Here is a 576,716-nt window from a genome sequence, read left to right on the forward strand (position 1 = left end):
CAGACAGACAGACATGACGAATCCATAAGGGTTCCGTTTTTTTGCCATTTGGCTACGGAACCCTAAAAACATTTCTCGAAAGAAGATATTTAATATTTATAATATTTACACATGGCCGGGATATCCCTATTATATGCCTGCCGAGTATGATATTAAACACACAGCAAAGAAATTATATTTTATGAACGTAAGGCCGGTAAATGTTATCGCGATTGAAATAATAATATGTATCTATACTTACTTTTCTCAAAAAATGGGTGGGGGGGAATACTTAAAAGTTCAAAAAGGACGGGACGTAATGACAATATTTCCACGCATGTTTGAGAAAACTTAATTTACTTAATAAACTAACATCATTTTAATAGGTAACAATCCGTCCAATGTATATAATGGTTTCTGAATCAAACTATACTCGTATAGTTTATACCTATTTACAACATAAGTTGCCAATTTTGATCAATTACATAATTATAATTTTTTAGGAATCGAACTTTATTAAAATCGTTAAATTTTAATGGCAATATGTCGGCGCATGTTCGAAAACATTTTTTATAAATTTCAAATGAAGCTTTCTGAAACATAAGTGGAAATATTGTCATTAGGTTTGTAATAATAGGCTGCGAAACACCGTGTTGCGCGCGCTAAAGCGTGTCATAACTCAACGTCACTCAAAGTCAACTTTCTGCAGTTGTTTATCTTTGGCCACAATAACTCCAATTTTATTGCACTTGGGCTCAGCACAAGCATGCAGAATACAAGGAAGGCACGGAGCGACGAGCGACACAGCCTCTTCGTCTCAAAGCTAGCACACGACTGCCGGCCACGCCTTTTTCGAGCTACATACGCACGAAATGTTGAAAAATGTTCGATTTCTTTAAAAAAATGATTAATTAACATTATTCTACGTTGCATTTGTAGTGTCGGTTAAAACATTTATTTGCTTTAATCGAATAAACCGTTTAGTAGATATAGGCTAAGTTAGTCGCGAAACGGCCTCTCGTAATGTTTTTTTTTTAGGAAAAATATAAGTCACAGGAAAAAAGTCAAACGTTACAAATGTTGTACATAAAACGTAGATTCATATATATTTTTCTCATAAATTTTTGTTGAACCGTTTTGAAGATATATACTCTAGAAAGTAAGAGTTTATGGCCAAAAACGGCGCGTAGCGCAATATAATCGCAAGGTAGCATGGGTTTTTAAGGTTCTCGCGTGAAATCCTGCGCTGCGAATGCCGCTTGTGTGTACTTTTTGGCGTCGTTGGCAGATTTGCTGTTTTACGCGCAGCAGTAAATTGATAAAAATAACAAATAACCACAAAGTAATTCATAATTATTTTCTAACTGTTATTTTTAACTAATACTACCTATGTAGTATTTGTCTGCACATCTATTCTTCACGAAACTATATTAATATTACTTTAACCATTATATATAAAAAGTGTTTCTTTGATTGAAATATAATTACTTATGTAATTAATTTAGCTTGCTAGCAATCATGGTAAAAAAAATGAAGGTTTTAAACTAGGGACGAGTAGGTTTAAAATTAAAAATAGTAGACAATAATATAGAATAGGGACACCTACTTTGATTCATATATTGTATACTTGTATAGTTGGCTAAATATGTTATATCAACACAGTTATAAATAATTAAAAAAAAATTCGTACGTCAAACGGGTTCATCTGAAGTCAACATTCAATATTAGACCTTGCATACCCAGACCTAGAGCATTGATTGGGTCAAACTGTTTCGGATCCGTTCGGGCCGGTTTTAAGTACCCGTGTAAACGGAGATACTAAACGGAGATACGTATCTGAGAAACGTTTCTTGGATACGTATCCGGATCCCGTCGGTTCCGTGTAAACCGTGTTCTTAGCACCGCCGGTCTTAAGAACACGGGTATTCGTTTCGGCGTGTAACACGGATACCGGGAGCCCTATTTTTGAGCCACATTTATGTCAGGCTCATGTTCTGAACATGGGATCCATGAGGAATCGTATTTTCATCAGAAAATCAAGCATTTACATTAAAACCTGTCGCATTTGATGAAGTGGAACTGCTGATGATGGTCAGCTCAGAACTCTTCAACAACGCATAGTACATGTTTGGCGATTTCGATTTTGACTTGGACTGGGACCCGGACTCGGACCCGGACCCGGACTCGGACCCGCACCCGGTTCGGACCCGGACCGGGCGGACTTGGACTCGGACCCGGAGTTGGCTCTGAACCCAGACCTGGACCTGGATCCGGGCTCTTATCTGGACCTTAACTTGGACCTGGACCTGAACTTGGACCTGGACCCGGATCTTGTTTCGGAAAACCCCACTATGTTACCTAAACTAAATAAACCACTATGATTACCTGCTACAAAATGTACTGTATATAGTATAGGTAATGATGCCAAACTTAATAGCCCCTCCCGCTCAAATCCCCGTAAATAAATAAATAATAATAAATAAATATTATTAATAGGACATTTTTACACAAATTGACTAAGCCCCACGGTAAGCTCAAGAAGGCTTGTGTTGTGGGTACTCAGACAACGATATTGAAGTCTGTCAGTGTATGCATCACTTAATCTTATCTTGCCTTATGGTATGACAACACTGAAGTGTCTATTTTATCTATGCATGTCTGGGCGCCATGTCCTTCCTCTTTTCTCGAAACCTCCGTCATGATAGCATCGTCGCCGCTCCGCTCCCTAGAGTTCTAATGTTACAAGTCTTTTGCTGTATGTTAATTCACAATATAAGTTTATTAACCAGACTGAGTTTGCTTCGTGTACTTCAAGTAAGTCATCCCCTAGTCTGCGGGGTCCACGCGCACTCTGCGCACACCCCACGATATACTCAACAGGTTACGGGGCCCAGACCACGCTACGAAGAGAAGCAAGTAAGAAAGCACATTCATTAAATCGAATTACCTACTCAAGGAGGGAGCATGGTCGACCAACCCGTCGCGCCTGTTGGAGCCATATCGGCCGGTTCGGGCCACGCGGTCATAGAAAAATTGAACGGTGCCAAATACTTCTACTCGTGGAAACTCGCCATGAAGATGTCGTTAATGCATGATGGCCTGTGAGAGACAATTAATAACGGTGCAGGAGAGGGCGATCGACGTGGACAGCGCGCTCTCGCCAGAATATGTTTGTCAGTGCAAAGTAACCTTTACCAATTAGGGTTTGCTCCCGGGAAATACCGGAACCGAAAATACCGGGAATTCCCGGGATTTAGAGCCAAGCAAAGAACCGGGATTTCAAAATTAAATTCCCGATACTTTCGGGATTTTCGGGACTAATATTTCCGGTACAATATTTCACTGTCTTCTGTTACTTAGCATGAAATATCATGTTTTTTAAAGAAATATATGATATCAATCAAACAGGCTGACGCTAAAGCTTTTACGACAGACCACATATTAAAGCAAAACAAAAATAGTCGACGGGTTTGACAATGCCAACAATACAATATACAATTGCGTATTTTGAAACTATGTATACGACTGTTTCTACGATAAATCATTTTATATGAATAATTAGTTATTTGTATACTAAATAGGAGCAAAAACTAGAGAGAATTGTGTAATTAATAAAATATTCCTTTTAATTCGAATACGGTATAAGAAACTCTCATTGATAATCAGAATGACATTTTAAAATGAATTAAAATATTATAGTGACATGCCATCTCCTTGGTAAATTCTTAATTCTGGCTGCAACAACTTCTTGATCCTTCGTATTGATAGTTTTATTATTAAATGAATGTAGGTAATATATCCCTGCCACAGCCCATTTAGAACGCATGCGAAAATTATTAATTATTTTTATTCACGAAACGGCACGAAAAAATAAATGATGATATTACCAGAGCCACAATTCAGTTTTTGCCGATGTTTTTCAACAAAGATAGTAAAAATATCAAATGTAATTTAGGATTAAACCAAATTATATTTATTTAGTAGTTATAGTAAGCAGAGGCATTCCATATCACAGTTAATGTAGGCAATGATTGTGTGGCTTGAAGACACATATTATCATAAAAAAGAAGTGTGTGTACCTTCCTTATGGGACTTTTTATACTGTATAATGTTTAGAGAAAGATTCATGATCGTTTTAGGATTATTTTACCGAAAATTGTGGTAAAAACTGATTTTTGACGGCAGTCCCGAAAGTACCGAAAATACCGGGAAATCCCGGTTCCATTTTTGCCTGGTACCGAAAATCTCGGTTCTTTTAAACAGTACCGGTTCTGCAATCCCTATTACCAATATATACGGTCTGCAAAAACTGCTCAGGAAGCGTGGAAGAGTTTAGCAGACGTCTTCGAGGATGCTGGCCTTGTGAGAAGAGTATTACTACTGCGGCAGCTGCACAGGATAGAATTTAGTCAATTTAGCTCCATGTCAGAGTACATAAAAAATGTAATGACAATAGTGCAGCAGCTAGCAGATATTGGAAAAGTAATAGAAGACACTGAGGTTGCAGAGATGCTTCTCAGCGGCATGCCAGCGGAATATGACTCACTTGTGTCCAACTTAGAAATGGTAGGCATGACCGAGGAACTCTCAAGCGAAATCGTCAGGGCTCGCCTATTGCAAGAAGAGTCGAGGAAATCCGACGTGGAGAACAACACCGCATTGTTATCGAAGAATAGGCCCTTTAAAGGGAAATGTCATTTCTGCAAGCGGCCAGGTCACACAAAAGCACAATGCTTCAAGCTGAAGAAGAACCGACCACGTAGGGAGGAACAAGCCATGGTGGCTTCCTTGATGGTGCAGCAGCAGTCGAAGAAGGAGTGGTTCATTGATAGTGGGTTTACTAGTCACATGTGTAATAATAGGGACTACTTCATAAATTTTAAGAATCATAGTACAAAAGTGACTGTTGCAAGCAATGGTGTTCTTCAATGCATTGGTATTGGTGATGTAGAGTTAACTTTAAATGGTGTAATTAGAAGGCTGACAAATGATCTGTATGTACCTGATTTAATTTCTAATTTAATGTCTGTTAGTAAGTTGGCCAAAAGCGGTTTCAAAGTAGAATTTAACAATGATGGAAGTGTAGTGGTTGACAGATTAAAAAATGTAGGGGGGGGGGGGGCTTGCATTCCCTCGCTAGGGCGAGAGATGTCAAGCTCCGCAGTTGCTGCTCCTGTGGTGACAACAGATATAAGTACTTCACCAGAGGCTGGGGCACATAAATCATAGGGACCTTATGGCTTTAGGAACAGGTTTAATATTATGTTGCAGAATGGAGACCTGGAGGTGGAAAGGACCTGTGTTACCTGCCTGCAGGGAAAACAAGCAGCAAAACCATTTCCTAAAGCGAGTACAACGGCGCCTAGAGACAAGCTGGCGCTGGTTCATACGGATGTATGTGGTCCTCTGCCGAGCAGCTTGAGTGGTGCAAAATACATTCTCAATTTTACCGACAATGCTACAAGAAAGTCATTTGTTTATCTATTAAGAAGAAAATCAGAGGTATGTAATAAATGTATAGAATTCATTAATATGGTCGAAAAGCAGTCTGGTTCTTCTGTCAAGTGCATAAGAAGTGACGGAGGTGGTGAATACTCCAGCAAACAACTTTCTAATTTTTTCAAGGGTAAGGGCATCTTGCATCAAGTTACAGTTCCATATTGTCCACAGCAGAACTCGGTAGCCGAACGCCTGAATTTGACTCTTATGAGTAAAGTTAGGTGTATGCTGCAGCAGTCCGGTCTTGACCGAAGGTTCTGGGCGGAGGCAGTCATGACCGCTGTTTACCTTAAAAACAGATCTCCAACAGCCGCTTTAGGTGGCCAAATTCCAGAGAAATTGTGGACAGGGTCAAAGGTTAACCTCAGCCATCTTCGAGTCTTCGGCTGTGTAGCATATGTAAAGGTACCTGATGTTAAACGGACAAAATTAGATGCAAAATGCAAACCATATATTTTTGTGGGTTATTCCGAGACAACCAAGGGTTATAGGTTGGCTAATTGTGCAGACCCAAGGAAAGTTGTGTTGTCTAGAGATGTGAGGTTTATAGAGAAAGAATTTTATAATTTTGGACATGTTAATAATAATGATAATCAGTTAGTCGGATAGTCCGCCGGTTCCTCTCTCTGCAGCCCTGACCACCGGTAGCTTGGGCCTTGCCCCGCTGCTGGCGGTACCCTAGGTTAGGTTTTTTATAATGTGTTTATATGTTTTTTTTTTATCGTTTTGTAAGTGTTTTTATATTTTACTTTTATATGCATATTATAAAAACCCTAACTTAAGACGAAAAATAAATAAAGAGAATGATAATCATTTTAATTATGAATTTTTAAATAATTCATTCAGGATTCAATGTACTTACGCCCTTGACGGAAATATATCATTTTGATCCCTTGTAACACTATTGTTCATGGTTGCAATGTGTTTAAGACGTTGTTAATAAAATGTATGTTAATGTTGAGCATAATGAGTTTGCATGTAGAGCCCACATGTATTGAATGTAAATGTTTATGTTACTAAGTGTCAAGTTTTTTAGTAATAGAGTCACATTTGTTCGAAATGTAGAGTCACATTTAAGCGAAATGTAGAGTCACATTTGTATGAAATGTAGAGTCACATTTATGCGAAATGTACAGCAACATTTATATGAAATGTAGAGTCACATTTATATGAAATGTAGAGCCATTTGCATGATTTGTAGAGTCAAATTTATATGGCATGTAGAGTCATTTTGCATATGTTAGCATGGTTTTTGTATAAGATTGTAATGCCTAAGGGGAAAGTATTGAAGTCTGTCAGTGTATGCATCACTTAATCTTATCTTGCTCTATGGTATGACAACACTGAAGTGTCTATTTTATGCGCCATGTCCTTCCTCTTTTCTCGAAACCTCCGTCATGATAGCATCGTCGCCGCTCCGCTCCCTAGAGTTCTAATGTTACAAGTCTTTTGCTGTATGTTAATTCATAATATAAGTTTATTAACCAGCCAGACTGAGTTTCCTTCGTGTACTTCAAGTAAGTCATCCCCTAGTCTGCGGGGTCCACGCGCACTCTGCGCACACCCCACGATATAATCAACAAACGATATAATATAATATATAAATACTTAAATACATAGAAAACAACCATGACTCAGGTTCAAATATCTGTATCACACCGCACCGCAGGACGTGCGCGCCGGTCGAAAAAAATCGGGCGGCGGCGCGCCACAAAAAAATCCACGGCGGTGGCGTGGGATTTTTCAACTTTTCAATATTAAAACGTATATAATGAAAAGCCACGCTTAACCCTTAAATCGACAAGGGAAAAAAATCTCAAAAAACTGTGTTAGTATAATTTTTTTGGTGTTATTATCTTATTATGTGGTTGTATTATTGTAGAAAAATCATCTATTTATAATAGTTTCGAAAAAAACATAGGTAAGTCAAATATGTTGGATGTTGCCAGGTTCGGTGTAAATAAAAAGATACGCCACATAATGCAAGACGTCCAGTATTTTGGACGTTGCCGAGTATACATACCGTAGGTACTTTATGTGCATAAGGTTTTTTTTTGTCAAATTCATGTCTTTTTTAATAAATATAGAATAATTGCATTTTTTTAATTACAAATACACTGATCATGTCAAGTCAACTTATGTTTAAGTATATGAGTTTAAGTAAAACCCATTTTTTTTAATATTTTACCAAAAACTATATAGCTCGTAGGTGGTAAAATTTTACCAGTCATTGACGTCATTTATTAAACTTAGCGGGGTATCGTAGGTTGCAGCAACATCTGAGCAATGGTTTTTACAATAATGCATGCAATTTTATAAATATTTTCGTAAGAAAATTCTCAAATGAAATCGGGTCTGTCTCTTGATTAGAGATGCCACGAATATTCGGCAACTATTCGGTTTCGACCTATTCGGCCACTTTGCCGAATATTCGGTATTTGGCCGAATGTTGTCTACTATTCGGCCGAATACCGAACATCTGTTGCACCTACCTAAAAAGAAAAATTACATAAATAAATACCCCAAAATTAGGTATATTCGATATTTAAAATGTATTCTTGGAAAGTAGTTAAATACGTAGGTACGTTTTTGAGCATTTGTTGATTTCAAAATATTTTGTTTTTATCATGGGTCTGATTTCATTGACTCTTACTACATTCATTAATTCTGTTCAACATAAAAATAGACCTTAGCAAACGATGCGATGTGCTTTATTGGCGAACAGTTATCATAATAATTGTGACTCAAAATGTTCGTATGCCATGCCGAATATTCGGTATTCGGCCGAGAGAGGGGCCTAATATTCGGTTTTCGGTATTCGGCCAAATTCACTATTCGGGGCATCTCTACTCTTGATGTTTGATAAACGCACAGGAAAAAAAATCCTTAAAATTATTTTTATCTATTTGGTTCATTACGTTGTAATACGACAAGTAATGACTTTTTAAAACGTTTTGTAACACCTAACGTCCCTCTGTTTAATTTATTTACCATAAAAATTACCAGAATATTTGATAATTTTACTCTTCGCATACTTGGCAATGTCCAACATACTGGACTTAGCAAAAGTGCCGTGTAATCGACAACGGTTAAAACACTGGTCATTAGTCATTAGACTTTCTAAATGTGTTTTACCCATACATACAACACATTTTTATGTAAATCATACTGCCACATAAGAAATAGTAAGTATGGTGTTGGTGTGACATAAAATAGTAGAAATTAAATTATATAACCAAAAATTTCCATACTAAATTATTGCCATGTTTAAGTAAGTAAGTATTTTACGTCAAAAATGTGCGAGTTACGTAGGAAGTGGCGCTCGCTATAATTTTGAACTATTTCTTATCGGACTATTTATACCCGTACTTTTATTTGTCATTTAAAGGGTCGTCCACACACCTTTAAAACCCTACCTTATAGTTGTCAAGACATGTCTTTAGTCTATTCCCCAAAAAAGAATTTGCGTATACACGCAGTATCTTTTTGGCCATTTTACGATACTTCGTGTAATTACCACTTAAAAAATATTGAATGAAATACAGTGTTGCCAACCTGATTTTAAATGTCATCTCTGACAAATAAGTGAACCGTTTTTTTTAAATTTCATTTATTCATTCATTCTTTTCCCGCCCGTACCCTCCATTTTTGCTACTTCTTGAATTAAAAATATTTGTTAAATTTACAATTTTATTTCAAAGTAAGTGCTTGGTCGTAGAAAAAGTATTGTATGCAACGTTGTTTAACTGAGTCAAACAAATACTCGTGGCGTCTTTATTAACAATTTTCGGCTTCGCCTCAAATTGTTACTCACGCCACTCGCCTGTTTTGACCTCTCTTAAACAACGGTTGCATAAAATACTATTAACGCTGCATAATACTGTCTTATAAAAAAATATTCGGCGCGAATTTTAAACTACCGGCGGCGGCGGCGGCGCGCTGACTCCTTATGGCGGCGGCGCGCCGCGGCGAAGCGCACGTCTACACCGCACGCGCCGTTAAGTGGGTTAGGTTTTTTAACAGCGATCCTCACAGAACCGAACAAAAATGGGTTAGGTTAGGTTAGAACAGCGAGCCTTACAGAAACGAAATTATACTAGAAAAGTGGGTGGTTTTACCTCCTTTTTTACATAGTGCACCAACTACAATAATCTTTCATCGGCCCCCATAGAAGTCGGGTTTTTGTCTTAAAAATTATATATTATTTTACACATAACTTAGGTACGGTGACATCTGTCATCTCCATAATAACTTAAAACCTTCGAGCAACACGGAAGGGAGGCGGCATTCGCACTATTTCCCCTCTGCCGAGGTACAAGATTAGCGCGTCAATCTAATCTAGCGCGGGTAATAAAACTAGTTGCACTTGGATTTTTCACTAGACCGAGTCCAGACGCGCGCGTGAACACTGCTGCACAAAAATGCCTGTTTGCTCGGTTTTTTGTTATAAAAAGAGGTCGGGGACATCAAATTTACAAAAAGAAAGTGTTACATTTCACATGTAATATTTTTTTTTACATATCATACGTTTAATTATATTCAAACACAATTATTATATTTTAGTCTCATGTAATTGTTGGATTTATCGATTTTGCTCGCTCAGTACAAATTTCGGATCGGTCGAGCGACAAATCCGACTTCTCATCTCTCAGAATACAATAACATACTTCAACGAAAATGTGTTAGTGTGCGTGTTATGACACTTTTCACTCGTCCGTACACAAAAAGAGATCGAGGTTTGCAAGATTTGTCTTTGACGTGTGTCATTTTCTATGTATTTGTGTCGTCATTACAGATTGGATTTTGTATGTAAGTGTGTGAGAAGTGCGACTGTGTGCACCTTTCCCCCCGCGAAAAATGGCAGAAAGATTTGTACGGTGAGATATCGCTTGGGCCCCTCCCTTCCGATGTGTCGGAAGCCGGTGTTGCTCGAAGCTTAAAACTTTAAAACCAATGACCTTTTTATTTATGTAGACGTGTGACGTTCATAGTTGACAAAACTAAAATTTGATCCAACGATTTTGACAACTTGACAGGTTGGCGCAAAGAATATAATACTCACTAGGAGAAGAACGATAACTCCATACAAAAAAATGTCCCTTTCAAAAGTTCGTTTATACTACTAGCGCTCTGGTAGGATACCATTGTAATTAGAATTGACAACCCGTTTAGCCTAGCGGGTATTGGCAGTAATCCAGTTCAGGAAGCTAATGGTCCTGGGTTCGAATCCCAGAGAGGGAACTTCTTTTTGTATTTTTTTCTTTTTTGTTGGGGTCAGGTTTTTAAGAGCCCATCAACGTGCACACTAGCGCCACTGCTGAATACATTAAACTAGTTTTTATGTTATTGGATTCGTCAATCTACCCGTCCAAAGTTAAAACGGCCGTTTTTGTTTTGAGCTCATAGATCGACGAATCCAGCAACATAAAATCTAGTTTGATGTATTCAAAAGGTACCTAAATACACAATACAGTCCGTAGCGGCCCCTTTTTTAAATACATGTCGTTAAATTTAAATAATCACGATTATTTAGCAGTGGCGCTAGTGTGCACGTTGTTGGGCTCTTAAATTAGCATTTCACAAATAAGTAAAAAAATACGTTAAAAGATAATGATTAGGTACTATATTCAGAAATTCGTGAAATATAAAAGGTAACAAAAAGTTACGTATTATTAAGATATAAATATTTTCATAATACATATGAATACATACACTGATATGGCAAATGGTTACAAGTTGTTATTACATCTATCCGGTTATCGGACATTTTCTGCTTCACAGCTCCGCGCAGCGTTCTTGGTCACCGGGAAACTAGTTTGGATATGCGGCAGATACGTGCCCTTCTGAGCTTTTTCCAAGAAATCATATGACGGCCCAGGATTATATTATTATCTCACGCTCAAGCCATCTGCTGATTCACTTTCTAAAACAAAATAGTCAAAAAATTAAACAATATAATCTATCTTCCTAATTACTAACGTCGCTAATTCCTAGGGTTACCAGCTTAAACAATGTGGGGTTTTACATCTATGTTGAATTTTGATTATAATTTCGGACGCGATATAGCGTCCGCGGGACTTACGGGGATAGTAAGATTAAATTATTATATTTGAATTTGGTAATTAGCACGCTCATTTTTATTTAAAGATTAATATATATCTTACCTTGAAATTATCGCTGTTTCTGATTTACTACAACGGTTTCCACACACACATTAGGGCTTTCCATAATCCGGATAAGAATTGTTGATAAAGTCGCCATTGCCGGATACATACAGCAAGGAAGGAAGAGAGACAACGGTTTAAATTTAACTAAGTCTGTGCGAAGACGCATTTAGATATGTTGCTCGTACATATGAATAGTTTTTATTTTTAAAATTAATAGGTAAATAAATATATTTCAAGTGAATAAATCGTTTTATATCAAAATTGATATTTTTGCATTAAATGACTTAAATGACAGCATTGACATTACAGACTTTTATCTTGTCTATGTTCTTACCGGCCAGACCCAAATCAAGGCCTATCAAAGAGGCCAATTGACAAAGATTTTTTTTTATTTTATCAAGGAGGGTAGAGGCACGTCTACCCATCGTAGATTTTATGAACATAGACAAAGACAAACTGAAATATAATAGATAATAATATACATATATCAAAAAATAAATAATAATTTACATATGACTACTTCATAAAATACAAATCAAAATATATTTGATAAAATAATTTGATTTGTTCCTAGAAATCGTATAGACAAAGCCAGTTCTAGCAATGTTGCTGTAGTAAAATATTTTGATGTTAATTACTGGCAATCTCGTCTGGGAACGGACAACACATATACAATTTTGAAGGGTCACATCGTTTCAAGGAAGTCAATAGGCCTTGGGTTGGCGTCACCCATACTCGGAGTAATTAACAATGGAGCCGCCATTAACAGGCGTTCCCCTCTGTCGAAAATAGGCGGCCAATGGTCAACAACTTGTCAACCATATGTATGGACTGACGTTTATCTGACATGACGTACCTATACATTTGATGTGCCCCTCCCCCGCAAAAAACGGCAGACTATTTTGTACCGACGATTTTAGACATGGCGTCTCCGTTGGTTATATCCTCTAAGCACCCATACGACTAACTAAATATAGGTTCCGGAACCTATATTTAATGGCTCACGATCGTGCGCCTGGTACCATATCTACCTCAATTTACTTACATCTATGTTTAAAACACAAAATCTCGCAAAATTGTATTGACTGTATAGCATTTACCTACTTATAGCTTTTGATATAATATCTTGTATTACTTACCCCTTTTAACCCTTTTTCAGGCCGCACTAATCTACAAGGTTTTCGCGAAACATCCAAATATATTCCAATTAATCCACCTTTGATGATTCATTTGAAGACAACTCAAATTTCCCGAAAATGCAATCTAATTTGAATCTTAAATCGGAATGCTAAAGTTGAAATACTTAGTGGCGCGTGTGTGGTCGATAAATCGTACCATGTCTGGAAAAGAGTTAAATATAGCCTCGGCTTCCCTTCCATCTTACCTATTAGCGAAATAAACACCAAAAAAATAAATTACCTAGATATATCTAGGCTTCATGGATTATATCGATTATGTAGTTCGTAGAACTAGGTACATAGTTATTATTTCGACGTTGCTAAACTAATATATACTTACCTACATACCTATAGAATGTCCAATACCTACAATTATCTATTAATACATATCTAAGCTTTGTTAATTAAGAGTACTTCATTCCTATTTTACCTAAGTTAGGCTCTAGTAAATAATACATGTATTTAAGAATGTATGTAATATGTACTAAATATACATAAGTATGTACGTATGATATCATTGATCCACTACTGAAAAATTCACAATGCCGAGAAAATGTACACAACACGTTTATTTATTTGGGAAGCATATTGCTTAGGTTCTTTCATACTCGTATTACACGATCTTTAGCCTTTTATGATTCGAGATACAGATTTAATTACGTTATTTTTTAATTAATTTACTCGTATTTTATTAAAAAAGTCATTGTACCTACTATTTACAACTTTATTTAAAATGCTAAGCTAAATAAATACAAAATGCTCATTTATTTCAGGTACGAGTACTTAAATTATACTGGTAAGCTTTTCAGAGTTCCGTCGTTGACTTTAAAAGGAACCCTTATAGTTTCGCCATGTCCGTCTGTCCGACTTAGCTCAGCTTAGCTCAGAGATCGTTAGTTTGGCATGGGCCGTCTAAGCTAACTTAGCACCGAGTTGAACAGAACCAAGTGAGGGAGTGTCATGTGTCAATCATATTTTTATAGAAATTGAACATTTATGTATGAATCATATTTTCATAGAAATTTGACATTGTCACACTTTGTCATTGTCATTGCAAATACCATGGCGCGTTAGCCTGGCCCAACTGTGTCATCAGTTACAATGCTTAGAAATAAATTAATCAATATATTAATTACGCCGTCATAGTGATGACATAAGAAAAACGTTATAAAAAAAGAAAACTGCTTTCATGTGGGTATGATAAAATAAAACGTGATTTTTTGAAGTGAAAACTTCTTTAGCGGCGCTGTGCACTTTTTGTGATGGGTAAAAATGTTAAACTCGCGACAGCGTAAGACGTAAGACGCTTCGTAAGACGGACACGTCACCTGAGGGCCGATTTTTGAATTTCAATCGCTCGATTTCGTCACTCGCAAATTGGTGGAAAACGGCGAAATGCTAATTTTTGAAATACGAGTTATCGAAATTTGGAATCTATTAGTATTGACCACTCGATTTCAATTCTATTAGTAGAATTTAAATGCCTAGTAGTGGAGATATTATTTAACAAAATACAAAAAATCGGCCCGCAGATCGAAAAACTATTACAATGTCATTGAGTTTTCACTTCTGCCGGCACTCCCAGAGTGCAACCCGTTGTTTTGTTATATTTGTTTCCGACACAGATTTGAGATTACCTATTATGTATGTTTGAATCACGTCCACGTAAAGTAAGGATGAGTTTTTTTTTTGCTTTATCTCTATGGTCCTTACCTACTACGGTGGGGTATCTTCAACAACATATAAACATACATAGTTAGGTAAAGTAAAGTAAAGTAAAAAGTATTTATTTTCAAGAATATAGGTTACAGTTACAGATTATGTCAGGGGTCTCCGCACTAGGCTTTGCCTGTACCGCGGGGAACCAGGAACAATTTTTAACAGAACTAGGTTACTTAATAGCTAATACAAAAAACTTACTGGTGCCTTGATAAAAAGAAAATTAAAATTTGGTGACAAAATATAGCTGCCAATTTGTACCTATACGATTCATTAATACAACTTAAATCGGAACGGAACAACAGAAAATTATACAACTTAAATCTAGAAATAAAACTAACGAAATCCATAATAAAACTACATTAAAATTATATTTGCTATATTGGGAAAAAATAACTTTGAATCCCATAAACTTATTTAGCACTTGTCTTTAAAGTTATAAAGTTAGTCCCAAAGTAATCAATGAAATAGGACCGAACTACGAAATGTCCGTGCCGGAATGTCTATACAATCAATTTCCAAACACTGTTTACCTATATATAAATTGGAATGTTATAGGTACGTACTCGTATTACTCAATTATTCGTTTCTATTGTAACTATTTAATCGTATTGAAAATAACTTGTCTTGCGTAATCTGTTCTCATATTAAAGATAAAATGGTTTAAAATAGCGAAATATTTAAAGTGCTTTCACAAGGGTGCTAATTTTGGCGTAACGCACAACAGAAGTGTTAGGTACCGGAAGAGGGACGGATGCTACGCTGGTGTTGAGTCCAACTAAATCCGGCAACCCTATTGACGTCAAGCCGACTTCTGGCGGGATCAGGGATGTCTCTTTCACGACTTTAATAGCCGGGCCTCTGATGCTGGAGTTATCCACCGATCTTCTGAAGAGGTTTAAGTAAATACTACGTTTCTTATCTCCATGTTCGTCAGCCTCGATTATTTCCTGATCAAGAGGTTGGAGAGAGTATTCTGAAATCATGAAGCATATTATTTTGTTTTAATATCACGTTCCAAATCCCAAAGTTTTTGGTGGCGATCCACTGCCCAAAGGTTATCTGGAAGAGATCGCTCTTTAGCGATAAGCCCGCCTATTGACTTACCTCTACTACTACGTGCAATATTGTTTCTATACCGACATAATATTGTCCGTATTTAATTTATTGTTGTTTGAGGTACTTATCCAATAAAAACCAACCCAATTAAAGCAATCAAATAAAACAGCAGCTTATCCTAATTATAAGTGATTTTGTTTGCCTACAGGTCAGGTACTTGGTTGACACGAAAGTACCTATGTAGTATTTTTTCCCTATCTTTGCAAGCGAGGCCAAAAGCCAAACTGCAGGATGACCGCAAACTTTAAAACATTATAAGGTCAGAAGGCTTAAGTCAAACACTGGGGCCAAAGTAACACTTGTGGAGAATCCACATACTGTTACTCTGGCCCCAAGTAAAATAAACTATGTCCACCTGACCTTACATATAAACTTTTTTAAGTTAAATGCCAAAATGCGAAGGCCGAGCTTACTGTTTTACGTTTTCCCTCACAGCTCACAGTGGACGATTTCACTATCTCTTACTACGCGTAAGGTCTGCAACTTATCTTCAATTTTCATTTAAAAACATTCTGCCGGCGCTTCTTGAACATGAGAGGCCATATGACGGGCCAACTGGTCCACATCGTTGCCGCAGACGCACGTATGAGGAACACATATTCTGGACTTGGGTCCAATTAAGCCTCAAGCATATTGCTATCCTTAAACTAATTACTAATGCCAGGATCGCACGTACCGAGTAGAGTGGCGAGACAGTAAAACGAAGTACGAAATTGTTACTCGGCCGAGTAAAAATTCCATACTTCGTTTTACCGTCTCGCCACTCTACTCGGTACGTGTAACCGAGCCCTTAGATCCAGAACAGTGCCGATTTGTCTAGTGCGATTTGTGTAGTCTAGATGGGAGAGCTTTTAACCAGTGGCCTAATGCAGAATGCGCGCACGTTCAGAATACATTACCTGATCTTTTAACTAGTGGGATCTTTTTCCCTTTTGTGATCTGATCGAGAACAGTCAAGGAAGGGCTAGTGTCTGAGGATGCAATAGGTTGCACGGGCGCCACGGCCACAGCGCTCTGAGCTGTCACATTAGTCAACAGAGGAGCTGGAATGCCGCTCAAGTCTACAGCAGTGCCGTTGCTATGGTAAAATGACAAAGCTTCTTGATTGCCTCTGAAACAAGCATGTAGGTGTTAGATGAGTTAAAATTATGTTTGTTTGACTTTCGTCTGTCCCAAATTATGTTAATAATGAACGGGCAGTCCGGGAGACTTGCCCAGGTGACCAGTACGTCTACCATCAGTTTTGACATTGACATATACTTTCACGTCTACGTAACTTACTTTCTATGCATCTCGCTCGTACTCGCATATGCGAGCAATAGTGCAAGCGAGATGTACAGAAAGTAAATTACGTAGACGTGAGCGTTATGTCAATGTTAAAACTGATGGTAGAGGCTCTGAAACATTATTATTAAAAATGTGCCAGTATTAAAATATGTAATTATTGGTTAAGTTTTATGTTTTACACCAAATAAAGTATTTCTATTTTATACCTAACGATACCACAAAAAAAATTGATTTTGGCACATTTCACACATGATATTTTTAACGGGATTGAAAACATGCACTAGGTATTCATTTCAAAAGACTGAACATAGGTATGTCAAATCGAAAAAAATCCCTATGTGTACCTACTAAGTTTAACGCTAATTAGTATCTCAAAGGCTTACGTCATGTTAGCAATTTCGTCCTCCGATTTATTTGTTATAATTCCAACTTGGTATACCGTAGCATGAATTACATACCTGAAAAATACCAGAAAGCTGTGATACCTATTAGATATCAATTTTGCGCTCAAATATTTCGATAAATATTTCTATAAATTAATATGTATCATAGAGTAATATAAGTAAAGAAAGAGTGGTAACTCCGTACATCAGTTTTCTTACCAAAACGCGCGTTATTTCGTAGTCGACATCTAACGTCAAGTAGTAGAACTATCAGTACCCCTACTTGACACCAGATGTCACAAGTGTCGCTACTGACGAAAAATGTACTAACTACTAAGAAAACTGATGTACCTACGAAGTTACCACTCTTTCTTTACTTATATTACCTACTTTATGATATGTATTTATTTAAATGTAGGTAAGTATGTATAGTAGTATACCCTATAATGGACACGGAACCAGTAATGGGACAAAAAAACACAATTCCTCTAAAATAAGTATATAAAAGTAGTTTATAAACACTGGATATATTTGTATCATAAATAAGAGTCCTAGAGCTGATTATGTTTGAATTTTTATTAAATTCGGTTATTTTTTAAGAAATGTGCGTAAACCCAAAAGTTGTCGTGCCACTGAAAAAAAATATCACTAAAAATTCTTAACAACTTCGCTAAGAGAGGTGAGTTAATTTATTAAATTTTAATTAATTAATACTTGATGAAAACTAGAATGTGTTTTGTTAATTGCATTTACCATGAGATAAGGTATACAACACACTATCTTGTGACTCCACAGATGTAAAAAAATAGTGGTATTTGGCCCAATCCCATTATAGGAGCTGTAAAACTGCATACCTCCTATGATGGGACAATTGACATAATGATGCTTGCCATGCCATAATTTCATGTTTTAAACAATACAGAAGTAAAATGTAGTTACGAAATATGTCAACCAGGAGGTATTCTCGGACTTAGGATAAATTAATATCGTTTTTCCAAACTTTTATTTAACTTGCCCTGTTAGTTAGTGTGGGTCAAATCTTGGTAGCTGAATTTGACCCACTTTTCGATTTCCGATTCAGTTGAAATTTTGTGTAAGTACGTAATTAAGTATGCAAATCGGATGATAATGCAATATTATGATAACATGGACTTGATCTGATGATGGAGACAGGAGGTGGCCATGGGAACTTTATCGCAATAAACCCTAACTAATTGTGTTTGGGTATATTAGAATTGTCTCGATGAATCTAATACAATAATAATTGGCTGTGGAAAGAAAAATACATTCAGCGATAAAAGCTTATACCAAAAATTTATTTTTTTGCCATAACTTATTCCCCATTTCAATATTTTATACTGATAGAGCAATGTCCATTATAGGGGGCCCATTACTGGATCCACGTCCATTACCGGGGGCCCATTACTGGAGCTTTGGTGTCCATGACTGGAGAAAAAAAGCATAGTTTTAATTTGTTAATTATGTGGAAACTCATTGCAGTATCTTTAATACAACACGCCTAAAACATGAAAGGCGGATAGGACTTTCATCTTTTAACACGCTAAGCGGAAGACCATTTACATGTACAAGGGAAATAGCATAAATACTCCAAATTTCCTCTTAAATGTCCCATGACTGGTGCTGTTACTATAACCTCTTTTAACACATTCACAGCCAAGATCATAGTTCATACTTCATTTTTATATCTGAAACTATTTGTACCTATATGTAGGTAGGTATTAATATGAAAAAAAAAAACAGAGTCTGTACCTAATGCTTTTCGTCATAAAAAAGTACCTATAGCTAATAATTTCCTGTTACTTATATAAACATTTTTATAACATTAGGGGTTCACTTTAATATAGGAATGACAAAACACTTACATATCATTAGTCGAATTAGTAAGATTTGACAATGGGTCTACCGCTAAACCCAGTATCCCAGGAAAACAGAAGACGCTAAGTAGTACCTTAGAAAGAAACAGATTACTATCAACGAATATTTTTAAGCACGCTTTTATTGCTGACTTTACTTCTTCTCCTTTGTATGTCTATTCAAGTACATGTTAAGACTTTTGTAATGAGCCTAAAGTCTACATGTCTGGGTCTGTCCATCGAGTCAGATGTAGTGCATAATTATTTTCCATCGTATTTTCACGGAAACGTACGAACGAGTCTTGCTATTTCAGTCAGTCGGTAAAAAAGTACTGAGGTTAGCTGAAGTAGCATGACAAATACGAACGTTTCCGAGAAAATACGATGGAAAACAATCATTCACATCTGTAGTTCCTTTGACTGCCTTCCGACTACATCATCAGATCAACTTCGTTGATAGCATACTTAGTACAATGTCAACGGAATAAAACCGCCGAATTTAAGTACGCGTAATTTCAGCTCAATCAAAATCAAATTTCAGTTCAGTCAGAGATAACAATTTCACACTGTATAACAATACAATATATATACTTACCAGGAAGACGTCCATGTCGCTGGTGTACTTAATTAACATTGAGATAAAATCCGCGTATCGTTTTATATATATGTACGCGATTCAGTGTTACTGTTGTCATTAGTATCTTGGCGTTAGTACAAAGCGTAAATCATAATTATCACCTGCCCCTTGTTCTGTAGGTACTTGTTTATTCGCTTTTCACATGTGCGCTTATTTTCGGCACCGTACTAACCCTTAAGTACTAGGAGGAGTATATTATTATACCATGGATTACCCGTATCTAGGGTTGCCAGATCGAAAGGCGCTAATATCGGGAAAATATATCAATTTTTCGGGATTTTGGGACTACAGTCGGGAAAAAAAAACATTCAAATTAAAGTAATTGCATTAAAAACAACGATATTTTACATTATTGGCACTACGTCTGCTGCTCTGCCCATAGACGTATTTTTATATAAAAAATTGTATGTATAAATTCTTTGAGATCTTGAACAAACAAAAAAACCTAATTATCAACGCGGGTCGCTCGTTCGGACGACGACAGTTCGGAACATGAAATTATTGTTTTATTACGTGAAGCTGTTTTTCGGGACAGTTTTCACTTCGTCGGGAATCGGGAACACATGCAAAAATCGGGAAAATCCCGCCAAATCCCGACCATCTGGCAACCCTACCCGTATCACCAGCGGGAATCTTCCATAGCTTTATGTCCAACGGTCGCCCGTATCCCTCGCGAGGGCCGTTGGTACTAGGTACTTGTAGTCTTACATTAAAAAAAAACCCTTAAGTACTTAGGGTGATGTAGTAAGACTAAGGAGGTAGTAAGGGAGAGACAGGTTCCTGATAAAACGCGTTCGAGATGGCTTTGCATACTTATAGCTTTAGGTATTCTGTGCTGTAGGCATTAATCCGCGAAAGCTATAGTTGATAATTTTTTCCATACAAACGTGATGCCCTGTTTCCTGTCTGTTTACTATTTACCTTATCAACTGATTCAAGCTGAAATATGAACCCGCCTACTGAAAACGTTGTATTCTGACTCTCAGCAAATTTATTTAACGAAATCTAATAACTTTAAACGAGCAATTATTGTTTATTTATTTATATGTATTTATTTATATATATTTTTCGGGGATCTCGGAAACGGCTCTAACGATTTCAATGAAATTTGCTATACGGGGGTTTTCGGTTGCGATAAATCGATCTAGCTAGGTCTTATCTCTAAGAAAACGCGCAGTTTTGAGTTTTTATATGCTTTCCGAGCAAAGGTCGGTCTCCCGGATATTATTTAATTAAAGGAGTTATTTAATTTAATTAATTAGAGAGGCATAGCCTAAGTCCTTTTTTAAGAAATATTAAAATGTTGGTGGATTATTTATTGCCTAGTAGCCCACGTAGGTACCTACATGCAGAAAACTACAGATTCGTCGGCATATTGTCGCCGTAAATAAAAGTTCCTGTTAACGAATACAATTATGCGTTTGTATTCGTTAATCACACAGTCTTTTTTTCGATTCATGTACCTACCTAAGTAAAAAATGCACCGGATAACCGTGATGGGAGTCGTTGGCTGAAGTAGCCAACGACTCTTAGTGCCAGTGCACCATCTGCACTTGACAGACTGATCAACGCCTGGCGCGCTGCGGCGATTTACTATGAAACTTTCCATACAATCAAATATAGCGAACTCTTTCGATAACAAATAGTTTGGTGCAACCGACCCTTAATGCGGTAAAATATTTTGAGGTTATTATTGGAGGTTTTAGGCTTCCAAGGAAAGTTAGCCTTTTATTTCGTGTTAACGAGGACTTATTCGTTAAAAAATACGTGTTAATTGTATAGTTGAATTTTTTTTCGTCGGGAATTGTAATAAAGTAAAATAAATAGTATAAAAAATGCTTTCTGTGACGCGTAACTCGCGAAAGTTTTCCGTTTCGTAAGTATTGCGATGCCTACCTACAGATGCGACTAAAAATTAAAACAAATGGCAATATGACATATTGTTAGCATAAGTACTTAAGGCGACGGTAGCGGTGGGTAAAATTTCAGATTCTGTCAATTTACCCCATTTCACACACAAGCTCACTTCACGCACACTACCTCACTTTACTGGGACAGGTCAGTGACCCATCATGTTTTTTTAAGATTGGACTTTTAGTTTAGTATTGACCACTAGCCTCCTTTGAGGGTAAAAGCGTTCCATTGAAAGATGAAAGAGAAACAATGCATTTAATCTTGCTTCCCTTGTCTGTTCATGTCACACGTGACGTACCTATTTAATTCATTTGATTGTTGACTGTTTTACTACCTAATATTGCTTTGTCGAGATACGCGTTTTGTACAATTAAAGCGAATAAAACAAGATGTCATTAAGTCAGATGTAAAATGTTATTTACTACTCTATACGGTTTTTCATAAGGTGCAAAATCCATTCAATAGGAATTTAAATAAATAAAGTTTCAGCAGGGTGGCAATTCCATTTTGGCGGATAAAGCGAAACAGAATAGTTCTATCGAACCTGCTTACAAATTTTCACGAGAATCAGTTGAGAAATGTGATCTGCAAAGGAGAACATACAAAAGCATTTTTGCCCAAGCTGAAACGGAGACCTTTGCTAACGCTCGGCCAATGATGGTTTAGGTACACCTATAAAAAATGGTTGTCCCTGCTGTAATTTTAATATCTTTATATTTCAACCGGTATAGTTTTACCTTCAAAAATAATCGGTATCGCTAAACAATAGCGGTACCTTTTACTACTTATACGTTCACGAAATCGGTATCTGCATAACTTGATTGTTAGTAAACTAACCTGAAAAATAATCTCAAAATCACCGAAACATTTATGTACAGTCACCTGCAATAATATGTTACGTCATTAGCGCCAACTTTGCCTCCAGGGAAACTTTGCCCAAAACGACAATTTTAAACAAATTCGTTAATGTAGAAAAAATACAATAGTTATGGCCACCCTGCTATTTTTAGTAGAATATAGGTTATATTTCTGACAAAACTATATACCAAACTTGTGCATAACTTGACTTGGGAATTTTGATTTGAGCGAGTTGTCTAATATAGGGTATATTTCGGCGGGCAAAAAATTTATAAATAATAAATGCAAGTAGAAAAAATTGAGAACCCTTTGACAAATATTTCCGGGTTTGAGTTATAACACATGAAGCATAGATTATGTCTATTGAGATTTAAACTAAAAAGGCCTAAGTACACAAAAGTTTTAGCGGTGGGCAAAATAATCCGGTAATTTGGCATCCATACCAACATTGCCCACCACCAAAAACGGATTAGGGTTGTCACTTTCATCTAATTTACCCAACTTCGCAAGTAAAAGAAGGTTATGTTTGTACACTAAAATAAGTTTATAAATATATACTGTATTTAATTTGTCTTATTATCCTTTATTTAGATGTTTTATCCCGTTAACGAATGAAAAACACAACAAAAATCATATTTTTGGCCATTAAACTATTGTAACAGATTTTCTCAAAAGTGACAACCCTAGCCTTTGTAAAATGCTTAGGCGAGCCTTATTTGGAAATGGGCAAAAACGGGTAGGCAACATTGCCCAGCAAATTTATTTTAAAGTTTTTACACTTATCGCTATTTAAGTCATTAACAGGGAATGGTAGGATTGCCCAAAACCTTTAAGTGATCCTTAGACATCATCATCATACGAGCTGTATTTGAATACCAAATTGACGTGGGCAATGTTGGCGAAAACCCCGGATATCTTTGCCCGCCCTCTAAAACGCAAAAAAATGGGTAAAAAATATATTTTTTTCAAATAAACTGATGCGTTTGATCACAATGGACGTGCTTAGCAAAAAAAGTCATATGTGATGTTTTTTGAGAAATTCGTTTTAAAAAAAAAGCGGGCAAAGTTGGTGATAATGACGGTACCTACTCTTCGAACGCCGCAAAAATATGTGACATGTTCTTATGGTTCTACAAATAAGATCGTGTCAGATATTTTTGCGGCCTTCGTTGTGTAACATAAATTGCAGGCGACTGTACATTTGGAATAATTATTTTATTTAGTTTCAACGAAAGTTTCAAGTTTAGTACGAAAATACTTCAGATATGCAATATGCACAAAATGTAGACCTAATCGAAATAAAACATTGCTTTTTATAGGTAATTTATAAAACATTCGATACATAGGTATACATAACAATAACTAGAGCGCCATTGGCCTGTAAGCTTCATCTCGGTCTCCAAAGCCGCAAAAACTCGCTAGTACTTTCAGAGAACAGCACGTACACGCATTATACATATAGACGGAACGAACGGCATAATCATTATCATTTATTCGTCGCAATCCATGGTATTACAGATCTAGGTACAAGACTTTCAGGTATTACTTATACGAATTACATAACTCTTCCTGTTAATAGGCAATATTTTAAGATAAAACTTGTATAATATAATACAAGATTACAATTGTCATCAAAATTCATTGACGTACAGAAGTCAAATACGTTTTTAAACTGACGCAAAATGATACCAGCATAATAAAAATTTATCCCAATCAGTAAAGATGAGTCTTTAAACTTTTTTCATTTTAAGCGAGTTTTGAAGGAACATAATACTTAAATTCGACTGTAATCGTATTGTTTTAAGATAGTTTACTTAGGTTTTCAACCATTATAACAGCAAATCAAATTTAAATGAGACGAAGGCAGATATTTATGTACCCTATTTTTTGAAATACAATTTATCTACTGGTATACTTTCTCGTGTGCGTATATGATTTAATGTCAATATAATTGTCAAAAGCAAGAAAATCAAGCTGTCATTTTCATTTGAAGAAGTACACGTGTGCTCCGGTGTAGCCCCAACGGGCATCTGACTTGAAGAAGAATTTTGAGTGATGTCGTCAATGTATGGAAATTGTTCCAAAGTTTACATTTGAGATTGAATTTCTGTGTTGTCTTTGTGAGTAAAAATATAAATCGATAATAAATTGGTAGCTGAATTATCTAGCTTTCATAATCATACAATAATTCAATTACTGTCAAAGACAAAATTGTTTTGCTTCTGTCTCAAACGGAACTCCATATTTTGATTTTTTGATACTTTTAGTGTCGATTTGTAGAGAATAACAGCAAATTAAAAATATAATGGCACAAAGAGTCGGTACACGGTTTCTTCGTGAACAAATTTACGTGTAATTTAATGCAATTATTAAACACTTATTGAACAAATTATGGTTACAAAGTGAGGTCTAAATCGAAAACGTCATATACCGGCCCCTTAATAGTAAAAATACGAAAAAATGCAAGGTAAAACAAGGTAGGCAATATGATACCAATTTGATTTTAATATCACCCCCGTACCTATACAACTGTGAGCGCGATGCTTTCTCATTGATATCATATAGGTCTTACGTCCTACGTCCACGCCCACAGTGAAGTTATTAAGTGATCGTAATGAGCAGGGCATAATATACATATAATAATATGTTTGAAATACCGACCGAGTTTCGGGTCTGCTTGATTTTTGTTTATCTATTGCAGATTACCGCTGGTAGAGAGGAGCTACGACGGCTGCAGGTGGGTTGCAGCAGCCAGAGCGCGCGGAGCCGTCGCCGCGGACGCATCTAACCAGTTGATCACGCGTATGCCGCCCCGCCGTCGCCGTTAACGCGTCGACTTGCACAGCAGGCGTGTGCCCGCACCGCCTCCGTTGTTCTGTTGTTGACGACGACGCCGAGCCATGCCTACCTACTACTTCTTGGTGTTTACCGGCACTTATACACTGGTATGTGACTCTAACTATTTAATATTCAAAACTGCTACGCGAATAATTAAGAGTAAGAAAATTATTATTACGCAGTAAGCTGGGAAAACATTGAAATCTTAAATTACATTCGTTCAAAAGTATGTAAGTACCTAAAGGAAAAGAAAAAAAATATTATCTAAACAAAATTAAGTTGTCAAATTTATTAAGTATTTGATATTTTTTCTATACTTAAACTTAATTATTTACCTAGTTTTTTTTTGTATAAATAATTACAATGAAGTGATTTAAGGAAAACCTTTTGTATTGTATTGAAAAGGAGCAGTTCATCACAACACAATCAACACATTATATTATTGAATCTTATAAATTAAAACATATTCAGTTAGCAATGAAAAAATAAAACGGACATTATATGCCAACATAATTAATTTGTAGTCAAATCTTCAATTTTCGGGCTGTGAACCGTCTGCTAGAAGCTTCCAGCCAGGCAACTGTTTAATACGGTTAGATGTTTGATAGCTATTAAATTTGCAATAAGTACCAAAACTACTAGTTTACTAGGATTAGGGTAGGGTTTACTAGGATTTGTATAATTTTAAAATGCTTTTTCAAAGAATAACTAATCGGCAAGTATGCTTATAAATCTAAGCAAATTGCCAGAATCTGTCTTCCCTTCAGTCTTTAACGATTTAGTCTTTAATTTTGGACTCTATAATAGTACCTAAGGTGCATTTTATGCGTACACTCTAGCAACGCGAAAAATATTAATTTATTTTCTTCTATATTTTATTTTTATTGTTTAACAAGAGTTGCAAGTAGATATACTTATTTGAATTTTTTTAAGCTGACCGTTTAGGACTATGAGCTCTCACTACACTACTCACTTAAGTATAAGGATTATTTTCTACCGTTTCTAATTTGCATTTCGCTTACTAAAGAATATACATATTTCAGAAAGTCGGTACCCCGCTATCTATATTATAAATGAAATACTATTTAAGTTTTTATTTAGTTAAATATTTAATCATGTTGAGATACGACTCGTGAATTATGTCATATTTAATATTTCACGTGTAAATTGACATGTTAATAGATCTCATGGGAATTTTTAGTAAGATATTTGACGCGTATAGATTATATTTTTTATCGGTTTGAAGAGTTTCTTGTCATAGATAACGTACTCTGCCGAATACCACGCTAATGATATGGCGGCAGATGTGGGATCGAGCCGTTATCACTCTGTGCTACATCCACCGATTAGGTAGTGAAAATGGCAAGACTCTATGAGTACCTACCTAGTATTAGAGAAAAACATGTTAGGAAAAATGGCCATCTCTTGGTTGTACCATCCACATCAGGGGCTCATTAACGAAAACAAAAAGCAGGGAATAACAAGATACGTGAACTTTTTAATATGGCAATCGAAAGTGACGCAAACGCATTGCCTATGCAAACTTGTAGGTACCTAACCCCAAACTTTGAAATGAATCGTCCACTTTACAACATTTCTTGAAGCGCCCCGGGTCTAACAATTACATATTTCCATCGCACACAAACCTTAACTTAGAGGGACTAGGAATAATAAGTTTTTCATAGAAGTTCATCTTATCTATTTGTGTTCTCTGCAATGCATTGTGTACTATCCTTGAGGAAATGCAACGCATTGAGCAAGTATCTGAAGAAGAGAAACGGGTCCAATTACGTATTGAAACCCCAGAAATTCATAGATCATAGATAAATTTGCATTACATACTCAGAAAGGTGGTTCCTTAAGGACCTGGAACGCTAAATGGTCTATACATATATTATATATAATGATGACACAAAATGAGCTTTCATACTAAACGTAAATTACCTGCCTTAATATTTTGACCCTGAGTCTATATTATTGTACTAAAAGGCTTCGCACGGGTTACACAAAACCTTAACAAATTATGCACTTAAACCTTCCACAAGTATCACTCTATTGATAGGTGAAAACCGCATGAAAATCCGTTCAGTAGTTTTCGAGTTTATCGCGAACATACATACACAGAAACAGACAGACGCAGCAAGGGACTTTGTTTTATCAGATGTAGTTATATTAAAAGACAAAATTTGTACTTCACTACACTTTATAAAACAAAGTTCCCCGCCGCGTCCGTCTGTTTGTATGTTCGCGATAAACTCAAAAACGACTGAACGGATTTTCATGCGGTTTTCACCTATCGATAGAGTGATTCTTGAGGAAGGTTTAGGTGTATAATTTGTTAACCCGTGTGAAACCGGGGCGGGTCGCTAGATACTTATAAAGGATTATGCGATGTTTATGCCATTATTGTTTCCACCTAGTCGCGATTCTACACAATATGAATTCCACGCAGCTGAAGTTTATCACGAGCGTTATTCTTCACAGTCATTATTTCAGCACAATCTTGACTCTACCTAGTAGCGATTCTACACAATATTTATTCCACACATCTGCAGTTTATCACATGCGTTATTCTTCACAGTCATTATTTCAACACAATCTTGACTCTACCTAGTAGCGATTCTACACAATATTTATTCCACACATCTGAAGTTTATCACATGCGTTATTCTTCACACAAATATATTACTATACAATCGTCGCAACTCTTATTAATGTTCGACATCGGTCACATTTCTGGTAGAAAGGCACCTTATATGAGTATTTTTTTTTTAATAATAAGGTATTAATACTAACTACTAAGAAACAGTTTTCATATCAGAAATAAACTTCACTGGCCGCAGTGGCCTCTTGTCAAAGCCATTGTCTTGTTTGACGTTATCGCAATTGTTCACGGATCAAAATAAATTAATTTCTACTGCTTAAAGTTACTAAAACCGGAAAAATGGAGGAAAATGAATGGAGGAAAAGACAATGGCTTTGACAAGAGGCCACTGCGGCCAGTGAAGTTTATTTCTGATATGAAAACTGTTTCTTAGTAGTTAGTATTAATACCTTATTGTTAAAATAAAATACTCATATAAGGTGCCTTTTTAACAGAAATGTGACCGATGTCGAACATTAATAAGAGTTGCGACGATTGTATAGTAATATATTTGTGTGAAGAATAACGCATGTGATAAACTTCAGATGTGTGGAATAAATATTGTGTAGAATCGCTACTAGGTAGAGTCAAGATTGTGTTGAAATAATGACTGTGAAGAATAACGCATGTGATAAACTGCAGATGTGTGGAATAAATATTGTGTAGAATCGCTACTAGGTAGAGTCAAGATTGTGCTTAAATAATGACTGTGAAGAATAACGCTCGTGATAAACTTCAGCTGCGTGGAATTCATATTGTGTAGAATCGCGACTAGGTGGAAACAATAATGGCATAAACATCGCATAATCCCTTATAAAATATAAGTAAATGAGCGACTATTTTAGCATGACGGGCAGCGAACATATTGTTAATAATTGACGTAAGACAAAATTAAGTACTATTTCAATGGATGGAGTAAATGAAAACTGAAAATAAAGCATACATTTAGGAAGTTACATTTTCGATATAACGTTTTATTTATAAGCTTTCGTTTTAAGCTCTCCACAAAACGAGTCTTCGCAGCAATGTGCTCGCGATATAATATCAACGTTTAGTGTTCCATGAAATAAATTTCCATTTATTTTTCACATCACCATTTCGGAAAAGGGCTTTTTCTTCCCTGCTAGGAGGGATCAAAGTGGCACTTTTCTTCCCTGCTATGAGGGATCAAAGTGACCCTTTTCTATTCTAAAACTTTTAAAAGTAACTCATAGGTTTCTTATTATTTATACGTTATATATTTTTGGCAATGTTAACCCCAAAATTTGCAGAAAATTCATTGACAGTGATTCTTTCTAATTGGTGTTCGGGTTCACCGACATCTGGATCTCGAGTTACTATGGATCACTACCGAACCTGCCAAATTCAGATGTACCTCCGTAAGATAAAGATAAGTGCCGATACTCGGGTATATCTATATCTCTTATCGAGTTTCTCGTCACAGTTTGTCGGGCAATTTCATGTACTTACGAGTACCTTCTATATGTGGTGCATGCCGCTCATGACATACGCCATTATTTATTGAATGATAATAATTGTTGTTCAATGGAATCGTTACAACAGCTTGATGGGGATTTAGCCCGAATAATATAACAATAATCTCCCAAAGAAGCTGGAGGGCCTGGCAGTACGTGCTGGGTCGAATTCCGGTAAGCGCATTAGATAATGCGCAGGAACTCGCGCTCACCACACGAATAAATTCCCCTTACCGGATTATGGATATTTTCTGGTATTTTAGTATTTATCAATTTATAATATATGTATGCAACACAAGTCTTGTTAAGTTGTCTTAAATAATATGTTACTTCATTTCGGAAGACTAGCACTCAGAATAAATACATACATACCTATAGGTACCTATTAATGGCAATGGCACTGCCGCGCTGATGGACCGCACTTGTCAAACGCACACTAATTGACGAATTGCATTTTCTGTTTACCTACTATTTTAGTTACAAAATGTCTATTCGGTACAGGACTTATAACATTTTGTTAATATTTAGGTATGTGTATTTGTTTCGTGTTTTTAACATTTAGTCGGTTACTTGTTTCAGGTGCAGGCGCTGATTCAATTCATTTTTTCACTTATAGCAATCGCACAACATTACTGTGTAATAAACTTTCTTAGAGGGTATCCGCTCTTAATTTATATCCGGTTGTTATATTTTCATAGTAAGTTATTTTCAATGTCCAAAGATTTACTCTTGTTAAACTTATAGTACCTAAGCCAGCTTAGCTGATACAGTTTTGTACAAATGATTACGGCGTGGTCAAAGGTTTGTTGTGTGCAACTGATTAGCATTATCATGAATAACTAAATTCAATATTTAAAATAGACTGTCATAAACTAATTTAATGTACTAAAAGACCCACGTGCATTCACCAACGTATTTGATATTAACAACTACCCGAACACTTCGCTAAGACTACCTACATACAAGAGGGGCTTTGGCTTTACTAAGGTTTTCAATCTTCAATACTTTGCTCTTTTAATAACTTGAAATTAAATTATAAGACTATTGATATATATTACTACTATTAATAAATACATCGTCTTTCAGACCCAAGTAGTTGTGGGACCGATATTAACATCGGGGAAAGCCTGGAGGGCGTAGCCAACGAAGCCTACGTCTACATAGCCTCCATGTCTTTCGTCACTACCAGAGCATTTATATTCAGCTGCGTTAGCATCGGATTAAGCGTGCTTTGGGCAGCTGGAAGCATTGTACTAATCAGTATGTAATCAAATGCATATTTATCCAAATAATAATTTTATATCTATTTACCCATGTGCAGTAAGTACTTAAAGTTACAACTCATTTAACACTGATTTAAGCTTTCACGATTATTAAACATTATCAAACTACACAACGGGACTTAATCGCGTATTTAAGTTTTAAGATTTACCTCCGACGTTTCGAGGACGGCGTTGTCCCCGTGGTCTCGGAGAAGACTGGCTCAAGTTGACATCAACATCTTCTAGCCGCGCGAGTTTTTCGAACTACCCGCACTTGGTCTTGTTTATCAGTTTGAACGTTTTGCGCACTAGGGATGTTACTCTGTCGACACACAACACTAACGATATTCGATTTATCGACTGTCGATATTCGTTTCCGCTTACATTTACTAATGACTGGATTCCATGTGGATGAGATCTTAAAACCCTCGTCCCGATTGAAATTGCAATGTTTTTTGATTTCAATGGCTTCCCGCACTTTTCTACTGTAGAAATGGCGATCCGTGGAAAAGATTTTAGGGTTATGCAGCTCAATCAAGTGGTTTGGTCCTGACTCCAGCAAATGCTCAGCCACGGCAGACTTGTTCACCTGACGATTTTTGACAGCTGCGATATGTTCCTTAACTCTTTCTGCTATGGTGCGCTTAGTTCCTCCGATGTAGGAACTACCACAACTGCAATCTATTTTATAAACGCCAGGTGACTGGAACGGAATAACGTCCTTCGGTGACCTTCGACCAGGGAGCCCCCTGCAACCTTGGATAAAGGAGTGTACACCGTCTTTATAGAGTACTTTCCAAGTACTGTGCCAACTTTATCCGTTACCCCTTTTACATACGGCAAAAGTGCCGGCTGTCTAGAGACATCAGGACGTTTCCTCTTGCCTTTCGTCTGGGTTGCCACTTTTTTACCTTGTACCCGTTTCTCCTTAGTACCTCCTGAATATGCGACATCTCACTCTTTAAATATTCAAGGTCACACAAATAATGTGCTCTGTTTACTAGCGAGGTAACCACCGATTGTAAGTGACGGGAATGGTGGTGAGAAAGGGCGTTCAAATACCTGTCAGTGTGTGTAGGTTTCCTATAAACAGTATGAGTTAGGGTTCCGTCTACTTGACCAATCACTTTCACGTCCAAAAACGGCAAACTGCGCTGTGATTTTAATTCATACGTAAACTTCGTCTTCGGATGAATTGAATTTAGATATCGGAGTAGTTGCTCCACCTCCTGCTTCCCACCCTTCATAATACAGAAAACATCATCCACATATCGCTTCCACAACTTCACTGCCCAAGGCTGCAGGTTTATACTGGCTTCGATATGCTCCATCCAGATATTTGCCAAAACCGGTGCTACAGGGCTACTCATGGCTACCCCATCAATCTGGAGGTAATGCTTTCCACAATATAAAAAGTAGCTTCCTTCCAAGCAGTTCCTCAGCAACACCATTACTGATTCCGATATACCCCCATCGCTCAGTTTCCTTCTGACTACTTCTAGACATTCTTTAACGGGAACATTGGTGCAGAGCGACTCAACGTCAAAGCTCACCATTGCCTCATCTGGTTCCAGCGTTATTTCCTTGAGAATATATATAAAGTGACGAGAGTCCTTCACAATAGACGACGTACCACCGACCGACCACGGCCACGATACTGAGGGAAGTAGTGTCACCCAATGTATGGGACGTGCAAGTTTTGGTATCGGATGAATTCACTTGGCACAGATGTAGTATACGTAAAACTAAACCAATCCAGCCCGGTAGCCATCCGCCACCCCCTGGCGGGTAGGCAGGGGGGCATCCAAAGTTACACGCCGCATATCGGCTTCTATTTACCTACCACCTCGAGTTTGGTATCATTTCCAGATAAATCGGGCATGAGGAATTCATTCTTGAGACCTTTGATGTACAGTCTAATAGAAAAAAATAAAAATATTGACGAATAAATCAAAATCGGTGTGCTATTTTTTTATTCAACTATTACTATTATCAGCCGAAACTAGAAATGCTAGAAAGTTGGAATTTGCACACCATGTTACATTTATAATGTGTACAAGAGATAAGAAGAGATATTGAAAAATTCAACTCCTAAGGGGGTTAAAAAGGGGATGAAAGTTTGTAAGGGGTTCATGTTTTATTTTAAGCTAGGAATTTCAAACTTCGTTAAAAGATATACTATTAAAATACAAGAAAACTAATTTCAGCGTTTTTAAAATTCATCCCCTAAGGTGGCGAAATAGGGCTTGAAAATTTGTATGGAGATCAAAACATTTTTCGAGTGTGGGGCTTGAAACTTTTTATATGTGCATATTATTAGAATATAAGAAAAGTAATTTCAGCGTTTTTAAAAATTCATCCTCTAACGTGGTTAAAAAGGAGTTGAAAGCTTGAATCCATTACAAATTACTTTGACTGCCCCCCCCCCTGCCTACCTGCCAGGGGGTGGCGGATGTCTACCGGGCTCAAATAGCTTCGCTTTACGTATATTACATCTGTGCTAAGTGAATTCATCCGATACCAAAATTTGCACCTTATGACACTACTTCCCTCAGTACGACCACGTACAGACGTTTAAAACTTAAATACGCGATTAAGTCCCGTTGTGTAGTTTGATAATGTACAACTCATTTAATTTGTAATATTTTTAAAATCTTTGAATATGTTGAGAAGCCTATTTTACCCTATACAATTAAATAGTAAGCTAAGCTAGCACTTTCCCTAGCATTAAAGTAAACCTAGCTAGAGTCAAGTTAATCACATTCAGGGAATACTTTTACTGTAAAATTCTGTAAAACTATATATAAATAGATATAGATATATAGTACCGTAATTTTTCAGAAGGAGGATGGAGAAAGCACCATTCGAACCACGTACACTGGCCTTGGGTTGCAGTTTCTTTTCTTGTTGGCCTAGAGGACATAGTCGGCATATTATGCTACATCAATGATTCTTTTCATACAGAAGTAAGTAAATGCATCAAATAAAAAGTTTTCAATATAAATATATACACAAGTATTTTATCTTGAACATGCTCGGATATGCATGCACAGATTGTTCGTAAATCGAAGACGCAAAGTGCCCAATTTTTATCCCAGCGTCGACAACGCGCCCCGCGCCCCTTGTGCCGACGCAGCGGACCAAACTGAAATGTATATGATTAATTTTACTCTTAGAAGTAAAATAACCGATAAGAATATGTCCCCCTATTAAAATAATATTCTTTGTTGTAACAGACGTTGAGGGATTCATTAGAATTCATAAATGGAGTAGGCAGCGGTTTCGGCAACAATAACCCCAGCACGAAATGGGCATCGAGGACCATGGCTCTCCTTCATGGACGATTCGGCATCTGCTTAGTGATCAATCTAGGGCTCATTATTTTTACAATACTGGATTGCTCCCGGTACCGGACTTCAGTCACGTCTTCAGTAAGTTAGAAGGGATAGTCTCGTTACTGGTCTGTGTCGTCAATTCGTTAAAAATCTTTCTTCTGTCTCGATCTCTGGCAGGGTAATGGCAGTGAGTGTACAGGTAGGTACATATATTCACCGAAGCCGAATTTGTCATAATCTCATAATGCTCGTACGAGTTTATACCTATGTCAGCTGGTTTCGTCGTTCGACATCGTTAGCTCCCTCTCAGACGAACGACGAACGAACTGTGTACCAAAAACGCAACCGATGTCCTTGTTATTTAGCACTTACCCTGCTAACAACTGCACTGTTTTAAATGTTGTACTTGTGATTCATTGTTTCCGCTAATATGCTATAAAAAAAAAAGACAAAAGCATTAGAATATTTCGTCGGGTGACAAGCAAAAGTCACTAAGTAGGTACTATCAAAAAATTAAAGTAACAATGCACTTTATTACACTTGTAACACGGTTTATTGTCCAATAATTTCAATGGTGTTAGTTAGTGACTTTTGCTTGTCACCCGACGATTTGACCTATGTATTAATCCTTATTTATGTACACTCCTATGAAGCCAAGGCTGTCAGTTAACAATGATCTTTTATACAAGATACGTCATACAGTAACATATCAAGCGAAAAAAATGATGCCAACCAATGCTGCCAACGTTACGGCAGCATCAGTTACAATTTGTTTACAACTTCATACGCAAATGCGTAAAAGAGACGGCACAATTAAAAGAATACCTAAGTAAAAAAGATACGGCTAGTGTTTGTCACTTGCGCGTGAATTTGGTAAATCAGTGATACCACCATAACACGACGGCAAACAGTGAAGATGGCGCGAAACGTAAAACTTATTAAGAATAAAAATCAAAGAATAAGATGTTTGACAGAAGGTGCAAATCATTTTAGTGCAGTGCATTAAAGTTTACTACTAGTCAAATCAGTTACTTTTTTAGAACTGTCAAAACGATTTGTTCATATGGAATACCCTATTTAATTACTAGTTATAGTTCTTTCAATTACATATTATTTTTGATTGATCTCATGTTATTGCAATTTAATTAAAGTAAAAAATCTTTGTATAAACAGCAAAACAGCAATATACCTATTTACTTAATTGACGCGACTCGGACAATAATATGGCCAATAATAATCTTTAATTTGCCAATTGTTGTACTTAATTACAAGAAAAAATGCGTTCAAGTAAAAAACTTTAATATTAAAGTTGAAATTTATTTCTCTTATTTGTACGACACGCACCAAACAATGAATGCAACTACAACAACAGACCATGACGCGTCTGCTATGATAATCTATGTTACGCAGTCGGTGCGTCCTTGTCATTCTCGCTGATAAGAACATAAACTTAGCTCTTTCTGTCAGCCGGCGAAAATGGCGGCAGGCTTTATTTGATTCAAGATTAAACCGAAGAAAAACGGATTATTTCAGCTTTTACTTACGAATGATATGTGACGTCGTCATTTTTTTTGCGCTTCCGCGGATAATTTGAGCATTTGAACATAACGCAGGTCGGCATTTTGTTGCTTAATACCACTGAAATATGAAACCTATGGAAGTGAAACGTCAACGAATAATGCGTGCCACTGTGACGTCATCTTGGAACTAAACATGGCGGTTTTAGTGCTGCCCAGAAGATTTTTACTGTTACTAGGTTTTATCGATACATCGATAACTTTTTAACGTTCTCGGCTCATTTTATTTAAAATACTAAGTATGTATTATTTGTGGAGTTTATGTTTTAATAGGAAGTAAGTAAATAAATAAAAATTCTTTATTAGTACATTGTTATGTGAAAAGATACTTTGATTGAGTAAGATGTGTGGAGTCTAGCACAATTTCGTGCTTCAAATTTGACAGGTAAACGAGATGACGCTGTACTACTCAATACATATTGCGATTTTTGCGGTAACTCTGATTTTCAAAAGTTGACGTTTGACAACTTAGTGACCGCAAAATACATGGCGCAGTACAGCGGATGTCAGAATAAGTGTACGTGTTTTTCTTGGACTTTACCTCTCTATTACAATCAATTTTGTTGTGTTGCTAACCCTAAAGTCTGTAACACACTACCGCACTGCACCTCGACCTTGGTGCGCCGTATCTATAAGTGAGAGCGATACAAAATTCAAGCTTATTAAGCGACGGGTGAAAAAAAACAAAACACCTTCAGAACATTTTTTTTATTACAAAAATAAGGAATGACTTCCGCTGTTCAACTTCTTCAACATTTATTCAGCAAATAGGCAACAAGGGCATTTTTATACGTCAACATTGAATTTACATACAAGCAAAAATAATAACAATACATTAACCATTTTATAAATTACAACTATATGTAAGTATATGGTCTCTTAATGTCGAATTATATAAAAAATATAATAATGATATAAAAAAGCCCGCAGGGCAGCTTGTGGAGTAACGACCCCACGGCCCCGAGTTACCCTAGTGCTCCCGAGAGTCGGTCAGGATCTCCATCTCCAGGCACTCTTTCTTTTTTGTTCATTTCTTGGTAACCTATAAAAAATGATTTAATTATTAAATTAAGATAATTTAGTTGGTTTGAAGCGGGGTAGCATGATAAAATAAGAAAATATAAATAGGCAATCATAATATATCGATATCAAAGTCGATAAATAAAGTACAACCCTAGCTGAAATGTTTACATTATTTAAACGTAAAAATATAGTTAAATAAGTCAAATCACTTCATGATCTATAACTGCACAGAAGAACCTTACTATTTATAATGTGAAACATCCTTACATTTCCCAGGAACATTAACAATAACCAATATTTTTCATGTAAATGATAGCGTACCTGTGTAAGGTTAAAGATGGCTGATTTGGTGGTTTTCTTATGCCGCACCCTAATACACTACACACTGGCATATTCGCGACGTAATTATTCACATTTGGCTTCAATTATTTTCATTCACAAGCAAAATATTGAAAGATAATTAATAATTTTAATTTTCACCACGACTTTTTGACAGGACAAGTACCGGCTGAACTGACAGACAATGACATTTGGGGAACTAAACATGGCGGATTTTCGGCCGCATTAGGTATTTACGTATTTTCATGGAACACTTTATGTACGTACTGAAATACTGTCATCTTTTTTTGCTATGGGTTACAGTGCTGAGTAAAAACGAGACAGATATATATTTATATGTGTGCCGTCAAAATGGGTGCTATTTCTATAAGCAATTGTACGTATAGAACAATATGTCTTGTCCCTATTATATAGGTCCATGCTTAATACACGTTATTTGTGGAAAAGTATTAACCGGTGTACACCTTCGCGCTTGCGTCAGGTAGACTGAGACAAACTTATCCACATGACACAAGGTGAGTGCTTCAATTTTGGAACGTGTATGACACATCTTGTATAAAAGATCATTGTCAGTTAAACGATAGGTCAGTTTTAAGGTATTTTTCAAACTGGAAGGGTGCGGTGATAGATGTCATCTCTATACAATTTATAACCTAAAAATGCCCAATGTCGCAAAATGGTATGGAATTGACATATATATCATCGTACCCTTCCAGTTTGAAAAATACATTGTTGTGTGTGTGTGTGTGTTTGTGTACGTGTGTGTTGTGTTGTCAAAGATTACTTTGAATTTTTAGGGTTGTGTGTGAGTTTGTTTACACTAAATTATTCTGTTTAAATTAAGGAAACAAATAGTTTATTGCAAAACATCGGAATTACCTAAAGTAACTACTTAAAAAAATACCTACTTATGTTGGGTAAAGTAGGTACAGACGTAGGTAGTGCATAATTGTTTTACTTCGTATTTTCTCTGAAACGTTGATATTTGTCATGCTACTTCAGTCAACGTCAGCACTTTTTGTACCGAGACTGACTGAAATAGCAAGACACGTACGTAGATTTCCGTGAAAATACGAGTGAAAACAATTATGCACTACATCTGTACTGAATTATTAGTCCTTATTTTTGTAGGAAAGTCACCACCGACGCCTTAAAAAAGAATGAATTGGCGAATCATAGGGGGAGCTAACAATACTATATTATTTAACGTTAACTTTATTGTATGTAGGTTTTTCTTGCTTTGTATCACCTATTTTTAGGAGATAGAGCGAACTGGTAAATTGGACACGAGCCCGGACGCGAGCAGCAAGGCGGAGGAGGGCAGCGAGGAGCCCGCGTCGAGCGAGCCGAGCGAACCTGTGCCGGTGCCAACAATACCGCGCCCTGGCCTCAGTCAGTCTTTCCGCTCTATGAAAGACATGCTATTCCGTAGATCGGCTTCTATGAACTCGTTAGACAACAGGTAACATTTATTGATATTATAATACAACTAGAGACCCGTTGCGGCGTCGAAACGCCGCTAGAATACAGGAATTCCAATAGTGAAATAAGTACTTAGAAAACTTTTGAAACCTTTTGACTTTTGAAATAAAAATCGACTTCAATACAGATTAAAACGCAAGCCTCGGTAAAAACGGGTGCGTATCATAATGAATACGAACTTTTGGTATAATTTCAGTTTACAAACGTTCAAAACGTATACTAATCTTATGTATCATGCACTAAATCTATATTTTCAATAAGTATAACATAAAAATAATATAACATACAATATACATACCGCTGTTTGGTATAACATACAAATAAACTAATTACATTTAATATAACATTCATTATGCATATAAATTAAAATAATGAATAACATCTCATATAAGTATCTGAAGTAACCAAACACCAGTAACATTATTTGGATAGCTCAGTATTTCATAGGCCATCGAAACTAATTACTGTCAGAAAAGTAGGTTAGGTTAGAACTGTGACTCCCCAGAAAAAAAAACTGCTACCAGAAAAGTAGGTTAGGTTAGGTTAGAACTGTGACCTTTCAGAGAAAGAAACTGCTACCAGAAAAGTAGGGTTCGTTAGGTTAGGACTGTGACTCCCCAGAAAAAGAAACTGCTACCAGAAAAGTAGGTTAGGTTAGGTTAGGAATTGTGACTCCCCAGAAAAAGAAACTACTGCCAGAAAAGTAGGTTAGGTTAGGTTAGAACTGTGACCCATCAGAAAAAGAAACTGCTACCAGAAAAGTAGGTTAGGTTAGGTTAGAACTGTGACCCCTCAGAAACGGGTGCGTATCATAATGAATACGAACTTTTGGTATAATTTCAGTTTACAAACGTTCAAAACGTATACTAATCTTATGTATCATGCACTAAATCTATATTTTCAATAAGTATAACATAAAAATAATATAACATACAATATACATACCGCTGTTTGGTATAACATACAAATAAACTAATTACATTTAATATAACATTCATTATGCATATAAATTAAAATAATGAATAACATCTGATATAAGTATCTGAAGTAACCAAACACCAGTAACATTATTTGGATAGCTCAGTATTTCATAGGCCATCGAAACTAATTACTGTCAGAAAAGTAGGTTAGGTTAGAACTGTGACTCCCCAGAAAAAAAAACTGCTACCAGAAAAGTAGGTTAGGTTAGGTTAGAACTGTGACCTTTCAGAGAAAGAAACTGCTACCAGAAAAGTAGGTTTCGTTAGGTTAGGACTGTGACTCCCCAGAAAAAGAAACTGCTACCAGAAAAGTAGGTTAGGTTAGGTTAGGAATTGTGACTCCCCAGAAAAAGAAACTACTGCCAGAAAAGTAGGTTAGGTTAGGTTAGAACTGTGACCCATCAGAAAAAGAAACTGCTACCAGAAAAGTAGGTTAGGTTAGGTTAGAACTGTGACCCCTCAGAAACGGGTGCGTATCATAATGAATACGAACTCTTGGTATAATTTCAGTTTACAAACGTTCAAAACGTATACTAATCTTATGTATCATGCACTAAATCTATATTTTCAATAAGTATAACATAAAAATAATATAACATACAATATACATACCGCTGTTTGGTATAACATACAAATAAACTAATTACATTTAATATAACATTAATTATGCATATAAATTAAAATAATGAATAACATCTCATATAAGTATCTGAAGTAACCAAACACCAGTAACATTATTTGGATAGCTCAGTATTTCATAGGCCATCGAAACTAATTACTGTCAGAAAAGTAGGTTAGGTTAGAACTGTGACTCCCCAGAAAAAAAAACTGCTACCAGAAAAGTAGGTTAGGTTAGGTTAGAACTGTGACCTTTCAGAGAAAGAAACTGCTACCAGAAAAGTAGGTTAGGTTAGATTAGAACTGTTACCCCACAGAAAAAGAAACTACTACCATAAAAATAGGTTAGGTTAGGTTAGAACTGTTACCCCACAGAAAAAGAAACTACTACCATAAAAATAGGTTAGGTTAGGTTAGAACTGTGACCCCCCACAGAAAAAACTGCTACCAGAAAAGTATTAGGTTAGGTTAGAACTGTTACCCCCCAGAAAAATAAAAGGTTATGTTTATTGCGTGGTATTTATTTTGTATATTATATTATTTCAACGTTATACCTTTTTATACTTATCATAAACGATATTATATACAGGGTGATTCAGGAGACGTGAGCAGGACTTACACTGCGCATATCGTTAATTATAAGCAACTGTTTCGTATCAGTATTAGTGAGGTTAACGTTAATTTTCTAGTCGTGTTGAAAAAAAAAGTTATTAATTTTTTTACGACATGCATGTCACCCTGGTCATGATCATGGTCACCCTAAAATTAGAATACTAAACTACCGATATTCTGTGTCAAATTGAATGTCATTACTGTCATCACGGTCTGGTTACTTTTGAAAACTCGTATCTCACTCAAGTTTGACAGTTTATTTTCTTCGTAATCAAAATGCCATTACGGTTAAAGAGGTTTTATGTTTATTAATTAGGTCCTGTAGGGTGACCATGATTATTGAGAATTAAATTTGCCCTCACCAAAAAGTTAAAAAATAGGAAAAAGTGTGGTTGTTTCACCTAAATACGACGGTGATCGATCAATTATCAGTTACTGAGTGTGCAGGATTAGTCCTGCGGGCTCAGCACGGTTCCATTTTTATCGACTATCACTATGCGCGTCCCTTTCGCACTTACATACTTGTTAGAACGTGACAGGCATGGTGACAAGGGATAAAAACGCGACCGTGCTAAGCCGCCTGCTCATGGGCGTATTTTGAAATTTCGCGCCCCGGGCCAATACGTTTCGCCGCCCCAGAAGTCAAGGAAGAAAAACAAAATGCAATTCGCCAGGGGCGCCATACGGCCGATATACCGCCCCTGGCGGATTGGCGCCCCGGGCCATGGCCCGGATGGCCCTAGGGTAAATACGCCCCTGCGCCTGCTCACGTCTCATGAATCATCTTGTATAAAGTTCATTATACATTATAAAATTATAGAATTCATTGTTATACGTATCGCACGTTATACTTATTGCACGGTATGCCATTCAAAATTATACTAATAGAATTTATATATTCTGAGCAATATATTATAGGTTTGTATACGTTTTATTACTTATCCGGTAAAAACCACTTGATTGTTAATTTTCTTAAAAATTACTGAATTGATTTGGAATTTTTGAGTTCGATTCATAAACAACGGGGTTCTGCGCGACCAAACATTTAAAAAAAGACAGCCGAATTAAGAACCTCCTCCTTTTTGAAGACGGTTGAAAAAGAAGCCACTTTATCGATAAGAAGTCATTGTCAATAGATAGGTAGGTATTCGAGAACACACTCGTTAACCTTTTCGACGCAGTGTCAAACACAAAAGCTGTCACGCTGACGCTACGTCACCGAAGTGTCAAAACTAAAATAGAACTTTACGGCACTTAGGTCTTTGGCGTTGAACCTACGGTACGCATATACAGGGTGATTCATGAGACGTCAGGACTAATCCTGCACACTCAGTAACTGATAATTGATCGATCACCGTCGTATTTAGGTGAAACAACCACACTTTTTCCTATTTTTTAACTTTTTGGTGAGGGCAAATTTATTTCTTTACAATCATGGTCACTACAAGACCTAATTAATAAACATAAAACCTCTTTAACCGTAATGAGAGCATTTTGATTACGAAGAAAATAAACTGTCAAACTTGAGTGACATACGAGTTTTCAAAAGTAACCAGACCGTGATGACAGTGATGACATTCAATTTGACACAGAATATCGGTAGTTTAGTATTCTAATTGTAGGGCGACTAGAAAATTAACGTTAACCTCACTAATACTGATACGAAACAGTTGCTTATATTATAATTTACGAAATGCGCAGTGTAAGTCCTGCTCACGTCTCCTGAATCATCCTGTATATCGGTCATTGGCGTCCAAAAGGTTAAAAAGATATTTTAGAAATTGACGATTGAATTGAATATGAATTTGTTTTTTCAAACCTAATGTAAAAGAGGTCTTTTTATAATCTCTGGAATTTTTTTGCACGACCGGTACTTTTTTTTTGCACATAAATTTGGTACGCGACCACAAACTCAAGAATGACGACACACTCGTGTAAGTAGCTATTAGTTATGGAGCGTATTCAGCGGTCAGTAAGAATTCTATGTATTACCTAATGAGAATTTTCATGAATTTTTGCGTTGATTGATTAGGTCGCAGTGGCTATATAAGGGTCAAATTTAATTTTCACTCGTCAAATAAATATAGCCTAAGCAAATTAGAAAAATCTGCGGAAATAATTCGTGTAGTTTTGAAAATTGGTACAGGGATACCTTGTGGTGTCCAGATAAACATACTAAAAGTCCTCGAGGGTAGGGGGTGTGCTGGGGGTGTAGAGGGGGATTGAAGGTACTTTTTTTCATATTTTTGCGCATATCTCGAATTACTGTACAAATAGCATTATAATTACTTCGGGCAAAAGTTTTAACATAAAATTTACTACAAATTTGGTTATATTTATTTTTACTCTGCGATCAATAGTTTAGGAGCTACAGGCTGTTAAAGTTAAATAAGAGATAAAAAATAGACGGTTTAAGAAAACGTCGTATTTTCATAATTGTTCATCATAAATAAACATTTTAGTTTAGAATAAGCAAGCTAAGCAACCTGCTGATAAAATATAAAAAAAAACCGGCCAAGAGCATGTCGGGCCATGCTCAGTGTAGGGTTCCGTAGTTACCCGTCCGTCAAAATAGACTATTTGCAAGAAGTCAAAAACTGCTGGACCGACTAAGTTCGCTATATTTTGCCCTAAAAGTCTTTACTAAGCTTTACTTTCACGATTTTTTTTCATATTTTTTGGACCCATGGTTCAAACGTTAGGGGAACTAAAGTGGAAAACACAACTTTTTTTCTTTCAGATCGATTAATTCCGAAAATATTAAGTTGATCAAAAAATGGTTCTCGAAGACCCCTATTCGTTTTAAAAGACCTATCCAACGACATTCCCACACTATAGGGTGGAAGCAAAAAAAAAATCATTTTTTTTATATTTTATCAGCAGGTCGCTTAGCTTGCTTATTCTAAACTAAAATGTTTATTTATGATGAACAATTATGAAAATACGACGTTTTTTAAACCGTCTATTTTTTATCTGTTATTTAACTTTAACAGCCTGTAGCTCCTAAACTATTGATCGCAGAGTAAAAATAAATATAACCAAATTTGTAGTAAATTTTATGTTAAAACATTTGTCCGAAGTATTTATAATGCTATTCGTACAGATATTCGAGATATGAGCAAAAATATGAAAAAAAGTACCTTCAATCCCCCTCTACACCCCCAGCACACCCCCTACCCTCGAGGACTTTTAGTATGTTTATCTGGACACCACAAGGTATGCCTGTACCAATTTTCAAAACTACACGAATTATTTCCACAGATTTTTCTAATTTGCTTAGGCTATATTTATTTGACGAGTGAAAATTCAATTTGACCCTTATATAGCCACTGCGACCTAATCAATCAACGCAAAAATTCATGAAAATTCTCATTAGGTAATACATAGAATTCTTACTGACCGCTGAATACGCATTAGAAAATCAAATGTTGCGGATTTTCTTTTCAATATGTCTTAGTGGTCAGTATCTCAGCGTGCTTACGCAATTGAAGCCTATTTTAATGCCAACGATTCGCTAGTTTTTGTACCGAAAATTTTGTTCACATGTCAATATTCGTCGTGTAAGTGATGGGCCGAGTGTTAATTTGATTCGGTCATGGGTGCAAAGTTTTCGCAAAACTTCTTCGGTCCAGAAAATCCCAAGACCAAGCCCCAGCCGGTACACTCGGACGCCGGAAAACATATTGAGTGTGCAGCGGAGTTTGGAAGAAAGTCCACGAATCCCATTTTTTTAGAATTCCAGATGCTAAGCATGTTACTGTCAATAGTAAAGACTCTAGACAAATGATAGTGGATTACTTTTTGCCAAATTTGCTAGCACATCCATCTTACTTGTCACACACCTGGTTTTAGCATGATGGTACTACGCCCCATACTGCCGGAGTGTCCATGAACGTGCTTCACCATAAATTCCTTAGAAAATTGATATGCCGTTTTGGTGATATCACGTGGCCACCACGATCGCCCGATTATGAGGGTACCTCGAATGCAGAGTTTATAATAACAACCCACGGTCTATAGCTGATTTAAAAGAAAATATCACCAATGAAATCCGCAATATTTCGCCGTAGTGATGGGTCAAATCGAAAAATTTTCAAACCGAATAAGTCGACTCCGATTTAAACCCAAATCGGTTTGCAAACCGATTTGGCCAAGTCGATTTAACTTCTATTTTTTAATTATCAGTAGTTCAAACCGCTCCGTAGTCGCTTGGTTTTGAGTTGAAGAAATCGAATTGTAAATTTTACGGTTTGTTCGACCCTAAGGGTCGAACAATCCTTACAATCCTTAGAATAACACGACAGCAAAAACTTTTGACTTCAAACATTTTGTAATATTTTTTTACTTTCCGTTGCGCGGTAAATCAAAATGTCATTAATTGCTAAAGATAAAAAGGGAAAGCACTATACGAGCAAGCTGGAAAGAGCGTGCAGTCTCGTGCGATTCCGTGAGTCATTGCCGCGAATTCGTTCAGTTAGCAAATCAACGCGGCGCAAAACTGGCAAACCGATCCAAGTAAACCGCCAAATCGATCTCTTTAAGCCTATGCGAAATTGAACCTTACTACTTGAACCATAAGTTTCATTTTACTTTACCTGTAGATACCAAGTTTCGACTTGACTCGACTCAATAATGACGGCAATGTGCATGGCAACATTTTTCTTCGTGGTTTGAAGTCGATTCGTGTACATTTTATTATGCCTCAATATGTCCAACGAAAGTGACGCAGCAACAAATCGGAAAGGGTGCGCTTAGAGCGGGTGAACGTATCTTAAGTCGATTTACGGAACACTCAAGTCGATTTAGTCGACTTCAGACCTAAATCGGTTTGAACCGATTTGTGAAGTCGAATCGTAACATCGCTATTTCGCCGGCTATGCTGCAGCGTGTAGTGCTAAACTCGAGGCTCCGCTTCGAAGAACGCGTACGTGTTCACGGAGCTCATTTAGAGGATATAATTTGTAAATAACTAAATCCGCATTTGTTCTCTGTTCTAATAGATGTAAATAAATTTTCTACCTTAAGCCGTTGTTTTTTTATTTTATAATATATAAATATAATATAATTTTTTATTTCATTCAACCTAAAGTAATACATAAAACAAGGGGTCGAGACCTTCTAGTAGGTATATTGTACCTGTATCAGAAAGCCTCGCTCTTCCATATTGTTAATTGGTAACTAATAGTGTCCGACCGAAGGTTCGGTTTCGGTTTCGGCCAGTTTCGGCCAAAATATCATGTTTCGGCTGTAGTTTCGGTTTCGGCCAAAAAACGGCCGAAATTTCGGCCGGGCCGAAACTTACGAAATGTTACGAAATTCAGTACAGGGAAATAAGTTTGCGTTTTTAATTTCAATCTTCAGGCGTTGGCCGAGTATCAGCTCGGCCCTCGGGCCTCGACTCGTCGAACGATGTCTTTTTCGCTCTTATTCACTCACATATTCAGTCATGTTCCTATCTACCTCTAATGGCAAATTTTAAGCGAGGCTAAAGGCTACGCTCAATAGTGTCGCAATGTTGATTTTCTCAATAGTTAATATTTTGCGAGGCTGAACAGCTAAATATTGATTAAAATGTAGAAAACACCCCAGTACAGTTTTTCATACGAATGCTCGACCTTAACCTCACTGTTTACCTCAATTTACCATTGGTTTGTGTTCCACATGTCCTTTACTTCAGCTTAGCCTTTGGCCTCGCTGCGCCATGCTCGGCCTGCGGTCTCGCTTTTTAATACAATGGACATTGGTTGGAGTCTGTGCTCAACTACTTATCCTGAAGCCTGAAGCACGGCTTTGACTTCGCATGAAAGTTCGCCTCACTGGGACACTTCGGACTTCGAAATTCAAAAATTCAGAAATCGGCCCCCAGGTGAAGATACCCGGCCTTGCGATATTGTCAACAAAAAATTTCGCGCTCGCTGCGCTCGCGTTTTTGGTTGGTTTTTTGGTTGACCCTGTATCTACACGTTAGCTTGACTGGTGAATGAATAGAGTTAGACTAAGAAAATTCTGCAATGATTTTGATAGCATATGCAGTGCAACTAGTGCAAATGTTATTTATACGTCATAATTTCATAGAAGTTTTGACGAATAATACTTGCACTGCGTGTGGTATCAAAATCGTAAAGAATTATCTTGGTCTAACTCTAATAATTTTCTTAAAAAACTACACTCGGGTGCAAAGAAATCGGACCACCCCAGCATTTTCAACATTTTTTCAATTTGTGTAAAAACTGTAACCTCGATCATGATAATTTAAATACCACGTGGTAGATAATTTTTTGCCCTATCAAATGACATCAATATTCAGGAGTGGGGATGGATATTGTGCAAAATATGGGCCTGGAAATCACCCCCCTCCAACTGCCTCATTAGCGCATGCACTAATTGACCACTTATCATTAGGTATAAAAACAGTCATTATCATTGTTTATGCATCATTCGTGATTGGTACGTCTTCCTGAACACTACTCTCATCGCCTGAACCTGGAAAAACTGGAGAAAAATGGATACTACCTCGACTGAAGCCGGCCAAGCAGTTGCCCTATTGCAGGGAGGGCTTAGTCAACGTGCAGTGGCTCGACAACTCAACCTATCGAAGTCATCGGTTCAACGTGTCTTCCAGAGATTCCGCGTAGATCAGACGTTATCCAGAAGACCCGGAACTGGCAGAACTCGCATCACTTCTGAGAGAGATGACCGTTTCATCGTTCTTACCTCGCTACGAAATCGTCGACTGAATGCCGTTCAGCTTCAGCAGAAGCTCCTAGAGACCAGGAATGTGTCTATCAGCCGATGGACAGTTAGAAGACGACTGAAGGAGAAGGAATTGACAGCTCACAGAGCTGCAAATGGCCCAAAACTCACCCCAATACATCGTGGACAACGACGCGTCTTCGCTCGCGAACATGAAGAATGGACCCTTCAGCAATGGAGTTCCGTACTTTTTTCCGACGAGTGCAGGATAACTTTGTCTGGCAATGACGGACGGGTACGAGTCTACCGAAGACCTGGGGAGCGGTTCTCTCAATGCTGCATCGAGGAACGTGTTGCTTATGGTGGGGGGTCAATCATGGTCTGGGCTGGTATTTCTTTGGAAGCGAAGACGGACATTGTGTTCATCACAGGGCCAGGTACCAGACCGAATTCAGGCGGTTTGACTGCACGTCGGTACGTGGAGGAAATCCTGGCTGATCATGTGGTCCCATTTGCGGGTTATATCGGCGATGAGTTCATCCTCATGCAAGATAACGCTCGGCCGCATACAGCCCGGATCACTAAGGAGTACTTGGAGGAGGTCGGCATCAGAGTCATGGAGTGGCCAGCCCGCAGTCCTGACCTAAACCCGATCGAGCACATTTGGGACGAGCTGAAAAGAAGAATCCGGGCCAGAAATCCCGCCCCTGAATCCTTACTGGAGCTAAAGACTGCGATCGAAGAAGAATGGGCGGGCATCCCTCAAGACACTGTAAAAAAATTCATAAGATCAATGAAAAACCGAATGACTGCATGTCGTAGGGCTAGAGGAGGCAATATACGGTATTAAAATGCTGAAAATTGTTTTAATTTTTACTTGATATCTTTAGAATCGCAGTTTTCCCATTATGCATAAGTTTCACTCCAGTATGCATTTTTAGGGTGACAAAGTTCTTAGCCCTGAAAGCCTGAAAATATTGGAAGTAAACCTGTGAAAAGCACATCAATTTATAGAGGAAAAGCCAACCTTTCATTAGGTATATAATATGTCACAGTAGCACATACAGTTTTTACAGAAATTGAAAAAATGATAAAAATGCTGGGGTGGTCCGATTTCTTTGCACCCGAGTGTACTTAAGTAACATCTATTTCCAGGACATTGGGTGTTGACAGCCCCATAATATGTGTGTAAAACCGGTATTATGAAATTTTTCAGCGATGTTAACAAGTCTACAAAAGTTTCGGTTTCGGTTTCGGTTTCGGCCGAAACTAGAGCCAAAGCCGAACATTCGGTTTCGGTTTCGGCAAAAAAACATGTTTCGGTCGGACACTAGTAACTAATTAGAATATTGTAATACATTGTAATATGAAAATTAGTATAACTATGTTACATTGAGTATCTTAAGAACTAAAACTATAGAACTAAGTTACAATCTATGTGTGTGTGTATGTGTGTGTGTGTGTGTGTGTGTGTATGTGTGTGTGTGTGTGTGTGTGTGTGTGTGTGTGTGTGTATGTGTGTGTGTGTGTGTGTGTGTGTGTGTGTGTGTGTGTGTGTGTGTGTGTGTGTGTGTGTGTGCGCGCGTGTTTGTGTGTGCTCACTTTAGTAGTTGGGGTATTATATATATATATATATATCAGTGCTAGTGTAAATTATTAGATGATAGAGGTTTTATCCTTAATTACATGAATTAAGATCCTCCTTTATAAATATTAGTTATTTATGAATCAAATTTTCAGTCTTACTGTAGTCTAGTTTGTGTAACCAGTTACAAACTATTTGTTTACATTCGTATAAATTTTTCGAGTAAATATTTAGTTCCCTATTTATTTTATTGTATAAGATCGCGGATTGTACCTCATACTGTCTCCTAGCATAAGCTGATTTATTACTGGGTACAGGGACAATTCTATATTTTCGTCTTCCAATTTCTGGCCGAGGGTCGAATTTTATTGTCCTGTGAAATCGTACGATTGCTGAGACGATGTAAAGTTTACGTATGCTGAGCAGTTTGCACTCCGCGTAAAGGTCTGAGGTTGGATACCTATACTGTTTAAAGAACATTGTTTTCAAGAGACACCTCTGCCCTCTCTCAAGTTCGAGAAACTTAGTCTTATTTGCACTCCCCCACACTGGTATACAGTATGTAATAATTGATTGCGCAAGAGCAATGTAGATTTGTTGTATAAGTGTTTTATTAGTTACATGACGGAGATTTTTGAAAATCCAGACTAGTTTACGAATTCTTCCGTTCAAATATTCTATATGTTGATGCCAAGAGAGCCGCTGATCAATTATGATGCCAAGATATTTTGTAGTTTCTACTTTATCTAGAGCTCTGCATTGACATGTCAGGGGAGATTGAAAGTTACAGACATGAATTTTTAGACTAAGATTTGGTTTCGGTTGGGCATTGTTAATTTTAGAGAAGCAAATGTAGTTTGTTTTAGCCGCGTTCAAGGTTAATAGATTTTTATTCAGCCATATATTAATCTTTTGCAGGCCCCTTTCCGCGGCTTCAAAAACTGACTCCCAGTTACTCCCTGTGAAAACCACGACAGTGTCATCGGCATATGAGATTATGTAACCCTTACGAATATTCATGTCAGTGAGATCATTTATATAAACGAGGAACAAAGTGGGTCCAAGTACACTGCCTTGCGGTACGCCGAAAGTCACATCTGCCTCATCACTGTATTGGCCTCCAATTTTAACCCTTTGCTTTCGACCTCGGAGATAGTCACTGAGATAGTCACTGAGATTTAATATTAAAAACATAAATCTGCCACCGGACACCCTGTATTAGTGAACGCTTTAACAGTAACAGGCGGTTTCGTGTACGGGATAACTTTACTTGCACAACATTTAAAGCAACCCAAACTGCATAAATAAATTGAATAGTAAGTAGTTAAAGAGTTATTGAAACACTTTTTACTTTCTAGGAACAAAAACCGTGTGAACTTCATAGGCGAGGAGTCTACCTCCGATCCCATCCAGCCCCCGCGCAGCTTCGAGAACCTGATCGCGGAGCAGCAGCGACGCCTGCGCGGGGCCACGGTCGACACCGCCGGCCGCCGTGGCTCTATGCAAGCCGCGCGCAGTCTCCCGCACCTGAGTACCACCAATGTGCAAGAAACGTCCCGCGGGTAAATTTCGCTTTTTAACCGTTATCACAAAAGGAGGTTATCAATTCGACAGTTTTATTTTTGTATATTTTATCATCTCAGAATTCCGACATTTGTGAACCATTTTAGAAAAATAAGTGTTAGGGCTCCATACAAAACTTTGCTCACGGAGCAATTATGAGATCACTTACCAACGGTGTTGCAAAACGGTTAGGTAAATGTGTTTTTTAGTTTGAAAGCATGTATGTTTGAGATATTTGGCTTGGCACCGACCGAACCGAATCATTTTTACTGGAAGGGATAACATTTTGTTTGCTCCTTTTTAGGGCTCATTTAGACGATGTGAGAACTCGCATACGAGTTTTATTACTTATATTGCGGTTTTTGATTGGTCGCTTGAATTGGACGTAACCAACAGTCCACAATGTAACTAAAATCGCATGCGAGTTAGCGCGCCGTCTAAATCAGCCCTTAAAGTCGCTTTATTCTGCTGTGGTATATTCGTGAAATGAATCATTTACCGTCCCGTCATACGCGATTGAAATCTCCTACAAAACTGATGGTGACCTGACGGTTGACGTATATAGCGTGCGCAGCACAGCCGGGCAACTGCCGGGCCAGATGCCGTGGGCGTACATCGCGGGAGCCCCGGCCAACCGCATGAGAGACCAGCTGCCTCCGGACGAGGACCTCCCCCCTGTCCCACTGCCAGACTACACTGCGTTGCAATCTCACAGGAAAGCATGTGAGTATCTAATCACAATGCATACGAGCCCCAATGCATATGTTTTCGTCTAGTCAGACCATTTTTTAAGGTTCTCGCGTTTGTAAAAAATAATGTTTTAGTTTAAAAATCACTAACATTTAATGTTCATACTAATGTAGTTTAATTTTATATGGTAATATTCTACAATAACTAAATCCAAATACGAGAAATAACCGTTTGTACTGAAGGAAAAATAATAACGATTTTTTATTTGACGGGTAGGAATATAACAGATGTGAAAAGGGCTATTACTAGGGAAAGCAACACGGCTCTGCCAATGTACTGACATTTTTGTTTCGAGCCCATGCATGCCGGAGTGCTGTAGCAGAGGACAATATGATTTGGACAACGTTTTTGAAAAGTACATAATTTCAATTTATCAGCAATAAAAGTTTCATGCAATTTTATTATACGATCAAAATAAACTAGACTAAAGATTACTATTATGGTTCCCATTACTGGGTAACTTTTTGTTCATGTGTAAAATTTATTAGAATAAACAAAATTGTTGTGCGGCACTAGACGAACTAATTTGCATCGGGGCTCGTAATACACGCGACGATGCTGCGAATAGTTCTGGCAAATATCTGTACTGTCATGCCAGCGTCATAGCTCTCATTGACAATAATATGACATTTCTACGATGACCGACCGGTACATTCTTACCTTACCACATATGATTACCTTAGTTCCCACTTCTATAAATTAACTTAGTAGGTGTGTAGCTTTCAATCGAAACGAAAGTTACCTACGTTTAGTTTTATAGATAACTGAATTAGGTATCTCCAAATATCCCAGATCCGCACGCATCCCAACATATCTTATTGTTTTTTTTTGCGAGGTCATAAGTAGGTAGTTCGTAGCGAACTAAGTTGCCTATATTTCCTGAAATCTGTATAGAGGAAATCCTTTCATGGAAAAAACGGGTGGTTTGTGTTATCGAACGAGCGAGCGAAGCGAAGCGAAGCGAAGTTCTTACATTGGACTTGGATCACGCGGCTGGCTAGCGGCACGTCCCGGCATTTCGATGTTTTTAAGCTGAACTGTCAGAAGATAGTTTGATACTCAAGAACTGATACTGACTGTTTTGATGATAGTAAATTTGTTCTAATTTAAATGAAATTAGGTAAACGTGTAGTTGAGGGCATTATATTTTAGTGATTAAATTATGAGCAGGCTCGATTAAGGGATTATTGAGGTAGAAGAGCTTAGAAGGCCAAAAAGCTGTTTGTGAAGGGTCTCTATTCTGGTCATTTTATGCAAAAAAACATGGTCGAATTTAGTATCAAATGAATGTGCTCGGTTTGCACTTTTATAATATCGTTTTTAAATTTACCTTTTTGAAATAATTAGCAAGATAAAAATAAAATAATATAAACATAATATAGGTATTTGACATTTGACAGGAAATATTTCGGCTTAGCACAGATACAGTTTATTTTGAATCTCTATGATTTCTATGATGACTTAAATCTAGGGGAGGGACAGTCGTATATAAAGCACTTTATTCGAAAAAATAGCGACATCTATATTACTTAACCCTAAACTTTTTTTTTATATGGCTTCTGTTTATTTCGTTAGAACGTCTTAAAAGTCGTGTATCTAAGGCATGGATCAAACGAAAAAACATCTGTTAAAACGGATTATTTTTGGCCATCGTTGCCATGGAGGCGATTGTCACAAAAAAACTACTTTGTCAAATAAAACTCAAAATATTATAGCACCCCATTTATTGTCTGTACTACGACATAATTCAGATAAATAAAAATACTTTAAGTTTTACAATGTTAAAAGAAACAAAGTTTTCATACGCCATCACAGTTGCTGAGAACTTTATTACCAAAAAATTAGAAAGATTATGGCGGGTAGATTCACAACCTGCTGCGTGTAATTGTGTTTCGTGGTCAATTGTGTGTTATTCCAGCCGTGTATGATAGGTAATTTATTTACATCAACAGTCAATTTAAAAGTATCTAAACTGTTTTCGTGTATTAATAAATATCCTGAAGCCTTTCTTCAAAGTTTTTTACGTCCGCAACATACTTAGACGCTATTTATGCCTCTCCCCCCCCGATATTGACGTTGATATTTCTGGTTAAGAATTACAGATGGCACTTCAAAATGGATGCAAAAAAGTTTCACGAGAGGGCTCTCTTTGTCCTATATATTATACATACTACTCTTTGCTTAAATCTATCAGTCAAGGGCTCCACAGACCTTGCAATAAATCCAGGCGATTTTTGATCCATTGCCGCCTTATTGCCGCCTATAGTGCGACATGAAATAGTAGAAATTGAATAAAATGGAACTCAAAAATGTCCATACTAAATTGTTGCCATGTGTAAGCATTTTACGTCAAAAATGTGACAGTTACGTAGAAAGTGGTGCTCTCATTTATTTTCTGCTATTTTATGTCGCACTATACGATACCTAAGTAGGTGCAACAAAGTCAATCGCTCTATAATAATTTTTGGTTATCTGCGAGTTCTCAGTTCGGGGCGAACTACTAGTTTAATGTACCTACAGACAGACAGACAGAGGGGGTCACTTTTCTCTGCAGCTGACCACACATGGGTGAATCAACTTTTAGTTACACCTTGAAAATCGTGCAAAGAACAGAATCCCTCCAATATGACAGCCAGCAATAAAAGCGCTTATTGAAAGACAAAAAATTACGATGGTATATACCTACTCGTTAAGTTAGATGTTTGTTACAGCCGTGCATCGGGCAGCATCGAGTCTAAGTTCATTGACACAAAAGAAGGACTACACTAACTCCAAATCCACATCCAAATCTCATCGTGAGTATAGTGTATATTAAATGACAGTACGTTAAAGTATGATGCACGTGACCAGCACTAAAATGCTTTGTTGTGCCAGCAGCGGGGTCAGCACAAGTTGATGTGTTGTACTAGAGAGGAAAGCAGCTACCCGAATCGAATATTGATGGAGAAGTAAATCAGGGTAGTCTTCAATCATCACCTGATTTCTCCACCGACGTCGATATTACGTGTGTGACATGGGCCTTATTTCTCAATTATTATTCATTTATTATTTTTAACAAGTCTGCGTTTCTCGAAGCTACACTTAAGCTAAGGTTTTGAATGTTTAGGAATAAGTGTATTTTAAACCGGTACCTATAAGTGTTTAGAACACCAGAACACGGAGTAAATAGAATGAACTATCGACTTTTTGAACGCTAATTTGCATTGAGGATTTAACCGCTTTAATATCCACTTACCTAACATTACCGATGAAGATATTTATAAATGCGACAGTGTAATATTTATAATTGCATAAAACTCGTGTGCTAAACAGTTTTGAATACAGTAAGCTGGGACTTTATTTTAAGATTTTGAATATTTATTTAGGATTTATAAACTTTTGAAGAGTGTATAGCCCCCTCCACACTCGTGCGCGAATCGCGGCGCGAAGCCGCGAACGCGAGTGTGGCGTCGATTTTCGCAGACAGCGAAATCGACTCCACATTCGCGTTCGCGGCTTCGCCCGCGATTCACGCGCATAGTCTGGAGGGGGCTTATGATCTACGATACGATGTATATGTATGCATGTTTACTTCCGTAACCTACAGGTACCTAGATAGAGACGAGTAATGACACTCATTTGTTTTGTGTGAATCCAGGAATCCTAAAATTGATGTACTTATGTATCAGTTTTAGGATTCCTTACTTAAGTACTCGTAGTTCGCAACCCGAAAGGATCGACCGCATTGTTCGCTACTGAAAAGACGTTGGCGCACAGCGCACAGTCCGAACAGCGAAATGTATCACAAAGCACAATTGCATACTCGTAATAGGTAGGTACCTAGACGCAACGCTGCGAAAAGATGAGGCAAAGCTGTCGATCCTTCAGTTTCAATCCTGTGCTGTCATGTCGGCGGCGTAGGGGCCTTTGATAATTCGATATTTATATGCTGACTGGGACATTTTTATAAAGGAGGTACTTATTTTAATATATGTGATTAGTATGATCAGGTATGATTTACCATACTTAGTCCCTACTTTTTTTAACAAGCCGATACACCTGCGAGCGATACTCCAAATTTTATATTAAAGGAAAAAATGGAAAATGTGACGCTTACGGCAGGACATCTATTTTCCATTTTTTTTAAATATTATATTAATATTAATATTATTTATAATTAGACTAGTCCCTACTTCTATAAATTAAGTGAGCCTTTTGCAACAGCGCTCGTCACGTACGAATTTATTAAATTCTATTAATTCCTTGGACTAATTTTGCTTATGAATAATAAGTGATATTTAGAAAAAGCAAGGAAATGTTAACTTAACATACTAATGCAAATTAATACGTTTCACAATTTCATTAAGTGTGAGATAGTTAAACGTTACTGCATGCAGTTCGGCAATGTACAGATTTACCTTCCAATTTGTTATTTCAGTTCCTTAGAGCACTTTTTTAAATAAATATACTCGTAGGTAGTAAAATGGGTACATGTTCTAAGGCGTTGAACGAGGAAGCCACTAATCTCTTAGCAACCCGTTTTCTGGAGCTTATGCCCACAATGTTGCTATTTGTTAGAGCCTGAAACTACTTCGGGATCGGTATTGGTTTTAATATTTTAAATTTTTATTTCATTAATAAGTCGATGATTTATAAGAAATCCTTTGCCGAAAACCGCAAATAATTCCGTTAACTTGTTTTATATATAATGTATTTATATATACCAAACTTACCTTACACCTGCTTTAGGCCTACATACATATAGTCTTCAAAAGATAGAATAGTACCTGGGTCATGCATACGCAGATAAACAATAAATGACCCTTCACTACCTGAAAGTTAAGGATAATAGAGCCTAATTTCTGGTAGGCAGTAACACATACAGGGTGATTGGAAATTCGCCGTATTCCTTCAAAGGGGTTATTCTATGGGTCATTTGCAATGATTTAAGTCCAGTCAACCAGGGGTCAAAACTCATTGGTTTTCAAGTTATTTCAGTTTTTAGTTTTTTGTTTAAAAAACCCGCCTTTCGACTAAAAAGTGAATTTGTGAAAAAACTACTCAAATTTGGAATTAAAAAAGCATTCATCTAATAGCCAATAAACTACTGATTACGTGAAATAAAAAAAAATACCAAAACTTTCCAAAATTTTCCAAAAAAAAGGATTTGAAGCATATTTTTTTGTAATTTTCCCAAGACTAGCGGCTCGATTCGGAAAATGAATTAGATTTCTACTAGACTTCAACAAGTTACGATATGGATAATTTAAAGATATTTGTAAGATAGATATGTCAAATTTGACGTTTCCGCGATTCTGGAGGTCCTCTTGAACGATTTCGACAAGTTATGACGTGAGATATCCAAGTCACATCTAGTCGATATCTAATGTAGATCTAGTTGATCTCTACATCGTCTCTAGATCTTGTGATTATCTCGAAATCCGAATAGGCCTGTTTGTAACATTTTAAGGCATTACTTAAAAAAAAAGTATGACACTTTGCGTACAAACTACAGAAATGAGTTAGTCAGTTCCTCAACTTTCCAAAAAATGCCATTTCCATGGAGTAGGGTTGGAACCAACCGAGCCTTATTTAATCTTCGTGCAGTAAGTAATCAATCACTTAGTTTCAACTTTCTTTCCATGGAAAGCACCCCCACCCCTTGAAAATAAAATAAGATAAGGTACCGAACACAAAAAATGCTTACGTAGAAACTAATTACCGTAATGACCCTTAATTAGTTAGTTTGTGTCACCGAAAGCAAGGATGTGACCCCCAAGAAAATAAGATAAGATAAGGTAACGAAGACAAATAAAGCCCAAGAAGATGATAAAATGACATAAACAAACCGATTAAGGGACAAATAAAGCCCATGGAGATAATAAAGTGACACAAACAAACCGATTAATAGTCACGTACGCTAGGTCAAGTCTTCCGCCTGCTCTGCTATTATTATTATTATTTCAAAAAGTGTAAGAGAAAATGCGACATTCGTACTTTTTTGGAAAGCTGAGGAACTGAGGAACTCATTTCTGTATTTTGTACGCTAAGTGTCATACTTTTTTTTAAAGTAATGCCTTAAAATGTTACAAGTCTTGGGAAAATTACAAAAAAATTGTGACTTCAAATCCTTTTTTGGAAAATTTTCGAAAGATTTGTTTTTTTTTTATTTCACGTAATCAGTAGTTTATTAGCTATTAGATGAATGCTTTTTTTAATTCCAAATTTGAGTAGTTTTTTCACAATTACCACTTTTTAGTCGAAAGGCGGGGATAAACAAAAAACTAAAAACTCAAATAACTTGAAAACCAATGAGTTTTGACCCCTGGTTGACTGGACTTAAATCATTGCAAATGACCCATAGAATAACCCCTTTCAAGGAATACGGCGAATATCCAATCACCCTGTATAGGTGCAGAGAAGAGTGACCTCCCTTGCATAGAAGTTTGTATGCAAACGTGCTAAGCGAATAGTATTGCTAACTGTACATTGCCCAAAACAAAACCCGTCTTGACGTAGTCTTCCGGGATATCAAAAGTAAGCATTCAATTTGTAGGTGGATAATGTTCCTTTCGAGAACAGAAAATATGTTCACACACTTAAATCTGTGTATAAACCTATACGCCAAATTTTTGTTAAGAATAAAATGTTCTCAGTGTCTTTATTGTCAATATTAAGTGTAGTGTTAAGTAGGTAGGTACCTACTTAAATAGGTACGATAACGTATTTTTTGATTATTTCCATAAGAGCTACATAGAAAGTAAAATAGATAATGCCCCTCCTGTACCCGAAAGCTGTTAACTTCAGCATGTTGTCATTTATAGGTAGTTTTTTATTGCAATTTTTTGTTTACGGAATTTAGACTTACTTATGCGTAACTATTGTGTCACCATCTAGATATAATTATATATCCCTTAGAGTGGGACACTAAACCAGGCTAACAAAAAAAAAATCCCTTAGGTCAGCTATTACTTAACACATTCGGTGTCACCTGACTGCAAGTTGGCAGGACAGGATAACATATTAAAACGCCAAAGATAATTGACAAATTTTAATGTTATATTTAGGAATCTAGTTTATTTAAAATATCGTGCTATAGTATGGCGTTATTAATGTGAAGTAGTGCCGTAGTTAGCTTAATTCAGATAAGTATATCGTCACTACTCTTTCTTTGAAAAGACCTCGTATGTCACACTGCTACTTAAAGTTGAAACGCAGTTATGTATGTATCCCATACATAGTTACCACATTTTTCTTTTGATTGACGGAATAAGATACGAGTTAATTTAATAAGTCACTATTATTGTTGATTTTATAGATATTGAATAACGAGACATTTCATTAATATGTGTTAATGCCGTGTCACGATGTTATGTTAAGTAGTGACGTAGTTAGTTTGATCCAGATCATTAATTTTATTATTAAAGGTATGGAAATCAATTAAGTTTAAATAGACGTTTAATGCACATGTGTTGTAATTTTAATAAATGTTATTGTTGTATATCTTTTAACAGTCTAGTCATAAAATTAAAAATATTAAGCATACAAAGTTGTTTTGTGTACTAACATTCTCCCATTTGCTTTTATTTCTGTGATGAAATTTAATTTGTGTGCGGTTCTTGTTTGAGTTAGAAGAAAATATCTAAAGGGTCTAGCAGGCTAAGGAAGGAGAAGTGGCCCCTGTGACGAATATCGGATTTTAATAATGTCATTTTTTGGCTATCTTATAATATAGAAACACCTTAACTTTCAGCCCCCTAACTCAGATTTTTTTTTATTTGATTCCCTGGAAAAATAATGATTAAAATGTCAGAGATTTTTTTGACAGCTCTTTTCAACAAGTATTTGTAAAGGTACACCTAAGGAAAAAATCACATAAACTGCAAATATTATTAGCTACTACCATGCGAAAAATCAATTGAATATAATTGGTGCAACCTTAGAGGATATAACCAACGGAGACGCCATGTCTAAAATTTTCGGTACAAAATAGTCTGCCGTTTTTTGCGGGGGAGGGGCACATCAAATGTATAGGTACGTCATGTCAGATAAACGTCAGTCCATACATATGGTTGACATGTGGTTGACCATTGGCCGCCTATTTTCGACAGAGGGGAACGCCTGTTAAATGCGGCTCCATTGTTAATTACTCCGAGGGTGCAACATACTTTAAAAAAAAAATGTTATCTTAGTTGCAGCAGTTGAGTAACCTTTTTAGACAGCCATGCGTCAAGTTCAAAATAAACACTCTCTGTTGCTAGGCAACGAAATTAAACCTAATTTAAACAGAAAATCTCCAGAATGAAAGACGCCTTTGATAGCTAAACGCTTTCGTTGGCATTACATTTTTTAAAGTATGTTGCACCACTTATATTGACTTAATTTTTCGCATGGTAGTAGCTAATACTTGCAGTTTATGTGATTTTTTCCATATGTGTACCTTTACAAAACTTGTTGAAAAGAGCTGTCAAAAAAATCTCTGACATTTTAATCATTATTTTTCCAGGGAATCAAGTAAAAAAAAAATCTGAGTTATACTCCTACTCATTCTTTGTAGCTATGATTTGGTTTGATTGCTCTACCTAATATAGTTCATTAGAAAAACGACTTTGAAAAATGTGTCCATAAAAATGACGCTTTTGACATTTTCTCGGTGACTGTTCAAGATAGGGGGCTGAAAGTTAAGGTGTTTCTATATTATAAGATAGCCAAAAAATGACATTATTAAAATCCGATATTCGTCACAGGGGCCACTGCTCCTTCCTTAGCCTGCTAGACCCTTTTCTATTAGACTATTAGTAATATTTGATTATTACTTATTTATCTAGGTACCTATGTATATGATTACTTATGGACATCTTCATCATATTCTCTCGCGATACCTAAAGTTCGGACCATAGGTATTGATAAAACTCACTAAGTCCACTTTTATGAAAACCGTTTTTTTGACAAATGTTTTGTTCTTTTACATTTTAGCTAGATACTGATAAACTCACTATACACACGAACAACTTAAAACAAACTTATATTTTATAAACAATCGTTAGCTACATAATATATGTATGTTGGCAATTGATGATGTTCAGATATTTAGTTTAAATATAGAGTAGCTGTGTAGTTTTGGATATTTATAATTTATTTTATCTTAATAGTTATGACCATTCCTCTTATAAACATATTTCACTATGCATTACCTGTTCTCCTCATTAACGTCAGCCAAAAGTCGCTAAGCATGATAGCTGTTTATACATCGACAAATAGGTACTGCAACAAATACGTTACACTTTTTAAATACAAAACAAAAAATATCAAAAATACGTTTATCACCCTGTAGCACGTAGAGTCTGTGCGGAAAGAGAAGAGTTGTGGAATGTATGGGGCCCAATACATTCAACTACTCTTCTCTTTCCGCACAGACTCTAGGTGGTAACAGTTTGAAGAACATTATTTATATACGTCATTCAGTTGCTATCGATAACGCGTGGTGGTCCTGGTAAAATGATGCTCATGTAAATCAACGACAAGGTAAGTACAATGGAAGGGAAACCTTGCTCTGACACGTCACACTCTCGGTCGTATCTCAGGAACTCGTCGCAGATAGCGGCCTGCGCATTATTAATATCGATAACAATTATCGCGATACGATTAATGCTCCTCCAGCGTGTTTAATCCCTTCGTGAAATAATACCCAACTTGGTACGACGTGTATTTTTGCAAGTGAATGTAATGTGACTGTTTCTTTCGCAAAATGAATATAAGGAGCGATAAACAGAAAATTCCTGCGGACCTCTCTCTGGCTGCGTTACTGTCGGCGGGATTAACTCTTGTAAGTATTTGCATCATCAGTAAAGTAACAACAGACAGTGAGTACAAACATTAGAAACTAACTGTACGGTTACCATCAGTTTTGTCACTGACATAAACGCCGTCGAGAACGTAATTTACTTTCTATACATCTCGCTCGCACTCGCATATTAGTGCAAACGGGACGTATAGAAAGTAAATTACGTTCTCGACGGCGTTTATCTCAGTGACAAACTGATGGTAACCGTACAGCACAGACTTTGCAACATATAACATTAAGTATTTGACAGTTTCCATACACGCAAATTTCTAAAAAATATATAATATATGTTTATTCAGGCACTTAGACGATTTACGGACGTTTAGAATCTGCAAACATTATTTTAATCAACCTAAAGTTACATTCCATTTTAATATTATTGTTAACAAAATAAGTGTGCGTCACGCAAAACTTAACCTACCTGCCTACCCACATACCTAGATATAAGTAATGCCTAAAACCCATGCAAGCATAGCGAATGTAATTTACAATGGGGAGATCTCGCAAGTTAATTAGACTTATCTACCTCTGAAAATTAATAATGATTTATTTTTGACGGACCGTAGGCACAGGTATCCACGAGAACATTAAATAGAATTTTGTTATCGTAAAAATACCTTTATCAATAAATACCTGTCTAGTTCCGCAATGTTTGCTTGTCAACCAGTGATTCAGATACATACTATGTACACATTAAGGATAATAAAAACCGGCCAAGAGCATGTCGGGCCATGCCCAGTGTAGGGTTCCGTAGTTGCCCTTCCTTCACAATAGGCTAAATTGGAGCTAGTAGTATATAGGAGATTATTAACAAAGGGATGAAATTATATACTTTTCATATAGAACACGAGGAAAATAAAAAGACAAGGCAAATTTGCATAATCAGTAGTTTAAATTAAAGTAATAGACGTACTTTGCATGTCTGGTCATAATAAGGTAATTGCGTCAGTTTACCGTCCGGTGTCAGTTTCCGTCTACTTGACGGATTAGCAAATAATACATTTCATTTATAATTGACTACTTGGGAAATATATTTTTTATGTAGATACATAGATAAATTGTTTAGATATTAAGGATTGCAATAAGTCCAAATTTGTGCAGCAACTATATAAGGTTTATATTCAAAGTTCGTCAAGTGGACATAAACTAGAGCCGGACTAAAACTAGCGCAATGACTTTAATCCTTAGCGAAAAACATTAAATTGCAATGTTTATGAAAAAACAAATATTTTAGGAAACTGCAGTAATTTTAAAATTATTTGTTAACACATTCATTGCCTCTAACTGCTACGGGTTACGCTCGTAGCGCGTAGCCTCGTATTTGCCGTATGTAGCGCGTAGTCGCTACGAACAGTGTACCCGACAGTCGGGTTCTTGGCCCTGAATGTGTTAATGTCATACTTTAAATTTAAAGTATGAAAATCAGCGGGATTGCCTCTTACTTCTTAATTTTTTACTTTTTCGTTCTAAAACTGCCAATGGCAGCGGCATTACTCATTTAGCCAATGAAACTGTTTTAGAGAAATTAAATATTAAATAAAAAAAAAAACTTACATTTTACTTTATTTACATGAATAATGCCATCATATTCGCTATAGATTTCATTTACCTAATGTCTTTCTTAAGCTCTACTATTTAACCAGATTGAACCAGATTTAATTTTACCAGATGTCTTTCTTAAGCTCTACGATTTTTAGGTATTTTTTAGACCCATGGTTCAAAAGTTAGACGGGGGGGACACATTTTTTTTTCTTTCGGAGCAATTATTTCCGAAAATATTTACTTTATCAAAAAATGTTTGTTGAAGACCCCTATTGGTATTGAAAGACTTATCCAAATATACCCCACACTCTGTAGGGCAGGCAAGTAACGTGTCATACGGCACCCTTCTTCTATTTGTTCCTATTGTTAAATATCGTCTTGCAGAATTTTATCATCCATGGCAGTATTTTATTTACTTTTTGTTGAACCCGTTATCTTTTGTATTTAATAAATTTAATTATAACAGAAACCAAACCTAACATTATATGTCATAATTACGAGTATATATATGATCTGAATGAAAATGTAGCGAAGTAATAAAAATTCTTCGGAGCAAATAATGATGAATTGGAAATTCATTTTAACTTTAACGCCAATACGTTCTCAGAAATATTCCTAAACATGTTTATTTTCAGGTAATATCACCAATATACATCGTGTTATGTATCCTCGCTTTAGTTTACCGCTACAGATGCGACTCAGGGATGGTGTCCGGGGCTACTGGAGACAGTTACTTCATCTACACACTCTATAGAATATACATACAAGGTACTTACAAAATATTTGTAACATAGCCATGTTACCTATCCATACTATCAATCGAATCCATGCTACCAGCGCAAATAATAGAACCGACGTTTACGGGTCGGTGCGTTGACTTGAATATTTCGAACAACACGAATAATATGTTTGCTCCTGACATAATGATGACTACTTCTTGGTATTATATTATGTCTGTGGTAAAGTCACGTGCAATGTTGTACCGTACCTAAGAGGCCCATTCGAACATACACTTGACATCAAAACGATATCTAAATGATGTCAGTTAGTCATCACTCGCTCGTGCATCTCACTCGCGCTAATACATGTACGGACCAGTCCGAACTAAATGAACGCGTGAATGATATCAAACTGACATCATTAAGATCTCGTTTTAATTTCAAGTGTACGTTCGAATTGGCCTCATAAGATGAACTTCTAGTTACCTGTTTCGATTCGCAGTCGTGCAACGAGTGCTACGCCATACCGTAACCACCGTAACATTGATTTCCTGCTATTTATAGTCGATCTTTAGGTATTTAAATAAAAGTAAACAAACAATTTGTACATTTTCGGGTAGTTACAACGTTTGTTGGCTAACCAACCAAATACAAAACCGCCTGAATCAGTCACTGAACGACCTGTCTTTAACTTATAATTTGATCATAGTCTAATAAAACATGGTCTTCCATTCCCAGAGTGACACGGGCCTACGTCACAACAACATGGCCGCTATATATAGCGCTATCGCATATTATCATATAGCGCTGTCGCATGATGACGTAGGCCCGTGTCAATTAGGTGACCTAGAAAAGACGGGAATGGAGTACCAGGCGGAGTATATTATTATACCATGTAATTTGGTCATGTAATGTTTTCATCTACCCTCAACTGGCTTAAGGAGCCGTTTGAGCGTTGATTTTGTTTACTTTTTTTTTAATAACAAAACATACAGAGTATAGTTACGGAACTTTGGCAGTGGGGTTTCGTACAAGCAAATTCGGTAAATTCAGGGTTATTCACGTGACTTATTCTAATTACGCCTCTACGAAGCATTTTCGCCAAAAACCGGAAAAAATTGTGTTATGTGCTACGACGTAGCTCATCAATCAAGCGTAGAAAACATATAAAAACTCAAAAATGCGAGTTTTCCCAGAGATAAGACCTCCGATCTTTCGCCCCCGAAAACCACCATATAGTAAATTTCATCGAATTCGTTCGAGCCGTTTCCGAGATCCCCGAAATATATATATATAAATATTCAAGAATTGCTCGTTTAAAGGTATAAGATAAGTTAAAGGGACACAATTTAGTTTGCTTTTATTTACCCTACCTGATATAAAGTCTGTATGGACAACTAATCTCGGTGCCGATATTTATTACCGTTGCTGATGTTTTTTAGCGGACACATGCGGAAACCCGGATTCGTCGCCACCAGCAGGTGTTATACTTACGACACCAGACGCAGTTTTTGTTTTCGTTATTGCTATTTTGACTGCCACCGTTTTAAGCTGTGCAGCTGCCATCACGCTTATTGGTAATTCTTCATTATCTAATTACATTAGTATTAGGATAATTAGAAAAAAAACTAGGTAGTTAAGGACCTGTTTAGTCTTAAGTTAATTGATCCCATTGTGTTAAGAAAATTTACCATAAAGATTGTATTGTTACCGCATATACGAAAAGGGGTGGCCTAATTTAGGTACCCCCTTGTGCACCCTGCACTATCACCGACACCAACACTCGGAAGGAGGAAGTTTACATGCGCCCCGTACCTAAACGGCCTGCGATGTGGTGCGCCCTTCATAAAGTGTTAGTATCCAAGCTCCTGAGTAAAAACACAAAATACGTATAAGATAAGACGGTCATATGGCCGATACTCATGTACTCATTTTTTCAAGTAACCGTTTAAAAAATATTTATTTATATGAATTCAATTTGGTCATACATCTATTATTTTAGTGACCAATCATATTTAATTAGGTCATAGAAATTACATTTGTTTGGTTATCGATTAAATCATACCCTATACCAATCCTATACTTAAATTGGGAAATAATTACAGGTAAATATATAAGACAGACCAGATTGGTTCACTTCTTAAAAAACCATATATATGTAGTAGGTGGGTGCACCTGAGGCAGATAGGTATTTCACCACACACCTCTGTGTATATTCACATACCTACCTAGTTCACTAGCAGTTAAACACTAGCACTTATAGGTATATCTCATGTTTCAGTGGTCACTGTTAATAACAAAAGTGGGCTCGTATTTGCCACCATATGGACATATATTTGTATATGTGTAGCGTCATTGGTGGTCGATGTAACATACGCTGTTTTCTTTGGAAAAGATTATGCGGAAATGAGTTATACAATGGTAAGTAGTGTGGAGTCTTAGAAAGAAGTATAAACGGTATAGTCACTAGATATAGTTTATTTAAGTTAAATTTTAAAGTTTTGAATTGATTTAGCAATTTATTTTTGCTGTCACCTTACATCTCATATTTTATAAATATATATATCAATCTAATATCTATCTATCAAAAATAATGAATTATCGAATTAATTTATTAATTATTCACGGGAGACGAGCCTTAATACATAAGCTCTTTCAAAATGTCGTTTAAATCGTAATACTTACATGTAAATTTTCCTAATACATAATATTATGAACATAATTAATCTCTGGGGTTCCTCGTGGGCACCTTGGCACAAAACATTTACACACATTCAGCTTGTGTTTTTTATTAAGGAACTGCTTATCTGTCCCATAAGCCCTTGACACAAGCGTAACAGCCATCGGAAAACCAGCACGAATTTACGATGCGAGAATACAGCCAACAGTGGAATGAGCTTGTGCTTACGGATGTTATGCGTGGTGGGCCAGTTGTCTGATTTTTCCGTAAATGTATTAACTTGTTTGTTTTAGGAAATCCATTTTCCTGGAATCGCAAGTAATTATTTGAATGATGTTCTCCGACTAGGGTCTTTTCTTTTCATGACAATTGCTCTGAAGGGATTCCTTGCTCCTGTAATAAATATTGTTCTACTTATATTGTTAGCGACATATGCTTCTAACTACAGGAATAAACTTCAAACCGAAGAGGTGAGTCCTTTTATAAAATCTCGTACCTATATCCTGTCTACTGCCTCGAAAATCAAACGCTAAATCATACATATTTTCCACCTTTTTCTTTTGGTTTACAATTACAATTACCTACACAAAGCGCCTCAGGGAGAAAGGGAATGGCCCCCGTTCTGAGTCATGGCTTGTCCAACAGTGGCCTATCCCACAAAACTTACAATTAGAATTTTACAAGTGACAAGTTACAAGTTTGTAATAATACAAATGTGCGTACCACAAAATATACAAGTAACAAATTTGTAGTGGAAAATTCTTACAAATATGTAAATTGTATCGAAAAGTCTACAATTTATTGTATCACAAAACTTTACATACGCTACATATATTTTCCGGAAAATGTACAAATTTGTAGCTGACAATTGTTTTGTGCTACATTAAATTGTAGTAATAATTATACATATATGTAGAATTGTACCTACAATTTAACAATTCTCTAAACGTGTGTCGCACCCTCATGCTACAGTTGCTACTGTACGAATACTAGTAATTGCAGTATATTTTATCATATTTAGCGATTCCAACCCTTTGTATATATGTATACCTACCACGAAATATTTAGTTCAAATAGCAGTAATAGTGATCCTAGGTGTCATGAATTTCATATATACATATATAACCCCAATTTTACTTAGCTTTAATTTAATTTATGAAATACTCATTATGAGGTACTTACTCGATAAAAAAATGCATATACTCAAATTGAGCATACCATCGTACGCCTTTTCCAATTTTGCCACATAGTGTCCCTTAAGTATTTCTCCATTATTCCTAAATCATTTAAATTTTGCGTTATCTCCTTCCATTTGTTTATTTACACAGTGTGCGTCAATTTATTACTAAATTTACCAAAGAGAATGTTTTTGTTTTCATTTATGAGGTTTATAATGGTCAGTTTAGCTTGCAAATCCATTGTAATGTCGGTTGGTACATTAAAGAAGCAAAATAAATTGTTACATATTTGTAGTTTTAACATTACAATTTTTCGCTTGTATATTTACAAATTAACAATTCTACAATTATGTAGCTGTCGTGACATACCTTTATTCTTTGTGATACGCTTTCACAAAAATGATATATTTGTATACCGCAGACTTGTAACGAATACATATTTGTAATTATTGTGGTACATTTTTTTGTTTACAATTTAACAATTTTGTTGAATTGTACACTTGTAAAGTTTTGTGGGATAGGGCACAGGTCTCCATCGCCATACAGCGGGGTAACGCTGCTAGTGTGATGGGGATCTTTGGACCCGGCATGGCTCAGAACGGGTTATGGTTTTTTAAGCTTTGTACATGTCGTAAATTTTTCTGAAATTCTATTAAATATAATGATTAATTAAAGGCATTATAGGTATAGGTACAGTTGACGTTAAAGACATGTTCATATTTTTCGCCTTATAACTAAGGCGTAACGTGCAAAAGTGTAAACACATCCTCTGACGTTGACTGTACAAGATATTATATATATGTCTGTACCATATTTTTTTAATAAAGTAAGATTCATAAGAGCTTGTTGTTAGGCCTACATGAATAAAGTATATTTTGAGTACCTACCTATTGGCTTAACTCATTCCAACTCTTTTCTGAAGCTCAGATTCAAATCACTCACGCACACAAAATTTCAATTAAACTCTAAATTATAATTAGATTCCAAAAAATGTTGCCACTGCAATAATTTGTTTGTAAAATAGTAAATTCCTTTTTATAAATAAATACGCTAAGATAATTTCTTTATTGGTAATTTTACGCCTACGATTTAAAAAAGTACTTTTATTTACTTATTTTTACATAAATACAAGACGCGCTAGTAAAAAGTGGCAACATTGTCTTACTTTTTTTGGAATCTAATTATGATTTAGAGTATAGTTAAGTTCATTTGTTAGCGATACAAATAAAGGTTTATTTGTGTCGATACAGATTTTAAATGACGATAATTAATTTTATTTATATTCACTGTTTTATTTTAATTGCAGCATTCCATACACAAAGTGGGAGCGATTCACGCATATGAGTAAGTAAATAGTACATTTTATTGCTAGTGTGCAAAGTATGGCATTATGTACGTGTACGAGTCCCGAGATATCTTTTATGAGCCGTAGGCGAAATATTAAAACGTGGTATTACGAATTAAGCTAAAAAAAATTGTTTTGAACACCTCGGCTACATCTCTACAGAAAACGCTACGGCGTAGCACTTGCATCGCAAATGAGCTATGTAGCATATATCAAAATATACTCGTACTGTCTCCAAAACATTAATAAATTCCGCATACTGTCATCAAATTCGAAACTGAATTGGACGAAATTGTCGTAATTAAATGTTACCTGGAATTCTGGCTGTACCTACCTACTTTCAATATGATGCTACGTTCTGTAAACATCAAATGCACATTAATATTATTCTCTTACCCCACATAGGCCACATATTAAAGAACCGCCTATAACGCGGCATAGTGAAGTTCCACTTTGAAATAGTTACTTACTTACTGAGTGTCATTTGTTTAGCCAACATGTGAACCGTGGTTTCGTGGAAGAGGAGCCGCGCAGCCACCCTCGCAGCCCGCTGCGGGCCGCACCGGCACAGGCTAACACTCTGCCATTGCCACCGCACACTCCGCTGTCGGACTATTCCAAGTAGGTGCATGACACACTCCAATATTATCGTTATGATCAAACCACATAGTACCTATAGTAATAAATTAATAATCAGCCAAGAGCATGTCGGGCCATGCTCAGTGTAGGGTTTCGTAGTTACCATTCTGTCAAAATAGGCCAAACGGGGGCTATTAAGTACTAAGTATCTTAAGGAAGTACCTTTGCAGCGCTTTGTACTTACGTCTTTTTACTAAGAAATAAGATTTTCTCAAACATGCAATGAAATATTGATGTTATGTTCCTTATAATAGGCTGCGAAGTATGACGTTTGGTATACACCCACTTGCCAGAATTTCATTTGCCATAATTTCATTTGCCATAATAGTCAACAGCCATTATATTGTTTCCCATAATTACATATGCAATACTTATTGTTTACTATATTAGTCAAGTGCCAGAAACTTTGTTTCCCATAAAATCAATTTCAATAATATCATTTGTCATCATCATTGTAAGCCATAATTATCACTAGCCATAATATATTTTTTTTACAGAAACCAAATGCTACTAGAAAAATGGGTTAGGTTAGGTTTAAACTGCGTCCCTTACAGAAAAGTAATGCTACTGGAAAAGTGGGTTAGGTTAGGTTTGAACTGCGACCCTTACAGAAAAGAAATGCTACTGGAAAAGTGGGTTAGGTTAGGTTTGAACTGCGACCCTTACAGAAAAGAAATGCTACTGGAAAAATGGGTTAGGTTAGGTTTGAACTGCGACCCTTACAGAAAAGTAATGCTACTGGAAAAGTGGGTTAGGTTAGGTTTGAACAGCGACCCTTACAGAAAAGAAATGCTACTGGAAAAGTGGGTTAGGTTAGGTTTGAACTGCGACCCATACAGAAAATAAATACTACTAGAAAAGTAGGTTAGGTTAGGTTTGAACTGCGACCCTTACAGAAAAGAAATGCTATCAGAAAATTGGGTTAGGTTAGGTTTGAATTGCGACCCGTACAGAAACCAAATGCTACTAGAAAAATGGGTTAGGTTAGGTTTGAACTGCGACCCTTACAGAAAAGAAATAGTACTGGAAAAGTGGGTTAGGTGAGGTTAAATATTCTATTAAATAGTATTATTACAATTAAAGATATGGACAACAACACGTATGGCACTCGTACGTTCTGGAATCTAATAATCGGGTAAACAAAGAGTATGTCACATCATTTTTATGGTAAACAAACAATTCGGGCAAATGAAATTCGGGCAAATAAAATTCGGGCATATGAGTATTATTTTATATAATTTTCGGACAAACAATAGACAACCATGACGTTTCAGGTGCGGCTAGGACAAAAGGTCGTTAATGGAATTTCATACACATATTGCAGGCCTAGGCCGGCAAAGTCCTCTTTTTTATTAATTTTCATTTCACAGATATTTGTGACACAGCATCGTGGCATTCATCCATTAAAAAAAACTAGAGGCAGTATTTGCTTTATGGTTCGTAATGACACTCTGCCACTACGCCTATAAAAAAAAACAAAAAACAATGTTTGCTATAATTTGCAGTTTTATTTGTATAAAATCAACATGAACTTATTAAATAATACATTCAATAATTTTATAATTTTAAATTATAAATTTAACTACACAAATAAAAACATTTAAAATATTTCATCTAAACGTTAGCGGTAAAAAGGTCTACTCAAACACGCGTAGTTATATTTTTTAAATTGTTATGGAGGTAAAGTTGAAAAATATTCATTCTGTTTTATTAGATTTATGGTGCGTTGTTGATTTTTTGACTTTAATATGAGTTCCGACGACATAATGAAATTAATATTAATTGTAATCGTAGGTGTTGGAATTGGCAGCGTAAGCAGAATTGATTTTAATAACTTGCTGCCTCTGCCGCCAAGTCAAAGACGAAGTATGTATATGGCAATTTTATTATTTGAGAAACTAAGAAAAATGGCTTACAGTTTATTAGAAACAGTTTTGTGGCATATTTTAAATGAATGTAACTACAAACTCGTCAACACTGTGGAAATTATACGTATTTACTCCATGCATAAAGCAACGATGTATGTGAAACATGATATCAACATGAAAGACTATGTAAACTTATGTGACGAAAACGACAGTCAGACGGATACAAGGCGAAAAAATCAAAGATACATGAAAATATACGGGTAGTAAAAATACACGACTCGTGTAAAACATACGCGTGATAATGATATAGGTACGTGTTGGTTATATTTTGGGTGTAAGGTGTATTCGGGTATTACCGAATGTCGGATAATTCCGAAATTCAGATGAAAATCACCCTTAATTCCATCATAATAAAAGTCTCTTTTCGGAATTATCCGACAGTTTTCGACATTCGGAATTACCCGAGTAAACCTTAGTTTACTTTTAGTTTTTTCTATAAATAAAACTTGGGTTTCGTAGATTTTTTATTTTATTTATTTCATTGCATGTTTGAGAAAAGCACTATACATACCTCGGCGGGAAATGGGGTTGCCCGCGCTCAGACCTATCGGCCTCGCTTCGCTCGGCCGGCAACCCCTTTCTTCCCGGCCTCTGTAGTAATGTACTATTATTGCAATAACTCAAAAATGACTAGACCGGGTCTTGTTTGCTGTAGTTTTCATTGAAAGTATTTATTAAGTTTTTGTTTCACATTTTTTTTCATTATTTTTGGACCCGTGGTTCAAAAGTTAGAGGGGGAGGGACACATATTTTTTATTCTTTCGTAGCGCATATTTCCGAAAATATTAACTATATCAAAAAAAGCTTTTAGGAGACCCTTATTCGTTTTAAAAGACCTATCCAACGATATCCTACACTATTGGGATAAAGGGGCTATTCATAAATTACGTCATTTCAAATTAGGGGGGGGGTCTGGACATAGGAGGAAACGGGGTCATTCAAAGCATGATTTTTGGATGATTTTAGGGGGGGGGGGGGGGTCAAAAATCGATGACGTAATTTATGGATAGTCCCAAAGCAAAAAAAAAAGAAACTTTTTGAATGGAGGTAGGTACCCTAAAAATTTTTGTTTTTATATTTTTATTTTACCGTTCTCTCGCAATGCATGATTTATGTATCCATGCCAAATTGCAGCTTTCTAACACCAACGATCTCGGAGCAAAGCGTCGGACAGACAGACAGACATGGCGAAACTATAAGGGTTTCTAGGTGACTACGAAACCCTAAAAACGGGGCAATCGTCAGTCACACTACTCACGCTTGTGAAACAGAATAGATAAGTACCTATTATAGCGACATAAACTTCACCAATTTCAATAGAATACGGATTGAGACAATACAGATTCGCCTGTGATTGCAGGATTAAGATCAGGTAACTAGTGTACGGTGCTTTTAGATTACACATAGCAGTTCCTTGCCTTAAAATATTGACTGACCTATACCTACAATCTAAAACCTTCCTCCTCCTCCTCCTCCTTCCTCCTTAGGTACCTTACCTTCCTTCCGTACCTTCATAGACAATTGAAACTTTGGGTAAATACCGGATAGATGCATGGATATTTATATATAGACCCCCCCCCCCCCTAGAGAATAAAATATCTAACTAAATATATACCCCTCCCCCTTGACAATATGAACTCCCTCCCCCCTAGCCCATCAGCTGGTGACGCCCTTGGTAAATACCTACCCGCGACCCATCTCTAATCATCATGATTCCACGCAGACGAAGTCGCGGGAAGAAGCTAGTAGAGGTACAATATATCAATACTTAAATAGGTCCTTATTAGGTACCTTCTACATATAAATCACCTAATATGACTCATTATCTACGCTCATCAGTCTGCACCTGTGCTGTGGCAGCTTGTATGGCAGATTTTGGACTTTATTGATAAGTCAATAAGGGTCGTAATACATAGTAAATAAATTCATGATTTTACTTTATGCTCTAGAGCAGCGGTCGGCAACCAGCGGCCCGCGAACCTCTCAATTGCGGCCCGCGAGCCTCCCTGGCTATTTTGTATGTAATATTGACAAATGACAATGTCTGATAAAGTCATAAATATTAACAAAGTGCGGCCCGCGTCCACTTCGTTAACTGCTATGTGGCCCTTGGCTGCTAAAAGGTTGCCGACCGCTGCTCTAGAGCATAAAAAGCAACGTTATGCCGATTACACGCGACTTAGATACCAACTTTACGAGATAAACTTTTTTTTGTTTAGCAACCGAGATTATGACCGCTCCAACTCTTGGCAACACACTCCAGCGCCGATGCCATTCTCGTACATGGAGGAGCCCCGGCGGATGCGGGCGAGCCCCGCCGCGGGCGAGCAGTGGCGGCACGACTCCTGGCCAGCCGCGCCGCCGGTCCCGGCGCCCGACTACAGCCCGCCAGCCCGTCGGCTCAAATCAGCCTTAAAACCGAACTATATGTAGATATTGCGTAGCAGTTGGACTTCTTGCAACTCTCATCCTTCATGTATTAGTACGAGTATGTTAAAATTAGCACAATGCCTACCTGTTTGTTGTTTCATTAGCCAATTAGGTACTAATTAACTAGCGTTAGTAGTACCTACAGATGACGTCTGTGTATATCTACATTTTTCGCCTCAGGGGCTGTCCATAAATTACGTCATCGATTTTTGTCGATAATACGAATTATTGTGACAAAGCTAAAGTATAGACAGCCTCCTTTTACCACGAGATACCTAGTACTTATACCTATATTCTATATTGCTTAAGTAATTAATAAATATCTTGGAGACTGAGCTTTGCTCGGAAAACATATAAAAACTCAAATGTGCGCATTTTCCCAGAGATAACACCTAGCTAGATCGATTTTTCGCCCCCGAAAACCCCCATATAGCAAATTTCATTGAAATCGATAGAGCATTTTCCAGGATCCCCGAAATATATAAATAAATAAATAAACAAGAATTGCTCGTTTAAAGGTATAAGATTAATTACTATCTTTAGCTTAAACAATTTGTATAAGTTTTAATAAATATTTCGTGTAGTTCTTACGCAAATAAAGTTGTTTTATTTTTAATAATAAGTAGTATATATGTACATAGGTATACTACTGGCAACCCCACTATGTCAGTAGAAAAAAGCGAAAATACAAATGTTCTATGTAAGGATTGTAAGGGGAACCCTTCGCGCCTTTATTTTTAAATGCCATCTTTTTCTACTGACGGACATGGCCAAACTATTCAGCGCTAATTACACGTTGCCGATTTGCCGGGAAACCCATATATGTAATCGGCTACAGAGAGGCTTTGCGAAAACTCATTCATTGACCGAGCGTTAGCGAAGGTCTCCGTTTCAGCTTGGGCAAAAATGCTTTCTCTGTAGGTCGTGATTCTCAACCGATTCCCGATTAACCGATAACCGGTTCTCGTGAAGTTTTGTGAGCAGGTTCAATAGTTAATAGTAGGGAATTAGGGATCCCCCCCTGCCACAAGATCATGAGATAATTATGATGCGGGCACCCTTAGACGCTAAGCAATCAAGGCTATGGCGCCGATGCGAGCTTTTATTATTAATGTTTTATAGTTGGTGCGTTAAATGTTTTTTATTGGGTACCTAATACGCATATAAAATAGAGCGGATTATTTGATCTGATTAAATTTTTGCGTAATATTGTTGTTTTTGGCTTTCCCGCTTTGAAAAAAAAGTACATGTGATATCTTCTCTGACCCCACCCCATCGTGATCATTCGTGATATTTTTCTTACGTGAAATTTTGCAAACGTGGATGGTAACTCATGATAGCCGCAGGCTGAAGTAAATTAAAGACTCTCAAAAGCTTTTCGCGGATTAGCAAAGTAATATTTTGGTTTTAATTGGAAGAATTTTATTTGGCAGAGTTATTATATTCGTTTAAGCAACCTTTTTTTACTCGAGTAACATTTTCGAAAACGAATAGGACATTCATTTTTAAACACGCAAAGTAGTAAAAATATTAAATATACTCCAAATGTTCTCTTGAATGTCTCGTGATTGGTGCCGTTACTGTAGTTTAGTACAGACTAGCGACCCGCCCGGCTTCGCAAGGGTTACACAAAACCTTAACAAATTATCTAAACACAAAACACCTAAATCTTCTTCAAGAATCACTCTATTGATAGATGAAAACCGCATGAAGATATGTTCAGTAGTTTTTGAGTTTATCGCGAACATACATACACACAAACAGACACAAACACCATCAATTACAATGTCACTACCAGCAAGGTTGTTGTGGATCAGACACTGAAAAATATTTCGGATTTTAACACGATTATACAAAAAAAAAATTCAAAGTGGCGGCTATTTTTTTTTAATCTTCTACTGCGAACTTATATTAAGGTATCTTTCGGATCCTCACATATCAATTTTTATCATGATTAGAGCAAATTTTCCGTCGGACGTACCGTTTTTGAACCAGAAGCAAATAACTGAAAAAGAGCAAATTTTTTTCCACAACTTCTGGAATGGAGCTAACTAGGATTACGCTAACTAATTTAGAACAAATGAACGTATTAAAATAATTTCCAGCTTGCTGGGAATTAATTCCTGGAAAAAATCTAATTTGATTGGCCTAATATATATGTAACTGTAAGTGTCACCATAAACGTAAAATTTCGATTATTGTTGCTTTATTGTTGCACTTCCATACTTTATCTCGTCAATGTCGGTGAAGCGTTAGCTTAGGCCGACTCATACTTTCGATCCATAATTAATTCATACTTTCGATCCATAATTAATTCACACTTAATATTATAAATGCGAAAGTGTGTCTGTTACCTCTTCACGTTTAAACCGCTGAACCGATTTAGTTGAAATTTGGCATAGAGATAGGTGTAGTCCCGGGGAAAGACCTAGGATAGTTATTATGTCGGAACTCATGCCTAAAGAGGGTGAAAAGGGGGATGGAAATGAGAAAATTAATGAATTGCCTGTTAATTGATGTAAGCAATTAAGCATAGTTATGCTCAAAATTAGTGCCATTAGATTTTATCCAGGCGCTATACCTACTTACTCAGGGAGAAAAATCTCCAGTACAGCCGGGCCGGCAGTATCCAATGAGGATTACATCCACCTCTGACAAAAAAAAACTACTGGAACGCAGACGAAGTGCCATTATATAGATAAATAAGTATACAGCATCCGGCTTGTATTTAGAAACAATAGCTTGGAAGATTTCTACGCATCTTTGAGAAAAGTGTTTTTTCATTACGCTCGGAAATAGCAGCCTATTAACGTGAACGGTATGGGTGGTTTTGCACCTGTCCAATGTCATTGCGTCTCATCGTCTCATTAAGCAAAATGTGAGATGAAATACACATTGGACCAATAGATTGCACAGATGGAATAGAGTATGTGCGGAAAGTGTCGTAGTGTGAAGAGTCGTGGAATGTATTGTATGGAATCAAATATATTTCACGACACTTCTCTTTCCGCACAGACTCTACCAACCTAACGCAAGGGACAAGTTTGTGCTCCCGTGGAGCAACTGCGCCTATTCGGCGATGACTAGAATAGCGCAAATAGCGCAATGATTAGCCAGTTAAGGGATATTAAAGTACCGGTTGAGACTGTTAAGGTGCTTGTTTCTTACGTTTTATGGCGCGAGGAACATTTTGAGGACAATTCAACGGTGTCACTGAGAAATTACTAGTTTTCGTTAATAAGTATTTTATTGTGCTTACATATTATTTCCACTGCGTCCATTGATTGATTGATAAATACGGAAAGGTAATTCCCAGCTCAGTCATCAATTTGGGACGCATGTTTCCCATTTGATTAAATACTATTGCATGTCCAATATATGCAAATGTTTTGGAAGCATTACAAGTAACATTCAGAGAATATACGATACACAAAGTCAATAAATTAAAAAGTCAAAAATATTGAAAGTAATTTAATCTTAAAATATATCTTTTGTAGCCTATTGTTAGTAAAAATCAAACTGTTTCGTTTTGTTGTATTAAAATTAAAAAAGACAGAAACTATAAGATCAGACGACAAGGGCATGGGGTTTTATTGCACAATTAAGAAAACTTTATTAAATATAACAAGTTCAGGAGAAACGTTTTACGATAATTTTAGACCGCTCAGGCTTAGTTAGCACGACCAATACCTTAAGCATGTCCTACAGTCAGCAGCAGAAGTTGCTAAGTGGGCGAAGTGTTCAAAATGATTTTGAAACGACTTTATTTTTAAGAGAATAGGAGCGTGTCAAGGTTATTTTGAACACCTCGCCCACTCAACTTCTGCTGCTGACTGTACGCGAAGCATTCGTCTTTCTGTAGCATAGCTTCTATTGTGTAGCATCCAGCAGGAAATACGTATTAAAACCATAGAGGAATAAGTACGCTTAGAGTGCTCACTCCATATATCAGCTTGCGTATTTAATAATAAAACAAGTTTTGGGAAGTAACGTACAACGTATTATTTTAATTCACTTAAAACTTAGCTACGTATGGAATCGGCATACTTACTTCTCTAAGGTTAAAACACAAAAAGAGATAACATCGTGCCAATAAAAATTAACAAATAAGACGCTGCATATGTCCCTTTATCCTGCGTCCTTTCATTGACAATTAAACAAGACTGTACGTCTACCATCAGTTTTGACATTGACATATACGCTCACGTGTACGTAATTTACTTTCTGTACATCTCGCTTGCACTAATATGCGAGTACGAGCGAGATGCATAGAAAGTAAGTTACGTAGACGTGAGCGTATATGTCAATGTCAAAACTGATGGTAGACGTACTGTTCAGGTATCCAGGAGGTTTTATAAGGAATGCCGATGCGGCCAAGCGACGGATTAGTCGAGCGGGATACGTTTGTATACAGCAACTGCCTCCCCATGTAACTTGAATCATATATAATATAATAAATGTCTATGTTTGGGCAACGGATCACTGTGTCGACCTTATGTTAAATCTTACAAATAGTATATACAATATTTTTACATCACTTTATACAAATTGCTATAATTATTGACTGCATCAAATATCGTCAGGTTTATTTACATCTGTCTTTAATAATAACGTTTCGTCGGAGGCGGCGTCCGGCGTGTCAGTTGTTCTTTCTCTCTCGACAGGAACGGCCGGAGGGTCATCTGTGTGGCCTTCGTTACATATAACTTTATCGTTTTGGAATGGCTGCTCCAACACCTCGTTGCCGCAGCGCTGCTCTTGTGTACCGCCGCTCTCATCGTGCGATAAAGACAATTCAAACTGCGCCACTAATTGGCTGAGTACTTTTTTGAGGTGATCAAACGATTCCGACTCTGCGGGCCCACTCGATGTTTCCAAAACGGCCTCGCAGTTGTCGTCCTCGCAGGTGTTCTCGTACTGTCTTTTGAGAGACTTGAGCTCGCCAACGGTAACGATCAATTCGGGGTCCAGATTCATGGCGTCCAACAAGTAGTCGCCCTCCCGAGTGAAGAGGAATACGGCCGGTATTTGGATGTCGTCCTTGCCGTCGCCGGACATCGCGAACATGGCGGTGACCGTGTGCGTGGAGTCCGGCACGTTGTCCACGACGATGGCGAGCTTGGCGCCGGCGTTTTGTATATTTCTGACTTTCTGAGCGAATGTGCAGTGCCCCCGTTGCGCGACGGCAAACTTGCCCTGGAGGTTGGCGGCGTTGTCGAGCGGCGTGCAGGCGTCGAGCGGGTAGGCGCGGGCGGGCGTGCCGGAGAGGCGCGCGTCGCGCACCTCGCGCCCGAAGTGACCCGGGCCCGCAGGAAACACGCGCCCGCGAACTTCCACACCCACTGGTGTCACACCATTCTCTACATCGCTCATCGAGTTCCACTTCGACATCTCGCGCATAAACGTCAGTCCTTCTGCTGCATCTTTTGATGACTTGGCCTATAAGAAATATTATTTAAATTAAATTAATAATTAATAAGGATAAGGTAACACAGATGAATGGCGCACACATTATATTGCTAGTGAGGTAAAATAACTACTACTTTGATAGCAATTGCTATCATACGAAAGATCGTCCGCCATCCGATCTTATCCGGGTATACCTTATATCTATCTATACAATAGTAGTTATTGTACTCAGGGAAAACTATACCGCGAACGACGAAAACGGAAATTTGTATTTTGTGTATAAGTAGTTACCGTATTGGTGGTGTAGAGCAGTTGCACCCTCCCGTCGGGCAGCGTGAGCACGGAGATGCCCATGTCGGCGAGCGCGTGGACCTGGCGCGGGTCGTTGAGCGGGCGCAGGCGCGCGGCCGGCCGCGCCGCCGCCGCGCCCAGCAGCTGCCGCATCGGCTGACGCACCTTCTCTGCCACCAGCGAAGCCGTGTTCGGACACGTCCTGAGTACAAAGTTATAGTAGGTACATTTCAATGCAAGTGTGTCAATATTTACGAGTCCCAAGATGTCTAAAAGACACGGGGCATGCACATTGAACGACGTTTTTTAATTGGAACATTTGCGAAATTGGATTTGATTTATTTAATTTGTTTTATTGTGATTTACAATAAAACAATTCAATATTGGTTACGTGAGTACAATTACAGACCTTACAGTTATGAATTTTCCCTTGTACTTGAATGATATTGTTAATTCAGCACTATACACTACGTTCAGCGATGATTTACATTGCAAAAATTAATCACAACAACTCATTTCATACAAAAAAAACTCTTACAGTTGGTGAATTTAATTAAGGTGAATTATTTTGATACAGATAAGTTTTAAGTGATAATATTGAAAAGAAAATAGCGTGCGCCGGTTTTACTTTAAAAAATTCATTTTTTTCTGTTGACGACAGCCACCGTGGCAATGATACTTTTATTCAGGCACAAATAAAAAAAATGTTTTAGTGAAATATCGTGTTATATGTATAACATTTTATTTATATAATAACAAATAAATATTAAACTCTTAGGAGCTTAGCAAACTGGATACGATTCGCACTTATTATAGCGGCATCCCGCTCCCACATCGGGACGACGTGAGAATCGTATCCAGTGTGCTAAGCGCATAATACGTTACAAACGATTATAGATGGTGACGCAGGTGCTGATGCAAAAGAAAATTAACTTAGCCTTGACTACATTAATGCTATTCCTTATTTATAAGAATTATAAGGTATTACGTGTCACGTATTTCCGCAGCTACTGTAAAAATTCTCAAAATAGTTCAGTTTCTTCAACAAGCAAACGAAAATATGTTGTCATTTGTATAATATTACATATATAGAGGAACTAGGTATTATAGTTGTAGGTCAATAGTCTAGGTATTGGTACATATGTTGTGTACCTTTAAAAAAATATATAATAGCTGTAAAATGATAGTAAGTAATACAGATAAGCGAGTTACTCAGCCTTGGATCACTACAACATTAAAAAATATGATTGACCGCAGGGACGAGATATTTAGAGTCTGGAGTGCCAACCCAAAAAATATGATATTAAGATTAAAGTACACCCGATTTAGAAATAGGACCAACAAACTTATTAATGCTGGTAGAAATAAATATCGAAAAAACGAAATATTAAGGTTTAAGGGGGATCAAAGAAAGATTTGGGCAATTATAAATAGTTGGTTGGGCAATAAAAAAGATGATTTGGATACTGTAATAATGAAGTACTTGGGTAAAACTGACACTGTGCCCAGCATATGCACAAACTTTGCCAAAATGTTTACGGAAGAAATAGATCGAGTCAAACACACTTGTAATGAAACGTTTTTGGACAGATCAATGTACGTAAACAACTGCAATGTCTCGTTTCATTATCGGAGTGTCTCGCCTCGAGAAATAGAAACAATAATAGACCAGTTAAAACCGAGAAAATTACCGGGCTACGATGATATTCGAGTGACGGATCTGCAATACGTGAAAAGTAAAATCAGCCCTGTTTTGGCTAAGTTTGTAAATATGTTTGCGAAGGGGGGTCTACCCTGATATTTTAAAGAAGGCCATTATTCGACCAATATTTAAACAAGGCAGCCACTTAGATAAGTCCAACCATAGACCAATTGCTGTACTATCTGTCATAAATAAAATAGTTGAAAAAGTGACTGTGAGTAAAATTAGTATGTTTTTAGAAAATAATAATATGTTATCCAACGTACAACACGGCTTTAGAAAAAGGCGAAGTACCGCAACCGCTTTGGCGCAATTTGCAGATGACATAAACGATAAATTAAATAAAAAAATGCTAGTAGGTATATTGGGTCCAACCAGTCAATGGTTCCGTAGTTATTTAACAAACCGAACACTACGTACAAAGGTCAACGGTTGTACTGGGGAGGAGGCACCCGTTAGGTACGGAGTGCCGACTGGGTCAGTGTACGGCCTGGTCGGGTACATCATGCACGTGAACAGCATCAGCAACGTCGTGGAGCACTGCTCCACCTACATGTACGCAGACGACACGTGCCTGGTGTACGCCGACCGGGACGTCGCGCGACTGCAATCCAGGATACAGTCAGACTATAATAACATATTAAAATGGTCCCACGACAACGGCATTCTGTTAAATTCATCCAAAACTAAGTGTATGTTGGTCAAGTCCCCTTATATGAAAACGCAAGTTGAATTTATGCATATTGTCGGTCACTCATACGACTGCCTACATAATGACATGGCCTTGTGTAATTGTAATAACCTTGAGTCTGTGAACACCTTTAAGTACCTTGGTCTTCATATAGATAGCCGATTTAACTGGCAACCTCATGTAGACGCAGTTTGTAATAAATTGAGGTCCATATTATGTAAGTTCAATAACATAAAACACTTCACTGATAAGAAGACCTTGTATACGTTGTATCATGCATTAGCCGATTCAGTTCTTAGCTATGGGCTCATGGTCTACGGTGGTACATTTAAAACACAGATAAGTAGAATACTCAATATCCAACTTAGAATAATTAAGACCTTAGTACATAACAAAATATGATACGCTTTTTAAAAAATGTAATATACTTCCGGTGCAGGAAAAGTTTAAATTTCTCCTAGCGGTCAACCAATACAACTGTTCAAAGTTCAAAACATCCAAAGTGTACCCTCGTTCTCTGAGAACCTTATCGCTAACACGAAAAAAATATGTTGAACCGCGGGCCAATAACTATTACGGTAAACGGACGAGGGAGTACCTAATACCGAGAATCTATAATGTAATCCCATCTGAAGACGACTGTAGTAGCATATTGTCCTTTAAAAATAAACTAAAAGTGTTTTTATTAGACAATTACACAAAAGATATTAACGTGGTGTTAACCTGTTTTTCGTTCTTAAGTTATTCCATTTAATTATCGACGTAATGTTCTTGGTAATAAGATTCGGATTAAATAAGTCTGTATGAACCTATAATGCTTACTTTACCTATAATGCTATAAAGTGCAACATATGTAGTACCTGATACTAGTTCCTAATGGTTAAATTTGTTTAGAATAAACATATTATTATATAATATAGCATAAAATCAAATTAAAATCAAAATCAATAGTACTAGATATAAGATTGTATTTAAGTATGTAACCTGTTAACAAATATTCCATCGGCGTCACAGTTCTCTGACCAGTTTTGAACCTTGTTGCAATGAGATAAAGCCTAACGACTGGTCAGGTAAGTGTATTGCCGATAGTACCTACTTATACCTTACACAGTAGATTAAGGAAGATTATTGAGTGATACCGTTCGCCAACAAACTGTCATGCAGTTTGGCGAAAAAATATGTGTAATGGATTACTGTGTATTTTTTATTGAGTAAATAAATAAAAATAAATAAAAGTGCATTGTAGGAGAGGACGGAAAACCGCTAAAAGATGGACGAGTGCGTTTGAGGGCCGACACGTTAGTGGAGGCCCTCAAATAATACGAGTCCATCTTTAGCGTTTCCGGCCGAGGCATTACATAGTGCTTTTCACGACTACTGCGAGGAAATTAGAAAACATTTGCATAAGCCCGCGATTTTTCTGGTAGCAAATTACTAGGCACTGCCTGTGCTGTCTCTTGAATTTCGGTAGGCGTCAGCGTAAGAATATCATTTTCTTCACTAGAAGAACTCATTTTTATAGCGAGCGTAGATACGTGGTTCTTGTATTTATTAGTCAAACACAATTTACACTATCCAATTCAGTAAGTATTTTCAGATCCCGCCTTTTTTACTTTTTTTATCACTTTTAAGAGGCGTTTTTCTGTTATTTGCTTCAAACCGAATCTAAACTTAGAAGCGTTTTTGCTAAAAAGAAACCACAAACAGCTACAAAAGAAAAAACGCCTTAAGCGTGAACTGAATGGATAATTGTTAAAAAAAATGAACTGAATGGTTTTGACATTTCTTTTTTTTTTAACAATAAATTGGTCCTATAAATAACCTAATTTTATTTTTGGAGGAAAAAGTTGCTACAAAAAAGACCTTTTTAATACAGTTGCTCAAAAAGTGCTACTTTACGTAGCTGTTTAGCGTTCGCAAAGTTGTTTTATATTTTTGTTTTGCCATTAGGCATTTATTACGTACAAAAAGTATTGTTACACGATATAAAGTAAATATTTATTTGTTATTATACCTATAAAACGTTATAAAAATACGATATATCACTAAAAAACTTTTTTTTTATTTGGCTGAATGAAACTATCATTGCCACGTTGGCTGTCGTTAACAGAAAAAATTAAAAAGTAAAGCGCCCGCCATTATCACTTGAAATTTAGTTGAATCAAAATAATTATCTTAAATTGCAACTGTAAGAGTGTTTTTGTATGAAATGAGTTAATGTGATTAATTTTGGCAATGTAAATCAACGCTGGGCGTAGTTTATAGCGCTGAATAATACATAAGTAATATACAATATCATTCAAGTTCAAGAGAGAATTCGTAACTATAAGTGTAATGCTCATGTTACCAATATTTGTTTTATTGTGATTTTGTCGCAAATGTATTAAAAAACGTCGTTCAATGTACGTGTGAAAGTGTTATTATTTACTTGTCCCGTGTCTTTTATTTTATTCGCCTACGGCTCATAAAAGACATCTCGGGACTCGTACATAATAACATACTTTACACACTTGCATTGAAATGTACTATTTATTGATTTTTATGTTTTAAATGATACTCATTGCTGTAGCGAACCGTCACCAATGACAGATGATGATAACAATGAAACATTGTAGTAGTGGTGGTTCAGGTGCTACAGCTATTGCCTACTTTCCAGCTTTGTTTTTAGACCATCTATTGCCACATTTCCGAACAGAACCGTGAAAAGTAAATAACAGTTATTGTAGTACAGGTAAAGTAGAATATTAGTAGATAAGAAAGTACATGATGTAAGAATGGTACCTAAAGATGTTGGAAGAGAAAAGTCTCTGAACTAACCCATGTCCGGGGATCATTAAAATCAAGCAAATGAAAATGAAAATAAAAGAAATAATTATCAGGGGAGGGAGGTTTTTAATACATTAAAAATAAAACAAGCAAACGAACTTGATCTAAAAGACTTACTTTCTGTACTTGTCCTCGTCTTCGTCATCGATTTTCAAGCTGAAGTAGGAAGTGTTTTTCCCCGCGTGGGCCAGGGAGAGCGGCAGGAAATGCGCTTCCGTCGTCAGCACATAGTCTTCCAACTTGACCGGCATGTGTTTATCATCACCGAACAGCATATATAGATACTTGAAGGTCTCCGCTAGGACGAACGAGTCCATTCTGTCCTCGTGGACTCGGGTCCTCACGTCGTTGACTGCGGCATAGCCACAAGGCACTTTGGTGTATTGCTGTAAGGCTTTGAGGGCCATCTTGCCCACGTGCAGGTAGTGGTCGTCCTCGGTGGCCCGGTGAAGGAAGTATGTGGACTCGAGGAACTCGGGCCGGAGGGGATGCTGACCCCAGTGTACCTGTTAAACATATAATGAGGTAAATATACGGCCTTCCATGAATACTACATTGGATTGGTTGCATAGTAGAAAATGCATTTCTTCTTGACATCACCTGCACAAGCAATACTTACTTGGTTGGCGCGGTGACCCAAAATAAGTCTTGGGCTACAACACAAGCAATGCTATTGGTTAATTCCCGATCGGCAGTTCCACTCATCTCCGCCTCAGTGGGAAGGCAGCCGTAAGCAGTGAAATGAAGGATCATTGGAATCGGGATACTTAGGGCCAGTTGCGCCAAACACAGTTAACAGACTGATCAACGTCTCGCAGCAACGATTTTTGAAACTTCGCATACAATAAAATTTACGAAAGCATTAACGGTGAACGGTTTGGTGAAACCGACCGTAGGATGATATTCCATCTGTCCATTTTCTTGGTCCAATGTGTATTTTGGTTAATGAGAGAGTGAGAGGCAATGCACATAAGACCAAGAAATTGGATAGGTGGGATACCATTCTTAGTGGCGTGTCATCTATACACGGTGTAACATGAGGAAACCGAATAATTATAACCACGCATTTCTGAGGGAAAAAATGTAATACGAGTTTAGGTCAATTTCGGCAAAAAAAAATATTTTTTTGTTTTGTTTTTTCAATTTTTTAAATGTATTTGTACTTAAAAAATAAATGTTATTGGTAAACTTGTCACTTAAAATTGATTTTTACATTTTTTTTTCGTAAAACCTACTTTTTGCAAAGTTATACTTGTCACTTTTTGACATCTATCAATAAGGATATTTAGACTACGTCCCATAGCAGCAACATCACCATCAAAAAGGCCTTTTACACTATGTAACAATAAAAACTTGTTTTTTTTTTTTAATTAATATTATCTCTGAAACTAGGCGAATTTCAAAAAAGTTTTTAGGACATTTTTGTCTCTAAATATGACCAGGAATACGCTGTTAAAATTATTCGGTTTCCTCATGTTACACCGTGTATAAACGCAATTACTTATGAGTGTACCTGGAAGTCGGTGGTGAAGGCTTCCGGTATGAATGTGTGGCGCTGCATGACCTGGTAGAGCATCTCGTGCGTCTCGACAGCGGGCCGCACGTCGCCCAGCAGCACCTGCAGCCCCGGCCAGAACGCCAGCAGCGCGTCCATGAAGTTGCGGGATTGGAGGTGCGGCCTGGGAATGTCAAGCCGAGCACAATACTCGTACAATTCAACCCTTAGATCTCCTTCCACAGACGACACATTATTAAGCGTTAACGGAGATGTACGATCATAGGCCGTCATACAAAGTTTTAGGTTCGCGTCTTAACCATACAGGAAAAAGTTAAGGACATTTGTAAAGCTATTTTTTGGTTTAAGCATGAAAGGTGTCTTCTCTTACATTTGATGCGATTATACACAAAAACATGCACATAAGCTATTAACTACAGACATATTTTATATTTGGTTTTATCTCATCTGTAACATGACCCTTTTTACTTGTAAAATACTATGCGGTGAGTATTCTACACCATGCAATACTACAACAACCTAAGTTCCATTATTACCCATAGAAAGGATATTTAAGTTTGTAATTTGCATGAAGTTATAGTAATCGTGGTCGCGACTGAAGTAAGCGATTTTGCTTTCGTACTATTTAGTATCTAATGTGTGGTAACCGTAAATCGTCTTAACTTAATGGTTAAGGGTGGTATTCCATTTGTCCAATATCTTTGTCCAATCTGTATTGCGTCTCACATTTTAATGAGAGTGAGATGCAATGACATTGGACAAAGAAATAGGACAGGTGTAATACCACCGTAAGTACGTACTGCTTACCTGTGCATATGGACGGCCAACATGACGGGCCCCCTGCTGATGTACTTCATGACGGCGTTGTAGTGCCGGTTGAACCTGGCCAGGTACTTCTCGTCGCCCAGCAGGATGTACGCCTTGAGGCAGTACTCGTAGTACGAGTCGATGCCGGCGCCCACTCCCGAGTCCTTGCGGACCCAGTCGCCGGAGTGGATGTTTATTACAGTGCCCATTAGGTCGGAGGTCCTGAAATATAACAGATGTTAGGTAAAATTGTAAAAACGGAAGGAAAGGGAGGTGATAATAATCTTTCGACGGTAAACTGATAAAATAGGTCTCACTTAATAATATAAATTATTATTTGAATAAATATAAAACACAAATATATGGAGTATAAAAATTAGTTTCGTGATTAGAGTCTCTTCGTTTGTAAGCGCTGGTGGCCTAGCGGTAAGAGCGTGCGACTTTCAATCCGGAGGTCGCGGGTTCAAACCCTGGCTCGTACCAATAAGTTTTTCGGAACTTATGTACGAAATATAATATTTGCCAGTCGCTTTTCGGTGAAGGAAAACATCATGAGGAAACCGGACTAATCCCAATAAGGCCTAGTTTCCCCTCTGGGTTGGAAGGTCAGATGGCAGTCGCTTTCGTAAAAACTAGTGCTTACGTCAAATCATGGGATTAGTTGTCAAGCGGACCCCAGGCTCCCATGAGCCGAGGCAAAATGCCGGGATAACGCAAGGAAGAAGAAGATTCTCTTCGTTTGTAGTGATCGCTTTACGCTAGGGGATAGGTCAAAGCGGGTTTTTGGAGTCTTTATTTTTTTTATTGAAGTTAAATAATTCCTCTGTCGAATGGACTTAAATCCGTTTGTGAAATCAAATAAAAACTAAAAGCTATCTCCGTTGGGTTAACCGTTTTAGACCTCCCTCTCATACTATATGCATAAAATAAATACATTGTATAGGTTGTCATCAAATTTTGCAAAACTATTAAAAAAATGTTTACGACAAAAACCTTATTTAAACATAAGACATTCGCTGCGAAGAAAACGCCAACGCTACCCGCTACACGCTGCTGGTCGGAGCACCTTAGTTGGATCAGCGGTTTATAAATACTATTGCATGGTCATAATTAGCGAATCTAGCAACGTTTTTTAAGTTAAGTCTAGTGGACTGAGACCAGAAGAATGACGGACGCTGAGGTTGGTGGTGGTGATGTGACGGAGTAATTCATTCTGAACGAGCATGACTTCTTAAACTATCTCTACACATTTGTAGAGCTCTCATGCCATAAAAAGTCCATTGCAAGATTTACAAGGAAGGGGCCACAATTCAATGAAACAATGAACGCATGGTTGCATTATTATCACTAAAGCGAAGCAAAAGGAAAACGTGGTCTATGTACTACAAGGAAACTCGTGTAGTTTATTCGTAGGTAATTTACCTCATTGTAAGTATTATGTGAATTCATATGGTATTTCAACGATAAGTGAATTTATTATTGTTGAACAATGCTTTTAAATGACTCATTTACGCCTACTAAGCTACTTAACTAACGGAGTTAAAAGACTACATAAATATGGTAGATCTTAGGGCTTAGTCATATTTTAGATTATATACCGTCGCCAATATAGTCATTAAACGTGATTAAATACAACACCTATCTGTAGATCCTAACTAAAGGCCTGTTTTCACATTGATTGGTGTTTAGTGCGAGTTAACACATTTGTTACTAAACGTATGATCTGATGATGAACTCGCACTACATATCAAGTTAATTTCTCTTACAGATGGAGCTCAAGTTGCCGCTTACGGCCTGGCTTTACGGGCACGAAAGGTCCGATCGCTGTGTCTCGCTCTAACCTATGGATGTCGCCTAAGCCGAAGTCAGTCGTGCAATGTCGTGGCCAGGCCGTTAGGGTGGCATTCCACCATTTCCACCTGTCCAATTTCGCTTAGTGAGAGAGTGAGACGCAATGCCCATTAGACCAAGAAATTGGTCAGGTGTCTCAGGTCAGTTTAACAAAGGATCACGAAATGGACCCAACTCTTCATAAAGCCAGCATAGCCGCCGCGCCGGAGCCCATTTGGTGATGCCACGACGGATAATAAAACGAGTTTTTATAATAAAGAGTTACAATATTAATTTAAAGAATAACTAATAATAATTAAATACAAAGGAAACTTGAGTTCCATATATGTAGTTATCAACTTCAAAACAGCTGGTGGCCCATGAAATAAATAATAATTGGTGTAGTGGGTTTGTCGGTGTTTTATTAACCTGTGCCTGATCTTCCACAGCCTGTCCATGGCCTTGTGGGCCTTCTGCTCGTAGACGGGGCGGCCGGTGAGCCGCGACAGCGCCGCCATCTCGAGGATCATGGTGCCCGCGCACGCCGTGCACGTCTCGCGCGACTCCTGCAGGTAGCGCACGCCGTGCCGCAGGTTCACCTGCAACCGATAATGCATTGAGAGGATTGCGATGCTTACGCATGTTGTAGTTGTTATGTTGAATAGGGATGATGACACGTATCGAATTTTAAAACAAAATCTAGTTAAATAGATATAAATTAGGTCATTTGTCACAATAAATTGGTCCATACGGGCTTAAATAGCTCCGTGGCTTTTATGGACGACCGCCACGAAATCGCCTTTCCATACAAAAGTAGTCCTAACTTTTATAATAGTCAAAAAATCAAATGAAGGGGCATATGCCTATGCATATGGCTATAGAGTATACAATACATGAAATTGCATTAAAATATTTTCTATAATGTTAATATCCAGAGAGGAAAAAAGGTACTAAATTTGTATGGAGAAGCGGTTATCTCCTTTCCTCTTAACAATCCAGTTGAAACGTAGCCGTGGTTTGGCTTTAAAAATGTACGCTTGTTTTAAAACACGAAGGTGGCATAATAGAGGCGATATCATTCGCGTACGTTCGTTGTAAGACTTCAGCGCCGCTGCCAGCATGGTACGTACCCTTCCATGCGGGATCCCCGTGGACGTGTTGAATGCGGGCAGTAAGCGGCGTCCGAGGTCTTCGGCTAGTGCCAGCAGCTCGCCGCCGTACCACTGCAACACGGGCACCTCAGGCTTCAGCGCCGTTGCCAGCACGTGCGCCGATAGGAGGCCCCTGCGATCATACGCAATTATATCACAACAGGCTATAGAGAGGGCATAAGGTCAGGTAACTAGTTCTTTTAATATAACCATGTTACATGGAATCGGAAAAGTGAACTCGCCTCGTCGCGAAGAGTGTAAAAAACTTTAAGACACTCACCCCAGCATTCTGATGTTAGTTTCGAACACGGAAACTACGATGTCGTGGTCGAACGAGACGTCTTTGATGACAAGTTTGATGGCTCTGCTGAACTCGGAGAAGTCTCCCATCACCACCAGCGTGTCCAAGCTGTCCACTAGCGTCAGAGAAAAGCTGGAAACATTCAATATAATATCATAACCATACTATCCGTGGCTTAATGACAATTTTTTATGAATAGTATCAGTCGATCAGGTTGTTTTTAGGATCAAATGGGACCCATTGCATTAAAGCAATACATAAGTCAGAACTGAAAGTCAAAGTCCGTCAGTCGTACTTTGACTACCCGTACGCGTACCCGTTTCTCAAAAGCTTGTAACCAGGGACCGTATAACCGGTTTTATTAAATACCTGTATAAAAACTGTCAAACGAATACCGGTTAAAATGTTATACCTATATTCGCATTAGAGGTATTGCTGTCATTCCGTTTTTGTCTTTATCGCTATTTGTACACTAATTGACATAATGAAATACCGGTATTCATTAATACCTCAATAATAACAGGTATTCAGTATACCGGTAATGGTTTTCGTATTTAATACCGGTATTCATTGCACTTGATCAAAGAGTAACCAAAAACTTTGCGACAAGAGGTTAAAGTTGTTGTTATAAGTCCTCATGCCAAAGACATATGTAACTTACTATCTATTCTTTTTGCTCATGCTTATATTGATCGCTGTACACGCGAAAGATTTCATGATTTAACCACGAGCGTAGCAAGTGGTTCGAAATCTGTAAAATTGAGCGTTGCGACCGTTTCAAGGCACGAGGTTAATGAATGAATTAATGAAAATAATTAATCCCAGAAAACATTTCCATATGAAATATGAGCGCCGCGCCGCCAAAATTTTCGCGCCGCCGCCGCCGCCAAAATTCTGCGCTATCGGTGTGGCATCGGCGTGACCTTGTTAGATACTAGAGTCTGTCTAAGCTAACTTTGCACCGATTTGAACAGAACAAAGTGAGGGAGTGTTATTATAATATAAACGTCATATTTTCATAGAATTTTGACATTAACGATGATATTTACACACGTTGTCGTTGCAAATGCTATGCAGATTAGTTTGATCGGGAATTTATTGCTTTTATATAACGTGCTAACAAATTAGGTACCGATATTTTAAGAGATGGTACCTACTTTATATAAAAACAATTAACTTTAAATAGAAATCAAGAAAACTTTTCATATCATATTTTTGTTTTATTTACCGAACAAAAATATAAATTAAAATTATATCTAAAAATAATCATTACGTGCATTTAACCACATAAAGAAAAAAATACATAGAGTGCTCACTCAGAAAAGTCTAATGCTCAACAACTTTCAGCGAATATTAAACAAGGATTAACTGGAACTTTATTTTCAACTCCTTCTGCTTTAATATAGTAGTAGTAGTAGTAAAACACTTTATTGTACAAAAATCAAAACAAAACAGGAAAAATAACATTCGTCATTAGTACAAAGGCGAACTTATGCCTTTAAGGGATCTCTTCCAGTTAACCTTTGAGCAATATTAGTTGTAAATAGTTGTTCAATACAATTTTTGAGACATTTTTGAAATTAATATTCTTTTTAGGGTTCCGTATTTCGTACCAATATCAAGTTGATATCAACTGCAAAAAAGTTTCTTGAAGGGGTTTTTATAGGCTTTTAATATCGTACATTTAAGTCACATTCACTCATTGATTCATTCATACTATTTTTGCGATTAGTAGGTGGTCTGTGCGAGCAGTGTGTGTAATCATTCACCTCTCCTGGCGATACGTACATATAATAACTATTATATTTGACTATAGCTACCCGCACTGACTTCGCACGGATTACACAAAACCTTAACAAATTGTACACCTAAACTAAAGCTTCCTCAAAAATCTTTCTATTGATAGCTGAAATCCGCATGAAAATCAGTTGAGTAGGTTTTGATTTGAGTTCATCGTGAACATACATTCATATAGTTACAGACAGACGCGGCGGGGGACTTTGTTTTATAAAGTGTAGTGAATTAGTGATAGATTCAATTAACAGTAACCTCACAATATAAAGAGATGTTCATTATGCTGCTTATCTACAGTTAATGCCATGAAAAACTTTTATCCTACCATAATTCAATAAATTAAATTAAATGAATTAAGGTTTGAATTCTCTTCGCATAAACCAAGTTTTCAAGGCTACGCCGCCGATTCGCCGCCACCGCCAACCAATTTTGACCGGCGAACCGCCGCCGGCTAAATGCCTATTGGGCGGCGCTAGACGTGCGCGCCGGTCGAAAAAAATTGGGTGGCGGCGCGCCAGAAAAAAATCCACGGCGGCGGCGTGGAATTTTTCAACTTTTCAATATTAAGACGTATAATGAAAAGCCATGCTTAACCCTTAAATCGACAAGGGAAAAAAATCTCAAAAAACTGTGTTAGTATCATTTTTTTGGTGTTATTATCTTATTATGTGGTTGTTTATTGTAGAAAAATCATGAAAAAAATCTATTTATAATAGTTTCGAAAAAAACATAGGTATGTCAAATATGTTGGATGTTGCCAGTCGGTGTAAATAAAAAGATACGCCGCATAATGAAAAGATGTCTAGTATTTTGGACGTTGCCTAGTTAGTATACAGTACTTTATATGCATAAGGTTTTTTTTGTCAAATTCATGTTTTTTTTTAATAAATATAGAATAATTGCATTTTTAATTACAAATACACTTACTGATAATGTCAACTTATGTTATGAACTAAAGTAAAACCTATTATTTTTATATTTTTCCAAAAGCTTTATAGCTCGTAGGTGGTAAAATTTTACCAGTCATTGGCGTCATTTTATTAACATTAAATCAAACTTAGCGGGGTATCGTAGGATGCAGCAACATCTGAGCAATGGTATACAACAATGCATGCAATTTTTTTTAATATTTTCGTAAGAAATTTCTCAAATGAAATCGGGTCTGTCTCTTGATGTCTTGATGAACGCACAGGAAAAAAAAACCGTAATAATATTTTTTTATCTATTTGGTTCATTACGTTGCAATACGACAAGTAATGACTTTTTAAAAGATTTTGAAACACCTAAAATCCCTCTGTTTAATTCATATTCATATTCATAAAAACTACCAGAAAACGTGATAATTTTACTCTTCGCATACTTGGCACTAGTGCCCTGTAATCGACAACGGTTAAAACACTGGACATTATACTTTGTAAATGTGTTTTACCCATAGGTACATGGTACATACAACACATTTTTATGTAAATCGTACTGCCACATAATAAATAGTTAGTATGGTGTTGGTGCGACATAAAATAGTAGAAATTAAATTATATGACCAAAAAATTTCCGTAAGTAGGTACGTAATTATTGCCATGTTTAAGTAAGTATTTTACGTCAAAAATGTGAGAGTTACGTAGGAAGTGGCGCCTATTTCAACTATTTCTTATCGGACTATAACCTATTACATATTTTAACGCTGCATAATACTGTCTTATAAAAAATATTCGGCGCGCATTTTAATCTACCGGCGGCGGCGGCGCGCGGACTCCTTATGGCGGCGGCGCGCACGTCTAATCGGCGCTCATATATTTGAGATTATAAACTACATACGTAATAAAATACAATTAAATCAACAAAAAAAAACAATTAAATGAATCAAATGAACGCTATTAAATATTTATCATTGAAAATCATCACCTAACAGCTAATTTTACCAGCCAACATGAAAACGGGCATTCTAAGATCCGGATCTTAAGTATTTACAACTTTACAAGCGGGCCGGACAACGTCCTTGACGAGTAGCGAAGGAACGAATCGTGGTACTACTACAACCGGTATTGGCACTTACTTATTACCGGTAATAGCTTTAGGAGTAAACTATCAAATAGTGGTATTTGTTGTCAATTGGCTAAACCGATAACACTATTGAATACCGGTATTCGAATACCTCTATTCGGAGCTTAAGTGATATAAATACCCAAATTCAAATTACACCGGTTATACCTCAATAATAACCTGTAGTCAGAATACCGGTAACGGTCCCTGCTTGTAACTTGTAATACAAGTGGAAGTCCCTTACACAAAAGCTGTCAAAAAGTAACACTTCATCATTATTATTGTTGTTTTATTTTCGGTTTACAGTAGAAAATACTTTACTTACAGTAAAGAATATAAATTAGTACCTACTCAGAACGTGTGTTTATCCAGAAACATATTAAGTACCTACCGGCTAAACCATTCAATAAATATTTAAGTAAGTATTTGGAGAATTTCTTTAACGCATTCACTGCCAGCGCGAGCTACACGCTACGAATGCTACAATAACACATTTTTTCCGCTTTGTAAAGAAAAGTGCCTACAAATAGAAATGTGAAATTAAAATGAACACGTAGGTACTGTAACTAGAAACACGCGATTGACCTTGAAAGCAATTATTGTTATCAGTATTGCAATACATATGATTGGTTTCTACATTGAAGCCAGATTTTTTTATATCTACAATTGCTTAAATTTCAGCGCGAGTCAAGCCGCGAACGGATTTTCATCAGCTTTCCTTTATTACGTTCCAGGTTATCTCGTTCGGTCCCCGTCAGTGCTACGAGTGCGACGCAAACAGAGCAAGAGGCGCCGCATGCGGACCCTTGACCTTGCAGACTCTTGAGATATTTGCAAAATATCTTAAGGGAAAATAAGAGCCCCTGCCCCCTATAGCGTCACTTAACTCACTTGCTTCATCTGCTAGGTATCTGTTAGGACCCTTTTGCTCAAGAACGCGCCTAATGAGGTGATTTTAACATGAACAGGCCTGTTGTTAAACAATTAAAAAATAATAACTTACTATTATCATACCTGCTGACTTTCAATTCAATAGTATCATTGAAATTTTATTATTTAACACACACACTGCACTTACAATACAAACCATGTAAATGTTTATAACAGTTAGCTATTATGTTTTATATACAACCTTTTTAAACTCGGACAGACAGATGGCATGCAGTATAAGCTTACTAATTTAGGCATTCTTTGGGGATGTAGTTCCTCTCCCACCTCTACAGTTCAGACTATGAGTTCAATATTTAAATCTGTGGCAGAAAGTCAATGTAATGAATTTATATTGCTGCAATCCTATAAATGAAAATGTATCCTCAAAGCTATTAAGCTATTCTGGTGTATATTAATCAGATGTCAAGTGTGTGGTTTCACATGGGAGAGTTTATAATAGGGTAGGAAAACCAGCATACAAACAAAGGAATGTATGTTCCCTATAGCTAAGAATTCATTACTATAATATATGGAAGTACATATGAGAATTCAAATGAATACAATGCTGTATAGGGGAGTCAGAAACAAATAAGTTTTCTTACTTTCCAAGAGCGTCATCCATGTCACCCCGACTTGGTGTGATGCCCTTCCATCTCCCTTTGCAGCTGAGAGGCATCAACTCATCCGCTGGATATGCATTGTCCATATATGCATTGTAAGCATGGTAAAACATTTTCCGGGCCTCCTCTCTGTACAAAATGTTGAAAGACATTTTAAAATGTACATATATGGTATAATGAAATAAATAAATATATATTGTACACAAATATACATAATCTTATAGTAAGCTAAATAATTCTATAAAATAAAGACAATCTAACACAGATGAGCAAAGGGATCATCCATTAATTACGTCACACGAATTCCTAGGTTTTTTGACCCCTCCCCCCCTCCTTGTCACACTTGGTCACATTTTGCAAATCCCTCCCCACCTGGTGTGACGTCACATTTTAGGCAATTTTGTTTTCAACGAAATCGGTAATAGTAACTCGGCATTTTTTTTTTTATGAAAAAATATTTTTGGTAAGAGAAATATTTTTTAGTTAAAGTGACGTCACAATTTTTGTGACTCCCCCCTCCCCCATGTCACAACATGTCACATTTTCTTGACCCCTCCCTCCCCCTAAACGTGTGACGTAATTAATGGATGACCCCAAAGTCCTCCATTAAATATGTACAACATAGGTTTGGTTAACACTTTTGGTGCCGGGCGCCCTGTAACCAGTACAAAATGAACACACATACATGTTCTTAGCAGTGAATGTGTTGAACCAAGCTATGTAAGATGTGTTTATTTTAAATAGTCACATTTGACAATAGGTACAAGAAATTAGATAAGCAAACTTCACCCCTATTTCCTACAAATGCAATATGAAGTCAGACAAGGGAATCAAAGCTAACTCCAATTCTAGGAGTGAAGTGTTAAACAAGAAGAAAAGTTAAATGAAATCTTTTAACCAAGTTGTAAAAGAGTTCTACTATCTGAAACACAACAAAATTGATTTCATATTAGTGAAGAATATGTATATAGTTTTACAAATTTCATTCTAATAATATTAGAAAGGATGGATGTAATTGGCATAATTTCTGAAGCTATAAGAAGTGGACTTGATGCCCGATATGTACAATTGTATAAGGGTCCTGTTAAATAATAAATTAAAAATATATATATATATATATTACAATGGGGATTTACCCAATTCTACCAATATTAACCACAATGTATGTAGACACAACAATAACATGAATTGCCTCTACCCACCAAACTTTTATCATATGTGCATACATTTGTTGAAAAGAAAGAATAGGACGGTAGGAAATCCTGAGTATTTAATAGCTTTAATCACATTTTATTCAACAACTCTTGGTTAACACAGTCTTAAAATGATAACCCAATTCAAGAGGTCACCGATGCCTATAAGTATCTGTAATTTACATTTCTATTGCTAACCATTTTTTTTTTTTTTTCACGTTTACCCTGACTATTTACTATGAGCATTCTTCAATATTATAAATTGTAATGTATTGATAAAAGGTAACATTCCATTAGACTTTCATTGGTTTTACCTTAAACTTATTCTTTCAGCTTTAGTCATCGGTGCAGAAGTTTCTTCTTCAGTACTCACACTGATTATTGCAAGAACAAGAACTAATAGAACTCGATAAGCCATTATTATGATCATAACACAATATTTTCAGTAACAATATGACTAATAATTACTTGTAAAGAAAACATGAAATAACGAATATGGAAACGAAGGAAATAAAACATAAAGGGCGCTACTGCTATAATTTAATCATTTTTAACACTTTCACATTGTTGTAGTGTATTTTATATATCTTTTACAGTCAAAGATTAAACGACTTCAAATATTACAGTGTCGCAAGTTGTGATGTGATTGTGATGTGTAGTACTGTACCAGCGATAATTAAATAATTGACGTGTATTTAGTCTATGGGTAAATGTCATGCCACAGACTATAACACAAAATGCAAAAATAATGCAAGGCGGCATCAAAGAGTATAGACCTTAAAGCCATAACAGACTACCGCACCGCACCGCGACCTTAGTGCGCCAAAGCGCCGCACCCACGAATTAATAAGGCCCCATAGGCACGGGAGCTTTTTCAACGAGCGTTAAAAAAGCGTTTGAATGACACAAATGGATAACTATGTATGTATTCATACGAAGGCGGTTTTTAAGCGCGGCGCTTTTCGATTTTCGGCGTTGAGCGTTAGCGTTAAATTGAATTGAGCATGCGGAACTCCGTGTATCTGTTTTCACAAGCGTTAAAAAAGCGTCGGCGCTGTTGTCAGTTGGCTGTCAAGTGTTCAATCTTTAGCCCCCTCCTCACTCGTGCGCGAATCGTGGCGCGAAGCCGCGATTCACGCGCATAGTCTGGAGGGGGCTTTTGATATCAATCGTCATGGCTATGCTGAGATGCGTGTAAATGCATAACGTATATCGTACTATTCGTAATAATTTATTACTAATAAATAACTATAGTTCGTTTTTTTTAGCATTAGAAAGAATTTTAATTGAAAAACGCTTTTCAAAAATCAGTAACTATTACTTATGAAAGCAGAAGAATACAAATGATCGTATTAGATTCATAATTGTTACATATTTGCCGTGACTTATGTTTAAAACGTGATTTTCGATAAAAAGACACATCAAGATTGTTTACCTTATTTGTAATGCTAAAAAAACGAACTATATGTAGAAGATCTATTCCGAATTGTTAATTCTAGAAGAAGCGTCTCGACCAAAGTCTCGACCATTACTCTATGGAGTATGGATGTATAAAATTCGTGAAAATTAAATCAGAGTTGGGAGCAATGTTGCTGTAGAAAAATGTTTTTATTTTTATTACTGGCAACTTTTTCTAGGTGGCCAAAGCAACACATAGAACTCGGAGTAATTAACAATGGAGCCGCCATTAACAGGCGTTCCCCTCTGTCGAAAATAGGCGGCCAGTGGTCAACCACATGTCAACCATATGTATGGACTGACGTTTATCTGACATGACGTACCTATACATTTGATGTGCCCCTCCCCCGCAAAAAACGGCAGACTATTTTGTACCGAAAATTTTAGACATGGCGTCTCCGTTGGTTATATCCTCTAAGACATAGAAGCTTCAGGCGCAAACATGCGCAATTATAAGGCCAAGCGCGCACCACGATTTTAATTTTTGCGACACGATTTTAGAATCGCGCTGTAATTTATCGCAGAAAATTCACTGCGCGCACTGCGATGAAAAGTCGACGATTTGTTCATCCACGACATGGATTTCGTACCAGTCGCTTGTCGTGAAACAATATGCAATCGCTGTATGACTTTGAGTATTTATACCACAAAGGTGATCTCCTTCTATTTCTATAATTAAACGGTCAACATCTAGCGTCTCATCTTGTGATTCCATTGGAGAAGCAGGTTCCGATATGTTGACGCTTGGAGAGCGAAATGCCGACTGAGGTCCGGGGTGCGATTTTATTATCGCAGTGCGCGCGGGGCCATACAACTCCGTATGCTGCAATTCACTTTGCGACAATCGCGTCGCGAGCAGTCGCGGAACAATGTGACAAATCCCAATTTTAAAATCGCTGCGATTTTTTTGTCGCATATGCGCGCACTGCCATATAAACACATACGTTACATTTCTGCGACTAAATTATCGCGCGATAAAAAGTCGTGGTGCGCGCTTGGCCTAAGAGGACATAACTTTCTTAGTAAAGCCCCCCATTCACACTCCTACCGTGTAGGCCGCCTCGTAGTCCGCCTCGTTGGGTAGGATTGTGTAAAACCGCAACCCCCGTTGCGGACTACGAGCCGTCCTACAAACGGCTAAACGGTAGTCCGCAACCCCCATACACAATCCTACCCAACGAGGCGGACTACAAGGCGACCTACACGGTAGGAGTGTGAATGGGGGGCTTAAGTGAACAGGCCTTGGTCTGGCTACTGAAATATTACACAAATTTTTGGCAGGAGATTCAAAAAATCTTGGGCTGGTCACACTTTGTGTAGTAAGAATTATAGTTTTGATACTAGAAAATATTTTAGATTTTCTGTGCACACGTAAGGTACCTAAGGAAATAAATTAAATATACGTTGACGTGCACTCAAAGTCAGCTCACATAATTTCTACCACTTTAATTTAAAGTACAGTCAACGACAAACACGTATGTTTATGTTCCAATGTTTTAATATGTTCTATGGGATGATATCCCTTCGCGCCTACATTTTTCAAATTTGCCGCCTTTTTCTACTGACAAGATCTGCTTGACCAGCTTATATCTGTCAACAAAATTTGGCTAGCCAGACTCTATCAACTGTATGTACAACTTTGTCAGTAGAAAAAGGCGCGAAATTCAAATTTTCTACGGGACGATAACCCTTGGCGCAGTCCTTCGCGCCTACATTTTATATATTGCCGCTTTTTGGTACTGACGGAAATGGCTTGACAGACTATATTAGCCACATTCGCATAGTACCTACATCACTTTGCCTCGGGTTGATTCCTCATTCCAGATGGTTGTCTTTGGTTCGGCCAACTCCCGATATTAATCTATTTAGACACTACTAGAGGCCGCTAGGTGGCGACAGCGCCACGCGCGGCTTATGGCTAGGCACCAAAATTAGTGTGGAACGGACTCGGAGTAATTAACAATGGAGCCGCCATTAACAGGCGTTCCCCTCTGTCGAAAATAGGCGGCCAATGGTCAACCACATGTCAACCATATGTATGGACTGACGTTTATCTGACATGACGTACCTATACATTTGATGTGCCCCTCCCCCGCAAAAAACGGCAGACTATTTTGTACCGAAAATTTTAGACATGGCGTCTCCGTTGGTTATATCCTCTAAGGGAACGGATGTACTTTTAGCTACCTGTAGCAAAGCGATCGTCAGCGACTCGGAGTAATTAACAATGGAGCCGCCATTAACAGGCGTTCCCCTCTGTCGAAAATAGGCGGCCAATGGTCAACCACATGTCAACCATATGTATGGACTGACGTTTATCTGACATGACGTACCTATACATTTGATGTGCCCCTCCCCCGCAAAAAACGGCAGACTATTTTGTACCGAAAATTTTAGACGTGGCGTCTCCGTTGTTAATTACTCCGAGGTCAGCGACAATGTTCCAAATCTACCCTGGAGACTTATAGCGAAAACCGAAATTAGCAAATTACGGGGATCTTTCTCTTTTACTCCAATGAAGGCGTAACTAGAGTGACCGAGAAAATGCGGCAATTTACGAACTTCGATTTTCGCGGTTATAGCCCAATTAGCCCAGTTCACTTTAAACTTTAAACGCAAGATATTAATAGCTTTAATCGCATACCGACGATTTAACCTATACACCGATCCAGGTACCGATGGAGATTATAGAGTTTTTGGAGACTCGTCCAGTTTTCATCATTGTAAAGCCCCCTCACGTCACGCGCATAGTCTGAAGGGGGCTTAAGACGAATGAAACATACAGAAATTCAAATACTGCGTTAAAAAATCGATAGATATAGATGGTCAAGCAAATCTTGTCAGTAGAAAAAGGCGCGAAATTCAAATTTTCTATGAGACGATATTCCGTCGCGCCTACATTTTTCAAATTTGCCGCCTTTTTCTATTGACAAGATCTGCTTGACCAACTATAAATAAAATATCAATATTTTTTATATAATGTATATTTGGAGGGAAGTCCCTTGCCCATTGGCTTATTTGTCCCTAAAACTATAGATGGTCAAGCAAATCTTGTCAGTAGAAAAAGGCGCGAAATTCAAATTTTCTATGAGACGCTATTCCTTCGCGCCTACATTTTTCAAATTTGCCGCCTTTTTCTACTGACAAGATCTGCTTGACCAAGTATATTTTTGGATGACTATAGCCGGTCAAACAACTTTGTCAATAGAAAAAGGCGCGAAATTAAAATTTTGTACGGGACAATAACCCCTCGCGCTTACATTTTTTTAAATTTGCAGCATTTTTTGCTGACGGAAGTGACTTTACAGACACAGACTATGATTTAATTATGGTTTTATTATGTTAGACTGGTTATGGTGCAAAAGATCAGAATATAGATTCATGGCTACTATTACGTTCAGCAACCATCAAGCATCCATCAAGTGCATGCGTTTATGATTATGATCGACTCATTATACTTTTGTATTGGGATTTAATTGTACTCCGAAATGATTCCGAACTAGCGACCCGCCCCGGCCTTCCTCAAGAATCACTAGGTGAAAACCGCATGAAAATCCGTTCAGTCGTTTTTGAGTTTATCGCGAACATACAAACACAAACAGACAGACGCGGCGGGGGACTTTGTTTTAGGTCTAGTGATAGTGATGATTAGTAAAATCAGAGTAAAATGGATTGTAATGTGCGGCTCTTGTTTTTGAAGTCGGGTCGGGAGAATGAAGCGGGACTTTTGAGTTAACAGTTATTCCCGCCCAGAGGGCGGCACTGGTGCTGTCACGTGACTCAACTCCCGCCGCCATATTGCGTTAGTGCGATGGTGAGAGCATTTTGCCGTCACTAATATTTAATTATTAAAAATTATCTTTTACAATTAAATAGTGGAGCGTACAAGTGAAATTTACCTCAAAACGTATTGAATTACATTTTAATTCATCTGGCTTCATTACATATTGTCTGTAAATGGTCAGTTCAAAGAAGAAAATTGCTCTGGGTTTCCACCATTGAAGTAACCAAGTGGTGAACGAGTCTGAGGAAAGGTTCGAAGAAGCGAACCGAAGGCTGTGCTAGGTAAAGTACCTAAAAATGCATAAATAAGTTAATGTTAGAGAAATACGTTTTTTTGTGTCATTAAAAGTTAATTATTTACCGGCATTGATTGTTTACTTTGGTTATCGTAAATAAATGTTTGTTCTTATTCGAATTGTTTAATTATTTTTTTTTAATTTAGATGATTTTTTAATAAGCGATTCTTATGGAATAGTGTTTAATTTTCTGTTTATGATTTGCTAACCGGAAAGCGTAAGTTATGTATGTATTCGATTTTGGAGCGAAATCCGCCGATCGCATTTGTAACTTTATTTTGATAATGCATCAACATGCTGAAGGTTAATTTTTTTTATTATATTTACGAATTAGTTTGAAATATGACCTTTGAAATCCTAGTACATTATGTACACGTAGCTAGCTGTACGGAGTTGTACCATGGAACCGCCATTTTGATTGCTAGCGCCTTGCCAGGGGGGGAGAGGGGCGCGGGAGGGGGCGGTGTACACTAAAAAAAATGTGACGCTCATTCATTTGGAATCAGTTCTGAACATCATGAGGATAATAAACCTAACCTTATACATTGTTTGTGTTTTGACAGGTACTGTCACATGGAATGTAGCTTTAGCTCAATATGAATGGAGAAGTGAATGGAACCATGGAAGAGCCTATGGAGATAGCTCCTGCTTCACCTGTCAACTCACTACACTGTAATAAAATTACCTCCCAAGACTGTCAATTTGAGAATAAATTGGAGGATAGTGAGAGTACAGAAATTAATAATCATTTAGAAAATAATGAGAAAGAACCTGAAGATAAGGAGGTGCCCAATGATGGAGACAACCATCATCAGGATGAAAGTATGGAACAATCTTCTGATTTAGCACCTACTAAGGAAACTAATAGTGTTATTGAAAATCCTTTGGAAAATAACTGTGGCAATAGTAATGAATCATATCCAGAGTCCTTAAATAGTAATCAGGATAAGACAATATTTGTAGAGCAGAAGATAATAAGTTGCGAAGATGAGAAGAGCAAAGACGACGAGGCTGAAAACAATTGTAGTGCAGCGGTGACCGTAAATGATGTGGTGAGTAGTATTTTTCATCTAGGTATTCCTTCCCAATAGAATGTTATTCATAATATTTCCAAAACTTAATTCTGATTGTGATGTGTTGAAGAACTATATTTAAAATCTATGAAAAGCATACTATATTAGTTATAGTATTCTCAAATATCATACTTGTTACAAATAAAAATACTTACTATTTACCTATTAACAAAACTGAATGCTAAAAAATACAGATAACATAATGAAATCAAAAAATAGCACTCAATACTTAATTGATTACATTTATATCTAAGTAGAACAGAATGAACAGAATAGATAATTTGTTCTCATAATAAATAAGTGAATCAACATGCACCTAATAAAAATAATAATTACATATTATGATCTTAATGATATACTTAATTTTAGATTTATAATAATAAAAAAAACAGGTGCGGTTTATTGTTGGTCATGCCAAGTGTGACAGTACTTAAAGACCTATCTCTTTTCTATGAGAAAGTGTGACAAGTCTAAAAAGTCGAAATTTTGTGTAATGTAGGGTAATTCGCCAGTAACTGGCCACCTGTTAGTCACTGGCCACCCTAAACTAAAAATAAATTCTATTCACATATAAACAGAATTCATATTAGTCATTCAGGCTAGTTATTGAAGGCTGGCCAGTTATTGAAACCTTATACTAAAATTATTCTGGTGACACACTTAACCATTGACATTACATTATAAGATTTTCTTGAGTAAATTTTAGCAGAGCAGACTGAAATGAGTCTGTCCAGCTAGTTACAACTAATTTTATATTCATTCAAAAAAGAAAATGAAACACTTAATACCTACATAGTAACTGCAGTGCTAGGTCAATAGAGCCTATGTTTAAAAATAGCTTAATTGAGATTTATTACTTTTTAGTGTCCCTGAAAAAACAAAAATTTGATGAAGGTTCTTTGACAGCAAATACCAAAATAGAACTATGGGCACGTCATGTAACGACGCCTATAAGATAAGGGGTCTTCGCTAATGCCTTTTAATGTAGAGTTATTAAACATTTCATATCTCCCATTTTATCAACATTTGCCCAATTTTTCTATTCTCAAAAACTTGACACAAAGCAAAGACATTATTCATTCAATTCCTTAAGTATCAAATTTCGCACTTGCATATTTAAACATAACTAGTAGGCTTAGCACAGGACCACCGCGACAGTTTCTCGCCAGCGAGATGGACTACTCGTCCTTTTCTAACTGTATTAATTAGTGAAGGATGGGTAGTCTTATCTCTCGCGCGAGATACTGTCGCGACGCTCCTGTGCTAAGGCAGGCGATAGGTACTTCACATATTGCTTTTAAATGTGTAATGTGATATTCAAGACAGATAGTAAGTTTTACTTAAAATCGCTAAAACAGACAAGTGGGTAGTTAAAGTATAATCGCGCTGGTGGCCTAGCAGTAAGAGCGTGCGACTTTCAATCCGGAGGTCGCGGGTTCAAACCTCGGCTCGTACTAATGAGTTTTCAGAACTTATGTACGAAATATCATTTGATATTTACCTCTTTACCTGAAGGAAAACATCGTGAGGAAAACGGACTAATCCTATTAAGGCCTAGTTTCCCCTCTGGGTTGAAAGGTCAGATGGCAGTCGCTTTCTTGGGATTAGTTGTTAAGCGGACCCCAGGCTCCCATAAGCTGTCGGAAAATGCCGGGATAACGCGAGGAAGATCATGGGTAGTTAAAGTATAAGAAGGAAGTTGTTAGGTTTTTAAAATATGTGGTATATTTGTAGTTAAGGCGCCATTCATTTATTACATAGACTCTATGTATGTTAGAAAAAATAAGATTAATAATATATGTTTTATTTTTATTACGTAAGAGTCTAAAGAAAAAAGGAAAACACGTTTGTCTTCATTTTTCCGACCGTTGCCATGCAAAACGTTTACCTATACCAGGGCTCTCAAACCCCGGCCCGCGGGTCAAATCCGGCCCGCCGACACCCAAACTGTCCGGCCCGCGGGAGCCAGGTTCCAGGGGTTCAGCCCTAACAGCAGCAACCAGACACGCACCCCCTGTGACGTTGGCCCGCGCGAAGTTTCTGAGGCGCAATATGGCCCTCAGGTAAAGATGTTTGGAGACCCCTGACCTATACGATACACGCTTAAGCTTACGCTTTTTCAGAGTGCCTAACCTTATATTTATTAGAGTATATAACCTTAACTTTTCCCTTTTTTGTGATCTTCCGTAAGAACTATCAAGACTCCCTCCCACCCCTTTGGAAAATAAAATAAGACGCGGTCGATCCCCCCCCCATATCGTATTACCAAATAAATGAATGGCGCCTAAATGTTATTTTATCCTTATTATGAAATGTACTATTAAGCCAATTACAAGTATAAAAAAGAATACTTAGTCATTATTAAGCCATACCAAAAGGTTATATTAATGTTGGCTTCCTTTCTCACCATACCTGAGGCCTATGCAGATACCTTTTCTGTAGGATGCTATTTATCTCTTTCACTCTTACACGACTTTAACAAGTGTGAAAGAGATAGCAAATTGTAACTTCGGACTTCTATTGATATTGATATCGCTACTTAGTGTACGAGTTTAGGGTGGTATTCCACCTGTCCAATTTCTCTGTCTAATGTGTATTTTGTCTCACATCTTGCTTAATGGGAGAGTGAGACGCAATGACATTGGACCAATATTTTGGACAGATGGAATACCACCCTAACGCAGTTTTATGACATCCCGCCATTTTACCGACATTCGATTTTAAAGGGGAGGACTTCTAAAGTCTACGTATATTATTGGGGTCTATATATAAGAATGTCATTCTGTCGAAGTATTCTTCGCTCGACTAGGTATCACTGGATCGAATATGCGCCGGATCGATATATGTAGTCGGGGTGAATATACGTACAATGGGCCACTTGCACAATGACTTACATTCGTAGGTTAATTTACTCTCCGTTCCATGGAACTTCAATAAAAGACAACTTTTACTTGAACAGGAAACGTGAGAGCTAATTTTCGAAAACACAATTTCTTACCTTATATTTACTTAATAGCAATGATATTTTCAAATAAAATGGTTTCACTACACCTGATAAAATAAAGTCCCCCGCCGCGTCTGTCTGTATGTATGTATGTATGTTCGCGACTCAAACACTACTGTACGGATTTTCATGCGATTTTCTCCTATCAATAAAGTGATTTTTAAGGAACGTTTAGTTGTGTAATTTGTTAAGGTTTTGTGTAACCCGTGCGAAGCCGGGGCGGGTCGGTAGTCCCATATAATACACGCTCGCAAACGTCAAATTAGGCTTTCTAACACTCGGAATATCAGTGTGCGCTTGTATAGTCTCCATCAGATATATCGGAGCGGCCAAGGTGTTCACAATATCTGAACACGCACTCGTTAGAGCCTTGATAATAGAGCCGTATTCAGATATTTGTGAGCGCCTTGACCGCTCCGATATATCTGATGGCGACTGTATAGATCAGTCAGTGTACAGCAGCGGTCGGCAACCTTTTAGCAGCCAAGGGCGACATAGTAGTTAACCTTTTGGACGCCAATGACCGATATATCCGCACCGCAGGTTCAACGCCAAAGACTGATTAATCGGTCACAGACCACATACAGAGCAATATAGACCTACGTACATATGCATAAAGTTCAATTTCAGTTTTGACACTTCGGTGACGTGGCGCCCGAGTGACAGCTTTTGTGTTTGACACGGCGTCGAAAAGGTTAAGGAAATTGACGCGGGCACACTTTTGTTAATATGTGTGACTTTAACAGACGTTGTTGTTTGACAATATTACATACAAAATCGCCAGGAGGGCTCGCGGGCCGCAAGTGAGAGGTTCTCGGGCCGCATGCGGCCCGCGGGCCGCTTGTTGCCGACCGCTGGTGTACAGTAACCTCCGAGTCCGTATCTAGCCAATGTCGAAAGTAGGTTGTGAGTTTTGAGGCTTAGGGTCTTTGACCAACGTCACGGTTGCGTTGCGCAACATCGGCTCGCGACGGATTTTCATATATTTTCGTAGTTGTGCTTTGCGCAATCGGTTTATAAAGATAAACGGAATAAATTATGGATATGAGCTTATGAAGAGCCTTACTTTAGTGTTAATTATTAAAAGTTATTTCGGCGACATAGAGAAGAAGAAATTTAATAAAAAATCCAACTGCGGACGAGGTTTTCCCGAGTGGCTACAGTATGAGGTTCTTCAAAAAAGAAGTGTACAGGTTTTTAAAGGGTCGGCAACGCGCATGTAACACTCCTGTAGTTGCAGGCGTCCATAGGCTACGGTGACTTCTTACCACCTGGCGGCCCGTAGTAAAAAAAAAGAACGTCACTAACGATGAATAAAAAGATGGATTCAAAACAAATAGCTACGGGGACGTCAAAGCCACAATCGCTACGTAAAATCCAATCTATGTGTCAATATTACTTCTTATGCATCGGCACGGCACGGTAAGACGGGTAAACCATACGCACGGTCCAAAGCCACCTACCTATTTAGTTGTGCGAGACAGCAATCGAGCTTGCGGTCTGAGGGCCTACCGCGGACCACGTTCGACGTGTTGCCTCCCTGTCACACTTGTAAATTCGTACGTAAGTGTGATATGGAGGCAACACGTCGAACGTTGTTTGCGGTAGGCCCTCTGTTTTCAAAGTATAATACCTTGCCTGTAAAGTCAGCGCCAATATAATATGATACCTAAGTACTTGACAGATATGCCCAATAGGGGTCACACTTACATTGGCCCTCCTATGGTGCAGAGATAGGTTAGCGTTGTGACTAACGGGCCTGTTCGGTTGCACTCCTCACTCTCGCACCGCCCTATTATAGTATGAAATTAAAAACCCGTAGACTCCGGGGACATATTCAGATTTTTTTTATATAATACAAACTTGATTTAAATTCCCGTAGGTTCCTCTCGCACCAGTTTATGTTGCGTGATGTATGAGCGGAACACACTGAATATCATAATTAAATTAGTGATTAATATTTTTTTATTTGAATATGCATTTTCATTATGTCTATGTTGATATTTACAATGAATTGCAAACTTGAAACATTGACGAAATATGAGATTGAATTAAAAATTACTGTTATTTTTTCGTGTAGAGGTGTTATTGAACTGAAGTGACCTTATTAATGTTTGAGATTGTATTTTTAATTCTTTTCATATATTACGACTGACACTTTAACAAACTTAAAATTTAGAAAGGCATACTTACAGACCGAAACATAGAGAATAAAGTAAGTTTAGAGAGCTTACTCCATTAATTTTTTATTTAAGTTTTACGCTTAGTTATATTAAGATTTAAGCGTTATAACTTATTAATAATAAGATTTTTGAGGTAAGGGTTTTTTGCATTGTGTGGGTTAACTCCTCGCGCCTCGATCGCTTCTCACTATAGTTCGTTTTTTTAGCATTAGAAAAAGACTACGCGATCTTGACGTGTCTTATAATTGAAAAAGCTTTTTAAAAATCAGTATTTATTCTATTACGTATGAAAACAAAAGAATGTAAATAATCGTATATGATTCATAATTTTTAGGGTTCCGTACCCAAAGGGTAAAACGGGACCCTATTACTAAGACTCCGCTATCCGTCCGTCCGTCCGTCCGTCCGTCTGTCACCAGGCTGTATCTCACGAACCGTGGTAGTATTTTCACAGATGACGTATTTCTGTTGCCGCTATAACAACAAATACTAAAAACAGAATAAAATAAAGATCGAAGTGGGGCTCCCATACAACAAACGTGATTTTTGACCGAAGTTAAACAACGTCGGGCGGGGTCAGTATTTGGATGGGTGACCGTTTTTATAAATAATGGTACGGAACCCTTCGTGTGCGAGTCCGATTCGCACTTGGCCGGTTTTTTACATACGTGCCGTTGCTTATTTTTCCAAAGTGTTTTTCAATAAAAAGACGTCAAGATTGTTTACCTTTTTTCTAATGCTAAAAAAAACGCCATGCACGAATGCGCTAAACGCGCAGCCGTCAGGGAGGAGTGGAGGCGAGCCGTCAAACGTGTCACAAAGGGAGACTTCCAATGATGACCACGACCGCTCTGTCAAGAGTGTCCCGATCAAGAAGAAGAAAAAAAACCGGGCAAGTGCGAGTCGGACTCGCACACGAAGGGTTCCGTACCATTATCTATAAAAACGGTCACCCATCCAAGTACTGACCCCGCCCGACGTTGCTTAACTTCGGTCAAAAATCACGTTTGTTGTATGGGAGCCGCACTTAAATCTTTATTTTATTCTGTTTTTAGTATTTGTTGTTATAGCGGCAACAGAAATACATCATCTGTGAAAATTACAGCTGTCTAGCTATCACAGATCACGAGATACAGCCTGGTGACGGACGGACGGACGGACGGACGGTCGAACGGACGGACGGCAGCGGAGTCTTAGTAATAGGGTCTCGTTTTACCCTTTGGGTACGGAACCCTAAAAAACGAACTTCTTCACACAGTTTCGGCAAACAATAAAATTCGTTTCTAAATTTAATTTGTTTAAGACTGGGTTTGGCTTGCCGACTCATGACAGTTTGAGGGGTTAACTTGAGATTTACTTAACATGAATTGATAGTTATGACCTTATTTATGACTTATGACAGTTATATTATTGGTTACAGTTACAGGGTAATAACATATTGAAAAATTTGATATTTGTTTTATTGACTATTTTTTTCATTAATTTACTGCCAGAGCTTGAGACAAGCAAGTGTTTGGAATTACGTCTTTGATGTCAAATTGCCGTTGTCAGGTTGAGTTGTTTAATTTTGAAATAAGTATTAACACTGTCTGTGCCCCGTATATGAGTCACGGTAAGCTTCTATTACAAAGCTGTAAGGGTAACAATAATAATTCAGATTGAAACGGTTAGTTAGTTAAAGAAATCATGGACAAACACTTTTAAAATATGATATGAACTATACCATACCAACTATCTCATACCGTGTGCTGATGCTGAACCTAATAAAAAGGACTGTAGTAGTAGTAGTAAACACTTTATTGCACAAAACAAGTACATAACACAGAGAGAATACAGTAAATGTGTACAAAGGCGAACTTATCCCGTTAAGGGATCTCTTCCAGCTAAGCTTTAAGTAACTGAGAGATAAATGTACATGACGGCGAGACTTAAAAGAAGTAGCTAACCCTAGAAACATAACTAAATACGATGCGATGCATTAGGTGCAAAGGCATATACATATATAGATATACGAAACAATTACATGTCCATAAAAATATTAATACATACTTATAAATAAATAAATAAATATATAAATACATACAAATATAACAATCCTACCTACGTGTCCTTCTATTGACTGTTTTTGGATATACGGCTTTCCATCAGAGTAGGGTAGTTTTGGTACCTTCATGTGCAATGAGGACCTTTCTATCATAATTTCTGTTGGAATTTTAGATGGATACAACCTTATTGCACTAAAAGCATAAGGACCTTCTGCGGTATAAATCCATGTATAATTTTAATTCATTGTTTTATTATTGCTACGCTTTGCAACAATTTATTAACGGCTTTCGAATTGTCGGCGCTCTTGATAGATCTTTGATGGCGATATCGACATCCAACTAATGACGAAATAAATATTACAAATTGCTGTGTTAAATGCACTAACATCAACTGTATGTTTTTATTTATTTCAAGGAATCTGAGGAGGAGATTGACTCTGAAGAAGATTCGTCTGAAGAAGGGTCAGAGGTGTCTGCCGTGCCAAGAGCCGAGGACACGGTCAGTATTAATTCAGACTCGGAGCCCGATCGCGGCGACGACACATCACAAGAGAGTCAAAGAAATAACAGCAGCGAAATAATCATCTTAGAAAACGACAATGGACCTGACAACCAGAATGGCAACTCCCGCGATTCCGCAGCCGCTGAGGTTCACGAGATTATGAGTGATAATGATAATGACGATTGTGTCATGACTAACGACGAAAAGTCCAGTTCAAGTGTTAGTGAGAATAGAGTACAGCTGCGGCGCAGCAATAGAGCGATTAAAAGGAAAATTTACATTGATGAGGAAATGGAAAACGGGGGTAACGGATCTGATATTGAAGAGGTAGAGTTGGAAGATCCTTTAACTCGTAAATCCAAGCCTATAGTCGTAAACGATACTAAGGCATTAGTTGCGATGGCAGCGAAGCAATCTAAGATGACCATTAATAATCAGAAAAAGGAACCCACAGTTGTTATTATAGACACAAATTCAATTATGTCTGGGAAGAGTACGACGCCAGCGCCCCCGAAGTCGTCCGTAACGTCTATGACGGCCGAGAACTTATATCAAAGTATTGTAGCCCGTGGCACGACCGTCACCCCAGTGAGTAGTAAAACGGCGATCAGCACTAACACTGCTACTTCCCAAAACACAACCCAGACGGCACAACCGAACATACTGCCTTCTTTGACTGACGACATGTTCGTCGTAGAAGCACCCTCGTTTATAGTACCTTACGTTTATGAAAAACCTTCCATAAAGCCATTTAGAGAATTTGTAGACATATTAGGTAAAGAATTAGAAGAACAAAGAGCCAAAGAAGAGCAAGAAAGATTAGAAAAAGAAAAACTGGAGAAAGAGAAACGAGAGCAAGAAAAGAAAGAAAAACGGGAGCGAGGCGAAGAAGTGGAAGACTCCGAGGACGAACAGCAGAAGGAAAAGGACGCTGCCAAGGATGACGACGAAGACGAGAAGAAAAAGAAAAAGGCCGAGAAAAAAGGTAGGACCATACTGTTGTTGACTTATGTATTTGTATAACTTGTTTATATTATGGAATTTGTTATACAACTTTAGAGCGCATAATTTTCCAGTTCATGTGATCACTTGGTATAGAAAAGAAAACCTCGAGTTCCATGAGTTTTAGTAAACTTTATTGTAAAATAGCTTGCAAATTATCTAATAAACAAGATCCATTAAATAATTATTCATTTACAAGGGAAACGTAAAAATCTAAAATAACGAACTTTGGCAAAAGTAACTTCGTCTTAACAAGAACAACACACTGAGGTACATTTTGCTGACTAAGAGAAAATGCATAGGCTCGTCATCTCTACTGATATAATAAATGCGAGTGTACCTGTGTCTGCCTGTCTTTTCCGTCTTCACGCTTAAACCGCTCAGTCGATTTAGATGACATTTGGTGTGTTGATAGTATGGCTCGCTAGGCTCATAGGACAAAGAGTAGTTAATATCAATCATCATTATCATTATTATTTCACGCAGACGTAGTCGTAGGCAGAAGCATGTAGTACAATAATTATTGGCACCCATCAGAAGTAGTGCGGTAATAGATTTAGGTATTACTTACTTTGGCATCTAGGAACTACAACACAAAAAAGTACTTTTACTTACTAGAGAAATAAAATATTGTCTAGGTAACTAATACTTATTAACTTTTTCAGAAAGGAGACGTCGTAAAAATGAAGAAGAAGATGATGTCTCATGGGATGGTGAAAGTTCCACAGACTCGGAGGATGATATTAATAGTGACGAGGAAGATAAAACCGTTGTCATCAAGGATAAAGCTGATTCTATAGAGGAAATTAAGGACGTAACAGAACTAATTGCAGATAAGGTTACCACTGGCAAATCGGACAATTATTTCGATTGCTCGCTCGGAAAGTTCTTTATAAACATTGGACTGAACTTTGTGCAGGAATATGTACAAAATGATTTATTGAAGCAGCAAAACCGGAAACTTTACAGGGAAAAGAAAGCCGGCCACAGCACGAAGGCGACCGAGTCTTCTATATCATCGCTCATGAAAAATCTTGAGTTTAGTAAAGAAAATAATGCACCTTACCGATATCCCCAAATTAAATGTGAATTTTGTAGTTTCAAAACCGAATCCATGTTAGTAATGTCTCATCACCTGGAAACGCCGCACATGAAAAATAACGTTTATAAATGTAATTTCTGTGCATTTGAAATTCGAAGTCCTCATGATATTCTTTACCACATGGAAGCGGAGCATAATACGCGGGGGAAGTTAGAGCGAGCGCCAGCTTACCACCAGTGCGCCAACTGTCCCTTCGAGGACAACGGGAAGGGCAAGCTCGCCCGCCATCTCATCCCGTGTGCTAAGAAATTTAAGCCGGAAATAAACCTGGCGCCTCCCGTCGAGTGGGAACCTCCAGCCAAAATACCAAAGGTACTTTCTATGATTTTACTACCTATTGTTCTTCTACGTATCATACTGGTCATACTTTATAATAATTATGTATCCTAAATGTGACCAAGACATTCATCATTTCATTTTATTTTTAATACATTTTTCATCATACCAGCTCGTAATCTCAATAACTATTCTTTTAATAATTTCATAAACTAATGAGAAAGTTGCAAAGCATGTAGATGCAAATTTTGGGTAGCTTTCTCATTTTGACTGGTGGAATTGACTTCTAAGTGATGATTTTGAATGATATTGAACAGCGTTTATTTGGTTTTGATTTGTAATGTTTTACAGTTAGTATTTCCCCGAGTTGGTATGGTGAAAATTTTTGTGTTTCACTCGGTGCAAAGCTTGGTTAACCCCCGCGCAAACCTCGCAAAAATCAATATTCTAACCACTCATTAAGTTTGTGGCTCAATTTTGGAATCTCTTGTTTGCTTGGGTATTAGCACGAGGGGTTAAATAACAACTTTGCTCCCTTGTAAAACAATCAACTATTTTATCCGATCCGTGCTTTGTGTAAATATTAAACTTGCACTTAACCGTCTTGTGTGCTACGTAATATGAAACAGATTGACGGAATCATGTTTTCATTTCGCGTTCAAAATGTTTTAGATAACGAGAGCGCGGAATAACATGTTGGGATCGTATCAAAGCGGATTCGGTCGTCCGCAGTTCGGCAACAACCTGGTCCGCGCGCCGAACGTGGGGAGCGTGATGGGCGCGGGCGCGGCGTTCCGGGCGCGGGGCCGCGCGCCGCTTGCCACGCCGCCACGCCCTACCATGCTCGGCTCCACCATGATTCGAGGCGTCATGGTGCGGCAACCTACGCCCGCTCTGGTACATTATCTTTTCCTTAGCTATATCTAACGAACTTTATTCACTTTAATTAATACCAGTGAGCGATTATACATCTTCATTAATTCTATAGACATGTACTCACTTTTATTAGAATATTATTAACAACATAATTATAGCGTCATACATTACGAGTGCGTAGGATAAGTGTCTTAACCATTTTACACGAGTTACAAAATTCATATATAACTAATTGAAAATTCTCATAACGATTATTATAGGTCAGCCAGAATTATTCACAACGAATCGCGCACAATGAAATGAAACTTGTCCTTTCAGAATAACAACAAGAACGCCTTGCTAGGCAAGTCGATGCACCAGCCATCGATCTCGATCACGCCGCTGCCGCGGCAGCCGCAGCCGGCGCCGGCGCCCGCGCACACCAAGAGCACGTTCGTCATCTGCGAGATATGCGACGGCTACATCAAGGATCTCGAGCAGCTCCGCAACCACATGCAGTGGATACACAAAGTCAAAATACACCCCAAAATGATATACAATAGGCCGCCGCTCAACTGCCAAAAGTGTCAATTCAGGTGATTACACAACTTAATTATACAACTTTAGACTAGGGTCAATAAACCTATTTTTGAAGTGCGTAGCATTGCCGGTTGGTTACTTTTCATGCAGATCATATGATGAAAACAGATTGTTTGTACTTTTATAAATCAAATAGTAGTATCAAAAAGAATAGATAGTATAGAGGGGTCCTGTCATTGTAAATTTTGTAGTCACTGTAAATTTACTGCCATCTATCGACACACGACTAAAACTCAATATGAAAACGTATAAAGTTATCAAAAAATGTATATATTTTATATTATTATTTTTATATCATTTTGATCCATGTTCATTCACTGATATCTATATGTTAAAATTGTTAAATATTTAACGGTGTCGTCACGCCATCTAGCCGAGGATAGGCTAAAGGTGTGTGCGGCATCTATTCGAGAATGACTTTTACTTGAATTCCGAGGCACGTTTTTTCCTTAGACTTTATTCGTCTTATACGAAGTTACATGTCTTTGGTAGTATGGAGTGTTAAGTTAATCAGAATGCACAACCAAGCTATAAAAATATCTTTTATAGAACGAGCCATGTGGTTATTTTCAGATTTTTCACTGATCAAGGGCTAGAACGGCATCTGCTGGGGTCGCACGGCCTCGTGACGAGCTCCATGCAGGAGGCGGCCAACAAAGGCAAGGACGCCGGCCGGTGTCCTGTCTGTGGCAGGGTGAGTTTACAGACATGGTCAAAACTTTTTCTATTGGGTTATTAAATTAGGACTATTGGGTTTGATTACTTTGATTAAAGTCAGCGAGTATAAAGATTTTTTGAATGAGGAAGCAGAAGAGTATGTACCTATACAATAGGCCTGTTGCAAGTAACAAAGAATCATGGAAATAATGGTTTCAACGAAACATATATGTTAATATGATTCTAAAAAATGGCCCAATCTCAGTATAAACTGAAGGATTATTAATATATTCAATAAAATAAAAGTGCAAAATTTTCCAATCGGCCATTTTTACTGAAACGCCAATCAGAAACGTTCCAAACAGTGACGTCATCAATCCATAACATATTTCTTAGAGCAACATAGACAACCTCATTGACCGAAATCTATACGTGGGCACCAAAGAGTTCGAAAGGTGCAAAAAAAATGTTATTTCGCCACAACATTTATTACGTCCAAAAAATATTATTACACGATATAAAGTAGATATCTATTTGTTATTATTTAAATAAAATGCTAAATAATACGATATTTCAACAACAAACTTTTTTAATTATTTGGCTGAATGGAACTATCATTGCCATGTTGGCTGTCGTAACTAGAAAAAATTAAAAATTAAAAAGTAAAAGCGGCGTTCGGTGATTTTCACTCAAAATTTACATGTATCTAAATAATTCATCTTAAACTGCAACCGTGTGAGAGTTTTTGTGTAAAATGAGTTATTGTGATAAATTTTTGTAATGTATTTATCATCCCTAATCGTAATATATGGTGCTGAATTAACAATATAATTCGGATTCAAGGGAAATTCGTAACTGTAAGTATGTAAACAATATCTACCACCCTACCACCAACTAAATAATGACGTCACAAATGGCATGCGAGGCGTTTTCGCGCGAAGTTTAAACTAGCTATAATAAAATGCAATTATCTATGTTAAATCTTATGAGTATAACTGAAATATAGTGTTTTTCGGAACTAATACAAGTGTACCGACGATATTAAAAGGGTTTTCAAAATTTGTCATCAGGCCTATTGCGCAGAGCCATGTTCGCCGAGTGTAGGGGCGTAGGGTTTGTATCGATTCCGAGGGTCGCGCGCGTTTACTTGAATAACTTTGTTAAATGCAACCTAATAAACAATTAACCATGTAATGAATTGACTCCACGACGAATGTCATACTAAACTAATACTCCGTTTTTATGCTTCTCGTTTCATATATCCTGGGACGTGCCAAATATGCTGCTGTTCTCTCCCTTGAATTTTGTCGTTATATTTGCAGGTATATCAGTGGAAGTTGCTCAACCATGTAGCTAGAGACCATAATCTGACGCTAAAGCCAGCGCACTTATCATACAAGTGCACAGTGTGCACAGCTACCTTTGGAATGTACAAACAGTTCGAGAACCACGTTTACTCGGCGCACAGCGTGGTGGCCAAGCGCGTGATGGACAAGAGCAAGTCGGCCGCCCCCGCCGCCAAGCCCAACGACTCGCTGCTCAAGCCGCTCAAGATCAACGACGAGATAACCATCATACCACAGCCGGTCAAGGCCTCCACCCCCACGCCCGCGAAGGATAAATAATAAGGTAACTTCACCACATATTTGGAATTTTTGTTTTATGATTGCTTTCATGTATAAAAAATCTAAAAGGCCTTTCGGAAAGGCGAGCTTCTTAGATTTGGTTTCCAATTACGATGACTTAGTTCTATGTCGTTTTCCGATTTCAATTTTACCTAGACATTTATTTACTGACACAAAAGGTTCTTCACAAAAGCTTTTTGATTGTTACTTTAAAAATTGACTAAAATGTTGAATCATGGATTAGATCAAGGATGAAGCTGTTTAGCGAAAGTATTGATTATGTTATTAACTAAGAAATTATTGATGGAACTATTGCAAGCAACTATTGTGTTGAGGAATTGCAAGATTTGAATCGATTATTATTACAAAGACAGTGACGGTTTTTGAAACATCTAAAACTTGGTATTTGGTTATACATATTGGCAATATTCCAACTGAAATATAATAGTTAATATGTTCCTTGTATGTGAACTGATAAAAGCATTTACAGTTTTGTGTGAGAAAGGCTTATTAATGTTGATTGCGAACATGATTGAACAGCTACGAGTATTACTTTGCTGTGGCAGCATATGCGAGAGTTGATTTTCATGAGTTGAGTTGTGATTAGTGGTTACCATTAACCTAGTACCTTTAATCTGACGGGTTTCCTTATCCATTAGCACTATGATTATAATGGTTGAATTGAACTCATCATCATCATCAGTGATCAAACGCTTTGTTAGCCCGTGGCCATAGCGTCAACTACTGTGGTATAGTGTACTGTATTCTATGAGTAAGCTTTCAAGTAAGGTTTATATTTGCTAGCTGTAGAATTGATGTATTTGCGTCTGTGAGCTATTTTTGATGCATTAAGAAATGGCTGAGCAAAGAATCAGTAAAACTGACAAATCCACGAGCGTGACCCGCTAATCAAAAACCAATATGTATATTTATGTCGTGACTTGTTAGCAAGTACGAAAGGGCTCTGTGATGATCCAACAATTTCTGACTAACCTGAAATTATCCCCACTGCACTGGCGATAACTGGTCATTTTCTTAGCCTAGTAAAAACCTACATTGTTATATATTAGCGAAACAACGATGGGAGATATTTCTAGGCACTTGCGTGTCGGTGAGTTCAGAAAGGAATCATGTTATTTGACTATTTGGTATGATTAATTACTAATGCACAGCGAATTTAAGTGAATATTTACTTCTGCTCTATTGAATGAAAGCTGGAGTCATCACAGAAATCCTTAGGATTGGATTTGTGAAAGTACACTATTAGTGCGAGTATTTTGATTGATAGGACTTCATCAATGCGTTGTAATCGGATATACAAATGCTTACTCATTTAATTGATACCAAACTGTAATGCTAAAAAGTAACCCTTACTAGATTTAGCGTTTGAGATAACATTGTAATCGCGGTATAGTCATAGGGTATATGTAGATAGGTTACTGTAGTAATCCATTAGCTTATTTGCCACCATTCCATATCTAAACAGACGACAAAAAGAATTACAAGAATTTAATAAATAACTTAAGTGTAACATGTTCTAATTTTAAGCTGTGTTTAAAGAAATGCAATGCTATGCAAATGCGAATCTTTTGTATAATTCATAGGTATAATTATGTCAGAATCCGAGAGCTACAGGAGTTATGAAACTAATTTATGCACAATTCATGTAGGAGTACTAAATTATATATAGAAAACCCCACGTCCCTATGGACACAATATCTGCCTCTGGTCCTTAGAGCATTTAGCCATGTCAGTCCATACAAAAGTTTGCACAATTGTGCAAGTATTCGGCAGAGGGGTAAGCTCTTAAAGGCCAGTTATTAAATGCTCTAAGCTCTGGTCAATTCATTTTGTTGTGTCGGTACTATGTGTGATTTGTACCATTAGCAATCTGGTGTTGAGTGAGAGCGCGCTTGTTGCAGGCTCGGCCGGGGACGCCGCCAGCTTGCCGTCGCCTCTCGCCACCGGGTAGCCACCTCCGCGTCGACTGCACTCGACGCCCAACAGTCAACCATTAGTATACATTCCAATCACAACCTACAAATAACTATCTAGATTTAAAGTCACTTAAAACAATAAGATCACTGATACATAAAAGCAATAAATTAAGAGCATATCTCGAGGTGTAATTTGACCATTTTGCTTTTTAGGAGTCGAAGATCCTTCGACTTGTAGGTAGCAATGTGTTTATTGTATGTATGTGTTACTGTACTTGGTACTGAGGAAATTTGCACTGCCTAGGCTAATGGAGCCAGTGATATGTTGAACGGCTGTTATACAATCCGTTTGACAGACTAAGATTTCTTGGCTTAATGTTAGTTGTGCTGTACTGCCGCAGGCAAGGCGCAGTTTTAGTGACTTAACTGCACGTTAGTAATTAAAGGATTTAACGTGGGATAAGTGAACCTTTGACAAATTGGAATGTATACTAAACGCTTAGAGCATTTTTCAATGTAGGCTCTAAATACCTCAGGATTTTTATCGTCGAAAATAATAGATTTGAAATATATCTTTTGTTACAACATCGTGTTCTATAGTTTCAAATGATGGTTCTTAACACTTGATTTATATATATGTATATATATATTTGTGAGAGGCTGTGTTATATGCCTCGTTTTTGTATAATTCATCTTTAAAGCTAGGTGAACGATTTATCTGATATTAGAATCTTAATGCACCGAAATTAACGAATTTACGGTTTTGTTGCCGCAGCTGTAAAGGGATCCATGCCAAGCAAGAATAGTTTAAAAATGAAAGTTGTCTTGCGGGTCAACAGCTTCGTATCGTGACATAGCTCACACTCTGCAGGCCACTTATCCTCGCAACATACAGAAACGTCCCCTGAAGGCTACGATAAGGCTGGTCTTATAAAGTCGATGTTAAAGATGCCGTTCCATCTGATCGTTAAACAACGAACTGCAACTTGTCGCTTTCAAATCAATAGAATATTGGATCCGTGCTTTGGTTTACACAAAACTGTCATCCTAAACGAAATAGCTCTATCTCAATAACAAATGATTTTGAAAATGGAATTATCAGTTATAGAAACTAAAGTATATGGAGCGTGCATGTAGGGGCCAATACAGAAGCCCCCTGTTTATATGCGCGAACTGTAAATGTCAAGTTTAAGCTTCCAATGGAGCCCACAAGATGGCATATATAACCTGTACACAAGAAATGTAGAGGGCAGTACTTGCGTGTAGTGTCAATGTACAGTTTGTTTCCGATTTAGGCCACAAGATGGCAGACCCTCCAACGCGTACGGCCCGGGTATAAGTTATCGACAAATTTTCTTTTAAGATAGCGCTATTTGGCTTAGTGGAGCAGAATAATTATTCCTTTTTTCTCATGTTAATAGAAGGAGCTTTATAAGATCAGTCCGCAGTTTGATTGTCGGTATCTATAGGTACAATGTATAAGTAAAAAAATACTATAAGTGTCTCGTTTTAATGAGATCTCTTTTGTCTAGTTTTATATGCAGTGTTACGGATTTATAACGATATTATAATTCAAGGATCTTTACGGGAGAAAATACAGGAAGACTTCATAGACGAAATAAAAAACACTTGATTCTGGCTCCACAAATACACCTTTATAAACAATGGATAATGGTAATTTTATCTAAAGACTAGAAAAACCCTATATTAGATTTACCGTGAAAATTATGACCTCGACCTTTAACTTTAACTATTTGTAATGTTAACGCCAACAAATTTACTACGTCCAAACCGTTTTCGTACATGAGTTCATATAATACATTGAGAGTATTGAGACCATGACATGAGTTCGACATATAGTCCAATAAACTTATTGACACTCATGTACGAAATGTCGTTTGTACGAAAACTGCACTAATCCCAATAAAGCCTATTATCTCCACAGGGACCCGAAAGGACCTGAGGCGACCGGGAAAGTGCTAAGATATGAAATATGTACTTCAGATTATTTTAATAAGATTAGTCGAAACAAGGTTCAATAAGTATGGTTTTGTATTACGTCCTGAAGTTACTGTATAAATCACAAATACAATTATAAGCATTGCGTACGCTAAACGATTAAGCTTGGCTGGGCTACAGGACCTCAATTTATATCTTTGGTAAAATGCCTTATGATATCATCTAGCTATTGAAACATTCATTGAGGTAAAACGAGCAAGATATTACGTCTCCGTTACTTTCCTTGCTTTGACTGGTCGCAACATGTCACGAGCAATTTTCACCACCCCTTCTTACGTAGTTACACGTTCCAAGTAAAGGACATGAACTTGAAGATTCGAATAAATTTAATACTAGTAAATGAACGCCTTGGGAGGAATTCCAATAACAGAAAATTCAACAACTTACGGTTTTTACTTAAATATTGAAAGGAGTTTTTCTTAGTGAAACAACATTTTGGTGGTGGTGGTCAAAAGTACTTTCGACTTCATACCATTCCTAAGTCCTGATTTTCAGTTTCATTGGAACGGCTTATACTGGTAGGGATATAGGATGTTACCTACTGTTTTAATTATGTTCAATATACACGTATGAAGATACTAATAATAGATCATATTGCCGAAACTGCGACTTGTAGTGGGCTTGAAAATGCGCATCGAAATGTTTTTAGCTGATTTGGGGTGATTAGCCAAGGTGACGTTCGTTTACCGACAAACGCCAATAGTATAGTAAAAATATATCACGATGACAGATGCGATGGAAACGAAGCAATTTCCATAAATTAATTAAATTTCGATTGGCGTTTTCTATAAGCGATGTCGTCTGGCTAGGCCCACCGAAATGTTAAAGATTGTAATAGTATTGCAAATAGTAAAAAGTAATGCAACTTCTCTGATAACAAACACTTCTTCAGCTTCTCGTGCGTGTTTGTATTTGTACAATTTGGGTTGAACGGAGAATCAATGGCCAAAATGAAACCCAGTGATCGAAATTGTATACTTATTCTAACTTGCGATTACAACTTACTAATAAAGGTGCACTTTTAGAAGATACGAACCAAATAACTGTTTCAAATATAAAATATTTACGTTAAATAAATGATTAAGTAGCATAATTAAACCATTTTCTTGATGAGGATGGTATTTAATACTTTGGCTATACCAGTATGGTCCGTCTGTTTTGCTTTCTACCCAAGTTCACACATTATTAACTAAAACGGGTTTAATCGCGTACTTACGCGAATAAGACAAGTACAGAATCACCCACGACGCACGTTTCACGAATGTAGAAATGGAAAATTTCTCTCCATCTCATTTCTATATCTGGTTATACCGAGACTCTCGATATAGCCAGATATAGAAATGATGATATTCATTTGACAATTTTCCCCGTAGCCCCCTTTCTAGTAGTTTTTTCGAGACCACGTACACAATATGGCAGAAAAGTGGGATGCAACTTGTACTTATTTACGCGAATAAATCCCGTTTTAGTTACTTCCTATATTTATGTTTACAGATCTGTAAAATGTATACGAACGACATACTTATAAGTTCATATTGTCTCTAGAATATGACAACAGACTCCCTTTAATGTGTCTACTTAACAAGACTGGACCCACGCTACGTTACCTACCCTACACACGACTACTTAAGTTTACGCGAAGTGCCTTCTATATCTTAAATCATTCTATTAAATAGCACCTTTGGAAGACAATCACATTTTGAGGAGGGGAGGAGGGAAAGTATTATATTATTGGTGCCCGTTCACTTCGCAGTTTTTTAACTGTTCTGCGTCGCTCATCTTAATTTATTAAGGGCAGAGATGTCACACGAGTATGCAGCTATATGCCGCAAAGTGAATATGCCCCAAGGTGGGATAGTATGTACATGAGGAAATCTGAATTCTGCTTGACGTATTTTAAGCTCTCATTTATACCAGTTTCCTAAGTTTGGGGCGCCGATTTCAAGGTAATCAAACAGTAATGCTATAACCAGTAAGTGGTAGGGATGTTTCTTGGTTGTAGGTACTATACAGATGTAGTGCATAATTGTTTTCCATCGAATTTTCTCGGAAACATTTGTCATGCTACTTCAGTCAACCTCAGTACTGTTTGTACTGAGGGTGTACGTTTCCGTAAAATTACGATGGAAAACAATTATGCACTACATCCGTAACAAATTGTCCAACAATATTTCAACATATAGTACCAGTCGATGATTTTTAATAATAATAATTATTATATTCTAGCTAGAGGGTAAAAATTAATCTTCTATTGTCACCGCTTGGTTATGGAGTTTTAGTGAATTTTGAATAAGATTTAACTCTTCACAAATGATTACTACAGGATTGTTATTATTGAAATTTGGTTGTCCGAATCAAAAACTTATTGATTTGTGTTTATGTAATGGCGACAAAAATACCTACTTTGTTGAAAACGAAGCCTGGTCCAGAAAAGCTTTAGGTAGTATATTAGTGTAGTAAATGAAGCAAGTTGTTGTATGGAGACCCATGCATTAATTTCTCAGTCGATGAAATTTAGCTTGGTTATTGTATAGTATGAGTCGAGACTAACATTATAAATATCCAAAAAAAAAACACTCCTAAGTTAGGTAAAAACACAAATCTGATTATATATTGAACCGAGTAATTCCTCAGTCCAAAATTATTTTACAAAATAAGTTATTTGTATCAGTATGTGATACTAGAAAAAAATCTAAAAGTTTTGTCAAACATCAGAATATTTTTTTATGATACTTCCTTTTTTTGACACTCATTTTCATCGGAAAATTGCTCTGTCATTTTTTTCTTCTTATATGATCTTAGAATATAATTTGGCGCAGTGGGTAAAAAAATCCAAAAAATATGCGTATCGAAATGTATGTATTATAGAACTATTAAAAACTGAGAGTGGAAATTTTTTAGATTTTCATTTTGTAGGTATAAAACGGCAATAAAATGGCATTCCAGTGAAAAAATTAGACTGAGCAATTTTCCGGTCCAAGACACGCCAAAAAATTTTATTTTATGAATACTGGTATTTCTGCTGGGATATTTTTTTGATATTTCATATATTGTTGCAATACGTTACATGAATATGTCTGGTGAAGAAAGTTTGAACGGAGCATTTTTCCGTAAAAAGATATTAACGATTTAAGACTTTAGGTATTTACTTTAATTCTATTATTATTATTCTTTGGAAATTTATACAATACTTTTTATTTATTGATACTTTATCATACTGTAAAGTTTTTTCTGGCTGAGGAAATACTGCGGGGTCCACTATCTTTATTTACTACACTATATACTTATGCACGATAAGCGCACTTTTTGACTTGACCCTAGCCTAATATCTTATCCAACTGCTGCAGGAATCTGAAATATTTATTTATTGACACTAACGCGGATACCGGGAATATTACGCAAAACTCTGTGTAGGGGACGCCACTAGCACAAACAGTTAACAAGCCTCCTTGTTGCTACAATGTCACATTTCGTAACAAATAATCTGTGAAAACTTGTCATAAATCTGTTTGCGGTATAGTATATACATACAATGTGCTATAGCATTATTCAAACTCGATGGGTAGGATGACAGGTGTCATCTCCATATAATTTATAACCTAAAAACGCCAATCTCGTAAAATTGTATTGAAATTCGTCGTAATATCCTACCCATCGAGTTAGAAAAATACTACAGTTCAGCAGTTTGGTGGCAGAGCATTGCAGTAATATTTCCTATTGACACACGAAAAAAATTGCAGAACGAAATTTAATAGGGAATGCAATGTTCTTCCGACAGAGTGCAGCATTAGCATAAACCGTAAACAGTATTTTGTCGTCAGTCGTTCACGTCATAAAATTAAATAATAAAAATTTACGGTGTACCCCTTACCTACATCTCTCTCTCTCTCTACATCGCATTCCGTGATGCGTAAAGACAAGACATACAAATATTCATAATTTAAGTAGAAAATAGACAAGAGTACATTTTAATACAATAAATTAATAAAACTATTGTAGTTTAATACGTTTTCACAGATTATTTGATACGAATAAAAATTACATGAACATGATGCATCATGGCGGTTTGTTTACTGTTTGTGCTAGTGGCGCAGAGTTTTTCGTAATATTCCTTATAAAACGTAATTACAGTATTGTCTCAAACTCCCATGCCTGCAGTTAATCTTGTATTTTAATCAATATTAATATTTTACCAAATTGTGTCCGAGTCTTTCACACAATAAGTATGAAAAAAAAATATTTGCTTCTTTTATAAAAACAATAGAATGAGAGTTTTTATCGCTGTTCGTAGATTATTTTACTCCGCATATTATGCATCAAAATTCTCTTAGGGCAAAATTAGGAGTACACTGGGAAAACATTTTTAAATTGGTCATCTCGATCAAACAACACGTAACGCGTTTTTATTTGCGTCATTGACGTATATCTCAGGACGGGCCTTACGGGAATTACGGGCACTAAAAATGTTACTAGTTCAGCGGTGTCACTCACGAATTCGAGCCAATCGTGCAGTCTAACGCAACTAGTTGCGACCAATCGCGCGCATGATGCGAACTCATCAACCAGTGCCAGTCCTGAGATATACGTCAATGATTTGCGTGCTTATACTATATTATATCACTAACCCTTAATAAGATAATAAGACAGACAGAAGTCAGAATATACTCAAAATTGAACTCCATCATTTTTAAATAAAGCCTAAATCATGATAGTAAATAAATGCCCTCTGCCTTATTAAGGGACTACATTGTAATTTATATACAAATTATACTTGAAGAGTAATAAACGTTTAAAGGGAAGGGAATCTTCCCATTTCGTTCCCATTACTTTTGTCATCCGTATATGAATACATAATTTAATTTTTGGCATTGCGGCTACCAGTCAGAAAGACCTTAAGTGATTCCTCAGTGGCTTGGTTCTGAAGGTTTTTGATTGTTGCAACACCCAACCATGTCTATTTAAATAAATATAATATAATTTATTGTCTTTAGATGTGTCTCGGAAAAGGTGAAGACCATTGATTGAGTGATTGTATTCATGATTACGCATTCCTAATTATTTAACATTACTCTGTGTAGTATCGGAGGTGCGTGGTAGAATATTTATTATTTATAATAAGATTTTTTTAAATTAATGACTAGTTTGAACGAAAGTTTAAAAATAATTTAATAATTAATGTCCTATTGTGTTTTTTAATTTTTATGTGCGTTGCATGTTTGATGATTGCGATTCGTAGAGACCCTAATTAATTTAGGCAAAAGTAATTATAGTAAACGGCAGGAAAGATTCAGATTTGTAACACTTTTGTTATCTGTAAATATTAGGTATCGTTTAAATATTTGTAATAAAGATACCTTACCATAATATTGATGTTTAATTTTTACTTTATTAATAATTTTTCACCCTCTCAGTTTCGTCATGCCCGTCTGTGCAGTTCCCCCCTTCAACCCTGCACCCACTTGGTGACGCCCTTTATTATAAAACAATCCTTTCCGCCTACTTCTAAAAAGTCCTAAGTGCCGTAGACGTTTTTTGTTGCCTACCTTTTTTATGGTGGGTAAAAATGAACCCGTCCAAATTACGTAGGTTGTAAGGAATGTAATAGTACATTATTGTCGAGGCTCGGAAGTAGCTACTTGCAGGCTGAGGATTCGTTTTAAACGGACGACCTTGGGAGTCCGTTTAATTGAATCCGAAGCCAGCAAGTAGCCTTCCAGCCGATTCATATATAGTGCTTTTCTCAAAAATGGTGCAAGAAATATAAATATCATAGAAATATTTTACAAAAGCAACGTTCTTACGTATATATTTTCACAGAAAAAAGTAGAAACAATTGAAAAAATTAGCTTTGCCACCTTTTTATTTTTTTAATAAAAAAATAGAAGTGTATTTTTCTGACGAAAATACGCCAACATATTTGAGACAGCTAAATAGTCGCGGTACTAATCATCTGTTTGGCTGTTTAATGGGCCTGTGCCTTCATTTGATATGGCCATTTCAACTTTTAAAAAGTTTGGAACTCGACAAATAATGGAATTTGTATGCAACATTGCAGTCCCAAAATCGAGACTGCAATGTTTTTAACTTTTTAATTTTTGACTGACCATAAACTACGTGCTTCGCGACCTATTTTTTAAACGGCAAAGTCGACTTTGCCGTCCATTTTTGAGAAATAGTAGATTGTACAACAAGGGCATAAAGTGACCCATTCTTACCCGAGGCAATTTTTTGGTCTGAGCGAAGCGAAGACCAAAATAGTAGACGAGGGTAAAAATGGACATTTATGCCCTTGTTGTACACTCTGCTTTTCACTTCGATTGCGAGGAAAATATACAAAAAATCAATTATTTTAGGTTATTTTAACGTATTTATTCAAGACTAAAGAAAATTGTTCTTGGGCCGGTCGGAGGCGCGGGGCACGCCGATCGGGAGAGCGCCGGTCGGGGGCGCGCCGGCAGGGCTGGCAGTTTGTATGGCAGAATTTGGACTTAATTGCTAAGTCAATAAGGGTCGTAATAGATGATTTTACTTTATGCTCTAGAGCATAAAATGCGATTTTATGTCGTCTACGCACGACATAAAGGTGCACTTTTTGAGCATGAGAAGTGAAAACACGTTTTTAATTTTGTCGCATTGCGTATGTTCTGTCTCTAACGGGCGCACACGCATGGCACGGGAACACTCAAATATTCCGAAATATGTTTTTCCGACTTTCATAACCTCGATTTTCATAATCCCGATTTTTTATATGTCCGAAATATTGAAATTACGACTTTGAAAACTACGAAAGAAGAAAATCACGACGGTGTTATTTCCGAATACTTAAAATCCGATTTTCATATGGACGAAAGCTTAAAGTTCCGATTTAGAAAAAATCCGAAAATATTTTTTCCGAATTTGTCTATTCCGAAAAATCATTGACCGATCGGAAATAAAATAATCCGGTATTCAGAAATTCGATATTTTGTAAACTCGGAATAATGAAATTCGTGATTTTCAAAATAAAGACTTAAACGCACTTTTTTAAGTCTAACTAACCAAAATCCGAGTCGGAGCACCCCACTATCCACGTGGTCTTGTCTGTCCTACCCCTAGAGTGTATGTAAATAGACGGAGGCGCGGAGGGGAAGCAGCCCTCGCCCGCCGTAGCAAAGCTCAGAGCATTAGTGCCTGCGCTTTGCTACGCAAGGGCGAAGAGGCTGCTATGCCCGTAGCGCCGGAGCAGATGCTCCGTAGATGCCCGTAGCGCCCAACAAAAAAACTGTTGCCAGAAAAGTGGCTTAGGTTAGGTTAGAACTGCAACCCCACGAAAACAAACTGTTGCTAGAAAAATGGGTTAGGTTAGGTTAGAACTGCGACCTTACGAAAACAAACTGTTGCCTGGAAAGTGGGTTAGGTTAGGTTAGAACTGCGACCCCACGAAAACAAACTGTTGCCTGAAAAGTGGGTTAGGTTAGGTTAGAACTGCGACCCCCAAGAAAACGAACTGTTGCCAGAAAAGTGGGTTAGGTTAGGTTAGAACTGCGTCCCCCAAGAACACGAACTGTTGTCTGAAAAGTGGGTTAGGTTAGGTTAGAACTGCAACCCCCAAGAAAACGAACTGTTGCCTGAAAAGTGGGTTAGGTTAGATTAGAACTGCGACCCCCAAGAAAACGAACTGTTGCCAGAAAAGTGGGTTAGGTTAGATTAGAACTGCGACCCCACGAAAACAAACTGTTGGTCGCCGAAGGCGACCAGCAAGCCAAAGCTGCGGAGGCGAGCATTTATTGTGCCTGCGCTTTGATACGCAAGGGCGAAGGGGCTGCTTTGCCCGTAGCGCCGGAGCAGATGCGGAGCACGAATCGATAAATTCGGAATTTAAAAAATGGGGATATTTAAAATAGGAGTCACGTGGAATCGGAATTCAAATTTTCGGAATAATGGCATTCCGGAATTCGTGATTTCAAAAATCGTAAATGTTAAATTCGGTGTTTATCACTATCGGAATTTTTATATTCGGAATTATGTGGTTCGCAATTAAAAAAAATCGTCTTTTTGCTATTCGAAAATATACACTTTCGTGATTTTCATCGTTCGTAATTACGACAGTCGGAATTTTGATGGGTCGAGCATTTAAAAAACGGAATAATAAAATTCGATATTCCAAAATTCGGCATAGAATATTTCGGAATTATGTAGTGTACCCGCATGGCACATCTAAATCCATACTAATCCATACTAATATTATAAATGCGAAAGTGTGTCTGTCTGTCTGTCTGTCTGTCTGTCTGTCTGTTACCTCTTCACGCTTAAACCGCTGAACCGATTTTGATGTAATTTGGTATAGAGATAGTTTGAGTCCCGGGAAAGGACATAGGGTAGTTTTTATCCCGGAAATCCCTCTTTAAGGGGGTGGAAGTTTGTATGGGGAATCAATAACCGCTGAACCGATTTGGTTGAAATTTGGTATACAGATAGTTTGAGTCCCCGTAAGAGAAGAGAAGACAAGAGAAGCTTCGTATGTTTCAGAATATTCCAGAACATTCGAAAGTGTTCTGGAATATTCCACAATGATCTAGAATGTTCTCGAATATTCGATAACATTCCAGTATGTTCAGAAATGGCGTGGAATGCTCTCGAATACTCTCGAATGGTCTAGACTTTTCTAGAAATATCTAGCCACCGAGACCCGAGACGGCTTCGAATGTTCCAGAATATTCCACAACATTCGAAAGTGTTCTGGAATATTCCACAATGATCTAGAATGTTCTCGAATATTCGACAACAGTCCAAATTGTTCTGAAATGCTCTCGAATTTTCTGGACTGTTCTAGAAATGTCTAGCCACCGAGACTCGACACCTCACCAGGTACAAATTTTTGTAGGTATATATTTATTTAAACATTATTGCACAAAATACAAATAAAATGTACAAATGGCGGACTTAATGCCTAAAGGCAGACTCTACCAGTCAACCATAGGGCTAAACAGAGATGTAATAAAAATGGTGCAAGAAGAAGAGTAAGTAATATGTTTCACGAACTATTCTGAACTTTCGTCTATTAAGTTAAGGTTCAACTTCTCCTACTTCTTCAACTTTAACTTCTCCTTCTTCTTCAACTTCATCTTCTCCAACTTTTTCAACTTCAACTTCTTCAACTTCTCCTTCTCTAACTTCAACTTCTCCTACTTCTTCAACTTTAACTTCTACTTCTTCAACTTCATCTTCTTCAACATTTTCAACTTCAACTTCTTCAACTTCTACTTCTCTAACTTCAACTTCTCCTACTTCTTCAACTTCAACTTCTCCAACCTTTTCAACTTCTTCAACTTCAACTTCCTCAACTTCAACTTCCTCAACTTCTCGAACTTTTTCAACTTCCCCAACTTCTTCAACTTCAACTACTCCAACTTCTTTATCTTCCTAAACTTCTTAAATTTATCCAACTTTTTCAAATTCTCCAACTATTTCAAGTTCGTCAACTTCGACTTTTCCAATTTCTTCGACTTCTCCAACTTCTTCAACTTCTCCTACTTCAAATGCAACTTCTCCAAACTTTTCAACTTCAACTTCTCCTACTTCTTCAACTTCAACTTCTCCAACCTTTTCAACTTCTCCAACCTTTTCAACTTCTTCAACTCCTAATTCTCTAACTTCAACTTCTCTAACCTTTTCAACTTCAACTTCTCCAACTTCTCTAACTTCAACTTCTCCTACTTCTTCAACTCCTACTTCTTTAACTTCAACTTCTCCTACTTCTTCAATTTCAACTCTGCAACCTTCTTCAAATTCTACTTCTCGAACCTCCAAGTTGGAGTGGAGGTGGAAGTGAAGTTAAGATAGAAAATTAATAAAAAAATAAAATATCTTAAATTAAAAAGGACTCAAAAGATTTTTCGTTACAAATAATGAATGTTCGCATTTTAGACTAATTAGTCACCCATTTTGAGGGTGAAAAGAAGGGTGTAATAAAAAGCAGATTTGTTAAAAATTATGGTACCCAAATTACTAACTCCACGCAGACGAAGTCGCGGGCAAAAGCTAGTACTATAATAAGTACTGTGCCGAAGTGTGCCTGTCTGTTACCTCTTCACGCTTAAACCTCTGAACCGATTTAGAATAGTTCGGAAATATTCGGAATTTATTAAATGTCCCACTGCTGCCGTCACATGGCCTGCGCCTAGATTTCTAATGCTTTTGATTTAGGCCAATTTCTGGCCAGTTGCTGAGAAATATGACCAGGTCGTCGGTTGGCTTTTATCTCTTTGGTAGATTACTCTGCCTTTGACGTTGTTTAAAATAATTAACTAGTAATAGTTATTTGTACAACAAGAGATCAAAGTTTGATATTTCTTCGAGTGCTTATTTTGAGTCCCGTGCAAGCGAAAGATTCTATAATAGATTCACGAGCGTAGCGAGTGAATCTAATTTAGAATCTTGAGCGTAGTAAGGGATTCAAAAGCGCACGAGATGTAAATAACTTTGATCTCGTGTAGTACACAAAATTTTTCACCCTAAGCAGTGAGAACATACCTAGAGGGACAGAGATAATAGAACCCAAGTATATCGAACTTGTATTAGACCCCGCATGTTGAAATGACATTTGACTATAAAGGTCACTTGAATGTCATTTTGTCTCACTCAGTGAGCAAAATCGCATTTTGCTCACTGAATGAGACACACTCAGTGAGCAAAATGCGATTTTGCTCACTGAGTGAGACAAAATGACTCAGTGAGCAAAATCGCATTTTGCTCACTGTTTTTAAGAAGCAAAGTACCCTTGTTCGAGCTGCTGAGGTGAAAAATAATATTTTGCTTATCCTTACGCAGAAGTACAAAACTTAAAAGATTCACACCGAAGTACTAAGGTAGCTTACTATACCTACGAGTCTATTTGCCATGAAGTTACAAAGGAAGTAAGCTAATATAAGCTAATGTTGAAGAAAAGGCACATCGTTTTTCCTACCAATGTACTGGAGAAGGGAGGTGTTAGCGGCGCCGGCGGCTCACTTTGTCGCCAGTAGGTACAGTGCGCTAACATGTGGCGGTGGGCGGCGCTGTGGCAGGCCTCCACGCTTCTGCTTGTGGGAGCCACGATCAATATTGGATTCTTCACACGTTCCAGACATTTTTTACCACCACCACAGGTAATAAACATTTCATATAAGGTGTCTGGTGGTAACTTCGAATGATGGATAGTCCCGAAAATAAAATAAAAAATTATACTTCTGTTCACTTTTTCAGTGGAAACTACGGAAATCCTTGTCACATATATTTATTTATAATCATTAAAATTACAGTCGTGAGGGGTTTCGTAAAACTGTCCACTTTCGGAATTGCTCCATAAGTTTACTAACACCTTTAGTTTATGAGTGCGCAATGCGATTATTTTCAGTTTTTTGTTTGCATGAAACATCGTTTTTCATTAAATAAGTAAAAAGAGAAGTTTCGATATTAATTCCACGCTAGTGCAAATGCAATTAAAACAGACAGAAGTAGTTACCTAGTGTAGCCATAAATTGTAATTCCGTTAATTCTACAGAACAACTATGAATTAGCAATTATTGAATTAATTTATACATATTAAATAGAGAAACTAATTATGAATAAGAAATGCGTACTTAATGATTATTCGATATTGTCAAACCTTGCGTTAATACACGCTTTTTAATGAACGTAGGGAATGTTGATCCTCTTTTAAAGGTTTCTGTAGCAAAGTACTTAATGTACCTAGGTATATGTGACGTGTAGAGCAGGCCTTGTTCTTTAAGATAATTACTACATGTATGTTTAACCAGAAAATCATACCAGTAAATGGGGTTGGCAACTGTCAAAGGTTTGCCTAGATGGCGCCATCATAACTTGCCCCTTTTTCTATGAGATTTGGCTTAAAGAGCTGGCATCCAGGGTATTAAAAAAACAAAAATTTGACACAATTCTAGGGATTGACGGGGCAAGCTATGATGGCGCCATCTGCTAAAAACTTCCACCGGCCAACCCCATTGAGAATTCTCGAGTTCTCGGTATATACCTATGAGCTTTATTGAGATGTCCAAGTTTTATCCTGGAATATGATGCTGCGAAAAGGTCTCATGCGTCATACGATATTTTATTGCACGGAACGATGTTTTCACTAAAATGGAACATTTTCAAATATGGGGTTCAGTGACCCTTTTACCTATTTTGGTCTTCTCACAAAACCTTTAAAAATAGACCAGGATGTTAGTCGTGCAGCACTTTGTTAACTATTTCTGTCAAACCATATACGTCAGTAGAAAAAAGCGGCAAATTTTAAAAATGTATGTGCGAAAGGTTTTCGTCCCAAGAAAATACGATGTTCGCGCCTTTTTCTACTGACAGTTGTTTTACAGACTATAATAACCGGTCCCTATAATAAACAAAAAATGCATTAACAAAATATCACACAATTCGTAACCTAAATAAAAATACTAGAACAAGAATGTCAAATATCCGCCAAAAATCGTGTTGCAACCAACTTTTTTTTGCAATATATATATATATATACATATATATTTACCTAATAATACCGCCATAAGTCATAATTAATAACTACCTACAACTCAGAACAATTTAGGTGTTATTCTTTTTAAAACGGCAGAAATGGATACGCAATTACGAAATATTCTACAGAAATTTCCAGAAATCGGCCCGGATAATCTCACCTTAAGTCTTCCGTATATGATCGACCAAAAGTAGGTAGTTAAAACAGTATAACTATAATACCAAAAGCATTTCGTCTTTAATACCTACTTTAATTGGATGGCTAAATATAAATTCATGTTGCTAAAACTGTAATTGATTTTAGTATCTATAATTTGTTACATTTACTTCAATTTGTTAGTAAATTTTTACCCAATTCATAAACAATGCAGTAGGTACAAATAAAACATTAAAGTTGTTTTAGTTCCTATAGGTAGGTACTATGTTAATAACCGACTAGTCATTTATAGCAGGAATTATATACCATATTATATTTCATCTTCGTGTTTTGAACATTTAATAGAAGTGAAATAAATGTGCATTACGAACGCGATATGCGAAATTGTTACTGTTGCGTTTTAGTGCCATATATATGTTATATTTATAATTTTTTTCACATATAATTATTCACCAATGGTGGACAATGTTCTAAGTGTTCTAACTATCATACTTAATGATTATCAACCAGAAATTGTACGCTTTACTCTACTGGTCAGAGACCAAGGTAAATTTGTCATTTTTTCTTCAACAATTACATTAATTACAAGAGCCTCTACCATCAGTTTTAACATTGACATAACGCTCACGTCTACGTAATTTACTTTCTGTACATCTCGCTTCCACTATTGCTCGCATATGCGAGTACGAGCGAGATGCATAGAAAGTAAGTTACGTAAACGTGAGCGTTATGTCAATGTCAAAACTGGTGGTAGCCGTAAAGATGTAATAGAAATAGTGGAGATCCGTTTAAGGGCATATTCGGTATCGTGTTTCTGATTACGAAAAAGTAGAAGAAAAATGGAAAAAGTATGTGGTCATTTTTTCTTCTACTCAATCAATTCAATTCAATCAGAACACGATATATGCCCTTAAACGGATCCCCACTATTAGGTATTGTTACATCCTGTATATGGCTACTACTATTATTAATAGAGTGTCGAACAGCCTTAAGGTAAAGCAAAATATCTTGAGAAAATTGGCCCAATTCCGACAAAATAGGGACTGTTTCCTCTCTAGGGTAAAAAGCTTGATGGTACTTTCACACAATCTTAGGAGCGGACTTCAACAATTGAAGTCTAACTAAAACTATTATAATTTTTATTTTCTCAAGGTGTATTAAACATTTTTATTAGACTCTTTATTTTATACCTAGGTATATACAGACACAAACAGACAGACGCGGCGGGGGACTTGCTTTTATAAGGTGTAGTGATTTGAATTTCATGGGAAGTAGAATTAATCGTCATCGTCCAAATTGAGAAGCAGCTCGGGGTCTTTCATTTACGATACTTGTTCGTTAATGAACAATAGGTAAGTAGGTACCTACAGTTTATTTACTGTAAAATATCGTGTTTACTACATGTTATAAATGTTATAATTTACCTACATGTACACTCGATACGGAAATCAGTATTGCGCTAAGTATCGCAAGTGAATGATAACATTGTGATCTATATGGATAATAGGCGGGGTAAAAAAATCGAGCATTCGTGCTTGCGAATAATTCTTGCGTCGTTAACAGCACGGTAATTGCCAATTTGCGAGTATTTCATGTTAATTGCTTCTGACGTGATTGAATTCGCGCGAGTAGTCGCATCATTCATCCCCACCGTGTGCTCTGAGATTTACCATTTGAATAATTATGTGAATTGGGGATAACTACTGGGATTTTCAATAATTATAAATACCTAAAAAGCCCTCTCGCGCATGAGAGGAGGCCTGTGCCCAGCAGTGGGACGTATATAGGCTGAAATGATGATGATGATGATAAATCCTTCCTTGTCCTTTGCTATAGATCTCAGCTTGGTCGCACATACAGATCGTATTCCAGTAGGCTTAAACATTTCAACTTGCCATATCTGTCGACGCGGAGACAATACAGCGAGTTATTGTTTCTATATAAAATCATTCACTCATACATTGACTGTCCTTCCCTCCTTTCACAACTTAACCTAATTACACGTATAAATACACGAAACCCCTCACACAGAATTTTCCAGCTACAAATTTTCAAAAACAACACATCTTATTATAATCCGGTTACCAGAATGTGTCGATTGTACAACGACACAGTTGCTGAACATCCTTCTCTCGACATCTTTAATAATAATCTACCTAAATTCAAAATTAGCATTAAAAAAGCACTTTGTTAGATATTGTAATTCTCTGTTATTCTATTGTAATTTTCATAATAATATTAATAATGTCTCTCCTCACTTGTACTAACACGATGTAATATTAACATGATTTATGCTTATAACTGTTTTTATTATATTATATCTGTTATAATTTTGATACCATAATTTTGACATATTTGATATTTAGACACAAATTTATCGCATGTAAATTTTGTTCTTAATGTGCACACATATTTAGGGTTAGAGTCCAGTTCAGAACGCTGTACGCCTCTAATATGCATGTATTAAACGCAATGACTGTAACCTGTTTTGTGAGCCTAAATAAATTAAAAATTAAAAAAAAAGAATACCTAGATCGATATAAAGTGGGTTAAATCTTTGTCTTAATACATTGACAGGTGATTCTGTAAGTAAACGATTCTAAAACTATAAAAATTTTTAAAGAAGTTTATGGTACAAGTTTGAAATTATAAAGGGGTTTGGAGAACTAAATGCGTCCGTCTAACATTTAAGTCTGCGCCGAAGTGGACCGCCTAAAGACACATTAATAGTAGATTGTTAACCAAGGGTTGAAAGGCATCCATTTCTGTCGAGGTAGTTTTTTTTTTCATCTTGTGTTTTCTCTCTATCATCTTGAATGTAAAGTTTATATGGTGGCGCTTTCACACTAATAGGTAGTTAGGTAACTGAACGGAACCCTAATATTTCTAAGCCTCAGTTGTCTATCCGTCAATCAGTCAACAGGCTTGTATTTAAAAATATGGTTGGCAGTTGAAATTATCACACAGTGTATTTTTCTATTGCAGGTATAATATATCTCTGACTCGATGCTAATGATACGCATTTTATTGTAATTATATTTGTTTGATTTTCCAAACTCGGTGTGATGATAAAATTGATAGAGTCTGGCTACTGAAATATTACACAAATGTTTGGCGGGAAATTCAAAAAATCTTGGGCTAATAATTATAGTTTTGATACTAGAAAATATTTTTGATTTTCTGTGCACACGTAAGGTACCTAAGGATATAAGTTAAATATACGTTGACGTGCACTCAAAGTCAGCTCATATAATTTCTACCACTATGTAAAGTACAGTCAACGATAAACACATATGTTAACACTTTCTCACCATATACCATTGTAACAAGGCGAAAAATGAAATGTAGTGTAAATAAGACCTAGCTCGATAATACCGTAATATTAATCCATCACCAAAAAAAATACATAAGTACTATGCCAAATATGCTAAATGCTAAGTATCAAAATATTTATAGAGCACCAACCTCCTAATTTGTTTACATTTGTTTAGGAGTTGTAAACATTGCAGTTTTTCGTTATACAACGCTACACGTCGACTTCGCACATTATCGTAATTATTTACGAGATTAAATAATACGAGTAGTTTGCGAACCTCACTCAGTATAGACATTATTATAAACCGCAAACAATTTGAATGAATGACATAAATTGTCAACTGACTTTTAGCTTTTTTTTTTAATCATAGACAATTGGTGATACAACAACGAAATATCTGTCAATAATTTTTGGCTAGCCAGACTCTAAAGAAGAATATACTGCATGCATAACAACAAATAATAAAAACAGCTCAAACGGACTTAAGGAAATAATAAAAAATACTGTAGTAAATAGAACCCCCGAAGAACCCTAGAAGGTATCAATTAAAGTTTATTCACATCCCACGACGATCAGAAATCCTCTTTACGATATTGGAATTCATAAAATAAATGACAGCAAAGTACACGAAATACCTATTTATAACACGTAGGTACTCTACAAATTAAGATTATCAGAAATATTACATCATAAGTATAATAACCTTACGGTAAATCATTCAGTACGAGTAAAGCCGCGTGCCAGGAAGCGAAATACACGCTTGACACGCCTATTCGTAGTTTCTAATAACTATGTTTCTTTTGTTTATTATAACTTATCTAAGCTTAGATTTCTATTGTTTTAGGTCAATTGCTTGGAATTACCAAATTATAGTGCCGACACTTTAGCCCGGACGTTTAATACAGGTAAATGTACTGTTTTTACTATTTCAATCCGTTTCAATATTTGTTGTAAACTAGTACATATATGTATATTTGTTATACTTAGGACGGCGTCTTCCGCGTGAGGTTGGCCCTATGTTTGTCCCGCCCACTACGGCTACATTTCTTAGCAGACCACTGATACATATCAACGAAATGTCGCCTAGGATCGATCAACTCCTGCCCGAAGCTGACGACATAGTGAAGGAGCACGCGAAACTCGTGCAAGATATAAACAGCTTGAAACAACTCGTGTTTGTGTCCCCTTTCGCGGACGAAAACCGAGACTACGAAGATTCAATTTTCCATGAAATTATAGAGACTACTACACTGTTGCCGAGGACGAAGGCGACTACTACAACAAAATCGCCCCCGAAGACGACAAAGGCGAGCTCAATCCCCATCGTTCTCCTCGGAGGCGCCAGCAATCAGCGGCAAGTGGTTAAAAGTCAACCGATCAAGTTTCCTAAGACATCTATAAATTTGGTTGGAACTTCCGTATCGCCATTATTGAAACATCCCTATCCTTTCGTGATGCAAGAGACATCACGGAGACCTCTAAAAGTGTGCATGTCCACCATGCCTACCATGTACGCCACCCCTCGACCACCCACTTTGTGGGAGCGGTTACTACGCTCCATCATCCCCAGATAGTTATTAAAAATTAATTTAAGATTAGGTACCGTAAGATAATATGCATGTAAAAATGTATTTTTGCCCGTAGCTAGACGCCGGTCATCGCTATTTGTTACCGTTTCATTACGATGACCGCAATAATTGTGATTCAGTAATTAATAAATGAACAGAACGGATCCCATCGTTGTTTTGTCGTGTTAGGATATAGGAAGTGCTGGTTTCCTCCGTTATTTAATCAGCACGGATCGACTGCACCGGCGGTTACCGCACCGCCACCGTGTGCGCCGCACATTGTTGTCGCCGATCGCGTGTGCCACTTCTAATTACAGATGCCGATTATGTATTGTCTATTTTTTACACTTTTACGCGTCGGAATGGAAAAGTTGAACGTCTTATATGTTGTGACGAAACTGACTTTTCAATGGTTGGTATCGATTTTCACAGCGGAGCCAATTTTCTGGAGCCAATTTTAACAACTATTGCGTTCTTTCACGATCACGATCAATGAAAGGAACGTACCGCTGAACAATTAAACTGACTCACGGTCTATTAACTTGTAGGTAAGTTTTATAATTAGTCATAATAATAAGGCGCGTGTTTCAGCGAAGTTACCTATTTTAACGTGGTAATGAAATCATTCACTGGGAATGAATTAATCTGATAAAGCAATAATAAACAAACGCGAAGCGTTAGTGACGCACTGCGCGGTAGTGAAAGTCATACTGTTGTTCCCGGCTGAGTTTTATACGTAGTTCGTCCGGGGCCTTGCATACCATCGCGGTTAATATGAGTATTACGAGTTAATAAGTAAGTAAGTAAGTAGCCAGAGTATATTGATCCCTTGGTGCGCTACATGTATCTTGTAAAGTCTTAGAAGTAGTGACCATTATGTAACTAAGATACATTTTGTGACTGCGATTTTATGCAGGACTTCAAATTCATAAAACTAGGTTAGGATGTGAATTAACACTGTTCTTTATATAACGTATTTGAAGTTATCCTGTTTACTTGCTTAGTTAATTTTCTGACAATAATGTCTGAAGTAGGTAGTGTGATTAATCAGAAAAAACAAATACAGTTTTAAGTGTTATTTTTATTGATTCTTTATCATTAAATAATATTCCTAATACTAAATAAGTAAGTAAACATTTTGCAATAACGGTATAGCCAATACTGTTAACGAAGGTCAAATGGAAAGGGTTTCAGGAATTTAGCAGTTTTCAACAACAATTTAAAAGTTTGCCGATATCCCATATATTGCACACAACATCTTTCAGTGTTGATTATAATAATATTAATAAAAAAACGTCCGCCATATATTGTTAGTAGGTATTATACATACATTCCAACTAGCTTAATTTATAATCAATATTCGACTTATTTAACCTCCTCAGACATCATGACTTAATGACAAAAAAAAACTGTGACTCCCTTGGAAGCCGATATTGCTCGTAAATGGTGTTTTCCCAGTAGGTAAATATTATGCTCAGCAAAACGCCATTTACGAACAAAAAACAAATTCAAAATATATTTATTTCAGAAATTAATATTATAGGAGAGGCAGTACAGTGATCCCCACACTAGGCAGCCTGTGACGTGGGGATCTTAGCGAAATACAGAGTACCGACATGTCGCGGCTATTATTTTACCAAAATATATTATAATAATTATTAAAGCTACTAGGTACGTTGAAACTAAGAAAATGTTAAAAATGTCTTAGTAAGTTATAAGTAAGTGAAACAAATTTTATGAAAAGTAATACCTACTAATAAGATAATAATGAAGTATATGTACCTATTTGTTCAGCTTATTGGATACTGCTTCCATATGATTTCCATTAATATTTTTAGGATTTATTTAGTTATTAATTGTAATTGGCCACTCCTAACAAATCAGAAAGAAACAAGGCAATTGAAGCCTTATTGTTAAGAGTGGCCAATTACTATGTAGTGGCCAATAACTATAGCAGTCACCCTATTCGCAATTTATTTGATTTCTAAAATTATATTTGTAAAATCTTATAATAAAATAAAAATAGGTACATACTTACCTATACTGGTATTCGGTCCATGCATGAAATGAAACAGATGAAGATAAGAGGGGGGAAATGATGACAGTAAATTTTGAATAATCGTTTAAATAAGTAGAAAATATTTCGAAAGCAGATCAATTTTGCCTAAGTATGTTTGGAAAAGTGCGTCGAGAACTACTATCTACCTTACGAGGAGTTTAAAGAATGGAGAAGACAGACTAATATTTGTCCCCAGAAGTTTTGTTCAATGCGGGCAGACGGGCAGGTTGACCGGGAAGAAGACGTTGAGCTCGATGAGCGCAGCGAGCGCCAGGTAGCCGAGGTAGAGCGCCGCGCAGGCCACGCCCACCCTGCAGTCCAGCCGGAACTTGTTCAGCGCCAGCGATCCGTACAGGGCGAACAGCGTAGACAGCAGCGAGATGGCGCTGTACGACAACCCGCTAGAGTTTATTGCCACCTGGAACAGATCGTCTATTTGCCTCTCTATCTCTCACGCTCGGTCATACAAAAGAACGGTAGAGAGGCATATTATAGCAAAATTTCGACATTCGATGTTCGCGGTAGGCCTTCCGGCTATTTTTCGAACAGTTGGTTATTTATATGGTTAACTATACAGGGTGATCAATCCAAATGGGTCAGTATGGAGAAGTCAGAAACTATGAGAGATAGCGAAATCTGTTCTTAGGAACCATGGCTTCGATTTTAGATTTAATAATAATGGCATTCAATTTTTTTTTAATCCATCATACATAACCGGGATTCGAACCTGGTCAATATTCTTGTTGTTTGTTTGTATGGCAACTTTTAAACGATGCGTGATAGGTGGGGGGTGCTCGACCAAATATCATAGAGGGCCCCGAGACAAAACAAACTACATTAAAAAAATTCAAAATGGCCGACTTTTTTTTTAATTTTTTCAAGTTGGTCCGAGTGCGCTGAGATTTGGCATGCGGTGAGCCTGAGGGCCCAAGATTACCAAGTCAAAAAAAATTTTTGGAAAAATCCAAAATGGCGGCGGACATGGGCAAAGTCAAATTCCCAAGTAGGTTAAGCGAGCCCGAAGGGCGAGCTTTAGGCCGGGAGGCCGAGGGCCTGGAGCCTCCACCCCGACTCCCAAAACGCGAGGCCGAAGGAAGAGCTGCGTGAATGCGGTGCTTCCAAGCGTTCTACCAAGTCAACTGTCTTGATGAGCGAAGCCGGCGGGCCGAATGCCCGACGGCGAAACTTCGAGGCTTGCGAAGGCCGAAGGCCGAGCTCCGCGTAGGGCCGAAGGCCCGAAGCGTCACACGAGAGGGGGAAGTTGGAGCTTAAACACGACCCAACACTTTTCCTATTGGGAGTCGCATTTTGGGAGTCGGAGTGGAGGCTCCGGGCCTTCGGCCCTCCGCCGGGGTCGGCCTTCGGCCTCCCGGCCTGAAGCTCGCCCTTCGGGCTCACTTAACCTACTTAGAAAATTGACTTTGCCCGTATTCGCCGCCATTTTGGATTTTTCCAAAATTTTTTTTTGACATGGTAATTTTGGGCTCCCAGGCTCACCGCATGCCAAATCTCAGCGCGCTCGGACCAACTTGAAATAATTAAAAAAAAAGTCGGCCATTTTGAATTTTTTTTAATGTAGTTTTTTTTGTCTCGGGGCCCTCTATGATATTTGGTCGAGCACCCCCACCTATCACGCATCGTTGCCATAGTAAAAGTTGCCATACAAACAAATACTACACGCGATTACATAAAGAATATTGACCAGTACGGTTACCATCAGTTTGTCACTGACATAAACGCCGTCGAGAACGTAATTTACTTTCTATACATCCCGTTTGCACTAATATACGAGTGCGAGCGAGATGTATAGAAAGTAAATTACGTTCTCGACGGCGTTTATGTTAGTGACAAACTGATGGTAACCGTACAGGCGGCTTAGCACGGTCGCGTTTTTATCCCTTGTCACCATGCCTGTCACGTTCTAACAAGTATGTAAGTGCAAAAGGGACGCGCATAGTGATAGTCGATAAAAATGGAACCGTGCTGAGCCCGCAGGTTCGAATCCCGGTTATGTATGATAGATAAAAAAAAAATTTGAATGCCATTATTATTAAATCTAAAATCGACGCCGTGGTTCCTAATAACAGATTTCGCTATCTCTTATAGTTTCTGACTTCTCCATACTGACCCATTTGGATTGATCACCCTGTATAGTGCCAGGAAGGGCTTTGAATCCTTAAGCTTTAATTAGCTGATACCGGCCGTTGAGTTATCATTATTAAAAATATATCATATACGTTGTCGTTTTGAAGAAGTATTGGAACAGAGTTAAGGGTAGGTTCCTACTTATATGTTGTACCTGCACATGGTAGAGTTCACATGAGACCGAACGCTAAGAAATTGTTGAATAAAACTAGTAAAAATCATGTTTGAATCGATCATGTTGATTTTTTTTAGTTCAACATTTCAACTATCCATAAATTGGTAAACTTATTTAACGGTAGTTGCACCCGTAGCGCTACGTCGTAGCCGATACTGTGTTTTTCCCGGTATGAACCAAAATGCTTCGTAGAGGCGTAACGTAATAATTATGTTGTAATTAGAGCTAATGGTGTGACCGTATTTATATCCTGGCCTGGCTTATCATCTCGTATTCGCGTAAGTACATAATTATAATTAGGTGTGTAATGGCTGATAGAGAGATGAACGAATTATTATGGTTAATAGGAATATCCTGACACTGTATCTATTATCTAATCTATAAATAATTCACCAAATATTTACCCAATGATTTTTTGGTGAAGCTGGGTAGAATAGCGACTTGACGAGCCACGGCAACCCCAAACACAGAAGAATGTCAAACGTGTTCGAGCCGATCGTGTTGCTGATACCCATGGTGCCGTGCCCTGAAAGTTATTTACAATTTTAACTATAAGTACTTACCTACCCAATAACAATACTATTAACCTTTTGAACGGCACAGACGGCAATTGACGTCAACGCAAAATCGTGACAACGACGCCAAAGACGGCACTTGACGTCGATCGTTTTTTGATGAAAATCTACTGAAAAACACCCCACTTTTAGGTTGGCATTATTTATTCACAAAACTAAATTTTACCCCCGTAGCGTCAGTGGCACGGCAACTGGATGCGCCGTTTGGCGTTCAAAAGGTTAAATGGTAAAATTAAAGGCTTAATCATTTTTCAAGGAATTTCCTACCAATCAATTCTAGGTGAAAGAAATACCTACTTTATATATAAAGCCCTTTATATATAAATTTTGCCGTGAGTTTAATGCAACCTAGGCGCTCAGATAATACAAATAATGCCAGCAATACGCACATCTAAATTGCGCTATAGGTACATGCGACCCATCACATCTTACATAATATTGTAAAGAAGATAAGTAGGAAATATACTTGCTTCATACAATGATATATTGAAATCAATTCAGTATAGAGCATGTTTGACGTGTACATTTTAGGTATATTGGAGGTTTGTACAAATTAAACTAATTATTTACTAAGCATCAACTAAAATAAGTACGAGGGTTTAATTTAAAATTATGCAAAATTCCGCTTCGGTTTTCTATCGTAAAACTTTATGTAATCGTGTAACTGTAGGTATATTTACTTATTTAGTTTTGAACTGAAAACGGCTTCAATATGACGATATCCGATGTATTTTCTTGATTGCACTTTGGTATTCCTAGCGCTAGGAAGTTAATTCATTTGTCTACCTTGCTTGGTTACGAGCACGCTGGACACGGCTTCGGGGAGGCTGGTGCCCGCCGCCAGGATCGTCAGCCCGGTGATGCTGTCGGGGACATCGAGAGTGTCACCTGACAATCACAGAATACATGACATATTTTTATTTTAATCAAAAATTAGACAAGCTATTAATCTACGTATATCAAATTTAATCTTATTTTAGCCTTAGTCAACCCTCTAATATTCCAGTTATTTAAAAATAATAATTAACGAACCAGAGGCCGAGATAGATTTAACACAAAGAAACCACTCAGAGAACTTTATCGCGTAGAGTTGCAATTTATTGCTCAATCTACTGCATCGTCGATTGTATAGTCTTTAGTTTTCAAGCTGAGCTAGTTGGAGATCCTATTGTGTACCTACTGTATCAGATACTGCAAACCGGAGGCGCCATAAAAAAGGTCAATCGGTATTAAATGTTTATCTATTATCATCTCTATGGCCCTAGGCAGTAGATACGTAAGGAACTAAAGAATAGGATTAGATTAGTCCCGCTACTGCTTTATTAGCTTGAAAACTAAAGACTTATACCTATACCTACCTATAATAGTGATGATCCAAGCTACTATATAAGAGACCCCGCCGATCCAAGCGATGCACATAAGGAAGGTGAGCGGATAGAGAGAGCGGCGGTGGCGGCAGTCGGGCACGCTCAGCCACAGCATCAGGCTGATGGGCCACGTCAGCACCCACAGCACCTTACGCCACTTCGATGACTTCTCTCCTGGCCACGGCCATATGGCACTGGAGTTCGACTCTGAATGCAATGCAGTATTATACTTGAAAAAATCAACACGAAGTCTTCAGTAATTTCATTAGTTATCGGTAGTGGAGAAAAGGTAGTTGAAAATATAGATGGTAACTATACTTTATACCTATATATTTAAAACGAAAATATTTAACGCCTTAAACAATTAGAATACATCCTGATAGTTTTAAGAGTTACCAATTCGTAAGTGAATGGGCCTGGGCATAAGTATCTTGCCTAAAGACTACAAGAACAATCAACAATATTTAAACATTTATCTTTTTGAGCCTTATTGTCATTGTTACAAGACACAAAAAGGTACGTGCTTCAATTACCTTGAGCATAGGTACGTATTGTAGGTGCAGGATTAGATACGGAAGAACGAGGGGGAATTAAGATCTTATAGCGACTTGACCGATCGAGACTATTCTGCCGCAGGAGCTATTTTGACTGTTTTTTTTTCTGGACCTGACTTGGGCTTTATGCATTTGAGGCGGTAATATAATCGTAATGCGCTAAATTTCCTACATTGTGGCATATTTTTGAATCGTCAAAATTTTATATTATATTACAACCTAAATTTTTGTATAAGTAGTAACGAAAGTACTCACCGGAGTCACTTGAATTGTGCCTTCTTGCCATTTCTATACCGTTTTCCAAGTCGAGACGATGATTTATTTTATTAAATGAGTTGTTGTTGTTATTGTTGTCTGTAACTACTGAATAGCTTTTCTCTGCACCTTAAACATTAAAAACAATAGTTATATAATACGAGAATATGTCACAAAATGAACAAAATGCTGACTATTTTGTCTCCATGTACTTATGGATATTTTTGAAACATACCTTTAGCAAGAAGAGGGGTTATTTCACTATACATTTTGGGCTTATTGAAATAACAACATCCACTTCTCACGAAGGATCCCAAACGCCCGTTGAATGCCATAGCTGTAAGCAAATATTGTCTCGTCTAGCGCCACTTGCACCATCCTACTAACCCGGAGTTAACCGTTTAAACTGTTAACCCAGTGTCAAATTGTACTGGTAACCATGGTAACTCCACGTTTAACCGGTTAACCCCGGGTTAGTGAATGGTGCAGGTGGCCTTTAATTGTATAATACTCCCATTTAAGTCGTAAAGGGTAATCTTGCATGTGTATATGTGAGGCTTCGACTTTAAACATAATATCAGTTGCTCGCGCACATAAAAGGTATAATGTTGTATGTTATTATTTTTGAAGGCAGTTTTCTTTTTTTAACTAGGTTTTATTTTCCATTTTAAGTTTTTGTTAAGTGTGTTTTGTGACGAAGCATTCTGCAGGACTCAGGCTTATTATATTCAATAAGCCGACATCGTGCTGATAGACCGATCACAGCGCCGGGCCGTGCTCGTCGATGTCACCATCTCACCATGATCAGAATCTCGTGAAAGCCGAGAAGCACCAGTCCAGCAAGTATCACGAGATGTCGGGTAGCCATTTGCGATTTGGATTCGACGACAGTTTATATTCCGATAACCGTGTCAGCGAACAATCTCATAGCAAAGAGTCTCGACCAACGCCTAGAGAGACTCGCTATGTGGCTGGATCTTAGGGTCAGATGCAGTAGGCGTTAATCTTGGACACGGCGTGCGTGTAGGTCCTCTCTTTGTGGCCGTGCCGGCGGCACCCTAGGTTAAGTGTTTTATAATGTGTATGTTTTTATATTTAGAATAACCTAGTCTAAGAAAGAAAATTAATAACGAGAATATTAATAAAAAAATACTCGTACAGCCATGCCAACCTTTTCTTTTTAAAATATTGAAATCGGTTAAAAAAGGCAATATATTATTTACCTAGTATGTAAAGAGTGTACATGAGCACTAGCATCAGCGCCTCGTACCAGAGCACCTTATTGTCGAGGAGTGTGAGGATGAGCGCCACCACAGCCACGGCGTACATGAGGCAGTCGCGGGACACGGACCACCAGTCCAGCTCGATAGCCTGAATGTAAAATTACTGTTAAATTATTCGTTCTGGCGGATTACTTTATGTTTTGATCCTTTTCGAGAATTGTAAGCACGTTTCATTATGACTTTGATGAGAAAGTTAACTTCTCATAAAAACAAATAATACTTGATGTTCATATTACGGGATGGACTGCTTGGTAGCAGTCCTTAGTTCCTGTCTCAATATTTACATTATTTTATTTTTTCTCAATCGACTGAAATAACCATATTTCAGTCAATTGAGAAAAATTGGTACGACTTTCAATATCGAATTAAGAACCTCAACGTCACAACCATTATAAAATGGTGTGATACCTTCCCGGCGATGAAGCCGCAACAAGCGGGCACCGCGAGCACGTTGAACACGGCGGAGCCGACCACGGCGCCCACGCCCAGGTCGCCTTCGGTGACGAACGTGCCCACGCAGTTGATGAACAGCTCGGGGCTGGAGCTGGCCGCCGCCATGAACGTGGCGCCGGCCACGTCTTCCTCCATCTCCAGTCCTGCCATACAAATGTTCCGTTAATTTAAGGCGACTTCATAATAACATCTTCCGATCGTCGCCGTCTAGTCAACTCTATGGCTGCTATGGCAGCGTTGGCGCAACTGCGCAGCGATGCCAATTTCCATATAGCTGACTAGACTAGTAAAGGATGACTCACGTTAGACCGGGACAGGTCCAGGCCGGTGCTTCCGGCGTTTCGTTTTCTATAGAAAGCACCACGTGAACACCGGTCTCGGCCCGGTCTAACGTGAGTCATCCGTTACTAGTACCAAAACCAGACGGGGTCTACTTTTAGATTTAATTTAGTTTGTTACAGCCATTTTATTTTAGTTCAATTCTTCAATTAAGAGTTTTTGAATTGTTATATTTATCTTGTTTTGCGTATGAATTAAATAAATCTAAGTAAGTATGACAGCCCCTTTGCACTTAGCGGCGTGCGTGTGACAATATACTCATTAGGTATCAGGTAAACAGAGGCACAGCTACTTATTGGTCAAATATTAACTTCCCTTCGATACCTATATTTGTGGACGTAATCAATTATAGCGTCGGGTGACAAGCAAAAGTCACTAACTAAGACCATTGAAATTATTGGACGACCGTGTTACAAGTGTAATAAAGTGCATTGTTACTTTAATTTTTTGATAGTACTTAGTGACTTTTGCTTGTGACCCGACGATTAGGTAGATAAATAAGCATTTATTTACTTATATGACGATGTTGTAACATTGTATGTACCTAATATTAGTAATAACAATTACCTACTGTAAAGGAGATAGCACGAAAGATAAGTGTGCGATTTTGACTCAGAATTTTCGGTTTCTTTATTCTGCTAAGAGCGCTTTACTTAGTGGCGTTATTAGGGGTTTTAAGTAGGTAATAGAGGATTTACCTAGTGGGTAGCCACCTACCGTAGGTACAGTCATAGATATAATTGAGGGCCCTTTATAAAATCTTGCAACTGTGCTGTGCACAAGTAAATTATATAAGCACCACGTAACAGCGAAGTCATTGTTCAACAGTTCAACGAGGTTTGTTAAACTGGCGTTTTTTGTGGACGATACTCACGTTCGCATATGATCTCGATCGCTGGCACGAAGTATTGTTCACACACCGCACCCAACAGGAGAAAGCAATAGATCGCCAGAACACAATGTATTGCTATAAAACCCTGTAACATAATTGTAATGATCTGCATCATGTAAGATACTTTATGATGAGTATGTCAATATTATTTTAATACGAGAAGGTATGGTATACTATGTATTAGGTAGGTAAAGTAGAAATACCTAAAACTAATCTACAACACATCATACGTAAACAACCGTCGAGCCGTTTTATTTATTCGGACTTAAACCGAGCCGTAATATATTATGTACAAATACACTAAAGTCTTGCAAGTAAAGATTACATTGATTTAATGGAAATTGTGTGTTATGCGTCAATAAACTTACTTTGTAGTAATGTTTATTAAATGCAAAATTAGAGGACAAAACATTGAATTCAAGGAAATACTAATACCATTAATAATTTAATGCATGTTGTGGAACACTATGTTTTGCCAGTAGGCGTACGATTATTTTATAATGTTTTATCATGCATAATTAAAGTATAATTCATGCATAAATTAAGTAACCAAAATTCAAGAATTTCATGCAAATACATAGAGATAAATACATGCAAATATATAGAGAAGAGAGAGCGCCAATAGTTCGAGGGTGAAACGTTTTGTACTTTTCATTTTGACTGTAAATAAAGTAGTAGAATAAAGTTACTTTGCATTACCTACATAAAGCATATGAAATTATATTAATGAAGTGATAAATTGCACTAACTTATACCTAGCTTATAAGTAATACCTGTTTTGTAGGTAGGGGGCTATTCATAAATTACGTCATTTCAAATTAGGGGGGGGGGCTGGACATCGGATGATGGTAGTATGACGTAGGAGGAAACGGGGTCATTCGAAGCATGATTACGTAATTTATGGACAGCCCCTCGGTATCATTGATTATCAATGAAGGTAAAATGATCTTCATTATTAAGGAACGATTGTCCTCTTGGCTACGGCTCCAGAAGTTATACGCTTATAAGAATCGAATACCTACGTAGGGTTTCTGTTCGAGAATTCTCGAGGCGAGAAATCTCGAGAAATTTGTCTTTCGGCGAGGCGGAAAAAAAAGACTCAATGCCTCAAGAACTCGAGAAATAAATCTCTAAAATAAAAGAAAACACGCGTATAACACTTGATTTGTCTATAGTTTATTTCTTTGGGTAGTTAAATAAATGTAAAAAATGTTTTTTTTTTACATTTTCTGGTACTTCAAACATTTATTAGTTAATCAACTAAATAATAAATTGTCTTGATCCGTCGCATATCGTTCTGGCTTCAACTGATTTTCATGTTTTGAAACTTTTGAACTACTATTATGTAACACTTTAAATTCTCGCGTTTTGTACACATCTTTAATTACACAAACGGGTCTACCGCGATATAATTTCATTGTTTTTACTTTTAATTCCGACGTTTCAGCTGAGTTGCATCAGCTCATGGTCTAATAAAACATGGTCTTCTATTCCCAGAGTGACACGGGCCTACGTCACAATAACATTGCCACTTTATTTCAACATAACATGTTACATGGGTACATTATACCTATGGTTAATAAGTTAAAATATTTCTTTATAATTTTATAATTTTCATTTATATGTATTTTATCTTAAATTTTACAATAACACGTCATTTTTAATTATTCGTTAGCAATATCTTCCGATTCACAAAAGAAATTTCAGACGTTCGGGTAATTCTGTTTACATTACTGGCAACACAGGATAGCGCTGTCACATTTGACAATTCGGATCTAGATAACTTCATGCCCTGACCGTCATCCTTGTCGAACGCGTGTTAATTGTTATTTCCTTCTCGCTCAGTGTCAGCAGTCGCAGTGTTTTCCAAACTTTTCACGTGAGCTTGGTAATTAATGTGTAACTGTGAATTAGTTTTTCAAACGTTTGTCTTGTATAGATAAATAAAGTTTAATTTAATACATTAGATTTGTTTTATTTTACTATGTTTCTACATGAATAACTTAAAATTAATGCCGTTAAAATAATTTTCACCGTTGGTTAAAATTCTCCCACATTTTAAAGTTTGAGAACCTGTAAACAGCATGATGACGTAGGCCCGTGTCAGTTAGGTCATACGCGAATCTCGGAATAGAGTACCAGGCGGAGTATATTATTATACCATGCATCAGCTGTGGTCACGGAAAGACTGACGTCCCAACAAATGTCAACGGAGATATTAATAAAACACCACTAAACTACCCGAAATTAGCTTATAAAAAGGTTCGGGGTAGACAAAGAAATTGCAGCTACCCGTTAAAGTTTAATGTTTATTGTCCACGGCACGACACACAACACTCACAGTATCCGTACACTGGTCCGAAGATATATCCGGTGGTTTTAACATCTGAATCACTGGTCCCCTCCCAAGTAGACGATAATTTGTACCCGTCCTCTCGATTTAAATTTTTAGGGTGATTTTTTAATTTCAATCGCCTCTCTCACGATCCGCGGATAATAGTGTCGCTCGTTGGAAAAATCGCCATGTAAACAAATCCGCAATAGCTGAGCACTTGGTGATAACAGGAACGAATCCCTGGATTGAGCTACATAAACCCAAAGTCAGAGGACTTTGGGTTTATGTAGCTCAATCCAGTGATTCGTTCCTGTTCCCAAAGTCCTCTGACTTTGGGTTTATATAGCTCAATCCAGTGATTCGTTCCTGTTGTCAGCAAGTGCTCAGCTATTGCGGATTTGTTTACATGGCGACTTTTAACAGCTGCTATGTGTTCCTTTACCCTCTCTTGAACGCTGCGCTTAGTTTGGCCAATGTACGCACTTCCACAACTGCATTCTATCTTGTAGACACCCGGATTCTGGTACGGAATTCTCCTTTGGGCTGCGTAAAAGACTTGCTACTTTAGATAACGGCGTGTATACATTTTTAATGCAGAATTTCTTCAGTACTGATCCAACTTTGTCCGTTATCCCTTTCACATACGGCAAAAAGGCTGGTTGCCTACTAACCTCCGGATGTCTTTCTTTTTTCCTAGTCGTGCGTGGGATTTTCTGCAAGTACCCATTTTTCTATAGCACTTCCTGAACATGGCCTAACTCATTATCTATGTGTTCCGCGTCACATAAGTCTCGTGCTCTGTTAACCAGAGATGTGACCAAGGATTGTAGATGCCTCGGATGATGGTGGGAAGATGCTTGTAAGTACCTGTCAGTATGTGTGGGCTTCCTGTACACGGAGTGTGCCAGGGTTCCATCTGGTTTCACTCTGAACTTCACATCCATAAAGGGTAAGGATCTATCGCACTCCATCTCAAATGTAAACTTTACCTTTGGGTGGATGGAGTTTAAATGGCCGACGAAATGCTCCACTGTGTCGGCGTTGCCCTTTAAAATGCAGAACACGTCATCTACATATCTCTTCCACATTGTAATTATAGACGGTCCGGAACGTAATGCCAACTCTTGAAAGTGTTCCATCCATATGTTGGCAATTACGGGGGAAACTGGACTGCCCATTGCTACTATTATATGTAAATAATTAGTCTCGTTTTAGGTTCATAACTATACTTCGTTTTTTTAACATTAGAAAAAAGGTAAACAATCTTAAAGTGTCTTTTTACTGAAAAACGCTATTAACGATATTAAAAAAAATCGTTAATGTAAATGATCGTATATGATTTATAATTGTTACATATTTGCCGTGACTTATTTTTCATAAGCATTTCAATAAAAAGAGACGTCAAGATCGCTTATCATCTTTATAATTCTAAAAAAAACGAATTATGGGACCATTTAATAACAAATATTACAATAGTATTTTATACAATCGTGATATAATGGAGAGCTTTTCAGTCGAGTGCCGTGTTTAGACAACGAAGCTTGCTGAGTTGTCTAAGTAAGGTACGAGATTGAAAAGCTTGATTATACCACTATTGTATACAATACTTTTTCTACGCGTCAACAAAAATAATACTTTAAACTAGTAGAATCATATACGTAAACAAACCAAAAGTACACAGCTAAGATACGCGAGCAGCCGCTATACCTTCATGTCCTTACTCGTACGCGACCCGGCCTCCGCGCCCCGCGCCCCACGGCGGGTTGGTCAACGACACCTTCTCGTAACTCATGAGGCCCTGGTACTTGCTCCGCGCTAAATTCAATTTTTTAGACAGTTTTTTCTCGATTTTGGCCACCGTAGCCTATGGAGACTAACAAGCAACGCTAAGTGGTTTTCGTAGTCTATGGATGTTGCTATATTAAGGGTGTCACATGCGCGTTTCTGACTTATGAAGCAATTGTTTCTACTATACAACCTAAAATAATTAATTGATTTGAGATTTATGGTTCTTATGGAGCTTTCGTCCTCTTGATCGCGGCGAGCTGTGATTGGTCAATTTAATTATAGTTGACTAAACCGTATCGAAATGAATATTATAGTTGAGTTGAGACCCATACATTAAAAATACCCAATTGCAGTTTGGTATACGAAATCTTAATTCAAGAATTACAGTCTACGAGTAGAAAAAACTAAATTTTAACATTGTTGACACTTCTCATTTATACAAGTTTTATTATATTTAATGGGTGTACCCTAATTTTACAAAAAAAAAACTAGATTACTTTTGATAAATCTAATCATCTCGATATAGGGTATTATCCTATTAGCAATATAGCACAATCTTGCCAGCTTCATTGTTACGTTGAGTAAGTATTAATATTACATAGTAAAACTTCTGTAAGTTTGTCACATCGAGTTAAATTAATTGCCTATATTGTGGTTTGTATACATTTTGTTAAATAAAAATAACTAATGAAATACACTATAGCATATCACATCGCCGCGCCGGCGCGCACGCCTGCACCTATAGTTTTTTTTTCGAGAAATCGTGGTCGAGAATTCCCGTGCCTCGAGAAATAAAAAAGGTCGAGAAATTAGAAACCCTATACCTACGTTAAACAAATCAATGGTTAAAGAAATACTATAGGTACGGAATACATCATAACTGGATTTCTTTGTTAATAGTAACAATTAAAAGAAAACATTTAGATAGCAAAACTCCCTAGATTGAGGAAAACACATATTGACACAATAATAATAATAATTCGGCCTATACATTTTTTTTCGTAGCAATTAATTTCCGAAAATATTAACTATCAAAAAATGTCAAAGTTGTCTAAGACCCGTATTCATTTTGAAAAATCTATCCAACGACACAGGCCAATCAAATTCGAAGTTTTCGAAGAATCAATTCTCATCAAGCTGTAAATCGTTTTAATACCTTCGTTTGGTCCTAAATGCATGTAAGTTTTTCTTTGTAGCTCGAAAACGGTACCTACGTCTGATAGAAAGTTTGCTCTAATCGTGATGAAAATTGATATCTAAGGATCCGAAAGGTTCCTTATATGAATTCGTAGTCAAAGTTTTAAAAAATGGCCGCCATATTGAATTTCTTTAGTTTTGGTATGACCATGTTAAAATTCTAAAACGCCTTTTCACCAGTGTCTGAGCCACCAAACTTTGCTGGTAGTGCCATTGTATATAGTTGATGGTGGGTTCTTCTACATCGATCGGTTTGGCAATCCAAGGAAAAATGTATCTCTCAAGGCTCCCAAAATGCATACCTCCTGGGATTGTGTTAACTTGTCCTAAATGGGATTAACTCATTTAGGACCAAATGAAGGTACTAAAACGATTTCCAGCTTGCTGGGAATTAATCTTCAAAACGCTTTTGTTTTATCTAATTATATTTGCCTAACACACCATAAGGGTTAAAGAGAAAAAAAAAACAACCCCATTTTACATGTCGTCGGCATGATTGATTTAATTATATATCCATGCCAAATTACAGCTTTCTAGCACTGACGATCACGGAGCAAAGCCTCGGACGGATAGACAGACAGATAGACGGACATGGCGAAACTATAAGTTTACTACGGAACCCTAAAAAGTGAATTTTGCGAACTGAATAAATGAAAAAGAATTTCCTTGGTCAATATTGTAGTCACAGATACTTATTATGTAACTTAATCGTGAACACACACATACATGTTGCCTTTGGGGTCGGGTGAACCCGTCTGGTGGGAACTCCAAAATGGCGGCAGGCGTGCAGTTCTTTTGTGGTTCGGCCACCGCCAGCAAGTGGCGGGACGAGTAGCTGCTGATGGACCCTGCAAATAACTTAACTAGTACATCGAGTCATATATGTACAACACAGTTAATTATTATTATATGTTTCGCAACCAACATATATGTATGTATATTAAGTATACAGAGGGAAAAACAACGTTAAAATAAAGATGTTGATCAACTTTTTTTACAAAATATTTATTTTCATTACCGTAAAATGGGGTGAGTACCTAGGGATTACGAGGGCAGTTCGGTTATGAATGGGGTGAGGAGGGATGGTAAGGGGGAGATATGGTATTTTTAGACTAGACTACATTGTTACGTAAATACTTTATTCTCATGAGAAGTCAAACTATTGTAATATTGTGTCAATTCTAGCAATTGTCACATCTCACTCAATTCCTATGCCCCCTAACCCCGACTACGGGGTGAGCTGGGATTTCCTACTATTTTGTGTTTATCGTTGAATCTATGAAATTCCTAATGGTACTGTAAAATGGGGTAAGTAGGCGCAAAACTGACATTCAAACCTCGATAACATTTTATTTTACATATGCAAACTGAATGGTGTATATAATAAGTGTTCCGGACGTTTGTTTTTTAGTTTTTATTTTATTTTGGGTAGTTCCATTTCATAACTTTGACGATAAACAGGAAATCCCACATCACCCGTAGTCCCTCGTAATTGGGGTGAGATGGGTTTTCATACAAAGGTGATTTTGGAAGATTGTTGGGTCGATTTTTTTTATTATGAGTATTACTATAGCTCCATTTTAAATTGGATTACATTATTTTTGTAGCAGTAGCCTTAAAATCCCATCTCACCCCCCTTTCATCCCTTCTCTCCCCATTCATAACATAACCCAACTCTCCCCGCGAACCCTACTCAGTACTCACCCCATTTTATGGTATTTCTATTCTGAACGTCTCTGCCAGTTGTTATGATCTATGAAATGAAACGATAGATTATCATTGAAAAACTAAAGTTCATACTACCGGAACATTTTAAAAGATATAAATAAATCAACGTGCCACATATAAAAATAAACTTTTATTGAGGTTTGAACTTCGGATTTGTCCGAACTCACCCCATTTTACGGTAATGATTTATGTCAAAACAGTGTCTGTTTAAGTAATGATTTCCATTTTTTATTAAATAGTTTTATTTAGCTTTCCTGCGTATTTCCATTTCGATGACAATACAATAATATGCTAACATCGAGCTGATGTGATGCATTCGAAAGATAGCCAACGGAACTATACTTGATAGAAACAACTAACACATCGAGTTTATGCTCATTACAAAGGTATCTAGATGTACTTGAAAGTACTTAATAAAAGTGTATGTCACCAAAACATTTTGACAGTATGAGCGTTGCGAGGGTTGAACAAGTTTTGCTACCGAGCGTAGCGCATTTTTTTTTCACCGGTCCAACGCAAGGTAACTACTAAGATTAAAATATTACCAACTAAATCCGATTGAAAACGCTTATTAAATATTTATCATACAAAATCATCATTGGAAAGTCAATTATACCAGCCAACATGAGAAAACAACTCCTCTTGTGGATCAAATGCAAATAACTCATCAGTTTTCCGAAGAAAGAGAGCCTTGACGAGCGGCGTAGTGGAAAAAATATTATAAGTGAATCGGAGTTACTGAAGACTTATTTGTCTTACCTACCCCTGTTTTAAACGTAGGTACTCCAACATTACATGAAATTAATTTACTTACCCAAAATTACGATTCAGATTCCTAACTATAGGTTATTAAGAAATAACGTAAGTATTGTGGTAAAATGAACGAATATTACCTGAAGTTACGCTGAATTGTTTAATGGAAAGTTCTGGTGACGTGCCCGTAACATTGCGAGCCAGGAAATAACAGGACGGCAAACCAAAGAACAGAACCACTCTTATAATTATTGCAACTCTAAATTTACGCACTTGTCTAGTCCTTATTAACATGTTGGCCATTTAATATTAATATAAAATTAGATCTTCGACTAGATAAAAATTTTGGTGATCACGTCACGGTCCAAAGATTTGTTTAGTTTGTAGCTTTTGTCAAATAAAGAATTCAAAGAGTTTGTTGCATTTACAGCGCAACTGCATTGGTAAGGAAAGGGTTAAAATGTATTTATCAATTTTGATGTGTGACTGTCACAGGAGCCGAAGTGTTACTGAGAACAATTTCTTCAAGCCACCGAACGAGTAAACAAGTGTTGATATCGATAACATCATTATTATTACAAGTTTGATTCACGTATCCCTATCGTCGTTATCGGTTCTAATGTCAATAGAACCGAGGATATTCTCGTACAGGTAAATAAGTAGGTACTTACTTAAATATAGTCGATTTAGGTAAGAGCAATGTTGTAGGTTAATACCTACCTGCTACGCTACATTGTTGCTCGTATCTAGAAGCGACATAAATACTTAGGTATATACCTAACAATAAATTTAAGCAATTTAAAGGCTGCTATTTAACTGATCACCAGGGGCCTATACCACAAAACTTACAATTACAATTTACAAGTGACAAGTTACAAATATGTATTTGAGTCATTATATTTGTAGCCCAATTTAAATAATAGGCAGTCTAAATACCTACTGATAAGGTATGTAAGTAAGAGTCTTCAACTTTCGAACCGTGGAAAATTTGAGTTAATTATTAAAAACCGGTGAAAATAAACTTAATAAAGTTAATTAAATGTGTTTAAAACCTAACTTAATGTGCTATCGGCAGCGCAGTGGGGCCCCGGCTGCCGTCGGTTAAGGTCGAAGGGAGAGGAACCGACGGGCTATATCTCTATTTTTTTTTTATATTTACTTTGATTTATTATACGCAATAGAAGAACACATGTATGACAGGTGTAAAAACAGGGGGTGTGTATACGATCCCATAAAAAGGCTTATCTTGTTTTGCTGACCATAATTTGATTACTTAAGTGTGTTTCACTCAATGCAGTTCATATATTTCATTGCTGCACAAAAATATCATGTAAACCAGTGTGTTATTTATTAATTGCATATTGATTGAGTCATGATTGATGCCCGTTTCATTGACCAAATACTAATATTGCGTTTGATTAAATGTTACCCATAAAATAATCTCATTAATCCAGTGCGATTGTCATTTTTAATTGATGGTGTCAAGGATGAACTTAAATCCTATTTAAAAGACACGCTGTAAGTGTAATTATCCATTACATGAAAAATTCCATTCAAAACATTGAAGCTTATCTGTAGATTAAACTCTTGAAGTGGGCAAGTAACTTTCCGCTGATTGAAAAGTTTACTCATATTAACTACATAGTTACTTATAGTTACACATTACACGATGCCCATTCAATGTTTATATTATAATTACAAAAAATAGCAGTCGCTTTATGGAAATACTGGTCAGAAGCCTTTTTATGTTCTTACTAATTTTGTATTTCTTAAACGATCTCATAGACATCGGAGTTTTCATCCCACGCTAAGATTATAGTGAGCTATGGAGTGGATATTGACATTAAAATTAAAGTCGTACTCATCCTCATACTCATTCTGTAATTTCACCCTAAAATGCCTTTATAAACATCCTAAGCATTCGCTCTTAAGCATTTAAATTATAAATAAAACGTAATTATTTTATTATACTCTTTGCTTTCATATTTCTTGTTGCATTGTAACTTAATCGCCTAGTTAAACATACTGTATTGATATTATATTGTTGCGATATATCTGATTGTGAGCTGCGTTTCATAGAGTTAGACCAAGAAAAGTCTGCAGCGAATTTGATAGCCCACGCAGTGCAAGTGTTATTTATACGTCATAATTTCATAGAAGTTTGACGTTTAAAATGACACTTGCACTACGTGGGCTATCAAAATCGCTGCAGACTTTTCTTGGTCTATTTCTAAGAGATAATTAAGGTAAACGTACTAGTGCTCGACATTCTAATGCCCATAGATGACACCTTGCTGTCACCTCTATTGACAATGACTTAAGTTTCAAGATGACATGTACTAGAACCGTGTCGAGCTCCAGTACGTTTAACTTATGGAGTTATTAAAATTACTATTTATATAAGACGAGCTTTTCAAATGACAGATCACATTACACAAAATCATTGCAGGGCAAAATATGTTAAAATTACTGAATGAGTATGACCTTAGTTTTAACGTTAACATCGACTCCATAGGTAACTAGCTCATTATAATCTTACCGTGCGATGAAAACTCCGATGCCTATGCCAAACGTATTTAATTTGTTAAATTAGTGGCCACTTGCACTATTCACTAACCCGGGGTTATCTGGTTAACCCTTTACCAGGCTAAGGGATATATATTTCCCACATAAGGCACTTCAAATATGTGTTCTATTTTCGATGAGTAAAGGTGGGATCCGACGGTTCATTTTCTAGTTTCATTATTCATCTTTCTCTCAAAGTGACACGTCTGAAGACAAAATGAACCAAAAATGAAAAATGAATTCATTAGTGAAAGAATCCAACAATGTTGGATATTTTCATTCGGCATCTTTCACTCGCACTCCGAATGAACAAAAAATGAACAGTGTGAACACAGAAATGAACGTTCATTCGGATTTTGCATATTTTTCTCGAATGCTGTGGGTATACTACCTACTGTCTAGCTAGACAAAGACAACGTAAAAGCAATAAATTGGTGTTCAAGTGGAACGAACAAAGTAGGATATGTAGTAAAAAAGGCACTACGAATTATTGTGGGATCTAAACACATACCAGTCACTCATCGCAATATGTTTATAGACCACAAAATATTTACAATTACGGCATTGTATTTATATCGAATATGCGTTTATATGTATGTCAATCAAAATAATTATAGAAAGGCTGAAGAAACCCATCATTTTAATCTCAGAAACAAATCAAAAATTGTTCAAATTAAATCTAACTTTATCCATTTTAATAACAGCCTTAACAATATCGGAATTAAAATTTTTAATAAATTAAGTACCGACATAAAACAATGTAGTGACCTAAGAACATTTGACATAAAGGTAAGAGATTATTTCATAAATAGACCATTCTACACAATTGACGAATATTTTGCCAACGCACTTGATTAAAATTATTTTAGGAACTGTATTTGTAACTTCGTAGACTTTTTTATTTATTTTTACATCATAACTTGACATTTATACAACATCCGACATTATTTTATACATTTATATTTTTAGCTAGATTTAAGATATTATGACTGTAATAGTTGTAATTATTATATAGTTTGGACTGTAATTTGTAAGTTTTATGTGTGTATGTGTAACTTTAAATTTATTTTATATCGATTTTAATTTTAATGTATTTTCAATGTTTTTCTAATTTTGTGCCAATTAAATTATAAACATAATTGAAATTGTAATGGATAATAATTAATGTAAATATTGTAAATAATTGTATATACCTACTTTGTACCTATAAAACTGTATTTGCATGTACATGTACTTAACGCAAATAAATAAAATACAAAATACAAATACAAATAGTATTTCTAGGTACTCTGTATAAATATCCCAGAGTTACAAAACAATCGCCAGTAGCAAGATATCGCAGTACAATTTGGAGTTTTATTCGGCTAGGTATACTGTCTCTCATTAAAGTGTTTTCTTTCGCTATTAACGGACCTATTACTAATAATAGAAGTTCTACAAAATTACTTTAAGTCATCCGCAAATGATTGCAATACGATTTCGGATCTTCATCGGCTAGTTCTCTCAGCAATGTATTCGAGGCTCCAAATAAATTTCTTCTTGCGATCCAAGGTCGCAGCCACTACTGACGACGCTTTCTTTGCATCTTGTTTGTTAAAATATTTATTAAATGATCACAAATTAAACTTATACCAAGACGCACAACTTCATTCGAAGCCATAGTGAAAGAAAAGAAAAAATTAATAATCTTTCCAGCAGCCGTGTGAACGTGAAATGAAAGGAAAATGATTTTTTTTTCTTTTATGTCCATCAGGACAGGCTAAAGCTCTAAGCCATACTGCCTAGTCATAAGTAGATTTTTTGTCTTTTCAGTAAGTTCAATCCGGTAAACGTCTTCAGTAAATACTATTCATATTAAGTCAATTCCGATATGAATGTCTTCAGTAGTCTTCATTTCGAAATACTTTAAGTAAAAGCGTCTCTTCCAGTTATTTGGTCATATGCATTAAACATCCATTCTCATTCTGTTTCATTAAAATCTTGTTCGATAGTTGAGTTTTGAGGATCTTGTAAGGCGATAGCTGGACGTTACAAGGGCCTGCGTGAGCTACCCAGCGTTGACGCCAGAATGGTGGTTAAACGCGTTTCATGATCAATTTTTCGTTATCTACACACTTCCACATTAATTTATTGCATAATACGCTATCAATATTACACTTTCAACAACAATAATGAGCAAAAACAAAGAAATGATTCACGAAGCGATACAACCGAATAACTCCCGAAAGGAAAATGAAACATTCATCCGAGTGAACCGTCTGATCCCACCTTTAGACTGACATTCGATTGTCATTTTTGTAATGTCAGCCTGGTAAAGGGTTAAACCTAGAGTAACCATGGTTACCAGTACAATTAGACACTGGGTTAACGGTTTAACCGGTTAACCCCGGGTTAGTGGTATGGTACCTATGGCACAAGTGGCGCTAAGTTAAAACGTCCAAAGGGTGGGCTGCATTTTTGTGATAGTTTGTATTTGTGCGGTTGCGGGCATTTCGCTATCTACTCGTAGCATACTACGTCATAGTAGGGGAGACCAAGGAGAGTGGACACAAATTATACTTTTTCGGTCATAACTCTGTTGTATATTTAGAAGCTACATAGATTTACGAAGTCTGTATCTGATAGCAAATTTCATAACCATTTACCACACAAAATAGAAACACCATATTGTACTTGGAACTATTTAAAAACATTTGTTTTCTGCATCAATTCTGATCTGTTTCAACTCTCCTAATACCAAGGTAACATGAAACAGGTACTGAGGTAAGTTGACACATATCTACCTAACAATAAATAGTAAACTAGTGTCAGTAAAACATTTTCACCGGTAACCGCCAGTTTTAAGTATATTACAATTTTATAACACTTTAAACTCTCGCGTTTTGTACACATATTTAATTACACAAACGGGTCTACCGCGATATAATTTCATTGTTTTTACCTTTAATTCCGACGTTTCAGCTGAGTTGCACCAGCTGTGGTCACGGAAAGACTGACGTCCCAACAAATGTCAACGGAGATATTAATAAAACACCACTAAACTACCCGAAATTAGTTTATAAAAATGTTCGGGGTAGACAAAGAAATTGCAGCTACCCGTTAAAGTTTAATGTTTATTGTCCACGGCACGACACGCAACACTCACAGTATCCGTACCAAAGAATATAATACTCACTAGGAGAAGAACGGTAACTCCATACAAAAAAATGTCCCCAACCGTTTATACGTTTATACTAGTGGCGCCGTCTTTGTGTACCAATGGAACTAAAGTTGACAACCGGTTTAGCCTGGCGGGTATTGGTAGGTAGTAATTCTGTTGATAAACATATTTGTTATCTTCATATCACGAAATATATGCAAGATGCAAATATTACCCCTTGTTTGTGGTATTATCAATTGATTTAAATAAAAGGCATGTTTATGTTTATAACATTATATATATTATTTATTAAAAAATATTTTACATATAAAAATATACACTGAAAACTGGCAACTGGCAACTTAATAAAAAAATAGACATTAATAAAGCGCATTCACAAAGTTTTCAGTACCTTTTATACAAATAACATTAGGCATGCCTACCTATTACACTTTACACACAGATACACTACACTTTACATACGGCATTTTACACAGATTTCCAACTTGTATTCATACATTTCTTCACGGTTAATTAATACGCTTTCCAGATGCGTTATGACTCGGTTCCTTCTGAACCCACTAAAGTTGTAAATTTCACTCTGGCTGCTTCAACAGCCGTTGCTCCGCATTTAGCACATTTTCTATGTGCATTGCTGTAATCCATGTAGGTACAGACTTACAGTCTTAAGTGGTACGTAGCGGTACACGTTGTATGTATTATTTAAAGAGTTAATAAATAAAATTTTCGTTATGAACTTTAACCACAGCAGTTGGACAGAGTCATTGACAAATATATTTTTTATTATGGTGGGTAGACGTACCTACCCTCCATATATTTTATGAACATTGATAAAGACAGTTGGAAGCAAATATTCATTATAAAACTTAATCGCATGTAATTAAGTTTTAAGCGTTTTAAGTCCCGTTTTATGATTAATATTGTATAAAATTCGTGATAATTTAAATCAGAGTTGGGAGCAATGTTGCTGTAGAAAAATGTTTTCATTTTTATTACTCGCAACTTTTTCCCGGAGGCCAACGCACACATAGAAGATTAAGGCGCACACATGCGCAATTATTTGGGGACATAACTTTCTTAGGAAGTGAACAGGCCTTGATCCGTACACTGGTCCGAAGATATATCCGCTGGTTTCAACATTTGAATCACTGGTCCCCAAGTAGACGATAATTTGTACCCGTCCTCACGATTGGAATTTTTAGGGTGTTTTTTAATTTCAATCGCCTCTCTCACGATCCGCGGATAATAGTGTCGCTCGTTGGAGAGGACTTTGGGTTTATGTAGCTCAATCCAGTGATTCGTTCCTGTTGTCAGCAAGTGCTCAGCTATTGCGGATTTGTTTACATGGCGATTTTTAACAGCTGCTATGTGTTCCTTCACCCTCTCTTGAACGCTGCGCTTAGTTTGGCCAATGTACGCACTTCCACAACGGGTAGCTTTAACGGGTAGCTGCAATTTCTTTGTCTACCCCGAACATTTTTATAAACTAATTTCGGGTAGTTTAGTGGTGTTTTATTAATATCTCCGTTGACATTTGTTGGGACGTCAGTCTTTCCGTGACCACAGCTGGTGCAACTCAGCTGAAACGTCGGAATTAAAGGTAAAAACAATGAAATTATATTACAATTTTAGTTTTCAATCTCGTATTTTAGTTACAGTTAGGCCTCATTACCACGGGCGCTTTTACAACGCGCGTTAAAAAAGCGCTCGTGTGAATGAGGGCTTATAATTTTAAAAAGAAAAATATGCTACATTAATCAATATTTTTGTTTAGTAAAGTGACTGAAGCATTATGAAATACACGTATAGCTTTCAATTGGTAACTAAAGCGCTAAAATAAAATTGAAAAATAGTTTTGTCTCTAATAATAAATAAGGCGCACCTTATTCATATCCACTCGGCGCTTACTCGGCGACCACCGCAGTGGCGGCCGAGTGGATATGACGTCCGACTTTCAATCCGGAGGTCGCGGGTTCAAATCCTGGCTCGTACCAATGAGTTTTTCGGAACTTATGTACGAAATATCATTTGATATTTACCACTTGCTTTTCGGTGAAGGAAAACATCGTGTGGAAACGTGCATACATCCGCGAAGAAATTCAAAGGTGTATGTGAAGTTCCCAATCCGCATTGGGCCAGCAAGCCCTCTTGCGAGTGAGAGGAGGCCTGTGCCCAGCAGTGGGACGTATATAGGCTGAATTATTATTTATTTATTATTATAACTAGTAGTTCGCCCCGAAAACTGATAACTCGCAGTTTGGCAAAAATTATATAGAGCGATTTTGTTGCACCTACTTACTCGTATAGTGACTAAGTAGGTGCAACAAAATACTCGACATAAAATAATAGAAAATAATTTTTAAGAAAAATAAACCGGCTTCTAAGGAGGTAAAACCACCCACTTTTCTAGTAGGTAGCATTTCGTTTCTGTAAGGGTCGCAGTTTTAGCCTAACGAACCTACTTCTGTGATAGCAGTCAGTTCTGTGAGGATTGCAGTTCGAACCTAACCAAACCCACTTTTCTAGTAGCATTTCGTTTCTGTAAGGCTCGCAGTTCTAACCTAACCTAACCCACTTTTGTTCGGTTTTGTGAGGTTCGCAGTTCAAACCTAACCTAACCTAACCTACTTAACGGCGCGTGCGGTTTCGTAAGATTCGTATTCGTATTCGTCTTTGGGTCACGAATTTACATATGTGTACCAAAATTAACTTAATTGGTTCAGTACTTTTGGAGAAAATGGGCTGTGACAGACGGACAGACAAACAAACGCACGAGTGATCCTATAAGGGTTCCGTTTTTCCTTTTGAGGTACGGAACCCTAAAATACACAATCGAATTGATAACCTCCTCCTTTTGAGATTTGGAAGTCGGTTAATAAATGAGCATAGCTGGGCATTAACTCGTTAATCCGTTAATAAACGAAGTTAAGTTTTCGAGTAACGGATTAACTTTTAAGTTAACTTTAAAAACCTGTAACGGACTTGTTAACTTCCGTTAACTTTTCTTGAGTCCGTTAATCGTTAATACCTAAGTACCTACTCACACCAAGGCCGCGCGCTGCCTCAAATATAACACTAGTATACCTTCGAGTGCTGCTGTGGAACGCCTGTTTTCGGTGGGAAAAGATATTTTATCTCCAATACGGGCGTCGCTATCAGACGACAATTTTAATATGTTCATGTTCATGAAGGGGAACATGCATTTATGGCAGATGCTAGCGAATGATATTTTTATTGGCTATGCTATTATTAATTAGTAATGATTACCACGTTAATTAGTAGATAAGTCTTTAATAAAAATCAAAATTTATGATTACTTCTCCTAGTTTTATTTCTTATTGTGTATATTTACGATTTCGAGTTAACGATTAACTTTAACTTCCGTTAAAACTTTTGAAAAGTAACGTTTTAACGTTTAACGAAGTTAACTTTTTATTTAACGGATTAACGATTAACGAAGTTAACTTTTTGATTAACGGTGCCCAGCTCTGTAAATGAGGGCGCCACTTTCTACGTAACTGTCACATTTTTGACGTAAAATGCTTACACATGGCAACAATTTTGTATGGACATTTTTGAATTCCGTTTTTATTTAATTTCTACTATTTTATGTCGCACTATAGGCGGCATTTTATCAAAAATCGCGTGGATTTATTGCAAGGTCTGTGGAGCCCTTAACTGTTAGATTTAAGTCACCATACAGATTAAAATAAACTGTATCTGTGGTAAGCCGAAATATTTCCTGTCAAATGTCAAATATAAGATGGTCAAGTAGATCTTGTCAGTAGAAAAAGGCGGCAAATTTGAAAAATGTAGGCGCGAAGGGATATCGTTTCATAGAAAATTTGAATTTCGCGCCTTTTTCTACTGACAAGATTTGATTGACCATCTTTTTATACCTACCTACCTACCTATTATGTTTATTTTTATCTTGCTAATTATTTTAAAATGATAAATTTAAATACGATATTATAAAAGTGTAAGCCGAGCACATTCATTTGATACCAAACTCGACCATACTTTCTTGCAAATAAAATGACCAGAATAGCAAGCCCCCTCACAAACAGCTTTTTGGCCTTCTAAGCTCTTCTAGCTCAATAACCTCTTGATCGAGCCTGCTCATAATTTAATGACTAAAATATAATGCCCTCGACTACATGTTTACCCAATTTCATTTAAATTAGAACAAATTTACTTTAGTTATTGAGTATCAAACTATCTTCTGACAGTTCAGCTTAAAAACATCGAAATGCCGGACGTGCCGCTAGCCAGCCGCGTGTTCAAAGTTGAATGTAAGAACTTCGTTTGCTTCGCTCGCTCGTTCGATTAATAAGGTACCTGCGCCGAAGAAGGCCTATAGTTTTTTTCTTATGTTTAATATGATTTTTTCGATTTTGTATATAGTACGAGTGGACGCAAGTAAAAAAAAAACCATTCTCACTTATAAAAGTATGAAATTTTGAAAGTAGGCAAACTTAAGAACCACTCCTTCTTAGGCACAGGTAGGCACCATATTGGCTGGTCACAAAACAGAGGGTATTAAAAAAACAGTTTTCGGTTTTTCTAGAACAGCAACCCGGAAAAATTTTCTTGATTTATTTATGGAACCGAGAGTTAAATACCAGATAGAAAATCATGTAAATCCATTTAAATCAGAATTTTCATTACTACTTGCAAAACTAAAAGAAAAAAAGTACTTGGAAACAGACAGTAGGTACTAGGTACATGCACCTACAGGATCAAATCCAAATGATTGATATTAAATATTTATCATTCAAAATCGTCACTTAAATGAAATAAAAGTCAATTCAACTAAGTATCCAATATGAGGAAACAACTCAAAATATGCAACAAATTACTTTGCTACTCTTGTAGATAAAATGCAACTTTCGGATCAGTTTTTGAAGAATAAAGGATGACTCACGCTAGACCGGGCTGTGTCCGGACCGGAGCTTCCGGCGCTTAATTTTCTATGACATGACAGGCGATCACGTGATGCTTTCCATAGAGAACGAAGCGCCGGAAGCTCCGGCTCGGACACGGTCCGGTCTAACGTGAGTCTTCCTTAAGAAGGGCGCTTTCGAGCTGGTGTCTAAAGTTATGTCAAGGGTTGTGTTATGTAAGTTTTGCATGGTAAGGTAAACGTACCTACTGCTGCTCGACGCGGTCCCAGTACATGTCATCTTGAAACTTTAGTCATTGTCAATAGAGGTGACAGCAAGGTGTCATCTATTGGGCATTAGCATGTCGAGCACTAACGTTTACCTTATCTTCTCAATGTCACTAACTCAGGTTGATAAGTATTTTTCACCACACCAGCTGGTAAAAGCTCTCTTGATACTTCAAAACCTGATGAGAAAGTTGCATTTTATCCACAAGAGTGCAAAGTAACTAGATGCAAATTTTGAGTTGCGTCCTCATTTTGGCTGGTGCAATTGACATTTAAGTGATGATTTTGGATGTTAAATATTTAACAGCGTTCATTTGCCTTGAATATGTAATGAATGTTTCACAGTTAGTATTTTCATCGCGTTGATGCGGTTAATAAATTTGTGTTTCACTCGATGGCAAAGTTTGTTTAACCCTCGTGCCTTGAAAACCTCGCAACGCTCAAGATTCCACTTTCGAATCTTTCAATTTTAGGATATTTTGCTTGCTCGGGTATTAATATTAGCACGAGAGGTTGAACAACAAATAACTATTCCTGCGTGCGAAATCGTACCTGTGCTCATATGTCTTAAGTGAGTTTAATCATTATACCTACTTAAAGGTGCGTGTCGGCATGGCACAAGACATGATCCGACAACAAAGAAAAAGGGCCGATCAAATTGACATTTGACCTACTGGATTATTGGTATCACTGCTCCGGCGGACTTAATTGTGTTAAATTAGCTCGAGTTTCCTGATTGGTTTAGATTTTATAATAAAGAGCACTGACATTTCTTGACGCGATATAAATATACAATAATTATAAATACATACGTGTTTCATTGACGATACTGTAATGTTAATGAGAGTAATGTAAATATGTAGTGTGAAGAGCGGATAGGAGCGTGGTGTAAGCGTGGCTGCGGACACAGCCGTGCGTCCAGCTCACGCTCGCGCAGGGAGTCACTCCCGGACTGCGCCCGAACGCCGGCCGACGTACGTGTATTGTATGGAAATAAATAATTGGCCCCCGTATTCTTCTTTTGACGAGCTCTCCGGCGGCGGGACCATTATGTCCGTTCGAACGTGAGCGCCGGCATTCGGACGCTAGTGGCGACGCCCTCGGTCGCCTGCGCCGCGCTCCACACCACGTCAACATGAATACCTCCGATCGAGGTACGACTCTTATCTTATCATCGAGGGGTGACTTCGACGGCGATGGCATCTTGTGTAGCTAGCACCGGCCGGTCATATGTTCTACTTCACATACAAGGTTATATATATGGAAGGAGGTCGGAAGTGCGTCCAATTCCTCGTGAATAGCTAGGGCACTTACTACAGAAGAGTGAATTACTTAAATGAAGCTGGAGAAGCATATATCACCTGCTGTCCGAGTGGCGGCTATTGAAAGTGTATATAGTGGTTCGTGCGTGACTCCTGCCGGCCCCTTTTGACGGCAATCGCCGTCGCCTTTTGCGGCTGGTATGTAGGGGATTCGAGGGTACTGCTACACTTTTGATGATCGTAAGTACAAAAGACTATAAGGCCACGCTATGTCGGACTAGGTTGAAGTTCCTTAAAAATATATGAAAACGCTGATCAACCTATCTCATGCGACCTATTTGTTTACATTTTCCAATACGAAGTTGATGAATTGAAGTAAACATTGTAATTACGAGAAGATAATTGATAATAACAGAGATGTGCAATAGACCTATTTGCAATTTGATCTGGTAGTATCTACCTAAGGGTGGGGCAACTACGATCGTATGCGGCCATGCGGGCTGGCCTTTTTGTAAACGAATTAGTGCTGACAATCGCGTGGCAGCCAAATCAACACATTACCGTAGATCTACCGGCGCACCTTTTTTTAACAGCGAACTTGCTTTATTTATTATTGTGATGACAAAGAGGAGCGCCCAAAAAATAAGCGTTAACATCGCAGCATTGGTAAACACTGAACAGAAGCATTGCTTGTATTGGGAGCATCCATCATCTTAACTGTATAAAGTTGATTATGATTAGATTACTTGTTTCCTACTTTGGAGCAATTCTTGTTTTTCCAATCTCTGACACGCGAGCAGACCGCAGCCTGGCGTCCTGCTCCAGCTCCTAATTGCCCAGCCGGGGACCGCCGCTATTTCTAGACCTGGTCCGCTTCGTCTTGTTATCGATGATAACTGACTTCTCCAATTATACCTCTGGCAGTCATTAATATCTACTTCCAATTGTGGCTCTTGGGCCCGACCGTGACCCAATTTGTACTTACTCAACTTTTTAAGATTTAGGTTTTAAAATCAAAATTTCTTATAGGCTATGTTAAATAGGTCGTATTCATTATTAATTACCTATATTATATGTTTTCAATAAAAAAATATACAGAAATCTTCACTGTTTGGATTGGAAATATGTAACGGGAGACAGTTTTTTTTCAAAGAAAACAATTAAGGATTTCGCGGCATGGGGAGCGAGATATATGTGTACGGACGACCGGTCTGGCCTAGTGGGTAGTGACCCTGCCTGTGAAGCCGATGGTCCTGGGTTCGAATCCCAGTAAGGGCATTTATTTGTATGATGATACAGATATTTGTTCCTGAGTCATGGTTGTTTTCTATGTATTTAAGTATTTATATATTATATATATCGTTGTTTGAGTACACACAACACAAGCTTTCTTGAGCTTACCGTGGGGCTTAGTCAATTTGTGTAAAAATGTCCTATAATATTTATTTATTTATTATTTATTTATTATATGTTTGTTAACTTTAACTCCGTCGTGTCTGAGGTGGCAAATGTCTCAGTAAGGTAAATGTATTTGGCGCGATTAGGCCGACGCTCCTAAAGTCAGAAGGGGAGCCTCATCCGGTCGGTACTCGCGCAAATTGTCAATTGGCCATCGTCGCCTCAGGGCTGTCAGCGCGCAAAGCTGAGCTCCGCTGTCCTCACGTGACCTGCTCAAGATTTAGAAAGATCAAACTTCAAAACCCAGAATATGCATGCCAGTAGCACCGTTAAAGACCACGGGGATCACGCACTAGTTGAATACAAAAACGATTTCACAAACTTACCCAGACCAAAATTGCACTGAAAATACCTACTAGTATACTTTAATGATCAGTCGTCCAGGGGGGCGATTTTTGAATTTCGAGCGCTCGATTTCGTGTACTTCGTTCAATAATATCTCCACTACTAGGCATTTAAATTCTACTAATAGAATTGATAACGAGTGGTCAATACCAATTGATTCCAAATTTCTATCGCTCGTATTTCAAAAATTAACATTTCACCGTTTTCCACCGATTTTCGAGTGACGAAATCGAGCAATCGAAATTCAAACATCGTCCCCCAGTTCTTATACACAACAGTATAGTTTGTTTTACAACTAGGTACTTTACAACAAATTAAGACAGTTCACTAGTCACGGTTTGGCACTAACGTCCGGCACATTAGTGTCTTCCAATGGCATTCACCGAGGTGAAGTTTCAATTTAAAATTACAAGGTTCTAAGGATGCTGACTCGATTGAGCGTTAGTTATTCACCGTAGAGTGTAAGCAATAGAAAGAGCATCCAATCGAATTATGCCTTACACGGTCTTAATGCCAACTTCCGCTAGTTTCTTGGGTCATCAATTTATTTTTGTTCTTGGTAGGAGCCTAGCCACCTTCTACAGTTGAACATGTAAGTACCGCACGGGACTATTTATTTTATGTTTGGTTCAAAAGTAATTACAGGAATAATACAAATATCATAACATGCTCCTAATTTGAATGCTTACGTGTAAATGGCACTCTAAGGCTCCGGACAGTCCGGACATTAATTCTGGTTGTCAAAAGTCAAAGTTTGACAATTCAGTTATAATAAGTATGCACCACAAAACATACACCGTGCTGTACAGCGCCATTTTCTTCAGCTGTCAAATTCGGGGGCACGTTTTTCCCTTATTCTTTACACATCTTATACAATCAAAGAATCTTTGTAAATACCTAAACAGAAGGAGAAACATTCGGTTTGAAAATATTTAATATCTTAATTTGACATTGACTTGATCTAGCTTGCCTGCGCTTGGAACAAAATGCATTGCGAGTATTTGATGTCAATTCAATATGTTATACAATATATCAACATTTTCCCTACATGATTTAGAACTTTATATCAAAGTGATAGTGTTCAATTTTGCATATACTCTTATGTCATACGAAGAGTTAAAGTTCGAATACAAAATTGGGTGCATTGTAGTAGGTGCCATATGTTGGCTCCGTATGGAATTTTCCTTACTAGGTAGTTTTGGTTTGAAGGGTTCCGTAGCCAAAAATTCGAAAAGGAAACCCTTAAATAGTTTCTTTATTCTACCATTTAGCTGTATATCTCAGCTCGAGCTTTATTCAAAATCATCATCATCATCATCATCATCATCATAACTTAAGAGCTTTGCTCTTGTCGGTGGAGTAATCGCCAATCATTTCTTTCTTGTGCCAGTCTTTTAATTTCCTCATACGACGCATTATTTTTTATTTGGCTGAGATAAGTAATTCTAGGTCTCCCTTCTTCTCTTGTCTTTTCAATCCTGCCTTCCAGGATGTTCAGGAAAAAGTGATCATGGCGTATAAGGTGTCCTAACATCATGCCTCTCCTATTTCTTATTGCATTTAACAAGCATCGCTTTTCTCCTATCATACTAAGGACCTCTTCATTTGTCTTCCTTTCAGTCCAACTAATCCTCTCCATCCTCCGCCAACACCACATTTCGAAAGCCTCCAACCTCTTCAAAATCATGTACAATGTAAATGTATGAATGAGAACCGATTTCTATGTCATAATGTCATGTATATTACCTACAGAATAACACACACATAAGAAGTAGGTAGCACTTCAATTCGGTAAAGTTGAAAACGAAAATAAATACATATAAAATATAATATAAGGGTGCCTTGCGCTTTCATCTTAAGACATGCCAATTGAAAAGATTATTCCTTCAGCCAAACCAAGCTCAATTCTCTGCATTACATTGATTAATGATCTTTGTGAACTTAAAACTTAAAAGTTACTTTTATTTTAAGGTGATTTGTTTCTAAAAGTGTTAATTGTAATAGTTATTTGTTTTACAAGGGGGCAAAGTTGTTGTTTAACCTCTCGTGTTAATATTGATAACCGAACAAGCGAAAGATTCCAAGAGAGTGGTTCGAAAAGTGCAATCTTGAGCGTTGCGAGGGTTTTCAAGGCACGAGGCTAAACAAATTTTACCCCCGAGAGGAACACAAAATTTTTCACCACACCAACGTAATGAAAATACTAACTGTAAAATATCAAACAAAATCAAACCAAATCCATTTGAAATGAATGTTAGTAAACATATTTATCATTCATAACCATCATTCGAAAGTCAACCATAATGAAACTATTCAACATTTGGATTTGATTATTTTGCCACACATGTGGATAAAATGCAACTTTCTCATCAGTTTTTGAATAAGCCTTTACCAGCTGGTGTGGTGAAAAATATTGTTCACAGTATTCCATTAAAATACCTAATTCTGAATAGGTAGGTACTACTTATTATAGACTTTGTTATTAGTTTCGTTGTAGATAAAGATGACAAATTATTTATTGCTAGAGATCGTAGCATAATACCAAGTCCTTATAAATACACATTATGTTGTTAATTACACAATTATACGATATAATGTCAAACACTACTCTTCTATTGCCAATTTGCCATAACTTGCACAATGCACATTATCAATAAATCCTCGATACGTTCTAAAGAGTCAACACGCTGTGGTTGCGTTTATCGTAGCTAGGTGTTAAAGTTCCTATGACTGCCTTCCGACTTTAACATTAAATCAGGTCCTTGTGTGAGTATATATATATATCTACTCGTATTATTCTTAAATTGTCACTAAAGTTAGGGAAGTATAACTTGATAGTCATTGAGATACACGGATTTTGAGGCTGACCGTACATACCTACCGCCAACTACAACCTACATTGACTGTGTTAAATGAGATAACAGGTATATCATCGTGGAAATAAGGACTCGCACGAAGACGTGCGCAAATACAAGCTAGAATCCTAAAATCAGTTAATTCAGTTAAGCAGGACAGTGCAGTGGTAATTTGAGACAATTTGTCCACGATTGGCTCGTTTGCTCTTCGCTGGAGTCGGTTCTTAACAGCAGGAAGTGTTATTGATGGTAAACTCTGCTATGAGCATGAGCAACATGAATTGGCTGTACACATGCTACTGTTCATTGTATCTTTAAGACTGTCAGTCTGTTAAAGAGCGTCTCCACAGCAGATCCCAATGTCAATCACATTACCTATAAGTATTTGCTGCCTAATTAATTAAACATCTATACACAAATTTACCACTGACATTTTATTTCCACAAGGTGTATGTCATGGAAGGTCATGTCGACGAGCGACCAAAAGATGGCGTGATTTCACCGTTTTTCGCAAAACCTAAACAATTCTATTAAGATGTGTTGAATTTGCGAAACACGTAACAAATATTATGACTAAATTACGATTTATTTCCACTGAAAATTGTTTCAATTAAACAAAATAATATAGTTAATATCAAATATGCTTAGTATTTATTAAAAAATGTTAGCAGATTTAGAATCCTAGACGGCGCAGAGCTCAGGACGGTCTTTGTAGAGGGGAAAAAATAAGAAATACATAAATTAAAACCATAATTTCGGACATTGATAGTTTACCTACTGAGAACCAACCAATATTTTCACCCACTTGTTGTTATGGGATTGTGGCATCCACAACATCTGTTTTGAATCGGGTCTAGCAGACTCTAGCAGGATACAGTAAGAAATGTGACCCCATGAGGCTTATTATTTGAAATAGTCTATGCGCCAATTGATACAAATACTAAGTGATTAATACTAAGTAAGTATTGGTTTCTGTATTTGAGAAAAATAATTTTCTTGGATCACGTACCCCGATATATACAGTATTTCGTCATAGTTTATAGATATATATGTCCGTAGGTCATTGAAATAAAAACACTAATTTCCGATGTGTACTTATGAAATAAAGTAATTTATGATTCTATTTGATAAAGTCAATCAGTTGACGATCTCGGGTCAAGTACCTCCATTCCAGTTATTAATAAGTGTGACGTTGCTTAGTCAAGAATAATACCTGCGAGTATATATAATATTTATGAAGATGTTAACTCACAGTACCTAAGTTATGTTAAATTACCGATTGGTTTATAGATGTAGTTACATTTAAGTATAGGTATATGAATCAAACGATACGGTTTTCTGATAAATACGGTAGTAACAACAATAGGTAATTAAAAAAAATATTTAAAATATAGACCGACGATATTTTATATCTGAGCATATTTTTTCCAAAAAAAATATGTTGAAAACCTGATTCTCACTAATCCTGATTTTTTTAGATAGGTATATATTCAATCATGGCGCTAAAAAATGTCCTAAAACTGAGTTATGTAAATTTTTGTTTCCAACTACGTCAAGCGCATATACCTACAAGTGAAAAAGTTTTTCACACTTTTTAACGTGACGTAATAGAACGGACATTTTGGGTAATTATTTTTTAATGGTCGGAACATTTTGGGTAATTATTCTCCAAATGCTGACGATTCTGAATAGAATGAGCTCAAGGAAGTCCAGACTTGTAAAGATTTCCATGCGATTGCCTAACTTTAAGGGGATAAAAGTACCAAGTAGAGGCACATGGCACATGGAGTTGTGGTGTGGACCTAGCCAATATTTCGTCACATGTCGTTCTATGTGTTAAGTTAGGTACCTACCTATCGCAGCTTCCCGCTTTCGATTGCTTAAGCTGAATATGCGTGAAGCTACACGCGCGGCAAAGGCTTCACACCTCTTTTGTCCTTTTATATTCGTAAAGATAAAGTTTTATGACCAATCGGTGCAAATTATATATCGTCAACTATACATACAGTAAGCTATTATTTGCACTGACTAATAACTGACCCCCCCGTATAGAAACTTGTTTGCACGAAGGGTCAGCTATCTCTGCAGCTTACTGTACATTTATGTCGTGCTGTGCAGAATTTTAAAAACAAGTATGCGTTTGACGATATGTGTAGGTACATTATGGTTTTGACGATATGTGTAGGTACATTATCTAAAGTCCATATGATGTATACCTCTAAAACCCCGATATTATCTACTCTACGTACTACTTAATGTTTTATAGACGGGTACCTCCGGGGGCGCAACTGCACGCCGCCGGCTATCGATGACTTCCCCGCCGAACTGTTCACGGAGTCGCAGCGGCAGCACGGCGCTGTCGTCATACACATCCTCATATCGCTGTACCTTTTCATCGCACTCGCGGTCGTTTGCGACAAGTTCTTCGTGCCTGCTGTCGACAGGATATGTCACGGTTAGTATCGTAGGTACCTATTATGGTTACGAGTATTCTCGTTGCAAATTTGGCTAAATTTATTCAGAATATATGAATCGAAGGGATTAAGATTGTCAATGTATGTAGCTATATTTTTTTCATTTTTTGTTTAATGTATACCTATATTAGTAGTTTTAATTTCTAAGCATGTCAAGCTTTCATCAAGAATCACTCTTTCCATTGCTAACCGACTTAAAAAAAGAAGGAGGTTATCAATTCAACCGTATTGTATTTTTATGTACAATGTAACCTCTAAACTCCGTCATTTGTGAACCGATTTTAATAATTATATTTTGTTATTCTCTTTATTCATTTCTCATCTTAAGTTAGGTTATTTATAATATGAATATAAAAGTAAAATATAAAAACACTTACAAAACAATAAAAATTAATATAAACACATTATAAAAAACCTAACCTAGGGTGCCGCCAGCAGCGGGGCAGGGCCCAAGCTACCGGTGGTCAGGGCCGCAGAGAGAGGAACCGGCGGACTATCCGCGCCGTGTCCAAGATCACCGCCTTCTGCATCTGACCCTTGATCCAACCACCTAGCGAGAGTCTCTCAAGATGTTGGTCGAGACTCTTCGCTATTAGACCGTTATTATTATACTCTACAAGTCCAGTTCTGATGTTTTCCGATCAAGACTTGAGATTGAAAGAAATCCGAGTTCAAAAAAATATAATATAATACCTATTGCCCTTTTTATATGCGCTAGCAATTGATATTTTTTAAGATACGGCTAATAATACCCTTAAAACGAACGAACCCTTAGATTTTTCGGACACATTATGAGATCACCAATGCATGATATGGAGAAGTGTTTCATCTTGGGGCGAATGAATGGTAAACGCGCTCAAGGTGGAGCTCGTAAGAGGTGGTCTGACGCCATGAAGAAGACGAGTGGCGGCAGCCTGCACCGTGCAGTCCACTTGGCTTATGACCGCAATCAATGGAGACATGTTGCATGTGGTCGCGATCCTCAGCATTGACGAAACGAGGAAGAAGAAGAAGAATAATAAATAACATATAACCCTTTTTATATTCGCCAGCTACTGATATTTTTGAAGTTGGTGTTAAGTCAAATATAGCCGGTCAAACAAGTTTGTCAGTAGAAAAAGTCGCGAAATTCAAATTTTCTATGGTACGGTAACCCTTCGCGCCTACATTTTTTAAATTGGCCGCTCTTTTCTACTGGCGGAATTGGCTTGACACTTGACAGACTATAGTTACAATACCAGTCAATAATATCAGCTTTCTTTCTTTCTTATTGAACCGCACTAGGGTCGGCGTTGGGTTGAACAGTAAGTTGATGCTTTTAAGACTTGGCTTGGCACAGACTTCAAACATTACTAATTGTTTATTCTTGATGAGGTCGGTTTTCTTTTTTCTCTCTCAAATACAACGGAGATGAAATAAAAATATTGTTACGAAATAATATTTTAACAATTGTCGTCCGCTTCGATTTTGTAATTAAGCCAAAATGGGTTATCTAACAATATATTTGTTACCTATTGAATACTGTTTTTATAATCGCGTATAAGCCTTTGCGTTGTTGTTTTTCAGCACTAAACATGAGCAACGACGTGGCGGGCGCCACGTTCATGGCGGCGGCGACGTCGGCCCCGGAGCTGTTCGTGAACGTGATCGGCACCTTCATCACGGAGGGCGACATCGGCGTCGGCACCATCGTCGGCTCCGCCGTCTTTAACATCCTCGCCGTCGCCGCTTGCTGTGGCATCGGAGCTGGAATGGTCTGATTATTCACAGCTTAACCTTTATGGTGACAGAGTCATCCGTAACTGCGCCTAAAGATGTATTCTTCGGCTAGCTTCAGTTATAAATTGCAATTTCCGTGTAAATCTGAACAGTAAAATTATACAGCACATCTAGCATAATTAATATAGTTATCTACTTATGTTGTCTCAAGTCGCATGACTCGTATTCATCGAGTAAGGAAGACTTGTTTGACATGCACGCGCTAAAGAAACCTCTCCTTCTTGACGCCGAAAGCAGAAAACTGATTTTTGCATTTATTTTAATGAACAATATTTATTATAATAGGTAGGTATATTGTTCACCACTGTAGCGAGAAATGTATCTCTCTTTAAAGTAATTTATCTAGTGCAATAAACAATACGTTTATTTACTGAGATTTCGCCCAAAAATAAAATGTTAATCATTTATTTTTATAGCCTATATTATAGTCACCTATACATATATTTTGTTTGTAAAAATGGGTAAAGCGAGAACACACTACACATATTTCGTACTTACAGAGAGTAAGGATAAATGACATAAATGGATATTTGTGTTATTTCCATAAAATATCATACGTAATTAAATGCCAAATAGTAAGAGGTAATTACAACTAATTTATATTTAACTACCTAGTTAGATTTTACTCAACGGGATCCCAGCTACTTGCTTTTTTTTCGATGTATGGAGTAACCGTATTTGAAAGGCTACATAATTGAATTGCAGGTTGTGCCTCTCGACTGGTGGCCACTGACGAGAGACTGCCTCGCGTACGGCATCACGGTCTCGATTCTCATCTGCATCATGCACGACGAATACGTTCTTTGGTACGAGGCCTTCCTCCTCGTCCTATTGTATGGAGTCTACATCTGTATTATGTATTACGACAAATCCATACAGAACTTTGCTAAAGGTGAGGCCAACAAAGTGTGAATCTGCCTTGTATTTATGATAAAGTGCTATTCAAAGTCAAGTGGGTTACATTACAAAGTTACCCTCTCGTCTACGATTAGACGATTACATTTGAAATATAAATATTGTGTTTACTAAATACATTCATCTATATTTATTTACATAGCGATAATGTTATGATTCCAGGTAGCTGGAAGTGCTTGAAGAATCTTATGAATAAAACTGACGAAAAGTCCGATAATATTATAGGTAAGGTAATTTAAAAACATTTTGTACTGTACTGTACTGTAAAGTAACATAGCCTGTAAGTCAATACCCGAGGTCAATACTTACAAAGTATATGGACTGTAATTTAATTGTCTGAAAAGAAATCATTTTGAATTTTTAAATTCTTTTTGCAACTATACTAATCTTTGAATTATTTATGGTCTTTATTTGGATGATGCAAGCTAGACGAAATATGTACTTATGTAGGTATTTCAATAATTATAATAATAAAATCAGACATCACCAATGACCATATCGGCTTTAGGTTTGCCGTAATATTATTGAAAATGTAACTATGTACATATTTGTAATTATTCTATTTAAGTGTGTTGGTGTAAGCTGTAAACTTATGTGTGTATAGGAAATAATGAAATGAAATGAAATTTTAATACCAATAGTAAGCGGATTATTTAACATACTTATTGTTTTTTAGAAATAAAAGATACCAAAACCCCAAGTTCGACCAAAATTGAATCACCGGAACACTGTCAGCACAATGGGAATGTCAAAACAATGATACCACTTTATAATAACGATAAAGAGTGTGGAAAACCACTAGAAGTTGATGAACAGAATAAAGTAATCAGCATAGAGGTTGAGAAAGCAAGTGATGATATTGCTTACGCGGATGATAGCCCGCACCATGTGCCCCCGGAGACCGCAAAATCCGTCTCTGATGAATATGAACACTCTTTATGGAAATTCCCATTTAAAAGGAGCTGGTTTACGCAGGTAATTACAAGTTAGAGTTCTGTTCAGTCAGTACTTGGAATACTTTTGTCCATAGCGCATTCGCTGCAATTATTCATAATAATTATAATGTTATTGATAAACACAGCCAAACTTAAAATACTGGCAACTTATTATTATATATTAGCATTGGCACAAAAGGCGTATGATGATTAGTTTTGTGTCGGGATGGTAAGATTAATTATTCTTTATCCTTTCAGACAACATGGTTCGTCACGTGGCCTATCCACTTGGTGTTTTTGTTCACAATTCCAGATTGTGAAAAGCCACGTTTCAAAAATTGGTTTCCTTTAACGTTCATTATGTGTATCGTTTGGATTGGATCACTGTCTTACGTAGTCGCCTGGATGATAACTATAATAGGTACGTATGTCAAACTTAATATGTGAGATAGTATAGTTCATCATCATGTATTTAGATATTTATTTACGAGCTGGGCTCTTGTCGCCGCCAGTTCGGAAAGCCTCTCTTTATTCTTTGGCAAATTAGCTTTTTACTCACAAGAGTGCAAGACTTAGCTGTTGGTGGAAATTTTGATTTGCTTCTTCATGTTTGCTGGACTTTTAACTAATGATTTTGAATTAATAAAGACCTCTTTTTATTAGCTTTAATTTGGATTCGATTTGTAAACACACAATTTGTGTTATACTCCGCAGCAATTTTTGTTTGCTTTTTCCACATACTTTGATACCTTTCAATTGCGACTTCACTTTTTATTCAATTTTGGAATATTTCGTTGTTCGCGTAAAAAAAATGCAATAAGTACCTAAACAACTTTTATCCGTTGTACCTAGAACAAAAATTGCGAAATAATATTACCATGAAAGTTCATATTCTCACCACGTCGTGAGTTGGCGTCGCTTGTATTTCTCCCACCACCAACTTTGCACGTAGCCATTATGCTAATTTAACGTAAATATGGACATAATTTAAATTAATTGACTTTTTTTATTATTATTTAGGGGATACATTAATGATACCTGATTCCGTGATGGGTATAACGTTCCTCGCTGCTGGGACCTCGGTGCCTGAGGCCGTATCGAGTGTTATTGTCGCTAAGCAAGGTAAATAATGATTTTCATTAATCAAACTTTGAAAGTTGCTCATTGTTTATCTATGTAGCGGGTAGAAAGTGATACGTTACAACCCTAGGAAGTTTTACTTTTGAAGTACGTTTTTTACTTATTTTTAATACGATAAGCATTACCTTTAAATAATTTTGGGACCGAAAGTAAAACTATATACAAACTATAAATATTTCGAATAAGTAACTCATACTTAAATCGTATACCAACGCTACCATTAATAATTAATTATACTAGTATACCTACTGTACCTATTGTAGGTAAACTATAATGATTATAGTATACCTACAATACAACTACGATTTAATTTCTGCAGGTCACGGTTCAATGGGAATCAGCAATTCGATTGGTTCTAACACCTTCGACATCCTGCTGTGCCTGGGGCTTCCGTGGCTCATCAAGGCGTCGCTCACACCTGCCGAACCTGGACTCTATCTGGTCAGAATTTAAAAATAGTTTTGCTAAGGCGAAAGTCAATTTAAAAGCGATTATTTGAATTTATTTAACTATTGTCTGTGCGAAAGTAACTATGCGTCAGCGTCAATGATAGTATTGCAAAGCGATTTCTGTGTTATTTCTTTGATTATCAGAAAATATGTATCTTAAAATTGGCTATTGTTACCAGGTGAAAATTAACTCAATGGGACTGGAGTACTCTGCCATATCATTGCTTTCAACGCTGCTGATGCTGTACTTGACGTTTTGGTTCAACAAGTTTAAGCTGGACGCGGCAGTGGGGCGCGCCTGTCTGGCCATGTACGCTATGTTTCTCGTGTTGGCCACTCTCATCGAGCTGAACGTCTTCTTCCCGGTGAACGTGCGGACCTGCAGGAGAGCGGAACTCAACTCCTAGACCAGTGTCGGCATCCGAACCGAACGATAAAGTAACAAGTGTGTTGTACTGTACTATTCTAAGTTACATATCATGCGTACCGACCGACGACGGGAGTTCTTTCGCTAAGCACTCGACAAGTCAAATCGCCGTGTGTCATCATTTTTATTGCTAAGTACCAATATTTTAATTGCCTAATAGATAGACTCATTCCATTTTTCTCCTTATGAATTGTGAATTAGGTACCTACGAATTAAAATATGCCCATGATGTATTATTATTGCTATCAGCAATTAGTATTAATTGTTGCAAGTTTCTGCATTATATTAACTAAGTAAAGAAATATCTTCAATCAGAATCTCAATCAATCGAAATAGTTCGACTAACACAACATTATCGAATCTCATAAACTTAATTCGTTCCTGATGGCGAATTAGTTTCGTGTTACTTATAATTCAGTAAGTTTAATATAATAATGCACTTTATTTAATAAACTTTGTGAAGCAAGATGTTGTAAATAATTATGCGACGTAATTATAACAGTTTTAGAGTAACTAAATATATAGTTTATCATTTTACAGCATCGTTTTATTGTCTTGTGTAACGAATACGTGGAAATTTTATTATTAACCTGGGCTGTAGTTTGGTATCGATTGAAGATTATTGAGCCATGTGACAGGTAGAGGAAGTACCTAAGTAAGTGCTACGACTAGTAGGTATTTAATGTAAGGTTCGCGTGGAAATAGCAGCGGCGCAGTTGCCTGCAGCGATACTCGTACATCGTGCCTCTTCAGTACCAGTTGCGACCCCGTCTAGTTAACTTACCCTTGTGCTAGGAGATAATTAGCTAGCATCATGGTTAGTTAACTAAATGCGGTGTTGCAATAGTCTTCAGATCTTCAGAAAGCAACTAACTTCATACTATTATTTATATTTGGGAAGCATGAAAAAAGGAGGTATAAGAAGACTCGTTTCTTGACTATTTCTTTTCCATAAATCATGGCAGAAGTCTGTTGAAAGTGTAAGTGCTGCATTTGACTATTTTTCGGAATTTCCGCTATGGTAGCTGTGGGTAACTAAGATGCAGACAATTACTTATAACATAACATAGATTGGGTAACACCTACCCGGCGTTCTATTTTTTCTTTTCTGTTAGTACTTTGGAAACAGCTTTAAAATTAGAATAACTAGGGTAAAAATAAAATTTAATTAATTGAACGTCTACTTAAGTTACGCAATTAAAAACTGTAATTTTGGCTCATACTTGAACTAAGCATCTGTGTGAGCTCATGCAATAGAACTACTATTGATATAATTAATTCTGCATGAAGGTATTTGCCGCATAACCTTTATGTAGCTTAATGAAGCATTTTATTGCGTTTGATGGTATTCTTATTTATTACGTACTTACTTCAAAAAATCCTAAATAGTTATCGTAAGAAACCGAAATCGCATTGATAGAATGATTTAAACTTTCACAATTTTTACACATTACACATTATTTATAAAATGGGACTTAATCGCGTATAATTAAAGTTTGAAATTACCTCCGTGGTCTCGAAGCAAGACTGGCTAAAGTTGACATCAACTATAGGGAACTCGGTCGACACACAACACGACGATATTAGATTTTTCAACTCTACTGACTGCAGTAAATGCTCAGCCACGGCAAACTTGACGATTTTTGACAGCTGCTACGATGTTGGAGGTCAGTTTAAAACATAATTATACGCGATTAAGCTCGGTTTTACAATTAATATGTAATTCTAAAATACTTGTATACAAGTATCAATTTTATATCAAGCAGAAACGTCTGCGAACGATGCTATTAAACTTAGAATAAAATTTAAATGGTCAAGAAATTAAACTCAGAAGATATACGTAAATAATAATCAACATGAATGTTAAATTTTACTTGGTACAATGAATCTTATTACTACATTATACATTATATACTAATATACTTAAATGAATCTAAGTAATTATGATTTAAGAAGGGCGTAACCTAGCTGGATCCGAGTTGTTGTTGGAGAAAAAACCCGGATCTCTAACATCAGTCGCCTTCTGTAACAAATACCTTCATTGAAATACAATAAATTATTTAACTTACTTTTAATTTGATGATGGTGATGACGATGATCAACTGCTCATCCAATATTACATTCAGAATAAAAGTACATATTTTTTTATAAAATAAGATGAGATCCATTAAATTTAGAATGTTAGGGTTAAATATTACCTATAAATAGCAATTAAGTATAAGAATTCTAGAAGAACTTACAGGAAAAGCGTGTGCACGCAGATGAGACATCTCTCGGGCGTTGAGTTCGATGTCGTGCTGCGTGAGCCGCGGACGCCGGCAGTACGGGTGCTGCGGCGGCAGCCAGCGGTGGATGATCGGCGTCAGGAGGTCCCGGTGAACCTACAACGGGGAAACAAACAATTCCCTAATGATAAGATATGAAATTATACATAACATCAAAATAACCTATTAATACTCGTAGAACAACTTATATTATAAGAGAAGGCTAACGCAAAATTATAGTTTTTATATTGAACTTTTACATATATTATTATAAAATAACTAGTGATTTAGCCGAGGGATCTGACGAGCAAAATTTTAAACACAAATATTTTTTCAAAGTAGTTGAGATAAAAGGTAAAAACCTTCTTTATAAAGCGGCTCAAAACATCCAAATCTAAACTGTTATTTCTGGATGCTACACTTGTATTAACTAAATAGGATAAACGTCTGAAGACACTTGCCATCGCCGGATCATTTGGCTGCGTGAAATATGATACCACGACGCCCACCATTACGCAGACAATCATCCCAACGAACGTGTAGTATAAATAACTCAATCTGTACAGGAAGAATGTCCCCGACCTGTTGGCAATAATAAGTTCAGTGACACACTAAGTTCATAAATTTGTTTATCGTATGTTTTGACCGTATTAACAACCGTGCATAAGCACATATAGAAAGGGACATGTTACGGGCAGAGACTAGTAAATATCCAAGACGGACAATCTCTATGCAACATTGCGTTCCTTGCGTGCATCTTTTTTTTATTTTTCCCATGGTATAATAATATACTCCGCCTGGTACTCTATTCCGAGATTCGCGTATGACCTAACTGACACGGGCCTACGTCATCATGCTGTTTACAGGTTCTCAAACTATAAAATGTGATAGAATTTTAACCAACGGTGAAAATTATTTTAACGGCATTCATTTTAAGTTATTCATGTAGAAACATAGTAAAATAAAACAAATCTAATGTATTAAATTAAACTTTATTTATCTATACAAGACAAACGTTTGAAAAACTAATTCACAGTTACACATTAATTACCAAGCTTACGACGTGAAAAGTTTGGAAAACACTGCGACTGCTGACACTGAGCGAGAAGGAAATAACAATTAACACGCGTTCGACACGGATGACGGTCAGAGCATGAAGTTATCTAGATCCGAATTGTCAAATGTGACAGCGCTATCCTGTGTTGCCAGTAATGTAAACAGAATTACCCGAACGTCTGAAATTTCTTTCGTGAATCGGAAGATATTGCTAACGAATAATTAAAAATGACGTGTTATTGTAAAATTTAAGATAAAATACATATAAATGAAAATTATAATATTATAAAGAAATATTTTAACTTATTAACCATAGGTATAATGTACCCATGTAACATGACAGCGTTTTACACAAAAATAAAACGCTAATTAAATAACTTACCATATTCGAAACCTAAGAATAATATTGAGAATGGCAACATTGTGTTGTCGGTCGTATTGTCCTTTTCTAGCATATACGTCCCTCTCTCTCTCTCACATTCCCACCACAGAGCAGTTGGTTTTGACAGGTGTTTGACAGTTACCGCCAAATCAAATTTCCAAGTCATTGTCTCAAAATTATACATATTTACACCAGGCAGGATTAAAAGTTTAGGTTTCGAATATGGTAAGTTATTTAATTAGCGTTTTATTTTTGTGTAAAACGCTGTCATTAAACAACTGTACCGATATTCGAAACCTAAGAATAATATTGAGACGTGTTTGTTATCGCCTGGTGGTGGGAAGACGCCAAGCCAATGTGATTATACATGTACTTATTATGTATATGTAATATTATTATATTACGTGTGTTTAATTAATTATGTAGTACACCCTTTATTTTAACACCTGTGAGGAGAGAGGTATTATGTAAAGCATACAATTTGATATACCATTATATTATGTTACTAACTTTACATTTCATATACGTACTTAATGTACTTATAAATGTTCAAAGAGAAAAAATGAGTCACCACAATGGTGCTATGCTTAATTAGTATGTGAAAACTAGGTAAAAGAAGATGAGATAAGTCAGTCTACTCTTCAAGGAGCATACAACATCTGTGGTAAGGAGTGATGTAATTCAAGTATGAAAAGAATAAAATCATAAAGTACTCGAGTAGTTTTTATTTATAACTCCCAATTATTAACAAATTTGATAATAATCATCTAGTAAAGTAAGCAGTTGCAGGAATATAACAAGGACAAGACCTTTCTTATTTCCAGAATCCCTCGGGATTAAGTAGACGAATATTTTAAATATTCGTTATAATTCACTATCACTACCCACAAAGTTAATATTGGGTACCTACTTACTAAAATGTCATAGGGAATTACTGAATTCCTTTAATGACTGTGAGTCAGTGTGAGCTATATACTTGGTTATAGCTATAAAATGCATTTAATCCTTTGTACGCTTTACTAACGCGAACGCGAGCTAATGTACCTAAACAAACCTTACTTAAAATTGTGAAGGTTACTTTGAGAGCTTAAGCCATAACATAACACTCATGTGGGCACGCCTAGTTATGACGCTTTTTGGTGCTCTTGGCGTTCAAATGGTTAATATAGAAATGCCACAGAACCTTATCAATTATATTTGTAAAGGTGCAGGCTCATTCTGCTTATATTCATGTTTAGCTATCATCAAGTGACCTTAATTGTACTCATTAATTTATATATATGCAGTAAGAGTAGTTTACCTTATCTGGTGCCTACTAGTAGGCATAAGCTTGATTGGTTCTGAACGCTAAAGTGGTTTAATTTATGTAAACCATTCATAGCATTGCTTAATTCTGAATATTCAGTTTCCTCTTTCCAGTGTGTAAATTATTAAGAATAAGGTACTTAATTCGAAACCTTAGCTCATCGCATATGTGTTTTTAACCAAAATGAAAGTTTGTGTGTTTATTTAGTGATCATACATTATTTGCAATAACTGTGCGGACCATGGGGTCCCCGACCTTTTGCCGGACACCCGTGGGCACAAAGCCAACAGCGCAGAGGCCCTTTAAGAGGGACCTATTTCATCCAATGCTAGAGTCAACACTTTGTCGAATCTATTTGATATTTATGTATACTTATCCTCCTTATGAACTAAGGATAATTGTAACTTTTTGATATCAAATATACGCCGAATTGTCAATTATTTTATATTTTGAAATACATATAATATTACTGGATTTGGAGCAGTGTGCTTTTGAATACTATATCTCTGGCCTACTATATAGGCTAGTCTATTAGCATCCCGCCTCCTGGAAGGCAGACTTTTTAGATATACAGTAGCGCTAAGTGTGGACCTAGTTTTCCGACACTTGACTGCATGAGATTATAGTGAACATTTTTTCAGGTCTCGGGCAAGAAGGGTACCTAGATAGGTTGAGGTCCTTAACTTGTGGATTTTGTAAGAGCAAGACACAGGCGGGGTGTAAATTAATTAATCCACCATGTTTCAAGAGATTCATGTGCAATTGTGCATTGATGCCTTCAGGTTACGCTGTACAGACAGACTAACACTTTGGCAGAGTTTTGCCAACATATAATAAATGACTGCATTTGTTTGGGTGTACATGTTCCACACCAAAGACATATTTACATATTTCAATCCATTTTTGAAAGTTTGGCGTTTCAAAATAGCTTCGCCTTTTCGCAAGGCGTGCTCCTGTTTCTCTATTTTATTGTGCAAGCGAACAGTATCACAATGCTATAATTTTGTATAAATTGAGAACTAGAGGGTCATGCCCTAGGCGTGACCGCCCAGAAGTTGTGCTAGAACCTTTCGTGCAAACCATTCAGTCACTGTTTTTAAAAACCTTTTGTAGTGGGTACATTCCACGTTCTTAAATTTGTTAAACGTGTAGTATCAAACTATGACAAGTCATGATAAGTGAATTAAGCGGTAACAGTATCTGGTCCGTGCATAGAAGCACTTGCCCTTGAGGTTAGGGCATGGGTAGTTTATAATAAACTTAATCCGTGCATGGGAGCACTTACGATACAGGTGGTTTAAAACTTCCAGGGTCACAATACAGACATAAGGGTGTAAAATACATAATTCATAAAGGCCCGTTAGGCCAGTTTTGTATATTTTATTTCAAACATGCTTGTGCAGCACCGCCAGCACATAATAATTTCCCATACCATGGCAGTCAGGGATATAATAATTAAATAGGTAGGTAACCTTGGTCATATCGTGTACATAGGTAGGTACTCGTAAACATATTAACTGAAAGACTAGTGCTCTCGAGGCAAATATAATTTATGCAACTGTGAGCTGCTTTTACATTGGGATCATATGTATTTATTTCTAGTCTGCCTTAGCAGGCCTAGACTTCAAAGATTTTTAGATATTCATAGGGCCGTTAAACGGACCTTTTGTACACCTTGAGCAGGCTGTTTGTTTCACACTATGAGTAATATATATTGTAAACATAGCTTATTTCAGAATGGAATCGTAAGCTCTGTCGTGTCGTGAGCTTACCGAGCCTGATTTAATTAGAGTCCACAGATTATCTGGACCTTGGAGGATTGACCACTCCTTATTCTAATTATCAATATTCTGCCTGGGCTTATAGTCGAAATTCAGCGACTAAATTTCTTAGTATTATCTATGCCGCCCAAGTTATGAGGCTTAGCGTCTCCAGACCACAATTTTATTTATATATTAGGTTGTAAAGATTTTATCATCTTTAAAATAAAAATGAGTCGAGATAGGCCTGGAATCTTAGGTTATTTTTTACCTTTTATGATTTTAGAAATGTTATTGTAAATAGTAAGTAGTTTTCACTTTTACCACAGTTAATTAACCCAATTTTGGGTTTAGCCAACAGGGTGTTCGGGACCCTTAGAATAGATTGGTAAACAGAAATGAAAACTCTAATAACGAAGCCTTGCCTATTTCGACTGATTTTTACTCAAAACATTATTTTAAACCCTTTTTACTTTCTCTAAGAGGAGATATTTACAAATTCATCTTTGTAATATTTTTCTGATTGTGGCCTACTCGCTCGCTTGTGTTATAACCATATCATTTATATTTCTGTGAATATGTCTGACATGCCTTGCGCAGGCTTACATAGGTTATAATATCATCATCAATAACTTGACGTCAGTTTGTGAACGAATCAAAGATTCTTTGGCACACCTTACGCAGGTGTAAACATGGCAGCCTTGCGCAGGCTTAGATAGGTACATAATATATTGGTTTTATCACAAATAACATGACGTTAGTTTGTGAACGAATAAAAGATTCTCTTAGGCACACCTCACGCAGGTGGAACCATAACAGACATAGGTTTAAGAATATCATTCAAATCAAATACCCTGTGGGTAATATTCCCTTAGTTGCGGGTTCCTTGCTCGACAAGGTGAAAGGCTTTAAGCAGGCTTTAACAGGCACTTTTAGACAGTGTCATTCACGGTGACGCGCAGATTTGCCAAAACTAAACTTTAACTCTACAGTTAACTAATATAATTTGACAATATGAACCAAACCATGCGTCTTCGTCAATGAATCAATCTAAAGATTCCCGTATCGTTAATGCCCTTCCAAATCACAGGCTTCCGATTTTATTTGAAACGTTTACAAGTGTACTATTTATGTAGGTAGGTAGGTAGGCTTAAGAATTGACCCTCTTGTATGTAGTTACGTATAGAATTAATAATCAAATTATTCAAATCCAAAATAGCACATATAGCAACTACATGCAAGAGTTCTTTCCTTAACCTTTTTAGGCTGTAAGTACCTGCTAAGTTATTTATTTAAGTAGGTACCTACCTACATTTTAACCAATTTTTTTTTTTTTTTTTTTTTTAAATCAATTATCTAGTTGGAGAGATATAAGTTGGTAGATAAAGAGTGAAATACTTCACGATTTCGCATGTCATTCTTGCGCAGAGCCATGCTAATCTCTCTCTATGTCTAGTCAGATTTAAGTTTATGTACTGCCGAAGTACTCACTTTCCACAAAAATAAATGCAATGTTTGCGATGTAGGTTTGTTCGTTACCTTGTGTCCCTCAGAGCGGAAATAGAAGCCCCGCGAAGCGGGGCTTCGTCGACTCCTAAGCGGATACACATTATTTATCAGCAAGTTTATTACCAAAAAATAAATTTTGCAATAAATATTATATTAACCCGGAACGGGATAAAAAGACAAATTGCTGATAGATACTTGGACAGATAAAACTTACACGTCTATGAGCTTCTACCTTCATACGTAGGTTCTACGTAACACGTATTAACTATCCGATCCTTTCGTATTGGAAAACACAAATCACTTGAAAACTGAAGGGTATGCCTCCACAGATCACCATTTAAGTATTAAAATTTCAACCGTTATTATACACACACACAAAGATTTAAACTAACAAGACTCTGAAGAGACTTAATGTAGGTATAAAATTAAATTATAATGGTGACACGTGCACGCTTTACCAGCTCGATGTGTTTTCTAACATGTGTTTTAGTATTTTCATTGGCATAGCCACGGTGCGCGCAGGCAGCCTTTGAAAACACTTGCACATCACTATTCCGGATCGTTTTTATTTGCTAGATTGTTTAACGGACAATTGAATTTAAATATTTATTTCGAACGGCAAAAGCCGTTAGAAACTGTTTTTCAATATAGTCAGCTAAACTGGGGTACAAATTCAAAAACTCACCAGCAGTTTAGCTTCACGACCTTCCAGATGGAAAAACAGCAAGCCAATGACTTGGAAATTTGTTTTGGCGGTAACTGTCAAACACCTGTCAAAACCAACTGCTCTGTGGTGGGAATGTGAGAGAGAGAGAGGGACGTATATGCTAGAAAAGGACAATACGACCGACAACACAATGTTGCCATTCTCAATATTATTCTTAGGTTTCGAATATCGGTACAGTTGTTTAATGTTATGTTGAAATAAAGTGGCAATGTTATTGTGACGTAGGCCCGTGTCACTCTGGGAATAGAAGACCATATTTTATTAGACCATGATTTTTCCTATAGCATAAAATAAAAAAATCTGCTAAGACATAAATACCTAACAGTTATGAATTTTAAACTTAACAGACAATCCTGGTCGCTGTGTTCTGCACTAGAACATACGTAAAGGATACACAAAAGCATTTTAGGCATATTCTTATTATAGGCGTATTCATAACCGGCGTTATCTAGTTTTATAAGTATAGCCTTTTTTTCTTAGGGCTCAAAATGATTTATTATAGGTACATACTTTAAATTTACTTTTGTGACTATATATAGGGTACATGCGGCCAGACAAGTCCAATTTTACGTTTTGAAACTAAGCAGTAGCAGTAATAGTAGTAAACTAAGATATAATATTTACACCACACTAGCTCGTAAAGGCTCTGTTGATTGTTCAAAAACTGATGAGAAAGTTGCATTTTATCCAAATGTGTGGCAAAGTAAATTGATGCAAATTTTGAGTTGTTCCCTTAATGTTGGCTGGTAGAATTGACTTTTAAATGATGCATTTGAATAATAAATTTTAATAAGTTTGAGGTTTCACAGTTAGTATTTTCCTCGCGTTGGTGTGGTGAAAATGTTGTGATTCACTCGGTGGCAAAATTTGTTTAACCCTTGTGCCTTGAATCCCTCGCAACTTTTGCGACTATTGTGATCTCGGCCTGATAGATAGATCACGGCACTTACATTTTACTTTGCGTCGGGGGCAGCTCGGGACGGGCACCAGTAGGCAATTTATTTTATACTTATTTAGTTTATATTTAAGTTTAGTTTTTAATTAGTAACTATATGTGTTATTTTAATTTTACCTTTGACATTTTGGGTACTTTGAAATTATGGTGACCATAAGAGTTTCGTATACTTATCGAAATAATTTTTGAAAGAAATAAAAATATTGGAAATTTTATTAAAATATTTATAAATCCGATATAAATACGTACTAATTAACAAGGTCCTCTCGAAATTTAAGCTAAGTTAAAGTGAATACCGGTCAAATTCCACGGTGTGAGCCATCGATACAGGTGATGTCGGCAGGGTGACGTTTGCCTCGCACCCAGCGACCGACACGGGCTTTGTTGGAAACACGATGTCCCCTCTCATCATCGCGGCTTGCGTGCCGATGGACATCCAGCCGACAAACATAGTGGAAACTAGACCACCTGCGAGGGCCCCCTGTAACGTTCAAATAATTGAGAAATGAGAGAATTCATTCCTGACTACTAACGATAATTCAACTTCTTCTTCTTCCTCACGTTATCCTGGCATTTTGCCACGGCTCATGGGAGTCTGGGGTCCGCTTGACAACTAATCCCGAAAATTGACGTAGGCACTAGTTTTTATGAAAGCGACTGCCATCTGTCCTTCCAACCCAGAGGGGAAACTAGGCATTATTGGGATTAGTCCGGTTTCCTTACGATGTTTTCCTTCACGGAAAAGCAACTGGTAAATATCAAATGATATTTCGTAAATTAGATCCGAAAAACTCATTGGTACGAGCCGGGGTTAGAACCCATGACCTTCGGATTGAAAGTCGCACGCTCTTACCGCTAGGCCACGTTACGGCTACGTTAACTATAATTCAACTTAAAAAAATATTTACCGTTGAGTTAGTCCAAGGTAAAAACAGACCCATAGAAAACAGTCCTAGTAGACTGCCTGCAGTGATTCCAGCCAAGCTCTTACCAGCCTGAATCAAAGCGCCCATGTGTTCTACCAAAAATACGAGCACGACACAAATGGCACCTGTCAAATAATTAAACACCGCTTATTCTGTTTCTTATAATTTTATTTTACAATTTATTTGTATTGTAATTTGCACTTATAGTGAAATATATTTTTTACCAATTACTACAACGATGATTTTCATGATGAAGCTTGCAGTTTTCTCTGATATTGGCTTGTTGTAGGCGGGTCTGATAAGATCCTCAAAAATTACACCGCAGAGTGAGTTTAATCCCGTTGACATTGAACTAAAATATAATTTCGTTTAGTAGTACCACTGTATATATATTGTATGTAAATAAACGATTAAAAAAAAATATATATATATAATTTCAATAATAACAAACACTTGCAAATGCTACACGGTTAAACTGAGAAGTAAGTTCGGAAATGTTTTTTCGTATTAAAAATGTTTTAGAATGTGCAACTCAAGCTCTTTCGTATGATATCCCACTTAGCAACTAGACTTTGAAATGTAGATTTAAAAATGAGGTCAAATATAATTCCTTTGTTTTTCATAAATTATATAATTTAATTCAATGTTATTTACACGCAATAATAAATACATTTCCACAGATAGGAAATTTGTTTTTACAAAACAATTGATTAATTCTGGCCGTAATTTGTGGTTTTTGAACGCATCATATGCGGTTTATGATGATAGTATAAACTACTTTACAGGGATAGCATTAAAATGAAAACTTAATTTAATAAGAATTTGAGCGTAGAGTGTAGTAGAAATCGCGCCCTTAGGGAGGCGCTCATAACTGATTAATTCTGGCCGTAATTTGTGGTTTTTGAACGCATCATATGCGGTTTATGATGATAGTATAAACTACTTTACAGGGATAGCATTAAAATGAAAACTTAATTTAATAAGAATTTGAGCGTAGAGTGTAGTAGAAATCGCGCCCTTAGGGAGGCGCTCATAACGTCGGCCAATCTAATGCCATACGACATCGGTGCCTTTATACACATCCTTAGCAACCCAATATCGGACACGGCACAAATGGCATATAGATTAGCCGAAGAAACAAATAGATTATAATTATTTTTATTTTAAATGACCACTTATATAGATGTAAATGGCATAATTTTTGGAGATATAAGAAACGGACATGATAGGGCCGATGTATACAAGGGTATAAAGGTCCTGCTAAATAATAAATTAAAAAAAAAAAAAAAAAAAAAAGAATTTGAGCGGTATTCTGCCTAACTACGTAGTCGTGTCAAGGTCAACAACATACATAACATATCGTTAGGGTAAGGTCGTAGTGCTATATATAGCATAAGTTTTCCGGTATGTAGTGAAAACAGTAAACAAAATACATACCTTAAGGCTGCGCTAAATACCCCACTCATAAAAATTCCTGGCAGCGCCGGTATTGTTCCAGTGAGCTGCATCACGAAGTATGGAAGCAGCTGATCACTCTTCCTGATCGCCCCGGTCTGAAGCGGGTCGCAGCTCGCAAATGTGGCGTAAATCACTAGGCCGGTGTAACAGCAGAGGCTCACTATCATGTAGATACCAGCGGCCATTATGAATATAGTTCTGCACGAAAATACGGATAGATTATATTTTCATCGGTTATTTATTCCAACTGATAGACTATTACTTACCTACAAATTCATTTGTCATTTTAGAATGGATTAAAATAATAAAGACTAGAGACTGAAGCTATTTAGTCTAACTCAGCGGTTCTCAATATATTTTTTTGACGGAACCCTTTTCGAAAGCGATATACTTGATGGAACCCTACATTGGACATAAAATTTAACCTAACCCTACATAAAATAATTCGAGGCGACTAAAGCATAGTGTTCTAAATTCTTGCGGAACCCCTGAAGGGGTGTCGCGGAACCCTAGGGTTCCGCGGAACACACTTAGAGAATGGCTGGTCTAACTTAATTCACATTACAGTTGAGAATTATTAGAACATTTTTGCAGGCAGGCATCCATACATTACCTAACTCCTTCTAACTAATTAAAAATGCATAAAGTTTGAGTACTGACACCGACATCGACATTTGTGTTGAATTTTTAAACGTAACTTACATACGCGCCCTTTTCAATGACGATAAAGCCAGACATCTCTGCATCATCGCCTGATTGACAGAACATGACGCGAGCCAACTGAAGAAATTGCCGAATACCGTTGTCCAGAATGTGTGCCTTATAGTTGGGTCGGGGTCCATACTAAAACAATTACACACGCAATCTGACTACATTTAGTTTTTGTTGCGTTTAAGGAAGGTAAAGTAACGATAGTTAGGTAATATTCAAGTTAAATTGATTGACAGAAAATTTAGGTACGTGATCGCTTTGTTTTCTGTGAATAATATAACTGTTACTAGTTCAAGTCCTTTACACAAACCGAATTAATCACATTGCTATATGGCAGCGGTTCTCAATCTTTTTTTTGACGGAACCCTTTTGGAAAACGAAATACTTGATGGAACCCTACAATAAAACAATAGTTTTTAGAAGTGTGTTTTTTGCATAGTAAAATTTTTCGAGGCGACTAAAGCATAGTGTTCTAAATTCTTGCGGAACCCCTGCAGGGGTGTCGCGGAACCCTAGGGTTCCGCGGAACACACTTAGAGAATGGCTGCTATATGGTAAGGATATACATATAGTTAGAGAACACTAATAGGAAACCGGCCTTTCCGGATTAGTGTTTTTCATCGAAAAGTTAGCAGCAAAATCAGATGCTTCAGGGTAGGCTTTTTATAATGCCGTTTACCTACTAATATGTTTAATATTAGTTACTTGAAAAACTCCAGTCGCTCCCCTTCCTCGTTTATAGCAATGACATTCTTCACCCCCCCGAGTCTCCATGTTCCATACATCAACACGAATATAACGCCAAAATACATGAGTACCGTTTGAAGGGTGTCCGTCCACACGACTGCTTTAAGTCCCCCCTGAAATCATCCAATAAATAACATTGAGATCCGTTACGTAGGACAATTCTATATGTATCAAAGGATTGTTTCATCCGCGTCGCACCGATTCGCTTCGCTTTCGCTGTTCGGTTACCTACGTAAGACGCTGCGTTAGAGGATGATTTCCATGATAAAAATCCATATATTAAATACCATAAATTCAGAAATTAATGCTTGTAATGAAATGTACCTGGATATATCTTCAAGATATGGTAAATTTTTTATCATATGTGGTTATTTTATTACAAGCAGGAAGATACCTACTGCGAGTACGATCCTATCGTGCATGACCTTAATCGTTTAAACTTCTAGTGCCCTTCTTTGTTACAGCGAGTCTTTTTCAGTGAAAACGTATTGATTGCATGCACTCGCACTGCGAAAACTGAACGATATGGACTAACATACCAGTAAATTTAAATTATATTCGCATTAAATTGTTACCGCTGAATAAAGGACCTGACAATCTAAGTTTCGTATATGGGATTGTGCGGTATATAATTCGGATTGTATATACTTACTACAGTGGTGTAAAATATGCAAACGATGCATACGATTGGTGTAATTAAGTGAAGATTGATTCCGGTAACTGAAAAAAAAACAATACTTACATAGGCACGTATAGCGAAATAAGCATTAATTAACAATGCTTTTACTTTCGTAGTGTATGTTGCTGGTCCCCAACTATTTTTTTTTACCATAAATAAAACAATTGATGGATACCTTGACTAAATGCCAAAGCCGGCACATATATTACTATTGGAATGTAGAGCATCATTTTCACAATGAAAATTATTGATCCCAGTAGCCTAACGTTGTGGCAAAATCGCAGACGTAAGTACTGAAAACAAAGGAGAATTGGAAACTGCAGTTAATATGTCTGTTTAAATGTAGTGTTGCGACTGAGCTATGCGTAAAATTATACGTGGTATTGACTAAAATACGCATAAATACATAACTCATAACAAAAATACTGTAGGTACTTATCGTGTTCAATATCTACATAAATTGTGTACTAATTAAAAACGCAATGTGTGCACGGTAAAATTGGTTCAAAATTTATATTGTCAAACTCGAGTTTCTCTCTTAGTAAATATTTAATTTAGTAATGTGTACGTTATACTAACCTCATATGTAGATGTTATTTGAAGATTGTAGAAAACAGGAAGATAAATGAAAGCAATGGCAACAGATACTGCCCATTCTGAAAATACTACAGCCCATAACTGTGTTCCGTATGTGTACATTTCTGCAGGCAGTCCCAGCAGGGAGATGCCGGATACATAACTGCAATAGTAAGGAATAATAAAACTTTCTATAAATCAGTATAATATAAAACTAGTGGACTTATTTAACACTATTTTACCTGGCTATCAGCGACATAGATATTGGGAACATGCCCATAGTTTTGCCTCCCATCAGGTACTCGGCCGTGGTATTTTGCTTCTTGCTTGCAAAGCAAGCAAAGTAAATGCCGATTAGTGCCGAAAGTACCAGCATGGCCCCGAACACCATATAGTCCAGCCAGTCGAAGTATACCATGGACGACATATTGCACAGGTCTCGTTACGGCAGTGGCACGTCTGATCAGCGGGGCACTTAAACTACATCTCAGAGTAGAATGGGCATTTACCGAGCGGATCTTGCAGCTTGGACGAGCTATATTTATACTTGGAAGGATCTCGGACAGGCACGGAGGGATGAGGATGTTAATTGGCTAGTTACCGGTGTCGCGGCGGTCGGCGGCCGCTACGCGGCTCGCGCGCACGTCTCTCTGATCGTGCGGTGAACGTTGCCTGGCACCTACCTGAGGTATCCCAGTCAAGTAAAATTTTAGGGATCGGTACCCAATGACTCCGCTGTCCGCGTGTCTGCCACCGGGTTGTATTTCAGGAACCGTATTAGCCGCTATGCTAAGGTGATTTTTATGCGTTTTCTGTTAGCGGATTATATGTAATAGTGAAACACAGATCTGATCAAGCGTATGTAATAAGTATGTTACGGAACCCTTAACACATTCGACACCGCGTACCCGACTCTCGGGCACTCGTAAAGTTTACTCAGATGCCGGCATACCCGCTAGTCGGGCAAGAGCTATAAACCTACACGCGACGCCGAAGTGCCCGACAGGCGGGCAAGCATTGCATCTTCACTACCTCAGGGCTGCCACTGCCACTAACAGAAAAAATTGTAAGTCTTCTGATTATTATGTGGTCGAAAAGTTGGTACTTACAGTTGATTATTATATTTTATTACTTCACTTTGTATTTTTATTTACTTTACCTAATGCGATTACAAAATAAAAATTCTTATTAGTTGGTTACGTGAAATTGCATACACGGGTATGTATCAATAGGAGTTAGAATTTTCGTAAATCGTACAACCTAATTTGTGTTTAAGAATATTTAGTAAGTATATGTATACATCTATTTCATGAGTACTCATAGGATGATTTTTGTGAAACAAAATTCGGAGAAAAATAAACCAAGAAATTTAACTAAGTACTTACCTAACAACATTCTAAATTCTAAGCGGCAGTTCTCAGAAAAAGACAATAGGTCAGTCATCATAAAACAGCACTGCACTGCATGGAAGCAAAACGTAACAAGTAGCTTTGAATAGTTACGATAATTAGTACGTTCGTACACATACAATAAAGTCGCAACTTCTTTGACAAAAGAATGTAGTTACTTACTGTGATCATACACTTAACCCTGGAGATGTTGTTTACCATCCCTTATCTATTTGAAGTTTGCGACCCGGGTTTTTTTTCAACCCGGTCTCGGTGTAAAATTGCAATCGGAGCCATTCCGTAATGGTTTGTGATGTGCTTCGGACGTTGTTGTGTTGTGTTCATTTTCATTTTGACGACTCGGCTTGTTTTTTGGACAACTGCGATTTCTGCTTTCTTACTGGACTTTGTGGTTTAGCCTGTTGATGATTTGGCTTTGTGTGATTTTATTCATTTCCTACTGCCCCACTGAATGCATTGTGATAATTGATAAAACGGGGAGCCTAAACAGATGAGACAGCAGATTTAATTTTATTCACGTACTTATACGAAAGTTACTTGGCACAGCCCTGAGCGTCCGCCGCTTGCCCGACTAGCGGGTTCGCGGCGTGCGGCATTGATTTGCACGTCGTTGCCCGACTAGCGAGTACTGTCGGTTTCTGGGGTATTGTTTGAAATTTTGCCTGGTTGCGAAAGTGTTAATTTTGAGGGGTCCTACGCGTATATAGACGTTCATTAAAGTCTGCCACGATGCTGGAGCCGTTACCGGTATAAATTGAAATCAGAATAGATAAATTTTTTTTATATAGCATATATATATAGCATATAGGTAAATAATATTTCCGTCTCAATAATAAATGATATAGTTTATAGCAGTTTTAATCATAAGGATGATTTAAGTATAATATTCTGGCTTAAACATTAATAACACATAAAATATAAATATGTATACTTATACAAAGCTGCGCTTGATGTATGCTCGTAATACATGGATAAACTTTCAATGACTAATAACAGTAGGTACGAAAATTGTGTGACCTTATGCCTAGTGATATGAAATTAAGGAATATGTGTACCATGCTACATTTCCACTTACTAAGGTACATTGTAAACGATCATAAGACCCAGTCGAGAACATACAGATGAATTCAGGAACCAACCCTTTTAGTTAAGTACAGATCTGTAAAAAATACTTTAATCACCAATCTAAACTTAAATATTACCAAGAAGTATTTGTAATTTACCCATTGCCTTCACTTCTCGATTAGTTATTGTAACAGGTACATGACTCTACAATTTTAATATTAATAAATAATTCTAGCAATAAATCTGAAAGTAATCCCCACTAACCTAAAACAGAGTATTCAAAACTCATATAATTTAATATACAATAAATAGAATTATTCCGGTTTTCGCCCCCTTTATATCTTTGAGCTATCTCTACACTTTACTTAATAATAACTAATTTATTTACTCGCTGATTGCATTTAACAATAATATTGTCTAAAAAGTTTAATTAGGTACTCAGACCCATCCAATACACACATGATGCGCCTACGGCTCGTCCAAATGGCGCGTCAGACGGGGAAGTACCTACTTATCTTAATATACTTGGGACCCATTTCAGAAACAGTACCTGCCAGTCTTGTATTTACGAGTGTGTTGCCATGGCAACCTTACAACACAACGATGAAAACATTGGTAATATTGTAATACATCATTTCGTACGGTTCCGGAAACGAGTCAAATGGAGCCCTACAACTTGTTTTTAAATTTACATTACAAAACAGTTTTTACAGTTGTTTCATGTACAATGTACGTGTTCTAATTAGCTAATTCTAAATTCAATCACCTATTAATATAGGAATTTACCAAATTTGTAGCTATACCGACAAAGAATGTACCTAGCTTTCTTAAGGACCGAGCACTAAATTCGGCAGTGATTTGCCGGATAGGAATATAATAGTAAACTACATATTATTTCTCTGTCGAAACCAGTACGGTTACCATCAGTTTGTCACTGACATAAACGCCGTCGAGAACGTAATTTACTTTCTATACGTCCCGTTTGCACTAATATGCGAGTGCGAGCGAGATGTATAGAAAGTAAATTACGTTCTCGACGGCGTTTATGTCAGTGACAAACTGATGGTAACCGTACTGGACACAGCTCTGGCCCTACTATCGTATCACGTTATAAGATGCCTGCTTATAAAGTGGACTCTATAGAACGGAGGTGCGAATTTAAATACTCGGCGGAAGCATGACAAATATTATGCTGGTATGCACACTAGAAGGCTTAACTTTCGAGCAGGTCGTGTGAATGGCTTGCATATATGACCAATTAAGTTCGCGATTTGTTTAAGCCAGACAGCCCAAGTTAATATGTGCGCATCAGAAAAAGCATTAATAAGTTATGGCATTTTTTAATCTTCGTAACCTAGTATTTTCAAAGGAATCATGTCTGCTGAATACGACGATCGTGTTGCTCTAGAGACACCTCGATCACAATATCTGTATACTAAAATAAATTTTACACACTTCTATTAGGACTTCGAATCATACCCACTACGAAAACAGTACGAAAAGTAAGTATTTATTTACCTTACTTCTCTATTTTGGCTGGTCATATATAAACAACTACACGTGCAAGAGTGACAATTCTTTTTTACAAATCTAGATGTTTACATCCTTATGGCTCCTCTACACGATGGGCCAGCGCCGGCCACTCCAAGGGACGCATTTATGCGTTAGAGGAAGCAAGTGATATTGCTATCTCATTCTACCGCATGGCTGCGTCCCTTGGAGTGGCCGGCGCTGGCCCATCGTGTAGAGGAGCCATTACCTATACTATCTAATTATCAAGTAGATTCGTTTCGAATCTGTCGATTCGAAACAAGGTAGGTTCTACAATAAAGATTTTTGTAACACTCACTTTACTAGATAATATATCCGATTGTTTATATCCCGTACAAGAATTGCATTGCTTAATAACTTCATCACAGATCTGTAAATCACTTCCAGTTTATATTTTCGTATATGTTTCTGAGGTCGATTCGCACTGGCCGCACGCACAACCCATCTGTTGGGAGGTCGCCGGGGCCTGTGTGTCGAACAAGCGATGCCGGCGGGGTGGTTTCGCAACAGTTTCTCTTTCATTTTCATAGAATAAGCCAGGCATGTCAGAGGTGATGCAGGCCATGTTCATCTCGTGTTATATGTCGGCCGGGGAGGATAGGTCTAGACGAGAGCGGCGACGGTCGCGTGTGCCCGCCAGCTGACCCGAGGAGGATCGCTGCAGAGAAGAGGATCGAGCACGCGCCGGCTCCGACTTTGACTTCTTCACCTTGCTGCCGCCGCTCGCTGGTTGCTTGCCTTTCAGCGATGACACCGACACAACCACGTCAGTTGATACACCGTCTTGTTCTAAAACACAAACACATTTGTTTTTCGATTTTACACGTGATACAGTTTTAGATATGTATACATATATGGTATGTAGAATGTAAGGTTGCTTCTAGGTACCGACCTGTTCGCTTGATGACTTCGCCCGCATTATTCAAAAAGAACTTTGGCTTCGATTCCTTAAGCGATTCCTGTGTAATGAGTAGAATAGTTTAGAACAAATAGAAGTAACAACATGTATGTGTAGATACGTAAAGAAATAAGTTTTCGACGTGTACCTTTGATTTACTAGATTTGGAAGCAGAGTCAGTGCTTCCGCGCCACCACGGTCACTGAATCTCACAAAAGCCCCTCCCGGGCTCCTTCCCGGGGGTGGAGGCTTCGCCCTCGATGGCCTCGCCCTCGGCCTTAGGCGAGCCCGTACCAGACGTTGCGCCGCTGATCAAAACCATTTTATATTTTTCATTAAAATGTATTAACAATATTATTTCGGTTAATTCGGATTCATCAAATGAATAGTAAATTATTATGAGAGTCTTTAGTACTTACGTCATATCTACTCGCACAGTGTTATTGTTCTGTTGGTTCCGCATGGCCAGCGTAGACACCATGGGTGGCCGTTGTGGCTTGTTCGCTAACAACCTTTCGATTTCAGCCATTACTAAGGGCGTTAATTGCGGGACAATCTGTACCAAAAGTGGAAACATTTAACATTAACTGACACTCTATACCTTTGGTGCCGAAGTCCCTAAGACAGTTCATTTTAATATGTGGGAGTAGCTGTCACAAAACACATTTGTGTTTGTTTACACATGTATTTAACATTTACATAAAGCCTGACAACAGTTTATTTGACCCTCGCCATTTTGCGGATTTTCAATGGTACTAATTTCTTTTACTGGCAACAAGTACTCTTTGACAACGAACGTTGGATGTCATCGAATGTCACCGATGTAAACAAACGGAAAATATCTACGAATATATTCAAATATAAACGGTTTTATTACAAAAAATCCAAAAAAAAATACCAAAGATACGAAAAAATTGTAGTGAATGCAATCAAATACTTACAGCTTAAAAAAGACGAAGGATTACATAGCATTCCAATAAACAATGTTTTGAAGTTGGTTGTTGACATGACCGGTATTGACATTTTATAGTGCGGTTTTATTGAACTGGTTAGTTGTTTGGTTTAAACTTTAATATTTCATTTAAGGTTTATGTAGATCGACGATAAAAATCCTATAATCGAATTGGAAACTGAACGTTTTATAATCGAGGTTGGTGGTTGAAAGCGACACAACATCTGATGAAAATCAGACTTCGTCAGAGTCAGAAAACGAAGAATATATTAATATTGAATATTTAGAATCAGATTTTGACGATTAGGTAAATTGAATGAACCGAATTTTCTGTAAGCAATGTTTCTGACATTATACGAGTATCAACATGAAGCCAATGCCCACTACCCCGACTATACATGACGTACGCACATTATTGCCATACGTAAGCTGTTTGCAGCGACACTATCTCAGGGTTAAATAAACTGTTGTCAGGCTTTAATAAAGATATATTATGATAAAAAAAATATCATTCAATTATTTTTTAAATTAAACCTAACCAAATAATTTTGAAGGAACTGTCACAGGGACCATCATTCGACGCGAGGGGTATACTCGTAGTCTTAGTAGGTATTGTTCTCACCTTTCGGCTCGACTCTAGTTAATAAGACGAAGCTATTAGATATATGTGTGTTATCTAGAAACACAAATCACCTGATATAGACATAACCTAAAATTATCAAAGACGCGTTAAAGTAAAGATACCTGCGCTAAATTCCTAAAATTTAATCAATAGTCTGTGTATAGTTGACCGAATTCTACAAAAAAAGTAGAGTCTAGTCATCATTACATTAAAACTATTAAAAGTTACTTATCAAGTCTCATAGTTATCATACCTGTAACGCGTGAATGTTTTCTTTAAATTGTTCAACGCTGGTGGCGCCTAAAAGCAGGCAATTGACTGATTCATTTTTCAAGCACCACGCCACAGCCAGTTGACTCATCGAGCAATCTAAAAGAATTTATGTTCATTTAAATGTATTTTAAGACACTTCCTTGACAGTCTGATACGAGATCAGACGGTCCATTTAGTACCAATTATTCGTTAACCAACAGTGTTACGTACTTAGTGAATTAGCGAGATTCGATAGGTCACGTAACTTGTCTCCATATGTCCGAGGTTCTTCACCTGTCACCTGCTCCTTACTACCGGAGCTTCTCATCTGGCAACAGTATTACAGCACTTTAAGAAATTGTTGTAAACACCACGTAGATACAGACAGACAATAAAGATTAAAGCTCTCCCAAATTGCGGAGTTTTTGTTAGGCAACGACGACACGAGGGGAATATTCATATCTCAAATGGGGTCTCCTCTCATTGCAGACCGCAAACAATATTTTTTGATAAAGTTAACCGTTTTGGAAATAATAATTTAGAAAGAACAAAATACGCGTATTCCTTCTAACTTTTAAACCATTGATCCAAAAAATATGAAAAAAATCATAAAAATAGTGCTCAAAAAACTCATTCAAACAAAATTAAAACAAACTTGATAGGTTAAGCCGTTTATGAGTTATCGTTAAAAGTCTTCCCTTCTTATTTTACTTAAAAGTCTGGCAACCCTATGCCACTGTATTCGCAATAAAATTACCAACATTTTGATGTATAATTCAAGCGTCAGACAGATGAGTGCAATTAAAACGCACCTGTTTAAACATGGCAACCACATAATAGTGACCGGAAAAAGATAGGCAACCTAGTTGATTTATGTTGTACAAGTTCTATACTTTCCATTGGAACTTATTTCGTTTGTCAGACAAACCGGTGAAATTTGAAGAAAACATTTTTTTTTAAATTTATTAAAAATAGCCTTGACCGGATTTCTTTAGGCAACCCTATTTTTTATGTTCAGGAACATATTTTCTTTCACATTTTCATAGTTTTATCCGTCAGACAGATTGGTGAAGGTCCGATGTATGGGGGATCTCCTACTATTATAGATGCGTCTGGTGACCAGAGGGCTGGCAGCTACTTCGGCCAGAGACTAAGTCTGGCCATCCAACGAGGTAACGCTGCCGGTCTTCTGGGCACCATAACACATGACAGCGACCTGGGGAGCATTTTTAGGGTTCCGTACCCAAAGGGTAAAACGGGACCCTATTACTAAGACTCCGCTGTCCGTCCGTCCATCCGTCTGTCCGTCCGTCCGTCCGTCTGTAACTAGGCTGTATCTCGTGATCTGTGATAGCTAGACAGCTGAAATTTTCACAGATGATGTATTTCTGTTGCCGCTATAACAACAAATACTAAAAACAGAATAAAATAAAGATGTAAGTGGGGCTCCCATACAACAAACGTGATTTTTGACCGAAGTTAAGCAACGTCGGGCGGGGTCAGTACTTGGATGGGTGACCGTTTTTATTGATAATGGTACGGAACCCTTCGTGTGTGTGCGAGTCCGACTCGCACTTGGCCGGTTTTTTATTGATAAGTTTATTTATAAGATTATTTTAAGTTTTATATTGCATGTTGTTCAGTTTGTATTTTTATGTCCCAATAAAGTCACCAGTGTACATTTATAAAATTAAATCCTTTTTTGAAGGTGGAATCCTTATTATTTTCAATAATTCATTAAAATTATAAATGTGTGTTTTTATTGCATAATGATCAACAAAATAATTATTAATTTTGACTGTTTCCACCAGGAGACAGGAACTTAATTTGCGATGTAGGTATAACTCAAAACCTAAACATTTAGGCCACAGGGGCACTTTTACATGTCCAATATTTACAAAAATTATATAATATATTAATCAATGAAATATTAGATAATTTATTAGAGATGTGTACCGAGGGGCCTCTCAACACGAACAAAATAATTCAAACATAGATTGTACCTACTCCTCAAACGATGAAACTTTCGTACAATAAGTTTTAAAATTTAGGAAGTCTTTTGACTTAGGTACCTCAAGAATGCTGCTGAAAAACGTAAAGAATGCTAATAATAGCAGGTAACTTACGTCTGGTACAGCCAGGTCCTCCTCGCACCAACTGAACGTGCTGTATTTCCTGTTGAACCGCGACTTGGCGAAGAGCCCCGTGATCTCCTCGCGGCCCAGGCCTTTGCCAGTCGTTATGGCCGACCACGCCATCATTCCTGAAATACGCATACGCCTTGATAAAATAAATCTAAATAATACATAACTATTAACATAATCAACGTACTGAGTAGGTATTTGTGTTAATTGTAGCTGTGATCATTAATATTGTGAGTATAATAATAATTAAGACAAATAGGCCGTGCAATAAAATAAAAACTTCATGAGATTTCATGGGCACAGTCTGTGTTAAGCATATGCGAGTTTTCTGTGAACATCATAATATAAACGGACTTTGAAGCCTTATTTTCGTACTTTATCCTTATCGGCATGTTAAAACCTCCTCATTTAGATATGTTGGATGAAAGTCTTTAGAAAAAACGTCCGTTTTCTCGAACGTTTTTCTATTTTTTTAATTATTATAATTTTAATTCATTTTATATTTCTATACTTACTATAAACTGAAATGTACAGCGTCGTCAAAGATTTATGTTCACACTTTTGCACCTTACTCATTTGTAATAAGGCGTAAAATATGCAAAGGTGCTAAGCTAATAGTAAGTATTGTAGACTGTAAATTATAGTAAGTAACATCTTCACAATAATGTCTACTCACCTACTCCTATTTTATGGTATAACTCAGGCATGTACAACTCTGGTTTCTCCCTGCAGAACATGTGATATTCTGTCTGTTCTACTATCGGAGTGATACAGTTAAACTGTCTGCAATTTGTGTAGGCGTCCATTATCTAAAAGTAACAAAAGTGGCAGAAATTAGTTCATCTTACGACCGTTTATGTTGAGGCTTTAACCAACTCCATATAAAGTTTGCTTTCATATTCATCTTGTCTTTAACTTTCTATTCTATGCTATTCTATTTAATAGAAATTGAACATATTGATTGTCATGATTGATATTATTTTATGAAACAGTTATATAACAAAGGTTCTTTAAATTCTAGGGTAGAAGTTAAGATAAGGGGCGCATTTTTAAGTAAAAATATTGGTGACATCGCTTTGCCATTGCCTTTGATTTACTAAAACGTATATTAGCCTAAGCAAATTAGAAAAATCTGCGGAAATAATTCGTGTAGTTTTGAAAATTGGTACAGGTATACCTTGTGGTGTCCAGATATACATACTAAAAGTCCTCGAGAGTAGGGGGTGTGCTGAGGGTATAGGGGGGGGAGGGTTGAAGGTACCTTTTTATACCTATAAACTATTTTTTTTATTTATGATGAACAATTACGAAAAAACGACGTTTTCTTAAACCGTCTATTTTTTATCTCTTTAACTTTCCTAACCCCCCCCCCCCTACACTCTCAGCACACCCCCTACCCTCGAGGACTTTTAGCATGTTTATCTGGACACCACAAAGTATATCTGTACCAATTTTCAAAACTACACGAATTATTTCCGCAGATTGCCCAAATTCGGCTTAATTTGACGTGGCTATATGTATTGTTTGAATACAGCTCGTCATTCAATTGATAGTTAGCAAAGATAAAATTACTTAGGTATAAGTAGACGATTTATCTCAGTAAATACTAGAAAAACCATTTTTATATACTGATAGGTCGATTATTTTATAATTTAAGGCCTATAAAAATCATGAAAAATAAAACTTGCATGTTGTTCGTCTAGTTTCTGTGCACGCTATAGGGATAATTAGCTTTTAAAGATAGGTAAGGGTTTTATGTACATGATAGCGAAAAGAGCACAAACGACCACGAAAGCGCATTGATGTGGACTTTACTATACGATAACTTTTCAATTAGTCGTACCTCAGCCGGTGACCAGCGAGCCGTCCCCCAATACATGACCCATCCTTGGTTTATAACAAAATTCATAGCACGTACCAATTCTGTAAAGAATAAACAGTCACTTCATGGATGTCCTCGTTATAAAAAATTAAATTAAATACATTTAATTAACTACTAACCTTCCATCGGGCAAACAGGGTCGACCTTATGCAAGAGTACCACGTCGATATATTCCACCTGTAGTCTAGCCAGCGACGCTTTGATGCTTTCGATTATATGCTTACGAGATAGACCTCTCTCATCCGACCTGTCATTACCAAACCTAATGAATAAACAGTTGGTAACACATCAACAATTAAGCAAAAAGCACATAAAAGCGAGTGTAATAAGTGATAGCAAGTCTGTTGAAGAGCTAGTTAAAGCGTTAATCACTCATCTGTACTTAAGAAATAATTCAAATCCGTGGAAGCTATTGAAACACATGACACTCGTTAGCATAGGTGACATGCAATTGAAATAAATGCAAACAGTTACATATACCGGTACATATATAATTTTGTTGTCAATATATACATATATCGATAAATTCGTATACACCGTGTTTTTTCACGATTTCAATATTATGTATAAAATAATTCAATCATTCTAAAAATCATCTCATTCCTCGGCTAATGAATAGAATTGCCATTCAGGGTGGAATATAGTCAGCCACATGGGCACCCTTCCGCAGAGGACAAGCCTTGGGGACTTATAACTTACAATAAGGTGATTAATTTTACTTTATACAAAATAAAGTTAGTTTTAATTTAGTTAGATTCTATTTAATTTTTAGGGTTCCGTACCTCAAAAGGAAAAAACGGAACCCTTATAGGATCACTCGTGAGTCTGTCTGTCTGTCCGTCTGTCACAGGCTATTTTCTCGGAAACTACTGGACCAATTAATTTGAAATTTGGTACAGATATGTAAATTAGTGACCCAAAGATGGACATATTTTTTTTATAATTTTAAAATACATAGTTTCGAAGTTATTTAAGAAAATACCCAAAAATGACCATTCCCCCCCCTTTATCTCAAAAACTACTGAGTCTAAAATTTTGAAAAAAATACACAAAATAGTTCTTTACCTATAGATGACAGGAAAACCTATTACAAATGTGCAGTCAAGCGTGAGTCGGACTTATGTACGGAACCCTAGAAACGCGAGTCCGACTCGCACTTGGCCGGTTTTATTGTATTTCGTGTACCTAATTGACTTATGTTTATTAAAACTTTTTAATCTATAAAGTTATAACAAAAATGTCTAGATGCCCGAAGTAGGTATATATACTTATACGAGTTATTCGTCATATACGAGGTAGGTGATTTGATATTCCGAGGTTGTAATTTTTAACAATGGTTTTATAGTAAAAAATGCTCCTACGAGACTATCATTGATTAATCTAGCTCTCTACATTTCTCTCGACATTTTGTGAATGTATGTAGTATACATTTTTATAAATAACTTGTCGAAATCATTAAGTGTCCGTAACTTATCGAGTAATAAATATATTAATTAAATACAAATCAAATGGAGATAATTCAAATTTATTCCTGACTGTTGTCAAAATCAAAAAAACACGATGTATACACATAACCACATTAAGGACTAAAATAACTACACACCCAAGCCTTCCCAACGAGTAAACGGGAAAAGAATAAATTTATACATAATTATTAATCCAGTTTCAAACTACAAATATTGTGATTTGCAGTTTGCAGTCCAGGTTTTGAACTGACTGTGGGTCTAAATGTGTACATAGGTATATTACAAACATACGAGTGCTAACTCGGGGCACGAGTACCTACTTGTGATGTAGCAAAATATTTTAGGCCTGAAAAATATTTTTATGGTAGGTAATAGGGGATTTTCAATGAGAACATGTATTATATGTACCTATATATCGACATCTTATTTGTCGTAATCCCTAGGACCTGCCCGGAGTTAGCACACGTATGACTATAAAGACCTAAGTCGTGGTTTTTTCTTTCTATTATATTTAATATATAGAAAAATAGAATATATTGCAGTTTTATAATTATAAATATAAATAAGTTTATAGGAATACTGGACGAGTGCAGGGTGGATGCATTCCTTGGGTAGATGTTTGCCAGAAGATCAACGCAGGGACTTAATATCGGTAATACTATCAATTGTCTTAATTCAATGACTAATATTAATGAACTGGTAAGTTTGATATCCTACAGGAAGTTATTTCAAGTACCCATACTTTAAATTTTAGATTATATGCCTTGTCAATAGATACGGCCAAGGAATTTAATTTCAGTAGGTACCATTTTACACCTTGTCACACACACAGTAACAACAGTAGGTATGACGTCCCTAGTAAAAGGTACGGATATTAAATTATTTGACTGTACCTACTTTAAGTAATAAATTGAAACAGGCAGTGTTTGTACGTGATTTTACGTAGTTATTACACTGATGTAAAACGGCACGCCGCTCATGTATGTGAGGGAGCCCGAGACAACGCTGTGCAATTAAATAGCGGTGTCCCGCTAGCACACCGGAACGGTGTGCGGGTACGCATCCAATGTGAAGACCACCTTAGGGCTTTCATTGCTTTTGGGTGATAAATAAAATGTGCTTATCAAGGAATCTGAAAGAGTGAATAATCCTCTTTAAATTACAGTTACCGATAGTGGTCCCTAGGTCGGTTGTGTCGTTATTGATAAACCAGTGGTGAATATCAACCAAATTTAAGCAAAGACCAATGAAAACAGAACACGTTATAAGTATGAAAATTACGGTACCAATCGACCCATTTTCATTGTTCTCAAGTGTAGTTAGTGTAGTGTGATTGAACACTTAGTTTTAAGTACTACTATAGCCTATAGGGGGCAAGATCAAGATATTTAGAACCATATATGATATTACATACACAGGTATACAGGTACCTAGTTACTGCTACTTTTAGATCACATATGCCAGCATACATTTACTTAAACAATGCAATAGGTACCTAACTGCCAAAACGTTATCTAAACATCCAACATACATCCAAACCACCATACCATATGAATACACCAATACATGCAACACTTACTTGGTACTCCAGTAAATCTTTGTCGTAATAATAATACTCGTTCGTCTAACGTTTATTTTCTTTAAAATCCTCCCCAGTTCAGCTTCGCCTTTTGCTGTTATAAGGTTAAAAGTGAAGTTTTATTTTAACAAATATTCCTTTTAAAAATACTTACAGAAATATTGATAATTACTGGTAAAAGTTCATCTATATATACGTATTCATAAATATTATTATATTGAACGACGGTTAAAAACCAATACATTTATGTATTCGCTTCGTTTCATAATAGCTCATAAAATAAAGTTTTCCGTGTAAGTTACATTTTTGGAGCTTTCATAAGACCTCAAGTAGTCGTACAAAACTTACCACAATGAGCCTCCGACAAATCGAACAGATTTATCCCGTTCTCCAGAGCTGTCAATATAATGTCCTCCGCGTAATCTTCATTAAGCATAGTCCAGATGCCTACTCCAATGTTGGGCACGCGCAGACCGGATTTGCCTAGGTTTTTGTACCGTAATCCAGGAGTTACCACCGACGGCATGTTGGCGTGATTTCCCATATACGTTGACATATGCCGAGACACACTGATTTCTCCAGCTGCAAAATATTTCAGATTATTTTTATGAATTACTTAACTTCTAAATGAAAGGGTCTAGCAGGCTAAGCGAACAAGAAGTGCCCCCAACGACGATTTGGTTATTCTTTCAGGTGGTGTACTGGCAGGTCCTAAGAACACTCTATGCTTAATATCAGTCCTCGATCTTCTTTTGTTTTCGAGTTATTCAGGATAATGTAAAATAATCAGCGTATCATTGAAAGTGTCATATTTTGTAAACTGTTCAAGTTAGATTAACCAATCAAAATTATATTTGACAACAATAAAATAGACTACAAAATTAATATGTTTAACCTGAATCATGTCCTTATACTTCATTATAAAAAAAACATTTTATTTTTCTTCTCATTATTTTTTATACTATTCGCGGAGGTAAACCTACAAAAAAAATATGCATGAGTAGCCACTAATACCCACTACATATACGTATAAAAATATTTGCATAAATCTTCGTGCGTCATATAAAAAAAAACATTATCGAACAAGGATCTCGGAAACGGCTCTAAACATAAAAAAACACAAAATTGCGCATTTATCCCAGAGATAAGACCTAGCTAAATCAATTTATCGCCCCCGAAAACACCCATATAGCAAATTTCATCGAAATCGTTAGAGCCGTTTCCGAGATCCTTGTTCGATAATGTTTTTTTTTGACATGACGCACGAAGATTTATGCAAATATTTTTATATGTGTATGTAGTGGGTATTAGTGGCTACTCATGCATATTTTTTTGTAGGTGTACCTCCGCGAATAGTATAAAAAATAATGAGAAGAAAAATAAAATGTTTTTTTTTTTATAATGAAGTATAAGGACATGATGCAGGTTAAACATATTCATTTTTTAGTCTATTTTATTGTCGTCAAATATAATTTTGTTTGGTTAATCTAACTTGAACAGTTTACAAAATATGACACTTTCAATGATACACTGATGATTTTACATTATCCTGAATAACTCGAAAACAAAAGAAGATCGAGGACTGATATTAAGTATAGAGTGTTCTTAGGACCTGCCAGTACACCACCTGAAAGAATGGCCAAATCCGTCGTTGGGGGCACTTCTTGTTCGCTTAGCCTGCTAACCCTTTAACATGATAGGTTTTTTTTTTATTTACTTGCCTTGATCTAGCATCTGCTGAGAATTTGCGCTGAAATCATCCATGCAATCCAGGGATGCAATCGGAGCACGACATCTGAACAATCCAAACAAAACAATGTTAGTACATTGTAATAGTTATGTACGAATTAACTACAGCTTACAGATGCCGTGCATTATTTTCCATCGTTTTTTCACGGAAACGTACAATCTTGCTATTTCAGTCAGTCTCGGTACAAAAAGTACCGAGGTTGACTGAAGTAGCATGACCAATACGAACGTTTCCGAGAAAATACGATGGAAAACAATTATACACTACATCTGTACATGATTTCGTAACACTTGGACGACTGTTAAAATACATAAATTGGTAAGGATAAAATAATTAAATGGTACAGTCGCTGCCGCGCTGTTTGCAATTTAAGATGTAAGTCGTGATTAGAACTAAGCTATATGACCATAACGATATGTTTCTACTGACATTAGTTACCTACTGTTTCTAGTGCTAAAGGCAGTACTGATCTACTCCTAATCTGCCCTTAATACGTAATAACTAATTTCTATATCTACTTATACATATAACGCTCTCTATGCACCATGGTACCTACTGCTTAAAATGACACGTTGCAATTATTTAAACGCAAAATATAACGAAATTTAATTAGTCTAAACATTAGACTAAGATTTAATTACAAAATTTACAACTTAGTACATATATTTATTTTAAAATTAAAGCTTTATAAATAAGCGTTATGTGTAGGTATTGATTTTGAATATTTGAAAAGAGTAGGTTCTGGTTAATTCTACACTTTGCGTTCGTATTGTTTTAAAATATTTTTTAAACAAAGTAAGCAAACAATTGCGATACACCTGATGGAAAGCAAACACACCGTCCACGTCCACAACAAAGCCCATTTGCCTTAAAGGTAAATGCGTTTAATTGCATCTTCAATACCTATTGTCAGTTCCGGCCGGGAGTGTAGTACTATGGCGTTTAGAGAGCGAGTTAGGTAGGTACATTGATTTTAGATCTAATTATCTAGTTCGTACATTATCATTTATTCGATTTGCTAATTATGTATATGTCATGAGTTATTAAATTTACACAGACCTACAGCACTTACACTTGAGTAAATCGGATGTTATTTCGCGCTTTTAAAAAGCTAAGAATTAAGCAGTTTAGGTACGTAAGTAAAGTAGATGGCAGCCGCAAGTCGGTCACAAGAAGCTTGCAGTCACAGATAGCGAGGAGGAAGTAAGAAGAAGTGCGAAGAGTACAGGAGATCACCTTACCTGTGTTGTGGTTGTCAACTTCCCCAATGAACAGCATGAGTCAAGCCAAGCCATCATCATTTATCTAAACAACAGTATTTATTAATATCCGATCGCATTCACTATCTACCTATTGACAACTGCGCGTTTAACAGTTTCTCTGATACATGGTTAAAGTGCACTAACTATGCGACATGATTAATAGATACTGCGTTTTGGAAGGTACCTACTGGCATGCGACGATCGCGGTGCGCGGTGTGGCGGAGTGCGCTGTCAGCTTTACGGGCCTTTTAGGAGAAGACATAACTTCCTATTGTTTTAAATAAGTATATATTATACTTCATAAAGATGATTTGACGACGTTCTCAAAATTTTCTAGCCCTAGAGAAAATGGACTGTTCCGTTCATAGTACGACTTTTAAAATACATTACACCTTTCAGAGCGTACAGATGGGGCTGTAAGTAATGGGCCATATAAATTGTGGTCACTGAATTGTCAAACGTAAACTTATGACTATACATATCGGTAACTCGTGGCATTTAGGTTAGGCACTTAAAATATTAGTTTAATTAATTCCTTTTTTTAGTGGTTTCTTTTTCTCGACTCGTATAGGAAGAACATTGTCACATCACTAGTCTGTTAGAAACTGTCAAGTGCCACGAGTTACCGATGTTTGCTCATCACTAATCTTTTAAGTGCTACCTAAATGCCACGAGTTACCGATGTGTACTTATGACAGTCAGAGTTAATGATTTAATGAACCATACATCGATATCTCGTTTTTTAACTGTCAAATTCAATATACAACATCGTCAGGTGACAACCAAAACTCACTACCTAATTACTACCACAAGTTCCGAGCCATAGTAAACCGTACTAGTAACAAGACAAGCAGACGACCAGTGAAACCTGTGTGGAAACCTCGGTAAATAAAGGTAATAAAATAATAATAAAATAAATTCCCGATAGACCCGTCTATAAATGTGAGTTTAATATGTGTTCAAAACGCGAAAGTTTTAAATATTATAAGACAACATTGAGATTTGTTAAATTTTAATTTTTTAGCAATTAGTGACATTTGGTTGTTGTTGTTATCTAAAATACTTAACGATATTGTCTAACTTAAGGTGTATATGTACATCTCACTCAATCAATGTATCTTTAAGATTAGTTATTTGCAACGATTGGTGTAGCACTTATTAGTAGCGCAGCTACGCCGGATGTTAAGCTGCTTTACAATTTTATTGTAGGATTATTTTTTGTTAGTATTTTTGTATTAACATTTCAATTATGTTTTAACTTTCAATACTTAATTACAGATCAGTTTTATTTTATTTTTTACTTGATAAGGCACTGTAAACAATTTAAAATATTATTATGACATCAACAATATTTTGTTTTTAGTTAGCCCCACTATAACCAAATATTGTCATGTGGAATGCACTAATAAGATTGAAATAAATAGTATGCCTGAAATGTGAATCTGAATATGCTTCCAAATATTACTGCATAGGAATCCTACGAGAAAATGTAAAAAAAGCTCGAACAGTGCCGTAGTCGTAATAAAAACGAGGCAATGGAAACATTCATCAACGTTTGCCGTCCCAATCCAATATCAGCCGTGCCATGCGCTCATTAGGCATGTAGCAGGCGAAAATTGCATTACCTTTACCTACATAGTTGCACTGTAAACGTTGCAGCCCGGAAAAGGCTAAGTAACTGAATCGATTGCATAAATGCACAAAAGAAAATTCGTCCTGTGTCGTAAAATTAGTAGGTAAACAAATGATGTTTTGTTTATATTGCCGTGTCCAACTTGGCAGTTTTTCCGCTACACACTGACGAGTTTTCTTGTTAGGTGTCTGTCGGAAGGGTATGTCTTCTCCCGTGCTGGGCAGCGTCGTGTCGTCGGTGTCGGTGTGGAGTTACCGATAAATGGTGGGCATGTGGCTGGAGTCGACGGAGGCGCTGTCGGGCGGGCCGAGCGGCGTGTGCGGCGTGCAGCTCGACTCGCTGCGCGACATCTGCGAGCCTTCTTTGCCGCCGCCGCCGTCCGCCCCCTTGTACTGCATCTCGTGCCGCCTCATTCTGCTCCTACGCTTAGCAACAGCATCTCAACACCCTACAAACGTCTTATCTGTAATGAAACGTCATACGACTCCCACGGCAGCCTCGAACCGACCCTCGGAAAGGACGTAGTGGGCACGATTTCGTAACACTCAAGGATAGTAAGGTAAACATAGAGAAGCATGCATGCCCTACCGCTAACATCTAACGCTAGTCCGCTAAGGGTACACGAATTCGAGTGACGTCACATCGTTTACATCTAAGCACTCTCAAAATCCACAATTAAGATCATGAAGTAGGAAAAGTAGGTATTAAGTTATTAGTGGTTGACACGTAAGGGTTCAATCGGTGGGTCACTGTGGGTGCACTCACCGGAGCAGCGGTTGGTGGTCTACGTACTGAACATTAGTTATTGCTGCGTCGAGCCGTCGGGCAGCGATCTGACTGTACTGCGGCGCGGGGAGGGCGGGGGTCGCGCGGGGCAGGGCACAACCCCTGCGCTCTGCGAGCTCTACTCTCCGCACATGCGCGCACTGTCTCACCGACAACTCGGTAAAAGACGCGTGCAAACTTACCAACAACGGCATATACAGCCTTTGTCACTTGCATGATAACCCGCTTTACTGACCCATTTCGACATTTGGCCCGGATAAAAACGCTCGCATTATTTGTGATGCATAAATCTGCGCACTTACTTTAACGTGCAAAGCAGAATGCTGACGTATATGTCGGCGGCAGATCGTAAAATCGGGCATATCGAGATCTTCCTAGGCATATCATGAAACGCCGCCATTTCATGATCTGACTAACGACTACCAGCCATATCGTTCAAACCTCAACGTTTGATGATTTGCCTGGCGACGTTTAGGCATATCAAATAAGTAGGGTGTGATATTCCTAGGCAGATCATGAAACGCCGGTTTTTCATGATCTGCCTAGCGAACACCAGCCATATCGTGCAAACCTAAGGGGTGATATTCCTAGGCAGATCATGAAACGCCGGTATTTCATGATCTGCCTAGCGAACACCAGCCATATCGTGCAAACCTCAAGGGGTGATATTCCTAGGCAGATCATGAAACGCCGGCATTTCATGATCTGCCTAGCGAACACCAGCCATATCGTGAAAACCTCAAGGGGTGGTATTCCTAGGCAGATCATGAAACGCCGGCATTTCATGATTTGCCTAGCGACCACCACCCACATCGTGCAAACCTCAACATTAAATTTAGGCATATCGAATAAGTAGGGTGTCCTAAATTTAAGCAAATTAAAACCATTGAAATGGCTTGACAGACTACATATAGTAGTTATACAGTGGAATCCGTTTATTATGACTCCGCTTATACTGACCAACCGCTTACTATGACGTAATTACTGTGCGAAGTTTGGTTTTCATATGAAATTATTTGTGACAAAGTCGGATAAAATGACTTCGCTTATAGTGACAAACTGCTTACTATGACCTATAAATCCTATTTTCATGAAATTATGTCCGGTTATTCTGACACATTCGCTGGTTTTCGTGGCCGTTCCGACGTCTTTCTCTGCGAGAATGTATGGTGCGCGCGTAGCGTTCAGGTTGTTTTAATTTGACTCTCGGTGACAAGTTGATAATCGGTACAAGGTTAATAAAACTCATCTCACACAAAGGAATTTGAGATTAATTCGGAAAACTACAAAAATAAGAAGTTAATCAACTATTCTTTATATGACATCCGCTTAGTATGACGTGTTTGTCACTTCCCTTCGATGTCATTATAAGCGGATTCTACTGTAGTACGTTTTTGCGCAGCGTGTGATTTTTACTAAAAAAATTTTTTTAATAGCAGCATGCGTAGGTAGGAGTACCTACTTACGCAAGCTGCTCAAAACGCCAACTAGAATGCAGCGCCACCAGTGGCAAAAAAAGGAGTTATTTTACGATGCGCCCGGTATGAAGCTAGGAATATCAACGAATGCATTGCTCTGATCGATCTGCCGCCTCTTTTATAAGGCAGATCGTGATATGCCTGGGCAAATCTTAGTCAGATCATGAAATGGCGGCGTTTCATGATATGCCTAGGAATATCTCGATATGCCCGGTTTTACGATCTGCCGCCGACATATAGATGAAATTACTGATAACTTACAGGGATAAATTAATAACATTTATTTGCTTCAAAAGTTTCTTAACAATAACAACTGATTGCCCTTTAACTATTTATTAGTTACAGTACTAGAACTTGCTCACCAAAGTTAAGTACCAAGTATATCAAAACTATTGTACGATATATTGTAATTAAAATGTATCCATAAACCACCTACGGATGGAAAATTAGGTTACAGGCGAACAGTGTTAATGCAATTATGAATTCACACCATGAATGCCAATTGGTTCAACAACAGAAGTCGGCTAAGTGCAAAATACAGTCACCTGCGAACATACCTGATCTCTACCTGATAGATGGTAGTAAGGGTTCCTGTTAGGTACTCATATGATTCTATTCGGCAGAAACATGGTTAACGCGGCCAGTGTGTGCCTACTAAATACACTAAATACTAATTTATTTATGTAAAAATAGAACTGGCCGGAAACATGTCGTCAAATGATTATAAAAGAACCAACTTTTCTGGCGGAAATTGACCGTCTTCGTAAATGTCGCAGTTGTTTTTTTTTTTGAGTTGAACCGCATACACTGCTAAGTAGTCGCAGCTTATGAGTTTTGCTGATACGAATCAAAATTGACTTGCAGAGGCGAAACGACAACGTGGTTATCATTGAATGTGTTTTATGTAAAATAAAATTGCCCTAGACTTGATAATGCTCGCTCAATGTCGACGCGTAGAGAACAGATGCCGCTGGCTAAAGGATGACTCACGTTAGATCGGGCCAAGTCCGGGCCGGAGCTTCCGGGTTTATTTTTCTATGACATGACAGGTGATCACGTGATGCTTTCCATAGAAAACGATGCGCCGGAAGCTCCGGCCCGGACACGGTCCGGACTAACGTGAGTTATCCTTAAGTTGACGACCTCAGTAGCGAGCGCCTAGCGGAGTGTTCGGCGGGACGTGTAGCGTACCTAGTCAGCGTAGAGCGTCCACTTACTTACATACCCAGCTTACCCGGTGTTAGCATACTTACTCGTCACAACCTATTCGGCGCTGTAGTTGCTGTATATCTACTTGTATTATGTATACGAGAATATGCAGGTTAACTTGCCCTGGACAGGACGGTGCTCGATCCCTGTCGATTCTCATTTGAGGGCAGACGTCGCTTGCCGAGGACCGCCAGGCGCGAGCGTCCGCGCTTGCCTCGCACACTGACGCTTCGCAGCACACGTCACTATCTATAGAGTCATCTATGGAACATTCGATAGTCAGAAAAACCTTTTACCTACTTAAGCTTTTGTTTACATCGTATCTTAATCAAGTAAAAAAGTTATAACTCAACTACGGTATCTACAACTATGTTACGGAGTTTTTTTTAACACAATCTCCTCTTTTTTGGGTTCCATAGCATTTATATGGGTCAAATTCATGTAACAGCTCATTCGGACTATTTGGAGATAAAACGTTTAGATGATGTAGAATGTTTTTTATACATTGATTTTGTTTATTGTCTTGGTTATTTCAGTAATAAGGTAAACGTACTAGTGCTCGACATGCTAATGCCCAATAGATGACACCTTGCTGTCACCTTTTTGACAGTGACTTGAGTTTGAAGATGACGTGTACTGGGATCGCGTCGAGCACCAGTACGTTTACCTTAGCAAATAGGATGAATAAGTAATATTTATAAGTTATTTATAACTGAAGACATCAAAATCGTGCAAATCGGCCCGGTCCTACCTCATTTTAAATTGATTTGGTTGATGCTCTTCATGGTTAACCCTTTTCCAGGGCGCATCATTATTTACCAAAAAAGTCCAAATATTAAGACAATATTCCAAATAAGTAGATAGGTTTTGATTAGACATTTGAAGATTATGAATAAGTTGACTTTTTCGCGAGTTCATTCTACTTATATAGTTTGAACCGTAAATCGGATTACTTTGTTTGAACAATAATTTGGTCGATAAATTGTACTATACCTGAAAAAGGGTCAAACACGAACCTTTAAGTTTTGCGTTGTCGCGCGCGCCTCCATACTTGAAGTCGTGCTAACGCAAGTCATGCTAAGAGGTCAGATGCAAATGGATACTAACCTCTAGTTCCTAGGCGGGATAGGTTGATCCAGTTGTCACATTCCGTGATGCTTTGTATAGAGTGAGGCGTGGCCAACTGTGCACTGCACGCCTTTTTCAGCATATTCTGCGCAATAATATTCTGTGAAATAAACTACAAATGCTCAAACCCTATCCAATTTTCGTCGTTATTCATTTAGAATCAATGGGTCAACACCTAAACCTTCCTCAAGAATCACTCTATTGATAGGTGAAAACCGTATGAAAATCCGTTTAGTAGTTTTTGAACTTATCGCGAACATACATACTGGTCTAAGAGCTAGCCACGGAAATAGGTATGCGATTTATAGAGCAACGAAATCCCTCTAGTTAGTATGCCATATTATCATTATTAATTAACCCGGGCGCCTGGCAGCTGTTTAGCGGTGGGTGCGGGAGTGGATGGGCAACAAAGGGGTTGTAAAATCAATTGAAGGTGTGCAATTTATAGAGCTCTGTGTTTTGTGTGATATAATAGCTAATTATGTTTTTAATTCAAATATAACAATGCCAGGCGTTTTATTTGGGGGAAAAGTAGTGCCAGGTGATAAAAGTACACAATCACTTGGGGGCCTGCTGAAGACCACGAGCAAAGTGCACCTGACCCACAATTGCTTTACGCATAGTGTCGTATATGTCTACACTACTTTTCCCCCAAATAAAACGCCTGGCATTGTTATATTTGAATTAAATACATAATTAGCTATTATATCACACCAAACTCAGAGCTCTATAAATTGCACACCTTCAATTGATTTTACAACCCCTTTGTTTCCCATCCACTCCCGCACCCACCGCTGAACAGCTGCCAGGCGCCCGGATCAATTAATAATGATAATGATAGTATGGCACACTAACTAGAGGGATTTCGTTGCTCTATAAATTGCATACCTGGTTCCGTGGCTAGCTCTCCGGCTATACAGACAGACGCGGCGGGGGCTTCGTATTACAAGATGTATTGTAGATGACGTTAAGATAGGTGGAATAAAACGTTTTTTGTTTTACAAGGGGGCAAAGTTGTTGTTTAACCGCTCGTGCTAATATTGATACCCGACTAAGCGAAAGATTCCAAAACTGAAACCACGAGCGTAGCGAGTGGTTCGAAAAATTGAATCTTGAGAATTGCGAGGGTTTCAAAGCACGAGGGTTAAACAAAATTTGCCCCCGAGTGAACCACAATTTTTTTCACCACACCAACCCGAAGCAAATATTAAATGAAAATATCAAACAAAATCAAACCAAATCAAATTCAAATGAATGTTATGAAATATTTATCATCCAAAATCATCATTTAAAAGTCAATTCTACCAGCAAACATAAGAAAACAACTCAAAATTTGCATTTGATTACTTTGCCTCACATGTGAATAACAACTTTGCTATCCGTTTTTGAAGTGCGAAGTAAGCCTTTCCGAGCTGGTGTGGTGAAAAAGAGTTTGTTATACTTAAGGCTATCAGCCTATCACAATAAATAAAATGAATTAAGAAAGTAGACTCTGGGCTCCAACTAAGTACGAGTAGCTGATGCAGGTGTTAACACAAGGGTGAAAGAGAAAGAAGGACCCGCACAGATCTAGAATGACGCTTAAACTGTTACGCTTAATAGTTATAGTTTATTTGACTGCTACATAATGAAAGGCATTAAATACGAGTGTGGGTTTAAGAAACGAATGAAGTGAGTTTCTTAATAGGATCACACGAGTGTTTTAATGCCTAATTATGTACCTACAGTTACATACACTACTTTATCTACACACAAATTATAAACTTTCTATGATATATTCACTAACCTCATATTTCATCCGACATGGGATGGGGCATTGTTGCTCTCTGGCAGAACTCGCAGATTTGAGAGGTGGCGTCTCCGAAATACATATGAAACTTTTGCTTTAAATAAATTTGTTTATAAAAACAACAAAACAATAGTAGATTGTACAACAAGGGCATAAAGTGACCCATATTTACCCGAGGCAATTTTTTGGTCTGAGCGTAGCGAAGACCAAAATAGTAGACGAGGGTAAAAATGGACATTTATGCCCTTGTTGTACACTCTGCTTTTCACTTCGATTGCGAGGAAAATATACAAAAAATCAAATATTTTAGGTTATTTTAACGTATTTATTCATTCAAGACTAAAGAAAATTGTTCTTGGGCCGGTCGGAGGCGCGGGGCACGCCGATCGGGAGAGCGCCGGTCGGGGGCGCGCCGGCAGGGCTGGCAGTTGGTATGGCAGAATTTGGACTTTATTGCTAAGTCAATAAGGGTCGCAATAGATGATTTTACTTTATGCTCTAGAGCATAAAATGCGATTTTATGTCGTCTACGCACGACATAAAGGTGCACTTTTTGAGCATGAGAAGTGAAAATTAATTTTTCACATCATACAAACTGCCAGCCCTGCCGGCGCGCCCCCGACCGGCGCTCTCCCGATCGGCATGCCCCGCGCCTCCGACCGGCCCAAGAACAATTTTCTTTAGTCTTGAATAAATACGTTAAAATAACCTAAAATATTAGATTTTTTGTATATTTTCCAAAAAATTGCCTCGGATAAAAATGGGTCACTTTATGCCCTTGTTGTACAATCTACTAGTATACTTAAAACAAATTAAATTATAAAGTGTACGTCAAATGGCGGTAATTGCAAACTTTTTTCACGCTTGTCAAGAATTCGTAGTTTTTTTTAAATTAGGAATAGACAAACGAATGAAGTCCCTATTCTCATGTCACTCGAGATCAAATGTCGTGCGGTTTATATTTAAAAAACATACTGAATTGACGTTTCGTATCGATAACTGTTTTAATATCTATGGATACCTACTAGAATAGACACCCACTTGGGTTTTGACTGCTGTTCCAAATTTAAACTTATAACATGCTTATAACCTTACAAAAATCGATAATGTTAAAACATTAAAATCATTGATATAGAATAAGAACTGGATACCCAATCAGCCGCAAAAAATGGCCCCGCAAAAGTAACGTTAAAACAGATCACGCGTTACTTTTTCGTTTAGTCTTGTATGGACCGCTCAAATGTGAAGTTGTCAACAATGTCGTAAAAATATGCAAAAATAACAATGATAAAACAAGGAAAAAGCATGGAATGTATTTCTTTCGGTTAGTGCTTTGGATAGCATTACATAATTTATGTAATCTGGTGGTAATTTCATGGTTTTGAATAAATTATTTTGTTAGTACCAAAGAAGGGATGTGTAGGAACAAAAATCTAATGAGTCGATGTGAGGTTAATACTTTTTTATTTTTATATGGAATTCGTAACATATAATATTATGTTTAAATTCAAGATTTCCAAGAAAACCTATGCGACGTGCAGAGTGGACTGCTATTATAGCAAGAGATAGGGGTGACGCAGTTTTAAACAAAGGCAAAACGGCACTTGTGTGTTCAGCCCATTTCCTTGTTTCCGACATATACACGACCAATAAGGTCATCGACTAACTGTAAATGCTAAACCTGTCTGAACACAGTGACAACCACAGGATTTTTTGATAAAGACCATAACCAATCAGTACCAGTAGCGACCTAAATGTCCCCGTGCACTATATTGCAAAGAACTAAAGCGCGAAGATTATTATGTAGATCTAAAATACACAGTTATTTAATAAGTTGAATTTATTTCAAGGAAAATAGTATTTAAAGACGAATGCTTACTTATTAAAAATAAATTTGTTTTATGATAACTTACAAGGGTTGTTACCATGAATTAATTTTATTTGAACTCCCGATCAAATTAAATTTGTTTCATTTATTACTTTGATTTTTCTGTACAGTAATACCTATTAAAATGTACCAAAGGGACTCTATTCGTTCATTATTCTCGTTTGACGTTGTTTGACGTAAATACAATGGTGACGTTACGTTTAGTGCCATCGGACTTAAAAGTTTTAACAGTGTTGGTACTAATGTTTACAAATTTGACACTTAATGCTTACGACAGTAAGTTCTTTTCCGTACAAAATATTTATCTTGACTCAAAATTTACGTAAGCGTTTTTATCATCAATGCAAATTTTCCGCTAATGTCATTCTGACCCACATTTTGTTGACGTTTTTGTTCCGCTCTGTGTGTCTATTTCTAATATTAAGTCAGTGATTAAAATACAGATTTACCTACTACCACAGATAAGAAAGTTCTCATAGTAAAATTCTTCGAGCAACACCGGCTTCCGACAGATCGGAAGGGAGAGAGGGGCCCAAGCGATATCTTACCGTACAAATCTTTCTGCCATTTTTTGCGGGGGGAAAGGTGCACGCAGTCGCACAGTCGCACTTCTCACACACTTACATACAAAATCCAATCTGTAATGACGACACAAATACATAGAAAATGACATACGTCAAAGACAAATCTTGCAAACCTCGATCTCTTTTTGTGTGCGGACAAGTCACAAGTGTCACAACACGCACACTAACACATGTACGTCAAAGAATTTTATTGTATTCTGAGAGATGAGAAGTCGGATTTGTCGCTCGACCCTTCCGCAATTTGTACTGGGCGAGCAAAATCAATAAATCCAACAATTACATGAGACTAAAATATAATAATTGTGTTTAAATGTAATTAAACGTATGATATGAAAAAAAAATATTACATGTGAAATGTAACACCTTCTTTTTGTAAATTTGATGTCCCCGACCTCTTTTTACGACATAAAACCGAGCAATTAGGCATTTTTACTCCTGCTGTGTTCACGCGCGCGTCTGGACTCGGTCTAGTGAAAAATCCGAGCGCAACTAGTTTTATTATTACCCGCGCTAGATCAGTTGATCTTGTATCTAAGCAGAGGGGAAATAGTGCGAATGCCGCCTCCCTTCCGTGTTGCTCGAAGGTAAAATTGGTTGTAATAATGCTGGCCATTTCCTACGGATTCCTAAGACGGATTCTGAACGTCCTAGTGAGTATTATATTCTTTGTTCTGAACGCATTATAGAGCACTAATGATATGTGCGTAGATAAATATAATTAAAATGCGCAACAGGGAAGCCATCACCCAGCAAACATTTTTGGTCGATTTTCCGATAAAGGCACCTATTTTCGGTCGCAAATAGGTGCCTTTATATTGGCAGAAACGGCTGCTTGAATGTACCACAGCGTAGTTAGCGGACTGGAAAATACGAAAAACTGTATTCAGGAGATACAAAAGAAAATACCTTACGCATAAGTATACTTACATATTATAGGATGACTCACGTTAGACCGGGTCGTGACCGGGCCCGGAGCTTCCGGAGTTTGGTTTTCTATGGAAAGCACCACGTGATCACCGATCAGCCGTCATAGAAAATGATAATTAAGTATGTCGGACGCCTCGGCTCGGGCACGGCCCGGTCTATCGTGAGTCATCCTCATTATTCCCTAATCGAAACGGGAACAGGAACATCATTCGGATTAAAGAGTAAAGCTACCTAATTTGGCACAGGCAATCAAGTACATTCTAGATCTATGCATCACTCCCAATAATGAAGTTCAGCGATACCAAGAAACACACCCACAGGGTACTCACTCTGTAATGAGTGTCCGGTATGGACGGTCTACTATGACGCCACCTGGTCGCCATGCGCGGAAGCTCACACAGGCCGTGGTGCGACCACGATGTGTTCATGCCACGCACCGCTCCTGCCGCATCGGCGATCTAAATAATTAATCCTTCACATACAATACTAAAAGCAAGACTGCAAGGGTAGACGCAGCCCTTACATTGATAAGCAGGTGCTCATTTTAATGAAATGAATACGAGTGATACTAAACATTTAAAGCTTTACAACTACCTACTTAAAACAGCCCTTATTACTTCCTGTGTAAAGCATTAGCTCTTTTTTTCCTATGGTGCAAATACATATTTAGGAAATGGAAAAGGATAGCAGAAAACAACTGACCTCCCTCTTTTGTTCGGCCTCCGCTTCAATGGCCCGCTGGTGCAGTAATTCTATGTCCAGCTTCCGGTCCTCCTCAGCCTCCCGTGCTTGGCATTCCTTTTCCTAATTTAACAAAAGTAACTAAAAAGCCGACACCAAAAAACATAAAATAAAATTTTATTCCTTTTATATGCGCTAGCGACTGATATGTTTGAGGTCGGTGCCAAGCCGAATCGTACAAACACACTGTCGAACTGAATGCCGAACCTGAGGGCTTACCGCGAACCACGTTCGACGTGTTGCCTCTCTGTCGTACTTGTAAATTCGTACGTAAGTGTGACAGGGAGGCAACACGTCGAACGTAGTTCGCGGTAGGCCCTCTGGCGCGGTTCGATAAGAAAGAAAGACGTGAGAAACTTAAATGTACGGGCGGAATGTATGAAATCTACAGATAACCTTCTGCATTTGACGTTCGTGTTCAATCTTCTGCTGCTCCAATTCCTCTTCTGGTATTGGCGGAGTCTCATCACCGCTAGATGTATGCTTCGCCCCTGGAAAAGGAAAATATTTTATAATTACGAAGCATTAATTAAAAACCCAGAATAAACAACCCGCCTATATCATAACAAGGACCTAGGTACTTAACTAAAATACGTACCTAACCTAAACGAAATGGTAATATGGGCTTGCTATGGGATTATGGGGACGCTATGGAACTATGTCAAGTCGCCAAATGAGGTTAGGTAGTACGAAAAAAATACAGGTAGGTATAACACATTGCAATCAGGAAACCAAAAATCGTACTAAAATCTCGTATGAACGCACTATGAACATAGATATAGTATGGTAGAGTCGGAGCAAAATAACTCTGCATCTAAGGCTTTTTTATATCGTAAGTATGAAAGTATGGAAACCTTCCATAATGCGTGGCCAGACACGCACTTGGCCGGTTTTTTATTTGATTATTATGAATTAACGAAAACTTTTGGAATTATTTTGAACTTTCGAAGCTATCATAGCTTCGAAAGTTCAAAATAATGAATTTTGTTACTCGTTTAATTACACGCGTTCACCGAAAGAAAACATCGAAACCAACATATAAACCTATTCTTACCGGTAGGCGGATGATACGAAATCCAAAATTGGTGAGCCAGTTTTACACACTTGTCCCACGAATAGTTGACACCAAAATTTCTGCTGTGGCTCTATGGTCAATCCACGGAGTTGACTGAATCGCGTATCTATAAACCGTGAGAATTTATTCATAGATGTTTATTTTCATGGTTATGTGCAGTGAAGTTCTATATGAAACTGTTTTGGCAACGGTCCAAAACACGTCGCAGCCGAAATCTTACGATCGAGGCAAAGTAACCGAATGTTAGATTCAAGGACAAACATCGGGTATTAAACATAGGTACCTGTGAGTTGAGGAAAATTTGATTCTGTTAAAACTTTACTTTGTACAAAATCAGGTCAACCTGCCAGACCGGGCAGTGACAACCTACTAGTACAAATTGCGGTCACGGCACTAACTGACACTTCTGTTGTGTAGACGTGAAGGTGAAAGGGGTGTTACCTAGTAGGTAGTTATAATAAAATTTACTTACTTTTACACATTACCTACCTCATGTACTTACTAACTGCTAGGTTTTATGATAATGACCAGAGACAAGGGAATGATTTATTTAACCATCTCTTCCCATTCTGTGCCGACTGTGCCCGGCGGAGAGCGGGCACAAATGGGAAAACCTACATCCAAAATCCGCTATTTATACATTTTTAATATATAATTTGAATAAGTATACTTATCCAACGACGATGGTGACACTCGTGCATTAAAGACAAATCCAACGACACAATTCCTCAAAATCGGTTCAGGTTTTTAATAGCTGGTGCAACATGAGGATGGGCATTAGACGCTTGATACGCCTTACTATTCAGTAGGTAACTGACGACAGGGACGAGAGACGAGAGGGACGCAGCTATACGTTAGCAACGGTAGATATGTCGGCAGCCGATCGTAAGATCAGGCATATCGTGAAATTCCTAGGCATATCGTGAAACGTGAAAATCTTTGACTCGTTCCCTGAGTCGACGGAGCCCCGCTACGCGGGGCTCTTATTTCTGGGCAGTTTGCCCTTCGGGCATCTGAAGCCACCTAACGAACCTATCCTACCTATATATTGGTTTGATGTGACTATCGTCAAAACATTACACAGGAACATTACGATCTGCCTGATCGTACGATCGGCCTACGACAGATATATCTCCATATCGGGTCTCTATTGTTTCCCAAATAGTTTTAAGTCATAATGTATTGTTTGTCCGAATTTTCGTTAGTCATAATTGGTTTTTCTCAGAAACGCGTAACTTTTCAGGATTGCCATAAAACAAACCTAACCTTAACCTAACCTATCTATAGAATAACCTTACGAACATCCTGAAAAATTAACGGTTTCAGTTTTATGACTAACGATAATATGACAAACAATACATTATGACTTAAAACTTTATGGGAAACAACCGTACCTACCTATCGTCATGGTGGAATTTTTTGTTTTTCACTCGGTAGCAGAGTTTGTTCCTCTCGTGCCTTGTAACCCTCGCTAAGCTCAAGATTCCACTTTTTGAACCATTCGCTACACTCGTGGTTCATTTTAGGGGTAAATAACAACTTTGCACCTTTGTCACAGAATAAATAATAGTACTAAGTACAGAAGACTCACTCTCTAACAAAACGCGTCTGTTACGATCAGCGCAGATATGGCCGCTAGGTGAGACATCGCGGAGTGAGACACGCCTGCCTTTGTTGAAGCAAATACTCGCAACCTACATAATATTCTAATTTCCATTTTCCCACTTTATCCGCGTTATTTATTTGGCACTCATCGACTTAATTGGCAACCATAAGCCCGTACTACACGGTCGTCAACGAGGCTTCCGACCACTGCGAGCTTGGTTTACCGACCGTGTAGAAGGTGGATGGCTACCAAATTGTATTAAGCCCCTAATAGAACCGATTGCAATATTTTAGTTAATACTATAGAAATAAAATAAACTTTTTATTCACACATCTGAAATTCCAGAAAAAAAGATTATATTTTATGTGGTAAAAAGTGCTTTTATTGAACACGATACAATATAATACCTACAATAAAATGAAACAAGAATAACCAAATATAAACTAAACTAGCATTAAATATAACTAGGGGGCTGTCCATAAATTACGTCATCGATTTTTGGCGATTTTTGACCCCCCCCCCCCCCCTATAATCATCCAAAAATCATGCACCAAATGACCCCATTTCCTCCTACTTCATGCTACCGTCATCCGATGTCCATACCCCCCCCCCTAATTTGAAATGACGTAATTTATGAATAGCCCCTAAACATTAAATAAAACTGATAATTAATTAAAAGATATAGGTAATAGGTAAGTAGGTACCACTAATAAGAGTTATATTATAAAAAGAATACCCTTTCTAAAAGATCCGCATGTGGCATTGACCTCATAAAGGTTATAAAGTCTCTCAAGCTATTTTCCGTCAGTACGAAAAAACGGCAAATTAAAAAAAAGTAGGCGCAAAGTGTATCTGGTACCCATAGAATATTTTAATTTCGCGCCTTTTTCTACTGACAAAGTTGTCAAGTTGTGGGAGTGGCTGCGGATCGTGGCCAAAGATCAATCGAAGCCAAAATAGAGATACAGAGACATATATACGCCGACTCTACTTGATTCACACGAGCAAACATGGTACGGACTTGTTGTTACCACGGGCGACACGGTCGGGCTTCAGTTCGATAATGTATTGAAGGTATTATGGCAAATGCTACTCAAACGAGTCTTGCATTCACCATAAATCCTATCGTAGTCTCGCTTGCCTGTAGGTATTTGCCCAAATATTCGCACTACATATTTTTCTTCATTTTTTCTTAGTATCTAAATCGATATTGACGCAAATACAATAGCCAAGTGTGCTTTGATCTGTCCACGCCAAGGGCCCAACGTTTTCTGTTCTCTTTAACGGCGCAGCAACTAGTATAATTTCTCTCTCCTCGCTCTTTTAAAAATGCCGTTTGTCAAAAAAGGACAACCATACTGTTGACAAGATGGACTTCAAATCAAAATGTTGCCTTTTTTGGTAGGCCCAGGTTGTGTATGTGTGCGGTAAAGCGTATATGTTTGCTCTTTTAGGGATGTAAAAAGTCGATTTTAATCATGTTATATATCGATAAACGCTACACAGCGGAACGAAATAGCGATTAATTGAAGCTTCAATATCTTCGTTAAACATAAACATAATTGAAATGCTAATGGATAATTAATATATTATAATGTAATAAAATAATTCAATTATTGCGGAACACCTAGTTTAGTAGGTATTTATGTATTTTAATTAAATATCTGAACTTTCCCTTGGTTCCCTCCTGGGGCGTGACTATAAAATTGTGATCTGATAACCACAATAAAGAATAAAAGCGATTTGTTCATTTTAGGTATCGTTAAACCTTTGAAGTAAAATTAAAATTGAAAGAAATGTCGATAGTTTATCGATATGACTTTATCGACATGGCTACATACAGCAAGGTGGGCCTCATTGTTAATCGTACACTAAACAAAAGTGGCAACAGTGACAGCTCGCTGAGACGGGATCTCTATATATTAAATCTATGGTCCACGCAGAAAATCTAGTTTTAAACATTTTTATAACTGGCAATTACTCGTGTCATGTCTACCTACGTCAGAGGTTAAAAACACGAAAAAAAAAGAACTGTCTATGGTTGACGCCTTGATTGACGCTAGTTGTAGATTTTTCTTAAGATTTACGGTTTTATATCGTTTTAGTAACCATTCAAACTAATTATGATCGATGTTTCAACTATTATAATTTATTTCTGAATTAATTGTACAAATGCTTTACCTCGTTATCAATTTAGAGCATGAAGATAGTGATCGGAGCAGAAGCATACCAATTATGTGCGTCTTTTATAATTTTACATGTGCGTGAATGAAATGTCAGAAATATTACGCATTTACTTAGATTTCTTAATGTTTTGACCATGTAATGCCGCGTCAACGCGAAGATTTAGTTTTGCATCACCGCGAAGCCAACTTGCAATTCAGTTGTAATGAAACGAACAAAAGTGTAGTGTCGGTAGGTAGGTTTTGACAGCCGGCAGGCTCGTCGAGAGTGACTTACGGTTGGCTTCCTATAAAAATGAACAGTCGTAGTAGTGTAAATGAAACGAATTTGGTGAATTTCTCGGCGGATCTTTCAACATTGAATCAATTGGAAACTAAAGACGGCCTGCTGAGTTTTCCTTTTGATCATATATACGCATGTCACTCTGAAAGTTCGGATCGCAGATCGACCCTTACGCTCGACAAGGAGGTTGAAATCACGACACATTGTGTGGTTGCTGAAGAAAAGGAACTGGTCGTCAGTAGAAGCCCAGATGTGACCAGACTCACTGAGCAGTTGTCAGCTTCTGAGGGCCAAAACAAGAGACTCAAAGACCTCCTTGTATACCACTTGGACCTCATACAACAACAGAACGAGCTGATCACTAAAAGGGACAAGTTATACCAGGCTTTAAAACAAGAGAATGACACAGTGAGTATCCTACTGGCGCTGCTTATTAACTTACCATCTTATGCTGGTTCCCAGTAGCTGTCAAGTTGAATTAACAAACTGCATATTATCAAATAATGGCCAGGTTTAAATGATTACAACATGAACAGTGTACAAATTGTTAATCTTAATGTGCTGTGCGAATGACTCATGTTTGTCCAGCATGCCTATGAGATATTATACTTCATTGATAAAAATAGGTGTTTTTGCTAGATCCTAGTAATAATCTTCATTTAATTGGACAATTCATAAAAAATATCATGTGAAGTATAATGTTGACAGCTAAACTGCTAGGTTATAATATATTTTGTTGTACTAAATAATTATTATACTTGTAGCTAATATCACCATAAAATACATTAGAGATACTCAGTTAGGACTTTATAATCCATACATATGAGATCTTTTACATTATTATGATGTTATATAATGTTAATACTGACTAATGAATATTGTCACAGTGGCAAACAACATCATCAACTTGTTTGCAAACAAACTATAGCTATGTAATTTTAAGTGTAATTAAGAGATGGCGCTGTGCACTAACTATTGATTATCCACATGCAAAGCACTTTTTTACACTGCTACTTATTTGCATATAATAAGCAATAAGCTTTAATGAATTATTGCTTATTCTATGCTAATGAACTAATTTTCTCTTTATTAAAATGAATAACTTTTTAGGTATTTACTACAATAAATGTATCTTATTTTTCTTTGTTATGTTAATAATGTCTGAAGTTGCAGTATAAACCGATTTGCATAATAATAGTACCTATATGTAGTATGAATGATAATGTGCCGAAGGATTTGGTATACAGGGTGATTCAGGAGACGTGAGCAGGACTAATACTGCACATTTCGTAGATTATAAGCAACACTTTCATATCAGTATTAGTGAGGTTAACGTTAATTTTCTAGTCGTGTTGCAAAAAAAAGTTATTAATTTATTTACGACATGCGTGGTCACCCTAAAATTAGAATACTAAACTACCAATATTCTGTGTCAAATTGAATGTCACCACTGTCATCGCGGTCTGGTTACTTTTGAAAACTCGTATCTCACTCAAGTTTGACAGTTTATTTTCTTCGTAATCAAAAATTAAAGAGGTTTTATGCTTATTAATTAGGTCTTGTAGGGTAACCATGATTGTAGAGGATTAAATTTGCCCTCGCCAAAAAGTTAAAAAATAGGAAAAAATCTGGCTGTTTCACCTAAATACGACAGTGATCGATCAATTATCAGTTACTGAGTGTGCCGGATTAGTCCTGCTCACGTCTCATGAATCACCCTGTAGATAACACTTCATAATTGAGACACACAATCTAGTCAAACACTTTGTAGCTTACCATAAGGATGAGATTTGCTTGTATCTTTATACAAATATCCTGTCAAAGCATCCTTATGGCAAGCAACAAAGTGAGACTTTTTGCTTAGAAACAACACATGTATATAGTTAACTCAATCTTCATTGATACTAATCTTTCGGTTATTTTGAATTTGCTTTTATGCTGCAGTTAATATGCATAAACTATACAGGGTGGCCAAAAACTAAGTGTATTCCCGTTGCCAGGGAGGTTTTGGGATTATTTTGGGATAATCCCAAAACCACCCGGGCAACGGGAATGCACTTATTTTTTGGCCACCGAGTATTACACTATATATGATATGTCTATATTCCTCAGATTTATTATCTCAACTGTTTTCCATGTAAAAGTAAGGGATGACAATACTAATTTACATGAATCTGATGGACTTTTGTAAAGTGGAGTTCAATAGAAAAGACTAATAATGTAACACATTTTTATTTTTTATTTATTTACTGATAATGGGAAACAAACAGCGAAAAATAACATATACATAATTACAATTAAATATATACATAAGCCAAATCAGTTTCCTCTAATGAAATTAGCACATTATGAATGACAGATTATGTTAGCATTTTATGTATAACCTAAAAGTTTAATGGTGGTTGTTTTCTTTGATATATTAATAATTAACCTAAATTTGAACTAGTTCTTGATATAATTAAGAGGTTTAAGTATATAAACTGTTGATAAAGTCATGGTTGTCCACAAAAAGTGCGAAATTACAAAGAAATGAATGTAAATTGGTTTGTTTACATTACATTATTGTCACTAGCGACCAGCCCCGGTTTCGTACGGGTTAACAAATTATTCACCTAAACCTTCCTGATGAAAGTGATGAATCACTCCAGGTAAATAGATAGGTGAAATCCGTTCAGTAGTTTTTTGAGTTTATCGTAAACATACAAACACACAAACAGACAGACGCGGCGGGGGACTTTGTTTTATAAGGTGTAGAGATTTCTATTGAACTCCACTTTACTGTTTTACTTGTTATGTATGCAACAAGCTAAATTTTTAATTAATTTATTGGGATTTGGGGTAACTGATGGTTTGTAAATTTCTGTACTTAATATTTACCTGGAATAAAAAATGCATTTTATGAAAAAACATAATATAAGAATTGTGATATGTTACACACAATAAGATTTTGAAATGGGAAAACATTGTGTGTTCCTTGTGTATTGTCTAATGAAGCATTAGCTCTTATCATCAGACCCCGTTATCAGTGGTGAAATTTTATTGAAATGCAAGGGTTGGCACTCACTCCCCCACCGTGCGGGTAAAATTCCGCAAGCGATTGGGTAAAAGCATGCATGTGGGGTAATTGTTCGCATCAAGAACATTTCAATGCAATTGTCAATAAAATAAAGTTTAATGAATATTTATGAAATTTTCTGATCAATAGTTGTAGTGGTTCCACGTGAACTGCAGACGCAAAGCGAAAGCAGTTCGACACACGTCGCATTATTGCTGTATAATTATGACCTCTATAGTTCATTTAAGTCGTTTTGATGCAATAATGAAGCACTATTCAATATCTTAGGTAAAGTATTAATAGTTATTTAATATTTGTTAAATTAGTACGTGGATATTGATCAGAGAATTTTACAAATATTCGTTAAACTTTATTTTATTGCCAATTCCATTTACATTTTCTTGATGCCTACAATTAACCAATAGCTTGCGGAATTTTACCCGCACGGTGGAGGAGTGAGTGCGAACCCTTTGCATTTCAATAAAATTTCACCACTGATAACGGGGTCTGCTTATCATGCAAAAGAACACATGTACAGTTGCCATCATATATATTGGAGTCTCCAAAGCGCTCACAAATATCTAAATACACTTATATTGTCAAGGCATTAGAGTCGTGTTCAGATATTTTTGAGCACCTCTGCCGCTCCCATATATCTGGTGGCGACTGTACATGCACTTGCACATTAATTTCAGGTCCGCATTAAGCAAAACTGCTGGTAGTTAAAATCAACTCAAATAGCTTAGCTCCACCCGCACTAGACATGCTATTGCAATATGTTGTTTTTGGCATTTAACCTTAATCTCTTTTCTTCTCAAACTTTGCATCTCTCTCTCTCAGTTTCTTACAAAATTGATAAGAAAAGCATACATGTAGTTGGTTAGTACACTACTGCAATGACAGAATACCAAAAAAAATTATACAAATTTGTAGGTTTGATCAACTGTGTGAATATCAAGTTTTTTTTTACCTCAATAAATAAAAATTAAATGTGTGTACAAATAAGTATTAAATCATTTCCAGCTTAAGTCCAAGCTGAGTCGCATGGACAGGCGGCTGACGGTTAATCAGAGACACTTTGCTAACCCCCCGCCTCTGGTGCATGTGCCATCCTCCAGCGTGACCAGTGTGACTTCAACCATTGTCAAAAGTGAACCTAGCCCACCATCACAGGTATTACATTCATATACTCTTTTTAATTTATATAAAAGCTGTAACAGCAGACAAATTGTCATGCTGATCAAACAATTATGCTAAATATAAAAGATTTCTATGGAATAGTTTAGTATAATCGACAATGTTTATAAACTTAAAGATTTGCCCCCTTATTCATAAACGAGCTACAAACCACGATTAGCTAATAATTGTTTGTCTTTATCTGTCATTTTGACAGTATGTATTTGTAAGAAAGGGATAAAACATAAATCAGGCCCGTAAAGTATAAATAAGGGGGTTATAGTATAGCCAATAGATGTTACGCTCTCATTGAATACGACATTCTGATAGCAACACTCACGATGTGTCTATGCTTAACAGTAATTATTCAATTAATTTTGGAAGAATAATATAATGGTACATTCTGCTGTCAACAATTTTTTTAGTTATATAGTGAATTCTCATTGATCTCTCTACCTTATCCCAAATCGCTGGCCCAATATTACAGGGCCCAATGTTACATTTTCAAGATAGTTGAAATTCGACTTAAAATGTCACTATGACAATGTTCAAATTTCAGTTCGATAAAAGTGAAACATAGAACCCCGTAATATTGGGCCAGCGAAATGTTAATTGATTTGTATTTTGACGTAATGAACTAATGAAATATGAGTTGTAAATAGTAGAGTTGTAGTTATGTTGTAAATGTACAAATATTAATATTAATCACTATTTTTTTAATGATTTTGGTGTTTTTTCAGATAATGCTCAATAGTTTTACTGAGCTCCTGTTGACAGATAGTAGAACAAATTCGTTTATTTTTGAAAGTGATATCAACAAAGCAAAACCTTTTGCCCAGGAGCCTTTTGAAATTGCGAGGACCCCAGAAACAGGTAAGGTACTATTCTGTAGAAGAGGTTAACAAATATAAAACCTATTTTTTTTATAATAAATAATTCTTTTTAGGGTTCCGTACTCAAAGAGTATAAACGGGACCCTATTACTAAAACTCCACTGTCCGTCTGTCTGTCACCAGGCTGTATTTTTATGAACCGTGATAGCTAGACAGTTAAAATTTTTACAGATGATGTATTCTGTTGCCGCTATAACAACAAAAAGTGCAGAACCCTCGGTGGGCGAATCCGACTTGTATTTGTCCGGTTTTTTATTGTTTAATATTACTTATGACATAGTATTGACCTCAACTCTGGTGCCGATACGATAGCTTTATAATGTTAGTGCCTGTACTTGGGCCTTTTGTATTAAAATTGAACTCTTTAACTGTACACTGTACATTCCAAAAACTCGTTATTTCAATCATATCAAACTCATTCATAACGTTCTTTTATTTACATGATCACTGTTTGATATTGATTTATTTCACAAACATTTCTTAGGCTGACTAACACTTTTTACAGATGTAATTAGCTATTTACCAGATAATTTGGGCGTCCCAACACTCCTGGACACAAACCTCAGCTGCGAAAACTTCACAATGATTGAAAGTAAGCGTTCGTTTGTCAAAAAAGAAATCAAGACTGAAAACCGGCCTGAACCACTGTACACGGTTACATCAAATAGGTGAGTACAAAAATGTGCAAGTGATGTTTGAATAGCAAAACTTAGTGGAATTGGCGCCAAAATTAAAATATGCGATGATAACTTTTACACACACTGCAACTATTTGTAGAATATACTTATTAGTAACAAATGTAAGAAATGACATTGTATTGTTTAGATTTTTTTCATTTCTCATAGTTTATTATAGTCACCATTTGTACGATTTTTCAATACCTTATTGTATTCCACAGTGGAAATCCGGTTATACAAAGAATACAGAGGAATAGAAGAAGAACTACTTCTGGAATTAGCAGCTTAAATCGAATGAAAAGTCCTGGAGCTAAAGTAGAGCCTGTAGAAAGTGGTAAGTAATACTGACCTTGTGTTATTTATTGTAATGATTCATTTCCACACTATATAACACTTTGTATATTTTCTAGCAAAAGTATTGGAAGAGGAAAAGCCATTTGAGCGTAATTATAGTGTAAATAAAAAATCAAAAATGATCAACACATACGGGAAATCCAAAAGTAATTTTAAGAGAGCCAATCAATTCGGATCCCTGTCGGACCGGCTGCAGCTGATCGACACGACGCCCACCGGCGAGGACCCCTACCAGCTGGGCGAGGCCGACATGCGCGAGCAGTCGCCCATCCCCAAGCTCATGCTGCAGAAGACCAACCACGGCCGCATCAAGATCTGCACCGAGACCGTGGCCGGCGGCCCCGCGCCCTCGCGCCGCATCTACGAGCCGCCGCCCGACGCCGCCAAGCTCACCAACAAGTTAAAGCTGGACAACCGGTACAACCTCACCAACACCAACTACATGCACCCCTCCGAATTGAAAGCGGAAACGTCGCCAAAGACGCTCATCGTAGTCGAACCAGATTTAGATATAGTTAAAACGGAGCCGGAGATCGATTGGCGGATGTATAATCCTAACAAGCCTGGAAACGAGACGAGCCTGTGTGACTTTTCCTATGGCGAGAATCCTAATAATTTAGCATCTAATATTTTGCCATCGTTGGACGCCGTTGAATTTCAAGATTTATTTTCATCGGATCCATCTTTGAACTTGGACAGTCTGAACCCAATAGACTTTTGCCCTACAACTTCTACTACCGACAAGAGCTCACCCGATAAGTCCAAACGACGAGCTGGTCGAACTACTAGTCTCGTGGGACCTAATACTTCAGTGGTGTGTATCAATTATATTATTACATTTTCACTATAACCTTCGTTATTTCCTACTCTCTTTTTGCAACTTTAATATATGTTTTTACCTCTTAAACGGCTAGGCTCAAGCTACGCAAAACAAATGTTATAATGAAAATAGTCCCGCTAGGCCATTGCGATTCATGACAGCGCACAGTATTAGAAGTATTCACCGCGAATCAGTTGTCAATGTCAATTGCTCCGCGAATTATTGGTTTCAAAACCCATTAACTCGGTATCCTTCGAGCTCCACTCTTGGATCGAGGCATATTATATCGAAAGATCCAATGCTCCCAACACCTGCTTATTTGTATCGCGCTTCGGCTGATCGGCGCATACTCGGCTATTATTGTAATCCTTTACTTATACTAGAACTAATTATGTTTGTTAATGCATTGTAGGAAGAAGTAACGGCGGCGAGTAAACGTGGAGGTGACAGCAAACGTGGTAGAAAACGAGCCCTCTCCACCGGACTACTCAAAACGAAACGTGAAAATCCTCCGAAAGGTCCCGCCATACTCCCACCGACCAGTACAGCCTCCAAACCAAAGTTAGTTAAGGGAAAATGTAAGTAATCAATGTTGCAACTCCTTAATAGTGGTATAGAACATTTTAAGCTCAATTGTATAAAACAAATATCAGTTAACACGAAAACAGCTCACGTTCATAGCAATGATAACGTATATAATTTACATTTCCAGCCGTTTGCCGTGGTAAGAAATCGCCACTGCCAGGCATGGTGACCAAGAAACCGTACCATACGCTCGTGGGCGACCCGGACATCTCGTGGTACCTCGGGTTGGACCCCGAGGTCAAACTTGAAGACGTGGATCCTCCTGCTGACAGCAAAGTTTCCACCGTAGAGGTAATATTTAAAATAGCGCCACTAATCACAAGCGACGATGTAATGATAGGTATACAAATACTTGGTCTACTCGTATTGCTTAATTAATGTAAACACAAAAAAACAGTTACGATATACGTGTTTTTTGATGACTTGAGAACAGGGTATACAATCCGGTTAAACATGTATAGAAATTACTGGTAAACAGGTAAATTACCGGTATTCCTCATACTAACATTACCAGTTGCATTTCCTACTCGAGAACAAATATTGTCCCTTACCCGGATTTAAACCCGATTTCTTCATAGGTAGGGTTAATACAAGAATATGTTATCATTTGACTTTTAATTGTACATTTTAGGTGCCGCGATGGAGAGAGAAGCCCTACACGAGCACGTACACCTTAGAGGGGACAGAGAATTTAGATGACAAGGTTTTTGAAAAACGCCACCAGAAATTAGAAGCTGAGGAGAGGCGGCAGCTCAGGTAAACAGTGGTTCACACTTTTATTTACAATGGGGTTGGCAACTGTCAAAGGTTTGCATAGATAGCGCCATCATAGCTTGCCCCTCTTTCTATGAAATTTGGCTTTAAGGGCATCTAGGGCATTAAAAAAACAAAAATTGGACACAAATCTAGAGATTAACACGGCAACCCCATTGTGTTATCCCTTGTACTCTTTTTACCAGCAAATTGGTTATATGTACCAGAGTGCATATGCACACATAATGTTATTTATTATTGAAAAATGCGGAGTATATTCGGAGTAGAATAGTTTCTAGTTTCGTGATGGCGTTGCATGGCGATGTATGTTATTATATATTAGTGTTGATGAATGTGTAAATGACGGAACAGTAGAGGAGTAGAAAAAAAATTATAAACTTTGTTTTTCACTAGACGAACTCCACTACATAGGGCTAGTAATGATAAATTTGTGTATGTACTTGTCGTCTTGATATACGAGTGGTCTGTATAGTTATCTACCTATGGTCAAAATTAGGTTTTCACAAAAACGAGGGCAGTTAATACGTTTAATATTTCATAAAGGTATTATATTATGTTTGTATGTCGCAGATGGCACATGAGGCGTATCCGCGAGCAGCGGCACGTTGAGCGGCTGCGGCAGCGGCAGCGCGACCCCTGGGGCAGCGCGTCGCCCGCGCAGCCGCCCGCCACCTTCACCATCTGGCCGCACACGCAGCGCGACGCGCGCTTCATCGAGATCACGGACACGCTGCCCGTCATGGCCTTCGGCGAAATACTCCCGGCCATACCTCCGGCGTAAGTGCATGCCTTTCTTTTCTATCTGTAATATTTTTCAAACTCGAAGGGTACCTACAACTCTCATCTCCATATAATTTATAACCTAAAAACGCCAAATCTTGCAAAAATTTAATGAAATGACAGGTGGCATCCTATCCTTCGAGTTTGAAAAATTATATAACTTAGAGTCTGTGCGGAAAGAGAAGAGTAGTAGAATGTATTGGATCCCACACATTTCACGACTCTTCTCTTTCCGCACAGACTCTAACCCCTCAACTCCCAGCCATTTGTAATAGAGTCTGGCTACTGAAATATTAAACAAATTTTTGGCGGGAAATTAAAAAAAAATTGGGCTGGTCACACTTTGTGTAGTAGAAATTATAGTTTTGATACTAGAACATAATTTTGATTTTCTGTGCACACGTAAGGTACCTAAGGAAATAAGTTAAATTTACGTTTACGTGCACTCAAAGTCAGCTCACATAATTTCTATCACTACCTATTTAAACTACAGTCAACGACAAACACATATGTTTACATTCCAATGTTTAGATTTTATTGATATTTTCCAGAACTTCTAGTTTATCCGTTTCGAGGTTTCGTTACATACTTGTGTTGTTTATGAGATTCAGGCATTAATAAATTCACGTAATTAATCAAAGTAATAGGCAAATGTTAGAATTAGTACTTAAAGTATCAAAATATTAATAGAGCACCAACCTACTAAATTGTTTACGACTTTTAAACATTGCAGTTTTTCGTTATACAACGCTTCACGTCGATGTCGCACATTGTCGTAATTAATTACGAGCTTAAATTATTGTTTGCGGACCTCACTCGGTATATGTATAATAATAGATAGTGATTATTAATATTATTTAAAATAAACGCCTTATAAACCGCGAACAATTTGAATGAATGACATAAATTAACAGCAGACTTTAAACTTTTTTTTAAATCATAGACAATTGGTGATACAACAGGGAAATATCTGTCAACAAAATTTGGCTAGCCAGACTCTATCTATTCGGCTTCTTTAAACTTACCTCCTTTGTTAAACTGTTAAAATGACACGATATCGATAATGATTAAGAGTGACGTATAGCACGTGATGGTCCATACAAAATGAGACAACGTTTTTCCACTTCTAAATATTTTCCATTCTCTATGATTTTTTAGTATGTTATTGACACAATAAAAATTAGGTTTTTAGGTTGTCATTTTTTCAAAATTTGCAATACAAAAAATATATATATTAAAAAAAAGCGAAACCTATAAACCTAGAATATATTATGCTGAAGCGATCGACAGCAAAATCATATAGTGATATTTTAAGATTTAGTTAGTGGAAAACGTTTTCTCCCGAAATGGTAATTGTATGAAAAAAGTACCTTTTGTCAGTAGCTATACTTCCCTCTTAATCCAATACTATTTAATAATATACTTTTTCTATGTTTCAGAGACTTCGTGTTACCTTGGGTTAGGTCTTCAAAGGCTTTAAAGAGATCTAAAAGATCCAAAACATTGCATTGAAGTGTCGGACTTATAAAGCGTGTTAAAAAACTTTTATGTATGAATTAGTAACGACAAGAAGTCGTACTAGCATACAATGTATGATGGAAGTGTTATGATTTAATCAGAGCTGATTATGATGGGTCATTGTAAAGATAACAGTGCAGCAAGTTCGCTAAATCTGAATATGATAACGATGGTTTGCCACTTATCTTGTACAGTCAGCAGCAGAAGTGGCTAAGCAGAATAACACGTTCACAATGATCTACACAGAACCTTATTCTCTTTGATATTAGAGTCCGTGTGTAGATCATTGTGAGCACTAAGACCGCGTAGCTACTTATTCTGCTGCTGACCATGTTCAGAGATTTTGTCATTAAATACAGCGACTTATTATATTGTAATATGACACTGTTTTTATTGACAAAATGTTGAGCGTACAATGTTTGTGTTTTAAACCATAGATAAGGTCTTTGGGTACAATAATTTTCTAATAAATTGCTTGCCTAGCTACACAATCGGCGCGGTACTCCGGTAGCGCAATAACGGAAAGTTTCCACACGTTTGAATGTTATCGTTCGCTAGTAGTTATTTAATGTCGTAATTTAATAAGGGTGATTATTGTACCGAAATAGTTATCTGGAATACCTAATGCTTTAATTTTGGTACGGACTGAGTAATAAGTAGATCTTAGTTAAAGGATATCGGGTGTATACGGTGCTCGGGAGGAAACCGATTGATTTTAATGATGCAACCATATTAAGAAACTATCTCGTGTAATATAGTTTCATACGTAGGGCCTTTTTATATATATATTTTTATGATGACTTATTGAATAACTTGATAACTTTTGTGATTTTGCCACTATATTGTTTTATTTTTTAAGTGTTTTTATATTTTGTTTCTTATGGCTTCAGAAATGCATGGTTAAAATCTTTCAGGTTCCTCTCGAGTCCCCGTATGTGTAATGTGATACGAATATCATGGTGTTGTCACGTTTACTGCATTCTAGTTAAGATGTACGGTGCGCTGTGAGTGTATTTCCGAGTTGAGTAGGCCTGTTTCTATATGAGGTGTATATTGGGATAATGTCATGACAAGTGAAATAACCATATTGTGCAACTATTACCTACTATAAGGTTTGCAAGGGAATTAAGTAATACGATGCCATTGCACTTAAGAAGATTCTTTTTATAAATAAAATAAAAGAATATTAGTGCTTTTTCCTGTGGGCATGTTCCGATTCATGTTTGTAGTAAAATAATTTATCTTGTTTAATGATAGTACCCTACTAAGCGGAATTATTTCACACTATTATCCTGAAACCATATTAAATCGTACCTCAATGGTAGGTTATGTATGCACTAATAGCCAAGTTCAAAATATTAATTTTGGGAACGTCCCTGCTAAGAGTTATCACTGCGCACGAGTCCTTATCAGCGTAACTTGATAATACCTATAATACTAGATTATCTACTAAAAACAGTTAACCAACCAAGTACCTACTTATGTATCACACTTTACGGCACTCATACAACGCTACTCACGCGATACTTCTCTGTCTATGGGATGGAGTCCTTTTAGGTTCTTGAGTTTTAAGTTATATGGCTGATATCTGATACGGCACAATCTAACATGCGCCAATTTGATAGCCATTGTAAACAGAAGACACACTACTCGCTTTACGTTTATATGATACCCTACTTAGTATGTGTACTATTAAAATTATTTAATGCAGGGCCTCGTTTAGTTTATTTCAATTATTTGACCAATATTATAACAATATCAAAATTGATGCTCTACAAAAACATCGGTTAGTTTTGTTTTTCTCCATCGAGTCTTCGGTGTTCTCGTTAAGTTAGATACTCGGATAAACGTTCGATCCGAAGAGATGAGACAAAAACATACAAGCGTGAGACCGTCTTTTTGAAATATTGAAGTTGCAAACAAGATCTTAACAGGCCAATAGATCCATGTATGTAGGTATAGTTTGTGTGTGGCATGCGACATTAACATACCTACTTAAATATTATTAACACATGTCGGCGGCCGATCGTAAGATCAGGCATATCGTGAAATTCCTAGGCATATCGTAAAACGTGAAAATCTTTGACTCGTTCCCTGAGTCGACGGAGCCCCGCTACGCGGGGCTCCTATTTCTGGGCAGTTTACCCTTCGGGCATCTGAAGCAACCTAACGAACCTATCCTACCTACACTGTTAAAAATTATGTAATTTTAAATTAAATTATGTAATTTTACATGCAAAAAAATTACATAATCCTGTAAAATTCCCGAAAAATCTGGGAAATTTACGGAAAAATATGACATTTTACGTAATTCTCGTAAATTTTTACGAGAATTACGTAAAATGTCATATTTTTCCGTAAATTTCCCAGATTTTTCGGGAATTTTACAGGATTATGTAATTTTTTTGCATGTAAAATTACATAATTTTTAACAGTGTATGTATTGGTTTAATGTGACTATCGTCACAACATTACACAGGAACATTACGATATGCCTGATCTTACGATCGGCCTACGACACATACACCGATTCAAATACCTTCAGTAATATTTTCCATCTTAACTTACGTTTTTTTATACGTGATATCCTACATATAAATATAGAATTTTAATTCCTAAAAACCTGCAATAATACATAATACCTTTAGTATACTTGACTCCATTATCAATAAAAGTCGAATAAAGTACGCTTACAGAAAATATTGTTATATCTGTCTCCATGTCCAAATTGGATAGATTGCTATTGCTGGTTTATGCTAGATAATAGCGAAGTAAAATGTAAGCTATAATGTAAAGCTGGTTTACACTTGTAAGTACGAGTAATACTTAAGTAAGAAGGGACACAGCTGTAGTTTAAAAGATGAGAAATGAATATCAATTCACCAATCTTCTAACTACTAGCTTTGTGTGCCTACTTACTTACGCAAGTAAAACTAACAAGTGTACACGGCCTAATAATGACTGGTAAATAATTTGAATTAATTTATTCTGCCAAAAAAATATTATTATTTAGCCTGGAATAATCGATCAATGTTTATGTGTGTACATAGTTATCGTGTTGTTATTTTCTCTTTGTTATCGTTTTAAACATGACAAGTAACTTTTAAATTAGTATTTGTAAATAATATGTTTTAATGACAGACAATGTAATAATATTGAAATACAAATAGTACGACACACACATAATTTTATTAAAAAAGAGTGTATATACCTAAGTGGCTCGTTTGTAATACCTACATTGATGGCACCCGAAACATCATAGAAGTAATCGCCCCAGACCGAGATTCATACATTATTTACATTTTATCTCTCCATCCATTGATAGTCGCACTTTTAAGAATATAATGATAATTCAAATAAGTTTGATAATACATGTAAAAGCCGCAATACTGAAACTCCGGCTTCTGACCGACATCAATAACGTATCGCATTCGTTTTTAAGCGGAGACTGGTCCTAGGGTCATTGCGTCAGTTCACCGTCCAGTGCCTGTTTCCGTCCACTTGGCGTAGTTGCTACAAATAATTGTGTATTATTAATATATGCCTCTATATTCAAGAATTGCGTATGATTTGAATATATACCTATACATTCAAATTATACACAATTATTTGTGGCAACTACGCCAAGTGGACGGAAACAGGCACTGGACGGTGAACTGACGCAATGACCCTATTCGCATCCGGCGCGACGTGAAAATTCAGCCAGGTATCATCATTATACTGTCGCACACTTTCAATGATAGAATAGGCAATTATTGTGATCTTTTATTGTAATATTTTGTATGCACGGGGGGATGGAAAGTTACTGTTGTACGTAGGACATTTTATAAACAATTACTTTTCTTAAAAATAAGGATATTTTTACCCGACTACGGCAACGCAAAAGGAGGGTTATTTACATGCATGACGCAGAAGCAAGAAGCAAAATAAAAATTAAAGTCATCGTTGAGACTATTATCCATGTACACAGGATGTAAATGTTTAACATTTTTATCCTTTCTCGCAAGCAAAGTTGCCGCAAGCAGTATAACTATAGTACTTGAATGGTCCGATCGTATTGTGCTAAGTTTTGAATGTTGTATTATTTTTTTACGGTGTTTATTCGGTCGTTTTATCAGGTCTATTGGTGTTTATTATGCAATGTAATGTGGCGTCCCCCATTTATAATGAATTTCATTTGATGTTTTTGTAAATTTTGCAAATCTGTAAGATTTCTGGTGAATTTAGGTGTTTGTATATAAATAAAAATGTTTTTAGTTTTATCTTGCGAGATCTTATTGGTCGACATGTAATATTTTATGTGCCTAGGAGTTTAAAATGATAGTGATGTAACTAAGTTATAGAATTTGTTTTTGATTGTCTAATCGTAGTATTATATTTACTGTAATTATAAAATGAATCATTAAGGCCACAAGTAACACTTACTAGTTATTAGTTTTGCCTAGCATTTTGATGACTGTATTTTTCGCATATAATTAAAATAATGATATTTTTTTACATATAATTACATAATGTTATCTCGTTGTTTTGCATTATGTACCTACTGAAATAATAAAATTATGCCATCAAGAGTCCGCAGCAAGCTCGGTTACCCATACAAACGTAGTTATACGCTCTCATTTTAAAACGTTTAGCTAGATTGCTCTGAAACTTTGTACTTACAATAGAATAAGGTATATCTATGCGTGTAATTAGTTTATGTAGCTCAGTTAGTCAGCCCTAGTTAAAAAAATACAGCGAATATAAGTTTTTCATACTGTTTTTATATAAACTAATTACAGGCATAGATATACCTCATGTCATTGTATGTGCAATGTTTCATTACGATCTAACGCGTAGTTTTAAAATGAGACCGAAACTCCGTTTGTATGGGATGGTGAAATTCGACCGAGCTTGCTGCGGACTCTTAAGTATGACTAATTGTAAGTAAACAGCTCTATATTAGCCACCCAAGTCATATTGGCACAAACACTTCTATCTTTAAAACATTGCAGGCTAGACATATTTACTGTCTATAAGTGCCAATAATTGAGTAGTTTACCTTAACAGTTGAACTCAATAGTTCATAGAGTCTGTGCGGAAAGAGGAGAGTCGTAGAATGTATGGGGCCCAATACATTCCACGACTTTTCTCTGTCCGCACAGACTCTACGACCTTGTCGTGTGATAGAAATGTATTCAGATAATAGCTGTACATAGCTGATCTATAAGTACATAGTGTCCAAGGCCCCGTTTCAAGAATCGTGCAACTCTTGTTCAATCGTGCAGTCGTGGTACCTACGCGTACATAATAAGATTGATTTAATACTATTACAACTCTATGTATTTTTCATGAAACGGCTCCCTAGTTTAATATAATCCTTAGAGATTTCCGTTAATGTATAGACGAGTAGGTAATATGTTGTCACGCATGTTACTACTCTCTGTTGTTTGATAGTATGGCATATTTCATGAATAAACATTTAATTATGTAGTTTATAAATAAACGTCGCTGATAGGACATCGTCACGATATGGAATAAGTAGTTGTAAATATTTATTTAATGAAATAATGTAGTGAGTGGTGTACTAGTGGCTTACGGAACTTACTACCAGCATTCTAGTCTGTTTCATTAAATCATTACTCATAGGTTACCTACGCAGCTCGAATTAATGCGTCTGTACACCGTGTCGTATCCTAAAATAAATTTATCCATTTGTGCGTACAAGCCGATCTTTCAAAAGTATGGTAAAAAGGAAATATATGTATATTGTGATATATTTTGGTGTTTTTATTCAAAAGCTTGTTCACCGGGTGTAAGATTGTCGGTAGAAACTTCTGTCCGAGCCACAGTTATAGGTTAATAATAAGACGCGTATTAACAAACTGCGCTCAAGTAAGGCACTACAACTTCAAGTCCAGTCTTACTTCTGATCGGATGTCTTATTTTATACTGAAGCTTGGTTGAGTCAGACTTGAGCGCTGTCTATTAATGTGAGCAAAAGTGCAGTGGCACAGTTAAACTTATTCCACTTGTTCTAAGTCCGAATGATCATACTTACTGCTGCGAACTGTACGACCTGTTGACCAGCTCCGCGGCGCAACATATTCTGCACTCGGTAGATTCCCATCGCAGGTAGCCGTTGCCTCGCCTAGTCGGTGAATAGGCCTTGATTTCACCAATCAACTGGCCACTGGTTTTTATAAATAATAAGGATCTCATTATTCTTAATAATTGAATACTATAATGAAACAGTAGAGATAGTCATTTTGTGTACTTTCAGGCGCCACACCCGATAGGTACAATTATAAAATATTAATGCAACGTCTCATGACGTAGGAAAGCATTACAGGTAAACATATCATTTCCTGGGTTTCGACAGTACTGGGAAGTTTGTATTAAGCACAGGCTCGCATGATCAAGTGACTTAACTAAAATACCGTTTTGTGTAATTACTATTAGTGCCGTAACAAGGATTAATTTACGAGGAACTAATCTAATCGATGATTTTTGTTCCTCTACATTACCTATGTATATTTATGTAAGACACTTTATCAAGCTCCGTTTTTATACAAGGCTACATTTAGGCTGCAAATTATGGGGTACCTCATAATGGTGTTGTTAGTTGGTTTATAATGCGTTGCAAGATATGAATACAAAATAAACTTAATGTAGATAATATCAGTATGGCATTTATTAAATCTCAAAGAATATGCTATGTTTAAGTGTACAACTTAGCTGTTTATTTGTAATACTATTGCATTAGGTAGCTTAAATATTTATCTTTCCCTAATCTTACGAATTCATGTGATACTTCAGACTAAGTTGTATAAGTACATGAAATTAAAGAACCTTCACTCTTTGAAGTATACATTATTTTAATGAAGTCAATTTATTCGAATTATCCTCTTCATTTATCTCTAGTCTGTGATTGACAGTGTTTTTATTATACATTTGTTTCTACCTTGTCGTCTTTGTAAGTCTATCGTCACCTGCCGCGATAACAGAGGACGCTGGTTCGATTCCAGCCTGGGGCACTGGAGGCCTTGGTCACTTTTTCTTACTATATGACATTTATATAGTTTGCATTCCGAATGCTCCAAGTTTGGCTAGATGTATCTTGGGCAATCACACACACATACCTAACTTTTTAAGATGTAACAACCTGTATATGTATATGCCGAATCTCGCTACCCGATGAGTTGGCTGCATTCTGAATGCTCCAGATTTGGCCAAGGCCCTTACAAAAGACCATACATTTTTAAGATGCAAATATACCTATGTCGTATCTTGCTATATTTAGGATTATTGAGGATTGTTGATGGCCTCCTCGGTCTATTATGAAATTGAGGCAAATTACTTTCTACCAATGGCACTGGGGATGAAAATTAATAGAGACTTGACTAAAATGAAATCGGAATTGTGTTCTCGCAATAAGCTTTATCGAAATATTCAAATCATTAAAAGTTATCTTAGATGCTGTTCTATCTACTATTTGTATAACGCATCCGCTACACACTATTATTGACATCGAGATCATTCAAAAAGAGTGTGATTACGATATGAAGGTGATACCTACGTGATGTATAGGTCTTATATATATATTCATTCAAATATAATAAATTTTATTCTCATTCAACAAAAGAAAACAACAAAAACATAATAAACAATAACAATTTGTAACTATGTTACTTTGAAATATTTCTAAATTCTTTGGTGTATATTTCGTATGGCCCTTTAAATAGTTTTTTACGTGTATTTATTCTTACAATCTATTCGTTTTCGGTGTCAACGATGTAAAGTTTAACTTCCTTCATAACGTAGTCTTCCATCAGATTGTCTATGTTTAAATTTTCTCCAGCATCATAGTGACGCAGCGTTGATTCCACTCTCTGGATACTCTCCGCTTCCAGTATTTGTAACTGTCTGATCAGTTCTTGGCTTTTGGTGCCTCGAATTATATGATCTGCATGTAGCTTGTATAAACGACTCTCATGTTTAGGCTGAAAACGAACCTTTTATTAAAAACAATGGCCAATAACAAACCCAATGATTTATTTAATAGAAAAAGATAGGGTCGTGACTTACTGTAGTATTGGCCACTACGTAGTAATTGGCCACTCTTAACAATAAGGCTTAAATTGGCTTGTTTCTCACTGATTTGTTAGAAGTGGCTAATTACTATGTAATGGCTAATAACTATAACAGTCACCCAATACGCCCCTAACATTGTGCACCAAAAACGGTCTAACTCTAAACTTTTACTTACTTCCTGGAGACTCTCCGTGTAGCACGATGTTTCGCAATTCGGGGTGAAGACAAATGGTTTGAAAAGAGAAACGCTAGGGTCTGGTGTAGCCGTGAACCAATGGACACTTCTTCCGTTCTCCGTTAAAATAGATACCTAAAAAAAAGTAAGTACGGTAGAACGGGGTGACTTTCAAATGCAGGGGCGACTTTAAAATTCTAGTTTTTAAGCCATAATATATATTTATGCGAGATTTTTTACAGTAGGTGAATATGAATAATTATATAGTAATCTAACTAGTTACAGGAACATTTTCAGTAAATAATGAATAATGGAAATTCTATGGCCGTTTTAAATCTATCAAAGTAACCCCAAATTTTCCAAAGTCACCCCGGTCTACGGTAGGTACTTAAAAGACATGTGGAATTCGTGAAACGAGACTTGTACGCAACTTTGGGAAAAAATAAAATTATTTTATTAAATACTAGCGATCCGCCCCGGATTCGCACGGTTTAATAATTATACACAAACCTTCCTCAAGAATCACTCTTATCGATAGGTGAAAACCGCATTAAAATCCGCTCAGTAGTTTAAGTTTTTCGCGAACATACAAACAGACAGACGCGGCGGGGGACTTTGTTTTATAAGGTGTATTGATGTTTGATTTGCGTTTGGGCTTGGTTACTTTTTTTAATGTATATCGTCAGGTAACAAGTAAAACTCACTAATAACTAAAAAAATATTAAACAAAAATAAACCTTATTCAGTTATTAATATGGTTCACTATGGCTAATATTACCTTGTGGTAGTAATTAGTGAGTTTTGGTTGTCACCTGACGATATGATCTATTTCAGTTTACGTTGTACACAGTTTACAGCGTTAACGGGAGAACAAGGTCTTCATCATAGATAAAACCTTAGCTACTAATAAGATAAGACCTGACCTCCCCGCCATCTTTCTGAGCTGTCAGAACAAAAGCGTAAATATTGTTCACTACTTTACGACTCAAAGTTTTCTGTGATATCATTATATTCATTAGGATCTTAAATGGAACACCACCAGAAATTCCAAAAGGTAAAGTTTGTTATGACCTATTGGTACCATCGCCCACATTGTTAACTGTACATCGGTGGACCTTATGCCTTTGGTAATAAGGTCCACCTATGTACAGTTAGGAGTGTTGCTGTTTGTCCCATGGTACCTGATATGAATTTTAATACAATCCTCACTTAATTTCTCAGTGGAAACAGTCTAACAGTTTACCTGACTTCCTTGGGTGGGAAAACCATCATCGCATCCTCTACATATTCGGCTTTTCTTATGCCGCAAGACATAAAACATGTCATTTATGGTGAATTGAGAATCCTTACAACCATTTCTGAGTAGTGCTTCCCCATCAAGTTGGCGGTGGAGATCACCGCCAGATGAAAAAACTTTCATGAAGTTAAACTCACCCTAAAATTGAGGAAAATATTACAACAGAATGTTTAAGGCAAAAATTTCATTTTTGGTACAAGCTTTTATCGCCGACTGTTATTTTTTTCCACAGGCAACTAATACTCATCTAGACAATTCTAAAAACCCCAAACATAATTTCGTTGTTTTATCTCTCTCCATCATCACAGCTCCATGGTACCATAATATTGCATTGTCACCTGAGTTGCACACACATGCAAATTTTCAGCTTCATCAGAAACCGGGAAATTTAACTTGCAAGATTTGACCCTAACAAAGATACATATTACATTGGAACATTGCAAGTTAAATAAAAGCTTGTAGTAAAGGGTCACCACTGACTGGTGTACATTGATATGCATGATGTACTTGCATACATTGCTAAATCTGTCGCTCTGCTTGTCTGTGTGTTGTGGAGTCTAGTGTGTAAATTGCTAAGTTGAGATGCACTCCTACTAACTTCATATTTAATTAAGGCATTTGTGACATAGATTTACATGAACCTTTGCTATAAATTTAAGACACAATTTATTTAATATTTCTTATAAAGTAACCTGTCCATCCCAAAGTCCTAGCTCCATTGCTTTCTCTTTTAATCCATCAGACATTTTGTCAATCTTTGTAGTAATAGTTAGCCCATTAGAGATGTTCCTGTATGACAACACTTTCTCAGCAGCCCACAGATTGCCGCTCGTCTCAAGCACCCATGCCCCAGTGGGGTCCGCAATAAGGAATGAGTTGTGGTAAAAGAGATTGTCATCAAGTTCACTGCAAGGACCACCTTGTCCATACTTCTCAAGAAGAGATGTTATAATGTCTATTGCCTCTTCTGCGGTATTACCTCGTTCTAAGCCCAAGCTGCAAAATTAAATAATATTAATGAAAAATGATTAATGGCATATTAGGCAAGGAGTTATTTAAAGACCTACTTATAATGTTATATAACAGTTTATATTTTTTCATTTGGATAGATAGATAGAATATAAAAATATTGATAAGCTGTGGTGCCACAGTGGGATGAAATAATTCCTTTCAGGGAGGGGTGGAACATAGCCCATTATGTATGAGTTACTAAATTATTCATTCTGTGATTTACTTTAAGCAAACAATTAATGACTATGTCAGGTAGATAATAAAAGATAAAAATATGAAGATAAAACCAGCCAAGTGCGAGTCGGACACGCGCACGAAGGGTTCCGTACCATTTATGCTAAGAATGGCAAAAAAAATCACATTTGTTGTATGGGAGGCCCACTTAAATATTTATATTATTCTGTTTTAAAATTTCAACTGTATAGCTATCATGGTTCATGAGTTACAGCCTGGTGACAGACAGATGGACAGACAGACGACAATGGCGTCTTAGTAACAGGGTCCCGTTTTTACCCTTTGGGTATGGAACCCTAAAAAAGGATCATTCCCCACTTGAAAGCAAGTCAAGTTACCGAACAAGATCCATGCCCAGCAGGCGTTTTTCCTGAGCATTTCCAAGGCCCTTGTCATTTTTGGTCCACACCGCCTCATTGCCAATGACCACATTCTTGTCGTTGGCTCCCATCTCTGCTCCCCACATCCACCCCGGCTTGCTCAGTATGACGGCATTCAGTGGCTTACAACTCTCCTCAATTTTTATGTATGTGCACTGATAACATAAACAACAATACGATTTAGTGTTTAAACAACAATAATAAATTGAAATGCACCATGTAGTCAGAGAAAAGTGCAATTTAGAAAATGTATAAGTATCATATAGAACCTAAATATAAGTCAGTAGTAATAATAAGCAAACTGTGATATTGTGTCCTTTCCAGGGTCCATGTATGTAACATCTGTACTGGTATGCAAATAAAGATCACTATCTCTAAAAAAAAATTCGGATACCACTAAAAAAATGAGCATCTCAAATTCATTGTCAGTTACGATATTGTTTTGTTACCTTTAAAGGTCCCTGTCTGATTCCTCCCGCCAAGTGCACGACTTCCTGCACCTCATGACGAGGTCGGTCAGAATTTTTGCCAAATATCACTTGATTATCACTTGTATGAGGCGGGAGCACAACGAAGGTGTCACATGATTGAGGAGGCAGCATATTGATGTTTGTTACAATCATTTTTTCCACAAGATGCGCTTTTGTGGCTACACTGCACTGCAATGTTTACAAAACGTTATTGATTTTCAACTTATTGATTTTAATAAAGATATTGAAAGCTGCCATACAAGTACTTTATTGCGTCTCTAAATAAGTAGATACGTCTCGTCTCTATTCCTCGTCAGTCGCAGGACGTTCTTGAAAATCTTGAATTCTGCAGTATATTTTATACAGTGTTTGTTTGTTTATGGGGCCTTCCTTGTCCTTGTGACCACTGCAGGGTTGCCAACTCCAATTTTTTTTTACCCCTAGAGCTCAACTTAAAATCCCCTAAAACTGTACTATTATTTTGGAAAAACCACTAAATAAAAAAATAAAAGAAATTATACGTTTAATTAATTCTTTATTTATACATTTTCCAGAATTTAGTACATTATTATGATTTTCAACCGGTTCGACATTTTTTGATCATACATATGAACGTTAAATAGTTTTTTCATTTGTCATGCTCTGAAAGAGGATCATTATTGTTCTAAAAGGTGTGCAGAAAATGATACGTTTCTGGACTAGAGAAATTTAGGTTCCAATCCAAGTAAGATTTTATATTATGTGTTCCGTTCTACGTCCGAGGTGTTTATTGAGAGAGTTACGCCGCAGTCGGCCGATAGATGCCGCTAGCGTCTATGTAGTCGCTCCGCCTGACGCCGTGACGTAGATTCCGCTTCCCCACCTGGAAACAGAGCGGCACGCGCGCCTCGCTTCGCCGCCATTACATTGTTGCGTCGACCGTCTTAGCCGAAGTTAAATATTTTCATGATGAGCGGTAACGCAAGTCGCTCCGCGTCCGAGGAGAGAGATCGCGCTTCGAGGTCATCGCGCCGGCAGCAGCGAGCGCGGCGCTCGGGGTCCAGCTCGGAGGAGGACTACCGACGTGCGCGCAGCCGGAGCTGGCGCTCCAGCACGCGGGCGTCGGAGCCCGCGCGGCGGCGCGAGCGGAGCCGCGCTCCCAGCAGCGCTTCGCGGCGGTCAACGACCTCGGGACTGGAAAGGAGGTTTGAATTCCTTTCGAACCAACTGGTGAGCCAGCTCAATGACATTTTAGCCACCCAAGTGTTCGAGTCTAGTAAAGGAATACCGCCCCCGCCCGTGGCGCCGCCGACGCCGGCCGCGCCGGGCCCGGCGCCTCCCACGGTGACGGCCGCCACGACGGCACCGCCAGCCGCGACGGTGTCTACCGCTACGATGGCGCCACCTACCACCCACGCTCAGTCCGCGGCTACGCCGCCGCTGACTTATATGCTACCGTCCACCATGACGACGCCGGCGACTACGCTGATCCTGTCCTCCGCGCCGCCGCCGGACGCGGTCCCGCGCGGCACGCTGCCGGCGCTCCCGGTCCGCGTGGTCCCGATTGGCGCGCGCGCACCCGTGCCGGTAGCTGCGACACAACACGAGCAGATCGCTGATCTCTCGGTCTCGATCAAGGAGCCCCTCGTTGCCAAGGCGAATGCGGAACGGCTCGCGAGGAGCTGTGCTCTATCGCGCCTCGACTGCCCAGAATGGAAAGCGGTACGTTACGCGGACACTCAGAAGAAATACATAGCGTCCCCGGGCTTCACCGAGGTGTTGATCAACGAGGAGCTGCGTCGATTTGAGGGTCCCTCGACTTCGCGAGGCTCGCGTGCGACCCAATCGGAGCGAAGCTTCGCGGCGCTCTCCAATGCGGTAATCGCGCAAAATGAAGCGCTCAACGAGGCTCTACAAAATTTAATCGAGTGGTCTGGCACGCCGGAATCTGGATCGCCCGGCGCACTCTATAATAAACTCAAAGACCTATTCGACAATGAATCAAATTACAAGGTAATCTCTCACGATATCTTACAAATAGTCTCCGGGAAGCGAGCCGAAGCCATAGCGGAGCGAAGGTTTGATTTACTGCGATCGATCAAGGATAAATACGTAAGAGAAGACATAGACAAGATCCCTCCTACATACGAATACATCTTCAATCCGGAGAAGCTGTCAGCATACGTGCAGAAGATCGGTGGCATCGATAAGGTGGGAAAACAACCCTCGCATAACTCCTTCGCTCGCCAGCGCTCCCCTGCTCAGGCTCCGTCCCCCAAAGACAAGGCCTTTCGCCGCACTGCTAATAAACAAAAATCGGACAAAAAGCCCGCCGCGCATAAAAAAGCTCGAGACTCCGGGTCTAAAAGGAAGGGGTCGGGAGGAGATAGCTCGAGACGCCGCGACACTCGTCGCAGGAGATGACTTCCGAGAATTTTCAGCTGGTTGTTTGCAACACTTCCGAAACAGTTGGAGAAAATTAAAAGCTCCGAATATAATTCTAGAATTGATTTCATCGGTACGAATCCCATTTATCAAAAAACCCCCGTTGATTTTACCTACACTAGATGTCCTTCACAAGTTTCGCACTCCGGAATCTCCTCAAATGACAGAAGAGATAGAAAACATGACCCGGGAGGGGGTCCTAGAGCATGCTCCGCTCACCCCCAGCTACATTTCACCCCTCTTCCTGCTGCGGAAGAGCAACGGAAAAGTAAGAACTATTTTCAATCTAAAATCCCTGAACCAGTATATGAGAACGTCCCACTTCAGACTATTCAATCATTGTCACATGCACAACTTTCTACAAACCGGAGACTGGTTAGCCAAATTCGACTTGAGCCAAGCATACTACCATGTCCCTATTCTAGATCAACACAGATGCTTCCTTCGTATAAGCTATCAAGGTCGGCTGATGCAGATGACATGTCTCCCGTTCGGAATATCTGTAGCTCCGAAAATATTCGCGACCTTATCAAATTGGATAGCGCACTTCCTGAGATCGTGTGGCCTTCGCGTAGTAGTCTACCTAGACGATTTCCTAATAGCGAACCAGTCGAAGAAATCCCTTCTAGAGCAGGTATTGATTGCCAAATCAACCCTAATAAATTTGGGCTGGCAAATAAATTACCAGAAGTCCGTCATGATACCCACTCAGATCATAGAGTTCCTAGGCATCACGTGGAACACGCGATTCAACTCCCGGTCTCTGCCAGCAAAGAAAGTAAGCGCTCTGCGTCGCGACCTGCAGGCCTGTCTTGCTGCCGAGTCGCTCACGGTGAAGAAGACCCAACGTATCCTGGGCCGTCTCAACTTCGCGAACTTCGTGGTCCACAGAGGAAGGCTACACTGTCGCAGTCTCCAACAATATCTCGGACAGCTACGGAAAGCCCCGTGTCACCTCCCTCCTCGTCTTCCGCCTGCAGTTCGGCAGGATCTCCAATGGTGGATCGACAACGCAACTCAACAGACCCACATTCACGAGGAGGTAAGAACGACGAACTTTATAGTCACGGACGCATCGGACCACCAGTGGGGAGCAGTCGTCAACGGAAAGCCGTTATGCGGTCCGTGGAGCCACCAACAGAAGAATTGGCATAGCAACCTCAAAGAGCTATACGCAGTATTCGCTGCGCTGTCAATAGAAAGCCAAAACTTAAGGAATTCCCGGGTGGTGCTACAGACGGACAACCGGACCGTTGTAGCATACATAAAAAACGAAGGCGGGACCAAGTCTCTTCCTCTCCTACAGCTGACGCGAAAACTTCTAACGCTAGCGGACCGCCTACGGGTCAATCTGGCCCCTTACTACCTACCAGGTCGGTACAACCCCGAGGCCGACGGACTGTCAAGGGGACACTTCGTAACCGAATGGCACCTGCGCCCAGAAGCCACGGAGAAAATCTTCGCGCGCTGGGGTACCCCGTCCATCGACCTCTTCGCCTCCGAGAGCGCTCACGTCGTGCCACGGTATGTTTCAATCGATTCGCTCGACTCGAACGCCTGCTATCACGACGCATTCAGCAACTACTGGCACTACGACCTGGCGTGGATATTTCCACCTCCCAGCCTCCTGCCTCGCGTTCTACATCACCTCAACACCGCGTCGGGCCTGTTCATCGTGATAGCACCCAAGTGGAACAGACCTTTCTGGAGACCAGACCTAAAGAAGAGAGCTGTCAAGCGACCATTGAAAGTCCACAATCTTCGGACGGTCCTAGTAGACACATCGACGAACCGCCCTCCTCCACAAGTCAACGACTTAAGCATCGAGGCCTGGCTCCTTTCGGGTGGGATGCTGTGACACCGGGCTGGTCGGACCAGGAGAAAAACCTACTGATGTCCCATTGGCGTGCTTCTACAATAAAAACTTATACACCCATATGGAAAAAATGGTCATCGTGGTGTACCAAAAACCAGATCAACTGCCAGGTACCTCCGCCCAATGATGTAGCAAGGTATCTCGCACATCTATTTTTAACAGATAAGTTAGCTTACCGGACGATACTAGTTCATAAATCCGTTATAAGTGCTGTGTGTGAACCATTATCGGACTCTAAGCTTTCCTCAAACGCCCTGATTAAGAATATTTTAAAAGCAATATCGGTAGCGAGACCACCGCCTCCTAAAGCACCAGTTTGGGACGCGAGACATCTAATAAAATACCTTAAAAATACTAGTCCTGACTTGAATAGCTTGTACGACGTATCTAGAAGAACTGCCGCTCTTTTACTACTAGCATCGGGTCGCAGGGTCCACGACCTTACCCTGCTACACTCTAGCGGGGAATATTACATAGATAACCTTCAATCTATTACTTTGCGTCCAAAATTCGGCTCTAAATCTGATAATGGGTCTTATCAACAGTCTGATTGGACTCTACTAGAAACACCGGAACAGAATATAAGCCCAGTATTCTGGATACGTCAACTTATTAAAATTACAGAAAATGTCAGGGAACACTGCTCTAACTTATTTGTATCAATCAGAGCCCCATCCAAGCCTGCCTCGCCCACGATGATTGGAGGTTGGCTTAAACGTCTCTTAGCAGAGGCTGGTATTGAATCAACTCCGGGTAGCTTTCGATCCGCGGTATCATCCTTAAACTGGCTGGAAAAATATCCAATCAATGATATTTTAGCTAAAGCTAATTGGCAAAACGAATCTACCTTTAGACGTTTCTACCACCGGGATATCCGCGGATCGGACGCGAACTCAACTGAGAAGTCTCTGTCAAATTTATTTAAAGTTTGATTCTAACCTAGGGTTACATTATTTAGCAATTACCTATAATACATAATTATATTGAGTTACTGCGATTACATATGTATGTTACAAATACTATGCGTATGTATTATTTTCCTAGCCAGTAAGTGTAGCCCTATCGCTCGCGCGCCCGCTGATTCGCCACCAGGAGATAATAAACAGGTCTCAATAAACACCTCGGACGTAGAACGGAACACATAATATAAAAATTTTACCTTCCAATAAAATTGATATTATGTTTCCTGAGACGTCCGAGGTGAAAGTAATGTCTTCCTGGTAGCCCGTTTTATACCGACGGTACTTCTCCTCAACAATGTAATGGCGGCGAAGCGAGGCGCGCGTGCAGCTCTGTTTGCAGGTGGGGAAGCGGAATCTACGTCACGGCGTCAGGCGACTACATAGACGCTAGCGGCATCTATCGGCCGACTGCGGCGTAACTCTCTCAATAAACACCTCGGACGTCTCAGGAAACATAATATCAATTTTATTGGAAGGTAAAATTTTTATATTTTTTTTTACGATAAGCAATTGAAATTCGGGTAAAAAAACGATAAGCAATTGAAAGTACCCTCAAAAAATACTATAAAAATATATACTTAGTCATGTTTTAAAAAAAAGACATGCATTTTACTTTCCTCGTACTCGAAATGAAAAGTAGAGTGTTTAACTCTGGTGAAAGTCATCATTTCAGCCTCGGCCAAACTACCTCGGCAGAAATGAGTGATTTCATGCCTTGGTTAACAATCTACTATTAACTATAACATTTTATTCACGTATTAACTATCCGATCCTTTCGTATTCGAAAACACAAATCACTTGAAAACTGAAGGGTATGCCTCCACAGATCACCATTTAAGTATTAAAATTTCAACCGTTATTATACAAACACACAAAGATTTAAACTAACAAGACTCTGAAGAGACTTAATGTAGGTATAAAATTAAATTATAATGGTGACACGTGCACGCTTTACCAGCTCGATGTGTTTTCTAACATGTGTTTTAGTATTTTCATTGGCATAGCCACGATGCGCGCAGGCAGCCTTTGAAAACACTTGCACATCACTATTCCGGATCGTTTTTATTTGCTAGATTGTTTAACGGACAATTAAATTTAAATATTTATTTCGAACGGCAAAAGCCGTTAGAAACTGTTTTTCAATATAGTCAGCTAAACTGGGGTACAAATTCAAAAACTCACCAGCAGTTTAGCTTCACGACCTTCCAGATGGAAAAACAGCAAGCCAATGACTTGGAAATTTGTTTTGGCGGTAACTGTCAAACACCTGTCAAAACCAACTGCTCTGTGGTGGGAATGTGAGAGAGAGAGAGGGACGTATATGCTAGAAAAGGACAATACGACCGACAACACAATGTTGCCATTCTCTATATTATTCTTAGGTTTCGAATATGGTAAGTTATTTAATTAGCGTTTTATTTTTGTGTAAAACGCTGTCATTAACTATAACATTTTATTTGTTGGAGTAAAAGTCACGCAAGATTACACGAATTACACGACACTTTTGGAGGAGCCCAACACCTAGATCAAACTTATAGCCGTAATAGACTACCGCACGTATAGAAGTACCCTGCCTCTACCTGCTCCGCCGTACTTGCTTGCTTTTAATTATTGCTTATACATATGCTTATACAATTATGATTATGATACATACGGAGTTTCCATTCGTCTTCCGTATGAAATGACATGTGCAAACGAGACAGCTCTACGAATGTGTATAGCGACGTCCCACGTCCCGTTCACACAGGTCATTTCGTAAGGAAACCGGGTAAAAATTCCGTATGTATGTGGCCGGCCTAACACCTCCCAACCCGACAAGGGGGACGAAAAGTATAGTCTAAACCGCCTTTAAAGCGACGAAAGATCATACGTTCATGCGATCCACGTTACAAATCACTGTGTAGCGTAAATCCGAACGTTCAGCCGTGTATTTCCTTCTCAGTCGAACTTGCGAGTTCAAGCAACACAGAGTGGTATACACTATGCCCTATGGTATCGATAACGTTTCATTCCCAGTATAGTATGTAGCTTCTCACATCGTGAACACTTTTTCCATATCACACAAACATGGTATAGAAAAATCCCTAAAAAAACCACTAAAAATATTTAGCCCCTAAAAAAACCCCTAGCTGGTTTATTTCCCCCTAGATTTAGTGGTAAAACCACTAAGTTGGCATCCCTGGACCACTGACACCCACTGAGATAATCAAAATCAAATTATAACTATTAAAGCCGCAACACACTACCGCACCGCACCGCGATCTTGGTGCGCCGCACCAATACGTAAGAGCGAGAAAGAGATATTGCGGTGCGGTGGTGTGTCATCATTATATCTTAATATCTGGGAGACCGAGCTTTCCTCGGAAAACATAATATAAAAACTTAAAAATGCGCGTTTCCCAGAGATAAGACCTAGCTAGATCGATTTTTCGCCCCCGAAAACCCCCATATAGCAAATTTCATCAAAATCGTTAGAGCCGTTTCCGAGATCCCCGAAATATATACAGGGTGGTCCAAACCTTGACGTCCAAAAATTTTTTTTAGATACCCCTAGTCGTGGGCTATCAGAATATACCCCATCTATATTAGCCGATTTTTTGTAGTTTTCGAGTTATGAATTTTTGAATATTTTTTTTGGTTAAAATTTTGGACGTGAAGTAATTTACTCATAAAAAAAACTATTAGAGTCTTTTTGATGTTTTTTTTTTGTAACATACTCCTTAATAAATTACGTAATTATTTAAAAAAAATCAGCGTCCTCACGTTGATACAAGTTGTAAAAAAAACATATCAGAAATATTTTTTTCGATTATGTCAAATATCGACTATTAAGTGTCACTTTTTTTTACCTTATTGTAAAACACTTAGGGTCTATCAGTTTTTAAAATCAGCAGAAGTCCTTGTAACAGCTTGTATTTTTTTTTATTTAAGCGCATAATCTAAGTTTGACATGCCTGAGCGTAAAAAAAAATTTCTGTCTTGTTTTTTTACAACTTGTATCAATGTGAGGACGCTGATTTTTTTTAAATAATTACGTCATTTATTAAGGAGTATGTTACAAAAAGAAACATTAAAAAAAACGGTAATAGTTTTTTTTATGAGTAAATTACTTCACCCCCAAAATTTTAACCAAAAAAAACTTCAAAAATTCATAACTCGAAAACTACAAAAAATCGGCTAATATACATGGGGTATATTCTGATAGCCCACGACTAGAGGAATCTAAAAAAAAAATTTGGACGTCAAGGTTTGGTCCACCCTGTATAGACAGGATGTTTGGTACATCGTTTGCCAAATTAAAACGGCAGATAGGTTGAGTCATTTGCTATCTTCCCAGGCCTAGAAATTTTTAATTTTGCGGACGTTTTTTTTTCAGCTGTATACCAGTTTTTGGTAAATTTCAAATTTATACTTCCGCAGTAGTAAAAAAAACCATCATCATCATCATATCAGCCAGAGGACGTCCACTGCTGGACATAGGCCTCCCCCAAAGAGTGCCACAATGACCGGTCTTGCGCCACCCGCATCCAGCGGACTCCCGCGACCTTTACCAGGCCCCTATTTCACCAACGGTGACAGGTGCAACAATTGTCGACATCCTGTTACTGACGTCACAGATCTCCATAGGCTACGGTAACCGCTTACCGTCAGACGGGCGGTGTGCTTGTTTGCCACCAACATGTTAATTAAAAAAAATACTCCACTATATCGCCAGTTGATAAGTACTTATTTTGCGAAGCTAATGACAATTGTCACAAGAAACACGAAATTCCGACACAGAACTCATTTGCTGTCAAGAATTACCGAAAGTTCTTTGAAATCTTGTGTCATCAAGTCATCATTATCATCATAAAATCGCAAGAGAAATACCTGTTTTTTGCCGATATAATAAAGTTTTATAACACTTTAAACTCTCGCGTCTTGTACACATATTTAATTACACAAACGGGTCTACCGCGATATAATTTCATTGTTTTTACCTTTAATTCCGACGTTTCAGCTGAGTTGCACCAGCTGTGGTCACGGAAAGACTGACGTCCCAACAAATGTCAACGGAGATATTAATAAAACACCACTAAACTACCCGAAATTAGTTTATAAAAATGTTCGGGGTAGACAAAGAAATTGCAGCTACCCGTTAAAGTTTAATGTTTATTGTCCACGGCACGACACGCAACACTCACAGTATCCGTACACTGGTCCGAAGATATATCCGCTGGTTTCAACATTTGAATCACTGGTCCCCAAGTAGACGATAATTTGTACCCGTCCTCACGATTGAAATTTTTAGGGTGTTTTTTAATTTCAATCGCCTCTCTCACGATCCGCGGATAACATTAAACTTTAACGGGTAGCTGCAATTTCTTTGTCTACCCCGAACATTTTTATAAACTAATTTCGGGTAGTTTAGGGGTGTTTTATTAATATCTCCGTTGACATTTGTTGGGACGTCAGTCTTTCCGTGACCACAGCTGGTGCAACTCAGCTGAAACGTCGGAATTAAAGGTAAAAACAATGAAATTATATCGCGGTAGACCCGTTTGTGTAATTAAATATAATAAAGTTTTTTAAAAATAATACGATGATGGTGGCAAACAGGAATACGGCCCGCCCGATGGTAACGGTAACCGTAGCCCATGGATGCCTGTGACGTCAGCAACAGAGACATTTGTCGAATTGTCGCACCTGTCACCGTGGTGAAATAGGGGCCAGGCCCCAATTTCACCACGGTGACAGGTGCGACAATTGTAAAATCACTGTTGCTGACGTCACAGGCATCTATGGGCTACGGTTACCACTTACCATCGGGCGGGCCGTATTCCTGTTTGCCACCATCATTGTATTATTTAAAAAATCTTTATTATATCGGAAAAAAACAGATATTTCTTTTGCGAGGTTTCTGACAATTGTCAAGATTTAGAAGAATTGTAGGTAATTCTTGACAGGTAATGAGTTATATGTCGGAATTTCGTGACAATTGTAGTGTTTCTTGTGACAATTGTCATAAACTGAGCAAGAGAAATATCTGTTTTTTTCCGATATTATAAAGTTTTTTTTAATAAAACAATGATGGTGGCAAACAGGAATACGGCCCGCCCGATGGTAAGCGGTAACCGTAGCCCATGGATGCCTGTGACGTCAGCAACAGTGATGTTTTACAATTGTCGCACCTGTCACCGTGGTGAAATTGGAGCCAGGTCGTCAGTCCACGTTGTGGGGGGTCTACCCACGTTGCGCCTTCCGGTACGTGGTCGCCACTCGAGAACCTTTCCGCCCCAACGGCCATCGGTTCTACGGGCAATGTGCCCCGCCCACTGTCACTTAAGTTTAGCGATTCGGAGGGCTACATCGGTTAATTTGGTTCTGCTGCGGATGGCCTCATTTCTGATGCGATCACGCAGAGAGACTCCAAGCATAGCCCTCTCCATTGCCCTTTGGGTGACTTTGAGCCTTCTTATGAGGCACACAGTAAGCGGCCACGTTTCAGTTCCATATGTCATCACTGGCAACACACACTGGTCGAAGACTTTCATCTTGAGACACTGCGGAATATTGGACACAAAGATGTGCCGTAGCTTCCTAAACGCTGCCCAACCGAGTCGGATTCGTCGATTAACCTCTTTCTCGAAGTTGGACCTACCTAACTGGACAGTCTGTCCTAGGTAGAAGTCTGGCTAGCCAAATTTTGTTGACAGATATTTCCTTGTTGCATCACCAATTGTCTATGCTTTTAAAAAAAGTTAAAAGTCTGTTGTCAATTTATGTCATTCATTCAAATTGTTCGCGGTTTATAAGGCGTTTATTTTAAATAATACTTAAATAATATTAATAATGACTATACCGATTGACGTCCACAACCCATTATTTAAGCTTGTAAATAATTACGACAATGTGCGAAGTCGACGTGAAGCATTTTATAATGAAAAACTGCAATGTTTACAAGTCGGAAACAATTTCGTAAGTTGGTGCTCTATTAATATTTTGATACTTTAAGTACTAGTTCTAAATTTCTAACATTTCCCTATAACTTTGATTAAGTATGTGAATTTATTAATACCTGAATCTCATAAACAGGACAAGTGTGTAAAAGAAACGGATAAACTAGAAGTTCTGGAAAATATCAATAAAATCAAAACATTGGAAAGTAATCATATGTGTTTGTCGTTGACTATACTTTACATAGTGATAGAAATTAATGTGAGCTGACTTTGAGTGCAGTCAACGTATATTTAACTTATTTCCTTAGGTACCTTACGTGTGCACAGAATATAAAAAATACTTTCTAGTATCAAAGCTATAATTCCTACTACACACAGTGTGACCAGCCCAAGATTTTTTGAATTTCCCGCCAAAACTTTGGGTAATATTTCAGTAGCCAGACTATATATAATCGTCTACAACTTCAAGTGTAAAGTCTCTGATTGTAACAGGAGTTGGTTCTACACGGGCATTTGACATGATCTTCGTCTTGTCCATGTTTATCCTCAGACCAACTCGCTCGGAAGCTTTACTAAGGTCATCGAGCATCATACTCAAATCCTCCGTAGTCTTAGCCAAGATTACTATTGTATATCGTCCGCAAACCGAAGGTGGGTGATGTACTCGCCGTTCATGTTGATGCCAAGCCTTCTCCAGACCAAAGTCTTGAAAACATCCTCCAATGCAGCGGTAAACAGTTTAGGAGAAATAACATCCCCTTGCCTGACTCCAAAAAAAACCATGGTCAATTTTTTTTTCTAGGCATGAGTAGATAGCAAATGACTCAACCTATAGCCCCCTCCACACTCGTGCGCATATATATTATACTACTCTTTGCTCGTGCGCGAATCGCGGCGCGAAGCCGCGAACGCAAGTGTGGCGTCGATTTTCGCAGACAGCGAAATTAACTCCATACTCGCGTTCGCGGCTTCGCCCGCGCATAGTCTGGAGGGGGCTTATCTGCCGTTTTAATGTGGCACACGATGTACCAAACACCCTGTATAAATAAATAAATATAAAAGAATTGCTCGTTTAAAGGTATAAATAATATAAGATAATAGTTGACTATAGATAGGAAAGATGACCTTGAGCCCGCTCCACACTCGTACGCGAATCGCGGCGCGAAGCCGCGAACGCGAGTGGGGAGTCGAGATCGCAGATCTGCGAAATCGACTCGCGTTCGTGGCTTCGCGCCCCGGTTCGTGCACGAGTGTGGAGCGGGCTTTAGAAATATAAGCCCACAGATAACAGATAGGTTTCATAAATAATAGGTAGGTACCTGTTGTCTATAGTTTATCTTTTCCGCTAGGGGTTATTATAGTCTGTCTAGCCATTTCCGCCAGTAGAAAAAGCGGCAAATTTAAAAAATGTAGGTGCAAAGGGTTGTCGTGGCATAGAAAATATTGAATTTCGTGCCTTTTTCGACTGACAATCTTGTTTTACCGGCTATTTATTAGATGTTCACCTCAACGGCTCGTACAAGGGAGCTCGTGCTGCTTAAAAACAGTGAGCAAAATCGCATTTTGCTCCCTGAATGAGACGAAATGACTTTCATGTGACCTTTACATTCGAATACTGTCATTTCTACATGAGTCTGTGGCCTAATACAAGTTCGAAATACTTTGATTCTATTCGCTCTGTCACTTTCCTGTAGTTAGCAAAAATAAAGAGGCAGAAAATCGTTCAAACGTAATCAACTCAACTGTATATTATAATATAAATTATAATAGACCCCATTAAAAAAGGCTGAACGCATCGTTCAAAAACAATCTGTACAAAAAGGCGGCAAATTGAAAAAATGTAGGCGCGAAGTGTTGAGCTCCCATACAAGACAGACTAATTCTGTTACCACAGATTTTCACACGGAAATTTCTGCTTGATACGTTTACTATTTCATACGATAATATTTACCTAGGTACAGTCACCTGCAATAATATGATACACAATGAAGGCCGCAAAAATATCTGACAGGATCTTATTTCACTTATTTGTAAAGCCATAAGAGCGTGTCCTATATTTTTGAGCCTTCGAAGAGTAACATTTTAGTGCAGGTGACTGTACCTACCTATATGAAATGGTGTAAAAATTTAATATTCTCGAATTGTTCTCCCTGTACCTAAGAAAACCGGTGGCACGGTGGCCATAAATCATTTATGTAAACAGGCAACAACAATGAAGCAAAATATAGAGTGCCCTACGGAACCCGACACCGGAAGTACTAGCGACTTCCCGTCGGTTTCTGGCGGTCTTACCGTTTCCACGGGGCAGGTTCATACCGTTAGGTAGCTACTATACATTGCAATAACCTTACATTAAATATGAAAGAGAGCTTATCGACAAATAAACTTTTATGCTTTGTGTGGTTCCTATGCAGCTTTTGTGTTTGTTATTTATTTATAGGCAGGAAGGTTAATATCGTTGGTTGCGAGCTGAGCTAAGCGCGGTCTGAAACCAGAATATCCTGTCACTAGGTATATTTTAGTAATTACTAATTAGCAGTGCTGTATTAGGTAGCAAATAACACTAAATAGGTAGGTTTAAACTATAGGTAGGTATACTAAATCTTACAAAAATGTTCACGGTCAAGCAATTCAATACGTTTACACTGGTGCGTGTGGTGAGTAGGTATTATGTACGCAATTCTTGATAGCAACACCGTCAAGTGGACGGAAACTAGCACTGGACGGCGAACTAGCACAATTACCCTATAAGGCAAACATACACTAAATTCTAACGGCGCGATTCGGGAAATGAATTAGAGATAACTAGATACGATATAGTAAAGATATGTGACATCCGACGGGTAAAGGTGGGATGTTATTGCGGCGCTATGCGACGTAAGCGCCAGCCGCCATAAGGTACCTTTTTCCGTGGAACGTCACATATCTTTACTATTTCATATCTAGTGAAGCTCTAATTCATTTCCCGAATTGCGGCGTCATCCGCCATAAGGTACCCTTTTGCCGTGGAACGTCACAGGTCTTTACTATTTCATATCTAGTGAATCCCTAATTCATTTCCCGAATCGAGCCGTAAATCAATTTTACAGTAGAATAAGTGTAAAATTAGTATAGTAGTAAGGTGCTACTTTACCGCCCTAGTGCGGTAATTAGCAGAATACGTGTCTATGTCGAAAATTTATTTTATTTATTTTACTTTATTAGGTACACTAAACAGACATCGTACAATATCATGGGTAAGTAGTACAATTGCACATTATGGCTTAAATCTAGCACGAGATCCAAAACAAGTGTACACAGCATGTTTTACAATTGAGCGGAAATATTACAAACTAATTAACACCATATTCCTATAGCTACAGTGAAAAATATCAGAGAAGAAATAACTATCTAAACATTACAATATAACGAGTAACGAACTTTACATTATAAAGACTATTAAACATCAATGAAACAAACTTAGAGGATTAAGGCAGATGTCATCAGTTAAGTGGGAGAAGAGGGGAAGAGGACGCCAGCCAAGCACTTCCTAAACCTAGCGATGTGAGGGTCAAAAATATCAATATCAGTATCAGTGCCCCTACCGCGATGATCCCCGGCTATTAAATCGTTATATTGGCGGCACATTCTTGTGATTGGATTATAGAATGAAGTGTTGTTTTTGTACACTCTAAGTGCGAAAAGTTTAGTGTTACGACCTCTAAATCTAGGCGTGTTAAAGGTAATGGATGATAATAGTGCAGGAGAGTCAATTTTTGAGTGTACAATTTTATATAAATTCAAAAAGTCAAACATCTTACGACGAGCCTCTAGTGTGGGGATATTGAACTTGATTAGTCGACTAGTATACGATCTGTATGTACGTCCCAGTTTAAATCTACACGCAAGAACTTTCAAAAATTGCTTCTGTACCGCTTCTATAGCGATGCTATGTACAGAGTAATGCGGGGTCCATATAGGGGAACCATACTCCAGTACACTCCTCACCAGGCTGAAAAACAATACAAGCATACTATCTGGGTTCCTGAAGCCTTTGGTTATTCTGCAGATAAAACCCAACAATTGCCTGCCCCTACTAGCTATATAATCATAGTGTGGCCGAAAACTTAGTTGATCATCAAACAGTATTCCAAGATCCTTGACGACTGATTTCCTGTCAAGACTCTGTCCCGATAGCTCATAGTCATAAATGAGTTTACACTTCTTATTCGAGAATGAGATTACATGACATTTGCTAACATTTAGATACATATGATTTCGATGACACCAGTCTGATATCTGTGTAAGATCTTTTTGTAACATTAAACAGTCGCTCATATCATTAATACATTTAAAAATTTTAAGATCGTCTGCATACAGTAAGCAGGGGCATGTTAAACAATCAGCAAGATCGTTTATAAATAGGACAAACAACAACGGGCCCAGGTGAGACCCTTGCGGAACGCCCGAAGTTATGGGGAGCTCAGGAGAAAGGAACCCGTTGATGGCGACTAGCTGACTTCTGTTTTGAAGGTAAGAATGAACCCAGCGAAGAAGGCTACCATGAATGCCATAATAGGCCTCAATCTTGTGACAGAGAATATTATGATCCACCTTATCAAACGCCTTCGAAAAGTCTGTGTATATGGAGTCTACCTGACCTCGTGTTGCGAAAACGTTGCACAAATAGTGCTTATTATACTCTAAAAGGTTAGTAACTGTGGACCTACTACTAACGAAACCATGCTGCTGAAAATTTAACCTTTTGGACGCCAATGACCGATATATCCGCACCGCAGGTCCAACGCCAAAGACGGATTAATCGGTCACAGACCACAGAGCAACATAGACCTACATGCATATGCATAAAGCTCAATTTCAGTTCTGACACTTCGGTGACGTGGCGTCCGAGTGACAGCTTTTGTGTTTGACACGGCGTCGAAAACGTTAAAGGGCCATAATGTAGGTACTGTAAAACGTTGTACAATACACGTGCGAAAACGTATAATTCAAATCGAATTTCCTACTTTTCGAGCTTGTATCGTAATGTACTATTACAGTACATAATTAGGGTGCTAATTTACCGCCCTAGTGCGGTAACTAGCACTATACGTGCGTATGTGGAAAATTTAAAAGGCCATATATTATGTACCTGTAAAACGTTGTACAATACACGTGCAAAAAGGCACAACGAGTGGCGATAAATTAAAACACGACCGAAGGATTATTTTCCTACTTGTATCTACTAATTCGCACTTGTATCGTAATGTACTGTTATAACCATACCTACCTTGTCCTTTGATCACACATGTAGGTTTTTTTATACCACATCGGTGGCAAACAAGCATACGGCCCGCCTGATGGTAAGCAGTTGAATGTATGTTGAATGATGATGATGAATAATGAACACAATTGTATCGTAAATGGGAGAATCGCCAGCAAAATCCTGCACCTATAGGTAACTGGTAACATGATTGTCAATTAGGATAACGATATATCCGCTTCTTCAATTTACGTGAAAATCATTCGGCGGTATTACGTTTCCGTTGGGCTCCGGAATGATGTTCTGGAATCTGGATGACACAATGTACTTTATAGGATCGTTAAAACTTGTACGCATTGTCCAAAAAAGTTAAGAAAAGGGATTATAAAAGAAAACCTTACATATCTACTACAGTTTTTGAGATTATAGAAACTTTCAGTATGACCTTAAGTATAAAACCTCAAATCACTAGCCTATGATAGGCGCTTTGAGCTCGCTAATAGCTGACAAATAAAGATTTATTTGGTTGTTAAAACTGTAATGGTACGAGTAGGTACAACAATTGTAATGTCTTCGAAGCGGCAACCGTAAGAGCTTTGACTGTTTAAGCGGAACCATATATCTTTTGCTTTCAATGAGATTTTAATGGTTTTTGTAACAATTTGAATTTTAATGAGCGCGACAGTCGTGGCAGCGTCCGGTCGGTCTACAATCCGTAAAAAATATACGATTCCCGACTAAGAGCGTAAGTTTCATTACGATAGAGCTGGTAGTTAAACTGAAGTATCATAATATTATTGCTTTACATGAAAGGCAAGAAATAAGGAGTGTTTTATTCCTCTTTAACTCCTCTTATTCCGCTTCTGTTAATTTCGGGGTAGTTCTCGGCTCTCTCATACCTATAAAATTAGCGTCTATTATGCTGGTTGCATTTATAGATGCCGTGCCGCTTTGTGTTACAATTAATCTTAAGTTAATATATTGTTTTTTCCAGTGGCGGATTTGCAGTCTTTGCCGCCCTAGGCCCCAGGCCTTGTAGCCGCCCCTTTCTCAGCATCAGCACCCATCATATTGACTACATTTAGGTCAGGCAACGAAAAGGTATAGAGGGAAATGCTTGGGACACATTTTTAACTTAGTAACTTTATTTGGACCTGGAACCTAGGAGGTGAACATATCAAAAGTCCGCAAATACTTATTCATTTTAAGTGACAGTTTTATCAATAACATTGACTTTTTATGTACCATGTATTTTTAAAACATTCAAAAAATCTAAAAAAGAAACATAACAAAAACCTTTTTTTTGCTATACCTATAAACACTCATATAACATTTTTTTTCCTTCTTTTGACCTCCAGCGAATTCCAGAGAAGTTTAAAGGACAAATTAGTAGGTATTTAAATATGATCAGTAATAAACTGTTAAAATCTTTCGGGCTCCTTTCCTCGTGAGCACCGTTATTAAAATATTATTAAAGGAAATTTAATGCAAAATTACAGTTTTTCAAGGGCGGATATCTCGAAAACTTTACAAGCCCCCCTCCAGACTATGTGCGTGAATCGCATGACATTCGCGGCGCGACTTCGCCGAGCGAACACATGCACATTTCTAATAGGTTTTCCTATCATCTATGGGTAAAAAACTATTTTGTGTATTTTTTTTCAAAATTTTACACCGATAGTTTCGGAAATAAGGGGGAGAATGGTCATTTTTTGCCTATTTTCTTGAATAACTGCTAAACTATTTATCCTAAAATTATAAAAAAAAACTCATTTCCTCCCAAAAATGGGCTCCATATTTAAAATTCATTTATTTACGTTACACGTCCATCTTTGGGTCACAAACTTACATATGTGTGCCAAATTTCAACTTAATTGGTCCAGTCAGTCAATGTCATCGATTTTAGTAAGTAACAAGAAAAACTGCATAATACAAACATTTAAAAAAAATGATGTAAAATATATTGAAAAAAAAAATGGTCTTTTCGAAAACTTACTAAAATAAATTAAATGATATGAAAACAATGCATTTTATTCATTTCAGACATCATGTTTCATAGTAACATTTACTGCATAAAACCTACACAATCGATATCTAAATAGAAATAGTCTTAGATTTATTTTTCAAAACGTTCGGGGTTCGATTCCCGAGCTGAGTACACATTTCTTTTAATGTATGAATGCAGTTTTTCTTGTTACTAAAATCGACGACATGGTTCCTAAGAAGAGATCGGTGTATATCTTATAGTTTCAGATTTTCCAATATTGACCGATCTAAATGGGCCACTCTGTATAGTATATTTTAGTACAATAAGCGGGCTAAATAAATATATTGACATATATTTGGTCTACGGTTTGGAAGAACGGCCGCCTAATATGACCGTTAAAATAAAAAACCGATCATTCTCGTAGAACCTACTTGTTTATTGTCTAAGTTTGACACTTGACGATAAAATACTTCTTTAAGAAAGGAGGTGTCAATTAGCTGCTACAGTATTTTTTTTAAAGTTAAACATAAAATGTAGATGCTTAGTTACCATTGAAATAACAACTGCTTAGCAATTGGTGGCACCCTGGCTGCTGACGTACGTGATTGGCAGTGCGTGTCGGTATTAATGACAGCAGCTTGAATTTGAGTGCTTAGTTACCACTGACTTTCTAACCGTTATTGTCATTGTGATTAAATAAGGGTGTATATGTTAAAGAAAAACTCAGAAGTTAAGATATATGTGACGAACTGAAAGCCTACGTGAAAATGACAACATAGATGTCCTTATTTTTGTGACGATTGAAGTGTTTATGTTTTCTTGGACACCTTGCCCGCTTAGGTATATCTGCTGCTGACTGTCCAGTAGTTTCGGAGAAAATAGGCTGTGACAGACGGACAGCCAGACGCACGAGTGATCCTATAAGGGTTCCGTTTTTTCCTTTTGAGGTACGGAACCCTAAAAACGGGAAACAAGGCGCGAAGGCGTCAACAATCTGCGAAATCGACGCCACACTCGCGTTCGCGGCTTCGCGCCGCGATTCGCGCACAAGTATGGAGGGCCCTCAAGATATCGAAAAACTTGTTGAAAAGCAAATTTAACCAGCTTTCATTTTGTATAATGATCATGTCGATAGAACGCATAGTTTCCGAGATATAAGCGAAAAACCGAAAAATGTGACCTTCAAACCCCTCTCTTCCCCCGTCTTAAGGGCTACGGCCGGGGACTTTTGATATGTTCACCTCCTAGATAGTCCAAATAAAGTTAGGTACGAAGTCAAAAATTGTGTTTCAAGCATTTCCATCTATAGGTACCTTTTTTTGAGAATTCGTTGCCTGGCCTAATTTTGAGTTATTTTTTGTTATCATCAGCGAATTTTTTGTCACAATTTGCCGCCCCTAATATCTTGCCGCCCTAGGCCCGGGCCTACTGTGCCTTATGGGAAATCCGCCACTGGTTTTTTCTATCCAAGCACTTCAATCTGTCAATTAAATGGCTGACAGTGATATTAAATCACTTCATTAAAATTGGAAGCGCGGCGCGTGGGGCGCGGTGGCGTTGTGTATGGTGGGGGTTGGGTTGTGTGGTAGGATCATAATACATAATAATACAATCTTATGAGGATTCATACTATGAGACCTATGGGGCTGTCCATAAATTACGTCATCGATTTTTGTCAAGTTTTGACCCCCCCCCCCTATAATGAAACAAAAATCATGCTTCAAATAACCCCATTTCCTTTTACTTCATGTTACCGTCATCCGATGTCCAGACCCCCCCCCCTAATTTGAAATGACGTAATTTATGAATAGCCCCAATGTAATGAGATAGGGTAGCCATCTATATATACCTATATAATACAATTGTTGCATTTTTTATAGGCAAAGATCTACAAACAAAACTGATTTACTTTTGTATAGGTTGTATCGTGTATCGATTTACTCTTGTATTTGCCTACTTCGATTTTGTTTATCAATCTAGGTGTATACTGCTATCTTAGAAAAAAATGTGTGCAACGGTACATAACTAGGTCTTAAAAATCTCAGGCGTATTATGAATCGGCCAGAACCCTTATTATGTAACCTATTGCACAAAATAGTGTCATCTACACACATAATATATCAGAAACCCTATATGATGCGTTCAAAAAAAATTACGATCAGTATAAAGATCTACCGACTTTCTTCTACATGCAATTAACGGTGTTCTCATGTAAATGTTCAGGTATTAAACAAACGGATAAAAACGGCCTGGAAGCTAAGCCAGGGTACCGACTAAATATACACCACTACGACTCATAAAAAACATCTCGGTACTCGTCTACTCGTACATATGTACTGTAATAATGATATGTACCGAATACATACCATAGGTATCAGTAGCGGCGCGTGAGAATTTTTGCTAGGTAACCCGTAGCAAAAAAAAAAAACACCTACCTAACCTAACATTAGGTACTTCTTCTGCGCTAGATGTGACCTTGGACGCGAACCGTTGCAGTTAGTGTAGCCCCTAGTAGTATATAATATAACCTTTGCCGTACTTATCATCACTAATTAATCTCAAAAGATAGCGTGGTAAACGTGTTGACTCATTTAGCAAACAATTTACAACACAAAAATCTAAATGGACTACGTAAAAATACCTATTCTTAAAAAACACGAACTGACCTTAAATACACCTGTACGGCTACCACCAGTTTTGACATTGACAGATTAACTCGCGTCTACGTAAATTACTTTCTATACATCTCGCTTGCACTAATATGCGAGTACGAGCGAGATACATAGAAAGTAAGTTACTTAAACGTGAGTGAATATGTCAATGTTAAAACTGGTGGTAGTGCTTCTGTACGGTTACCATCAGTTTGTCACTGACGTAAACGCCGTCGAGAACGTAATTTACTTTCTATACATCCCGTTTGCACTAATATGCGAGTGCGAGCGAGATGTATAGAAAGTAAATTACGTTCTCGACGGCGTTTATGTCAGTGACAAACTGATGGTAACCGTACTGCACTGCGAACAATACACAACACTTACTTACACAAAAAATACTAGCAAAACTAAATTTCACTGGTTAAGTAAGTTTTAAATATCAATTTATGCGCAAAAGTAACTAAATCACATATAATTTTCCAATAACAAGTGTTTGTAAAACACCGGGAATGGTGTATGAATGTTGCCATGATATTCTTTTTCATCCACGAATTAAAAAAGCTAGATCTAGAAATAGGACTTTATTTGAAGAAACCTCCGTTAATAAATAACTCAATTTGAAACTACATAAGATTCTTGGGCTCAGTAATAAAAGTTATCTGTATTTTCAAGGTTTCCACAAAATATGATATTAATAGCAGCGAAATACGATAACATTTTCCACATTAACATTCAATTAATATTTTATATGGCAACATTAAAGAATTGTGGAAAACATTACACACTCCAATTTTAACCTTATTGCCTTGAATTATGGTTTATATTTTCAAATGTAGCAATTTCCACAAAATTGTGGATATTACACACTCCAATATAAACCTTATTGACTTGAATTAAGGTTTATATTTCAAATGAGGCAAGAAAAAATTGTGGAAACACTACACAGTACACACTCCAATATAAACCTTATTACCTTACATTTAAGGTTTTTATTCAAATAAATAACTCGACGCAGGACCGAGTTACTTTTGAGCTCTTGTACTCGGACTCTCCATAGCGGAGTTTATGCGTGTGTGCGTGAATTTTCGTATCTGTGGTGGTGGCTCATCAATGAATAGTGAAGTTTAGACTCGAGAAGCTACATTTCGCGCGCCCGCTATGATTGGTTGAAAAATCTATTATAAAAGAAATCTAGGTACTACGTAGTGTTTTCGTTATGGATAATAAGTTTGGTATATGTAGCAAGAAATGTTAGGCAAGCCGGTGGGAATCGGGTTGTATGGAGTCGCCGCCACTGATAGGTATGGTAATTTAGTTCGAGATATTAGGCGGCCAAACACCGTATTGTGTGAGCGCTTCGGAATCAGAATCAATTGCTTTTTTTTTGTAAAACATAGGTAGGTACACATAGGTCTTAATAAGTATGTATATACTAATTTAATTAATTAATTATTAATAGTATGTATTAAATTTAGTATAACGTTGCCAGAATAAGCCAGCAATAGGTGTATGTACCTAACTTTGAGCGCTCGTCACATGTCGCACCGTATAATGAACTTTGATATAATATATGTTGTTATCGGTTATAAGGTTGTGTTTTCACGCATTTTTTGAGGAATGCATTATACATACCTCGACCCGGGTAGGAATAATCAGCCCAGTGTCCATAAAATGGCCTCGCTTTGCTCGGCCCTTTTTATCTTACTCTGCCAGCAAATCCCCAATAAAACACCAAATTACCCACAACGAGGCGCATTCGAACTTTAAATAGCTTAAATTTATTTAACATTAATATTAATTTAACTTACCTAGATACATTCAATGCAACTCACTCATACTTGTATTTTTGATGCGCAAGTGATGCACTGTACCTAATCACTAATCACATTAACATTATTATAGTTCAAACGCAACTCAAGTAGGTTCGAAACTTTTAACGAATTTCCTTACCCTTTTTTATTAAGAGCTATGTTTCCAAGCGTACTTGTTAACCCCTCTAACGGGATGTACGTAAGTATTGGATCGTAATACAATTTTACACTAAAATCAATGAACCATTTTCGGAAATATTAACCGGTTTTTTTTTCTTCATTAAATATTCAATAATTAGTACTACGAAAATACAATATGTATTAACATCACTTCCTTTTACGGTCGCAAAGCGGAAAGTTTACATTGTACTCGCCAAATAATAATTTATCGATTGTTTACATACTGCTTACAATTCAACCCAAGTGAAGGAGCCTTGTTTACTGTTTTTAATTAACAAAATGAGAAACGTGGCGACGAAACGCAAAAGCACAATCCTCGGCGTCCACACTGATTTCCATTCTGTTTACGAGACGAGGAAGCTCTTATATAACAATGCAATTGTCCCCCTTGCTCGGCCAGTACGGTTATTGCTCCGCTTGCAGCTCAAGTAGTTTGGAATAGAGGAGGGTTAGCAGCAGAAATGCTGGCGTAATAACAGGCAAATGGCTGGCTAATAATTGAAGCTAGCTGCGAGCCTTGATTACAGTAGCAAGCGTCTCTATCGCTTGCGGCAGTCAGTAGTGACACGCTGGTACCAGTAGTGCTGGCCAAGAGTCACTGGGGAATAGCTGGGCTTGATGCCCACGAATTAACTCTTCCTCCGTAACCTCCCACTAACTTGATCTAATCTAATAATAAACTTTGAACTATGAACTGCTTTGAGCATCAAAATGTTTATAACATAATTACTATTAATTACTTAAACTACGCGTTAACATTTTATAACAAAAGCTGGACAGTATGCACATGCTTCTGCATGCTGTTAGATTAAATTAAAAAAATATAAAGGGGTATAACGAATGTTGAGAAAGTTTACGCTTCTTTTCTAAACTACGCTGGACTGCGCGAGTTTGTCCACTACAGCCTGGAAACTCACAGAAAATACATTATGAATTCACAAGGTATATGACATATTTGAAATTAGTAACTTGTAGCAACCGTTTGTTACATAAGCAACAAATTTAAGCAATTTTTACCGACGGTTACTGATTTGTGAGTCTTGTTTTAGTTCTGAAGAAATTATGTAGGTGCTCTAAATAACAGTCTACTGAAATAAGGTTTTCAACTATAGTGATCCAAAGGACTCGAGCCTTTTAGCTCTTTTTTGAGGGCTCGCCTCATTTCTTGACGCCTAAAAGGCTAAAAGCCTATTTAGCTCTTTAGCCCCCGAGCCTAGTTCTATTTAAGATCCTAGATTCTTGGGGCTAATAACCTTATTAAGGCTTGGGGCTAAATAGCTAAATAGGCTTTTTTTAGGGGCTTAATAAGGTTATTAGCTCCAAGAGTCTAGGCTCTTAAATAGAACTAGGCTCGGGGGCTAAAGAGCTAAATAGGCTTTTAGCCTTTTAGGCGTCAAGAGATGAGGCGAGCCCTAAAAAATAGAGCTCCAAAGGCTTGAGTCTTTTGGATCACTATTTTCAACCTTAAAATTATGTTAGGTTTCCAGGTGACTCTAGATTTTCTATTACCCGATTTTCAGTTAGGTAATCTGACAATTTTTACAAATTACCAAAGTAATTTTTAGGATCCTGTAGGTACCTTTCGTGGTCCTCCTGTCTGTCAGTAGCAGTATTATAAAAATTAATTAAAAAAGTAATAGCGGTTAATAAACGGTTATAGATTCAACATTCAAAATCAATGTGATAATAAAGAAAATATACTCGATAAGTATAAAAATATACTGCATAAAAACAAATAATAAAAGGATATGCCTATGTATGTACGTAACATAAATAGAAATGTATATCGTTTTATTTGGCACGCATCCGGTTTATTGCTCATAGTCCAGTATTTAGTTTAGTCTTTAGTCCATAGTTTTCACCCAATAACATTTTAGATTCCATCAACTTTCAAATGTCGTTGCACTCTGGCGGGTGCTGCCTCTGCATAGGTACGTTCCATGACACAGGCAAGCGCAGCAACCACCCGGTGTATCCCTTACTACATCTCTTTAAAGTGTCAAAAGGGACTCTATGTGTTGGTTTCGGCTCCGCGCAGGTCTCTCTCAAATTTTCAGAGCACCAGAACGGTGATGGGTAAAGACATTAAACATACTGAGAAAACTAAACAAGAGCAAGTTTAAAGTATATTTTTAAAATTTCCGAATATTAATTGTACCTACATATAAGTATTTAAGTAGATGCTGCAATCGGTTTCAACATTCTTGACTAATGGAAATCCCATTTTTTTCTCCTTTTTGCTATTCATTAAAGCTGGAAAATTCAATGCATTATTTTATCTTTTAAACACATGATTAATCAACAAAACTCATTCTGGTTTAATTAAAGTGATAGCAAATAGGTAAAATTTATATTTACATCGTTGATGAGTATTTTGAATGACCAGTACGGCTACCACCAGTTTTGACATTGACATAACGCTCACGTTTACGTAATTTACTTTCTGTACATCTCGCTTGCACTAATATGCCAGTACGAGCGAGATGCATAGAAAGTAAGTTACGTAAACGTGAGCGTTATGTCAATGTCAAAACTGGTGGTAGCCGTACAGGGAACCGATTTTACCTTGTTTTCCGTGCGCTCGAGTTTTTTACTCGAAAATTTGTGAAAAATATGTTTTTAGCTAGTGATGGAAATTTAAACCCACTTATTTAATTCCATTTGTAGAAAGTAAGTGCCAAGTAGGGGACATAATTTTTAAGGGACGTACACCCTCCTGTCCTGTATTTGTACACATGGGACAAAAAAAAGCGCCAAATAGCACACGCACATAAATTATACACCTACTTCTAGCGATCGGAGCGAATGGGAGTTGGATGTCAGAAAAACAAGGCGTCTAGACTAATAATAAATTTTGATATCTTGTAAACATCCATCTGTATAGCAACAATGGAATAGTATTTTGATTTAAATGAAATAGGTATTAAATATTCTAACCTGACCCGTTACTATGATATATATTAGCTTAACAACTCTTAATTGAAAGAACTGAAATTAATAAAGAATATTTACTTACTTACTTACTGTCCGTCTATGGGTTAAGTAAAAAAACAGAACTACAACATTTGGCATTTGTCACAAAAAAGAAGCAGAAGTATTATTCGAGTGCCACTAGAAGTAATAATTATGAAAATGCAGAACTGCGTTTCCGCGGAAATGGAAAATTGCCGTTGAGAGCTTTTAAATATCCGTCCTCGGCAATGTAATGCAAACTTGCAATGAAATTTTTAGAGCTATTAGAATAGTAATAAGTGCCTTAACTACCTCGCTTCCGCCATGAACGAGTGGGCGAAGTCGGACCGACTCCGCAGTTATATACAAAATTTAGATAGCAACTGACGCTAAAGTATGTGCGGAAAGAGAAGAGTCGTGAAATGTATGGGATCCAATACATTCTACGACTCTTCTCTTTCCGCACAGACTCTATGCAAAAATATTTATTGGCAATGCGGCTTTATGTATAACATGAGAGTTGAGGCGTGTAAGTATGGTTTGCTTTTTTAGGACTAGCTCCATTAAGCTTGGTAAACTAAGTGTCAAGTGGCCCGCCACGCTGCGGACGGGAATATATTGTACAGGGCCGCGGCAGAACCTGCGTTCATTGGCGTTACTTAACGGCGGAAATTTCATATGCAGTCACGTGGGTCTATATGGAATTTTATATAGAGCTTTTCAGTTGTTATATTTTATGTTGCCGTAAACTATGAAAAAAAAAATTATACCAAGGTATAAAACAATCCAACTATTTATGTGTTATATAAATTTGGCCGTAAAGCTTTGGACTTCTATAAAATTGTACGTCGCTTGAACGCGCGAACCCTGCGTTCAACGCCAGTATCCGAAAACGTGACATATATGTATGTAAAATTACAGAGAAACACATCGATAGATGCACATGATCGTACGCCTGTCTGAAGGTAAGTATACACCGCAGCCTAATCTGGGCCGCAAATGGGTACGGCGTGCGACGTGCGTGAACTATTTATTTTGTACACTTTTATGACTGTTATTGCACTTATATAGGAGTAGATATCTACCTACTGTTTATTTGTGTGGATTTATTTAAGTTAGGTAGGTAGGTATATTTAATTAGTTCACTCAAAAAGGCAAAACGCTTACGCCGCCTTTAATTTTAACTGGCTACACGAGAAGAGGTTTATTTGATGATAATGCACATATAGGTCAATTAGCTGCTGGTTAATTATAGCTCAATTTGCAAGTTAATGATGATTAAGCACGCGAAGTAAGTGTATTTTGTATTTTTTATGGGTTCGATGTGGTCTCAGAGGAGGGGGGCGGTTGTTTAGCGGGCGGCCGGTGGAGGGAGGAATCGGATATTACAGGGGAAGTCCCGAAGCCATCGATCATCGTTAATGTCAGATGAGCGAAGCGCCTTTTAACGAGGTAGGTAGGTGGCCAGGCCACAGCCATAGCCGGATTGGCCGGTATCATTGCGCATTCAGGACCCGCGTAAACTACAACAATGTGGCCAACGGTCACTCAACTTTGTCACTTTATATTATTCCGCGATGGTTTCTAACAACGGTACACACTTCATGATGGTAAGTGAGGATACTGCAGCGCCAAACAGCGATACATATACGATATATACGATAAGGTACATTTCAGACGAGTCTCAGTATCGGAAAGAGCGCTGCCGGCCTAGCCAAGGTTACAATCGCTATCGCTTCGACAACGAAAAGCATTATCTCCATGGATCACCGGGGACGTCAGGATGGCGATGACGAGGCGTGACAGGGCTTTCCGCAAATACAAAAGTAATCGGTGCGACGAAAACTGGAGTGTCTTTAAAGTGGCTAGAAATCGCTGTAACCAGTTGGTGAGGGCCGCCAAACGCCATTACATACACGATAATGTGTCGACTTCATCTTTAGCGGAGACGTGGCAATTCTTAAAATCACTCGGCGTAGGCAAACCGAGTAGCCATTTCGTCCCCTCGTCTTTCTCTTTAAATGAACTTAATGCCCATTTTTCCAACACTACAATGTTAAGCTCAACAGATAAGTCCACAACAATCTCACACATAGCTTCACTTCCGTCTCCCAATATTTCTCCGCTCACTCTTACCCCAGTCACAGCTGAGGAGATCCGGAAGATAGTTGGCACAGTTAAATCTAAAGCCGTCGGCCACGATGACATTGGACGAGTTATGGTAATGCTTATTCTAGAAAATATACTGCCTGTACTCACCCACATAATCAATTTTTCCCTCATATCTGGGGTTTTTCCGTCTTCTTGGCGCAAAGCCTATGTTCTCCCGCTTCCCAAAATCTCTAACCCGAGCTGTCTCAATAATTTCAGGCCTATTTCGATTCTTCCTTTCTTTTCCAAAATTCTAGAAGCGGTAGTCCACAGCCAATTCTCTAAATTTATCAATTCTAACACCCTATTGTCTAATTACCAGTCTGGTTTTCGTGCGGGACATAGTACCAGTACTGCGCTTCTGAAAGTCACGGAGGATATCAGGGTTGGCATGGAATCCTCAAAAGTCACGGTACTGGTACTTATTGACTTTTCTAACGCTTTCAATGCAGTTGATCACGACCTTCTTCTCGCTACCCTCTCTCATCTTGGGATCTCGTCGGCTGCGTCTGCGTGGTTCGCCTCATATCTCGGTAACAGAGCCCAGGCTGTGCGTGCTGGTCACTGTTTCTCGGAGTGGTGCGATTTGAAAGCCGGGGTACCGCAAGGTGGTATCCTCTCTCCTCTTCTTTTTTCGGTTTTTATTAACCACATCACTTCGGGAATCAGGGGCGCTCACCATCTGTATGCAGATGATTTGCAGTTGTACACACAAGCCGATGTTATTGATATTAACTCTGCCATAGCAGCCATCAATGATGACCTGAACTTCATAGCCGATTGGTCAAATCGCTTCGGCATATATGTAAATCCATCTAAGTGTCAGGCCATCATTGTGGGAAGCCAGCGTCAACTCCTGAATTTGGACACCTCCTCTGTATCACCAATAATGTTTGATGGTTCGTCAATACCTGTCTCGAGCCAGGTTAAGGATCTCGGTATTATAATCGACAGGCATCTATCTTGGGACGGGCAACTTTCGGAGGTTAGTCGAAAGGTCACTGGTACTTTACGCTCTCTATATCCCTTAAAAAACTTTCTCCCAATATCCACCAAAAAATTACTTGTGCAGTCACTAATACTACCGCTCATCGATTACGCTGATGTGTGCACGACAAACATTTCACAGAGTTCACTTAACAGGCTCGATCGCTTGCTCAATAACGGCATTCGTTTTATTTTCGGTCTACGTAAGTACGACCACATATCTCATTACCGTCGCCAGCTTAACTGGCTCCCTATTCGGCAGCGTAGGACTTTCAGAATTCTTTGTTTGCTTTTTTCAATACTGTTCGAGCCATCTGCTCCCAGTTATCTTAAATGTAGATTCAGTTTTGTAACCCCTCGCCCGGGTTGTGAACTTCGTTCCTCCCGCTCTCTTAAACTTTCGGTATTTCCTCACCATAGTGGTTTTCTCTCTTCTTCCTTCACCGTACAAGCAATCCGCCTCTGGAATTCGCTCCCTCTGACGATCAGACAGGCTCCAAGCAAGTTAACTTTCAAACGTTTGCTTTATAACCACCTGCTAAGGCAGGCACAGTAGGAATTAGTAGGTAGGTAACCCTTAACGCACGTGCAATTATATGTATTTGTATATATCCTTGTTTATATGTATGTATGTATATATATATGTATGTATTTAGTGTACTCGTAGTCATAAGGTATAACATAATTATATATAGTAGGTATTTATTTAGAATGTTGATATTTTACTTCGCTCAAAAGTTACGTTTTTTTTCTGTTTATTTCTCACTGCACCCACATGGACTCTTTTCTGTTTCGCCCTATGGTTGACTGGTAGAGAATGCCTATAACGGCATTAAGTCCGCCTGTTGTACTTTTTGTATGTGCAATAAAGTTTAAAAATAAATAAATAAATAAATAATTATGTCTCTCTATCGCTCTTCCATATTAGTGTGACAGTGACAGTTGCGTTTCGATCGCTACGGAGCGTAAGCGATTGGCGTCTTGGCTACGCGGCCTGCTTACTTACGATGTTAATTAACCTCAAGATATTTTTACGATGCCGACTATTGCCGAAGCTTTAGACATTACGTCTTGATGAATCTTCGTGGCGAATCACTAATTAATTAAGGATTATTAATAAAATTGTAAAATTGTCTTACTTTAAGCGTTTGTATTGTATTAACGGCACTGAGCAAAGAGGTTTCTCGCTAACGAACCACAAGTCGCATGAAGGTAGGTTTTAAGTAAGTATTTTAAGGTTTAATTCCGTCGTAATAGTTCCGTGCGGCTGCTTAAATTAATATCTAAGAGTGGAGGTGAGTCTGGAAGTAGGTAGAACAATAAGCATTGTTTCTAATTAAGAGAACAATTATTTTACTAACTCATAAATTTATGGTAGATTTTAATTACTAAACCTGGCTAAAAAAAGCACCTTAATTTACGGTATTTAAGATGATATTCAATTACGTTTTGGTTACTTACTAAGGCTCCAAGTGCGCTAATAAATAAGGACAATGTTCAATAAATAATGTCATTGCCATCCATGCTTCATTCTAGACTTGTTTTTGAACACGATTAGGGTAAGACCCCGCCATGCGTACAATTTGAAATTAGAGAATTAGAAACAAGTCACGATTTGTACTTTTTTAAAGCCAGGATAATAAGACCCAACCTAAATTATAGACATAATCTTAGGAAACGGTTCTTATCGGTGCCTAGGAAAACTGTGGGTACCTACCACAAAAAAAAAACTGCCATCATGAATACAAAACATTATACATATTTACCTATAGGAAATAACCGAAGTTTAGGAATTGGTAAGTACCTAGCTTATTTATGAGGATTTGAAAAAGTTAACTACCTATACGCTGTTTATCATGTCATGTGAGTCATGTCATTAGGAAATTATTGTTGAAATGCTTCAGAATTTGATATATGTAGATGTTATAGTAGGTACTAATTATAAATGGGGACATTTATTTTAAATACAGCCAAATACTCTTTTTAAACAATAAAAAGCCTTAAAATAGAAAATACATACTAAAATTAAAAACTAAGCTTAAAAATAAACTATAAATAGAAAATTTGCCCCAAATCGCCGTCTATTGGCAGCGTGCCCAGAAGGCTGGCAGCATTGCCACGTTGTATGGCAATGCTGATCCGCTGCGCTAGATATGACCCAGCCCTCTGGTCACGCGTCAACTCAATTAACCTGCGGCTACATTCGCTGAAAACTCTGTGGGCGCTTTCCCCATAGTCTCAACCCCAAACGGCTCAAATATGCAACCACTATTTATGGTTGCATACTTGCGCCGCTTGAGAAGCTCGGCCGAATTGGCAGCCGAGCCAGCCTTCACTGCAGTGCCGTGGTGATGGGACAGCGCTAGGGTATCGGCACAGGTTGCGTCCCAAACCAGTGGCCGTCCCATCTTCCACGGCACTAGGGTCATACCGTCGGGTCTTTTACCGTCATCGCGGGCGAGGCCGGTAGGTTCTAAAACGGCCGGTGCTCCCGCACTGGCTAAGGCCCGACGGATGACATCATTAAGGCTGGCATGGCGGGGGGCACGCCCAGCGCTTCTGCCGCAGGATAGACCATGGTGGCCCAACCGGTCCACTGGGTCACCGCAGCGACAGCGATGTGGGGCAACACAGTTCACTCCCAGGCGGAGAGCGACGGAGAGGCGGAAGGTGGAGTTGTCCAAGAGTGTTCCTGTTGAAATGGATGGCAGAGCTTGGAGCCACTGCCCGGATTCCCACTCGAAAGCGGCGAGCAGGCGAGCGCGCTCATGTAGGCTGATGGTTGCCGTTTGGTGCAGATTATGCCGTACCAGCCTACAAAGCGGCTCGTCCCAACGACGCTGCGAATTGGGATTATCGGGCAGGTCAGTGTTTGGGCAAGAATCGCTCCATGCATTTCTAGCCTCTAAATTAAAAGGTATGTTTAATTGGTCGATTGGGGACTTTAGAATTTTAGAAACTAGTACCTGTGAACTATTTGTTGAGTACTTAGATTTTGTATATATATATATATCAGAGGCGGCGCGTCAAACATATCCATAGGCAAGCCGGCGCTAATTTGGCTTACATATTTCCTTTACAACTCTGCTCAAACGTCCAAAAACAGGCAAGCCGGTGGGAATCGGCTTTTATGGACGCGCCATATATATATATATATATATATATATATATATATACTAGGTAGGTACCTACATGAGTTACTACCGATCGACAACGAGGATAACAATAAGCAACGAGATTATAGGTATTCGTTCTCTTAACCCTACTGTTGTAATCGTTATTTTAATGAAATTTGCAGGACTGAGAACAGAAGAAAAGCAGAAAAATTGAATCAATTTATAAGGCACGGATTGTTGCCCGGCGCGGAATGGCGCTGCATGTTTTATTTGTTTTTAGAAGCGAAAGCGTTATAATGACTATCGTTAATTTTGAGCTCCGCAATCCCACCGATTTTATTACTTTTGTTAAAATACTGTGATTTACACTTAAATCTTTTTCAGAGCACGAAATATAAGTGATTGCTTTCTCTTATCACAACGCAATGAATAACATTAATCCTGTATTTCTACTTCAACGCTGTAAATTAATCGTTTATTTGTCTGGCTATAATTAATGATACTTAGTAGTTTTATCGCTTTTAATGTCATATACATTTTTGATTAAATTGTTTTCCGTGCACCGATAAATCTTTGAAGTGAATAAATATTTCACTATGATGTAAATAACTTTATGTTATAGATACATATAAAATATTTACTTTAAAGTACCCTGATATTCGATAGTTAACTGTTAAAAATGCGCAAAACCCGGTTAAAGGTTGACTTACGTTACGCTAGACTGGGCCGGGGCAACGCCGGAGCTTCGGGCGCTTTATTTTCTATGGAAAGTACCACGGCCCGGTCTAGAGTGAGTCATCCTTTACTCGGATAAAAAGCCTATTGGTAGTCCACCGGTTTTCTGATTCCAGTTACCTAGGTATCTGCGCGGAGCAACGGAAACAGTAATATCATTTCAACGATGTACTCCTAGTGGGCAACAATTTCCTAGTTTTTATTCACTTTGCGACGTAGGTGTAGTGTACAAAATACCAGTTTTAAATGAAATGCTGGATTGATTGTGTTTTTTGAAAACATCCGGCCTTACTTTGATTAAAAAAAAAAACTTCCAATTAAGAGTAAAACTCAAAACTCGGGCTCGTTGTAGAGTAGGTACCTATAATATTTGGCAATCCGTTCTCCGCTTTGGTTACCGCACGTAGTCATTACGTAAGTAGGTATATGCAGTTAAGTAGAATAATTAGATACAAGTCACGCGAGTTGTAAGAGTTCACAGGGAATTTGCAGGGTAGAATGGTGTTGCTTCCTTAGCACTATTCTTGCACTAACTTTTTAAGCTAAGCCACAAAAATCATCAAACCATAAACTTGATTTATTTCATTAATCTCATTATACACTCAGCAAATGTCAATGAATCGTTCACCACCGTATTTAACAATCACTCCTTTATCCTGTTTTCAACTTTTTGATAAGGACAAAGTTAGTATTCTACAATCACTAACATGTTATTTTTAGCTTTGAAATAAATCAGACATTTCCAACTACGGTCGAGACGTTATATAAGGCACAATATAAAATTGTCCTGTTACTCTCAGAGCTGTAACCTTTATTTAGTTTATTTTGTTCGAAGAGGGTGCACTTTGTCGCAGGCAGAGACTCTAATGATTAGTATCTCCTACAAATGCGACGTTTCAATAGCTTTGTTTCCGCACGCCCCGAGTCGCTCGACGCGCGTTGCGGTCTGGCATAGCTCTTAACTCTGTGTTCACTTATTGTTGGAATTACATTGATCAAAATTTAAAATAACGTAGGTAACCATGCATGGTCCTCCAAAAAATCCAAAAATCAGCAGCTTAGAATTTACTAGAACAATTACATAATAAAGGTACCCACGAATAAAAATACCCCTGCTGTATACAGGGGAGCGATTTTTGAATTTCGATTGCTCGATTTCGTCACTCGAAAATCGGTGGAAAACGGTGAAATGTTAATTTTTGAAATACGAGCGATAGAAATTTGGAATCAATTGGTATTGACCACTCGTTATCAATTCTATTAGTAGAATTTAAATGCCTAGTAGTGGAGATATTATTGAACGAAATACACGAAATCGAGCGCTCGAAATTCAAAAATCGCCCCCCTGGCTGAATGTCGTGCCACAGTGCACTAAGATTTACAACTTGTGTTTTCGGGGTTGAAGTGTTAGAATTTTATAGGCAATATTTTCCTACGTTAACCACCGAATAAAACTACGGCGAGTGCAAAAGCAAAAATCACTTAACAATAGTGGCCAACGGACCGCATTAGGCAGACACTCGCCATGGGAATGCTCGGCACGATCTGCTACAGGCCTCGACAGGCGCGGCTACGTCTGCCTTGCCAACAGACAGCCAAATAGTTACACTACCTATAACTGGGCATTTTCATTTAAAAGTGTATCATTTGCTATTTTCCGAAAATCTATTAACTTTTGGGTTATTTCTACTCAGAATCACTAGGACTGTCGATTTAAAAAGAAAAAATGTGTCACAAAAAAATGACAGTTTTGTAACGCGTTTTCACATGCATTTTGTATGGACCGTTACAAAACTGACACCCAAAATTTGTATGAAAAACTGGGGGACACTTTTTTTCTTTGTCTCATTAAGTACCTAATCGTGAGTCTAAATAACCCAAAAGTAGATGATTTTTCGAAAAAAAATAACTCAATTTTTTCTGAAACCTCCAACTACACTATGCAGTTCTTTTAAGGAGTGTACCTACCTATGCATCCCAAAGAGTACCTAAGTGTCTGTGGCGTAGAAAAAAACCACTAAACCGACTACAGTAAGAGCGACCAATGCAACGAGAACGCGGCCATTGTTTTCAAAAAAAAAATTACTTACCGTAAAATGGGGTGAGTAGGGTTCGCGGGGAGAGTTGGGTTATGAATGGGGAGAGAAGGGATGAAAGGGGGGTGAGATGGGATTTTAAGGCTACTGCTACAAAAATAATGTATTCCAATTTAAAATGGAGCTACGAGTATAGTAAATTTTCTGTAACGGTACCCCTTTTGTGTCAAACTTATATCGTAGTGCTGTATAACTTTAACTTTCTTTTAAAAAGGGGATGATGTAGCGGAGTGACGTTTATGAACGTACTCCTAAAAATAGCTTATCTATGGCTGTCACTTTGACAGCTCTCTTACCTATCTCATCGCAAGACTGATGGACGTGCGATATAACAATATAAATGTAACTAATATTAAGAAGCAGCAAACTACAAAAACAAATACAAGAACAAGCTTAACAATTGTTGTATTGAAGATACTACATGGCTACAATACTCATAATAAAAAAAATACAACGGGTTGCACTCCAGGAGTGCCGGCAGAAGTGAAAACTCAACGACATTGTAACTCAAAATATGAATAACAGGGCCATATTGTGCAAAATGTCTGCAGCACTATGTACAATTGAGGTTAACGCCATCTAGCGTTGTATCGTCGCATTACTTGAAACCCCTAAGCACATCACTGTGAGTATTAATACCAGTTTGAGGGAAACTCACTAGATGGCATTAAAATCAAAAAACAATGACATTGTCCGTCACACATAACATAAGTCACGCAAGCGCCCTGCGCCGCCTACATGAAACAGCAGGCTCAGGCATACATTTTCGTCGTGCGGTAGAAAGAGAGGAGAGACGCCTTACGCGTTACGCCTTACGCTGTCTCGAGTTTATCATTTTTTCCCCACCCAAAAAAGTGCACAGCGCCGCTAAAGAAGTTTTCACTTCAAAAAAATCGATCCAACAATCTTCCAAAATCACCTTTGTATGAAAACCCACCTCACCCCAAATACGAGGGACTACGGGGTGAGGTGGGATTACCTGTTTATCGTCAAAGTTATGAAATGGAACTACCCAAAATAAAATACAAACGTCCGGAACACTTATTATATACACCATTCAGTTTGCATATGTAAAAATAAAATGTTATCAAGGTTTGAATGTCAGTTTTGCACCTATACGCCCCATTTTACGGTATATGTGTTTTACAAATAGCCTGGGATCTCTCGCGAGACTTACCGTTTACTAATGTTTCACATACACCTACATACGCACCTCTCCTAGTATTATACTTATACATACATATTACACCGTTCGACAAGAAGTCGAAAAAATATGCGACAAGACGTCAAGCGTGACACAATATGCGACATATGATCTAAGAGAGGACAAGCAATGCGACCCCTGTAAGGATAATGTCAATTCTGTAAGTAGGTAACGTGCGTTGGGACAAGATGGAACATTTTCTTTACATTGGAAATACCGTAAGATAAGATACAAAGATTTAGTTTAAAAAAATTACAACAATTGGGGGTAAAAATAATAATAGACTTTCTGTACGGTTACCATCAGTTTGTCACTGACATAAACGCCGTCGAGAACGTAATTTACTTTCTATACGTCCCGTTTGCACTAATATGCGAGTGCGAGCGAGATGTATAGAAAGTAAATTACGTTCTCGACGGCGTTTATGTCAGTGACAAACTGATGGTAACCGTACTGGTTCCATCGATAATACTCCGGGAAAAGGATATCAATCAGTAAAGAGACCTTCTAAAAATACTCGTCAACCAAAAAATACTGAGAGAAGTCGAAATGGTGAAATAGTTTATAAAACCGTGTAGGTAAATGAATGCTAGGTATAGCAAAAGATAGGTTTTAGAACATTAAAAACTCAACACTGACCGTCGTGTACAAACCTTGCTTAAGATAAATGAGAAAAAAAGATTTAACCTTAGGCAAATATGTGTTTTACCCCACCGGAGTATAGTATATGTAGTGTTTTATGCAGTTGATATGAAAAACTACATATTTTCGACTTACCCCGTGATTTTTTTCTGGTTGAAGACGGAAACGTATTGTAAACCCCCTTGGCGGCACCCTTGGATGACGATAATACCACCAGCACAATAACAAATTTGCTCGTAAGACACTTCAAGTGAGCTTCAAGTGGGGCAGTTGGAACAATGTTGACAGCACTAAAAATATTATACGCGATTCAGAATCACGGCGGACTTCTTCTTACCCCAGTTTTCTTTTTACCCCAGGGCACCTTATTTTTATTCTAAACATACGAGAAAATACGAGTAAATTTTATTAACAATTTGGGCGCTTGCAGAATTTGCACACCGTTCAAAGAACTCACTCCAACCAGCTAATTTTCAAACGGTTGAGCACATTTTCTGCAGCTCGAGTCAAATATATTTTGCTTTTAAGTTTGTTAGCAATAGACGACGTCCTTACGATATCTATGCTTTATGACATTTGTGAGCACTACGGGAATTGCTTTTATTTTTTTAATGTAGTATGCTGTTATCGCTAGGTATGCTTTCTGCGGAGGTCATTCAGAATCAATTTGGTTTTAACAACAATATCACATACAAACAATGGAGGTCTTTTCACGTGTTCTCTTTTAGACAACCTTTGGGTACACATACGGTACTTGTGTTTAACGCGCCATTATAATCCAGGTGCTTAAGTTTAGTTAGGTTAAGAGGAATATAACGTCCCACGTACCTGGGCGTGGGGGGAGGCCAAGACTTAATTATGGGTCGCTGCGCCATTAAGTAAGTAAGTAAGAGGAATATAACAAATATTATTATATAAGTAATTATTATTATCTAAGTATCGACTTCATCGTATTGTAAAGTCTGTTTTGGTGTATTACTTGCGACGTCTTGTGGTCGCTAGAGAGCAAGCACTCGAACTGGGATTAACGATTGCATTTGACAAAATCTGCAACTGGGGGTTTCATTTTCTCTGGAAATAAATTAGACAAGGTTCCATAACATCAGCAGTGTGCTTAAGGGTCAAACAGATCACTGTGTTATGTCTTTCCTGTAGACATACACGAGAGTTAAGGGCTATAAAGGCTAATTTTCTTATTAAACCATTACCCGCGTGAAAAGGTCCTCCTTTTATTTAAAGAACTATGATAAAATCATTACTTACATGCCCACAAGCTGTTAACTATTGCCCATAGGAGAGAAAACTAGTGTGTTCGCGCGAACAGTACATTTTTCTCTCCTGTGGGCAATAGTTAACAGCTTGTGGGCATGTAAGCAATGATTTTATCATAGTTCTCTAAATAAAAGGAGGACCTTTTCATGTGGATAAGGGTTAAATAAGAAAATTAGCCTTTATAGCCCTTAACTCTCGTGTATGTCTACAGGAAAGACATAACACAGTGATCTGTTTGACCCTTAAGTAAGCTAGAACATACAGAAACGATCGTGGTACGTGATTATGGAACAACGAAATACATGATCAAACGTAAGGAAAACGTTTTGAGTTTGTTGGTAAAATATTGTTGGGTTTTTCCCGGTTACTGCACATAACCAAAAATTTAAAAAAAATGTTTTATACTACCTATGTATTTGATAGGCCTAATATTCTCTTTGGGCCTAATGTGATGGCTGGTATTTTACCTACTGCCTTTTTACACTACTGCATTTGTGTTTTGTTAAAAGTCATAAGTTTCTCGGACAATTTCATAATTTTTACCAAAGTAGGAACAAAGAACAAAAAAAAATTAATAATAAGTTGTTTGTTTCATGTAGTTCGTTTTGCTTTAAAAGGAAAATGAATTAATTAGTTTTAGTGTCAGAAAGGTTTATTCCTGATGGCGTCTTCTTTCAAAATTGATCTGCAAGGTACCGTAAAATGGGTGAGGAGGGTTCGCGGGGAGAGTTGGGTTATGAATAGGGAGAGAAGGGATGAAAGGGGGGTGAGATGGGATTTTAAAGCTACTGCTACAAAAATAATGTATTCCAATTTAAAATGGAGCTATAGTAATACTCATAATAAAAAAAAAAACGATCCAACAATCTTCCAAAATCACCTTTGTATGAAAACCCAACTCACCCCAAATACGAGGGTCTACGGGGTGAGGTGGGATTTCCTGTTTATCGTCAAAGTTATGCAATGGAACTACCCAAAATAAAATAAAAACTAAAATACAAACGTCCGGAACACTTATTATATACTACACCATTCAGTTTGCATATGTAAAAATAAAATGGTATCGAGGTTTGAATGTCAGTTTTGCATCTACTCACCCCATTTTACGGTAGTCGCTTGTTTTGTAGTAGAAAGTAACTTACGTCGTGGTACTATGAGTAAACATAGTTAAAATAATAATTTCAGTTCCTAACAATCACATTAATCACATATTTAAAGATGCATTATAAACACGTAGGTACGTAGATTTGTTACTGCTCTATTTAATTGCGTTGCTGAATCGTCGTGAAGTGATATACAAATTGGTTTGAGTAAGAGGTTGTGTTCGCGAGGCGCCTACATGCCTATGGACTCGCCCGCGTCGCGCAACCGAAGGTGGAAGCTGTAACTCCCTTTCAGTGGAAGTGCAATCTCACTTAATCATTTCCTGCTCATTACCCGCTCTTTCAGTTAACCGGTTCCTGGTACTTTGCACTAAAGCTTAGGCATACCTAACCTGACAGTGCTAGTAGTGTCGTCTAGCATCGTGTTAAAATGTTGTCTCGCCGTAATTGGAAAATCGCTTTGACGTGGCGATATCATGTTGTGACACATTATTATGTGGCGTCAATAAATTCGCGTCATGTCTTGGGACGTCATCTTGTCGTGTCATGTCCCGTCAAGTCATGCCACGTCACCGACCTCTGCTACACGCGTTGTTGACTTATCGAAATTGCGTTGTTAAGATGATTCCGAGGTTTTTCTTATAAGCCACCTTTCACTAACTACAATAGCCTGAATAATCGAGTCTAGAGAAGCACATGTCACATATCCTTTATAGTGCTGAGAACGAGACGTAAGTGCTATAGGCGCTCTAAAGAATTGTATGCTAAAGCACAAACATTACATAATCTAATTGTAAAGCTATGGTCAGAATTACCGGAGTCCTCTTAAACGGACAAAGGTTATCAAAGATGTGCCATTAACAAGTTTTTCATTTCAACAAGTAAAGGCCATAAAGTTGCAATGAAAATTGAACCTTACAATTAACAGACAAATTTTGCCTGAATCGTTTGATAAGATGTAGTTTCAAGACGGTTTCTAGTTTCTTTTCCTTTACCAAGCACTTTACTTTTCGTCCGTGCTTCAAATACATACGGGATCGTTTAGCCAAGTAAAGAGACCTCGAATTCAATCCAAAAATCGATGTTTGAACTTGGTTATTCAAGACAAGATAAAATATTACCTACTACGTGTGAATATCTCACTCGTTACAAAATATATGTAACTACCCAGGCTATTTATTTATTTAATTTATATAGCACAAAAGAAAAAAAAATCGTACAAAAGGTAGCCTTAAAGCCACTAGGCATTCTCTACCACTCAACCTTAAGGCAAAGCAGAACGATTATGGACGGTGCTGCTGCTACAAATATTACTAACAATATATAAAACTCAAAGCTAATTTCAATTCAAAACTATTTTAACAATAGAACAACGTACAAGAACATACAAATAATCGAATTTAAACTGTCGGGAATCATACTATATAGCGTCACTAGGTTTTCGTGAATGCTACTCATGCACTGTTAGGGCTTGAAAATGGGGAATTTTAATTATTTAAACCTTTAAGAATGTAAATGAATAAAGAGAATAGGTAGGTATATAATACACAATATATACCTATATTTATAGGTATGCAGACACCTACATACTTATGTAAACGTATAATTGTATATATAGCATATAGGATTCATAGCAATCCAGGTTACCGAAATAAATATTTTGTTACTTTTTTCTCTAAAGTATGCGACAGTCTTTTAAATCGAATATAACACCTTAAAGAAAAATGCTCCACAAGTTAGGTTGTTTTTTCAAGTAAGTAATCCTTTTTAGGAACCATGCTACTGCAGCGCGTGAGCAATGAAATTCACAGCATTTGTGAAAGGAGATAAAAGTTTCATATTGGACGTTTTCATTCCTCCTTAAAGACGAAAACTAAGATGCAAGACTCCAGCAGTACTTGTCTGAATAAGCGCTGAGCGTTTGAAGAATTGCTGAGAGAAATAAAATATGTAGTTGTAGATACTTATTCATCGTAAATTTTATTCCGTTGATAAGTTGCTTGAATTTGCAAGTTATGGACTAAATAATAAAGTAATGGAAGTTGTTGATAACTTTTTGGCACTGTTTTCTCTTTTTTATATCTTATAGTTTTTAGTTGTCCATTTATACAATACGTATGTGGCATATGAAATGGCAGATATTATAATACGCGTAATTATCACTTGGTCGGCTTTTCATTTTATTTGGTAGTGAAACCTTAAACCCAATTATAAATTAGTTATGTTTTTTTTATAGAAAATATAAGCGAGTTGGCGTAAAGAGCGTAGCCGTGTTTTCATGGAAAAGCGGCCCTTTCACCAAATGTTTACTGTAATTTTTTTAATAAGAGCCCTTATGACAAGTATTATTTCCTGTAAGTTTCAACTTCCTATCTTTGTAATTTTTTGAGATATGATTTTTTAAAAATTTTCATAAATATGCTTTTTTTTTTTCACATTGGCTAATGCAATATACGCAAACTCTTGGTACAGTATTCTATAAATAGAGAATTACAAATACAAAAATAATATTGAATATTATCAACAAAATTCTTGGATAAATGTAGGAAACAAAACTTCAAAAATTTTTTTTCTTGCTTTCTAGAAGGGCGACACCAACAGTTCTTTGGTAGGTGATTGCTTATATAAAGGCCTGTAACATATATATTTTTCAAAATAATCCAGTTAGTACATCATACTACAAAATGTAAAAATAAAGGATACGGTATACCCACACCCGCAAACAAATTACACAATCATACGTGAATGACAGATAAATATATAAGTCGCAAAAGAGATGACATTGCACTTGCATGATTTTGCGACTAAATTATCTGTCATTTACCTACATATTATAGTGTAATTCGTTTGCGGGTGATACCGTATCCTTTATTTTTACATTTTGTAGTATGATGTACCAACTGGATTATTTTGAAAAATATATATGTTACAGGCCTTTATATAAGCAATTACCTAACAAAGAACTGTTGGTGTCGCCCTTCTACAAAGCAAGAAAAAAAATATTGAAGTTTTGTTTCCTACATTTATTCAAGAATTTTGTTGATAATAGTAAATATTATTTATAGTATTTGTAAGTCTCTATATATAGAATACTGTACCAAGAGTTTGCGTAAATTTCATTAGCCAATGTGAAAAAAAAAGCATTTTTATGAAATTTTTTAATAAATCATATCTCAAAAAATAACAAAGGTAGGAAGTTGAAACTTACAGGAAATAATACTTGTCATAAAAAAATTACAGTAAACATTTGGTGAAAGGGCCGCTTTTCCATGAAAACACGGCTACGCTCTTATCCCTGCAATATGAAAGTCTCCCTGAATTATGTACCTACTTCTAACAATGATTAAATTAGTCATAAAACAAGTTAAGTAACTTTTTCATTCGGTCTATAAATGTAGAAAAAACAAAGTTAAAAGATAAAATACATTGCTAGACAAAATAAAAGTTTCTTGTTATTTGCCACAATTTCAATGAAATATTAAATGCAAGTGACATCACCTGCGCGAATATTTTGAGCTGTGGTGACGTACTCATTTTAAATGTGCATATTTTTTGCATTTCCAATCAATTTTCCGCACGGATTTTATAAAGTACATTAACATTCACAGCATGTGCGCACATCTGCGGTGACAATCGATGTTATATGTCTTATCGCTGCGTGCAACAGTAACGATATTCAATAAATGATTTATAACATCATGCTCGCATTGCAGCGCATTGTACTCAATGTTGCCTAATAACTTTGTTCCGATTCCGTTATCTTTATTTTATTCAGCTATATATTTAAAAATAACTAGCTATAAAATAAGTATGGAATATCGACCTTTTCCATCGAAAGAAAAAAAGTAGGCATTCAGCATAAATAGTAGCGGATAGAACAACTCGTTAAAGTCTCTGCCACCCTCTAATTGTTGTATAAAGACATACAAATACAGTAATCTTTTTGTAGATAATTTTGGATTCGAGTTTAACCACTAGGTACTATTGCTGACTAATTTAAAAGAGGTAAATAGGTACTGAAAATAGTCTGTGATTTTGGAAATCTTTTAAGAATCCCTTAATTGCTAACCAAATTATACCAAGTTAATATCATACATTCTTTGCAACACGAATCACTGAAGCCGATTCTGTTGTATTAATTTGATATGGGTTTTATCTTATTTTGATACTACCTTGATCGTTAGCACCAATCAGCGTTACGATACGCATAACCAAGCAGGTGCTAACGAAATGCGATCAGAAGTCGTCTTATTAGCAGACATCGTAAATTTTATAGCATTTTTGGTGCAGCGGGGTTAACGGAATTGGTATAGATAATTCCAACTGAAATGATAAATTAAGGTTAATATTAACGTAATTAACGCTAATTAAACAATTTCAACCCTAATGATTAATTAGCGTTAATTACGTTAATATTAACCTTAATGTATCATTTCAGTTGGAATTATCTATACCAATTCCGTTAACCCCGCTGCACCAAAAATGCTATAAAATTTACGATGTCTGCTAATAAGACGACTTCTGATCGCATTTCGTTAGCACCAATCAGCGTTACGATACGCATAACCAAGCAGGTGCTAACGAAATGCGATCAGAAGTCGTCTTATTAGCAGACATCGTAAATTTTATAGCATTTTTGGTGCAGCGGGGTTAACGGAATTGGTATAGATAATTCCAACTGAAATGATAAATTAAGGTTAATATTAACGTAATTAACGCTAATTAATCATTAGGGTTGAAATTGTTTATACTAATTCCGGTAACACCACTCCGCTGCACCGAAAATGATATAAAATGTACGATGTCTGCTTATTAGCCATTTTACTCGCACTGCGCGTGTGATATGCCTGGAGGCCAATTACAACGTACATTTTGACATCAGAATTCTAAATGATAATAAAATTGTGCGTGCATTTTGTATTGGCACGAGAAAATGATGACAAAATTACATCATTTAGATATAATTTTGAATAGGCCTCCTCCTGATACCACGAGTCAAGGTCCTATCAAAATTATATAAAGACAATATAACATTGTTAAAACAGAATCAGCCTGACGAGTGTGTGGAGAAGGCTATATTGACATATATTTATACGCATACGCCGGTATTGCTAGCACAAGGATGTTAATCCTGCCGTGATCGACAAAATCTAATTTGTGAGATTCTGCATTCGAGATTCTACCAAAGTATATCTTCAATCTAGTTATTTCTACTAGAATAGAATTTCTAGTAGATATCTCAATAGGGATGTCGACAAATGTATATATAAATGAATTTACGTAAATGACAACATTACTTATAAGCCAGTCAAATTAGATCCAAAAAAAGCGTTTTGAGGAATTCATTCCCAGCAAGCTGGAAATCATTTTAATACCTTCATACGTATAATACGAGTTTGCTCCATCCCAGGAGGTGTGGATAAATTTTGGGAGCCTTGTGAGATACATTTTACCTTGATTTGATTGACAAAACCACTCGATGTAGAAGGAACCTACCATCAATTTTTCGAAATTTCTTTTCACAAGTGTTGTGAAAAGAAATTTCGGATTTTAACACGGCGGCCATTTTCTACAATTTTTGACTACGAATTCATATTAAGGTACCTTTCGGATCCTCAGATGTCTATTTTTATCATGATTATAGCAAATTTTCCGTTGGATGTACCGTTTTTTTCCACAAATCCTGGAATTTAGCAAACTCGGATTACACTAATTTAGAACCAAATGAAGGTATTAAGACGAGTAGAGTATGCCATTTGGCATTTATTCTGCCATTTGTACATTGTAATATTTTGTGCAATAAGACGTGTGGTTAATTTAACTGGTACATAATATTAGTAAAGTACATTATGTGCAGAGTTGGTACCAGTGCGTTAGTCGTACTGGGACCAGGAGAGGTTGATTGCCCACCTCCGAGCTCGCAAAATGTATTCAGATACATGCACATTTTAAAATGACGGCCGGCAGGTTCTACGTGAAACTGCAATTTGAATTTCAATTATACGGCTTTCGAGTAAGTCTTCTTGCGCCATCGGGGATCTTTTAGTTTACAGGATATCCATTTTGAATTCTACAAACTATATATTACAAAATTAAAACTAAAATTAGACCTAGAAATAAAATTTGTTGTAGCAAACTAAGAGGAAACAAGAAGAATATAAAAATATAAAACACCCAATATACGAGTATACTGGGTGAATTAGAGGTCGTAACGGGGTTGGGTCAGATGGTCATACTAAACAAATTTCCTTCATTCGTTATTAAACCAAATTCGAGGAAAAAATCTAATGTGGTGTAGGTACATTAATTATTAAGGGCCTGAAGTAGACGAAACGACCCAGGGGTAGGTATATTTTTACACGATTTTCATATCGGTCCCATGGGAAACCTTGTTAATTATATGTAGTACCTACTAAGATAGTCTTAGTACATTTTAGACATTTAGACAGATCACGACCCCAAAATCACCCAGTATAAAATTCCTAAAATTTAAAACAATTATTAAATTACTAATGAATATATTTGTCATTAAATCAACGTTTTACTTATAATTGAAATACATATGATACGCCTTGCCTTTTAAATACTTGTGTAATTAAAAGCTCTCGAATCGCGGTCGGTTGCCATAATATTTTCATGAGAAAACTCATTTTTTGTGGTTTAATTTTCAAGGATGCAATAGTGATAATCAAACTTAATTATTCCAAATTATATATTATAAAACCAAATTAAATATGACTAAAATAAAGTAATGTTTCAGTTAAGTAGGTACGTTAGTTTTCAAGTAGGTACCTAAGTAGTAGATCTGTAAATGATGACGCACCATTAGTTACAGACTTAACAAACATTGATTCAGATATGTCTTCAATAACTGGCAAGGAGAAGGTGAATGGGTAAACTTTGTAGAAGCGCGTTAATTAAACACGCCATTACACACACATATATGCACGTATATATTAATCGTGGGCTTTGGGAGTAGTATAATCTAATGATATCGTTGCATAGTAATTTACAGTTACAGCTATTGCCTTTTGCTAAGGTACAATTTTCCACTGATTAAGTTATTAAAATTTTACCATTATAATTAATTGATTAATGGCTTATCCATCATTCTTACTGAATTCTGAATAGGCCATTATAAAGTGGCCCATTTTACTCTTGGTTTTGTTCTCAATGTCAATCAATAAAAACATGTCTCCGTCTAGAATGTATTTTATTTACATTTAAACAAAGAAAGTAAATTGTTTACTTGTAATTGCCAATACAGTCCTATCTAACAACGAAGGTACCTCACCCTAACTTTATTTAAATTAGTTTACCTATTTTCGTTTTAGGTTACAAATTGTTACATTCGAATTCTATAAAGAAATTATAATCATTCTTTTATATATATATTATATTATATATTATTAGAATTAAATTCATTCTTATATATATATATATAAATTATATATTATATATATATTAGTTGCTTTGTACCCGTGAATTCGGTAGTTTGCGTGGTTTTAATTAACTGAACTTATATTATTTTTTTAGCTCTAGAGATAGATACCTATATGCGGTGTTTTTATGCTAATGATCTAACGATAAACGAAAGGCGTTTACGGAGAGAGATTTTCTAGTTTTCAGCAATTTGACTTTGTTGTTTATTACTTTTACTAGTATAAATACCCAGTGTTGCTACTTGCTACGCTGAGCTACGAGATTCGTAGCGGAATCCTTGGACGCAACGCATATACTGCACATTTAATTTTGGCTTAAAAAAATAAAATAAAATGGAGTGCTAGAAATGCTACACTGAGACAAAACAGCAGAGATTTTTCTCAGAGGCAGCTTTAACAGTCAGGATAGTTTGTTTTCCTCATTTAACACACAAAAGCGACATTAACGACACACAATGATATACTTATAATTACGAGTGAAAGTTTTGATAAAAATATCGTTTACTAAAGCCAGGTAGACGACATGAAGGTGATGGATAAACGGACAGACGACAGTTATGTCGTTAATACACGTAAAGTGTTTGTTTGCTTTGTGTACAGTCAGCAAAACAATTCGTTTATCAGCCCTGAATGTATATTTGTTTGCAGGGGTGCTAAGCTAATCGTTTTGCTGACTATACATATGTCCGCTTTCCGAAAGTACATACTATCAACCGGGGTATATAGGGATGGCGACGTGAATAAACACTCCCCACACAAATTTTACTCTGGAAAATTGACTATTATTTTCAATACGATACAGTTTAGGTTATAGGGTCATTGCGCTAGTTTCCGTCCATGCTCTAGTTTTCTAACTTGACGGATTAGCGAATAATATATTTCATTTTTAAATTTCTACTTGTGAAATATCATTTTTATGTAGATAGATATATTGTTTAGACATTAAGGATCGCAATAAGTCCAAATTTGTGCAGCAATGTAGGTTTATATTAAAATTTAGTCACGTGGACGAAAACTAGCGCAATGACACTATTTTTTTAAATAGTAAACAACCTGCATCGTTTTATCAGGAACCTACTAGAATACCTAGAAACAATTTTATAATAGATATATCTCGCCATTGGCGGCCGCCCTATCAGCCGCCAGCCCGCATTGCCTCACGCGAACCGCTAATCTTTTTGTCTGGATAAACTTCTATTATATCTCAACTCTTAATGATTACTTATTTATTAATAAATCACTCAAAGTTTATAAGTCGAATTGAATATTTGTACACCATATGTCGCTATTAGGTACTAATAAAAATAGTTGTAACATTTAAATGACCGATTGGGCAAATCGGTCATGAATTCTAGGTAAATAAAACAATTCAAATCGGTTTGTATAGGTATAATTCATTTTCATAATTATTAGGTATCTATACAATGTACCTGTGTGTACATAGGTATACGAGTATGTAGGTATTACAACAACAAGGCAACATTGAATGTAGGTACGTAGAATGGGCCGATTTAATTGAGGTACATGGGTCATTCAACTTTTACCTGAAGATTTGTATGATTTCAGACTATCATTTTTAGAATTCATAGCCTATACAAATATACAATAATGTTACCGTCCCAGCTTTTACAGGTACTCATAGTGACAACTTTGTTACTTTAAAAAATATTTAAAAAATAGATAATAGTTATTTGTTTTACAAGGGGGAAAAGTTGTTGTTTAACCGCTCTTGCTAATATTGATACCCGAGCAAGCGAAAGATGCCAAAATTGAACCACGAGCGTAGCGAGTGGTTCCAAAAATTGAATCTTGAGCGTTGCGAGGGTTTCAAAGCACGAGGGTTAAACAGAATTTGCCCCCGAGTGAAACACAAAATTTTTTAGCACACCAACCCGAAGCAAATATTAAATGTAAAAACATTACATCAAACAAAATCAAACCAAATCAAATCCAAATGAATGTTATTAAATATTTATCATCCAAAATCATCATTTAAAAGTCAATTCTACCAGCAAACATAAGAAAACAACTCAATTTGTTTTTGATTACTTTGCCTCACATGTGAATAAAATGCAACTTAGCTATCAGTTTTGCTGCAAAGTGCAAAGTAAGCCTTTCCGGGCTGGTGTGGTGAAAAATATTTTTTACTTTGGTTACAAGATATCGTTAGTGCAGCATTAAAATGTGCTTTATATTGATATACAATTAAAAAAAATCATAATTTACAATTATAAAAATCAAATACTTTCTCCTGGGGACACTAAATCCTGCAGTTTTTATGGAAATGTTAAGACGACGTTTTGCCTGAGGTGATTAAACAACATTTATAGAGGTATATGGTTAAATCCCTTGCCTTGTTATAAGATTCGCGATTGCAAGACCTGTCAGAAACAACTTGGAATTTAGCTTCAGAAATGAAACCGAGGGGGGCAGAAGGAGCCTGATCATTTATCAACTTTATCTAGATTTCGCCGGACCGCATCATTTACGGCGCAGAAAGAATCTATAGCTGTAATTTTTCAAAACACCTATCAAAATGTTCCTATGAAAATGTACCCAGATTGATGTTTCCGTGATATCGTAAGGGGCAATTGAAAAGAAACCTAGATGTAGTGTGGACACTATACAAACAATCGTCATGAGCGGGTCTTTGGAAATTGCCACGGTTACCTACATATTAATGATATTGGCAGAGGGCTAAGCCAGTCGAGTAACAGGCACGTAATTACCAATATCATCACGTAAGGACTCAAGGAGATTAGGGCTGGATTTCAGAGCTATTAGGAGTACTTTCTAGTTTCACGAGTAAAAAAAGCCAGAATGAGGACATGGGAGTACGGTGATATTTTTTATTATGAACGTCATACATATGTACGCCGTAATATAAACCGTACATAAATTTACCTGATTAATGCACATAGATTCTTACTACTTATACTTAGTACATATCGGGTGGAATAGAACGAAGTACTTTTACGCAAACGGGGAATTGTTTAGGCTACGTACAGTCACCTGCAATAATATGTTACTCTTCGAAGGCTGCAAAAATATGTGACACGCTTTTATGGCTCTACCTGGGCTATACAAATAAGATCATGTCAGATATTTTTGTGGCCTTCGTTGTGTAACATATTATTCCTAGCAAGTAGACCCTATTGACATGTGTCAATTTAAAATGCAAATAACTTTGTAGGGTTGTCACTGATATAAAAATATTTCATTTTAATGACTTTGTTTTACTTTTTATTCCAGCTTTACGATTATAATAACTTGATTGTAGATCACTTAGATAACACTATCATTCAGCTCAGTCTCTAGAAAATAAATGTTCCATCCTGTATACACCTATTATGTTTATACGGCGTGAGAAATAATCTACAGAAATAATAAGTAGCCACCTTAGATAAAATATATATTAAATCAAACCTAACCCACCTTATCAAACTTAAAATTATTTTAAGGTGTTACTTACAAGGAAACATACCCAACTGTCCAGCTATGATTTGATTTCTTTTTATATACTTATATGTTATAGAGTAGCTTAAAACAGATATAAAAAATACGTGTCTGTAATTTTAGGCTACTCTATAACATATATGAAAATATATCAAATAGGAGCCGGACAGTGGGTATGTTTCCTTGTTAGTAACAAATTTATATTTTATGTTACCTATCTAACAATCACAAATACCTACGAATTGTAAATGGTTCTATCTTTGCAACAAATCAGTGATGAATACTGATAATGTTCTTCATCATCATCATCATTTTAGCCTTCAGTCGCCCACTGCTGAGCATAGGCATGTCTTCGTGTACGCCACTTATCCCGGTCCTGGATAAGTCTAATCCAGAAGTGCCCCGCGATTTAACGAACGTCACCCACGCAGCGAGCCACTGATAATGTTAACCTTACTTAATTATAAGAATGCACTGTTAGTAGAATTAATTCGCTGGTTAATTTATTCCGACTTGCTGCCAATAAACCATTAAATAAAATTGCTGGCTTTAGCAGCCAATCACAAATTAAACCCTACGATTCATTTAAATACCAGTATTTGAACTTTAATTTAATATCGTGCAAGCAGATTTTAGCATACAAAAACACCCTTGGTAATTACGATGATTACAAAAATAAATCTATAATACATATTTAGGGTCACTTCAATGTAGGCCACAAAACACATTTAGTTAATGGGTCCCGGGAAAACACATTATTTGGCGCAAAATTGGTTAATTCTATAGTAGTCAGATTGTGTGAGTTTCCTGCGGCTTTAGCAGAATGAATTATAGCATAATTTGTTCTGGTGGACTCCCGACACAATAAGGATACGAACCGAGGTGAGTGTTCAGTATGTAGAATGAAAATTGATGATTGCACATTTGTCGCTCGTCTGACTCGACCACAGCCTAAATGTAAGTTAGACCGGCTCAACCATACAGGGACACTAATGGACGATTTGTCAGGTTGCTGATGTACTGATGTTACCTGCACCTTCGCAGCGTATACGAAGTACACCTTTTAATCACTTTGATTTGTTGCATAATGATAAGTGCAGCCTTAAAAATTTCACTAAATTGTGTATCAGTTCAGTCGATCATAGATCGTACAATGATATAAACGTGTGTCCTGACTGACTGCTTCATCAACGCAGAGCCGAAACAACCACAAGTAGAAAGTTGAAATTTGGACATCCGGTTTCATCTATGTATATTGTGTAGGTACAAAAAACAAGAAGCGATTTTGAGAAATTCAATGCCTAAGGGGGTTAAAAAGGGGATGAAAGTTTGTATGGGGTTCTAGTTTTATTTGATACTTCGTAAAAAGGTATTTTGTTATTATACTTACGAGAAAACTAATTTCAGGGTTTTAGACATTTCATTCCCTAAGGGGGTTAAGAAAGGGATGAAAGTTTGTAAGGGGTGAAAGTTTTGAATGAATGAATGGCTTGAAACTTCATAGGTTGTGACAGAAAAATGTTGCGTTGTAAAATTATTAACAAATTATAAACGCTGTGCTGCTATCTTTTGATGCACAATCTTCTATGCTCATGTAGAATATAGTTATAACAAACAACATACAAATCCAAGCGTAGGAAGTCGCGGGCAACAGCTAGTCCTGTCATAAACGTAACCCTAGCATAACAACGTGCGTTGACTTCTGAATTTTTAGTTGCAAATAGTACAGCTTCCGCTTTCCGCATTGAAACTTTATCGTTGGAACGTAATAAAATGAATTAAATTTAAACAGAGGTTAAACTGCAACATGAAAAAGTAAATAGCAAAGTTTCGCTGGCGAAAAGTAAATGTACCAGCACACTGCTTGCCGTATGTAGTTTACGTTAGTTTGACTTAGATTAGCAAGTAGGTACATATATTAAATAGTATGTATATCATGAGTAACATAAAAAAAAAATTCACAGATTTCGTGCCTCACACGACTATCGAGCACATTGGAAATGAATCTACGGAATTACGGAATTCGAAAAAATATTGTAGCTGAGCGACGAGAAAGTCTGGATAAGGAAAAAGTTACAAAATAAAACTACAACGTTGAATGATAATTATTTTATTCTTAGACTAAGGCCAAGCGCGCACCACGACTTTTTGTCGCGCGATAATTTAGTCGCAGAAATGTAACGTGTGTTTATATGGCAGTGCGCGCATATGCGACAAAAAAATCGCAGCGATTTTAAATTTGTGAATTGTCGCCTTTTTCCGCGACTGCTCGCGACGCGATTGTCGCAAAGTGAATTGCGGCATACGGAGTTGTATGGCCCCGCGCGCACTGCGATAATAAAATCGCACCCGGACCTCAGTCGGCATATCGCTCTCCAAGCGTCAACATGTCGGAACCTGCTGCTGAAGACGCTAGATGTTGACCATTTAATTATGAAAATAGAAGGAGATCACCTTTGTGGTATAAATACTCAAAGTCATACAGCGATCACATATTAAAGACAACGTTTCATGACAAACAACTGGTACGAAATCCATGTTGAGAATGAACAAACCGCGACTTTTTCATCGCAGTGCGCGCAGTGAATTTTCTGCGATATATTACAGCGCGATTCTAAAATCGTGTCGCAAAAACTAAAATCGTGGTGCGCGCTTAGGCTAACACAAGTATCCTGGACATAACGCATGTGAACAAACAAATTGCAAAATTTCCACACGCGTATCCAAGTTTGAATAATTGTCGCCGTGGCGCATAAGTATAGATAGGTACATATTTCATTTTTCGATTAATAAGCAGGATATATTAATGTTCAAAGTACAAGAAAATTATTACACGGCAAATCCGTAGTCAACTCGAGAAGTGGTGATCGGCAGCGGCCCATTTGCTGCAAGATATGAAATTTTCTTGACAGCAGTTTGACGCGACGAGAGATGACCATAACAGCGTTTGTCTATGTTGCACCAAACCTGAGTTCCAATAGGTACTACCAGGGTTCAGCATCAGCTATCTTGGGTAATGCTCTACCATGTGCTCATCATGACGAATCGGGTGTCCAAAACAGCGTGTGCCTATGGTGCACCAAACCTGAATTCCGCTAGGTACAACCAGGGTTCAGCATCAGCTCTATCTTGGGTACTACTCTCCTAAGTGCTCATCGAGACGAGTCCGATGACCAAAACAGCGTGTGTTTATGTTGTATTAAACCCGAGCTCCACTAGGTACTGCCAGGGTTCAGCATCAGTACGGCTACCACCAGTTTTGACATTGACAGATTAACTCGCGTCTACGTAAATTACTTTCTATACATCTCGCTTGCACTAATATGCGAGTACGAGCGAGATGCATAGAAAGCAAGTTACTTAAACGTGAGTGAATATGTCAATGTTAAAACTGGTGGTAGTGCTTCAGCTATCTGCTAGCAGCCGCCAGCAACATGCTGAGGTGAGACCATTTCGTGGCACTTTTTCTTTTTTATGTTTCTCTGTATAAGTTTTTATTTTGTGTTTCTCCCTCTCCCTCTCCCTCTCCCTCTCCCTCTCCCTCTCCCTCTCCCTCTCCCTCTCCCTCTCCCTCTCCCTCTCCCTCTCCCTCTCCCTCTCCCTCTCCCTCTCCCTCTCCCTCTCCCTCTCCCTCTCCCTCTCCCTCTCCCTCTCCCTCTCCCTCTCCCTCTCCCTCTCCCTCTCCCTCTCCCTCTCCCTCTCCCTCTCCCTCTCCCTCTCCCTCTCCCTCTCCCTCTCCCTCTCCCTCTCCCTCTCCCTCTCCCTCTCCCTCTCCCTCTCCCTCTCCCTCTCCCTCTCCCTCTCCCTCTCCCTCTCCCTCTCCCTCTCCCTCTCCCTCTCCCTCTCCCTCTCCCTCTCCCTCTCCCTCTCCCTCTCCCTCTCCCTCTCCCTCTCCCTCTCCCTCTCCCTCTCCCTCTCCCTCTCCCTCTCCCTCTCCCTCTCCCTCTCCCTCTCCCTCTCCCTCTCCCTCTCCCTCTCCCTCTCCCTCTCCCTCTCCCTCTCCCTCTCCCTCTCCCTCTCCCTCTCCCTCTCCCTCTCCCTCTCCCTCTCCCTCTCCCTCTCCCTCTCCCTCTCCCTCTCCCTCTCCCTCTCCCTCTCCCTCTCCCTCTCCCTCTCCCTCTCCCTCTCCCTCTCCCTCTCCCTCTCCCTCTCCCTCTCCCTCTCCCTCTCCCTCTCCCTCTCCCTCTCCCTCTCCCTCTCCCTCTCCCTCTCCCTCTCCCTCTCCCTCTCCCTCTCCCTCTCCCTCTCCCTCTCCCTCTCCCTCTCCCTCTCCCTCTCCCTCTCCCTCTCCCTCTCCCTCTCCCTCTCCCTCTCCCTCTCCCTCTCCCTCTCCCTCTCCCTCTCCCTCTCCCTCTCCCTCTCCCTCTCCCTCTCCCTCTCCCTCTCCCTCTCCCTCTCCCTCTCCCTCTCCCTCTCCCTCTCCCTCTCCCTCTCCCTCTCCCTCTCCCTCTCCCTCTCCCTCTCCCTCTCCCTCTCCCTCTCCCTCTCCCTCTCCCTCTCCCTCTCCCTCTCCCTCTCCCTCTCCCTCTCCCTCTCCCTCTCCCTCTCCCTCTCCCTCTCCCTCTCCCTCTGCCTCTGCCTCTGCCTCTGCCTCTGCCTCTCCCTCTCCCTCTCCCTCTCCCTCTCCCTCTCCCTCTGCCTCTGCCTCTGCCTCTGCCTCTGCCTCTGCCTCTGCCTCTGCCTCTGCCTCTGCCTCTGCCTCTGCCTCTGCCTCTGCCTCTGCCTCTGCCTCTGCCTCTGCCTCTGCCTCTGCCTCTGCCTCTGCCTCTGCCTCTGCCTCTGCCTCTGCCTCTGCCTCTGCCTCTGCCTCTGCCTCTGCCTCTGCCTCTGCCTCTGCCTCTGCCTCTGCCTCTGCCTCTGCCTCTGCCTCTGCCTCTGCCTCTGCCTCTGCCTCTGCCTCTGCCTCTGCCTCTGCCTCTGCCTCTGCCTCTGCCTCTGCCTCTGCCTCTGCCTCTGCCTCTGCCTCTGCCTCTGCCTCTGCCTCTGCCTCTGCCTCTGCCTCTGCCTCTGCCTCTGCCTCTGCCTCTGCCTCTGCCTCTGCCTCTGCCTCTGCCTCTGCCTCTGCCTCTGCCTCTGCCTCTGCCTCTGCCTCTGCCTCTGCCTCTGCCTCTGCCTCTGCCTCTGCCTCTGCCTCTGCCTCTGCCTCTGCCTCTGCCTCTGCCTCTGCCTCTGCCTCTGCCTCTGCCTCTGCCTCTGCCTCTGCCTCTGCCTCTGCCTCTGCCTCTGCCTCTGCCTCTGCCTCTGCCTCTGCCTCTGCCTCTGCCTCTGCCTCTGCCTCTGCCTCTGCCTCTGCCTCTGCCTCTGCCTCTGCCTCTGCCTCTGCCTCTGCCTCTGCCTCTGCCTCTGCCTCTGCCTCTGCCTCTATTTCTATTTCCACCACCACAAGAATGCATAGATTGTCGAATAGTGCGTTATCTACACCCGTCTCAAACAGGATAGATAGAGTTAGACCAAGAAAAATCTGCAGCGATTTTGAAAGCCCACGCAGTGCAAGTGTTATTCTGCCGTCATAATCCCGATAATTCACAACAAACACCGATAACGAACTCTGCGAAACATGAATTACATATATACAATTTAGGAATGTATCCATGGACACAGTTATATAACCGAGATGTCCGAGATCATATTAAACAATGACACTCAAGTTTTCCTTAATTGCACCATTTCGTATGACAAATTAATTGTCACTAGGTATACAAACAAATTAGAGAAGTAGTGCGACGACGACCAAGCGCCTCGATAGATATCTACATAAAATTGTGAGAGCTCGAGGTTGGAATTTAAAAGCAGCACGAAAAACTTTCCGAGACGTTTTGGCAAACAAGTAGTGGTAGCAGAAAGTAGGACGCAGTCGCTCGGCGAAGCGACGCATTGTCGTCCGCGCCGCCCGGTCACTAATGTAGGTAGGTACATACGTACATACATACGTACCTACCTACAACTTATTTTTAAAACAATTACTATACCTATAGAGATTTTACATCTGTATTACAAGTGAGGTTACATTATGTACAGACTAGATTAAGGCCTTTCGCTTAAGGCCCTTTTAATTGTTTTTTTTGTTATTGTTTAAATGTTCCTTTTCGTTTTTAGGGTTTCGTAGTCACCTAGAAACCCTTATAGTTCCCTCCACGGCTATGCTCCGTGATCGTTAGTGCTAGAAAGCTGAAATTTGGCATGGATACATTAATCATGCATGGCGACAGGACGGTAAAGTATAAACTACAAAAAAAAAATTTAGGATACTTACCTACAAACTACTAACTTTTGAACCGATGGTCCAATAAATATGAAAAATATCGTGAAACAAAAGCTTAATAAATACTTTCAATGAAAACTATAGCGAACATGATCGGTCCAGTCGTTTTTGAGTTAGGTATTGCAAATCTTCTCTTCTTAGTAAAAAGTCGTACAAAGTGCTGTGAAGGTACTCCCTTAATCCCTTATGCTTGTAATGTACTAAGTAATAGCCCCCGTTTGCCCTGTTCTGACAAAATGGTACGAAACCCAACACTGAGCATGGCCCGACATTCACTTGGCCGAATTTATTTTTTTAGTATTAGAAAGCAGATCAGGTCAGGCCTAAGCGATCTTGACATTGAAAAACACTTTTGATAATTTGCAGCTAATAGGTAGTTATGTAACAATTATAAGTATAGCATATATGATCATTTATATTCGTTTGGTTATACATATAAGTAATAAGTTGTTAAGTAGGTACTAGTTGTTAATATATATTATTATATAATAGTTTGTTAATATTATGCTCTGACATTCTCTGACATTTTATTTTACTGTATTTGACTTTTACTTTTAATTTTTATTATGATTATTTGATTGTTTTATATTTTATACTTAATTCTTAATTATTTTAATGTACAATCTGACGATCTTTTTGTGAATTCATGTTATTTGGAAACATTGTGACATTGTTAAATACTATGTAATTTCCAATAAGAAATAAATAAATCTATCTATCTATAGCGTTTTTCAATAAAAAGACACATCAAGATTATTTAGGTACCCTTTTTCTAGTGCAAAAAAACGAAGTGTAATTTCCGCATACAATACGAGTACAACCATAACTGCATACAACAGCATAGGTTCTCTTTTTACTATTAGAGGCAGAATTATAAAATGGACTTGACACTACGCACACTATAACTAAATTTAACGGCCTCCTAGCCTAGTCGGTAGTGACCCTTTTTTTTTTGACGGAGTGGGAATGCGTTTATGCACGGTGTCTGGGACTCGCCGCTCCTTTCCCCTCTCCTGGCAAGAGATGGGGAGAATTTGGCTCTACCCACTAAACCCACTCCGGCGTTTCACCCTCTCTGCCGTTCGTGAGGGCGCACTGGGATCGACTGGGATGACATTCCACCACGGCGCCCTCCGGCTGCCCCGGCTTATCGCAAGGGCCCCCCTCACAATGGGGGAGGATCAGAAACGCTTGATCCCCCCCTCCTCCGACGACGTGTATGGAACCGTGCAATGCGGGTACGGTACCCGCTGACCCTACTGGGGTTCGAGGCGAACATACGCTCCTCGCCTTCTACCCTGCCGTCTACGTCGGAGAGGAAGCGCGTCAGCAGACGCTTCTCGCACCCTCTCCGCCTCCTCCTTCTGTGACATGGTTTCTTCGCAGAAGGAGGCCACCGCTTCCCATTTACTCTCGCTACCCAGCATCGCCGCTATTATACTGCGTAGCGAGAGGTCCGCTACTCCCGTGGCCGCCCCGAGGGCAGCTCTTTCCACGGCCCAGCGATTGCACTCTTGTAGAGTGTGCTGGGCCGTGTCGTCCGCCGCTCCACATTCGTGGCACTGAGGCCCCGGCTCCCTCTGTATCTTGTGCAGGTAGTGTCCGAAACAGCCGTGTCCGGACACCACCTGCGTTACCCTGTATGTCAGGGCCCCCTTGCTCCGGTCCACCCACTCGTCCATTACCGGGAGAGCCCCTATGGTTTGGGTTCCATAGCGGCTATCCTCCAAGGCATCCCTCCATCGCTCTCGTAGGCGCTCCGCGGCTGCCCGCGACACCCTCTCGGCCTCCTCCGCGTCTGGGGGCTCCCCACGCCCCCTCGCTTCCACCCTCCACCGGTACCTCTCCGCTAGCACCCCCGCGTCCAGCTCCTAAGGCGGGGTTCAAATTCAAAAAATTCAAAATTCAAAATTCTTTATTTCATTAAAAACCATTACATATTTTGAACAACTAACAACAATTTTGGCTGGTGTAAGTTATTTACAAAATAACCTGTGCTGGGAGGCACCGCTCTTCCATATCTAATTTACAATTTATTTAGTATTATACTATTATTATATACTTAATTATTATGTGTGTGTGTGTGTGTGTGTGTGTGTGTGTGTGTGTGTGTGTGTGTGTGTGTGTGTGCGTGCGTGCGTGTGCGTGCGTGTGTGTGTGTGTGTGTGTGTGTGTGTGTGTGTGTGTGTGTGTGTGTGTGTGTGTGTGTGTGTGTCTTGGCTAGGATATTATTATATTGCCTATTAGCAAAAGTGGTGTTGGTTTTAGGTAGGTGCATGGCAATATCTTTCCTCCGTCTTGTCTTTTGCGATCAAAAGTTGTGGTTTTATGCTTTCTCAGAATAGAGGTTAGTATATATAGTTTTCTAACAGTACGCAACTTACACATTTGATATAGTTTATCAGTTGAGAACCACATCCTCTTAAAGTACATGATTTTGAGAAGACTACGCTGAGCTCTCTCTACGTCTATAAAACGAGTCTTAGCAGCGCCACCCCAAACAGGCAAACAATAGGTTAACACAGACTGAACCAACGATGTGTAGATTTCTTTTAAAAGGTCTCTACTGTGGCCATTGAGACCCGGAACGCTTCTTGGCACCACATGCCTTAATTTTTTTTAAATCCAATTAAGCTTTCGTAAACGTAATATAACATATTCGAGATGTTGGTACCAAGACAGTCCCCGATCCACATCCCAATCCAACTTTTAGTATAGTGGGACAGGTTTGCTGGGACCAGTTCAGTACATTCTTACAACAGCTATGTATTTTAATGTCAAAGCTATTAACAGGTTGTGTATTGCTGTATATACTATGACATATATAATTTGTTTTCGCAGTATTTAACGTAAGGATATTGTTCTTAAGCCATTCATTTAATAATTTCAAGTCCAGTCTCCGTGTATTTCTGAATATCTTCCCATGAAGTCCCAGTGAAGACGATGGCGGTGTCGTCAGCATACGAAAATATATCTGCGTGAGGGATCTTTAAGTCACACAAGTCATTGATATAAATTAGGAATAGTGTTGGACCAAGCACAGATCCTTGTGGTACACCGTACATCACGTCTTCATCTTCACTGGTACAACTGGAGTCACCCAATTTCACCCTCTGTTTCCTATTTGTTAAATAGTCCTGGAGAAGACGAAACGGAATATCTCCTACCCCCATTCTATCCAACTTGTGTAACAGTATGGGGACAGAGACGGTGTCAAAGGCCTTTTTGATATCTAAATACACAGACATACATTTCGATCCATTGTCAAGATGGTCAACTATTAGTGAAGTTAGAGCAGATACAGCATCTTCAGTAGATTTTCCAGGTCTGAAGCCGTATTGAGATGGGGAAAATAAGTTGAATTTATTTAAGTACTTCAGTAATCTGGTATTCAATAACTTCTCTAATATTTTCGAAAATGCTGGTATAACAGATATGGGTCTGTAATTATTGACATCGTCTCTGTCTCCATTTTTATAAACTGGTGTAATGATGGATTGTTTAAGTGGAGCTGGAAAAATGGGGTACCGGCAAGAAGGCATGTCGCTGCGTGAGAAGTGGTGCGGTAGGCCCTCACCATCCTCTGGGCCACCACCCTCTCTGGCCGACGGAGCAATGCCCTCGTGCATCTCGTCAGTCGTCCGGCCCAAATTGGCGCCCCGTAGAGCGCCCGTAGAGCGCTATGCTCCGGAAGACCCCCGCACAGCCGCCTACACGGCGCATTCGGCCCCCCCCAAATTTGGCAGTAGGCGGCCCAGAGCCGAGGCAGCACCCACGAGTCGAGGAGCCAGTCGTGCAAAGTCGTCCTCGAATGTCCACTTTCTGTCCAGGACAAGGCCCAAGTACTTGATGTGGGCCTTGACCTGGACAGATTCACCCTCCACCCTGACTGCGGTGCCTGCCGGCAGCCGCCCCCACCCCCTCGTTCGCCCGAGGACCATGGCCTCGGTCTTCGGCAGGGCGACCCGTAGGCCCAGGAGTTCTATGCGCTGTACTGTGAGCTCTGTCGCCACTGCCGATGCCGCCCTCCTGAGCACCTCTTCCAGCTCCTTTCCCCGCACAGCCACTAGTGCAGTCCGCATAACACACAGTGATCATGCGGGGAAACTGCACCCCCCGGATCACCCGGTCTTAACCGATGTTCCACAGGAGTGGACCCAAGACTGACCTCTGCGGAACCCCGCACGTCATGGCCCTCACGCTCCGGACACCCTCCTGCTCATAGAGCACTACCCGCGCCGTCAAGTAGTGCTCTATAACATGCCTCAGATAATGAGGCACTCCATGGTAACGGAGTGCCTTCCCAATGACCGTGTAGGGGAGGGACCCGAACGCGTTGGCGATGTCCAGTGACACCGCCACCACTCCCTCCTTCTGGCCTGCCGCAAGTACCCCGAAATTCCTCAACGCGGCCACTGCGTCTATAGTAGACCGCCCCCTTCGGAACCCGAACTGGCTGTCATGTAAGTTCGGGCCCGTATCTACTAGGTGCCGCTGAATACGGGAGGCCAGGATTCGCTCGAAGAGCTTCCCGATCTCATCCAGCAGCACGATGGGTCGGTAGCCAGCGGGGGAGTCTGGTGGGCGCCCCTCCTTACGTAGCAGGCACAGTCGCCCCTCCTTCCAGCATCTCGAAAAGCGCCCCTCCTCGAGGCAGGGGCACATATAGTACCTATTTATTTATTTATATATTTATTTATTTATTTAATATGTAGTGTGCGTCGTCTCTTCTACGATGCATAACTTACACATAATACTATTCAGTGCTATGATTTCATATATGACGATCGAAACAATTAAGCACATGGTGCGTGCCGTGCACATACGTCTTGAGCCCGTATTGCGTCCAGCTATCAAAGTGAGCATTCATTTGGAAAAGCAGATAGGTACTGTTTAATGTCGTATTAAATTCAACGCTAATACGTAACAGCTATTGATTGGTTCTTTAGGCACTTCATTTATTAGTACATTACTACAGAGGCTGGGAAGTAAGGGGTTGCCGGCCGAATGCATATAGATTGTTGTGAGGCCGACAACCCCTATTCACGCCGAGGATAGTGCTTTTCTTAAATATGCAATGAAATAATAATAAAAATTGATGATGATGATGATTGTTTCATCTTCTAATGTGGTAGGTTATTCAGTGCGTGGGGTTCTTAAAGGGAACGAAAATTTTATTATTTTTGCGCTACGACGACGCATGGTTTTTTCCTTTTTTTTGTTATAACTTATAGCTTGTTATAATGCACGTAACGACGACATTTTATTGCATGTTTGAGAAAAATATATTATTGAACAAATGAACTATTTATAAGTTTGTATGTCTTTCCCATCACGGAACAATGGTGTTCCGGACCTTTGGGAGGCGTGCGCGGCGCCGAAGCCAACACGTAGAGGCCCTTTTGACACTTTAATGAAATGTAAGGGGTACACCGAGCGGAGGCTGCCCTTGCCCGTGTCATGGGACGCACGCAGAGGCAGCACCCGCCAGGGTGTAAGGACTATTGAGAGTTGATGGAATCTAAAATGAACTAGGTTATTGGGTGAAACCGATGGACTAAGAACTGAGCTATGGGGTAAAAAACCGGACGCCTGCCTAATAAAACGGTATGCAATTTTATTTCCGGCAGACGGTGACTCGCCCTCACAAGATGGGCCCCCACAAAAAGCGACATCTAGGATGGCTCAAGGGCAACACCGGTGTGAGCGGCTCAGGGGTGTCGAGAGGTGTGCGCCGCTTTCTACCCAGTGGCTGTTAACAGCCACCATGCCAACTCGCGTCTTATGCATATTTCACTTCCACCCCTGGAGCTTATAGCTCTAACGACTCCACTCTGGCCGGCCGGCTAAGGCAAGCCAGAGGCAGAGAATCCTGTCCCACCCACCCTCCTTGCGGGTAACAGAACTCTCCAGGAGCACTCGGGTACGTGAGGTCGCTAATCCCCAACAGCTCGCCACAAGCTGCCCTGCGTTGACTGATTGCACTGGTAAAACCAGCGGGCGATGGGGTCGTCACATCCCTACGCCTATTTAAGTTATAAGTTTTATTATTAATGTAAGTACATCTTTTATTTTCAACCAATAAATTCTTTTATTTGCACTCAATTTACCACTTCCATGTTTTGAAAACATATTTACTGACGCGACGTCACAACTTGTCACAAGTGATAATGACTATGTGCACGCAATCTTTGCTCTTGAAACAAAATACGCTCCAGTAATTTTTTTTTTTAAAAGAAGTCTTAAAACCTACGTCTCATTTCAATTTATGGTTATAACAAAAATACAAGCTGTATACAGGGTGTTTGGTCCATCGTTTGCCAAATTAAAATGGCGGATAAGTGGGGTAGTTTTCTATCTTTTCACGCCCTTCAAAAATTTTTTGGGCCCACGAGTTTTTATTTTTTATTTTTTTTGTTGTTTTTGAAAAATCTTCAGCGCCGACTTGTTCACTTACCGCCGTAAGCGGCGGTAAGTGTTTTGAAACGTGTGGCGGGTTGGTAGGCGTCTATTAGAGAATCGTTCCTGGTAGATTCTTTGCGCTGCTCGTGTAACACCATCGGCTTTACCGTACGCCATTAACATGTCCGCGTATTCTTCATTCGAAAAAGTAGCCATTTCCAAATGATCAAAACTCAACAAAACAGAGATTAATAAAAGCACTAACAAAAGTTCACATTTACGATTTTAATAAAGTTAGACCAAGAAAAGTTTGCAGCGATTATAATAGCTCACGCAGTGCAAGTGTTATTTATGAGTCATAATTTCACTGCAGACTTTTTTTGGGCTAACTCTAGTGACTTTCGTCTTGAATCGTAAGTTTGTGATTGGGGTTGCCGGTTGATATTTGCCATTATATGGGTCAATTTTCAAATAGGCATTTTTTGCTGTCCCACGGCTAATACTCGAAGTCCATAGGACTAAAAGACTGAGTATGTATATATTTTCATTCAATGTATTATAAGCTTTAAAAATCATGCACAACTGTACCTGAAATAATATTTTTTTCTGACTAAATCGCATTTGAAGTAGGGCTCGCGGTCGTGTCCGGGTTTCGTGTACACGTGTTCGGTACCCGTTTCCGAACTACACGTACACGGTTTTCTGACCCGTTCTACACGTGTAGTCGTGCACACGTGTAATTAAGATCCGTGTATCCGGGTACCCGTGTACCCGTGTACACGGCGAAACGGACCTTAAATACACGCGGGCCTAACCCGTCCTTGGCGTGTAGCGGAGATTGTAGTAATGTATATATGGATGTTCAATGTGATTGATATGTGTTGTACCAATTTAATTTATTTTTCACCTCAGCAGCTCGAACAAGGGTACTTTGCTAACAGTGAGCAAAATGCGATTTTGTTAAAGGAAAATATAACATATTCCGTTCGTGGTAGTTTCAGTCAGAGAACTCAGAGATGGGCAAAATTCATTTGAATGACGAATTACGAATGAGAATTACCAAATCATTCGCGAATGACGAATAAATTTTTCGAATGATCATTCGTGTTCAATTCATTCGCGAATAATTTATTCGGCGAATAAAATAGCCCACGAATAAATTATTTGCAAATAATATTGTCGAAAAGTTAGCTTACAAAATAACTATTTAGCTGTTTTATATCCCAATAGTAAAAAGAAAATGTTTTCTATCGGTTTATCTGGTTGGTTGATTTGAGGTGTGGAAACTGGGAATACGCCTCATGTATTGGCGGTCACGTGGGGCGAGAACAACTGGAAATACACCAATAATGGGGTAAGGTCACTGTGGGCAAGTCCGTCTACAAGGCAAGTCCGTCAACACGTTATAACTTTTGAATTTGAAGACGTATGCGACTTTGGAGTCCAGTCGATTAACCAGTTTTTCGCGCTAAATCCGTCACTGTAAAACAGATGGCGCTGTGACAACCAACTTCAGAGCAATCCGCCTCAACAAGTAGTTTCGTGTTATGAACTCGAAGTCATAGTGCGACAGCCGTTCGAAAAAAAATTGTTTAAAATAGTTTTTGAAAAAATTGTGCATCAGAAAGTAACTACGTAGGTAGCATAAGAACCAATTGTCTTTATTCTATTTTTAAAATATCAGAAATTAGCTCAGTTTTGTAATTATACGTTCCACAATTTATCATATTAAAATTTGACTAAGTTGGAAAGTCCGTCTATTATGTTCAAGGCAAGTCCGTCATATGCCGGACTTTCGATAAATCAGAGATTACCAACTGTTTTTGCGACTTTAATATTATAACGATTTGATAAGGTATCAAAAAACCCTCCTGACTTTGCGCATGATGTTACTTTATTAAATTTTGATCTCAGTAAATTAAATGAAACGATTAAAATTCATTTTATAATTACTATTGATCTTATATTTCGGAAATCAAAAAAATAATTATGTTTAATTATTTGCCAAAAAAGGTTTACCACCCCATTTTGGTAGTATATGCCGGACTTGCCTTTGTTTTAGAAAAATGGTGTTTATTTCGAATCTAAACCCTATATTAACAAGTTTAAAATACACTTTTCATTGTCTTGATCCGTTCTTTTTACGAATTTGACTACGAACATATACGCACCCATAGATTGGCTGATATCATAACTAGACGGACTTCCCTTAAACTGCACGGGAAGTCCGTCTACTCGCCGAATTTTAAAAAATGCCATTGTTTTTGCTTAATTTGTGCTTGAAATGATCTGCCACTAAGGCTAAACTATTAATTATTAAATTCTTCATCGTATGCGATTACAAGCAGTAACATAGGTGAATAATTAACGGAACTAGATCACTCCAAAGTCAAAAAAAAAAAAAGTATGCCGACTTCGCCACAGTGACCTTATTCCCGTTTGTCCCCTTCGGGAATATGTGGGAAAAGACAATCAATCTTTCCCATTTGTCCCCACTTCATTGAAGCAGGGACAAATAGGAACACACCATTAACGGGTGTATTCTTATTGTTCCCCGCCGGGAACAGATGGGAATAGGCGCTGCGTATAAAACATTTCCATTTGTCCCTCATGTATGGCGTAGGTCACGTGGATAGGGGACAAATGGGATTACATCAATAATGCACCCATTATAACCAATAATGGGTGTATGCCCATTTGTCCCCGCGGGGAACATATAAGAAAAGAAGCCGCATATAAATATTTCCCATTTGTTCCCACCTTATTTTTGTAAGGACAAAAGGGAACACACCATTTTCGGATGTGTTCCCATTTGTCCCCGCCGGGTACAGAAGTGATAGGATTTGCATATAAATATTTCCCATCTGTACCCTCCTTATTGGTGTGGGGACAAATGGGAACACACCATTTTCGGAAGAATTCCTATTTGTCGACGCCGCGAGAGACATTTGGGAAAAGACGCTGCATAGAAATCTTTTGTATCGGCACCAAATGGGAACACCAATATCGGGGACAAATGGGAACACCAAAACTCATATAAAACATTCCCATTTGTCCCCGCCTCATGTATGGCGTAGGTCACGTGAATCGGGGACAAATGGGAATACACCAATAATGCACCCATCATTACCAATAATGGGTGAATTCCCATTTGTCTCCGCGGGGAACATATGTGAAGACCCTGCATAAAAATATTTTCCATTTTTCCCCACCTTATTGGGGTGGGGATAATTGGGAACACAATTTTCGGATGTATTCCCATTTGTCTACGTCGGGAACTGATGGAATAGGTGCTGCATATAAATCGTACCCATTTGTCTCCGCCTCGGGGATAAATGGGAACACAAATATCGGGCCAAATGGGAACACCAAAACTCATATACAACATGCCCATTTGTCCCCGCCTCATGTATGGTGTAGGTCACGTGAATCGGGGACAAATGGGAATACACAAATAACGCACCCATCATTACCAATAATGGTCGAATTCTCATTTGTCTCCGCGGGGAACATATGTGAAGACCCTGCATAAAAATATTTTCCATTTTTCCCCACCTTATTGGGGTGGGGATAATTGGGAAAACAATTTTCGGATGTATTCCCATTTGTCTACGTCGGGAACTGATGGAATAGGTGCTGCATATAAATCGTACCCATTTGTCTCCGCCTCACGTATGGCGGCGGTCACGTAGAGCAGGAACAAATAGGAATACACCAATAAAGAGTGTATTCCCATTTGTTCCCGCGAGAAACTTATGGGGAAAGACGCTGCATAGAAATCTTTTGAGGTGGGGACAAATAGCAACGCCAATATCGGGGACAAATGGGAACACCAAAATTCATATAAACATTCCCATTTGTCCCCGCCTCGTGCATGGCGTAGGTCACGTGAATTGGAGACAAATGGGAATACACCAATAATGCACCCATTATTGGTGTATTCCCATATTACTAATAATTACCAATAATGGGTGAATTCCCATTTATCTCCGCGGGGAACATATGGATAGACCCTACATAATAATATTTTACACAAATATCGGATGTATTCTCACTTGTCCCGGCCGGGAACAAATGGGAATAGGCGCTGCATATAAACAATTCCCATTTGTCCCCACCATGGATGGCGACGGTCAGTTGGGGCCTTTCCCAAAATTTTGCTTGGCTGTAAAATACGCTGCAGTTGCATACCTATTCAGATTTGCCATCTGAGTGTGTATTACAAAAATCCTTCGTGTAATTTATTCGAATAATTCATTTCTTATTCGAAATTCTAAACGAATGGTTTATTCGCGAATAATTTATTCGCGAATATTAATCTCACCATAATTATTTAGATTAAAAATGATTCGAATAATGCCCAACTCTGGTTTCAGTAAGCATACTATAACTATCTACTTTTGTATTAAATAATCATTTAGGTTTATATAACACTTTAAACTCTCGCGTTTTGTACACATAATTACACAAACGGGTCTACCGCGATATAATTTCATTGTTTTTACATTTAATTCCGACGTTTCAGCTGAGTTGCACCAGCTGTGGTCACGGAAAGACTGACGTCCCAACAAATGGTAACATGGTGGTGGTGGTATTTAGGTTTACTTTAATTATCAAAAAACTACATCAATGAAGAAACTGAAATACCAACAATGAAGTCAACGGTTACTGAGATATTGTTAATTTTAATCTTGATTATTGAAACAAATTGTACTTACCTACCTATTATTGACATTACAAATCAATCCAGTAAAACTGCAAAGTAGGTAATCGAATCTTCCTAACCTTCCACATATTCAATCGTATGTCTTCATAGCACGAATCTCCGCTACACGAGAGTGAAGGGTCGAACCGGCGGGTAAATAAGATCCGTTATTTCGTGTATCCGTGTACCCGTGTACACGGGTACCCGTGTAAACGTTTCCGAATCCGGGCGGGTTCGTGTAGTTCGGGTTCTTAAGCCCGGCGGGCTTAAGAACACGGGTACCCGTGTCAGCGTGTAACACGTGTATCGGGAGCTCTAATTTGAAGTTCCAAAAACGGCGAAATTGGCCGCTTTTTCGCGTGTCCCAGTGGCGGCATAGCGCAATAAAAAAATCATAACTTTGGATGTAGCCAACGTATTATAAACAACTTTGTATTTTTATAAAGAGCATTTTCTAGAGAATTGATTTAATCATATTGATAAATTAATGCGTTATTTAATAAAACAAGGGAAGCCTTTTTATCGCTGTCCCGATCGCGGCACCTGTTTTGTTATGACTTAAATATACCCCCCATAATCTTCTATGTCTAATGAATAATGGTTAGATTAAATTTACGACGCAATAGTGCGGTTAGTTGGGCATCGATTGACATCGAGTGTGGACGCGGAAACAGTTTAATTTATTTAAAAACAGGTAAGAATCTCTTTCGACATATTTTGGTACGACTACAATGACATTTGTATGGACGCTTAATACGTTGGTACATAGTTGAAATAAAAATGTTTATTTTATAATAATAGTTGCAAATATAGTGTTAAAATATATAGTAAAATAAATAAGTGAATCGGTTGTGTTGTGTAGGAAATACCTATCGCAAAAAAATATTATTGGCGACATGTCGCGACATTTATATGGCGACATTTATACGGCTATTTTATCCGTAAAAATGTCAATTGTGGCATACAAATATCGACATAGTGTCATACAGATGTCGAGAAGGTGCCATACAAATGTCGTCAGGGTCTTATAAATGCAACAAAAATAATAAATAGTGGCATATAAATGTTGATACTGCTATACAATGTCGAAAAAATGCCTTATACATGTCAAAAGCGCCTTACAAATGGCTAAATAGTGCCATACGAATGTCAATCTTTAAACGTCCATATCTAGCTAACTATAAAAAGTACAGAGGTGCCTCGTACAGTATATTTTTTGTTGTTAAAAACCCTTCCAAAAACGATGATTATAAATCAGATCTTACAAAAATAAAAAATTGCCATACAATTGTCGAAAAAACACCCTCTTCAAAAATGGACCCATATACGACATAAAGTTAACAGGCCAATTAAAATATACAGCTTCCAGCGAAATTTCCCACCAAAGTGCCGCTATTATGCACGTGTGATCAGTCCATAAATTATATTTCCTTCGCTAAACGTTGCCAGTTTTCGCATGCGTATAATGTGAAGGGGATTTTGTCATTCGTGCTTAATTCGATGGGCCGTTTTAAGATTTACCGAGTGAATGGTTACGGTAATAGCCGCGAGAAAGCGGCGCGATCAATCAATCATCTACGACTATCGACTTAGGGTAAGGCCACATCGATGGTGGTTCACTTAGCGAATAGCTCGTTGCCTGTTGACTGACATATTGGCAGAATTGATTGAATCTACAGTGATCATTTAAATTTTCCTTGACATCTTTTACATTCAGTGAGATATAATTAAAAAAATACGGCAAGTTTCGTTGTTTTCCAGCTAATTGAGACTTATAAATTGGAGTGGATCGCATGATTTACATTGATCGAGTCGGGCCGAGCCATATCCTCCTGTCGCCGTATCGATCGTAGCGGACGCAAGGAGCACAAGTGGATTAGTTTAAATAATTCGAAGTCATTTTATATTATTTAAATTTGTACTATTATTAAAAATCAAAAACGTCATGCCGATTTATTATGATATTGTTATGAAATTAATTGACGTGTGCCGCTGTAATATTCTTGTATATATTTTATAGCGTGTCGCTTTTACCCCGATTTCAAAACATAAACATTTTAAAAGTAAAGGAGTGTTTATGTTTTCAATTTTACCGATACATCAACGCACTGAGCAACCATATTCCAGTCCTCAGTTTAAAGGTTAGTCACGATATCACATAGCTATATTATAGCTGATAGGAATAAAGTGATTGAAAATTATTCGAAAGCCCTGTGTAGATGATCGCAATTGATCATAGCCCAACATATAGTTAAAATTCACACGAATTCCACAAAAACTGCTGAGTGCGCCATGGCCGGTCGGTGTAATGTTACCCTTAAACAAGTAGAGCTGACTTCTACTCCGGTTTCGAAGAATGAGGAAGCGGAAAAAAATACGAAAAGTCTTAGTCGCAAGTCGCAACCCGTATGACCCTATGAAGAAACTATCGGATATAATTTACTTAATTACACTTTTGTTTCCGTGCCAGAAACTAAAGAGAAACGAAGTGTTCGTTGGGCAAAATTACTGTTAGACGCTAATGAATACTTTGTTTCGACGCAGATACACTGCTGAACTAAAATTGGCAAACTGCCGTGTCGACTTAGGTTTGGGCCACGCACCACTTGTAAGTAAGTACCTATGATATTTGATTTAAGGAGAAAGAAAACTGTTTTTGATAAATCTGTTGAATTTATCATACACTGGAAATAAGTCATGCAGGCCATAAATCTTATTCTCTGAATTCGAATAAATAGTCGTATTATGAACGAACTGTGTGAATCGGAAGTTCCATAAAGCGCATTCCGTGGCCGGAAATGCAGAGGCCATGCTGCGAGATAAAAGCCTGCCTAGCTTCCCGCTTCACAGGTACCGTTTATCACTCGCCTACATTAAGCTGCGTTCCCAACAACAATTTTTAAAACATTATCTCTCTACTCTATTTAGTTTTGGAATAAGCATGCATGTTAGAGTAAAAATCTGTTTTAAAATTCATAAATGCTTTAGTTAGGAGGTCTATGCCTTCCTTTACACTAATTTTCATAAAATGACTTGGTTGAAACTAGCGGAGAAACAAAACCTTGGTGTATTAGATTTAGAATATTGTATGTTGTGCGTATAGGTACTTATATGTAATAAGTAGGTACATATTAGGACGTTCTATATTCCACGAAAATGTAACACAAGTTAGGTACGATGTCATTGTGTACTTTCTGTTTGGATGATGCAAATGTCTAGGGATAAAGAGCAATTCTTATGTAAAGATAAACTGACACTTAAAATTGCACAATGAGTAAAATGAACACCCTATAAAATGGTGATACATTCATAGCTCTTGACGTGAAATTACTTCTTAAACAATTTATGTTAGTAATATTTTCGCTGTAAATATATTTTTTAATAACTTTCGGTGTGGCTGTAGCTATACATATAAAGAGTTGCCCGGGACTTCGATTGCAGACGAAATTCAATATTAACCCCGCTTACGCCGCTGTCAAAAATTTGCTGTTGATGATGAATAATGACATTAAAGTTGAAATTCAAAGCCCAAAAGATTTGTGACGGACACGGGACGGGACAAAGACATAATACGACTCATTGACACTTATTGTATTTGTATTGTGTTACATGAAAACGTTCTTCATGAGATTTAAAAGGTTTGGTTTGGAGGCAATGCATTCGATTTTGATTGTTTTGGTTTCACGTATTTTCAAAGAATACTGAGGCGATTTAATCTTCTCTCTTAAATCTTGTCTAGCTTAGCTTAATAATTTTTGAACAAAGGTAGCACTAGATTGATCCTGAGACTGGTCCTGACAAAAAATACAGGATGGGCCAAAAATGATTGCACTTTTAAAACATTGATAAAAATAAAACTATAGGTACAAGATATTCTTAATTTCATTTATTCTTTCTAACAACAATTTGATGCATTTTTTGCAGATGCAGATTTAATGCAGATGGTTCGAATTACATCATATTCGTCTCATCGTTGGCACTCCTGAAATAGACTATAAAAACTTTGAAAAACTTGCTGACACATGCTTTGGGGGATCGTGGCTATCTGATCGTCAATGTTTTGTTTTAATTGGGATATTGTCATCAGTTTGTTTACGAAGGTACACTCGACTCTTCAGACATCCCCATAGAATAAATTAGGTGTAAAGTCTGGGCCTTAGTTGAAAATAATCAAGGAAGTAACGTTCCCTACTGCAAATTCAGTGGAATACGTGAAGATGACGTGAGAGTTTTGGCTCCACAGTTACATGAATTTGAAGGAAATAACAGCAGGCCATGGATGCAACAAGATGGAGCAACATACCATACGTCGAATATGAATTTGCTGGCAGTCTAAAAAATGTTTCCCAACAAATTGATTTCTCGCAAAAGTAACATCCTTCTATCGTCCAAAAAGCCCAGACCATACACGTTTCGTTTTTTTTCTGTGGGGATACCCAATTTAACACATTCACTGCCTCCAACGCACATGTGCGTTCACCGTCATACAAGTTTGTTCCTAGGCCACGCCCCCTGGCAGTGAATGCGTTAAACAAAACCTTCACGGTGAAGTACCCGCGATCCCCCGTAGCAAGTGTCAGCGAGTTTTCCAAAGTTCACACAGTTGATTGCAGGAGTGCCAGCGACGAGACGCAGGTCATCTGGACGATGTAATTTGTTAAACAATAAATTGCATTAAATTGTTGTTGGGTGGAATAAATTAAACAGAGAATAACATTGATAGTATTGTTTTTATGAATTTTTTAGAAGTGCAATAATTTTTGGCCCCTCTGTACCTACCTTGCCTTTTTTTTTTTGTTGTTTTATACTTTCGAAAACGCATAAGCCAGCAATTCACAAGGGTTACGGCTGCCATATGCAAGTTTTTATAATTATGTAATATAGTTCGAAATCACTAAAAGGTACATTTTTAAATACCATTGTTCTAACTTATGTAAGGGTAACAAGCAGTAGGTAACTACAAAAGTCTGAAGAATTCGAAAAAGAAATGCCTAAGGATTCCCAAGAGGCAGCTTAGGGTGAGTCGTCACATAAAACGAGCCACCTTAACATTGCGTTCTGCTAAATCAGCGCGCCACAAAAACCCTGCAAGTTTTAAAGACTTACCAAAACCAAGAAAGAGCATTTAAATGTTTTTTGTGCGGATAGCTAAAGATATCTTTGATATAAGTATGTTTATAAAATTATAATATGATACTTTAATGAGTTGTTAAGACAAATAAGCACTGAGCTTGCTGCATTTTAAGGATACATTCGTAAGCGTAAATTAAGTTAATTTCTCAAAGACACAGGTATTCTAATTAACTCCATTTTAGCCAATAAATATATATTTTATATCTGATTAAAGCATTTCCGAATGTGCACTTTTGCTTCCAATTACTCATAAAGTCTAAGATACCGCAGCGATTTTCTGCACCTATCACTATATAGTTTATCAGTAATTTCATTGCATTTATAATTAACATTCTAATTTGTTGCTTATGGCTAGGCAAATTTGGCCGCAATTACCTAATACTTTTATACTTTCTATTAATTACGTGTAAAGGCAAGATCTTATGAAAAAAGGTAACAAAAATCTTTTTTTGTCGTTATTTAACTGGAAAATCTAATGAATTTGTAAATATTGCAATGGAAAGAGCAGAAGAAAATAAATAACAATATGCGGTCTTAATTCATACTTATTAATAATTTCGGTGACATCAGATATCTATCATGTCTATGCTCAACAACAACATGTCTTAATTTATAACGATAGGTTATTTAATTTCTACTATTTTATGCATTGCATGCATTTATTTCCCATATCAAGCTTTTTACTTATTAGTGATGTAAGGGCTATGATTGCATCCTCCGTCGATATGCCACTTCTTAACCCAAATTGAGAAATCTAGGGATATCTCTGTATAATTGTGTCGCATGACTTCAAACTCGGGTAAATCCATTCGACCCTCACAGCAAATATCTACCCTATTACCTTTTCATAATACCATGCAAAATCGCATAATCTGGCAGATGAATTTACCCCAGTTTGAAGTTAAGCAACTCAACTGTATATGCAGAACTTGGAGCCGCCATTAACAGGCGTTCCCCTCTGTCGAAAATAGGCGGCCAATGGTCAACAACTTGTCAACCATATGTATGGACTGACGTTTATCTGACATGACGTACCTATACATTTGATGTGCCCCTCCCCCGCAAAAAACGGCAGACTATTTTGTACCGACGATTTTAGACATGGCGTCTCCGTTGGTTATATCCTCTAAGATGCAGAAGATGTCGATGTGAGTGCATGAGTACAGAACAATAATGCCTGGAACTCAAAATGGCAACAGCTGGCGCTCGTAGCGAACTTCATTGTGGGTTGGAAGCAGTGCTCGTGGCAATCATAACCTAACATTTGTCTGGATATCGGGTTTTGCGTTGATCATCATATTGCTGAAAATCTCATTATAGGTAGTTAACCCTATGTCTAAGTACGAGTAAGTATTGGCTTGGTTTTTTAGCATTAAAAAAGAGTAAATATGACGAGTCTTTTATATCGAAAAAATGTAAATAAAAACTTTACTTAGTCTAACGTATAATAGCGATATATCCTATTTATTTCGTATACAAGAGCAAAATATTTATTTAGTAAAGCGCAAACAACATAAATTAGGAAGTATTTACATTAATTAATTAATTTACAGTATTAGCACAGGAGTTTTTTAAAGATTATGTGGCCATAATGTAACATTTTATAGTTAGCGGGCATTTCATTATCTCAGATATAGTTTGATGAATTCTCGATCAAGAGTATATGGTAATTTTTTTCTACTTAGGTGGCAGATCAGTACTTACCATCTACCCACGGAACAATACACGTTTTTGCGGAATTTTATTTTTGGCTTTTTGCGTCTACAGCCTCGATATGAATCAGTGTAATTTTAATTATTATACATCAAAGCTATGAAACAATACCTATATCTATACGAAACTCTCATATGTGGTTCACAGTTACACGTCCATAACAAACAAAGACTTATCATTGTTTTTGTCCCACTCGCATGCTGGCAGGCCAAAGTTCAAATTAATAAACTTCCCACCGCAAAAACTTCCACTATTAGGACAGAACGTACCTATCTATACACGTACGTTTCTCTTAAGGCTCGTGCCAACAATCGGCGAGAGTTCTACTCGTACTTGCTAGTTATTTTGTGCCATGATGTTCCAGAATCAACTTAAGGTGACCAGCGTTATCAAGTATTGAGAGCACGAACTAGTGTTGGTGCAATTCGACGTCTGCACCTAAATAGAATGCCTATTGTAGGTAAATTGAATATTTTATACATTTAATAATCTCGGAAGGTACAACATACACTATTAAGAGCCAACGGGAGTGGTAATTTCTCCATACAAACGTACTCCTCGTTTTCCTCCGTGGTTTTTGAAGCTAGAGCAATGATTTTTTCAACACAGATTAATATTGTCAATATCTGTGTCGGACCGTTTTGCTTTTTTTGATATTTTTGTTTTTTAAGGCGCTAGAACCCTTCAAAAATGGCCAAAATGGCCTAATTGACTATGCCGCAATGAGAGGCGTGGCATTCAAAACTGATATCAATTAGCCAAAAAAGCAAAACGGTGCGACACAGATAATTTCATAATCATTTAGATTTCCAAATTTGGTGACGATTGGTTAAGTTTTCGAGGAGGAAACAGAGGAGTACGAAACCTCGATTTTTGAGATTTTTACGCAGGATTTTTCGCCTTGTCCTTATCGCACTACTTTTAGGTGCCGCTTCCGTTAGCGAGACGGGTATATTTACCTAAAATATTTAAAACTCAGCTCCTGTTTCGTCTTAAGTACCTACCTATTAGGTATTCTTTGACTGAACTGAAATAGAGGTGCTCTTTTTAATTTATTTTTACATAAGTACAAGGTGACTACGAAGAACCCGGGAGATTTTAACCACGCATTTCTGAGGCCAAGAGAAAGAAAAATAAATATGAGTTTAGGTGAATTTCGAAAAAAAAATATATTTTTGTTTTGTTTTTGTATGTACCTATTTGTACATAAAATGTAAATGCTATTCGTAAAAGAGACTAAAAATATTTTTTTTAAACCTACTTTTTGCGGGAGTTTGTCACTCTTTGACATCTATCAATAAGGATATTTGGACTAGGTCCCATAGTGGCAACATCGCCATCAAAAAGGCGTTTTGCACTAAGTAAGAATAAAAAATTGCTTTTTTTAAACTGCTTTTAAGTCTGAAACTAGGAGGATTCCAAAAAAAAGGTTAAAGGACATTTTAGTATTTCAATAAGATCAGGAATATACCTACTGTTAAAATCTCTCGGCTTCCTCGAAGGCACGTTGTATAAATCCAACGTTAAAGCTTACGAGGAGCGAATACAGAATATTACTTAAAGGAGCCCAATAAAGTCCGAAGATGATACATATTTACGTAAAGGTATTTTCAATTTTACTCGGCAAAGGATTGGAGCTTCGTTGATTGAACGGCGCTTCCTCACAGTTAGTGGATATATGTATTTTACGGTGAATATTTATGCGCTTCAATGATAGGCTGTCCGTGGTTTGAGACGCAAGTACAGAGGCAACATCCGCCAGTAAACATTATTGTAAGATACTTACCTAATGAAGAATGTAAAATATGCTAGAATATTGGGTGAAAATTGACGAAGTCTAGTTATAGCCGATTTTTAAATTAAGTATGTGAGAATGTTTGTGGCTGTGTTGTATCATCTTGACGAAGCCTTCGTCGGTGCGGAACATTCGGGTTATAAACGTTCTATGATTGTTTCATGTTTCTTTTGCATACTTATGACCGAGGGGCAAACTGAAAGTTTTTAGAATAGAAGAATAAGAAGAATTATAGCTATTAAGCCACCAGTTTTTATTTGAATGCATACTTTAACTTTTTCTCATCACGCTTACAAATTTCATTAGGATAGGATAACCCTGAAATGCACACGGCTCGTTCTCCCGAAGCCTTTTCGTATGGCGATTTTGGGTGCTCAGAGGTTTTGTACGAGGTATAAAATATATATATTCCTTCTAGATTTTTTTACTGGTGTCATAGGAATACTGAGGGATGTCAGAATCTGCTGATATGCAACTTTTATGTCAGTCTCTAGTTTTTTTTTAAATAGTGACGTCAGTCTATCAAAACAGTTAATCACGGGTAAGTATTTCTTCTAACAAGTGGTTCTTACAAACGACCTACGAGTAGCACGGGTAAGAGACAAATAATTGGGTCTCCTTAGAAGAAACCCTAATAAAAAAATAATGGACAGGCTTGTATACGGAATACGCAGCAGCGGCAAAGCGAAACACGGGTTTAACCCACTTCAGGCACGTGACATGTTAGCTAGTAGTGCCATTTTGTGAAGGTGAAAGTAAATTCTTACGTAAGTAACATTTTTGATACTCATACACTTGCCCCTTTCAGTTGATTCGTCCTAGTATAAGTCATTAAACTGCTTCCGCCCATGAATGTACTTTCGTAGTAACATTTATCTTTTTTACACCCTCTTAACCACCCTTAGGGGTTGATTAGCAGGATAAAATAAAACGTATCCTATAGATAGGTACTTACCTATAAAAAACCGGGTTATAAGCTATGTAAACGCCAAATATCACCTAAAATGATTTGACCACGAGGCCAATTCAAACTTTCATTTTGGTAGGAAACCGATATCTACATGATGTAATTTTGTTAGCATTCGCTCGTGCGTCTCGTTCTCGCTACGTCTAGGGACAAGTACGAGCGAAATGCGCGCGCGAATGAAAACCAAATGATATTAGGTATCTAGATATTACTTTGATATCAGAATATAGTTTGGTTTGGCCTCAATACGGTTTCCTACGGGGAGTAAGGGGAGAACGGAGCATACACCTTTTTCCGGCCCTATTGTCAACCTCACCTGCACGCGCTGATGGTTCGTTATGAATAGTTAGCGGCGGCGGCCTCACAGCCGCCGTGGTGCTCCCTGCTGGATAACAGATGAGGCTCTGGCGACCGAGCAATGGCGGTATATCCATAAATCCTAGCCAGGCAACTGGTTGGAAGAGGTTTCGGAGGCCTAGGGATATAAATAATCCCTGAAAGAACTGGTGCAGAAGGCGAGGGGAAACCACTGCACTACTCTTCCCACGAAAGTCATCATGGAAGTACAACCAAATAAATTGAAGTGGCCGTGCGATCCGCTTAGCAACCGGCGCCGTATTGTGTCCGGGACAGACGGTGAGAAGTATGCTACCGGCCGTGCGGATGTAGGAAACCAGGCAACGCACGGAAATTGGACTACTGGAAACTCTTTAAAGTTGCGACAAATTCAGACGATAGGAACATGGAATGTCCGTGGCTTATTACGTCGAGGGAAACTTACAATCCTTCAAAAAGAGATGATTAGGTGTCAGGTGAACATCTGTGGCCTTAGTGAGACTCACTGGAGAGGCAATGGACACTTTCTCACCGAGTCACATGCTATTTACTTCTCAGGCAGCGACAACAGCAGCCGGAACGGGGTTGCTTTTCTTCTTCCGAAACACCTCATAACTTGCGTAATAGGGTATGAGCCTGTTAGCGATCGAATCATGACTATCAAGCTGAAAGCGACGCCAACAAATATCAATATCATTCAGGTTTATGCCCCCACTAGCACTGCAAGTGATGAAGAGCTGGAAAGCTTCTACTCAGAACTGGAAACCACCATATTAGAGACTCCCAACAGAGAACTTCTCCTTATCTTGGGTGACTTGAATGCGAAGGTTAGAGCGGACTCCCATTTAATTAGCCAAAATGTTGGAAAGTATGGCCTAGGACAGCGCAATGAAAGAGGTGAACGGCTGTTACAGTTCGCCGCCGATAACAACCTGGTGATATCAAACACCTTTTTCCAGAACCATCCAAGGAGACTCTACACCTGGACATCACCTGACGGCAACTATCGGAATCATATTGACTATATTCTGGTGAGGTCAAGGTGGAAAACCTCAATAAGAAATAGCCATACCTTACCCGGAGCCGACTGCGGATCAGACCATCAACTTCTTGTTTCCAAAGTACGGGTTAAATTGAGAGTGGCTAGGAAGATCGAGAAACAAAGAAGGATCGAAGTGGCGGATACCTCTAAATTTCTGAGTGCCCTTGAGAAAAAATGGTCTGAGTGGGCTGCTGCTGATCTTAATGCAGAAACTACAGATCAGCTATGGGATCGAGCCAAAAGTGTCATAGAGAGCGCTGCCAAGAAGTCCGAACCAGCCGTACGAATACACAAGCGACAGCACTGGATGAGCGACGTGACTTTGAGACTTGTAGAGGAAAGGCGGAAAATTAAAGCTCTAGGAGCAAATGAGAGAGCCTTGAACGAAATTTCTGCTCGGATACAAGCAGCGTGTAGACGAGACCTTAATACACAACTTCGAAATATATGTGCAGAAGTAGAAGCTCACGCCGATAAATGCGAAACCAGGGAACTCCATCAAAAAATCCGTTCTATCACAAAAACGCTTATATCCAGGACATGGGCGATTGAGAATTCTAGTGGCGAAACGATCACTGAAATTGATAGGATCTCTGAAACTTGGAAAGGATACTGCCAGTCATTATTTCAAGACCCTCAGTCTCAAAGTTTCGTTTCCACTGAACCCACGGACGTAGAACTGGAGCCGTACATTCTCAAAGAGGAAGTAAGAGGAGCGATCGCGCACCTCAAGAATAAAAACGCCACAGGAAAGGACTCAATTCCCATCGAAACCATCAAAGCATTGGGAGAGTATGGCGTCCAAATCTTTCAAACCCTCTGCAATAATATCTGGCAAACTGGGACATGGCCAAAGGAATGGGCTCATAGGTACTGTGTTTGTTCCGTTGCATAAGAAAGGCTCTACAAATATGTGTGGTAATTACCGACTTATTGCTCTAATATCACACGCCAGCAAAATATTACTACACATTCTGAACAAACGTCTCAAGAGCTTCCTGTCTCAGGAAATAGCGCCGGAACAAGCTGGCTTCGTAAAAGGGAAAGGCACCCACCCGCAGGCGTACCAGCAGCAAATTCTGACGGTACGCCAAATAATCGAAAAGGCCCGGGAATTCAACAAGCCAACTTATATTTGCTTCGTGGACTTCTCAAAGGCGTTCGATTCCGTTAAATGGCCGATGCTTTGGAAAACTCTTCTGGAAATGGGTACACCAAAACATCTTGTACACCTTCTTCGTAGGCTATATGAAGATGGAACAGCATCGGTGAGAACGGACGATGTCCTGTCGAGTCACTTCCACCCTAGTGCGGGTGTCAGACAGGGGTGTATCATATCTCCACTCCCGTTTAACATCTACACGGAGCTCATCATGAGGATTGCCCTTGAAGACTGGACCGACGGAGTTGCAATCGGAGGACTAAAGATCTCAAATCTCTGTTACGCGGATGATACCACCTTATTCGCTACTGGTGCTGGTTATATGGAGGATCTGCTACGCAGGATGGAGAGGGTTAGCCTGGAATTTGGTTTAAAGATCAACCGCAGTAAGACCAAGATAATGATTATCGATCGTGTCAACCGAAGTCATTCGCCCGAAGTCACACAAATAGCGAATTGTGATGTTGTAAAATCGTATGTTTATCTAGGAGCTCTGATTTCCAACAACGGAGGATGTGTAGACGAGATCAAACGTCGTATGGCAATCACTAGAAGCGCTATGGACAAGTTACGAAAAATATGGCGGAATCGTAACATCACAAAAGCCACAAAAATCCGGCTCGTTAGAGCACTTGTATTCCCCATATTTCTCTACGCCGCTGAGACGTGGACCCTGCGGGAGAGTGAGAGGAAGAGGGTGGATGCCCTGGAAATGTGGTGCTGGCGAAGAATGCTTGGGGTATCGTGGACCGAACACCGCACCAACGTCTCCATACTCTAAGAGCTCGGCATCGAGCATCCATCCATCCTCCATCGTTCAAGCTCGCATCCTCACCTTCTTTGGACACGTTTCTCGACGTGGAGATGTATCCATAAAGCGACTGGTGGTGCAGAGCAGAGTAGAAGGTACCCGAGCGCGAGGAAGGTCGCCCATGAGGTGGACGGACCAAATAAAGGCAGCATTGGACGGCCCCTTGCACGAATGCGCTAAACGCGCAGCCGTCAGGGAGGAGTGGAGGCGAGCCGTCAAACGTGTCACAAAGGGAGACTTCCAATGATGACCACGACCGCTCTGTCAAGAGTGTCCCGATCAAGAAGAAGAAGAAGGCCTCAATACAAATGCTTCTAGTGACATGAAATACTAAAACTGAATGGTTGATAGAAAAAATCAAAAATAGCAACACATTATGACGAAAAAGGTCACTCGTTATCGTAATAGGGTACTTAAACCTGCCTGTTTTTGTCACCCGAATCACGTGTAACTCCGTGATACGTAACAATTACGACAAAATGTTTTGGGTAAAAACTATTCATTCCGAAATAAATAGCTTCTACAATAAAAATCCTGAAAATAGGAAAAGTAAGTAACTTAAAGTAACGTAAAATATTGTAGATTTTATATGTCGTGTTATTAGTAAACAATTTTTTTGAACTTAGTAATAACTTTTTACTACTTATACGTAGTATCGTCAGGACGTGTTGTAGAAGTTAGAATCTGATTGTTTAAAATATACAAGTTACTTACTGGATTTTACTTTATTATTCCCAGAAAGTAGCAGATATCTCAACAACAAAATAAACAGGTACATTATCAAGGGAAATTTTATGCGAGGTGTATACGAGAACGCGGCCGCCGGACGTGAAGGCGCGTCAGCGGATCCGCGCAGTGCTCTCCGCGCCCCTTATCTCTGCCCGGATAACATAAAACCCACCTATTATGTTAATCGGAAAAATAAACGGTCCTTCAAAAGTCGTACGAAGCAACATTCGTGATTTATCTATCGTATATGTGCTGGGGCGCTCAACGTTGACCTAAGGTGTAAGTAGATCGGTGAAACCACATCAGCTCAACGCAAACCCACTCAATTAAAGATTTTCCTCTTGGAGTACCCGATGAGTTGATGGTTAAAACGTAATTGTGTTTGTTGAACGGTTCGGGTGCTCTCCAACCGAGCCCGACTTGATTCGAGGCAGACTTCGTAGAAGCAATCTCTCTTAATTCGCCGTAAGCCGCAAATCCTTGCTTAAGATTATCCTCGCAACATCGGCTTTTACATCGCGTCTCTTAGCCAAAACTCGTAAAAACCTCCACTATAGAAAATAAACATTCAATGTTTATTTATTTTTTGCCGGTTAATTGTCTTTTTTTGCATTAAATCCCCGATAAGCAATAACAATTTATTCGTAGACTATGTTTAAAGTACCTAGATACATTTTTAACATCATACTCAGACAGATAGTGTATGTTACATAATATCTTAATGGTTGAACTGGCAAATTCAATTTTTTTATGATTTATGACTTAAATAAGGAGTATTTTTAGCTATGTTATGTGAAAATCAGTCCCTTTTGTTTGAAGATCACCGTCGCTGGGTTCTGATCAACTTTCACTGGAATGATCGATTCGAGAGGTGACATCTTTTATAATCTATATCTACCTATATACTTAATAATGCCGTTGCATATGGGTACCCATGAATGATTTAGTTGTGGATTTCTGTAAAAGCGTTCAATGGCATAAGATTGGTTGCCTGCCTTGCAGCGTATTACGACTTAGGATTTTTAATATGTTGTATGAGATTAGTAGCGCCTGTTATGCACCAACCATCATAACAGCGGCAATTAATCTAGGCAAATGACCTCATGCAGCTATATAACTATATATGGCTTTTGGTTGGGTCCATTTGCTTCAGCTGTTAGCATGCCGTTCATTATTTGGCAAAGGGTGTAAAATTATACAAGCTAATGGGGCGACTGAAATATTTGATTAATATAACATATCTATTCTTATCACTTTTTAACAAGATTATTTTAAATTCCTTTGTTTGAACCTATTTATACATATACATTTTTTACAAATCAACAATTCACTAACGATACAGTCACGTCTGAAAATATCGATAAGAAATAGTGCCAAAAAGATGCACATAGTACACGACCTCATTGCCTATATGTATGTTTAGGTTTATACATATTTTTGGCATTTTGTCATACGTATCTATATTTTCAGACGTGACCGTACGATAAATGTATATGGCATGTCGTTACTTGCAATTGCGCCATCACACCTATTAGTTGGCTTGAATGTTCGTATGTAAAAGCCAAAATTACCAAAAGCTATTAGCACGCACTAAACTATAATAACGACCGACCAACGGATCGCGTGGAGATGTGCGGTGAATTCAAAACTTTTATAACTTTTGGTTCCAGTTGGAACTAGTATAATGTGTGGGCTTTTAACCTCATTTGACAAAAGCAATTATATACAGGATGGCTAAAAAATAACTGCATTTTCGCTGCCAGGGAGGTTTTAGGATTATACTGAACAACTTTTACTATGGGACCAATCCCTAAATCGCGAAATAAAAATTTAGCTGTTTCATACATTTTGCCTGGTCCATTTTCTATGTGAAGGCAAATTTCTTTTTTCGCGATTTCGGGGTTGGTCCTTTAGTAAAAGTTGCTCAGTATAATCCTAAAATCTCCCTGGCAACGGGAATGCAGTTATTTTTAGCCACCGTGTATATGTCCCTACTCTGTTTAGGTTACATTCTAATGGTAAGACCTAAGAACCTTTTTTGTCTATTTTGATATGTAAAGGCTAAAAATACGGACACTAAAAATTGAAAGGCGAACGCGAGGAAATTAGTTATGGACTCAGGTGGTATATGAATACCTCCCTACCTACGAGGTATCTATTGCTGTCTAAATAAAAGTTCAACAATACCTACTTTGCTAGCTCTTAAAGCTTAAATTCTTATCCAATTTGATATATATTTGCACCTGATAAATGCTCATGAAATTCCGCGATAAAACAACTCGTGTCCTACTTACGCAACTAAGTATAATTGTGTGGATTTAAGTAGGCACCGACGTTCGAAAATAATATTTTTCTACTCGGCGACGTAATGGTTAATTAAAACTTCGTATAGGGACCGTGCGCGTTGGAAGGTCTGCCATCTTGTGGCCTGAATCGGAAACATATGTGCACATATACATTGCCAAAGCAATTAAGTTCTAACGTCTACCGCTCTCGTAGGTACGGTACGTTTCCTTGGGCATAGTAGGTTTTGCCATCTTGTGGGCTACATCGGAAGCATAAACGTCACATTTAAGCCTTGCGCCAAAAATCTGACGGCTCCTATGCTGCCCCCTATAGTTCATGCACGCCCCCTATACCAAACTATAATCGCATAATTTTCACTATGGGCTTCCGACTCAACTACAATGACTTCATTACGAAACAATTTAGTGACCTATCATGAATTTGATCTCAAATTACGTCACCCCGTGGCCAAGAGGACAAAACCAAAGGATTTTTCATTAAAAAGAAGCTCGATGGTATTTGTTCTATGATATACCGAGGTAATTACTTAATTTTGTATAATTATTTAGGTTGTATAGTAGAAAAAGTATTATTTTACTTGACTCATATAAAAAGTATTGCATGCAATAATCAAGCTTCATGGCCTATCCACGGTAGTCGACTGAAAAGCTCTCCATTATATCACGATTGTATAAAATACTATTTTTCTATTTTTGGCTAATATTTCTCTCACTTTAGTTTTCATAAAATATATAAAACAAACGTTTATTCTTCTTGAGTTTCTGTCCTTAGCACAATGTTAGCTGAAACTTTACGATATGAAGGAAAGCTACGACAAACTTTTCTAGTTCTCCCATATTTGCGATACGAGCTCGAGAAATATGTCATGAGGTAAGCCCAGGCCAGATGGACTATTTTTATAACAAATAGATAGTAAAGGGGAGTAGGCAAATTATGGACGTTTAAGGGGACCTCAAAGAGATCTCATTTTATTTATTATGAAACTTAGGACATTCCTCTAAGTATAAAATAAATATTAATTATAATTGTTACTAATCAAAAAGTATTAAATATTCCAAAAAATTATAATAATATAGCTCACCGAAGATAAACCTCATGTTCAGTTTACCAATGTTTTTAGTTCGTTATTACCTAAAACTTGGAATGTCCTATTTAGCCATCGGTTAATCGCATGAAAAACTGTTAGAAACATGATTTCACGTAAATTGTATGCACAGTTCTTACCGACGAGTATATGTAAACAACATTAATGCTATAGAAACCTTGATATCATGACATTTGACCTTGAATAACTTATGGCGCGTTCATAAGACACGAGATTTCCGTTGACTTTTAAGAGAACCTTTAGAACGCCATAATGAAGGTGTAGGTTCCTATACGAGTTTTCAGCATAAGCTGAAGCTGAAGATTTAAATCTTTCATTCCGAGGTGAAATCCTTAATTTCACTGGCCAGTGAATAGCTAAAGTGCATTGGGTAATTTCGAACGCTAAACATTACACAGTAATAGGTAGCTGCCAAACAATAGGTACCCCGACAATGAATATTCGAAAAAGAAAAAAATATATGAGCGCAGACACACGTGGTGATTTAACGATATATACAGGGTGGAAAGATAAGTCGGGCCCTGGAGGGAAACTACCTTAAATCCTTAAGCTGGCTCATTTTACTTAAAGGAGACATTCCTTTATTTTAAAAAAGAAACAAAACTGCATTCAAAGATTTTCTAAAACTCGCTTGCCTCGCCCGGGACTCGAAACGACTAAAAATTAAAAAAAATAAACACTCGCAATTTTATTGTACTAGTCGATACAGTTAATGTGAATGATAACATTTCTCCAAGAAACATTAGGTCTTACACACGTCTGTCGTACAAAATATCCATAAAATCTAATATTTAGTACTCAAGATTTTTTTAGACAAGCCAAATTGAAGAAAAAAAGAAAAATACATTGAATGCAGTTTTGTCTCTTTTTAAAAATATAGGAATGTCTCCTTAAAGTAAAATGAGCCAGCTTAAGGATTTAAGGTAGTTTCCCTCCAGGGCCCGACTTATCTTTCCATCCTGTATACTAATATTGTAATATTATTTTAGTCAAAAGAAGATTACAATTACTTTATACATAAATACGTAGACATGATATTATGTTTTGCTCAGCAACAGACATCAGCAACAAAATCTAGATGGCCGTCGCTTAGATACTCTAGTGTCGGGAATTATCCAATGTCCGTATTTATCCCACCCTCCCATAATTATTTTGAATGTAATTTTATTATAGGAACAGTACAAGTAGGTAAACAAAACGACTAACAGGTTTGTGACCCGTTATATAGTAGGTAGGTATTTTTGTATCGTATACACGACGACGCATGAGTTTAATTATTCTCTTCGTCGTGTTGTTTGTAACCAACAGTTTCTTATTATACTTATATAATAAACTCATGCGTCGTCGTGTATACGTCGTGTAACCATTAACAAAACGATCCATCTCTTCTGTTTATCCATTTTACTGTTTATACTCTTAAACACGTTTTACGGCTTCGGAAAACCAATAAATTCTTGGAAAAATGAGACTTTTCGTGACGAGAGTAGGTATTTGAGTGATTTCTTTTGTACCTATGTTATTTCCTTTGTACCTACTTAACGGCGCGATTCGGGAAATGAATTAGAGATTAACTAGATACGATATAGTAAAGATATGTGACGTCCCAGGAGTAAAGGTACCTTATGGCGGTTGGCGCTTACGCTATTATTAACGTCGCTCCAATATTATTGCGGCGCTATGCGACGTAAGCGCCAGCCGCCATAAGGTACCTTTTTCCTTGGAACGTCACATAACTTTACTATTTCATATCTAAGTGTATCTCTAATTCATTTCCCGAATCGCGGCGCCAGTCGCCATAAGGTACCTTTTGTCGTGGAACGACACATATCTTTACTATTTCATATCTAGTGAATCTCTAATTCATTTCCCGAATCGAGCCGTAAGTATTGGTTGTTAATGCACATGTGATATATTTGATCAACATTTATTCGATCGTTAAGAGGTTTTGGTGCCTAAATATTTACTATTTAAATACACGTTATGATGATTTGACAATTTGTATTTTTGTCTTTATGATTATACAGGCTGATTCAGGAGACGTGAGCAGGACTTACAATGCGCATTTCGTAAATTATAAGCAGCTGTTTCGTATCAGTATTAGTGAGGTTAACGTTAATTTTCTAGTCATGTTGAAAAAAGTTATTAATTTATTTACGACATGCATGGTCACCCTACAATTAGAATACTACTAAACTACCGCTATTCTGTGTCAAATTGAATGTCATCACTGTCATCAAGGTCTGGTTACTTTTGAAAACTCGTATCTCACTCAAGTTTGACAGTTTATTTTCTTCGTAATCAAAATGATGTCATTACGGTTAAAGAGGTTTTATGTTTATTAATTAGGTCTTGTAGTGACCATGATTGTAGAGAAATAAATTTGCCTTCACCAAAAAGTAAAAAAATAGGAAAAAGTGTTGTTGTTTCACCGAAATACGACGGTGATCAATCAATTATCAGTTACTGAGTGGTCAGGATTAGATAGGATACCTACCTATAACTGTGTGCTACTGATACTTTTTACAGTTTAAGGCGCTCTTATACTCGAGTTTTACGTTTTCAAGGGGGTGAAGCAGACGCGTGGTAGAACGGGCAGGCGGGCGCCCCGCGCGGCGCACCGCACCATTCCCGCGCAGCACGTCTACGTCCTTATTCTGACGACATCGGTATTCTGAATTGTCAGTTCCGGGATTTTTAGTTCGGCAATTAATATTGAATAAGATTTATTAGTAAATTCGAATTTTGATGAGTACTTAATGAAATTAAAAACCGGACAAGTGCGAGTCGGACTCGCCCACTGAGCCCACCGAGGGTTCCGTACTTTTTAGTATTTGTTGTTATAGCGGCAACAAAAATACGTCATCTGTGAAAATTTCAACTGTCTATCACGGTTCGTGAGATACAGCCTGGTGACAGACGGACGGACGAACGGACGGACAGCGGAGTCTTACTAATAGGGTTCCGTTTTACCGTTTGGGTAGGGAACCCTAAACATGGTAGGTAAGACGGTGAGTGTACCTAAATAATTATTAATTATATACAATATGAGTGTATACTTGACTGATCATGTTTTTGTAAAAATCGATTTCGACTGGCAAAACATATTATTTTTTGGCAACCGGGTTTTTTAACCTAATTAGACCCCGCTGAATCCGAAATTGCCGGTTGCTTGATCGAATTCTTGACTGGAAGTGAGATAGTTGATATTAAAGGTCCCTTTTTTTAGTTTTTCGTAAATAACTCTTAAACGGTGGCGCATAGCAAAAAATTTTCTTAAACATAAGTAATCTGCATAAAATTGCCTACAAGAAAGATTCCGTACAATTTTTCGCTAGGATCAATATTCAAAGAGATATTAAGGCGGGAAAGTTAATTATAATCACTTTCATAGCAAAAACAAATTTTACACAAATAATAAACATAGAATTTCCTAGAAGAAACATGTAGCACACTTTTCGCTAGGATCAATATTTAAAAAGACAAAGCATCCGGTAAGTCAATTATAATCAATTTTAAATTCCCTTTTTAGTTTTTTGTAAATAACTCGTAAACAGTGTCCCATAGCAAAATAGGTTTTTATGAATAAATAATCTCCATAAAATTTTCTGCAAAAAACATCTAAACACTTTCTCTAGGATCAATATTTAAAACGATATTAAAGGAAGAAAGTTAATCACAATCAGTTCACAGGTCGCTTTTTTTTCGTAAAGAACTCGTAAACGGTGCCCCCGTTGCAAAAAAATATTATACATAAATATTGAACATAAAATTGTCCACAAAAAAGGTTTTGTACACTTTTTCGCTACGATCAATATTTAATGAGGTATTAAAGGGGGTAAGTTAATTATAATCAATTTCCAGGTCCCTATTTTAAGTTTTTCGTAAATGACTCGTAAACGGTGGCTCATAGCAAAATAGGTTCTTAATGTTAATTAGCCCCCCTTGGCTAAAAAGTGGCCTCCATGTTTAAAATTCATTTGTTTACGTAAGATTTCCGTCTTTGGGTCACGAATTTACGTGTGTACCAAATTTCAACTTAATTGGTCCAGTACTTTTGAAGAAAATGGGCTGTGACAGACGGACAGACAGACAGACAGTCGCACGACTGATCCTATAAGGGTTCCGTTTTTTCCTTTTGAGGTACGGGACCCTAAAAACTAAAAAAGTGACATGTGAATTGATTGTAATGAACTTTCTTCCTTTAATGTCGTTTTAAATATTGATCCTAGAGAAAAGTGTTCAGATGTTTTTGCAGGAAATTTTATGTAGATTATTTATTCATAAAAATCTATTTTGCTATGGGACACCGTTTACGAGTTATATACAAAAAACTAAAAAGGGACTTTAAAATTGATTGTAATTAACTTACCGGCTGCTTTGTCTTTTTAAATATTGATCCTAGCGAAAAGTGTTCTACATGTTTCTTGTAGGAAATTTTATGTTTATTATTTATGTGTAAGATTTGTTTTTGCTATGAGTCATACTTTTCAAATTATTAACGAAAAAATAAAAACAAGGAACCTTAGAATTTATTATAATTAACTTTCCCTCTTTATTATCTTTTTAAATATTGATCCCTGCTAAAATGTACTGACTCTTTTTTATTGAAATATTTGTGTATATTATTAATGTTTACAACATTTTTTTATATATTGGCCACCGTTTACGAGTTATTTACGAAAAACTAAACAAAAGGGACCTTTAATATCAAATATCTCACTTCCAGTCAAGAATTCGATCAAGCAACCGGCAAATTCGGATTCAGCGGGGTCTAATTAGGTTAAAAAACACGGTTGCCAAAAAGTAATATGTTTTGCCATTAGAAATCGATTTTTACAAAAATGTGACCAGTCTAAATTATTCAATTTGATTAATTTTATAGCCTTTTAAAATATGTTTACACAATTTATCAATCGTGACTGAATTCCGGATTGGTTAGATGGGTGTGTGCCTTTGCTGCCCAACTTGTTATAAAAACCGGGCAAGTGCGAGTCGGACTCGCGCACGAAGGGTTCCGTACCATAATGCAAAAAAAATAAATAAAAAAAAAACAAAAAAAAAACGGTCACCCATCCAAATACTGACCACTCCCGACGTTGCTTAACTTTGGTCAAAAATCACGTTTGTTGTATGGGAGCCCCATTTAAATCTTTATTTTATTCTGTTTTTAGTATTTGTTGTTATAGCGGCAACAGAAATACATCATCTGTGAAAATTTCACTATCACGGTTCGTGAGATACAGCCTGGTGACAGACGGACGGACGGACGGACGGACGGACGGACGGACGGACGGACAGCGAAGTCTTAGTAATAGGGTCCCGTTTTACCCTTTGGGTACGGAACCCTAAAAATGACAATATGACGGACGAATGTCTGAAATGTCACCGTATTTAAGAATTATTTTGCTTTTCTTCGTAAGTATGTTGAAAAACATTGTGTGTATAACATATTTGCATATTTATACTGTGATTACCCATTTTATGAAACGTCCGCTAAACTAGCACAGGTCCGACGCTGACAGTGGTCACGGGCGTACTGGCGTGAGGAATAGGCGCAAGGTATTGTCGTGTAGGGTGTAATTTAGTAGGCAAAATGTTGAATTCATCAAATGATGAATGAAAAAATTAACGTATCGATAAAAGGACAAGCAATAATGAAGATTTACTTAAAAGCTATCGACTGAAGTAAGTTTCATATACATTTTCGTCCTAGTACTTCTAACATAAGGAAATAAAGACAGTGTTAGGCATGTTTTCAACTTAAGATTCTATCGAGAAAATAATGAGCCGTCGTGTTTCTGACAAGCAATAACGTAGTTCAAGGACTGAAGTTGTACATACTAGAAAATAATGCATGATATCCTTGTAAAAGTCTGTAAATATGGTGACAAAAAAGTGCATTTTACTACACACCGCGCCTTAAACGGTTTTTAAAATATGATACGACGGAAATAACAACATTGTCACTTTATACTACTGCGACCGTGTCCGATACTGCCAACGAGGCATTTAGAGCTCGTCCCGATAGCCCTTGCGCTGCGAGTAGCACAAATGCCAGTGGAGGAGCATTGAGCTGCGCACATTTGGAATATTTGTTGGACCTCGGTGCTAGGTAAGGCAATTTATGCTAAGTATTTTATTTATGAATAGGCAGGCGTGAGCGTTATAAAGTCATTACCAACACGCGTACCTAAGGCTAAATAAATGACATAATGGGCAATAAAAACAGGTATGTTAAAATGTTAGTTTTTTTTAACCTCGTACTCACAAAACAAAAATGCAAAAAGCACAAAGCAAAAATCTTTACTTACAAAAATGTTGCAAAATAATTCCGGATTTCCCATTTTAATATGGTGTTGTTGTAACTACGTGTTCAACTTACAAATAATAATATAATATTTTTCATGCATGTTCTCAATTGTAAAATTTCTTATGTGAGAAGTAACGATTAACCGTCCTGTTATGTCCGTCCGTCCTGTTTGGTAAGTTGAAGTTTTAAAATCAACCCATTAATACAAGGAAAACATTAAATTACACAACAATTCGGCAAGTGCATATCGCGGGTACTTTTGAGACTTTGAGAACGATTATTTCCAAAAATAATAATTAATAATTAATTAATCAAAATGTATGCCTTATTGCAACTCTCTAGTAGGTACACCTACTAAAGATTACTAAGGTAAGCCGAGGGCAAACGTGCAACAGGCAAACATATAAGCAGTGTTATGTTTTATTCTTTTGACTGGCATAGAGTTAGAGCAATTCAGTGTACCTAACTACTCCTGGAACTTTTTTCCCTCGTTGAATGATAGAATGGAAAGACAAATACTTAAAAACTTTACGATTTATTTTAAAGATTTTGTGTTTTACTCAAATGATTGTATGATGATTGCAACACTGACTGACTTCTGTGAAACTGGACCACATATTACCTATTACGTTCGTCGTTCAACACACCGCAATTAATATATAAGCACTAGCAGCAAACAGAAACTTTGCACCCTGCATAATGAATGTTTCTAAAGTCAAAATTATTTGTGATGTTAGAATATTTGTTTTCAGCTTAATTTGCTGCACTGCCTACGTGCATAACAACTAAATCGTAGTTGGTTTCGACCAATTCGGGTTGCGCGCAAGCAAACACTGTTAGTGTAAAACCGCAAGCGCAACTACAATAGGTACTGCCACGCTTAGCATAAGAGCAGTAACTCATTTTGAAATCTCTTTCAATTGTATAACATATCGTACAAGTACAAAGTATACAATTGAATGACATTTCAAAATGAGTTACTGCTCTTCTTATGCTAAGCGCAGCTACAATAATGGCTCATTTCATTAAGTGCTAACCACAATCTGGCAAGTGCACGCTCCCACAAAGCACCACAATGTCAGTATATCGAGTACAATATAATGAACAACTGTTTACGCATTGATATCTTACTTCGGCGGTATAATTAATACTGCCTACAGCAGTTTGGGAACAAGCACTCAATTCAGTTCAACCCCAAATGACATTGTATGATTTGCATGGATGAACATTAAATTTCCGTGCCGCAACTATATTTGAATATTGTGTATGTAGTAGGTAGGTATCAACGGCAAAATGAACTAACACAATAAATGCTTCGTACTTTTGCATCCTAAGTTCTAGTCACTACCTAAAAATACTTATGTAAATTGTTACCACCTTCTTCATAAACGCACGTATAAGCACAGGCTAAAAATCACAATTAGTTAATTTATAGATTAAGACACACGATTGTTAGATAATTGAGGTTTGCAGCGTGTTTTTATAAAAAAAAAATCTGTTTATTTCATAGAAAAAAGAATATTTTGTGATAATATATTTTTTAATTATTATTATAATATATATATTATTATATTTTATAACTTATATATCTTTCCCATCACGGAACAATGGTGTTCCGGACCTTTGGGAGGCGTGCGCGGAGCCGAAGCCAACACGTAGAGGCCCTTTTGACACTTTAATGAAATGTAAGAGGTACACCGAGCGGAGGCTGCCCTTGCCCGTGCCATGGGACGCACGCAGAGGCAGCACCCGCCAGGGTGTAAGGACTATTGACAGTTGATGGAGTCTAAAATGAACTAGGTTATTGGGTGAAAGCGATGGACTTAGAACTGAGCTATGGGGTAAAAAACCGGACGCCTGCCTAATAAAACGGTATGCAATTTTATTTCCGGCAGACGGTGACTCGCCCTCACAAGATGGGCCCCCACAAAAAGCGACATCTAGGATGGCTCAAGGGCAACACCGGTGTGAGCGGCTCAGGGGTGTCGAGAGGTGTGCGCCGCTTTCTACCCAGTGGCTGTTAACAGCCACTGTGCCAACTCGCGTCTTATGCATATTTCACTTCCACCCCTGGAGCTTATAGCTCTAACGACTCCACTCTGGCCGGCCGGCTAAGGCAAGCCAGAGGCAGAGAATCCATAACTTATATATTATTATTATACTTATAATTTATATGTTATAAAAGCTTGTCGCGAGATTTAAGTACTCATATTTACTTTATATGAAAATTTTAAAAATTATAATCTATCAGATCAAGTTATTTATTTTACTTGTTTATCTACAAATGTTAATCTCGCGACAAGCTTTTATATCATATAAATTGTGTAATGACGTTAAATCTTGATAGTAAAATTTTTAGAGGAAAAATTTATTTTATTCTTTTTAGCGCATTTAAATAAAAGCTTGTTTTTTAAATAAGTTTTTTTACTTTTAATTTATTTTTTACTTTTTAGTTATCGCTGAACAGGCTTCTCAGTCTGTTCATCTCATTCAACGAGCATTCAACGCATCATTGTTGCAAGGTTATTCAAATGGGTAGCCATATTACAATGCGCTATTGAGTGATTCTCAAAATAGTGGCATCTTAACCTATCATCGAGTTTTTGAATTGAATGTATGTTTATTTGCTCTTTTTCATATGAAACAGCTTAGAGTAGCATAGAGTGAAAAATATGTTTTACCACTTCAAGTACCCCTAATTTTCAAAAGGGAACGGAAAATGAAGAAGTTACCATACTTATGTTAATAAAAAATAATGAGTAGCACTTTTCACTGTAACCTGTCTTGTCCAAAAGCATCGCTCTTCCAGTTTTAGTTCTTTAGATTTTATAAGCACCAATTTATGTAAATAAAATATCATGCTATATAATAACATAAACAATACCTTTTAAAATGTACTTTGCACAGGCCTTATATATTTTTTTTTTACAACAATATTCACGCACGAAGTTTGTCTAAGGATATTTTCACTGTTAACCTGTACCAACCTGAACATGCACGGTATTGCATCTGACTCATACACAGAAAATTTTATTTAGATCATAACTATGGCCAAATATTAGGTCAAATATCAAGCTAACCACCGTAGGGTACCATTATGACCCAAGTGCCGTAGTTTCGTAGAGACAAGTGGTTAAAGGCAGAAATCTTGGGTTTTGTAACGGAATGTTAACTTTAACTTGTCTCGATTATTTTACGAATTTGGTATGGGGCCTAATGTAATAATATCATTTTAATATTGTATGAAGGTTTATTCATCTATGCTAAAAATGAGACATTCGTATTATTATCCGTTTAAGGGAAAGAATAAACAGAATGTATTTTTCACTGTAACCTGCAACACAACAACCCTAAACCCTAAAAATAACTTCTTCATTTTCCGTTCCCTTTTGAAAATTAGGGGTACTTGAAGTGGTAAAACATATTTTTCATTCTTAAAAGTAAACAAATACAAAAAAAAATTCATTAACTTTAACCTGTCGATGCCACTTTCTTGAGAATCACTCTATTACAATTCAATCAATTTACTAAAAACTTCATCTTTCGTTTTAATAAAATAATTAAACGTTTTACGCGAAAAGCATCTATAAAAAGTAGCATATATCTCAAACCACCGTACAATGTTTGCGGAATAGGCCCGCAAACGGCAGTATGTAGGTATGAGCCCTAAGACTTCAGTCGCTCATCGTGACGAGTCGGATGGCCAACCCAGCGTGTGTCTATGTTGCAACAAACCCGAGTCCCACCAGGTACAGCCAGGGTTCAGCATCAGCTCTATCTTGGGTACTGCTCTCCCAAGTGCTCAGCAAGACGTGTGGAATGACTAAAACAGTGTGTGCATATGTTGCACCAAACCTGAGTTCCACTAGGTACAGCTAGGGTTCAGCATCAGCTCTATCTTGGGTACTACTTTCCTAAGTATACTCATCAAGACGAGTCGGATGACCAAAACAACATGTGCCTATGTTGTATAAAACCCGAGCTCCACTAGGTACTACCAGGGTTCAGCATCAGCTCTATCTTGGGTACTGCTCTCCCAAGTGCTCATCAAGACATGTCGGATCTCCAAAACAGCGTGTGTCTATGTTGCACCAAACTCAAGCACCACTAGGTACTGCCAGGGTTCAGCATCAGCTCTATCTTGGGTACTATATTCTCCTAAGTGCTCATCAAGATGAGTTGGATGACCAAAACAGCGTGTGTCTATGTTGCACCAAACCCGAGCTCCACTAGGTACTACCAGGGTTCAGCATCAGCTCTATCTTGGGTACTGCTCTCCCAAGTGCTCATCAAGACATGTCGGATCTCCAAAACAGCGTGTGTCTATGTTGCACCAAACTCAAGCACCACTAGGTACTGCCAGGGTTCAGCATCAGCTCTATCTTGGGTACTATATTCTCCTAAGTGCTCATCAAGATGAGTTGGATGACCAAAACAGCGTGTGTCTATGTTGCACCAAACCCGAGCTCCACTAGGTACTGCCAGGGTTCAGCATCAGCTCTATCTTGGGTACTAATATTCTCCTAAGTGCTCATCAAGATACTAGTTTTTATCGTTGACTGTACTTTTCTTTCCACAGTCAACTATACTCATCGAGGCAATTCTAACAACCCTAAACACAATTACGTTGTTATTTTATCACCGAGTTCCTTGGCCACCTCCTGTCTCCATCATCAGATCAGCTCTATGGTACCATAATATTGCATAGTTATTCGACTTACATATGTATGCAAATTTTCAGCTTTTGTAAAAATTCAATTATTATGATACTAGTTTTTATCGTTGACTGTACTTTTCTTTCCACAGTCAACTATACTCATCTAGGCAATTCTAACAACCCTAAACACAATTACGTTGTGTTATTTTTATTTTGTCACCGAGTTCCTATGGCAACCTCCTGTCTCCATCATCAGATCAGCTCTATGGTACCATAATATTGCATTGTTATTCGACTTACATATGTATGCAAATTTTCAGCTTTTGTAAAAATTCAATTATTATGATACTAGTTTTTATCGTTGACTGTACTTTTCTTTCCGCAGTCAACTAATACTCATCGAGCCAATTCTAACAATCCTAAACACAATTACGTTGTGTTATTTTATCACCACCATGCATTGTCATCCGACTTACATATTTATGCAAATTTTCAGCTTCATTCGAAGTCGGAAAGTGGGTCAAATGTAGCTTGCAAGATTTGACCCGTACAAACATACATACTAGTTACATATTTACATAGGTACATTGCAAGTTAAATAAAAGCTTGTAAAAAAATACTTAGAGTGCTCACTCCATACATCAGTTTTAGTACCAAAACGACTATTATTTTCGTAGTCGACATCTAGCATCGAGTAGCAGAATTATCATTATATTAATCACAACTTGATAAAAAAATGCTTTATTAAAGCAGTCTTGCAGTTAAAAACAAAAAATCTAACACAAATCGCTGTGTACTACGAGTACTCGCAGCTGTGTCAACTTGTCTAATCTAAGTCATCATAAGATTAGCCAAGGCGGATGTGCTACGTCGCTACGACGAAGCATGGAGATGTTCTTCATTTGCTACGGGACTTCAAGACTTCAAGCAAAGTTAATTCGCGAAGACGTGCAAAGTTCTGAGAAAGTGTAAAATACAGACGTGTCTGGATGAAGCCACGCCTCGGGTAAATTAACTTGGCTCTTATCTACTTAAGCGCGTGTACGACAACATATATGAACAAGTTACCTTTATGTTATTTACATGCATACATCACATGTTCACGGACAATGTACCAGAACGAGTCAGGCGGACAATAGAACTCCAGTCGGCCAACGAAGATGTTGAGCACTTTACTCATTTGTTAGTAGGTATATGTACTTAGGTAGGTCCCTAAACTTCAAAATATTCGAGACGCACTTATACCAATATCCAGCTTATTACCTCTCATTCCAAGGTTAACCCCATTTTTTGGGCTTAAGATGACTGGATTATATTTCCGTCAAAGTAGCGGCGCAGCAGGTGAACTTAAAAAAGTGCCGACATACAAATGGGCCTTCGAACACGTTGTTGCTCCACCGTAAAGTTAGCAAAACAAACGGGTTCCCGGCAGAAATATTGGGAATTATGTGCGGTGCGGTTTGGCGGTATTAGCGGGATTACACGGTCCGAATTGGGAATGTTTCGCGCAACGGCCCGTTGCGGATCCTTTGTGGAACTGAGCCAGCTGAGATCGCCTGCGCTAAAGCTCCTTTGACATCGCCGCCCAACAATGTCAAAAATTAGATGAGGGTAAACACAATTCTCTTGATTTAGGTGCATTTAGATTGTTTGCGACTGGCTTAGTGTAGATTTGATTTTAATGTCTCGCTAGAAAAAGGACAGTTAGAAAATGTTAGTGACCAAGATGCTGGTGTAAATATGTAGATATTGTTTGTGTGAACAAACATCACATTTTAAGCACAATTTTATTACATTACAGTATCAAAAACTAGTTATCGACCGTGTTCGTTCGCGTAGAAGTCATTAAAAACTTTCAACCTCCTTTTTAGGGGTTGACTATCAAAACAAATAGGTACATACTATTAAAACTATTTGAACAAATTAAATTATTTTTCAGAAAAATATTTTAATCTGTTTTTATCAAGTAGAAACACTACTATATAAATTATAAACTGAAATAAATGTCATATACTAAGAAAAAGTGACCAAGGCCTCCAGTGCCCCAGGCTAGAATCGAACCAGCGTCCTCTGCTATCGCGGCAGGTGCCTGAACCACCCTTTTTCTGAAAAATAATTTAATTTGTTCAAATACTTCTAATAGTATTGATTGGCAGCGCCATCTCTCTCGCTAACTCGGTATCACATGAGATGATCCAGTTAGAAGGTCCGAATCATACTGTTCTACCTTAGGGATGGCCAGGGGGCGCCATAAGCCTTCAGTAAGAAGTGCATATACTTGGAAAAATTCGACCTATGCCACTGTGGCCCGGTGGCCGTGTGGTTCAGGCACCTGCCGCGATAGCAGAGGACGCTGGTTCGATTCCAGCCTGGGGCACTGGAGGCCTTGGTCACTTTTTCTTAGTATATGACATTTATTTCAGTTTATAAATAGGTACATAGTCAGTCGGTTTTTGTCTTAAGTCTTCTAGAAATCGATTTTTGCTCAAGTCATCTCGGATATGGGTGTAGTAGGTATTTGGTATCAATGCATACAGTATGATGACATGAATACAAAATATGAGATAACAAACGCGAAAATGGCGGGGGTAGTAACTGTGACGTCATAAAGTCGGCGGTAGAAAGAATTTTTTCATCATCGGTACTATAACACTTCCACTACTTGGGCATTTTCTGAAGAAAATTGGATCAATATGTGAAGGTTTTGACCACCTTACTTGAGATGGCCTTCGTCTGGCTTTTATCCCGATTCTTAGGATTGTTGCTGAAGTTGATCGTAGGTACCTAAAATATTAAAACAACGACGAATTAGGAGTCCCATTAATAAAATAGGTATATAACTACGTTAGTACGTTTTAAGTACGTTAGGAAGTATCCCCAGCAATGGGTACGTAAATATCTCCATATGTATGTATTTTACTGATACGGTCCCTATATATAGTAGGTACATGTAGTTATAATCGGAGAACTTTAAAACGATTTACTTATTTTATAAAAACTCTGTTAATGACCACAAGCAGCTTTTGAATTCCATCTACATTATTGAATACCAAAAATTGTAATAAAACATTTCAGAAATCCCTTTTATCCGACTGAATATTTTACAAGGCGAAAGGCGTGGCCCGAGTCACACGTATTTTTTGGGTTTCTCCATAAAAATGCATTTTTGTACAGAAATGATGACAAATTTGAATAAATTATTCCGATAAAGGCTTAAAATTACAGTTAGAAAACATTTTGTCTAGATTTGTTAGAAAATTTTGGGAATTTTAATTGATAATATGCAGCTGAAGCCATAGCAACAACTTCGGCTGCCCTAAGCAGAAAACAAGTAACTCGAAAATTTTCAAAAACAGTTTTTTTGGATTTTTGGAATCTACAATTTCAGGCGCATCTTTCACCAAAAAAATAATTGTAAAACAATGTGTAGTTTTCAAAATATTCATGTTTTTAAAATCCGATTATCTTTTTTTGACCCTGTATTCTACGCTAAATTCAAGTATATGTCCCATTTCTACGCTAAAGACAAGTAACTAAACAGAGATACTTGTAATTCATATAGATGACCGAGATACTTGAGTTTAGCGTAGATGTTCGCAACTGCGAATTAGTTTATTACAATGGTAAAACTAGTATCTCCCAACACAATCTGCGATTTAGGTTAGAAATTAGTTACATAGTGTATAAATTAGTGTATAAACAAAAGGTACCTTGTTTAAAGACATACATAGAAAACAAATTTGCTTAGCAATATTCCTGTCAAAGGTGAAAAGTCTGTGAAATTTAAGTTTAAAGAAAAAGTGTTGTTAAAACAATTAAAATTATCTGTATTGTCTACACTGTAAACTCTACAGTAATGAAAACAGATCACTAGAATATGCCAAAGAAATAGGAAATCATAATTATGCCGTATCCATGCCAAAGGTTATGGAAAAAATTAGAAACAAACAACAACTGACTGTATTCAAATGACCAAAAGGGAAATATTTAATCCAGGAATAATGCCAAAATTTGAATTTTTATAAAGACACTTATTATGTGGTAAAGTGAATCATCTGAGGTCAATCTCGAGAAGTCTATTAGTAGAGTTCGACCAAGAAAAGTCTGCAGAGATGTTGAGAGTACACCAGTTCTAGTGTTATTTATATGTCATAATTTCATAGAAGTTTGACGTTTAAAATAACACCTGCACTGGTGTGCTCTCAACATCTATGCAGACTTTTCTTGGTCTAACTCTACTAATAGACTTCTCGAGATTGACCTTGTGCTGTCAAAATCTCTGCAGACTTTTCTTGGGTTAACTCTAGCCACTAAAGAGATCCACCAATTACTTACCATATCAATAGGTGTATGTATATCAACAAAATTTCAGATCGATATGGTTTTATAAGAAATAGGTAAAACTGACTTGAAGGATTTAATTAGATTTTTACTTTGTTACAAGTAAAGTTAAATAGTAAATAAAGTAACTATGTACCTAAGTACCTATGTATTTATCTATACACGTATGTATATATCGTCGCCTAGTACTCATAGTACAAACTTTGCTTAATTTGGGGCTAAGTCAACCAGTGTAAGATTGTCCCCAAATATTGATTTTTATGAACTCACCAGCTCTCACCATTTCATGCACCTGCCTCATTCCTATCAAACACGTCTGTCAAATAGGACTATAAAAAAATACAAGTCGGACTCGCCCACCGAGCGTTCCTTACAAATTTAGTTATAGATTTTTTTATTTTTTACAAATTTATAGTTTTCAGATTATTCCCTGTACCTACTTATAATGTAATACAATATTACTTGCCAAATTTCATAGTTCTAGGGCAACGGGACTTCTCGTTGACCTAGCTACCTACTACCCACCTACTTAGGTACCCTTTAAATTTTGAATCCCTTGAGAATGTATTTTGGCATAAACCACCGTATCTTTTTTTTACGTTAATGTAGATGTTTGATTTTTTTCTACATCTTTAAGGGAATGTAGACCTGAGTATATGGTTCTAATTTCAACTCGATACCTCCACGCGTTTCCGAGATAAAGGATCTTGACAGACAAATGGACGGAGGACGGACGGACAACAAAGTGATCCTATAAGGGATCCGTTTTTTCCTTATGAGGTATGGAACCCTAAAAAAGAATAGTTTGGAAGCAGGATCCTGTAGGTACCACCCATCCACGAAGACAGAGGGTTTGTTGAAGGAATGGGTCATCGTATCACAAAATAATCTCTGAAAATAAAGTCGATGAAATAGGTACCAATAACCGATGTGACAGAAGGTACGAGGATGGCAACATCAATCACTAATTTAAAAAAAGCCTATTTTCCAATAGAAAAGAACTTTAAAATATATAAAAAAATATTTTTTTTTCAAGCGTTTTATTATCTAACAGGGATTTTGAAGTCGATAAACCTGAAAGAAATAAAAATCAGTTTTCTGTAGCTTATATTATTAGCTTTCATTTGGTACCATTTCCTTCAGAATTGCATGAAAATTGGAAAAGTTATTGAGCGGAGAGCCAAATATGTTTAGTATTTAAGATGCTAAAGTGCTTGCTATTTCCAAGCTAAACACGAGATACTTGAATTTGTGTAGAATGGTTCTGAGATTTTCGGGCAGTAAACTACACAGAAAACATTTTATGCCTGTACAAAGTTTAATATACAAGAATAACAAAAAATAAAGTCTGTATAAGCTTAATTTTATCGCCTTTAACATAATGGTATAAACAGATGTTACATTTTAGACCAAATACCTAACAAAACTGACAAATTACGTTTTTTTGCTCTCCTCAAAAATTTGTCAAAACTGGGTTACTTGTTTTCTGCTTAGGGCAGCCGACTTGTCCGAAGCCATAGCAACAACTTGTTGCTATGGCTTGCCAACAAGGAAGGCCTGCGGTGCAGTGGCCGCAGTGACCATGAGCAAATTCTACTAGCACTTGAATTCACTTGTACTTTAGCCCGTTCCGGGAGTGGGGAGTCAACGTGAAAAAATGTTCAATCGCTGGAAAGTGCAGGGGTCATAATGTCCATACGGAACCGGCTGTCTATGTGGCAAAAACTAGCTAGGTTAGGTTTGTTAGGTAGCTTCAGATGCCCGAAGGGCAAACCGCCCAGAAATAGGAGCCCCGCGAACGTCTAGTTACATAGACAGCCGGTTCCGTATGGACATTTTGACCCCTGCACTTTCCAGCGATTGAACATTTTTTCACGTTGACTGCCCACTCCCGGAATCAGCCGTAACAAGTTGATCAAAGGCAACAGCCGCACTTTGTACTGCGGAGCGCTGCGATCATACCAGCTCGAGAGCGGCTCAACTCATAAGCGTCTGTAGCATCCTAACTCATGCTACTTAGGTACTTTAAGAATAAGTCACTTTTGCTTTATTGATCGTTGAATAGGTACCGTCTTTCCCATCACGGAACAATGGTGTTCCGGACCTTTGGGAGGCGTGCGCGGAGCCTAAGCCAACACATACAGGCCCTTATGACACTTTAATTAAATGTAAGGGGTACACCGAGCGTTATTATTTATTATAAAATGTGCAGATCACAAAATGTGTTAAAAGATGAAATGAGTACGAGAGGAGATGATCCGGCAGTAGAACTGGAGAAAATTAGTAAAACTAGGCTGAATGATTAAATTAATTGCCTTATGAAACTGATAAAAGAAAAACATGTCAAGGTATTCACACCCATGTACTTTTTCATTTTGCTATGTCATCTAACTAATACTTCAGTGGCTCCCTTAGGTAGCGTCGCGTACCGCCCGGTTCTTGCGCCGAACCTGACGACTAAAAATAGTGCCTAGTATACCGGGTATATTGGTAAGAGAAAGACTAAAGTAAAACTCGTTTCAAGAGGTTGGAGTACAGACCAAGCTCAAGTGCTGATGGGATATAATAGTATCCGCCTATCTCTGTGTCTTGCACACCGATATTTAATGCACGTTTAGATTTATGCCTGATTTAATCAAACACTCCCAAATCCTTAGATCAATCCTGAGATTCAATCGGGGGTTCTATTAGTCGTTACGAGAAGCTTAATGTAAATTCGGTAGACTCAGGAGATAGTATTTTTGTATCAGTTAAGGGATCGTGCATAAATAAGCCTTATTTCTCACCCTTGAATAAATAGTAAGGTGGGATTTGTGGTTGGGTTTTGGTTTAAAGAAAACAATGGCAATTGATTTTTTTTGTTAAACAGGTCTACACACAACACTGTTAATTTATTTAGCAAGTGACGTACCCATAACGTGATTAATAGCAAGTAAGAATTAAAAAATTACATAATAATTTAAGAAATAATAATATAGTGGCAAAAAGGAGTAAACACATTTGACATAAATATAGTCGATTAATAGAAAGACGTTTATTTTCACTGATTTTATAAATAAATTTAACAGATATTTTTAACTTAAACTAAATGAAGATGTTTAAGAAGGAATAATCATTGTTCAGAAGACACAGGACACACGCACCTAGCAAACGTCTCTTTTAATCGTCGACTGGTAAATAATGCCTTAAGGCATTAAGTCCGCCATTAGTACTTTTTATTTTATGTGTAATAACGTATAAAAATAGGAACATGTTCGTTATTTATTTTATAAAAGTGCGTGATGAAGATGAAAGTAAATCGGTTTGTTTCCACTGTGCGTTTAATTGCAATTTCTTTAAGCCTATTAAGTACAGTCAGCGATACAATTCGCTTAGCACCTTTGCATACAAATTTCTATGCAGGGGGGGGTGCATTTCTCTGTAGTTGACTGACTGTACATGGTATAATGTGGTTTTTTTAAAGTAATAGCCGCGAATTGTAATAGTCGCGTAAAAACGGCTTAAGCTGTTTTGTCAATAACCCGGTGGGCTCTCGAGGCAATAACTTGAGTTAAACAAGGGTATTTTGTTAATATTAACATATATAAAAATCCAGCGGTGGAACGTAGCAATCAAATGGGCTAAAATGCCAAACGCTTAAAGGACAATTAGAGGGCCATTTCGCCATATGACATTTGGATCGGATAACATTTTGTTACAATTTTAATGCCTTGCTTTTTTAAATATTGTTATTCGGTATTATAAGAATTAACATTTTTTTTAATATTTACTTATATTTATGCCCAAAAGTAGGTACCTATTCCTATTTGTAGTAAATAATTCAACTGTATAAATAGTAGGTAGGTCCTATAGTCTGTATGTATGTATGTATAAACTCTTTATTGTACAAAACACAACTTCATGGCACAGGATAGGCAGTATACAAAGGCGAACTTATCCCTGTATCTTTAGGTATTTAAATAAAAGTAAACTAAATCTACCCACAAATGGCTCCTTAAGCCAGTTGAGGGTAGATGTAAACATTACATGATCAAATAATGTTGGTTTAAGAGCCCATCAACGTGCACCCTAGCGCCACTGTTAAATAATCGTGATTATTTAGATTTAACGACAGATCTTAAATTTAAATAATCACGATTATTCTTAATATATTTAATATGTCTGTGTCTCACGGAAGTTTTGTTATTAAAATTAACGAATGATATTTAAAAAAGGGGGCCGCTACGTACTAAGCTCTACGCTAAGTACCTTTTGAATACATCAAACTAGTTAGGATTCCTTAGCCTAATGGCAAAAAACTGAACCCTTATGGATTCATCATGTCTGTCTGTCTGTCTGTCCGTCCATATGTCACAGCCACTTTTTTCCGAAACTATAAGAACTATACTACCGTTTACGCTTAGGGCCAGTTTGTACGCCTGTATTCCATGCCAAGATACGGGTCCAGGATACGTCACTGTGCGAATGTGGGTTAGACGAAGGCACCGTAGATCACATTTTCTCCTCTTGTCCGAGATTCAATTACTATTTTGTATGATGTGTTAGAGTCTGGCTAGCCAAAAATTGTTGACAGATATTTCGTTGTTGTATCACCAATTGTCACTTATTTAAAAAAAAAAGCTAAAAGTCAGTTGTCAATTTATGTCATTCATCCAAATTGTTTGCGGTTTATAAGGGATTTATTTTAAATAATATTAATAATGTCTATACTGAGTGAGGTTCGCAAAGTATTATTTAAGCTCGTAAATAATTACGACAATGTGCGAAGTCGACGTGTAGCGTTGTATAACGAAAAATTGCAATGTTTACAACTCCTAAACAAATGTAAACAAATTAGGAGGTTGGTGCTCTATAAATATTTTAATACTTAGCATTTAGCATATTTGGCATAGTACTTATGTATTTTTTTTGGTGATGGATTAATATTACGGTATTATCGAGCTAGGTCTTATTTACACTACATTTCATTATTCGCCTTGTTACAATGATATATGGTGAGAAAGTGTTAACATATGTGTTTATCGTTGACTGTACTTTACATAGTGGTAGAAATAATTTCTATGTGAGCTGACTTTGAGTGCACGTCAACGTATATTTAACTTATATCCTTAGGTACCTTACGTGTGCACAGAAAATCAAAAATATTTTCTAGTATCAAAACTATAATTCCTACTACACAAAGTGTGACCAAAGATTTTTTGATTTTCCCGCCAAACATTTGTGTAATATTTCAGTAGCCAGACTCTACCTTCACATATTCCGCGACCCATTAATTTTAACTCACTTCTCACTCTAATGGACCCGCCCCTAACTTCTATCCTTATTAAGTATGTACAGGAACATAATATAAAACTTTAATTCTTACTGTTCGTCTTACTATTACTATTATTTCTATCTATCTATATTTAATTTCTACGTTTTTCCCTCCATTTCATCCGCTATGTTGCTTGCCTTAACAATCTGTCATCCGCTTTACGCTCTTTTTCACTAATGTTGGTACTATGTTAATTGTGTCGTGTCATGTATTTGTCTGTGATGTCCATAATAATTTGTTTGTTTTAGGTTCCCAGTCTATCCTTCCACAAAAATCAAAATTTAACCGAACATTCTCGTCTCACAAGTCAAAAGTCTAGTCACCTTGCTAGCGAGGAGTAAAAGCCATAATATATAAAAAAAAGAACTATACTGTTGAAACTTGGTAAGTAGATGTATTCTGTGAACCGCATTAAGATTTTCACACAAAAACAGAAAAAAAACAATAAATTTTGGGGGTTCCCCATACTTATAACTGAAACTCAAAATTTTTTTTTTCATCAAACCCATACGTGTGGGGTATCTATGGATAGGTCTTCAAAAATGATATTAAGGTTTCTAATATCATTTTTTTCTAAACTGAATAGTTTGCGCGAGAGACACTTCCAAAGTGGTAAAATGTGTGTCCCCCCCCTCCTCCTGTAACTTCTAAAATAAGAGAATGATAAAACTAAAAAAAATATATGATGTACATTACCATACAAACTTCCACCGAAAATTGGTTTAACGAGATCTAGTAAGTATTTTTTTAATACGTCATAAATCGTAAACCGCAATTTTATTATGTTACTTACTGCTACGGAACCCTTCATGGGCGAGTCCGACTCGCACTTGGCCGCTTTTTATGTTGCTGGATTCGTCAATCGATGCGTCCAAAGTTAAAACGGCCGTTTTTGTTTTGAGTTCATAGATCGACGAATCCAGCAACATAAAAACTATTTTGATGTATTCAATAGGTACTTAAATACAAAATACAGTACCTTTTTTAAATATCTTTTAAATAATCACGATTATTTAGCAGTGGCGCTAGTGTGCACGTTGGGCTCTAAGTCGGGTCGTTCAGTGACCGATCCAGGCGCATTTGTATTTGGTTGGTTAACCAATATATAAATGTTATAACTACTAAATTGTTTGTTTACTTTTATTTAAATACCTAAGGATACAGAGTATTGGTACAGTAAATAAAAACAGCTATTTGTTACGCAAGTAATTTGACTTCGCTAATGTTTTTAACAAAAAAGTTGAGATATTTTATGTCCTGTCGTGAAAGCAAAGTAACTCTTGAAACTCCGCATTTGACCCCGATGAGATGCAAAATCGGCCGTGGATTTTTTGTTATCTACTCCGGACCTCATTAATGAAGTTGCCGAAACACCCCTCTTAGTAAGTTCGCAGCAGTTTAATGCCTCAACTTAATTTCCAGTGTTAATTTAGGACTAGAAGTTAAGTCACCAACCGACCCGTTAATATGAGAAAACTTCCACTTGACAAGAAGGTTAAGACAATTTATGCCGTGCTCGTTCAGTGTGCAAACTTACATGGTATTTGCTTGAAGGCTTAAACATAATTAATGTGTGTAGGTACTATTTGCCCACGCTCACCCATGTCTGATCCAACGTTAGGATTAAAAGGTGGTATGATTAAAGAAAGACCCTAACGTAGCTGAAGCTGTATTACTTCTCGCACATCATAAACAATACTGTTATTATTTTTTAACATAACTATGTACCTTTCTACCCGCTACGACTATTATTAATTATAATAATTTATCTGTTTAATTAATTATTATTTAAAAGGATATAAATTATTAGTTTGAAACTTAAATTTATATCTGGGTTTATTCTGCGTAAAACCCGTGTCAAGTTATTTTCGTCTACCTACACATCAATAAAATGAGCCAATAGAACTTGTACGTAGTTCTTTTCTATCTACATTTAAGTATTAAACAACCTCATACCTATTCTTCGTAAATAGACAGATTACAGTGTACCTTTGCAAAAATGTTTGTTTTTTTGCGTATAACCACCTGTCTCGTTACGGGAAAAGCTTAAATAAAAATAACCTACTTATGAAGGAAAACAGGAGAAGAAAAACAAAGATACTTGCTAGCTGTTTCATTTAATTTTCCGAGTAAGAGTAACGTCATAACAAACTATTGAGAAGATTATTTCCAAAACTAAATTATCTCAAAACATAGGTATATTTTACAACTATTGTTATCTAACCAACGAACATGACCGCTATCCGCATTTGATTGAATTGGAAGCTCAGCATCTAATATTTTATTCAGTAGTGAGCACAAAGTTGCGACGCACACAAAAGTGATTTACGCACAAAAATATAATGTAAATGACAGTCCCACGTACCTCGGAGATAATACGCTCGCGTGAGAGACAAATGTTCGCGGCGTGGACTTGACACGCGCCTGTAAAAATAAATAAAGGGCACAGCAGCACGTCGCGTCTTAAGCCATGTACACACGATAGAGGGGGATAACGTCGAGCACCACCGCGGAGCAAACAACTAACAAACAAGGACCAAATGCACTTAGCACTATCGGGCGTAGCCGCCTCGCTGATCGCCCTCGCTCCGAGAACTAGAAATTCGTACAACTCTTCACACTTACTTTTGTAGATATTCCTACTTGACTGGACGGTTCAGATTAGCGAGCAAAGTATGAAGTATTCTTTGCCTTTGCCAAATAACCACAGTAACAGTAACCAGTTATAAAATTATGAAGTTTTACATACAATGTACCTGCTTGTGTGTTTTCCGTGTTATTTTATTAGTTGTTATTTGAGATTTAGAGCGACAATAATTGTAATCGTATGTCGTATACAGGAGAATCAGAGTGGTCGGCTATTTTATTTTCATAAATACAATCGTATAGATCATATTACGCTAGATTTTGGTATTTCGTAATCCTGAAATATAGGTACATATCTACCTACTATTTATTCTCCGTAGGTAACATTAGTTATTCGACACACACTACCACATTTTACAGTATAATATTCTTAAACTTAACAGTGTTGCTAGTGATAACGCTAATAGGAGATGAATGTCTCACACATTTACAGAACACAAACAGAAAAAGACGAATTTTAGAATCAAGAACCAGATATGTCTCAACGAATATATCTTGATCCATGTACCTTAGACTAAGCTCAAGCTTGGATAATCTCACTAACGGCTCAAGAATGTTAAGTTCTCAAAATTCAAGATTGAATGTGAGAAGAATTTTATAACTCGGGTCAAGATGAACATATTTAATTAAAATGACTTTCTGTATTTTATAATTTGTTACTTGATAAAATAAAGTAGGTCTTGGTCCAAGATTTATACAATACACTTTATGACTTGGCAAAAATATTTTCGAGTTTCGTTATATCGATATTCGAAAAGGACTTGAAATGAAACAAATATAATATTTCTTGATTCAAGACTTATTTATCTGTGAATAAAGCATCGTCTAAAAACCACAATCATCAATCAACTATGTATTGTTATGTATTTAAAATTATTCATCTACCCCCTTATTCATTAAACTTTACGGGCCTGATTTAGTTAAATTATGTTTTATCCCTTTCTTACAATACATAAGTCAAAATGAAAGTTAAAGACAAATAATTACTCCTTAGGTATCTTTAGGTTAACTGGAAGAGATCCCTCTCAGGGATAAGTTCGCCCTTGTACTATATTTATGTTCTATCTGATGTACCTGTATTCCTCTCTTCCGTACAATAAAGCGTTACTTACTTACTTACGAATCATAGCTAATTCAGTACGGATATGATGGTCGTTCTTGTCTACGTGACAGCGCGATAAAACGGTATCCGTCACTTTCAATCGCGCTCTGTTAAAAAGTGACCGATGTTTTGTCACGTGGATAAAGCTGGATAAAGCCATCCATAATAGGCCTGCAGGCGAGTAACGCGTTTATGCATAACGCCACTATTGTTTCAATACTTTCAATTACGGTTGAGTATACGAAGAGCAAACATTGCAGCAACGTACCTATGCACATACAAGTTATGTTCATTCACCGTACAGCTTCCGGAAAAGGAGGGATGTGAGTCTACAAATAGTTATCGATATACCTGAGTCAATAAAAGTAGCGGGATTGAGTTGCTGCAGGATACATTCTCGAGGGAACAGAATTTAAAGTTCACAACTGTGAAAAATAGAAAACAATGTCGGCGTTACACCGAATGGAATATCTGACAGGGGTAGCAGGAATGGTCTAGACATTTTTTAGGGTTCCGTACCCAAAGGGTAAAAACGGGACCCTATTATTAAGACTCCGCTGTCCCGTCCGTCCGTCTGGCACCAGGCTGTATCTCATGAACCGTGATAGCTAGGCAGTTGAAATTTTCACAGATGATGTATTTCTGTTGCCGCTATAACAACAAAAACTAAAAAGTACGGAACCCTCGGTGGGCGAGTCCAACTCGCACTTGTCCGGTTTTTAGCATAATAGTGTTACTTTAAAATACATAGTTGTAATATATAACTAGGCTTATAAACCTATTTTGCATGTATAACCAGCCTTCAAATTTACAGTTTTTGATCCATTATTTTTGTATGTGTAAATGGTAGTTTTGCACATTGTGATTCTGATAGAGGTAAAATATATTTTTCCTGAGTCGCTAGTTGACGACGGACACTGTAAAGGGTTCGAAACATCGAGATGTATTTTTCAATTCATTATATGCGATTTAATCCGTTTCCATAGTTCGATTGTTTCTTGGATCATACTAAGCTGATCTAGTGCCTTAGTCACGAGATTGACTCTTGGCTATCCCCCAAAAAAGGAGGGGGGGAAAGCGGCTCCAGAGGTCCGGTTTGCGCTCTGTTTCTACCTTCTAGGAACGAGAAATTCATTTTTGAAATAATGGTTTTTTGGATTTTTATACAAAAATGGATTTATGGTAAAAAAATTAACCTTTTTTGCCCTTCACTATCACAGATTTACACTAATAAAAATATTGAATCTTTTGCCCATTTAATCCATATTCTCAAAAATATCACTTCAAATTAGGCATTGAAGCATTTATTTTATAAAAAAAATAATTTGAGGTGCGCGGCGGGGGCGATACTGGGACAAATGGAATTATGGCCAAGGTTAAACATTTAAAAAGTTTGCATGAATGATAAATAAAAACATCAAACTTGTACCCAAAATGGGCATAATCGCATCAATAAATAATATAATAAAACATTAATATATTCATTCCTTTAAAATATTTTCATTACATTTAAAAAAAATTCGGGATTACCGAAGCCACCTTTGCTCCTATGAGCGGAGGAACAATCGTGCCAAACGGCGTCGCCTAAGACACAAGTGCATACTGCTCCGTACATTTCTTCGCTTACTTCCCCCACTATTTATAAAATACATATTTCAATTTGATAGCAATGATAGTTTTGAAACTGAACATCGCGGCATTTTGGCAATAAATGTTATTTTACCCTTCAACACAGTACACTGTGCGGTACGAGCGATGTGGGAAGCATTGGCCAAACGAATGGCTTAGTTTGTAAAGAGAATTTAGGAACCCAATTTTATAGCTATACTTTATTTCCGTTATTGTTTGATGTTTCCAAAAAAGGGCTGGTGGCCTAACGGTAAGAGCGTGCGACTTTCAATCCGGAGGTCGCGGGTTCAAACCCCGGCTCGTACCAATGAGTGTTTCGGAACTTATGTACGAAATATCATTTGATATTTGCCAGTCGCTTTTCGGTGAAGGAAAACATCGTGAGGAAACCGGACTAATCCCAATAAGGCCTAGTTTCCCCTCTGGGGTGGAAGGTCAGATGGCAGTCCCTTTCGTAAAAACTAGTGCCTACGTCAAATCATGGGATTAGTTGTCAAGCGGACCCCAGGCTCCCATGAGCCGTGGCAAAATGCCGGGATAACGCGAGGAAGAAGAAGATTGTTTGATGTTTCCCAAGCCGCCCGTACTGTAGGTATAATGCGACAGAATAACATCGCACCGCAAAATGTGCACAACGTATAATCTTAAAACTGGGTAGGCACCTCAGGAACAAGTATCCGTGTTCATCACACAAATAAATGCTCTTACCTACCGGGATTTGAACCCGGGATCAGAGGCAAGTTGTATTTACTTAAGTACGCTATAGGTACAACTCTTTACCAGGTACAATAATTAAGTTCATTTCATTGTTCGTAATTTTATCTGAGTCTGAGTTAATAAAACAACAGATTATATAAATATAATATATGTACAATACGAATTAATATGTGGCTTTCCATTAGATAAGGGTCATTATGCTTCGTGTGCAATGAGGACCTTATTACACTTGAAGCATATGCACCCTTCTGTAGTGGAAAGCCACATATTAGAAATTAATTTTCCAGTGTTAATCGCTGTTAAGTGTATACTTACTTAAATCAATCTTACTAAAATAAGTTACAATCAATCCGACTAATTTAAACAATCTGTAAACAATCGAATGCATTGTGGTTCGCAGGCAGGGCATGCCCGTGTGTCCCATAGTTTATGTCGCACAGGCAGGCTGTGACGCGGCGGCCATTCGCTCTCTTTGTTATTGTTAGGACACTCAAAAACAAAATTATGAATCACGATCCCGTGAATCCACGTTAAAAACACTCACCAAAACCAAAAATCACCCACATTCTACAGTGTATACCTAACTAAGTACCTAAATATCAGATACCTATTTCTGCTTTGTGAACAATCACTGTACTAGTCAACCCATCGCTTAACCTCTCGTATGCTCCTGTCAAAAATTTGTCATTTATATTGCAATCATAATAGTTAAATACATGTTTAAGTTGAGTATATATGGAGCAGATCCGCTCCTAAGCATACCAAAGGTTAAGTACTTTCCCTGGAAAGCTACAACCCTACTACAGCCGCAGCCGGAATGTAACCTAGTTAATTACCGAAATTAAATATATATTACAACTCAAATTGATTTTGCTTAGGTAATTTACATTAATATAGAGCGCTGGGAGTTGGTAAAACATTTACATGTAGGTACTAAATAAATAACTAATCTGTCAATATTGTATAAACTTCGGCGCATGTTCTTGTAAATGGATCTGTAAATTAAGATATTTTCTTAAAATAAATTGATATAATTAAAGTTTGGAATGGTGGCAGCTGTGAACTGTTGCCTATACCTATAATATAAGTATAGGTAAATAAGATTGTACAGATCAGATGTGTACTTATGATTGTAGAGATTGTAGGCTCATTTCGAAGGTGCGAGAACTCGCATGCGAATTTTATTACATTGCGTTATTTGATCGGTCAGTTGAATTATTGTAACCTTAATAGTCCGCAATGTAACTAAAATCGCATGCGAGTTCGCGCGCCGTCTAAATGAGCCCTTAGCCTGCTCCGGCTCTAATAGAAAATTAAAATTGTTGTTGCAGTGGTTAATTTGATAAGTACAAACAGCAACACTCCTAACTGTACGTCGGTGGACATTATTACAAAAGGCATAAAGACCACCGATCTACAGTTAACAGTGTGGGCGATGGTACATGGACATCCAAATTTTTATAAACATAAGTACCTATATATTTAATATCAGGTTATTGACAAAACCAACAAGAAAAATACGAGTTATCGGGTATAGTACTCGTATTTGATGTGGCATGATTATGACTGATGTCGGGGCGTAATGCCGATCGCAGGCACAGATAACCGTCGGCTACCCTGCGGGGGACGGCTACGTAACATAGAAACGAAGATCAAGCATTGTACGTACTAATATTGATATGAAGTCTCTGCTTGTACGGGCGGTATAACTAAGTACCTACAACGGGATCCGCTATAATAATTGATAAAGATTGAAATGCTCCAAAATTGTATAAAAATGGGGAGTATTTCACTGAAATAAATATTTGAACAATTAGTCCAAACTAGTTTTCACCAAGGCACTTGACATTATTCCGATTTTGGTACGTATTTTTGGCACCCATTTCAGCCAACTACCTCGACTGAAAGGTTGCCTTTCATCTCTTGGTTAGTCTACTATTTCTGAATTATTACCAAATTAGATTTTTGGCCTATACTTAAGCGTGATTTAGGGTATTGATAATTTTCCTCATCGTGATCATACTCGTAATCCTGGTATCTGGATGAAACTTGTTCTGTCTTTATGTCCTGTACACAATAAACATAAAATTAGTTTTAAAAAATATCAAGGCTTTAAAAATATTAAACCAGTAATTATATAATGTCGTTCCACCTCTTTCTGATGCGCTCCGCGTCTAGAACCAATTAAGTGAATAATAATTTTAACGCAGCGGTTTCGCGGCCCATTACGACTCTCTGGAAAGGAAAAATATTTCGTTTGATTGCGTTTTTACAACTCTCTTCTCAATTAAATGAATATTTAATTTTATTACCATCGCTTTAGACATCCATGGTTTTAATCCTTTATAAAAGAATATCCTGTAATCCTTTATAAGAGAGCAAGCTCTATATGATAACTAAAAATAATAAAATAAGTCAAATTTACTAGTTAGTAGGTATAAGTGTTGAAAATATAAAAAAGAAAATACCGCATTAAAGCAAAAAAAACCCTACTTAAGCGTATATTTAATATATTTGAATTTTTTCTCAACTTTTGAGAAAGCGGATAGGTAGGCTTAGTTGCAGTTTTTTTAACCCTAAATTCGAAGCAATGATGCCTTAGCTAAGATTTGACTAATAATTATATTATTTAAATGTCCCGTGCAGACCCATTCTTTTCTGTTAACTCTATAAGGCCCACTTGTACCATCCCATTAACCCGGGATTAAGAGGTTAAACCGTTAACCTAGTGTCAAATTGTACTGGTAACCATGGTAACTCCAGGTTTAACCGGTTAACCTCGGGTTAGTAGAATGGTGCAAATGGGCCTAAATATGGTTACAGTGGGTTAAGATTAGAATGTCTTTGTATTCTTTTAAGCATATTTACTCTACAAACATTTAGATATTTGCTCAGTGCTATGAATAGAGGATGAAAATTGGAACAATGCTAATATAGCAAAAAAAAACATCAGAAATATAAACCATTATTACTACCTGTACCTATTTCTAATAAAGCTACCAATATAAGCATTAGTTAAATGAAGAACGGCCAACCATTAACATTATCAAGCTCATAATATTTGAAAGGAAAATGTATGCTATAGAAGCAATATTTTCCTGGATGCTTTTAACGTTTTTAATAAATGATAAGCGTTGCGTAGATCGGTATCTTTGCTTAACCCATTAGTTTCATCAATTTCCAAATGATTGCTCAATAGCCGCGCACACTAACTTTTCGCCATGTTTAAGGCCACTTCATCATGTAGAGTACAATAACCTCAGGGGTGATGCGTTAATGTAAGCCATACTATAAAATACACTCTTGTACGCGTGTCCTGATCCTGACGCATGCACGGTTCACCAAGAACCAAGAGTTCCAGAAGATTCTTATAAAATACCTTTTTTAGTTGAGAGTGCCAGCTCCGTAGGCTAAGAACTTACGACATGTCTATTTCTTTTGTTTGTTTTTAAATATACCTATGTCAATTTAGTCCGGGTTGTTTCTTTACCTTTTCCTACATTAATCAACCCCTTGCGACGGTAAACCCCACAAGAGGTCGAAGGTAAACACTACAGATATATGTATAGATACTACATAATAAAATTATCCTCGTCGAAGATGGTGACAGCGACCTCCTTCAATAAAATTATTATTGTCAAAATTGAAAACGGCTCGGATCTCACAAAATCTAAGTTTTTTTCTAAAATGATATTGTTTATTCAGAGAATGATTCGTATTTCTTGTTTTTAATCGAAACGAAACTTAACCGTACCTAATTCATATTTAATAACATGTCCTAGCGGTGCAAAGCCCAGGTAGCACTACAATACCTATACATAGATAGGTACCTAATGCAGGAAGAAGTCTATTATCCCATTCAGTAATAGCTGTTAAGAAGATACTAAGTTTCTCAGCATAATTAATATTTATAAATTAAATACGTTGAATTATTACTAAGGCCCGTTGTTCTAAATCGGCTTTACTTAATACGGTTCTTGTCTAAGCCCATTGAAAGTTTGGTCGTCGCGAGGATTATTACAATTAGGTAGTACTCACTATTCGGACGGCGCACATTCAGAGGGCCTACCGCGAACCACGTTCGACGTGTTGCCTCCCTGTCACACTTACGTGCGAATTTACAAGTGCGACATAGAGGCAACACGTCGAACGTAGTTTACAGTAGGCGCTCAGGTCGGTATTAGTGGCGTGGCTGTTGCAGCATAAAGTTATCGAAACGAAACTTTCGTTCAAGCGCAATTTTCCGTGTCTGAATCAACGTGGTATCAATTATCGGTACCCTAAATCCTAACTCTGTTCAATCTAATTTACCCATGCTGTCACTTTCAGTATTGTGATTGCCGACCAAAACTCAGCCACCAAAACTCCAAATAAACTCAGGCAGCGCGCTGTGAAATATAATTATGTACTTGTATTTAATATGTGAGATAGAGAATTTGATCACTACACGATATGGTAAGGACAGGTTTGACTTTATTCATACTTACGATATCATCGCGATTACAACGACATAGTAATTATTTTAATTTAAACACACTACATTCTCAAACTGATATGTTATATATCTATGGTTAAATTGAAACATTAAACAAATAAATATAAATACAGCCGCATCGGCCAAGAATATAGCTTTACCTCTTTTGGTGTGGAAACACTCGGCCCGTGTGGGGTCCCAGTGTCCTGAAATTTTCCGGAGCGTTATCAAAGAGGCTGGTGGATGTGACTGGGGACTGTAGGGCTGGCAGCTTCCTCGCACAGCGCATAAGCATTGCAATTCAGCGAGGTAATGCTGCCAGCGTCTACGGGACCTTGCCGAGGGTTGATTTTTTTATTGTAGTTTAGGTTTAGAGATGCTTTATTTTTATTAATTTAGAATAGTTAGGTACTTTTAGTTTATAAGTTTTTATACAATATTTATATTTATTTGTTTAATGTCTATGGTTAGATATTATATACTGTCAAACCCACCGCATTTGTTCTTTGCGTTTATTTATTCTAACTACCGCTTGAATACTTTAACTGTTTAGAGTACCCTGGAACTAAGCACAAGTAGATGGAAGCCTTGGGTCGTTCTTGCATCTCTGTATTACCACTCGTTTTTATTTAATGTGGATGCATAATAATACCCGCTACATAGAAAAAAAAATTGTTAAATTGTATATTCATGTTAAGTTTTCTGGTTTGAATTGATCTTTCATTTACGCTTTTTAGAAGCTTTTATTTAACTTGCCTTGTTAGTTAGTATTTATGTATGTATGTTAGTGTGGGACGAATGGAAGCTGAATTTAACCCACTTCCCGATTTCCGATTGAGCTGAAATTTTGCATACATATGTAAATCGGATGACAATGCAATATTATGATGACATGGAACTGATCTGATGATGGAGACAGGAGGTGGCCATGGGAACTTTGTTATAAAACAACGCAAACTAAACCTGTTTGGGGTTGTTAGAATTGTCTCGATGAGTATTAGTTGCCTGTGGAAAGAAAAGTACAGTCAGCGATATTTTTTTCCAAAAATGTATTAATATACATATTTATTTACCATTGATGCCCACCAAACTGTTATACCAAAGTGCAGGTCGTTAATATCGTTAACGTCGCATTACGTATGCTCCTACTATAAGCCACTGAGTGCATTAGACTTTTACATATATGACTCAAAGATACCGTAAGTCACGGAGTGCATTCGACTAAAACTGCGACTTGGTTGCCTATCGGTATCGGTCGGCGGGCAGCAGTCGCAGGTCGCTGGCAGCTTGCCATTCTCTTACGTAGCTCCCACGTAACTATATACTGCCCTCCTAAGCTAAAAAGCCGTATTTGCAGTCAATTTGTATGAAAACTGAATGCAAATACGGTTTTTTAGCTTAAGAGGGCAGTGTAGAGAAGATACACTCAACCCAGTCACGTACGCAAAACATTATATGATTCAATCGTATTTTTAAGAAATTAAATTACCTATGTAAATCTGCTTTTGGTAGATAGAGTCAGACGCGAGCTAAATCGGCAGCGATTTTAATAGCACATACTGTGCAAGTGTTATTTAAACGTCAAGCTTCTATAAAAGTATGCACTTTAACAAAAACAAATTATTTTATATGTTTACCTACCAAAATTTTAAGAACTACAAAAAAAGTAATATCATTTAAGCTTATAATAGCTACAACTTGATAACATAAAGTAATACCTACATAATCATTAGAATTAAGGATGACTCACGTTAGACCGGGCCGTGTGCGGGTCGGAGCTTCCGGCGCTTACTTTTCTATGACATGACCGGCGATCACGTGTGCTTTCCATAGAAAACGATACGCCGGAAGCTCCGGCCCGGACACGGCCCAGTCTAACGTGAGTCATCCTTTAATCATAATCAATATATGTAAATAAATGATAAAAAAAAAAAAAACAATATATTGTTATTCAAAAATATAGAAAACAAAATAATAAGCAGGTCAAGGTGGGATATCTAGATTTCGTTTTAAAAACCTGAAAGGCCATTGTTGATGAGGCTGGAAAGTTATCAAAAGTAACGTATTAATAAGTAGGTAACTTAAATAATTGACAATGTGTTTTAAAAGTAAACATCAATATACCGACAGTCGTATTAAATAACCGTGCCCTTGATATGAAATGCAAATTACAAAAATATCAAACTAAGCTCAGGTTCATATGATTCACTAAACAGTGTCACACGGTAAGTCCAACAAAATTCCTTCAATTATTAAAAATACTTCATACATGAGCGTTTCTTTTATTTTTTTCCATTTTTAAATATTGTGACCTTTTTGCCACTTTTGTGTTATTTCTACCTGAATCACGAGCTCTTTCGATCATGTGGGAAAAAAAATGTCCCAGAGTTTTTTTCCTATTGTGTTACCATTTCCCCATATACTTTGTATGGCGATAACAAAAAGGAAAGCTAGAAAAATGTATGGAAATTTTAGGACACTTTATTTCTCCTATAAGGATGAAAAAGGCTCGCTATCCTGACTAGAAATAACATAAAAGTGGCAAAAAAGGTCACAATATATAAAAATGGTAAAAATTAAATAAACGCTCACATATCTACTTAAAAAGGGCACCACGCAACACCAAACGTTGCCGTGAAATGCGTGCCACGGGGGAAATAACACCGGAACGCGATCACAGAAAATTATCTTCGACGCGACGGTCGCGGCGCCGAAACAACACTCCGGAGATTGTTATCTTGCACTTAAAGTAAATACAATAACCACACATGGGGTTATATTTTAGACAAATATTGAACGGTCGAAAGTTCAATTTGGTTTTTATACCTATGTATGTACTATTTTTTAGTTTACGTCGCCATGTCGTCGCCGTGCAAACTTCTATGAAATTATGACGTATAAATAACACTCTTGCGCTGCGCGTTCTATCAAAATCGTTGCAGACTTTTCTTGGTCTAACTCTATTTGGCCGCTTTTTGAAGTATATAGGAAGTATACCTAAATCGTATAAAAAACTGGTCAGTTTATCAATAATCATTATGATTAGGTACCGTAAAGTAAGGTAACTTTAGTCCACAGCTTGCAACTATGGTCAAAATACAAATTTCATAAAAATATGTATACGTACTTAAGTATTTTTCAAATTATGTTGACTGTTGAGTATTGAGTTTATATAATATAGAGAGAGCATTAGTGTATCTGTGTAAGCTCCAAAATAAATGAACTTAATTAGTATAAATTACTATCGACCCGCCCCGGCTTCGCACGGGTTAACAAATTATACACCTAAACCTTCCTCAAGAATCACTCTATTGATAGGTGAAAACCGCATGAAAATCCGTCCAGTAGGTATTAGTTTTTGAGTTTATCGCGAACAAACATACAAACACACAAACAGACAGACGCGGTGGGGACTTTGTTTTATAAGGTGTTGTAGTGATGATAATGGCTCGTTAAGAATCAACGTTAAAAACTCGACCATTGTTGTACTTTAAGGAATATAGTTACCTGATTTTACGGTACCTAGGTGGATTTCCAAAAATCAAGCATGTGCGAGCAATTATATAGCCGCTGCAGCATAAATAACTAGAGAGTAGGTAGGTACCTACAGCGCCGTCAAAGAAATCTTTACATTTTTTGCCTTATTACAAAGTAGTAAGGTGCAAAAGTGTAAACATATTTTTGGCGTCGACTGTACCTACGTTGTGACTGGTTATGGTACGTAACTAACACACAATGAAAGCTTGAACACAGTCAAATGCCGCCACCCAATCTGATTAGTTAGCGCAGACCAGCGGTTTTATTTTAGTTCACGTACTATCAAAAAGAAACTCCGAAAAAGCGACAAAACTAACTACGAGTACAAGCAATTAAAAAGCATTTCAACGGGATATACGAGGACAGCTGCTTTATTTTATACACGATATCCAAACATATTAAAAAATAATACTGTACCTATATGATTTCAAATTATGCAAATAAAAAGAGATTATTGGAGTCACTTCACGTCGGTACTTAATTCAAAGTTATAGAACTAAGGTAGCTTTCAACTTTAATTAGGCAATGATTGCCCTAGAGCCCCTACTAGTATATATCTACAATCCACGACAAAGATATGTTTACATTTTTCGCCTTATTACAAAGGATTAAGGTGCAAAAGTGTAAACATATCTCTGACGTCGACTGTACATATATTATAACTAGCTTTTGCCCGCGGCTTCGCACGCGCAGGAGAGTTCTTTTTTTTTTTTTTTTTTTTACGGACTGAACAGTGACTGACCTTAGTCTCACCTGCTGGAAAGTGATGACAAGGCGGAAGGTGTAGGGTTGTAAAAAAACGGTTTGTTTTCTGACTTGAGAAAAAACATAAAAAAAAACCGTGAAAAAAAAAGTTTTTTTTCTGGAGTACTTACGTTTTTTTTCAAAAGTATGAAAACCCAAAATTTGCAAGGCAGATAATACTTTTATACGGTTGTTTTACTTGTTTTAGACTTTATGTCAGTTTATGTTAACCATTTAACCAATTTAATTTAACAACTTTGATTAATAACAACATAAATGAAATCTGTAGTGGTAGTTATCGCAATTTACTGTTGGCAACACCAACGCCTCTCGTCGCCGCATCGGGGAATTCAGGGATTCCCCAAAAATTACTTAGTTTTAAGTTACATATACAAATAAATCACGAAAAACCGTTATTGTGGCATATTTTTGTTCATCTGAAAAAAAACCTAATTTAGAAAAAAAAACATGGTGCGAGGTTTTTTTTCATGTTTTTTTTTTCATAAATCTGTTTGCAACCCTACGAAGGTGTAGCTCACTATTTCAGTAAAAGCTTATTCACAGTATTCACTCTTGACTTGAAGACACCAATTGTAATTATATCGATTAATCGAGCTCGACTTATTTAATATAATCTAATGTACGTTTTGTACCTAACACCTTTTAATTTATATTTTTTATTTATGTAGTTGTAGCCTTTTGTACCTATAGCATCTCCTTATACACTACATCAGGGATGTAACGGATGTGGTTTTATCGGAACCGAAAACGGAAACAGATGTTTTCAATTTAGTTTAACGGAACCGAAAACGGAAACGGAACCGATAACGGAAACGGAACCGAAAACGGAACCGGAACCAGAATCGGAGCCTGACTTTTTAACGATGTATTCGTTTTCCCCTTTTTAGAATTAACCTTCAGACAAAGTTTACACTTAGCCGTGTCCCCACTAACTTCATCAAAATAGTTCCAAATCGAACTTGATTCCGGCTTCGTTGTGCGTTTTTATACACACTAACATTCACCACACACACTACACACAGTCAGTACACAACAGAACACATACGATTTTAATTTTAATAACACGAATAAAACAAAGTAGGTATACAAACAAACAACAAATTAGCGTAGCACGTGGCAAGCGGGGCGATGAGCGAATGACTGGTATGAACCTGTTTGTTTTTGATGTACGCCGCCGCCGCGCGAAGCATTGACATCCGTTATAACTTCCGTTTCAAACATAACGGAACCGGAACAGAAACGGATGTGTAATACCAAACGGAAGTTCCGTCTTAACGGAAACGGAACCGGAGCTCCGTAACATCCCTGCACTACATTAGTGGTTCTCCCTTGGATTGCTAGAGGACGATAAACATTGGGACTCAACTTTAGAGGAAGCTGCGTTGTGCGATTCTCCCTTCAAGCTGCGTGAACTTTTCATAATAATGTTAGTTTTTTGTCAACTTACTGACCCGTTAAGTCTCTGGAAAAAATATAAGGACAGTTTTTCGGACGACATTAAACGGCAACTTGAGAGAGAATTGCAAAATGGTGCGGAGTTTTACATGGATGAAGTGTATCAGTGTGTGTGATTTGCTGATACCTAGCGGAGGTGTCATGGTTTACCTCGGGGTGGGTTTGCTGATACCTAGCGGAGGTGTCACGGTTTACCTCGGGGTGGGCTTGCTGATGCTGATACCTAGCTACTGCTTCTCTGTGTAGGTACATCAGGGTTCATTTTTTGGTAATTGCTTACGGCAGCTTGGTGATCTGATGATTTGTTTTGCATATATTTATTTGCGGCAGCTTTTAGTTGTTTGTTCCGTGTAGTATTCGTGAACCTGGCACGGCGTTTTTTAGTAACTGTTTTGGTAGCGGTAAGAGATAATGATGAGTCTGATTCTAAATGGGGTGGTAATCTCCTCATTCCTTCTCGTGGTAATCTTCTTGGCAACCACAGAGAGGAGTGAAGAAGGGGGCTCTGATATTGTGGGTCTTACGAGTAATTCACTGCGAATATATACGTCAAAATGACCGCTAGACAAATCACTTGAAAATCTTAGTCGGCCCACCGGATTACCCACAGTACCAACTCTCATATATAGCTCATTGTTGCGGTAAACTTCGAAAACCCACGGAAACAGTTGTCCTGCCGCTACCAACTCGCAGAGACTACCGTAAGTAAACGGGCGCGACATTTCAAGGCAGTATTCAACGGAGCTGGAGTAATTATCACCGTTACTGTTAATGAGACATAATAACAAACTCCTCCCAGTTGGCCACCACGTGACTAACGATTTGCTCGCGCACCTCCCTGGCCATCACCTGCGTATCATACAGAAGATAGGAGATGGCGCGAAACAGCCGGCCTAGCCAAGGTTACAATCGCTATCGCTTCGACAACGAAAAGCATTATGTCTCTCTATCACTCTTCCATATTAGCGCGACAGTGACAGTTGCGTTTCGATCGCTACGGAGAGTAAGCGATTGGCATCTTGGCTACGCGGCCTGACAGGCTCCATCTCCAATTATAGGTACTACGGTGTGAGCCAACATGGTCCCATCAATATCCAACAATTCAACAGCCATTGTAGGTATTAGTGAAATTTTCCCTGAGCTAATAGCTAAAAAAATTTACTTTAAGGCATTGCATTCTCAAAAGTCTGGATCACGTGTGGCTGTAAATCAGCGTGTATGTTACAACCGTCTATGCTATTTTCGTAATTAGCATTCCCCACCAGGGGCCATAGTTCACGTCGGCTACGTTATATTTTAATTTTGATCCCATTTTTAGGGTTCCGTACCCAAAGGGTAAAACGGGACCCTATTACTAAGACTTCGCTGTCCGTCCGTCCGTCCGTCCGTCCGTCCGTCCGTCTGTCACCAGGCTGTATCTCACGAACCGTGATAGCTAGACAGTTGAAATTTTCACAGATGATGTATTTCTGTTGCCGCTATAACAACAAATACTAAAAACAGAAAAAATAAAGATTTAAATGGGGCTCCCATACAACAAACGTGAGTTTTGACCAAAGTTAAGCAACGTCGGGAGTGGTCAGTACTTGGATGGGTGACCGTTTTGTTTTTTGCTTTTTTTTGTTTTTTTTTATATGGTACGGAACCCTTCGTGCGCGAGTCCGACTCGCACTTGCCCGATTTTTGTAATTAGCGTCCCACAAAACCATGGAAATTATACCCATATTGATATTTTGAAATTTCAACCCCATTGCACCCCTACCAGGGGGATGATTGTTCACTTCGGCTACGTTAATTTTAATTTTGATGCCATTTTTGTTATTAGCGTCTCAAAATACTATGAAAACGATACCCATATTGATATTTTGAGATATCAACCCTATTGGTGACTTTTCCCCCTCTTAGGGGTTCAATTTTCAAAAAACCTGAAACACGTGTTTACTCATTTATCTTTAGGAATACTCCTGTGAAATTTGGAATAAAATAGTCTAACTAATCTTGTTTCCCCATACAAACTTTGGACCCCCATTTCACTCCTTTAGGGGATGAATTTTGAAAAATCCTTTCTTAGTGGACCCCTAGACCTTATAAGGAATCTAGTTGCCAAATTTGGACTTTCTAGTCCCAGCGGTTTGGGCTGTGCGTTGATTTAAGTCAGTCAGTCAGGTCTTTCACGTTTATATATTTAGATTTATAAGCTATAACATGACATTAAACTAGTCTACTTCTTAATGTTAATGGTGAATCGAAATATTCATTGCTTTTACTAGTCAAGGGGGAAGAATGCAATCGCTAAAACATGTTTCAGCATTTTTAGTCGCCAAATTGGACACGGCATAAAAAACGAAGTGTGTGCGTTTAAGCAGTAACTGTAGCGAAATGTTAATTGGAATTGAGTTGTGAAATGCACTTTATTTTAGTGCAGTGGCAATTCAGTATACCTATTCATTCAACTAAAAAAAAGTTTTGTGTTTAAATTAATGTCACGTAACTATTTGCTGAATGGTCGTAACTCCACAAAACAGAGGAAAAATACGCATAGGCACAAAGAAGAAAAAATATATGAGTTATCACATCATTATACGACAAAGAATAATAACTTACGTTAGGAAACCATTATTTTAAGTCAGAACACCCAACAACTATTGCCATAAGTCAAAAAGTTCCTTAAGTGAAGTGTCGATTTTACTGGAAACTCAATTAGGTAAGATTCTTTAACAGTTTGGAGTATACTTACCTACCTAGGCTGTAATTAGCTTATTGTCTTTCTGGCGATTCGCCAAATAAAATTTAGGCACTTACCTACCGATATTCATTGCAAACCTTCGTTTTGTTATTGATTAGGTACATGGACCTTGTTCTTAACGGTACTAAATATATACGTGTTACGTGTACATAAATCACTAATCACATCAATGTATTATTATTTATTAATATAATCGTAAATCGTAACATGTATAAATTAATCTAAAATCTAAAACATTACCTTTATTCTAGAAAGAACAATTAATGATCCCGTATATGAAGAGAGAAAAATCTACTAATTATTAGTACAAAAGGTACCTACTGTTACAATTTAATTGGAAATTGTCAATAAGCAATCACATTCTATTTATTCCCTCGGCAAGCTATTAGAATGTGTAATAACGTGGAAGCCCGCCTATGATCGCGTCCGCCGCATACGCCGTACACGGCCAACTTAGATGTAATCCGTGGAGGGTAGGGTTAATTAAATGTATGTAGCATAATAACACTTAAATCTCTCTGGGAAGTTGCTGGTGTGACATCCCTTTGTACAATTTACGTTTGTACAAGAACATGAGTACAATTGAATCTAGCGATGTGGCTTATAAAGCGATTATTGTCGCTGTATGGAGGATTAACGGTGAAATGGGGTTTGCAAGAAGTATAAAGAAGCAACATGGATTCTACGTTATTGTAACCCACGATCAGTTTTAAATGAGTCAAATTTAAATGGAATTGAACTAAGTAAGACAATTTGAGTAAAAAAAATGTTAGACCAAGAAAAGTCTGCAACGATTTTGATAGCACGCGCAGTGTAAGTCTTAATAATACGTCATAATTTCATAGAAGTTTGACGTTTTGAAATAACACTTGCACTGCGAGTGATCTCATTGCTATCAAAATCGTTGCAAACTTTTCTTGGTCTAACATTTTTTTTTCGGGTAAAATATTTTCATAGGTTTCTAAAGTTTTATACCTATTAAAAGGAGTCCTCTATTCTGTGTAACTTAGATTTAGATTAATATGTTGTTATTGGATTTGGGCAATAAAGAGTTACTGTATTGTATTGTTATTTCGATTTGGAAGTTTGAAAGTATTATTATTATTTTTAAATTTAATTCTTCAACTAAAAATTATACTAGTAGTTCGCCCCGAACTGAGAACTCGCGGTTTGCCAAAAATTATATAGAGCGATTGACTTTGTTGCACCTACTTACTCGTATAGTTCGACATAAAATAGTAGAAAATAATTTTCAAGGTAAAAAAACCGACTTCTTTGGGGGCCGGTGAAAGATTATTGTACATAGATGGTGCACTATGTAGAAAAGGAGGTAAAACCACCCACTTTTCTAGTAGGCAGCATTTCGTTTCTGTAAGGGTCGCAGTTTTAGCCTCACGAACCCACTTCTCTGATAGCAGTTCGGTTCGGAAAGATTATTGTACATAGATGGTGCACTATGTAGAAAAGGAGGTAAAACCACCCACTTTTCTAGTAGCATTTCGTTTCTATAAGGCTCGCAGTTCTAACCTAACCCACTTTTTTTCGGTTCTGTGAGGATCGCAGTTCAAACCTAACCTAACCCACTTAACGGCGCGTGCGGTGCCGGAGGGGAGCGGGAGGGGCTAGTAAGTTGGGCATCATTATACTATATAGCTCCATTTTATGGTAGGTAATTATAGTGGTTTATTTAGCTTAGGTATCAGTGGTTTTCCGAGTCCGGGTCCGAGTCCGGGTCCGGGTCCAGTTCCGGGTCCGGGTCTAGGACCAGGTCCAGGTCGATGTCTAGGTCTAGGTCTTGGTCCAGGTCCAAGTCCAGGTCCAAGTCCGGGTCCAGGTCCGGATTCAGGTCCAGATAAGAGCCCGGATCCGGGTCGGGTCTGGGTCCAGGGCCAGCTCCGTCAAAATCGAAATTCGAAATCGCCAAACGTGTAGTCATTGAAGAGTTCTGTTCTGATCATCATCAGCAGTTCCACTTCATCAAATGCGACAGTTTTTAATGTAAATTTTTGTTTTTCTGATGAAAATACACAAATCTTTATACGCATGCCTTTAAGATTTGAGGAGTTCCCTCAATTCCTCGTGGATCCCATCATCAGAACTCGAGCTTGACAAAAATGTGGCTTAAAAACTTAACTTGCTTAACAAACATAACGAACAGGACAAGTCGCCAAACGTGAACTATGCTTCGTTGAAGAGTTCCGTTCTGATCATCATCAGCAGTTCCACTTCATGAAATGTCACTTTTTTTAATGTATATGCTTGATTTGTTGATAAAACACATAAATCACTATATGTATGCCTTTAAGATTTGAGGAGTTCCCTCGATTCCTCATGGATCCCATCATCAGAACTGGGTTTTGACAAAAACGGGACCAATCTGTATGCATATACATACAATCAAAAAAATAATTTTCAAAATCGGTCCAGTAATGACGGAGATAGGGAGTAACAAACATTAAAAAAATCACAATCGAATCTCCTCCTTTTGAGATTTGGAAGTCGGTTAATAAATGAGGGCGCTATTTTCTACGTATATAGCTGTCACATTTTTGACGTAAAATGCTTACACATGGCAACAATTTATAGTCTGTCAAGCCATTTCCGTCAGTAGAAAAAAGCGGCTAAAAAATGTAGGCGCGAAGGGTTATCGACCCATAGAAAATTTGAATATCGCGCCTTTTTCTACTGACAAACTTGTTTGACCGACTATAGTATGGAATTTTTTTGAGTTCCATTCATTCTATTTAATTTCTACTATTTCATGTCCCACTATAGGCGGCAATGGATCAAAAATCGCGTGGATATATTACAAGGTCCGTGGAGCCCTTAACTGATACTGTATCTGTGGTAGCAGAAATATTTCCTGTGAAATGTCAAATACCTATATTAAGTTTATTTTTATCTTGCTAATTATTTCAAAATGGTAAATCTAAAAACGACTTTATAAAAGTGCAAGCCGAGCACTTTCATTTGATACCAAACTCGACCATAGTTTCTTGCAAAAAGATGACCAGAAAGCAAGACCCCTCACAAATAGCTTTTTAGCCTTCTAAGCTCTTCTAGCTCAATAACGCCTTGATCGAGCCTGCTCATAATTTAATGACTAAAATATAATGCCCTCAACTACACGTTTACCCAATTTCATTTAAATTAGAACAAATTTACTTAAGTTCTTGAGTATCAAACTATCCTCTGATAGTTCAGCTTAAAAACATCGAAATGCCGGGACGTGCCCCTAGCCAGCCGCGTGTCCCAAGTCGAATGTAAGAACTTCGTTCGCTTCGCTCGCTCGTTCGATAAAATCTACCCATTGGTTCCCAGAAATCACCAAATTGAACAAAAAGTGACTAAACAAAAGTATAGGTAGGTACCTAAATATATGTTACTGTCGTGATTTCAGATACTTAAGTCGGCAATTGTTGTTTGCATTATATTTTTATTATATTTCCTTAAGTACATTGTTTAAGGAAAGTGCTATAAATATATACCTAATTTTTTTACTCAGATTTTTTGGCTAAAGCTGCCTCTATTTATTTTGTTATGTTGTGAAGGAACTACTTCATTATTGTACCTAACTAAGCGTCGAAATACCTCACGACGGAGGGCTTCAGGCTTTAGAGCTTGTACGGGTTAATGACTTACAACTTACATATTATGATTCTCGTAGCACAGGTACTTCATGTATTAATTAGTTAATTAGTTCCGCGTTCAGTAAACAATAGTTAAATTTCTAGGGATATTGTACTAGCAATCTACGCTAAACGCCGACCGACATGGATCGATCAATACCGTATCGTCGACCAGTCGATTCGACGTCAACCGATAATTGATTGTGGACGGTCGACGCATCAATGTAGATTAATATGAATTGGGTAAATAAGTACCCTATCGTATATTTATGTACTAAGCTAATGCAAAAGTGGTACAGATGTCCAAAAACGTAATGTAAGTATTATGGTAATGAGGGAGGAGGAATATATGCTATTTTTAACTTATCTACATAATTAAATCTACAATAAATAGAAATTAAATAAACACTGATGCAATAAACACTTGTTAAGGTGTTATTAATAAACGTGCTACAAGCCTGAAATAATTGTTTGTCTTATTCTGTCATTTTGACGTAGGTAGTTTATATTTTGTCCGTTTTTAGTGTTCCGTACCTCAAAAGGAAAAAAAACGGAACGGATCACTCGTGAGTCTGTCTGTCCGTCTGTCACAGCCCATTTTCTCCAAAAGTACTGGACCAATTAAGTTGATATCCTACGTAAACAAATGAATTTAAAACACGGAGGCCACTTTTGGGGGGTACATGAGAAAATTAAAAAATAATGTTTTACATATCAAATGAAAGAGCTTATTTTGAGAATCTAAAATCTATTTTTTTTTGTAATTTTAAAATAAATAGTTTAGAAGTTATTCAAGAAAATTGCCAAAAAATGACCATTCCCCCCTCCTTTTTATCTCCGGAACTACTGGGTGTAAAATTTTGAAAAAAATATACACAATAAGTAGAAATTTACCTATAGAATATAGATGACAGGAAAACCTATTAGAACTAGGCAGTCAAGCGTGAGTTGGACGGATTACTTAGTTTTTGATCCGACCCCTACGGGTTTTTAAAAGGCAATTCACTCGCGTTTCACATATAAAAAATACATTGTTGAAAATTGGGTGATGTACGGAACCCTTGTAACGCGGGTCCGACTAGCAAATGGCCGGTTTTTTTAAAAACACTTTAGGTACTAATTGAGGCCTCTTTACTGTTATGAACTGATGAATAACCCGTCTATTTATAAACGTAAATGTCCTGACTGACTGAATTAAATCAACGTCAGCCCAACCGTTTGACATAGAAAGCTGTTTATCACAATAGACTGCTTTATATAACGTAAGCAACATGTAGAAATTTTACATACAAATTACATATAAGTTCAGTCAAGTTGTACATACAAAGTTTCTATTCGCTTGCTTTGTACTTAAGTATAAAAAAAATTACATCGAAAACTAGTACCAGGCATAGATATATCTATGTTACGTAAATGTTCATGCCAACGTTCATATAATTAATGTTTTAAAACGAGACCGTAACTTTGTTTGTATGGGAGCGGCATTTTGGCAGCTCATGTGGCACAATCTACTTTCTAATATGCGCTTCAATTCACTTTAAAAAATGCCTCTAAATTGATTTAAGTATACAATAGACCATTAATTAATATCATCACTTTCATCTGAACCCACTGTATTCCCGTTGTAGCACAATGTAAACCGAGTGAAACAAATTAAAACAACAATGAATGGCATTGAAGCATTTTACACTACCTACCTACAGAGTGTTATGTCATTTCCTACCGAAATATTTTAACGGTCCATTTTGTGTGCGTTTTTTGATGAAACGACCTTGTTCTCTTCTAGTGATACGACGGTTCTTAATAAATAAAAATTTGGCCAAGCCCGAGTCATGACTCGAAGCATTAAGTGAACGGTACGCATGGCTATGGTGGGTTACATTTTATGGGGATTACTTTTTTAGCTTCTAGCTAACATTTGATTTACCATGCCTTTAAGAGATCGCAAAAAACTGATGAAAAACAATGGTACGAAACAATATAAGCTTACCTATATTTATGGACTATATATTTGTTCGGTATAAGAAAAAACGGGTTGAATAGGATAGGTACTGTACTAAGTAGTCAAATCAGCTATCTTTATGAATGATCAAATGGTTGTCAAATTCTTCACCCTTCGTCACCCTACCTCGTTACATTGTCGAATAATCGGCAGTACTTTAATAATTAGTGTATGTCTATGAGTGACTACTACACAAAAAAATAGCCTCAAATAGAGAACAGATTCGAACAAATCTATTAAATATAATTAACACGTAAATACCATTATTTCGACGCATGTTGGGATAATATTCTCAACTGTATTATTTTGAAACTTTCTTGTGCCCTAATTAGCAAACAAGAAACTATTACGAAATGAATTTCGCTTAAACAAAGTTTAAATAGTTCATTTAAACTTGGCTGCATTCATTTCATAGAATAAGGGTTAATTTAAAAAGCAGGCGTGAAGCAAGACTGCCCATACAAACAAGTTTAATCTGTTTCAAAAATACTACGTAATGTAAATAATTGAAATAATTTCGCAATAACCAACACAAAGTTAGGTATAGGTACTATGTTGGATCTATTTACGGCTACGCACGCTCACACGACATTGCGTGAAGATGGGTGGGCGAGTGGTACTGGGTAGTAGAAATCTATTAAGTTGTCCGCTGCAGCAGAACATACCAAATTATTAAAATTTAGTACCATGGATATATAAGAAATAAATAAGTAACGTCAATATGGGGAGTACCGTTACCGGCATATAACATTTACTGCAGGGAAGACTGTAATAGGGCAAGAACACTCGTTATGTATACGTACGTCGGTCAGACACAGAATGGAAGAATTTCACCCTTTCTGCTCTACCGACCTTCTGTAAGTGGAATATGTGTACAAAGCAAGAGTTAAAAGCGACGAAAGAGCTGTTAGACGATCTTATCCACATTGACCTTAGTAAACCTCACCATCAGCCATAAATACGTCGGTATAGGTGTTTAATATGTTCATACTATATCATTTCTGTGATAATCATTTTCAGGAGGTAAGACGTTGCTATGTCATTATACATTTTCACCGAGAAGCATATAACGTCATTTTGTTGGATTTTAGTTCTACTAACAATCAAGGGTTTTATTGTGTTAAAAGCAAAGCTAAATCATTCGTACTTCCTAGCGACTTCAAGGAGAGAATAATCAGCTGCTTTTGGTAAGTAAAATGTGACTCGTTATACCTAGTTGCCAATTCCATATTTATGTGACCGAAATAAAACTTTGCTGATGAGACATTATTTTGTTTTAAGGTGGATTCACGCTTCTTCATAACAAAAAGTTTGCGCTGTGATCGTAAATCGAGAAACGTGACAAAGTTTCCTAAGTTTACACGTTTTCACTTTACGAGGATTAAAACTTAGGTAAGCGTGCGTTTTTATGATGTGCAAGCTCGGGCTCTGCTTATCTTCTATGACAACTTTTGTTTAAACACAGATTATTTTAGATTGAAATGGAGCGGGATTGTTCAGATTGAAGATTATTTCAGTCCCTTCAACAAGTTTATTTACTCATAGAAATTTACCTTAGGGGGACGCAGTTCCAACCTAACCTAACCCACATTTTTAGCAACAGTTTGTTTACGTGGACGTCGCATTTCTAACCTTATCCACTTTTCTGGCAACAGCTTGTTTTCATGGATGTCGCAGTTCTCACCTTACCCACTTTTCTGGCAACAGTTTGTTTTCGTGGATGTCGCAGTTCTTACCTAACCCATTTTTCTGGCAACAGTTCGTTTTTGCGGAGGGCGCAGTGGAATGATGACGATGATACCTCCTTTTCCGGGCCTCAAATTATCTCCATACCAATTTCATTCATTGGTTCATTGGCTTAAACGTTAAAATCTAATAAGACAGAGTTACTTTTTGTATTTATTATATTAGAGTCGGACCAACGTAACTCGGCAGCTAACTATTGTAAACGTCAAACTTCTATAAAATTATGACATTTTAATAACATTACACAATATGTGCTATCAAAATCGCTGCCGAGATAGCTTGGTCTGATCTAGTAGGGATTGTTTATTTTTCACGCATAACTGGCCTTCTAAACCTCACTGCTACGGGAGCATTAAATAAAATGTAAAAACTTCAATGATTCCCTTTTAAAGCAGTCTCTCGCTTCGCGAAGCGTAATCGCAAGATTTTACTATTCGCATATTTCCGTTAGTAGGTATTTTTCACAATTCCGTTTGTATTTCCAGATTTCCCTTCACTAGTTTCACTGCGCTGCTATCGTATGTGCATAAATCATGCAACGAACACGAATTCACTAAGGCTTTTTCAATAGTTGCCCTTTACACTGTCTGTTCTTATGTAACTTCCTTGGGATCTTGTCTCCATGTTAGGGCTCCGTAAGCTCCGTAACCAAAATGGTAAAAACGTAACCCTTGTAGTTTTCGTTATCGGACTCATTTTGAGGCAAAAGTCTGCTTAAGGGACTGACTACCAGTCCGCCGGATGGTATCGGCCTGTCAGTTGTTCGGAACTGTCAAAATTTTGTTCTAACTGACAGGCCGACACCGTCCGGCGGACTGTTAATCAGTGGGCCCCTTTAAAAGTTCCCGTCATTTTGACACTTTTAACATAAAACCAGCCAAGAGTATGTCGGGCCATGCTCAATGAAGGGGTTTGTAGTTACTAGTTACCCGTCCGTCGCAAACGGAACGGGGCCTTAAAAGGGGGCTATCCTTCCTATAACCTATACCCTTCGAAGCGCAATCACAAAATTACTAAGCGCAATAATAGTACTACCGTACAAAAAGGAAACTTCCTACAAAACCGTCTCTTTCTAATATACGATAGTGCCATACTATCCCTTTCGGCTATTTAGGGTTGTCAAAATTCAACCCATTATCTTATCTGTGGTCGTGCACGTAAAGGGACGTCAAGTTGTGTCAACCTTAATAATTGCTCGCAACAATGCTGAGCCGAACGGAGCCGCGTTTGCCCGAAGGGAGGAGTTTTGCACCCCTGGCGCAATGTAGATTTTTTTATTAGAATAGGAAAGTTTTTACGATAACTCAAAAACGACGTACCTACCTACTTAACTGATCATTCATTGAAAGCCCTTATTAAGCTCTACTTTCACGATTTTATATATTTTTTGGACGTATGGTTCAAAAGTTAGAGGGGGCCCTGGGGGTATATTTTTCACACTCCCCACTGTACGTGTAGGTAAGGGAAGTAGGTAAGTACCCAATTTTTAGGGTTCCGTACCCAAAGGGTAAAACGGGACCCTATTACTAAGACTCCGCTGTCCGCCGTCCGTCCGTCCGTCCGTCAGTCTGTCACCAGGCTGTATCTCACGAACCGTGATAGCTAGACAGTTGCAATTTTCACAGATGATGCCGCTATAACAACAAATACTAAAAACAGAATAAAATCAAGATTTAAGTGCGGCTCCCATACAACAAACGTGATTTTTGACCGAAGTTAAGCAACGTCGGGCGGGGTCAGTACTTGGATGGGTGACCGTTTTTTTTTTGCCGTTTTTTGCATTATGGTACGGAACCCTTCGTGTGCGAGTCCGACTCGCACTTGCCCGGTTTTTTGTCTAGTTTTTATTCTACCACTTTGTCGGCATGATTGATTTATGTATCCATATCAAATACTAGCTTTCTAGCACTAACAATCACGGAGCAAAGTCTCAGACGGACAGACACACAGACGGAAATGGCGAAACTATAAGGGTTCCGGAAGTTGGCTACGGATCCCTAAAAAACCCGCGCGACCCTTAGGTATTTAATGCAAGGCACCACCGTTAATTTGGAACGCTTTCAATGGGCTAATATAACCTACATGTTATTAGCGTGGTCATAAAGTGTCTCTATAAATAGTTACACCGAAATTGGTGTTCGGCATCCAGCTATTAAGCATTCAAACAAAAACAAGTTGATCGAAATACCTACGTGTGTTTGACAAGAGCGTGACCAGTGTACATGTATATTTTAAGAATGTGGCACAGAAAAAAAAACTGGCTGAATAGATTGTTCTTTTGTCTACAATGCTTCGTAAAAAATAATAAAAAACTTTTGACAGTTTCCCACCTAAACTTCAATAAAAAAAGAATATCGCTGACTATTCACGTTATGATGAGGCAGTGTTCTTCTGTACGTACCCGAAAGGGCCCAAAATGTCACGAAACCAAGCTGATTGCATATAAATAAATCGAAGGCGTTTGTAATTAAGTGAATAAAGCATTATATGGAGTATAAAAATGTTTTGACTTACCAGAACGCGGAAGAAAATAAAAAAGACCTCCTCCACATAAGATTCAAAACGGGTCTTGCAGATGTTTTCAAAAAATCCACTTCTATCATTGCGTTCTGGGCCTTCTGGGCAAGTAAAACTAAAGAAAAAGGTTTGTAGATATCTCTAGATACAATCAGAAGGCGTTTGTATGAAAATGGTTTAAAATATCACAATACAAGTTTTACCGGTCACGCTCTTATCGTACATAGTGTATACGAGTATACATATGTTTATATTTATTTAGGATGTCGGCTGACTGGTACGGCTCGATTCGGAAAATGAATTAGATTTCTACTAGACTTCAACAAGTTACGATACGGATAATTTAAAGATAATTGTAAGATAGATATGTCAAATTTGACGTTTCCGCGATTCTGGAGGTCCTCTTGAACGATTTCGACAAGTTATGACTTCAACATCTAGTTGATATCAAATGTAGATCTAGTTGATCTCTAAATCGTCTCAAGATTTTGTGATTATCTCGAAATCCGAATAGGCCTGTCTAATCAAGAGAGTTTGAATAATCTCCAATTCCAAACTTAAATGTTAAAAGCTAACGGTTGGTGGGTGTTTATGAATGCTGATTCCGTAGGCTAGCTTATTACGGAATACTATTACAGTTATTTACGATACAAGTGCGGAAAAGAGGAAATTCGAAACGAGTGGCGATAAATTATAACACGACCGAAGGGAGTGTTTTAAATCGACACGAGTTGCGAATTACCTATTCGCACGTGTATCGTACAACGTTTTACAGTATATATGGCCCTTTAAACTTTTGACATCGCACGAAAAGTGCTATTTTACGCACTAGTGCGGGAAAATAGGACCATATGTACTGTAAAAGCTATTTTAAGATTAAAAAAACTATGGATATGTCATCTGTTATATAATAATATATTTATTAATTACGTATAATTTTAATGCTTGTTTAACCTAACTAACCTAACAATGCAAAAATAAAAAATTGATGTCGATTTTTTAGTAATACTCTGATAGCTTTGTGACAAACTCAGCTAAGGCATTGACTAACGAACACGTACACTGTTATTTAGCAATGAAAAAAGGTACAATTTGTTTAAAATTTCTAAGCCATCTAGGTTAATGCTATCTCTTTGTTAATCCTTTAGCCTTGACAGCTGAAGGCAGCACTATAGCAAACCTAACTCTTCCTCCTCACTTTAAGAACTAAAAACTACTTAGCATAGCGTCTGCAAATGCCCTATTGTAAGTCGGTACAGCTACAATCCATAATAATAAAAAGTTTTATTCAAACCTTGATGGAGCGCCGCAGTAATGGGCTATTTTCTGACGTCTCGCCCCGCATCGCAAATACAGGTCAAACCTGCTGAATATTCATAGCCCAAAATAAATGAAAGACCAATGAAAGTAGGTACTTACGTTAATTTGTGACATTAAAGGAGACTCCTTAAGACTCTTTAGTCTTACTTTAATAATACCTACTTATAAACCTGAAAGGCATGAAGTGTACGGGTTCATTCTTGCTTGACTTTATTCGACTTTATTAGGTACACAAATAATTAGCAAGCAAGAGTGCTTTGTATTACCAAAGCTGTACCTACTCCAAATCATGTCCTGTGTACAGACAACATTACATTAAATTTAAATTAATTAATTGTTTATATATTTCTTAATACATTTTCTAATACAAACCTATATTCAATCGGATTAAATGTAGGGATAATTCGTGTTACAACGAGATGTCAAAATCTGTATTGTATTTAACGCGAGCAGAAACGTCAATCACACACACATACAATTTACAGATGTAAGGGGCCCACTGATTAACAGTCCGCCGGACGGTATCGGCCTGTCAGTTAGAACAAAATTTTGACAGCTCCGAACAACTGACAGGCCGATACCGTCCGGCGGACTGTTAATCAGTGGGCCCCTTTAAATTAAATTAAATCGGACGACGTTTACAGCTCGCGGGAATACTCGGACTGGGGACGGTCCGCAAAACTGCCGGGCGACTCTAACCGTATCTCTACATTTAATCTTAATTGGTAAACTTTTTAATCAATGTCATTTTAATAGTGAGAAATAAGTTAAAATCTATTACTAAACATTTTTTAAATGAGCGTGATGGTTGTACACTAAAGCCACGTATTCACTATATTATACATTTTTGTTTAGAAACACGGTTTACTCGTATAAACAATGTTTCGTAATGAGTATCATACATTTTCTGAGAAACACTGTTTTTAAACCGTGTTTCTAAACAAACATTTTTATAGTGAATACTTGGCCTAACACTGAAGAAGCCCCATCATGGGAATAACGATATACTAAGACAACAAAAACTGAGGACATTCATCATAATAAACATTAATAAAATCCATTATTTTTAAAAGTTAGTCAGTTATTAATATACAGATCTCCTTATATTAATTAAAAAATATATTGGGTTTATAAGGTACGGTACACCTACTTCAAAGGACTAATTTAACTTGTTTTAATATTAGTAGGCCAGTCTATTTAGATCGAATAAAAGCGTTTTGAGGAATTAATTCCCAGAAAGCTGAAAATAATTTTAATACCTTCATTTAGTCCTAAATGCGTATAATCCGAGTTTGCCCCATCCCTGGAGGATAAATTTTGGGAACCTTGGGAGATCCATTTTACCTTGGATTGACAAACCACTCGATGTAAAGAAATTCAAAGTGGCGGCCATTTTTTACAATCTTTTGAATCACAGATGTCAATTTTTATCATGATTAGAGCAAATTTTTCGTCGGACGTACCGTTTTGAACTACAAGCTACAAGCAATAAACTGAAAAAGAGCAAAATTTTTTCCATAACTCCTGGAACGGAGCAAACTCGGATTATACAAATTTAGAACCAAATACCTTATTAAGACGATTTCCAGCTTGCTGGACATTAATTCCTGGAAAAAATCTAATTTGACTGACCTAGAGGGGCCCATTTCTCAAAAGCTTGTAACTTGTAATACAAGTGGAAGTCCCTTTCTAACAAAAGGTGTCAAAAAGTGACATCCGCTTGTACAAGTTACAAGCTTTTGAGAAACGGGCCTCTGATGTCGATCATCTAGTACTGATCAATGCTTGCTGCCTGATTACTCACATAACATTACAATGTATATACCTACCTTATAAACCCCGGGCAAAATTATAACAGAGCTAAAAATAGCTGCGATGATGAGTTAAAAGTTATAACTATTTCTGAAGGGAATCATTTTTCACTTATTAAAAATAACACTATGTATTGTGTCTTATGTAACTATGTACACTAATTGCAAGAAGCAAGTGAACTAGAACAACTTAGTAAGTAATAGTTGGGCCGCGCCAGACTAATTATTTAAGCACGGCACTATATCGATAAAGCGCAATTCCGGGAGAATATCAGGCTTCACAATCGTCAGACTCCGGTGTTAACACGATTTACCGTCGCAGATCAAGTTTGCGTAAAGCTTCACGGCGTCGCTCACTGCACACGAGCGACTAAACCAATTGGATGCCTTAATTGGCTTACTTACTCGTATTGCATTGATGCATAGGTTAGTCGTTATTAACACATGTATACGTATTTGTTTCGATACACTTTACGAAACACTGTTTACTACTAATACTTTATTTTTTATACATTATTTCACTGTAGTACTTAGACCTTTATTGCTGTAGGTACCCTAGTCATTGCGTTAGTTCACCATCCAGTGCCTGTTTCCGTCCACTTGGCGTAGTTGCCACAAAGAATTGTGAAATTTCAAGAAATCAAGAATTGCGTATAATTTCAATATACCGGGTGTGGCCTGTAATACGAGCAAAATAATTAAAACATAGATTGTACTCTTCAAACGGTGACTCTTTTGTTCAACACTTTTAATAGTGATGAAGTACCTATTTAGACTCCCTATTTTTCATACAAAATAAATATTATCTTCAATGAACGCCATCGCCACGCCATATCATTGTGATTGACGTTGCTTGTCACGCCTTAAAAATTCGCAATACATTGCGTCTTAGAATAAAGTTTAAAGTGTATTAAAAATCAAACCACAAGTTATTTTTAAAAGTCCCTGAACAAATGTTGGGCAGTATGAGGAGTACAGCCTACAGTTAAACAGGCCACACCCGGTATAGGTATATGTTGAAATTAAGTATACACAATTCTTTGTGGCAACTACACCACGTGGTGGTGGTGGACGGACACAGGCACTGGTCGGTGAATTGACGCAATGACCCTATGTTACCGTAAAAACTCGTCTTCGTGAAATCGCGTTTCCCTAGTTAAAACTAGTTTTCCATATATGTATAGCCTCAGTGAACCCTGAAACTAGTAAAAACGGATTTTTACGGTAATATACGAGTAGACGTTTTACCGTACGTAATAAGTGTATTCTTAATTAGTGTTTCCCGTTTACATATGCGCATGTGTATAGTTTATTAAGTGTAATTTTTATGGTTTAATTTTATTACTTCCCCTTACTAATACCAGCCTAGTTATATAGGTAGGTATATACGTGAGCAATTTATTTACTACCGGACCGATACAAAGCAAAACGTAAAAGCTATTATAATAAATAAATATTATATCATAATTTTACACAGCTCGTCCTAGTCCCACAGTAAGCTCAGTAAGGCCTGTGTTACGGGTACCTACTAGACGAGGCCGCCAAACCTTGCTTGCATAAATAAATAAACCTTGCTTGACTTCAGTTAATGTTAGTTAGTTAGTAATTATGAAAAATCTCGTAGCACGTAGGGAATGCAATCTCGCACCAAGATTGGCGATTTGAGTTCTCGCACGAAAAATCTGAATCGAGATAGGGTGTTTCGAGATCTCGACCGTCACACTTTCGAGATCGAGATTAATCTCGACGAGATCGAGATTTGACAAAGTAATTAAAATTGTGTTATTTTAAGCGAAAATCTCTAAGAATTCCGTATATACCTACTACTTATTTAGAGTACCGTAAACCGGGGTTACTTTGATCAATTTTAGAGTTTGGCACCATTTTTTGACGATCCTAATATACGTAAAAATATGAAATAAAAATATAATAATCGGTTTTTTCTCTTCTTTCCGCCTGCCAAATAAAAAAAAATTAGGACTTATATGTTTTTCAGAAATAAATAAAAACAACGCGATCAAAGTTATATTGAGAATGGGGTTACTTTGAAACCACTAATTATTTTGCTGACAATCTAAAGTAGACCCGCTAAAAAGCCCGTAAAAAATAAAAAAATAAAAATCGGTTAAGTACTTTTTAAGTTATTTATATTTTTAAGGTGTGGGGTTACGTTGATAACATACTAAATGATACAAATTAATAACTTTAAGCGCTTATATATTACATTATCTACTATAAATAACGTAGAATTTTAACTTATTATCTCACTTAGCAACTGATTTTTGAATTGCAAGCTTTACGGTTTCAGTAAATTTGGTCTGTGCCCCCGGGTTTTTGATGTTGCCTTTGTACTTATTGTATAAAGTTCTATAAAAAAATTGTATGCTTTCGATGCGGCACGAATAGATTTTGTGCCCGCCACTATGTGTGCGAGTGCATCATTGAGTTGTTCTTCTTGGTATTTTTTGTAGTCTCGATACGCGATATTTTTTTGTAATCTCTGACATTGTTTCTATAAAAAAAATGCATTTTATTAATAGTAGAATTAATTAATACCCTGGTGGGCTGGTGGCCTTACGCACGTATAATAAAACACCTAAAGCAAAGACGCAGGATTAAATCTAGCCAATTTCCACCCAGAAAGTTAATTCCATACAATAGAAACGGGTAAAAGATTGTTTAAAATCAGATGAGCAGTTCCGGAGATCAACATTTACATACAAACTTATAATTCTACAACCTCTACCTCTTCCACTGACTCAAACGATACCTATTTATTATTGAAAAAGATACATAAAAAAATCGTAAGTTGCCAAAAAAAATCATGGTGTTACTTTAATATTTTGATCAATTTCACCACGTATAAGTGATCAAAGACACCCCGACCCATGGATTCCCCGGCTATGTGCGCATGTGTAGGTTGTCGAATACTGCTATTTTTTTATAAACTCACGAATAAACACTGATTAACCTAAGACACTATAAAATTACATGTACTTAATTATTGACACAAATACAGTTAAAGTTTTTCAACCAATAAAACCAGGAAGAAATGCGTACCCGCCATTAATTTTTTTTTCAAGGCGAAATAATTATATTACACTCGCATCCGGTTACTGGGCGATGAAGCAACTATCAATGTTGCCAATAAAGAAGAAATAACTGCGAAGGTATTTTCCAACTCGTCAAAACAAGCACTTTAGTAGGGGAGGGAAGTCGTTATCAAAGTCGACCCGCAAATCAAAGTAACCCCGGTTTACGGTACTTACGTCATGTTTTATTTTGAAGATCAACAAATTAATCAACATTTAATAAAAAAATACTTTTATTAAAAAAAAACGAATAATATGTATGTTGCTCTAATTTGCATGTACATAGGTACCTAATTATGAAAAAGTGGTAAGTATTAATTAATTAATTATTTTTAATTTTACAAAATTGTAAGCAGAGGCAACTACATGCTCAATTGATATTTTTGAAAAGCAGTCAGCAACTTACAAAAAAATGTACGCTAAGCGAGCAAAAATCATAAATAATTGTGACTGGGTACGTTAAGTTCGACCGATTTTTCCGCACAGAGCGCGCCATAGTGCTTTTATCGTCAGCTAAAGCCGGCCGCATACAATAGCACTGCGTGAACAACACGAACATAAGGTCAAAAAGATTACTCAAAATCGTTCGAGATTTCGAAAATATTAATCAAGATCTCGACCGACATTGCTAAAATCGAGATTTCCTGTCAACGAGATATAATCTCGAAAATTCGTGCGAGATCTTGAAATTGCGAGATCGAGATTGCATTCCCTAGTAGCACGGTAATAATTTTATTTTTATAAAGATTCACGAAATTTTTTCGTAATGAAAGTCCTGATATTTAATAATAAGGAACCCACGCGGGAAGCAAATGGTGGCCGGTAAGGCTAAAGGTGAATGTCGCATGAGAGGGTAGACTACGTGACACATTGACCGTAATGGACGTAATCATTTCGGTCCGTGATCCACAATACCCCGGACTGATCGCGGGAGTCTTTAGCAATCCGTCCGACCCAAAAAAGAGCTATCCGCTATTCAATTACTCATTTAAAACCTGGTCAATGATCAGTTTCTTTTTACATAAATTTAGTATTTTTTTATTGAGGTAGGTACTGACTACACTAATAAGGTATAATTTGTACGAGTATTTTATAAAATAACGGATATAAGTAGGTTTAGTACTGAACTGAACAACTAACACTAAGAGATGTACCTAATACTTAGAAATGATTTTTAACATGGATCTAAATATTTAACTATTTCGTCGTTCGGCGTGATAAGCTGATAAGTTTTTACTGTACATTGTGGGCTTTGACGGGTAACCTTTAAGCTGACAAGTTTGGTATCATGATTTAAATTTGTTATAGGCCTAAAATATTGTATAAATATGATAGAGGTAATATATCCGGTTAAACAAAAAAAAAGTAGTCAACTATTTAAAAAATAAAATGTGAGTATATTGGCATATTAATAATGAAAACTTGATGGGCACAAAAACTCAATCTTACACACGATATCGTCCTCGCTAGGTACCTACAATGGGCTACATGCATGCAAAATATTTTATATAGTGTTTTTTCAATAAATCCGTTCAACAACACGAAATTAATGCAAAAATGTGTAACCCGCAATTTTATGTAAAGATATTGAAGTATAAAAACGTAACATTTTAACATTTTTTTAATACATTTGTTCAAAAAATGGTACAGTTAGCAGCAGAAGTTGCTAAGCGGGCGACGTGTTCAAAATCATCTTGACGCGAATTTATTGTTAAGAGAATAAATGAGTGTCAAGGTAGGTAATAAACTTTATAATAAGTTTTTGAACATTCAAACGATATGGACGGATGGATTATGATCAGAAATAAATTTTAAAAATAGGAAAAGATTAAAGCACTATTTCGCATTAACGAATTTTGCGAACGCTAAACAGCCACGTCTCCAAAGTAGGACAGTCAGCAGCAGAAGTTGCTAAGCAAGCGAGGTGTTCAAAATGACCTTGACACGCTCTTATTCTCTTAAATATAAAATGGCGTCAAGATCATTGTGAACACCTGGCCCGCTTAGCAACTATTGCTGCAGACTGTACGTGTGCAAGTGTCATTATGTACTTGTCCCGTGTCTTATATTCCTCTACGGCTCACAAGAATAAAGAATCGATTGATATCTTCCAAAAATTTTTTTGCATGTAGCTATGTAGCAGACAAAGGCAGTCAAAAGCAGTCGACGGCAGGCGACGGCGGGCGTTGCTAATGGGCGGCGTCGTAACAAGCACCGAACTCTTTAATAGAGCGATAGATCAATGCCGGAGCATCGACACGACGATTAAATGACGGCAGAAATGTGACCCAGTTAGCTCCCGGGTACAGTAATTTCTTCCAGATATCAGGACCTGTCGGTTAGACATTGATTTTACGATTTTGAATCAGTACATTCAAGTGTAAAAATATATGTGCACATAACTTCTCAAAAATATATCCCTCCTTTTTGCTTCGTTCTCCTTAGTGGTGAGGGAGGAGGAAAAATATGTGCCATAGATCTTAATTCGCTGACATAATGAGACATATTTTTGAGTATGATGTGTGCACCCATATTTTTACACTTGATTGTCCATGTAGATATTTGTCAGTTTAATTTCACTAGTGTCAAAAATATGCGGGTATCAAAGTATCAATAAAAGGGATACCTACGCCCATTAAGACATAATTCACATGCTCATGAAATGATAATCCTTCCCAATGTTATTGCGAAAGTAACTTTCAGTCTCTTTTCCGCCTCTTGTCCCTTTAGACTGCTTTACTGATTTGTGGTTATATGATATACTATCGCCCCGCCCCAGCTTCGCACAGGTATAAACCTTAACAAATTATATACCTAAACCTTCCTCAAGAATCATTCTATTGATAGATGAAAACCGCATGAAAATGCGTTCAGTAGTTTTTGAGTTTATTGCGAACATACACACAAACAGACAGACGTGGCGGGGGACTTTTTGTTTTATAAGAAGTAGTGATAGTGATAAAGTACCTACTTAACTAGTTAAGGACAGCACACAAATACTCGTTAAGTGCCGGCAAGGGCATACCCTCCACACAAGCCTTATAATCGACCTAAATCGTCCCGGAGTAGCTCAACTAGGTCGATTTATGTAAGATTGACCAATATTTATTTATATACTTTTTTCAATGAGAAATTAGTACAGAAGCGTATTGTCAAAGTAAATTTTGTAGTCACAGCAAATTTACTGCCATTTTTTGACACATGATTAAAACTTTTAGAACGCCATTTGACTTTGATCCTTATTTTTTCACTGACATTTGTTAAATATCAAAAAGTGTCGCCATCTACTCGAGTAAAGGCCAAAGGTATGGCACCTTCTTTTCGAACGATTGCGCCATACTTTTGGCCTATACTCGAGAGATGGCGACACTTTTTGATATATAACAAATTTATTACATATCGAAAGATGGCAGTAAATTTACTGTGACTACAAAATTTACTTTGACAATACGCCTCTATTTAAATTCTCTTTGCTTTTATTTATCTCATGGAGATAGTTTAGTCCAGCTAGAAACTACTGAATCTAAAAAAAATAAAAAAATACATAAAATAGTTCTTTACTTACCCAGGTTTTCTACCTATTAGAAATGTGCAGTGCGACTCGCACATGACCGGTTTTTTTTTGTCAAGGAAATTATGATTCTACGCTGACGTAGTCGCTGGCAGGAGCTAGAGTACAGTATATAAACTCACAACCGGGCAGCTCTAATTGACCTATTGTTTCATATCACGTCAAAATACATTTATACAACCCGCTAAGCGCTTACCGTAGCCAACGAACGCTTGCTCGTCCTGGAGTATGACATTCCTTTCTTCTAGAACCTCATTTTGCAAAGCTGCTGAGAAAGATGAGTAGTTTGACATTATAAATCAAACCGTAACTAACACGCCAATTCCTTATGGGTATAAGGGGTCCTAGGCCTCAAGTTGCCGAGTGTTCAAATGCCGAAGAACGCAGGGTATTAAGTAGAATACTAAAGTAATTTTAAATTCTTAACATACAAAACATACATATTACAAAATCGCCATAACAGCCAACTAGGTTTCTACAAAACAATGAAAACCATGTAATTTGCGATTTGCGCCAACATAATCCGAAAAAAATATGCATAGCGAAAATTCTCTTTGAATGTTATCGTCGGGCTTAAACGGTTTAGCATATGATTGTGTGCTCGCGACACCGCGTCTCGTAGGTAGACTTTTCTTTTTATCTGTATTTAAAAGAGACTAGTCTATCTCGTCTCGTCTATACGAGTTAGTCGAAATGCACGACTGCGAGAAATAGAAAATAGTCAACTAATGGCGCGCGGTGTCTGGAGGACTCTCGAATCTCGATTAATTTACTACTCTCTGATGAAGGCTAAATCTCTTCATAAATTTACTTCTCTCTATTCTCCTAAGTAATGCACCGGTGTGTTAGAGAGGCCTGTACTCCCGCGTCACGTTTCATTAGCCTGCACTGTTTAGAATATCAAATAAGCCTCACATCATGCACAGAATTTAGGTAGCTTATGCTTTTGGCAGACGGTGTTTCGCTGTATTACCATTCTAGGAAAACGAATGTAAACATTGGATTTACGATTTCAAGCTAACAAGCAATTAATACTATTTAAACGTGATATTTATACTATTTACCATGGATAATTGTTTTGTGTGTGTTTGATGGCATGTGCAATTATGCCGAAATATCGGAAATTCTCGAAAACAAATGTAGGTACATGGTAAATACCCCGTTTGTAATTGTATAAAACAATCGACGGTAGTAGTCTTATTCGTTGTAGGTATATTTTAGACTGTTTTAATTCAAATTAGTTTCTCTTTAGTGATCTCTGACTACCACAAAACGTATTTTTTTTAAATGGAGTTGCATACATATATGTGCATATGTACTTATCTCCTCCTAAAGGAGTTAAGAGGTTTGCAGATTGGCTAAAGTTGCAAATACCTAATTTGCTTGGAATGGATTTACGAGATTTGTGATTTTAGCCCACTTATAGACAGTCTTCAAAACCTAGAGCAAAACTTTCCTACAGCTGATGCGTAGGTTTAAGTTAATAGAAATAAAAAAACTTAAAAATAAAAGAAGAAATAAGTATTATATCAATCTGTACAGCAAATAATTTTTTGAATCTGTATCTACGAGTAGGTATATGCGCGTATATTATAAAAAGACGGTTACATGCTTACCCGTAAATCTATTGTAATCTTTTAACAGCCGGTAATGAAATGGAATGCGGTGAGATCATTGACCTTTGGTCAATAGGCAGGACAAGGGACACGTATCGGAGCAAATAGAATTATCTATGTGCATTGTGGAGTCGATGATTTGATCAAGGGGGCAATGGTCAGGAACGGACGCAACACACATTCAGTTGGGCAGTGCTATATTTTGTAGATACCTACTCCTCATTCGTACACGTTCCAACCGAATCGGTAGTGATCATTCCTATTACGAAGCTTCCTCCTTCCTTGTGGTCAATAAAAAATATATGGACACCAGTGTGACCAACTTTAAAAAAGTAGTTTATCTAATACTGATTCTAAAATGGTATAATAATACGTGCTAATTACATCTTTACAAACAAAGATATGGCCTAGATTGTAATTGAATGAAGATATTTGGGTGAAGATATTTAAAAAGACATCGAAAACCACGAAACTTTTACTAGATCCATAAGTGCATTTTCTGGACCAGCCTAAAGGTGCCCTGTCGGTGGTTAGAAGGTTATCCAATAATTACTGGGCACCTCTACCTCTACCTATCTATTATACATAATTATATTAATTATAGTGATATAACGCAAGTGGAATTCGTTTCCTAATACATAAAATGAATTTGAAAAAAGTAAAAAGTCTTTTACTGTATACTCGATTCTTTACGGATATCATCAATACGAAACGTTCAGTTTTCCACTCTTGGTATGTAATAATTTATTACATACCTACTGAGAAGGTAATTCAGGTTTCATTTTGTTAATCGAGGTCATTAAATGTCGACATCACGGGCTCGGTGTCGGTGGCCCTAATGGCCTTTTAAACGAACGCATTTCCCTAACGAATGGCCCGGCTGCTCCGTCGCATCTCGTGGCTAATTATTTCATGTTCTAAGTGAAATAACGGACTAAATTATGCTGCTGCTAATGCACTTGTAATAGGAATATTCGCTCAGTGAAGGCTGTTTGCTTTGAAACTACTACAAGTGTTTACATGTTTTGAATGCGGCTTATGCAATCCCGAACAGGTAAGTCCTCTGTATAGATATACAGTTTTAGTTGAGGATAAAAAACAAAATATGTACTACATCCTCTGCATGGCATTCCCAATGACAAAGTCAGGCCATTTCAAAATAAATTTCTTCTTTCGATTAGAAGGAAAAGGTAAAATAAAAGTCTTCGGCAGGAATATAAGACACAAATATATTTTTTTTTTGCGTTACTATTTCATTCATCAAATATAAACATACCTTGATTATACTATTCTAGTGAGATCCTCATAGATAAACAAAAACATTTACTTAAAAAATTACAAGGTCAAAATGTCACGGAACTTGTGAGAGTAATATGTGAAAAATAAAACATCAAACATCAAACATCAACATTTATTCAGCAAATAGGCCACAAGGGCACTTTTACACGTCATCATTGAATTTACATACAAGCAAAAATAATAACATCAACAATTTTATAAAATAAAACGAACAATTCAATCTAACTTATTACAATTACTAAGAGATGTATATGGTCTCTTAATGTCGAATTACATAAAAAATACAGATACAAAACACAAAAAAAAATCTAAAACTTTTATGACAAAAAAAAATCTGGACACAATTTAAGAATCACCCAATTGCGTCGAGGAATCATCTGTATTTTTGCTTGTTTCATTACCTCCTCGCTTCTTTTTTGTCCTTTGTATTCTGTAGCAATTTGTTAGATCTGAAAATAAAGATAACTTGCGTCGTCACGGATGTCGATTTATAGGTTTTAGGGAGTGCAGAATTCGAAAACGATGATTATTTTATAATCCAAGATGGCGGCTACGTATTTTTTCACTGACATTTGTTAAATATCAAAAAGTGTCGCCATCTACTCGAGTAAAGGCCAAAGGTATGGCACCTTCTTTTCGAACGATTGCGCCATACTTTTGGCCTATACTCGAGAGATGGCGACACTTTTTGATATATAACAAATTTATTACATATCGAAAGATGGCAGTAAATTTACTGTGACTACAAAATTTACTTTGACAATACGCCTCTATTTAAATTCTCTTTGCTTTTATTTATCTCATGGAGATAGTTTAGTCCAGCTAGAAACTACTGAATCTAAAAAAAATAAAAAAATACATAAAATAGTTCTTTACTTACCCAGGTTTTCTACCTATTAGAAATGTGCAGTGCGACTCGCACATGACCGGTTTTTTTTTGTCAAGGAAATTATGATTCTACGCTGACGTAGTCGCTGGCAGGAGCTAGAGTACAGTATATAAACTCACAACCGGGCAGCTCTAATTGACCTATTGTTTCATATCACGTCAAAATACATTTATACAACCCGCTAAGCGCTTACCGTAGCCAACGAACGCTTGCTCGTCCTGGAGTATGACATTCCTTTCTTCTAGAACCTCATTTTGCAAAGCTGCTGAGAAAGATGAGTAGTTTGACATTATAAATCAAACCGTAACTAACACGCCAATTCCTTATGGGTATAAGGGGTCCTAGGCCTCAAGTTGCCGAGTGTTCAAATGCCGAAGAACGCAGGGTATTAAGTAGAATACTAAAGTAATTTTAAATTCTTAACATACAAAACATACATATTACAAAATCGCCATAACAGCCAACTAGGTTTCTACAAAACAATGAAAACCATGTAATTTGCGATTTGCGCCAACATAATCCGAAAAAAATATGCATAGCGAAAATTCTCTTTGAATGTTATCGTCGGGCTTAAACGGTTTAGCATATGATTGTGTGCTCGCGACACCGCGTCTCGTAGGTAGACTTTTCTTTTTATCTGTATTTAAAAGAGACTAGTCTATCTCGTCTCGTCTATACGAGTTAGTCGAAATGCACGACTGCGAGAAATAGAAAATAGTCAACTAATGGCGCGCGGTGTCTGGAGGACTCTCGAATCTCGATTAATTTACTACTCTCTGATGAAGGCTAAATCTCTTCATAAATTTACTTCTCTCTATTCTCCTAAGTAATGCACCGGTGTGTTAGAGAGGCCTGTACTCCCGCGTCACGTTTCATTAGCCTGCACTGTTTAGAATATCAAATAAGCCTCACATCATGCACAGAATTTAGGTAGCTTATGCTTTTGGCAGACGGTGTTTCGCTGTATTACCATTCTAGGAAAACGAATGTAAACATTGGATTTACGATTTCAAGCTAACAAGCAATTAATACTATTTAAACGTGATATTTATACTATTTACCATGGATAATTGTTTTGTGTGTGTTTGATGGCATGTGCAATTATGCCGAAATATCGGAAATTCTCGAAAACAAATGTAGGTACATGGTAAATACCCCGTTTGTAATTGTATAAAACAATCGACGGTAGTAGTCTTATTCGTTGTAGGTATATTTTAGACTGTTTTAATTCAAATTAGTTTCTCTTTAGTGATCTCTGACTACCACAAAACGTATTTTTTTTAAATGGAGTTGCATACATATATGTGCATATGTACTTATCTCCTCCTAAAGGAGTTAAGAGGTTTGCAGATTGGCTAAAGTTGCAAATACCTAATTTGCTTGGAATGGATTTACGAGATTTGTGATTTTAGCCCACTTATAGACAGTCTTCAAAACCTAGAGCAAAACTTTCCTACAGCTGATGCGTAGGTTTAAGTTAATAGAAATAAAAAAACTTAAAAATAAAAGAAGAAATAAGTATTATATCAATCTGTACAGCAAATAATTTTTTGAATCTGTATCTACGAGTAGGTATATGCGCGTATATTATAAAAAGACGGTTACATGCTTACCCGTAAATCTATTGTAATCTTTTAACAGCCGGTAATGAAATGGAATGCGGTGAGATCATTGACCTTTGGTCAATAGGCAGGACAAGGGACACGTATCGGAGCAAATAGAATTATCTATGTGCATTGTGGAGTCGATGATTTGATCAAGGGGGCAATGGTCAGGAACGGACGCAACACACATTCAGTTGGGCAGTGCTATATTTTGTAGATACCTACTCCTCATTCGTACACGTTCCAACCGAATCGGTAGTGATCATTCCTATTACGAAGCTTCCTCCTTCCTTGTGGTCAATAAAAAATATATGGACACCAGTGTGACCAACTTTAAAAAAGTAGTTTATCTAATACTGATTCTAAAATGGTATAATAATACGTGCTAATTACATCTTTACAAACAAAGATATGGCCTAGATTGTAATTGAATGAAGATATTTGGGTGAAGATATTTAAAAAGACATCGAAAACCACGAAACTTTTACTAGATCCATAAGTGCATTTTCTTTTTTGGAACAAGATGTGTCAACACCGCGTCGTAACGGCGACTGGAAATGGTTGTATGGGTACAGGGTTGGGCATATTAAGTGTCCTAGTTTTGTACTGCCATTTTACTTAAATATAGCACAACTTTTTTTATCTATATTATTTTTTATTAATCGAGAATTTATGCGTCTTTATGATTTCTAGATGTCAGCTTGATATCTATTGTTTTTATATTGTTATCAACATGGACGCGAAACGCCAGCTAGTTGTAAATTTATGCAAGCAAAAATTCCGACCGTGCGAGATATTTAAGAAGCTAAAACATTTAGAATATTAATGTAAGGTTCACATCTCGGACCATTAAGCGATTTAAAAAATCAGGATCTTCAAGAATCAGGTCCAAACCTGGTCGAAGACCATCTGTTTGTGTCAAAAATATAATTAAAAGTGTTCGTGAGCGTATTCGGCGAAATCCATCCCAAAGTGCTAGTAAACTCGTTAAATATATGAAAATATCCCGACGATCAATGAGGCGTATATTACGACATGATCTTGGATTGAAGGCCTTCAAAAAATAAAAAAATCGTGGATTAACAGAAGCCCAGTAAAAAGCTAGAGTGAAAAAATGCAGAGACTTGCTAGCTTGGCATGAGGGCGATGAAATTATTTTTTTCGACGAAAAGATGTTTCAATTGCAAGATAGCCACAATCAACAAAATGATCGCGTTTACGGTGCTTCATTGAGCGATATTCCAGTAGACAAATTAGCCGTACAGCGGTTTCAAAGTGCGTCGGCTGTCATGGTATGCGGTGCCATATCACCTAGGGGCAAACTACCACTGCTGTTCATTGATCGGGGAATAAAAATTAACCATTTATACCGTGGCAAGAATGGCCTGCATCTTCACTAGACTTGAATCCGTTGGACTTTTCTATATGGGGATACATGCTCAGCAGGATTGGCAGCACACAGGGAATTAATTTAAATTCATTCAATTATCGGTTGATCAAGATATGGGACGATATGACAGATGAGGTAGTGCGTGCCGCGTGCAACTGATTCTATGGTAGAATGCGTAAAGTTATACAGGTTAAAGGAGAGCGATTTGAGCTAATGAATTAATTTTGTAAATATAGAGTATGCTTAAAATAAAAACAAATTTAATATTAAGATTTGAAGCTTTGTTTCAATTTTATGGCTATTTTAAACTAGGACACTTAATCTGCCCAACCCTGTAAAATGAATAAATTAAAAACCAATAGAATGATAAGCAATAATTAAAACCTTTATTTAACTTAAAAAGATTTGTTTATTCTATTTTTAATATATACTATTATATGTAGGTATTGTATATTATTTCCAAGTAGGTATGGTAATCCCAGCAAAACTGTGGATAGGTTGCTAGCATGTAATAATTTGAAGTATTGAATTAAGCTATTGCTCCATAAATAAATCAACAATAGTAGCCTAACCTACCCTTTCCTTTAATAAACACAAGACACTTAACGGATAGTGGCAAATATATTGCCATCTTAATTTTTTTTAATTATCAAATAATAGATTTTTTTTCTTTAAACTTTATATCGCCAAACTTGTCTCTGAAACTCGAGAATAGGCCTGATGACAAATTTTGAAAACCCTTTTAATATCGTCGGTACACTTGTATTAGTTCCGAAAAACACTATATTTCAGTTATACTCATAAGATTCAACATAGATAATTGCATTTTATTATAGCTAGTTTAAACTTCGCGCGAAAACGCCTCGCATGCCATTTGTGACGTTATCATTTAGTTGGTGGTAGGGTGGTAGATATTGTTTACATACTTACAGTTACGAATTTCCCTTGAATCCGAATGATATTGTTAATTCAGCACCATATATTACGATTAGGGATGATAAATACATTACAAAAATTTATCACAATAACTCATTTTACACAAAAACTCTCACACGGTTGCAGTTTAAGATGAATTATTTAGATACATGTAAATTTTGAGTGAAAATCACCGAACGCCGGTTTTACTTTTTAATTTTTCATTTTTTCTAGTTACGACAGCCAACATGGCAATGATAGTTCCATTCAGCCAAATAATTAAAAAAGTTTGTTGTTGAAATATCGTATTATTTAGCATTTGTTACTTGCAACAGGCCTATTGTGACTATCGGATAAATTCAGCAAAGAAAATTTTATTTACAAACATTTTTTTTCAAATGTAGGCAATAGTTAAAAATCTAAGTTCGGGCCTAAGAATCATCATTTAAGAAGGGATGGAATAACGTTTATCAGCTCTCCTTTTTTTCGTAGATTGGTACGAGTATATTCTCTTATGCTAACCAAAATTTATATTAACTAACAACACGTTCATTGAGAAAAAAAATAAAATATCTGAGTGGTATGACGGCAAATATCTTGCCTTTACCCACTAAAGGGTTAAAAAACATGACAGGATCGTTTACCTTCTTTCTAATGCTAAAAGAAACGAACTATAGCGTACATTTTCCATTATTATGCGGCCAAAATGAGAATGGGATTCTAAAGTATCGTTGCCACGAAATTTTGTATGACATTTTCATTTTTTTTTAATAGTTACACAGTTTGGTCGACATAGTGACCAGCGACTGCTTTTTTGTGAAAGGATTGGTGTCGTGGCCGAAAGGGCCACGTCACCACCAAGGATGAAAAGGATGACATTTTCATCAATCTAATAAAAGATATCCATTTCAGTAATACCAATAAATCAATGATATCTTGCCAAATATGAATGTAAACTCGTATTTATTATACTTTTTAATTTATTTTGTTTTTACCACACAGACGGTTTTCATAAAGATACGATGGTTACAAGTGATTTATTATCGGTTTTGTTTCTAAGGTTTGACTACTTCCTTCTCTGTCTCTCCAATAGTGCACAAGCGATGGAGATATCTATAACAGAATTTGAATGATTGTGGTGCCTTTGTCTTGTTATGCTTTTTGTAGACGCACACAATGTAATTTCAAATAAAAACAACCAAATTGTTGAACCACATTTTTGGGATAATATAGTTTTAGGCCGGTCAGTAGAAACCATAGGGTACCTACAGGACAGGCATATTAGCTTGCTTAATATAGGAATATTTCTTTCTTTCCCCCTGATACAAGTTCAACCAATTTTTTGAAGTATTTCTAAAATTAATGTACTTATGCATATAATCATAGGTTCCTACCTATTTAACAATAATCGTGACCCGTTGTATGAAAGTTTGTACAGTCAAGGTATTAAATATCGACACGGTATTAAATGTAAATATTTATGGCACTTTATCTGGGTCGATATTTAATACCTTGAAATTTGAATATGAAAATGAAAATGCGAGCCTCCGCCTCACCATGCCTAGCTCGGGAACTCGTGTGTAAAGTGATCTTATATTTTTTATAAAGTGATTTTTGTAATGGATTCCTATAAATGTTGACTTCCGACGAACGGCCGCGCGATTAAGCTCTTATAATATGTAATAGTTGACCGCAATCACCAGGGAATTTATTAACCGTCTAAATACATTCTAAAGGCCGCTGTACACATTGGCCGATGGCGAGCCAGATGTTAGATGATTAAGGGGTTAATATTTGCTGTTTACACTATCACGTTGACTAATTTGCAAATTGGTGACAATTTGTATATACAGTTGTTTTTTTTATATTTACAATGATAATATAATACGGTCGACCTGAATGTATGGCCAAGATGTGACCACCGCTCGCAGAGCGCCCGTAAAATCAACCCCAATCGGTTGACTAGCCAGAGTCGGCCGCTAAGTACCAACATACTCCAAGTAACCCACTACTTATGGGGCCAGCATACTAGCCCAGCCCCTTGGGCCAATGTGTACAGGACATATAAAAACAACAGCCCTTTGGCGGCAGTCGGGTAAAAGCTAGTATAACAATTCAAACCTCTGAACAGTTCCGTAAAAAAACATATCTGAGATGCTCGGTCCACGAAATCCCTCAGGGTGGTGGTGGGTATTTTATCGTTTATGTATATAAATTTGACATTGTAAGCGGTTCTGGGGTAGTGATAGAAGGGAGGATGCGGCGGCGGACACGGCGGACTCAGCGAAGACGGAGGGCACGGGGCTGGCGGAATAGATTGGCATGGGTCGCAAGAACCATCAGTACCATCACTGCTTCTTCGTAACTGTGTTACTATACGACTTCCCAATTTACGATATAAACTCCCTCTTGTCAACATTTTTCGATCGAAATGTTTTTGGAATATATGCAGTATGCAGAGTGCAAATGTCAATGTTACTTTGACGTTTCTTATTGATCGAATGGAGCCAGGAGCTTATACAAATGTCGCGCGCCTAAAATAGGTTGCATTATTACAAGTAGGCCAATCGAACCGCTGAGCTAGACCAAGTATGTACTAATGAGTGATTCTCAAGAAAGTGGCATCCACAGGTTAAAGATAATAATAAAAAATGTATTTTTTTTACTTTTAATAATGAAAAATATGTTTTACCACTTCAAGTACCCCAAATTTTCAAAAGGGAACGGAAAATGAAGAAGTTATTTTCAAGACATACAATACCCTATACATTGAATACAGCAGGTTAAAGTTAAGCAGGTTACAGTAAAAATACATTCATTTTTATTTTTTCCCTTGAACGGATAGTAATACGAATGTCTCACTGTTAGCATAGATGAATAAACCTTCATACAATATTAAAATGATATTATTACATTAATAGGCCCCATACCAAATTCGTAAAATAATCGAGACAAGTTAAAGATAACATTCCGTTACAAACCCCCAGATTTCTGCCTTAAACCACTTGTCTCTACGAAACTACGACACTTGGGTCATAATGGTACCCTACGGTAGTTAGCTTGATACTTACCTAATATTTTGCCAAAGTTATGAACTAAATATTTTTTTCTGTGTATGAGTCAGATGCAGTACCGCGTATGTACAGGTTGGTACAGGTTAACAGAGATAATATCCTTGGACAAACTTCGTGCGTGAATATTGTTGTAAATATATATATATATATATATATATATATATAAGGCCTGTGCAGAGTACATTTTAAAAGGTATAGTTTATGTTATTATATAGCATGATATTTTATTTACATAAATTGGTGCTTATAAAATCTAAAGAACTAAAACTGGAAGAGCTATTCTTTTGGACAAGACAGGTTACAGTGAAAAGTGCTACTCTTTATTTTTTATAAATATAAGTATTAAATTAAAATTAAAATAATGACTTGGCCTCGATAAACATTGTTTTAGTTTATCTAGATACATTTTTGTTTCATATGAAAAAGAGCAAATAAACATACATTCAATTCAAAAACTCGATGACAGGTTAAGATGCCACTATTTTGAAAATCACTCTAATATCTGTTCGGCCACGACACCAATCTCTTCACACCAAAAGCAGTCGCTGGTCACTGTGTCGACCAAACTGTGTAACCACTCAAAAAAAAAAAAAACAATATATGTGCTATTAGGCTAGCCAGACTCTATGTAAGTATCAAAGACATATGTAACTTCGTACTATCTATTCTCTTTGGTAAGTATGTAGTGCATAATGAGGAGGCAAACTGACATTTTATCACGCCAGGTGTCGCCTGCATAATGGAGTTGCTGTCACTGCCAAATCACATACATTTTTTCAAATAAATTATAAACATTCTCCTTTTTCTCCAAAATACTCCAATATTGTGCGACAAATTGTGGAAATATAGGATCTCCCTTTTTTCCCAAGGACCCGATATGCATAAATCGGTGAGAAAAAGCTTTGAGTATCAAAAACTAAGGCAAATGACATATACCGTTTTTATAGGCTGCATTTTAAGGAAGATAAATATTTTGGAAAGAGTAAATACACAGATAAATTAAGTTTTAATGAAGTAGTACATAATTTAGGGCATAATGGCTTAGCCACAGAGCCACACATGCTGTACTTACATCACAACTTTGTGTACCTATCTGATGTGTCGTAGGGCGGGCGTATATGAAATAGTACTAGCGGTTGACCAAAATCAGCTGCAAATGGTGTTAAAGGCATGAAAATCGGCACGATTAATCTTTAGGCCATTTGAATGAAAAAAAGGGGTTATGACGTCATCTTTTTTTTGTATGGAAAAATAAATTGTTCAGAAACCTATCGTGTGTGGTGTTAAATGAAAGGGCATTTTGAGCCGGTTCTAAAAATATATGACATTATTATATTTCCGTCACTTGCATTCAATTAAAATTACAATAATTTTCAAAACATAGGTACCAAGTTTGGGCTCCACCAGATACGAAAACGTTGCATAATTTTTTGTAAAATGTACCTCAAGTAATACCTAATATCCTCATATCTAACCCCAAGAAATTAATTTCGAAAATATTTAGTTTTAGTATATTTTTTATTATTACAAATTGTAGGTAATCTATCAATCTATCGATGAAACGGCCTCCTACCCTAGTCGATAGTGACCCTGCCTATGAAGCAGGAGGTCCCAGGTTCGAATTCTGGTAAGGGCATTTATTTGTGTGTTCATCATCATCATCACACAAATAAATGCCCTTACCAGGGCTTGTATATATGTGTATATGGGCATTTATTTGTGAAATTATGATGATGATGAACACACAAATAAATGCCCTTACCAGGATTCGAACCAGGGACCTCCTGCTTCATAGGCAGGGTCACTATAGACTAGGCTAGGAGGCCGTTTCATCGATAGATTGCTAGATCACAATTTGTAATAATAAAAAATTAAAAAAAGAATACTAATACTAAATATTTTCGAAATTAATTTCTTAGGGTTAGATATGAGGATATTACGTATTACTTGAGGTACATTTTACAAAAAATAATGCAACGGTTTCGTATCTGGAGGAGCCCAAACTTGGTATGTTATGAAAATTATTTTTATTTTAATTGAATTCAAGTGACGGAAATATAATAATGTGATATATTTTTAGAACTGGCTCAAAATGCCCTTTCATTTAATACCACACACGATAGGTTTCTGAACATTTTTTTTTTATTTTGCATACAAAAAAAAGATGACGTCATAACTCATTTCCGTTTGTTTTTGTTTTTGGTGCTACGGGTCAAATTGATTCAAATGGCCTAAAGATTAATAATGCCGATTTTCATACCTTTAACACCATTTGCAGCTGATTCTCGAATTTCAGGCTGTACCGCTATCACTAAAACGCCTTCTTGTACACCCAGGTGATCCAGGTACATACCTACAACATTACGTCACTATTGCCAAAATTGACTTTTTTGGGCTGCCATTTCTACAATAACTACTAAAACTAAACTAACATTAAAAACATTTATAATGGCTCTGAGTCGACGCCTTAATTTAAGTGACTTGAGATAAGTACGTACGTGCTTTCTTTTTTCATGTTTTAAATTTTGATCCGTTTCCTCTAACTCTTTATTAACTCACTCTTTTTCATTTTCAGTGGATGACACAATAAAATTTTCTAGGCAACCAAAAGTAACCGTTGGTGAAAATCTCTCATCTCATGACTTCCTGACGAGTGTAGAAACTACTTCCACCTTCCACGTACCTAGTGTACTAGAGGTAAGGATTTTGGGCATATATTGACATACATTTTACTATTATTAAAATCTAAGTCATGGCAACGATCGGATAAGTGGTTCATGTCAAAAGAAATCTCACGATGACGGTTGAGAATGCGACCTATAGCGTAGTGCTGGATACATAGCAGTACTTTACAGCACTACTTACAGCAGCACTTTTTTTGCAGTACTTTTATATGAGCAGGACATCCAAAAGTATTTTTGCCAAATCAAATACGTTTTGCGCTCGCTTGGTGAACGAGGAAATGTAGACAAATTTGCGAGATTGACTGTACTATATCAAAGCTTCGCTTTTTGGTATAGGTACCAAAGGTGCTCGAAATTGCCCAAGTAAGTACCTAACTATGTTATGTTTACATCATAGCTTGGTGGCTATGAAATCACAAATAATCAGTTGTCTCAGGCATAAAGACGCAAAATATCAATCAGGCTTTTCGAATAATATTTATTAATTAAATATAACATCCACAACATCGAATTCGTGACAAATGCAAAGAGGCATCTGATACCTACCTAAATATATCAATTCGGCGAACATATCTATGGTTCTTGTACCAATCCGTAACGATCGCTTTTGACGACCGCTGTGTTTTATTGGCGACCGACGGGTAGTAGCGTTATTCCTAATCAATCAATATAAATATGTTTATGCTTCGTAATAAAATTCTTCCAAGTGCGAATACTGAAGTAAACGACCGTTTTCACCTCTATAGCTAATGACGTAATGACGTAAGTTTAAAGATGACATGTACCGGGACAGTGATGAGCACTGGGACGTCTACCATTGTAAGTACACTTAGAAAATGTTATGATATTTTACTCGAACCTATATAAGTGACCAGTCGTTTGGCTTAGAAGTAGGTACGTGGTAATGTGAAAGTCCGCAGTGCCTTATTCTCCAGCTTTAGTGTGGGGTTTGAGCTGCGTGTTAGCTAAATGTAGCGGTACTGAGGTGCATGTGGTAAACATTTCCTTGAATTTTCCTGATTCCTTTAAATTCCTATCTGCCACCCCCAGCCTCCTGAGATCCTCATTTACGTAGTTGGGTTTTATTCTGAGTTTTTAAAATGTTAGACATACATCGAGGTATTAAAATTCTCGGATATGTTATTATAAAAACTTGACTCGACTACATCTTGTTTTGTAATTTATCAAACCTTAATTTTGAACAACCCATTTGATATAGTAGCGGCCCCTTCATACTTGATACCTCGATTCCTACGGGTTTGCTTTACTTACATGTATCCGTTGCATAAAATTATAATAAAATACAGATAAATAACATATATTTTATAGTTACAACTACAATTGAACAACTGCGAAACATACAAGGACCTCTTAATATTTTTAGTCCAGCTCATAAGTATAGTCCCATCCGGAAGAAATATATGTAGGTAAGAAAAAAAAATAGAAGGGGAAGCTTGTCAAGTGGAAGTGCCCCTTACCTTTTTGTCCCATTTTCCAGTTTTCATTGATAAGATTAACTGTTGAAGTTACAAAAAACATTTTGTTCTACCATACAGAACCTGCCAGGTGCCAGTGCAAGAAAAAAGTCGGGCTATGGACGTGCTATCAAACTCAGGGGAATTTACTACATACTTATACATAGGTGAGGTCTTATGAAACTTTCAGTAGGAGTAGCAGAGAAAGCGCTATTATTTTTTGTTCTTTTCATAGTCTCACTTTTCATTTCGGCCTACTTCTAAAACGTCCTAGGTGCCCCGTACATGCCTATATACATGCTAACAAACATACTTTCTTTCGATTGGGACTGTATTTTGAGCTTAGAAGTCAAGTGAGACTCAGATTATTAATATTTTTGGTACGCATTGATTGCAATTTTATTTACTGACCGCTATAGTGTGCCATGTCATGGCTTTGATAACGTGAAAAACATAAAATGACAAGGGACAAAACAGTTCCAGCGACTTTTACGCTGACCGTGTCAAGTTTATTATGACGTTCGGGATTCAGATTTATAGAGGAGCATCAAAAATAGTAAAATAATAAATCAACTAAGTAAATCCGGAATACCAGTATTTTTAAGTACTTACTTAACTATTTGTTTGTGCATCCTTCCACGGTGATATAATAAAAAAACCTGAATATAGTTAGCCATTTATATTACATAACTTCACAAAATTCTCAGACTATTATAAAAAGTTGTCACTCTGTGAATCTCGCCAAACAATACGACCCCAACCGCAGGTGTTAGACATGAGCCAAAGAGCTAATAAACGACCACTCAACCTATGATAGTTTTCACATATAAATTCTCAGTCAATTATCTACCTACCTCACGGAATAGGATAATGATTTACCTACATTAAGCTCCCTAAATGTGTTAACGTTGAGTGTTAACGTCGTAACGTTTATATCACTCGAATACCTATACGAGGCGTCACGCACGTATCACCGCCGTCGTTAGCTGGTCGTTATGCTAATAACCGCCTGACAAGACTCATCGCCCTTTCCCGAGGGGAGCTACGTGCTACTGAAATCCATATGACATCCGCGTAGAGTTTGTAAACATTGCAACGACTCTCATCATCTCATGTAAAAGAAATATTAGACTTCAAGGGCTAGAGCGCCTCTATACGCGATGTTTTTTTTTAAACTCCGTTAACTTCGGGGTAGGGCTAAGTTTATTTAAGAAAACTGAATGGCATACTTAGTGTTTTTCGTAGAAAGTCATATAGCGTTGTAAAAACTGAAATCAATATTTTTTTCTATTGGACGTAGTTTCAGGTAAAAGATCCAATCCACAAAATTACCAAAACATGAGTTAATACTAGAGAGGTCTCTATGGTATCTATTTTCATTCAGCAAAAAGAGGCCCAGTTTACACTGCGTTTTCATATTTTAATCAACATTGGATACCATCCTACCAACCTAAACATTATTAACCCAAAAATAGTAAATGATTACCAAATTTCAAACCCCATTTTAATGTGAAATGATAACCAAATTATTACATCTTGCTATCCTATTAAAGAAAATGACACCAAAATAATCATTGTAAACCCTAAAATAGTAAATGACCACCAAAATTAGAACTCCATTTTAATGTAAAATTATAACCAAATTTTAAATCTTGCTATCCTATTAAAGCAAATCACTCCAAAATAATCATTGTAAACCCAAAAATAGTAAATGACCACCAAAATTGTAACCACATTTTAATTAAAAATGTGCAGAAATTTAATATATCGTTATCCTATTAAACTAATTAATCCACTTCGTCACCTTTTTCTAGTAGCATTTTATTTCTGTAACAGTCGCAGTTCTAACCTAACCTAACCCACTTTTCTAGTAGCATTTCGTTTCTGTAAGGGTCGCAGTTCTAACCTAACCTAACCCACTTTTCTAGTAGCATTTCTTTTCTGTAAGGGTCGCAGTTCAAACCTAACCTAACCAACTTTTCTAGTAGCATTTCGTTTCTGAAAGGGTCGCAGTTCAAACCTAACCTAACCCACTTTTTTAGCAGCATTTCGTTTATGTAAGGGTCGCAGTTCTAACCTAACCTAACCCAGTTTTCTAGTAGCATTTCGTTTCTGTAAGGGTCGCAGTTCAAACCTAACCTAACCCACTTTTCTAGTAGCCCTTCATTTCTGTAAGGGTCGCAGTTCAAACCTAACCTAACCCACTTTTATAGTAGCATTTAGTTTCTATAAGGGTCGTAGTTCCAACCTACTCTAACCCACTTTTCTAGTAGCATTTCGTTTCTGTAAGGGTCGCAGTTCAAACCTAACCTAACCCACTTTTTTAGCAGCATTTCGTTTCTGTAAGGGTCGCAGTTCAAACCTAACCCACTTTTCTAGTAGCATTTTGTTTCTGTATGGGTCGTAGTTCAAATCTAACCTAACCCACTTTTCTAGTAGCATTTCGTTTCTGTATGGATCGCAGTTAAAACCTAACCTAACCGACTTTTCTAGTAGCATTTCGGTTCTGTGAGGATCGCAGTTGTGACCTAACCTAACCCACTTTTATAGTAGCAGTTCGTTTCTGTAAAGGTCGCAGTTCAAACCTAACCTAACCTACTTTTCTAGTACCATTCCGTTTCTGTAAGGGTCGCAGTGCTAACCTAACCTAACCCACTTAACTGATAGCAGTTTAACCTACTTTTCTAGTAGCATAACGAAATGCTACTAGAAAAGTAGGTTAGGTTAGGTAGGTATGCGGTGCGGGGTACGGGGGGTTGAGCGGGAGGGGCTAGTAATTTTGGCATCAATTTACTTTATTTGGTAATATGTATACATTTTTTGGTAATCATAGTGGTTTATTTAGGTGAAAATATCGCATTAATGTGGTCTTCAAGATTTGGTGATCATTAATGATTTTTGGTGATCATTCAATATATTTGGTATTTGAATCCAATTTGAAGTTCAGTCGTAATTAAACCGGTGGTACTTTTGTATTTTTAGGCCTTATATTTTTGGTGTTCAGTAATTTTTTTTGGTAAGCATGATTTTTTTTATTTAGGGTACTTAAGTATATTTTGGTGGTCATTATATTTGTAGCCATTAAAAATAATGGACAATATAATACAGTGGAATTGCAGAAGCAGAAGCATAATCAATAAAAAACATGATTTAATTCATTTATTAAATAAATTTAATCCATGTGTTTTTGCCCTATCTGAGACATGGCTCAAGCCTGGAGCTCTTCTCAGAGCTACTGGCTATTCATGCCTCAGAGAGGACCGTCCTGATGGGTGGGGTGGAGTAGCTTTACTCGTCAGGAACTCTGAATCATTTTCATCTCTTCAGCTTCCATCTCACAGTGATGATTTCTCAATTGTTGCTGCCATTGTAAATAACATCTGCATTCTCTCTGCATACAGGGTGTCCCATAAGTGACACGTCACAGTGACACTGGAGGTAGAACAAGCCAAGAGGACCTAAACCAACTTAACGGGTGTCATTCTGAATCCCTAACAACGTTTGTCCTAAAGTCACTTGCCCTAACTGGTTTGTCCTAATGGGCACATGCCCTAACGATCAATTGTCATAACGATTATTTTCCATAATGTAATGGTTAGCCTAAGACTCATTTGCCCTAAGCATTTGTACCATAACTATCAAGATCCCTAATGTTTTTTACCATATTCTTCGAAATCCCTAACAATGTTTGGCATAAAATAACATGTTCTAACTGTTTTGACCTAATGGCTATTACCCTAATGATCAATCGTCATAACAGTTACTTTTCCTATTGATCAATTATCATAACAATTACTTTCCATAATGAATGGTAACGAACTGTTGCCACAAAAGTGGGTTAGGTTAGGTTAGAACCGTGACCCTCGCAAAATCGAACTGCTGCCACAAAAGTGGGTTAGGTTAGGTTAGAACTGCGACCATTGTAAAAACGAAATGTTGCCACAAAAGTGGGTTAGGTTAGGTTAGAACTGTGATCCTCGCAAAAACGAACTGCTGTCACAAAAGTGGGTTAGGTTAGGTTAGAAATGCGACCATTGTAAAAACGAAACGCAATAGGGAAATCAAAATTAGGGCATACGAGTGTTAGGTCAAGCAACGATAGGCTAAGTGAAATTAGGTAACATGATGGTTAGGATATATAATTTTTAGGCCTAACAATAATTAGGCAAAAAAATAATTATGCTACATAACATTAGGATAAATACTCAATATGGAAAGTGTCATTAGGGAAAAAGATATTAGGACAAAAAAAAATCGCCCATTCGATAATAGGGAAACCAAAATTAGGGAATACGCGCGTTAGGACATCTGATCATTATGACAAACAATATTAGGGAATGCAAAGATAGGAGAAAAGATTTTAGGGATTCAGATATAGATCCCAACTTAACATGACCCCAGTAAAAGTGGCACGGTTTTCGAGTTATTGCCAAATTAAGGCTTTTCATGAATTTTGACCGTTTTTAACATTGTTAGCGCCAGTGTGCACTCGGAAAGGTCTCGAAGCTAGTTTTTTTTATGTGTACGGCATCATGAATAGTTAATTAAGATGACAGAATAGGTATTTTATCGATAAACAATGTAAAATGCAAAAAAAAAAACTGGTTTAATCTTGAATTAAATTCACAGCGAAACATTAATTTCGACTTTGACCACCTGTCGTGAAAAAAAAAATACTAGAAAAGTAATGAGCAAATAACGACAAAATATTGAGCATGTTATGCAGTTTCAAAAATGGTATAACACATGTACCCTCCTGCAATAAAATAGGAATTATTATCATCTTTCGAAAGCCTCATAAAACATAAATGACAACTAGGAACTCTGCAATCCGTTGCTACTTTTAGTAAAAATAACGATTTATGTTGAGACATCTAATTCTGGATTCAGAAATTTAAAAAAACGCCTATTCAGTATTTGCCGAATTCTTAAAAGAAAGAGATGGAAAATGGTTATGTCCCTTTTGAAGGATATCATTGAGTTGATAAAGGTTCAAATAAAATAAAATACTGCAGGTTGAAGTTTAATCAATTTTTTAAAGTAATTTTATTTTAGAATAGGTGCTCGAATTGTTTTTCCCCGGCTCCTATGCACGCTTGGCACCGTCTTGTAAAACTTCAAGTTAATTTCCTTAAATTAATTTCGGATATGTTTCGTGTTGCCTCGAACATGCGCCGCCGTAGTTCCTCTTGGGACTTTATTGGCACGGAGTAAACTTTATCTTTTAAGCATTTTAAGCATCCCCAATGAAAAAAAATCTAATGGGTTTAGGTCCGGGGAACGCGGCGGCCATGCCACTGGTCCCAATCGGCTGATCCATCTGGGAATTTCTGTGTGAGGTGGCCGCGGAAATCGCGAGCGTAGTGTTCTGGGCAGCCATCTTGCTGTGGTTCCAGCTGTAGAAGATGGATCAGCCGACTGGAACCAGTGGCATGGCCTACGTTCCCCAGACCTAAATCCATTAGATTTTTTTTATTAGGGATACTTAAAAGATAAATTTTACTCCAACCCAATAAGGTCCCAAGAGGAACTACGACGACATGTTCGAGGCAGCACGAAACATATCCGAAATTAATTTAGGAAAATTAACTTGAAGTTTTACAAGACGGTGTCAAGCATGCATACGAGCCGGAGAAAAGCAATTCGAGCACCTACTGTAAAATTATTTCAACCTACCCTTTCAAACTTCAACCTGTATTATTTTCTTTGAACCTTCATCAACTCAATGATATCCTTAAAAAGGGAGATAAGCATTTTCCATCTCTTTCTTTTAGGCATTCAGCAAATACTGAATAGGCGTTTTTTTATTTCTGTATCCAGAATAAAATATCTTAACATAAATAGTTATTTTTACTAAGTAGCAACGGATTGCAGATTTCCAAGTTTTAACTTATTTTTTATGAGGCTTTCGAAAGATGATAATAATTCATATTTTATTGCAGGAAGGTACATGTGTTATACCATTTTTGAAACTGCATAACATGCTCAATATTTTGACGTTATTTGCTCATTACTTTTCTAGTATTTTTTTTTCACGACAGGTGGTCAAAGTCGAAATTAATGTTTCGCTGTGAATTTAATTCAAGATTATACCAGTTTTTTTTGCATTTTACATTGTTTATCGATAAAATACCTATTCTGTTATCTTAATTAACTATTCATGATGCCGAACACATAAAAAAACTAGCTTCGAGACCTTTCCGAGTGCACACTGGCACTAACAATGTTAAAAACAGTCAAAATTCATGAAAAACCTTAATTTGGCAATAACTCGAAAACCGTGCCACTTCTACTGGGGTCATGTTAAGTTGGTTTAGGTCCTCTTGGCTTGGTCTACCTCCAGTGTCACTGTGACGTGTCACTTATGGGACACCCTGTATGCAGAGAGAATGCAGATGTTATTTACAATGGCAGCAACAATTGAGAAATCATCACTGTGAGATGGAAGCTGAAGAGATGAAAATGATTCAGAGTTCCTGACGAGTAAAGCTACTCCACCCCACCCATCAGGACGGTCCTCTCTGAGGCATGAATAGCCAGTAGCTCTGAGAAGAGCTCCAGGCTTGAGCCATGTCTCAGATAGGGCAAAAACACATGGATTAAATTTATTTAATAAATGAATTAAATCATGTTTTTTATTGATTATGCTTCTGCTTCTGCAATTCCACTGTATTATATTGTCCATTATTTTTAATGGCTACAAATATAATGACCACCAAAATATACTTAAGTACCCTAAATAAATAAATCATGCTTACCAAAAAAAATTACTGAACACCAAAAATATAAGATCTAAAAATACAAAAGTACCACCGGTTTAATTACGACTGCACTTCAAATTGTATTCAAATACCAAATATATTGAATGATCACCAAAAATCATTAATGATCACCAAATCTTGAAGACCACATTAATGCGATATTTTCACCTAAATAAACCACTATGATTACCAAAAAATGTATACATATTACCAAATAAAGTAAATTGATGCCAAAATTACTAGCCCCTCCCGCTCAACCTCCCGTACCCCGCACCGCATACCTACCTAACCTAACCTACTTTTCTAGTAGCATTTCGTTATGCTACTAGAAAAGTAGGTTAAACTGCTATCAGTTAAGTGGGTTAGGTTAGGTCAGCACTGCGACCCTTACAGAAACGGAATGGTACTAGAAAAGTAGGTTAGGTTAGGTTTGAACTGCGACCTTTACAGAAACGAAATGCTACTATAAAAGTGGGTTAGGTTAGGTCACAACTGCGATCCTCACAGAACCGAAATGCTACTAGAAAAGTGGGTTAGGTTAGGTTTTAACTGCGATCCATACAGAAACGAAATGCTACTAGAAAAGTGGGTTAGGTTAGATTTGAACTATGACCCATACAGAAACAAAATGCTACTAGAAAAGTGGGTTAGGTTTGAACTGCGACCCTTACAGAAACGAAATGCTGCTAAAAAAGTGGGTTAGGTTAGGTTTGAACTGCCACCCTTTCAGAAACGAAATGCTACTAGAAAAGTTGGTTAGGTTAGGTTAGAACTGCGACCCTTACAGAAACGAAATGCTACTAGAAAAGTGGGTTAGGTTAGGTTAGAACTGCAACTGTTACAGAAATAAAATGCTACTAGAAAAAGGTGACGAAGTGGATTAATTAGTTAATAGGATAACGATATATTAAATTTTTGCACACTTTTAATTAAAATGTGGTTACAATTTTGGTGGTCATTTACTATTTTTGGGTTTACAATGATTATTTTGGAGTGATTTGCTTTAAGAGCGCTCTTACAAGAAAAGTCGAAATAATGCAAAATTGATGATACTAGTCGACGAAATTCAGGACTTTGCGCTCATTATTAGAAACAATGAGTACTTGTTCCAGTAAAAGCGTCTTCTTATCTTTATAAATATCGTTGTAAATATTAGAAAAAGGACTTATTAAATTAGTAATGATTTTTTTTCTGATGGTCGTTTCCGAAAAACCCCGTGAAGCACTGAATGGCGAGCTCTTATTTGGAAATGTTGAGAATTTTACTCTGCTAAACCTGGCTATTTTGTATTACTAATACCCTGTACTTTAGGCATATCAAACTATATTTTTCCTACATACCTTTGAGAAAGAGAAAATCAAAGTAAAACGAACTCGATTTTCTCTCCGAAACAAGTGTCAATTCCTACGAAAATCTACTTAATATCGAAGTCATTTTCATACTCAAGCAATCTGCAACGTTTGCTTATACTGTTGGTATACATTAGTGTTAATGAAATTCTACTATAATTTTTTAGCAATTTTTTGAAAACTACTCTATATTACCGATGACGCACGCTGCGCCAGCTCAGTGCCGCGGCAGAGCTTGTAGAGGCAGGACGTGTGTCGGTCGGCTCCGCACATTTTCAACGGCGACGACGAGGTTTTTTATCATTGTGTGCGGCGGGCGCCGTGTAAAACGCTATACTGTGTGCGTGTAAACCGCAACGAGAGACTTTGATCCTAGCACTGTTTTTATAGTATTATAATTTATAATGGTACAGTTTAATAAACTACCGGACAGGATTAAAAATATTTGACACGACCTGACATTCTATATGTATTTATTTGACTCAAGATAGTTCTCAGGGTCTGATGATGGAGCCGGAAGGTGGTCACCGGTACCAATCAACCATGCAACTAAACCACTTCGTGTTTAGGCTCCTTTTTGTTCATCTCAACAAGATCTTTGACACAAGATAGTACTCAGGGTCTGATGATGGAGCCGGAAGGTGGTCACCGGTACCAATCAACCATGCAACTAAACCACTTCGTGTTTGGGCTCGTTTGATTCGGCTCAACAAGATCTTTGACTTAAGATAGTACTCAGGGTCTGATGATGGAGCCGGAAGGTGGTCACCAGTACCAATCAACAATGCAACTAAACCACTTCGTGTTTAGGCTCGTTTTATTCGTCTCAACAGGATCTTTGACTTAAGATAGTACTCAGGGTCTGATGATGGAGCCGGAAGGTGGTCACCGGTACCAATCAACCATGCAACTAAACCACTTCGTGTTTGGGCTCGTTTGATTCGTCTCAACAAGATCTTTGGCACAAGATAATACTCAGGGTCTGATGATGGAGCCGGAAGGTGGTCACCGGTACCAATCAACCATGCAACTAAACCACTTCGTGTTAAGGCTCGTTTCATTCGTCTCAACAAGATCTTTGACACAAGATAGTACTCAGGGTCTGATGATGGAGCCGGCAGGTGGTCACCGGTACCAATCAACCATGCCACTAAACCACTTCGTGTTTAGGCTCGTTTTATTCGTTTCTATAAGATCTTTGACACAAGATAGTACTCAGGGTCTGATGTTGGAGCCGGAAGGTGGTCACCGGTACCAATCAACCATGCAACTAAACCACTTCGTGTTTAGGCTCGTTTGATTCGTCTCAACAAGACCTTGGACACAAGATAGTACTCAGGATCTGATGATGGAGCTGGAAGGTGGCCACGGGTACCAGTCTACCATGTAACTGAACCACTTCGTGTTTGGGCTCGTTTGATTTGTCGCAACAAGATCTTTGACACAAGATAGTACTCAGGGTCTGATGATGGAGCCGGCAGGTGGTCACCGGTACCAATCAACCATGCCACTAAACCACTTCGTGTTTAGGCTCGTTTTATTCGTTTCTATAAGATCTTTGACACAAGATAGTACTCAGGGTCTGATGTTGGAGCCGGAAGGTGGTCACCGGTACCAATCAACCATGCAACTAAAGCACTTCGTGTTTAGGCTCGTTTGATTCGTCTCAACAAGACCTTGGACACAAGATAGTACTCAGGATCTGATGATGGAGCTGGAAGGTGGCCACGGGTACCAGTCTACCATGTAACTGAACCACTTCGTGTTTGGGCTCGTTTGATTTGTCGCAACAAGATCTTTGACACAAGGTAGTACTGAGGGTCTGATGATGGATCCGGAAGGTGGTGACCGGTACCAATCAACCATGCAACTAAACCACTTCGTGTTTGGCTTCGTTCGATTCGTCGCAACAAGATCTTTGACACAAGTTAGTACTCAGGGTCTGATGATGGAGCTGGACTGTGGCCACGGGTACCAGTCTACCATGTAATTGAACCACTTCGTGTTTGGGCTCGTTTGATTTGTCGCAACAAGATCTTTGACACAAGGTAGTACTGAGGGTATGATGATGGATCCGGAAGGTGGTCACCGGTACCAATCAACCATGCAACTACACCACTTCGTGTTTGGCTTCGTTCGATTCGTCGCAACAAGATCTTTGACACAAGTTAGTACTCAGGGTCTGATGATGGAGCTGGACTGTGGCCACGGGTACCAGTCTACCATGTAACTGAACCACTTCGTGTTTGGGCTCGTTTGATTCGTCGCAATAAGATGTTTGACACAAGATACTACTCAGGGTCTGATGATGGAGCTGATAGACAGGTACCCGTCGCCACCTTCGCGCTCCATCATCAGACCCTGAGTACTACCTTGTGTCCAAGATCTTGTTGAGATGAATAGAACGTGCCTAAACACGAAGTGGTTTAGTTGCATGGTTGAGTGGTACCGGTGACCACCTTCCGGCTCCAACATCAGACCCTGAGTACTATCTTGTGTCAAAGATCTTGTTGAAACGAATAAAACGAGCCTAAACACGAAGTGGTTTAGTTGCATGGTTGATTGGTACCGGTGACCACCTTCCAGCTCCATCATCAGACTCTGAGTATCACCTAGTGTCAAAGATCTTGTTGAGACGAATCAAACGATCCTAAACACGATGTGGTTTAGTTGCATGGTTGATTGGTAATGGTACCTTCCAGCTCCATCATCAGACCCTGAGTACTGTCTTGTGTCAAAGATCTTGTTGAGACGAATCAAACAAGCCCAAACACGAAGTTGTTTAGTTACATGATAGACTGGTACCCGTGGCCACCTTCCAGCTCCATCATCAGACCCTGTGTATCTTCAGTGTCAAAGATCTTGTTGAGACGAATCAAACGAGCCTAATCATGTTACTACATGGTTGATTGGTATCCGTGACCACCTTAATCATCATCAGATCCTCAGTACCAGTTCGTTTTTAAACCCTCGTTGATACAAACTTTACAACCTATAGGTACCAAATGCGATGACGAAACATGTAAATAAGCGAGTAGGTACCTATAATTTCTTTCGAGTAATATATCTTCATAAGTACGAGTATGGGGCTATTCATAAATTACGTCGTTTCAAATGGGAGGAGTGGGGGGGGGGGGGGGTCTGGACATCGGATGATGGTAACATGACGTAGGAGGAAACAGATTCATCCGAAGCTTGATTTTTGGATGATTTGAGGGGTGGGGGGGGTCAAAAATCGTCAAAAATAGATGACGTAATTTATGAACAGCCCCTATGTACATTTGCACTGCATTTAGTATTTTCGTACTTACCAAATAACAGTTTTAGAACTTTAAAAGTTAAGTACAGTTAGTGTTGTTATGGTTGATTTCAATGTGCTTCGCGAAGGATCAAGAATGTTTAATCCATCATTGTAGTGCGAGTGTGGTGGAAGGGATCGGCATACTGAGCTCGCACGGCCTGCCGCAGCGCGTAAAATACCTAAACTCGCTCAACGCCGAAATGTAATAGCGCTCTTAATAGGATAGCAAGATTTAAAAATTTGGTTATAATTTTACATTAAAATGGAGTTCTAATTTTGGTGGTCATTTACTATTTTAGGGTTTACAATGATTATTTTGGTGTCATTTTCTTTAATAGGATAGCAAGATGTAATAATTTGGTTATCATTTCACATTAAAATGGGGTTTGAAATTTGGTAATCATTTACTATTTTTGGGTTAAAGCCTGACAACAGTTTATTTAACCCTGAGATAGTGTCGCTGCAAACAGCTTACGTATGGCAATAATGTGCGTACGTCATGTATAGTCGGGGTAGTGGGCATTGGCTTCATGTTGATACTCGTATAATGTCAGAAACATTGCTTACAGAAAATTCGGTTCATTCAATTTACCTATTCGTCAAAATCTGATTCTAAATATTCAATATTAATATATTCTTCGTTTTCTGACTCTGACGAAGTCTGATTTTCATCAGATGTTGTGTCGCTTTCAACCACCAACCTCGATTATAAAACGTTCAGTTTCCAATTCGATTATAGGATTTTTATCGTCGATCTACATAAACCTTAAATGAAATATTAAAGTTTAAACCAAACAACTAACCAGTTCAATAAAACCGCACTATAAAATGTCAATACCGGTCATGTCAACAACCAACTTCAAAACATTGTTTATTGGAATGCTATACATGTAATCCTTCGTCTTTTTTAAGCTGTAGGTATTTGATTGCATTCACTACAATTTTTTCGCATCTTTGGTATTTTTTTTGGCATTTTTGTAATAACACCGTTTATATTTGAATATATTCGTAGATATTTTCCGTTTGTTTACATCGGTGACATTCGATGACATCCAACGTTCGTTGTCAAAGAGTACTTGTTGCCAGTAAAATAAATTAGTACCATTGAAAATCCGCAAAATGGCGAGGGTCAAATAAACTGTTGTCAGGCTTTAATAATGATTAGTTTGGTGTCATTTCCTTTAATAGGATAGTAAAATGTAATAAAATTGGTAATCATTTCACATTAAAATGGTGTTATAATTTTGGTGATCATTTATTATTTTAGGGTGGTAAAATAGATTTTTTTGGTTATAAATTTTACTAAATCTGGTGATCAGTTAAATAGCAGCCATTTTTAATTGCAAATGTAAGAGAGTCAATCATAGGGGCAATGTGGGACGGTAAAGTAAGGTTTGGCTTAGACAATAGAGTTCTTAGGGCCTCAATAGACTCGGCGATTACTAGTCTGTCTTCTTTTTCTGTTTCCTGACGTAGAGCACCACCGTTTTGAGGAGAAGGGATGGAGTATTCTCTTATAATGGCCCGATGTGCAGCCACATCATAGCCAAGTGTAGTCTTTTTAACAGAAGGACGAAGTTTCAAAAAAATAGTTTTTCTACTGCTATGGCTAGGAAGGCGCATATTCGAACTTGGGCCTGGAACTGAAGTTTGGACACTGTTACGAGGTAAATCTGATTGAGTATGTGATGGTGACACTTGTGATTTGACCATGTCTGCAAACGATTTCGATATGGCTGGGTGCAGTTTAACTGCTTCTCCATGGGAGATGCAGTTATTAGCCATACTGACTTTGATCTCTTTTTGTCTAACATATTCTGGACATGACCTGTTTGTGGCAAAGTGAAAGCCATTGCACAAACAGCAAATGGCTTCCTCCTTCTCCACAACACAGGTTGTACTTATTTCCCGCATGCATTTCTCCACACTTAAAGCATTTGGGCTTTGAACGGCAATTGTTTTTTGTATGACCGAATTTACAGCATAAAAAGCATTGAATGGTAGGAAAAATGTACAATTCCACGGCAAGAGAGTTGTAGCATGAAAAGACTCGTTTAGGTAATACTTGACCATCAAATGTCAATACGACTGTCTCTGAGGGTTGCCAGGTAGTAGAACCATTAACCACAACTCTGTGATTTAAACGTCGTACTTTTAGTACCTTTCCACACCCCATGGGCACGGAAATGTTGGAAATTATTTCTTCCTCCGACCACTGTACAGGAATACCGTGAACCAAGCCCATACGGGTCACCGAAAATGACGGAATGTATGCAGTAAGATTTTCTGACTCAAGGCACGTATCAGTAACAAATAAGTTCGCATCTATGTAATTTGAAAACGACATTGCTATACGTGTCCTACCAATGCGCTTAACACTTCCATTTATAATGTTTTTGAAACCTTTTTTGACTAAGAATTTCCCAAAGGAGACCGGGTGTAAGGATGATTTTGCATCAGTTTGTTTAATTTGAACGTGCACCGTAAAGGGAGCAACATCTGAAGATGAGAATAAATTCCTGCCAACCTTGGCACTAGTAGTGTCATTGTTTGTATTTAATTTATCCGAAGAGTTTACGTTAGGCTGAATATTAGACTTTGAAGGAGCTTGGGTGTCTTGTATGTTCTCCTGACAGTCGCACGAATAGTCCCCGCCATTATTTTTCCTTCTTTTTTTATTACATGCTTTGCATCGTTTGTGACTCTTATTTCTTTTACGTTCACTCCTGCTTTCCACAGAAGTGTCCGTGTCCATAGCCGATTCTACTGTTATATTACTTCCGACCTGGAGGTTTTCACCTCCAGGGTCAGGGGGATCGTCGTCCCCCGCCATTACATATATACAAGAAAAAACTTCCAACTACGACGAAATCACACTAATTATATATACAAATACAATAATATATACAAACTATGTGAAAAATTATATACAAATGACCGATTCCCTGATCTACAATATAAAAATTGAAATTAAATTTACAAGAAACCTAAAACTTGACCGCCACGTTTCACGTTTCCCGCGCTTTTTTCTTATCCAATTTTATTGAATGGATCCTTATTGCATAATTTAAAAAAAAACGAGAGTCCATGAAAAGAGTATTTTTACGAAAAGGATCCAACCCTACATTTGGTCAAATATCTCGACAAATGTTGCATGAAACTGAACAATGTATGTATAAATATATAAAAGGCGATTTGGCTCGTTTTTCATCCAAACACATAGTATAAAAAATATCAACCAGTATAGAGGAATACCGATTCAAACTTTAAACTGCCATAACTTTTGTTCAACTTGTTGTGGATTGGATTGGACCTGTAACTACGTCCAATTCACCCCTGTACCTACATGGATTCATGAAAAGATAAATTCTGCTACGGCACACACAAGCCTCTACGAAAAGTTTTGTAGGCTACGGGGTACACACACGTCACACATTTTTGCGACATTTAGATTTTTGGTTATTTCGTTTTTCTCAAGTGGAATTAGTTTTTATTACTTACTTTTTTTTGTAATAAAGTATATTTTTTTAGAATCACTCTAAATTTGCTCTTAATTTGCTAAAGTCCCCTGATTATTTATTTATTTTTCTTTATTCTTAAGTATTTATATACTATAAGTTATCTGTCAAAACGATGCATATTATATGAAAATTCAAAAGCCCTGTTCCTATAGTGCTCATCTATTACGATTACCATAGGCACTACCATTGTTGTAGATGAAGGTGTAGTTATGGCTTTGGGGCTCGGAATAAAAAAATGTACTTGCTGTATCTGGGTCAAAAACGTTCGGGAAAACTGGCATCCCTTATATCAAACATTACAAAAGTTAACGATTTGGGTACATTTATCATACAACCTTTAAGAAGTTGAAGGTTATAACATCCCTATAAGGATCAAGTAAGAAAATTAAGCTTTAATATCGGTTTATGTTATGATGGTTACGGGAAAGACGCATAATTTAACTCATACTAAAAAGTTTCCTTTTGAACGCCAAACGGTGCATCCATTTGCCGTGCTACTAACGCCACGGGGGTAAAATTTAGTTTTGTGAATAAATAATGCCCTAAAAGTGGGGTGTTTTTCAGTAGATTTTCATCAAAAAACGATCGACGTCAAATGCCGTCTTTGGCGTCGTTGTCACGATTTTGCGTTGGCGTCAATTGCCGTCTGTGGCGTTCAAAAGGTTAACTCACCTGTCCTACCGCCGAAGAGACATCTACTAGACTATAATCATTTTCACGCACAAGAAACCTATCTGTAATTGATCCTGTCTGAATGCATAGGTTTATTAATCGTTGGTTGCTGATTAATTCCACTGCCGATGCCGGCAAGATTATTATATAAGGCAGGTGTAATTAAGGTGAAGACCGTAATGTTAATTCAGAAACAAAAGTAGTATAATAATAAGAAAGCTTGGGCCCTGCCCCGCTGCTGGCGGCACCCTAGGTTAGGTTTTTTATAACGTGTTTATATGTATTTTGTATTGTTTTTTATGTGCTTTTGTATTTTACTTTTATATTCATGTTATAAACAACCTAACTTAGAAGATAAATAAATAATAATAAGAAAGCCTATTAAGTTATCAATCAGTTATTTAAGTGAAGTATGGTGCGAGTGCGACCAATGCGGCCATATATTATCAATGCCAAGAGTGGCCAAATTGGTGCAAACTTTGTTCTTAAAATCGTTTCAGGGTACCTAGCCAAGTTGACAATAGCTTGCGCTACGACAATAAATGCTTTGATTCTCTCTATCACTCTTCTATATTAGTGCGATAGTGACCGTTGCGTTTCGTTCGCTACGGAGCGTAAACGATTGTCATGTTGGCTACGCACCCAGATTTGTGGGAATTGTAGGTAGGCAGAATGAAAAAAAAAGTATGCCAATAAGTAGTTTTTTTATTAATTTAATCCAAATGTGATTTCATGGTATGTGCACAGATAAATAATATAGGTAAATCTTTAAAATAAACAGTAATATATACAATAGTTACCAAACATCTGTAAAAGATCTGAAATGGACATAAAATAAGTCAAGTCAAGCAAGACATACAGTTATTATAATAAATATTCCTGATACAAAAAAAATCAATGAATGACTATAAAATAGAGTAGGTATGTATACCTAATGAAAAAGGACAAGGTAGGTCATTCTGGCCATTGAATAAAGTTTTAGGTGTTATTAAATTGAACAACACAGAAATCATGTACATTCATTCCAAGTTTACAATTTAAAAAAGTTAGAATAGGGGATATTACTGCAATGTTCTGCCGCCAGAGTGCAGCACTACCGGCTCAGTAAATTCATAGACTAACTTATACATACTGTGCCTTAAACTGTTTTTTGACAAGTTTTCACAGACAATAAAACATGACATTGATGCATCAAGGCGGTTTGTTAACAAGGGCCTACCGGTAAACGCGAAAATCGAAATTTAGTTAATTTTTAAATTTCGATTTTCTTGTTTCGCGGTAGGCCATGTGATTGACGTGACGTGTGATGTTTCAGTGTGGTTTGTTTACTGCATGTGCCACAAACGTGCCACCTACGCAGAGCTTTGTCTAATATTCTCTATTACCACAGATCACAGACAAGACATCCTCCAGACTGAGCATAGTAGCTTACCCCCTCTGCCACGCATACGGTAGTTTTACTCCATTTTCGAGTCGAAAGTATCTTTGTGTGACGTCCGTGTCTTTGAATAGACCAATCACGGCACGGGACCTCGCTCACCTCGTCCCCCGCACCCCCGTATTTTTGGCAGCATCGGTTTCATGAAATAATTGCTCTAAACTCCGTCTAGAGGATTCCTAGTCTATGCCACAGATATAGTATTTTTTACTGACACGTATAATATTGTGAGGAGCGTAAATGTCTTATGTACCTACTTACCTGAAAATATTTATAGGTACTGGGCTCCGATAATCGATGTAAACTTATTTGTGGCGCGTAGACATTTTATGGACCCAGTACTTATAATATCATACAAAGATGCTAAATCGACATATTTAAATTATATTTTTCTTGAGAATTGTTAAAAAATGTATTACATTTAGTGCTTAATCCCGTTTACCTATACGGCTGCAGTTCTCTGTTTGTTCCACATAGCTCACAAAGTGTAAAGCAAACAATTATAGGTACCTAATAGTACAATAAAAATACTGTGAATCAGACAGGAAGGATTTTATATTATTAGACGTACCTAAGAGCACATTGATAATTAAATTATACTATACATTTGGCTCAAGAGTAGTCAGATAGGTATTAAAGTTTTAAGAGCTTTCCGAATTATACAATGAAATGTAATTTTACAATACCATACTGATGTTTGACTACGTTTTCAATTATTCTCTTTTAATCATTTGATAATAAGATTGAAATTTACCAAAAAATATTACCCTCTGATCACCCAACCAAATAAAGCTGATGCTTAAAAGATCGCAGTTTTTATTTCTCAATACGTTCACTATACTCAAAATTTCCAACCTCTTCTCGATAAAGGTTATCATTAGGTATATTCTTATTATTAAGTAAATGCTTAAATAACCTTATTCTCAGTCCAATGAAGGTGCCTATCTACATTACTTAATACTTAGACTTAATTTTAGGATGTAGGTAAGTAATTCTTATTTATTAAACATTGTAGTAATTAAATAAATACAACCAAATAATACTAAATATACCATACGCCATATCTACTCTTAGCAGCAGGCAAAATGCATCTCGTTTACATGTTACCAAAATTCCTTACTTTCCATTTAACTGAAAGTAAAAGTGGATATGTAAATATATCACATACTAAATAGATTATATGTTTTAAGACACAATCTATACTTTCACTTATTGATATTTAAATAAACACATATTTTTTTTCGTTTTTCCTCTGTGACACCGAAGTACATTTTTTATTAGTAACTATTTATCAATAGGTACTTGTCGCTTTTTGCTGAATCAGACATATGTAATAGGTACAGACCTGCGAAAGTGTCTACTGGCTCTTGTATTTATTAATATATACACACAAACAAGTATACCAGCACAAATAAATAATGTTATAAAGACACAAATTAGGTAATTATTCATGTCAGCGTAGCTATGTACTTCAGGTTAGCTTAAAGCTTACATAGTTATATATTTATACATCGTTGACATATGTAGGTACATAACTAAATTTTTAATTGGCTGAGCATTTTATAATATAAGACACAAATAAGATTCCAACATCAGTGTATCGTACAGTCTTACTAACATATGTGTGGTTCAAATGTTGCAACTAAAATTTGAACCACTTCCCGGTATCTGATTCAGTTGAAATGTGGAGTACGTCCGTAATTCCGATGACCATGCAATAATGTGCTAACATGAAGGTGATCTAATGATGCAGTCGGGAGGTAGCCACTGTAGCCAGAGGAACTCCTCGATAGAAAAACACAAACACATCGAACTTAGGCTCATTAGAAAGGTCTCGAAAAGTACTTGATAGATATGCAAATGAGAAGGAAAACAGTCAGCTATAAAAGTATGTGTCACATTTTTATTTGTGACAGTAACTTGATTCGAAATTAATATAGGTACGTACTCAGGTACTACGAGTAAAAGTACGTAATATTACATTAGTACATAAAGTAACATTTAGCAGTTTCATTAAACATTAATTTTACATGGTTTAGTAATACATAACTCTCAGACTTTTGTAGATAGAGCTACATTAAGGTGCCGACAAAATTCAGTAACAGAAAAACTACAACACATCAATATAATACGGCTTAAATGTGCAGACAAATCCTCATATGTATATCATACGAAATAGGTACGTACAGACAAATAGAAAGTTCGTCATTCCTCAGTACAATTACTATGTAATAGGTACATTAAATATAAGACTTACTGTGCTATTGGGAAGTGGTTACATGAATAATGTAGAAATGAAGCAGCGAAAATGTATCTATTAGATTTATAAAGTATAAAAAATCGCTATTAAAGTACATATGAAAGTGTATTTACATTTCGCATTAGATGCTCCACGGAACATTTGTAGCTAGGGATATATACACGGTGGCTAAAAAATGGGAGGTTTTGGGATTATACTGAGCAACTTTTACTAATGGACTAATTTCGCGATTTCGGGGTTGGTCCCATAATAAAACTTGCTCAGTAGGTATAATCCCAAAACCTCCCTGGCAACGGGAATGCAGTTATTTTTTAGGCACACTGTATACCGGGTGTGGCCTGTAATACGAGCAAAAAATTTAACTGTAGGCTGTACTCCTCATACTGACCAACATTTGTTCGGCGACTTTTAAAAATAACTTGTGGTTTGATTTTTAATACACTTTAAAGTTTATTCTAAGACGCAATGTATTGCGAATTTTGTTACGTTTAAGTCGTGACAAGCAACGTCAATCACAATGATATGGCGTAGCGATGGCGTCCATTGAAGATAATATTTATTTTGTATGAAAAATAGGGAGTCTAAATACTTCATCATTTTTAAAAGTTGTTGAACAAAAGTGTCACCGTTTGAGGAGTACAATTTATGTTTTAATTATTTGCTCGTGTTACAGGCCACACCCGGTATAGGTGCAGATGAGTCGGAAATCTGACGGTATTTAATGTATCGTATATGTAGGTAGACAGGTATATTACTAACACAGTTCACATTATTTATTTTTTTCGACAGATATGTTATTTATTACTTTCACGAAACAATTAAATAAATAATAAATAAATATTATAGGACATTCTTACACAGATTGACCAAGTCCCACAGTAAGCTCAAGAAGGCTTGTGTTGTGGGTACTCAGACAACGATATATATAATAGGTATATAAATACTTTAGTACACAGAAAACAACCATGACTCAGGAACAAATATCTGTGTCATCACACAAATAAATGCCCTTACTGGGATTCGAACACAGGACCATCGGCTTCACAGGCAGGATCACTATCCACTAGGCCAGACCGGTCGTCAAACAATTCAATCAATAACTACCCTATTCGGGGATTTTCATACCGTTGAGTGATATTATAATAATACTCAATACACAAAACATAATTATGTATTTTTGTTAGTATTTAAGAAACACACAAGATGTGGACGAGAAAAACCTTCTAAACCTTCACCAACTTCAAGGACCTTAATACCATCAAATAAACTTATTAATATCGAAATATTTTCTTGAAAACATGACACTTAATTCGATAAAGAAAAAAAACAACCAAAGGTCTAAAATGCACTTTAAAAAATTATAATAAATTTTGCACTAAACCTAAAAATATGAATATTATTTCTAAAAATGAACAATATTATGCTTGAGGGAACTCAGCGATTACTTTTTTATTATACACAAAACATTAAAATTGAAAAATATGACATCTGCGGTCCCGAGCACGCACATCCATCTCGCTCACGATTACACACTCACACTCAGTGAGAGTGAGAGAAGAACACGAGCCTACTGGGCCTTAATGCCTTTCGTCAAGAAAACAAATGTACTAACCTCTGCTCGCGTCATCGTCTTCGTAGTAGTTGCTAAACTTTCCCCACTCTACCGTTCCAGTGATCCCGTTCCCGTACTAAATTTCAACGGTCATTGCACACCCTTACGCCGTACACTCCCGGTTAAAAAAATTGCTGTCTTTTCCAGGTTATAAACTCTTTGTGTGCCAAATTCCATCTAAATCCGAATTTTTGCATACAACCATTGACATCTATATTACCTACCTATATTTAGTAGGGTTAGTATACAGGCTGATCAATCCAAATGGGTCAGTATGGAGAAGTCAGAAACTATAAGAGATAGCGAAATCTGTTCTTTGGAACCATGGCGTCGATTTTAGATTGAATAATAATTGGCAATGGCAAAATGGCGGCGGACACGGGCAAAGCCAAATTTCCAAGTAGGTTAAGCGAGCCCGAAGGGCGAGCTTCAGGCCGGGAGGCCGAAGGCCGACCCCGGCGGAGGGCCGAAGGCCCGGAGCCTCCACCCCGACTCCCAAAACGCGACTCCCAATAAGAAAAGTGTTGGGTCGTGTGTTGGCCTTCGACCTCCCGGCCTGAAGCTCGCCCTTCGGGCTCGCTTGGAAATTTTACTTTGCCCGTATCCGCCGCCATGTAGGATTTTTCCAAATTTTATTTTGACATGGTACTCTTGGGCCCCCAGGCTCACCGCATGCCAAATCTCAGCGCGCTTGGACCAACTTGAAATAATTAAAAAAAAAGTCGGTGATTTTGAATTTTTTTTAATGTAGTTTGTTTTGTCCCGGGGCCCTCTATGATATTTGGTCGAGCACCCCCCACCTATCACGCATCTTTTAAAAGTTGCCATACAAACAAATACTACACGCGATTACATAATGAATATTGACCAGGTTCAAATCCCGGTTATGTATGATAGATTAAAAAAAAAATGAATGCCATTATTATTAAATCTAAAATCGAAGCCATGGTTCCTAAGAACAGATTTCGCTATCTCTCATAGTTTCTGACTTCTCCATACTGACCCATTTGGATTGATCACCCTGTATAGATAAGCATCGTAGTAAAGTATCCAGGCATTGAAGCTGATGAAAGTATCAAGCGTTTTCAGTACAAATGCTTACCTACTACATTCCGTGCACAAGCTCCGAGAACTCACCTCAGGGCATGAGGAACCAGTAGGATGTTCGTCCTCGGCACCTGATGCGATTTTGTTATGATTCCTTGGGGTTCACACAAAGACTGTAGTTTTCATACTAAATGTACATTTTTGACGATTTTCTGCATAGAATCTCATACAATCGCTGAAAAATACAGAATAAGTACATACGTACTTTCTCCTCGATATCTAACATTAGTCGACATCAAATTAACACCCAAATATATCCTGAGCATTATTTAGATATAGGTACTATTATTTGGTTATTTCATTTGCATTTGATTACGCTTACCTGTGCTATTAATTATATTATTTGCCTAATTAATTGGTGTTCCATCTTACAGTTCCATAATGATTTAAATAAATAAATAATTAACTGATTCCATTGTACAAGTGTTCTTATAGTATACGATGTACATTGTGATTAATCTAAGCGTTGGATTATTATGGCCTTAATATTATTGATAGAGCTAATGAGTATTATTTTTTATAATTTCAAATCCGCAGTGAAAGTACATGACGTACAAGGCGGTGCTCACACTGGTGCCGCATAATGTTGCAGCGCCAATGTGATAATCGCCTTATTAATATTGTATGCATTTAAAAAGACAAAACTCAAAACTGAATAAAAAGTACATTGATTTTTATCCATCTATACAGGATGTTTTTGTTTATTCCGTTAATTTCAAGAGAACTTCCTCTGATTAGCCAAAAGCTGAGAGAAATTGGATTTCTCTTACTTTTTATTTTTACTGCAGAACTAGTACCTTCGATAGTTTGCCTAATGATATCGAATTTACATTTAATTAATTGTTAATCTCATTTTACAATACGTACCTTCTGTAATTGTTTGAAGTATTTGTATAGCTTTTTGTTCTCGTGTCCCAGATATCCCAGAGACAGCTTATATAAAAAAAATAAAAGAACACCTTTATTTTAGCATTTCACATCATAACAAAAATCATTAAATCATACTTTCAATTATAGGATAGGTATACGCCAGCAAATATTATCAAAGTGAAACAAATATTTAAATGTAGATTGAACCCTAGACAGTTTTGTTAGTAGTCTCCCAGACGTAAGATAAGAAAGATTTAATTTTCGTTCCATTATATTCTGCCTAATTGTATATATGCGATTTATCATTAATAATCATCAAACCAATTACGCTTATTTAATGTGCGAATATTTTTCGTGTTAAGTCTCTATTTATGTACCTATATATAATATAATTAGCTGTACAATGACGTTCCTTTTTTGCTCAAGCTATACATTTTTTATTTACTTTTATGCAAGGAAACACCAATAAAAGCGATAAATACTATTAATGTCATAAACAAACCGTTTCTTAAAATGCTACTGGCGTTTAGGCATTTAATTATGTTATTTACTATATGAAAATTTTAAAAATACAACGGAAATTAGGGAACTAAGCCTTCCTCCAGCCTCCCTAGTTTTACCGTGTTGTTTAATAGGTTACCAATTCTTTTTACAACATTCATTGGAACTTCGTTCTCAAACATACTTAAAAAAGAAATATTAAATTAAGGATATTAATTTATAATCTAACTTGCATTCAACCGCGAATAAACTTTTTCTTTAGCTTAAGAGCGCTATTACATTTCGGCGTTGAGCGAGTTTAGGTATTTTACGCGCTGCGGCAGGCCGTGCGAGCTCAGTACGCCGATCCCTTCTACCACACTCGCACTACAATGATGGATTAAACATTCTTGATCCTTCGCGAAGCATATTGAAATCAACCATAACAACACTAACTGTACTTAACTTTTAAAGTTCTAAAACTGTTATTTGGTAAGTACGAAAATACTAAATGCAGTGCAAATGTACATAGGGGCTGTTCATAAATTACGTCATCTATTTTTGACGATTTTTGACCCCCCCCCCCACCCCTCAAATCATCCAAAAATCAAGCTTCGGATGAATCTGTTTCCTCCTACGTCATGTTACCATCATCCGATGTCCAGACCCCCCCCCCCCCACTCCTCCCATTTGAAACGACGTAATTTATGAATAGCCCCATACTTGTACTTATGAAGGTATATTACTCGAAAGAAATTATAGGTACCTACTCGCTTATTTACATGTTTCGTCATTGCATTTGGTACCTATAGGTTGTAAAGTTTGTATCAACGAGGGTTTAAAAACGAACTGGTACTGAGGATCTGATGATGATTAAGGTGGTCACGGATACCAATCAACCATGTAGTAACATGATTAGGCTCGTTTGATTCGTCTCAACAAGATCTTTGACACTGAAGATACACAGGGTCTGATGATGGAGCTGGAAGGTGGCCACGGGTACCAGTCTATCATGTAACTAAACAACTTCGTGTTTGGGGTCGTTTGATTCGTCTCAACAAGATCTTTGACAGAAGACAGTACTCAGGGTCTGATGATGGAGCTGGAAGGTACCATTACCAATCAACCATGCAACTAAACCACATCGTGTTTAGGATCGTTTGATTCGTCTCAACAAGATCTTTGACACTAGGTGATACTCAGAGTCTGATGATGGAGCTGGAAGGTGGTCACCGGTACCAATCAACCATGCAACTAAACCACTTCGTGTTTAGGCTCGTTTTATTCGTTTCAACAAGATCTTTGACACAAGATAGTACTCAAGGTCTGATGTTGGAGCCGGAAGGTGGTCACCGGTACCAATCAACCATGCAACTAAACCATTTCGTGTTTAGGCACGTTTTATTCATCTCAACAAGATCTTTGACACAAGGTAGTACTCAGGGTCTGATGATGGAGCGCGAAGGTGGCGACGGGTACCTGTCTATCATCATCAGCTCCATCATCAGACCCTGAGTAGTATCTTGTGTCAAACATCTTATTGCGACGAATCAAACGAGCCCAAACACGAAGTGGTTCAGTTACATGGTAGACTGGTACCCGTGGCCACAGTCCAGCTCCATCATCAGACCCTGAGTACTAACTTGTGTCAAAGATCTTGTTGCGACGAATCGAACGAAGCCAAACACGAAGTGGTTTAGTTGCATGGTTGATTGGTACCGGTGACCACCTTCCGGATCCATCATCAGACCCTCAGTACTACCTTGTGTCAAAGATCTTGTTGCGACAAATCAAACGAGCCCAAACACGAAGTGGTTCAGTTACATGGTAGACTGGTACCCGTGGCCACAGTCCAGCTCCATCATCAGACCCTGAGTACTAACTTGTGTCAAAGATCTTGTTGAGACGAATCAAACGAGCCTAAACACGAAGTGGTTTAGTTGCATGGTTGATTGGTACCCGTGACCACCTTCCGGCTCCAACATCAGACCCTGAGTACTATCTTGTGTCAAAGATCTTATAGAAACGAATAAAACGAGCCTAAACACGAAGTGGTTTAGTGGCATGGTTGATTGGTACCGGTGACCACCTGCCGGCTCCATCATCAGACCCTGAGTACTATCTTGTGTCAAAGATCTTGTTGAGACGAATCAAACGAGCCTAAACACGAAGTGGTTTAGTTGCATGGTTGATTGGTACCGGTGACCACCTTCCGGCTCCATCATCAGACCCTGAGTATTATCTTGTGCCAAAGATCTTGTTGAGACGAATCAAACGAGCCCAAACACGAAGTGGTTTAGTTGCATGGTTGATTGGTACCGGTGACCAACTTCCGGCTCCATCATCAGACCCTGAGTACTATCTTAAGTCAAAGATCTTGTTGAGACGAATAAAACGAGCCTAAACACGAAGTGGTTTAGTTGCATTGTTGATTGGTACTGGTGACCACCTTCCGGCTCCATCATCAGACCCTGAGTACTATCTTAAGTCAAAGATCTTGTTGAGCCGAATCAAACGAGCCCAAACACGAAGTGGTTTAGTTGCATGGTTGATTGGTACCGGTGACCACCTTCCGGCTCCATCATCAGACCCTGAGTACTATCTTGTGTCAAAGATCTTGTTGAGATGAATAAAACGAGCCTAAACACGAAGTGGTTTAGTTGCATGGTTGATTGATACCGGTGACCACCTTCCGGCTCCATCATCAGACCCTGAGTCAAACTATCTTGAGTCAAATAAATACATATAGAATGTCAGGTCGTTTCAAATATTTTTAATCCTGTCCGGTAGTTTATTAAACTGTACCATTATAAATTATAATACTATAAAAACGGTGCTAGGATCAAAGTCTCTCGTTGCAGTTTACACGCACACAGTATAGCGTTTTACACGGCGCCCGCCGCACACAATGATAAAAAACCTCGTCGTCGCCGTTGAAAATGTGCGGAGCCGACCGACACACGTCCTGCCTCTACAAGCTCTGCCGCGGCACTGAGCTGGCGCAGCGCGCGTCATCGGTAATATAGAGTAGTTTTCAAAAAATTGCCAAAAAATTATAGTAGAATTTCATAAACACTAATGTATACCAACAGTATAAGCAAACGTTGCAGATTGCTTGAGTATGAAAATGACTTCGATATTAAGTAGATTTTCGTAGGAATTGACACTTGTTTCGGAGAGAAAATCGAGTTCGTTTTACTTTGATTTTCTCTTTCTCAAAGGTATGTAGGAAAAATATAGTTTGATATGCCTAAAGTACAGGGTATTAGTAATACAAAATAGCCAGGTTTAGCAGAGTAAAATTCTCAACATTTCCAAATAAGAGCTCGCCATTCAGTGCTTCACGGGGTTTTTCGGAAACGACCATCAGAAAAAAAATCATTACTAATTTAATAAGTCCTTTTTCTAATATTTACAACGATATTTATAAAGATAAGAAGACGCTTTTACTGGAACACGTACTCATTGTTTCTAATAATGAGCGCAAAGTCCTGAATTTCGTCGACTAGTATCATCAATTTTGCATTATTTCGACTTTTCTTGTAAGAGCGCTCTTAATGACGTTACAATTAAATTCATCATTTAAAAAGTGCAAATCAATATAATCAGGAAACTCTTATTAAGTAAACTAAGTAAGAAACAACACGGGTAGAATTTAAATACAGTAGAGTCCGGTTATAACGACGCCCAAGGGACCGCTGATATTACGTCGTACTAACCGGACGTCGTACAAAACGAACTGCCAATTTTAATATATTTTTTAACCAAAATAATTACATAATTTTGTATTTATTAATACTTTTGCGACAATCAAAGAAAAGAAAAAACATTTCTTTTAAAATATTTATTTACGTTAGTATTACGACACCTTGTCTTAAATGGAGAGACTTGTGTGTTTAGAAGAAGCCACTTTTCAAGGTACGCGTACTCACTCGTCATCCGCAAATTACTCGAATCCCGTAGAATAAAAAGTCGTAATTCTTGGGGAACTAGTCAAACTGACGTTGTTTTATCACATAGTTCGTCCTATGGCCACCTTCTGTGTCCATCATCAGATCAGCTGGCAGGTACCAAAATATTGCATTGTCACCCAACTTACATAATTATGTATGTGAAGTTTAAGGTCAATTGAATAATGGGAATTGTTTTATTTAGTTTGCAAGATTACGAAAAGTCACATGACTATTTCATCCTGCTCCGTATAGGCAAAAGGGGGAGGGGAGTTGGGTGCGCGGGACGGAGTAAGCTTCTTACCAACAATTTATTTGTAAAAACTACGTCGCTCGTCGTTGTAACCGGACTTACCAGACGGATTTTGAGTCAATTTCCGTCGTTAAAAGCGATCGGTCGTTATAAGCGGAGTCGTAATAAACGGTTGTGCTTTCATAGTAGTTTGTACTAAAACCAAACAAGTGCCTCTACTTACGTCGCTATAAGCGGTTGGTTGTTATATGCGAAGACGTACTAACCGGACTCTACTGTACTGTTAAAAACTTAAAATAATTTAAATTTCTTTAAGTACAAGCAAAGCAATCTAATACTGTTTTTTTTTTCAGTCTAATACTCTTAACAAAGTTATGCAAACTAAGTAAAAGGAAATAACCTCCATCTTTCCTAGATAAAGTTGGTCATTTTAGAATGATTCGGTTTATTTCTGGTTATTTTGTATGGAACGAATTTGATGTAGTCGTGCATACATTTAGTATTGTCATCAGTACGGATATGATGCTCGTTCTTGTCCACGTGACAGCGTGATAAAAAGGTGTCCGTCACTTTCTATCCCACGGTGTTAACAAGTGACAGTTATTTTATCACGTGGATAAAGATGGATAAAGCCATCCATAATACGCCGGCTGCTTGCAACTTCAATATGGTTTCATGATTACATAATGTAAATATAGCTTAATAGAAATTCTAATCAAAAATACCACGTATCATCCTATAGTTCGTTTTTTTAGCATTAGAAAGAACTTGAAAGAAGGTAAGCGATCTTGACATGTCTTTTAATGGAAAAACGCTTTTTTAAAATCAGTAACTATTACTTATGAAAGCAGAAGAATATAAATGATCGTATTAGATTCATAATTGTTACATATTTGCCGTAACTTATTTTTAAAATGTGTTTTTCAATTAAAAGACACGTCAAGATTGTTTACCTTATTTCTAATGCTAAAAAAAACGGAGTATAGGCTCACTCCTTAATATGTACCTACTTAAATAGAATCATAATAATTATTAAAAATCACCTCGCTACCCCCTGACTCTCATCACGAGAGGACCTCCTACGAGAAATTCAAAATAAATATTTAGAGAGAGCCAGTAACATCAAGAAACGAATCGCTGTTATTATTGTGGATTTTGTAGTTATTGGGTACCAAGAGCTGCTGTATTTAATTACATTATTGCATGTTTGCTTTAATCGATCGCGGGACGGAAACTGAGAAGGAGGATTGTAGGTTATTGTTAGGACTATTTGTGCTACTTACTCTATTCTAGGTCACTGATATTATACTGAAAATTTTAATATGATACTTCTTATGATCTCCACTTTTATAAAAATTTACCTAATTTATTTGAGCGGTTGCTACTTAAAACGCTCAAATTATCTGCGCAGACTTCTGAGTAACTATACCTTCCGGTGAGCCACTTGCTTCTCATTCTATATCGTTAGTGCTAACTTTTTATGAACTATTTGAAGCAATTGACTTAAGACGGTTCTCAAGAAAAACTTTTATTTTCTAAAAGCTAACCCCTAAGAGGCGAACTTCAGACTCGCAAAAATGTATTTTATTCAAACATAAAGTATTATCAATGTGTTGCCTGTTACTTTATAACTTCAACTCCGTTTTATCCCCCTTATTGGTTGAATTTTGCAATGTCACTGTTTCTGGCAGATTAAAAAAAAAGTATCTTTCGTAGTTTCTGTTTGATTACTTATTCAGTGTTTTAGCCACGTGGTTGTATTTTGTAGTAATTGAAATCGAAACGAAAATACCACAAGTCGGCCTGATCAAAGGGTATAGCAGAATAGCCTTTGAAAAATTGCCCCCAGCGTTTTTGGGTCGAAACTATAATCAAACGATGCCTTTTGAAGAGGTAATACCCTGCACAAAGTTTCATCTCTCTGTTACCCTCTGGGGGTGAAAAACACCCGATTAACCCCAAAACTGCTCTATTTATTTTTTCCTAAACTATGAAAGTGACGAATTTGAAATTTTGTACAAATATTAATGAGACTAAAAGCTAAAAAATATGACACTCCTAACCATTTCAATTCTTGTAACAAAAATATTTAAAAAAAATAATCACCTGTATAACAAGTTCGACTCTTGGTACACACACCATTTTTTTTTATCAAGTATGAACCAATTTATATTCTACATCTACATCATACAAAACTTTCATCGACGTAGCCCAGAAGGAACATTGCGAAATGAATATGAATTGGCTCTTTGGTGCCTACTATACATTTAACTCCTACTAAGAGCCTAATATAATACAGGGCGTCCCACGGCTATGCCACATGGAGGGAAAGCACCCTGAATATTGTAGATGGAACATTTTCCTGAAAGAAGACATTATTTTAATTTAAAAAACAATATAAACTGCATTCATAGATTTTTAAATAATTACATGGTTGAACCGGGAATCGAACCCACTACACGAGAAAAAAAAATATCCTGTAGCTTTATCATACCGATCGAAAGGCTTCATCATAAGGATTATTTTTTGCTTGATTGACAGGGTGATTAATTTTTTTTACAAGAATTTAAATGGTTAGGAGAGTCATATTTTTTTAATATAGGTATATAGCTTTAAGTCTCGGTAATATTTGTACAAAATTTGAAATTCGTCACTTTCATAGTTTAGGAAAAAATAAATAAAATAGTTTTTGGGTTAATCGGGTGTTTTTCACCCCCAGGGAGTAACAGAGGGATGAAACTTTGTGCAGGGTATTACCTCTTCAAAAGGCATCGTTTGATTATAGTTTCGACCCAAAAACGCTGGGGGCAATTTTTCAAAGGCTATACTGCTCTGCGATCATATATAACCATGGATACCGCCTTTAGGAACATTACCGTTCAAATTCTCGGGCCAAATTAGCACACATACACAATTACGCCTACATTCAAATAAGACGACGCGTTTACAGAGCCTGTAATCAAAGCTGGTAAACAAAATAAGAGTCATCTTTATTACACTAATGGTACATAGCTAAGTGTAGATGAAATGCATATAATGTCAATAACTACCAATCAGCGACATTAATCCGCTAATAACCTCTTCTTGCTGTACGTACTGGCCGCTGAGAATTCGCGGTTTATATTTGATTAGAATATGACTTGGACAGGGATAGGTTTATGCCATACTGTGAAGAACCAGTCAAATAATTCACGTATAATAATTTAATGCAGATTAAAAGATAACTAGTTAAAATGTTGTTATGAGATGACAGACTAACTCAACATAAGTAAATATATCATTGTTGTATAAATGTATTCCGCTATAATAAGTATTTTGTATATTTTATTATCAATCTGCATGGCAGTGCGAAGTCACGTTCAGGTATAGTCTGTCCGTTTTTCTAAGATCAAGTACGCCATAGTAAATGTATGGCGAACTTGATCTTAGAAATCGGACTGGCTATACAGTCTGCAAAATTTACATGGGTACACGAATCGGGTCAAAAATATTTGAACAGGCGGAGTCACAATAAATCCCCACTTTCAGTTCAGAATATTTTATATGTATATAGCCGGTCAAGCAAGTTTGTCAGTAGAAAAAGGTGCAAAATTAAAATTTTGTATAGGACCACAGCCGTTCGCGCGCTTACATTTTCTAAATTTGCCGCTCTTATAATATTTTAAACTTTCGCGTTTTGAACACATATTAACTCACATTATACGAAACTACGTCGGTAAATCAAGGTAATTGAATATAATTCTCGTTAGACCCGTCTATAATGTGAGTTAATATGTTTGCCGCTCTTTTCTACTGACGGAAATGGCTTGAGAGAGAACCTACATATATGTGACAGTAGAGGGTGGATTCAAATGATCAACATTTTCAGATAATGTGTGTATTTGTTAAATTAATTCAGTGAAAGTATGATAGGAAAAATGTATCTACATATAGGAGACCGGGTATGATTATCTCATGAATAGAACATATTCTAGATATCTTGCCAGGCATCCACTCAATTTCATGTCTCTCTAATTGGACAGCTTTTTTCCATAGTTCTCTGCGAATAGCATCTTGTGGGAATCTGAATGGAAAGTAATGTAAAATGACAATACCAAATTTGATTATTAATTTGAAATAACTAGGTAGTTTTTTTATAGCTCCATCTCATGAAATAAAAAAGGAAAATACAAATCTGTAAGAAGGAATTTATTACTACATTTATAAATACATATATAGAAAATACCTAAACCAAACACAAGTTAATAAAATAGTCTACTTCATTTAGCATAACACCATCCCTATTATCCTCGCAATTTAAAAAGTCGTATGTTGTTATGAAAGTCGTATGCAGTTGTTACGTTTTAGCTTAGCACGGTAGTATTGAAAACAAATCGTCATGTTTTTTCCAAATTCTACTGAAGTTATCTGTTTACTACAAGTGAAAAGTGATTCCACTGTCCTTGGTATGAACTAAAATAACTTCTGCACCACTTCACGACACATGAATATATGTTTAATTACAAAAAAAACGTTGTTTTTATAAATCAATTTAGCCATTTGTCACCGACTGTCATCTCGGTGGTACTGAGATTGCCAATCGAGCAGTTTGTAAGTACCGCCTATCGCGGGGTAGTTTGCGTTGGGTCATAATTGAGCGGACAGAATACTTCCATGTATAGCATTTCGCTGATACTGCTATACCCTTTCGTCTTAAAACGTAACTAATACGAGTAGTATTAGATGCAATGCCTGTAGGGATGTAAATTTCTTATTGACAAAAAACTAACTAATTAATTGTATCCCGCAATTATACAGTGTAGTTAATGATTCTGAGAGTACTAGATTAAAATACCAAAACATAATTATTTAATTACCAACTGTGTGGTATAATTTCAAAGGTTGATACGAGCAGTGTATAATGCAGACATCGAATTTTTGTGGCAATAAATATACTATCGCGATCTTCATAGTTCTGGTAACTGGATTTATATAAAAATTTCGACGATATTTGATTTACAAAGTTTTTTTGGCATATGCGGTCGATATTAAATGTTGATAAGAATTTGAACTAAAGCAGTAAATTACGAGATCGTAATCTTTGACATCAAGTGAAGTTGAACGTGAACCATTTCAGACACAATATGTCTTCTTGGTGAAAAATTTATGGTAATTTATATTACTATTCCTATTACAAACAATAAAAAAAAAATACAAGTGCGACTGCAGGACTCCCAAGAAAAAAAGAAAATTAAGTATAACAACTTCAACATAATAATATATGCAAGATGTATCATTAATAAGCCATTTTTTATTACCGATCTACTATATATCAATATCGATAAAAAAATGTTCAGATCTAAATATAGAAACAGCAACAGTGTGTATGTTTTGCAACCAAAATTTCAACGTTAATAGCATTTCTCTTTTACCCATTTTTTTTATAAAATGTATTGCTTTAACACTACCGGGTGTGATACGTTGAAAGTTTTTATTTATTTCTAATTATTAGATTGGCACACGCATTGGTGTTTCATTACCTAATTGTTGCCTAATTGTCTATATAGGTACATAATAAAAAAAACAGCAGCAGACTTTTTAGTATTGTTTCGCAGAAAATATTTTTTGGAAATGAAGTGTAGGTTTGCACTGTATCACATTATATTTTATGTACTTATGTACCTACTGATTTGTGCGTAGCGTTTAAAATTGCTTGTAATTGTAAAAAAAATACAGCTCAAATTGTTTTTTAAGCCCTAAAAACTTAAAAAAAAAGACCAAACTCGTAGAAAACTAATATGCTCAATTCTGTTAGACTCAATTGGTTTATACCGGGTGTGGCCTGTAACACGAGCAAATAATTAAAACCTATTGTTATGATTGTACTCCTCACACGGTAACATTTGCGTTCAATAACTTTTAAAAATTATGAAGTCTTTAGACAGGCCACTATATAAATACAGCTGATATAATCAAATATTTCCACTCTAAAGTTATGTTGTGTGTCTGAAGTTACTTTTAGTGTCTTTAATCTGTCGAATTAATGTTAATGAACCACTTCAAAATATGATTTTAAATACTTAATCACATTTCGTATAACTGAGCTCCTGTCCCGTCCCACATTAAGGTAACATAATTTAAAGATAGTACTAATTTGATCTGACGTATTACGAATTGTTAACAAAATATGTACATACACTATATATAAATTTATATTATATTATTTGTATCAAAATTAGAGGAGTAGATTTAATGCTGCAATGTTTTTAACATTTTAAAGATTTTTTTAGTAATGCTGTTTGTTATAGGTACTCCATGATAAAATTGATAAATCATATCATCACTTCGATAAAACAATTACACTGCTTGTAATTTAAGGTATAAGTGGGAGACTTAATAGAAAGAAAAGATAAACGTTACGTTTTAACGTAAACGTTGTAATTCTACGATAAAGAATTTGCTTAATCTATTAAATACTCAAACTCATTTTTAATATTTTAAATATAATTATCGTCCTGTTTCAGGAAATCTTTGATAAAATTGCTTATAAAATACTATATAGCTGTAGAAAAATATTTTTCGATATTTGTCATAAATGTCGATGTCTAACTATAGTCACTATCAACAATGTTCAATCTAGAACCTATATACTTTTAGTGAAAGTCATAGAACGTTTATAATCTTTGGCTTTACACAAGATCATCTTGGTACTCATATCACATATCATTCGAAAGAGCGGGTTCTAGAAGTGGCGCTGGCGGAGGAGGGAAGAAGTGCATCGGGTGAGAATCCAGCGCTGGTGTTGAGACTGAGGCCAGAGGCTCGTGGCGGGGTGGCAGTCGCAAGAGGTGCGCGCGGGGCGGCCGCGTGGGTGCCGGCGTTGGAGCTCGCCGTTAGCTGCCCTTAGACACCAGGTGATACGGCGCGTGGATCGTAGCCACGCTGCCCAGCTCGGTCCGTCCCAACAGCTCTTCGGGGTGGTCGTGTTCGTGTTCACGCCGCTTCTCCTCGTTAGTGTAGTAGTGAGCGGCGCGGCGCCGCGAGTAGCACAACGCTGCCGCTACAGCCGCTAAAACTGCGACACATAACAACATCAGCCCTGCTATGACACTCATCTGAGCTTCGTGCGTACTGGGACACGGATCCAACCGATCGAAACTCAAGTTCGCAAAACTCGTTCCCCGTAACCGCATCGGAGAATAGCACTTAAGATTTCTAATGGTAGAATTAAGAACTGTACTAGACATATACACTAGCATGGTTCCAGCCGAACACTGATCACAATGCCATGAGTTTTTAGACAAATGAACTTGCGCTATGGCTTCCAGTCTTTGCAAGTCCTGTTCATTCAACGCTTGTAACTTATTGTGTGAAATATCTAGTCTTTGTAAGAATTTGGTTTTTGCCAGAAGTTTAAACGGAAACTTTGCTATTTTATTCCAGGATATATCTAAGGCAATTAGATGTTCATTATATGTAAAAAAATTTGGTGGTATAATTTCCAGGGAAAGGTTAGCAAGACCAACACCATGAATTTCTGGCAGTATCTGAAGAGCTATCGCAATCTCGTTCAATGGCAGGTTGTTTCCGCTGAAATTGATAGTCTTCAATGATTCAACAAGAGGCGCAAAAGTCTGCAGATGGAACCTGTCTATTTTATTGTGGCTGATGTCCAGATGTAAAAGGGAGGTTAGGTTGGTGAGCGCAGCGGGCGCGAGCAGCGCCAGGCGGTTGCGGGCCAAGGACAGCACTTTCAACTCCCGGTTGCGCCCGAACATATAGTCCACCACCACCGACAACTGGTTTCCATCCAGTTTCAGCTTTTTTAATTTCTTAAGACTTATAAATTCATCAGAGGTGAGATATTTGAATTGGTTTTCTCCTAAATCTAACTCTTCTAAATGAGGAATCAAATGATAAATCTGTGTATTCACTCTTCTTAAAAGACATTTTCTGCACTTGAATATTCTTAAGTGTTGTATGTCTTTGAACACTTCGGGGTTCAAATCGGCTAAAGGATTGTAACTCAAGTCCAGTTGATATAGTTTAGCTAGCATTCGAAAGAGTCTAGGCACTAGAGAGGAAATTTGATTATTTGCCAGAATTAATATTCTCAAAGATGTGAGGTGTCTGAAAGTCTCGCTCGGCATTGTCGCTATACGGTTGTGGTCGAGATGTAGTTCGGTAAGATTAATGAGTCCCCGGAAATTATCGGTCCCTATTGCGGTTAAATTGTTATACGTCAAGTTGATAAGTTGTAGATTTTGGAGCCCCCAGAAGGAGTATTGGCCTATCGAGGGTACGTTTGAATTGACGATGTGGAGTTGCCGGAGATTGGCGAACGGTGTTGGCTGTGTGAAGATGGGCCCGATGGTGAGGAAGTTGGGTCTTTCCTGCGGTGCCGAAATGACCAGAATCTGCGCGTTGCGGTCCAGAAAGTCAACGGGCACAGCGCGCATGCCGCCGCGCGTGCAGCTGACGCGCAACTCGTGCCCCTCGTCTGCGTCGTAGTGCGAGTGACACCGGCACTCCTCGGGACAGATACTCTCAGCGCCAGAGCTGCGATCGACCACCATTACAATCACCCACACCATCATCCAAAGCTCTCTGCATCTCCTGTAACAAAATATTTATTTATTATTTTGTGCTCGTTTAAATCAGCACCCATATGCAAAAGAAAACAAATAAATGAAGGTCCGAATTAATTTTATCCTATCAATCATAGGGTAAAACAGAGAAATAGGGCAAAAAGAGGAGTAATTATTATTTTTATTAAGGGACTGAATGATTTAAGGACATAGGTAACATTATCAACTACATACAGAAGAATATAAAAGATGAATTAAATTGCTCTTTACATACAGAGCGTTATAGAATTTTTACAATACCGGTAAAATATTAGGTGCCTATGCGGTAACAGCACCTAATTGCCGCTAAAATATCTGCTGAACCGACCCAAATAAATCAACAGAAAAAACGCGCGAAAGTGTAAAAACTTGCTTTAACTCTGTGAGCTACTAACGAGATTAGAGCCTAGTGAAATATGCGGCCCGCTTTGTCCGCGGAATCCAAAACCCCTGAAAAATAACGCGCAGATAACAAAAGCCTTCTGACACGACGACTGAGCGTCATCCATTTTGTGAAATTCCAAAATATTCATTCGCACCTTAATGGAAAGCCTTCTTGTTTAGTTTTGTCACGTCTATATAGGTATTGTAGCAGCGCTATTTGCGTTATGAAAAATATTTCTACCAAATCCCTTTTTTGTATAAAACTTGGGTTACAAAATTACAATTTTAGAAAAGATTTTTGCAGACTGTGATTATAATTTTAATGTCGTGAACTCGTGATGGCGTATGACATTTTTATTCTTCACACGTACCTGCGGGCTTAGCAAGGTTGTACGACAAGGTAGTTATCACGCAATAGGTGTGGATAAAACGGCCGTTATCGTCGGTTTTATCATCCATACTATGGTTGCAGACGATATATGGAGTTATCCACATTTGACAGCGGTAGATGATAGAAGACAATTTGCATAACATGGTCGTTGGATAAGATGTGGATAATTTGACAGATTGTCCCATTTTGACAGTTCAACTTAGTTAATTTTAACTACGTGCTTCTTAGATGACGATAAGCCTTGTCGTGAAAGCAAAAGTAGTGAATAATCATATTTTAAGGTATAAATTACAGGTAAATATCAGTTTTTCTATGATTATATTGAGAGTTATTAGTTACAATGTTCCGCTGTATATAATATTGTCAATATTTTCTTCGCAGGGAAGTCAAATTTTATTATTCCTACTCGCGGCTGCTGTTGAAGAAAAATATCGTAAACAGCTTTAAGAAACACTTGCAGCCCATTTGATATGACGGACGAAGAGTTTCGGCATATTTACATGGTGCGTAAGGAGTGTGCAGTGCATTTACTTATGTGCCGAATTTAACGCCGTGCTTCAAAACGGTGATGGGTTACCTACCAAAACATCTCAAAGGTAAAGCTATAAAATTGCAGTGTTTCTTATAAAGTTAATATGTATTCTATGCATAGACCCTATTATATTTGAAATCATTGATTCTATGTAAAACAGACGTCTTAATGACAATGCTACTAAACTCTTCAATACTAGGTACCGGCCTCATTATTATATGTAAAAGTTAGTATGTTAAGATATCTGTTGTACAATCTCTTACTTATGCTACTAACCTACTAACAGAGGTTACTTAAGCTACTATTTACTTCAACATTCATATCCTAACCTCCAGGGGGAAAATCTACTTGACAAAATTAGATTTACAGTACCGGTCAATAACATATCACCTTTGTGTGTTTTTGTATGAACTTGTAGTAGGTTAGTTTGTAGATTTCATATTTTACTAGTCATTTTATATAAATATGCATGTTTTTCCAGAGATGAGACCTAGCTAGATTGATTTTTCGCCCCCGAAAACCCCCATATAGCAAATTTCATCGAAATCGTTGGAGCCGTTTCCGATATCCCCGAAATATATATACATATAAATAAATAAATATACAAGAATTGCTCGTTTAAAGGTATAAGATATTATGAATACTGAAATACTGTGAACTACAATAAGAGACTCAGCATACTACTAAAAAAGCTCTTTAAAAATAATGAAGTTGACCATACATTAAAACAAAAAACCTCTATAAAAAAATCATTACATAGACCAATTTTTCTCATCACTGGACAAGGAATACTACTAAACTACCTAAAGCTGTGGAAGTCACTCACAAATATAAAAAAAAGTTATACCGTAAAAGCATGGAGGTGATATATTATTGGCCGGTATTGTAATTAGGTACTTATTTGTTTTAGGTTCTAACAGTATACACCACACCAGCAGCACACCTACACCAGCAGCAGCAGCAGCAGCTGCTGGTGTGTAACAGTTACACCTGCTAGCTGATGGCAATTAACTACCAACGTGGGACTAGTCAAGATCATGGCTTGTCCATTGGAGCACTACTGACTGGATTGGCCACACTACTGTAAGCCTGAACCTCGAGCAGTTTGTAGATGCTGTAAACAGAAGGTAAGTTCTTTTGAGCACTGAATTAAGTATTAGACATAAAAAACTGTGACTTTCCACAAGGACTGTCTTAGTAACTTTTCCTTTTTTGAATAAGTATGAGTGCGGCTGTATTATGCATTGAGATATGTACCTACCCATTGTTTGATAGTTATGTATGATAAGTAGTTATCTCTGGGATATATAATCTGGGAATGCAATACTTATTAGGTTTAACTAAGGCACCTAGTTCTAATGTGCTGCCTTGTTTAATGGATATTATTCCTGGCGATTGTTTAGTATATATCTTGAGTGCACTAGACTGCACTCATGTGAAAATACTTACTCCATCGCTGCCACATGAACCTACTTTTACTTATTTCCTTCTTTTTCTTCCAGAAAACTTCTCGTGGATCAAGGGAAAAATTAGAGAAGACGCTCCTAAAAAAACTTCCTAAGCATGCAAGCATGCACAAAACCGGCTCTTAATAAGCTTAATAAATACATATTTCGCCTATTACTATGTTTTACTATCACACAAATACCTACCTAATTTACCTATATTTCTATACAAGTAGAGACTAGTAAACATTCAAGACGGATAATCTTCACACAGAACACCATTCCCGGGCATGCTTCAATGTAGGTGTCACTTATTCTTATTTTTCATTTTAGCCTTATGCGTACAAAATTTGTGATATTATAGCTTCTAAATGTAAAATCCGACTCATATGCAGTATAGTACAATGAAAGCATAGGTAATAAAAACATTTTAGGCACGTTCTTACTTAAGAGGAAAGGGAGATGGCCGCTTCCGCTTCTCCATACAAACGTAGTCCTCATTTTCCTCTCTGGATATTGACATTATGGAAAATATTTTTACATAATTTAATGTATATTAACCATATAGCTATGCCCCTACGTTCGAATTTTTGATTATTGTAAAAATTAGGAGCGGAAGACAGATTACATACAAATTTTTAAATGCTTCTAACTCTTATAATAATTAAAAATTAAAAAAAAGAACAAACGTAGGGGCATGGCTGTAGTTGATGTTGATATGATATACAACAAATTGTATCAAAATATTTAATGTTATTATCCAGAGAGAAAAATGTGGACTACGTTTGTATGAAAAGACGCGTCTTAACGACGCGTCTAGTGAGTCTGGCGGTGAAAAGGTCAAATAAGAATATTCCTAAATGCTCTATTATGCTAATAAGTCTACTTTAGTGACTATAACTGCGGTCAGACTCAATACGCCAATAACTAATGTTGAATATTAAAAACTATGTTAAATTCCATTTAGGTAGATACAAGAATGACAATTCTCGTCACTTGTGGTGTTGTCAACTCTTTTTTGTTTACTAAACTCTATAGATAAGTTAACAATTTCGGCTCTGTGCTAGAGAGAATATTATAAATGGGTAAATAAAACAACTATTGCCAAAAAATTAAACAAAGTTTATTTACACATTAAATGTAGGTGTACAAACAAATCATTGGCTGCCGTACCCGGTGTGAAAGTGCCCATCATGCCAGCAGCTTTATCGCTGGATTACTATGAAGTATGAACAGCTTTTGTACCAGGAACGTCATATGGCGCCCGGGGCAGGCACCAAATTTGCGCCCCCCCCCCCCCCCCCCTCTCCGAAACGAAATGGGACCAACCCCTAAGTCGCGAAAAAAAATTTGGCTGTTTCATACATTTTGGCTGGTCCAATTTCTATGGGAGGGTAAACTATTTTTTTCGCGATTTCGAGGTTGGTCCCGTAGCAAAAGTTACTCGGTATAATCCCAAAACCTCCCTGGCAACGGGAATGTAGTTATTTTTTAGCCATCCTGTATAGTGTATAGGAAGCCTCAGTAGTCCACATATCGATGAATGTCGTCGATAGACAACATGTCACAGATATGCAGCAGCAGCTATTGAAGCAGGTTCCGTCAACTACGGCTCATATGCGCCTGCCGGACAAAGGGCTAGCGATCCACTTGCATAATAGGTAGTCTATTGGACAGTCCATAAGATGGTAACATCGACAGGAGACCCCTAACGTAAGACGCGCTAACACTGGACACAACACAACTCTGAAGCACTTGGCCCGCTCGCCTTATAAAACGAAAGCATAGCAACTCCCGCCGAATATCCCTCTGCTTGATAGAAGTTTCTGGCATAGAGTATTCACACTACGGGATGGTGGGCGGTAGGGCGCTACCGTCGTCTTTCAAGGTCGAGTTCGATGCAAAAAGAGTTCCTAAAAGATCGTCTTTCTCTTTTGCGCTGTGGGCCAGATTACCATCCGCATTTCACACTTCACAGTGGTGGTAAATACGACTGACAAAAGTTTCCCTGCTGCCTTTGGCAAGGCGGAGAGGTAGTCTTTAGCCCATTTTGGCGCCCCCCCTTGGACGGCGCCCGAGGCACGTGCCCCCCGTGAAAAGATCAACATTCCTCTCAGACCTCCAACAAAAAGGGGCCAAACTGAAAACCAGCGCTGGACGCCAGTCTAGCACATGCTGAGCTTGGTACCCACGGCCAACATGTCTTGCTAAATGTAATTACCTATGTATAGAGTAGACAATAAGTTAGTACTTAACCTAGAATAACTTAGTACATACTTAACATAGAATTTATATGTAGGTATATGGTTTGTATTCCTAATATTTTTTCTACCATCAACTTATCATGTTTTGGCAATGGAGCATTCCATGCAATTGTCTACCGTTTGTCCCGTAGAAATGCAGATTTTCTGGAGATTTGCAGGTATAAGAGTTTCCTTTTCTATGACAAATGGTCAAACTTGCACGGACAATTAATCGCTTGCTTTAAATGGCGAAAAAAAAAGTCGCAACACAGGAAATAAAATGCGTTTGTACGGGACAGCTCGTGGAATGCTCCAATAAAGTGATTTCATTTCATATCATAAACTGATGAGGGCATTCAGAGTGTAGCCTTGAGGTTGCCAAGCCAAGCAACCAAGTCAGGTGTCACGGTCTTCAGGTCCTCAACAGGCCCAGGAGTGGAGGAGGAGTGGAGTGGGCAGCGTTGGAAGATATGCTAAGTGGTCTGCATTCTGCATTCGCAAAGTGGGAAAGCCGTCTATCTCCATTTGTGTGGCTGAATTGCACCGGCCATGTCCGGTTCTCAGGCGGCACCAGATTTTCCGAGGAAGGTCAAACCCTTTTTGTTTTTTAGTTGGGTCAGATATACAGCAACTCCGAGCTGCCGAAGCTGACCATTCCGCTATCCACCTATCCGAAATATTAAAGCTGCTCAGGCTCCCAGCTGTAGCACAGGGTCGGCGGGCAGTCGGGCGGCAGAATTCCTCGTGGACAGGCATTGTGGGGTTATTCGTGATATTCTCAGCCTCCCTCTTCAACGCCTTGAGTCGTCGGATGTGAGGAGGGGCAATGTGACTCAATGCCGGCAGCCAGTGGCGGTTGTAGATCGGATAGTGCCTGAGATGCATCGCATGGTCTCGTTGAGCTTAACGTCCAATCTATGGGTATGTGCACTTTCAAGCCTCCAATATGTTATGACTGAAACAGAAACAAATTATATTAGATGAGGTCAGGCGCAGGCTAGTACTTACAGCGGTTCATTGGCAAATTATGTGAAATTAATGTCACTTTTAGAAAGCTCTCGTTTTTAAGCCAGGGGGATTTTTTGTTACAGTTGTCCAAATTATCGATTGAAAATAAATTGAATTTTGTTCTAGTAATTATTTATCCGTTATTAAAGTTGTATTATGTATCAAGTGTAGTTCTGTACCACTTGCGTCATAAAAACAAACCAACGAACACCTTATTTATCAAAATGTATCTCAGATATTCTATGCTAGGGTAATATACGACACAAACATACCCACACACATACATAGGCTGCTAAAATCATTCCCATAGTCAGGTATAGGTACAATAGACCACTTTACCAAACACAAAAAAAATATTCCAGCTGCCAGCAGTAAAGAAACCAGCTTCTACTCCCAAGCCCTAACAATATAAATAAGTTTTTGGCAAAAATATAATTTTTGGTACAAGCTTTTATCGCTGACTGTACTTTTCTTTCAACAGGCAACTAATACTCCATGAGTCCATTCTAACAACACCAAGCACAATTAGTTTGCGTTGTTTTATCACAGTGTTCCCATGGCCACCTCATGTCTCCATCATCAGATCAGCTCCATGTCATCATAATATTGCAATTGTCGTCCGATTTACATATTGTTATGTATGCAAAATTTCAGCTCAATCGGAAATCGGGAAGTGGGTCAAACTTAGCTGTCAAATGTATATGGCCAGCTTTAGTGCTAACATAACTGTTCCTAGTATTCCTATATTACCTACATGTTATAAGTAAGAATATTGTACGAGTAGGTATTATATTATTTTATAATCTTAGTAGAATAGGTACTAATACAATTTATTTGTATTGAATAAGGCCGGCGCCCCACTGCTGCGCACGCTACATCCACGGCCCACGTTTTAATACAAACCGTGGGCAAGCCCACGAAATTTTGTATAAGAACGTGGGTCGTGTACATAGCGTGCGCAGCAGTGGGGCGCCGGCCTAACTCTTGCAGGGAATTTGTAAGTTACTTGTGGGTATGGCTACTTTATTTATTTAATTTATAAACTTTATTGCACAAAAATATAGAATTACGTAAAAATGGCGAACTTAATGCCAAAAGGCATTATCTATCACCTACTAGTCAACCATAGAAACAAATATGTGACGTTCCACGGCAAAAGGTACCTTATGGCGGCTGGCGCTTACGTCGCATAGCGCCGCAATAATATTGGAGCGGCGTTAATAGTTAATAGCGTAAGCGCCAACCGCCATAAGGTACCTTTACCCGTGGGACGTCACATATAAACACTAAAGGTTGGTGCAAAAACCAATCAAAAAGCAAATGCAGTAGGTATATCTTAGATATACATACTAACATAAACATACATATATGTTATAAAAATAAATGTACTAATATGTATATGGGATGATAGACACTAGACGAGACATTTAACAGATAACTACCGAGCATGACTACTCAAAAAACAAATTTTCTTGGGGCTTGTCTTACAGGTAGAGGGAGTGCATTCCATAGAAAGGTTGCCTGAACGGCAAAACAATCATACATAAAACGGTTATGAAGAGGAAGGACTTAAAGTTTAAGTGAGCGGGACATCCGGAACGGGCATAAAAACTAAATACTTATTAATAATATTTTATCTTTATGTCTTAGATTTATGGCATAAAGTGTGTCTTTTTCTTTTTCAATAAACTTTTATTCTTGCTACAAAACCAGCTTCTAGAATATACAAACAGAGTAAAAAAATATATAAGTTTTTAAAGTGAGGTCTACGGGTTTCAAAGATTTTAATATTTGTTAGAACCCTTAAGTATGCACTTTTTATGCAGTGTGAATAAATGTATGCATAGGTAGTGTTGTAGTGTAACTTTTACACATCATTATTGCCAAATCAACTTCCTGCAATTATAGTAGTGATAGAACAGGTTTTTAACAAACTTTTGTCACTTAGTAGAACATAATAGATAGAATGAGAAGAAATAGATATTAAGTGTCAATAATATTAAAAGGCACCAGAAACTTTTCATGATTTTAGTTTAAGAAAGGTGTACTTACATCTTCAATCCTTTCTTCTAGATCTTAGAACTTGTGTGCACTGTGCAGCATTGCATTTTGTATCTCTGGGTTCCGAGAGGCTCATGAATCTCCCTGTAGGTGTAGGCGAACAGGGGATGCTGAGTTATATATTTGGCTAGCATTTTCTTGTGCGCCGAAGCATCGACTGAAATTAAACATATTCATGACAAAACCAGTTAATGATCAAACGAACTATAACTTTTTCTATAAATAAATTAGAGAAACTTACATTTTGGGTGGCATTTCCTTTAGTTTACACAGCAAATCAGTATTTTTCTTCGACTTGGTTTGTATTTTCACTAAATTCACTGAATCATGCGCGTACGCGATGCTTGTCAATGTCAAGTGAATTGTCAGTTGAAAAAACACGATTATCCGTGCATGTTATAATGTAAGTCAATTTGTATAAAGCTGTCACTCATTTAAACATTTTTCAATTTGGAAGTGTAGTAATAAAACTAACTATTCGTTTTCAAACATCTTCCGACACACGTCCGACATTTTAATAAAGCCAGGCATTAAATGGATTTTTCATAAACTCTAGGCATAGACAATCGTGGTCACTTACGAATGATAGTGGATAACTTTATACGATATCGACGTGGTATTCTTATCGTAGCCCGTAACCATGTTCAGCAAAACGATAAAAATACGACTATCGTTAAAAGACGACAGTAGATTCCACGCGCAATATGATATAACCTTGCTAAGCCCGCTGGTCTACTTAATACATTTGTACCGTTATCTCATGAATGACAAGTTATCAACATGGTATGATACCTACATATTGACAGGAACATCAATAAAAACCTTAGATAAAAAACGAGTAGAATTATTATTATGTTTTTACTTAGTGTGATGTGATCCGCTGTCCTGATAGAACATTAAATATAATTATCAAGTAATCTCCTCATGAGATATACTAGTTTATAGTTTTACAACTACACAGCGCGAAAATTTGGGCTAAAGGGATTCTCCCTGTCAAATGTAACTTAACTTAATATTCGTAACTTAGCTTCAATGTGCATACTTTATGCATATTATATATATACTGCATTATTATTAAGATTTATACCTAAATTAAAGAAAGAAGAATCACCAAAGAATGCTTTAGGAGGTAGGTAAATAAAAGGTAAATGCTCTTTTCAAATTCACTTAATTAAATGCTGTTTACTTAGAGGATAGTGTATTTACAGAATACTTATCAGTCATGTGTAACGTACAGTTCTCTAGATATTCGTTTGTTACTATTTACCTCTGCTACTTAAAGCCCCTTGCTCCTCTAATATAAATGCCACCTGCTGGCAAATATATCAACTAGACATCCCACCGGCTGAAACTTCGCCCACCTAAAGATATTAAGTTCAACTAGGCACTTTAAACATTATCTTTTAAACTTGAATTTTCCGTTATATTTTTATTCAATACTTCTACTTTTCCATGACAAAATAGAATGTGTGTACTGTCAGCATCAATTAGTAGCGGAAGAAATAGCGCGCAAAATACATCTGCCACCCTGAAATACTTTCCCAACTAGACATACATCTCTGCAGTTCGCATTCAAAAGTATCTCTTATCTACAGTCTAATTGTTCTACATATAGAGACATACCTATCTCTTTTTGTATACTGTTAGAGAAAGGTGTAGTCTGAACCACTACTTTTGACTCTGACTGTACCAATCGCGTTTATTAATAATTTATTCGAATTATAAATGTAATAAAACCAAAGGTTAAGATAACACATGATATAAGTACAAAGACATACAAAAGACGTGATTTACAGTCTCTACGGAATCCTAACTAGAACTATTAAGAATAAACGGCTACTAGTTAAAATCCCGCTCGACCAATTTTACTTTCTTATCTTAGCTGGGATGAGGCTACCTAGCTCGTAACAATCTACACTACACGTAAAGCTCGAGGGTACCTCGGATCCGTTGTAAACCTCTTAAGTCTGCCGTTCTCATCTGAATAAACGGATTTGCTTTCATTTATAAATTAAAAGCAACCATTTAAATAGACAATAGGCCAATCTCCAGAGCACACAAATACCTTTTGGTTGCGACAGGCGGTATGGCTTTGACGATACAAACCATGAATTGCTTTAAGGATAACTCACGCTTGACAGACTCGAGCCCGGACCGAGGCGTCCGTCACGTCAAAGACATATGTAACTTCGTATAAGACGAATAAAGTCTAAGGAAAAAACGTGCCTCGGAATTCAAGTAAAAGTCATTCTCGAATAGATGCCGCACACACATTTAGCCTATCCTCGGCTAGATGGCGTGACGACACCGTTTCATATTTAACAATTTTAACACATAGATATCAGTGAATGAACATGGATCAAAATGATATAAAAATAATAAAATCATTTATCCATATATATACATTTTTTGATAACTTTATACGTTTTCATTTTGAGTTTTAGTCGTGTGTCGATAGACGGCAGTAAATTTACAGTGACTACAAAATTTACAATGACAGGACCCCTCTATACTATCTATTCTTTTTGGTCACGTCATTTTCTATGACGGCTGATCGGTGATCACGTGGTGTTTTCCATAGAAAACGAAGCGCCGGAAGCTCCTGCCCGGCCCCGGCCCACTCTATCGTGAGTCATCCTTTACATGTAACTGAGAATATACTTATGCCTATATTCAATTTCTCGGCTAGGCTACACTGGTGCGTCATGGTTCTATGTGTATTGTATAGTAGGTATATACCCCAAACTAGCAATGATCCGACTAAATTTGACCGACTTGGTTTAACTTAACATTTGTGTTAACGTGTATTACACGTGTAACGTAGGTAATTACTATAAACATTCCAGTATAAGCCCAACGTCATACAGCAGGCTGTTTTAATCCACAGACAAGACATCCTCCAGACTGAGCATAGCTGCTCTACCCTCTCTGCCACGCATACGGTAGTTTAACTCCATTTTCGAGTCGAAAGTGTCTTTGTGTGACGTCCATGTCTTTGAACGGACCAATCACGGCACGGAACCTCGCTCACCGCGTCCCCCGCGCCCACGTATTTTTGGCAGCATCGGTTTCATGAAATAATCGCTCTAAACTCCGTCTAGAGGATTCCTAGTCTATGTTTTTATCATTGTTTTAACTAGGCGTCGTCTGAATGCTAATTAAATTCCATCTAAACTACCTACCAAAGCTCTGTCACTGGCATTGACATTAAGGCAAAATTGATTGTGACTTTTGTCTCTGTCGGTACCGTAAAAGTATACAACTTTGCCCTTTAACATAACTTTTCCCACCGCGTTAGTGTTCAGTAAAAGCCTTCGAGCAAGACGGAAGGGAGGCGGCATTCGCACTATTTCCCCTCTGCCGAGGTACAAGATTAGCGCGTCAATCTAATCTAGCGCGGGTAATAAAACTAGTTGCACTTGGATTTTTCACTAGACCGAGTCCAGACGCCCGCGTGAATACTGCTGCACAAAAATGCCTGTTTGCTCGGTTTTTTGTTATAAAAAGAGGTCGGGGACATCAAATTTACAAAAAGAAAGTGTTACATTTCACATGTAATATTTTTTTGTACATATCATACGTTTAATTACATTCAAACACAATTATTATATTTTAGTCTCATGTAATTGTTGGATTTATCGATTTTGCTCGCTCAGTACAAATTGCGGATCGGTCGAGCGACAAATCCGACTTCTCATCTCTCAGAATACAATAACATACTTCAACGAAAATGTGTTAGTGTGCGTGTTGTGACACTTGTCACTCGTCCGTACACAAAAAGAGATCGAGGTTTGCAAGATTTGTCTTTGACGTGTGTCATTTTCTATGTATTTGTGTCGTCATTACAGATTGGATTTTGTATGTAAGTGTGTGAGAAATGGGACTGTGTGCACCTTTCCCCCCGCGAAAAATGGCAGAAAGATTTGTACGGTGAGATATCGCTTGGGCCCCTCCCTTCCGATGTGTCGGAAGCCGGTGTTGCTCGAAGGTAAAAGCAAAATAACTTCAAAGTAGTTACAGATACACTTTCTGAAGAAAGTGAAGAATCATATCTAAAATCATGCCTATTATCATGATTTTTTTCCTGAAAAACATTTCAGATTATTTAGTTACCTATTTATTTATTAATACGAAACAGCGTGTAGAAGTTGGTATACCCTTACCAGATATAGCGGAGGACCGCTTTTTCATACATTTCCTCTATGTATATTGACATGATGGAAAATATTTTAACACAATCCGATATATATCAACCACATCTATGGTCCTTCCTTATTTTTTTTTTAATTTTAACCTCTTGTTCTCACCTAACTCTTTCAATAATAAAAAAACGGATAAAATCGAATGAAGGGGCATAGCTATGGTCAATATACATTAAATAGAATAAAAATATGTTCCATAATGTCAATATGCAGAGGAAAATGAGGGCATCGTTTGTATGTAGAAGCGGTTATCTTCTTAAATGTTATGCAATCAGGATTTAAGAGCGCTCTTACAAGAAAAGTCGAAATAATGCAAAATTGATGATACTAGTCGACGAAATTCAGGACTTTGCGCTCATTATTAGAAACAATGAGTACTTGTTCCAGTAAAAGCGTCTTCTTATCTTTATAAATGTCGTTGTAAATATTAGAAAAAGGACTTATTAAATTAGTAATGATTTTTTTTCTGATGGTCGTTTCCGAAAAACCCCGTGAAGCACTGAATGGCGAGCTCTTATTTGGAAATGTTGAGAATTTTACTCTGCTAAACCTGGCTATTTTGTATTACTAATACCCTGTACTTTAGGCATATCAAACTATATTTTTCCTACATACCTTTGAGAAAGAGAAAATCAAAGTAAAACGAACTCGATTTTCTCTCCGAAACAAGTGTCAATTCCTACGAAAATCTACTTAATATCGAAGTCATTTTCATACTCAAGCAATCTGCAACGTTTGCTTATACTGTTGGTATACATTAGTGTTTATGAAATTCTACTATAATTTTTTGGCAATTTTTTGAAAACTACTCTATATTACCGATGACGCGCGCTGCGCCAGCTCAGTGCCGCGGCAGAGCTTGTAGAGGTAGGACGTGTGTCGGTCGGCTCCGCACATTTTCAACGGCGACGACGAGGTTTTTTATCATTGTGTGCGGCGGGCGCCGTGTAAAACGCTATACTGTGTGCGTGTAAACCGCAACGAGAGACTTTGATCCTAGCACCGTTTTTATAGTATTATAATTTATAATGGTACAGTTTAATAAACTACCGGACAGGATTAAAAATATTTGAAACGACCTGACATTCTATATGTATTTATTTGACTCAAGATAGTACTCAGGGTCTGATGATGGAGCCGGAAGGTGGGCACCGGTACCAATCAACCATGCAACTAAACCACTTCGTGTTTAGGCTCGTTTGATTCGTCTCAACAAGATCTTTGACACAAGATAGTACTCAGGGTCTGATGATGGAGCCGGCAGGTGGTCACCGGTACCAATCAACCATGCCACTAAACCACTTCGTGTTTAGGCTCGTTTTATTCGTTTCTATAAGATCTTTGACACAAGATAGTACTCAGGGTCTGATGTTGGAGCCGGAAGGTGGTCACCGGTACCAATCAACCATGCAACTAAACCACTTCGTGTTTAGGCTCGTTTGATTCGTCTCAACAAGACCTTGGACACAAGATAGTACTCAGGATCTGATGATGGAGCTGGAAGGTGGCCACGGGTACCAGTCTACCATGTAACTGAACCACTTCGTGTTTGGGCTCGTTTGATTTGTCGCAACAAGATCTTTGACACAAGTTAGTACTCAGGTTCTGATGATGGAGCTGGACTGTGGCCACGGGTACCAGTCTACCATGTAACTGAACCACTTCGTGTTTGGGCTCGTTTGATTTGTCGCAACAAGATCTTTGACACAAGGTAGTACTGAGGGTCTGATGATGGATCCGGAAGGTGGTCACCGGTACCAATCAACCATGCAACTAAACCACTTCGTGTTTGGCTTCGTTCGATTCGTCGCAACAAGATCTTTGACACAAGTTATTACTCAGGGTCTGATGATGGAGCTGGACTGTGGCCACGGGTACCAGTCTACCATGTAACTGAACCACTTCGTGTTTGGGCTCATTTGATTCGTCGCAATAAGATGTTTGACACAAGATACTACTCAGGGTCTGATGATGGAGCTGATGATGATAGACAGGTACCCGTCGCCACCTTCGCGCTCCATCATCAGACGCTGAGTACTACCTTGTGTCAAAGATCTTGTTGAGATGAATAAAACGTGCCTAAACACGAAATGGTTTAGTTGCATGGTTGATTGGTACCGGTGACCACCTTCCGGCTCCAACATCAGACCCTAAGTACTATCTTGTGTCAAAGATCTTGTTGAAACGAATAAAACGAGCCTAAACACGAAGTGGTTTAGTTGCATGGTTGATTGGTACCGGTGACCACCTTCCAGCTCCATCATCAGACTCTGAGTATCACCTAGTGTCAAAGATCTTGTTGAGACGAATCAAACGATCCTAAACACGATGTGGTTTAGTTGCATGGTTGATTGGTAATGGTACCTTCCAGCTCCATCATCAGACCCTGAGTACTGTCTTGTGTCAAAGATCTTGTTGAGACGAATCAAACGAGCCCAAACACGAAGTTGTTTAGTTACATGATAGACTGGTACCCGTGGCCACCTTCCAGCTCCATCATCAGACCCTGTGTATCTTCAGTGTCAAAGATCTTGTAGAGACGAATCAAACGAGCCTAATCATGTTACTACATGGTTGATTGGTATCCGTGACCACCTTAATCATCATCAGATCCTCAGTACCAGTTCGTTTTTAAACCCTCGTTGATACAAACTTTACAACCTATAGGTACCAAATGCAATGACGAAACATGTAAATAAGCGAGTAGGTACCTATAATTTCTTTCGAGTAATATACCTTCATAAGTACAAGTATGGGGCTATTCATAAATTACGTCGTTTCAAATGGGAGGAGTGGGGGGGGGGGGGGGGGTCTGGACATCGGATGATGGTAACATGACGTAGGAGGAAACAGATTCATCCGAAGCTTGATTTTTGGATGATTTGAGGGGTGGGGGGGGGTCAAAAATCGTCAAAAATAGATGACGTAATTTATGAACAGCCCCTATGTACATTTGCACTGCATTTAGTATTTTCGTACTTACCAAATAACAGTTTTAGAACTTTAAAAGTTAAGTACAGTTAGTGTTGTTATGGTTGATTTCAATATGCTTCGCGAAGGATCAAGAATGTTTAATCCATCATTGTAGTGCGAGTGTGGTAGAAGGGATCGGCGTACTGAGCTCGCACGGCCTGCCGCAGCGCGTAAAATACCTAAACTCGCTCAACGCCGAAATGTAATAGCGCTCTTAAGTGAGGCTGCCTAATATGATGTCTACTTAACATCCTGTGTATGTCAGTTTTATTGAATTTATAACGTCAATATTTGTTTTACTTTGTGAACGTTAAAGTTGGATGTTTGTTCCTCCATCACTCAAAAATGGCTGAACGGTTTTCGATGAAAATTAGCACACACGCTTATAACCTAGACATGGGATATTGATTGGAGATTCATCCCCTAAAGGAGTTCAATTTAGTGCGGACGAATTCGCTCATAGGGGTTTCATTTTATAAATAGGTACTTGTACAGTAGACTTTAAAGATATGTTTACGCTAAGGCACCTTACAAATGTAAACTTATCTTTGACGTTGACTGTCCAGCGCATTAGAATAAATACATTTATAAAGTGGCCATGTAATTTTGCAGCTGGGTGTATATAACTACGTTTCGTGCAGACAGGGTATCTCACCGCCGATTTCTGGCTTGGCCATGTTAATTGTATGTAAATGTATGTAAGGGTTAGCCGCTCAATTAATATAATTCGATATGATTATAATCACTAATTATCATCTTACTTAGCCATGCAAATTATTCATGTCATAGATATTGTCTCTACTATATTGCAGGATAAATATACATATGTACCTATAAATACTAAGTTACTGCATTGTTGTATGTACATTCGTTTGTTGTTCAGAATAAATGTTATCTATTAAATTATATTAGAGCCATTAAGAATAAAAGTTATTTTGGATGGCATGTTTCACCCAAGTAGCCGATCTCTCCGAGCTGATCTGCTTGCATAGATCGATCCATATCTAATCCAGATCAAGAAATTAGATAGATATATTAGATAGATTAGATAGATCCAGATTCTTAACCTATTATTAACATCAGAATACGCCCGTTGGTAGCGTAATAAGAAAATATCTGGGAGACCGAGCTTTGCTCGGAAAACGTATAAAAACTCAAAAATACGCGTTTTCCCAGAGATAACCGATAAACCTAGCTAGACCGATTTTTCGCCCCCGAAAACCTCCATATAGCAAATTTCATTGAAATCGTTAGAGCAGTTTCCGAGATCCCCGAAATATATAAATAAATATACAAGAATTGCTCATTTAAAGGTATAAGATATAAGTGTATGATTCATAAATTAATGAAAAAAAAAACGTTTTCTCAGTTAATAAAAGAGAAGCGAAAGTTAGGTAGCGATAATCTGTCGAAGATATGTACGTTACTAACAACAGCTTTAATAAATATAAGGCAGGTTGCCAAAGGAATAAATAATAACCGTCGCAGTATCTTGTCGCCTCAAGTTACGGCTGAACTTCGCCGAGTTCTACTTTGGGGTTCAACAACTGGGCGAATTTACACTTCACGGGATGCACACGGAACTTGATCGATTTCTCTTAGACGACTTCGCTTAAATGCTTATAAACAGATTATACTCCTAAGCCTTGGTACTGGTAACGCTGCACTTAACGTAATATTCGATAATCATTTTACCTTGCATTTAGATGTTGCAAAATGTTACTAATATATCACTTTGTAAACTCTCGCATTTTGTACACATATATTTAATTACACAAATGGGTCTACCGCGATATTATTTCATTTGTTTTTACCTTAAATTCCGACGGCTCAGCTGAGTTGCACCAGCTGTGGTCACGGAAATCAAAACAATGAAATTATGTCGCGGTAGACCCGTTAGGGTAATTAAAATATGTTACCAATATTCACGCGTTTGTAAATTTTTTATCTAGAAACATTTTGCAATTTACAAAAGTTGAATAGTAATGCCCCAAACTTTTATGTGGGCAACTTTGGACATTGTTGCAACTAAGGAAGTCATGATGAATTTCTAATAAGTACGAGTGAACCACTTTGCTGAGTAAAGGTTACCTCTTCTTCGGTAAACTTCTTTAAAAAGTTTAAACGAGGAGGTTCTTCTCGGTTCATTTTCAAAAAATATACTTATTTACATTTTTTATTTAGCTAAACCTTTCAATCCAGTCGTGATAGTGTTATTTGACATGAATAAAGGAGGGAACTCCTTTTAAGGATTTAAAAATGTTTGTACTTAATTTGTAGGAATTATCGTTAACAAACGTCAAACCAAGCATTTGCATTTAAGTAATTTGTTTGATAAAGTAGAACTTAATGAAGTCCAGCGCGCAACTCCTCCACGCCACGACACGTGCCTACCTTCATTTTCGGCCTTTTTCGTTACCTTTGCTATGGAAGCATAGCATTATAGAACACACACATTGATTACATTTTAGAACTTTAAAAAGTGCAAAATAAAATACAAGTGCTTCGATATACACGCATCAGCTCTAAGAGCTGCTAGTGTATCAAATAAAATAATAATAATAATAATTATGCTGTAAAATACAAGTGATTTTGGACGTTATTACATTAATATGTAATGTAATGGTTAGTATCATGATAGGGTAGTCGAAGTCGTTATTTTTTAAATATTTATTTCTCCACTTGTATGTGCTTAGGTATACGCGAAATAAAGTTCCCTTTAGTTCCCTAGGGGGTATCTATACTCACTTTGGCCGCTTGGACCTCACCACATACATACACGTGATGAAAAATAAGAGTAGGTACCTAATATATTGCACATTAGGAAAGAAAACATCCAAACAAGGAGTTTCGGGTGTCTATGGGCTACGGTAATCGTTTTCGGTAAAGGCAATTCGTCTTTTTTATTTATTTAACAAAACACAAAGTACAGTGTACTTACCTATAATTAAAGTTTCGCCAAACTGTAAAACAGTCTGCTCGTTTGCCTCGTCTATCATATAAAAATACGCAACTCATTTCTACATTTTATAATCCCTAAGAACTCGTAGAATAATCGGTATTCATTTAAGTAGGTTTAATGGAGAATAATGAGATTATAGTTCAACGACTGGCAAAGGGTGCAGGAGATGGAGCCCCAAGTACCCGCATATGTACGGTACGTGATGCTAGGTTAAACTACGAGAAAGTGAGAAGCTTTCCTCCTTTATCGACAGATAAAAACTAAGGTACCTACAGTAAACATATCTATGTACATACATGCATTACATGTATTCTATGTATATAAGTACGCTAGTGTATAATCTATGAACAAGTGTAAGTACAGCCTTGCGGCTAATTGATACCTACCTAACTTGCGTAGGTATGTAAAAAAATCTCAGCTCAACTCTATCCTATTTAAGAGTAAATAATAAATATTATAGGAGAAACAATTTATATTTAGGTATACACTTATAAATATATAGGTATAAATACCTTCTAAGTACCTACTTTTAAAGAGTATTTTTGAGCATCCCACATAGTACCTACCTACAATGTTTTTGATGAACATTGTTTACACCTTTAGTATCAAAAGAGCCTAATAAATCTGTTATAACGCAAGGTCATCGATCCATTCCTAGTATTTCTAAATCAAAAAGATAAAACTAAGCCCCTATAGAATCACTTTTGTCGGGCCATCGGTCGGCCGGTCTATCCGTCTGTCAAGACCCTTTTCTCGGCAACGGGCAAAGGTGTCAAGCTGAAATCAAATCCTAAGGCTACAACAATCCTTAAGGAATAAAACCGGCCAAGAGCGAGTCGGACTCGCGCACGAAGGGTTCCTTACCATTATGCAAAAACGGAAAAAAATCACGATTGTTGTATGGGAGCCCCACTTGAATAGGTATTTATTACAGCCTGGCGACAGATAGACAGACGGACGGACAGACAGACAGACAGGAGTCTTAGTAATAGGGTCCCGTTTTTACCCTTTGGGTACGGAACCCTAAAAAACAAGTAAAAGAAAGATGAATTTCTACAGTACCTACCTACCTATTGTAGGTAGTAGACAGACGGACAGGTACCTAATAGGTTTCCGTTTACAGTCGGTTCATGTAACCTAAAATTTAGCTGACTATAAAGTGGTGAATTAACTATGCGTCGCAGGATTGCGATTATTGTTGCCGTAACCTTAGAATTTTCGTATATGTATTCATCGATTCACACTTTTGCTTATAGTTCGTTTTTTAGCATTAGAAAGAACTTGAAAGAAGGTAAGCGATCTTGACATGTCTTTTAATTGAAAAACGCTTTATATAAATCAATAACTATTACTTATGAAAGCAGAAGAATATAAATGATCGTATTAGATTCATAATTGTTAGATATTTGACGTAAATTATTTTTAAAATGTGTTTTTCATGTAAAAGACACATCAAGATTGTTTACCTTATTTCTAATGCTAAAAAGAACTCGGAGTAATTAACAATGGAGCCGCCATTAACAGGCGTTCCCCTCTGTCGAAAATAGGCGGCCAATGGTCAACCATATGTCAACCATATGTATGGACTGACGTTTATAGGTACCTATACATTTGATGTGCCCCTCCCCCGCAAAAAACGGCAGACTATTTTGTACCGAAAATTTTAGACATGGCGTCTCCGTTGGTTATATCCTCTAAGAAAAAAAACGAACTATAGGTACCGTATATATTTCGTCTTAGTCTTTATTAGCGACCCGCCCCAGCTTCGCACGGGTTAATAAATTATACACTTAAACCTTCCTCAAGAATCACTCTATTGATAGGTGAAAATGGCATGAAAATCCGTTCAGTAGTTTTTGAGTTTATCGTGAACAAACATACAAACACCCAAACAGACAGACGCGGCGGGAGACTTTGTTTTATAAGGTGTAGTGATACATTTCCAATCAATGAATCTTTGTAGGTGCGAGCCGGGGTTTGAACTTGCGACCTTCGGTTTGATAGTCGCACGCCTAAAAATACAAAACGCTTAAGTATTCCACTTATTATCCCGTTTGCACTAATATGCGAGTGCGAGCGAGATGTATAGAAAGTAAATTACGTTCACGACGGCGTTTATGTCAGTGACAAACTGATGGTAACCGTACTGGTTACACTATCTTTACGCGAACGTGCTTCTTGTTAATTTTTCCCATTGATCACAGTCACTACGAACCATTGTAGTTGTTTATCAGAACAAATGATATCTACTGCGGACCGGTGTGCCTGCAGGATCTTGCTTATCAGACAGCTAATCTATTCAAATACGGAATCAACAGGAAGTTAACACGCACGGACGGAAGTATTCTGTTCTTTATTGTTGCTTAAATCCGAAGGAAATAAATGTACTGTCAGCAAAATTATTAGCTTAGACACTGTGTTTACAAATATGTATGCAGGTTTGCTAAGCTAATAGTTAGGTACTAAATTTAAATACAGCTAATCCAAAATCATCGTAACGCTTGTATATGTACATAAATTGATATATTAATAAGTTTTTGGCACACATTTCATTTTTGGTTACTACAAGCTTTTATCGCTGTTATTTTAGAGTCAGACCAAAAACGTCTGCAGCGATTTTGATCTCTTGTACTGTACCTAATCAATAAACACATTACACAGATCATTTACCTACTAGATAGGCCATTCAAGTAGCGGTTACCGCACATTGTCGCTCTCATGCCAATTTAGGGCACATAGTGTTCTTCGACTAGCCCGAAGGGACATTATGATCAAGTCTCTTTTTGCGAACGATTTTTTATTGATAGAGTCTGTTCAGAAGGAGAAGAGTATTGAAATAATAAGGTAATTCTATGACGCATGTACCTATCGAGAGAAACGGGACAAATTGACCTTTAACACGCTCTGCGGAATATTTACGGACCCCCGCATTTGAATGCAATATCTATTTAAACTGTTATTGCGGAAGGGTCATTTGGTATCAGGTATTATTTATTTATTCCTTTGTTAAGAGGAAAGGGGACGGCCGCTTCTCCATACAAACGTGGTCCCCATTATCCTCTCTAGATATTAACATTATGGAAAATATTTTTACATAATGATGTATACTAAATAACCATAGCTATGCCGCTACGTTTGACTTTTTTCGTTTTTTTTATTGATGTAAACATTAGGAGCGGTAAACAGATTTCATATAATAATAATGCGGACTACGTTTGTATGAAAAGGCGATTTTGCACTTTCGTATTTAGCTTAAGATGTATAGTGCAGCTTATCAAATTAGATTGGCTTTATTTGGTGGAATCGATGTTTTGCCATTTATTTTACAGACTGAAAGGTCAAAAGAACAGACAACCCGACAACAGACACACCTTACAACAATTTCATCGTTTCTAAAACCGGACAAGTGTGAGTCGGACTCGCCCACCGAGGGTTCCGTACTTTTTAGTATTTGTTGTTATAGCGGCAACAGAAATACATCATCTGTGAAAATGTCAACTGATAGCTAGTATCACGGTTCAGTATCAGACGGACAATGGAGTCTTAATAATAGGTTCCCGTTTTTACTCTTTGGGTACGGAACCCTAAAAAACAGTTCCTGCAAAGTTTTCTCAGACAGACTGATCTCAGACTCCCATTGTTAAAGAACTTCGTGGTAATTCAATCGTCCTGTGTTCGTCTCACTATATCCAATGCCCTCGTAAAATTAGCATTATGTCATCAGATTAGGTGAGGCGGCCAACGAAGTAGGATTCAAGTACCTAATGCGAGTTTTACGTAGTCGAACAAAGGGTAAGTGGATATACCTGCTCCACCCGAAATGCAAGATTCTTTAGTCAGTCTCCTGCAGGGGTCGGAAACCGGTATTTGCTCCATACAAAAATACCGGTATTATTACGTTCGTTTTCGTTCTTTGGTTTATTAATTAATTTTTAATGGGACAATTTAATAATACGAAGTTGTTACCTAAACACATGATTCAGTCTATTTTAGGTATTTCGGGGTTTTAAAAAAATACCGGTTCCGAGCCCTGGTCTCCTGTACTCGTAGGTAGTCAAGATTGAGCTCTAATTGAAATTGCATCCTAAATAATTTGGCAATCTTAACCCAAAAACTGGCTCAGGCACTGTTTTTATAACAGTATCCGATATTTGACGTGTTTTAAACACAAAGGGGAAACTAGACCGTATTGGAATTAGCCCGATTTCCTTCACATAAGGGCTACTGGTAAAGTATCAAATATTTTTTTTACACTTGTTCTGAACAAGTTATTGGTATGACCCGGGATAAGAAACTATTGATAACAATAGGTAAAAAACGCAGCTTATTAAAGAAACTTTGTTATGTATTAAGAGTTTCCAAGTTCATATTTGTAAAGACACGATTGGATTAAAGTTTGGTTTATTTCGGAATATTCTCAATTAAGACGAAAGTGGAGGACCTACACCAAATATTTTTTAAGAGTTAGTAGGAGCGTTTAATTTTTTTTAAGATAGGTAACTGTTTTTCGCTCGTTATTTTTACAATAATCAAAAATCTAAAAAAGTGTAACATACTTAGCTACGGTTAATATACATCAAATTACCTATGTAAAAATATTTTCCATAATGTTAAATAACCAGACAGGAAAATGGGGACTACGTTTGTAGGGAGAAGCGAGCGTCCTCTTTCCTCTTAAGTATTACGGAATACGGAACTCTAATAATGTGGCTCGAAGAAGAGCGACTGCTTCGGTAATGATGACGGTGCCATAAGTTGCAAAGATATAATTGGGCGATCTGAGTTATTCAAATTACTTTCAAAATTCATTGTTAGTTTCAAAGAACGGCCATTATCTAAAAAAAGTTGGGGTAAATTATTAAATCGTAAACTTTTCTCATCAGAAACGCCTTCAACATTGTTATCTGGCATATTTTAATCTTTTTATGATTTCTATTGCAAATACCTTAGCTGACGGCAAGTCAAAAAGTATTGAACATACCCCATTTTCATTTACTTTTTTTTTACCACAGTTTTATGAGTCATTTGTCCAGACTCAAAGCCAATAATGTGTTTCGGCCTCAAGTGACCCCTAGGATTCCTAGGAATGCCCAGCACGGAGACAAACCTCGACACACAAGGCGATCAGATTGTATTGTAAAATCGGATCTTCTGGTATCAGGAGCTTAAAATAATTGGCCTTCGAATGTGCAAAATCATAACACTAGGGTACAAATGTAAACTCACACATGTCGTCACGTTACATTAATTTACTCTCTATCAAAAGCGAAGGATCCTTCTCTCCAAATATTATCTATATCTGCCGCTGTCATCCGAGTTCAAAAAGTTATTATTTGCATTATATGACCGATCGGTCAATACAAAACTTGAACAAGTAAACTTGAGCTTTATGCAGTGTGTTGAAGGGTTCAAGTGTACCTTCGAAGAAATATATTCTCGTGATAGCCTCACGAATTACGTAGTTTTACACAGCGAGCGACACGGGCCCGACTGTCACGTGTCTGACATGGAATCCACTGACCGTAAAGGCGGCAAATCGCTGCCCAAATCACCGGCCCAGTCAGTACCCAGTTTTATAGACAACGTTGACAGGAAATGTAATTGTAAACGTACGGATGGCTTTACTACTGGCCGACACTTAAGAGTTACATCTGGTCCCAACAGCCTCCCATTAACGACAGATACCCTGGCGCTCGGTACAGTGTAAGTACTCACATTATACTGAGTAGATAAAGGCTTACCTTTCCTACATTATTTTATATGAATATTCAAAAATTACATTTACTAGAAGTACAATGAAGTTTATTGCTAGTAAGAGCGGTACAACTTTATGTTATAAATCATAGGTACATGCAACCGCAGTACCTACATAAGTTCCTCCGACAAATATTCTTAAAATAATTACATTGCTTAAAAGCTATCTCAGTAGTAGTTTTCTTAGCTTGTTAGCTAAGAAACAAAGAGTTTTCTTTAATTAAAAAGTTGGACTAGGCTTTGGCTGTTAAGCGGCAGTTTACAAATAAGGCTCCCTATTCCTTTCCCAAAATGCAGCTGAGGATGATGCATTATTCATATAGTTGCCGGTTAGCTAATAAATATTCCGTGTTTCTACCGTTAGGTTGACTATAAAAAGGAATCCACGCGCAGGTCGTTCGGTTCGAGAGTTTTGATGGCTCCTTAAGTTTTAGGGGAACCGAATAGATAGCGCTACTCTATCATGATAAGCACATAATTACCTATTCTGGACCTCACCACCCTATACAATATTCATGCGGCCGACAGAATAGTTCGGTGCAAAGTATACATAAAAATGTTTATTATTATTTTAACCAACTACTTAAAGAAAAGGAGGATATCCTCAATTCGGTTACATTTTTGTTTATGATTAAACTTGTTCCCTCATAGCTCCGTCATAAATATCTAGGTGTATAATTTGTTAAGGTACATATTGTGTAACCTGTCCGAACGCGGGGCGGGTCGCAGCTCTAAAAGTACATTTTTAGCTGTAAGTTTAAAAAAAGATCCCCGATAAATAGGATAGTATGAAAGTAGGTAAGAGTATGTTATCGAAAAGTATACTTTTGTATTTGTTATGTATATTTATAGTGATGTGACGTGATTGTGTCCTTTTTACAAGCTTGACCAAACTTGAAAAATGCATTGTAAGATTTACGAGCATTTTATGCTCGGATTCCGGAGCAGGCCACCAAAAATGTAATTTGTCTGAGGGGCTTTCCTGGCTTTGAGAAGCGATCTGCGGAACGGATAGGACACGTCTAGTGCCGCCGACCGCGCCCGTCCGAGCTTCGGTGCGTGCGGAGGTTGCCTGTATTTGATGGACCACTTAACCCTTAACGTTGGGTTCAACTATTATTAAACAGACATACTTTGGCATATTTTGCCATAATAATCTGACACACTTAAATCAAACTTTATACCTTCTTGATCAATGAACAACTGCTTCAATTCAAAGGGTAACGGGGTCAGTTCTGAACTATTTTTTTCAATTAATTATTGTATGCTGAAATCAAAAAATACTATAAACGTACAAAATTTAAAATGTACTGATTATGATTATTAAACGTTACTACTTGTTTATGTATTTTATCTGATTCTAATCTTATCCCCTCACTTGCTTTTTGTAGCTGTAGCTACTCTAGCTACCAGTGATCACACTTATTAGGTACTTGTTTAGCTGATAACCTAAACAAGTACCTACGTTGAAGAATAGTGAGCGGTTATAAGCTAAATTCGAAACGCTTTTCGCTGTCTGATTGAACTAAGGTATTTTGTAATTAATTAGGTATATATATCCGTAATTTCGCTGGTATAAGTACATAACTGTTACAATGATGTACTCCCATTTAAAAAAACCGTCGCAAATGGCTCTAACCAGATAGAATTAGCCACCCCGCGTTATGAAATCATGCAGCATAATATATAAGTGCTCAAGGAAAATGTTGCAATTTTCCCTTCGCATAAACAAGCGAAACTCATCAAAATGTTTATTATCCAATCTGCGCCTTTCGTCTACCAGAGCCTTACATTAAGGTCAGGTTTTCGCCAGCAACAGTAATCAGTCTTGATCTGCTTGAATCGCCAGATGGAAAAATTCTTACAAGAAATCATCTTTCTTATACTAAGCCCATATTGTTGTTGGTGTTGGTGTTGTTGTTGTCGTAGTTGTTGTTCTAAAAACTATGTACGTTTAACGCAGGTATTTTTTCATCGAGTCATAATTATTTTGGCACTCTATTTAAATATTGGCATTTGGAATCTCTGATGTAATTTAGAAAAAAAAAATATACGTACGGTTATTTGAAACATACAGTAGCAGTACCGGTAACAATGGTAATGTCATAGTGTGGCAGTGTCATTATAAAGTTCATATCGTCAGAGAAATTTGACATTACCACACTCTGTTACTGCACAATTTGTGTAGACTCCGACATCCAATTTACTGGGCCCATTATTAATACGTTAATAACGTATAAGTACCTACTTGTTTAAAGCATGTTACATATATACGAGTATATATGACATGGTTGTACTAAACGAAATTTATCTGTTACAATGAATCAGTAATAAGGTGATTCTATTCTGCGTTGCCTTAATTAATATAACATGTTTAATAACACTGCGATATAAGAAAATATTTCTTATAACAGCAAACAATCCATGTTTGATAGTAATTCGCGGCGCTGCTGTTAACAAAATCGACTATACAAGGCACAAGCGCTTTACCTGCGTGCCTAGTTGTTCGCCCCCTCTTGCGTCGTGGCGTGACAATTTATAGCCTATACAGTTCGTGCAGAACTTTAACTTTAAGGTTTTTAAAAGGTAGCTATGCTAACGGTTTTCGAAAGGAATATTAGGATATAGGAACATAAACATAATGAATCGTAGGAAGACAGTGTGGCGGAGGAACTGCTTCAGCTGCACGTCAGTAACTGGCAGGAAATTGTGCAGGATCGGAACAGGTGGCACGCTCTCGTTTCGAAGGCAAAGATTATTTTTTGATCACTGAGTCAAAATAGTTAGTTCATTAGTTACTGGTTCTGATAAGCACTATCAACTTTTACTTTCTCCCACTTTGTATTTTTTCGACAAAGCTAAATATTTATAGACGCAATAAAAAGAAAAGTCAAACAACAAATAAACTGTTAAGTATATACTAAAGATTTGTTTCCTTTTTCCTGTGACCGAATATCAAACTCTCTTGGGTTTCAACTCAACACGCAAACTTAGTAAAATAGGCAAAGAAAACTCTTAAATTAATTTGCTTTATTCTGTACTCGTGTGGAAATCGTCTGTGTCATTTCACGTTTTATGCTTTCGCAAATTTATCTCAATCGGTTCAGTAGTTCAGCCGTGATATTATAAGGTAACAGACAAACATGTTACTTGTTAGTTAAGCCAAAAGCAATGTCAAGTGAGTAATTTAGGTACTCTGTGGTTCTGGTGTCAACAAATGACCTAATTTTTATCAATCACCTATTGGTAATACCTAGTGGAATATCGATTGACTCATAGTTGTCTGGTGATTTACGTTTATAATTATAAATTAGACCATCGCTAGTGCGTAAGTTCCGTCGACCTTTAAAAACTTACAGTTTAAAAGTAGTATGGAATCAGCTTAAATTGGTATGTAATCCGTTTTTCAAAGGAACTACTCGTGTAAATATTTCGCGATCAGCTAAAATTAATTGTAATTTCTATTAGCTATTGGTAAGTGTGTAAAGGGGCGCCAACTACTTTCCGTACGCCGTGTAACAAAAGCTTGTCCGATGATTTAGTTTCGAAGAAATCTTTTTGTGTGGGTGTGAACAATAAGTTTAACAATATGTAGGTACAAAATGTACATGTTTGTAGAAAATAATATCGTGGGTCAAATTGACGCGTTTCATCGTTATTATTTATCTCAGTATGTAACAGATTTACAGATATGTCCGTAATATTGTTCTTTGTTTCACCCACTTGGTAAAGCCGTTGCGAGAAGGTGTAAATTGATTAGATACATAAAAGGGGCTCCCACAGGACGGCTGCTATTGGAACCAGCCTGGTTCTTGATGGTTAAAGAATGGTGGAATATGGCGCTCTAAGTGCCTTTGCTTATTGTTATTTATTGTTAGGATCTACAATGGGAAAAGTATTATTCCCGCCTCGCAACTACTTACACTGAAACACTATACAATACAATTCTTCTCTGCAATCATGTCACTATTTCTGTTACCTACTCGTACCATATTTGTAGGTAAAAAAAGCTTTAAAAGAGGATGAGAACAATCTTTTGTTGAAACTTGTTTCTAGAGTAAATGCAGAACGGGTCCAAATCTTTGTGCTCAGAACGCAACGCGCAATTTAATATGGAACACGAATAAACTTTTAAGCAATTCAATGGGCTAAAGGGTACAATATGCATAAATTAGAGAGTGATTTCATTTGCAATACACGGCTTGAAAATCATCACATGAATATTACAAATCTATCAAATTGGATCTGGAATGTGTTGATATCAAACAATAAAGAAAATCCCTTAAAGACGCACACGTGGTTTAGAGATTGGTTTACAAGAGCAGTTTGTCTTTTCGCACGTTTCAGAATATTCTCTAAATACAAAACACTATACGAAATTAAGTACGTAGTCTATTTGACAAAACATCAATTACTGTTAGATAAAGTAATTAAAAAAAACGGCTAATAGTTATGAAGAATTTTAGAATATAGTTATTTCAGGGTAAAATTTATGTTAAGATTTTTTTTTAGTTTAAGCAAATATCAAGTCTTGACTTCGCTTGACAGCTTTAAAAGTGATATTACGTTTTCTGCACCCGCCTTTATCTTTTTTATAAAAGGTACATGTACGCAAAGACGTCGTGATCTAAATGAAGGGGAAAAAATATCAAAGAGAACTGGAATAAAAGTTAAATCGTCATGTCTCCCCACGGTAAATAGGTGGTGGGCTGAATATGACTGCGTCATAAATGAGATTATAGCCTATAGACTTCGTAATTTGAATTACGTACAGACGTGAACGATCGACGCATTTGTAAGAAAGGCTAGGTATTGATATTCAAAAAGAGCCTTAAATGGAATAATAATTGGCATCGGTGCGTATGAGGAGTTCGGATGAACAGACCCGCGCGAGCCGACAAAGGGGTAAGCTCCCCTTAAAACGAATTCGTACCGTCGTGGGTAATAGGGTAGGATTTAGGCCATGAAAAAAAAGATTACGCACTGGGTCAGGCGGACCTTTTCACAGTGCTCCTAAATGAAACAGTCGTCCTGGTCCTATTCATACGTTTAATACACGTAATCAGGGAAGAGTGCCTATTTGACTCAGAAAATTGATTAGTCTTAAAATGGCTACCATAGGTTCATCATCGCACGCTATGCGTTACGAGCGTAGCCGATTTCGTGGTTTATCCGCTTTGTAGCGCGTATGAAGCCGAGCTGAGAGCCCGCCTAACGGGTCGCTGGCAGTGAATGTGTTACTATTTAGAAGTAGCGGAGAGGGTTAGTTGGTTATAAAATGGGGTAAATAAATTACAAAATAAAACCTATTGATAATATATAAAAATAACAGACACCATGTTCTTCATCGTGAATCAATAAGAATTAATTTGGAACAAAAAACAAACGTGAATTTTGAACAGATATTGCATAAAAACCCTATCTATTTTGTTTCACGATTTCCGCATTGGTCGCATAATAAAAGTTGTTCAGTATGACCCGTAAAGTCACTACGCAGAGTATGGCTGGTGATTTAAATTTCACCCCGTATACAAATTATAATATCTACTTATATCGGGTGGAACAGAACGAAGGAATTATACGCAAACGGGGAATTGTTTAGGCTAAGTAACTTATTTTTCACTTATTAATCACGTGAATATTTCTAATCGTTTTTGAGATACAGTTTGTTAAACATTAGTGCAAAAATCTGTGTTTCAACCCTAGCAAGTAGATCCTATTGAATGACATGACATATGTCAATTTAAAATGTAAATAACTTTGTAGGGTTTTCACTGATATAAAAATTATTCATTTTAATGAGTTTGGTTTACTTTTTAATCCAGCTTTACGATTATAATAACTCGATTGTAGATCACTTGGATAACACTAACCTTTCAGCTCAGTCTCTAGAAATGTTCCACCCTGTAGAGTGTAGACTGTTTGGTGTCATAAAAGTTACAATAATTCGACGGCTTATCCTTGTTTTAATTCTTCGTTGTTTACTAAACAACATGATTATTTGATACATACAACACGTACCCATATGTACCTATTGCTTAACGTTTCTGAAGGTATCAACCTGTCGACTCACTTACTTAAACAGGAAATGTTGTTTTTGTAAGCACATATTATAATTTGGAGTGTCCAATAAAAGCCTTCAGAAAATATGTAGATACCTACATCTTTATTTATTACACTTTAATTAAAAGTTTATGAATTAAGCCGTTATTTTATGAAATTATCTTTACTTTGTACCAAAATAAATATAATTTCAGTTGGCTGGTTAGAGTCTGTATCTTTAGGTATTTAAAAAAGAGTAAACAAAAACAAAAGAGTAAACTTCTTAAGCCAGTGGAGAGTAGATGAAAACATTACATGGTCAAATAATGTAGGTTAAAGTCAGGTCGATCAGTGATAGATCCATGTGGTTTTGTATTTGGTTGGCTAATCAATAAATGTTATTTATAAATAATTTGTACTTTAGAACTACTCGAAAAAGTACTAATTATTTGTTTATTTTTATTTAAGTACCTAAAGATACAGAGTTATAGCCGTTATAGGTTAGGTAGCTGCACGCTGAGTTAATAACAGTGAAAATTGCAGTGAAAATGGGTGAGATATACATGTATATATATATATATATACATGTATATCCCCATGACTGTAGGTACATATTATACAAACCACGCGGCAAATAGCATCTCTAAAGAATATACTTATATCGCGAAATCCGACCTTTGCTTACGAACGTTTTGCGAAGCGAACCAGAAGCACTACCACCAGTTTTAACATTGACATATTCACTCACGTTTAAGTAACTTACTTTCTATGCATCTCGCTCGTACTCGCATATTAGTGCAAGCGAGATGTATAGAAAGTAATTTACGTAGACGCGAGTTAATCTGTCAATGTCAAAACTGGTGGTAGCCGTACTGGGGGCCGATTTTTGAAATTCGACCGCTCGATTTCGTGTATTTCGTTCAATAATATCTCCACTACTAGGCATTTAAATTCTACTAATAGAATTGAAAACGTGTGGTCAATACCACTCGATTCCAAATTTCTATCGCTCGTATTTAAAAAATTAGCATTTCGGCGTTTTCCACCGATTTTAGAGTGACGAAATCGAGCGATCGAATTTCAAAAATCGCCCCCCTGAAGCGAACCTCTAAAACGGTTTTATCTGGCGTTTGGCGGGTGAGATTTAAATCGATTTTGGGCGTAGGTATTCTTAATCGTTCTTGGGATGCCAGACTTTGGTAAAAATAACTGTTTAAAACTTAAACGGGAAAGGGTAGGTACATGTACACAACATATAACAAGTATAGAAATAATATGTTATATTTTCTCATTTATTACCTGGGTAATTATCATAGACTTGAATTATATTTTTTAATGATTATAGTGTGTGTGCTAGGTTGTGAACTACCATCGACCGTTTTATGCCTATTAATACACGTACGGCATGTCGTATTAATAAGTATGATGTCGGCGGTAATTAAAATTAAACATTTACGAGTAGGTAAATATTAAGCTCGAAAACAAACGCCAGTTAGATTACGTATTTTGCTGAGAAAAACAAGAGAATCGAATTTCTTAGCCACGGACTTAACCGCAATTGAGTTGAGAAACTTGATACAAGCGAGCGTGATTTTTCTATTTCTGTGCTGCGACTGCCTTGGAGTCTGTGTCAAGACCGCTTGCTCTTGTGCCTTTATGTAGATAAATAGGTACAATATACACGGTTCGCTATATAACGTACGTGAACCGTAACCGCCGCGTTGCTCGCGAAAATCACGATACCTACAGCTACAACACATTGGGCGCCGACAACACGTGTCATTTTAAGTACCTAGTTAACCTAGTACAATACCTACAGCCAAGCAGCAAGGTGTTCAGTTCAGAATGCACTGAACACGTCTTTACTGTTTAGAGAATAACATGTGATGTTCATTGTGAACACCTCACCCGCTCAGCTACTTCTGCTACTGACTGTAGCTAACACTTGCACCAATTTAAATCATCAAAAACTTTCAGCGTGCTTACATTTGTGCCTTTACTTTTAATAGGGCCTTACGTTGATCGTACTGCTTTGGCAATGTGGTGTTAACAAATGACGTTATTCCTAAACGATTGTAAATCTAACAAACCGTTGATAATCATTTATCCTTATCCGTCATTTTGACATTTGTGTTTATTAGAAAGGAAAAAAAATAACAGAGGTTTACTAAGTTTTATGAATAAGGGGGTAGCGTTATCTAATTAATAAGGTATAAGTAATTACACACAAAAGAAAAAATGCGATGATACAAATAAGTAAATATTATTATCATAACGGGCTAGAGCAGATGTCGTGTCGTACACACCCTGCGTATATCACAACCTAATCAAGTAATCAGGCAGATTGTGTGAGAAAGTTGTGTGACAAATCAAAAGTAAATGGGTAGGTAAATTATTTTCTCAAGTCTTCAAAACTTGTTGGTTGCCAAAGCATTGTACTTAGATATATGTATATTGCTCTATCACTCCACAATGTTATTCTTGGCTAATCTTACAAGGGTGCTTTATAAAGAAACGTAGTGATTCATATTCAAAGCATATTTTGCCATTTGTAATCTACAAGAAAATAACCCATTCCTAAAAAAAATTAAAAACTGAAGTAAATACTATTTAATATCATGCTTTAAATTGGCCATCTTTATTTAATACAATATATGATTTATTTTATAAAATAAGACTGTATTATTTTATAAATAGGGAAATTCCTGAAATCCATGGTGTTATCTAAGGAACTCATAGAACAGGGGGTGATTGTGAAATACTAAATAGTAAAAACGGTAATTGTGAAATACTTAATAAAAAACTAACAAGAGAGCAAAGTCTTGTTGCACAAATAACTATTACATTGTATTCCAACCAAATTAACAAACGTAATCGGCTTACGGATGATTCATACCAATATGTAAACCTATGACGCGGCCGTCAAAGTTGGTTAAGTTGGTTTCAAGCAAAAGAACCTTTTGGTGGTGCTCCGAGGCCCAAAACCCTGTTTCAACTTTCTAGGGATAAAATGTTTACCCATTATAAATGTAGGTAAGCCGATTACGAAAATTATTTGAACAACAATTTCGAGGGTTTCAAAGGACGGGGTAGTCAGCGGTCATAAACATGTACACACATATATACCTAATTCAATTGATATATAGTTATTTGTACAACAAGAGATCAAAGTTTGATATTTCTTCGAGTGCTTATTTTGAGTCCCGTGCAAGCGAAAGATTATATTATTTAGAATCTTGAGCGTAGTAACTTTGATCTCGTGTAGTACACAATTTTTTTCACCTGAGCAGTGAGAACATATCTATTAGACAACTTGAAACCTGTAATCCTTCTTCATCACTTAATACTCAAGTTTTTAAATATATACAAACAATTAAGTTTAATTACCGAAATCGAACAAAACAAAACGTAATAATAAATTTCAGTAAAATTATATGGAAATAACGAACATCAACTGACACTTCAATCGACAACTTTTTTTTTGTAAAAAAAAACTTTGTGAGTTACGGTCCGAATTGCGGATACGTACTATTTGTCAACTAAGGTAGAAATTCTTAAAAGTAAAATAATTAATTTTGCGTGATAATCTGTGTATTTTTTTAGTTCATTATTTGAATTGTACAAAAAAAATACCTAAAATATAGTATTTTGTCAGTTTTTATCAAACCTTAAACTTTATTTTTATTAATTAATTATTAAGAATTCATACTCGTACGTGGTTTGGAACGATGCGGTCTGAAGTTTTCGGGGGTCTATTATAAACCCTCAATATACCTGTTCGCACCTGGCTGTTGTAAATCCGCACTTAAACACTGCACTTTAAAGTTCACTTTCCTATCACTAAGCACTGTTACTTTTACTACTATACTTCACTGTATCACTGTCACTTTACTTTTGGTTACTGACTTGACCATGGAAACTGTTTGACTCCATTGTTTTTAGAAAACATACCGTTAGCTAGTTTGCATTTTAAAAAGAGACATCTAGCGATCAATTCAGTAATTAATTTAGAGTATGTACATTTATGCGGCAATTTTAAATCTCAACATCCTCCGCCGCCAAGGAAGTATTCCTTGATTACTAGTTAGGAAGTCGACACAGCTTGGTAATCGGCCGTTGTGTGATCCCGAAAGCTGTGCGAATATCATACATACGAGTCAATCCATCAGTGCCAGGGTACTTCTTAAGTACTCTACCTACTCTCCAATTAGCTGGTGGAAATCTTCCATCTTTGATCAATACCAGTTCTCCAATTTCTAAATCCTTCTTAGGTGTATTCCATTTTGGACGCAATTGCAAACGAGAAAGGTATTCGCTTTGCCATTTAACCCAAAAATCTCGTAGCATTCGTTGGGTCAACTGCCATCTCGATAAGCTGGATATGTTACTCTGCTCATTACTGCGATCTGGTAAGCAAATCAAGGGTTCGCCGACCAGAAAATGTCCAGGTGTCAAATAATCTAAATCATCGCCTAATGGAGCCAATGGACGTGAGTTAAGACACGCTTCAACTTGCGAAAGGACCGTATAAAATTCTTCGAACGTCAGGGTTGCGTCTTGCATTATTCTTTTCAGATGATATTTCGTCGATTTTACACCGGCCTCCCATAGTCCTCCAAAGTTTGGTGCTCCAGGGGGAATATATCTCCAACGAGTTCCTCTGTCGTCTAAACTTTTGAGTAAGTCTTCTGGGATTTCGTTGCGACCTTGTTGCCACATCTTCAATAGTTCTTTTTCAGCTGCAACGAATGTTGTACCATGATCACTCCAGAGTTCCTTGCAATGACCACGCCTAGACACAAATCTTTTGAAAGCAGCGATAAACGCTTCTGTGGTCATATCGCTGACTAGTTCCAAATGTATGGCTTTGGTAGACATACACACAAATAAAGCAATATATGCCTTGTATGTCTTAGCTCCTCGACCTTTACTCATTCTGCATGTGATGGGACCGGCAAAGTCAACACCGCTGATAAGGAAAGGGCGGGAAGGCTTCACTCGAACTACCGGTAAGTTTCCCATCAACTGAGTATTTATTTTCGCATTGTATCTTGCACACGTTATACACTTCTTGTAAAATTGCCTTATTGAAGAACTTCCTTTAATAATCCAGTATTTGCTTCTCAAATATGGTGTCATGAGATGCGGCCCTCCATGAAGAGTGTTTTTGTGAGAATCTTCCAACAAAACAGGTAACAATACGTTGTTTTTAGTTATAATAATAGGATGCTTTTGATCCATACTCAACTCTGCGTGTTTCAGTCTTCCTCCTAATCTCAAAAGACCTTTATCATCCAGATAAGGTGTGAATTGCAGTAGACGACTGCTTTTCTTAATAGTTTTTCCACTTTTCAGGTGATCAATCTCTTCAGGAAATTCTATCTCTTGGGACATCTTTAAACACAAGGTAAGTGCTTCATCTTTTTCTTCACAGGTTATATGTTTACTAATATTCTTTTCTCTTTTCAGGATCTTCAGCCATCTTCTACAATACGAAATCACGTCCAGAAGTTTTTGCAGTGACGAGTATTTCTTCAGTAAGGTAAGCTTTTCAGAGTCTGTTTCTATGGTTGTTGTCTTACATTTTACTAACAAGCGTTTCTCTAATTCTGTTTCAGGTATGGAGTCGACGGGTATGGTGAATTCAGGTTCATGTAAGAATTCCGGACCATTGAACCATAACTGATTTTGTTTCAACTTGCTGGGTGACAGACCTCTGGAAGCTGGATCTGCTGGGTTATCCTTGGTATTGACATATAACCAGTGTGTGTCTAAATTGCTCCTTATGTCAATCACTCTATTCTTGACATAGGGTGTCCATCTGTTAGGATCTCCTTTTATCCAGGCTAAAACCACTGCATGATGTGGAAGGTAGACTGTTTTCTCATCTTTCTCAGGCTTGCCTACCGGTTCCATGTGTTTCAAGGTAAGGTACTCTTTAATCACGTTATCGTACTCAGTTTTCAATTTGCTGTTGTGTGCTAACTTCCTCTCTAGACATTCAAGTCTTTTGACAGCAATTGAACGGGAATTTTCGGGAACAATCGGTGTATCTCGTACGAATGGTAGTCCGACAATGAATCTTCCATCCTCATCTCTCGCTAGTGTTTTCTCATAAATCTCTTCAGCTCTTTTCTCTTGAGGCGTCAGAGTGTCTTTGCTCTCATTATCTAGCGTCTCCGATTCCCAAAATCTTTGCAGCATGTTGTCTAGGCTCACACTCAAATGCATGCTAACAATTCTTCCATTCTTCCCGTGCTCTTCAGCGGGTGCTCCGCCCGAAATTATCCATCCGAATAACGTCTGTTGCGCTATCGGTGATCCTGGTTTGCCCTTGATGACTCCACTCATTAAAATGTCTGTATAGACATGCACACCAAGTAACAAATCTATCTCTCCAGGATTGTAGTATGTAGGATCAGCTAACTCCAAGCCATGTAGTTGAGACCATTGTTCTTTATCGATCTTCGTAACAGGCATTATGTCAGTAACTTTTTTTGACACGTAGGCGGTGCAGTTTAGCTTGTAGCTCTCGTTGATTCTCGATACTATTTGTATTTCCGCCGCGTGCTTGATTGGAGTCGACATCTTCGCAACACCTGTCACTTGACCCTCCACCCTTGTTCGTTTGAGTTGTAGTTTGTTAACTGTCTCCTCTGATATAAATGACTCTTCCGAACATGGATCTATGAGTGCTCGAACTACTTGTGCTCCTCTGTTTGTCATAATATTCACTAGTGCTGTAGCTAAAAGAGTAACCCGTCTCTGAGAGGCACAGTGAGATACTATGTTGATTGTTGGTGTAGCTTGCTCTTTGTTTTCTTTCTCTGGTTTTTCTACGAGTGATACAGTGTTAGGTTTCGTAACGTGCAATAGTGTGTGATGCTTTCTCTTACAACGCAGGCATGAAGTATTACGCTTGCAAAATCTCACGCTATGTCCAGGCCGTAGACAGTTGAAGCAAAGACTCCTTGTTTGAACCTCCTTGGATCGTTGCTCGGGATCCAATTTAGCAAACTCCTTGCAGTTGTAGATGAAATGATCTTCATTACAGAAACCGCATTGATGGTTGGAGTCTGTGGTACTGCTAGGCGTAGCAGTTGCATGGAACGTCTTGGCTCTAACTTGAGGCTTCTCTTTTGGGTGCGCAGTTTGAACCATCTCCAAAACTCTAAATCTTCCCTCCAAAAATTTGCTGAATTGTTCCAATGTCGGCAAGTCTTCCACAGATAATGACTTCAGATCCTCTTCCCAGTGCTTGTGTGACTCCGTATCTAACTTGTGCACCAATAGATGTATTATGATTGGATCCCAGTTATCGATACTAATGTCATTGTTCTTCAAGCTGTTCAGACATTCTGTAGAAATATCCAGCAATTCTTTGACACCTTTGGCAGATTCAACGCTCAGTTTCTTTTGACCCAAAAATCTATTCAAGATTGAGTTAACCATAATCCTCTTGTTATTGTATCTGTTGTGTAAGGTATTCCATGCTACTTCATAATTTTTCTCAGTAATTTGAATGTGCTTTAGCAGTTGTTCAGCTTCGCCACTAAGACTACTCTTCAAATAGTGCAATTTCTGCACTGGGCTCAATGAACTCTGATTATGAATGAGAGATGTGTAGAGATCCTTGAAAGTCCCCCAATCATTGTAATTTCCATTGAACTGTGGTATATTAATCTTAGGTAGCTTAACTTCCTGGCTCTGTGGTCTGATGGATTGCTTCTCCGTTCCTGATGTATGACTCGTTTGCTCTCCTTCTAATTTCGCAAGTATCTCCGCTTTGGTGTCTATATACAACTCTTCTCCATTGTCGTATATCTCTTGCGTAAAATATTCGTGACTATTTCGTTGTTCTGTTGTCGCTATCTTCACTATCTCTCGGTGAGTGTTTTGAAAAACTTCCCAAAGTTTGTCTAAATTCTCCACTCTGACTTGCAAGTATGACTTGGTAAGTCTCGCCTTGGGACACTTCTTGAAGTTTGTAGCCGTTTTCTGAAGAAGATGTAAGTTATCCGCTTGTACTACGAATAAGGCTTCCATTTTGACTGAGTCCAAATTCCAAGAATTTTCTAAGTTCCAAACTTCTAAGACACAAGTTAGTGAAAAATATTCAGTCTTTTAATCACAGAATTTTTCTATGTTCTAAATTCTATGAAAATTTTCTAAGTCTCGGATACTCGAAAATTAGACTATGTTCAGAACACTACGAAATATTCTAAGTCCCAAATATCGCGGAAAATTTTACAAGTTCAAAGTACACTTCGCGAAATTCTACAAGTCCAAATAAACGGAACGATCTTACTCAATTATAGTCCTTAGTGCAATCCGATAGAGTCCACTTTGCACTGCACTATCACTCGCGTCACAGCCTGATCCGACTCGAATAGGACCAAATGTTCGCACCTGGCTGTTGTAAATCCGCACTTAAACACTGCACTTTAAAGTTCACTTTCCTATCACTAAGCACTGTTACTTTTACTACTATACTTCACTGTATCACTGTCACTTTACTTTTGGTTACTGACTTGACCATGGAAACTGTTTGACTCCATTGTTTTTAGAAAACATACCGTTAGCTAGTTTGCATTTTAAAAAGAGACATCTAGCGATCAATTCAGTAATTAATTTAGAGTATGTACATTTATGCGGCAATTTTAAATCTCAACAATACCGTTGAATGTCGTTTTAACTTCTTGTTGTCTGTTTCTTTTTGCTAACAGTGTGAAAGGGACAGAGATAATAGAACCCAAGTATTTCGAGCTTGTATTAGACCCCGCACGTTGAAATGACATTTGACTATAAAGGTTACATGAATGTCATTTTGTCTCACTCAGTGAGCAAAATCGCATTTTGCTCACTGTTTTTAACAAGCAAAGTATCCTTGTTTGAGCTTCTGAGGTGAAAAAGTTAATAATGGCATAGGACGGTACACGAAACGCACCAATTATTTGCCAGTTTACATAATTATGTATATATTGTAAAGAGCCTAAGCAAACTCCCCGGAAACTATCGCACCTTTAAAACCCGCTTGGAGTAAGTTGGGTGAGGCTAGTTAAAACGGTTGATGTGCTTGTTCTTTCTATAGTGTCAGCAAAACAAACAGCCATCCTAGTTATTAGCAGTACTGCTATTAAAATTTTAGCAATGAATGTTCTGGGTCATCATTTCAAATCAGAAGCTGAACAAAAGGGCTTTATGTCCAATTAGATTCTTGCAAAACTTTATCTTTATTAATTACATAATTATTCGTTTTTATCAATGCTATAAAATAAATACATAAGTCATTATAGAACTACATTTATAAATTTGTATGAAATCTGTTTATCGCTCCTAATTATTACAATAATCAAAAAAATCTAAAAAAGTTGAACGTATGCGCATGCTATGGTAAATATACATCAAATTATGTAAAAATAATTTCCATAATGTCAATATCCAAAGAGGAAAATGGGGACTACGTTTGTATGGAGAAGCGGCCGGCCGTCCCCTTTCCTCTTAAAGGATTAAGAAATAAACTCCAGTATCTCAAGTTAGAAAGCTTTTACGGGCATATGTGTTGGTTTTGAAATATTATCCTAAGTGGCAAATTTACTCATACCTATTAATAATGTACCTACAAACAGCAACACTCCTAACTGTACATCGGTGGACCTTATTCCAAAAGGCATAAGGTCCACCGATGTACAGTTAACAATGTGGGCGATGGCGATGGTACGAGTATTGTACGTTTAGTAATATTTGATTGTACAGCAAGTACATAATAAGGCATTATATCAAGGATATTCATCATCCCAAGCCGTAGGTACTGGGAATTCTTCAAGTAGGTACTTATACCGTATTTTTAATTGGCCTGTAAAACTGATTTCCAAGAAAAAGTTTTGTCCGCTCGCTGTTTCCAACACAAAACGTATTCAAAGTATTTTTTGATACAAGTTAGACTAGGTTCACACGGCAACGTCCCGCACGTTTTTTCATGTATTCGATTTTAAACGTACAACCAGAAGGGTGTTCACACGGTAGATTTTCATTCGTTTAAAAACCGTTTTCACGCCGAATAGCGACAGTTTTCACGCAGTTGGCGCAGTGAGCAGACGTCTGAGATGGATCCACGCTTCATCGTACTTTTATTTTGGTATCAATGGCGATAATGCTTTCGCCGCCGACAAAATGACGAGAGAGAGTTTTTGGGCACATCCCATAAATAAAAAATCAATGCGTAATAAAACATTTGAAATTTTATAGCTACGTTAAACCACTAAACTTAGTTACGCTATAACAAAGTTTTTCAATTTCTTTCGGATGTCTATTGAAAGTTTTGTTCCACTAAATTAATTAATAGTTCGTTATCTATAGAATATTCGTCAACCATTTTGAAATAACCACAAAATTACAAATAAAATACGTACGATCCCTCCGAAAAACGCTCGAGTACTTAGAGTGTGTTCGATAAAAAACGCATAAAATCGTGCCGTGTGAATGGATCAGAACTATACTAATCGCCACTGCAAGCCGAATACGTTTAAGTTCATTCGATTTGCTTGACAAGTCCGGTGAGTATCCGTTTAAACCTATAAAGAATGTACGTTTTTTTGCAGTACAAAGGCCGTGTGAATGGTTCTATGCACAAAGTATGTGCCACTATTTATCCGTTAAAACGTATACTGCAAAAAAACGTGCAGGACAATGCCGTGTGAACGAAGCCTTAATTGGAAGGCAGGCACAATGTTTTCAATTGTTTTGTAAATATAAAATAAATATAAATTGCATGGAAATGCCCAACCTGTAACTCGTATCGTGTGTCAGGAAAGGGTTCTCCTTTGTCACACTGTTCTCGATGTGACAATGGCATTCCGACCTGCCAACTTTATTAGCTGCTTCCTTGCTACCAGTCAATAGGTATATCAGTTGCCAAAGCCCGCCGGCCATACCCTTTGTATGTTGCCGATTGCCGACAAGCGATAAAATACGTATAATCGAATCTCAACTGTCGCGATTTAACGAGTAAATATGTATATGTATTCAATTTTTAAATGTTTATAATTAAGTTTATTGTAAAGTTATGGGAGTAAAGTAAATGTTACATTATTGTGATTACACGGCTTGTGAAGGAAGTTTTAATTTTAAGGAAATTATCAGGAAAAGATAAGCTACTAGCAGCCGGGCTAGGATCTAAGTATACAGGGTGGAACATTTCTAGAGACTGTGCTGAAAGGATAGTGTTATCTAAGTGATCTACAATCGAGTTATTATAATAGTAAATCTGGATTTAAAAGTAAAATAAAATCATTAAAATGAAATATTATATAACAACCCTACAAAGTTATTTACATTTTAAATTGACACATGTCATGTCATTCAATAGGATCTACCTGCTAGGGTTGAAACATACAGATTCTTGCACTAATGTTTAACAAACTGTATCTGAGAAACGGTTAGAAATATTGACGTGATTAATAAGTGAAAAATAAAGTACGTAGCCTGAACAATTTCCAGTTCGCGTAAAAGTCCTTCGTTCTGTTCCACCCGATATAACTCGGGTTATTGGGTTGTTAGATTCGTGTTCTACAACATATGTATTACTACGTTATGTGGTTAGGATTTTCTTAATTTATACTACGTTGCGTTCCAGTTCCAGTACTATGAAGGAATGAAATAAAACATCAAGTAGAGTGATGCGTTGGGTTAAGATGGAATGTTTTTTTGGTGAGATGAGAAGTGTTGCAGTAGAACCACCGGAAAACAAAATACTATTATATTTATATTGTATTTTGTAACCTATTAAGATTCTTAGGGGATAATTATAATTTCCTATTCCATCGATAACACTCCGATAATAGGTATGGTACCAATGAAGTAAACTATACCTTCTAAAAAATAAGGAATAAGTTAAATGGTGGCAGGGTAGATAAAATCGATGGATATACCGGATGTGGCCTGTAATATGAGCAAAAAATTAAACTGTAGGCTGTACTCCTCATACTGACCAACATTTATACAGCGACTTTTAAAAATAACTTGTGGTTTGATTTTTAATACACTTTAAAGTTTATTCTAAGACGCAATGTATTGCGAATTTTGTTATGTTTAAGGCGTGACAAGCAACGTCAATCACAATGATATGGCGTGGCGATGGCGGCCATTGAAGATAATATTTATTTTGTATGAAAAATAGCGAGTCTAAATACTTCATAATTTTTAAAAGTTGTTGAACAAAAGTGTCACCGTTTGAGGAGTACAATATATGTATAAATTATTTGCTCGTGTTACAGGCCACACCCGGTATGTAGTTTGCTGGAACCGTATTGTATATGATTGCTGAACGTTATTGATGTTCAGAATTAGAAGGTTTTGAACGTTATAAACTCATCACTGTCTCTCGTTTAAACCTTTAAGATAAAGCAGAGTCGGTCAGGGCGGGCTGTGAGCACCGCTGATTTCTAGGTATCCACTGTTTAAGGGAACCTCGACACGAAAGAAGGAGAAAAAGAAAATTAAGCTAAATATGTATTTTCCTCTGCATTCAGTTATGTCAACTGTACCTACTTCGTGTAGGAGATGATAATACCACCAGTAACTGCTCGGCTTGTAGCACAAGATTTCGCACTACAAGGTACTTGGGGTTTGACCACCGAGCGACGGGGCATAACTAAATACGATGCGAACGATGTTTCCAGGACAAATATTACACGTGGTTTGGAATTCCGGGAGCCTTTATTGTCCTGCCCCTGTATTCAACTAACCCCAGCGCACCTTACTTTGTCTTTTACCTCACCAACCTATTAATTTATTCATGTGAGATGGGTGTTACGATGTGTCAAATGTAGAAACAAATGTGGAAAAACTCTTTACGAAAAGTATTTTCTTCAAATAACACAAAATCATTACTAAACATACATATAGGACAGCAATCTATATGGCGTAAATTATTGTATTTTCGAGCACCATGTATGTTTGTGACACAACATTTTCGAGTCCCAACATCAGTAACCGGTTCCGCAGCAATCTGTCAAGGAAGCTGATGAGCGGTCAGATAACTCACAAAAAGGTCTGAATCCACTCAGTCATGCGCTAAATGAATGGAACGTCGTCTGCGATGTAACAACCTGGACTCTTGCCTTAATCCGGTGCAGGACACCCCTAACGACTCGCTGACGGAGTGACGACGGTAAGCCGAAAGCCGTACGTTACGTTACGTTCCTCGATTAAATGAGAAAAAAAATCAAATCCATCCGGGACCACTCGTGTTCTGTCCCGCATACTTGGCTAGGACATTTATTAGCTCCATCCGGACGGAAACGAAAGGTCCGTCCCCGGCTCCTACGCGCAGCATGGAGGTATCGTTATAGATCATAGGTTTTTGATTTGGCTAATTAACACACTGTAATTAGTAGCTAGCCCAGTAAAGATACGGTTGTTTGCACAAAACATTTCGGAAATACAATGATAATAATATTACATTTATGCTGGCCCCCACACTAGGCATAGGCTGTCCTGTGGTGGACATTAAATTAGAATAGCCAGATATTTTTCATATCGTTCTAATAAGCTATTTAATTACAGATAATATATGACGGAAAAAAATAAACATTCTACTCGGAAATAGGTAAATAGGATGAAATATTGCCACGTTTTATTTTAAAAAAATATTATTATTAGTATCTGCAAGCATAACGACATTATTGCCTAAAATCAGTAAAGCGAAATCAAAGAAAATTTATACATGTTATGCTAAAAATCTTAATTTGCTTAGATGCTTATCCGTTGTTGTCCGTTGAGTAGTTTTTGAGTTTATCGAGAACACACAATACTCACAAACAGACAGACGCGGCGGGGGACTTTGTTTTATAAGGCGTAGTGATGCCTGTAAATATTTGTAAATGCTATTAGAGAATGGTAGATACTTTTGACGCGTAGCATGATCCGCTACTTTTAATGCTGACTGTACTAGCTACTTATGACTGCCTTTGCTCGGTGGCGGAGTCACAGTGCGCCAAACGTAGGACCTAATGACGTCAAAACGAAATGACCCGAGAGCTATCATCAGGTGGTTTAAAAGCAATTTACCGTGTCTACTCGATTACCTCTCCATTTTCTACGTAAATCAAACCACTTTAACATCGAGTACTTACCTATAAGTAAGGAGCAGGTATTATTTGTGTGGGCTTCCGCGACCGACATTAGCAGTGGGTTACGGCTCGGCTCTTTTATTTCCCCTTTTTCTTTACAAATGGGAATTCGTTCCCACATTATTAGATGTCTATATACGGGCGTGTATACTTAGATTCAGAAGTTTCTTATCTATTGCACAAAAATTATAATATTTTTCCCTTTTTTATCATGGGACGTACCACATTAAAATCTATAAATTGTATATACAGATAATAATATCATAATTATGACAATTGTGTTGACATCTGTATATACAATTTATAGATCTATTACACTATTATTTACAGTAGGTACAGTTTTACTGCGAACATAACGTAACCTTTTCTACAGCCACAAGCTGTCTTATTTTATAACAAACAATTAAAGTAGGTAAGTATAAGTTATTATGATAATTTAATTCGTTACTCAAGTATCAACTACCTAAGACGAAGGACGTTACCAGTTCTACACAATAGGTATTGTCGCGTTCATATTTATATTACTCCTTTGTTGCAAAAATATAATTCAATTGACGATTCAATTTACTTCTGTAACTGTTTGTAATAAGAAAGAAAACGTAGCTACTGCGTCTCTTTTATCCATGTTTATTCATGGCATACTCAAATTTGATTTCCGTACGGTAGCGGCACGTGTAAGGTACATTATGTTCGGTTATTGACGTTTATTACACCCCATTTTTCGACACTTCGCATTCGATTAAATATACTCTTTGTTTGCCAGTCACGAAAATAATTACAGCTTTTACTTTATTCATTAGTAATTTATAAAGTACCACGCAATATTAATTGTGTCAATTCACAGCAAGCATTTTGTCATAATGTCTGTTTTATGTACTACAATTTTTTTTAAGTGAAAACTTCTTTAGCGGCGCTGTGCACTTTTTGTGATGGGGAAAAAATGTTACAGGTGTCACGTGACCGTAAGACGTAAGACTGTCATTGAGTTTTCTCTTCTGCCGGCACTCCCGGAGTGCAACCCGTTGTTTTTTTATTTTTAACACTTAATAATTTATTTAAATAATACTTTGAAAATTTTCCTCACACGCACAGTAAGCTGCAGAGGTAACTTATTTGAAATCCCGGCTCCAATCCAATTAAAATGTAGGTACTCCTTAATTTAGTAACAATGTAAATGTTATGGTAATAGTAACAAAATAACGCAACTTTTATGAGTTAGGGCTCGTTACAATCCCCCTGATGAGTATAATAGGTATGTACAGATGTCTGTAGAGTAGCGTCGTCAATAAAAGCTTGTAAAATAAATGTAAATTTTGTGTATGATTTTAGTCAATAACTAGTTTCATATATGTTGGTCTCTTAATTAAGAGCATTTAATCGTTGAATACAAAGTGATTAGTCCGGCTACGTGAGGCGGGATAAAGCCGAAGGCAGCACTCATCAGTAACTGCTGCCGTGCCGCCCGCGCCCTACAAACACACAGCCGCCCGTCGCCCTAGTGACTGCAAATAATTACCCCCGCTGGTAACTTTTGATCGATCATGACCGAGAAACGATACCAACAACTCTAAAACAATAATATTAATTAATTAACTGCAGACAACAGTTACCCATTAATGGAGCCGCGTGTACACTACAGCTACTCAATGGTGGATTTGCAGTCTTGGCCGCCGTGGGCCTCAGGCCCTGTAGTCACTAGTAACTATTAGCCGTCACTTTCTCGGCACTCAATCTTGCTGGCTGCCTCCCCTAACGTCTTGCCGTCCTAGGCCCGGGTCTATGTACTTGGCCTTAGGGCAAATCCGCCACTGCAGCTACTTGATACGACTTGCACATTCAAGAAAAAACTAGCTACTAACCTACTAATATCAGCTTATGCCATGTTGCACGTGCTTGTACCTAATTATTGGTAATTTTAAAGTTATTATTATTATATAATTATATCTAGTACGTTTTTAGCATTAGAAAGAACATCATAAGGTAAAACAAATAACCTAGGTACCTGAAGATATACACAGATAACTAGATATACACAGATAATTAAACTGTTATGTAACTCATCAAACTAATAAAATAACCAACAATTGTGATGTGAATTTTTAAAGTTATTGAAGTAAAGGGTCGTCGTGTAAGGAGTATAATCTAAGTTTAAGTTATTTGCTCGTATTACAAGCCACACACTCGGTATACGTATATAGATAATATAATTATTATGGTGCATGAGCTGCCATCTAAAAAAGCCTAGTCAACCAAATATAAATATATTTGCTACCTTATCAATTATCAGTCTTTGTAGAAGATTGACCTGCAGAAACTATTATTATAGTTAGGTACACATTCCCGGCGATATGCAAGTAGTTAAACCCGCTGACGCGGCAGTCGGCGCTGTCAACAACTACGCCCGCCACACATGCGGCCCCACGGCGTCCGTTCAAGCGCGAGTAATCACTGCTAACCCTCCAAGATCGATAGTTACCTATACAAGCTGAGCCCTGTAACACATACTAAAACTAGACGGTGAGTTATTAAGCCTTAATTATTATTTTGAAGCAGTTTGATACAAAACATCTTAGACAAAAACTTTTGAATACAATATATTTGATTTAGTAATGATACATTAACACTACCAAACACTACTAATAAAATTTATTTTTTTGCTCCCATAAGTTTCTGAGGATACTTAAATAGAATTAGATGTAAAGCACTAACGAAGTGCCTACTACATCTTAATTGCATGATCCATTAAGACAAGTAAGTAATGAAACGTAAGTAACGTAACCTGCAACTTTAGGTACCTACCGATATTGTAAGTGGTGTACCTACACCACTTACAATTTCGCCGTATAGAAAAATTTTAAAATTAATTTTGCTGATGTTCTGAGAATCCATTTAGATAAATATAAATTTTCCTGTTAAAGGCTCGCTCATATTGAATTAAAATCCTATTGTCAAAGGTCTACTACGACGTCCGTTTATCTTACGACTTATCTGATTTTTGCACCCAAGGTCCACTCCTCCCGTAATGTAAGCTGACAATGTTAAATAGCAGTTTTCAAAATAAATATAGGTACAAGAAACTATAATTTTACCCAGTATTCATTACTTACCTACAACTTATAAAATTCTCGATAGAGTCCGTTTAAGCTAACATAATAAACGTCATATTTTCATAGAAATTTGACATTAATGATGAAGTCACACAAATGCCACGCAGAGTTAGCTTGGTCCGGCTCTATGCAACGCAGTTCTATGCTATAATATAAGTATCTGCCAAAATATTTATTTTTATATACCTATACTGTACATGAAAATAGCGTACCTACGTAGTGTCAGAGTCACATTTAAAGAAAAAAATAAGTAGGAAAGAATCGAAAGCAGAATCGCAGACCGAAAAGAAAGCGTTATCAACAGTCTTTCCCATGGAGTCATAAAATCAATTTTACAAAAAGAAACCTTGCTTTAAGGTACATTTATATAATATACTGCGCTCCTGCCATCACATCGCCCTTAATGCGACACCGGAAAGCGCCTTACACGTAAAAACCGCGAATATATTCGAGGGTGATTTTCCTGCGTATATCTTTTGTTCTTGTGGAGTCCATACTCATTTGACTAATTTATATTCTTAATTGCAACCTCTTTGTTATGACTTTTTTAGTGATTTAGTAGCGAGTGACGAAACTGGTGAAAGTTCGAGGTTTTCCGTCCAAGGTTCGAGTATCCCTAATTTAGGTATGTACTATGAATATAATCCTCCTAAATGTAAAACTTTCCGAAAAATATTTTTTCTTTGCTTCTTTTCGCTCTCCTGCAAACCATGTAAGTGGCGTATGGCACAAACGTATTCTCACCAGACGTATTGGTAAATTAATTTGAGGTGTTTTGTGTAAAAAGTGACCAATATTAATTAAATTTAACTGCTTTCGTGTTAAAATACTACCTAGCTGAAACGACATGCTTAGTTATGACTATAGTTGATTACTTAGGTGTGAACAACTAGATGACAACAAAATTTTATGATCGCTTTACAATATTAGTTGCCAATTTATTATTTTAGTCGCCAACTTATCACTTTAAGTTCCCTATTATTTTTTTGGGTGGCTTGATTTTGCTGCCAGTTTTTTTAATAATATGATGCTTATATTTGAGGCTAATATATATTTTTGGCGCTAAAATATTATTGCACAGCCAAATTATATTATTATATGCCCAATGAAAGTTCCTGTTTAATATTTTAGTTACCCGGTTAATAATAAGCCGAATATAATTAACTAAATTTTCCGCATATCCGTGGTATGCTGGGTCCCTCGTGTACCATTTTTCCCAGTTTCCATGTAAGCGTATTCCCTAGAGTTATACCCTGTTTACTATAAAATTTGAAATTAATCTCTTCAGTGGGCTTTGTAATGCGTGCTTAAAATGATAGAACGATTGTCAGAAATTGTTTTTTAAATCATTTAACTGTAAATACTAAAGCTAATTACGTAATTATTGAACGGGATAAAAAAAAAGAAGATCTGGTCAGAATTGTTACTTAAGCAAAGAATCTGCACAAGTAGCAAACTTGGTGAGCGCGGTGTGTAGGTAAAGGGGCACCATCCATCCATTTCATAATTAAGGTTGTACAAATTCATTCCTTTTTCCTCTATTTAGTTACCCGGCCGGGGCCCGAGCGCTCGTGGCGTGCGGTTTAACGAGTGAGTACCTGTGCACTTTTATTTTTTCTGGAAACTGAAGCGGTGCTTGTGCTACTGAAAAATATTCCCAATACCTTTTTTTTACTTTGAACCGTTAACCAAATTAGTTTGCTTAAAACGATCACTCTGCGGTCGACGTTAGAAATAATTAAATTTAAAAAAAGTAAAGAATACCGCAATAAGTGGGTGTGATATCACAACACACTGTCACTGAACTAATTTGAAAAAACTAATTCAATTTATTCATAAATAATCAAATATAAAGGTAATCCGCCACATGCTTCGTCAAAACATATGTAATCCGCATAAGCATCGTCACAATCATATTCTACATTAATACCTACTAAAACAAACCATAATTTGTGCAACAAGCTTCTTCACTCTTCGTTTTAGGGTTCCGTACCCAAAGGGTAAAAACGCCAAAAACGGGACCCTATTACTAAGACTCCGCTGTCCGTCCGTCCGTCCGTCCGTCTGTCTGTCACCAGGCTGCATCTCATGAACCGTGATAGCTAGGCAGTTGAAATTTTCACAGATGATGTATTTCTGTTGCCGCTATAACAACAAATACTAAAAAGTACGGAACCCTCGGTGGGCGAGTCCGACTCGCACTTGTCCGGTTTTATGAATTTTTATTTTACCACATTGTAGATATCATTGATATTATTAAATATTAAATACCCATGCCAAATTACAGGTCTCTAGTACTCTTGATCACTTAGCTAAGCCGCGGATAGCAAAACTATAAGAACCCTATTTTTAGGATTGATAACGGAACCCTAAAATAGGTAAGTATCTCAATGTGTTGAAATACTAAGATTTTGTCTCAATGACGAACCCTTATTAAGCCCCCCTTTTGTATTCATGTCCCCAGGTGCCCCTTGTAAATTAGTTAAAAAAGGCTCCTTGAATCACAAGTTTTACGTCCTATCGAGACTCGTTGCCCGTGCTCGTCACAATATTCGCTATAATGAAGCAAGCATTTTCAACGCTTGGAAAGGCTGGATTCTAAATTCGAATACAGACCATCGAACAAATTTCATCAAACATTGTGTTTGGTTTCAATCACGTTTCGATTCTCGGTGTCCGTACAAACAAACAGATTCTGGGTCGTCACGTAGCTATATGTACATTTATAAATTTTATAATATTGATTTATAAATCAAGCGAAAATTAATTAGTTTTGTTAAAGCTACCCAAAGGTTGTCTGGAAGAGATCGCTTTTTAGCGATAAGACCGCTTGTTGTTACCTAGTCTTAAGCTTGTATTTCGCTTTCTGTGTATTTTTTTAACTTTATGGTACACAATTAAGAATATTTTAATTTACTTACTTACAAAAATAAATTACACTATGAACTAACCAAAACTACCTAAAAAGTACATGCCTACAAAATAAATAATACAATTGCCCCAGATTAGTTGTACCCATTTAGTAAGTGGGTGATTCTTAAATTGTGTCCAAAAAGATTTTTTTTTTTTCATAAACGTTTTTATTTTCACATATTATTACATATATCAAAAGTACATACAAAAAGCATTTTTTTTATTCATATGGTCAAGCTTAATACCCTCAGGAAAGGTAAATAAAATGAGTACATAAACACGGTTGTGACATGGTGTCCCTCAGTCGTGACATTTCGTCATTTTAGTGGCCAACTCGGCAGTTTTTGATTTATGTAGTAATTTTAACATAGCCTAAGTCACTCCTATGACTACGACAAACCTAATGACAGCTCAGACGTTGAAATCCGTCAAACTATAAAGGCTGTAGAGCGTGACAAAGAATTCGGTACACATCAGACATACATACAAGCCAAAAACATTTTTTTTTTTGCTTTGGCAGTCGGGCAATAATAGCAAACGATCTGTAGCTAGTAAAAATGCATTTCTGAAAAGTGCATGTGCCTCTAAATTAATCAAACGAATTAAGAATGACACGACCACGTGTGTATATGTCACGAACGTGGACTCAAAAGCCCGTGGCGGTGACAGATTTTTGAGGCCACGGTCGTGATAATTTGGAACATGTTCGATATTACATAAACATTTCCTTTGATTTTGCAAATGTTAAATAATTAGCTTAATCTGCAATGTATGAGGTATATCTTATGTTACAACAATAACGTGAAACTAACTTACAATAACTTACTTTTAAAACTCTAACACGGCGGTGACGCGTTAAGGTTGACCGTTTTTTCAAATGAACACAAATAAATAATTTTCGACAAAACTTCTCCCTTCAGCCATTTCTAAACCTGACAACAACACAGTGTTGCTGTTCTAAAAAAACTTTAATAAGGCTGCCAGTAGAAGATAATTTTCTACCGAGTACCGCATGTTTATATTACCACGCGCGGTGGTGACGCGAAAACTAATCACAAAATGTATGTTGTTTAAAATTATATAAAATCGTTATATATCCATACAATTTTTAAACAGTGTTGTAGAACAAGGATTAGTGTAGGATTATATTTGATATAAATTATTGCAAAATAACTTCATATTTTTTCAAAAAAACATCAAATATCACAAAATCTCGGGAAGTCATACTACACGGTCCGTGACATTTCGCACTTGTAATTTTTTTTTAATATGTTTCTAATACTCTTAGGACAATACATTTAGGTTGACCTAAAACTAGAGGTAAATTGCTAAGTATATTGATATAGAATTTACTTATTTTCACAAAAATACATGCTATTCTTGCGTGTTACACAAAAAATGCATAAGAATAAGAATTACCCAAGTACATATTAAACTAGTTTTTTTTGGAAATATGTAAAAATGTTCCCCATTAAAAGTATGAACAATAATTTATTTAACAATAAACATTTATTATTTGTTAAAAATATCTGTATTTAATGTCTGTCAGTCCCAATACATTAATCCAAGCAGCTTGTTACACGGCTTAACTTGCCACCGTACCTTTAAGGAGAATTTCCTCATAAATCCACAGCTTATTGTGGATGAAAAAATAAAATTATCAGGAATATAATTTTTCCAAAAATACGAAGGTTATAGGGCATTTATTTTTTATAAATTTTAATATTTACAGTTACCTACATACTTCTCACATTCTCTTAGTTAAATTACACTCATATTGTCACAATGGATGCATTAAATGCGTTTCATTATACAATTTTAGACCAATTTTGGTTTTATTTGTAAGTAGGTATACTTTAATAAATAAATATTTATGGTGGTAATCATTAATTTACACCACATATTGTATTTAAAGCTAATTACGTAATTATTGAACGGGATCAAAAAAAGCGACTAGATAAGAAACGGAACACAGATATAAGAAAAATTACAAAACTACAGAATGCTCTACAAGTCTACAACACTGCAAGAGGCAAAAATGGAAATGTGCAGGTCATGTGGCTGGCATACAGGAGGCAGATGGACCAAACGAGTCACGACTTGGAGAGACCACCTGGCAATTAAAGACCCCAAAGGAAAACCTGTAGAAAGATGGATAGATGAAATAAAGAAAATAACAGGCAATAACTGCATGACCACGGCAAACATGGAGAAAAATGGAGGAGGCCTTCACTCGCTGACAGGTCCTTGATCCCTATACGTTTACTTCACATGTACTTTTTTTAATATAACTTATATTATTAAAGAAATAAAAGGCTAATAAAAAAATAAATAAAAAAATGTATTTAATATTACAACCTTCCAAAAAATATATCAACATGTACAATAAAACGTTTATAACTTTCGGGAGACAGGAGCGGTTCTACTCAATAACAACTAATCCAAACAGGTATAAAATATTGACCTTTTACTTATTCATTTGAATAAAAGTGAAACAAAAAAATTATACTTATTATTTTCTTTACATTGCCAATGTAACAAAATAATCGCTTATGGAACTATTAGGTAGGTACCTACGTTACTAACGAGACAAACTTGATTAATTAGGCTTATTAAGTAAAAAAAGATCTTTTTAGGGTTCTGTAACTCAAAAGGAATAAACGGAACCCCTATAGGATCACTCGTGCGTCAGTCTGTCTGTCTGTCCGTCTGTCACAGCCTATTTTCTCGGAAACTACTGGACCAATTAATTTGAAATTTGGTACACAATTATGTAAATTAGTGACCCAAAGACGGACATGTAACGTAAACAAAATAAATGAATTTTAAACATAGGGGCCACTTTTGGGGGGTAAAATGAGAAAGTTAAAAAATTAAGTTTTTCAAACTAAATCGTGTTATATATCAAATGAAAGAGCTCATTTTGAGAATTTCAGATATATTTTTTTATATTTTAAAAATATATAAAATAAAAAGATGTAAGCGTCTTTCGGTAGATGTCACTATACGCCACCCGAAAGGCGTGTACACATAAGGGAAGGAATGGAAAGATTCGCGAGATTCTGGTAGGCTTCCGTAGCTCAATTAGCAGAGCAAACGCACGGATTGCGTAGGTTGCGGGTTCAAGTCCTGCCGGAAGCGTAATTGTTCCTTTAATATAAAATTTTGCATATATAAAATAGCCAAAAAAATCCCGAACGCGAGTCCGACTCGCACTTTACCGGTTGTTTGTAGATCTTTCGCATGGAACAACAAGATACGTATTTATTTTTCATTTCCTATGTCATTTCATTATTAAGCAAGCCACTGACGAGCCTTCTAAATGGATGCCGTTACAATGGATTCATCCAAATGGACGGCATCCTAATATTAAACATTGTACGTTTTTGACATTCACGGACCGATTTTGGATTGCAGCCACGCTATTTGGACTGTTGGAAGGCTCGTCAGTGGCCACCTTTAGGTACCGCAGGTGGATTGTAATTCCGCCTATCCAAAAACTTAAATTTATCTGTTGTACATAGGAAATCACGGGTTCCAGAAAAATACCTATGTTATTTATAATTTCTCGTTAATTTGGCGACCAATCGGTAATTTAATCTTACAGGCTACTTAATTGTTAACTTTCCACGAATATCTATTCCGAGGGGTGAACATTTTAAGATTAAGTATCCACCAATAAAAAATAAGCACATATGATAGATACAAAGCAGAAGCTTTGTTTAAATATGTATCACTAATCGATGTATGACGTGCATCGCATACACCCTGCAGTGACTACTAGCTATGCGATAGGTCACCTACGTAATTAAATGTATAATAGCGACCTTTGTAGATATTAGATATGCTAAGGCACAATTTAAAATCAATATCACCATAATTGATTGAATCATATTGCGCGCTTTAATAGAACAATCATCATCGAGTATTTCAGCTGAGTAAATATATTCTAAACTTCAGCGGCGTGCCGTTAAGTGGTGTAGAGTGCTCAGAGTCGTTTACACTCGGTTTCCATTACAGTAAATTCTGCCAAACAATTTTGCAAGAATTTAATGACCAACAGCGAATAACATTCATCATAATATTGCTTAAAAACAGGAAATAATTGCAATAGAGAATAGGCCTGTTGCAAGTAGCAAAGAATCACGGAAATAATGGTTTCAAAGAAACATATATGTTAATATGATTCTAAAAAATGGCCCAATCTCAGTATAAACTGAAGGATTATTAATATATTCAATAAAATAAAACTGCAAAATTCTCCAATCGGCCATTATTACTGAAACGCCAATCAGAAGCGTTCCAAACAGTGACGTCATCAATCTATAACATATTTCTTAGAGCAACATAGACAACCTCATTGACCGAAATCCATACGTTCTCACCAAAGAGTTCGAAGGTGCAAAAAAAATGTTATTTCGCCACTAAACATTTATTACGTCCAAAAAATATTATTACACGATATAAAGGAGATTATCTATTTGTTATAATCTAAATAAAATGCAAAATAATACGATATTTCACAAACAAACTTTTTTAATTATTTGGCTGAATGGAACTATCATTGCCATGTTGGCTGTCGTAACTAGAAAAAATGAAAAATTAAAAAGTAAAACCGGCGCTCGGTGATTTTCACTCAAAATTTACTTGTATCTAAATAATTCATCTTAAATTGCAACCGTGTGAGAGTTTTTGTCTAAAATGAGTTACTGTGATAAATTTTTGTAATGTATTTATCATCCCTAATCGTAATATATGGTGCTGAAATAACAATATCATTCGGATTTAAGGGAAATTCGTAACTGTAAGTATGTAAACAATGTCTACCACCCTACCACCAACTAAATAGTGACGTCACAAATGTCGTGCGAGGCGTTTTCGCGCGAGTTTTAAACTAGCTATAATAAAATGCAATTATTTATGTTAAATCTTATGAGTATAGCTGAAATATTGTGTTTTACGGAACCAATACAAGTGTACCGACAATAATAAAAGGGATTTCAAAATTTGTCATCAGGCCTATTGTAAGTCCACATACACAGCCTTTAGGTAAAAAATAATATACAATTCAAATAAGATGCTTAGGTTTTTAGATATTTCAAGGTTTAGGTCCTTAGTTTTTAATATTTATATAAAATAATATATAATATTCCCTTTTATATAAAACATACAATTGCAATTTATATTCAAATTTAACAAGACTTTTATATTACTATTAGTAGTTGTGGGCCTAGCACAGGAAAAGCGCGACAGTATCTACGGCCGTGTTTTAAAAACCGCCACTCGTTGCGAATTACCTGTTTTTCGCACTTATATCCTAAATCACTAATATTTAACCGGTACCTATTTGAACAGCGACAACAACATCCAAAGCTGCCTAAAGCCCGGGATTCACTAGGGGACAAATATCTCGTGAAACGTGTCGCTAGCCATGTTGGTTGCTATATTAACGTTATACGGTTTCGCTTTACATGTTTAGCAATATTGCACAAATCAACCCAGTAGGTACCTACTTCACGTCAAGCCAAGCGAATTCACTCGTCTTCGGATAAGTCCGTTTTCGACACAAGGCACGCAATGTTGTTTGAAATGTTAAGCGAAGTCGATCGACTTCGCTTCACTATTTGCTAACACTTGTCGCAGGACATTTGTCCCCCTGTGAATACCCGACTTAAAAGTGACACCATGTCCCGTGAACCACAAGAGGATAGGACCTACATTTCCCTTTGCGGTTTCGGTTTTCATATAAGTAAATAAATCGAATAGGAAGAAGTTTCAACGCCTGATATTCGTTCATGTTCATGACATGTTGTTGAGTCCAAAGCTTTTAACAAAATCTCCCTCGTTATAAAACATTGTCAGATTATCCCGTCATCTCATATGAATCATATAATACCATCGCTTATATAGTGTCTATCGGAATCTGATACCTTAAATGAGTATTTTCTTACTAGTACCTAATAATTTTCATTAAATAGGTAATTAGAAAATTGTAAACTCAAATTTATACGATACGGCTAGGTGATCTCGGCACCGTGTTTATCAATTTTAGCCACCTAAGTGAATGCAAATAAAAAAATGTATTTAAGAAAATATATTATTATCGTATCGCATGTTTCGATTTTACGATCGTTTTCAAAACCGACATCTCAAGTAGAGAAAGTTCTAATATTTTATACGAATCAAATCCAAATTCGCATCACAGTTTATATTTTTAAATGTTGCTAGTAAAATTTAATTGGTTTTTCATTGGTTGAGAATATTCTGTGCGAATTAGTATTTGTTATTAGTTTATAAAAAATTTCAAGTAAAGGGCTGTTGTGAGATGACAGCCATATCAAAAGACGACCTCGAATCAAACGCTGAGCTGTCAAAACCAATGTCCGTAGAGCCCAAAAGTTCCTGAAATAAGATCAGACAACGCTATTACAATTTCTTATTTTACTTTTAGAATTCATTTATTCGTTTTAATTGTAATGTAATGTAACTTTAGAAATGTAAACATCATCAGAAAATAAAGGTTACCGCATGGAAGTAATAAACTGGACCAACTATGTACTAGGTATATATCTATCTATCTAATACCTTTAAACGAGCAATTCGTGTTTATTTATTTATATATATATATATTTCGGGGATCTCGGAAACGGCTCTAACGATTTCAATGAAATTTGCTATATGGGGGCGATAAATCGATCTAGCTAGGTCTTATCTCTGGGAAAACACGCATTTTTGGGTTTTTATATGTTTGCCGAGCAAAGCTCGGCCTCCCAGATATTACATATTAAGGTAACTGTTACTAGTAGATAAAAAACAAATGGTTTTCCCTAATGTTGCCAATATCAAATCAAGAATTAAATTTTCAACCGATTTGACCAGTACAAAAGTAATTAAGAAGATGGTTAATCTGTACTATAATTTTAACTAATTGCAAAAGTAAAGTACCTATGTCTGTGTCGACTGTCACTTTTCGCGCTATCCCGCCTACCGATTAGACGAACTCGCGGGCAGAATTTAGTAGAGAATAGGTCACATAACACCTGAACCAGACGTTACGGGAAGCAAAATTCAGCAGGCGATATGCTGTTATTATATTATTTTTGGTCAATCCATGACACTATTGCAGCCTTAGTTGTATACTGACTGTAGCCTCCTAAGTCCCAGAAGCTTAAGTTTTGCTTTTAAAGTTGGAACGTTGTCTTGTTTAGTAAAAGTTAAAATTAAATTTTGGAATAAAGCCTTTATAAAGGCCTCTAGGACTCAGGAGGACAGAATAAACAAAAGATGCGCCATCACGGCACGCGAAGATTATAATTTTAATTTTATTAAACTTTTGATGTTTCCGGTTTCGGCCATTGCAACTGTATATTCTGGAATAGCTTTATAATTACGAGTATTAACTGTATGTATCACGTATGTACGTAGGTACGTAAGTTTTAGATAAGTACCTATATTATCATGTATAGTGCTACTGTTATTATATTGGATTTTCTAAGATCCAATAGACATATGGACAAAGAGTTTGTGCTACGAGCGTTATTTTTGTAGGGAGGCAATAAAAAGAGAAAGCACAACTGATAATGATGCGAGAGTAGCACAAAGAACTACTACGCAGTTTGTCGGGGCCACCCTACGTGGGAATCGAGCCGGTGACCCTCCTTTGTAATAGGCATTTTAGGGTCCGGGATAGGGGACTTTGATGTGAGGGTTGTTCTGTGTGCACTCGCGAAGTTTTGCATCTGATTTTTAACGACTCTTCCAATCAATACTTGTTGTCTTGACAAATAGATATCCCACCTACTACAATTTTAAAGAAGGTTCGTATAATATATTCATTAATCATATATCATATAGAAAAAAGAAAGAAAATACATTTATTTAACGCCACAACATATAACATATAGAAAAAAAAAGACATACCTACAGACATAAAAAACATTGGACCCTAAAATAGGGCCCCCACTCAGCATAATGCCGCGGCAATCCATGGCGCTGGATTTCAGTGGGGATCTGACTTAAAACTATGAGATGACACATATAGTCCCTGGTGTTCACTTAATTATACGGCAAATGATGATGATGGAATTTCCTTTTGCAGGGTTGCTCTTTTTGACTCACGGATTGATTTGGGAAGTGGAGCCAATTGAATTTTTTATGCAAAATTTAGACTTAAAGGGGGGTGCCCCCCAAAATTTGTAAAAAATAAAGTTTTTCCTATGTGGTCAAGTTTGGTATCATTTTCGTGTAACTCAAGGATGCTAAATTCGTTACTGATATTTAATTTATAAATTTAAAAAAAAAACATTTTTTTTATTCATATTAATGTAAAATAAATATGCCACATGTATACTTTTTGTAACGAGGAATAGTAGGGCTTTTTCATGATTTTTTTATTTTATGTGTGCATATTAAAATAAGTGAAATATAGGTTTTTATTCGAAAAAAAAATTAGAAAGCAAATTTTTATTTTTCATTTTTTTTTATTATTTATATGAAACCGTATAAATTAAATATCAGAAATTTAGCATCCTTGATTTACCCGAAAATGATACCAAACTTGAGCATATAGCAAAACTATTTTTTTACAAATTTCGGGGTGCACCCTCCCTTTTAAGTCAAAATTTTGCATCAAATATTCGGTTGGCTCCCCTTCCTAAATCAATCTGTGAGTCAAAAGGAGCAACTCTGCAAAAGGAAATTCCATCATCATCAATTGCCGTAAATCGCACTTTTTTGTCGTGATCGCCACGGACTAATACGCCAATGACAGAAAAACTGGCATAAAAAAGTAAGTGACACAATAATCTATACATACTAAACAACAACAAAAGAAATAAAACGTACTAGTAACGTATAAAATACACGCTGAATTATAGAAAATACATAGAATGAAAAAATATGAAAATTTACAAAACATATCGACATCTCATAAATATTTTAAATGTCCAATGTCTTATTTTTTTTAACAAATTATATTACATATAATAAATTTAAAATACGTCAGATATGACATATAAACATTTCAAAATATAAAATAACCTAAAACATTTAATGCTTAAATTTTACATACAAATAAAAATCCCTAAAAATAATTCAAATAGTGCTCCTGGGCTGCAGTCCTCCTGGGTCACTTACATCCTGGTGACCATGACAACGTCTGACAAGGGAAAGTTGATTTACCCAAATAATAACAACTAGTCAAGCGTAATTCAGTTTAATCTTTATAAGATCAAAGGTCATTTCAATATTTTGGGTGTAGTCAACGTGTGACGGATTATTTTTTTAATAAAAAGAGTGGTACACTACACTCAAGAGCGGGAGTCCGGCTCGCACTATCCATCGGTCGTATAGCTGATTTCTCGTTTTGTATAATTCAATAGACATCTGTATTCTGATCAAAGTTTTTTGAAATCTACCATGACTTTGCCCTGACATAATAACGTCGCCACCCATAAAGCATCTCTGAGGTGAAAAAGCCGTGAGTAAATAGTAAACAAACCTGGACGAAATATCATCTATCAGTCCTTTTTATAAGTCATTTTCCTTTATGCATTCTCAATGGCCAAATTTACTTTCCAAATCAAATATAGACGGTTTCACGGACTTAAGGCGAAAATAAAAGTACAGAGTTTGATCGATAATTCTGAACATCAAATGATGGTGTAGCGTCTATCGTGACTTGACGTATTTGGCGCTTAAAAAGATATAAAACTAACACCTTTCCGTACCTACGTGCAAACAAAAGTAAAGGCAACAAGTGATTAATCAATTAATCAATAGGTACATTATTCTTTCATCACAGGTAAAGAACGATAACAGATTAGAATTTAAGTTACAATAGGTACCATGACATGCCTTTTGGCGTCTAAAATGTGTATATTACAATCCGGTGAGAGCAAGCGCTAACGGAAAATAGCCCCTCTGCAGTGGAATGCATCTAGTGTAAAACAAATATTTTATTTAGGTATTTTAATAATTTTGACACATGTAAATCAAAAGATTTAGTAATGGGACACATAATCATAATGATAAATCTAGTTTATTCTGACCGTATAATAAGACTTTTATTGTTGATAAAATGGATGTTTAAATAACGTTGTCCAAATCATAGAGTCTACAAGAAAAATTGTAAGTACATTGCCAGAGCCGTCTAAGCCGTGTTGCTTTCCTTACTAATAGCCCTTTCTTTCTACATCTGTTATATTCTTACGTACCTACCCGAAATCGTTAAGATTTCAGTTTATATTAAACGATCTACACCTAATCCAATAACTTAGCATTGCGAGTTCATGTATCTCAGGTATAATTAGATTTTTCTATCGCCATCTTTAATATGTAACATCACCAGACTCTGTATGCATATACTTACCACTACACACAAAATTAATATTGGTGATGTACAAACACGTAGGCGTAGGTTCGTATATTTTCGATATACCAATTTTCCCGAGCGGACGGAATATATTTTACTTAGGTGCTCACACAATCAGTGTATGATTGGATTCAACCGCGCTTGAGAAACTGATTTATTTTCCAATTGGTACTTTTGTGTTATAAGTACACCTACGTATCGTAAATTTCCGATAAGTTTTCATATGTATAAAAGAACTTCATACCTTGATATCAACTTCTCTCTCAAGACTCTATAGGTATATTATGTATTAGTAACTTATACCTAGCGATAAACTCGGGGTATAGACGTGGTCGATCACATTTGCTTTATAAAGTGATCGAGCGTGTTAAAAATAAAAAAAAATCTTAGGTAATTTGTTTTAAACCGTTTCAGTGTATGTCGATATATATTGCATTGGGTTTGTATTAGACACCTTTGACCGCAATATCTGTCCAATACGCCAATATTTTTTTTGATGAAATCATAAATCTATGTGAGATGGAAAATATTGGATCGACATCCGAGGAAGTCCGTATCCGCGTCACGTAAACTGATTCCGTGGGAACCTTTATTCTATTGTACCCATGGAATAGAATTGTGCAGAAGATACCCAAGAAATGAATTTCTTACAAAATTGCGATAGACGTTGGATATAATCTCGAGAAATGAAGATAAAAAATATATATGACATGAAATAGCCGATAGGTACCTGATTCGCTCACTAATAGGTACTGACGTAGGTAGGTAATTCAACATTTTTAATTCGAGCAAAATATCAAGGGTCTCTCAGGCGACTTCGTAATTTTCTACCTATTCTTCCCATTCTTGATTATGCTGATATCTCTTATATCTCGACCTTACGGAGGAGCAACTAAATAAGCTTGAGTGCATTAAAAACGTCTGCTCATATATAATGTTCGGTTCAAATTCTGGTAACGCAAGTATGACCACGTTTCCAGTTTCCGATCCCAACTCAAATGGCTCCCTGTCCATCGTCGATCGTCGTAACTCTCACACACTTCATTGTCTTTATTCTATACTTTTTAATCCTGCAACTCCCCGCTATCTTTCTCTTATCTTAAATCTCTTAGATCCTCTCAAAATTTTCTTCTATCTGTGCTATCTTCCTCATCCAAAGGACCCCGTACCATAAGTATGGAAAATGTGGTTTCAGTTAAATATTCTGAGATTTTGATATAATGTAGATTTTATCGTCCTGAACAAAAGTCTCTATGGGGGCTACCACTGTTGCCGAGTCCCTTTCAGAGTTACGACTTATTTTGTACCCTCAAGGAAATAGACTAGTACTAACTACTAATTCGCACCTTGTCACAGTGACAGTAATATCAGCAATGTAATATGACACTTCCAGCGTCTTTTTCTAGTGAAAAATAAATCGTTTGATAAATGTTTTGAGAAGTTCTTATTACAACGACATACAAATCATTGGAACATTTTTTTGTGCATTTTAATGCACCCATATTTTTACAGTAGATTGTACCAGACAAAACAAACTACCTAACGGATAAAATGAAAGAAAATAGTGTTACTCGTTCAATCTTATCTACATATATTTACATACTTTGATAGATACACATGTACACTTTAAAACTCGGTTTATCAAGGATTTCTGTTCGCACAATCAAGTATGTGGTTTAATAATGCAGTACTTGGGTATTTCACGTTTTCTTGATGACGTGCATAACCAAGGTACCATACCACACTGGCAACATGAGCACAACAACCAATAGTCCTGGCACCGGTTTTACATTTACAGTAATAGGCCAAGATAGGCTCTTCCTCCGGAATTTCGTTTTGGAACGCTATCCATAATTGATGTTTAACTGCATTTCGAAAACGCGAGCGTATTCTCATACGTATCAGGCCGTGTTCATTTAGTTCATCAAACTCAAATACATCGTTATTATCCATATCCATTTTATCCTGTATGTAAGCAGGGCTTAAATTAATTTGGTAAATACCAATAGTCAGTCGCTTCAAATACGCCATGTCAAGCCTAGGAAACTGCGGAAAATGATTTTCATTAAGAAGGTTCCAATTAGCATTACGTCTAGTAAGATTAACGTCAGCTTCCACCCGTGCTTGCATTACATTAATATCATGAATCCTATTCAGTAACTCTCTGGCTAATCGAACAGTTGCATCCTCCATATAGATATTGACATGATATCTGTTAATTATAGCACCAGCTATTTTCAGAAAGTCGTTTAGATGATTAAGGTGTGCCATTGGGATCAAACCATCAAAAAACTTAAAAATTGACTTCAAATGGCCATTGCGGGCTTCAACTATCCATCTTGTCTTCGTAATTATTCGCGATTTGTTTGCTGCTTCTGTTGAAAGTTGTTGCTGTCCACGTGCAAGGACTTCGGGCATTTTACAGTGCATGCCTTTATTTTGGAGATATGGCACAACATCTCGATATCCTCGATCCATTAAAAACACATCGCCATCTCGAAACCATTGGCTCATATCATCGTTCGATTCAAACTCGACTTCAAGTATGCTCGCGTCATTATTTCTGGAGTCTGAAAAATAGGGTCCGTGTATATCTAAAATGTATCCATCAGGGGCTACTATTAGGCAGGGTTTTACTAAATGTCGTTTTTTATGAAAAGAAAAAGATTTTCTGAGAGATTTGAAGTTGCTAGGTTTTCCTGTATAAGTATAGGATGCATCAACAATAACTATTGCTTGTCGATTGTCAGTATTAGGATTGTATAGTTCATTAGCGAATGGTGTCACGTGGGCATTAATGAAGTCATCTCGAGTAATGGCATTATACCCAATAGACTGGGGCACAAATCTTATCAATAATGATTGCCTGACTATTTTAATGTCGCGACTCACGTTGGCTCTGGAATTGTATTTGAAAAGAACTTTTAGGAAATCATCAGAGAGTCCTTGACACATTTTCACCAAGAACATCAATAATTTTTTTTCTGTGACATTGCGGTTAGGCCCGTCGTCGTTAATCGGCACACAATACTGAAACATGTCTTGAAATTGCTGTTTTGTTACGGGAGATATTATACTGAAATCTTCTTCTGAGATGTTGTCTACGTCAAAATCATCACTTTTTTTTTGCTTACGTAACGTGTGTAGGAATGAACTCAATTCATGGCCCGCAAGTCGATAACGTCGTTTAACAAATAGTAACGTGGGCTTCAATTCTAAAAGTAGTAGCCCGGAAATGTCCAAGTGTCCAACACAACATCGAGCTGATGCGGGTACATAAATGTTTAATTCAATGAAGACGTTTGTTCTTGCATTGAGGTTCAACCGGGGATGGTTTTCTCGTGAGTTGCAAATCATGCAAGTATTGCTCGATCTTTGCCTCAGTACGTTTAAAGCAATACAATCATCGCGACGCAGCTCCTCCAACTCTGTATTTAGCAATCGGTCACAGTTAATACATACCTACACGGGACTCATTGATAAATTCAGCCGGGATATTGTTCATACTTTCTCTGTATGAAATCGCCATCTGAATTTTTTCTTCGTTATTTTCCGGTATCCGCCGCAAAGCACGAGGAACATAGGCATTATTGCAGACAAAGCAATGTCCTCTAACTAATAGTAACGCCATTCTACTTTACTCTTACCTATTTGTAAATCTTACATCTAAACCTTACATAAATAATCTTATTCGGTATATATTCACATTATTATCAATAAATATTATGTTATTTATTAATAATCTACGAAGTGCACATGACGCACGTTTGAAGTTGACATTGCAGTCACTTTATCTTTCGTCAAATGGCCAGTTTATCGCGAAATCGCAATATAGGTTCAATCTAATGTCAATTGTTTAAATATATAGTTGGTAATTGCATCTAATTAATGATTTACTATCTGATACAAAATAAGTCGTAACTCTGAAAGGGACTCGGCAACAGTGGTAGCCCCCATAGAGACTTTTGTTCAGGACGATAAAATCTACATTATATCAAAATCTCAGAATATTTAACTGAAACCACATTTTCCATACTTATGGTACGGGGTCCTTTTATAATTATATTTTTAAACATTTACTTCTCAGGCGTTTCGACTCTCCCTGTTGAGTTAAGACGTTCTCAATCTATTACCTCCTTGTTTCAAATCTAACCTTAAAGAATACTATATTTCTCTTCCTTAGTTTTTATTGATAACACTGTTGTTTCTTTATTTATTTCATATATAAATTTATTTTATGTATGAGTCTATGTACGTTTATGGTTAGGCGTGCCGTGCCGAACCAAATAAGTATGATTATTTATACTAATGTTTTTGTTGTTTCTTTATTTATTTCATATATAAATTTATTTTATGTATGAGTCTATGTACGTTTATGGTTAGGCGTGCCGTGCCGAACCAAATAAGTATGATTATTTATACTAATGTTTTTGTGTTGTTTGCTTATATTCAATCGACTTTTCATATTTTTCTTGGCGCTACCTACCGTATATTCTAATTTTATTGTCTCCGACACCCAAAAGTTGTCTAGAAGAGATCGCTCTTAAGCAACAGGACCGCCTGACCGACCGACGACCGATTTTTGTTCACGTTTCTGTACATTTTATTTCGCTCGGCCGGATAGGTCTGAGCGCGGGCAACCCCATTTCCCGCCGAGGTATGTATAGTGCTTTTCTCAAACATGCAATGAAATAAATAAAATAAAAAATCCACGAAACCCAAGTTTTATTTATAGAAAAAACTAAAAGTAAACTACACCCAAAATATAACCAACAAGTACCTATATCATTATCACGCGTATGTTTTACACGAATCGTGTATTTTTACTACCCGTATATTTTCATGTATCTTTGATTTTTTCGCCTTGTATCCATCTGACTGTCGTTTTCGTCACATAAGTTTACATAGTCTTTCATGTTGATATCATGTTTCACATACATCGTTGCTTTATGCATGGAGTAAATAAGTATAATTTCCACAGTGTTGACGAGTTTGTAGTTACATTCATTTAAAATATGCCACAAAACTGTTTCTAATAAACTGTAAGCCATTTTTCTTAGTTTCTCAAATAATAAAATTGCCATAAGCAACCATATACATACTTCGTCTTTGACTTGGCGGCAGAGGCAGCAAGTTATTAAAATTAATTCTGCTTACGCTGCCAATTCCAACACCTACGATTACAATTAATATTAATTTCATTATTTCGTCGGAACTCATATTAAAGTCAAAAAATCAACAACGCACCATAAATCCAATAAAACAGAATGAATATTTTTCAACTTTACCTCCATAACAATTTAAAAAATATAACTACGCGTGTTTGAGTAGACCTTTTTACCGCTAACGTTTAGATGAAATATTTTAAATGTTTTTATTTGTGTAGTTAAATTTATAATTTAAAATTATAAAATTATTGAATGTATTATTTATTAAGTTCATGTTGATTTTATACAAATAAAACTGCAAATTATAGCAAACATTGTTTTTTTTTTATAGGCGTAGTGGCAGAGTGTCATTACGAACCATAAACCAAATACTGCCTCTAGTTTTTTTTAATGGATGAATGCCTCGATGCTGTGTCACAAATATCTGTGAAATGAAAATTAAAAAAGAGGACTTTGCCGGCCTAGGCCTGCAAGATGTGTATGAAATTCCATTAACGACCTTTTGTCCTAGCCGCACCTGAAACGTCATACTTCGCAGCCTAAGGAACTTAACATCAATATTTCATTGCATGTTTGAGAAAAGAATATTGTACAGATGTAGTGCATAATTATTTTCCATCGTTTTTTCACGGAAACGTACGAATGTGTCTTGCTATTTCAGTCAGTCTCGGTACAAAAAGTACTGAGGTTGACTGAAGTAGATTGACAAATACGAACGTTTCCGAGAAAATGCGATGGAAAACAATTATTATGCACTACATCTGTATTGTGTTGTAGCGTAACGTAGGTACTTAGTTTTGATGCACCCCTAGGCTATTAGGTACCTAAATCATCTTTGTTCTGACTAATCTCAATGCGTAATGCAAATTCGACATAAGTATAGGTACATAATAGCAATGACTGGCGCAATGTGCACACGGACGCTCAGACAGACAGCTGAGGCTTAGTGAACGGGCCCCCGTTGACACCCTTGAGTGCGGTACCCTAAAAAATAGTGATATCCTTTAGGTACCCCTTTAGGGTGCAGTAGGAAAAGGATAAATTAAAATCCAGAAATACATTAATTAACGACGTCAATTGTATTTGTTTCAGAGTCTAAGGCACGCAGGGACACATAGGTACCTATTATATAAAACTAAATAAAATAAATTACACAATGCCATATAAAATTTATAGTTGAGAAGTCCGTCATATCATAAGGCGATAACTCTCGTATTTGTACACCTACCCAAGTACAAACCCAAGAGTTAAAAGCGTGGAAAGTGCTTGTAGACGGCCTTCCCTAATAGACGGTCTTCTCCACATTGACGTTAACGTTTTTGGATTATATTTATTTTGTAGTTGTACGAAGAGAGGCCTATGCTCAGCAGTCGGCGACTGAAGGCTAAAATGATGATGATGATGATTTATTTTGTGACCTATAATTACAGAAAAGTCTGTGTCCTACGTCCTTATATATGCCCTATATTGTTATCGAGTTAGCTCGTTGCATACGAGTATCTTTCACAAAATATGTCAAAAGAAAACAACGCAGGGGTGCAACTCAAAAGCAAACCACCAAATGTTTCGACATTAATATGCGAGGTGTCGCATGGCTTTTATTGTCTGGCTAAAAAATCGATCTGTCGATCTGGTTAAAAGTAAGTAGGTAGATAACATTTTGAACCAACGTTCATGGTAACACCTAGCGGTCATTCAAAAGCTTTCTTTCGAACAATAAGTAGATGCACCTAATAATGATCTGTACATCGCACACTCGTTCGTCAAACGTTTGTATATAGAACTCGTGTAACGCTCTCATTTTAACTACCTATATTGAGTGACGACGAAATTAACAAACCGAATACTAACTAATATCATACACACAGCCGTAATAAATACCTTAAAAACAATCAAAAATCGCAATGCCAAACCTGCACTGTGATTAATGGCAGATTTTGAATGAATCAAACAATTCGCAAATTGCTTAGATACACAGTTAAAGCTAAACCAACGGAAGAACTAAAATAAATTACTTCATTAATAACGAGAAAATATGACGTACCTTCGAAAACGGCCCGCATCACGCTCACGATTTTCTTTCATTTTGCATTAAGAATTAAAATTATTCGCGTAAAGTTTGTCCGTACACATGGCAGTGTTAGCACAGAGCGAACGCCGAGGCGTGCCGAGAGCGCGCGGTCGCTGTGGTGACTGAGGGTTATGCCGAGGGAAGGGTGTTCGAGCGCCCCTCGCCGCGCGGCCCGTCCAGCACTCCCCATTGACCAGTTTTACCCTGGACCCAACTTTTGTCATGAAGTCGCACACTTGCACAATTTGACACATTTGGTCACCATGCCATTTCAGTATAACGCATTTTGCCTCAACCCACGACAATTAATCTCTTAAAACAAGCAAACCCTAACTCCGTTTAAACACAATATAATATATTCTAATCGTTTCCTTGCTTAGACCAACAAACACGAAAGATTTTCTTTGTATGAGCAAAGTTCAATAATATAATGGAAGAGGATTATTGTTTATACATTGGCAACATTTATAGTATAAATCTACATATACATAGACACCACACTCGTCATCTAGCTAACTACCAAAGTTTGAATTTTTGTATAATTCGAAATACGAAATTAGAGGCACGACATAAATTGAGGTCAAGTTATTCAAAAATGATAACTGCGATTAAGTCTAAAAAGATTACCTGTAAGTTTATTATTATTTCATTAATTAAACCAGTGTAAAATACATTCAACTTTTAACAAGTTGACTTTAAAACTTGTACCTATAGTTTGAGTAAAATTTTATAAAACACCTCCTTCGACGTTAATGTGAGATGGACCCACGAATGGAACGAGAACTTGCCCGCCAACCTAAGGACAAACATCAACCCTATAGAAATACCAGCAGATTTCTCACTACCCAGACGAAATTGGCGCCAGTTAAATCGCCTACGAACGGGTTGGAGTAGAAGTCGAGAGTTTCTGCACAGATGTGGCTGGAGAGAGTCGCCAGCATGCGAATGCGGAGCTGCGGTGCAGAGTATGGACCACATTATCCGCGAATGCCCACTCATCAAATACCAGGGCAACCCGGGGGACTTGTTCACCCTAGACAACAATGTCACCCAATGGATCCAGCAATTGGGCGTACTGCTATAATATATTATACTAGTATACCTGTTATCTATATCATTAGAAACGATCGTATTTTTGCCATACGAATAAATAAATAAAAAACTAAAAAATTTAATTACTCCAAATTTGTTCTTACAGACCAATTCGAGTTTTAGTTATTCGATTTGTTTCCAATATGATACTGATCTGATAGTATCAAAAGTGACGTTTTTGGTTAAAGATATGTCACTTTTGACTATGTCAGATGAGTATCATAATGGAAACAGATCGAATACCTAACTAAAACTGTTAAACTCTCCATAATTTTCCTGTTTTGTTAGGCAGGCACTAAGAGCATCATTGAACTAGTCAAACTTTCTCGAACCCGACAATAATTGGAACACGCTCAATTTAATCAATTTACAACATTCTGCATAAACTAATGACTTGTAGGATGTAGGGAAGCCCTGCGCTCGAATTAACTTTTTTTTAAATTATGGTAGACGTTAATAAATTCGAATAAAAAGTTACTTTTTAAGAAACCACATTTTACTCGGGAAATTCACAAATTAATTCTTAATCGGCAATTGGGGAGGAAAGTCAGAAATTAACGCTAATGGGATGCTTTAAATATAAATATACCTAATTACGTTCGGTCTTAAAAAGCTGTAAAGTTTTGTTACTTACCTACAATACCTGCTTACACGATCATTTAACAGAATTATTTTTAACCTAAGTACTTAAGTAAGTACCTAAGTACCTACCAAGGTTTCTTTTGTGTAATGTTTCATTCCACCGGATACTTTTAGCCCCATGGATATATTTTTTCAAAAAATTGCAGAATTGCGTGATAGGGTAAACTAATTATTTTTTGCTTACACTACTACGTACCTCATTTTACGTGTGCACGAATGTTTACTGTAGCCAGTCTAGACGACAGAATAAAAGATAAAGAGATCGCACGGAACGGGACTCGTACTTGCAGAGCAGCACCACGGCCAGTCCCAACTGGCCCCCAAGGCATTTATATGGCTTACCTAGCGGCAACGCTCAAGCAAACCAGTGTACATATAACAACTATGCCAGCTATTAGTTCTACCGTTTCATTGAGGCAGTTGCTAAGAAGTTCTAGGGACAGATTTTAATTACATTAAGTACCTAAGTAAACATTTCATAAAAGGGGTATTTGGTAGCAAAGGTTTAAGGGGGTGACAGCTCATAGTTGAGGTATTTTTGAACATATTTGTGTTAGAAGAAAAATGGATTTCTTTATTTAGAAAAATGCCCAGAATTTTTAATGTAGCTAAAAAATGGAATTGTTAGCTATCACCCCCGTAAAGCTTTGCATCTAGCTACTTACCAAACATCCTGTATTGATAATCTAGTTTTAGCACCAAAACTCAGCTACTTTCTACTAGAAAATTCCCGCGCAACTTCTTTACCAACGGCCTCAGATAAGTGGTAAACCTATACAGGATCCGTAAATAAATAATATGCTCAATGCGACTAGGTTTGTATAATAGTACATATTAGGTAATATTAGTTTTTGGGAATCTTAAAAGAATCGACAAAACAATCTGAAATAAATAATATATTAATTATTTCTGGAAGCGTTTATCTAGTTAACTAGCAAAAAGCAGAGCTTTGTAAGGGCTCGCGGAGGTTTTCTACCTTAACGTACCGAACCGGTTGCTGTCCGGTACGCCTGTCTGTTACAGCTTTTACTTTGTCCTTTAAAAACGTGTCCAGACGAGAAAATCAAATTGCCAATATCATCCACACGTAATATACAATTTCATAAGCGCTTATTACATCCTACACGGCCGCCCAGTACTTTTTGCAAGGAACCCAACTGGCTTTCCTACATAATGTTGGGTCAGCGAGCCAATGTTCTTGAATTTATTTTTGCGTCCACTCCACACAATTGATCGAAAAGCTATCCCGTCTGGAGACCTACTGGCGGTAATCACGCTGCTCCGCACATAAACTAACACACAGTTCCACTAGGTACAGCCAGGGTCCAGCATCAGCTCTATCTTGGGTACTGCTCTTCCAAGTTCTCATTAAGACGTGTCAGATGACCAAAACAGCGTGTGCCTATGTTGCACCAAACCTGAGTTCCACTAGGTACAGCCACTTTAGCATCAGCTCTATCTTGGGTACTAATCTCCTAAGTTCTCATCAAGACGAGTTGCATGACCAAAACAGCGTGTGCCCATGTTGTATAAAACCCGAGCTCCATTAGGCACTGTCAGGGTTCAGCATCAGCTATCTTGGGTACTGAAAGTACTGATCTACCCAGTGATCATCATGACGAGTCGGATATCCAAAACAGCGTGTGTCTATGTATGTTGCATCAAACCCGAGCTCCACTAGGTACTGCCAGGGTTCGGCATCGCCTCTATCTTGGGTACTACTCTCCTAAGTGCTCGTCAAGATGAGTCGGATGACCAAACCATAATGTGCCTTTGTTACACCAAACCTGAGTTCCACTAGGTACTGCCAGGGTACTGGGTCATTTTGCTGAACTGCACGCCGACGTTTCGATTGGCGTGCAGTTCCCATACAAGTTGCAGTCGGGTTGTAGTCCGTCTGTATCGGCCCTAAGTCACTGAAGTTTGTATTAATTATGCTTATCTTTATTTATAATTTTAGCAGTTCCAAGCAATAGTAACACTAAAGGCGCCATTCATTAATTACGTAAGACAATTTTTGCCAGCTTTTGACCCCCTCCCTCCCCTATGTAAGAAATAATAAGAATAGGCTGACCCCGTCCCCCTCCCACCAATATATATAGGTATATATTTTTTTTATATATTTTTATGAATGTTTATTTGTACCTGTACAAAGGTACTTGAGCTCGTTTAAGCTAACTCTGCACCGTGTTTGATAGCATAGAGTGTGGAGGTGAAAGTAAAAAAAATATCGCATCTTTGTGATCTTACTTAACTATGAAAACCCCCTCCCACCACCTTGTAAGAAAAAATAAGATATGTTCGACCCCCCTCCACCCCAAAATCGTCTTACGTAATAAATTAATGGCGCCAAAACTGTTTCTCGAACTGACATTACCCGATTTAAGTTTGCTAACACAACATGACTGATCATCACATCGCAGCGTCACAAAACATACGAGTAAATTGACCTCCGCAGTAAATATACAGCAAGATTGATTGTTCTAGTAGGTATTCACAAAAACTTAATTGCTAAAATGGGAATCAAACCAAGTGAAGCGAGGTGGGTTGAATCCAAAATTGTACCCATTTTGGTATTCATCGTTGTTAATGGCGTAAACGCCATCGACATTATTGAACTTGAAAACACCACATAGGTATCGTATTGTCTGAATACCCACAACGCAAGCCTTCTTACTTAGTAAATTTGTATAAGAATGTCCAATATTTATTTATTTATTTATTACTAACGCCATCTGTTAGAGAAAGAAATAATTAACATTAGCACGAATGTTAATTCATCATTTTGCCAACAGATGGCGCTAGTAGTAATACAAAGTGTTATTACTTTATTTTATTTTTTTAGGTTTATAAAATGATATTTTTTTGTTTGATAACACATCTAGACATGAATTTAAATTACTATGTTAAATTTCAAACCTAACAGTGCAGTAGTTTTTCCGTAAAGTGTACCACAAGAATGCATAGTTCGTCGATTAGTGATAGGGCTCGCTTCGCTCGCCCTAATTATTAAGTACCTAATTGGAGTGACTGCTATAGTTATTGGGCACTCCTAACAAATCAGAATGAAACAAGCCGATTGAAGTTTATTGTTAAGAGTGGCCAATTACTATGTAGTGACCAATAAGAATATCTAATGATTTCATTATTTTTAAAGGTTGTTAATCAAAAGTTATATCGTTTGAGGAGTACAATATAATTATGGTTTATAATTATTTGCTCGTGTTACGGAAAAACTCGGTATATTGTATACCTAGATAGATTTTTATTGTGTATAGGTTTTGGGAACTAACTGATTTCTTCTCATTGCATTTGCTTAACACATTCAATACCACTAAGTGCTACGGGTTACGCTCGTAGCGCGTAGCCACGGTTTCGTCGTATGTAGCGCGTAGTCGCTACGAACAGTGTACCCGACAGTCGGGTTCTTGGTGTTGAATGTGTTAATACCTCATTCATTTAGGTAAAAATTGTATGAGTTCTCTATATAACCATAAAGACATATTTTTGTCTAGGCAAAGGTACCTACTACCCAACAATTTAAGTAAAAAAATTTAGCACACAAATTCATAAATACTCTATTATAGTGCACTTAAAATACTTGACTTACCTATATGCCCGGCCGTTTAACCCACCTGAGTTCTGTAAGCGGTTGGAATTATGCCATGAAAGCGGCATTTGAACTTTATATTCCTTTTTTTAATTTGACATTATTCTCGATGCTTGTCGCTTGCACTTATATATTGATAGTTGTACCAATATATAAGTGCAAGCGAGATGCACTGATAGTAATATTAAGTAAAGTTCGTTTTTATATATGTACTCGAATGCCGCTCCTGATTAGCTATCGCACGGGCACCAGTGAAGCCCAGGCTATCCGTGATTTACCGGGAATCCTCTTTGATTTTCCTTGCAATTTCCCTCAGTTTCGGTTTCTTTTACTGGGATATCAAACACGAAGCGATGTAAAACTCTATTACAACCAATTAAGGTTTTAACGACCCATTGTTTTAAAACTATGGTATTCAATTCGGTGAATTGTCATTAGAATGACTCACGCTAGACCGGGCCGAGCACGGGCCGAGGCGTCCGACATGTCATTTTCTATGACGGCTGATCGGTGATCACGTGGTGCTTTTCCATAGAAAACAAAGCGCCGGAAGCTCCGACCCGGCCCCGGCCCGGTCTAGCGTGAGTCATCCTTAAAGGAAACTTTTGGTTGTCATTGGTTTATAAAAACACTTTCAGACCTCGTGTAAAAAACTGTTTACGATACACGAAACAACATGAAAAGCACACGACTAATGATAATTAGGTACCTACCTAACTATGTAAGTTTTTGTTAAATATATTCTACCTAGCAAATCAGTTTCTATTGAATTGTGTGAAAAGGATTACCTATACATATATTGTAAAAAGGAAAAATCGTACAACAGCTCAGCATAACACGAAATTTTTAAAATGCGAGAATAACGACCCAAAAAAACTTAGGTATAGATCTAGTTATCTCAAAAATAAACATTAAGTACAAAGTAAGTAATTACATTTTTCTATAAATATAAAGATTAATTGCATCTTTTTAGTGCATATTCTCCAATGTCCCCCATTTTAAGAACTTTCAGTGTTACCTATGTAGGTACGTACTCTCAGCTCAGAGAAAATTGAAAACCACTCCAATTATCCAAGTTTTGTTAGAAGTAGAAGGAGCGTACATTCCGGGTTTTTACTTACGAACTGGTTTTATCCTTTTAAAATACTGGAAGCGAAAGAAAGCGGTATAAAAACAAGAGAAATCTATTAAGTTTTCCGTTCTGCATTAGCTCTTTATCCTAGCCTCGCCTGCATGAAAAGAGTTTTTGCTTATTCGGCGAAATTGCATTTGTGTAGAATATAATAATATCAGCTTGCTATATTTTATTAAAAAAGAAATACGTTTATTTATGCATGTTTCAACTTGATACCATATTAGAAGTACTATTTAATGTAGGTACTTTGAACGTGTGTGTGTGTGTGTGTGTGTGTGTGAGAGAGAGAGAGAGAGAGAGAGAGAGAGAGCGAGAGAGAGAGAGAAAGGTGTATAGACCACGTTAATTGCCTTGCCAGATTAGCTACTTGGCTGCCGACTGTACTCGTACTGGCGGGTCATGCTCGCTATTTCGCATCATAAATCATACCACGCATACCTGCACTTATGGTTCCTAAATTGGAAATTGTCAGACCCAATCTGGCTTGCATTCAACCCTTGCATTCAACCCGTCACTTTCTACGTGCGCAATACAAAACACTTTTACTTCAAACACGTTTTACGTGACATTACCTACAGTGTATAACTAATGAGCCATGAAACTTAGTTACATTTAAATTACAGTTTTATGATACATTAGCTTTTGCCCGCGACTTCGTCTGCGTGGAGTTAGTAATTTGGGTAGCTTATTTTTTATCCAATCTAATTTTTATCGATTCCCCACACAAACTTCCACCCCCCTTTTCACCCCCTTAAAGGGTGACTTCTGTGATAAAAACTACCCTATGTCCTTCCTCGGGACTCAAACTATCTCCATACCAAATTTCAACTAAATCGGTTCAGCGGTTTAAGCGTGAAGTGGTAACAGACAGACAGACACACTTTCGCATTTATACAGTGAAACCTGGATAAGTGAGACTTCAAGGGACGAGCAGATTTGTCTCACTTAAAGAGGTATTCCACTTACCAGCTCTCAGTTAGCCAGGTACAAATAAATTTCTGTCTCATTTACAGAGGGTTCCATTAATAGAGGTGAGAATATAGTATATTTCAGTTATAGAGGTAGTTAATAAGGTATTTTGTAGGTCATTATCTTTAAAAATAAATAAGGTAAAATAATCCTTATCCTTAATTTTTTTTTTAAGTCTGTTTAAATATTTCTTTGAATTTATTTTGAATTTATCCAAAGGATAGATATTTTAAAATAAAATTAAATTGAATACGGACTTCATTGTGTCTTAGAAATTTATTAAATGAAAATTTGTTTATTCGTGTTACTTATCAAGATTTCAGCTTTTCAAACTTGAAGTCGTTTAGACACAATTAAGCAAATGCGGAATTTGTCGATAGACTAAGAGTTAGTAAGAATACGGAAATTGATCAATAAAGTCCAAGTTAGAGAGGTCATAGATTGACGTTATCTCAGATACAGAGGTCAGTTCCTATAAAATTCTAAAAAACAATTAGGAAAATGTAATCTTATAAATATAGTCTCAGTTAAAGAGGTAAAATACACTCTCTTTCTCAATTATAGAGGTAAATGTGACTATAAAATCACAACAACTAATCCCAGTTAAGAGGTTCGTTTTATCTCACTAACAGAGGTAATTCAGTGCTAAAGTGTCGGGACCGCACCATGTGTCCCAGCTATAGAGGTTTCTCACTTATCCAGGTCCCACTTAAACAGGTTTCACTGTAATATTAGTATGGATTTATAAGACAAAATTATTACAGTTGAACAACTATCATCCATTCTCTCACAAAACCTCAGAAATTCACAGCACACAACACAGCCGTCCATCCGACATTATGAAACACGGAACACGGGCCAATGCTCCCCGATAATTGGCGCAAACTTTGCTATAAGTACCTACACAGATGTTTATGAATTTAGTGTTTTTCAGGAAAGACCATTTATATGTATGTACATCAGTCAGCCAAGAAAGTGGTAGACCACTTTCTTGGCTGACCGTACAGTCAAAGAATTAAATTTTGAATATTTAATAAAATTTTGAATATTGTCACTGTGACAAGGTAGTTTGAAATAATGTCGATCTTACTACTGCTACTTACATAAAGTCACGGTAGTACCTAAGGTATTATTATAGAATTTCCCTCCTTCGATAGCCGCAGTTAGGTGGGCCTGCTTAATTCATTACTCAAAGAGAATAGATTGCTCTGATTTAACAATGTAGGTATCCATTATCATTGTAATTGGGTGTCGACAAAATAGTAAAATACTTGTACCGTTATATGTGTGAGGGGGCAGCTGACGGAGCCTCACTGGGATGACGGGAATCAAAGACAGGTACCAGGGACGAAGTAGGGTGTTTATTGATTTAAATAAAAAGGCACAATTAATGTGCCCTTAAGATGTGGGTATAGATCTGGAGTTGGGCTTGGCAATAGGTAATCGTGCACACTATTCACTGCACTTTTCATATTGTATTAATTATTTAGATCACGATTACGATAAAATAAAACTTAGAAAACTATGTAGGAAGTACAGTCCGTTAAAATAAAAATATGTTCATCGATCGAAGTTTTGGATCGAACTGAAAATAAAAATCAAGGAATGGAATTTGAAGGAGGATTTGAATTTAAAAAGGGAATTTAGAATTTGGATGTGCCAGTAGCAATATAAAAAGGTGGTAGTGTAACGTTTCGTTACACGCACCGTTACACTACCGGGGTCGCCCTGGAAGGGAAAATCCTGGGGCTTAGGGCCAAAGGATTTTTCCTTAAGCTAAACTTAGGAAAATAATAATACATGATTAAAAATTTAAAAACCATAACAAAATAGAAAATATATGAGAAAATAGAGGAAATAAAAAGTTTCTGTAGGTAATTTAAGTATGTAAGTCGGTGGATAGTAGAGGAACAAGGCGAAAAGCTCGTAGAATGAGTATTTACATGAGCAGATGAGTCATATGAATGAAGAAGAAGATGAAAGATCGAGGAATCGAGGAACTTTTTTCTAGTCATACATCGCCCGTCGTAATCACACAGTCATTCGTCTCTAGCAATGGAGATGTGGTTCACAATTAATGACGCACACTCTTAAAGACCTCGCTACGACCTAGGCTTGTTTAGAGAAGGGAGTAGTCAACCGCTCCACTAGAAAGGGGTGATAGGATGAAACAACCTAAGGCTTATTTTAAGAGTTGGTCAACCGCTCAACAGATATATATATACAAGGGAGTCTCAGTCGTCTGTTAACGAAGTTAATGCCGACTAGAGTGTAGCATACCTAGGTAAATAACCTAATTGGTATGGTATAGGAGTAGATCTACCACAAGAAGAGGGTAAAAATAGAGAATTGACCATAAGGGTTATTTTTAACAGAGTTGGTCTGCCCGCTCTGAAATTAAGAAAAGAGAGGAATATATATACAAGAGGGATATTTACAAGATCAAGTAACACACTTGTGAAGAAAAAGATGGGAAATGGAGTTAATGGAGGATGAAAGAGCTTAAACAAAGAAAGAAAAAAAAGGGTAGAAAGGCGGACGGGTATGGGCTGAAGAGTCAATAAAAGAGGGATAAGTAAAATATTCAATAAAAATAAATTGTAAAAATATAGTATGTTAAGTCTAGACTGGGAGTAATCTGTGAGATAATAACAGTATTAGGGCATAAGGTTGGTTAATCTTTATGCGAGTAGGTGGAGAATGTTCTGTCAAAGAGGTTGCTGATACGTATTGACGTTGTCGTTGACGGTTGAGATGGTTGAAATTTATTTGACAATGTCAAATAGGTAACAGATTTGAAATAATTTTCAGCAATATCGCGTGGTATTTTTGAGAAAATATCTAATAATGAAAAGAGAGAAAATAAATTGAGGCAAATATATTGATATTTTGACAAAATCAAAATAAAAAGTCAAAACAAAGTGAAAGTGTCGGATCAGCCTGCGTGGTGGTTGGGAACTGGATGCTACTAAGCTCGAGTTCATAGACGAGATCTGGGCTATTTAAAAGTGTTGAATTCATCATCTTAATAGCCAGAAGAGGATCGAAATACCTAGGCAAAATGGGACCTATATAATAAGAAAATACCTGGTGTTGTATAATTGTAAATAAAATATGCCTAATTGATTATATTGTTATTATTATTCCGTTGGTTCGAAAGAAATAAATAGGAAGGGATGGTGATATCTGCCTTAAGTGTATGTTTATTTAAACGGGTGATGGATACGCTATTGGATTATCTCCAACAGTACTGCCGTAAGTCAGTATTGGCTCGCCCTTCAGTGACTCCAAGGAGTTTTAAAAACACTTAGGATTGAAACCAATTTGTGAGATTTCAGTGGAAATCTTGGATTGTGTAACTATGATAAAGATATGTGTGAGTTATTATTGTGTTAGGATGTTTTGTAAAGAGGCACGACAAAAAGTGAATGGTTTAAGGGTTTTGGTTAAATGTAAAATAGGAAATATATTAGTTTTAGATAATCTAGTGTAATGACTATTGTGTGGCTGTAATATGTTGGACTATGTGATTATCAATAAATAGGAAATAAAAATGATGTTAAGCCGAGAGATATATCGAAACTTGGGTTCGGTCGACTATAACCTTTTTGAATTTGGAAAAATATCTTATGCTAGCTATTACAAGATATATAAAATTGATTTAAAAAAATGTCGTAAAGTAGTAGCAGGTGACTGGTGTGGAGTAGGAGCACGAGCGTAGCGGAGGAAGCACGGAGGAAAGGGTTGCTCGGCGATGTGGGTATAGATCTGGAGTTGGTCTTGGTAATCGTGCACACTATTCACTGCACTTTTCATATTGTATTAACTATTTAGATCACAATTACGATAAAATAAAACTTAGAAAACTATGTAGGAAGTACAGTCCGTTAAAATAAAAATATGTTCATCGATTGAAGTTTTGGATCGAACTGAAAATAAAAATCAAGGAATGGAATTTGAAGAAGGATTTGAATTTAAAAAGGGAATTTAGAATTTGGATGTGCCAGTAGCAATAGGAAAGGTGGTAGTGTAACGTTTCCTTACACGCACCGTTACAATATGTAGGTAGGTGCTTATAGGCCAGATCTTAATAGTGTGAACATTTAACAAATTAACACGCTTGTTTTATTTCCTCCAATATCAGATAATTATCATTATGTACCGAACTCTCCAGAGCCACCGGCGTCATCCAATTATCTTATTCTCGTCCCATCGATTACTCTTCATTAGAAAATGTTATACTTACATCTTCCGTAGGTATAGGTAATTACGTAATTAGATATCAACAGCACTTATGTATACTTCTACTGTTTAACTGAAACGGTTAGTAATGAGTTATACCGATCAGCGACAGAATAACTTCGAAATATCCTTGTGACGTCTAGGTTCTGTTGTATTACAAGGTGATAAATAAAACTCAGTCAGGTGTGCTCCGCGACCCGCCTGTACGCCATGACAGTTGACAACAGAATGTCGACTTGCAGGTAGTTCGCATTGCACTTTTATTGTATAAACGTCACATCTCTTCCTTTTTATATAAGAAACTCGGCGAGGTGTGGATATATTCATTTCTCAACCGTTCAACAATAAACATTTTTTAACAATATAACCTTGGAATATTTACACTATTCCTAGTATCTCTCTCAGTTGCTTAGCGGTCAGCTGGAAGAGATCCTTTAAAGGGATGAGTTCGCCTTTGTACACATTTATTCTATTCTCTTATTGTTATGTACTTGTTTACCGTAATAAAGTGTTTTAATACAATTATGGTTTTACTTTTACAATATCAGTCTCTCTCCTTCTCCTTTTTTCAGTTTTGAATTTTGAGTCTGCTTTCTTTTATTCAAATTGATAATAACTCGAGGTTTAAATATCTTACGAGTTTAACCTTAATTGATACATATTTTCTTTGGATGCTTACACTTTTCTAGGTATTTCCATTAGCGTTCAAGCTATATACACGTTTCACACAATTAATACCTATTTCGTGAATTTCCAATAACATCTCGTACATGTACATTATTTATTGGCAACAACTGATTTCCTCAGTTTTACTTGGCTGTTTGATAGGTAATATAGTATAATATATAGATATAATGCAATTTATAATATACGTAAATGGTCCAATGTTAAGTAAGGTAAAAAGTCATACCAGATATCACAACCTATTTAGTTTTACTTGTGTACTGGTATGTTATTTACGCAAACCATGATCTATACAAATAGATTTCTATTACTCGGGTAAAATGATGTAGGTACCTACATATTTGACCGTTATTATTATAAATTGCATTGGATACATTATTTTATTACCGTTTTTTAATTATAATACTTGCTGAATACAGTATTGGCCTCAACTAGGCAAACTCCAATTTGGTGCAATCAAGATCACGTCTGGTCCTTACGTTTTTATACGTACACAGTATAAATTTCCCACTAACGTGCCTTTTTATTACACTTAATTAAAACTCAGTTGGTCAGTCAGGTGTGCTCCGCGACCCGCCTGTACGCCATGACAGTTGACAACAGAATGTCGACTTGCAGGTAGTTCGCATTGCACTTTTATTGTATAAACGTCACAATCCTTATTATGGAATCTCGGGTTACTTACTCTACTTTACATATTGCACCAAAAAGGAAGGTTTAAGTGTATAAGGTTTTATAGATATAGGTAACCCGTGCGAAGCCGGGGCGGGTCGCTAGTCTATAATAAGATGAAAATGTAGCTGGGGATCATTGTGTTAGCAAGCCGACAGGCCTACGTACTAAAATATTCAATCACAGCGGACAAAACGGAAGAGACGTGCTTCCAATATAATTTGAATTCCAGACATATTTATTTTGCTCAACATCCATTGTACTTCAACCATAATATTTATTATATTATGAATTATATTGTAGGTCGGTATTTATAGCAGTAACTATAGTTCCATATACTTAGGTAAGTAAATATTAAAGATAAAAGATAAAAATCAATTTATTCAAGTAGGATCTGTTGGATCGCTTTTGCATCGTCAGTGTCTACATTTTATGTTAAACATGCTGTTACAATAAAAAAAAATTAAAAGGATTCAATATAAAATAGAAGTAAATGTCAAAAAGATCACATATAAGAATATTTACATTACAATTTGGAAATTAAAGTAAGTAGGTACCTACTTAATATTAAACTATAAATTAAACATGCATAAAGTTGCATGCATATTCGCCCGGGTGGCTGGCTTGTTGTCGTGATTACTAATTTTATTTTGTCGGGTGACAAGCAAAAGTCACTAATTACTAAAAAAAAATTTAAACAAAAATCGACCTTCTTTTAGTACTAATATGGTTCACTATGACTATGAACTTGTGGTGGTACTTAGTGACTTTTGCTTGACACCCGACGATTTATGATATACTTACTTCTGCCTGCGACTTCGTCTGCGTGGGATGGTGATGATGATGACTGGGTCAAACAGAAAACTGTGTTCGCGTCTGTCCTGTAGACATACACAAGAGTGAAGTGCTATAAAGGTTAATTTTCTTATTTAACCCTTATCCACGTGAAAAGGTCCTCCTTTTATTTAGAGAACTATGATAAAATCATTACCTACATGCCCACAAGCTGTTAACTATTGCCCACAGGAGAGAAAACTAGCGTGTTCGCACGAACTGTACATTTTTCTTGTGTATGTCTGCAGGAAAGACGCGAACACAGTTTTCTGTTTGACCCGACTGATAAAAAGACCTCAACTCAACTAAAAAAACATTGACATAATATGATTCATCGAAATGTATGAAACAGCTTATTTTTAAGTTTATTTTACCCTGAATGTATAAACTTATCATATGGATATATTTGCAAAACAGGACACGCCGTTCTCATCTTCCGCCCCATCCCATTATCTTTTGCCTTCCTTAAGAGGAAAGGGGACGACCCATTCTCCATACAAACGTAGTCCTCATTTTCCTCTCTGGATATTTACATTATGGAAAATATTATTACATAATTTAATGTGTTTTAATCATAGCTATGCCCGACCCTTCGATTTTAAATTTATTATAAGAGTTAGGACCTTTTAAAAATTTGTATGAAACCTATTTTTCGCTCCTAAATCTTATAATAATTAAAAAATCGAAACTTTCAAACGGCCCGACCGTGTAAAGCTATGATTAAAATACATTTTTTGTGCAAAATATTTTCAATAATGTTAACATCCAGAGAGGATAATGGGGAATACGTTTGTATGGAAAACCGGTTTCGAGACGGTCGTCCCCTTTCGTCTTAATTCAAAGACAATGTTCGTCAAATTGTTTAATCCCGTATTACTCTAATATTGCTAATTGCATGATTTAATACAATTCTAACACGGGGTCGGATACTGAAGAAATAATTAACTGATTTCCAACTTACATAGGTACTAACGTATTAATTTGCTGATGACACGGCTGCCGCAGCTGAACCGCACCAGTGCTCTGGTGGTTTTTAGTAATAAATTGTTGTTTAATAATTATCAAATCAATCTTCAATGATCATTTACATTATCATTGATCAAATGATCATTTATAACCGTGCCGTCAAATAAAAAAAATACTGATGTGTATCAAATAATTAAACTTACATAGATAGTGCAAAATGTGCGACATTGTAGAGATGGTTTGACTTAACGAACTATGTAATAGTTGGTCTAATTTCAACAGGTCCAAAATTTACCTAATTTTGGTGGGATTTTTTATTTTTGAAGTTTATGTCTAAATTATGTATCGATAATACGTAACTAGTCACAATCGATATTGTGTAGTAATGGCCTTTCATTATACATAGTAGTTTTAGAGATATTATGATTTTAAAAATTGATTGCCACCAAAATTAGATTTACTGGCCACCATCCCTATTATAGTCTGTATCTTTAGGTATTTCAATAAAAGTAAACTAAATCTACCCTCAAATGGCTCCTTAAGCCAGTTGAGGGTAGATGAAAACATTACACGATCAAATAATGTAGGTTAAAGTCAGTGCAATTACAAAATGTGAAATTTTGTTTTATTGTAAAGTATTTATTTTTTACTGGTAATCAATGCACTTAGTCATTAGTGCTGTGAATACAAAATATAAATTTATGACAGCAAATACAAAATTACTTAGTTATGGCTCATAAGTATCAATTTTGGTGGCATTAAGCAATTTTGGTGGTTTTCAAATTACCACCAAAACCACCAAAATTGATGCACCAAAATTAGAACCATTGCATAAAAGTATATTTAAAAGTAAACCGTATCACTCACATCAGTTTCAAGTTTATATTTTAAAAAAGAAACTATAAACATGCTTCAAACTCTCGCGTTTTGTACACATATTTAATTACACAAACGGGTCTACCGCGATATAATTTCATTGTTTTTACCTTTAATTCCGACGTTTCAGCTGAGTTGCACCAGCTGTGGTCACGGAAAGACTGACGTCCCAACAAATGTCAACGGAGATATTAATAAAACACCACTAAACTACCCGAAATTAGACTTTAACGGGTAGCTGCAATTTCTTTGTCTACCCCGAACATTTTTATAAACTAATTTCGGGTAGTTTAGTGGTGTTTTATTAATATCTCCGTTGACATTTGTTGGGACGTCAGTCTTTCCGTGACCACAGCTGGTGCAACTCAGCTGAAACGTCGGAATTAAAGGTAAAAACAATGAAATTATATCGCGGTAGACCCGTTTGTGTAATTAAATATGTATAAACATGCTTTAAATACAGTTCACACAAAAACAACTACTTTTCGGTCATTAGTTAGATACACCACCAAAATTGCATTAAAAAGTATTTTAATACACCAAAATTAGATAATTACGCGTTTGCTGGACAGATCTAGCGTCATACGACACGTGCATCATCGTTCAGTGCCAGAGCAGACCTGAATTAACAGGTTACTCCACGTTTGTTTGCCTTGTTGCGTTTCGTTCGACCATAAAATTCATTTTCAATATTTACCACCAAAATTTACTATTTTACCAGGACAACTAGTAATGCTTAGTTTAGAGTATCAATTCATGTAATAATCTTCACTTTTATTTTCTTATAATATACGTAGACTACCAACGAGTAAAAGTTTGTGAAGTTTTAGTTAAATCAATGGATGTTATGGTTCTACTATAGAAATCATTCAAGAAAAACGGATTCGGGACACTACACCAAAATTATAATTGCGGCGAAAAATTTTTTTTAAATAAATAACAATAACTTTTATAACATTTTGCGATTTGGCTTAAGATAATAATTTTTGTAAGGTTTTCAGAAAAAAAATACCATTGTGAAACAAGTAGTCCACACTGTCATTATCAGCTCCGCCGCAAAAAAAATTCGTTGAGATAATCACCCAGTTGGTTCAACCATTAATCGCTCGTCATTCAACAAAATGTTTTGTACAACTACCTTAATTAGTTGAATTCAAACTTAAAATAACCTCGTAAGACCCAGGGCAGTTTTGGCGCTTTTGAATTTGAAACTTACCTTTATTTCTATATGAGTTCAAAATTCGAATTTAATTTGTACTTTAGTGATAGCGGTAGGTACAGCCTGAAATTCGGGAATTAGCTGCAAATGGTGTTAAAGTTATGAAAATCGGCACGATTAATCTTTAGGTAATAATAATAATTTTTGAATCAATTTGACCCGTAGTACCAAAGAATAAAAAAAACGGAAAGGAGTTATGACGTCATCTTTTTTTTGTATGGAAAAAAAAATTTTTAGGTCTTAAACCAATTGTGTGTGGTATTAAATGAAAGAGCATTTGGAGCCGGTTCTAAAAATATACCACATTATTACATTTCAGTCACTTGTATTTAATTAAAATTAAAATAATTTTCAAAACATACCAAGTTTGGGCTCCTCCAGATACGATACCGTTAAATTATTTTTTTGTAAAATATTCCTCAAATACCCAATATCCTCATATTTAAATTAATTTCGAAAATATTTAGTTTTTGTATTTTTTTTTTATTATTATTACAAATTGTGACCTATCAATCTATCAATGAAAAGGCCTCCTAGCCTAGTCGATAGTGAACCTGCCTATGAAGCATGAGGTCCCAGGTTCGAATCCTGGTAAGGGCATTTATTTGTGTGTTCATCAAATCATCACACAAATAAATGCCCTTACCAGGGCTTGTATATATGTGCATATTATATATATCGTCGTCTAGTACCCACAACACAAGCCTTATTGAGCTGTAGGACTAGGCCGATCTGTGAAAACTTGTACTTTAATATTTATTATTATGTGTACCTCCATTTTGGATTTCACGGGCCTTTAAATCCCGGTCTTTTGATAGGCTTGCGTGGGGATATAGATCCAACACGTAGAGGCCCTTTGGAGAGCTTTAATTTATTATCAATTAGTATCAGTTTATCCTAATGGATTAATAAAATTTTCGACACTCGTTGAGAGACCCTGAGACAGGCCGAGAACGAGTGTGTAAATACATGCTGCTCTCTTGCACCGAGACTCTCGGCGAGGGGCTCTCGACGAGTGTGTACAGCCGACATTAAATTTGCCGCTTTTTTCTACAGGCGCGGTCATCGCTTGACAGACTATATTTCTTTGAGCAGCATAGACAGCATCATTGACCGTAGTCCACACCAGAGTCTGAATGTTCAAAAATATTGGACCACACAAGTAACGCACTGGAAAGTGTGTTCAGAGTTGACGCGGTGTGGTTGTGGAAATAGACTTCCAAAGGAGATCGTGCATATGCAGACGCAATAAACTCCCTTGTGCGCCCATCTGCAAAAAATGCAAGGGCAACTGCTCCAATAAAAAGTCGTAACATTTCCTCATCCTTTTTCTTACCGAAAGCGTCTTACCAAAGAAACATGTAAACCAAGTTTCAATACTCCAGGAATTATTTTACTCGAATGGCATTATACTCGTATTGAATAATTCGACATCACACTTTGTAATAATGAAAAATTAAAAAAAAATACTAAATCTAAATATTTTCGAAATTGATTTCTTTGGGTTAGATATGAGGATATTGGGTATTATTTGAAGAATATTTTACAAAAAATAATTCAACGGTATCGTATCTGGAGGAGCCCAAACTTGGTATGTTTTGTAAATTATTTTAATTTTAATTGAATACAAGTGACTGAAATATAATAATGTGATATATTTTTAGAACCGGCTATGAATGCCCTTTCATTTAATACCACACACGATTGGTTTCTGAACAAAAAATATTTCTTTTCCATACAAAAAAAGATGACGTCATAACTCCTTTCGGTTTTTTTTATTTTTTGTTGCTACGGGTCAAATTGATTCAAATGGCCTAAAGATTAATCGTGCCGATTTTCATACCTTTAACACCATTTGCAGCTGATTTAGGCCAACCGCTAGTACTACTTGTACAAGTAGGTACATGGGGACTTAAGGTGACAGTCCATTTCCAACGACAGCAGCACTGCCATTCATTTTACTATGGAAATTGACAATAACACCGACGCGTTCGTAGTTACTAGTAGTGCAGCTGCGGTCAGAAATGGAATGTTACCCTAACGAGGATAAGATAAACTCTAATGCCTAGCAAAAACGCCAATTTAAAGTTTTTACAAAAAAGTTACTTGTAATTTACTTGTAAAAGTTTCCGTATGTTTCGTTATTTGCTCGAAAGTTATTTGAAATCAAACCACGTAGAAACATAAAATAGGTAACGCTAACAAAATCCAATCGTCAAAAGGCCCTAATCCATCTGTTTAGAGTTAAAGCCCACATACGGTGCTAAATTTCTTGTCCGATCGCTCACTGGCGCAGGTGCCCGGCCTATAAATTCTAACACGAAGGTATTTCGCTCCTTCGCCTATGGAATTTCCTCTAGTTCCTAATTTTACCATTATGGTTGTGTACTAGAAGCCATATCCTAGCTCAAGAAATATAACTGTCTTATACGAGTAGGTTATAGTTTAACTATAAGGTATGTTGGGGTAAAACTATCACCGGGGTAAGACTATCACTTGTATGGAATCCTCATGGGTGCGTATCGATGGCTATAAACATTTTTATTATAATATCAGTTGCATTAACGCTTATTTAGTATAATTATTAAATGATATAACAACACTGAATATATTTACATAATGATATAATTATCGTTATATATAATGATTAATTGATCTAATAACGGTTTACTAACGAATGGGCCAAAAACGTTTCCCAAAGTATCACATCCCAAACTATTTTACCCAAATTATCATTTCCCAAAAAAATATTTGGCAAAACAACTTATCGCAATTTTACAGTTAGCAAAACTCTTTTTTGGCAAGTTATTGTTTAACAAAAAATTACTTGGTCAAACTTCATTTCACCAAGTATTATTTAGTCAAATGTATCATTAGGCATAACTAACATTTCCCAAAATATTGCATGGCATACGATTTACATCCCAATAGAGAGCCTGCAGTATTTTTATTTGGCTGGTATTTAACTGATCATTAGATATAGTAAAATGTAACGTGAAATAAACATTTTTACTGCCAAAAATAGTAAATTATCACCAAAATTAAAATTCCATTTCAATGTAAAATGATAACCAAAGGGTCTAGCAGGCTAAGCTATCAAGATTGGCCCCCGCAAGGGATTTGGTTGTAATTTGAGGTGCAGTAGTAGTCCGTGGTCTTCACTTAATTATACGGCAAATGATGATGATGGAATTTCCTTTTGCAGAGTTGCTCCATTTGTCTCTCAGATTGATTTAAGAAGGGGAGCCAATCGAATTTTTGATGCAAAATTTTGACTTAAGGGTGCCCCCCAAAATTTGTAAAAAAAAAGTTTTGCCTTGGTCAAGCTCAAGGGTCAAGCAAGAACAATTGGTAACTATATAATATATACTTAATATTGACTATCATCTTCTGTATCATCTATGACTGTTCCGTTGTCTATTACACTGCAACAAATGAAATAAAAATAAGTGTTAAAAGTAATACGCTCAAGAGCAATGAAAATATGTTACATCATCATCATCATAATTCTTAAGAACCTGGCACTTTGTCGGTGGAGTAATCGCCATTCCGTTCTTCTCTTTGCCACTGTTTTGAGCTCCTGATACGTCACTAGATTTTGAGAAGCTATGTGAACAAAACATTACCTGGAATTGTCGCAGGATCCTCTACAGTTGCATAAAAGTGTGCATGGGAGGCCTTGTTTTATGCAGGAACCAAACCTTTACAGGCTTTCTTGCAGCCACATCTTGTTATTTGGCTGATGGATTACCAGATATAGAGCTGGGTGGTCCACCTAGGCTTCCAGACTTCTCCGGTATCTGTCCAGCCCCAGTCCGCCGTCCATAATTTATGATTTTATGGGACAAATCACCCCCTCACCCTACCCCACCGCACCAAAAATCAAGTTGGCTCCCCTTCCTAAAATGGCCTAAGGATCCTAAAGACTCACTATGCAAAAGGGGATCTCATCATCATCAAACGCCATGAATTGCATAGCTCACATCTTTGTATCCTATTTAGTGAGCTTGCGTTCGAAAGTAGGTCTAAATATATATTTTTTTCATCCAGAGTTATCAAATAACCATATTCATGTTTATACTTTTTTTAATGAGGAATAATAGGGCTTTTGCGTAAAATTATTGTTTTTTGTCTACATATAAAAAAAATCGGCTTTTATTTGAAAAAAATCGAAACGTCGAATACCAAAGTAATCATTGTAACCCAAAAAACCACTAATATTTAACCCACATTTTAGTTAAAAATGACATGCAATTTTTTTACATCTCGTTATCCTATTAAATTAATTAATCCACTTCGTGACCTTTTTCTAGTACCTATCTACAAAGCATTTCATTTCTGTAAGGGTCGCAGTTCTAACCTAACCTAACCCACTTTTCTAATAGCATTTCGTTTCTGTAAGGGTCACAGTTCTAACCTAACCTAACCCACTTTTCTGATACCGGTTCGGTTTTGTGAGGATCGCAGTTAAAACCTGACCCAACCCACCCAAATTACGTAGACTTTAACATACCTATTATTAAGACAACAAAAGGTACAAATTTAAATAGAGATACCAATTTGTCAAATTTGCGAAGTGACAATTTGACCAAACATCTTTTTACAATATAATATTAGCCAATAAAAACGTTTAATAAATAAATTTTTGTCCTAATAAAATTTTACAAAAAAAAAATGATGCCAAATGATAATTTGACCAAACAAATTAATTGCGAAGTGTTTTGCTAAAGATTCATTTGGGAAATGAAACTACCTATTGCGAGAAGTTTGTTGGGAAGTAACATTTGGCGAAAGGTATTTGGCCCAAACGGAAGAACACCCTATTTAGCATAACATTCTTGAAGTATAATGCATATTGCCTATACCAATTTTATGATATAAAGTTATTTCATTTAAAGTAGAATTGTTATAAACTTTGTTGATATAATGTATTAGATATATAATCCCACATTTACTATTACACACTACAAAAAACGATACTCCTTCTACGTATAACGAACTGCTATTTAAGTATAACTAGGTAGGTATGGTTAAGAACTGCGACCCCTACACCAAACGAACCGCTACCAGAAAAGTAGGTTAGGTTAGAATTGCGTACATTACACAAAACAAACCACTACCAGAATACTTGGTTAGGTTAGGTTAAAATTGCGACCCCTACATAAAATGAAAGAAAAGAAGTTTAGATTAGGTAAATAAAACGCAACTTGGAAACAAAATAGATATATGTATTTTTAAATTAACCATTCGATGATTTTTTGAGATTCAAATTTGAAGCCAACGCACGCAAAAAAATCTTCCTTTTTGTTTAGATCTTCCTAACAAATTCATCATTTTTGGACACGAAAACATTATTATTCTCTTCCTGTCATTCCACATTGTGTCACAGATAACGAAGCTGTTGCTACCAAACTGCAAATTTTCATGATGTATTGAAAAAAGGCAATTAGTGGGCTCATGAAACACAGGTTTAGCTTTTTTTTCTCACGATACACTGTTTGCCTTAAAATAGACGTGGAAGGCAATTGGCTTAAAATCATTTCATTGTAATAGTTATATTATAAGTGTAATAAAATTTGTATAATAAATGAGCATTATATCACATGACCGTTATAAGAAATAAGTGTTATACCGAAAGATAATTATATAAAATAATATTAAACATTTTAATTATTCCACAAATAAAAGATGGATATGCAAAGCTATGTGGATAGCCCGAACGTGCTAATTAATTGAGCTAATTGGATGCGATCAAAATAACATCGGCTCCATTAGACCACATTTATGATTTATGATATTAAATTATATATTTAACATACGTTTGCAGAATAAATGCGAGCCGTCCTGATAAATAGAGTTAATTAAACATATAGCAGTACAGGTATACACGGTGTGGCCTGTAACACGAGCAAATAATTAAAACATAGATTGTACTCCTCAAACGGTGACACTTTTGTTCCACAACTTTTAAAAATTATGAAGTATTTAGACTCCCTATTTTTCATACAAAATAAATATTATTTTCAATGGATGCCATCGCCACGCCATATCATTGTGATTGACGTTGCTTGTCAAGCCTTAAACGTAACAAAATTCGCAATACATTGCGTCTTAGAATAAACTTTAAAGTGTATTAAAAATCAAACCCCAGGTTATTTTTAAAAGTCGCTGATCAAATGTTGGTCAGTATGAGGAGTACAGCCTACAGTTTAATTTTTTGCTCATGTTACAGGCCACACCCGGTATAGATATTTAGTAGTATGTATAATTTACGTTACGTATTATGTACGTACTCGAAACTTTTATTCGTAGCGTTTGGAATAAACCAGTAAAGTTTTATTACTAGTAAGCTACAAATATTTTATACATAATATATAAATTTCATCCTTACTTTTCTCCTTAATCAGCGTTACCTTAGAGTGTATTACGTCTACTGAATGACAACCTTACCAAGTATGTACGGGTCTACATACTTACTGACTAACCGTAATTAATAACCCTACGTTTAGAGCCACTTATCCTTCAAGTCGTTTTATCGCAGGAAGTACCTCCATGATGTTGTGTGGTCTCTTACAAGGGTGCTGGGTACTTGCTTATTAATTAGAAAACCAACTTATAAGTATATCGATTATACAATATTTGCATAATTTCTATCTAGGCAATACCTTAATAGTTATTTACGATACATGTGCGGAAAGTAGGAAACTCGCAACGAGTGGTGATAAATTAAAACACGAAGGGAGTGTTTTAGATCGACACGAATTTCGTATTACCTAATAGCACGTGTATTGTACAACGTTTTACAGTATATTACCCTAGCACAGAAAGTATATATATATATATATATATATTACTTGCATTTTAAACTGTTTAGAGAAGTTGTTTTTTTATATCAACCTTTTGAACGCCACAGACGGCAATTGACGTCAACGCAAAATCGTGACAACGACGCCAAAGACGGCATTTGACGTCGATCGTTTTTTGATGAAAATCTACTGAAAATCACCCCACTTTTAGGTTGGCATTATTTTTTCACAAAACGAAATTTTACCCCCGTGGCGTCAGTGGCACGGCAAATTGATGCGCTGTTTGGCGTTCAAGAGGTTAGGCGAGGTATGCCCGAGGAAAATTTTCAGATTCTGTCAAATTACCCCATTTCACACACAAGCACACTTCACGCACACTACCTCACTTTACTGGGACAGGTCAGTGACCCATCCTGTTTTTTTTTTAAATGCAAATGAGAGTATTTTGAGTTTCGTGTTAACCACTAGCCTCCTTTGAGGAAGAGAAACTCTAAAAAAGTTCCATTGAAAGAAGGAAGAGAAACAATATATTTTTCACCTCAGCAGCTCGAACAAGGGTACTTTGCTTCTTAAAAACAGTGAGCAAAATGCAATTTTGCTCACTGAGTCATTTTGTCTCACTCAGTGAGCAAAATCGCATTTTGCTCACTGAGTGTGTCTCAGTCAGTGAGCAAAATGCGATTTTGCTCACTGAGTGAGACAAAATTACATTCAAGTTACCTTTATAGTCAAATGTCATTTCAACATGCGGGGTCTAATACAAGTTCGATATACTGGGGTTCTATTATCTCTGTCCCTCTAGGTATGTTCTCACTGCTTAGGGTGAAAAATTTTGTGTACTACACGAGATCAAAGTTATTTACATCTCGTGCCCTTTTGAATCCCTTACTACGCTCAAGATTCTAAATTAGATTCACTCGCTACGCTCGTGAATCTATTATAGAATCTTTCGCTTGCACGGGACTCAAAATAAGCACTCGAAGAAATATCAAACTTTGATCTCTTGTTGTACAAATAACTATTATCTTACTCTCCTTGTCTGTTCATGTCACATGTGACGTATTTAAATGTAAATTAACTAAAATCGAATTCATTGGATACGCGTACTAAATAAACCGAATAAATACAGAAGTCGTCAGATGAAAAACGTTATTTAGGTACTACTCTATTCAATAGGGCTTTCGATAAGGCTCAATTTGTAGTACCTAGCTAATAAGAAAATTTTTCATGCTTATTCAAGTGAAATTTAGGGGAGAGCGGGGACAGACGTAACGGCGGGTGGAAAGGAAAGTAACTATTGCTCTGTAGGTTTATCTAATAGTCAAAATACCACTCCGCTGCTATTAGGTGATAGACAAAGGCGCCCCCTTCACTTGCATTCAGTCGAAACGGGCGCCACGTGGTTGTGTGAGAGGACGCAACGTGATTTTTCGAATCAAAAGTACGTTTTTCGACTTTTAGTTATTTGATGTTTACGTTGTATTAAAATACATACATTTTCTGGGTATTAGCATATCTCCTAGAGTGGCATTGTCCGGCTCCCGGTCTCTACGGTAAGTGGCGGGGAGCCGGGAGACGGACAGACATAACGAGCCGTTGAATGGCGGCGCCTCAGATTTAACGGTGGGCTGAGGTTGAGTGGCGCGGCCATTTTGGAAAAATATACGTGAAGTGGCGGGGCCTCCAGGGTGGTCGCGCGTTAGAAATATGACCATTTCTCAAAAAATATGTATGAATTATATATATTAACTATGTATTATTGAATTCAGCATAAAATGGTTTATTTGATTGTATACCAATGAATTACATTCTATTTTATGTGAATTATGCTGGACTTGATCAAATCTCATATTATTACCAATTTTTTTCTACTTTCATGTATAAAAATACGTATAATTAGGAAATAAAACAATTGATTGTAGAAAAAGCAGTTTTTATGACAAAACAATACATTTAATATGATTCACACAGTTCTAACCAACTTTATTTTACGCGGGAATTCGACCGTTAAGGAATACCATCCTTGTTTATTGACGAATGCATCTTGCAAGAGTGAGCAAGCAAGGCATAGTTTTAACGGTTTTATTTTAGGCGCGAAATACGATGTCGCACAGAGGCCGGGAGACGGTCTCTGCCACTCACGGGCTTGTTATGACGGAACCGTCTCCCGGTTCGCCGCCAATTAGGGAAGTGTCCGGCTCCCGCCCTCTGCCACGCAGGGGCATATTTAAAAAAATGGCCGCGCCATTTCTCCTACCCTTCAACCGGAGGCCCTGCCACCAGAAGGGATATTGATTATTGATTAGCTTGATTGCAATTTATTTTCTCGAGCACGTTCCGTTTCAAAGATATCTTTCATGTTTTCAGAAAAATGCGGTCGGGTACAAAAGTAACAAAGCCGTACAGGTACAAAAGTAACATTTACATCCCATACAATATATACCTATTGAATCTAATATGGTGTCACATGCTTAATGCGTCAATGATGATTTAAACGATGTATGCCATATTTGTGAGTGAAAAAACTCTGACCCTGAATTATCTGAGTAGAAAACATGTTTATAACAGAATAATTGATCTCATTACTTGAAATAAAAACAATTTCTAACGAGGACTTAATATTGATTTATTTTCTTAAAATGCTAATGTTTATGTAGTTAAAATGCAAATATTAAAGTGTGTGATCAATAATAATTTACATATTTAATTAGTACTTTTTTGATTTGATATACCTATCATATTATATTAATTACAGCCCACTGTGTCTTGTTACTTTTGACCCACACGTGTTACTTTCTGCACGCCAACGGGGTCATGAGTAACAAAAGAAGATTTTTTAGTCACTCTGGTACTTACATACAAAATACACAATTATAAGGTTAATCAAGATGTTAATGTACAGAACATGCAATGAAGTTATATATGACTACATTAATTTCATCAATATAATAACGGTTAATAACGGTGTCTTTCCGTGACCACAGCTGGTGCAACTCAGCTGAAACGTCGGAATTAAAGGTAAAAACAATGAAATTATATCGCGGTAGACCCGTTTGTGTAATTAAATATAATAACGATTAGCCAGAAACTAAGGTCAAAGTACAAAGTGTTGCGTTTCTCCCCGCTCTCCCCTACGCATCCAAAATTACTGTCCACCTATGTTCATCACTACATTTTTGCAAACATATCGTTATCTTCATCAATAAATAATGTCCTGGCAGGGTGGAAATTTTATTTTGGCGGATTGTTTTTCTCTGCATCTGACTGTACAGCTACGCCAAATTTTTGGTAAACTTACGGTTATATGTTCAGAATCTGAATCTGTGTAGTTATTTAGTACGAAAATACTGAACGAAGATATATGGACATTCCTCTGGTCCTTGAACTACGTCCAAAAGAGAGGTATGGGCACTGTGAATTACATCTCGCTTTGTGTGGTAGGACACAGCACAGCGGATGTCATTCCAGATCTGGAGCAGAGCTCAACCTTACAGAAATCTGCAGCCAAATAACACTAGATCCTACTCATAGTATTGTTCCTGCCGGTGAGTATGGTTGCCAGTTATCAACGAGGGTGCGGAGGGTTAGGCACGGCAACGCGCATGTACCTAACACCTCTGGAGTTGCAGGCGTCCATAGGATACGGAGACTGCTTACCATCAGGCGGGCCGTATGCTTGTTTGTCATCGACGAGGTATAAAAAATAAAATTAAATATGCACAGAATATAATTTAACTAGAAACTTTGTTTTATTTTATAGTAAATTTGGATAACAATCGATACATAGACAATCACAGTAAACCAGTCCGCAACGGTATTGGCCTGTAAGCCTCGTAGGCAAGTATATCTCGGCCTCACGAGCCGCAAAAACTCACTAGGACTGAGGCTAGACCATCGTCGTTTATTTATTCTTGATTTCATGAAGGTTTGCAGAACAGCACGTAACCGCATTATATATCTGGGCGGACCTCACAGCAACAAAATAGGTGTACCGCTTCAAGATTTTCAAGTAGTACACGAAATATTTACATATCGTTCCGTATTATTTGAAGGTAATATTTGAAGATCAAAAGTTCTCTAACATAAATACAAGATCACAAAATTGTCATCACAATCAGTTCATTGACGTTGACGTACAGAAGTCACATGGGTACGTTTTTAAAATTACGCAATATTAGGTAATACCAGCATAATGAAAATTAACTCCAATCAGTAAGTATGAGTCTTCAAACTTTTTTCATTTTAAGCGGGGTTTCAAGGAGCAAATTACTTAAATGATTTTAGAACCGTATTGTTTTAAGATAGTTTACTGCGTTTTTCAATAATTATCCCCCGTAAACAACAACAAATCAAATTTAAGATGAGACTCGAGCTCTATGTGATGATAATTAATTTACCCTATTTTTTTAAATACAATTTGTCTACTGGTATACTTTTTCGTATACGTATATGATTTAATGTCAAAATAATTGCAAAATCCAACTGTCAGTTTAGTGCGCCCCGCGATAGGACCGCCTTCGTTCAAGCCCAGCGGGCATCTGGTCAAAGAAGTTGCGTGCACGGGACCGCTGATATCATGTTTTTGAACTTATTTATTTAATGTTAAATTAAAAAAAAAAGTAATCGCGGAATTCGCTCAAGCATAAAATTGCGCGTTATTAGAAGCAGTTTTCATATTTTTATCTTTTGTGCACAAATTGTTACGAATGTTTATAATCCGTTTTAGACCTATGTTCGTGATCGTTTTCTATCGAGCAAAAGTCAAAAACTTAGGATTACAATCGCGGAAGTCACTAGAAAAAGCCCTCAAGATTGCTAATTGAATGTATGGCAGCCGTATTGTGAAGCAAAAAAGAGCTACGGCTTTTTAAAAACTTCGTTTTCTGAACCCACTGCACCATCCGTGATTTTCTGATGAAAACAAATATGCTTGATTTGTTTATAAAACACAAAAATCACTAAGATTCGAGGAAATCCCTCGATTCCTCGTGGATGCCATCATCAGAACTGGGTTTGGACCAATCTGAATGTATACTTTTATACTTACAATCAAAAAATAAATTTCAAAATCGGTCTAGTAATGGAGTTATGGAGTAGGTAACAAACATAAAAAAAAAACATAGAACAGAATTGAGAACCTCCTCTGTTTGAAATCTTGAAGCGGGTTAAAAAATTGTGGCTTTCCATCAGATAAGGGTCCTTTTGTGTCATGCTATAAGGACCCTTAATAATTTTGGAGGAAATAATATTCTCAAAAGCAGAAACTTATCTCTTTGGAACAGTTTTATTACTTTGTCATTGTTCCCTCATTACGTAGTTTGTGAGCTTCTCGAGTAGGTACCTCGTTTCACATACGAACAATGTTATCAACATTGTAATTTATTAGTACTAAAACAACTCTCTTAAATATAAAACTTAAGTAGATAATATTAAACAATTTTACGCAATGTTAATCCGACCTAATTTATGCAGAGAGCGGGTTGTAAGCGTTAAATTCTGTTGCCATAATAAAAAGCATAACGTGACGTGCGTTGGTATACTAGGTATATCAGATAGGTAGCTATTTTAGCACACCCATTTCGTGTGAACCGGCAATAAATGAATGCCGCACAAAATAGTCGATACAACCGGCGGTATTCGTATAATATGTATACAGGTACCAGGTATAATCGAATACGATAATAATTGTAACTATTATAAGCATTATTGTAGGTTCTCTCCTTTATATATACTCAAAGTCACGCACTTGTCTAGACAGGGCACCCACTCTAATCTATTCGTAATGTAACGTATAATGACGTTTCTATAACATGTATTAGTCGTATACTGTATAGATAGATACACCAGTACGGCTACCACCAGTTTTGACATTGACATAACGCTCACGTTTACGTAACTTACTTTCTATGCATCTCGCTCGTACTCGCATATGCGAGCAATAGTGCAAGCGAGATGTACAGAAAGTAAATTACGTAGACGTGAGCGTTATGTCAATGTCAAAACTGATGGTAGAGGCTCATGTGTAGGCTAGGTACTGGCAGAGAAAACAAAATCCCCGAGAGGCTTTGCGGCGGCGTGGTGCGAAGCGGGGCTTCGTCAAATTAAAGTCAGTTTTGCGGGTCCTAGCTAAACTAAACTAAGCAATACTAAACCTTGCAATACGCAATATTAATATAGGTTAATTTGTTTCCTTGTATTATCCAGAGCCAAAATTATACAGCCTCCTCTGCAGATTACGATTTTCTGGCGAGTTTTTGCTACTGGGAAACTTTGTGCTTTTGTATATAAATGTGGCTAGTATGTACACATAGTATTAATAATTGTTTATTATAATTTCGTCAAGATTGTTCAAGAGATTTCGAGCTATGTTCGATTGTATTTCAATAAATGAATGAACTTGATTACTTCATATGATACCTACACATCTAGAAATTGTTATTTACTCTTCTACTTTTTTTTATGCCACATCCTCCTCCTCGCGTTTTTCTTCTTGGCGTTATCCCGGCATTTTGACACGGCTCATTCCCATGAGCTCCCGCCTGGGGTCCGCTTGACAGCTAATCCCATGAATTGACGTGAGAAATTGTTAAATCAAATTTTGCATTTGGTTGGTGGGCGAACTTATTATCATCGGCGAAACGAAATCCCACAGACTTTGCTGGTTCGGTCACCTACTACTTAAGAATGGGAGAGAATCGGACAGCCAAAAACACGTACCTGGGCCATTTTATTTAAAGTTGTCCTACACTTTTTTTTCAAATTTGGAATTTTTTATGTTATTTCTACTCAGAATCATGAGCTCTTTTGATCCTAATAGGAGAAAAAAAGTGTCCCAAAATTTCCATACAATTTTCGATCTTTCCATTTCGTGACCGCCATACAAAGTCTATGATAAATGGTAACGGAATGGAAATAAAAACCTTAGGACACTCTTTTTCTCCTATTAGGATAGAAAGAGCTCGTGATTCTGAGTAGAAATAACATAAAATTTCATAAATACAAAAAAAGTGTAGGGGACAACTTTAAATAAAATGGCCCACCTACGAGGGGTGTTCAAAATATTCTCGGTATGAGAATGAAAACAAACAAGTACGAAAAGTTTGATATTTTTATTTTTCAATATACTCCCCCCCTATGTTAATCCCCTTAAAAGATCGATCAATTTTTTTTTTTAATCCCTCATAAAAATATTTTTTATCTTTGGTGTAAAAATGCTCCTCCACTGCAGCCTTCAATGCTTCATCGTCAGAAAAAAAAATTCCACGCAGATCCTTTTTAAGATTGGGGAACAAAAAGAAGTCGCTGGGGGCTAAGTCCGGACTATACGGTGGGTGAGTAACAGTTTCAAACCCACATTCAACAATAGCTGCCTTGGCAATATGAGCAGTATGGACGGGGGCGTTGTCACACAGAAGCAGAACACCTTTGGTTAACTTTCCTCGCCTCTTTTCTTTGATTGCATCCTTTAATTGACGTAGAATGTTAGCGTAGTACTGTCGTGTGATATTTACACCTTTTTCTTTATAATCGATTAGTAATATTCCTTCACAATCCCAAAATATCGTGGCCATGACCTTGCCAGCTGAAGGGACGACCTTGAACTTTTTGGGATGAGCTGAACCCTTAATGTGCCACTGCATGGACTCTTGTTTACTCTCTGGGTCATAATGATGAACCCAGGTTTCATCTCCAGTAACTATTCTTTGCAGCACCTCATTAGGATTTTCACCGCACAGGTCAATAACATCGGAACAACACGCTACACGCATGTCTTTTTGAAGCCGAGTCAGCATTCGCGGAACCCATCTTGCACTTACTTTTGACATATTAAGATGGTCATGGATAATATCATGTACGATACCAATAGAAAGATTGGTTACTTGAGCTATAGATTTTACCTTCACTCGACCATCTTCCAATATAAGTTTTTCCACTTTATCAATATTTTCTTGTGAAGTAGCTACTACAGGCCGACCAGGTCTAGGGTCATCTTCAATACTCTCCCTTCCACGTTTAAATTCGCTTGACCACTTTTGAATGGTAGATAGAGAAGGAGCAGACTCACGGTAAACACAATCCATTTCCTCTTTTATGGTTTTTTGATTTTTACCCTGTTTTGTCGAGAATCTTATGACGCATTGATGTTCTAATTTAGTTAACATTGTCAATTCGCACATGATGTTCATGTTTGTTCAGCAATTGCAGAAAAACAAAAGAACATCTCGGTTCCAATTATATTTTTTTTTAATGTCAATGAATAAACCTTAGCGGCCAGTAACGAAAGAAATTTAAGAAGAGGTTGTAAGATATCAATACCGAGAATATTTTGAACGCCCCTCGTACTTAGGAAGACCGTTTGGTGGCCGCCCGGTAGATCGGCCCAGACACCGCTGGGGAGTCAGTGTGGAAGCGCATCTGCATCAGCTCCAAGCCGATAATTGGCAGGAAACGGCGCAGGTTCGGGAAAAGTGGCGTGCTCTTGTTTGGAACACCAAGAGCCTCTTTGGGCCGCTGAGCCACAATAGTTAATTTAAATTTAACACAAAAAAAAAAAACATTTTATTTAGTCGTATGACATAATTGGTATATATATATATATATATATATGCATGTATGGTACATGGATAAAATGTTACAGTTTTATCGCGAAATAATAACACGGGTCCAAAAGAACCAAATCTAAAAATTTATAGGGCAACAAAAATTATAACATAATATAGGTACCAGTGGCGGAGCGTCAAACATATCCATAGGCCAGCCGGGACTAATTTGGCTTACATATTTCCTTTACAACTCTGCTCAAATGTCCAAAAACAGGCAAGCCGGTGGGAATCGGCTTTTATGGACGCGCCGCGACTGATAGGTACCTATGTACACTTCACTTAGAATTTATTGTTTATGTTTGTGTTCTCCTAAACATCGTGATAATAATTACTTAGTTGAGAAACAAAATCGAAAGTAGAGCCGGAATCGCAATCTTGCTGATCTTCCGTCTTGTTGCCTTCCGTGTGTGTTCTTCAAAGACAACTTACTTAGAAGAGCCATTAAAACTCCGCTGATTCAATAATTATATGTACAAAGAAACGTCTCACGCCTGTGATATTTTATTATTCCATTTGTGCTTCATTGCATAGCCTCGGTGGACTGACGTCTAAGGTATGATTCCATTAACATTCAGCGAAGGCAGAAAACGTCACCAAATGGCGTTGACAAATGATATTCTACTTTGGCAATTTTCCACTGTGTCGCCTAAAAAGACGTGTATTAAACGATTTTCTTTAAAAAGTACATGCAGTTGATGCATGCTATATAATTAGGTACATTGGATAACTGTTTATTATAATTTAGGTAAAATATTCTATATATATTTCCTTTATTTTTATTCTAAACATTGTGGTATCATTTGCCGACGTTTCCGCTTGTGTTACAAAAATAATTTCGTTAAAAATAAAAAGCACGTCATAAAACTCATAAATCAAGCTCCCTGACGATTTGATCCCTGTTTATTTATTTTTTATTTATAATAGGCTTCAATCTTACGTAACGAAGAAAGATTGCTACTGTACTAACATGTTTTACCAAGTCGGCTAACAAGTCTATTAGGTAAAACCTAATTACAGAAAATAACTAAATGCTGGTAAAGAAATATGCTCTAATAAAGAGGGACCATACAAATATTGTAACTAGGTATATTTGACTAATACAACCTCCTGCCGCCCAAAGACCTATTAAAAGGTCTCCGACTGAGTAGTGGTTCCGGCCCAAGCCTAATTACACTTTTAACTTATACGCGCTCAATGACCTTTTAAAAGGTCTACAACTTTAACCTGTCAAAAAAATTCAAATTTATCGCGTATTGAATTCAGATTAGTTATGAATGAATACATCATGTTTGACGTTTTCAACAGATGTCAATCTGTGTAACATGATATGTAAGTTTTGATTTGAAGTAATATCCAAAACAATGACGAGAGGTCGAGGACGTCGTAATTTAATCGATGATTTCTTGGCTATTTCGGCAGATTCCTTGTGTATTTTTGTTGTAAATGATGTCTAATATGTTCGTCTTTGTTTTACCACATTTATTTTTTACTTTTAATCAATATTCATGTAAATACAACAATTAACATTTGGAAGACCTATAGGAAGGCATGTGGGTCGTAATATATTTAAGGTTTTTTATAGGTCTACGGGCTTTAATCGCTATATTGGGTTGATTTGCATTGGATATGCTGTTCGTTTAACGATTAAAATTTGAATTTAATAAAGTATTTAATGTTTAATGTCTTTTTGAAAAGCTTTATAGTTAGTTTTGGCAAAAATATTTAAAAATTCATACATTAAAATAAGATGGTAGTAATTAGGAGCTATAGGATTTTAATAGGTCTGCGGGCGGTTACCCTATTTTTATGAAAAAAATCGATGTGCTCGAGTTTAGTGCCTATTAGTTAGGTAATCTTCCCAGTTTATTAGTTTCCCATTGCTTGTGTAGAATTGAATATTCACTGTATTTTTATAATCTAGTAATCAAAGTAAGATAATATGCTGCTTGTGGCTAATATTATTCTTAGCATGTGGCAAAGGTAGGTAATTTTTTTTGTAAAAATATTTTACATGAAATGCGTTATTTAATTCTGATATATTTAAAATATGTTACAGAAGCGGGGTAAATCAACGTAATGGTACATTAATTATTTGAATAAATTCAGAAATACACAATCTAAGTAAAACAACTTTATTGAGGTAGCGGCCCAGAGTCCTATAAAAAAGACACCGAATTTCGGTGTTTCTTTGGTTTCTTAACCTTCTACTGATACCCCTTATGATGCAAAAAAAATCTCACACCTATAATACAATGCTATGACAATGTAATCATACGTCGAAGTCTTGGGCCGGAACCATGTGAACCTAAAAAAAGGCCTCTGGGCTTGTACCCCATCTTTGAGGAAAAAAATCTGGGCGGCAGGAGGATAATTCATATTTTTTTTAGTTTAATTGTAATTTTAATTCGTTTTTATTTATTGGTTTTTGGCAAGTTTTTGTACCATATGTGAATTAAGTACTTAGTATATATATATATTCCAATAAAATGTTTACTCTATGTTCTATTTATATTTTTACTCCCTTTTGTGAAGTATGTAGGTATATTACCTATTCACAATCCAGAAGCCTACTTGCGTGTACACATAGACGACATAATTTTCCACTTTGTCGGTATGATTGAAATAAATACCTACTGATGGATACAATTATCATCTTTCTATAAGTACATACATAGTACTAAATATAAGAAGTAATGATCTCTGAGCAAAGCCGCGGATGCAAATATCTAGTTGTTAACTATTTAGCTATGGAGCCCTGAAAAAAATTAAAAAAAAATGTTGTTAAGAATCACGGCATGACATTCAGTTTCAAGCAACCGCTTTATTTAGGTGTTTTATATGGGCAATTTATTTATTTCGTGTAAACTACCTACTTATACATACATATTTGTATTATTTACAATGTAAATGAAAGTCACTAAAATATTTGGTGGATAAATTGTGTGAATGTATTTTCATCTTCGATATTTAATTTAGAACTAGGTTTGGAGCGTATAATTCAGAAATGTTACTTATTGTAGTACTTATGAAATTGCTCTTTGATTGACTTGTGACATAAAAATTGCTCTAAAAAGAAACGTGGAGTATGATTTTTAACAAAATAAAAATTTCATCACTTTAGACCCGTTAGAATAAAAACTCATGCAAACTCTTGCCATTTTGCCTAAAACTTTCAACACCAACGGGATATTTGCTAAGACAATGTAAAAAATGACCAGGGCGGAAGGGCGTTTAGTGTCTGGGGCTAAGTGCCTCGTATAACTTTTCTCTAATCTAACTTAATCTCTCGTTTACCTAAATGGATCTTCACTTATATTGGTAAGTTTATTTAATTTGGAATCCTACATACCTATGCCTAATTGTCTAATCCAGACATCTTTTGTTTTTGTACAAATTAAGTAAGGTAGAACTGGATCAATTGAAAACTTTGGCTTATAACTTTTATTTGTTATCTCAGTAAGCTAAAAAATTTAGATTTTACTAAATCGTTCTTTTGTGGTGCAGCAGACCCCCACAAAGGCGCGATTGTACATTCGACGTCAAAGATATGTTTACCTTTTTCGCCCTTTTAAAAAAGGGGTCAGGTTCAAAAGTGTAAACATATCTTCGACGTCGACTTATGATCACTGGTCGTATGGCAAGGAAACGTAGGGATGGACGCGAGGCACGCATAGGGCGGACAGAAAAATGTCAGAGACTAACGCTACATTACAGACCAGTATTATGCACAGGGCCCAAGATAAAGCGGCTTGGAGAGCACTGATGAAGAGTGTACAACTGTACAGCCACAATGGTCACGTCCCTCACGAATGAGGATACCACAAAGAAAAATAATTATACGAGTAGATGCATTATAGAAATAACCCTAATGCACTTTATACCATTCCGTTTAATTTTATTGCTTAGTCATGTATGCTGTTGTCATTAACGTTATAAACTTCAATTATTACTATTTTTTTAAGGACTACCTTATTTACTTATTAACAACACGAAAAGTGGTGCGGTATAAGGTAGAGGTCGATATAAATGTATATCAGAAGATTGTTTGATAGTAGGTAGTCGCGTCTCGAGTTAAGTATTCTTATCTTAATTAAAAATCGTACTTTAGTAATTATTTTAACATAATAATTAACGAAAGTTAAGAGGCATTTAAAGGTTAATTTTTGTGCGCACACCAAGGTGATACCGGTAGACACTAGGTTGATATGTAGGTTCTGATCTAGTAATGTAAGTCTGCATTGCGCACAAAAATTAAGTTACCTTTAACTGTAGGTACCTACTTACCTAATTAGTTTTATAATAAAAATTATATTATATCATTGGCTCGATTAATGAAGAGTGGACGTGTTGCTATTCAATATGATTATATTAAAACTATTTGCATAGTTAGCGTTGAAACTAATAGAATGCGTATAGCGGTAGTGGGCGGAAGCAAGCGAAGGCATCCGCATACTCGATAAACACCACAAGCCCTACACACCACTGCGTGCATAAGTAATGAGTATGTAAATACTCGCAACACATGAATAGGCGAAAGCGATGTCCTGTCATACGCTACCTGGAGGCGTTCTGTTTTATTAAGTCTCATATGATTTAACATTAATCTCAGTGCCTCACACTTTGGACTTGTGTATTGGTGCGAGTGCGAGGGAGATTAATGTCATATCAACAGGTACCTAATGTTTAAAACCTGAATGGCGCCTCCTGTTACGTATCACAGAAGAACAATACGAACAAGTATTTTACATATTGTGCAGGGTACCTACTTACAAAAATTTCCCCTGATTTTTCTTATCCCAAAATTGTATCTCGCAGTAAAGGATAATTCAGATACTTTGGCAATAAAAAACTGAGCATAGCCGTGTAGTAATTAATCGCTTAAGAGAAATCAGGTTCATTTATTTAACAGCTATCGAACTAAATTGGAAAACGTGATTACGACGACCTTTTTACTGAGATAGAATCCAAATGAAGGACTCTGGTGCTAATGAGAATTAATCTATTCTAACTAACTCAGGGTTAATAAGATAATTGTTTGTTTAAAAATAAATTATTTGTAACGTATTCGAGTCGATCTTTTTGGTGTATAAAAATACTATAGATGGTTCCCTATATTCTGTTCAACTTATGTTCTACATTTACATTTACACCTACATTTTATGCATAAAGCCCAATTTGCTTGGCTTTAATCCACATCTCCAGATCGACGGTGATGTGAGGGACCCGTAAAAATGTCGCATAGTTGTAAAATATCACATAAGTAGCGACCTTAACCTAACCTAAAACTTCCTCAAGAATCACTCTATTGATAGGTGAAAACCGTATGAAAATCCGTTCAGTAGTTTTTGAATTTATCGCGAACATACAAACACACAACCAGACAACCGCGGCGGGGGACTTTGTTTTATAGGGTATAGTGATAATATACTTATGCTTATAAAGCCTGACCAGTAATATATGATCATTGTCAAGAGGGTGCTGTTATTCTAATGTAAAGGGTGACCAAGGGTGACAGTTCAGTATAGTATGAAATAAATAGTTCCAATGAAATTCAGCAACATGGCGCGTGATCATATTGTATATTCCTGCGGGCTCAGCACGGTTCCATTTTTATCGACTATCACTATGCGCGTCCCTTTCGCACTTACATACTTGTTAGAACGTGACAGGCATGGTGACAAGGGATAAAAACGCGACCGTGCTAAGCCGCCTGGTCAGGATTTACATACATAGTTATAAAACTTTTGATCCAGCAACCTCGTGTTCTATAACATAACTAACTAAAAATCGCTTCGCCTATCACTTGATCTAGGCTTGGAGGTGACATCCACCATGTGTGGGAAGATCTGGTTAGTACAGCGCCTCCCGAGATTTGCTTTGCGGTGAACATCTAATTATATCAGCTCCCTTGGATTATATTACGGTGTTCGTTTCTGGGTCAAGTAGCCCATAGATAGAATATTCGGATACATTTGCAACTTCGAAGCTCACGAATCAAATTTTAAAAGCTGGCATAGACTTGAATAGAAATGTATGTCTGTCTGTTACCCTCACCGCTGTGCAGATATAGGGTAGTTATTATCAATCATCATCATCATCACGCAGAGGTAGTCGCGGGCAGAAGTTAGTAATTAATATTTAGTACTAACCCAACTAACATTAGGCGCTAAATTTAAGGGTTACAAGAGATTTATATAAGCGCCTATTTACTCTTTAGGTGTTGTTAGTACTCTAAAAATAGGAGTTATAGCTGGCTATAACCCCGTTTTAACCCCGGATTGGGCACAAATTTTATCACCGTAAGATTTATAACAGTGCTACAGTAGGGTTAGGGGATAAAAAAAGAGACATAAGAGCGGTATAGTGGAGCTACAATAGTGTTAATTAATTCTTTAGGAGCTAGATGGGTTGCATATAGGTGACTACAAACTGTTGTAGTAGAAGAGCGCTAAAGTAGTGCTGTAATAGCGTTGATTAACAACTTAGGATTTAAAAGGGTGCCAAATAAGCGACTACTAACTGTTTGAGTAGTAGTGTAGAGCTATATAGATGATACTTTCAGCTTTAGATGGTATATTAGCATTTAAAGTCAATATTTGTAACACTCACGCTTTGGTTGCAGATGTTTCCATTTTGTATTATTATTTGTAAGCTTGCACTGTGACAGCTTGAAGTGAAATGTAATGGCGGATAAATAAAAGCAAATAATTATTTTAGTTCACCGATGCCGGTGTTATCTGCGGATTTATGATGGCGAAATTAATTACACTGTCAATAACTATATGTATTACTAACAAAATTTTAAAGGTCCTCTGATCCTTTGCATATTTATCTGAATATAATATTTTTTAAATCGTGGTCCACCGTATTTAATTTTCGCAAAATTACACAATATACGTTAAGTCCGGTTTTAAATACAACAATACTAACATTATGTCTATATTGAGTAAAATTATCGATTTTTATTAAGTATTTACGTTCTAATTAACAGTTTTTGTTTTGCTTATTGATTCATCGGTCATATTAACATGGCGCTATAGGCTTAGGTTGTAAGTAAGACTCTAATAACACTATAAGATGTACTAAGGTATTGAATAACACCCGTCTGCGACTACATGATCTATAAAAGTGACTCATAACTTCTCTTTTCGACTGTAAGTGAGACAAGAGAGTTAAGAAGCGATTGCGAGTAACGGAGCTATAAAAGAGTTTTTATCGCCTGTTTAGAACCTTAAGTGAAAATTGCAGCTGCTTATTACTCATATAGATGTTAAGGTGGTAGAATTCACTTTGAGCTATAACACTAGCTGCTTAAGATCCATTATAGCGGCCAAAACGGCTACTGTGGATCTTAAAGCTATATATGGACTTCTTAAAGACCTTGATGTCACCAGAGCCTGTAAGCTTAGAGTATATAGCTATTCTCCAGCCGTTATATGTCTTTAGGTGATAAAATAAGTGCTAAGTGTCGCCTAATTGTTTGTTGGGAAGTTCCCTTCCTGTTTCATCTTACCGCGTAGGTAAATTAACACTTCTGGCACACCTCGGACACTGGCGATCAAATGTATGAAACAAACGCGTTCCTACGCACACAGTCTAAGCTCGTGTAGGTGAACGCGTACCATGCTTGTGTGAGTGAGATAAGACGTGCTAGGGTTTCCGCCATTTTGTTGTCAAGTTCGATGACCTCAATGACTCAAAACTCATTGCGCGAATTAGGAAGAAATAAGAATCGTATTATGTTGTAAGGTGGGTATCTAAGCTCGATTTATACAATAGTTTCCTATTTTGAATCAGTATAAACGAAGTAACAAAATTTTTGTAAGGTAATTCAGGCCACCAAAATATTACGTAAGTTGAAAACATGATTTTTTGTTCATATAGATATTGTGTTGTTTTCAGTGTGTTCTGATAGGTTTTGTAAATATTTGTTTAATATTTGAATATTTTACGTGGCCTGCGCTCTGCGCACCGCGTCGTCGCGTCCTTGCCAGCCGGTAACTGTGAGGTAACCTAGTGATGCTACGATTCAACTTCACAAATCGGTTCAAACCGATTTAGGTCTGAAGTCGACTAAATCGACTTGAGTGTTCCGTAAATCGACTTATGATACGTTTAAGGTTCACCCGCTCTAATCACCCTTTCCGATTTGTTGTTGCGTCACTTTCGTTTGACATATTGATGCATAAAATGTACACGAATCGACTTAAAAACCACGAAGAAAAATGTTGCCATGCACATTGCCGCCATTATTGAGCCGAGTCAAGTCGAAACTTGGTATCTACAGGTAAAGGTTCTAAAAATAGCGAATCGTGGGTAACTCAGGATATTTTGAATATCAAATCATTATTGTTTGACTGCATTTATTTAGAAAGTAAATTTCCAAATAACCTTGACTTAAAAAATCGCATTAACAGTTTAAAAATAAGATATGACAATGAATTGCAACAGTGCAAAACGCGATTCTACTGCCAAAAAATGTCTATGACCCAAAATTCGTCCAAATCAATGTGGGAAGTCGTTAATAAAGAGAGAGGGAAAACTAAACGTCTCGCCGTTGATTTTACAGATGTAGTGGAAAGTCCCGAGGGTGTAAAATGTAGCTCTAAAAAAGAGGCAGTAGATTCCATGAACGCCAGATTTGTACGCGCTGCATTAGCTTGTGGTGCGCCACGCGCCGACCTTGACCGCGTGCGCGATCAGCTGAGCGCAGCGCGTGCATCCGCGGACCGCTCCATGAGACTCACCCCTTTCACCGTCAAAGAGGTTTACAATATAATCGCTATGCGCATTCCACACAAGCCGACGAAAGATATATACGACATCTCCATGGATTTATTAAATTCTATTGTGCATACCATCACACCCGCGCTAACGCATTTATACAATATATGCCTTAAAGAAGGATCATACCCCAACCCCTTGAAGGTTAGTAAGATCTCTCCACTCTTTAAAGGCAAAGGGAAAAGAGAGAATATCGACGGGTACAGGCCAGTCTCCATTATACCCTGCGTCGCTAAAGTGTTGGAAAACGGGTTATGCTCTCGGCTAACAGCGTTCCTCGATGCAACAAACGCATTGTCAGATCGACAATACGCATACAGATCGGGACGCTGTACGACCGACTTAGTGCGCGAGGCTATGCGAAAAGTCTTCGACGCGCTGGAGAGGAAACAGCAGGTTGCAATGCTTTGCTGTGACCTTTCCAAAGCGTTTGACGTGGCAGATCACGGCGTCATTGCCGCAAAACTACTGCACTATGGTATATGTGGCAGTGCGCACGGCCTCCTCACTGACATTCTCCGAGGCAGATCTCAGGTCGTGGTAGGGGACGGGGGTCAGGTCAAGTCAGACCCGTTGGCTACATCCATGGGTGTGGCGCAGGGCTCGTCAGTGTCTAATATTATTTTTTCATTATTACTGAACGATCTTCCCGAAGCAATAACAGCCGCCGACATTTTATTGTACGCGGATGATGTCGCGGGCATTATATCAGCACCAAATATAGACAGCTTGGAGACACGCCTCAACGATGCTGCGGACCAGCTGTCTAAGTGGTTTAAGTCGAACGGTTTGGCGCTTAACCTTTCCAAAACGCACTTTTTGCACTTTCACGTTGGAGGTCGGACACCAAGGCCACTCCAGATCCAAGCTAACGGCGTCAAAGTGGAGCAGGCTGACTTCACCACTTTCTTAGGGTTTCAGGTAGACCGTAAGTTGACCTGGATGAACCATATCGACAAGTTGTGTGGTAAACTAGGTGGTGCATGCTTTGCCCTTCGCCGCCTGTCTCGGGTCGTACCACGGCATGTCGTACGAAGTTGCTATTTTGCGACAATACATTCGGTGCTGCAGTATGGCGCGGAGATATGGGGGCGCGCCGCGGATTGGCAGCGCGTTTTCCGTCTGCAAAAAAGAGCCGTGCGGTGTGTGGCACAGGTAAGCCAGGATACCTCCGCGAAAGCATATTTTAAAGAACTGGGTATATTGACTCTGCCGTCAATAGTGATTCTACAAGTCGCTATTTACGTGTATACCAACCTGACGCAATATAAGAAACGCGCAGACTCAGCCCCCACGCTACGGAACCCGAATCAACTTCTCCCGGTAAAACGTAGACTGGCAAGGTCCAATAAGCTGACCCACATAATGGGTCCAACTCTCTACAACAGGTTGCCGGAGGCAGTCACCTCGTCACCGTCGCTGCAATGTTTTAAAGCTAGACTGAAGGCTTGGCTTCTCGAACACACATTCTACACCTATGACGAATTTTTGAATGTTGAGCTTTAGTGAAGTTACCCGAATATGAATTTAATTTTGATTGTTATTGATTTTTACGAATTTAATGTACACTTATATAGTACTTATTTTGAATAATTATACAATATATTATGTAAAAATGACATGGAATATTATAAATATTGTGAATAAATAAAATGAAAATGAAATGAAAATAAAGTAAAATGAAACTTATTGTTCAAGTAGTAAGGTTCAATTTCGCATAGGCTTAAAGAGATCGATTTGGCGGTATACTTGGATCGGTTTGCCAGTTTTGCGCCGCGTCGATTTGCTAACTGAACGAATTCGCGGCAATGACTCACGGAATCGCACGAGACCGCACGCTGTTTCCTGTTTGCCGGTATACTTAGTGCTTTCCCGTTTTATCTTTAGCAATTAATGAAATTTTGATCTACCGCGCAACGGAAAGTAAAAAAAGATTACAAAAGTTTTAAATCAAAGTTTTTGCTGTCGTGTTGTTCTAAGCATTCTAACCTAGGGTCGAACAAACCGTAAAATTGACAATTCGATTTCTTCAACTCAAAACCGAGCGACTACGGAGCGGTTTGAACTACTGATAATTAAAAACTAGAAGTTAAATCGACTTGGCGAAATCGGTTTGCAAACCGATTTGGGTTTAAACCGGAGTCGACTTATTCGGTTTGAATTTTTTTCGATTTGACCCATCACTAAGGTAACCGAGAGCGGGTGGGCGGCACTTTCAACGGGAGGCAGGGAGTGTCCATACTGTACGTTAGTACTATTTATTATACTGTGCTTCTGGTTTCATTCTCTGCATAATCCCTTGTACCTACTAATGAACGTCGTATCTAATCTATGTAATAATATTCTCGTAAGTATTGAGACGTTTATAGCGCTCATTTTATATTCATTCATACATATTATCTTATTTTATTAAATTACATATGTACAGTCACCTGCAATAATATGTTACTCATCGAAGGTCGCAAAATTATGTGACACGCTCTTATGACTCTACAAATAAGATCGTGTCAGATATTTTTGCGGCCTTCGTTGTGTAACATACTATTGCAGGTGACTGTACTTGTGGTAGGTCCTTAGAGAAATAACTAGGTAAGCTTCTTAGAGTGCTCACTCCTGAATAAATATTTAGATAAAAACCCGTTTACTTATGGCAAAGAGAATTTGGAATAGAGGCGGATTGTCAAAGTAAATTATGTAGCCATAGTAAATTTACTGCCATCTTCCGACAGATGATTAAAACTGTTAGAACGCCATTTGACTTTGATCCTTATTCTTTCACTGATATGTGTTAATTTGTTAAATATTAATATTAACGCCAACTAGTATCGCCATCAGTACCTCCATCACGGGTCACTATAGTTATTATCATGGTATAATAATATACTCCGCCTGGTACTCTCTTCCCGTCTTTTCGTGGGCACGTGACTGACACAAGCTACGTCATCCTGCGACAGCGCTATATGATAATATGAGATAGCGCTATATAAAGTGGCAATGTTATTGTGATGTAGGCTTGTGTCACTCTGGGAAGAGAAGACCATGTTTTATTAGACTATGGTTATTATTAAGTAGGAAACTGATGTATAGAGTGAGCACTCCAAAGCTTACTTTTCTCTATGGTGCCTATTACCATCAGACGTACGTCGTCGAACCGTTTTATGTAAACCATGTTTTATACCTCGATACGTCCCAAAAATTATAATAGAATGAAAAATAATCATCAATTCCGAATTGTTACATCGACGAAACACGCAATCAACGGCATTGTTTTATTTAATAATTTTGTGCCAAATTATCTGTATTAAATCAGGCGCTTTAGTATTAAATGAAATTAAAAATAATCATTTGAGTAATTGGGTTACTTGAGAAAGGGTTGGCAGATATTGAATCAAGAATCAGGAAGTTAATAAGACTTGAATCTCTCTAAATTGAATGAGGTCCTGAACGATATTCTGAGCGCTATTGATTGCAAAAGGGCGTCCTAATCACCCGATCTTGTATAAAAGTAATCGCATTGTGGTAAGTACCTACATACATAGATACTTTAGTATTACACAATTATTTAACCAAAGCTCTTTAAATTGCTTTAAAGCTGCAAACATTTGGTTTAAAAATTTATCCAAATCAAAAAGCATACGTTTTTATTTTGAAAAGAATATAATATGGACATTGTGTACAATATAAAATTAGATTAATTTAACCGGTTGGACATATCTGCATGTATGCAATACTGCTATCGACCAAACTAACATGTTTCTGTCTTATTTGCATAATAACATCCAGGCATTTAGTTATGTATTTAGCATATAGACATCTGAAGCACTACCACCAGTTTTAACATTGACATATTCACTCACGTTTAAGTAACTTACTTTCTATGCATCTCGCTCGTACTCGCATATTAGTGCAAGCGAGATGTATAGAAAGTAATTTACGTAGACGCGAGTTAATCTGTCAATGTCAAAACTGGTGGTAGCCGTACTGGTGAAACCCAACTTGCAAGCAGCGTTTCATGCAATATCATCCAATATCCAATATGAGGCTAGTAAATATAGCAGATTGACAGCATATATTATTTTTAAATACATTTTAGATTTTCATTTATGAAAACTGTCATCTTAGCTTGCCTGATCCTCTGTCACAAGCATAACAGTAAATACTCGTACTTACAACATAAAATAGTTTTATGTTAGGCATATTTATATGACGCCATCTACTACAAGTTATTTAGAAAAGGAAAGATCGGAAGGTGTATCCGTCCGTTTGCTTCGAAACCCGAAATTACCGATTGAGTAGATGTTTTGGTTTTGGTACATGTACATATGTATATATGTATATGTAAGGCGGAGAGAGCTACCGTGTAAGAGTAAGCTTTGACGTGAGTAGAGTATGTTTTGACGTGATAACGGCTTATGAATCGATGAACACCGGTAGCATGCACGAAAAAGTGTCACGTTGTGGACAGATCTCCATGGTAACGTTGTGGACAGATCTCCACGGCCTCTTACGGCCACGTTTTCTTATGACGTTATCACGCAAAATTATCCTCCGTAAACCGACCTTGCAGACAACCATATTTTTTTCCTTTTGCTGGAATTTTGTTTTGATAGCCTCAGATTTTAACCAAATACTAACACCAAATATTTGTTTTTTAATTATTATAATTAAAAAAATAACGACCATTTTTTTTCCAAAATAGTGATAGTCTTTTGTAAGTACTAAGCAGAAAAAACGTGCATTACATGGCAATACAATTATTTAACACTTTTACTGACGATTTTAAGGCCCTTCCAATTAAATTATTCAAAAAGCACTTGTTTGATCATTTGATAGAGAGTTGTTATTATTCAATTGATGAGTTTTTGACATTATGTAAATTATAAGCTATTATTATTGATGTGTACATTGATTATGTTTTATAATGATTGTATATTTTTATATAAGACAAATTGTAATCTTAAATGATATTGACAATCTATGATTTTATTATTAATTATTATTAATTGTATTTTTATTATTTTTCAACCGACGAAAAAAAAAAAAGGAGGAGGTTCTCAAGTCGACGCGTATATTTTTTTTTTTTTTATGTATGACCACGCATAACTTTTTACAGAGATGTTCGATTTTGATAATTATTCAATGTGTCATTTTAATGGAAGTTTAATATTAGATAGTAATTTAAGAATATTTGTACGCCATGTATTATGGTAAATTAAGGATTGGAAACAATATTATGTAACATCAATTTATACCCTTTTTTACACAAATAAACTATTCTATTCTATTCTATAGTGGTTTAAAAATTCGATGCTTAAGTTTTTTTTATACTTGTTTGTGAGGAAGTGACATTTGTTTTATTTAATATCATTTGTTTTAAATCATTTAACTCTATACTCGTAAAATATATTTTTTACCAAATCACTCAGACCAACAGGTTAAAAAAAAACAAATTTGTCCCATTTCTTAGATAGAATCTAAGTATTATATAATTTTTGCGTAGGTACCCCACGTGCAAAATTATACAAAAAGCGTACGGTAACAATACGAATATTTGTATCTAGTGTGTAGTGTTTCCTTTCAAAGTGACAATTGCTAACGCCTAACCGCCCAATTAGAGAGACGTTACGTCTAGCAGACGCTAGAACGATTAGACCGAAATTCACAATACATTGAAACTGAACAATCGGTGCACAGTGCACACACAAGAGAACCATGGCGCACATGTGATATTTATTACTTTACGTTGTATGCGATGGACACGTGCATATATTATATTGCATGAAGATTAATCAGCTTTTGTCGGCAACATAGGCCCCACGCTCACCGCCGTGTCCGCCGTCGATTCAAATGCAAATTGAAAATCGACCCCATTCCAACCTCCATCATTCCTCCTTTAAAAGTAGGTACCCCCTCTGCTTTCTTAATTACCAAATTCACGCCTGTGACAGAATCCGGTCAATCTTAATTCTTCCACTTTTTGTTCCAAAAAACTTGTGACAAAAAATTAATAAGTACTTACCCAGGTCTGTGCTTTGGTTCGGCTGCCTGCCAATTAAAGTATGTAAACTCACATAGGGACCTAATTGACCAAAGCGTTAGCGAAGGTCTCCGTTTTGACTCGGACTATCTGCTTTCGTGTGTCCATATGTTCTCCTCTACAGGTCGCTATTCTCACCCGAATCTCGTGAAATTTTGTGAACAGGTTATGTAGTTAGATATTTTATTTTCTGTCGTTTCATTTTTTGGAAAATGTTCAAAATGTCATATGTGTTACAAGGTTCTATGGCAATTAAGACCATTGTGGGTTCGGTATGATAATGACTCAACGAAGCAAGTATTTTTTTTACATGTTTTAAGCTTATCAAATTTATCGCGAGGTCTACAGCTCAGAGAGCTTATAGATACTTTGTTTAAATGGAGATAATTTGCGTATTGTATCAAGGGTACTTTGTGCAGATGCAATATCCAGAAAAGAATTAAGCTCGGAATTATTCATCTCCTATTATCATTTTCCCATTTAATGTAATGACTTTTATGACAGCCACAAATCTGATGCAATACCTATTAAGTATACATCATTATAGCTCTTGAAAGGTTATTAGGAAACTTTACTTTGCTCTTAGGGGCTCAAGCAAGTCGCCGACGAGCTAAGGTGGCAATTGTTTTGCGGTTGTTGGCACCCCTTGCTCTTTGCGCTGCCAGCTAAGGTGCGGGCTGTTACTCCTATCGCGTACTGCCCGCGCCGCGAGCGAATGGTGCTTATTTTGAAAAACCGTACATGTGCCTGATTTCTGAATATGCATTTTCAAGGGATCCTAATTTGCTATCAAACACTTATAAAGCATACAGTTAAGAATTTAAATATGTAGTACCTTCCTAACATCTGGAACAACTTTTGTTTGAACAAAGTAAACTTCGGCATTTTATTTTATTTCTGATAATAAATTATTAGGTAGGTAAGTATATCTGTACGGATGGACTCAAAAGTACTTATCAGCCACGCTCTAACAGTTTTACATATGAAATCACATCTATTCACTTTTTGTAAATATGAGTAAAGTTACCTATTAGAGAATGTCCTCATCCGCTACTGATACCGACCGACCGTCTCTCACATGCTTGTCTTTTTAGGGTTCCGTACCCAAAGGGAAAAACGGGACCCTATTACTAAGACTTCGCTGTCCGTCCGTCCGTCCGTCCGTCCGTCCGTCCGTCTGTCACCAGGCTGTATCTCACGAACCGTGATAGCTAGACAGTTGAAATTTTCACAGATGATGTATTTCTGTTGCCGCTATAACAACAAATACTAAAAACAGAATAAAATAAAGATTTAAATGGGGCTCCCATACAACAAACGTGATTTTTGACCAAAGTTAAGCAACGTCGGGAGTGGTCAGTATTTGGATGGGTGACCGTTTTTTTTTGCTTTTTTTTCGTTTTTTTTTTATGAATTATGGTACGGAACCCTTCGTGCGCGAGTCCGACTCGCACTTGCCCGGTTTTATTTTGTTCCAGATCCTGAGGTCACAGTTATACCAGTAGGTTAGATCTCGGCAGAACGTCTGCGCTCGGCGAGCGATGATAATACGGTGTCAGGAAGCGGAGCCAGTTCACCAAGTGAATATAAATCAGACTTTAGCGTCGCACTTCTCGCGCTAAACGATAAGTGCACAATCTCACTTCCTTCTCCTAATGCATGATAGCATATTACAGCTTGCATAGGAAAACTACTAGAACACTCCTACAACAGGCTGTACTAGAATGTTATTGGAGTTAGACCAAGCTAACTCTGCAGCGATCGACAATTAGTAGTTTTATAAAATCAGTAGAGTTATACCAAGAAAAGTACGCAGCGATTTTGATAGCCCATGCAGTGCAAGTGTTATTTATACGACATAATTTCATAGAAGTTTGACGTTTAAAATAACACTTGCACTGCGTGGCTATCATTTTCAAAATCGCTGCAGACTTTTCTTGGTCTAACTCTATGTAATAATGACAACACCACAGAAAAAAGTATTAAACAGTCTTGATACTTGTAAATTATTTTACCATTAACCGATTGTGAAAATCAGGCATCTACCTACATTTAAATCATAAAAATGCGGAACACAAAAATTCCTGTCATCGACATGTTTTTCTGACAGCTAAGAAACATTTCCATACATATATAATATTTCAAATGGTTGTCAAATTATTAACAAAGGCAACTCATTTATTCGACCTATCGCCTTAGGTTCTTTACGAACGAACTATACAGCAGTCAAACTCTTAAACAATCTATATAGACTAATTAAATTATAATATTACAAAATTAAAACTATAGTTCAACCCAGAAATAAAACAAAATATCACAACCAATTAAAACGAATCAAGAATAATATAAAAATATACTTATTTTATTACTTACAAATTATTGCGCTGCAGAGTTAGCTTGATAACTCTATGTAAAATGTCAAATAGCACCTGTCACTCTACTAGTACTTAATTAGGCCGTCACTCTTTATTTCAATGCGTGCTCTATAAAAATTTCATTAGGGTAAGATCACCCTGAAACGGACACGGCTCATTCTCCCAAACCCCTTTTATGTGGCGATTTCTTAGATGTTCTGTATGAAATTTATGAGATACCCATCAAGATTTTTGCGCATAAATATTCATGCAATATTTTACTGGATTCATAATAGGAACACTGAGAGATGTCAAAATCTGCTAATATGCAACTTCTTTGTCAGTCTTTTTATTGTTCCGTGTTTATTAAAGCCTGATCAGGAATATATGATCATTGTTAAGAGGGCGCTGTTATTTTCACGTACCTATAGGGCGACAGTTCAGTATAGTATGAAAAAAATCGTTCCAGTGAAATTCCGCAACATGGCTCGTGATCATATACAGTGTGTTACCAGAGGGGCTACCGCGAAAACCGAAATTCGCAAATTGCGGGGATCTTACTCTTTTACTCCAATGAAGGCGTAATTAGAGTGACAGAGAAAAATGCCCGCAATTGACGATTTTCGGTATTGGCGGTAGCCCTACAGGACCCGGGCTTTTTTTAAGGGAGGTTAAAATATCGTATATCTATAATGTAACCATGACATTAATATAATTAATAAACTAAATTTCAGACTTCGTTAACTTTCTAACAAAATTTTAATTGCCCGCAATGTACAGCACAGTAAATTGACAAGTAAGTGCTAATGACAGCTCTTCATACTTTGTTTATTACGAAGTTTATTTCAAGATGCACTTAAGATAACTACACCAAATTGAAGCCACTCTGGTCTCATTGATAAATACTTTTACTACCAACTAAATTAAACTTAAATACAAACCCCACATTTTAATAAAATAATACATAACCCCACATAATACGAGTACTTGACGTTGGTTTGGTACCTGTCTGAAGTGCTCGAGAATCCTTTCCTCAACTTGCACTGGCATGATCTCGTGCATGGCCCTTTCAGGCTGACCAGGGGCGATTGGCTTATTCTCACGAACTCGCTGAAAGCCGCTGTTATCGATCTAGCATTGTGTGGATGTCGTCAATTTGGGAAGTGTTTCCTATAAAGCCTTAAGCCTTGAGCTGCAGTTCCACGTGTATCAACAACTCTCGAGCATTGTAACCTATTTTAAAGAAAAGCTAAGACCCATAGAGTTATATATTTGACTGAGGGAATGTCACTTAAGACAAACTGTGACACTGCAATGGCGGACGGTTTGAAAGTGTGCGTGTAGACGAGTGATACCATGTAACACAAATTCTCCCCTAATGGTGAAACAATTATTTTCAATATCGTCCTTGTTTTCAAATATTGTTTAAAGTAGGACAGTTTTACGTTAGACAATAAAATTGTGTGTACCTAACTGATTTTATAGGCCTTGAAAATGCGCATTACCTGCAAATTACTTTGTGCAAATATTATTTTCAATACCTAATGATATTTAACATGTAACACATCTGGTTTTAAACAAAAAATAAATATAAGGTAAATGTACTAGTGCTCGACATGTTAATGCCCAATAGATGACACCTTGCTGTCACCTATATTGACAATGGTTTAAGTTTCAAGATGACATGTACTGGACTGGGACCGCGTCGAGCACCATGAGTATGTTTACCTTACATAACAAATAAACGTTAACTATCAAACATTATTCATGTAAACGTCTTTAATCTCCTTATTATCGGGAAATTACCATACCGACTTAGTTTGAAATGCAAAATCATTAATTTAGCTATTTACCTAAATATCCTAAATTATCTCTTTTATATACATTATGATTTAATAAGAAGGGCATTAATTACCCTACTTTCGGGAAATTACCCTATTCAACTTACTGGTCACACTCCTGTTTCGCATTTATAAACAATGAAATATAGAGATTTTATGTACTATACCGTGATAATTGATAAAATTAGCTATGAAAAGTTATTCCGTCACTTTTTTTCTTTCGATCGGTACAATTCTTGCAGGATTTAACTACGCATGCCGGCATATTTTACATTTTTCTTGGACATATTTACTTCACTGACGTTTCGATCCGTCTGACGGCAAATTGGTGGATGAGGGCATTGAGATAACTGTCAATGTGTGTGTGTTACGCGTAAATACTAGGAAATTGGTGGATGATGGAATCACAGTTTTTGTCTTAGCAAAACTACGTCCGTAGTATTCTAGGTCCATGCTAAGACCAGTTTTTCTAATATTTTTTGGTTTGTTTTGACAACCCGACGTGTTGACGACTTTTGAAATTGTCATGTCAAAGTTGACAAAAAACTCTTTAATTAATATATTAAAACCTCCATACATAAACCCAATGATAAGGACGACAATAATTTTACGATAGTTGTCTCAGTTTTTTACCCTCGTACCACGACATGCCTTGTACCACGTGCGTTAGCGATATGAGTAACGACAATTACGCAGTACACCCACTACATTGCGTGTGCGAATTTTGGAAATTTAATTGAGCAGTTAATTTACATAATTATGATTTGCTAATACACGCAAACAACTGCTAATGGATATGGATATTATTACCAGTTTTAATAAAAGCCCGATGGCCGGTAACACACTGTATTTGGTTTAACCGCATCACATCACGGCGATTTAAACTTATGACGTCGCTATTGAATGACATCAATGACATGCTCCTCTAAAATTATATGTCAAAGAAACAAAAGAGCGATTGAATTCGAAACGGTAAATATAAACAGCCGTACGAGAGTAGGCTTCATTATAAAAATATAACTGAAGCGTAGATTTAGACCAAGAAAAGTCTGCAGCGATTTTGATAGCCCACGCAGAGCAAGTGTTATTTTAAACGTCGAACTACTATGAAATTATGACATATAAATAACACTTGCACTGCGTGGGCTATTAAAATCGCTGCAGACTTTTCTTGGTCTAACTCTATCCTCACTTTGTTGTTGGCTGATCCCACATAAATTAGAATATCGCTCGACATACAACATACGACATATTACCAGCAATCCTGAAATAAGTACAAATGGCAACCGAATGATACATACCTCTTCAAATTAAAGAGTTATAATATAAATATAATATAATATAAATATTATAGGGACATTCTAACTAAATTGACTAAGTCCCACGGTAAGCTCAAGAAAGCTTGTTGTGGGTACTCAGACAACGATATATATAATATACAAATACTTAAATACATAGAAAACATCCATGACTCTGGAACAAATATCTACAATTGAGCTGGTATATGCGGGATTCGAACCCAGGACCATCGGCTTACGCATGGTCACTACCCACAAGGCCAGACCGACCGGTCGACGAAATTTTCATAAATTATATACCTCTATTTGTTATATGATCTCTAAGTTAGTCTTTGTAAGAACTTTCAGTGTTGCCTGTGTACATAACTACATATAATATGTACTTTGGCGTTTCTGAGGGCGCTAATCTGGCCAAAAATCAAGCTTTTTAGAGCTAATTCCATTCAACGGAGGGTCTAACGCCTGATGCAGCTCACTGTATCTATAATATAGATACTATATATTATATAGGTAAGAGATCCAGTTGTCTAATTCGTCACCTTCAAGCAAAGAGAGAATTGTTGTAGTGAGTCTGGGAGGGTCCCTGCAAGGAAGCCCGAACCATCAATCCTTCAAAGAATGAAACGTCGCGCAGCTTTTACTTCGTGCCAACCACAAAGGACAGGAAATACAAACGTAATACAAAACAATGGCCCCTTTATGTAATTGTTTTTTAACAACTCTAGAGCCTTACGCTTTGTGCCATGGATTTTTTATTCCTACTAAGTATCTGTTTCTTTCGTCGTCGGCATTTGTAGGTAGCTACAACGGCAATTGTAGTAAGTCTTGTTTGATTGGGAATCGAAATTAAAATAACGTGATGCTTTATGGCATAATTTGTGATAACGTGATACTTTACGTCATAATTTGTGATAACGTGATACTTTATGGCATAAAACGTTTTGAAAACTTTAACCAGACAACAGTTTTACCGTAAAAAGCCTGCCTGCCTCTTTCAATGTCGAAATTCAATCACCAAATATATATACGGTAGAACGGGGTGACTTTCAAATGCAGGGGCGACTTAAAAATTCTAGTTTTTAAGCCATAATATATATTTATGCGAGATTGTTTACAGTAGGTGAATATGAATATATAGTAATCTAACTAGTTACAGGAACATTTTTAGTAAATAATGAATAATGGTAATTCTATGGCCTTTTTAAATCTATCAAAGTAACCCCAAATTTTCCAAAGTCACCCCGGTCTAAGGTACAGGGCGATCAATCCAAATGGGTCAGTATGGAGAAGTCAGAAATTATGAGAGATAGCGTAATCTGTGGCCTATTTTATAAAGCTACAAGTTACAATTTACAAGCGGAAGTCTCGTTCTAATAGATAGGGTTAGAAAGAGACTTCCGCTTGTAAATTGTAACTTGTAGCTTTATAAAATAGGCCACTGTTCTTAGGAACTATGGCCTCGATTTTAGATTTAATAATAATCGCATTCAATTTTTTTAAATCTCTCATACATAACCGGAAATCGAACCTGGTCGAAGTCTCTGTAAACAATGTTAGGTATAAATTGCAACCTTTAAGTTATTAAGTGTTCCATTTTCAAATTTTAAATAAATTGGCACGCCCGCTATACGAAAGCGTTCTAATTTTAAATAAAGGTCTCTGCCCACTATACCGTATCATACCATGACCGTGCTGTGAACGTATCAGGCACGGAATGTAACGCGATACGGACTACTATGCCCACTACACCGTGTCCACATTGTTTCATATCCGTATATAACGGGTTTCGTGCCCGTAGTAACCGCACATCATCCCCATAGCACCCGCCTATAATCCCCGTAGCATCCGCGTTTCATCCCCTTAGTACCCGCGTTTTATTCGCGAGAGCAAGACTCGCCAGGAAGAGCGAGCGAATAGTTATCAGACTGGTAAGAGCGAGCAAGAAATATAGCAACTTTTATAACGGGCTTAGAACGGTCACCATACGCGGTTATAAGTTATAACCCGTATGCTCACCGTTTCGCCGCCTGCACGCACCGTTCTGGCAACGTTGCGTGCCATGCACGGAGCGTTTCGGCACCGGCAAAATATCCTCGCCGACTATTTTTGACGGTCCGTGCATGGCACGCGACGGGTATGGTCGGTGACGGAACGGGCTAGTGGGCATAGTCTCATACTTTTTAATACAAAGAATATTTTTTTGCCTGACACGTTCATAGCACGGTCATGGTATGATACGGTGTAGTGGGCAGAGACCTTAAACGCAATTTTTAATGCATAATATCGATGCAAATAAGATATGCATAAGTGGTCTATTCAGATAAATGATTCATAATGATGACCGATTCATATTAATGACAACATTTTGCAAATTATTTAAATTGTGGGCATTTCAGTCTAATGTTTACACAAGATTTCATAGCATAATTTGGTCCTTATACTTTCAGGATCCATTATACAAACAAATACTACACGCGATGACATAAAGAATATTGACCAGGTTCGATTCCCGGTTGTGTATGAGAGTTTAAAAAAAGTTTGAATGTCATTATTATTAAACCCAAAATCGACGCCATGATTCCTAAGAACAGATTTCGCTATCTCTCATAGTTTCTGACTTCTCCATACTGACCCGTTCGGATTGATCACCCTGTATATATAGACTCTATAGGGATTAGCGACGCCCATGTCCTTTTCAGGGGTTTCAGCTGGCTCAATCGTAGACCAAAGAATAGAAATCGTCATTCACCGAGGGAATGTAGCAAGCCTCACGGGCACCCTTCCTCAGGGGACAAACCTTGAGGACTTATCATACGTGGGTTTTTTACTTTGTATTCTAATTAAATATATATTTTCATCGATAAATTAGGTATACCTAATGTTATTGACTGACTTGAGTGACTTTTTACAGATTTTTTTTTGAAACGTCATGCCCATAAAAATCAGTTGGCACAAAATATCACATTAATAATGTGTTGGGAGTATTACTGACTGCTGCTCTCTACGACTGCTTTCTTTGCGTGTTCGACTCCATCAACTAAATGAAAGACATTGTCATTTTCTGCTACACGATTATTCTACCCGAAACCGGAAGATAATTCTTAGAGTTCACGGACTGACTGTACTGTACCTACCTAAATAACACCTAAATAATAATAGGTAATATAGGTAAGTACACGAACCTTATTCAAGGAACTAGAATTTATTGCGCTCATATATTATATAAAAAGAAATGCGTAAAGCCTAAATGAGAAAAGCATTACTTTTTTCAGTTTAGCGTAAGTATTATTGCGTTCCTTTTAAACGCACAGAACGATTAATCTGAAGAGAGTTGAGTGCTTTAACTGATTTCCTTATACGTGTGATTCCTTTTATTTCTTTTTTCGTATCGTATGCAGTACCGTCTTTACCATAAGGGCACACGGGACCCGTGCCCAGGGCCCCCATCCTCAAGGGGCCCTGAAGGACAGACAGTATCAGTATATTTGATTACCCATGCTAAATAGAAGATCATAGTAGAAATATGTTAGTTGAATTAGCTTTCTTTACTTTCCAAAAGGGCCCCAAATTCTTATGTGCCCAGGGGCCCCAGCATAGTTTAAGACGGCCCTGATCGTATGATGGACGAAACCCTCAATTAGGTATACAAAAACAAGTAGAGGACGGACTGGATGCTGTTCAGTTGTAGTAGGTGCATTTTTCGTATCTGAGAGGTAGAAGTGCGCCATTTGTGCAAGTAACTGAAGTAACTAATTCTAATCTTGCACATAATTTGCTTGACTATATACCTATGTAACCTACTTAAATAAATCACCGGTTAGAATCGCAAACCTCTTAACACCATGTGAAAGAGATTAAAAGGAACATGCGACTTATCCGATAATACCTAAAGTTGCAAATCTCGTAACTCCTTCGAGGGAGATAAGAGGTTAGCGACTTTAACCAACTACTTAGGTATATTGGTGATACAACTAATAGTACTTTTACTAATACGAATACGAATAGAGGATATGATCAAGGTACAACATTCTACAGGTATTATTAAATGGTACCTATTTGGATGAATAAACTTTTATTCAAACTTTAGAATTTATTCTTTCGCATAATTGTTTCGGTTTTCGGATTTACCCGACATTCTGAAGTACCTGTTCGAAATTACCCGAATACACCTTGCCTACAGATTTTTTATAACAGTCTTTGTATCTATTATTATTCTAATCCCCTCTGGTCACAGAATAAATAATAGTACTAGGTACAGAAGACTCACTCTCTAACAAAACGCGTCTTATACGATTAGGACAGATTTGGCCGCTAGGTGCCGACAGCGCCACGCGCGGCTTATGGCTAGCCACCTAAATTGGTGTGGAACCATAGAGGTACAATAATATAGAGATGAAACGGGGGAGGGGCCAAATGACCGAACGAGATACACTTATACAACTTTCAGTAGGAGTAGCAGAGAAAGCGGTACTATTGCTTGTCCTTGTCACAGTTTCACTTTTTGTTTGTTCCCCACCATAAATTTAGTATGGTTTATGGTGGGCAACAAATAACCCGACCGAATTACGTAGATTGTTTTTGGTATATTGTCAGGAATGTTAAAACGTGTTTTTAATATTGTCGCATTGCGTATGTTTTGTCGCTGACGAAGGCACGCGCACACCACTTCTATAGGATGCTACCTTCTATGTGTGGAACGGATGTACTTTTAGCTATACCTTAAGCCCCCTCAGCTTATCTGCGCGAGTGTGGAGTCGATTTCGCTGTCTGCGAAAATCGACTCCAAACTTGCGTTCGCGGCTTCGCCCGCGATTCACGCGCATAGTCTGGAGGGGGCTTTATACCTGTAGCAAAGCGACGAAATCGCGGAGTGAGCCACACTCTGGCTTACAGGACAACAATGGCGCAAAAAGTTGATTGACCCAATTTAATACAGCCTGTTTTAACAAATGGCTCACAGTTGACTGGCGGCTTGGGTTATTGAGGTTACAGATTTATCTTTAGGCCCCAGTACACAGTGGTGAAGGATGGGCCATGCCACGCCCTGGCCATTGTGTACAGGGGGCTATGGTATGCAATGGCGGACGACTGCCGTCAGTTGTCAGCCGTGGTGAGCAATCGGGGAGTTGTCGGTTTTTTGGCACACTTCAGAGGAATCGTGGCGTACCGTGGCCTGTGGTGTTCACACTGTCGCCATTGTTTGTTTAGTTTCTTGAATTTTTGAGCGCTTGATTAAATGTTAATAGCCCAAAATGTCATTATTGTGGAGCAATGAAGAGACTTATCAGTTTATTAGAGATTTATATCAATCAGAGCCTGCAATTTTGATTTTGATTTTTGTTTTATTTTTTGATGCACCATTGTGTGAACACCTACGTGATATAGGCCTACTGTTGCATATTACAAAGCATGGCTTGGCATGGACCATCCTTGACCACTGTGTACTGGAGCCTTTAGATAAATAAACTTTGAGGTAGTTTTTATTGTTACTTACCTATATGGAAGAATTAGAAGAATCCGCTCAAAAATTTATTTTTTATTTACATGTGATGATTTTAAACATTTTAACGTACCAACTTCTGAGGACTGCAATTTCTACACTTGCAAGATTAAGTTGCCATTTAAAAATGCCCGCCAACGTCAAACTTCAAGCCACAGATTACGAATTTATCGTAGTTGCTACGTCAAGCGCTTGACGTAGAGCATAGATATAATAATATATTTAAAGATTACGTCTAAGCGAGCTGTCACTGTAACCACTTTTGTTTAGTGTACGATCAACAATGTAACTCCACCTTGCTGTAGCCATGTCGATAAAGTCATATCGATAAACTATCGACATTTCTTGCAATTTTAATTTTACTTCAAAGGTTTAACGATACCTAAAATGAACAAAAACGCTTTTATTCTTTATTGTGGTTACCAGATCACAATTTTATCGCCACGCCCCAGCAGGGAACGAAGGGAAAGTTCAGATATTTAATTAAAATACATAAATACCTGCTAAAATATGTGTTCCGCAATAATTGAATTATTTTATTAGAGTCTGTGCGGAAAGAGAAGAGTCGTGGGATTTGAGGGCGCGCCAGTGCTATTTTATGGTTTTTGCTATGCTGACAACACTGGTCACGTGATTATAGTACGACACTAAAGGTCATGATACTTGAATCCCTTTTGTTCCGGTTTTTTACCACGGCTTACTAAACGGACCCTGGTGGTGGTGTCGGCTCGTCAACTCAGTCCTCTGATTTAGCGCAGGCATTCGTTTTCTTTTTAAAACACACTCTTGTTTTTATGTCTCAGATACTAAAACTAGTTAAGAATCTGCCCAATACAACTGTAATTTTAGTACCAAACAAGATAGAGTCTCATTTATGTACTGCCTAATCTGTGCAGTCCAACAGTTATTTTAATACAAAACCGGGTAGATCGGGTAGAAATTGGGCAATAGAACTGTAATTTTACTATCTGGGATATATTTCACCCATTGTAAACTTGACTTGTAATTTATGTGTACATTATTAATAATAAATATGAATATGAATAAAAATAGTGCATAAGTAGGTAGGCCTTATTGGGATATGTCCGGTTCTCTTATCTCACGATATTTTACTTCGCCGAAAAGTCACTAAATGAAATATAATTTCGTAACTAACAGAACCTAGTAAACGAACTTACAAATAAAGAAATATTTTGTTAGAGAATGTTTTATTCAGAACCTAGTAAACGTACTTACAAATAAAGAAATATTTTATAAGAAAAAGTGTTATTCTTTGTAATCGAAGTCTGAATTAAAATATTCAATGTCACTTATGTTTGAGATAGCTTCAGAACAACCAGGGACACTCATAGAACTATCTTCATCTGAACTGGATGTGCTTGAATCCGGCACGTAGATTACGAATTATTGCATATCACCTACTTAGTGGTCTTTTATCGTAGGTAGGTAGGTAGGTAGGTAGGATTACACAATCCTGAAAACAAATTTACATATAAATATGTATAAAATGGCAAGTATCAAGACTATTTGTCAGTTATTTTAAAGATCATGAATGACCTGCATATTTATGAAAATTAATATATTTTGAATGAATATACTTACCGATTATGTACTGGAGACAAGTTACTTAGAGGGCTTATTAAATAGGTAAATATTTAATATTAAATACAACATCAATACCCGTGAATAGCGGAAACACGTTCCGCGACTTTTTGTAAGTCGATAGTCGGCTTTTAGCCGTTTTCTTCCCGCTGACAAAACCGAACAATGGTAAATATAATTTTCTTGGTGGTTTTATGTACGGTTTTATCGTGTTTTGAAAATATTTTATAAGTAAAACTTGCGGTTTTTGTTAATAAAAATATACAATGACAGTAGTTTGTTTACTTTTTACAAGACATGTGTCATAGGTTTGATTGCCATATAAAATTTAAAATGTTAGTTCCCGTTTCTGCCACGACTCTTCTCTTTCCGCACAGACTCTATATTCTAATATATTCATTATCCATTAGCATTTCAATTATGTTTATGTTTAACGAAGATATTGAAGCGTTTATCGATATATAACATGATTAAAATCGACTTTTGACATCCCTAAAAGAGCACACATACTTACACGTTTTTACGCATACATACACAGCCTGAATGCACCAAAAAAGGCAACACTTTGATTTGAAGTTCATCTAGTCAACAGTATGGTTGTCCTTTTTTGACAAATGACATTTTTAAAAGAGCGAGTAGAGAGAAGTGATACTAGTTGCTGCGCCGTCAAAGTGAACAGACAACGTTGGGGCCTTGACGTAGAGGTAGAGGATATGTCAATGCCGCCAACATAACCACAAAATAAAATTCTATTCACTTTCCAAAACTGTCGAAACTTAGCTTTATTTTATTTTGACATTTTAACATTTTGTAAAGAAATGAAATACGCATGAAAGAGATTCAATTCAACACGAATGTTTGTGCGATTACGGTCGTATTGTTGCCATGACATTGACATGTGAACAAGGCCTGTTCACTTCCTAAGAAAGTTATGTCCCCGTATAATT

General features: G+C 37.2%; 14 protein-coding genes, 1 long non-coding RNA gene and 1 other non-coding gene across 23 annotated transcripts; 7 read left to right on the top strand and 9 right to left on the bottom strand.

Annotated features, from left to right (window-relative positions):
• Nucleotides 1-14,594: 14,594 nt before the first annotated feature.
• Nucleotides 14,595-19,881, bottom strand: LOC134803976 (uncharacterized). The gene is made up of 5 exons (XM_063776823.1): nt 19,801-19,881; nt 19,215-19,300; nt 17,332-17,406; nt 16,561-16,772; nt 14,595-15,518 (listed from the first exon to the last, which is right to left on the bottom strand). Exons 1-5 carry the CDS (start codon nt 19,837-19,839, stop codon nt 15,223-15,225), a joined length of 708 nt encoding a protein of 235 aa, XP_063632893.1. The 5' UTR covers nt 19,840-19,881; the 3' UTR covers nt 14,595-15,222.
• A 5,422-nt stretch (nt 19,882-25,303) lies between these two features.
• Nucleotides 25,304-54,460, top strand: LOC134804001 (uncharacterized). The gene is made up of 9 exons (XM_063776856.1): nt 25,304-25,559; nt 30,151-30,268; nt 30,658-30,831; nt 33,675-33,817; nt 34,070-34,264; nt 38,367-38,569; nt 50,436-50,639; nt 51,206-51,363; nt 54,102-54,460. Exons 1-9 carry the CDS (start codon nt 25,515-25,517, stop codon nt 54,203-54,205), a joined length of 1,344 nt encoding a protein of 447 aa, XP_063632926.1. The 5' UTR covers nt 25,304-25,514; the 3' UTR covers nt 54,206-54,460.
• Nucleotides 54,461-60,951: 6,491 nt separating this feature from the next.
• Nucleotides 60,952-74,157, top strand: LOC134804496 (uncharacterized). The gene is made up of 8 exons (XM_063777543.1): nt 60,952-61,195; nt 63,391-63,523; nt 64,917-65,051; nt 65,756-65,895; nt 66,448-66,624; nt 68,639-68,676; nt 69,170-69,298; nt 73,464-74,157. The coding sequence occupies exons 1-8, from the start codon at nt 61,118-61,120 to the stop codon at nt 73,675-73,677; spliced, it is 1,044 nt and encodes a 347-aa protein (XP_063633613.1). The 5' UTR covers nt 60,952-61,117; the 3' UTR covers nt 73,678-74,157.
• A 3,961-nt stretch (nt 74,158-78,118) lies between these two features.
• On the bottom strand, nt 78,119-97,436 carry LOC134803931 (ER degradation-enhancing alpha-mannosidase-like protein 3). The gene is made up of 10 exons (XM_063776751.1): nt 97,090-97,436; nt 95,565-95,711; nt 90,178-90,330; nt 89,877-90,030; nt 89,176-89,345; nt 86,917-87,138; nt 86,107-86,272; nt 84,711-85,099; nt 79,375-79,576; nt 78,119-79,113 (listed from the first exon to the last, which is right to left on the bottom strand). The coding sequence occupies exons 1-10, from the start codon at nt 97,203-97,205 to the stop codon at nt 78,244-78,246; spliced, it is 2,589 nt and encodes an 862-aa protein (XP_063632821.1). The 5' UTR covers nt 97,206-97,436; the 3' UTR covers nt 78,119-78,243.
• LOC134803991 (uncharacterized) lies at nt 82,764-357,009 on the top strand. The gene is made up of 3 exons (XR_010146061.1): nt 82,764-82,964; nt 165,684-165,699; nt 356,996-357,009. It is a non-coding gene; the product is annotated as an uncharacterized LOC134803991 (long non-coding RNA).
• Nucleotides 102,015-119,793, top strand: LOC134805261 (uncharacterized). The gene is made up of 9 exons (XM_063778575.1): nt 102,015-102,298; nt 102,876-103,364; nt 111,033-112,104; nt 112,787-113,535; nt 114,172-114,396; nt 114,694-114,950; nt 115,528-115,648; nt 116,934-117,240; nt 119,159-119,793. Exons 2-8 carry the CDS (start codon nt 102,909-102,911, stop codon nt 117,234-117,236), a joined length of 3,183 nt encoding a protein of 1,060 aa, XP_063634645.1. The 5' UTR covers nt 102,015-102,298; nt 102,876-102,908; the 3' UTR covers nt 117,237-117,240; nt 119,159-119,793.
• On the top strand, nt 132,167-138,935 carry LOC134805143 (uncharacterized). The gene is made up of 3 exons (XM_063778444.1): nt 132,167-132,318; nt 138,011-138,071; nt 138,154-138,935. The coding sequence occupies exons 1-3, from the start codon at nt 132,211-132,213 to the stop codon at nt 138,738-138,740; spliced, it is 756 nt and encodes a 251-aa protein (XP_063634514.1). The 5' UTR covers nt 132,167-132,210; the 3' UTR covers nt 138,741-138,935.
• On the bottom strand, nt 140,661-157,244 carry LOC134803951 (sodium/potassium/calcium exchanger 3-like). Its single transcript, XM_063776783.1, has 11 exons — nt 156,773-157,244; nt 154,878-154,999; nt 148,814-148,916; nt 147,556-147,743; nt 147,088-147,235; nt 146,100-146,201; nt 145,865-145,993; nt 145,047-145,262; nt 144,475-144,576; nt 143,518-143,639; nt 140,661-141,211 (listed from the first exon to the last, which is right to left on the bottom strand). Exons 1-11 carry the CDS (start codon nt 156,933-156,935, stop codon nt 140,999-141,001), a joined length of 1,608 nt encoding a protein of 535 aa, XP_063632853.1. The 5' UTR covers nt 156,936-157,244; the 3' UTR covers nt 140,661-140,998.
• LOC134803955 (sodium/potassium/calcium exchanger 3) lies at nt 168,458-182,103 on the top strand. The gene is made up of 10 exons (XM_063776793.1): nt 168,458-168,681; nt 175,714-175,902; nt 177,488-177,675; nt 178,406-178,592; nt 178,778-178,840; nt 179,292-179,590; nt 179,809-179,971; nt 180,571-180,672; nt 181,010-181,131; nt 181,319-182,103. Exons 1-10 carry the CDS (start codon nt 168,663-168,665, stop codon nt 181,544-181,546), a joined length of 1,560 nt encoding a protein of 519 aa, XP_063632863.1. The 5' UTR covers nt 168,458-168,662; the 3' UTR covers nt 181,547-182,103.
• On the bottom strand, nt 183,465-197,202 carry LOC134803985 (sodium-coupled monocarboxylate transporter 1-like). Its single transcript, XM_063776843.1, has 13 exons — nt 196,865-197,202; nt 196,626-196,785; nt 196,222-196,339; nt 196,020-196,087; nt 195,326-195,480; nt 194,612-194,752; nt 193,889-194,107; nt 192,676-192,803; nt 192,434-192,576; nt 191,822-192,006; nt 184,292-184,412; nt 183,807-183,947; nt 183,465-183,589 (listed from the first exon to the last, which is right to left on the bottom strand). Exons 1-13 carry the CDS (start codon nt 197,047-197,049, stop codon nt 183,515-183,517), a joined length of 1,839 nt encoding a protein of 612 aa, XP_063632913.1. The 5' UTR covers nt 197,050-197,202; the 3' UTR covers nt 183,465-183,514.
• Nucleotides 189,718-189,821, bottom strand: LOC134805387 (U6 spliceosomal RNA). Its single transcript, XR_010146282.1, has one exon. It is a non-coding gene; the product is annotated as a U6 spliceosomal RNA (small nuclear RNA).
• LOC134803953 (voltage-gated potassium channel subunit beta-2) lies at nt 200,855-226,702 on the bottom strand. 8 transcript variants are annotated; one of them, XM_063776791.1, is made up of 19 exons: nt 226,672-226,702; nt 226,014-226,108; nt 225,579-225,680; nt 225,206-225,334; nt 219,668-219,788; nt 218,683-218,821; nt 212,164-212,237; nt 210,791-211,024; nt 210,443-210,536; nt 207,517-207,659; nt 207,359-207,438; nt 206,192-206,324; nt 205,498-205,634; nt 203,603-203,699; nt 203,373-203,488; nt 201,965-202,101; nt 201,694-201,853; nt 201,540-201,606; nt 200,855-201,436 (listed from the first exon to the last, which is right to left on the bottom strand). In XM_063776791.1, the coding sequence occupies exons 2-17, from the start codon at nt 226,020-226,022 to the stop codon at nt 201,745-201,747; spliced, it is 1,854 nt and encodes a 617-aa protein (XP_063632861.1). In that variant the 5' UTR covers nt 226,023-226,108; nt 226,672-226,702; the 3' UTR covers nt 200,855-201,436; nt 201,540-201,606; nt 201,694-201,744. The 8 variants fall into 8 exon arrangements, with proteins under 8 accessions (XP_063632861.1, XP_063632858.1, XP_063632860.1 ...); XM_063776788.1 differs by lacking the exons at nt 218,683-218,821; nt 219,668-219,788; nt 225,206-225,334; ... (1 more) ...; nt 226,014-226,108; nt 226,672-226,702 and adding exons at nt 207,780-207,806; nt 215,343-215,535; nt 215,853-215,943 and having other exon boundaries at nt 207,517-207,644; XM_063776790.1 differs by lacking the exons at nt 218,683-218,821; nt 219,668-219,788; nt 225,206-225,334; ... (1 more) ...; nt 226,014-226,108; nt 226,672-226,702 and adding exons at nt 207,780-207,806; nt 215,343-215,550; nt 215,853-215,896 and having other exon boundaries at nt 207,517-207,644.
• Nucleotides 230,309-243,574, top strand: LOC134805045 (uncharacterized). The gene is made up of 11 exons (XM_063778333.1): nt 230,309-231,172; nt 234,843-234,992; nt 235,736-235,868; nt 236,394-236,556; nt 236,787-236,899; nt 236,976-237,733; nt 238,152-238,317; nt 238,452-238,615; nt 238,956-239,080; nt 239,669-239,875; nt 241,318-243,574. Exons 1-11 carry the CDS (start codon nt 230,777-230,779, stop codon nt 241,388-241,390), a joined length of 2,448 nt encoding a protein of 815 aa, XP_063634403.1. The 5' UTR covers nt 230,309-230,776; the 3' UTR covers nt 241,391-243,574.
• On the bottom strand, nt 246,156-253,417 carry LOC134804658 (secernin-3). Its single transcript, XM_063777771.1, has 7 exons — nt 253,303-253,417; nt 253,016-253,225; nt 252,525-252,721; nt 251,634-251,937; nt 250,888-251,079; nt 249,645-249,779; nt 246,156-249,378 (listed from the first exon to the last, which is right to left on the bottom strand). The coding sequence occupies exons 2-7, from the start codon at nt 253,187-253,189 to the stop codon at nt 249,148-249,150; spliced, it is 1,233 nt and encodes a 410-aa protein (XP_063633841.1). The 5' UTR covers nt 253,190-253,225; nt 253,303-253,417; the 3' UTR covers nt 246,156-249,147.
• Nucleotides 357,010-446,211: 89,202 nt separating the features above from the next.
• Nucleotides 446,212-516,209, bottom strand: LOC134803945 (insulin-like growth factor-binding protein complex acid labile subunit). The gene is made up of 2 exons (XM_063776774.1): nt 515,977-516,209; nt 446,212-448,232 (listed from the first exon to the last, which is right to left on the bottom strand). Exons 1-2 carry the CDS (start codon nt 516,015-516,017, stop codon nt 446,510-446,512), a joined length of 1,764 nt encoding a protein of 587 aa, XP_063632844.1. The 5' UTR covers nt 516,018-516,209; the 3' UTR covers nt 446,212-446,509.
• Nucleotides 510,170-511,789, bottom strand: LOC134804479 (uncharacterized). The gene has a single exon (XM_063777527.1). It carries the CDS (start codon nt 511,180-511,182, stop codon nt 510,406-510,408), a length of 777 nt encoding a protein of 258 aa, XP_063633597.1. The 5' UTR covers nt 511,183-511,789; the 3' UTR covers nt 510,170-510,405.
• Nucleotides 516,210-576,716: the final 60,507 nt, after the last annotated feature.

Source organism: Cydia splendana, chromosome Z, assembly GCF_910591565.1.
Source record: "Cydia splendana chromosome Z, ilCydSple1.2, whole genome shotgun sequence".
Classification (NCBI taxonomy): Eukaryota; Metazoa; Arthropoda; class Insecta; order Lepidoptera; family Tortricidae; genus Cydia; species Cydia splendana.

Excerpts from the sequence above, each read along its gene's own strand:
- LOC134803976 (XM_063776823.1), bottom strand. The coding sequence starts at position 19,839 with ATGTTAATTAAGTACACCAGCGACATGGACGTCTTCCTG. Across the intron at positions 17,407-19,214 it reads ACTAATTCGACTAATGATAT|GTATGTAATTCATGCTACGG; the intron begins GTAAGTGTTTTG and ends GGTATTTTTCAG. Across the intron at positions 15,519-16,560 it reads CCCACTAGTTAAAAGATCAG|AATACTCTCTCCAACCTCTT; the intron begins GTAATGTATTCT and ends TCATGATTTCAG.
- LOC134804001 (XM_063776856.1), top strand. The coding sequence starts at position 25,515 with ATGCCTACCTACTACTTCTTGGTGTTTACCGGCACTTATACACTG. Across the intron at positions 38,570-50,435 it reads ATGAACTCGTTAGACAACAG|GAACAAAAACCGTGTGAACT; the intron begins GTAACATTTATT and ends TTTACTTTCTAG. Across the intron at positions 50,640-51,205 it reads GTGCAAGAAACGTCCCGCGG|CGTGCGCAGCACAGCCGGGC; the intron begins GTAAATTTCGCT and ends TGACGTATATAG.
- LOC134804496 (XM_063777543.1), top strand. The coding sequence starts at position 61,118 with ATGAATATAAGGAGCGATAAACAGAAAATTCCTGCGGACCTCTCTCTG. Across the intron at positions 63,524-64,916 it reads CTATAGAATATACATACAAG|CGGACACATGCGGAAACCCG; the intron begins GTACTTACAAAA and ends GATGTTTTTTAG. Across the intron at positions 68,677-69,169 it reads GGAGCGATTCACGCATATGA|CCAACATGTGAACCGTGGTT; the intron begins GTAAGTAAATAG and ends TCATTTGTTTAG.
- LOC134803931 (XM_063776751.1), bottom strand. The coding sequence starts at position 97,205 with ATGATCATAATAATGGCTTATCGAGTTCTATTAGTTCTTGTTCTTGCA. Across the intron at positions 89,346-89,876 it reads CGGGGATCCCGCATGGAAGG|GTGAACCTGCGGCACGGCGT; the intron begins GTACGTACCATG and ends TATCGGTTGCAG. Across the intron at positions 85,100-86,106 it reads CCTTCACCACCGACTTCCAG|GTACACTGGGGTCAGCATCC; the intron begins GTACACTCATAA and ends TATGTTTAACAG.
- LOC134805261 (XM_063778575.1), top strand. The coding sequence starts at position 102,909 with ATGAATGGAGAAGTGAATGGAACCATGGAAGAGCCTATGGAGATAGCT. Across the intron at positions 114,397-114,693 it reads GGCAACCTACGCCCGCTCTG|AATAACAACAAGAACGCCTT; the intron begins GTACATTATCTT and ends TTGTCCTTTCAG. Across the intron at positions 114,951-115,527 it reads TGCCAAAAGTGTCAATTCAG|ATTTTTCACTGATCAAGGGC; the intron begins GTGATTACACAA and ends GGTTATTTTCAG.
- LOC134805143 (XM_063778444.1), top strand. The coding sequence starts at position 132,211 with ATGTGGCGGTGGGCGGCGCTGTGGCAGGCCTCCACGCTTCTGCTTGTG. Across the intron at positions 132,319-138,010 it reads ATTTTTTACCACCACCACAG|GTCAATTGCTTGGAATTACC; the intron begins GTAATAAACATT and ends CTATTGTTTTAG. Across the intron at positions 138,072-138,153 it reads AGCCCGGACGTTTAATACAG|GACGGCGTCTTCCGCGTGAG; the intron begins GTAAATGTACTG and ends TGTTATACTTAG.
- LOC134803951 (XM_063776783.1), bottom strand. The coding sequence starts at position 156,935 with ATGGCCAACATGTTAATAAGGACTAGACAAGTGCGTAAATTTAGAGTT. Across the intron at positions 146,202-147,087 it reads GTACACTCTTTACATACTAG|CTATGGCATTCAACGGGCGT; the intron begins GTAAATAATATA and ends ATTTGCTTACAG. Across the intron at positions 144,577-145,046 it reads TTGGATCATCACTATTATAG|GTGACACTCTCGATGTCCCC; the intron begins GTAGGTATAGGT and ends TGTGATTGTCAG.
- LOC134803955 (XM_063776793.1), top strand. Across the intron at positions 177,676-178,405 it reads GTGGCATCGGAGCTGGAATG|GTTGTGCCTCTCGACTGGTG; the intron begins GTCTGATTATTC and ends ATTGAATTGCAG. Across the intron at positions 180,673-181,009 it reads TGTTATTGTCGCTAAGCAAG|GTCACGGTTCAATGGGAATC; the intron begins GTAAATAATGAT and ends TAATTTCTGCAG.
- LOC134803985 (XM_063776843.1), bottom strand. The coding sequence starts at position 197,049 with ATGTCGTCCATGGTATACTTCGACTGGCTGGACTATATGGTGTTCGGG. Across the intron at positions 194,108-194,611 it reads TCATTGAAAAGGGCGCGTAT|AACTATATTCATAATGGCCG; the intron begins GTAAGTTACGTT and ends ATTTTCGTGCAG. Across the intron at positions 192,804-193,888 it reads GTATTTAGCGCAGCCTTAAG|TTCAATGTCAACGGGATTAA; the intron begins GTATGTATTTTG and ends ATTATATTTTAG.
- LOC134803953 (XM_063776791.1), bottom strand. Across the intron at positions 211,025-212,163 it reads TCAGCAGATGCTAGATCAAG|CTGGAGAAATCAGTGTGTCT; the intron begins GCAAGTAAATAA and ends AATATTTTGCAG. Across the intron at positions 201,854-201,964 it reads ACTGTGCGAGTAGATATGAC|CGGCGCAACGTCTGGTACGG; the intron begins GTAAGTACTAAA and ends GGTTTTGATCAG.
- LOC134805045 (XM_063778333.1), top strand. The coding sequence starts at position 230,777 with ATGAACAGTCGTAGTAGTGTAAATGAAACGAATTTGGTGAATTTCTCG. Across the intron at positions 236,900-236,975 it reads AGTAGAGCCTGTAGAAAGTG|CAAAAGTATTGGAAGAGGAA; the intron begins GTAAGTAATACT and ends TATATTTTCTAG. Across the intron at positions 238,318-238,451 it reads AAAGTTAGTTAAGGGAAAAT|CCGTTTGCCGTGGTAAGAAA; the intron begins GTAAGTAATCAA and ends TTACATTTCCAG.
- LOC134804658 (XM_063777771.1), bottom strand. The coding sequence starts at position 253,189 with ATGATTGTAACAAACATCAATATGCTGCCTCCTCAATCATGTGACACC. Across the intron at positions 251,080-251,633 it reads TAGGACTTTGGGATGGACAG|GGTGAGTTTAACTTCATGAA; the intron begins GTTACTTTATAA and ends CCTCAATTTTAG. Across the intron at positions 249,379-249,644 it reads ACACGGAGAGTCTCCAGGAA|CCTAAACATGAGAGTCGTTT; the intron begins GTAAGTAAAAGT and ends GTTCGTTTTCAG.
- LOC134804479 (XM_063777527.1), bottom strand. The coding sequence starts at position 511,182 with ATGCCCGAAGTCCTTGCACGTGGACAGCAACAACTTTCAACAGAAGCA.
- LOC134803945 (XM_063776774.1), bottom strand. The coding sequence starts at position 516,017 with ATGAAAGAAAATCGTGAGCGTGATGCGGGCCGTTTTCGAAG. Across the intron at positions 448,233-515,976 it reads GATGCGGGCCGTTTTCGAAG|GAGATGCAGAGAGCTTTGGA; the intron begins GTACGTCATATT and ends ATTTTGTTACAG.